General features: G+C 37.6%; 1 protein-coding gene across 2 annotated transcripts; it reads right to left on the bottom strand.

Moving 5' to 3' along the window:
- Window positions 1–134,136: 134,136 nt before the first annotated feature.
- Window positions 134,137–445,690, bottom strand: LOC150090664 (peroxisomal ATPase PEX1-like). Of its 2 annotated transcripts, none has more exons than XM_090379348.1 (22): window positions 445,625–445,690; window positions 358,255–358,353; window positions 346,874–347,038; window positions 329,863–329,949; window positions 320,965–321,079; window positions 307,755–308,719; window positions 285,650–285,773; window positions 279,797–280,088; window positions 270,610–270,836; window positions 252,930–253,100; window positions 240,929–241,083; window positions 233,743–233,914; window positions 228,966–229,168; window positions 223,100–223,234; window positions 208,145–208,209; window positions 189,486–189,545; window positions 181,141–181,223; window positions 174,619–174,722; window positions 170,762–170,939; window positions 159,445–159,566; window positions 148,930–149,099; window positions 134,137–134,239 (listed from the first exon to the last, which is right to left on the bottom strand). In XM_090379348.1, exons 1-22 carry the CDS (start codon window positions 445,661–445,663, stop codon window positions 134,158–134,160), a joined length of 3,813 nt encoding a protein of 1,270 aa, XP_090235474.1. In that variant the 5' UTR covers window positions 445,664–445,690; the 3' UTR covers window positions 134,137–134,157. The 2 variants fall into 2 exon arrangements, with proteins under 2 accessions (XP_090235474.1, XP_090235482.1); XM_090379356.1 differs by lacking the exon at window positions 445,625–445,690 and adding an exon at window positions 379,060–379,154.
- Between the last annotated feature and the right edge of the window lie 131,026 nt (window positions 445,691–576,716).

The following is a 576,716-nucleotide window of genomic DNA, read 5'->3' as shown; positions in this document are numbered from 1 at the left end:
TTTTTTTTTTTGCTAAATTATATATTTTCCGTCGTATTTTATGCTTTTCAATAAAAGCGATTTCTTTCGTGATTTAATTTTTATAATTTTAGGTCTTTTATTAAAGTAAAGAAAAAAAATCACAAAGCAGAAAATATCTTTATATTTTTGTTGATATTTTATTTATAATTAATTAATGTGACGATGTAATTAAGAGTAACGATGAATGTTCTGATTTGTACTGTTTATAGTAGTGCCTTGGCGTTTAGCTCCATAATTGGTTCTGTATCTTTCGATACATCACAATAAAGATTACATATTTATTTTATTAACGTATTACCCAGGGTGGAAGGAACTTTTAGTTCTTTTAGCTGGGCTTTTATCACTAGGGTCCAGGTTAGTTTTGGGAGAGGAATGCATGATTTGATTTTTATCCTTCCTAGACAGTCAGGTTTTTTTTGTCCCGCAAAAGGCAAATGGGCCACAGAATATACATGGTTTAAATTCCAATATATTAATATTTCACGGTCTTAGTTATCTCATCGTAAATTAAAAACAACCCTCTCCTTGTCCCCGTCCCCTCAAAATCCGGGTCTAAATAGGATCTGTGTGAAAAAAAAGGTAGGGTTTCGGTCCGGTATGTGTAACGTGTTTGAATTCACCCTACAGCTTGGCCAAACAATTTTTGGAATGAGTAGGGTAAAATTCTGGTCGGGGAAGAATGTGGAGACAACCGCATGCAATGGAGTTCACATGAGTTACTCGCAACACAAATAAACACAAGCTGCAAGAAGGTAGCATAATGGGATAGCAAATGTTCTCATGCTACGGACCATAAAAGGCTGCTGCATATTTAAGCTTCATTTTTGCCTTGAAGGAGATGATCTTTTCAAGGTGATAATAGGATTATCCATCTGTAGATCGTTCGTGAGTAGTTCGAGGGACAAGATGGTGAATTCAGTCACTTCTCCCCTAATTTTCAAATCATAACCCTATTAGAAATCTGTGGGATACATCAGAGTGTGGTATGAGGAGGGGGAGAATTTGGCTGTCCTTTATCACTGAAGGAACTTGAGAAATTATTGGTACAACAATGACTCACAATTACTCCGAATACCATTCGGCCACTAGTAGAATCGATGCCACGATGCAGTGCAATTTAGATAAGTGGACAACAGCGCCTTCGGATCAGTTGGAGCCCATCATGCGCACTGTGCGAGATCGAGACCCCTACTGCTACAAAAGTTTGTATACTGGGTGTGTATATTTGAACTTTTTGAGCTCTCTAAATTTAGGAACGTAGTGTCCAAGGTGCACCTATGGGTAAAACTGAACCTCTATATCTTCTAGAACCTCTACGCGACACCGCACGTGGAGTTCTACAAGATATTGAAGTCCCGTTTCAAACACTTGATAGTGTTTTGGACGAGCAGTGTAAATTTCTGTAATGATCTGACAAATGAAAAATTACTTCAATATTTTTTAGATTGCATTCAGCCCTTTTCTTCCCTTATTAGTTTTATTAAAGCTAACTGAAATGCATTTTCTGTACGTGCAAAAGGCTGATCGAGGCATGGATATTTTCAAGTCTTTCTTCTTCCCTCCCTCGTTATCCCAATTGTGTGTTCAGCGGATAATACATTGGAAGCGCGTAAGAGCAGTCAAAAGCCTATAAAACAATCTACTCTCTCTCTCTCTCTCTCTCTCTCTCTCTCTCTCTCTCAAGGACGCTTTGGTAAATCGAGTTGTGAGCAACTCACGATATTGCGTGTCGTTTGTATCTGGTGCTAGAAAAGACTGGGTATTGCTATACCAGAACTCATTGTGGGTTTTGTTCCTCTACAAACAATCTTACAGAGCTAAACAAGTGTGTACACAGGGAACAGGTGACCTTAAATAACAACAGGCCTTTGTATCAATGTCAAGGATGTAGGAAGTTTAGTACTGTTCACGAATATGTATTTGTGAGTTTTTCGACAAGGTGCAAACAAGAGCAGATTCACCCTTCATTGGGGATACAATCTTGGAGGTGGGGGATACGAAAATTGTTTTTGATAGAATGTTCTTGCATGTTACGCGGAAGCATAACATGCAAAAACGTGCCTTTTGAATAATTTTAGGGGAGATGATTATCCCAATTACTTCCTGATCCGTCCTTGGCTGCTACCACAATGAACAAAGCTGAAATTCAATTTATGCAAAACTTTTTTATTTAAGGGCAATAAAAGTTAAACTCTTTTTGTTGTTTTCTGTTAACAAAATTCAGACATTTTTAAAATTAATATTATGTATGGTTGGTTTTGAAGTTGTCTTTTGCAGGTTCGAATTTTGAAGTGTTTCACCATTACACGTACGTTTTATTTATTTTTTACATTACTGCACGGAATGATACATTTATCGCACAACCTATTGGCCAATTGTATACGTATATCGAGGATATGAAGTGATATTTTTGGACAGACAGCAGAAGGCAGCTTCATCGTGAAAAGTAGTGGTATTAAAAAAGCAATACACCACTTATTAACAGGACATTTGGTCCTCTTAATAAGTGGTGTACTGTTTTTTTTGGTCCTGTTAATAAGTGGTGTACCCATATTTGCAATGCCAAAGAGACATTCAGTAATAAATATCCAAACGGCGTGTGCTAAATAAGATAACCCACGTGTTACAATGTACAGCGCTTGGGCCAAACTAGTAATGCAAATTATAAACATAACCACAAGTCAATGGGTTCAAAATATAAACTGCAAGAAGTTGAAGAAGCTCTTTTGAGAACCTTTGGAAAATGTCTACCGAAGTTTCGACAACAATGTGAGTTGTACAGCAGTGCATATCGAGCCACGAAAAAGTTAAAAAGTTGCATGTACCGAGTTCTGGCTGTGCATGATCTCAAACAGCCAGATAAAACAACTAGGGTAGGATACTGTAGGTTTTGTGGTTTCGTTCGTTTAGGGGAAAGTACTCTGTACAGCCTGTTTTTCTTAGATGAAAGTTTTTAATAAAATTCTGTTGCACTGCAAACTACATAGGGGGTGTATGTTAAGCGATAAAGAAACTAAGGATATGAGGCGTAAGAATATGGTGTCTATAAATTGGCGCATGCTGTGGTCAATCTGCCTCTTTGCTGGACGAAAAACCATGCAAACCTTGCTTGAAACAAGACTAACTCAGCCACATTGTGAAAAGAGCTCATAACAGTTCACGTCATTGACGGAATTAGAACCCAAGCCTTCTTTTTTCTGATGTGAGGAGGAAAGTGATTATATCCACCGTGTTTTCTTTAAATTGCAATTAATTTTGTAAATAATTAAGCCCCATTTAATAAAAAATAAATAAATAAATTATCTGTTTATACTCCGGGACGACCAAACGGTCAGAGGAGTTCACAAGATAGACAGAATACAAGAAACAGCACCGTCTTCAGCAGTCACGGGTTGAACCCGGTCACTCGAGGCACGTGTACTTATGCACCCACGCACCTGACCACTAGGCTACGGCGGCCTTATTTTCAGTATGAATGGAAGCCGGAGCGAGTAAAATTCTGTGAATCTAGGCTATGTGGAATTTTTTTAATTTCTGGAGCAGTAGGTAAACATAATATGACATTAATTCATGAATTTCCCTTTTAGAAACAGGCCACTTTTATATGTAAGGTGGAAACCACGGATCACTTTTATATTTCAAGTAGAGGCCATGGGCCACAAAAATAATCAACTATACATACAAATTATTAATAACTATTTTTAAATACAGCGGCAGGTACTCATATTGTACTCACGAGTATTAACATGTGTAGTATACGTTTTGTTGTTATAGGCATGCCTGTATAGGCATCGCTGTTAATGGGATTGTTGTCTAAAACAAAAGATTGCTTTCTGTTAATTAAGTCCCATGGACCACTTTCATAAATTACACGGACTTAAAAAAAAAACTGAGGTCTGCAGAATACAGATTGGGAAACACTGCTGTATTCTCTTTTATTGTCTATCTAAGTATTTTTCTTTTGTTTTTTAAAAAATGTCTCTTTTTTTCGTTATTTGTTTTAAATATAAATAACTTTGCTTCAGTCTACAAATAAATTGTAATATACAAGTAAAATTCAGGGTTGGTTATTGTAAATAGGACGAGAGACTGCTGTCCCTAAATGGTTCTGTAAATACATTATTTTCTCCTTTGTTATCTTTTTTTTTTTTGTCTTAGAATTGACTTTTAAATCTTGTTCGTGGTTTTAACTTCAATATTATGACATTTTTTCAATCCCTTTCAGTTGTTCGCCTAATGTTCGATACATAGGTATAAAAATTGCTTTCGGTATGTAATTTTTCACCTGTAACTGATGTGATTTACTGGTGTTGTTCGGTTGTAACTAACCATCATATTACTGATTAAATGCAGTGCGTGGCAACTGTGTTAGAATTATAAGCTAATAACACGTTGACCGCTCTTGTCCCGAATAAATGCACCAGCATGAAGTGGCAGGGAGTCAACAAGAAGTTGAAAACTGACACGATAATATCGGACCATTCAGATAGCAAAGCTGTCCTCAATCTTTGGAGTGAGCAGAGGACTGTGCTGACGAAGAGCCTTTCTAGTTCATCCCCCAATGCTAAATGAGATTGAGAACGAAGGGTACACATTTGGAGAGATGCCTAAATCATCATCTTAAAAGTTCCCCTAAACGTGGGGGTAAGCATGCAAAATTACAGGGTATATTTTATCCGAAAAGATGTCCTGATATGCTCTAGTGTTCATGGTTCCTTATAGTGGGGTCAGGGGGAAAAAAAGTATATGCTACGAAAAAATGGCCTACATTTAAACCTTCTCGAGACTGTTAGTATAATATACGATAGTTTCTGTGCTTTGTATTATTTTCGCTGCATGTGCACTCTTTCATTGGTGCGAAAAGGGTAAAAATTAGAGTTCATTGTACTGTAAGAATTGTGTCCAGTCCTACTTTAATTTCTTTCTGCAGATTCCACACGATGCCAACGGTTCTCTAGAGGATTCAGGTCCGGCCGGGCTGTTTCCTGTACAGCTAACAGTTGTAATGGACCGTTCTTCCAACCATTTTTTCACCTGTAACAAATGTAAACACATTACTGTCGAATCTCTAACGCAGAAATGAAGCTAAAGTAACTACAGGAGTGCCAACTTACACTCTTTTGCCCGATGACAAGGAGCAGAGTCGTCCTGAAAGATGTAGTTACTTGGCAGGTTGAAATGGTCTCTAACGGTTGGCAGCAATTTGCCTTTCTATATTAGTCCTAGCTATATTAGCCAGGTATCTATTGGCATTTACGGAACCTTTTATAAACTGCAGGTAACTTACTCCGCGATACGAAATGCACCCCCATATCATTTGGCTGGTAGGGAATTTCACTGTAGACACCACACAGTCTGGATGGTATTCTTCAACACGTCTACGGCGAATCGTTTGTTTCCCATCAGAGCCATGCAGGTTGAATTTCTTCTCATCCGAGAAAATAACTAACTTCCACTGCTCGGGGGTCCATTTGACATGCTCCTTACACAAAATTAATTGGGCCTTTTTCATTTTTTGTGTGAGGCGGGGCTTCTTCTTAGGACGACGGGCTACAAACCCATTTTTGAAGAGGCGTCTTCTGATTGTTACTGCACTCGCTACCACTCCTGTATGTTCTTCCCATTCTCTTTTCAGCTCAGATGAAGAAGCTTTACGGTTTTTAAGCCATAAGCGCTTCAAAACGCGGTCCTGTAATGGCGTAGAGACTAGTTTGCGTCCGGTTCCTTTTTTCCTATCAGCAGAACCAGTATTCTTGAGTTTGGAAAGAAATCTACTCACTGTCGACTGATTACAAGACACTCTATAAGCAATATGACGGGAAGAACATCCTTCTTCGCGTAAAGCAACAATAACACTCTTTCTTCGTGGCGTCAACTGCACGTAACTCGCCATCCTGACACAAGCAAGGAAACACTGCAACTCTTGCACAGCGTGCTTATACGATTAGCTGAAAGTAACCGCTGATGCAATATTACGTCATCACCTACGCGTGTCAATCTTATCTGTTGCAATCTGTAAGAAATATTGCCATATGCTTACGTTATTCGGACGTAAGCATATGGCAATATTTCATCACCCCTTAAAATTGCAATTTTAAGGGGTGATGCACTTTCTTTGAACACCAGTGTATTTAAGTGATTTTGAATGTGGCATGGTACTGGCGTCTGTATGAATATCTGGGAAACTGCAACTCTGCTAGGCGCCTCCGTAGCCAGGTGGGAAGGAGCAGCAGTGCGTAGCACACGCTTCTTGATTAGACCGGGGTTCGAGCCTGTCACCACCAAATACGGAGGATGCGGAAAGGTCTGGGAATGACCACCGCATTTCCCCGAGCAACATGGCCTTAGCTGCTAATGCTCCTAAAAACCAAAATAACAAATAACAAGCAACTCTGCCGGATGTTTCCCTTACGCCTGTATCTTGGGATTGGTTTCGACATTGGTCGAACAAACATTTAACATACAGCCAGGAGCGTGTGCAAGGGTGAGCACAGGAAGCATATGCCCATTTCTGCATACAGCCAAAACCTCCATGATACTAATAAAATGACTAGGCAGTGTATATTGGATACTGTTTGTTAGTGTAATGTTTTTTCTAATATCGTTGAGTATTATAAAATTTGCGATGTCCTCTTAAATGCATGTAGATCTATTGCGTTCCCTGTATGTGCCGTTAGTTTTTTGTATACCATAGTAAAGGTGTGTGCGCGTGTCTAGTTCCTGTTAGTTATTGTAGCTTAGTGTGGTATTATATACTAAGATAAAATTTACCGCAGTGCGTATTTATGCGCTAATAAGATCATTGCACGGTCATATCTGTTGCTGTTGTTGGTGGTGGTTTAGGGATTTATTACGCACATCGACAACTATGGCCTTAGTGCGCCATTGGCATATCTGAAGGCAATTTAATAAAATCAAGTTTCGCCTAAATTTTCACATAACATTAATGTACATAGTTATGTTTTTATATGTAATTTTGAAATTTCAACGTTCGAAACCTTACCTTCTGATTTCCAATTTGTCTTTATCTTTGTGAGGTTACAATATTATACACACCCTCCTAGCCACACAGGCTGTACGGGAGTGAACCTGAAGATGAACTTTTCACTTTGCACCAAAGCATCTAAGGTGGTATCAGCAACTATGTGTAATGAATGATCGGTGTGCCTGTTTTAATTTAGAAAAAAAAACAAAAAAACTCTATTTTCCGATGGGGGGGCGTGCATCCCTTACAAGAGACCAATTATCTGGGGTGTGATGCGAAATGAGGGTAAATAAGTTGATTTTTAATAATAATAGTAAATTATTCATTCATACTGTATGACAAACTACAACTAAGTTAAAATATTGTTAAACGAAAGGCAGTAATGAAATGAAACTAATAATTAAAAACAAACTTAAGACACATAAGGATGAAATTATTTACATATAATAGCAATAATAACATTAATAAAAAAAAACAAAAATAATAAATAATGCATATGAGATATTGACCAAGAGACAACAGGAATTGGCAAGAAGACACGTTTCTGTAAATTGTAATACTTTTTTTCTTGTGATAAATTACTCAAGAAATCTTGAATCTCGAATGTTACTTAAATCTTGAAAATCTGAACTTGAAATAGACGAACTACAACTCCCAGTGAAAGGGACTTTAAAAAGTCCCTCTAATCGGAGAAGGGATTCGGACACCAAGGCTTTTCATGCGTAGTGGTTAGGCATTAAGCTATTGGAGCCGCAAGCAATAAGACAACACGAAACACAATACGACACGAAACTGTTTCAGCAATATCTTGTATCAACGTAGTAGCTCTTATGTCATAGGGGCTACATGCATCTTTGTAAGCAGTCTGGTTTTCTTCCATTCAGCCTTCCAAGTGAGCTAATAATTTTCTCACTATCTTTATCCTGTTAACTTTTTTCATCAATCATGTCTTTAAGAAAAGGTTTCAAATAATTTAGACACCTAAATTTACGTATTAGTATTAGCTCATTGTATGATTTTATTAAGTTGATATAAGTCTATCGCATGTTTTTATATGTATCTTGTTGTCTGATTTTTCGCGTACATTCTGAGTATATGTAAACTGCTGGCTTTATGTTTGTTTATACACATTAATATGCACTATAATACGGACCTTTTTATTTTACACTTAATATTCTCAGGTCACAGAATAAATTTCATTGTACTATTTATCAATAATTATGCTATATTAGGAAAATGAAGGTCTGCAATTGTCACTTTATGTAAAAGAAATTTAACTTTTCTGAAAAGGGTATAAAAGTTCAGCAACAAGATTAGTTGTTGGAAAAGAGGCATTTTTTCGGTGAAAAACTTTAGTTCGCTATTCGGTTCAGGAACGGATTAAGGTTATTTTAGGTTTTCAAGGAAATTAGTAAACTGGACAATAAAGTGGAGGGGCTTTTCCCTTTCTTAGATGACCACTAAAATAAATAAAAACAAGTATGGAGGAATACATGGCTGGATATGATTTTAAAGTTAAAGCATATACTTTTATCTTTTGCATCATTTTGCCTATACTAATCTAATATACTTGGGCCCTCAGTAGCATTCGGTAGATACCTAAACCCATGTGCGCTTTGCATGTGTCAATTTATTTTTCACCAATTAAAATATTTTTACATTGTAGCATATTTTATCAATGTTAGGTAACAAAATCCAAATACTGTATGAAGTGTTTTTATTCGGTTTTAAAGCGTAAGGCGTAATTGTTTCTGAAACTGCATATTTTCATCTTATATTGTTATACTGTAATTTATTTATAGCATGGAAAAGAAAAAATGTTCTTTTTTATACTCTGGCACAACAACAACAACCAGGTCAGTGAAGTTTACAAAAAAATCGTTAATCGTATTTAGCAGTCACGGACTTAACCCCGTACCACTCAAAGAGTGCATGTTACTGCACTCACGCTCATGACCACTCCGGCTTCGGTACTAATATTTATACAGTTATTACTGATGTACGGAATTCTGTTTCCTTGAAATTCGTACCATTGATCAGAAACTGCAGAAATTGTGGCCCTTGCAACTACCTGAAGTAATGTATTTTGTTTCAACTAATAACACACAACGGCCAAGTACTGAATTGTAATGAAAAATTCATGGATAATATACTACAATGAATGCAGTTGTTATTACAAATAAAAAAAGGCGATAATTATTTCAGATTTATTTTTAAAACAAATATTTTTACAGTTTTTAAAATGTTTTCGTGGCAGTAGTTTCGCGAACGATTTGGTTAATCCCCAGTTGATTTGGATAATCGACCACCAACAGTATGCATAATCAAGTGTTACTTAAGTTTTACCAGGATGAAAACGAGTTAAACACAGATTTATAAAATGTCCATAATGTTTACTTCATTAATAACGTTAATAATATTATGAACATTTCGTAGCTCAATTTCAAATCACCCAGTTTAACAAGTTCCTGGTTGTTGAACAGTTTCAACAGATTTTTAAGATCGTTCTATTTAATAGTAAATTGAACCAGACAAGATTATAGATGTCACCTTCTCGATTTCATCTTTGTATTCTAAAGTAGCCGAGACTCGACTGTTGCCCACAAAGATGCACCCATGTTTACTCAATCGCCACTTCTCCCTGTCTCGCCCTTTTCCATGGTGTTGCGGAGCTGTTTGAAGTTTCTAGCAAGTCAACAAACGGTCCCGTTTTTTTCCCTTCCCCTCGTGCTTCGTAGATAGCGTCCCCAAGGTAACCGAAATACGTAAGGTACTGTCGGATGATTGGCGGGGGATGAAAGGGCCGATGTCTTTCTGCAGCTGCCGCCCACTTGTGGAGGCTCTCACTGTCTTTTTGAGAAGTCCCAGCTGATAGGGCCATCGACAACAAGCCTCAATGAACTGGCGGTGTAAGTCCTCCTTAGAAAGCCAGATGGGACCGACTATGGTAAGATATGATAAATCACTAGGAGCTCTGTATTCTGTTGTTGGGGTGACAAAGACTGTTCAAGAACCCGCCGACCCATACAAAAGCTCGTACAATGCTAGCCTTGATCACATTAAAAAAGGGGAGAGGGGTGGGGGTTTGAGAACTCACGTGGAAGACGGGACCGGTGTGAGAATATGCCTTCTCCCTTTCGAAGCGCACGGCACTACATGCAGTATCGACTTAATATTTTTGCCAGTCTTGTCACTCAGAGCGAATACATCAGAATGACAATAGACGGCCCGCAGTTTGTTCCCTTTTTCAATCTACTGTGACTGCAAAAATAGTTCCATGTTTTATCGCCCAAGCAACATCCATCTATTCATAGAGAAGAGAAAGGTTTGATTTGGAGGTTTGTGAGGGGAAAGAAAAATAACTCAACAAGGACTGTTGCTTTAGTAGCTAAAAATGGTATTCTTACTTCAGTAAATTGCAGTTTAGTAAAGTTGCGGTGGTCATTTATCAATATTTGGTTCTTTAAATGAATAAAAAAACGTTGATAAACATTAACAAAGCTTTGCATTTTTGAATGAAATGATATTTTAAACGAGGGAAAATTGCTGTATTATGTTGTAAGCCGACCAGCGAAAGATCAGCATTTTGGTTTTTTTCATTATTATTATTATAAAAAAGCAAACAAACGGTATACAAATGGCGCCAAGTCTAAGAGGAAGGTTGGCTTTGAAGATAATACACAAAAATGCGGTTTCGAGACTAACAGTGACTTGCAAGCTGAAAGCAATCAATCGCTTTATATAAAGGCTTTAAATGTGATTGGATGATTATGGCATACGGAATATTAGCCAGTAAAAGGAATTTTGAAACAGCGGAATTTGTATCCTTCATCTTCCAACCTTCCCCGCTCGAATGTAAGACACCGAATGTAAGATAAGTCACCGAATGTCTTTTGCAGTTATAAAATATCTTAATGTAAACAGCGATGTTCAAACTGCGGCCAGAAAGCCGATCAGGCACATCACATTCAGCCTAATTATTTTGAGAAACAGACCCAGGGATCATATTAATACCTTTATTGCTTTTTTATAATGTTCATATATTTCAAATTTTCATTAACGTTTTATGCTTTGTTATTTATTCATTCATACCTTAAATTTCTATGCAGTAACCAAGAACACCAGAAAAAAATTTGTTTAGATTTTTAAAATATACTAATTTATTTTGTTGTGTAAAAATTAGATAAGAAACATATATTTTACAGAGTGATCGATAAGTCGCACAACCCAGAATGGTTTTTTGTTAAAACACATTGGGAACAACTTTTGCTTGAAAAACATGTTTGAAGTGACTACCTCCTTCTGCGTAGCACAATTTGATTAATTTCTTCATTATTTTCGAAATAAGATAAAGAATTACGAACTTCAATATTTTAGTGGTATACTAATGTAAAATGATCTGTTTAAAGTTTAGCCTACATATTCTGTTTTAAATAACCCTAAAGTTAAAATGACATGAAAATAGGTGCTAATGAACGTCGACATTCTATTCGAGATTTCCTGAACTACAAAAGGCGGGTCTTGTCATCGACACTCCTCTCAAGAAAACGATGAATGAGGCAGGTTGTCGACATACTCGGAACAGGAGAATGTGGAAATGCCCACCTGTATGCATTCTAATATTCTGCATATGAATGATGCTCTCCTCAAAACTTGATAGTATGAACCAGAGCTATAATGCTCAAAACTGTATAGCTCGTCTGTACAAATATAGAACTATTTTCTAGGTGTCACTGCGTTTAGTATTTACAGCAGTTAGCCAGCAAACAATATTTTGAACAAAACTTCCATATCAGGTGCAGACCTAATATTGCCCTAACTGGAAAATACTTAACAACCGGATGGCTAATAAAAACAGGATTAAATACAGTTTTTTTTTTATTTTGTTTGCCAAAACGTTTATCCAACACATGCTAATATTATTAGGAGAGAATAGTCAGAGATTCTCCACTTACTGCATTTCTTAAATGGCCATTATATTGAGATATTGCGGGAGTTCTTTCTTTTAGTTGATGAGAAGTGAGGAAGATAGGTATTGGAGAACGTTTTGAAAAATGCTTCGTTGAAACTTTATATCAACGAAGCTTTTTTTCCCCCCAACATGAATGGCGAATTGTTTCATTTTCCAACTTTAAAGTTACAGTGCATATTTTGTAAACCCAATTCAATTTTGCGAGTAATGTTTTAAACATGAAAAGGTTTGCATGTATAGAAAAGAAAAGTAGATTTTTTTATGACAGCAATGGTGGCTTATTCGGAGTTTAGAAACTGTATACAGAAATCACGTGGCCATATTTGCACCAGTTGAATGTAAAGATAGCCTTGTTAGTGACGAAAGATATCCTATAAATAATTTCTAACGCTGTTTTTTTTTTTTTTTTTTTTTTTGACTAAGCAAAGTTTTAATTCCTTTGTAATATACATCTATAGTTCATAAAATATATTACACAGATTAATTAATTTAATTTATTATATATTCTTTTTTGCTTAATTCAATGGACAAATTTAGTTTAATTAAAAAGAAAGGCGGATCTAGAGCAGTCCAGAGCTGACCACCTGGATATCCGAGGGTGTGAGTACAACATGTGCTCAGACACACAGAAGGTTACATTATTTATATTACATAAGTTCTACAGCAAGTTCACATAATAATTGATATATAAATATAAAAGCAAGAATCGGTCAAATGTCGCCAGATACTCTGCACTACTTTTAGGAAGGATGACTGAAAACGATACATTTGATAAACAAGGTTGTGTATTCAAGATCAGGTTTACAAGTGATTAACGGCCTTTTTACACCACTACATACATTCCACAAAAATGTGTGAAAGATGCTATTATGCAGCTGAAAGTGATAATAAAACCTTCTATTCCCTCACGCTCAGGGCCATACAGATTGGGGGAGAGGGATGCGCTGGTCCGATGCATCCAGGCCGCAACGCAGAAGAAACGTTTATTAAATGGTCATAAGATAGCTATAACAAAAGAAAGGGTGGGGTGGGGGGACCCAAAACCAATCAAACAGCCGAGGCCCCGATACGCTGCATGGTCCTTGGTAACATTGCAAAATACAGTACATCTGGACGAGCATTTTTAGGCCTCTTAAGGGATGATTTTTCAACTCGGCAATAGGTGGTTTGCGCTTAACAAAAGAAAAATTACTAGACAATTTGGAGGATTTTTTGGGCGAAGCTTGGGACAGAGCTGCTGTTGTAGGTACGCTACATTTGCTTTCTAAACCATAAGAATACTTCCATATAGATATCAAACATAAATGAAGACAGGCGTTACTGAAATAAACTCATTTGAACAAAATATTGATACGCCTTCCAATCAGTTCATTCCCGTTGAATTTTAAGAAGAAACAATAGCATGAACTAGGCATCGCAATTCATCACAGACTAACAAAACTTTTAGCGAAAATCGGAAGCTTAGCTGGAGGCAGACTTACCGTCTCTAGCTAAACTGACAACAAACAAGAAGAGGATGGGAGTAATAAGTTCTACAGTATATATTGGCATCAGCAACCTATATTGAGAAGAAGAAGACGAAGGTACACAATACTGAGGATAAGAAAATATAAAACATTTAACTGTAAAAGAAAACAGTGATTTGTCCTCGGGACTTTCGACCAAACAAAAGATACATCCGATCAATGACAGATTTAGGTGGTCTGGAGCACGTTTTTAGGGGCCATAATATGAGGTCGCTGCAGACCTTGGACCAACAATCCTGTTGGTCTGGGGTTCCCACTACCTTGGGGCACTGCTGCAGGTTCGCCACTACATCTTGATAAATTTGGCTTTGCATCTGATGATATTAAAATGTGCAGAAAATGAAACATAAACTACTTTGAAACAAATTTAAAATGTGACTGGATACAGTGTATTATTTTTTAAAGTGGCTCCGTGGAAATTGTACAACCTTTGCGGAATATTATACTGAGTGTGGAAAAGAGAATAGTAGCGAAAAAAAAATATTAAGAACCATATACACTGAGTGATCACTGAATTATGACCACCCCTATGAAAACTGAATGCGACACGTTGACCACGTGAAGTACGAGAGTGCGAAGTTAGTCGACCTAGGTAGCATAAATAAGGTGTTCAGTAGGTAGTAAAATTCCGAGCGTGATGGGTAAAAACAAAGATTTATCGGACTCTGATAAAGGATAGATTGTGGGTGATCGACGAGCTGGTGCCTCGATTTCCCAAACGGCTGAACTGGTGGGGTATTCGAGAGCCGCCGTAGTTAAAGTGTACCAGGACTGTCATCAAAATGGTCAAACAACGACCTGACGGCAAAACTGCAAAGGTCAGCGAAAGGTTGATTTTAGATGTGAGCGCCGGGTACGACGACTCGTACAGACGAACAGGCGCAGCACTGTTGAAGAGCTGACTACCCAATACAACATGGGCCAACCCAGAACAATATCTGGCATGAACACGCGTCGCACGCTCGCACGTATGGGCTATACCAGCAGACGATCCCTACGGCATCCTCTCCTAACCAAGGTTCATCAGCGTAAAAGACTCGCCTGGTGCAAAGAGCATGCAAGTTGGACTTTAGAAGACTGGAAGAAGGTGTGCTGGTCGGATGAGTCACTTATTTACTCCACATCGTGGATGGTCATGTACGGATTTGGCGTCACAACATGAGGCTCTTGATCCATCATGCATGGTATCAAAAGTGCAGGCCAGTGGAGGCCGTTGTATGGTGTGTTTCACTGGCAGGAACTTGGACCCCTGGTGCATGTGGAACAACGTATCAGTGGTCTCCGCTGTCCGCAACTGCTTGCTGACTGTGTACACTCCGCTAGGCTACACTTTTCCCGAATGGCGATGGTGTCTTGGAAGATGACAATGCGCAGAGCCATCAGGCACTTGTTGTGCAGGAATGGTTTGAGGAACACAGTTCTGACTTCCAGCACATCGATTGGCCTGCGAACTTCCCCCGATATCAATCCCATAGAGCATTTGTGGGACACTATGGAAGGCATCAGGCATCTGGATACACCAATCACCTTCATACCTATATTGCTGACCGCATTACACACAGCTGGGTTGGCCATACCTCCCGAACGCTTCCGACATCTTGCGGAATCAATGCTACATCGGATAGCTGGAGGACCTACGAAGTATTGGGTAGGTGGTCATAATTCAGTGATCACTCAGTGTATACTCTGTAATATTTTCTGATGACTTTTCAAATGTATTACCATAAACTATTTCAATAAATTTATTTAACATTTTCATTATCATTTTTAATTTAAATTGATGGAGCACTGTTACCCAATATGAAAAGGGTTGAACGACGTCTTTACCCAGTACATGTATATGGGAAAAGATGCCTTTTGAGTGATCTCACTTTAATCTATCATTTCAAGTTAATTTTTAAATGTGTATATTTAAAAAGTTCTATGATAGAGAAGGATCATATCACGAAATACATGGCTTAAAGTTGAATAAATTTATTGATTAAAAATTCAGCAGGACTCATTTTATAAAAAGTAGGACATCTTTGTCATTTTACTAGTTCTGACGCCACGATTAATTGCGATTAATATCAGTTTAAAAAAATATATATCTATTGCAAGTGCCAGTTTACAATTCACTTCGCATTAGTATAATAATTCATAATAAATAACCAAAACGAAGTATGAACCATGAAAGAAACTGCACCGGATACAAATTAACCAACTGAACCTTGTAAGTCCCAAGCGATGAGATTCCTCCCACTTACAGTTTGTGTTTGACCTGAGTTCGTCAACTATTAGCCCATTGTCATGGCAACGAATGAATCCAGTGATAAAACTGTGGAGCAATTTGTTTAAGAGATCTAATCGCAAACCTCTATAAAGTATTTATAGAGAAAGCCGCCCCCTCAGAAGGACTGTTATCACGCCCACAAACACTCACTTCCATCGGCTCTTATAATGTGGATATAAACAGATAAATACTCCTTCTTAGCTTCAGTGTGGCCGAAAACACAGTAATAGTTTGTCGGAAATTAAGGTGCGTTTGATGATAAATATAAAAACAAACACACCCGATTTTTATCTGAAATCTTCCACTTAAAGATGTGGGATGAGTGAGGAAGTCTCTGTCTCTTTTACGACGTCTACAGAGACAGAGCGCAAATACTGGGAGAGGGAAAAAAACAAATTATTATTTTAACGGCACCAGAGCTTGTCGCTTATATCCATATCGTATATACATTTCTCAACACTTTTTATCCCACTTCCCTGTAGTCACTTCATTTCTTGGGTTGTCTCCCGCCTTCCCTGGCAGGAGGGGCAAACCCCGACAGGTGTTCCTCTATTGGCCTGGTCCGACTCCTCGTGCCGTGGACGGATGTTAGAATACACTTCCTGTTGAGGGGGCCTTCCAGTAACTAAGTGGCCAGATGAACAACACACGATACTCACACCTTCATCTAGCCTCGGCAGATTTTGCTACTTCACAGTGACACTTTTACTCGGTTTTGTGGGGGACCACTGATACCGCTGGCAGATATACACACTATGTCCACTATTTGTCTGTACACGTGTGTGTATGTGTGTTCACAGGCCTATTTGCATGCTGAGCGTGCTGAGAAACCGGGAACAACCCCTACTCCCTCTGTCCGAGATCGCTAGCTACAGGCTCAATTGAAGACTAAAAATTCCTCCAATAATCAACAAGAGCCGCAGGCCTCTCTAAATGAGTGGCAGACGGCGATGTTTTGTGCCAATTGAGCTGCTACGGAGTATTCGGTGGGGTGGGGGAAAGTGGCTTATTTAGTCTTTTATATATATATATATATATATATATATATATACTTAAATCAGTTCGAGGTATACGCCTCACCCCAGAAATGGTTTACTATGCCATTTCTGGGGTGAGGGCCATTTTTTTTTATTTATATATATTTAAATCAGTTCGAGGTATACGCCTCACCCCAGAAATGGTTTACTATGCCAGGGGATTAGAGTAGACACACAAAGGATTAAAATTCAAAAATTTAAGGTGGAAACTTATTGAGATGGGCCAGTAATCTTTCAAAGTTCCGAGATGGGCATTTTTAGGCACAGGTCATGTGAAGTTAAGTTTCCACATCGGTGGCATGTTGGCAGTTTGCAAGATGTTATTGAATGCTTGGAAGAGTAGGTCGATTATGTAGACGCTACAGATCTCGAGAATAAAGCATTGTTTCGGAGAATTCATAGCTTGGATAAGATCCGGCTTGGTTAGGGTAATGGAGGAGAGTTTTCTCCGTTTCTTTCTGGGCCAAAGGTGATATTCACTTCATGGATGTTTTTTCCATAGTTGCGAGTGTTTACAGCCCATCCAGCAAGAGCAAAAGGTCAATACTGCTTCTGTTACGATTCTTCTGTTAGTAGAGAGCCTGTAAAAGATTCGCTTGTCGACTTGAATCTTGACTCTCGCAAAAGTCTCTCTTGCCTGGCGGGACTTCTTCCCTTCCTATGTTCATATAATGAACATTATTTGTGAAGAGGGCTATAACGTCAAATGAGAACTAGGGCCTGGTCCAATACTTAGACGTTAACTTCTCTAGCTGCTACTATTTCAGCAATCCTTTTAAAGTATGACTTAATGGAAGCGATGGCTTCGGCACCCAAAAAGCGTGCGATACTCTACCAGTCGTAGTCGTTAAGACGTTATCTTGCGTGGAACTTTCGTTTGATATGTTATCCCTATAATTTCAGGGTCCTAAAATATAGGAGTATTTCACTTATCCGCAAAGAAAAGCTCGGTACTACGTTCATCGTTTAATACAATTTATATGTTATACGCTCACTTACACGAACTGAATTTTATAAAGAATTAATATTAAAATACAGTGTAGCAAATGTATCACTACCGAGAGTATCACTTACATATTTTAAGGGCGCAAAGAAGTCTCAGTTGCTAATGCGCCAAAAACCGAAAAACTACTGTATTTTAACCAGTGAATGATTAAAATACATTTTTAGTAGCGTATATAATACGCTACATAAAATGCATTAAAAGATTTTATTAAAAGACTGATACAAATAAAAGCACTTTCCTAGATATGTTTACTACACTTTGCTTTAGAAAAATTGTTGATTAATTTGGTATATTTTCTAAATATATTCCAAACCTTATTCAGTAATTATTCACTTTTTTTCTGACAAAATAGTTTTTCATCCAGTTATTTTATTTTATTTTTGTACAGTATCAAAGTTTTTTTTTCCCTCACAATATACTTTACATAAAAAATGGATAAAGTGCCTATTTTTTTTTAATAGGCACTTTATATATAGGCAGTTATATATATTCTTACTTTTGTTTTCCTCGAATTTTCAGCTCTCGACTGGCAAAAGCGTTTCATGGTTTAACAGTTTTCTTTAACTGTTGAAACCAAAAAAAAAAAAAAAAGTGGGTACTGCCAATTATGCAAGTAGGCACTTACATAAGTACATACATGTACTTTATATATATATATATATATATATATATATATGGCAGTTTTCCAAGAAGAGAATATTCCACAGGCGTCCTACCTAAACATAACATCATTTGCCATAAGAATCACCAATGTTGCACAGGACATTCCAAACAATTAAAATACTGTATACCGTGTCTGTAAATTATTCACCTGATTATGAAACTCGATTAAATTTTTATTGTAATCGGTATCTTAAAATGGTTTGCTGTAATTATCAAAGCAACTCAGTGAGTTTTTTCTCACCAGGTTGGCAGCCGTAATCCCAGCAAGCATTGCGACAGTATAGCATTAAAATGGCGACAATGCAGGAGAAAGCAATGTGCGTGTTGTGGCTGTGGATACCAAATCTCCAGTGAGTGCAAAGAGACGTTGTCAACATGAATTCCAGAAAGATCCTCCTATGGAACAATCAGTGAGGCAATAGTTGAAACAGTTTCAAGAAACCGGCAGTGTGCTGCCGGTTTCTTGCACCTGCAAATAAAGTTCCGGAAATTCAAGAAGAGTTTACTCCAACTCCTACAAAATCTATCCACCAGGTAAGCCTGCAGTTGCAAATATCGCCAGCAACACTGCACATGGTGGTTCGCAAGAGATTGAAACTTTACACTTACAGGATGCAAATCGTCCAGGAAATTAAGTCTCATTACAAACCATAAAAAGGGGAATTCACATTCTCAACCGAATAGACGAAGATGAGCACTTTTCTGGAAAATGTCGTTTTAGTATTGAAGCAACATTCCGCTTGTCTGGTAAAGTTAACAGACACAATTGTCACATATGGGATCTGAAAATTCCCACTCATTTCGTGAACACCAGCGTGATAATACCAAGATAAACGCGTGGTGTGCACTATCTTTCAGCCAGGTGACTGTATATCTTCTCATCTCTTGTCAATCACCAAATGAAAGGTAACTTTAACTTTCAATAAACAAAAACAGAATCATGGTACTAGAGAAGGGTTATTGTTTAGCAGAACAGAAATCTATGGTCATTTAGTTATATTAAAAAATACAAACTATACCCTTAGCCAGGAGTATATTAAAAAATAAAAACACACAATCTGATTCCTCCTACCAATAATTAGCTTAACTTTGCTGTACATATTAGCTTATCTTCGAACTGTTGGGCTAAAGAAAATAAACATTTTATGAATAGTCTCTGTCACGACTGTTCGACTGTCCCTGTCACGACTATGGGGTTGCTGATAACGGATTTTTATTACGCCTATGTAGAACCTTAATTCGGTCCCGTTTATATTACATGTCCAATATATAACTACCAGGAAGAGCTCTTTGTTACAACCGAATACTATCCAATACAAATACTGTACATATACAGACATAACCGAACCGTAGTTTACAGCAGATGGGAACGCTACTACACATTTATGCGAAAATAAATATAAAAATATATAAATTCTATGTTTATACCCCTGGATGGTCACATCCGGTGGGAAGAGTTTGCAAGATAGAGAGCACAAAAACATTTAGCGGTTACGTGAACTCAAACCACAGTCAAATGAAACGCATTGTACTACTATACTTCCGCGTTAAACACTGGGCTACATAAGTTTTCCGTCTCACTCCAGGTGAACTCTCAAAACGGTATACTTTAGCATAGTAGACCTAATGAAAAAGGTTCTGATAGGCTTAGATTGGTAAAGCAGTTTGAATGCTGACTTTCAATAGAAAGTCAGCATTCAAATAGAAAGTCAGCATTTCAATAGAAAGTCAGCATTTCAACTGCGGCAGTATTTTAGAAAATACTGCCCCTCTGGACCCACCCTGGACTATCATTCTCTTTCTTGTGACGATTTTCAACAATGGGGAAAATGCTCTTTGCCAAACTAAAACATTCACCAATAAATATGCAACGCCTCGGAAAACTTGCAGAAACTGCATCGATGGCTCATAAACAAATACAGTTGTGGGTAGTGCGGCTGTTCCTCCATTTACTTCCATTTCCTACAATAACATCTTTTCCCATGAAATGCAATATCTATACTACAGAACTGTACGCAATAAAATGAACCCTGTATAAGATACGCAATAAAATGAACCCTGTATAAGATACGCAATAAAATGAACCCTGTATAAGATACGCAACAGTCATTTTATAATTAAGTGCCGTTACTGCTATTCAGATTAATTTCTCTCCCTCTCAACCGGATAAGTAACTTGACACTGTACCTAACCACCATCTTCATGTGCCTACGCAGATTATAAAATAAAAATAAAAAAATTAAAAAAAAACACTTATGAAAGCTGCTGCATTTAGAGATCACTGGTCTATAACTATAACTATAACTGGCTTTAGGACAGGATTCTCAACAAAGGGTCACCTTCATGTAATATCACAGCTAATGGAGAAAGCAAATGAATATAAAACACCATTATGCCTGGCATTTGTGGATTATGAAAAGGCATTTGACTCCATACAGCATAAGGCAATGTTTCGGGCACTGGAAAGACATGGCATTGATACCCCATATATTATGATTTTGAAGAAAATATACGAGAGTGCTACCTCCTTTATTAGACTAGACAAAGACAGTAGGAAATTTAAAATTGAGAAAGGAGTTCGACAAGGAGACACAATATCTCCGAAGCTGTTTACTGCTGCCCTTGAGGAAGCTTTCAGAAGATTAGACTGGTCGCAGAAAGGAGTCAATGTGAACGGAGAGTACCTAAACCATTTACGATTTGCAGATGACATTGTGGTCATAAGCCATGATCCTAAAGAATTAGAGGAAAATCTTAATCAGTTATGCACAGCTAGTAAGGATTTTGGACTAAAGATGAATATGGCTAAAACAAAAGTAATGATGAACAAGTATGCCACAGAAAGGGAAATAATGATTGAAGGAGCAGTAATTGAAAAGGTGGAGTCATATACTTAACTGGGACAAGTTATTAGCTGTAATAATGATAAATGGCTGGAAGTCAAGAGAAGAATAAATTTTGGATGGATAGCATTCAGGAAATATAGTCACATACTGAAGAGCAATATTCCAGTTTGTCTAAAACGTAAAATAATGAACCAATGTATACTCCCCACCATGGCTTATGGAAGTGAAACTTGGGCACTCACCAAAAGAATGGAAGAGAAGCTGAGAACTACACAGCGAAGAATGGAACGAATCATATTGGGAATCAGACTGTTAGATAAGAAGAGAAACACATGGATAAGGCAACAAACTCAAGTAAAGGACATTCTTATCAAAACTAAAGAACTAAAATGGTCTTGGGCAGGACACATAGCTCGAAGACATGATGACAGATTGACTAAGAAAATAACAGAATGGTATCCAAGAGGAGCTAGAAGAAAACCTGGAAGACAAAGGCGGAGATGGATAGATGAAATTCATGAGTTTGTGGGTAGTAAATGGATGTCCAGTGCTCAAAACAGAAGGAACTGGAAAGTTGCTGGAGAGGCCTTCATCCTGAAAATGGCTGATGATGATGATGATGATAACTACCAGGAAGAGCTTTTTATTACAACTGAATACTACCCAATACAATATACATATACAGACGTAAACGAAGTAATTGTCGTTGTATTAGGAGCATCAGTGACTAAGACCACATTGCTTCTTATATATTGTCTGTAAATTGCGTGTGTTCCGAGGTCGATTTTCTGTTTTGCCAACAAAAAACCAAAGTTTCCTGAAGAAAAATCCCATGCTACCCTCGCCTGAGACTGACTGACTAAGTCATGTTGTGAAAAGGCCGATACAAATTCCTCACGTCATCGACGGAATCGAACTCAGGTCTTTCCTACCCGGTATGGGGAGACGGCGATTCTACCAACTGTGCTATTCACGAGGACCTGTAAACGAAGTGCCCTCGTGGGTAGCACAGTTGGTAGGAACTGTGGGCAACTCACATTAACAATAAACCGATAAAACAGAAACTACAATCTAGATTCAGGCGAAATGGTGTGGAGGGAATAATCGCCCTGTTTCGTCTGAAATAGAGGGATTTTTCCCCCATAGTTCCTACCAACGCATCCCCATTGTAATCTAGGATGGAAAGCACCAAATGTTTGTAAAGTTAGATGATAACTCTGCAAGACGAATGTGTGAGTATACCTTTTGCTGACTGCTAAATACAGCTCTGTCCGAGACGAGGAACAGTTGACGTGATTGCGAAAGTTGATGTTCATGTTGTTGTTGTAGTATTTTAGGCGATCCAGGAACCTAGGCCATATTGCGTCGTATATAATGTCTCTAAACGGCGTGTGTCCTGTGGTCGATTTGTTGTTTTGCTGGACGAGAAACCGAGTTCATGCTACCCTCGCCTGAGACTGACTAACTCAGCCATATTGTGAAAAAGGATCATTAAAAATTCCTCGCGTTGTTGACAGGATTCTAAGTCAGATCGTTTCCAGCCGGTGGGTAATATAGTTGATTATTACCCACACCGGCGAGAAATTTGAGTTTAGAGGCAAAGAGAACACTAAGATTCTTGAAATATCATTCTTACACTTGGTCTTGCACGGATGTGAGTGGTATTATCTATAGAATAAAAGAGGAGGATGGGTTTGCAAATCTTAAATAGAAGAATTTCGGAGATTACCTAAATTCCCCGGGGGCTCAAGCGGCCGCTTATCCTGCTATTCTTAAATTGCCACCGATGGAGAGGAATAATCCTCCTAGCATAACTAGTGATTAGCACGTAAAAAATCTGCATACTAGCGGAACAGCTCTTTGCATCACTCCACCAAAAGGTTACTAAGTCATAATCCCGGGGGTTTGTAATTCTCTCTAAGGGAAATGAACACTGAATGCGCAGATCTGTTAGTGATCTCACTTTATAGTTTAAGAAAAGGATGCCACAACGTTTGAAAATTTGTATATAACTGTTCGGCAAAAACATTTACAAACTGTTCAATAAGAAAGAGATTTCCGACGCAGTGGAGTCGAGAACACTATAAATACACACCAGACTAAAAGCCAATCCTTGATAAGTTATGACCTTGTCCAATCTACGCACATGACGGGAGATTGGCGTACCTCCTGTAATACATTAGTGCCAGGTTGACAGGGCGCATAAACTTTCTGATAATACTTTTATCCCGAACTGGTCCATTAGTAACTTCAAACACATATAAGAAAAATGACAATTCCAAATCTGTTTTAATCAGCCTTATATAAGAGTATATGCTGGCAAGCAGGTAAAGCTGATTAGGTTTCATAATTGTAGTGCAATTCACTCTTTGTGAACTGCCGACAATTATGAAATGGGCGAAATAAAGAGAACTGGAGAACGTCAAATTGCGATTAATGAATATCGTGGCAGTGAAAAGGAAAGACTTTTAATTCATTAAATGAATTAAAGATAGTCAAGGGCGGTCAGAGGTCTTTTTGAGCTTCAGGCGAATTGCTGGATGAAGCCTCTGGAATTATTTTCTATTTATTTGTGAAAGCAGCGCATTTACCCGCAAGTTATTGCTTTCATTTTCAGGTGAAACTGAAGGCCTTTTTGGGCCTTAGTTTTCTTGTATGCTGAATGTAACTTAAGTTAGCTGAGTGAAGGAATCTTCTCCCACACTTGCTGTTATCCGTATTGTTGAACCATAAATTAGCTGGGTTTTTTTTGTGTAGGCGGAAACTGCTACCGATTATTTATCTCTCCAGTTATATTAAATAACTGGGATCTCTCCAGTTATATTAAAGGAGGCAGCAAATGAAATAAGCAAACCCTTAGCCATAATTATGGCTAAGGGTTTGCTTACTTCATTCTTCTTACTTCTTCCCCATCCTTGGACTCAGTGGAAGTCCTCATGGACTGGAGATGTGCAAATGTATCCCCAATTCACAAAGGGGGATCGAAGGGTGACACGAGTAATTCCATACCAATTGGTTTAACTTCTGTTCCTGGGTAAACACTGAAGGCCTGGTTAAAGATCCATTGCAGGATCATCTAGACAAGACTGCAGCAATAATTCAGACACAGCATGGGTTTGTTAAGGGAAAGTCTTGTCTTACAAATTTGATTGGATACTATGATGTGGTTACAAAGGAACTGGCTGCAGAAAATAATTTTGATGTCATATACTTAGATTTCGGGAAAGCCTTTGACACTGTTGCGCATGGAAGACTACGGTACAACTTGGAGCAGTATGGTATTAAAGGCAAGTTGCTACAATGGATAAAAGGATGGCTCAGTGGAAGAAGGCAGAGAGTGGTAATCAATGGACGCTGCTCTTCGCGGACAAATGTTATTAGTGTAGTTCCCCAGAGTTCGGTGTTGGGCCTATTGTTGTTTTGTGTATTTATCAATGATATTGATGAAGATATATCAGGCTTAATGTCCAAGTTTTCAGATGATACAAAAGTTTGCAGGGTTGTTAATGATAATAATGGCAGTGTGCTACTGCAACAGGATCTAGAAATTTTGGGCAGATGGGCTGAGAAGTGGCAACTGAAGTTTAACCTTGACAAATGCAAAGTACTGCATATGGGTAGAAGTAACCCCAGAGAAACATACCAACTGTGTGGTACTACACTTAGGGTGGTAGAAAATGAAAAAGACCTGGGAGTAATTGTGCAGTCAGATAGGAAGTTTTCTGAGCAATGCAGACAGGCTGCCAGAGCAGGTCATGGGGTCCTGTCAATGATATACAGTATAGGAATTTTGCTAATAGGGATAAGGAGGTGATTGTATCTTTGTATAAGGCAATGGTCAGCCTTGAGTACTGCGTACAGGTCTGGAAGACTCATTTTAGGAAGGATGTAGAGTTGCTAGAACGAGTACAGAGAAGGGCAACAAGATTGGTGAGGGGAACGAAGGGGGTCGTCTTAGCAAGAAAGGTTTAAGTTCTGCAAATTGCAGCGGCTGGAGACTAGGCACCTGCGGGTGATCTGATTGAGGTGTATAATGCCTTGAATGGTTTGAGCACGCTGTATGCTGATGGGATTCTTCCGCTTGCTCAGATTACGAACCTGAGGGGTTATAAATTCAAACTGAGGAAAGACAGTTATAGAATAAATGTGCAGAAGTTTGCCTTTAGCCAGCTGGTGGTTAATTTCTAGAGCAAACCTCCATCTGTCAATGTGGAATTTAATAGCTTAAATAAATTCAAGGAGGAACTGGACAAACTTTTAGAGTGAACGGTTGTGTGAAATTTGGTGTTTTGTTTTTTTTTGGCTGTATATATATATATATATATATATATATATACACACTGTATATAAAAAAAAAAGTACTCTGGAACTGACTTACCGCCGCACCACATCCAAGAGCGGAACTGCAGTAAAAAAAAATTAACAAAAATGCTATAAGAGCCTGTCTATTTTACAACAAAACCAAACGTATCAGCTACGTATCCAATGTTTGGATACATAGCTGATAAATAGCCATAATTATAATGGCATACACTTCGACTTCCACCCCAGTTATCCCCATGCGAGTTTCAGTATTTCCATAAATGTAGCAAGTACTATGTGATTCTAAAATTTGAAGTGAAGGCGGAGAGTCGTAGCTGGGTGGTCAAAACCGCAATGATGCAGTAGCACACGCGTTTGAGTTGACCGTTCTTCCAGCAAACGTGACTGCTATATACGGTAACATTCTTGTATTATCTCCATCTTGCATTATCTCCGATCCTACCTGGCCATTCAGGAGTATAAACAAAATTTTTATTTATTTATTGTCATTCATAGCTACTGTCTACTTGATTGTATCTATAACCAAGCACCGAGAATCCTTTAAATCCCTGCTAACTTCAGAAATTTAACGTCGGACCATTCTTCGTGGAGGAATGTTTCAAGATCCTTGAGTGATGAAGGTGGAGGAAATCTGCTTTCACTTTCCTCTCCAAGTATGCCCACAGTGTTTCAATAACGTTTAAGTTCGGTGATTGTGCAGGCCATCGGAGATGGTTAGCCTCAGTTTCATGCTCATCACACCAAATTGGACACACGTTGCTGTGTGTTGTTATTATTATTGGGTTTTTAGGAGCATCGGCGACTAAGGCTATGTTGCTCTGTGTACAGTGTCTGTAAATTGCGTGTGTTCTGAGGTCGATTTTCTGTTTTGCTGGACGAAAAACCCAAGTGTCCGGGAGAAAAAACCATGGTACCCTCGCCTGAAACCGACTAACTCAGCTACATTGTGAAAAAGACCCCTAAAAAATTCCTCCCCCGTCATCGACGGGATTTGAATTCTGGTATTTTCCACCCGATGTGGGGAGGACGGCAATCCTACCAACTGTGCTACACACGAGGGCATAGTTGTGTGTATTCGAGCAATATCATTTTGAAACATGGCATCGTTTGTTGGAAAACAATGTTTGCACTATGGGATGAACCTGGCTACTCAAAATATCACGGTAATCTGTGCCAGCAATTTGTTCGTTTAGGGTGATGATAGGACCTAAAGAATAGCAAGATATCGTTGTCCAAACCAAACTATTGCTCATTCTCCTCCTCCATATTTGACGGATGGCACAAGACAGTTAGGATTATCCGCTTCCTTTAGCATTCATCAAAGGTAAACTCTCCCTGGTGTTGGAAAAAAGTGTGATAATTCATCTGAAAATATGACGTTTCTAATCATCAAGTGTCCAGTTTTTGTGCGCCTTACACTACTGCATTCTGTTTCAATTTTTAGCATCAGAAATGAGTGGTTTGGCAATAGCGGTTCTCCAATAAATTTCAGCTTTATGAAGTTCTCGCTAAACTACTGCACGAGTTACACCACGAAAGCTGCCCGAGTAACCCCACGTTTTCTACGTGTTCTGTTAATTTTGTCGAGCAGTGTATGACATACAGCCATTAAAAAACTACTACTTTCATATCAAGTATTTTGTTCATCCCCTTGGATGCTTATGAATCTATCTTTACCTGTTTAATCACACTGTTCGCAAATTCGAACAAATTACGATGCTTTCGTCTTCAAATATAAGCCTACTTTCGTTATTAAATCCTCTCGTGCCTACTGCGTCATAAATTTATAGTATATTTTTGAAATGTTATCAGTGCTTCAGTTTTCTTTTTCCTCTACAGTACTGACATTTTATTAGTCTGAAGCAGTGATTCGCAAATCCGTTTTTTTTTTTTTTATTCCTTTTCTCTTTCTCTCCTTCGTTCAACTGTGCAGAACAATAGCGGACACACTGCCATCTGTTTATTCATGAGTCGCACATCCGGTACAGCGGAGCTGTAAAGTACTGTACAAAAGTATTCTTCAGTAACTAACTACAGGCATTTTAGTTACAACAGTTACTCCTCCCCCTTCCCTTGCTTCCTTTAGCACATTCTCTTCCCCCTTCCCCGAAGAATAAAAATAACCTCTGTAGTTGCTGTACTGATTTCAGAGGCTGCTAATTTCAGAATTTTATTATTATTATTATTATTATTATTAAATAGTATCTTAGTTCAGTAGTTGATTCCATCCTAAGATCAGAACTAATTTAGCTGGCAAATTACAAATTCTGGCAGGTCCTCTTTTATATCAGGAAGTCTTATAGAAACGTTTTAAACATTTGTGTTAATTTATTTATCTTTTAAAAGTTAAATTGAACAAATGACAATCGATAACACAAATTATTGTAAAACGTTTGCAATTTGATAATTGTTACCAGAAAGAGGTATTTTTTTAAAATTAAATATGAAAAATAATTTAAAACATTCAATATGCAAATACTGAAAACAATACTCATGTCGTCGATGTAGATTTTATACTGTAAGCAAAAGCTTTTTTACAGCTTGTTTCAATAAATTCAATCATTCTTTGCCTATAAAAAATTTACGTTGCATACAGTGTTGTTTAATATGTTATTGGAATTAAAAGTGTAAGATTTTGACCTCGGGTTGGCAATGTATGTAGGATACTCAAATTTTGATATCATTACTGGTTGACGCTGAAACATTCTTATAAGAATCCGTTCTGAGTGCAACCTGGCTGTTACGGGTAATTTACACCACCCCTCCACCGGGATGCACTGCCAGTTTGTTAACAAGGGACTTGCTTGAGAAAAAAATTTAGCTAAACTCATCCCCAGTTAAAATAGTCTTCTAAATTTTATCAAATTATTAATTTATTTTTTTAACAAGAGGTTCGAGTAATCCCTAAAAAATTAATAAGGGACTCGCGCGAGCCTCCCCTGCAGAATCCCCTCCAGCACGTCCGCCCTCCATTAAAGTCAATACCCTTCTATTGTGGCTATTCATTTCCAAACAAGAATGAGCCAATATAAATAATATGAATTACTCACGAAATCTTAGCCAAAAGTTATCAGGTTTTTGTTTTTTTTGTATTATTTAACCTTCAAAGTTATAAATAATTTTTTTATACACTCCGAGACTGCCACACACGGCCAGAGAAGTTCACGAGAGAGAGAGAGAGAGAGAGAGAGTATAAGAATATCACCACATTTAGTAATCATGTGATCTTGAACCACAGTCAACTCAAAAGCGTGTACTACTGCACCCACATGTTTGACTACAAAGGATCTCTTAAGACTTAATATTTCTTCCAACTCAATTATGTTACTACAACCTCTCAGACACTGCCTTATGTATTTGCAGCTCTAAAGAGGATTCCACTCACCTCTTGTTCAATTGTCTACTTTACGAAGATCTCCAGACAATCACTCAAAAATATGATTCCAAATTTTGCTCCTGAAACCGAAAGTCAACTACTTTCTTCTAAAGGGATCTTTATCAACTTCCAATACGTATTTTGCTAAACTCGCTTTTGCAAGACACTGCATTTTCTTTACTGCAAGATTATTTTATTATTTTCAATATTTTTTTAACAGTGAGATGAGCATTTTTTTTTTTTTTTTTCGTTCTTCTCAATGTTTGAGTGGAATTTCCTAATTCCTTATATTCTCCTCGGAACTTATGGGGAGTCAGTACGTACTAAATCCGACCTATCTCCCCGTGGCCAGCACACGCATAGTTATGGCCGGCCTCCTAGAGGCATGTACGGGTACTGCACAGGCTTTCTTGGTAGGAAAATGGCAAGAAACAACTAAACAACACAAAAACACACACACACTGCACAAGCATAGCTACACATATTTCTGGCCTCCTTACAGAGTTATACACTCAGAGATCACTCAATTATGATCACTCCTATGAAAACTGAATGCGACATGATGACCACGTGAAGTACGAGAGTGCGGAGTTAGTCGACCTATGCAGATAGATAAGGTGTCGGTGGTTCAGCAGGTAGTAAAATTCCGAGCGTGAATGGTAAAAGGAAGGATTTATCGGACTTTGATAAAGGTCAGATTGTGAGTGCTCGACGAGCTGGTGCCTCGATTTCCCAAACGGCTGAACTGGTGGGGTGTCCGAGAATCACAGTAGTTAAAGTGTACCAGGACTGTCGTCAAAATGGTCAAACAACGACCCGATGGCAAAACTGCAAAGGTCAGCGAAAGGTTGATGTTAGAGGTGAGCGCCAGGTCCGACGACTCGTACACGAGAACAGGCGCAGCTGTTGAAGAGCTGACTACCCAATACAACATGGGCCAACCCGGAACAATATCTGGCATGAACACGCGTTGCACGCTCGCGCGTATGGTCTACACCAGCAGACGACCCCTACGGCATCCTCTGCTAACCAAGGTTCATCGGCGTAAAAGACTCGCCTGGTGCAAAGAGCATGCAAGTTGGACTTTAGAAGACTGGAAGAAGGTGTGCTGGTCGGATGAGTCACTTATTTACTCCACATCGTGGATGGTCGTGTACGGATTTGGCTTCAGCAACATGAGGCTATTGATCCATCATGCATGGTATCAAAAGTGCAGGCCGGTGGAGGCGGTTGTATGATGTTGGGCATGTTTCACAGGCAGGAATTTGGATCCCTGGTTCATGTGGAACAACGTATCAGTGGTCTCCGCTATCGGCAACTGCTTGCTGACTATGTACACCCCGCTATGTTACACTGTTTCCTGAATGGCGATGGTGTCTTCCAAGATGACAATGTGCCGAGCCATCGGGCACTTGTTGTGGAGAAATGGTTTGAGGAACACAGTTCTGACTTCCAGCATATCGATTGGCCTGCGAACTTTCCCCGATATCAATCCCATAGAGTACTTGTGGGACACTATGGAAAGGCATATCAGGCGTCTGGATACACCAATCACCTCCATACCTGCATTGCTGACCACATTACACGCATATTGGTTGGCTATACCTCCCGAACGCTTCCGACGTCTTGTTGAATCAATGCCACGTCGGATAGCTGCTGTACTGTGGGCAAAAGGAGGACCTACGAAGTATTAAGTATGTGATCATAATTCAGCGATCACTCGGTGTATATCACTACAGTATACTATGGCAGAATTGAAATAATGTTTAGGAGCTGTCCTAAGGATACAATATATGTCCAACTCTGTAAGGATGAGGAGGGGGAAGAATTACTCTCTTTAACTTTGTGAAATAACTGTTGTTCCAGGGACCCCGCGACGTTATTCTTAGGGCACTCTAAAAATACGAGTGCCAGGGTCCCAGACTATCGAAATCCGGAATTGCATGTCTAAAATTATTATTATTCTTTAAAAATTTATTTATTTATTATTATTATTTTGTAATACCGTTGAGTATTAAATTCGATTTTTGCTGAATCTTGCAAGATATACATATTTTTTTCTTATGTACAGTACAAGCTTCTTGCTGACGTCGTGCGAACTCGGAATTCTAATGATTGATGACTCGGCATGACTTAATAAATTCTGCGAGGGCACTCCCAACACGTTCAGCTAACAATCCATCAACGAAATCCCAGAATAACTCTATAGCCAAACATCATCACACATTCCTCCCCAGCCCAATTATAAAGTTATCATTACCCATACGCCACAGGTTTCCATACTTTTATACCTTGTCTCCCTAAAAATATTTCATAACATTCACGACCCCCATCTTCCACAACAATTTCAAATAAACAGATTTTACATTACATTCAGTTATGAGTAGTATATATACTTTTATAAATTAATATGTAAATTGAAAGAGCAGAATTCATGGGATACCTGGTTCCTGGGCAACGCGACGCTGTTATCCTTCTCACTAGTGGACGAACCCACCGCTCGGCAGGTATATAGGTACCCTGCATCACTGTAATCACGCAGACGGTAATTCGATGTCAGTATGGATAAACGTCGTCAGTTAACCGACTTTGAAAGAGAGATGATAGCGGGTGCCCGACGCATGGGCGACTCTATCGCGGAGGTGGTACAGAAATTGCACTATCCCCGTTCGACAGAATCAAGAGAGTATCGGGAATACGTCATTTCCAGAATAACATCTCATCGTGGAAAGCGCTGTGGGCGGAGAAAAGTGGTGGATGAACTGGGCTGTCGACGTCTCTCTAGCATTGTTTCAGCCAACTGGAAAGTAACAGTGGCACAAATCACCCCCGATTTCAATGGGGCGGTGCCAGAAACGTCTCCATCAATACCATTAGGCGATCATTAGCCGCAACAGGTTATGGGAACCACCGACCCACCAGAGTCCCATTGCTAACATCATAACAGAGGACTCTATCCCTAAACTGGGCGAAAGAACATCGGTACTGAACCCTGGATGATTGGAGACGGGTCTCCTAGTCCGATGAGTCCCGTTTCCAGTTATTTCGAGCGGACGGGAAGGTACGTATCTGCCGGAAACCGCACGAAGCTATGCACCCGTCATGTCAACAAGAACTGTTCATTCAGGTGGACGGTCGGTAATGGTATAAGGCGTGTTGAACTAGCACACGTTGGGACTTCTGGTACGTCTAGACGCATCTCTGAACGGTCCAGGTTATGTGTCCATCCTTGCAGACCATCTGCATCCTTTCATGGTCATCGTGCACTGACAGGGCAATGGACTCTTCAAGCAGGACAATGCGCCTCCCCACAGAGCCGCGGTGACTATAACATGGTTCGAAGAGCATTTCGTAGATTTTATCACCATGGAATGGCCCCCTCGTTCACCGCACACGAACCCTGTGAGCATCTTTGAGATGCTGTGGAAAGGTCTGTTCGAGCTTTGGATCCTCTACCCAGGAATGCGACGGAATTATGGACGGCGGTGCAGCAAGCTTGGATGAAAATACCTGTGGAACGCTTTCGTGAACTGGTGGACTGAATGCCTCGCCGCGTGAGTGCCCTTATCCGGGCGAAAGGTGGGCCTACCCTTTACTAGGTAGGTATCCCATGATTTCCTTCCACTTAGTGTACTTCAATACATTTAATATCAAATTAGTTTAGAAATGGAAGATTTTGCTCTATGATGTATTGTAGAATACTTCAGTGCTGATACTCTCCATAGTTTAATAATTATACAAATAGATTACATGTATTCCGATCCCTCTTAGACAAGATCAGCGATCCAATGCACATGCACCCCGGAATGGGAAACCCGCGGCTTCCAAGCCCGACCCCAAAATACATCTAATCACCGCCCCAATCTCTGAGCGAGAGAATACAATACGTCCTATTTTAAAAACAATTTAAATGATTTCGGACCAAATAAATACACAGTGAATCCATACTCTTAATACTTTAAAACCTAATATTAAAACATAAAAAATTAAGAATCCTATAAAACATTAAGAAACTGAAGAATTTTGTACTTAATGTCAGTCGCTTAATGTTTTATAGGATTCTGAATATTTTTGTTTTAATATATACACTGGCGTGCAAAATTTAAGGACCAGTCAGGTTTTCGCCTGTAGCTTTTCATAGGATATGGGAAAAGCATACCAAAGGAACCTCGTGAGGTACTGAAATAATGAAGGAAACAACACCGACACAACAACGGACACAAAACGGTACAGAGGGACTTTATTCAAAAATGGCAACATAGCACTCGCTGCCATGATACAGATGCATCACTGCCAAAGAGGGAACAAAAGGAAGAGGTGGTCCTTAGTAAGAGACATGGCTACCCCTAATGTCAATGCAGGCTTTGCACCACCTGTACATACTTAGAACAATGTTGTTAATAAGTTCTTGCGGTAACATCGTTCATTCCTCTGTCAGCGCTATCTTCAGCTGGTGAACATTTTCTGGTGGGTGTGGACGTGCCACTAGGCGTCTCCCCAGAGCGTCCCATATGTGTTCGATGGGATTTAGATCAACGGAAACGGGCAGGCCAATCCATACGAACCTCGCTTTCCAAAAGCATATGAACAGCTGTAGTGCGATGGGGTGTGGCGTTACCATCCATAAACACGAACTCGGGGCCAATGGCACTTCGGAACAGACGCACATGAGGAAGGATTACCTCAGTACAGTAACGTGCGCCGGTTACAGTACCGCCTTACAGTATCTGGAGTTGTGTACGTCCATCCAAGATAACGCCTCCCCAGACAAGAACCCTTCGACAGCCATATCGATCCCTTTCAGTGATGTTTGCGAGGTGATACCGTGTGCCAACCTCTCGCCAGATTAGCTTACGTCCAGAATCGCTGCTGAGACTGAATCTACTCTCATCAGTAAAGAGCACCTTAAGTAAAATTTTGTGGTTGTAACCTTTAGAAATAGTGTTGGTCCTTAAGTGTTGCACACCAGTGTATGAGAAGCTACAGGTGAAAACCTGACTGATCCTTAAATTTTGCACACCAGTGTAGTCTCCAATTTAAAAAGTTGCAATCGTAACTGTTAAGTGTAAACCCGCATTAATTGACGTAGGCACTATTTATACAGTATACCATCCTTTCCATTCGGGCACCATTAACGATGCTGTATGCTGGATTATGAACAACATTTACACCTCGGCCATTCACATAATGTGGCGACTTCATTCTAACCCCAACTTTCAAAAAACTCTTGAGTCTAGGCTAACTACTAGACAAACTTGCTCCATCTTGCATCGAAATTGGCCCGACTCGTATGAACATCAGACTTCATCTCGTCCTCTGCTCTCGAATCTACAGCATTGACGTCCCATCCGAGACTGCATTTCAATCGGACCACGATCCAATAATAATCGCACTTCTCAGGCTACTCACATCCCAATTTGATGATCCAAATCAGATTGTGATGAAGTTAGTTATCTCACCGACTTTTCTCGACCCTTAGAAATGTTTCTGTGGATCTACCTAACTCTCTGGAATATTTTCGAAGCATGCGACTCCGAATTTGCTGTGAATATCCTTTTGTCAAATGGCTGAATGTAAAGTGTGAAATCTCTTCCTGTATACTTTGGACTATTGTTTATATTTATATATATTTTTGCAATTGTTAAATTATTATATTAATTATCAAACACATTTTTATGAAATTATTTAGCTATTAGAGTTTGAGTGAATATTTCTGCATCATGATTCTGATGTTTATATATAAAGTTAATAACTCAACTCAGTACTATTATGTTAGACATCAATGTTAACAGAGTTGCACACTGAAAATGAGTTTGGCCTATGAAGTGCAAAATAATAAAATAAAACAAAAAATGGGAATTGCCGTGGAGGAATTGTCTTCAAGTCCAGAATATCGTTGCTCACTTTTGAACTTGGTTTCCCTCCCCCTCTCCTTCTCCTTCTTCAACGCTAATCTCCATATGCTTCATCTCCAATGATAATTGCCATTTCTATGACACTGACAATTGAGAGCTGTAACGGATCAAGTTTTTTGAATTCCTTAAAATCAAATGTCTGCATCAGCCACCTAGACCACTGTTCTATTTCTCACAGGCGGCTGGAGAAAACAGTAAGCCCAGTCTCTCTTGAACTGATATACTCCAGATGGCATCTTCACACTGATGAGTATCTGATCCAAGCCTCAGAGGCATCGAAATTGGCCTCAGGATGATGTAAGGGTATTCTACCAACAGTATGCAGATTTAAAAAAGAAATACATTAAGGCTATTGCAACTCGGAAACGGGAAGCCTGTATGGCTTTTGTGCAATACTCTGGGAATGCTGATCCTTGGGGCTTGCTCTGTAAGCTTTTACGTGGGAAAATTTTTACTCCAAATATATATGGATCTGTTTTGGCAGACTCGACTGAGACATTAAATTGGGCAGACAGTGTTAATGCTATACTAGACAGTCTGTTTCCGGTGGATGACGTGGCCTTCGATTCTTTAGATCATTCACGGACTCATTTTGCTAACTCTAGTTACAGTATTGACATCCAGAGTGAACCTTTTAATCTGCTTGAATTGAACACAGCTACTCAAAAATTGAACATTGCCAAATGTCCAGGAATGGATCTTGCTGAAAATACCTTTATATTAAGACTCCTGAAATACTTCTGTTTTTGTTTAACGAATGCCTTCGGAAGGGTACTTTTCCAGAGGCTTGGAAAATCGCACTGGTCAAATTCATAAAACAGTCTGGCAAACCATCATTTCATCCGAAGTCTTACAGACCAATAGCGCTCTTGGAAAACTTGGGAAAATTACTGGAGCGTCTTATGGCTATCCATCTACACAACCTATTACAACTGCAGGATTTAATATCTCCAAACCAATGTGGTTTCTGTCCTGGCAGGTCCTGTGAGGATGCTTTGGTAGACCTGGTTGTTCATCTGGAAAATTCAAATTATAAATATGTTTTAGCTATACAGGGTTATTCAAAATGTAGTCCGGGGTTTCAAACAATTCCTGTACACACATGAGCAGACATAGGAAGAAAGAAATATTTCCAGAATGCAAGTATAGTAATGAAGTTTTTTTTATATAACTCATAAATGTTCAATATGAGAATCTTTAGTGAAATCGCACTGAAATCGCCCAAAATCGCACATTCTGCTTATTCACTTTCCCCGACAAATGGAAGGTCGATTCATCAGAAAAAATCACTCTGTCAGCAAAGTGGCGTTGCACAACGGTAACAGATTTACTTACATGAAACTCCAACACAGTAAAAGCTTTCTCATTACATTTCGAAACCATTCGCAACAGAGCAGAACTAGCGTCACAGGCAAACGAACGACTGCACGGCGGTATGCGTCTGACGCAATCTGGTGGTTAGCCGTGCAGCATACCGAACATCGCGAGCGTGGGAACGAAACTTGAGATATTATGCGTTCTTTCGAGATGGCTACGCATGATTATGACACATGTGCTTTCCCAAAAAAAATTTCTGAAACCCCGGACTTCATTTTAAATAACCCTGTATATATTGACTTCGAGAGTGCTTTCGATTCCCTTTGGCGGGAAAGTGCCCTCGAATGTCTTCGTATTGCCAAGTGTCTTCTACAACTATACTTCCTTTTCCGGAACTATTTTGACAACAGAGTAATAACCGTAAAATCTACATTTAATCAAGTTTTTAGGCAAGTCTCGCAAGTGTGTCCTCAGGGATCTATCTTGGGACCCCTTGTCTGGAACATGGTCCTGCAGCAGTGGATTTCTAGAACCTTTGAAAATGTTAAGATTATAGCCTACGCCGGTGATCTAACTATCCTCGTCAGCGGCAATACTCGGTCTTGGTTGGAATCTGTTGCTAATAGTACACTTCAGGACCTATATGAATGGACTCTTCTTAACAAGCTAAAGATTAGACCTCAGAAGTCAAAGATGATGGTATTCGAAGCAAATTTAAATATCTCTCGTCCTCTTCAAGTTAAAATCAATAATGTTCGTCTTCCTTTTGTCACAGAAACTTTTACCTTGTATTAACCTTTACTGTAAACCCCTGGCTTGTAGCCGTGAAGGGTATTGTGTACAGCATATGCATTTTGTATGCAATAAAGATTTCTTCTTCTTCTTCTTCTTCTAAAATCCTTTGAGTAACAATAGACAGAAAGCTAAATTTTATGACACATGTTACTAACTTGACAGTTAAAATCAAGAACTTTGCTAGAGCGTTAACAAGAATTTCAAGAGCTCAGTGGGGACTCTCGAGAAGGACTTTAAAAATTTATTTAGATGCAGTATTTATCCCAATGACCATCTACGCCGCCGGCGCCTGGTTTCACAGAGCATTCATTGTTAGAATTGGAAAAAAGTTATATTCTCTACAGAGAACAATTTTATTATCCATAGTTAGAGCATATCGTACAGTGCCGACCCCTGCCTTACAAGTATTAGCTGGAGTTTTGCCCTTAGACCCACATTTGATCTTTAAAGGATTGTCTTACAGGTTAAAGAAGCAAATCCCCACAGAATTTATGGGAATCACAATTGACTGTCAGCAGGATATCAAGCGTGAAAACAAAAGAAGAAAATCTGGAATGAATTGTTGAATGAGTGGCAGACCCGCTGAGACACAACCTCTTTGGGATTGCCGACAAGCTGCTTTATCCCGGAAGTGACTTTTCTTCACGATAAAAAAGTACAGTCATGGCTTTCCATCGATCTATAGACGTCTTACTTGACCACAGGACACGGATCATTAAATCAGCGACTCTTCAGGTCAAGTTGGCTACCACAGATTTATGTCTTTGGGTGAAACAGAGAGTTGGAATCATGTACTAACTACGAGGATCAGAGAAGAACTCTCACAAATTATTGTGTTCTACAGCCTGGCCACTAATCTTTGCTTATCCAGAATGCTGAGATTTTTCGGGAATTTCAAACTTTTGCCAGAGAAGGTTTTGAGAAAAGACAGCAGCTGTTATCTACAGTTTCATCTTCTGGATCATCTGGGATCGAGATCACTACCTCATAATTGTTCTCATGATCTTGAAATGGGACCTCAATTAGGACCTCATTTGATACTGATGGTAACCTCATCTGTCTTAATTTTGTATATAATGTATAATTGAACGAAAAAAAAAAAAATTGTTTCCCCTCTGGAGTGGGCCCCCAGAGGGATCTGGCCCACCTTTTGGCTACATCAGGTGGGTCAGCGTCTCGAATTCGGACAGTACGAGCACTACTGGAATTGGTCCACCTTCCCGTGGTGTGGACGAGTACCCAGAATCATCTGTCCAGGTGACTGATGCTTCTGGGTAGCCAAGAGGCCAGACCAGAACAACAGAACACACACAAACCTACGTCACACACATATTTGGCTTATTTGTAGTGATACTGTTCTTCATAGAGATACGAGGCAGAGTTCAACTGAAGTTCTAGGAGCCACGCTTTACATATACACGTCTACACATGTCCACATGTCCAAGCCAGCTAACCGATACGAACTCATTCTTTTACTATACGTATAACGCTTTACAGTATTTACATATTTTAATATTGTTATTTTTTTAAGGTTACCTACATTTTATGTTACTTTTATAGGCAAGGCGGCGTGTTGGACCGCCTTTCGCCGTGATAACCGCTTGTATCAGGAGTAACATCGACTCCATCAGACCGCAAAGGTGCCCGGCCTAGACCAGGTGGACAGAAGGACATCCAGGAGTTCGGCAGCGGGACTAGACAGTTGCGTGGACCGGCAAATAAATAATGCTGCATTACACCGCATCCCACAAATGTTCGATGGAATTTATGTTGGGGCAACACACGAAATGGTTGGACATGATCCTTTAATCATTTCTGCACAATACAGGCCTTGTGACACCGGGTGTTGTCTTGTTACAAGAGTCCGGTGCCATCTGGATACACGGTCACCATGTAGGGTACAACTTGGTCCGAAACAATTCCGAGGAAGGAGTAAGAATGACATTAGCAATTAGTTTACTGAATCCAGTAAAAACCTAAAACTTTCAATCAGATCTCCTTGCAGGCGATTTTATTCTCAAATTCTGCACTTTTGCAAAACTGAGGCGTTTCTTGGTTAGAATACGTTTTTGTGCCTCGAACTAATCTCTTGTTCGTTCTTATTCGTTAGTTGCTCTTATCTGCACCCTTTCCAAGAGATTCACATCTTCCCTAAATTGGGGCTACCAGAGCCACAATAGTCAAGTTCAGAAAGGAATCTACATTGGTAGGTTGTTGTAGAATTTTAGGCGCAAAAGCAGCTTAGACCATATTGCGCAATATGGTCTAAGCTGCTTTTGCAAAAAGTTGTCTTTTGCGCCTATAGTTGTCTGTAAATTGTGTGTTTTCGGGTCGATTTTCTGCTTTCTGGACGAAAGACTCGAGTTTCAGGGAGAAAACCCACGCTACCCTCACTTGAGACCGACTAACTCAGCCACGATGTGAAAAGCCCTGTAAAAATTTCTCGAGTCATCGATGTGATTCGAGCTCAGCTCGTTTTCACCAGGTGTGGGAGGAAGACAGTGATTATACCAACTTTGCTACCCGCGAGGGCTGTAGAACAGTATTCAGTTGTTAAATTCTAGATAAGTCAACCAAGACAGTATATAGAGTTATACTGTCTCGGTTGACTTATCTAGTCCCTTCGATCTGAACAAGGATACAAATCCGCAGGAGCTGATGGAGGAGATCTACCAAAAGAATCTCAGAGAAACCCCTACCAAATCAAGAACCGCCAAACCTCATTAAGCCTAGATAAGTAACAAAGTCTAGGAAAGCAAACGCCTCCAACTGGGTGGTGGAATTCGCCCCGGCTGCCTGGAAAGTGCTGAAGACTCAATCGAGAATCTACTTTGAGTGAACTTGCCATAGATTCAGGGAATACGTGGTCGTGCCTAAGTGTTTTAGGTGTTGTAGGTTTGGCCACACCACCTATACCTGCGCACAACAGGCAGCAACCTGCGGCCACTGCTCTGAGAGAAGGCACAGTACAAAGACTGCCTAAATAAAAATAAAGAACTCGTCTGTGCAAACTGTAAGTCAGCAAGAATGGAAAGCAATCACTCAATCAGAGACTGAAAATGCCCCTCATACCTAAGGGCAAAAGGAATATACCAAGAAAGAACAGATTATGGCGACACGAACTAAAAAGTACAACACCACTGAGATTAAAATCTTTCAACATAATGCACAGCGGGCCAGAGCGGTGGCCGACCAACTCCGGGTAAAGGCTGATGAGGAGGGAGCCGACATCCTCCTCCTACAAGAACCATATGCACATGCGAAAATTTTCAGGAGATACCAGCTGGCCTACAAGCTCATACAAGCGGATGAAGATACCCCTCGGGCAGCAATACTGCTCGAAATATTTATCTAACGGCTACTAAAGTGACTCAACTCTGTACTCCCTGGGCGGCGTGTGCCCACATAATATCTCTTATTGGCACCTTCTTTGTGGTTTCCCTGTACTGCCGGCCAGGCCAGGAAATAACATATGCAATTAACTACCTTCAGCACGTGCTGGATGCACTGCCAAACCAAAAAATCCTAGTTGGACGGACATGACTGTCGTTCACCCATGTGGCATAGCACAACGCAGGACAGGAGGGGGACCCATAATGGACAATTCCTAGAAGACTTCTTAGCCGGATCGAGATTCACCGTGTTAAACAAGCCACACCACTTCCCGACGTTCTGCAACACACACTGGGAGGCAACTATCGACATTTCCCTTGCCACAACGAACATGGCTGCGCACTGCCCTGGCTGGAAGGTGGAAAACGCGTGGACGACCTCTGACCACCGGATAATCACCTACAGGATTACAAGAACGCTAACAACAGTACCGATCATCAGACAATTGCAACATAGATTCGCGATTGCTAAAGCAAACTGGGACCTCTTTGCGCAACAATTGGAAGCCGCTACATCTGGTGCCCCACAGGAACAGGAGATTGAATTAGACCCAGATCACCACCAAAGAACAGTTATAGAACTCATTACCAGTATAGCTCAGATGGCAATTAGGAAGAAAAATCCCATCCCTGGCGCGGTGTCCTGGTGGAATCAGGAGATCCAGACACTCCGAAAGGAAGTTACAAAACGAAGAAAGGATTTCCAGCAGGCACGCACGACCTGGCCTGAGAATGAGGTTGAAGTCTTGAGACAAAGGTATAGGGAAGCCAGGAACCAATACACAGATAAAATTCGCAAGAGCAAAAAGAGTGCCTGGTGACAACAATGGGAAATTGGAACCCCTGGGGGGGCGGTATACAAGGTAACCACCAACAAACTCCCTAGGAGGGTGTTCTCACAACCACCAGAACCCAACAAGGACTACTTACAACTACGTGGGAGCAGTCCATTAACAATATTTTGGACAACATCTTCAAGGAGGCGGTTACTCCAATCACAAAAAAAGCAGCAAACCCTATGCAAGCAAAATGAAAACTACGAGACTGAAGCTGTGGAGCAACTATTCACATTAGAGGAACTACAAAAAGCAACAGCACAAATCCGGTCCAAAGATCTACTAGAGCCGGAGATTATTCAGCGAATTGTCCAATTGGCTCCAAACTTACTACTAAAGCTGTACAATCAATGCTTGTGAGAGGGACACTTTCCCAAAAAATGGAAAATGGCGACTGTAAAACTGATTCTCAAGAAACCCAGCAAGGACCCACAACTACCGAACTCGTACCGGCCTATCGCCCTCCTCACAGTCACGAGAAAACTACTGGAGCGACTACTACACAAGCGGACTGAACACTACTACTCTGCTGCCAACCTGGAATCACCCAATCAGTTTGGCTTTAGGCCTGTACTATCAACTGTGGATGCCATAAGGAACCTTCTGGTTGCTGTTGAGGAATGTCAGAAAAAATACTTCCTAACCATAGCAGTGGACTTGTCGGGGCGTTCGACTCCCTTTGGTGGCCGAGCGTCCTGGGCAGACTCCGACAAGCGAAAATCCCAGCCAACTTATACAACAGCATTAAAACTTACCTCTCCTAACGAGCTATAGAAGTAGTGACACCATACCTTCTTGGGGAAGTGCATTCACGGGCCTTCACTGATGATTTAATCCTTGGAGTGACTGCAGACTCAAGAGCTCAGCTGGAGGACCAAGCAAACAATGCCCTAAAAATCCTACAGAAGTGGGCAGAGGACAACGTTCTCCAAATATCAACAGAGAAAACCAAATCAATCCTACTGAAAGGAACCCTCGATGTCAGAAGGCCACCCCAAATAAAAATAAAGGGCACCACAATCAACTTTGACACTGAAATGGAATACCTTGGTGTGGTTTTTGACACAAAGCTATCATTCCAGCCCCACCTCAAACAAGTCAGGAACAAAATAAGGAAATACTCTGCCATGGTTGCAAGGATCACGAGCCGCGACTGGGGCCTCAAAAAACGCATCATGACGTTGTATTACAAGACCACTTTTATTCCAATGATCACCTACGCTGCCGCTATTTGGTATCACAAGACCACTATAGTCGTCAATAGAAGAACACTAGAATCAACCCATCGGTCAATCTTACTCACAGTTACTCAAGCCTGCAACACAGTCAGCGCGGAGGCCCTCCAGGTGCTGGTCGGTGTCCTCCCATTGGACCTGGAGGCAGTCCAACGCGTCCTAATCTACTACTACTCCAAAGGGATCCCTATCACGTTCCAAGGATATACAATCGAACCGACAAACGGAAAAAGCATGGAAAAACTGCGACTACAAAAACACCTCCAACAAGAATGGTAGAACAGGTGGACGGCCTCTACCAAGGGGGAGGTCACAAGGAAATTTTTACCATACGTTGACAAGGTCTACCCAAAATCACCGACTTGGCTTCAGCCGGGGCGGGCACTCACCTTTCTACTAACGGGCCATGGGCCCTTCAATGACAAGCTCACCACACACTAGGGTCCTTGATGACCCATGCTACGCCTGTGGAGATGTTGAGAGCTCGTCACATCTTATGTATCAGTGTCCAAGGTACGAAGATCTGCAGGGATAATTCTATACGAGATTGACATACATCCCACAGGACCAGGAGCATCACCTTTTGAACTCACACGATGAATACAAAATCCTTACAAAATACGCCCAGTACCCCTTTGCGAGAAGAGGAACTCGATACTGACAAACTAGCAAGTGACTGGAACCAGTTGCATTCTCCATGCCACTGTTCCTCTAACAGAAAATGACTAACCAGAATGGTACATTCTTCAAAGAATGATTGCAGCTCTAGACAATGCCTACAACCCAGATTGATCCCAAAACCGTCAAAGAAGACCAAACTTTACCCAATCAACAACCTGGATGGGATACTCTCCGAAAAAGAAAGACGGAATCCCTAACAAGCCTACAACTCGGAATGGACTCTGAACTCCTAAAAAAGAAAACTTTACTGAACTTGACCCAACTACTGGATTCCTACAGCAGACTCTGACTCAGATATCAGCAATGCTGCACATGCATCACTGGAGATCCATCATAGCGACCACCTGGGACTGATCTGTGGAAAGCGATCAGACTGACCTTCTGGACATGACATTGTCCCGCCTTTGGCCAGGCCATTATACTAATGTCACCGGACTTAAAGGAAACGCATCGGATTCGACCAACTGCAGCCTTGCTGCCTATGCACTATTTGGCGATCAGTACCCTGCTCCCTTGCTGGGTATCTTTATTCCACTTTACTGGCAGGGGGGAGGAGCCAGACTCCTGTCCCCTCCCTTTTGCCGCCCTCTTTTCTTTCTGGTGGAGCATGGGCCTGCCCCACTGTCACTAACGAGCATCTTCTCTACCGCACCCATTCTTCTGACTTTCCTCCCCCCGCCTTCAGTCTCCCCCCCACTCTGCCTATACACTAGCGTATGCCTCACACGTCAAAATTTAACCGTGCAAATTGAACCTCGTCCACTCACTTTCGGCCTCCAACCTAGCGGACTTTTTTTTTTTTAAGGTCCTAGCCACTGAAATCTCAGGAAATTAGGTGGCAGGACCTGCCAGAGTATATATTAGCTACTGGGTTCCTGGTCTGCCTCCACGGGGCGTAAGTGGGGAAACGTTGGGCCCCAACAGGGGTCCAGCGGCTAAACGACCAGAAGAACAACGGTACATGACACTAAACGATCCAAGACCCACACACTTTTAAATTTCAGGCATTTACAGCGTACTGTAACACACTACAACGTAAACAACGCGGAGATGGGGGAACCCCCTGGTGCTGCTTGACCCTAAATACACTTACACTTACACAGTCCCATTTCCCCACTTTGTTGGCGTCAGCATGAACGTTATACGTACATTAAAATATCTCGCGACCTCACCGAGGATCTTTTTGGTTTAACGATAAACCAAACAGGCCCACTGCCATTTGGACTACCTGATATGACTTCCTCTTGCAGCTATGCTGCCAAGGCGCCCACTGGCGATCCAATTACATGCTCCCTTGCATGTTACTTTCTTTCCACCACCTGGGGGGAGGGAACCGACTCAGACTCCTCCCCTCATTCCCCTACTTTCGTACTCATAGTGGGGCATGGGACTGCTCCACTGATCTTCCCAGGAGGCACCTTCCCTATCGACCTCCTACTCTGACTTTTACCCCGTCTTCAGTCTCCCCCTACTTTGTCTAAATCAACAGCGAATGCTCCACACAACCAAAATTTAAAGCAGCCAATGCGAAAACTCTCTCGCCTCTCAACCCTAACAGCGTCTTATCCCTTTACTGGCGCCTCCGTAGCCAGGTGGGAAGGAGCAGCTGTGGGTAGCACACGCTTCTTGATTAGACAGGGGTTCGAGCCCGTCACCACCAAATACGGAGGATGCGGAAAGGTCAAGGAATGACAACCGCATTTCCCGGAGCAATATGGCCTTAGTTGCTAATGCTCCTAAAAACCAAATAACAAACAAAACAACAATCCCTTTACTTTTTTTTTAAATAGGTCCTAGCCACTGAAATCTCAGAAAACTAGGTGGCAGGACCTGCCAGAGTACTTATCTAAAAATAACTGGTGTACCTGGTCTGCCCCCGAGGGGCTTAGTGTAGGCAACGTTGGGCCTCAGCAGGGGTCCAGCGGCTAAATGGCCAGATGAACAACGGTACACGACACTACAGCCCACAATATTCATACACTTAAATCTCTGGCCTTTACAGCATACTGTAATACACGACAATGTATACTACGCGGAGATGGGGGAAACCACTGGTGCCGTTAGACCCTAAACACACTTTACACTTCCTTTTTGGTTTATCGTTCATATGAAAATTAAATGGTTCAGATGAAAATTAAATCAAAATGAAAATTAAATTCCTTTGAATTTAATTTACATCTCAGGAAACAAGAAGCCGCGGGGCCTACGGCGAGAGACCACCGACATTCGATATTTGGCCAGAAACTTTTGAGCAAATAGGTTTGTGTGAGCAGCATTCAAATCTTGAATTGTGAACGCTTGTACTTTCAATAAAGCATCTTCTCAAAAGGCTGTTCGTAATATGTCATGTTTCTGAAACTGTTCTAGCAATCTCAAACAAATATCGATGTTAACTGTTCTTTTGAAACCCATTTCAAAAGAAGGGTAGACAACATTGCAGAAATCCTCAATAAGCAGCTTCACACGAGACTAATGCCACGTCATACGATGTGGAAACTACCTGGAAAGTTTACTTCATCACCTTCCAGCTAAAAACAGTAATCGTTTACAATTATTGTAACAACGGTAGCGCCGCTAAGCACCCACGTCACGGAGAGAACAGTGATTAAGATGGCAGTCCTTCCATACCACGTGAAAAGGGCCTAGATTGGAATCTTCTCATGAAATCGCTTCAGGCCAAATTTAAACAATCTAAAGTATTTACTAGTATATCCCTAGTTTTTTCCATCTCCTTAATTTTTAAACTAAATATGAAAAATAAGGATATTTTTCTTGCTGAAGAAATTCTTTCAGGATTTATGAAATCTGTGTTTTACATAGTCTTGATCCTTGCGAGGTACAGTAATAGATAAAATACATCAAAATCTAAATTCAAACCTAATTCATCTTAACACAGTTTTTTCGTTCATAACTGCACATATGTAATATTAATTACTAGGCAACTTTGGGACTTGTTCCCTTAGGTTTTATTCAAAGTCCACAACATCACAGGATGCCTGGCAGTGGCACATTTACGCAGAGACACACAAGGGCGACCTCAATATTTGGGGCTCCAAAAAGTTTAAATATACATCCAAATACACAAAACTTTGTGGCTGTAGGGCCCCCAAAATCTCACAGTGCCTCAGGGCTATAACTGATGTAAGCGTGCCGCTTGTGTGTGGAAAAGGAATGCCTAAAGGCATTCCTTTAAAAATTTTTAAACATTACTGTTTATTTCTAAAGTTGAAAAAAAAATAATAATTTAAAACAATTTGATTTCCTTTCCACTCTGAGGAAAAACAAACAACTGACGACTTCTATTTTCCCCTCATTTTTTTCTTTACGTCTCGTTTATAGTGTCTACTGACCATTGTAATAAAACTAACTTCTTCCCAAAGCTCACTCTCTCACGACTCTCAACAAAGAGAGAGATCGTATCTACCATGAATTCAATCATCCGGCGCACAAATTCGCGTTGGGTCACTCCATTTGCGACAAACGACGCTCCAAACAAACCACCCCAGAACGCCAACGATATAATTTGTGGCCCCTCCAACTACAGCCACAGACACACACACGTGTAATCCCACAAGGCCAGGAAGACAGGCAGTAACACACTGGTGGTAGCCGCTACTGCCAAATAACCCTAACAATAAGCAATCTATACAGCAACGATCTCTCTGCCACCCCTCCAATCCTATCAGCCGTCGATATAAAGACACGGCCCTGATCGTAGGGACCTGTAGCCTTTAACAACTGGCGACTTCGACACGGATGGCAGCGATAATTCTATTCAACCGGCAGAAAAGGCACGTGAGCCTGACAGCCGGTAACAAAGACAGTGCTGGGAGAGAGGCTAACTTGGTTACACGATTTTTCCCTCAACGATTCACATTTAATGAACGCAAGTCACGGACTTATTGGTTGTTGATCGACAAAAATGATTGTTTATCCATATATGCGATAGTCCGCACAATAGAGTAAATATCAACCGCCCAATTATAGTCATTTAACGTTCAAGGAACGAATAAACGGTACGATTTAATAAAATATTTCAAAGAAGCAAACGATTTCAGTTATACGATGCAAATTCCTTGCAGTCTTGCTTTAATATTTTTATGCATGCCTCATGAATGCAAACGACATTCATGAGGTCATGTATGTGTATATAAAATTTCTCTTATTTACTGATCAGTAGTAAATTATTTTTTCCTTTCGACTCGAATTTAGAATCCTGAATTTATAAATTTATGTTATTCATTGATTCATTCTGAACAAATATTTTTAATCTCAACGCAGTGAATGTTTATGCGCCCACAAAGTGTACCTGCGTGAAGTCATGTGGTAAGTAGCGATATTTACAGAAGATACATTGGATTTTATAAGATTTAAATAAAATTCATACAATATATAAATTTCCATAAGTATTGCTTATCAAGAGATTGTGTATTTATGTGCAATGTCCAATCCACGAAAATATTTAATATATTTTTTTCGCTAATTACACAGGCTATGCTGTGTGTACACTAGTGCAGATGAGCGCTTTGAGTTTTAATTAAGATAAAAACAATGCACGTTTTCCTCGTAATTACGCAGTGCTCACATATCAGGCGCGTTAGAGCTTTATAAATATATATATTTTTTTGTCTTTACTCCGGTATTACAACCTCAAGTTCAGAGGGGCTCACAAGATAAAGCGATAAAGGAACGCTGCCGTATTCAGTCGTCATGCCAGCTTGAACCACAGTTCATTCAAAGAGCGTGTACTTTTGTACCCTTGTGCTTGATCACTGTGTTTATTTCTTAACTTAACTAAACTTTTTTTCTTTTTGTGCGATTAACAGAAGCGAAAATTAAATTATTTTTTGTTACAAATTAATTACTAATTGGTTAACTAAAAATATATAAAAGTAATTGTTTTCTCCTCACTGTACATATCTCCCAATGTATTATTCGCTTTATAATACTTTATAATGAACAGCGCACAAAATGCAAACATATTTCAGGCTCCGTGATTTATTAAATTAAACAATCGTGGTATATTGTCAACGCTTTCGTAATGCATTTACTTATTTATTCCTGGTCAAATACTTGAAAATAACAATTGAGATATAACACGTATTTGACGTTTCTGCCGCGATTAATATAATATGCACCACATAGTAATAATTCATGATTTATGTAATTAGTAAATGCACAAAAAAAAAAAAAAAAAAGGGCAAAAAGCAAAGACTTTTATGCACAAATGGAGAACATTTCATTTCTGCGCACCCGCTATATTGCTCGATGATTCCTCTAATCGGCGCATGGCAACAAAAATAATATAAAAATGTTCTTGTTTATAGTCCCGCACGATCACTCTGGTCGTGCGGGACTACATCGCTACAAATGTTAATCGCATTTAGCATAGGGCTGAACCACGGTCCGTTCAAAGAGCGCATGCTACTGCACTCACGCCGCTGGCCACTCGGCTACGTCATCCACTGCTTCAGTTACAATATACAGTAAGTACACGTGCCTTGAGTGACCGGGGTTCGAGCCCGTGACTGCTGAATACGGTGCTGTTTCTTGTATTCTGTCTATCTTGTTAACTCCTCTGACTGTTTGGTCGTCCCGGAGTATAAACAGAAAATTTATTTATTTATTTATACAGATAATGAAGAAGACGAACTCTATTATGTACAGAAGGCACATTGCTGTATACAACTCCCTTCACGGCTACAAGCCAGGGGTTTACATAAAAGAAATTACACAACATAATAAACAAAGATGAAAAGGGGAAAAAAAAAAAACAGCATTATGACTCCAGAAAGGTTTGAACACTGGAGTGATGGATCCATGGCAGCGATGGATAGGTCCTCGGGAGCAGGTTCTAATGTCCTGTGACCTGGCTGCAAATTTGTAGAGGCCGCCGTCCAAGGAGTGTATGTCTTGCAGCATTTAAGTTTTAAGTTTTCTGTTTATACTCCGGGACGACCAAACGGTCAGAGGAGTTCACAAGATAGAATACAAGAAACAGCACCGTATTCAGCAGTCACGGGCTTGAACCCCGGTCATTCAAGGCACGTGTACTGATACACCCGCGCGCCTGACCACTAGGCTTGCACGGATAGGAACTGATCAGATAACTATAACCGGTTTGGAATGGCTTGAAGAACTGAATTAGCCCTAAGGCTTGGAACCGGGATCCTCCATCCGCAGTTAGCCCAGAAATCTGGTACTGAAATAATGCCGACCATCATTTTGATGGCAAAGACGAGTCTTCTCTCGTGAATGATGGCTGGAAGACGTCTAGATGGCAGAAAATCTCCTGGCATTTTCTGCCGTGAAGGGAATTTGTCACTTACCAATGTACACCTATATTTTAAATTTGGTAGGACAAATAAAGATTTATTTAGTCTAATGTTGAGAGTTGCCGCCATCTGGGTGGTCCTTGGTGCAGGAGGATGCCGAAATTTCCTTATGGCTCACTTCAGTAGCCAGAATTACCCCGCGAAAAATCGTCTAAGATGGGTCGTAGCAGTTCAAGGCCAGACTTCGGCGCCATAGAGTATAACCGGATAAACACATGTCTTAATATATCTGCACCCAACAGCCTGGTTATGGACGTGCATTAGTTGTTGTTTAATCATCCACTGGAGTCGACAGAACTTTGTTTGCAAGTGGTCTATGTGCGGTAGAAAGGAGAGCTTTTGATCAAAAATAACGCCCAGATCTGCATGTTGTTGACCGGCAGAAATCGCAGATTCTCTTAAAATCGGTTGCACTATTGTTGGGTTCCGTTTGAGAGAGAAAGTCAACTGTTTTGACTTGCAGGATTGATATGAAGTCTGAAACCGGAGAGGAAGGCCTCAAGGTTCCGAATTTTCTGAAAGATTAAGGCATTGATGTATTCAGCAGTGTCTCCAGGGCTGATGGGAGTAAACAGTTTTGTCATCAGCAAAGGTGATGATATCCCGTCACGAACGGCACGAGAACAGCTGAGAACAAGATTCCGGACAGGACCCCGCCTTGTGGGATTCCAGCTGTAATAGTTCTGGTGTAGCGCAGATTGCCATCGCGAACAATAATGGTCCTGTTCTCAAGCATTGTCTGAATAAACCAGAGCACCAATATAACCATAATCTATGGTTATATGCATAAAAAAAAAAATAATAATAATAATAATTGCCAGATTTCTATTCAATTTTAATGGAAATTTGGAATGGCTGAACAAGTTTTCCTAAAAGAGCCAAATATTAAATTTTAAGAAAATTCATCCTCTGGGAGACGACTTATATTACATGAGGACAAAACGAAAAGAACAGGCGCTTTACGCAAACAGTACAGTATACGCCAACGCGCCTAAAAATAGAGAGGTTCCTTATGTTTCGCGGACACCATCACACAACGAAAATGGCAAATTATTTATTTTTTATTTTATTATGAAATGATTCCCCCCCCCCCCACATTAACTATTGCAAAATTCTGCTCCCTGCTAAAACAGAAGGCGCGAGAGCAGCAAAAATACACACAAATACAGGTTGGATTGAGAATGTTACAGCCGATACGAGATAATAAAAATTTTAAATTTATATTTAAATTTTCTTTAAATACTGAAGACTCCAATCAAAAATAAAAGTTTTTCGTCTATACCGATGATGAGATTTGTGCCGCTGTATAAGCGGTTTTTTTTTTTTTTTTTTTTTTTTCGCAATTACTTAAGTAAATGAATCTTAATCTTTACAACACGCAGAGAACGATTTACGGCCAACGCAACACAAGCTATTGCTCAGGCCAATGTTTACCGAGTACAGTACTTAAAAGAAAATTTCAAGAAATTACATAACTCATTTACAATTTAAAATTAAAAATAATTAAAACATTATGTATTATTTTCCTCGTTTTTTTTTTTTTTTTTTTTTAAGGAAACCCGAAAATTATATTGTGCATTGGTGCTTGTGATAATCTTTATTTGGCATGGACAAATTGGAGCACGTATTTCACTGAAGCCATAAAAATGTTTTTTTAACGTCTCTGTCGGGCTTCGAACCCACCTTTGCGAGTGGTGTTTTATCAGTTGTCACCGTACCAAACATTTCTCTACAAAATTCCCCAAAATAAATATTTTATATTTATTTAGGCAAATGAAATGATATTTTACCATTACCTTTTGCAGTAAATACGATTACAGTATATGATAATGTGCAATTTCGTCTGTTTTTTTTTTTTTTTTTTTGTTTATTGCTTTCTGATTTTGCCAACTTTTAGACATTCAAATGAAGAAAAGAAAATATCTCGGGGACACTCTTTGCGCTGTATTCTTGTCAAGCTGGACACTTTAAGCATGCGTATAATGGCAAAGCTGAAGTATAGAGAACGGCAATGACAGAGAAATCGATGTTACCTGCTTTTTAATCAACGCGTTTATATAAAACCCCCCAAATATATAAAATTCCCCAAAATAAATATTTTATATTTATTTAGGCAAATGAAATGATATTTTACCATTACCTTTTGCAGTAAATACGATTACAGTATATGATAATGTGCAATTTCGTCTGCTTTTTTTTTTTTTTTTTTGTTTATTGCTTTCTGATTTTGCCAACTTTTAGACATTCAAATGAAGAAAAGAAAATATCTCGGGGACACTCTTTGCGCTGTATTCTTGTCAAGCTGGACACTTTAAGCATGCGTATAATGGCAAAGCTGAAGTATAGAGAACGGCAATGACAGAGAAATCGATGTTACCTGCTTTTTAATCAACGTGTTTATATAAAACCCGAAGGGAAGAAAGCGTACCTAATTTCAGATTTTTCATGCAACAACATTTTAGAAAAGGACTCGCAAAACGCGTCGCTGTAAACCAAAGCTAGCGATAGAAAATAAAGTAGTTCTGGATAGGCAACAAATGAGATTGTTGACATTCGATGTAGTGGTATTCAAGCAAAACAGACGCACACAAGTTCGACTATTGACGACAACTTGGCACCAAATCTGACATTCTGCCGGGAGTGTAAAAAAAAAAAAAAAAAAAAATGAAAAAAAAAAAAACGAGGGGTGGGGTAGGGAGAAACAAACCTAGTGTGCTACTGACAAAGGATCAAATATGACGTCGGTAGGGTTTTGTGCCAGCGTCAGACCCGATTACGAATGCTAATTGTGAGTGAAGTGTGCGCTAATTCGGCCGTTCACGGGTCGATCGTTCTCCAATACCTCGGGCACAGCGCGTTCGCCTAGGAAAGCAGCGTTCCCGTAGAAAAGAAGCTCACAGCGCGCGCGCGCACACGCACACACACACACACACGGCTTGGTGGGGTTTAGTCTGTCCACGGTGCAATGCTTATTTACCTTCAATTCAACGCTGAATAGGGCAATTCAATGGCAGACTGTAGTGCTTTTCAACAGCCCTCGGTGCTAGGCGGGCTCGGTGAATGGTTTTCAATTTTACATCAGACAATGGCCAAATCAGGGTGAATAGGGCCCGCGTTGATCTCGTTACACGCGGTAATAATAAACGTCGATTCGCGCTGAATGGCCGGTATTTGTCCCATGTCTTTCATTATGTCACGGACAAAAGGGCTCCTTTCATCCACCAGTCTTCCCTATTCATGGCCTCTTCTTTCCCCGCACTTTTGTTAGCGCTGCTGCCTGGCACGGTTTCCATATGTGTTCAAACTACACGCATTCCGCCTCACCTCAGCCTTTCAATACGGGCCTCGCGCCACAATAGCTCCCTCAGAGTGCCGGTGTGAGGCCCCCATTCATCGCTTTTCTTTCCACCAACTTTTCCACGTTCAATTGTAAATGGAAACGTGGCTGGTAGAAAGGCACCTCGCGCGTATTGTTGCTCTGGACACTTAAGCATCCGGACGTGCGTGTAGTGGTGAACTCTTTACGCGTATGGCTCCCGAAAACGTGCCGGTGTCTGTGAAGTCGGGAGGCGCCTGAAAGGAATGCTGACTGTGTAGTACCGCAGTTAGGACTACCGAGAAACAAAAGTATCTGCCGACTCAATTTAACGGGATCATTATTATCGTTACGAAGATCCCCGACTGCCCCTCTCCCCATCCAAACGTCTCATTAAACTACCGTGACCGCGACGACACTCCTTTTAGTAAAGAACACCATTAGTGAGGTAGTAGTGAAGCTTCTTTACGCTAGGCCTGTTCGTCTCCTGAAAGTATCTCTGACACTTTCCATGTTAATCACACCTCCTGAATACTGGAGTGCCCGTCCAATTATCCCGCACCGCATTTCTTGATAAAAACATTATAATAGAGCTTCATAACTCTTCTCCCTCCCAAACAAACCCCCTCCCCAATAACTGTTCGTTAGAGTATCATACATAGAGAAGACGTACACAGCACGGAAAATAGTAAAAATTATCTTTTAACAAAATTAGACCAATTTTGCATTTTGTTCGTATGTTAACCTTTGACCTCTGACCTTTTCTAAAGAATTCCAGCTGCACTCGTCTTTCATTCCATATGAAAACAATGAATCGAAATACACATCACTGAGTTATCATCTGAGAAATCTTTTTTCTTCTTTAGTCCAGCGAAAATGTGCTTACGTGACTGTAACCTTTGATCTCTAACCTCCTACAAAGAAGTTATCCCCAACTACACTTATCATTTATTATACGCAAACACAATAACCAAAAAAATTCGAAATCTAACTGAATGTATCGTCTAAAATGGAATCGTATTATTTTCTAGTTGTTCAGTGCAGCGACATTGAGTAAACTGTTATGCTTATGCACACAGAGACCCTTAGACGGGGGTCGCTGTGTGCTGGAATCTATATTGGGATTGTGCTTAGTTGGGATTATTTAGAATAAGCGTCTAGACAACTAAGGGCACGAAACCAGTTTTCGTGTCTGTAAATGGTCTGTCGCCTTTTTACGAGATGAAAAACACGAATCTCTTGCAGAAAGACTAATACAACTCTGATCCTTTCATATAGCCATTTAAAAAAATCCATTATTCTAGTCATTCAAAGTGCTGGAGTGGTTTCGTTCAGAGAAATTCGATTTCGAAAATCTTATCCTTATTCCAGATGAGGGTCATCAATGGTTGCACTGATCTGAAAGCGCCACAACAGGATTATTCCAACTGCAACAAAGGAATACACAGCTGAAAATTCCTTTTCAAATATGTATGTATTACATTGCTGAAAAGGAAGTTCAACGAACAGTGTGTACAAGTTTGCTATGATAGTTATTTAAGGAAGTATAATAAAGATTCATTATTAAAGAATCTTACAATGGTGCAAAAGAAGCTTGTATAAACAAGTTTAACCTCCTCGTTTCTTATAGTCTATCATGTAAACTCTGACTCTATTGCCTGTACCGGAGTATAAACAGAAATTTACATTTATTTTATTGAAATAAATCGTAATTATCGCACGAAATTATGCAGAAATAAAGTTTGCAAAGGAAAAATGTGCATGTAGTCTGTTATGCATTTTATGCATCCCAAAGAAAAAAGAAAAAAAAAAAAACTCATACAGGGAAGACAGAAGCTCTATTCGAAGGCGAAAAACAGAAGTCACTTCTGGCAGCCAACAGTTTAAAGGCTGAAACCACTACAAACAGACGAGAGTTTAAAAGTAGATGCCGTTACATGCGCAGTATATACTCACCGGCCATTTTATTAGGTACACCTACCCTTTTATTTTAAGAATGATAAATAAAAGAATAATAACATGGAATTAATTAAGCTGAATAAATTAAAAATATAAATAATTTAAATTAAAACTACTAAATAGATTACAAATAAACTAGAATAATTAGAACGTTTTGGAAAAAATTAACCAAAAATTATAAAACATCATAAAACATAATGCAAATATAGCTCCTTTAGATGTTTATCAAAAATTTTATTAGCTCTGAATGGATCTATTTCACAGCGGTCTAATAAATAAAGGTGAGAATTAAGTGGACTGAATTTTCCAGTATCAGTTCTGAATTTCAGTTGTTGGTGCAGTGACGTTTTAGGAGCATCAGCGACTATGGCCATATTGCTCCATGTATGCTCTCTGTAAATTGCGTTTTGTGGTCGAGTTTCTGTTTGCTGGACGAAAAACCCGAGTTTCCGGGAGAATGCTGCCCTCGCCTGAGACCGACGAACTCAGCCACGTAGTTAAAAAGACCCATAAAAATTCCTCACGTCATCGACGGGACTCGAACTCAGTCTTTCCCATTCGGTGTGGGGAGGACGGTGATTTTACCAACTGTGCTACCCACGAAGGCTGGATTTCAGTAAAAAAATGTCTCGCAATTACATTTCTCTTGGGCCGACCGGGCTAGCCGAGTGGGTAAAGTACCTGCCCGGCAACCCAAAGGTCGCGGGTTCGATTCCCGCCTCGGGCTTGGATCAAAGTACTGCAAAAACCTTGGGAGGTGCAATATGGCCACAGAAGCCGATGCGCCAACAACTACCAAATCAAAAGAAAAAAAAAAATTTCTCTTGGGAACGGTGAAGTTGATTTCCGAAAGAAGGTAACAAAAGAATTTAGGCATTTGCTATCTATGATTTTGTAGATGAATGTGCCATCTTATAAATAAGGTTTCATTTTATATTTAGCGTGGTAGGAATGATATTTATGGGTGCGATAAGCTGAAATTCCATCTTGCCTTAGGAGATATATAAAAATACGAATTAGAAATGGAACGCTCCTTCAATAACAATATCACGTGTTCGTACCATGTGAGCACATAATGCGTAAACTTTACATTATATAAAGTAGGTGAGCAGATAGGTAAGGATGCCGTACGTGTGAAACTCAGTGAGGGAATGGCCAAGACGAAGAATTTAAGTAACTTTGAACATGGCACAGTAGTCGACGCCAGACGCACCGTTATGAGCATCTCAGAAACTGCAACCCTGCTGAGATTTTCTCGTACAACTGTATCTCCGGTGTATGGAAATTCCTGGGCTCTCTCATTCCTTGCTTTGCTGGAAAAGGGAGGCATCGTTAGATGCCCCTCTTACTGTCCTGGCCCGTCTCCTCGTGCCGTGGATGGATGCTGGAGTGTGCCTTCCTTGGTGATCGCGTTTACCAGTAACTAAGTGGCCAGATGAACAACACAAACAACAACCCATACATAACTTACAGTGCCCAACACAACTCATACTCATCTGGCATTGCAGAGTCTTGCATCATCATCACAGCGTTTCCAAGACGGTTTTGTGGGAACCCACTAGAACCGCCCGACAAATACACTATGTCCACTATGGTCCAATAACCAAATAACATCCAGCCAACGGCAATCATGTGATCGGTAACAGCTCGTTGATGCAAGAATCCAACAGAGGCTGAGAAGACTTGTGTAGGGTAATAAAAAGGCTACCATCAGTCAAATAAAAACCCAATACATCAGTGATAACCACAGAGGCATTTCAGAACACAAAACTCGTCATACCTTGTCATGGATGGTGTATCACAGTCGACGACCTAACCGGATACCAATTCCGTCAGCGAAAAATCAAGAAGGTATGATTACTCAGAAAAACGAACACTGCACATCTGAGGATGAAAAAATGCTGCCTGGTCAGACGAATCCCAGTTCCTATTTTGCCATTCTGGTACTTCTAGAATATGGCGAAAACAGCATACGCATTGACACTTATCCTGATAGATGTCAGTAATGCAAGCGGTGGTAAATTGTTTCCGATCAGGCGCATCCTTTCATGGCTGCAGTATATCCATCAGTGAATGGTTCTTCCAGCAGGTTACAAGGCCAGAATTAATAGAACTGGTTCCAAGAACATGAGAGTGAATTCAGCCTACTGTGATGGCCTCCTCAACAAGATCTCAATTCAATTGAGCACCTGTGGGATGTGATGGAACATACTCTTCAGAACATTTCTGTGGAGCATATGATTTGATTGCGCATCATGCATACTAGTGTGCTACCCGCAGGGCATAGCCACCTTGATATTGTTTGAATTATAAATCGGATCGGATTTTGTGTGCATGTAATAATTTTTTATAGGCGCATTATGACCATGTTGCCCTTGCGCCATAAAGCCCACAACAAACAATATTTTTTTAGCGCAAACTTTCATATCAAACATCGCAATACAGTTGGAAACTGTTAATAGAGCTATTCACAAATAACGTGATTTTTATTTTTTATTTTTTTTTTATTTCGATCATCCCCAGATCTGTTCCTATACGTAACCAGATCTTTGACCACGTCCCTATTTATTACGTAAAGAATATTTCAATTTAAGTCACATTACTAATTCCTTATGAAAAAAATCCACTAACTTGAGGGTGGCCATCTATACCTCCCGCAGCAATCTCTTGCTTCTTTGCATATAATTTGTAAATCGTCCCTTATTACACGGAGGCGGGTTCCAGGAGATACCGCACATATTACTGTCACGGACAGCTGAAATTTGAATCTGCATGCTGTTTTCATTTTACAATAGTAACAGCATCATTACTAGCAAAAAAAGCTCTTTTAGCTTTGGTAATAGTTATAGTGCGGAGAAAAACATAGGTGTTTCAAAGTCCCATACTTATACTATGGAGTAAGTGAGTGAAGAGAGGGAAGCCTAGTGAATGACTTTGGGTCGCCAATTGCTTTTCTCCGTACTACAGTTGGTTGTTCAGAAATAATGCATTGTTTTTTTATAGCATCGGTATGCCTGTTTAACACTTATAAATATTCGACTCCTCTTCACAGGATTCGAACCTAGGTCATTTCTACATGGCATGGAAGAACAACAATCGTAACCACTGCCAGGAAGGCAGTTTGTAATTGTGCACGCCTAAGCTGAAATTTGATTTCGAGACTGCACTAAAACACGATTCCTCCGTGAATTCTTAGCGGGGTTTAGCTGATTTATCTAAATAACAATTCCAAAGCCTTCAGTAAAAAATTATACTGAGTTCGTAGTTTGGAAGGATCTGTGTTAGAATATCGTCGGAGACTATTTTAAGGCAGTCTTCATTCAATATGCTATTAGCCGATTTCGGGTAAAGCAAGTAGATTTTCTCCATGAGTTATTTCAGAGTTTTCATTGCGCAGAACATGCAAATTATCCCGTGAACGTACAGCTTGTACAGACATAAATAAACATATACATAATCTAGTGGGCCATATGAACTGGCATTATCGAATGTTTTTTTTCGAAGTCAAAAAATCCCCAATCAATCCCAGTTTTGGCGAGGCTCTTTAAACAGCTTCTGGCATATCAGGATTGGTCCTAGTTAAACGTAACTGATAATTAACACGCATTTCACGCGATCCAATACGTACATGCATACATGTACAGATAGTTCGTGGTTTTTACTTATGAAATTGTAAAAACTCCTAAGCACTACAGCAGTATTGGAGCAAAAGGGGACAGGCGTGGTTGCGGTATCCCCTTTGGAGTTAGAAGCTTCTGCCACAAAGAACAAATTTACAAGCACAGGTTACTATGAGGCCGCCGTAGCCAAGTGTTCAGCCGCGAAAGTCTATTAGTATAGCATTAGTATAACATGTACAATGATTAGTATCACTGTACATGTTATACAAAATACCATAAATGCTGTCACATCGGGTCGCCTCATTTCTCTGCAAATCAATTCATATGGGAAGGCAACAATATTTTGCATCGCTAGTGTAGTTGATTATTGATAGCCGATTTCAAGGGGAGGGGATAATGTTTTATTTCCACTCCAATACAATTTTTCGCACCCCACTAACGTGGGGGAATATATTTTTGATAGCCCAGACGTTAGCTGTACACCAGCGTACTCTGCGATGTGATCTTGCAGTCCGACGTTGCCTGTCGCCAACCACGACGAACAAAAGCCACCCGATGTCCTTCCTGCCGTTCGACGGACAGGGACCGCATGGTCTGTGACCGATCGACGCGCCAATTTGCAAGTGAAAGCACACGGATTTATGAGCAGGAGGGGAACAATAGGCTTCTCCGCCAACCGTGATCTGTCTACAAAAGCGAATGGGAAGGCGGGTGTTTGTAAACCCCGGAGTCGGCCAAGTGGAAGTGGAGGGTCAGAAACAACGCTTTGTCCTCCTTAGAGATCCTTCGTTTTTCCATTCTCTTTCCTTCCTTCCTGGAAGTCTTACAGTGGTGGACTCTTAATGTCTATACTTAGAAGATGCGCGCGCACATAAACGTTTCTTCACCCAACGCGATCATCAACTAAAAAATCTTCAACTTGAAAATTTTATTTGTAATATTCGAATCTTCACTTCCATGGATTTCGGCGGTGGGGGAGAAAAAGCTGGGGTTCCCCGGTGGCTGCAGAAGACCAGTCGATCCATAAATCATTATTGGTTTAGTACAGGGTCGGCAACCTTTTTTGAGTGAAGAGCCATTTTTGATCTTATTTAAAATAAGAGAGAATCCGAAGAGCCGCACCTCAACTCAGGCTGGGAGGAGGGGGGGGCTTAAGAAATGGAATAGAGTGGGAAGATGTTTTATTAAAAAAAATATCTTTTTTGAAATATTATTTATTAATACTGAAAAAACGTAACAAACATACAATTAGGTACGAATTAATGTGACTTTTGCTGCTGAACTTCTTGAGCGAGTCTCTCAACATCAGGCGTGTAAGCCGTAATTTTCACTTTTAAACATGCTGAGAGACTAGCATTGTTCGCACGGTTTCTTTATTTATTTTTAATATATTCATGTTCGAAAGTATTTGCCCGCAGAAATTCGTCGAACCAAAAACTGAGAAGTCAAAACGCAAATACATGTATTTTCAAATTTATGTACGTGTCTGGAAAGCTACTCCACGCATCGAAGACAATTTGGTCTTGCTTTTTAAATTCAACTATCGCCGATAAATGCCAATAAGTTTTAAAAATTTTAGTCCTCATGAAAGGAAAATGTTTCTAAAGACAAATTTAGAATACATATTTAAGAATACCAAGAAATATAATGAAATAATTGTTGATCATTGATTCTAATCCCCAAATAAATGGGAGAAGATGATAGACTAAAAATCAATTATTTAGATTTCTGAGAATTAATTGATAGACCACACAGCGGAATAACATTAGCTCATCCACACTCTTCTGTAAAAGTGTCTGCAGTGAACCATCCTGCAATCCATGAGTCTTAGATACCTCAACTATTAAAACTAAAATCATCAGCATATGAAATGAAGTCGGGGTTCATCCATAAAAAGGGCAAAAAAAATAAGAGATTAAAAGTGCGGAAAAACACCGCCTCGAGGAATTCCAACAACCAACAATCAATAACCATTCGTAGAGATAGGGAAAAAAAAATTCAGTCATCACACGTATCCTTAATTACTGAAAAAGCAAGACGAATGCCAAAGCAGGACATTAAACAGCAAGTAGAGGGAGAATTTGAAGCAAGTCAAATCTGGAAATAACATCAGAAAATACTGGAAAACACCTTTGGCATTCCAAACTAATTGAATCCCACCCAGTGGCGGATTCAGGGTAGGGGTACCGGAGCACGTGCCACCCTGTTGTTTTTCGAAGAATATACACCAATCGTTCAAATTCCCTTCAGCTACAAAAAAACCAAAAAAAACCCCAATTGTTTTCATTGTTAACTACAGTATTATTAGATAATGGATTTTATTTTTTTTTTATTAGATAATATTAATAGATAATAGATTTTATCTATTTTTGCATTGTGGCTCAGCTTTTTTCAACTGACTACAGTTAGCAACACCGATGCTGATGTGATCGCCATTCTAGTTCGAGGTGTCACCCAGTTTGTTCGTGCGTAATGTTTACTTTAAAGTAATTCAAAATTTAGCTGTATGCCTATGTCCGCCAGTTACAGGCACACAGACTGTTGTTTTTGCATTATTTTGTGCCTGATGCCCCCCCCCCCCCCCCACTAAATGGTGCTCTTTCTGTCATTTTTTTCTGGATCCGCCACTGATCCCACCAATGAATTGTTGGAGACGCATCAGCCTTGATCTCGAGTACCATAACGTGCAATACTTTACCTATTAACAAAAATTTGATTCACTAAAGGCAGTGTAAATCTTTCCAAAACCATCAAAAAGGCTGAGCATACAGAAATTGGCCTCTATTCTGAAACACTTCTTGCATTCGATACCTTCGCAACCGGAATAACTTCGTATGATTTCCATACCGTTGGAGCAACCCCTGATCTTAAAATCTTGTTATAAAAGTCGAATACAAAATGTGAACTAAAAATGATACGAATTTAAAGCAGAAGTTAGAGACATAGTCAACACCAAAAGAAACCAGAAGTTTATTATCAATCTTAAGTCCTCTTTAGAACAAACAACCACTGACAACAATTCTATTCGTCAATCTTGCAAATATGGTTTTAATAAAAATTCTAAATTAGAACGAGAGACGTTCTATGAAAGAAGATTGCGTTTAATCCAAACCTCAGAATCCGAATTAACATTAGAATCACCAACCTCACCTGATAAAATCCCCTGCCAAAATATTTTCGCATAGTCCCAAATTTCTCTATTGCCAATTTCTTCGCTTCAACGAATGCTGTAAGGGCTTCTGAAAACAACTTAGTCAATACTGACGGAAACTTCTTATGGGTTATGAACAACTTTTGCTACCTTTTAAATAACTGCGACAGATCCTGTGACTACTAACCAACAAGATTTTGAGCGCTTCGTGATTCTTCAAAGTTTAGACATAGCATGCGTTAACCAATCTGCAGCAAGATAGTCCCATGGTTACAATTTCATTAAAAAAGTCGTAAGGTCAAAATTAATATATTTTGTAGCAAACACCACATTTAACTATAGTTTACTCTCTTGCATAACCTTAGAAACGGGAGCCTAAATGGCCCTTTCAATTAAAACTTAGGTAAGTAGTCGGAATCAAACATAAATTTTTTATATAGTTTTTAATATATATATAAATATAATTCACAAAGTTTTTAATAACTTTCAAATCAGAAATTCTCCAGTTTTAAAAAAACCTGATCTAATCAAGCATTTAACCTGGTGGTTAGGTGCTCGATTAGATCGGTTTTTTTAAAACTGGGAAATCAAACTGATGATCGCGTTTCGTGCCAATCTAAAAAACCTTGCAAAGCGTCAACGACCACAACTACTTAAAAGAAAAAGTTGCATAATAATAGCTAACCCTTTAAACCCATCCAATATAACTCCTCTGACCGTTTGGTCGTCCCGGAGTATAAACAGAAAATTTATTTATTTATTTATTACCGTTTTAATACTAAGAGAATGAACGTTTGATAAAAAAAGACACAAGCTACCACACATCTACCATTGCATGTAGTAGCAACAAAACCATAACCAAAAATTGTGCCGACAGTTGATAAATCATATTTGTCAGTAATTTCAAATTTAACGATGAAAAATGAAACTACCGATGATTCCGTTCAGGACAGGGCTCTTGGCAACACTACGATTCCCTTCCAGCATAACAGAGTGTAACTACAATCTGTGAAATTCAGTTTGAATCTCGTTACTGACATTAATGGCAGATTAAATCCATGGGTCTTTCTCCATTAATGCAGCTCTAGTTCTTTACGAATAAAACTCTCCTTGCTTGGCCAAGAACTGGAAATGTGTTTTTTTAAAGGAAATTTCTGGATCCTGACCTTCATTAAAAGCTCCAGAAATGTTTTAACGAAGTTTAATGTATCTGATCCGTTGGCAAGTTGATGGATCTATGGAAATATCAGTTGGCTTTTAAATAAAGTGACCAGATCCTTAGCATTCCAATGCGGGACATCGGGGGGGGGTAGGATTTTTCACCCCATCACGAAACATATTTTTAAATTTTTTTTATACAGTACTGTATATAAAAAATATTCACATACAAAATACAAATTGAATACATTGACTTCTTTGAACTAAACTTATAAAATAAAATATCAAACTTCTTAAAAAAAAAAAAAAAATATATATATATATATATATATATATATATATATATATATATTTTTTTTTTTTTTTTTTTTTTCTCACAGAAAGGCTGAAATTCAGTATACAGTACCCCTCGTGTTACGCTACGTAACGAACAGAAGGCTGCGTGAAGGATGTGAACTGAGAAAATTAATTATAATTAGAAGGGAAAAAACACTTATTAGAGAGAGAGAGAGATCATGTTTTTAATCGATTTTCATTTTTGTTTAGTGAAAAAAGATTAGGTTTTTTCTGTGGAATAATAATAATACATACTTCTTTTAACAATAAAAACAAGAGAAATTAAATAATATAATTACCAAATATATTTTTTCGCTGAGTGATTTTTTCTTAATAATTCTTTATTACACAGTACTGTCATAAATATTGTCACAAAAGTATGACTCCCGTAAAACACAAAATCATATCACAAAGCTGTGAATTTTGCATCATATGTAGTACTAATATATGGTTTTCTTTAACAGGTATCATCAACTAGTAAAGGAAGCCAGTGAAAATGGAATGGGGAGATTAAGAAAACAGGACTACTGTCATAGGTCTTCATAAAGCAGGACAGGACAGGATGCACCTACAATTTTCAAACTTCTGAAACCACTTGGAATAAGCCGAAGATTTGTCTACACGGCAATTGATAGGTACAATGAATAACAGAGAATTTAGTACAGACCCCGGTCCGGTCGAACAAGAACTGTGAGGACCCCTGCAGCTATCAAGGCGGTGGAGAACAGAATTCGTAGGAATCCCCTACGAAAACAGAAAATCATGTCCAGAGAAATGGGAATATCACCAAGATTGATGTCACGCATAATCAAAAGTAATCTAGGGATGAGTGCCTACCGTAGGAGAACAGGACAGTTCCTAACTCCAGCTCTGATGGAACGGAGGCAAAAACAATCAGAGGCACTGCAGCGTCGTTATGAGAATGGTAAGCATCGAAAGATACTCCTCACAGATGAAAAGATTTTTACTACTGGGGAAGGTTAAAACCATCAAAATGACAAGGTGTATGCCCATAGCTCTGCAGAGGCATGTCAGGCCGTTAAAAGGGTTGAAAAGGGGTAATCATCCAGCATCAGTGATGGTTTGGTGGGGGAGTCCCCTACGAAGGTATAACAAAGATGTAATTTTGTGTTTAGGGGGTGAAAACCAATGCAAGGGTGTACCTGAATGATATTCTGAAGCCGCATGTGAGTCACCTCAATCAGACTCTCTTCAGTGATCAGCACTGGATCTTCCAAAAGGCTCAGTGCCTGCCCGCAAGGCAAAGATCACCCAAACATGGTTGACAAAGAATGTGCCTGAGTTTATCAAGCATGATAAATGGCCTCCTGCCAGCCCAGATCTTAATTCACTTGATTACCGTTTGTGGGTTATTTGGGAAGGGATGGTCTGTGGTAAAAGGCATGGCACATTGGAAAGCCTGAAGAGATCACTGGGCATGCTGTGGCGACCAATTTCCCGCTGAATGTTGTGCGTACTTCTATTGATGAATGGCCGGAGCGCTTGAGGTCTTGTGTAAAAAACAAGGGGAGCATTTTGAACGAGTGTTGTGTTGATTCATTTGTTGGGTATTCAAGAATAAACACAGAGAGTTTCGAGTTCCTGTGTCTTTTTATTTTGTGGCAACATGCAGTAACACATGTGACAATAATTATGGCAGTACTGTGCATTTGCTATTTCTTCGTAAAATTCTTCACAAGAATTAGCAAAATTGCACTTAACTTGTAGTATTGCTTTCAGCGTTTCTACGGTCAGCTGTGCTTTTGTTGACATCCACAGCTTATTTGCTATCGAAAAAAGTCTTTCCGTTGTACCATTAGTTCCCGGAAAACATAATGCAAATCATTTGCATTATGTTTGCCATTAAGTATTGAGGCTACATGTCCAATCCGGGACAGTTTGCAATGCGGAACAAACGACTGAAATCCGGGACGTCTGGTCAATTTACTTTTAGATCAACTCTCAAGAAGAATTTGGTCTAGTGCAGAGATTCCCAAAGAGTGGGTCGCGTCCACTGGGGGCGCAATTGTTTTTTTTTTTTTTTTCTTTTGGTGGGGCATTCTTTTTATGAAGCACTTGCTTAATGAAATACGGACGAATCATCCCACTAATCCAGGTATAAAGCGAATTTTATTTCAATTTTTGAAAACAATTATTTAAAATAAATAAAAATAAATTTTCTTTTTATAGTCCGAAACAACCACATGAGTTCAGAAGAGTTTACAAGATAGAGAAAATACAAAAACATCACTGATTAATCGTAAAGTCCTGTAATAATTAATTGCATTATCTACATACTGAGTCCAAGAAAGATTTAAATCTGTTGGAAAAGGTATAGCAAAGAGCAACAAGGTCAATTATAGATAAATTCCTAAAGACAGCAACTTCGGTTTTGTGAGTTGCAATTTTTTTTTATGTGAACTTAAATGAAAGAAGAGTAACTACAGACTGGATATAAGAAAATTCTCTTTTACCCAAACGGTGTTTAACTTTTGGGATAAATTACCATCTAACCTAGTAGAACTAGAAAGTTCAAAACCTTTTCACAAGGCTGAGGCTGAATTAGCTTGCATTCCTTCAATCGATTTTTCTTTATTAATACTAATATCAACAGTTCTTTCCGTCATGAGAGTAAGCAGTTTTCACTTATGTCTGTGACAAGAATCGAATTTGTCTCTTTTATAGCCTGTATGAGTTGGGCTGTTTTTAATTTCTGATAGGCTGACACTTCTTGGCTTTGGCTGGCTTCGCGCTTTTGTAAACGCCCAATTCTGATATATTGCGCACACTGACAGCATTATATGAGCAATACAAAATCAACTATCCGCACGTCCAGTCTGCAGTACTGGAAAGAAAAAAAAAAAAAAAAAACTATCCTACAATCCATTTCATTAGGCGCGTTAGCAATATATGCATAAACTCCTGTTGTCTTCACTATGTCCGTTCGTCCGTCCGCATGTAACAAAAGGACGTCAAGTGAACGGATTTTCATGAAATTTTATATTTTGTTCATACAGCAAGATTTGTAGAGCCATCCCAAATTTCGTTAAAATCAGTCAAACAGATATTTGGAAATTATTATTTCTTTTTTCCATACAATTTGTATGGAAAAAAGAAATTCCTAGATTAAATGCAGTTTTTAATGGAGTGTTGTTAGTTTTAGACAATCTGCGCATATTGTTATGCATGACTCGTGAAGAGATACACATACACAGAGGGAAAAAGAGACTTACAAAAGTGTATGGGAGAAGAGTAATAAAAATTATAATTTGTAATTAAACTTAAAGGTTAAGTTTAGAGAACGTAAAACTACAGAGTTTTATTAACTGTTCTATAAAGTTATTATCTTAGTAATTAATTGACAAGGAGATAACTAAATTTAGTTTTCATTTCAGTTAATCACAGAAAAAGAAAAACATTCAATTAATTTTAAGGAAGAATAGAATGCGCCTGAAATGTAGAGCGGACTGCGTACCTTACCTAACTTGTAATGGAAGTATGTTTCGAATGTTTAGATATTACTTAATAAGAAAAAGTTCAATCGATATCACATTTTCATGTATGTTTTGTTGGTCCCTGGAAAGCTTTTAAGATCAATCATAAGTCTCCCTTACCCCCCCCCCCCCTCCTCTAATCACAGAAACATATTCATATAAATGAAAGTATATTTCGTGTTCAGTATTACTCTAGAATAAATATTGGATCGAAGCCAAATTTTCAACCTTTGTTCTGTTGGTTCTTGGAAATATTTCAAGTCCAGTTACGATTTCACAGCCCTCCCCTACAAAAACTGGCATAAATGAAGGTATGTTTTCGCATTAGACAAGAAAAATGTGGATTACGATTGCTACCAAAATTTCAACACATTCTGTTGGCCCCCAGGATGGTTCTAAGTTCATTTCCGATTTCATGGCATTCCCTCTCCAGTTTTCCCTATATAAAAAAAAAACACTATAAATTTGGAACAGGAGCACCGGTCCATTTCAAAATTTCAATGTTTACTTAGAATATTTTAGCAATTTTCGTAACGAACTTTCATGTCGATGAGCTGAGTTATTTTGTTATAAGTCATAAATTATCGCTATCTGCTAATGCGCCTGAAATGTGGCGTACTGAGTACATTAATTTGTTTTAATTTATTTCAGATGTAAGCAAGTGGGAGTTGCTCTAGCTCCTGAAAATTCCACCCGATTCGTTGGCATAACCGTGAAGTATGCGAACGCCTTAGATGAGTAAAATGAAGACTATGCCAAAGTACAAGACATTATTATTACTAACTTATATCTACTGTAATCAATCTTTCTTAGCATAGTCCAGTGATTTCCAAACTGGGAGGCGCGGACTAGTGCAAAAGGAGGCGCGAAAAGTTTAACAGAAATGTAATTTTCATAACATAACATATATAAATAAAAAAATATATACATATAAATAAACTTTCATAACATAACATTAAATTTTATAACATATTTTTAAAGCATTTACCGCCACCTATCTCACTCTAACTTCGATATAAACATGAGATAAACATTTATTTGGGAAAAAATATATTATATTTTGCTGAAATGGATTGATGAATTATGATTGATATAATGTAATGTAATATATATAATTTAGTGCGTACTATGTATGACATATATATAATTTAGTGCGTACTATGTATGACATATATAGGTGGATTGCATTGTATAGCATTAGCTGGCTGCATGGTTGAAAATATGGTTTCAGCGGTGTGCGATTGTGTTTTTTATTGTTTTTGGCGTGATTACTTACTGATAATAATCGTTAGTAATTTAGAAATTGTAGTTCTAAATTACTAACGTAATTTAGAACTACAATTTCATGTAGTATTAATAATTCCGTTCTAAATTACGTTCTAAACGTAGTTCTAAATTACTAACGTAATTTAGAACTACAGATGCTTAATGTTACTAACAGATGTTACTAACTTCTCACGACTTCTTACTACAGATGTTACTAACTTCTCACGACATGGAAGGCTTGTGAAGGGTTGTACGGTTTAAGGCGTATCAGCAACCTAAGCTATATTGCGCCGTATATGATATGCCTGTAAGTTACGTGTGTTATATGGTCGATTTCCTGTTCGTTGGACGAAAAACCAGGGTTTCCAAGAGAAAAACCATGCTACCCTCGCCTGACACCAACTAACTCAGCCAAGTTGTGAAAGCAAAGGAAGGGCTTGAATAAATGAATATTTACTTGTTATCGATATCATTAATAGCTATACATTCCTTTATTTTTACAATATTTCATGACTAGATAAAAGCAACTTGCGCCATATGCAAAACCCAGAGCTTACCTTCAAAATTTCGTATGAAACGCATGAAAAAAAAACGGTGAGTTTTTTTCGCATACAGTACGCAAAAATCAGAATAAAGGAATGCTTTTATGTTCTATTTATGAAAAAAGAACTATACTATTATACCAAGTTAGGGGGGAAAAAATATATATTACCATAGACCCAGTTCGATTCACCGATACTCCGCTTTATAAAAGTACTTCACATTCAGCGACCGGATTTGACCAAACAAATAGAAAAGTACAAACTTATTACGCTATATATGACTATTTTATGTTTAAATAAATAGGACTGTATACACCACATGTCCTGTTACAGGAACCGCCCTTTACATATATAATGCACACACACCACATGTCCACATTTTCGGTACGTTAAGGGAAATACTGAAAAAAAAAAAAAAACGGATTAAGAAAGAAAAATGGGAGGTACAGAAAATAAAAAATGGAAATTCAATTGCAGTTAGTATGAGTCAAGAGGAGAAGATAACGTTTCTAAAGAGAAAAAAGAGGAAGAGTTAAGAAAAAAAAAGAGTTGATATTTCAAAAGGGTAGGTTAAAAGGGGGGAAAATTAATAAAATTGGAAATGAAATCTAAAGTTTAAGAAAAAAAACAGGGACAAAATGTAAAAAATTGAGACGATAAGAGAAAGGAAAAATAATAAAAACGCTTAAACGGAGAAAAGCTTAAAAAGGAAAGGTTATAAAAAATGGAAATTCGAAAAAAAAACCGGATAAAAATGAAAAAGGGAGAAGTTAAGAAAACAAGAGAAGAATTAAACGCAGAGGATAAGTTTAAAAAATCAAGAAAAGTGGAACATAGGAAACTGAAAAGGAAGAGTTGTGGAAAATTAAAAATATTAAGAAAAAAAAAAAAAAAACAGAAGAAAGGAAACTTTAAAAGGGAGCACTTTATGAATTAAAAAAAAGAGAGAAAAGTAAATTAAAAAAAGGGTTAGATAAAGAAAGAATTATTAACAGTTAAACAAAGATAAGGCCGAAGAGACTACTCTATTTTCCTATTTTTTACGATTCTTTTTTGGAGCGGTATGACCGCTAGTACAATTCTCCTTTGGTGCAAATTTATTTTTCTACTCACATCCCGCAGTTCCTTCGATAATGAAATGTTTTCTCTTAATCGCTCATTATTATCTCTTCTCTTTTCTGCTTGCCCCCCCCACATCTTTTCCAGGTAAAACTACGGTCATTCACGTCACATATCGATTAGCGATTCTCCTCCAACCGTTTGACGAAGTCCGCGCACATCAGCTTTCCCACAGACGTACATCGCAAGAGAGGGACGACAAGTTTGTGCTAGTACACAGTGGCTATTGTGACAGATAGAGCTATTTGCCTACACCCCATTACACGGAACCGATTTGGTTCTCTTTGTGCAAGGGAGACAATGTGGAGAATGGCAGGTATTGTTGAAGGCCCAGGTAACAAAAGGCCAGTCACATAATACCAGGACGAGCAATGAAAGAGTTGGCTACCATAAATTGTCCGTCGTTGTCTGGACACTAGCAGACGCCGTATAGCTAGCCAGCTATTGATTATGAATACGTCATAAAGAGGCCTTTGGAGATTAAAGCGGGACAAAGCTTCCCCCACCACCTATTTACACTGGATTCTGATTGGGAACAATAGGCCAGGTGGGGCGCACACACCGCGTTCCATTTCAACAGCACGCCTCACCTTTCAGTGAGATCTATTATTCTTTGTGGATACTAATGATACAGGCTGTAGTGGTTGGCGTTACGTGCACTAGCAATTCACCCTTTGTAATTGAATCCTTGTTCGTATTTGTGAAGTCTGTGGTGTTATGGATTTAATGCATATCTTTGAAACTCTTCATTTGTCCTATCCATTGTAGTTGCATTCGATTGTACGATCTTCTGTCTAACGCAGAGTGGCTCATATAAAAAGGAATTGTTATTAGAATAATGCCTCGCGAGAATATAATGCTCTTTTGTATGCAGAGAAACTTCTCATTGAGAACGCAGGGGGATAAAAAAAAAGAAAAGGGTTTCTTTGAGAGAAATTTGAGAACATCTTCAATTGTTAGTAATCCTACTGCTGACATGTGACACAAATTCAACCATTTGTTTTGTATGTCAGTATTCAGACTGGTATGCTTAGATCCAATAACTTATTCTATATTTTATAACACCATTAATGGACGTATCTCTAATAAATTCCCTAAGGATTTGTTGACACAAGAGATCACTTGACACCTATTAAACTTGGGATATGCATAAAATATCAGTTTAGTTTCTTCCGTCTACTCAATTACCGCATCATCATCTAAGACTACAAACCCAACCTTTCTTACAAAGAAAGCAGAACTGGCGTTTTCCAGTCTCATTTATATTCTGAACGCTTCCTCTTTACATGCAAAATTCATATTTTGAATCGCACAAGTTCCTTCACAATTTATCCAAGCTGAAAAGATCGGCACTATATGACTTCACAGTCTCCCAACATTTGTGTATATTTTTGTGTTTTCTATTTTCTACGAGCACAGTATATTCTGTATGCGATAAAATAAGGTGTTTATACATTTTTCAAAAACTGCCCACAGAAAAGGATAAAAGCATTTGAAAAAATAAACCCGCGGACGAGATTTTCTACTACAAAGCTATCAATGGAAACTTGCATAAATGAAGAACAAAATTGTAAAAATTTTATTTCTACTGCGGATTTTTATTTTTATATATTGACACAAATACGTTAAAGTCTATCACTCCTGTTCTGAGTCATTTACATCCGACAGAAAATACACAAATTTCGCCTAAAGTGGCAACAAAGATAGAGAAGATAATACTGTAGGGTGTAGGCCAATAGTCACGAGGTCACGGAGTTACCGTTTCAACATGTCAGCCTACAAATTCTGGATACAAAAGATAAGGAACTCTCAAGGAGCATCAGATAAAGATGTAGCTAGCTTTAGTAATTTGCTGATTTCATTTTATAATTTAAATTTGTAATTTTAATGAATTTATTTTAAACCAAATTGTAAAATATACTGATTCAATTGTTATAATGAATACATTGTAATAATGTGTAACTTTCTATGTACTGTACATAATGTATAAAAAAATGTACAAACCCAATATTTAAAGAGAAGGCAACACTATGTACATTCCCGCCTAAACGTTTAGAATCACAGCGTATGACAACAGTTTTCGTTTTGTTTTTTTTTTTTTGAAATTAGCTGTAACAATATAAGGTTTAATATAAAAAAAAAAACACACTACAAAATACTTCAAGATTTTTTTTATTAAACACTGAAAAATTTACAGCAAAAACATTGAAATGATTAATTGTACCGATTTTTCATCAAAATATCCTCCACAAGATTTCATCACTGCCTTACACAGAAGTGGCATTCTGGCGATTAATTTATATAATAATGTCTATAATAGTCTAATATCTTGACTAACATTATTCCAAGCGAACTGCAAGTTGCCAATAAATTTTATGAAGATGGGTAAACATCTCTCACTTCACGGTTTAGATAATCCCATTAAAGCTCTATTGGATTGCGATGGTCACATCATAATTTGCAATATCCCCTCCTGTTGTTTAGTTGCTAATAAAGTCCCTGCACAGCTTAAGAATGTGCTTCGGACAACTGTATTGTAGAAATATAAAATTTCTTCCACAAAGTCGAAGTCCTGAGGATGTTGCATTATATTTAAAAATATTTTTTATGGCCTTCAAAAATTTTTCTTAAAATTCCGTCAATGTCACCTACTCCTGAAAAACAGAAGCAACTCCAGATCACGATGGAACCGCCACCGTGCTTGACTATACATATAGGCATTAAACAATGTGACACTATTTTGTCTTCAATTGATCGCCTCACATAAACTCTACGCTTGGATCCAAAAATTTCAAATTTGGATGCATCCGTCCACAGTACATTTTTCCACTCTTCAATTATCCAATGTTGATGGCTCTTTGCCTAAGCCAATTTTCGATTTTCCGTTTTTAATAAGGGTTTTCAGACCGCTACACGACCATGAAGTCCTGCTTGTTTAAGATGAAGTTATAGTGAATGAAGACACGGGGGGGGGGGGTTTCTTCCTCTGTTCATATTGAACTCAACTCTGATATCAGGTGTAGTAAGTTGTCGACTGCGTTTAGAAATCAGTGTTATGGTCTTATCTTGTGCTTCCATCATTATGCGCGGTCGTCCTGATCGTGGTTTCCCCTTTAAGTGGCTGGTCTCCTTGAAGTAGTTTGTACTTCAAGGAGACCAGTACAAATGGTAGTTTGTACTCCTTTAAATGAAACACCTAATTTTTTGAACTTCTCGTGGAGTAATTTTCTTTATACAGTTATAATAATAGCACTTCTTTTTTCAACACGCAGTTCCTTATTTCTTGCCATGTTTATCACGAAAAATAGAATTTACACAAGACTTTCTGAATGACGGATGTTTGATTTTATAAGTTACAGCTCTTTCTTCTCAATTTATATTATTGCAATCTAGAATCTAGAACAATCTAGAATCATATACAATCTTCTATAATATTGAAACAAAACGTCCACTTTCTAGAACATACTAGAATCATCTACAACGTTCAGGAATCTTCTACAATGTTCTCCCACTTTCAGGAGTCTTCCACACCTTTCTGGAAAAATCTCGCATATTCTAGAATTTCTTAAATATTATTTCAGTTTTTTTGATTTTCATGCATAATAGAAAATATTTGAATAAATATTGATAAACAAGTTGGTCCTATTTTAATAAAAACTTTGAAAGTTAAGAAAAATGAAACGTGATTCTAAACTTTTAGGCGGAGTGTAAATTTAGCTAACTAAAATTGGTAAAATAATGCTAATTGTCAAATGTCCAACTATGAGCAAAGTCCACGAAGCCGAAGGGCATTACAAGAACGAAGCAAATCAGCCAGGTGGAGTAATTAATATTTATTATTAATAACAATAACAATTATACAGTTTACTGCTGTAAAAAATTATCAGAGAATACAGCATTCCGCTATCCCCTAACACGTGGTAGGTACTACAAGCATCTATAAGGAAAGATGCAGTGCCACGGTCGAATCACTAAAGATGTACCATGGGATAAGCAAGTGACATCAGTAATCTCTCAACGTCACTCAAGATAGACCTGCGTGCTATTAGCTTTGCTTTTCTAATATTTGGTTGGTAGTGCGTGTTCAGGCAATATATGGTGCTTTTGAAATGTTATAGCCCGTTTCTCTTTTTTCAAATTCTCAAATTAGTAAGATAATAAGTAAATTTGAATAATTTACATATCTGACATTACTGTACATACATGTAAATTTCGAAATGAATTCACTAAGGTAAAGCAACTGTTCTTGAAGTCAGTCGTCCTGAATTTATCTATATCAGTATTCCTATTTTCAATCCACGTGTCATTTTTACCGTTACCATGAATAACCGGTACTCAAACGCTGAAATGACAGATTCATTTCATTTATGGACCAGCGAACGGGAAAAGCAGTGACGCTCAGCCCAGCCTCTAGCGCAAACCTTTTTCGCAAAGATGATGTCCAGAAAAGAATTGTGCTCCCGTTTATCCTGGAAGGTTCTTTCAGAAAGAAGCCTTATTATTTTGATAAAGTTCATCTTTGCTACCAACCATCGGCGTCTCTTTGCGAGACAGGATCCTCTCAGCCTGTTACTGCTGACTGGGAAGAACCGGAACTGTTCGAACACTTGCTTTACAGGAACAGGTGGAAGACACGATCGAGGAGGAGGATCCTAGAATCAGTACGAGAAATGTTGCAGTATTTCTATACAGTTGAATGTTGGTCTACTCATATCACGTGCAGCGAGTGCAGCCCCCTCACAAGATGATTTTCATAACTAGTCGTATTTTGTCAAAGGCTTTTGCAGCAGTGTACTGAATTCCCCCCTACTTTTTACAATGTATCACAATTCGCAAGAGATGCCATTATGAATTTTCACAACAGTCATCCCATTGAAGTGTATCACAACAGTGGAATATCTTTATTTTATCAATCGGGAATTATCTTTATTTTATCATATATCACGGGAATATCTTTATTTTATCAATCTCGACATTAGCAGCAGTTTCATTGGAATGTTTGGGTTGGTTTCATTGGAATGTTTGGGTTGGTTTCATTAGAATGTTTGAGTTGGTTTCATTGGAATGTTTGGGTTGGTTTCATTAGAATGTTTGAGTTGGTATCATTGGTGACTACTTAACTGGTCAAGTTTTCCTGTTATTTATGTTCAATGGCCCAAATTACAGGCATTTTTTGAGGAGGAACTACCTCTATTCAGGGCTATAGTGAAGGGTATACGCCGTATACCCTCTGGATTTTTTTAGGTGAATATCGTATACCTTCTGGATATATATATACTGCATAAGTAACAATCACAGAGTATACCTTCTGCTAATTTTAAGACTACAGCACACACTGCGTATCGCTGGAAAAAGTTTCACTGGAAATACGCCGTCAAATGTAATTCGTGCATGATGGGGCTACAGCACATTTTAGCTTTACTGCTCAAGAATTTTTCGATAAGTATCCTGGATGTTGCATTGATACAGGTGGACCAACTTCGTGATTAGAGCCCTCTTCCGATTTAAATTCACTGGATTTCTTCTTATGGAATCACTTTAAGGCTGTTGTTTATACTACTCTACTCCGGTTTGTAATGCACAGGTTCTCCAAGAAAGGATCATGGATGATTGTCAATCGGAACACTGGGAATTTTCGTATCTGTTCGTCAACTATGAGAAGCGCTGTGGAGTGTATTGCTGATGAATAAGACTATTTCGAAGACTTTTTGTGATGTAGATATGAATGAAAGTTCTCATCGGTCACTCACAGTGTGCATTAATTATTTTAATAAAAATATTAATGTATATTAAAGTAATGTAATGTAAAAAATTACAATATTTTCTGAATTATAAGACGCTCTCTTCTTCTTGGAAAACGTTGCCTAAAATTTCCCTGCAATAGGTACAATGTACGTTCAGCGAGAATTTCTTTTTTTTTTTTAGCTCAGACCGTATAATTTTCTTGCTTAGCATATGCGAGTGAGGAAATTTAAATTAGCAATGTGCTTGAAGGTACCGACGATGAGATGTTCTTTGAAGAAAGCAAAAGTTCAGATCACAGCATCAATAATGAAGAGTGTGATGGTAGTAATTTTTGGGTTATAAAATTTGCTTACCCGTAGTAAATTCATTCTACATTGATATCATTTTTAGTAAGTACTTGCAAATTTTGTGTTTCTGATATAGTCAACAATTTTTTTACTAAACGCCTTCTAAAACCTGATGAGTCTTATACTCCGAAAAATACGGTTATATATATATATATATATTTTTTTTTTTTCTCTCAAAAATAAAATTAAAATTAAATGAATAAAAAGAAAATAATAAAGGAAGAAAGTAAAGAAAGGATAGTAATATAGCAAGACAAGCATCGGTGGCTGCAAAGCATTTCCAGTGGTATGTTGCCAAATTACAACATAGATTGAAAGATGTAAATTAAGAATACAAGCCTGGTAAGAAACGAATATAAATAAGAAAACGAGTACAAATATCAACGAGGGGGGGACACGAAATTGAGAATAAGGGTGTTGTAGAAGGAATACGTTCCTAAAATAATTTAAAACAATAGCCAATTAAGAATAAATTTATAAGCTCTTCCTCGATGCCACCAAAGCCAAATTACATGAAATATAATTATACGAATAGACATCCTTAATGGATTACTACAGGGGTTCGTGAAGGGAAGGTCTTGCCTGACCAATCTAGTTAATTATTATGACGAAGCCATAAAATAGTTGGATGCAAGAAACAATTTTGGCGTTATTTACCTTGACTTCAACAAAGCTTTTCATACACATCAAAGGCTGTTATATAAACTGAAGAACACTGGGATTACCGGTAAGATCGATCCTTCGTACGATCAAAGGCTGGCTGAAAGATAGAGGGCAGAGAGTACTTGGTTGGTTGATATGTTGTTTAGTGGCACAAGGGCTGCTAAGGCCATATTGTGCCTGATTCTATTCGGTAGTGCAATTACCAGTTAAAATCTGTAAAATAATCCCGTCTGCTTTAAGAAATAAAAGAACTCAGGTAGATTTGCATTGTCTCCAATCAGATGGGGTAATGTAAAAGGTTCTTGCAAATGTGAAAGCGATTTGAAAATTTTGTTTCGATAATTAGTATAATGATTGCAATTTATTATAATATGCCTCACCGTAAGTGTAGTCTGACAAATAGGCGGATCTTCCCCCTTGAGTAGATAAATATGGGTTAGATACGTATGCCCAATACGCGTCCTAGCCAGGATCACCTCCTCTTGCCTATTTGATTGCATGCTTGATAGCCACAACTTAGGTTCCTGTTTAAATTGAAACAGTTTATTGCCGCACTGAGCCTGCCAAATTTGCAACCCTTGCTCTTCACACACGTTTTTTATGACTGATTTGTAGTCTGTATATGGCACTTGGTAGTTAGGAGATCTTACATTGATTGGATGTTTAGCGGCTTGATCTGCATATTCATTTCTTTTGATGCCTACATGACCTGGTATCCAACAGAAAGTGACTGATTAGTTTACAGCTTGTAACGCAATAATCTGTGATTTAATTTGCTTTAAGACGGGGGTGGATTGGTTTGGATGGATTTTTCAATGATTTTATTGCATTCAGAGAATCAGAGTAGATCATAATTAGCTTCCTGGACAGATTAATCACGTGATCCAGAGCTATTTTAATCGCCCACAGTTCAGCAGAACAGACGCTGCATTCCTTTGGAAGGGATGAGAAATCACAGACCGGTGTATAATCAGACCACGGAGGATCGTGAGTGCTCATTTCCTGAAAGACATTACACATGTCTAGATTCCAACATTGTGTTAACTTTAGCAACCTTATCACAACAGGCTTGTTTTCGTTAGGTTTGTTTTGATAAAATGTGGTTCATTGGAGCTCAAATAAGTATGGCGAGATAGGATGAAAGGGAACACTCCGTATTTTTGCTACATAGTTGAGGATCAACATTTTCCTCCGAAGATGGAGTGGAGGTTCGTGTGTGTCTGTATATAGACTCTGTACAGGGGATGTTCTGAATGCTCCTATACAGGGGATGTTCTGAATGCTCCTATACAGGGGATGTTCTGAATGCTCCTATACAGGGGATGTTCTGAATGCTCCTAAAGAAGTTCTTAGGGCACTGTGATGGATAGTGTCTAGCCGAGTTAGTGCACTTTTCCTGACAGAGTCATTGATTGGAGCTCCGTAATCCAAGCGAGATAGGATTAACACCCGATAGAGCCGAAGCAGAGTGTATCGGTCAGCACCCCACGTCAATAAAGATAGTACTCTGAGGATATTTAATTTTTTTCAAGCAAATGGTTCTCAGATATGTGATGTGTTGTAAGAAGTTTAATTTATTGTCCAGGATTAGGCCAAGAAATCTGATAGTATTGGAAAGAGGTATGGTGAAAATTTTAAGATGTAGTTCAGACTCAGGGTGGATCTTACGTTTTTTACAGAAATGAATACAGTTAGATTTTTGTGCTGACAAACGGTAGCCATTGCGAGACATCCACAGCTCCATTTTGTTAATTGAGATCTGAAGCTGTCTCTCAATAGAATTCATAGTATTTCCTTGGCACGAAATCATGAGATCATCTGCATAGTGATATAATTCTACTGTGCTTGGAATATCATGGATGATATTGTTTATTCTTATTAAAAATAGCATAGGGCTCAAGATAGATCCTTGAGGGACCCCCTCCTCCTGTATATGAATTCTAGAAAGAGCATTTAGATGACTAACCTTAAAGGTTCTGTCCTGGAGAAAGCTCTGAATAAACAAAGGAAGCCTGCCTCGTAGACCAAAGGTGTAAAGATCCCGTAGAATACCGAAACGCCATGTTGTATCAAAGGCCTTTTCTAAATCGAAACTTGCCATAACGAGGTGGTCATTTCTGACAAAAGCGTTTCTGATGTTTGATTCTGCTTTGGTCATCATATCTAATACAGATCTATTTTGCCGAAAGCCATACTGATTTTTATGTAAGATGTGACTCAAGAAACCAGGTGAGGCGCTTGAGAACCATTTTCTCCAGTGTTTTCCCCAAATAACTAGTTAAGGAAATTGGACGATAATTTCCTGGATTAGACAGGTCTTTTCCTGGTTTAGGGATGGCTAATACAAGTGAATGTCTCCAAGAGCGAGGATAAACATGTTCCTCAAAAATTCTGTTAAAAAATATTAAAATAATTTGTAAAGCAGTATCATTCAAGTGCTTTAACATAATATAAAATATACCATCAGGGCCAGATGCACTATTGGGTGCTCTGTTAAGAGCATCCGTTAACTCGGATATGGTAAAAGGCTGATTATATGAAAGAGACAGACGGTATTGAAATTTAACTTATACCTTTCTACTACCACTTTAATTTGTTGGAATGAAGCATCATATGAATTTGCTGCTGAAATTTTTGCAAAGGCTTTAGCAAAAGCGTTTGCTATGTCTTTGGGGGAAGACAGTTCCTGTCCATTACAGATCAATATTGGAGAGGATGACAATGGATATTTGCCATTCAGATGTTGGATTTTCCTCCAGATTAATCTAGTATCGGTGTTTTTTGTGATAGTGGAAGCGAACTGTATCCAGGAATCTTTTTTGGCTTTCCTTCTTATCTGTCGTGCTTTAGCATTTAGTTTCTTGTAATTTATAAGGTTAATAATAGTGGGATGCTTGCGGAAAATATTCCAAGCTTTGTTCTTTTCTTTTTTTGCTCTATTACATTCATCATTCCACCAGTAGTTTTTGCACCTGAGTGGATGAGTCGACGACTGAGGAATAGCTTTGTCAGCTGCTGCTAGTATCCGTTTAGTAATATGGTCATTAGCTTCATCTATTGACTGGTTCAGAATGAAGTTTTTATCTAAAACTGTACTTAAGGAAAATTTTTTACAATTTGCCTTTGTAAATTTCCATCTTCTGCGAGTTTCCGGATAGGTGGGGGTAGTTAGTATTAATATTAGTATTAGTAATGGCCGCATGGTGCAAGAAAGCCTATCAAGTTAAGAAAACTTAACTTGATAGGGAAGTTATATAAAGGGATTTCGTAGATAACACTCGATACTGAAACATAAATATAGCGTTATAACTGTGTTGGGATATAGGTTTAGGGTTTTAATTTTGTACTGAAATTGAAATTTTATTGAAATTAAATAGAAATCATGACTCTGACCGGAGCAGCAAAGCAAAAGGCTCAAGCTAATGGGAGTGCTGTGGCTCAGGGGAGAACTGAGGGGGGCAGTTACCCTCTGAATCACAGCCTATTAAAATGCACTACTTGCTTGATGTTTGTGAAGCAGTCGGGTATGGGACATGATACTGCCATGGGGGATGTCTTTGTGTGTGCGCGATGCAAGGAGTGTAAGGAAATCAGGCGACAACTCAGCACTGTTATGGGCCTATGTGAGAGCTTGAAGGACAGGGTGGATGCCCTCGAATGATTAAAAGTGAGGGGCCCATCAAGCTCTCAGCTGCCCACACCAATGCCAGAGCTTGCACTTAATCATCACGCAACACAGCGGCAGCCCCCAAGGCAGAATGCGCTGGTTCCAAAGGAACTAGTAGTTGTTGGTGACTCTATTGTCAGGGAAACGGGGAACATCCTTTGTAAAAAGGATAGGTGGAACAGGACCAGGGTATGTCTGCCAGGGGCAAAGGTTGATGACGTAGTAGAGCGGATATCATCTTTTAAGGGCACAAAAGGTGATATAGTTGTACACGTTGGCACTAATGATATTAAGAGTAGGAGTCCGGCGGAATTACTTAACAAGTACAGGTCACTGTTGAAAAAAAGCAGTGAATTAGGGTTGAATTTGAAAGTGTCTGCAATTCTGCACAGACACGATAGGAGGGAGTATATGATGAGATCCCGGTCGATCAATTCGGCCCTGCAAAGATTGTGCAAGGCTCAAGGGGTAGAATTTTTGTCAGACTGATCTGTACTTGTTAACAGGAGAGACTGCTTCTACAGGGATGGGATACACTTAAATAGAAAGGGTGCAAGACTGTTTGCTGATGCTATCGAGGCAGTGTTAGGTGGGTCGGAAAACTGCTAGATTGGGGGGGGGGATACAAGGACTAATAGATTAACAGTAGCCACTGGCAGAGGAGAAAGTGATTCTTGCACTGCTTCTATTGGATTGAGCCGCAGCCCGAAAATAAGATGCAGGATATTTCAGAGACTGCTGGGAATCATTGGGGTACAAGTAAACACATGGGTTGTGTTAGGGTAGCTAAGAAAAAAGAACAGGTGCATGTATACTTGCGTGTACACCAATGCTAGGAGTTTAGTAAATAAATTTGATGAATTTGAGGTATTGCTCAAAACATCAAAGGCAGATATTGTGGGGATTTCAGAGACGTGGTGTCACACAGACATAAGGAATGCAGAACTGGAATTTGGGGAGTACAATCTCTACAGAAGGGATAGGAAGGGAGGAGGGGTTATGCTATTAGTTAAGAAATACATAAAATCCAAGGAAATGAAGCCAGTCGACATTGCTGGACAGTGCAGTGTCGAGTCAGTTGTGTGACATAAGCATTGGGAGATCAAAATTGAGAGTAGGAGTGTGCTATAGGCCTAATGACTCTGATGAGTATAATAAGAAATCGTACAGGGAAATAGAGTGGGCCAGTAAATCAGAGAGTCTTATAATGGGGGGGATTTTAATTTCCCAGATATTAACTGGAATTTGTGGGTTGGTCACTCGCACACTAGCAAGGCCTTTGTGGATTTATTGGATGATTTTTTTCTACATCAGCATGTTCGGGAGGCAACTAGAGGGATTAATACTCTTGATTTGATTATCAGTAGTGATTCTTCATGCATTAAGAATCTGCAGGTAAATGAACCACTAGGTGGCAGTGATCACAGTGTGCTGAAGTGGGATTTACACAAAGAGGTAACCACCATTAGGGGTAACGGGAAGGGTTATTGCTTTCGTAAAGGCGACTACGATGGACTGAGAGAGTACTTAAATTCTATACAGTGGGACCAACTGATGATGTTACCAACAGCAAATTCAAAATGGGAAGCATTCAAAGAACTTATCTTGGAAGCTACTAGGCTTTACATACCAACTAAGAAATAGTTTATCAGAATTAGGCCTAAGTGGATGTCAGATGAACTAATGAGACATATGGCAGAGAAGAAAAATGCATGGGATACATACAAATTAACACGTGACACAGAAGCCTATGATAGATACAAGTTGATCTGTAACCAAGTTACAAAGGAGGTTAGGCAGGCGAAGGTAGATTACGAGAAATCTTTGGCAAGGGATGCAAAGAAAAACAGCAAAGAGTTCTTTACTTATGTAAACTCTAGAAGGAAGGGGATGAATCAGATTGGTCCACTTGATATCGATGGGTCAACTGTTGATGATCCTGCTCAGGTAGCTAACAAACTAAATGAATATTTTGCATCGACATTCACACATGAGGAGTTATTCAGCGAGGGGAATGCCAGAGGTGTATTCAAATCTGGCAGTAAGCTAGATAATCTTGTAATAACTGAGAGTAAAGTGGAGGAGAAATTGTTGAAGATAAATACAAAAAGGCACCTGGGGTGGATGGGATCTATCCAGTTATATTAAAGGAGGCAGCAAAAGAAGTAAGCAAACTCTTAGCCATAATTATGAGAGCTTCCTTGGACTCAGGGGAAGTACCTATGGACTGGAGATGTGCAAATGTGACCACAATTCGCAAAGGAGGATCAAAAGGCGACACAAGTAATTATAGACCTGTTAGATTAACTTCTGTTCCAGGAAAATTAATGGAGGCACTGGTTAAAGAAGCACTGCAGGATCATCTAGACAAGACTTCAGTTATAGCTCAGACACAGCATGGTTTTGTTAAGGGGAAGTCTTGCCTAACCAAACTGATTGGATACTATGATGCAATCACAAAAGAACTGGATGCAGGGAATAACTTTGATATTATATACTTGGATCTTAGAAAGGCTTTTGATACTGTTGCACATGGAAGACTGCTGCACAAATTGGAGCAGTGTGGCATTGGAGGCAAATTTCTGCTATGGATAAAGGGGTGGTTGAGGGGGAGAAGACAGAGAGTGGTAATCAATGGACACTGCTCATCGTGGACTAATGTTATTAGTGGAGTCCCTCAGGGTTCAGTATTGGGTCCATTATTGTTTTCTGTATTTATAAATGATATTGATGATGGTATAGCAAGCTTAATGTCCAAGTTTGCAGACGATACGAAGGTTGGCAGGGTTGTCAAGGACACTACTGACACTATGCTACTGCAACAGGATCTGGAAAGGTTGAGCAGATGGGCTTCGAGGTGGCAAATGAAGTTTAACATTGACAGATGTAAAGTACTACATATGGGAAACAGCAACCCCAGAGCAACGTATCAACTCTGTGGTACTACAATGACAGTCGTAGAGAATGAAAGGGACCTGGGGGTGGTTGTGCAGGCAGATATGAAGTTTTCTGAGCAGTGCAGACGGGCTGCAAGAGTAGCTCATGGTGTATTGTCGATGATATATAGGAATTTTTCTAGCAGGGATAAGGAGGTGATTATTCCCTTGTATAAGGCAATGGTCAGGCCACACCTAGAGTACTGTATACAGGTCTGGAGGCCTCATTTCAATAAGGATGTAGGGATGCTGGAACGAGTACAGAGAAGGGGAACAAGATTGTTGAATGGAACAAAGGGGTGCTCTTACGAAGAAAGGCTTAAATTTTGCAAATTACAGTGTCTGGAGACTAGGCACCAGCGAGGTGATCTGATTGAGGTGTATAAAGCCTTGAATGGTTTGAGCATGCTCAATGCTGATGGGATTCTTCCTCTTGCTCAGAAAAATCACCTGAGAGGGCATAAATTCAAATTGAGGAAAGACAGATGTAGGATAGACGTGAGGAAATTTGCCTTTAACCAGCGGGTGGTTGGTTGGTGGAACAGACTTCCATCCCTTGTCGTGGAAGTTGATAGCCTAAATAAGTTTAAGGCTCAGCTGGACAGGTATTTTGAACGAACAGGGGCGTGAAGTGGAAGTGGTTAATTTTTATTTATTTATTTATTTTTATTTTATTTTATTTATTTTTTGGCTGATGCTGCATAAGCTTGCTTTCTTGCATCAAATGCATCTACTAATGCTAATGCTAATGCTAAAAAGCCTATGGCTTATGCTGCACCAGCCAAAAAAAAAAAAAAAAAACCCGAATAAAACAATAATCTAAAAAAAAATAAAAAAATAAAATAAATAAATAATAATAATTAATAAAAGAAAAGGAAATTAAACCTATCATCCTATGCGCTTCCCTCACCCGAAGGTACTATCCAGATGACCTTTTAATTTCCCCAAAGTGTCAGCCTCTACCACTCATGTAGGCAACCTATTCCAGTAATATGTAACTCGCTGGCTAAAATCGCTGGCTAAAATAAAACTTCCTGCAGTCCAATCTAAACATTTCCCCCCGTAACCTGAATTTATGTCCCCTAGTTCTAGCATCATTTATAATCTTGAAAATTTCGTCCTCATTCATTTTACTGATGCCTCTCAGAGCCTTAAACACCTCAATCAAATCTCCTCTAAGGTGCCTAGTCTCCAAACTCTGCAACCCACATATTCGAAGTCTTTCTTCATAAGGACGCTCTTTTGCCGATCTCACCAGGCGAGTTACCCGTCTTTCCACCCTTTCAAGAAGATCGATGTCTTTCTTTAGGTGCGATCTCCATACTTGAACACAGTATTCCAAGTGTGGTCTAACATAAGCCTTATATTAATGGGATTATCATCCCTATCTCTACTTGCAAAAGTTCGATAGATCATCGATAGGACACCATGGGCCTTCCTTGCAACCTGTTTACAATGCTCAGAGAATTTCATGTCTGACCGTATCGTAACACCCAAGTCCCTTTCCTCCAGTACTGGGTTTAGTTGAACTCCACCAAGTGAATAAGTTATTTTGGGACTACGGTTTCCCAGGTGTAATACTGTTGGATTAAAGAATAGCTGCCATTTTTCTGACCATTCCTGAAGTCTGTCTTGGTCTCTCTGAAGAAGCTCAGCTTGACAGTGATCATTAACTACTCGAGCAATTTTAACATCATCTGCAAATTTAGACATCACGCCCTCTATCCCTTCATCGATGTCGTTTATGAAAATTAAAAACAACAGTGGTCCTAATACTGATCCTTGGGGAACCCCATTTCTTACATCAATCCAATCTGAGGAATAGCCATTTATCACAACCCTCTGCCTCCCTCCTGCCCTGAAGCCATCCTGCTATCCATCTAAGGATTTTCCCAGTGATTCCAACCTGTTCCAGCTTATAAAGCAACCGCTCATGTGGGACTGAGTCAAAAGCTTTGCTGAAATCTAAATAAACAATGTCGAAATTATTCCCTAAATCCAGCTCGAGGGTGACTCTTTCAAAATAGCGAAACAGATTTGTTAAAAATTATTTTCCCTTTACAAAACCATGCTGAGTATCCTTGAGAATTTCAATTCTATCCAAATGATCCTGAATTCCACCCTTGATCATTGCCTCAATGATTTTCCCTACCACTGAAGTCAGACTGACAGGTCGATAATTTCCCACTTCACTCTTAGAGCCACCCTTATGTATGGGAGATACATTGGCACTTTTTCAATCCAACGGAATCTTCCCAGAGTCTAGCGATGCTCGCATAATTAGCCTCAATGGTTCAATGCACTCACTTGCCGCCTCCCTTAAGATTATAGGGTATATTCCATCAACTCCAGGAACCTTACTGGCCTGTAGGCTAGAAAGTTTTTACATTAAATAATCTTGCGAAATTTCGATAGTTTGGAATTTACAAGTAATTGGAAGATGATCACTATTGTGGGGATTATCCAATACCGCCCAATGTATACTTGGGTACAGAGCGGGGGAGCAGATAGATAGATGGCTGAAGTATTTCCTGAGGGAAATGAACATGAGTATGTGCACCGGTGTTCAGTAGAGTTAGATTTTGTTTGACTAGTAATGTTTCTATTAGCTGCCCTCTTTTATCAATATGGAGACTTCCCCATAATGGGTGTTGTCCATTAAAGTCACCCATCAAACAAAAAGGAGGTGGTATCTGGGCAAGGAGCTCATCAAAGTCTCTGAGTATATACGTTTGGTTCTGTGGAAGATAAATAGAAACAAAAGATAAAGATATTCCAATTTCTATTCTTACAGCAACAACTTCTAAATTAGTTTTTAAGGGGATTTGTCTAGACGGATTAGTAACGGATACCAAAACCGCTACACCTCCATGGGCTGCAGTTGCTGCATTCCTGTCACGCCTGTACAAAATATATTTCTTTATTGAGTGGGTCACTTGTGGAGTTAAAAATGTTTCCTGTAAACAAATGCCTGCTGGATTGAAATCTCGGATTAGGTCATAAAGTTCATCTGTATTAGTACGTAGTCCTCGACAATTCCATTGTAAAATGCACTTCATTATTTAGTTTTAGTTGTAGGATGATCCGGTTGCCTTTTAGAGGCAGTAGGCTTATTGCGATCTATTTTAATTTTATCTTTTTTAGGAAAGGTAGGCTGTCCAGTGTCCATATCTTCTTCGGCATGAATTTCTAATATAGGTTCTTGTTGAGTTTTGTCATCTGTATCCATTTCTGCAGTATTAGTTTGGGTTTTAGTAGAAGATTCAGCTTTTGCCATCCTGGTCTCACTTTGCGACTTGATGCAACTAGTAGTGGGGATGGAAATTGGAGTATTACAAGTCTGGTCTCTCTTGTTTTGCTTCAAGGATGGCTGAGGAACTGAAAGCTGAGCTCTAGCCCATTCAGCAAGTGATATGTTCGGTGGAACTGAGTCATTGATTTGTGTAGCAATTGAACGATATTTATTTGTAACATCTGCATATGTATGTGCAGGAGTATCTTTCAGTATCTGTCGTCTCGCTTCCTGATAAGTCACTTTATTTTCAACTTTAAATTTTTGTATTTTTTTCCCAAGTTTCCATAACTCGCAATTTCTAGAATATGCAGGATGATCTTCCTTGCAGTTAAGGCAAACTGGAGATGTAGCAGTACAGTCTGTTTGAGTGTGATCCTGGGATCCACATTTTGGGCATATTATGTTTCCTCGACATGTTGCCTGAGAGTGACCGAACTTCTGCCAATTATAACACCGTATTGGATTTGGTATATACAGGCAGATATGGCAATTTAGATAACCAGCTTTTACAGTATTTGGTAAGTTTGGAGTACTGAATGTGAGAATTACACTACGGGTTGAAATGACATTGCCATCTACGAGTCAAAATTCTCTTAGCTTGTATGACCTTTTGATCTTTAAGTTCTTGTACAAGCTCCTCTTCTGTTACATTCAATAGATCCCACTCAGAGATAACACCTTTGGAACTATTTAGGGTTGAGTGGGGAGATATTTTAACAGGGATAACACCAAATGTTGTCATCTTTAACAACAATTCTGAATGTTTCGACTGTGTAGTTTCCACAAGCAAATCCCCTGACTTTTTGTCAGGGGATTTGCAGGTTACAAAATCCTTTTGTAACCTTCAGATCCAGAAGCATTTTCTAGAAATCTCTGTATAATGAATGGAGAGAGTTTGCTCACTGGTTGACTAGTTAAGGAATGGATAATCAGGCAAGTTGGATACTCGGGTTGATGATTATCTATTTTTAAGCGCTTATGTTGCGCACTACCTTCATCAGAATTATACCAAACTATGGTATTTGAGCTTGAAGGCTCTAAGGCTGGATAATTTTCTTTATCCATGTCGGCTCCTTTTCGCCCTGGGGGATTAGCTTTTCCACCCAGGTTACCGGCCCCGCCACGGGGAGGCAGGAGCAGTGCCGCTTGTGGCCAAGCGTAGGAGTTAGTACGGTTAGTATATACTATAAAGAAAAAGGTACTTTCCTTTTTCTGGCTCTCTTTCCATACTTTTAAAAAGTAGAGCTAATCAACAGAAAGACTTATGAACGAAAAAAAAAAGGAAAAACTCAGTCGCTTTAGAAAATCGCTTTAGGAATCGCAGTACTATTAGCACAGAAGATCGCTTGGCCTCAAGAATTGCTTGGTACCCGGGGCCGCAGAGAGTAGTCGTCATGAACATTCCTCTGGGTGGACCAGTGTACAGTACGTAGCAAGCGGAGTTCCCAAGGATCAGTATTGGGGCCACATCTGTTTCATCTTCCTTAATGACACTGATGAGAGAGCTTGATGACAAGCATGTAAGTTGTCAAAGTTTGCTGGTAGAGTGGTTAACAACCAGAACCAAGCCATTTTGTTAAGGGATGACTTAGATCGGATGAACAAAGGAACAGAAATCCAAGAATTACTTATAACATAGGAGGAGTGGAGTGAAGAGTTGTCCAGAACATAAAAGACTTAGGGGTTACGATTCAGTCAGATATCAAAAATTTCCATGCATTGTAAACAAGTGGCACATGTTATCCTGTCTAAGATATATAGGACCTTCATATGTAGGGTAAATAAGGTCATTTTCCCTTTATAAAAGACAATGGTGAGACCACGTTTAGAATACTGTGTTCAGGTCCCACACTTGAAGAAGATGGAGTATCTAAAAAGGGTTTAAAGAAGGGCAACTAGATTAGTGAGGGGGAGGATACCAATCGATGTCCATATGAAAATGAAGGTGCGAACTGCAGAGCTTGGCAATTAGGCATCCTGGGAGGGGTACCTGATTGTGGTACCTAAGGTCCTGAAGGGAATCAGTAAAATGAACGAAGGACCTATATTTTCACTGGTAGAATAAAGAAGAGCTAGGAGCACAAATACAAAATAAATTTAGGGTGTAACAGCAGGCTGCATCTCATGAAGTTTACTTTCGGATAGCGCGTTGTAGGTCGTCGGAATAAATTGCCTGCCATAGCAATGGAGGAACCGAACCTGCTAAAGTTAAAAGCGAAATTAAATACCCACTTTTTGGCGACGACGAAAGTGTACATGATAGAGAATTTTTTCTCTTCTTTTTTTGCAGATACAGAAAAAGTCCGCTTTCTTGCATCTCATTTAGCCATCATAATATCAATACTAAAGAGGAAACTGAAACCCTACCAGAACAACATTACCATTAAATCATGATCCTTAATATGAGTACACTGAATGTGAAGAATTAGTTATAAGGTTTCAGGATGAAGAGGGTTAGCCAATTAATATCTGACCTAATGCAACGAGCTAAGACCACGAGGAATAAGTGTCGTGCTTGTATTCTATGATCGGTTTGCCTCTTTTAATGAAGGAAAAAAGTCGCGAAAAAACCCTTGCCAGAGATCGGCCAACTAAACCGCGTTGAAAAATAAAATAAAATAAATAAATAAAAAAGCAAAAAGTTGATCCTATCTACATGGGACATTATGGCTGTAGTGGAGGATATATGTGGGTATACGCCGTATACCCTCTGGATTTTTTTTAGGTGAATAGCGTATACCTTCTGGTTTTTGAAAGACTTGTGCATATATATATATATATATATATATATATACACCCTCTGGAATTCGATTAATAAGCACAGTATACTCTCTACATACGTAACATTCAGAGAGCATACCTTCTGCTAATTTTACAACTACAGCAGTGCATGGCTCCCACGCTTTTTTTCGTAGTGTGCAAAGACATCGATTACGCCCCACTGTGATAACCGCCAGGGCAAGAGATGGCTTAGCATATAAACCCAATTAGTACATAAATTGAGCAGAGAGAGAGAGAGAGAGAGAGCAGCTTTGAGAACTAAGTCTATGACTAGTAATTAATAATTAGTTTTACAGTTTTCATCAGAAAGTGGCGATGATCCATAATAACACATTCACTGGAATTTTTTCAACAGGAGAGTACGCAGAGGAGAGCGATAAAGAGTGTAAAACTAATTTTGAAAAGGGGTAAAAAAAAAAAAAAAAAAAACGTAGAAAAATTCTGTAGCAGGTACATAATGTGTCCTGCCGCTAGCATATTTAATTAACGTGTTTTCCATTTAAGAGTCATCGGCTTCAGATATTAATAAAATTCATGGATAATAATATAACAATGTTTTTATTTATTTTATTAATAATAATTACATATCGGTTACTGAAAGTATTGGTCTGTGATGACTAAAGTACGATATATAATTTTTACATTGGAGAGTTCACGACTAAATACACCATCAATGGTTGTTGTTCCATTACGTGTAGTATTTATCAAGAGATCTGATGTGACATGTCCAAGTTGAAGAATGTTTTCATAAATGCACAACTCTTTTCCGGCCTCCGAGTTTAATTGTAAAAAAAAAAAATACATTCAATCTGAAACACCATGTGACTTGAAACCAGATGCGTTTTCGAATTAACGCATTTCCCAGTTTCCGAAAGGTTTTTTGTATCCTAAAACCTTAATATTTGTGTTTCTAAATTCTTAGCTTTCCAACGACATGCTATACGTCCACATTATCCCGTTTATTACGTGAGAAAATTTCCTCGATCACATGTTCATTTTCCACTATCCTGGAAAAATACTGCAATTTTCAGATGTTTGAAAGTTTTTCCTCTAGTCTAGAGCTAAGATAAAGCTCCGTGCAAAATTTCATTAAATTTGGTCCAGAAAAAGATAAATTAAACTGGAATAAATTTTCGTAACCCTTTTTGTATGACGGTTTTTCGTTACAAAATTTTTTGAATAACGCCAGTAAAAACGTTTTTAACGTTAAAAGATAAAAAATAATAAGTTCTAAAACTTATCTGCAGTTCTAAAAGGAAATTTCACAGGTTTGGAAATTTTGACAGAACCATCGCCAATGCTGATATAGCTTTATTCCTATAGAATTTTTTCAATAGGGGGAGTACATATTTATAGAATCTTTTATTATACTTTTTATGCTATTATTTTTTTCTTATACTTTTTTCTTTAGTTCATTCTTCCCCCTTTACCTTTGCATTAGTATCACTGTCTCTGTACACACCTTAGTTTTTGCTCACAGACAATTGCCTATCTTCCTGACAACAGCTCCCCCTCAACATATTAAAGCAATACAAATTGACTAACTGTTAATTCTCAGAATGATCTGAAGGACCAAGGGTTCAGGGGTATTTTATTAATATACGTAATATACAAATACGTATATTGGACATAATACGTATATTGCGGTCGAAACACAAAACAGATTTGTTGTTGTAGGGTTTAAGCGCGTCAGCAACTTAGGCCATATTGAGAGCCGTATATATTATGTCTAAAATTGCGGTGTTCTGTGGTGGATTCGCAAACAGCAAATCGACCACAGAACACCACAATTTGTTTGTTCTAAAAACCCGAGTTCCCGGAAGAAAAACCCTGATACCCTCGTCTCAGATCGACAAACTCAGCCACGTTGCGAAAAAGGCCCATAAATATTTCTCGTGTCATTCACGGGATTCGAACTTAGGTCTTTTCCACCCAGTGAGGGAGGGACGGCGATTCTACCAACTGTGCTACCCACGAGGCCCACAAAATACAAGCTAAAAACATTTATTACACAACAAGGCTATTTACACATATAAACGAAAAGGGTGTATATACTGTTTTTATTTATACAAGTATAAATCATATGCATTTATATATTTATGAGTTTGTATTTATTTTGTTTTTAAATTTTTAATATGTCCTTAGAAGAAGAAAAAGTGTTAAGATGGGAGAGTTGCTGAGACCAAGAGTGATGGCGCACTCTTAAGTTCCTAAGCGACATGAAGGTCTAAAATAAGAAAGAAAATGTAAATAAATATATACAGTGTAAAATAATGTATATTGTTGTGTATATATTTTAATTGTGGTTTTAAAGTGTAAATAAGATAATACTAACTCAATATTAACCCTTACTTTTATTAACAACTTCAATTCAAGGGCGGACGAAATGGGGTACCATATCTTAAAATTGCATCTTTCACTTTAAAATTTCATTTCTGTCTTTACACTTAACAGATCTCCCATTTTCATGATATGCGCACTTTAAAACTACATTTCCACTCTTTGAAATCAAACTTCCAACTCCGTTCCACATAACTCACTGGACTCCACACTAATTTCTGCTGGATAATTTACATACATTCCTCTTTCAAATTTAAACTCCTTCTTACCCGTTACAAATGGTCCAATGAAAACTGTTATTCCAAATTTATTGCCTTTTCCTATTTGTCTAAATCTTCAATTTTATATAAGTATTTAAATTTCTTTGTTTAGTGCGTATTTTTGTTTACCGAAAGTGTTCTCATGTTTTTTTTTTTTACTTCCTTTAGACTGATGTCTCCACTGTGTACCAAGCTGAAGTACATCTCGCTAAGCCGCCCCCACTTATATACGTACTGTATACATTTTCTTAAAGTGGCTGTACCAGCTGTCCTAATAACTTTTTAAAGTGGTTCTAGACTTACTATTTCCGCTTAATCCTACATGTTTCCATTTTAACGTTTATACTCGTCGCTTACCGATATTTGTTTGGCTGTTTACTTTAATTTAATCTAACTTTTCCAATTTTAACCATTTCTCATTATTATATAAAATTATTTGTAAAATTATAAGTTTTACAGTATCTATCTATCTATCCATCCGCCACACACAAATAAAATTCATCATCCCTTTCACCAACTCTTCTAATCAAATTCTGCACATAGCCTTGCTATGAAATTCACTGTATTAACTTTTATCCTGAGGTGAGTACATTATCTTATAATGGTAGGAAAAACCAGAGGGAACAAAAAAAATACAGCAAACTCTAAAGTAATTCACTCTACTGTACAATCTCCATTACATCTTGTAGTTAATGCCAGATAATTGTCACCTTGGGCAGCATTGGACAGGAATTAGTGTGTTCCCTTCGTTTTCACCTTATTGCTCTCTACCTCAAAGACTCATCCAAATTGTTTGTGACATTTTCACAATGATGGGTACCTTGAAATCGATGGCGCAAGCAATCAACAAAGAAATTCAGAGATTCAGAAAACAAGCTTTCTTACGGAATGCTGGGTGATGCAAAATTCATTCACCGTAGTGAATTTCATTGTATTTTAATTAATTTAGGTGTGAGTAAAGGGCTAAAGAAACTAAGGCAATGAGGCAACAATATATCGTGTCTGTAATTGTGTATTTTTAGGTCGATTTGCTGACAAAAAACAAGAGGTACCGAGAAAAAAAACAAAAAAAAAAAAAAAAAACGTGCGACTCTCGCCTGAGACCGACTAACTCAGCTGCGTTGTGGAAAAGCCCATAAAAATTCCTTGCGTCATTCGCCGGAGTCGAACACAGGCCATTTCTACCCTGTGTGGGGAGGCCTATATCCACAGGGCTACCTGCGAGGAATGTGTTTTAGTAATAGTAGTATAGTGATAAATTCCTTTCCAAGTAGATACAGGGGAACCTAGTTATCCGAGGATAATTGGTTCCAGAATATTCCACTTAAAACGGGGACAAATTTTCGTGACGTTTATTATTTAAATAAAACTAAATGCAACTAGGCATAATATTTTATGAGTTTAAGATTCTATATCTATATAATATCGGTGTAGATACACCAGAGACAACTCTTAAAGAAAACTACGATCGTAGTGTGAAAGCATCATTTCATCTGTGTCTCATATTGTGCTCATCCTTCACAACGAATTGCCCACGTATTGCACTACCTCGAATAAGTAACGTTCATTAATAGAGAAGACTATTGTCACTTATTCTAGGTGGGCGCCACCACTCAGACGGCACCGTTTCGAAGCTAGTTGGCTTTTCATCGGTGGGCGGGGAGGTACCCTGGTATTGCAAGTGAAGCGTTACTTATTCGAGGTGGTGCAATACATGGGCAACTCGTTGTGAATGATTAGTAGATAAGGTGTCTCTACACCGATATTATACAGTAATGTTTATTATGTACATAGTAAAAAAAATGGATGAAAGAAATGAAAAATGAGAAAATTATTTTATTAAATAACAACGTAATTAAGTAACAACGTAAATAATATCAACGTAAGGTTAAATAAAGTTTATTGAAGTTACCTTATTTTCAGTTGTACGAATAAAGAATGAATCCAGAATCCAGAGTTGTTCGTGTTTTTTTTTTTTTTTTTTTTTTTTTCAGATAAAATTGTGTCGTAACATTTAGTTAGGTCTTTAACTTCGCGTTTAACATTTGTTGCACGATCATGAAGAAGATCGCAAGAAAAAAGGCTTTAATTCTTTAATTTTCAAATCCTCGTAACTGCGGGGACTCGGATAATGAATACTCAGATACCTGGAACCCCCTGTATGTACTTTTAAATCAACAAAAGATGAGGGTCGAAATGGTTTTAATGTGCTGAAGACCAGGAACTTCAATCAATTAATTGCTAATGAATTTAATGAAAAATGCCTAAAGAGATTTCCAATTGATTACGAAACAGATGGAAGAATAATTAATTGGCTGAAAGACACGGAAAGCATTGATGTTTGTCTGCGTAGTGACATGGCAAAAAACTTCGGCTGTCAATTTAATAACGATGGTATTGAATTGGAAGCCCATCCAAGGAATTAAATAATAATAATAATAATTTTGAAGTCATAAATAATAAAATAAATAAATCACAGAGGAGTTTTAAAGAGAAAATTAAACTTCTCAGATATTAGCAGTCACGTGAGTTGGACCAATAGTTACTTAAACGCGTGTACTACCGAACCCTCGCGTTTAACCACAGCTACATCACGCCTCGAGTTGAAATGGTTCGAAACCAGCGTGGTAATAATAAGTATCTTCGAATGAAGATTTGTCAATGGTTCTTTCAGCAACGCAGCCTCATTCTTTGGATAAAGTTCAGTGACGAAATCTATATTAGGTGGGGGATGTTGTTGTTATCTTGATTTTGCATCAAGGAGGTGTCGTGTCAGTGTACTGTGTCTGTAAACTGGGTATTCCATGGTCGGCTTCCGAGTTGTTTTTAGTTGAAAAACCCGAATTTTTGAAAAAAAAAAAAAATAAATAATATATATATATATATATATATATATATATATCTGACAATTAAAATAAATATGATATTTAAAATAAAAATATCAGCCAGTAGTACGGCAATAATGCAGAGCGAAACAAAACGCAAAATAATAAAATAAACAAACAGGGAAGGGAAAATAGAGATAATAGGACAAAAAGGTAGTCGATAAATAGTTAGGCATCATGTGGAGGATGTGCATTTGCTGCCTCTAATGATAGCTACATAGTCATATTTATTTATTTTCATTACTTTTGCCTAATTTTTATCGCACATAATATATATATATATATATATATATATATATATATATATATATATATATATATAAGTGAAATTGCTTTCCGATACCCGCTCGGCCATGATATGAGAAAAGACCATAAAAATTCCATCCGCCTTGGTGGTATTCCAATACTGACCTTTAAGAGAGAGAGAGCAGCAACAACTGGATTTTCTGTAAGAGGAGTGTACGCAGAGGTGGGTGATAAAGGGTATAAATCCCACCACTCCGAAATAAAAATAAAAAAAAAGCTTTAAAAAGTATTTACAATTCTAAAAGAAAATTTTATCAGTTAGAACGATAGCTGATACTAGCAGATCCATATTCCTGTATATATATATTTTAATTTTTTTTTCGACCAGTACATGTCTACGAGTATTTCTACAACTATTCATCAGTTTGCGCACAAAGATAACAGTGATTATCCTACACCCCCCCCCCCCACACACACACTTAATTCAATCAAAATTGTACATACGCCTTTGTTATGCAATCCATACAATGTATTGTTTATTTATTTTTATTATTATTTTATTTATTTTTTTTTGAGGCTAGTATATCATTAGCTAGAGGAATAACCTACAGAGATTATCCTACCCACCCCCCCACACACTTAATTCAATCAAAATTGTACATACGCCTTTGTTATGCAATCCATACAATGTATTATTTATTTATTTTTATTATTATTTTATTTTATTTTTTTTTTTTTGAGGCTAGTATATCATTAGCTAGAGGAATAAGCTACAGAAAAAAAAAAAAATCATAGATACAGAGCAAAGCCAGCAAATTCTAACTGGAAGCACGAACGCCATTATTTATTTATTTTTTTATTATCATCTCATTTACTTCATTTATCATATTTGCTTCTTGCTATATATTATGAAGTTGAGAGAAAGCAAGTAAGCATAAGTTTATTTATTATTATTTTTTAAGCAACTCAATCCAATTGATATTCAAAATGAAACAAAAAATATAACTAAATAAATCACACAACGTAAGCTGTAATTCAATGACGTTAAGTATAGTGGCAGACGATATTATAAGTCACAATTTAAATCAAAATTTTATCGGTACTTACGAATATCGTAGCTTGTTTGAGAAGAGAATTTGCCATCGACAATATCAGTTCGCTTTTCTCCCGAATAAGAAATCATACTAACTTTCAATCGATTGGGATCACCATTATTATCATGTTATTTGTTTCAAAAACTAAAAAATATATTACATAACGAACACCAAAACATCCAAACACAAGGCCATAATTACATGCGCATATCGCTTCCGCGTTTGCAGTTCAGCGCCCTCTCTTCATATACCGTGTAATAGAAATAAATAAATATTTATTTAATGTGTACTGCGATTAATAATATAGTACAGTATATATTTATTTAAAATATCAGGAAAGAAAGTGCAGTAACTTGTCATCACAGTACTAATACTGAAAATAGCCAGTACTTTTGGTATTTATTTACTTATTTATATATAAATTTACTATTTATTTAAATATATATTCCCACATTAGAAGCAAGTGGCTCATGTCGCTATAATCAATTAATATAAAATATAACAATTTTATATTAATTGAATTTTATTAATTCAATTAATATAAAATTATCGTATCATTGTATATAATTAATATTATAAAATTATCATATAGTTTTTTTGGCTTTTTCGAGCCAAACCAGGTTAGACTATGAAGTGTCAGTATTCTGCGAATTATATGCGATCAGTTTGCTTGGTTTTCTGGATGAAAACCTCGAATTTCCGGAAAAGGGAGGAGACTAATAACCCTAATTCGAAAACGATTAGCTTAGCTATGCTACAGCTTTTCATTCCTTTGGGGCTGGACTGTGTAATTTCAAAAAAAAAAAAAAAAAAAAATCCTCCCATTTTGATAATATTCAGTTCCAGGCCTTTTCCAGCCGGTGTGTAAGCACGGCGATCCTAACCATGTACCACGAGTATCCAAATAACTTATATGAAATATGGTATTATTATATGAAAATTCATATATACTATAGATATGCATGGCTTAATATACTCGGAATCGAGACAGAGAATGCTCAGCTATCAAATTTTAATGCTTGCAACTTCCCAGAGCAATTAATATGCTAAATTGCTGTTATGCATCATCAAGTTCAACCACACACAAACCTATTCCGTTCTATTCTGTTCCTCTTCACCAGCCAAATAGAGAATCACCCCCTCCTCTCCTCTACTTACAGGAGTTGCTCTTCACGATTAATTTACTAAATACCAGTTTCACTCTTTCGTGAACGCAACATTTGTCACTTCCACTAAGTTTATGGACTTCCCCAGTTACTTTCCAGGTTTGCGGATTCATGTCTGGAAGAATCACTGTTGCATATATTTAATGTTATTATCAAGTAAAACTACTTTCCACGAGAATGAAAAACCTATTCATCACGGTAGGGGTGTATTCAGGGGTGGGTAGAGGGGGGAATAGGCCCACCCTTAAAAAAAATTGAAAATTAAAGAAAGAGAATGCAGCAGGCGTTCTCTAAAAAAACTTAAAATCCTGGTTGCCATGCCCCCTTATGATGTTCCCTTGACCTGGTTCCCATGTCCACCCTTAAGATGATACTTGGATACGCTAATGCATCACGGACAACAACACAGACAACAAAAATATATCCAATGCTTCAGCTACTCTACAGTGTATAGATAGCCTATATGATGTGCACGAAAAAAAAATTATAATAATTGCCTGATTTTTCTGAAAGAGCTAAATATAACATTTCACGAAAATCTATCCACTGGAAGACTTGATACATATGGACGGACATGGTGAAGACAATCAGTGTTTTACGCACATATGCGATCATCCTTCTAAAAACAGGTTCTGGCGATTCTGGCTTAGGATGCTAAACTTTCTGAGCATCCTGCTTTTCTAAAGAACCTTCTTGCTTGTAAAAGATCATTTGAGCTATGAGCAATCAGAAGCTCTTCACTGAATTTTCCCAGTATGACACTGACCCAGTAATCACTGCAAAAATCCATCATTCATAATTTGAAGATTATCTCGCCGAGCATGGGCTACGTATAAACCTGATAAGACCACCATTTTGGTCCATTCACTTAAGGGAAAGGGAAAGAGGGTGGGGAAAAAAGAAAGATCGAGAAAAAGAGGACTGGGAGGGAAAAAGCAAAGGCAAGGAAATTATAAGGGGGGAGGAAGAACGGTAACAGAAAATGATAGGGGGAATACTGAAAAAGAAAAAGATGGAGCAAAAGAGATAGTGTGAAGAAGGGAATCAAATAGAAAGCAAAAAACAAAAAAAAAAGAGAAGGAAAGCATATGAGAAAAGAAAGTAAGCAAATGAGAAAGAAAAAAAAAAGCAAATGAGAAAGAACTGATATTAACTGGAGAGAGAGGAGAGAGAGAACAAAAGGAGAAAGGAAGAGAGCAGAAAAAACCAAAGCAATGTTAAAAATGAAAAGAGAGTAAAATAGAGAAAAAAGAAAAGAGAGAAATAAAGAGAAAAAAAGAAAAGAGAGAAATAAAGAGAAAAAGAAAATAAAGAAAAGAAATAAACATAGAAAAGAGAAAAGAAAGAAAGAGAGAGAAAATAGAAACAAAATGAGGAAACGAAAAGGGAGAAAAAGAAAGTAAGAGACAAAAAAGAAAGGAGAAATAAAACGAGAAAAAATAAAAGAAAGAAAAATAAAATGAGAAAAAAGAAAAGAGCGACAAGAAATATGAAATAAAAATAGAAAAAAAGAATGTACGAGATTAAAAAAGGAGAGAAAAGAGAAATACGAAAAGAAAAAATAATAAAACAAGGATGTAGATTGACAGACAGAGAAAGACTGAGAGGAGGGATTTAAGAGAAAGATAGGGAAAGTTTCAGGAAAAGAAGGGAAATTAATATTAAAATAAAGAGAGATAAACAGAGTCAGATACCTAGAGAATACTTAGAAGAAAGGGAGGAAAGAGAGTGAGAGAGTCGTCTTCTTAGCGTAAGGACAATGCACTGGTGTGAAGGGAAAAATAAATTCTCGCTTAAAGTCTTGAGAATCGGAGCAAAGCCGCGACCCATTAAATGGCAAATTGAGTTTCGGCGAGTTTTACTGGAAGCTAAATGGGTTAACAGACGGCAGTGAAAAGCACTCGTCAGGTAATGGAGGAGAAACAAGTGGGGTGCACCGGCTTAACAATATTTGCTCTGAGCGGGGACTCCGACATTACCACGCGACCAGACTAATTGGCCGTGAAGCAATTTATAAGGCTATGATTACGGCGTGACTGCCGCTATCAGCGAGGACCGCGAAGCGACGGCATTATTACATCGCTTCTGATTTGATACTGACAAGCACCTCAACTAGCCGCCCGGAAAACTGGCTGCACCAAGAACGCCCGGGGCGAGCATCTTTGTGCATACGTCAGAGGCGTAACTCTTTATGTCGACCGCACACCAAGCTACTGGCAAATGATCAAATCAGCCCTCCGCCGAAGAATTCTCGCCGCTTTCGAGGGCTTTTTCGAGCGCTACTACACGCCGAATAAAGATTTAGAAGCGAAATCAAGTGCGGCGAAGAAGTGCGCTTCACCTACAAATGAGATCTGCTCTGCATTCACGCACTCAACTGCATAATCCGCTGCGATTCCTGCTGGTGTTCAATAACGGACTCCGCCGCACCTTTATTTACGGCTCCGTTTTATTTTATGAACAGTCTGCCCGTAAATCCCATTGCTGTTGCCGAAATTCTGTTCGCAACTGGAAACTTTTAATTCCCAGCGTTAAAGGCGAGTGGACTCAGGGGCGATACCAGGTAGGGCGCAAGGATAGAGAGCCCCCCCCCCCCCTGATCAAAATAATGTGGTCTTTTTAAATTTCTCCATGCTGGTTAAAGGTTAATGATTTCCCGCAACCGTTTTACACCTTCCCCTTTAATCGGACAACATCACCCAAATCCGTTATCTATGGATGATGTTATCCAATTAAAAGTGATATTAGTTACTTTAGATTGACTGCGAGCAAAAATGTAGTTGTTCCTAAAGAGCTTAAGTCCCAGCGCTGTCTCTATCGCTGTAAGCACAACAGCACGGCTATTTAAAATTTTGCATTTAACCTGCGTTGAGATAGCGCTCCCTTTCTTAGTACTGTATATTGTAAAAGGATTTCAGGTGGGGGTTAAAGTTCAGACTTCGCTGCCGTTGGAACCTACGTGAAAATTTCTATAAACAAAAATGTTTAAAATATTTTAATCAAACACAATATACTACATACATTCCATTTTCTTAGAAATGCTTGCCACTCAGAATTTTTCTTATAATGCATTTTGATTAACTTCTTAAGAAGTCAACAGTAATCTGACATCATGCAGTAATCCAACGACTTGGGTACCGCTTTTCTATCGTGGATATATCCTTAGGAAAGTTTTTCTTTTTCATCGCATAGATCTCCCAAATTTTGAAGAAAAATACTGAAATGGGAATGCAGAAAATGAATTTTCAAAGACATTAGGCAGCCCATATTTTTATAACGCTGCAGTAAGGTTGACAACAGAGATTCATAATTATCTTTTCTTCTTCCAAGAAATCCGTGCACAACTGGTTTAAATGATCGCCAAGCTGCTAGTTCAATATCCTACAGCTTTGTTTCAAATGCCTCTTTGAGGAGTTTCTTTATTTGAGGACCAGTGAAAATCCTTCTTTCAGTTTTGTGAATTCCTTAGGTAGCAGAATCCACTACTTCTTTATCCAGATCCTAAATGTGAATTCTTCATTAATCCAAGCTTTATATCCAAAGGTGGAAGAAGAACTTTTTTTTTTGTTGCACGACTGTTCCACAAACATAGAAAAAATAAATAAATAAAAATAATAAAACAGTATTTTGTGAAACATCCGCGTAGACCAATGAGTAATCCAATTACCTTAAGATCACCACAGACATTCCAAGCACAGTCGTGGTATTGCACTCAGGAACTTGGAAATACTTTCATATGTTTCTTTCAAGCCAACAGCAAGAAGTAAAGGAAGTGAAGGAAATACATTTCCATTGTTCAACAAAACTGCTTTTAAACTTTATGGCATCATCAATAAATATACGCCATTTATTAGGATTGAGTTCATTGCCCAGTTTGTTCAGAAAACCACTAATATCTTTACAGAAACACATAACAAAATATTTTGAAAATACTTTGACGTTTCGATAAACTCTAATTTTACTTCCTGCTTCAAGTAACTTCCTTGCTGTAACCTAGAACCAAGAAGTTCTGCTTGCTCTTTAGATAAGTTTAAATCAAGAACTAAGCCATTTATTTCTCTTCTAAGTGCAGAGCATTATCAATTTCTGGTTGGTAGTCGAAATCTGTTGAAGTGGACAGTCCAGCAAAGTCTACAACACAAGAATCCTCGCCATATTCATCAGTGCTTCCTTTATCCCACTATTTTAAGGATCTGGTATTGGCAGGTGTTCATTATGTGGACCAGTTCCTGCAAGTAGCAGAAATTACCAGGTTTATTCAGACGCTTCCTTTGCTTCTGATTAACATTTTAAAAATACAATGCGAAGCAAAACACAGAAGATACAAACAACTTCCAATAGATACACAGATAGACTACACTTATTCACACTACAACTGTTTTCCATTACTGACAGAGAGGGGATGGAGACAGACAAGATTGAACATGTTAACTCTCCCCAACGATACTGTCATCTATGAACACATGCAAACTATTATTTGCGGTAACACAACAGATCAGTGTCATATCTGCTTATGTACTTATATATGCATTATGGGTAAACACCAAAATATATTTATATTTAGTAATTGTGACGTGACGTGATGTGAAATTTTAGGAATTATTTTCGAAATCTAAACTAAAAAATTGACTGAAAACAGTTGATATATTAGTGGAAGTAAAAACCATGTTGGCCAGTGTTATTTATTACTACTTAGAATAACATTTAGTAGAAAGTTATAAAGAAAATCCTTCAAGAAAAAAAAAAAGGAAAGAGAATGAGTATAAAGTATTTGACTCATTATCTTTTGCGCAAAGTATTATCTTTGTACATGGATCTCGCTGGTAATTCTATTTGTCTGATAATGTCCCATGAAAAAGGACAGGGAGAGAGATGCATCTTTATCATTAAACTGTCCCTTCTCACTCCACCCATGTTATCAGAAATTACAAATAGTACTTCGTACAGGAAATGGATTAACGGGTGGTTATAAATCTGCCACCGAGAACAGTGCTTGCTAACACTGTTGACATATATTGCCTTAGTCTAAATCAACAAGCAGTCCACAGTGGAGGGTACACGCATGCAAAGGTTACTTCTCTTGAGGGTAACTGCTTTAATTCGAAGACTGTACGATAAACACGCGCACACAAAACATCACATTTTCTCCCTGGTTTAAATGGGAGCGTGTTGGACACGCGTTTTTGACAAAGTATCCTTTTTTCAGAATTTTAACTTCTTCCAAGAGCAGTTTGTTGTGTGCCTTGGCATGGAAAACATCGCAATAAGAATAACATACGAGACTATTTCTATAACAGACTCCGCGTATTGGATGGAACCAATTAACGCTGAAAGACTGTTCAATATCACGCACTCTGTCGGGAAATGCAATAAACTTTCAGATAGCTTTTGACGGAAAAATTGACACGCATAACAATGAGCAGGATTTTGAGCAAAGAAGCGTTGATTACATCCATAGGCATGAGGATTGTCGAAGTTTTCATGGTGCATGCAGTTCGCTCTAGTGCTATACAATATATGTGTTATACTGTGAACCACACATTTTAAATGCAGAACCGGTTGAATACAACCACTGCAATGGGCTGCAATCAACGTCAGAGGTGGGTAGGGAAGGAAACAGCATTAGATTTCAGTGATTTCGACAAAATACTGCCTGTTTATTTCCTGTCCAATGATTGTAAGCATTCTTTCAACTCAATTGGTATTTTCCTTGGCAGTTCTGAAGAGTTTTTGATCTCGTTAAAGTATTAATCTGTTTGTCTAAAGAAATAGAAGCCACAACATTTCTCTACAAGTTCCACCTTGTTTAATTGAAATTAAATATAAGCTCTCTTAGATGGTATTTGAAAGTGATAGTCTATTGGTATGCGTGCTGGACAGGCTTTTTCTTCTTTCATTGCCATTGCAATGCGCTGCCACAGTAACTTAGCGTACGTCATGTGGACATGTGTTTTTGTAAGGGGCGGCTCCTAGAACTTGAGTTCATCTCCGCCTCGTATCTCTGTGAAGGACAGTACCACTGTAAGAGGGCCAGAAATGTGAGTAGTATAGGTTTGTGTGTATTATGTGTGTGCTCTGTTGTTATGTTTTGGCCATTTGGCTACCCAGAAGCATCAATCACCTGGACAGATGATTCTGGGTACTCGTCCACACCACGGGAAGGTGGGCCAGATTTCTCTGGGAACCCACTCCAGAGAGGGGAAAAAAATAAAATAAAAATAAATAATAATTAAAAAAAATCCTATTTACAAAAGTGTCGCCATACACACTTTGATTAATAATCTCTTTATAACAAGCTTATTTTTCCGACTTCTTCATAACAGACAAGTCCAGATTTGAACGCCCTCAAGCATCCACAGATGGGAATGCATCAGTATTTTAGCTAAATGTGTGAAGTCTGTAAAAATCTGCTCGCTCAAGAGATAAAAGTTCTTTACCAGTCTACAAACAGAGTGCTGAAAAGACATAAATTTCGCCTTTACAAATTAAGACAATGAGAAAAAGACTTGAATTTTCAACTGGTCTATTGCTGATAACCCAAGAGACCCAATTGAGCAGTTGCAGCTCTTGTCCCATTAAACTTCCATAACAATAATAATATAATTTGGCTCAAGCTGCTGCATTGATAAGAATAATCACTTTTTGCATACTTTATTTTGGCACGTACTGTACATCCAAATTACAAATAACATTGAACATAAAATTATCGTTTACATAAGATCAGAGACAGTTAAAAACAACCAGATAATGGACGAAATATTTTTTTTTTTTATTACCAAAGAGGGAAAACGAAATTTAAATCAATTTACATTTTTAAAATTCATTTGGTAAAGAGAGTTCATAGATGGCGCCACACATCCACTAACTGCTTACAATAGACATAAAGACCTATACAGCTTCGCAGCAGTTGTACTAGGTTGCGCTTTGAATGCCCCGTTACACACAAAACGCAGTCAGCGGACGCAAGCAGCATCAGTATTTTACTCGTGACCAGGCAGTTGCTAGCTATATTATCATAAAAATGAATGGACAAAAGATAAGTATTGTTGAATGGGTCCCTTCTTGCCAGCCTGCGGAGACTTAAAAAGATAAGTGAAGCATTAAGCCAACAATCGGTAAGAATTACAAGGCTACAGTGCTCTCTTAAACTCTCTTTTTGTGGGTTCCTATCTTTGGCTCCTACCGTTTGACACAACCTTTTCTACTTACTATTGTTAAGGGCTGATGAAAGCGTTGAGGATCTGCACGCCATGCATTGAACATGGCTCACCATTCAGGTTGAACAAAAGCCTCTTTCAGCTCACATCGTGGCACAGCTGCTGAGATAAAATGGTGTGGACACTAACTCGTCACTCGATTTGTGTTAGCCCGAGAATAGCTTAGTTGGAGCACAATGCAACATCATAGCTGACCATCGGTGGACTAAGCAATTTATGTTCGCTTCTATTGTGCTCTTTTGTGACTGAGTCTTGTACACTTATTGGGGGGTGCATTGTTAACAACGCGGACAAACTTTACCTTCCTCCCCTCACCCCCCCCCCTAATGGCTTTGTAGCAGTGTCCAAAGAAACGCTTCAAACAGGTATTTCTAGGGACTGTCTAACCTACCATTAAAGATGGTTTTCGTCTAAAGCATCGTTCTTGGATTACGTCAAGATAAACTAAAACGGAAGAAAGATTTTGATCCCTGAATCAAGACTGGGGATTTTCGGTAGGGTGAGAAAGCTTTTTCTTTCTTTCTTCTTTTTTACCCCACTTTGCTGCACCTGGTTTGATGATCGTCAATGCGCAATATCTGTTGGGAAAAAAAAAGAAAAAAAAGAAAAGAAAAAGAGGAAAATATCTGAAAAAAGAAAAAAATATATGAAACTGAGCATTACTACTAGTGTTCTACTAGAAACATTTAAAAGAGTATAAGAAGCATTATGATTAGAAAAAATCCATTTTTTAATATCAAATTAGCAAAGGTTCTGACCGCATTGATTTCAGTAATAAAGCTTTAAATCCATGAGATATTCAAAATGAAAAATCGGCAACTTGACTAATATACTGTATACATTTTTAAATTTAGTTAGTGGCGTTTATGGCGCCCTCTTCCATTTATGACATTGAAATTTCGTTTTAAGTTAACTTAAAGGTATGAGAAAATTCCACAGGACGCGAAGAAATCATAGGAACTATCGAGCTCAATAATTCTGATCAGCGACCATAAAAGCAAATCACGTAGAGAAATCTAAAAAAGCCTTTACCCTTTCATAATAAAAAAGTAACTCGAAGGCATGAATAGTTTTTAATCAGATACCTTAGAGAAGGTAGGAAGGAAGTTCCAAAAAAAAAAAAAAGTCTTCACAAAAAGCAATTAGAAATGGGAATAACCATTTGACCACCCATTTCAGTTCAGAATTTTCAAATTTTAGCATCCAATTTTATGTTTCCAATCGTTGTAGCAGAAAATGGCTTTATTTTTCTCCATCTCCCGAAGTAGAAACTTGAAAGAAACAAAACTTGAACTCTCTAGCCACTGGAACTATTACCATTCATGAAAACTGCATAATAGCAGAGGCTGGAATCAAGTGTAAAACTTAAAATTTCTTTCCTGTTCTAGTTTCCATAGCAACCAAGAGATTTTTGTGAAACGCGCTGTAATGTTGTGAACTGTGGAACGAAAGAACTTTGCTTTCAGGTGCAAGTTGTGTGTGTGTGCAGCAGATTATATCTAATATGCTTTTCACGAATAAAGCAAAATTGGGTTTTCTTGGAATTTTTTTAAATTTATTACTGTACTACAGATAGAAAATTTGGCTATTACATTATAGCGTGTTGAATTTATTTCTCTTTTAATACTTTCGACTTAACATTTTTTATTATTTTTATTTTTTGTTATTTTTTATATTAACGTGAAGCATTTTGTCATTGATGGCGTCGTTGGGAGAAAGTTCTGACATTTAAAATTAGGATGTTGACAACAAGTTAAAATTGAGAATTTCTGTAGTCTGACAGGTTTAAAGATTTTTATTTTAAATTCGAGAGGAAACTTGGAAGTGTTTACAAATATGTCGCTCTTCTTAAAGCAAAGAGAAATATTAGGACCACCCAAGAACCAACTCATCTGTTCATGTGTAATATATCCATAAATTGCGTGTTCTGTGGTCGGTATGTATGTTTTGCTGGACGAAAAACTCGAATTTCCGAGTGGGGGAATATTGCTATCCACACCTAAGAACGATTAACTCAACCACGAAGTGAAAAAAGTCAATAAAAGTCTTCGCGTCATTGACGGAATTCGAACCTGGACCTTTTTCATTGGGTGTGGGGTTGTTGTTGTAGTAGGATTTTTAGGAGTATCAATGACTAAAGCCATATTGCTCCGTAAACCATGCTACCTTCTCCTGAGACCGACTAACTCAGCCACATTGTAAAAAAGGCCCATAAATTCCCCAAGTCGACGGGACTCGAACTCAGGTCTTTTCCGCCCGGTGTGGGGGAGGACGGGCTTGGTGTAGGGACGATGGTGATTATAACCACTGTGCTACACGAGTGGAACCAAAGGAACAGACAATAGAAACAAGGTTGAGGTACTGTGCTGCCAGTGGATGAATAAATAATCTTGTAAGGCTCTGGATTATCTGCGAACCGTTGCGACGCAACCCTACCAAGCTGAAACGCAGACGACAAATCGTTTAGATATCGTACATACAGATGAGAGCCTAAAGAAAACATGTGACTTAAATGGAATTGAAACAGATTATTATGATTAAATAATAATTACTAAGCAGCTATGCTACAAGCAGATTCAGTAATGAGAAACATATACAATACAGTATTATGGGTAGAAAGTTTAAATAGGAGAAAATCAAGGAATCTATTATTTTTTTAATCAAAACTGGTATTTACAAAGCGCACATGCATGGCGAGATTGGAGAGTGTGTGCATTTTTAGGAAGAAAGCCATATTGGTAACTAACGATAAAAGGTTGAAGATAAGTATCGAAATTCTTAAACAAATTTTCTGTTTATACTCCGGGACGACCAAACGGTCAGAAGAGTTCACAAGATAGACAGAATACAAGAAACAGCACCGTATTTAGAAGTTACGGGCTTGAACCCCGTTCAATCAAGGCACGTCTACTTATTCACCCGTGCGCTTGACCACTCGGCTACGGCGGCCAATTAGCGTTTCAAATATTTTGGGATAATATTGAATGGGGTAGAAACTTTCATGGGATCAGGTCTATTTCTACTTAGTGTAATTGGAATTATGAGAGAATGCTTAAAAGAGGAAGAATGGCACACTACAAAGATAGTTCCTAAAAATGTCTCTTGTAAAGTTAACGAGTAAAGTTAAGCTGACATGATTCTCCTGCACCAATGCATAAACAAATTTTAATTAAAATTTTAAATAAATTTTTAAATTATTCCGAGACGACCAGAGGAGTTCACAAGGTACAGAGAATACGAAAAAAAAAAAAAAAATAAATAAATAAATAAAATAAAATAAAAAAAAAAAAAACAGCACCGTATCACGAGCTTGAATCCCGGTCACTCAAAGCACGAGTACTTATGCACTTTCGTGCCTGACCACTCGGCTACATCCTTTGAAGAACAGAAATGTTCTAACAGAAAAATGTCTGTCGTGTATGCATTTCCCAATAACCTTCTTATCTGTTGCAATGGACCCACATAGGTGTTGCAATTTATCCACGTGGAAGAACTGCAATATAATGCTAAGAGAAACGTTACGCTCTTTCAAAGGTATGCGGTAATAATAAAAGAATACCCCTTCCTATACCGTAATTTTCGCCTAAAACGCACAGTGATAGAAAGAAAGAAAGAAGAGAAAAATAGATGAGAAAGAGGAAAAATGAGAGAAAAACAGATGGGAAAGAAAAAGATAAAAGAGAGAATGAGGAGAAAAGAAAAAAGTGAGAGGGCAGGGGAAAAAGAAGATAGCGATAAGGAGGAGGAGGAGGAGGAGAAAAGTAAGAAAGAAAGAAAAAGATAAGAGACACAAATGGCAAAAGGAGACAGAATAGGAGGAAGGGAGAGAAAGGAGTAAGAGAAAAGAGAGAGAAATGTAGATAAGAGAGAGAGAGAGAGAGAGAGAGAGAGAGAGAGAGAACAAAGAATTATATCGGCTGCCACTTCCGAGCAAACGGAACACGTGCATGCATGTGCTCTATCGTCCCCGAGGACTTATTCACTCCACGGAGCGATAAAAATTATTTACGAGCCGCCAGTCAACAATACCCCTGAGTACCCGTTTGACAAGAGCACGTGACGGGTCAATCCCCCGTTGAAATACGCATCCCAGTGAAGTGGGAGTTCGCAGAGAGAGATTGCGGTTACCTCGCGTTCTGCTTCGTTGATGACACTGTTTCAATGTGCGAAAAGATGCGCAAAACCGAGAATATGCAGCTGCTTTGTGACGTGTTAAAGCGACACCGCGCACTTTCCCGTTGTTTATATAAATAGTAGCTAACTGCTTTATTTGTTATTATAACTTTCCACAGAGCAGAGCATAGTAGACTTAGACGAAATTAAACTTAAAAGGTTCGCTTGAAACTTGAAGCAAATTCAGTTTCGATAATGAAAACTTTACGGGCTGTGGACAGGATAGTCAAAAGAAGTTATTTGTGAGAAACCATGTAAGGCGCAATAGGACGCGATTTCTAGAAACTATTCGTGGTGTAAGTAGAGTACGGTTCCTATAAGTGGTGCCACACGGCGGAGTATTTCTGGTGCTAGCGGTACGCGGCAGCCTCCGCAGTTTTCCCGATCACGTGACCCCACAGAAGGAGCTCCTCCTTTTCGACATCGCGTGACTTACCAATACTTACATGTACCGCCTACATCATAAGATGCGAGCGCCTGGGAGCAAACATCTCTCAGAGGGAGGTCCTTCGGTAAAACTGCCTCTTCGAATGGATAAATAGAAACATCGCAAAATCAAACATGGGGGGGGGAAGCCGCCTTTCGGATGATGGAAAAAGATAAAGAAATAAGCATCAAATGCTTCTATAATCTTTACATATCTTAATAATAATAACGTCATTCGTTATTAGCAATTATTATGGCAATCTAGACAAGAAAGATTATTGAAACTTGCAATAGCGTGCATGGATACTTACTGTTTGGTAAATATTCCAAATTGCTTATATACCATTATGAAAATGTAGCACGAGGAGGATGCCGAGATGGATGAATACAGAGCTGGCAGTCTAATAGAACTGAAAAAGTTAGTGGAGGAAAATTATAGCGCAATGAAAAGTACTGAAGGCTACGACAGCTACATCACTGCCCTCTCTGTCTCTCCACACTGGGTGGAAATGGTCCGGGTTCGAATCGCGTCAACAGCGCGAGGAATTTAATATGAGACATCACTATCTAGGAGCGCAAAGAACGTGAATGTGGATCTTTTTATTTATGTGAATAGAAAAGAAAAAATGAATCACAGCATACCCTTGTGTACTGGGTGTGATAAACCAGATGATGCTGCTGATGAGTTGAGCAGGTCCTTTGCATCGATATTTAGTCAAACACAAAAGACTCTTCATAGTGAGAAGGGGCAATGCGAGTGAGGCGGAGCAGTAGGAAATTAGCAATTTTGAAATTATAGATGATTGTTTATTAGAAAAAAATTCGAGCCTAAAGGCAAGTAAGGCTCCTTAAACTCATAGCGTATACCCAGTAATTTTGAGGGAGGCGGCGAGAGAGTGCATTGAACCATTAAGGTTTATTATGAAGCCATCCTTGGACCCTCGAGAGATTCCTTTATATCAGATAAATGCCACTATATCTCCAATACAGTATGCGCGGTAGCACTATGGTATCGTCACCGTCCTCCACATACGGGGGTGGAAAAGGCCCAGGTTCGAATCCCTTCAATGACGCGAGGAACTTTAACGGGCTTTTTTCACTCCGTGGCTGAGTTAGTCGGTCTCGGGAGTAGATAGTAAGGTTTTTCCCCCCAGAGACTGGGAGTTTTCGTCCAGAAAAACAGACAAATCGACCATAGAACACACGCAATTAACAGACAAAAGACACAGAGCTTGGCAGATGAATTTCATTATTCGGGTGGTCTAAAAATAATAGTTTGTTGTTATATCTCCAATACATCATGGCGTTCTAAGATCGAAACGTGTAATTACAGACCGGTTAGTTTGACTTCATTGGTAGGGAATATCACGGAGGCAATGGTTAAGAATGAAATGCGATACAACAAATTTAGATAGTAATGGAATTTTGAAGGATACGCAACACGGTTTCGTTAAGAAAAAATCGTGTATAACTAACTTGGCAAGCTATTTTGACATGGTTACCTACGAGTTGGACTTTAGCAAGACATTTAACTCAGTACCTCATAAAAGATTGCTGTATAAGTTGGAACATGTTAGGATCACCGGTAAAATTCTAAGATGGATTGAAGATTAACCACAACCCTCTGTCTCCTGCTCTTCAGGGCGAAGCAGAGCGTTATGATTAATGGTCAGTCTTTCACATTTTTCTAACGTTAGTAGTGTTCATCGCGGATCAGTTCTGGGACCACTGTTGTTCCTGAAAGCTTTTCACTTCCTGGCCAACTAGTGAAGTGGAAGCCCTTCGTAAAGACTACAAGAGCAGCTCTCGAGGCCACTGGAAATCAAGCACTACAGATCTTACAGGACTGGACGACTCTACACAAACTCGGGATTTATTTCCCCACAGAAGACACAATCCATACTTCTCAAAGGCACCCTGCAAATATCAAGACACACAGATCAAGGTACAAGGAAAAACCATCAAGCTGGTAACCTCCCTAAAACACCCGGGTATTATTGTGGATTCGAAGCTCTCCTTCTGCCTGCACCTCTCATATCTTCAAGTCAAAATCAGAAATTATGCAGCCGTAATCTCCGAGTAAACAGGTGTGACTGAACCGGAGACCACTCAAACCCTTGTACAAAGCTATATCCTCCCTGTTATTACATACGGATCCGGGATTTGGTACAATAGAGCAATAATTGTTTGCAATAAACGCAAACTAGAAACAATTCAGCAGAGTATCTTGTTCGCCATTACCAAAGCCTGCTGCTCAGTAAGCTCTCCGGCCCTCCAGGTTCTTGCGGGTGTCATCCCTCTTAACTTGGAGGTTATCCGTCGAGGATTGCACTACTGCTTGTCGCGGGGAATCCCAGCTACTATCTTTGGACATATCATCGACACCCACAATGACTGTAAGAAAGAAAAGAAGAAACTAGCTGCCATGCTGGCAGACAAGATGGGAAGAGATGGACAAAGGCCTAATAACTAAGAAATTCATTCCAGACGTAGAACTTGTATATCGAAATTCGCTGCCTTGGTTCTCTCGAGGCCTCTACTGTACATATATTATACTGGACACGGCTCTATAAATCACAAGTTGACTACCTTGGGCCTCATCAATAACCCCTACTGTATATGTGGAGAAATTGAAGATTGGGACCATCTTCTTTATACTGCCCAATTTATGACGATCTTCGAGGAATACTATACCTTGGACTCCAACACATACCTCACCCGTTCATTTCTGATGAACAATACTACAAGTTACTAACGGAGTATGCACAGGACCTCTTTGCTAGGCACAGGACTCTACAACCAACTCAAGATAGGGATATAAATCCGTGAGGGACTTTCCCAAATTAGAAATAAAATGTCTACTTGACTGTTTTACCAACATCGACTTGCTAACCCTGGAACATCCAGGGTAGGATTACTTGCTAATTCAACCACATGGTTGGGTAGGTTCCAGTGGTCTATAACACTCCACCGTCAAATGTTGGTCACACTCAGCACTCTCGCTGCGTGGCTTTTCTACCCTTCCTGGGGTTATTCCCCCCCCCCCCTTTTAGCCTGGCGGGAAAACGCTCCACTGTGAACTTAGGGGATGCCTTCATCTACATTCCCTTACTCTTACTTTCACCCCTCCTTCTTCCGTACACCCTGCACTACCGCACTCTACCTTATTTTTTAAATTGGTCTCCGTTCAGGAAGCTCAGGTGACCCTGACGGAGACCTGCCAGAGAATAATGGGCAGCCTGACTACCTCCTAGTGGTGTGTTGCGCCTGACTACCTCCTAGTGGTGTGTTGACTACCTCCTCTGTTGCGTATCCCAGGATGCGCAACAGAACCCAACATAATACTACACATTCAACACAACATTTTTCTGTATTTCTTCATAGTGTACATATGGCGCAGATGTGAGAAACCACAGTTGGCGCCTGACCCTAACACTATGCACACTATGTTGTTTCTGATTTTCATAAATGGCATCTGCAAAGGGATAGAGGACGTGATGCTAAAATTTACAGATGCCAAGATCGGTAGAGTGGTTAATGATCAGCGACAAGTAGCGTTCCTTCGAGATGACTTAGATTGCCCTCCCGATTGGTCAGACAGGTGGCAGTTATCTTTTAATGCAGCAAAATGCATTTGGGTTTTAATTTAAAATAATAAAATTTATTAATAATAATAATAAAAATAATTTATACATTCAGTGGGGTTCAATTAAAAATAATAGAAGGAAGGGATTTGGGGATTATGATACAGACTGACATGAAGTTTTCTGAGCGGCGCAGACAGGCAGCAAGGAAGGTCCATGGTATCCTATCGATGATGCATCGAATATTAAGATAGGAAGGTCATAATCCTATTGTGCAAGGCAATTGTAAGACCACATCTAGAATACTGTGCCAAGTATGGAGAACGCACCTAAAGAAAGACATCAAACTCTTCAAAGGTTCAAAGACGGGCAACTTGCATGGTGAGATCTGCAAAAGAGCTATATGAAGAAAGGCTTCGAATATGTTCTCTCTGGGTGCCTTGGCAACCAGGCAGCTTATTATTTATTCAGGGTCGGCGCTATGGGTGCGTAAGTGAGGCACATGCCACAGGAGCGTCTTAAAATAGGCGCTGCTACATGCGCTACTGCATATCGTATCTACACACATATATATGGCGCGCTACAAGGTTTTGCCTCAGGTGCCATAAACGCTAGCGCCAGCCCTGTATTTATTTTTGGTTGGTGCAGCAAAGACTTGTAGCTTACTTGCATTAATACTAATTCTTTTATTTTCCTTCTCCGTTGTCAGTCTTCTTTGCTCTGTCATTTTCATTTTCTCTTTCTCACCATTCCTCTTACCCATCTCTTGTTTTCTGTGCTTCTCTTCTCTCTTTCCACTTCAATTATCTTTCCCTGTTTTTCCACCTCATCTCTCTCTCTCTCTCTCTCTCTCTCCTTCCCTCTTTCTCTATTCACCCCTTCACTACTTTATCCCATTTTCTGTTCGTCATTTCCTTCCCTCTCCATCTCACTGTTTTTTTTTTCTGTGTTTTTGACTTTTTCTGTTTCCACTTCCCCGTAGTTCTGTTTTTTTTTTTTCATCACCATCTTTGCCTTTTTCTCCTCTACCCAACATTTTTTCTTTCTTCTTTTTATAAATTTTCTCCTCTATCCCTCCTTTAACCTTTTCCTCGCCTCTTCCATTCAAGGGGGATTGAAGTGTAATATTGATTCGATTCCCCCTCTCTCCTTTTCGTGTTTTTTTTTTTTTTTGCGATCTTTTTCTTTCATTTCCTTTGTGTCTTTATATGTACAGTAGGCAAAAAGTAGTCCAGCCTTCTACAGGAGGTAGACAAAATAATGGAAATATCTGTGATAAGAGTTATATATATTCACTAATATGGTGTTGAGCCACGCTTTGCTTTTAAAACAGCTTGTATTTTTTATGGAATAGATTCAAATAAATCTTGAACTGTCTTAAGAGGACTATTGAACCATTCTTTGTGTATGAATGTTTCAGGTTCTTGAGTGATGAAGGTTGAGGAAAACTCCTTTTCACTCTCCTCTCCAAATATGCCCACAGTGGCTCGATAACGTTTAAATTTGTTGAATGTGCAGGCCATGGGAGATGCATAGCTTTAGTTTCATGCTCCTAAAACCAAGATTGGACATATCTGTGTATTGGAGTAATATCACCTTGAAATATGGCATCGTTTGTCAGAAACAATGTTTGCACCTTGGGAAGAACTTGGTCACTCAGAATACCAAGATATTACTGCCCAAACCATTGTCGATCCTTCTCCATGTTTGATGGCTGGCACAAGCCAAGAAGAATGATGCGCTTCCTTCAGCATTTTCCAAACAAACTCTCCATGATGTTGGAAAAAGTGTTACAGCTTTATGAAGTGCTAAGGCTTACATTAAGTTCTGCCGTTATTTTTGAGGTAGTAGTTTTGTTTTCAGGATACAATCCTTTTCAGAGTTCGGCGGGTCTTTCAGCTTCGATTTTCTGTAGGAATTCATCCTATCAGGTTTTGTTTATCCGTACTTGGTGAATGTAGACATTACTTTCGATACAGTTGCTCTGGGATTCCACTTGTTGGAATCCCACTTAGTGTAATTTAGATAGTTCCTGTGGAGCGCCTCCACGTGGCTAGGGACGGGAGTCGGGACGCAGGTAGCTGGCTCCCTGCCGCTAAGACTCCAGGACCGGCAAACAACAACCATCACAACACACATATTTACTTACATACACACACTTGCCGGCTATAAATAACCTACAGATGCTACAGCGGTATATAGGGGTAACCCTGGAGGCTGCAATCAATACAAGAATACCTTGTCCTTCTCCCTTGATACAGTTGCTCTGGATCAACAGTTTTAGTCACCGATGGATGCCCCTGCTAAACGTGAGTCAACAATTTGGCTCTACTGGAATTGAGACAGGTCGGTCATTTTCTTCACGTACTTTATATTATCTCTAAATAGACATCAGCTTTTGTCTTCTTGCCTTCACAGTACTACTGCAAGTAACAAAAAAAAAAAAAAACCCTGCATATTCATAAATATTTAGAAAAAAAAAAAAACATATATACAGGGTGTTTCAGTTAAACGTTTCAGAACTTCTAAGAGAGGTAGGGTACATCCTGACAACTCGAAATCATATAGCAATGTGGGGTCGGAAATGCTTTCCTGAAGCGGTGTTGTACACAGAAGCACCATAAAGAAAAGAGACCGTAAGTGAGAAATCGTTTTAATAATACATGAAAAGAAGCAAACGGTACATGGATTACCGTAGGTACATGGATTATCAAGTAGTTAGGTCTAACCGGACCTATCTACTTGATCTTTCTGCAGCAAGTATTGCCACAACTTTTGAGAGATGAACAGATTTCTGCATCGACGCAACAGACAATGTGGTTCCAACACGATGGAGCCCCTGCCCATTATAGCGGAGATGTTCGTAACTACCTGGATGTCACATTTGGTCAACAGTGGATCGGACGTGGTGGTCCCGTGCGTTGGCCTGCTCGGTCACCCGACCTATCATGTCTTGATTTTTATTTCTGGGGTCATATGAAATCGCTAGTTTATGACACCCCTGTTGACAATGCTGAGGAGCTGGTTGCAAGAATCGCAGTAGCTGCCGAAGAAATTCGAAATTCGCCTGGAGTATTCCAGAATGTTCGGATGTCCATGCGTCGGAGATGTGAGGCGTGCATTGTAGCCCGTGGAAGAAACTTCGAACACTTACTTTAATCCATGTACCTTTTGCTTCTTTTCATGTATTATTAAAACGATTTCTCACTTACGGTCTCTTTTCTTTATGGTGCTTCTGTGTACAACACCGCTTCAGGAAAGCATTTCCGACCCCACATTGCTATATGATTTCGAGTTGTCAGGATGTACCCTACCCCTCTTAGAAGTTCTGAAACACCCTGTATATATATATATATATATATATATGTCATACAGCTATTATCGAAACTCTACTTTCATATTAGTTGTTTCCATTATTTTTTCCACATCACGTACTTGTAGCTTGTAGGCTGCATTCGCTACTTAGGTGTGATCTCCCCCATCGGATATGGCCCCTTATCCAGAAGAAAGTACTTAACCATACTTCTGGATAACAACAGGCGTTCAGTCCTTTCCTTACGTATTAACCATCAGTTAGCTTATCAATGGATTGTTCCAACAGAATATTCTGAGAGGAAATTGTACACAGGTTAGCAGGCAAAGAAGAAAATATCCTTCTGTTCTTAATGCAGACGTAGTGTCCACTGCATTTATGAATTATCAATGCTTTTACGGATATCTAAGACGTTTTGTTTACATTTTATTGTACTAACGCAAAATTGGCAAAGACGCAAGAAAATAATCCCATGTTATTTTTATTTTCAAAGAAGTAATTGAAGTAACGGTGAAAAGACGTTTCTGTTATCTGAATTTGTCAATTCCATTATTTGGCAACTTCTTCAGCAACACCGCAGACTTACAAGGAAATTTAGAAGCAACCGAACAGTTGAAGATCCGATTTAACTGAGTATAATGATTTCGAATCTGAGGGCAAGTAAGATGAAGAATTTTGTTTTCTTTTATAAATAAGAGATCGATAATGACTTCGTTCGTTTTTAAATAAAATCGTTTCATACAAATACCATTACGCATATCCACCGTGTACAAGTATGATTAAACTCGATTAACGTATATTTGATGAAAGTTTATTGGAACAGTTTGCTAAGTACATCAAAAGTACTTTGAAAATTTGATGGAGTAATTAACGCTGGACAGGCAAGACAACTAAGGGAACTTTTCCAACTTATCGCCATCATCTGAGATGGAGTTCTTGCAATTATCCACTGTCACGGCTCATTGACTGCAGTTGACAAAGCCAAAGTGAGTTTATTATCGCCAACCTGCACATGAAGACCTTCCAAAATGAAGTTGTCAATATGGAGGGAGACGATGCGAGGGAATTTGCTAGAAAATAACATCACCCCGCGTCACTGGCCCACTCGGAATCAAAAGTAGATGATGCAGTTGCTTAACCACGTCACAGCACCAAGTCATTCGTCCAAGCCCTGTATAGTTCGTACCGACACAATTCCCGGTCTACTCCCCCCCCTTACCCCAAAGGTATACCTGAGGAAGAGGGCGCGCTACCATTCGAACCCTCCAGCGGCAATCACAAACGCGATGGCATTTCCCATCAGCATTCAGTGAGCTGGAAAGATTCAGGTATGAGGGAATTATGTACCATCATAATGGTGTACAGCTGTATGAAAGTGAATGGGGCTTTCTGCCTCAGCTGTGCCGACTTCATCGGTGTCATCCTTCTGTGGGAGGTGGGGGTTGTTCCCCTCCGGTATCGTTTGTTCGCCGAAAGAGCATAGCAAGCTGGGAATTCAACTACCGTGATTTATATTGTACTTGTTACGAAAATAAGATGTTTCAGTACGAAAGAGAGTTCAAGGAACGCGTAAACATTGGTCACTGACTTGAAGATGATGCGGCTGTCAAATTAGGTAACTTTTGTATTGGTTAAGTTACGGGAAGTCACCTAAAAAAAAAAAAAAAAAAAAACAACGTAGATTTCCTTTGATATAACAAATGTACAGAAACAGAAGGTTCGCAGAATAAAACGATTAGTCTTCTTCAAAAATTATCTCCTTTTCTGACGTCATTTTTATTTAGATCATGGAGTATAAAAATATATATTTTTTTTTCAATATTTAATTCTGCTTTTAAATTTAATTCATGTCGCAAACTTTTTTTTTTTTTTTAGCATACCTCATATTTGGTATTTGAAAAATTATTTTAAAGGAATAAAATATTCTAGTTGTTGAAATTATGAACGATGGATCGGTTTGTATTGCATGGAATATGCTGTTGTTTGTTTCGGGATTTATTAGGCGCATCGGCAACTATGGCCATAGTGCGCCAATGGAATATGCATCAAGATGTATATTTTCCTTCACATTAATTGAATAGATTTAAATAAACTCCAACAACAGTGTCACCAATTGGTCACCGTTTGGTACAAAGCTTTTACTCATTTTAAAGTGAAGAATATAAACCGATGGTATCCAACATATGGGAACCATTGGTTTTCGTTCCGATCTCCCTCTACCCGAGATCTGTCAGTAGTTATAATTACTGTCCTACTACACCATGGAAAAGACCAGAGTTCCAATCTTGTCAATGATGCGAGAAATTTTTTTTTTACAATATGGCTGAGTTAGTCTTTCTCAAGCGAGGGTTGCATTGAGATTTTTTGGTCATCAAACCGACCGAAAAATACATACAATTAGTACACAATATATCGATGCCTCATAGCCTTCTTAGTTGCTTAACGCACACCTAACACCCTAACTTAAGATCGGCTAATTACAGTCCCATTGAAGAGGGTTTTAAGAATTCCTATGGTCACCAACGGGATTCGAATCCAGACCCTTCCAAAAGTGACAAAACCACTGTACTGTCACACAGGATTAAGATATACTAAATTTACAGTCGCCAAAATTTGTGGGGATAAAAATAGAACACACAAAAGATGTTAAAGGCAGGGCCAGTTAGAGACCCTGGGCCCGTAATAAATGGATCCACAGATAAATACATGAACTGTATATAAAATGTAATGGTACCATAATTCGATCATAGATTCAACGTTTGTAGATGTGTTGTTTTTAAAGTAATTCATTAAGTTGGATTCAGCAGGTTACGTTAGGCAGTTTTCATTTCTCATTTTTGAGCAGAGATTTTTTTGGGTCTAAAATATTTTCGTAGGCTTTGGGAGCTTTAGGCTCTGGGTACTGTGCATAATGGATAATCCAGCTTTGGTTAAAGGCCACTTTTGGCGCAGTCGCTGATGCATTAAAACCCGACAACAAGGCCACTTTACTGAAACTTGGGTTGAACTGAGTAGTTTTAGAACTTTCGCTAACGCAACTAAAGCTACGATGCATCAGTATATCGTGTTTTTAAACTGAGTGTTTTCTATGGCCTTTGCAGTCTGTACTGTGATACTATACTGTGAAGTTGAAGCTGGGAGGCCAGAGGAAATAATCGATACCGATATCAGAAGAGAAAAGTAGGAATTAACACATTTCGCATGTATTTGCTAAAGATTACAATCTATAATTTAAATCAAATGAGGGCCTAATGTCAAGACAATTGTCATCTTGGTTCTCAGCCTTCATCCAAATTAAAAGTATTTGATTATTTAGCCCTAATGTAGCCGCGTGGTCATGTGCACTACGTAGCCGAGTGATCATGAGCGAGAGTGCATAGCACGAGTTCCTGGAGTGGACAGGGGTTCAAGCCCGTGACTACTAAATTGTATTGACGATTTATTGTAAACTCTACTGACTTGGTTGCCGTGCCGGGGTATAAAAAAAAAAAGGGCCTGACGTAACCGAGTGGTCAAGAGCACGAGTGCAGTAGCACACGCTCTTTGAGTGGACCGGGGTTCAAGCCAGTGACTAAATACGATTAACATTTGTATTGATTGATTTATTGTAAACTCCACTGACCTGGTGGTCGTGCCGGAGTATAAACAAGAACACTAGCACACGCTCTTTGAGTGGACCGTGGTTCAGAACCGCGTGAATGCTAAGTTGACTGTATTCATGATTTACTGGAAACTCCAGACCCGTGGTCGTGCTGGAGTATAAACCACAACATTATACAGTAGAGATATACAGTAGATAAAAACAATAGGCAGCTCAATGTCATTGCCTACCCACCTAGACACTCTTGAGTGATATGGGCAACTAGTAAGTGCCCAAGAACTGTCCTACTGTTTTTCTCGTTACTATAATAATTTTTGCATTTGCAATAAACCCACACATATTTTGTGGTATCGGGTTATGTTTTCATAATCGGGAGCCCTCTTGGACAGCAAAGTATGTATAATCACTGTTCTCCCCACACCGGGTGGAAAATACCAGAGTTCGAAACCCCTCAACGACGGGAGAAATTTTTATGGATCTTTTTTCATAAGGTGGCTGAGTTAGTCTGCCTTAATCAAAGGTAGCATAGTTTTTCGTCTAGCAAAATTGACCACAGAACACGTAATTTAGATATATGTTATATACTGCGCAATACGGCCTAAGTTGCTGATGCGCCTAAAATCATAGAACTACAGTACATACATACTACATAAACAGGAGAATACTTCCCTTTTCGTATTAATCTGTAAATAAAGTGCTACATTAAATCATTTTACTACTAAAAGATGGCGCTACTAATGCAATTTTATAAATTCTGGTTATACAGTACTTCGGGATGACTAAATAAGGTCAGAGGAGTTCACAAAATAGAGAAAATAATATACAAGAAAAATTACCACATTTAGAAGCCACGCGAGCCTGAACCACGGTCGCTCATGTATAAATAATCTGCATACTCGCGTTGACCAACCCCCTACAGCAGCCTTCGAGGCTCCTTGTAAAAGTAAATTGCGCTTTAAACAATCAAACAATCTAAAACTAGCATTAAAAGTTTCTTCATTCGCCAAATTCTTACCTCACACGGGATTTAATATTCTTCATGCTTCCGTCGATGACTATTCTCTACAAATGCAACAAATTAGTCATTTTTTCACCTTTGTAAGGTAACTAATTATCGACCTTAAAATGTGATTATAATTATATACTTTTAATTATAATTAATAACACAGCCTATCACATTAGTTTACATTCATTAATTTTTATGCAATTTCTGTTCCTGTGCCCGATTATTGCAAGTTCATTAAGTCACGAAAGTTTGGCCCTTACACAACTTGAAAGGGAAAACCAGAGGCAGAATACAATTCTAAGAATTCGATACTAGTGACATCTAGTGGACAACATTAGTATTAATATGGGAGACAAATTATGCCCTAGTTATATTTTTTAGCATGTTTTAAACTAAATTAAATGTAACTCTTTTTCCCCTCACGTTCATAACGTCATAAAATTTTCTCAAATTTCTGAAATACGACTGAATTTAATCAAAATAATAAAAAATAATGCATTTCATTTTTTTTAACCTAGAAGGAAGTTATTAAACTTCAGAAATTTAATAAACAGAAATGTTTGAAAATAAATATATCAGAAAAAAAATCTGTTCTTACTTTAAATGATGTTTAGACCCAGAATTAAGATATCCCATTTTCTTTTTTAAGTAAGGAAACTTGTATTGAACCATTAATACGTGGAATGGCAGCACAACCGTGGGTTTTTTTTTTTTTTTTTTTTTGGCTGATGCTGAATAAGCTTGCTTTCTTGCATCATATGCCTCTATTAATGCTAATGCTAAAGAAACCACTAAGTTATGGCAAGAGTGTATATGTTGAACAATATGCTTACACAATTGCATGCTCACCAGTTCAACTGTATAACACATTTCAAGCTCTGACAAGTCTGGTAGTTGCAAAGTAGCCTTAGGTTATGTAATGTTATGTTTGTATACAGGTAGGGTGGCTCCTAGAAAATGTTAGTTCAACTCAGTCCTGTTATCTCTGTGAAGATACAGGACACTGTAAAAAAGGCTAGATATGTGAATTGTGGTGTTTGAGTGAATAAGTGTGTGGTATGTTGTCTGTGGTCATTTGGCTACCCAGAAGCAGCAATCACCTCGACGACTACTTCCAGGTACTCATTCACCACCAAGGAGAAGGCAGGCCAATCCAATAGTAGAATTAGGGAGGGATGCATTCCTGGTCAGATTATGAAAAACAAAAAAAAAAAAAAAGCCACACACACACTGGAAGGCCCAGTCCAGAGGGTGAGAGAAAAAAAAAAAAAAAAAAAAAAAAAAATAGTAATATTAAAATATTTTGGTATATGAATGTTTTTGAACTAATATTAATTAGCTAATATTAATTAGTTCAAAACGCCTTGGGCAAACTTCTGAAACTAAAAAAAAAAAAAAAAAAAAACCCATTTGCTGTCCTGGCAAAACTGACACTAATAGCTTCCTTCGTGGATTAGGCGATCCACCTGTTCCAATCTCAAAGAGGTCTGCCCATCTTTTCTTTGATTTTCCTCTGTCTCTTTTTTTTTTTTTTTTTTTGCTCTATAAGCTAATTTAGGGAATCTATTATCTTCCATTCTTTCTACATGTTCTTTCCATCTGTCTATATTTTATAATTTTCCCATTAATTGAGTAAATCTTTACTTCCTTTCTAATATTTACATTTGGTATTTTATCTAATTTTGTACATCCTTTAACATATCTTAAAAATTTCATTTCTGCAGCTTGTATTCTATTAATGTTTCTTTGTTTTGGTATCCATGTTTCAGAACCATAAAGAAGTGTTAGTATTGCCATTACTTTGTAAAATTTCAATTGTGTTTTCCTTGTTTTCTTAGCCAGAGTTCTTTTTGTCGTTATTTGGTATTTAGGAGCATTAGCAACTAAGGCCATATTGCTCCAGGGATATGCGGTGGTCATTCCCTGACCTTTCCGTATCCTCCATATTTGGCGGTCACGGGCTCAAACCCCAGTCTAATCAAAAAGCATGTGCTACGCACTGCTGCTCCTGCCCACCTGGCTACGGAGGCACCAGAGTTCTTTTTATTGTTCCACATATATTTTGAAATTTTGTCAATTTCTGGTTCATATCTTCTTCAACAACAGATGTTATATCACATCCAAGATATTTATGTTTTACTTGTTCTAATATTTTATTGTCTATAACTATTTTTGTTCTTACCGTATTTTTCCCTTTAAAAGCCATTGTTCTAGTTTTCATCGTTAATATTTTAACTTTATATTCTCATTTGGTTTAATTTAAATACTGCTCTTTGTAAATTATTTTCACTATCTTGAATAATTACTTGGTCATCTGCAAATAACAGTGTATTAATCCCATTCTTTGTATTTAAATATATACCTGTATTAATTTCTTCTTTCATTTACATATATCTCACTTCTTAGGAAATGAAGCAAATACTGAAGAACTTACATCTAAAACATATTGGCTTGTACAGAAGCATATAATTTAACCTCTCTTACAATATGCTTTTTGTGAATTAACGATGAACAGACACAACTGGCCTTAGTAGCCCTTGTGTTGTTAAACCGAATAATAATAACAACAACAAAACATATCATATCCTAACCTCGATATATATGTTAAACAGCGTTGGTGACAAGCTATATCCCTGTCTAACTCCTTGATTTATTATACTTTCTTCTGTTAATTTATTACCTGTATCTATTACTATTTTTGTTCCTTGATATAAACTCTATTTTTGTAAGATGCTTTGGGTATCCTTTATTACTCAATATGTCCCATAGTTTTCGTCTGTTTACTCGATCAAATGCTTTTTCATAATCTATAAATACTAAATGCATTTCTAAATTACTCTTTTCGTTTTTCTATTACAGTGGATTCCAGTTATTTGGGCCACCTATTAATCGGGGCAGCTATTTATTTGGGACAAATCTTAAAAAACAGAACCCAATTGAGAAAATAGTCAGGGTTTACTTCGCTTAATTGGGACAAAATGCCATTTAATCAGGGCAGGAGACCGCAGCACGGGAGATTACCCTACAATTGTCTCCGACCATACCATGTAGTTCAGTCGGATTTCTGGAGGTCACAACCATAAAACAATAAAAACAATTAGCAGTCACCTGTTTATTGGGCTTTTCTGTTAGTGCAATCTATCATAAACAGATAGTAAACTCGATCTTATTGAATTTGCGATAATACTGACAGCTGGAATTCTGTGGGTTATTATGGTAAAATGTGTTTACCCTTCCATGGAATCTTCAATCACATAAAAAAAATAATTTTCAGAATCTTCTCCTCATTCCTATTTTTAAAGCTTTGTAACTCGTTACTCTGTTCCTACTTGCACATATTGTGTTACTTGAAATTTGTGTGTGCCGTGTTTTTTGTTATTGATTGCTTATCTTTTTACTGTTTTAAATTTTAACCCTCCACCCAAAAATGTCAGTGAACAGAAATGTCAACTAGTTTAGTTAGTATGTACCTATTACAGTACGTATTAATTATTCCGATTATCACATATATTCTTCCGAATTTCACGTATCATTTAATTTGTTAATTGGTAAGCTAATAAAGGGTAAATTTGTGCTTAATATGTCTCTACTTTTATAGCCTGTGGATAATAGTCCTATTTTCGCTAATTAGAATCGCTGTTTAATAAGAATTAAAATTCAATTCACAAGCGTGATCACAATGACCGGCGCTTACCACACATTGTATAGTGAACAGTACTTTACTATGGTGAGTTCGTCGTAACGTGATTTGATTGTACAGTGAACTAATTGTAAAGAGGGGGGGCATTGTATTTTTAACTATTTACGCTAAACTTCGGTTAATTGGGGCAGCTGCTTAATTGGGCCAAAATGCACTAGTCCCGATGTGTCCCAAATAACCGGAATCGACTGTATTTGTTTTAATATAAATATATTAGAGATATATAAACATACTGTACATGATCTTCCTTTTCTGAATCCTGCCTGTTCTTCTATTCAGAAAAGGAAGATCATGTACAGATAATATACTGACCCTAATATCTCTTCAATTATCACCCTAACACCGTCATAAATACTACAATCATACAATATGTAGTCCCAAGTTTCTCTTGCTCCACAAAAACACAAATCCGTGTCAAGTAATCCTAACTCAAACAATTGGGCATTAAATAACCCATGTCCAGTTATAAAAAACAGTGACTGCTAACTAGGTGTAACCCACCTCCTCTCACTTTGTTATTTACTAAAAATTTGACCTCTGGAATAAACTGCTCTGTAACTCTGCTTGCAGTCACCATGTCCCATATAGTCTGCCATAAGTTTACTAATTCGTTCATACATCTCTTCTTTTCACACTTACCATCTGAATCTATATTAAATTCAATACTCATAATATTAGTCGGTAACCATCTCTTAATCTGTAACTTATAGGTTATGTACAGTGAACTATTCTGTGAGGTGTTTCCGAATCAATGACTGCCACATCTCATCACCAGTTGCTATGCAACTTAAGAAATTTCTCATCATCTCTCAAAATGTTAGCATTTCTCTAAACACTTCTATGCAGTTTTGTTTCTGATCAAGTTACTTTATTTAAAAAAAAAAAAAAAAAAAGTGTCCATATTATGGAGAGCCTATTATGGAAAACAAAATGTATAACTACCACAAAACCAATGCAAATAATTAATACAAGTAGAGTTATACTTGGAAAAGTGGGATTCTCCTATTCAGGAAGCAAGATACACTAATATTCAAAATAAAATAAAATCACAATAATAATTAAAAGACAAAGCAGCACTCACCCACAGAAATATAATCTTTTTTTTTGGAATTCACAGATGCTGATGTCCTCTTGAAGAGGTATAGTGCTTCTGAGTTACTTCTCTTTATTCTTTATTTTTATTTTGAAAGTGGCCCATGTATTTTGATGAATGTTAGGTGCAGCTTCTTGGACAGGGAATCATACACTAGAGCTACTGGGGATGAGTGTTTCTTTGTCTTTTTCTTATTTTATGATATTATTTTATTTTTAATATTTGAGTACCTCAGTGTTAGGGTAGCACAATTGCATCTTACCAAGTATAACCTTAAATGCAGCATTTGCTCTATAACAGTTCAGGTGCAAAATCCAGTGGGCACAGATTTATGACATTTTAAAGTGATCTAAAACCATCATGTGTTTAGTGCCATATGAAATTTACATTCTCCTACTCAGTTAATGGAGTGTGATTATCATGTCTTCATACAGAACCTCCTGGGTTTGCAATTTGCCTTGGAGTGCTGGACGTCTGCTCTCTAGTCCACAAGTCATTGGCTACAGATTCTTGAACATCTTTAATACATCTTTGCCACTTGAAAATTTCAGTTTCTTTTGAATACTTTTCTCCAAAAATCTGAAATTTCTCTTGCAGAACTGTATTCATACTGTGCTAAACACAGTAGCACACTATTGTGTTATAATGCTAACGTAAACACAACAGCATTACAAATAAAACGAAACACACAACTCTAAGCAGGTCACAATATGGTTCACACTTATGGTTAACAGCATGTAAACCATAAGCATGAACTGCTTTACAACTGCCATTATGTTGGAGCACGTTGTGTGGGATTATTCGTGGACACACTCCTGATCTTGATTTATGTTGCTGCCATTCCATGAAATCAATACAAAGGGTATACAAACATCACAACAGTTTAAATGTTAAAGGCAATTCACAAGAATATGAAAACTGGCCAGAGTAATTATTTATAAACAGCTTCTTAAGAATATTCTGGGGATGTTAATCAAATTTTAAAAATATCAAATATGAGAATAGTTGTGATCTGACCAACTGATATCACTTCAATCTGCTAAGGGTTGGATAGATAAGTTGCTTCTCATTGAAAATACCCCATTACCAGTGTTATTGCCAGTTTCCCAAATATTCAAACCATATTAATGCTATTTCTAATGATTCCAGTTACTTTTGCAAGTTCAGTAAAGGCTAGTAGTCAGAATAAGACAGACTTGAGGAATGATATGGATTATATCAGTGAAGTGGAGCAGAAACACTGGCCAGAAACAGTAATTGAAGTTTGTTATATTTGGGTATGGTTCAATACATATGTTTTTTTTAAATAGGCTGAAGAGGAATATGTGTAACTTCTGTTATTGAAATCTATCGAATTCTTCTATTGCATATGTATAAATTATGTACACAATTTATTTTAATAAAGTTGTTTGTTGTGCCTCTGTAAGATAAAATTATATATGGATCCATTATTTCATTGTTAGTTTTCTCTATGAATCTAATCTATACTAATAGTGAGGCATGGAAAAAAAAATGTCTGGGTGGGGCAGAGAAAATAACAGCATGATTTATACAAAAAGTAGGGGAATAACAATATGTACAATAGTGGTCAATGGAATGGTTCACCTGTAATTAATTAATTAATTAATACATGTATGTATGTATGTATGTATGCATGCATGCAAGCATTACATATATGGAGAAAAGCTGAGGTGCAAAGCACAAATGCTGCTACTGTCTTAACTTGGATAAACTGAATGAAGCTGTTCAAGAACATGACTGCTGTTAAAATGTGTGATCTTGGCATCATAATGCCTCACTACATGTAGAAATGGGGATGACAATGTGCCAGTTTCATCGTAAACATTGCTACCTAAAAAAGTATCTGTTTATCAGAAATAAACAAAGGGAAGCTGTTGAAATAGTACTGTTAGGAAAAACACAAATGCATATTCAAAACAAGAGGGGAGCACTAATAAAACTAAACTATTAACTAGCATTTCTGGTAAAACTTTTTCTGATGAAATCTGAAATGAAGAACAGTAATGCCTTTCATGCACCTGGGAAAGAACAACTAGGTTCTATTTATAAGCAGTAAGGTTATGGAGGTACGAGGACTTCATTTTCCCAACTATTCGAAGAAAAATTTACAATTCCCTGTGTAATAAAATTATCACGAGTAGTGAGTTAGTCAGTTATTTGATTGTGCCATTGTAGTGTTAGTGGTCACTACATTTTAGCACTGTTCTGAAAGCATACATACATACAAAAAAATTGCTTTTTTGTAAATTTTGTACTGATCAAAAATTACAAGTGATAACTTAACCTAGTATTTATTTTTTAAAATATGTATCGATATTTATTTTAAAATTTATATTTTTGCTATATTGACAAAAAACAAACAAACAACCGAACAGAGTATAGTACAGCATGATCTTGCTGTTGACGGGTTATATTCTTAGCTTGCAAACCAAGATATGTTTTACAAAATAAATTATACATTACAGTATTAAAAATATACTTTAATACTGTATAATGTTTTATGCATACTGGATTGTCATTGATTCTGTCAGGTACACACTGGTATACTAGAGGCTATCTTGGGAGTTTGCACACCTGAAAATTTCTTCAGTAACTAAGTCAGACAACACATTCACTCAGCAGAAGGAATTCAGAAAGAGTTCCAAATTCTGACCAATGTACCAACTACCCTACATACAGGATAAGAATTCAATTTATAAAGAAATCTAAAAGCTTTTCACCTTGAAGACAGAGTATTTCCCTCCGTTCATTGTCATAATTTTCAAGCTATGAATCTGCATTTTCTACTGGGAAGAATGATCATATGGCCACCACCTGCAGATGTTGATTTTATATATATAATGCACAGATAACAGATATTCAGTAATTTATGTGTTCAATATTTATGTATACTTCACATTGAGAAATTCAACAGTAAAATTTATTAGCAGAACTAATACAAAACTAATATGGACATTGTAATAGCACATATGCAATAACTGAATGAATGATAGGTAGGCTTAGTAGGTAATAAAATTCCTTGAGACTGGCTGGCAAACACTTCCTGTGGGTGCATATAACTGACAACTACTAAGCAAGGCAAGATTCAATGAATGAATGGGCACCTAACCTACAAGGTGAAGTACAATCAAACTGTGACCCACAAACCTTCCCATGATTTTAAAGACAGTGTCAGAAACTAACTGCAAATAAGCAATTCTAACAGCAAAGCTGCAAACTGCATGGTTGTTCTGCATCAGAATAGCCAATGATTCAAGAAAGCCAGGCTTTTTAAAAAAGAAACTCTTCTTCACTGTTATTGAGCAAGAGCTATTTTTTTTGTGTGGGTGGGATGCACCAGAATATCATACTGGAACCATGTTAAACAGATGTCAAGGATGCTAGTATAACAAAATATTATATACAAATGAATGTTTAAATAATAATAATAATTAAAAAGATATATTGTTTTACTGAACTCTGTAATTAATGGTAATATTCATTAAGATGTTAATAAGTATCACTAAGATTTTTAATTTTAATTTAAATTTTTAATAATCACTAAGGTTTTTAAACAAAACCTCAAACCTCTAACAAATCAGAGTTAAAATAAGTAAGAAAACTAGGCATCAAATATAAATCGAAAGAGACTGGAGGTGCATTCTGGAACCTATTTTTTTTTTTTTAATAGTAAAAGTACTAGATGGAATCATACTGAATCACTGAAAAAAAAAAAAAAAAAAAAATGGCATGCCCATCCTACATTGGTCAATGCATGCCCAAAACCACCAAAAATAATGTAATTTTGTCATGTCAAGTACTTCAAGTCTGTGCACAAAATGAATATAAAGATGAAGGTGTAATTTTTTATAGTCCCCCTGTGCATTACAATATAACATATATGTCTATGGTTAAAGTTTTCTGAACAACTGCAATAACTACTCCCTAACATCTTCAAGATTTTCATTATGTATATAAAGTGCTTAGCATCATAATACACAGCCATTTCTGTATAAACAGAAAATTTTTAAGGTGGCATCGTTTTAGGTTATATCTCATATTGTGAATACCTTCACAACGAGTTGCCATGATATTGCACTACTTCGAATAAGTAACGCTTCACCTAAGGAGAAGACTAGTGTTACTTATTCTCAGATAGGTACCACCGCCCAGACAGCACTGTTTCAGGGCTATTTGGCCCTTCGTCAGTGAGTGGGTAGGTACCCAAGTGATGCAATGATGGCAAAAACAGTTATGAAGTATAACTCCACAATATGAGAGATGCCTGATGGTGTATGATGTATTTGGACTAAGGCGCATTTAGGGCTAGAGCCTCAAGCTGCGAACAAATTTAGACTATGTATATAAAGTGCTTAGCATCATAATACACAGCCATTTCTGTATAAACAGAAAATTTTTAAGGTGGCATCGTTTTAGGTTATATCTCATATTGTGAATACCTTCACAACGAGTTGCCATGATATTGCACTACTTCGAATAAGTAACGCTTCACCTAAGGAGAAGACTAGTGTTACTTATTCTCAGATAGGTACCACCACCCAGACAGCACTGTTTCAGGGCTATTTGGCCCTTCGTCAGTGAGTGGGTAGGTACCCAAGTGATGCAATGATGGCAAAAACAGTTATGAAGTATAACTCCACAATATGAGAGATGCCTGATGGTGTATGATGTATTTGGACTAAGGCGCATTTAGGGCTAGAGCCTCAAGCTGCGAACAAATACATCATACACCATCAGGCATCTCTCATATTGTGGAGTTATACTTCATAACTGTTTTTGCCATCATTGCATCACTTGGGTACCTACCCACTCACTGACGAAGGGCCAAATAGCCCTGAAACAGTGCTGTCTGGGTGGTGGTACCTATCTGAGAATAAGTAACACTAGTCTTCTCCTTAGGTGAAGCGTTACTTATTCGAAGTAGTGCAATATCATGGCAACTCGTTGTGAAGGTATTCACAATATGAGATATAACCTAAAACGATGCCACCTTAAAAATTTTCTGTTTATACAGAAATGGCTGTGTATTATGATGCTAAGCACTTTATATACATAGTCTAAATTTGTTCGCAGCTTGAGGCTCTAGCCCTAAATGCGCCTTAGTCCAAATACATCATACACCATCAGGCATCTCTCATATTGTGGAGTTATACTTCATAACTGTTTTTGCCATCATTGCATCACTTGGGTACCTACCCACTCACTGACGAAGGGCCAAATAGCCCTGAAACAGTGCTGTCTGGGTGGTGGTACCTATCTGAGAATAAGTAACACTAGTCTTCTCCTTAGGTGAAGCATTACTTATTCGAAGTAGTGCAATATCATGGCAACTCGTTGTGAAGGTATTCACAATATGAGATATAACCTAAAACGATGCCACCTTAAAAATTTTCTGTTTATACAGAAATGGCTGTGTATTATGATGCTAAGCACTTTATATACATAGTCTAAATTTGTTCGCAGCTTGAGGCTCTAGCCCTAAATGCGCCTTAGATTTTCATTATTTAAGAATGCTTTCTAATATGTTTCTTATCACCATATTCAGTCCAATGGAAACTGCAATGAGCATCAAAAATGTAGACTTATTTGGAATAGGAAAATTTGCTTTGGTGTTTGCATATGATCAAGATCTAAAATAATATTCAATTAAGAACCAGTACAAGTATTGTGTCTGGGAAAAGTATAACTTGCACTTTCTGTAAACAAAATTAGCAAGTAACTGAAGACTTACAGCTGTCAGACATCTGAAGATTACAAGTGGAACCACTGTTGTAATCAGAATCAAATTCCATCAAATTGTTAATGATAAATTAATACAGTCAGTCCTCGTATAGCACGATAGTTGCGTTCCTAGAAACCCTCGTGCAATGCAAAATCGTGCAATATAAACAACAGGCCCTATGGGAAAAATGTTGTTAGGTGCCGACCACCCAAGATTGAAACCACATTTGTAACCAAAACATTACCAAACACAATAAATAATCGTAATAAAATACTTACGTATTTTATTACGACTATTACGTAATAAAATATTGCTAATGCTTTTACTTCTATCGCAAGCAAACTTGTTTTTTGTTTGATTTTCTATCCAAACGGATGACAGCCGTTCCATCTCTTCCAATTCTTTGTGTCTTAATCTAATGGATTGTAATTACACTTTGAGTTGTTCCTGCTATCAAAGTTGTTTTTATTTTTTCTGCATTCTTTCTAATTCTCAGCGTTGCCTCATTTAGGTCTGTAGCATGTGCAATATCACATGGTCTTTCATTTCGCTCAAAGCATTTCACAATTTCATATTTTTTCTCTATCGACATAGGCGGACTGGCCATAAGCCTTACCGGGGAAACCCCGGTGGGCCGGAGGCCAGTGTGATTTTGGCCATAAACCATAGTATGAGGCCACTATAAATTTTCCCGGGTAAGAATTTTTGTTTATCGATATTGCTTTTCTTTTTCTCTCTGAATCTGCAGTCTCTTCACCAGGACGCTTCCTTTTCACACCTTTTAAGTATTTTACTCATTTTTAGGGAACAAAGCGCAATTACAAAACGAGGAGGCATGCTTGATACACAAACAAAGTTGCACACGTGTAGCAACTGAATAAACAACACCGTAAAGGCAGAGATACACTATTAACACCTCACATTTTACTAAAGCACATTTCTAGGGGTTACTACCATAAAACAATAAAAACAATTTCCAGTTGCGTTTCTGATAGTGGAATCTGTTATAAACTGGTAGTAAACTCGATCTAATGGCATTTGCGATTATACCGATAGCTGGAATTGTGTTGGTTTTTACGTTATTATGGTGAACTGTGTTTCCCCTTCACTGATATAAAAAACAAATACATTTTCAGAATCTTCTCTTCATTCCTACGTGTTGCGTTCGACTGCCATTTCTTGTAAACACAAAGGCGAATCGTGCATAAGCGAATTCGGTTCGTGTTATATAAGATATCGTACCCCTATTTATAAATCGTGTATGATCGAATTCGTGTAGTGTAAACACGTGTTATATGAGGACTGACTGTACTCATAATTCAGATTGCATGAATTCTGAATCATCTTGTATGTTATAACTATAGATTCACATTCTGTTCAATTGCATAGTACTGACTATTGAAGGTTTTTTCATTCTGGGACTTCTTTTTCATTAAAAATAAAAACAAGCTATGCAAAAATATGCAGCATTAGTACAATTGAAAAGATCAAAATGATTAATTAATGCTACAAAAATAAACATTGAAATTAAAAGTTATCCAACATAAATATGAATTATGTACTTATATTATTCTACCAAAAATGAATATAAAGTATGTATAAAATCAAATAGATGTTTCTAGTTTCAACAACAAAAAAGTAGTTTTCTTAACATTTTATGTTGCCAACAAGTTTTACACATTTTGAATGGCTATTATAATTGTCCTAATATTTTTAATTTATTAGTGTGTAGAATTAGCCTTTATCTAGCAAGAGCATATGTACAGTAGTATAATGCACACATATCTGACATGGAAGTAGCTCAAAAATTCCTATAGTAACATTTTTCTGGGTCACTATGGCTGACACATGAAGATCAATGTCTCTTTTAAATTTTAATACCACTGAAAAAAAAAAAAAAATCATGATGCTTACTCCACGTTACAGGAAGCCTACAGAAAATCTATGCTTCCTTATAGCACAACTAGACAATGGCTTAAACAATTTAAAGCTGGATAAGATTAGATTAGATTATGATTTTATTGGCACATTGGCATCTGAGGCTATTATGCGCCAGTTGGATAAGAGCCAAGGCTGATATCATAAGTATATTTGTAGGTATTATTCATACCATATCTCATTACCACTTATATGAGTTGCACTGTGGATTGAAATCTGTTTGAAGATGAAGAAAATGATCACAAAGGTAGAGATAACATAACCAAATACCAAAGAATGCAATGGTGGTGCCATTTGCTAGTAAAGTTGTGGTCATACATTTTTTCTGATATTACTGTAATGATATTAATATTGTGCCACCAGATACAACCTGTGATACTGTATGTGGTCATATTCCAAAATATACTGATGAATTGAAATCTCTTATAGGTGAACTGATAATCTATCATTTAAGTTTCTAATAATTTAGTGTAGAAAGCATGTCACATGTTGCCCCTTTCATTGTGCAGAAGAATGTAAAAAAAATATTTTCCATTTAGTATTCATCAGTAAACATTTCACAGATCTATTCAGTCATTATATATTCTACTGTCAATTCTGTGTTTCTGCATTAAACTGAAATGGTAGGCATAATCTATTACTAATTTAATGGTTTCTTATGGTGATTATATTCTTATTCTACTTATTTTTGGTTTCCATAATTACTCAACTATGAGTATGCACCCCTAAATACATTAAAACTGTACAGCTTAATTATGACAAGAATAATTTGATTTGTATACTATCTTGGGAGCATAAATAAATGCTTGTTTTTACAGGATGGCCTGTACAGATTTTTGAATATTCAACACTAAAATAAATAATTTCATTCAATATCAAATTCTTGAAAGGTCTGCTTTGAACTGAATTTTTATAGGCTTTGTTATTTGAATTGTATTTGGAGGAAATACTCCTTGCCAGAGCAATTCTCTTTGTAAATTCTCACACATCAGTTACTTATCAAAAATAGTTCAAATTTGAAAGCAGTTCATTTAGTCACTGAAAACAAAGAATAAATTAAAATATGGATTTGTAGTTCTCATCAGAAAAAATTGTGCAGTTATAGAGATAAATAATATTTTGTACGTTTTCATACATGAGTGAATGAGTGTAAAAGAAATGAAATAAAGATTTCTCATACAGATGTTACTGAACAAATGGAATTTTATATTTAACACAGAAATATATAAAGTCCAAAACTCTCCAAAAATATTTATATATATATATATATACACACATATGTACAAATGTAAAACAAAACATTTCCTGAAAAGAAGGGCTGAAATAATGAAAAATTTCAGTTCTTTGCACCACAACAAAATTTACTTTTATAGAGATCATGAACAATAATTATCTTAGATTTTTCATTGAAAAGAATTAATCTTATTTTACTTTATTTTTTTTTTCAAGCTAGTGTTACACGTTTTTTCCCTGATATCTCTGGATTTAAGAAATCACCACCACGACTACTCACGAAAGACTTGTAGCTGGAGGGAATAAAAAAAAAAAAAAAGAAAAAAAAAAAATATATATATATACATAAATATAAACAATTCAGTGAACAATTTAATCCAACAAAGACAATTCTACATTGTATCATACTGAATATAAAGTCAAGATTTTTTCAGGGTTGTCCAAGATATTCAAGATGTTATTATGATAATTCTTTCCTTTAGAATAGATTGACAATTTAAAAGAAAACTTTACTGATTGTGGTATACAGGTAGTTCTCGACTTTACGAGTTAATTAGTTCCACACCCCTAAAATACAGCACATAGGGCTCAAGGATCTGTCCTCAGTACCTCTGTACAGATACAGTATTTATGGTATCCATACATGAGTTATGGTCTCCATAACTCATGTATGGTGCGCTTGTAAAGCGGAAATTAAATCCCATAGACAATGTTAAAAATAGGGGTTACGTTCTCAACAATGATTGATTTATCCAAAGAAATTAAAATGTAGCCTGTAAAATCAAGCAAATTATAATAATAAAGAAATTATTTATGACTTACAAATTTTAAAGAATGTTTATTCTTCATCATTGACTAAATGCACAGTTGTTGATCACTTATTATTGGCTCGGTACTCGGTTTGTTGCACAAGGAGTCATCTTCTTCAGAAATGCTTCAAGAGGCGTTTGTTTCCAAGATAATCTTCTATTTTCTTTATAAATTTCAATAGATGCATAAGCATTTTTTAACGGAACGCACAAATTGCAACTAACATGATTTGCGTGGAGTAACAAGTTTACAAAGCTTAAAAAAAAAAAAAAGGAATGAAGAGAAGATTCTGAAAATTTATTTGTTTTTTATACAATTGAAGATTTCAGTAAAGGGAAATCACATTAATGCAAAAAACCACACAATTCCAGCTATCGGTATTTTCACAAATGCAATAACACTGAGTTTACTACCCATTTATAATTTCTTGCAGTAACAGAAAAGCCCAATAAACCGGAAAGTGCAAATTAGACAGAGAGTGTTTTATGGTCGTGACCTCCAGAAATGTGCTTTAGAAAAATGTCACAAAGGCATTCAAAATTGGTTCTTATAACAGAACATATGATAATGAAAGTGTAGTGCATTTTAGTGATTGGAATTGGTAACTAATACAATTTGCACTTTAAAAATGACCCTTTAGAGAGTTATATAGCAAAAATTTCAACTTCCGAGGTCTTGAAATGAATTACCAAAAAAAAAAAAAAAAAAGTGTCATTGGGTTCAACATTACGATACGATGGTGTCTCTGGAATGGATTAATGTCATAAAGCTGGGTAAACTGTATTGTATGGCTACACACGTGGTTTGAAATGTGGCATTTATGAATGTTTAACATTCATTTTTTGCAATTAATGTTCATATTTTCGATTTTGTTGATACTTGATACTTTGAAAAAAAAAAAAAAAAAAAAACCCATAAACCTGTAAAGCGAGAACTGCCTGTATTATAATATACAATTGCAGATAAATTATGTGATTTGTAAAAGTTATGAAGCAAACTAAAGATCAGAGAATTTAATCCAACAGAAAATACCAAGAGCTGTGACCAATGGCAAATCATAATAGTAATTAGAAAAAATGCCACTCACATGATATTTCAGAATAAAATGTTTGAGAAACAGTTAAGTTATATCCATATCACAAAGAACGAAAAAAAGCCAAAACAAAATGATTTTGTCAAAATTATATCAGGAAATCTGGAACGAATCTTATTTTACTTTGATAATGTAAAGTATATATCACATTCAAAGTAAATACACTGCTCGACAAAATTAACAGAACAAAACGTTTTTCATGAATATTTTATTGTAAACAGTGTCGCCAAAGGTGAATATTTGATATAATAGGCATCTTGGCATGAAAATTTTGGGTATCCAATAGAAATTGATCTACCACCTTAGAGAGGTGCACATTATGCAAATTATGCATGCCTATTAACAGCAAGAAAGAACCTACAATATTCAACAACTGTCTCTTGAGGTTGCTGTGGCTACAGGTTAAAACATTTCCAACCAGACTGTATTAAGAAGGCTCAATTCAAGTAGATTCTACACAAGGAAGCCAGTGATTTGTATTCCATTAACCACAAACCACCACAGAGTTTGTTGAAACATGTGTGATGAATATGTAAGTTGGAGGCCTGACAAATGAGGCACAGTTCTGTTCTCCCATGAGTCCTGTTATAGCCTACAAACATATTCTAGACGTTACTCCATCTGGAAACAAAGAGGAATGCTGTACCATCACTCCAATGTCAGAGAAAGAGAGACTTACAGTGGAGGCTGTGCTCTTGTGTGGGGAGATATAATGATCAAAGGCTGCACCCCTCTTCACGTTTTTGATATGGATACCATAAATACTGTATCTGTACAGAGGTACTGAGGACAGATCCTTGAACCCTATGTGCTGTATTTTAGGGGTGTGGTTGGCCTAGGTTTTCTTTTCATGCATGGCAATGCCACTGCACATAGAGCTCAAGTGGTGGAGGAATATCTTGAAACTAAAGATATCCAATGACTGCTGTGGCCAGCATGATCACCAAACTTAAATCCAATTGGCAAACATGTGTGGGTGGTGCATTGCACGGTGATGATTATTATTTGGTTTTTTTTAGGAGCAATAGCAACTAAGGCCATATTGCTCCAGGAATATGCAGTGGTCATTCCGACCTTTCCGCATCCTCCGTATTTGGTGGTGACGGGCTCGAACCCCGGTCTAATTGCACGGTAAAAGCCAACTCCTCGGTCACTTGGTGAGCTAAGGACTGCGCTGGTGGAAGAATAGGATTTGTTGCCACAGAATCTTATAGACATCCTTATATTGAGCATGGTTTACCACTGTCAGGCCTGTTTAGTCGTTGGAGGGAATCATATGGCTGTGCTGACGTGATATGCACATATTTTCAACCATTTTGTATCAAGTTCTGTAATGTGACCTTTTTGGTAATTCAACCACTATAAATGTCCCTTATACCCGTCAGAAGAGTCTCGCTGTCTCCTAATTTCATCGGTGTTCTTTTCTACCACTACCACACCAAATTTTGTCCTGCTCCATCGTAAGCTGCACACGTTGCACCACATTTTCTATGTGTTCTGTTAATTTTGTGGAGCAGTGTACTTGCACATACAAGTTTAAATTTTAACTTATTAAACACGGAACCTGCACATTTTTAATAGTTTAGGCTAAATCCAGAGTATTATATATTGCTTCACAGAAGTTTAAATGAAATATTCATATACTCATAATTCTCAAATATTTGTCTTTTTTTTTTTTTATCTACTTAAAGAGAAATTATATGAGAACAATTATGATTATTTTGATGGATCTGTTGCAATAAAATTCATTATCAAATTGAAACCTTCCAATATTCTGATCTTTTTTTTTTTTTTTTGCCAGTTCATCTTTATACAGACAGATACAGAGTCAGAGATATTGTATCTCATGAGTATGACGTGTCTATCATTTGAAAAGGTTTTTTCAAAACTGATTCAAATCCAATCGATGACTGTGCAAAACTTTTATAGGTAGCGATGTTCTTATTGAGTTACATACTCTTAAGTGAAGCCAGCAGCAATTTCTCAATATAAATATCTATTTCATATTTATGAGGGTAGACTGAAACGTAACAATCGCTTAGTTTATAAGGTCAATGTTAAGTGGCACAGCAAGTTCCTAAAACAAATAGGTTTTCCATGTAGATAATAGTTTCAGCCAGTATGTGCACAGCAGTGTTTTTGTGTGATTGTTCACTGACAAGTTAACACTGTTTTAAATGGAAGCATTGTTGAACACATGGCTCAAACAATGTGCAGTTATTGAGTTTGTGACTTGATGAATTTATTAGAACTGTGAAAATTTTTCACTGATTAGCAGGTGTGTATAAGGATGAAACTCAGTCAGTGGTTTAATAGTTTTAGGTTAAATTTTGACAAGTCAAAAGTCGTGAAATTGGTAAAGCTATAGTTAGTGATCAGAATCGAAGCAGACAATTGATAACACTGATTGATGAAGAGAATAAACAAAATGTAGGTAAACTTGTTTGTGATGATTGTTAGAGCAAACAATCAGATATCACTGCAGTAACACATTCTGCCTGAGCTAGGGTACAGAAAAATGTATGCCAGATGAGTCACCATGAGGCTTGCAGAAGAAATGAAAAAAAGTCCAAGGAATTTCATCATAAAATTTCTCCATGTCCAAAAATAATCAAATTCCAAGCATCAGTCAACAAAACGATAATGCTTTTTTTTTTTTTTTTTTTTTTAATAGTATGGTGTTATCCATGACAAATTTTTGGAAAAAGGAACTGCAATGCACCCTAGTGGCATTGGGCAAGTTCAAAAAAAAAAAAAAAAAACCCACAATGAAATGAGTAAGAAGGCAAAATAGCAATGATGCTTCGACATGTGCAATCTCATTTCAGCAAAGCAATTGGTAAGGATTTTGTTGTTTGGAGTTGAAGCAGTTGTTCTGCATCTTCTACATAAGCTAGATTGGGCCCCAAGTGATGTTTTTTTTTCACTGTTTCCAAAGTTTAAAGAACACCTCCACAGTAACAGATATGGTTCAGATAAAGTTAGAACAGCCATGAAGAGGGTTGGTCTCATCAAAAGAACAACAGTATACAAAAATTTGTTATGCACAGAAAAATGTAGTGAGGCAGGTGGAGCATATGCCGAAAAATGATAGATCACATTGAAGATATTTTTTTGTAATCTACGAGTGAACTTTTTTTCTTTAATGCTATTCCTTCAAATGTTATGCAAAAAGAGGCATTCCTTTTCAGCCTACATTGTAAATGTAATCAATAAAGAATCACAGCTTAACAATATTATCAACGACTGGAGCAGCCGCGCTTTCAAAATTCACATGATCATGGCATTCCCAATGACATTTACAAGTAACTCTGATGACTAGAAAATGCTCAGAAATTTTCTCTCAGGCAGACATGGAAATCAAAAAAACTCTATTGTTAGAGGGAACTGAATGTGCCTCTGCCAACACGTGCAAGCAACATACATGCATGTGAGCATGCAAAAGAGAGGTTTAAATATGAATGAGAATTTTTTATGAAGTTTTTTTTTACTGCTAAGTATTAATATTGTAACTAATAATGTTTTGTTAGTTTTCAAGACAGTCTCTTATTTATTTAAAGTCTAGAAGTGAGCTCTGATAAACTGGCACCATCTCCAAGAAATGAGTAAGTTGTAGAGTTTCTGTAAATTTAGCAGTGATCTGAAACATGACATTCTAGCTGAATGGTAATGTGCACAATCAATCAGAATATGCTTAATGGTAAGCAGGGAACTGCAGTGTAAACAAAGAGAGGAATTCTCTGCTATCAGTAAAAAGAGGTGTGTTAGGTGTATATGGTCAATTTGCACTCTTGCAAAGCATGACCTCTCCAGCCTATTTAATCAGAAACTAGATCTCCAGCTGTGGATTCTGCTTTATTTCAAGAAGCTCGTTACCTACAATCTTAGACAGTTTGCATGCAGCTCTTGCCTTGGCCAATGCTAGACTTTTCAGATATATATAGACAGCTGAAAAACTGACATATCTGTGGAAGCAGCAGTAATCCTTCCAACAATGTCTCTGTCCACTTAGTGTTATTTAGATAGTTCCTGGAGCGCCTCCACGTGGCTAGGGATGGGAGTCGGGACTCAGGTAGCTTGCTCCCTGCCTCCCGGCTGCTAAGACTCCAGGGCCGGCAAACAACAACCATCACAACACACATATACACACTTGCCAGCTATAAATAACCTACAGATGCTACAGCGGTATATAGGGATAACTCTAGAGGCCGCAATCAATACAAGAATACCTTGTCCCTTGTCCAGTTATCAGAAGAGGGTGCTGTGTCGTCCAGTAGTGTGGCTCATGTGTAGTGAACGTGCTCCTGCCTTTTGAGATATTTAATGTGTTCACCGACAACCCCCTTATGTGTAAATATGTGTTCCTAGAAGTTAAAGTTGTGGTGAGTTCATAGGTGATTTTTTGGTTGTTGGGACCGTGGGGTTGTGGAATTATTTGCATGAGATTATATTACAAACTGAGTAATTGATTTCATAGTGCTTATACATATATCACTGAAATCTCCCATAGAGATACCATTATCCCATAGACTTTGTATGTGTGATAATGGCGACTTGAAATATTCCATTTTGTGAAGTTAGTCATGGAGACGGAAAACATTTACTAGTGCCATCGCAGTATTTTGACTTAATACCATAAGTTCATTAGTTTACTTAAGCTTTCTGTTGGATAACATTGTGGGCTTGTTTGGGCTATCATTTTTCAATCTTAAAGTTGATATTTCTCCTCATCTATTGGTCCTAGGGATCCCGTTATTGGTAGGTGAGGATCTTAAGAAAATACTTAATTTCAAGAATTTTTCTGGTGCCCTCAGGCTATTAGGGACCAAGATCTAGACAATGCTTTTTGAAGACTTCAGAACTTCCCTTTCATTTTCCACCCAGCTGGAAAAGTGTAAATACATACTAAACATAGACATATTGACATAACTCTGTCTTTAGGGTACTAGTGAGTATCCTATTAGGATTTAGAAGACAAGTTTAGAACAAGAGGATAACAATAGTTGAGTGTTTTTTTGTTTTTTTTTTTGTTGTTTTTTTTACCTACACTTATCTGACATGGGCCATGACCAAGTTAGGATACTGACACAAGATACTGACATTGAGAATTCTTCTGGATCAGAGTCTACGGATTCATCTAAGAAAATAAAGGGGTGCAGGGGGGAAGAAAACTCCCAAAACTCCTAGAATTACTCAAGCTCGAGGAAATAAAAAACCTTGTGGTGGAGGAGAGTCCCTCTGTTTCAGTGGCTTCTGAGTCTTTGATGGTAACTTGGTTTCAACAGAATCATCTGAAGATCTTTCTCTAACAGAAGGATTGGACCTGGGTGGGTCTTTGAATGCTTCAATTGTATATGTGACAGTTGCCAAAATCAGGAAAGCTCTGGGAGAGTTTTTATCAAAGGATTCTAGCAAGATAACTAAGTCTACCCCCTAACAACATTCATAGTCTATGGGTGGATCTAGAGGCAGTTACCACCGCAATCTTAATTGATAATGAACGACTTAAGATCAAAAGCATCTGAATTGGAAACCAGAGCAAGTCTTTTGGACAAGATGATACAGATCCAACACGATCTACATCCTCATAAGACTTTTGCGGAAGCTGTTCATGGTAGTTCAAAGCGAAATAGACAGACTCCTGAAATAACAGAGATTCCACTGCTGACTTCTTCAGTGGAGGTGGCAGCTTCTTTGGACAGATCAATTGCTGGTGAAGATAGGATGGATTCTGGAAGTGGGGTCTCTGATTCCGAAAACATACTGATACTTAGGCCCTCAGCAGAATCGTCCCTGGCGTCTAGTCAGGATGTTAGGAAGGCAGTTACTGAAGTGATTAAAAAAGATCACAAGGACATGAAAATCAAGGGTGTACGTCTTTCGAGAAACAAGGGTGTGTTGTTAGAGACAACAAATCCTGATGATGCCAAGAAGATCTCAAGTGCTTCTGCATTAAAAGAAGCAGGATTGTCAATGGAAAAACCCAGATTGTCCGATCCTACAGTTTTCATCTACGGTGTCCTGAAGGACTACTCAAAGGAGGATATTTTGGAGGATTTAATTAATAAAAATTTAAAAGACTGGTTTTAGCCAGGAGGAAGTTAAGAATGAGATTACATCCAGATTTAACTCTGGCACCGGAACAAGAGTGACCAATTGGGTTATTGGTTTCAGCCCACGCCTTATGGGATACGTGATTCAGAGTATCCTGAAAGAGGCCTCTGAGGTCGGGAAAACTCATATCTAGGAAATTAACTCATACACTGACCATTGAACAAAATTTTACTGTAACTAAAATTTTTACAAATAGTATAAAAATATAAAACAAATTATTTACAATAAACTAATGACTGTACATTACGGAATACTAAAAACTGTAATAAAAGATCGTTTACAATAAAATAAGCTAAAATATAAAATTAAAAGCGCTAAAAACCTGGAGCTTTCGAGAGCGTCAGCTCTCTTCTTCAACAGTAATATAACTTTCTGCAACATCTCCTTAAATAGCAGGTTCACGGTACTTCCACACGTGGTTCAATCGGCACATGGTCAGAACCAGAAGCGGAAATGTCTCGGGTACGTGGCAAAGAAAATCATTCATCCGAATTTAATACAATTGTTTCAAAATTAGGATGAATACGCATGCCTCTATCTCTATTCATGGTATTCTTACTGGATGAACCAATCCGTAAACCCTCGAGCCATTTACGCTCCCAGTATCCGTGTGCATGATCCAAAATAATAGCGTCCTCCGGGGAGATTTGATGCTGCTTCTCCCAAAAATGTTCGGCCACGGCAGACTTACTGTAGTCAGCGGTTCTTATGGCATTTAAATGTTCCCCCAGGTGATCCCTAAGCCGTCGTTTTGTTTCCCCCACATAACACTCCCCACAATCCGGGCATTCTATTCTATAAATAACTCCACTACTGAGATCTTTTGGTATACGGTCTTTGACCTGAGACACAGCTGTGCACAGCCTCCGCGCCCAGGAAGCTGTACACAGCATGTCTTATAACCCCGTAAAATTCTTGCCAGATGCTCAGTAAGGCCCGGATAGTAGGGGATGTATGCGGTGGCTACCGGGACGAACGACTCCCTACGCTCGGACACCCCTCTACTATATCTATCCAGGATCCTCTGGGGGTATCCGCACTTTCTAAGTTCTGCCGTGACACAATTAATTTCTTTCTCTTTATCCTCAGAAGTGGTACAGTGTGATCTTACTCTGTCAAATAAAGCTTTCGCTACACTATTCTTGTATTGTCCAGCTTGTGCTGAATTATAGTGGGTGTATTGACCTCTACACATGGGTTTTTAAAAACTGACGTCTTAAGCCTAGAACCCACCCTAGAGACCAATACATCCAAAAACGACAGAGTACTGCCCTTTTCCACCTCTGAGGTGAATTGTATAAATTGGGAGAAGCTATTAAGCCAGCAAACGGCATCATCCTCCCTCCCCTTCTGGACCAAGGCAAAAGTATCGTCAACGTATCTTCTCCAGTTCCTGATAGGAAACGAACACCCACTAAAAACCCTACTTTCCAACTCCTCCATGGCCAAGTTGGCCACAGTGGCACTAATGGGTAAACCCATGGCCGTACCGCGAACCTGCTTATACATAGTTCCTTGAAATAACATGGTAGTGCTAGCTAGACATAATTCTACCACCGTACAAATATCTTCCACACCGAGCAGTGAGCTATTACCAAGTGAGGCATCCCTGGTCAATGCCATTTTTACACAATATACTGCATGATTAATAGGAATACATGTAAATAAAGATACAACATCAAAATGATGATGAGAGCATGATCTCATTTGATGTTGTATCTTTATTTACATGTATTCCTATTAATCATGCAGTATATTGTGTAAAAATGGCATTGACCAGGGATGCCTCACTTGGTAATAGATCACTGCTCGGTGTGGAAGATATTTGTACGGGGGTAGAATTATGTCTAGCTAGCACTACCATGTTATTTCAAGGAACTATGTATAAGCAGGTTCGCGGTACGGCCATGGGTTTACCCATTAGTGCCACTGTGGCCAACTTGGCCATGGAGGAGTTGGAAAGTAGGGTTTTTAGTGGGTGTTCGTTTCCTATCAGGAACTGGAGAAGATACGTTGACGATACTTTTGCCCTGGTCCAGAAGGGGAGGGAGGATGATGCCGTTTGCTGGCTTAATAGCTTCTCCCAATTTATACAATTCACCTCAGAGGTGGACACGGGCAGTACTCTGTCGTTTTTGGATGTATTGGTCTCTAGGGTGGGTTCTAGGCTTAAGACGTCAGTTTTTAAAAACCCATGTGTAGAGGTCAATACACCCACTATAATTCAGCACAAGCTGGACAATACAAGAATAGTGTAGCGAAAGCTTTATTTGACAGAGTAAGATCACACTGTACCACTTCTGAGGATAAAGAGAAAGAAATTAATCGTGTCACGGCAGAACTTAGAAAGTGCGGATACCCCCAGAGGATCCTGGATAGATATAGTAGAGGGGTGTCCGAGCGTAGGGAGTCGTTCGTCCCGGTAGCCACCGCATACATCCCCTACTATCCGGGCCTTACTGAGCATCTGGCAAGAATTTTATGGGGTTATAAGACACGCTGTACACAGCTGTGTCTCAGGTCAAAGACCGTATACCAAAAGATCTCAGTAGTGGAGTTATTAATAGAATAGAATGCCCGGATTGTGGGGAGTGTTATGTGGGGGAAACAAAACGAAGGCATAGGGATCGCCTGGGGGAACATTTAAATGCCATAAGAACTGCTGACTACAGTAAGTCTGCCGTGGCCGAACATTTTTGGGAGAAGCAGCATCAAATCTCCCTGGAGGACGCTATTATTTTGGATCATGCACACGGATACTGGGAGCGTAAATGGCTCGAGGGTTTACGGATTGGTTCATCCAGTAAGAATTCCATGAATAGAGATAGAGGCATGCGTATTCATCCTATGTTTGAAACAATTGTATTAAATTCGGATGAACGATTTTCTTTGCCACGTACCCGAGGCATTTCCGCTTCCGGTTCTGACCATGTGCTGATTGAACCACGTGGAGAAATACCACATGTGGAAGTACCGTGAACCTGCTATTTAAGGAGATGTTGTAGAAAGTTATATTACTGTTGAAGAAGAGAGCTGACGCTCTCGAAAGCTCCAGGTTTTTAGGGCTTTTAATTTTATATTTTAGCTTATTTTATTGTAAATGATCTTTTATTACAGTTTTTAGTATTCCGTAATGTACAGTCATTAGTTTATTGTAAATAATTTGTTTTATATTTTTATACTATTTGTAAAAATTTTAGTTACAGTAAAATTTTGTTCAATGGTCGGTGTATGAGTTAATTTCCTAGATACGTGATTCAGAGTGACAAAATTTATCTAGGTTTTACGTCACATAGATTTCGTAAGTTTACATTTGTAATTAAATGCTTCAGATGTCTGGGATATGGTCACAGTGCGCAGTTCTGTTCCCATAAAGCTGTATCTTGTGGCCACTGAGGGGGTGGAGGCCATATTTTTGTGACTGTATCCCCAAGGAGGAACCATCTCAGTGCGTTAATTGTAAATGTAGAGGTAGGGATTGTAATCACTCGGTTAGGGATAATAAATGCCCTGAGTATCTTAAAGCTGTTGAATTCACAGACCGAAGAACCAGACATGAATAATACAACGGTAATTGATTCAACAAGTGTTAACCTGCAATATGGCGAAATAAAAATTCTTCAAATTAATGGGCAGAGATCTCATGCCACGGCGGACGAGATTAGGAAAGCTGCTGATGATCTGGGGTTTGATATTGTATGCTTGCAAGAACCGTATTACTCTTCTCAGGTAGGGGGTTCAGCATATAAAGTTATAGTATATCCAATTTCGGCAAAGATTATTGCCTCAAGTGACGATCGACCCAAGGACGCCATAATTATCTTTAACAGTGAACTAGTAATAACAACTATCTCAAGTGAATGTTCGGCTACCACAGTTTGTATCCTGGTTTCCTCCACGGACCTGTCGTTTTATCTGGTTTCCCAGTATTTTCCTCCCTCAGAAGATATTCAGCCAACAACTTACTAATTACAGCTGATTTCAACGCTAAGTCTACACTTTGGAACAGCGGCTTTTCTGATGCTCGAGGCAAGCAGTTGGTTGATCTGATCTTGGATCATAATCTCTGTGATCATAGGATGTTTCTGGTTTACAGTGCAAGTTGATCTTCCGCTCCTGAATACCCAAATGCAGGCTTGCATTTGTGGATGGACTCTAAGTGGAGATAATGTTAATCTAAGTGTTAATGTTAAGTTAATGTTATTCAAAGTGTATGTATGTATGTATGTATTTACATGTAAATAATTGTATAATGTTGCTTTTGTTTCAACAAATATACATTGTTCCTAGTGGGAATTTTTTTTATTATTATTATTATTATTTTATTTATTTATTTTTTTCTGCTGGCCTCCAAGTTTGGGCAGCCTTGGGGGCGGGATTGTTGGCACCTACCAGTATAGCACTACTTCCGGTAGGTGTGGGATTTGTGCATTACAGCACACACAGAGAATGGTTGATCCAGGTGTTGGTTAGTCCCTGGTGGCAAAATGGCCTGACGTAACACCCTCTTTTTCAGGCCTGTTTTGCAGAGGTTCTGAGCTTTTACAGGAGTAATAGGTGGAGATGGGCTTATGTCTAGGAGCCACCCTTCATATCACACACACACACACACACACACACACACACACACACACACACACACACACACACACACACACACACACACACACACACACACACGCGTCCAGTTACCACTTGAATGCAGTGTTTTGTAGCTGAACTCTGTGCAATCGAAATAGCTTTGAATCTCCTTAATGATCTTTTAAATAAACAGGTAATAATATATACAGACTCTTTAGGTGCAGTGATGGCCCTACAGAACACAAATTACAAGATTCCCATCCACTTCTGATACAAATCAGACCTTGGTTACGTCACCTCAATGAAAATAAACTGACTGTCGAGTTTTGCTGGATATTGGACCATATCGGAATACCAGGAAACAAGCATGCAGACCATGCAGCAAAGCACCCCACTGACTTTGATTCCATCCCAGTTCCTTAATCTGATTAAAAACCAATCATACAATGGATATCTACCTATATGTGATTTGAAATGTGGCAGAGGCGATAGCCATTGTGGGATGCACATGACTATTTTGTTCATCAAGAGCTGCAGTTGTCATTCAATTGTGAGTGGCAGTATATTTTAAGGTCATCTGCATATAGATAGATGTCAAGATTAGCCAGAATATTCTCTGTTGCAGTGTTTAGCCTGACTGAAAAGAGCATTGCACTAAGAACTGGTCCTCTGGTCCTTGTGGGACCCCTTCTTCTTGGACAACAATTCGTGATAGTGAATTGCAGTAACATGATTGAAAAATTCTGTTTTAGAGAAAGTTCTGTATTATTAGTAGCAGTGGACCCTGGAATCCTGTGGCATACAGATTTTGAAGAATGCCATAGTGCCAAGTGGTATCAAAGGCTTTTTTAATCTCTAGGCAGACCATGACAAGGTGACTTTTTGGATAAAAGCATTCCATATGTTGGATTCTGCCTTGATCATAAGATCTAGAGTTAACCGATTTTTTTTGAAAGCCATACTGGTTTTTATTCATTGAATGAGATTCTAGATTCCACACTAATCGAGTGTGAATCATTTTTTCTAGTGTCTCACCAAGGCAACTGCTAAGAGTTATTGGCCGATAATTTCATCGATCTGAATGATCCTTTCCAGGTTTAGGAAAGGCTAGGACTATTGAGTGGTGACAGGAATGAGGGTAGTAGCCTTCTGAGAATATCCAGTTGAAATATATAATGAATTCAGAGTTTTGTTGTTCGGGTACTTAAGCATGAGATAGTATATCTCTTGGATTGTGATGCATCATGTTCGGTTTTATTCAGGTCATAAGATGAGTGTCTAGAGTCAAGTCTGGGTAGTTGTTACAATCCATGGTTGCTCCTTTTAGCCCTGGAAGATAACTTTCCCCCCCGGGTTACTGGTCCCACTCTTGAGAGGCAGGAGTAGTGCCACCAGTGACCAAGCGAAAAGAGGTTAGTGTGTTATGAAGGTTAGTTCTATATACAAGAAGGTACTTTTCCTTTCTTTTTGGAAAGTTTATTTCTTTATTTAGAAGAGTTGTTGTTGTTTGGTTTTTAGGAGCATTAGCAACTAAGGCCATATTGCTCCAGGATATGCGGTGGTCATTCCCTGACCTTTCTGCATCCTCCGTATTTGGTGGTGATAGGCTCGAACCCCGGTCTAATCAAGAAGCGTATGCTATGAACTGCTGCTCCTTCCCACCTGGCTAGGGAGGTGCCTATTTAGAAGAGTAGAAATTAAATAACTTTGTGAGTAGACTTGAAAATTCTCTGTAATCTGCTGATTCTAGAGAAGACACTTTGAAATTCGCTTTGTAACACGCTCAGCACTAGAGGTCACAACAGACCTTGGCACTTCTGTTTCAAACACGATGATGGCTACTGAATATAGTAATCTTGCCATGCTTTCTGCAGTAAATGGTCACTTTTCCCCAATGTCATCATAGGTGCCTCACATCTCTACATTTCTTAATAACTTCACATCTCTTATGTTTTTATTAAGATTAATTCTATATTTCATAGGTGAACATAGAGAAGTTAAGGTTTTTTCAGTGAAACATCAATCTCTTTAGGAAAACTCAATGTATATTTGCCTATGACGAATTTTCTATTCATAACTTAGGAGTCAATAATCATTGTTAATATGTCATCAAGGTTAAAGAGCAGGTATCAATTGGAAGATCAGCTTAAATTTTGACATTTGTATTTGGGTTTATTAATGGACATGGCTGATTTTTATATATTTTTAAACAAGAATACCAGTTTAAGGAAAGTACTGCTTTAGGAACATATATGAAAAGATACATTGTAACTATTCTACTCTGGATAAGAATGCAACTATTTACTTTGGATAAGAATGTGATAATTTTTTCTGGTGAAGTTAAACAATCTGAATCAGTTGAAACAAATTTTAATCATTACTTACATTAGTTCATATTTAAGCCGTTCTTCAGAACTGACAGAAGGTTTCATTTCAGAAGCAACTTTAACAAGGTGCTTTTGACAGATACATAAGGAAATGAAGCTGTGTGATCGTCTGTGTCCAAGTTTTCCATTCAGATTTTGGCTAAACAGGTTATCTTTAATTATATTAATCTGAAAGGAATTAAAAAGTTGAAATCAGTCTAATATTTAAAATTTTAGATGGGGTTGGTTTGGATTTTATTGGTACATTAGCAACTAAGGCTATAATGCACCAAAACCAGGTTATATATAAAAATTAAGCATTCAGTGACCTAATTAGTTAGGCCACCATGTCAACATATATAATAACATAGGTATAAAACATATATCAACAGAGAAATAATAATAAAATGTAAATTTTAAATACGAGTAAAAACGTTTACTAATTTTAAATAGCTAAAAACAGCAGACACATGGTCGTTGTCGGATAAAATCTGACCGAGTGTATAAGGCTCAGCCAGATGACAAAGGCGGTAAAATATAAATCACGTTCGTGTCTAAAACGTGGACACTCGGTTAAAATGTGACGAATACTTAAAATGGTGCCACAGTTCTCACACATAGAACAGTCATCTGCCCTTAACAGAAATGCATGTGCAAGATGACTGTGTCCTATGCAGAGGCGAGCTAGAACTACTTCCTCTCTGCGGTTCCTGCGCAGACTAGACTGCCAGTGCTGGATTATAGGCTTTATCTGATAGAGCTTGTTTGTGACTTGCTCATGCCAAGATTGTTGCCATTGGGAGAGTAATTTAGCATGTATTAGATGCCTGTAGTCTGTATAGGGGACTAACAGGCAATAAGTGTTGTGAGGTTCTGGTAATCTGGCCACAGCATCTGCCAGTTCATTTCCCCCGATCCCAATGTGGCTTGGAATCCAGCAGAAACGAATGTTGAAAGAACACTCAGACAGAAAGTGTAGCGTCTGCTGAATCTGGGTCACAAATGGATGAGGATTATTCCTCAACCCCGATAAAGCCTGCAGTGTACTTAGAGAGTCAGTGTACACCATACACCTTTGATACCTACGGGTTTTAATGTGGTCCAAGGCTAACTCTATAGCATACAACTCAGCTGTATACATGCTGCATTCTTGGGGAATCTTTCCAGATATAGAACGACTTGGAAAGATAGCAGCATTTCCAAAAGACAACCCCGACTTTGAGCCACCAGTGAAGACAGGCAAGAAGTCGGAATATTCCGCTAGGTGGGCAGCATAGAGTTGTTTGTAGACAGAAGATGGAGTTATAGACTTACCCCAATTTTTAATGGAGAAGTCGCATGATGGCAGGATGGAAGTGGTTGCCTTGGTGACTGGGCAGCATTGTCTACCATGATGTCGAGCTCTCTGAGCAGCTCTTGGACACGGATACCAAAAGGCCGGTTGGCAGTCTGACCAGTGTTATACAGGTTTTTCCGTCGTGGCTTGAAAACGGATGGCCACGTAAGGTTGTCCAGCAGGGATTTTATTTTAAAGACAATTGCTTTCATCGGAACGACAGTGGTGATTCAGTTGCTTCAACATATAAACTCTGGACAGGGGATGTTCTAAATGCTCAGTAGCAATACGAATGGCTTGGTGATGAACTGGGTCCAGCCACCTAAGTACGCTGTTTCTTGCCGATGCATACACTCGGGACCCATAGTCTAGTTTAGATTGGACAAGCACACGACAGAGGCTGAGTAAAGTGGAGCGGTCTGCTCCCCATTTATTGAAGGAGATAGCATGTAGGAGGTTCAACCCTCTCGTGCACTATATATATGGTAAAAATGTCAACTTCTTGTCGAAAATGATCCCCAAGAATTTTGTCTCAGTTGCTACTGGAAGGATGTCTTGTACGAGTTTAAGTTCTGGTTTAGGGTGAAGTTCCATTTGCGACAAAGTTGTGCGCAGACAGTCTTTTGTGGTGAGAACCTAAAACCATTAGTCACTGCCCAAGAGTTGACGGAGTCAATGGCATGCTGCAATTGTCTTTCAACGACCCTCATATTGCATGACTGCAAAAAGATGCTCAAGTTGTCTACAAAGAGGGCACTGTTTACAGTTGGAGGAAGTTATTCAGTTATAGAGTTAACTTTGATAGCAAAAAGTGTAACGCTTAAAACTGATCCTTGTGGAACTCCCTCTTCTTGACAAAAAGGCCGGGAGAGGGTGGATCCTACATGAACTTGGAAAGACCGGTCTGCAAGGAAGTTTTTAATAAAGAGGGCAATATGTCCCCTAAGACCAAAGTTATATATGTCTTTTAAAATTCCATATCTCCAAGCCGTGTCATACGCTTTTTTCATATCAAAGAAAACTGACAGCTGGTGCTCACATTTCAGGAAGCATCATGTATAGATGCTTCCTGAGCGGATTAAATGGTCAAGTTGACCTGTTCCTTTGGAAGTGTTTCTAAATACCACAAAAGGTAAGCACTGACCATTATTTCCAGGATCTTGCACAAGTTTTTAGATAGGAAAGGTACGAATATGGTATTATATTAGTCAAGGAAGTTAGGTAATTAAAAGCATTAGCACAACACATTTTTTTAATATACAGCAAATTCCTGTCAGATTTTTGAAGGGACTGTCACCAAAGAGCACTAAAGAAAGGAAGCATTATAAGTGGGATCCACTTTCTGGAGGCTATTTTTCATTTATAGTAAGCATTTTTTTAGATAAAGATTTTTTTTCCCCCCCTAGCTTTTTTTTTTGCAGTGTTTATGAAGAAATGATTTATGATTAAGTTGGAAACCTTTACACTTAATATACTATGCTTCATTTTTTTTTTGGATTTGCTTTAAAAAAAGTAGTATATTTTTAAAAATATTTCACTAAATTGAACTAAATGTATCTTGAGAATTCTATTGTTGTATAATAGTAGTACAGTAAACCCTCGCTATTCACGGGGGTTACGTTCCTGAGAAATGTCGCGAATACCGAAAACGCGAATACTGAGTTATGGCTCCCATAGTAATAAAGGGGTTCCGTTCCAAAGTATGAAATATATAAGAAAAACTAGTCTAAAATTTTGTCTATGTATGTATTATATGTACCTTCATAATATGACTATGTACATAGACAGTACATAGTGAAATGCAAGCATATGGCATCGAAATGAAAATAAGAAACAATTTAATATTAAATGTAATATGCCTTTGCTAGCAAAAAAAACTTATCCCACCAGTGCTATCACCAGTTTCGCTAAAGTGTTGATAAAGGAGTTTTGCCTTTTCACGAATGATGAGTGAACTTAACGGAATTTTATTTTGAGTTCGGTCTTCTATCCACAGGTTTAAAGCCTTTTCCATTTTTTATAATTTAACATCACGAGTTACAGAGCAAATTTTTGAAGCAATTAGCGCATTTTCACGGACACTACGGCGGATTTTTCCTTCCGATTTTTTGATTGATCGTACCGTTGACTCATTAATTTTATAATGTTTTGCCACTGAGGAGACACTTTCACCATTAGAAATTTTATCTAATAACTCAATTTTATTCACTAATGTCATCACCTTCTTTGATATTTTCACATTTCTCTTGTTATTTGTAGCCATATTTTTGTAGGAGTTAGAAAGAACTTGTCCACAATAAAGTCACTTTCTTCCGTTAACACACTCGATAAAGTCCGTTTTACACTGCAAAACGGTAGATTTATCATTTTTGTAAGCATATCAATTTATAAATTGATAAATTTATTCAATTTATAAGCATATAAATTAAAAGCAAACGACGAAACCTACCATGACAAGTGCATAACACATATTGAACAAGGATTAGCGAGAAAGATCCATGCTCGCGATTTTGTCACTCCTCTCCCCCCACCCACTGAGCGCTGTTTTGACCGGGAAAGATAATTTTAGCCACGCCCATGTTTTTTATGGCGGAAAATATTCACGGCGCTTTAAAATTCACATTTTTTTAGGTTTCATTTTATATTAAATCGGCGATCGCGAATACGCGAAACCGCGAATAGCGGGGGTTTACTGTATTAACATAATAATAATGTGATAAATGTAGTATTAACATAATAATAATGCTATCATTAATGAAATTTATTGATACTATATTGAACACATGCACACATACAAGACACTAATTACTGTACCAGCAAGGGAAGCGGATAAATAATGTTGAAATTTAAAAAGATTGAGGAAAGCTTCTCATTGCAACAATAAATATCTAAACACTGAGTTATAAAGAGCAGCCTATCTACCTTCAAGAGCTTAAGTTAAATATGAAATAAATGTCATATAAGTTTGAAAGTGTTGAGAGAGAGATAAAGAAACCAATGCAACCCTAAGAAAATATATACGCAAATAAAATTTCTCTATAACAATCACAAGTCCAGGAGTTTAACTCTGTTGCTACGTAGATCTAAGCAAGCCTATTTATATTTATTTTATACAAACATTTCCTACTATCCTCCTTCTGTAACTATTTGCATTACTCCTTTTTCCCCTTCCCTATCCTCAACTTAATACCTCAACCCTATACCATATGCTCGTTCCAAATTTTTTAATTCTAATTTCCATAAAATTACTACTTTTATTAAAAACCTTTTCACATTCTAAAAGCACTTAACTATATTTTATTCTAACTTAATCCTTATTTTTACTTTAATAATTGATACTGTGTTGGGACTACCTTGTCCATACTGATGGACAAGTATAGAAACACAGTTCCTGATACATGGTAAGGTGTAGTCCCCTGATGAAATACCCGACCATGTATCAATATTTACTTTAGTTGACATCAGATTCTGCATATTTGCCTTACCTGTATTCAACTTTTTTCTAAATATGTCCCCCCCCCCCATATCTGATGACAGCTCTACTACTTTTTATTTTATTTCATTTGTATTATATTTTACCTGATTATTAATAATTTTACTTTACAGTTCACTCACCTCCTATTGGCTTTGTAATTCAGCGCATAATTTTCTTAATTCATCATAACTTTTAGGATATTAACATTCTTTCACTTTTTACATATCTACTATACTTCTTTTTCTACTATCCTTACCCTTCTAGTCACTGACACTTTGTGTAATTTTCACCTCCATCTATGCATACGTTATTTAATATGTTATATCTATGCATACATACTTATATATACTTTTGCATCCTTTAATGCTGCTTTGTACTTTTAGGTGCATCTGTTATACCTGACTTATTTATCTGTCATCAACTGAAACTTTTTTAAAATTACATTTAATATGTATATATATGTTACTGTGGGTATATGTGTGTGAACACTACATTTTCTGGAAAGAAAATTCAAAGTTTTATGTTTAAATATAACTTTCTATAATAATATATAATAACTTTCTTTATCACCAATTTGCTATATATCGAACGAATAATTTGACCAGTTCCAGAGGGTCGCATCAAATTTAGGTTTAAATTTGAAAGTGTCTGCAATTCTGCCCAGAGTGGTCTACGGACTCCTAGGGGTTTGCCGACCCCAGTTTGGGAACCGCTGGTGTAAGGTTTAATATAAAATTAGATAGTGAAATATGTAACACTGTATTAGAAATCTGTTAGCTTAGTTTAGTATTATCAATTAATCAATTAAAAATTTATTAATCTTATTAAATTTCATTGTTAATTAAATTGTACTTAAACAGAATCATGACCCAGACTAGAGCAGCAAAGCAACAAGCACAAAGTAGCTGTAGTACTGTGGTTTGGGGAAGAACCTAAGGGGGCGATTCTCCAAATGCATCAAAAAGTCTAAAAAAATGTGTGAAATGTTTGCAGACCTGTCTAGAACAGGACATGATCTAGCCAAGGAAATTAGGCGCCAACTCAGCATTCTGATGGGTGTCTATGAGATTTTGAGGTGTAGGGTAGATGCCCTTGAAGGTATTAAAGTGGAGGACCCATCAAGCTCCAAGGCAGAATGCGCTGGTCCCACAGAAACTAGTTATTGTCAGGGAGACGGGAAACATATTATGCAAAAAGGACAGATGGAACAGGACCTGGATATGTCTGCCAGGGTCAAAAGTTAATGACATAGTAGAGCAGATATCATCTTTTAAGGGCACAAAAGGTGATGTTGTTGTACACGTTGAAACTGATGACATTAAGAGTAAGAGATCTGCAGATTTACTCAACAAGTACAGGTAATTGTTGAAAAAAAGTTGAGTTAGGTTTAAATTTGAAAGTATCTGCAATTCTGCCCTGACATGACAGGAGGGAGTATATGATGAGAGCCTTGTCAGTTTGGCCCTGGAGAGATTGTGCAAGGCTCATGGGGTAGAATTTTTTTTAACGTGGTCTGTGCTTGCTAACAGGAGAGACTGCTTCTACAGGGGTGGGATACACTTAAATAGAAAGGGTGCAAGAATATTTGCTGATACTATTGAGGCATGTTAGGTGGGTCAGAATACTGCCAGCTTGGGAGGGAATCACAGACTAAAAGATTAACAGTAGCCGTAGGCAGAGGTGAAAGTGATTCTTGCACTGCTTCTATTGCAATGAGCAGCAGCCTGGAGAGCATGTTGCTGGGTAGAGCTGCTGGGAGTCATCACGGAACAAGTAAATGCATGAGTTGTGTTAGGGTAAAAACAAGTGCATGTATACGTGCATGTACAATATGCTAGAAATTACTAAATTAGATGAATATGAAGTGCTGATCAAGACATCAAAGGCAGATATTGTTGGGATATCAGAGACATGGTGTCACACAGATATAAGCAATGCAGAATTGGAATTTGAGGAATTACAATGTGTACAGAAAGAATAGACAGGGTAGGAAGGGAGGAGGGATTATGCTGTTAGTTAAGAAACACACAAAATCTAAGGAAGCGCATTCAGTTGATATGGGTGGGCAGTGCAATGCTGAGTCAGTTTGGTGTGACATAAGCACTGGGAAAGGGAAACCGTGAGTAGGAGTGTGTTATAGGCCTAATGACTCTGATGAGTACAATGAACAATTGTGCAAAGAAATAGAGTAGCCCAGTAAATCAGAATGTCTTGTAATGGGGGATTTTAACTTTCCAGATATTGACTGGAACTTGTGGGTTGTTCACTCACATGCTAGCAAGACTTTTGTGGATTTACGGGAGGATTGTTTTCTACAGCAACAGGTTTGAGGGGGAACCAGAGGGAGTAATACTCTTGATCAGATTATCAGCAGTGATTATTCATGCATTAAGAATTTGCAGATAAAGGAACCACTAGGTGACAGTGATCACAGTGTACTGATATGGGATTTACTTAAAGATGCAACTACCATCAAGGGTAAAGAGAAAAGTTTTTGTTTTTAATGATGTTTAAAACAGTGAATTCTAAATGGAAAGCCTTCAAGGAATTAATCTTAGAGGCTAGTAGGCTTTTCATACCAACTAAGAAATATTGTTCAAGATTAAGGCCTAAATGGATGTCAGATGAACTGATGAGGATCGTGCTACAGAAGAAAATTGTGTGGGATGCATACCCAGGGTCCTGAACTGGATATTATCATTCTTCTCTTTCTCGGTGATTCCTCTATCTCTCTCAGGGTAATAGGGAAATTTTTTTTTTTTTTTGGCCGGTGCAGCATAAGCTTCAGGCTTCCTTGCACCATATGGCTAATAATAATAATTATCAGGTGACACAGAAGCCTATGGCAGATATAAGCTAGTCTGTAATCAAGTCACAAAGGAGGTTAGGCAAGCGAAGGCTGATTACAAGAAATCCTTGGCAAAGGATGCAAAGAAAAACAATGATTTCTTTACTTATGTAAATTCTTGAAGGAAGGAGATGAATCAGATTGGTCCACTCGATGTTGGTGGTTTAACTGTTGATGATCCTGCTCAGATAGCTAACAAACCGAATGAGTATTTTGCATCTACATTCACACATGAGGAATTCTGTAAGGAAGAGGACAGAAGTTTACAAAACTGTAACAGGGAGCAAAGTGGAGGAGAAATTGTTGAAGCCAAAAATAAAAAAGGCACCTGGGGTGGATGGAATCTATCAAGTTATTATTATTATTATTATCTAGCCATATGGTGTAAGGAAGCCTCAGGCTTATGCTGCACCAGCCAAGACTTGCTTGCAAAGAAAAAAAAAACTATCTCAAGATGATGAGCTGCTGAAAGGAGCAGTCTTGATTAGTACTACAGTATAACCATTTTGGAGAGTTTTCTACTTTATTGAGAAAATAATTATGCAGGCAATAGAAGACTTGCACTTATCTGATAACACAGTTATGAGGAGGAAACTTGAAAGTGATTTCAAGTAACAGGCAGACTCACTTGAAAAAATTTCTTGATATTTTTTTGGTAATATGTGCATTTTTTTCCTAGACTCCCTGTCAGATGCCACACATGCATGTTCTCAACGGTAGGGGGCCACCACTGCCCATTTAATTGGTTGGTGCCCGCCAGTGTTTTGTAAACTAGTCTCTAACCTTTTCCAACACTGGGCTGCAACACTGGTCTCCAAACCCAAGTTTCCGGGAGTAAACCAAGCTACCCTCACCTGGTACCGACTAACCCACCCACATTGTGAAAACGGTCCATAAAATTTCCTCACACCTTATATTGAAGGAGGCAGCGAGGGAAGTTAGCAAAACCTTAGCCATAATTATGAGAGCATCCTTAGATTCAGGGGAGGTCTCCATGGACTGGAGATGTGCAAATGTATCCCCAATTCACAAAGGCGGGGAAAGGGGCAACACAAATAATTATAATTATAGACCTGTTAGTTTAACTTCTTAATGTTCTGGGAAAATAATGGAGTCACTGGTTAAAGAAGTGATGCAGGATCACATAGACAAGATTGCAGTAATAGTTCAGACACAGCATGGGTTTGTTAAGGGGAAGTCGTGTCTGACCAATTTGATTGGATACTACGATGTGGTCACAAAGGAATTGGATGGAAAAAATAATTTTGATATCATATACTTGGATTTCAGGAAAGCTTTTGATACTGTTGCACATGGAAGACTGCTTTACAAATTGTTTTGCATATTTATCAATGATATTGATGAAGGTATATAAAGGCTTAATGTCCAAGTTTGCAGATGATAAAGGTTGGCAGGATTGTTAATGACACTAAAGACAGTAAAAGGTAAAGTGCAGCCATTATCAACCCACTGCAGGATGGAAGCCTCCTCAACAATTCATGCTGAGGGAAATGGACCATAATCTGCCACGCTGGTCCAGTGCGGGTTGGCAGATCGACCGTATTCAGCAGTCAGGGGCTTGAACCCTGGTCTACTCAAAGAGGGTGTGCTACTGCACTCCCGCTCCTGACCACTCGGCTACGGAGGCCAGTATGCTACTGCAACAGGATCTGGAAAAGTTAGGCAGAGAAGTGGCAACTAAAGTTTAACACTGACAAATGCAAAGTGCTGCATATGGGTAGAAGTAACCCAAGAGAAACGTACCAACTGTGTGGTACTACACTCAGGGAGGTCGAGAATGAAATAGACCTGGGGGTAATATGCACTCAGATATGAAGTTCTCTGAGCAGTGCAGATGGGCTGCCAGAGCAAGTCATGGAACTTTGACAATGATATATAGGAATTTTGCTAGCAGAGACAAGGAGGTGATTATCCCCTTGTAAAAGGCAATGGTTAGTGCACATCTTTAGTTGCTAGAATGAGTATAGAGAAGGGCAACAAGATTGGTGAGAGGAACAAAGGGGTGCTCTTACCAAGACAGGCTTAAGCTCTGCAAGCTGCAGCATCACGGAGACTAGGCACCTGCGAGGTGATCTGATTGAGGTGTATATAAAAAAAAAAAAGGTAAAGTGCAGCCATTATCAACCCACTGCAGGATGGAAGCCTCCTCAACAATTCATGCTGAGGGAAATGGACCATAATCTATCACGCTGGTCCAGTGCGGGGTGGCAGATCGACTGTATTCAGCAGTCAGGGGCTCGAACCCCTTTCTACTCAAAGAGCGTGTGCTACTGCACTCCTTCTCCTGACCACTCGGCTACGGAGGATTGAGGTGTATAAGGCGCTGAATGGTTTAAGCAGGCTCAATGTTGGTAGGATACTTCCGCTTGCTATGATTAAGAGCATGAGGGGGCGCAGATTGCTGGAACAGACTTCCATCTGTTGTTGTGGAAGTTGATAGCTTATATAAATTTAAGGCTGAACTAGACAAACATTTGGAGTGAACGGATGGGTGAAATGGGAATTTTTTTTTTTTTTTTTTTTTTGGCTGATGCTATTCAAGCTTTTTTTCTTGCATCATATGCCTCAACTAATGCTAAAAAAATGCTAATTTATAGGCTTTTTAGTAATACAAAGATTTTCTTCATAGATTCTTAAATATTCATAGCAAGCAGTTTTTCTTAATTCGCATTAGAATTTCATGTGACTTTTCTTTTCTGTCCTTCCCAGTTAGCATATAGCATTCCCACAAATGGTTAATGAGTTAATACAATTGAAAAACAGGCAGGTAGAGTAAAAATATGTAAAAAACTTAAAGGATATAAACACTAATATTTCTTAAGTGGCAAAGAAACTTTAATTTATTTCACTTTACTTCTTGTACAATTCTTTGACTTTGTTCAGGTTTCAAAATAGCTGCACCTTCTTTTAATGATGGAAAGTAGGCAATATCCTCAGTAATTGTGTTATTTTCTTCAGCTAACTTCTCTTGCTTTTCTGCATATACACACACAAACAAAAAAAAAAAAAAAAAAGAGAGAGATGCAGAAACAACCTTTTATGTACTCTTACAAATACACAAACAAAAGTCACATTTTACTAAAATATTTCTTGCACAGAATGATCAGTTATTATTTAATGGTTGTGATACTATTTTCTGAAACTTAATATAAATTTCAGTATACTTAACTGTAATAAACATAACATCTAAAATAAACAGTAGTACTAACTGCAAGCTAACAAAATCCATAAAATTAAATTAAATCAGTATTACAAGAATGATTCAAAAAATAAAATGGCAATTGGATTACAAAAGTAATACATTAGTAGACAGAAAAATTCCTTTTTGTTTTTAAAATTTTCAATGGGGATTATCCCCTTTTTCTTCAATGCAAAAGGTTCAGAAGCAATTTTATTCCTTACAAGAATTAAGTAATTAAAAAGCCAAAAATCTGAAGTCATCTGTAATGGGATGCATGCAAACCAGCATTTATATGCTGAAATCAAAATCCTTTATTCAGTGTACTGCATCTTTTTGTTTTGATAAACATTTGTATTCATTAATTTTTCTTTTAGCAATATGTCCCTAATCACTCTACTTCTCTATTCCCTACAGATTTCTGCAGCATTTAAAAAATGAATTATTGAGAGCTGCTCAGTCTTGGTGCAATCTTGTAAGGGAGATAACTATATAAATAAAAAAATACAGTGCACATGGCTTATTGTGATCATGGATAATGTTATCATTCATATAAAGTTATTTTTATGAAGTTCCAATCAGACATATACTTATCTGAGTGTTTTACAATTGAGAATTAACCTTCTCTGATTATTATTATTGGAAATCAATAATCAAATTATTGATTGCCAGAAACATTGACAGTTTCATTTTTATTGACTCCATGTACATCTTTATATGTACACATTTCTACTCTGTATCAATAAACATGAATGCACAAGAATGCACTCAATGGAACATGAATGCACTGAACAGTTGAATTCATGTTCCATTGGTTACTGTTACCAGTTTGGCTGAGTTCAAAAGTAATAAGAATAAGCAGCATCCACTGTATTTATAAATAAATATAATTAGTATTAAAAATTTTTCTACTTGCAATACACTGTATTTTAAAATTTTCAATTTATTCTTATTTTCCTGAATCCAAAGGAACTTCAAACAAATTATTTCCTATACTAGCCTGAAACACTGAAAACTAAGTTGATTTATGCAGTAACCCTTAACCAATTTTGTTGCTGGGATTGTCTTTTAAGTGTTCTGAGAACAATCCTTGGAAATGCAACTAGGTTGAGAGAAATTAAAGCAGATGACAGTAGTTCCTAAACTGAGGAAAAACAATTGCAGTTTGATTTTTTTTTCTCATTCCAGAACTGTTTCTATCTGCCTGTTGTTTTTTGTTGCAGTAGGTAATTCATCATTTGCTACTGTATACCCTCCAACTGCAATGTCATTCTCTCACTGATTTGGGAATAAAGTTGTTTAGAGATATTCTTCATATGCTTCAATGCATCTCCAACAAAGTTATTATTTACCGAAGTATCACTTTCATGATGAGATCCTCTTAAAGACTACACATCAAAAGCAAAGCTCTATCTCTTTTTGGTCTTATTTAATGCTATATCCAATTCTAAAATACCATTTTCAAAATCTGTCAGTTGTACCAAGCTCAAATATATGAAAGTTCTTCTGAAAAACTTTTATCTATTCTATTTGTAGGTCACCTTTCTTCATTATCAGTAGTTGCAAACTGTTGTGCGGTCTCATCTTTGCATTGAAAGTAAATGATAGAGGAAGAGCTACACTAAACTTTTGCCTCCTTGTGAACTCTTTTGTGATTATAAATTTTAGTAGAATCAGATCATCTGTATAAACAATAAACAAATGTGACACTGTATTCATCTGACTAGCTGAGCAGCAGATTATAGTTCCTCCAGATATAAAAATGAGTTATGTATTTGGGGTCATATCAGAAAACTTATGGATCACAGTTATAGGGTAAAACAACAGACAAAAAAAAAAAAAAAAAGAAGGAAAAAAAAGGAGGAAAAAAAAAAGAAGGAAAAAAAGGAGGAAAAAAAAGAAGGAAAAAAAAGGAGGAAAAAAAAGGAGGAAAAAAGAGAAAAGAAAGAAGAAAAAAAAAAAAGAAAGAAAGAAAGAAAAAAAAAAAAAAAGACTTTATATTTCATTAACTGGGACCAACCAAAAAAAAAATATATATATATATATATATGATATAACGAGTTAAAACCTGGAGTAGAGTAGCAGTGGAAAGATAAAAATAAAAATAAAATAAATTAGATATGACAAATGCACTAGAGCATGCAAAGCACGAAGTATGCAGAAGTTTATATGTGTATGTTTTAATAAATAAGACAGTTAGGTGTGAGAATGAAAGTCTAAGTTAAACATAATGCCAAAAGCTAAAAGGAAGAGGATAGCAGAAATATGAGAAAATGTACAGAATGATCAATCAGTAATTTTAAATTTTAGTAGATATTCAATGGTGATAGTGTGAAAAGGGAAATAGAATGTGAATATCCAATAAGTTACAATGAATTAGGTAAAATTATAGGCTGAATTGTAAAGCCAATTAGAGAAGAGCGACCTCTAAAGTAAAAATGATAAATTAATAAAAGTAATGGTAGCTGGCATCAGATAAGGGTGGGTAAATTTGGCTATAATTCAGAAGGGGTAGTGCAAATATGAAATTAAATCTGATGTAAGCAAAAGTAAATATTGATGCATGATCACGTATTTTTTCAGGGGTCTACACATGATCATGCATCAAGGACTACGTTTCTATACTTAAATTTCTTCTCTTCCATAACTGTGGAAGAGAAGAAATTTAATAATATATTAAGTGAGATCGAAAGGGGAAAGCAGCATAATTCACAGAGTATAGTATGGACAAGGTAGTCCCAATGCAGTTTATGTTGTATAAAATAATTAAGGTAAATTAAAATTAGGTGTATACAGTTAAAAAAAAAAATTTAACTGAGTACAAATTCAGGTAGAAAATGCAAATAGTAGTTTGGGGAATATAATTTGTAGAATTCAGTAGAATTTGCAAAAAGAATAATATAAATAGAATTTAGAGCAGGCAAATGATATAAGGCTAGGGAAGGGATAAAAATGTATCTGAATAAAATAGAGATGAAGATAGCAAGAAATTAAGGGTAGTAGTAACATTTGTATCACCCTCGTATTGCACTAATAGCTTTACGAAAGGAAAAAGTAGAAGTATAATGATAAAAAGTTAAGGTTAGCTGGGATCGTAAAGCCCATCCTTTTAATATAAGTATTAGTTATATTAAGACCTTGATTATATAAGTATTAGTATGAAGAAGAGACTAATACCAAATGCTTGTGTACTGTGAAGTCAAAAAAGGGCAAGATATAAAAACGGAAACATAAATAGTTGCTGAAAAACAAAATCAATACCTGGAATATTCAAGTAATGCATAGTAGAGAGAAGAAGAGGCGGGAAATGACAGTGTCAACATATATAGTTGAGATGATAGCTGTAACTAAAGCAGTAACATATAGGGACAGTTCTACAAACTCATTAATTTACAGTGATGAAACTGCTTGAAAGAGAGTTGCGAAAATTTGATAATTAGTGACCTCTATAGTTGTTTTTAATAAGCAAGTGTACAGAGATACATAAATGAAGCGTTGGCTAAGAGAAAGCATATCTACATTGGAAAACCATAATGCAAATATGCGGAATAATTAAATTTTTTGGCAGACGGACAGGTAAAAGATAAAACAGGTAAAAGTCCGTTAAAAGTAACGGACTTTTACCTGTCCGTTACTTTTAACGGACAGGTAAAAGTAAAATGAAGGTTTACACCTTCATTTTACCTGTAAAAGGACAGGTAAAATGAAGGTGTAAACACCTATTTCAAAAAGATATTGAAAAAGTATTGAGAAGTTCAGCATTTCAAGAAGTAATAAAATGGCTGCTAAGTGTTTAAGCATGTAAAAGGAGTATATAGAATGAATGTAGTCTAAATTAATAGATTTAAGACCAAATGACATGGTCATCATGTATCAAAAAAATTATAGTCTGTATAAGTAATGCTTTATAACAGTACACATATATCAAAGTAAGTTTGTAACATACAATGAGTAACATGAAATCTTTGGCTGGAAAAGAGTCACATGAAATACTAAGCTGGAAAGGATAGAGATGATCCAAAGGTAGAACATAGGTCAAGAAAAATGTTTGTAGTCCAACTAGTAAAGTTACATTGTATAAGAAAGGCCTTATTACAGTATTTAAAAATTATGTTGAAGATTCTAAATAGAAATATTCAACCAATTGGATGTGAATAATTATATCAGAAAATTCCAGTAATAAAAGGTATATTCAATGGTGATAGAGTGGTAAATATATCCAAGGAGGCTCGATAAAAAAAATCCAGTGTATCAGTTGAAGAATTGTACACATATATCAAGGTGAAAGGTTTTAAGGTTGTATAAGTAGAGCCTTATTAAAGCACTCAAAAAAATTGAAAATCCAATTAGAATTGTCCAGAGTAATATGAAATCATCAGCTTGAAAAGGATAAAGAGAAAGTATAAGTGAAGACTTACCATAGTAAGTAAAAATTATACTAATTATTTGGGATGAAGCCATTCATCCAATTGGAAGCGGACATTTTCAGAAGATAATTCCAAAAAAGACGAATAAATCCAATGGTGACAGAGCAGTATAAATGCTGGATAATATAAGGTCATGAACACCATAAATTGTTAGAGGGCATTGCTGTCAAGAGCAAGAACAGATAGGTATTCAATAGCTGGGCTAGAGATTTAAGATGATGGAATAAAAAATAAAAGTACTTGAAAGATCCAAGAAACATAAGTTGTAAATAAACTATTTGCATCAGTACTTAACAACAAAATATGAATTATTAATAAAAGTTTTCACAAAGGGCAATATTTTATATGCTTTTCAGCAATTATTTGTTTTTGTTTTTAGATCTCAGCCTTTTTCAACTTCACACTATGCAAGCATTTGGTATTAATCTCTTTTTCATACTAATACTTACATAGTCAGGGTACTTACTAAAGGGATATGATTTACAATCCCAGCTAATCCAGTACTTCTTATATCTGTTCTTAACTTTTTATCTTCATACTTTTACTTTTTCCCCTTTCGTAAAGCTATTAGTGCAATATGAGGGTGATACAAATGTTCACTCTACCCTTAATCTCTTGCTATCTTCACCTGTATTTTATCAAATACACTTTTATCCCTTCCCTATTCTCAACTCGCACCCTAGCCTTATACCATTTGCCTGCTCTAAATTCTACAAATTATATTCACCAACCTACTATTTGCATTTTCTACCTGAATTAGTACTCGGTTAATTTTTTTTTTTTTTTTTTTTTACTGCATACAACTAGTTTTAATTTTAATTTACCTTAATTATTTTATATAACATACACTACATTGGGACTACCTTGTCCATACGTCGTGAGAGTTATACTGCTTTCCCCTTTTGATCCTACTTAATTTATTATTAAATTTCTTCTTTTCCACAGTTATGTGGACAAGTATAGAAACGCAGTCTTTGATGCATGATCATGTGTACTCCCCTGAAGAAATACCTGATCATGCATCAATATTTATTTTTGCTTACATCAGATTTAATTTCGTATTTGCTCTACCCCTTCTGAATTATAGCCAAATTTACCCACCCTTAACTGATGGCAGCTTCCATTACTTTCAAGGTGTTAAAAGCACAAAAGCTTTTGACACTGTTGCGCAAGACTACTGTACAACTTGGAGCAGAATGGTATTAAGGGTAAGTTGCTATAATGGATAAAAGGTCATGAATGGGAGAAGACAGAGGATGCTAATCAATGGGCACTGCTCTTCATGAACTAATGTTATTAGTGGAGTCCCACAGGGTTTGGTGTTGGGTCCACTGTGGTTTTGTATATTTATCAATGATATTGATGAAGATATATCAGGCTTAGTGTCAAAGTTTGCAGATGATACAAAGGTTGGCAGGGTTGTTAATGACAGTAATGGCAGTGTGCTACTGCAACAGGATCTAGAAAATTGGGGAAGATGGGCTGAGAAGTGGCAACTGAAGTTTAACATTGACAAATGCAAAGTACTGCATATGGGTAGAAATAACCCCAGAGGAACATGCCAATGGTGTGGTACTACAAATGAAAAAGACCTGGGAGCAATTGTGCAGTCAGATATGAAGTTTTCTGAGCAATGCAGACAGGCTGCCAGGGCAGGTCAATGGGTTTTGTCAATGATATACAGGAATTTTGCTAGCAGGGAAAAGGAGGTGATTGTCCCTCTGTAAAAGGCAATGGTCAGGCCACACCTTGAGTACTACATACAGGTCTGAGGCCTCATTTTAGGAAGGATGTGGTAGATTTGCTTGAGCGTGTACAGAGAAGGGCAGCAAAATTGGTGAGGGGAATGAAGGGATCCTCTTACCAAGAGAGGCTTAAGTTCTGTGAATTGCAGCAGCTGGAGACTAGGCACCTGCGAGGTGATCTGATTGAGGTGTATAAGGCCTTGAATGGGTTGAGCACGCTGAATTCTGATGGGATTCTTCCACTTGTTCAGATTATGAACCTAAGGGGGCATAAATTCGAAGGTAGAATAGATTGTGCGGAAATTTGCCTTTAGCCAGTGGGTGGTTAATTGATGGAATGAAATTCCATCTATTGTGGAAGTTGATAGGTTAAATAAATTTAAGGAGGAACTGGACAAACATTTAGAGAGAATGGTTGCATAAAAATTATTATTTTTTTTGGCTGATGCTGCATAAGCTCATGCGCTTGCTTTCTTGCATCACGTGCCACTATTACTACTTTTATTAATTTATCATTTTGACTTAATCATTTTTCATTTTTACTTTACAGGTCAGTCCACTCTAAATTCCTGCTCTAAATTCTATTTACATATTCCTTTTACAAATTTCTACAAATTATATTCGCCCAACTACTATTTGTATTTTCTACCTGAATTTGTACTCAGTTAATTTTTTTTACTGTATACACGTAGCTACCATTACTTTTATTAATTTATTATTTTGACTTAATCATTTTTCATTTTTACTTTACAGGTCACTCCTCTCTAATTGACTTTACAATTCAGCCTATAATTTTACCTAATTCATCATAATTTATAGGATATTCATTCTTTTTCCCTTTTCACACCTACATTTTCTCATATTTCTGCTATCCTCTTCCTTTTAGCATTGTGTAACTTACACTTACATTCTCACACCTGACGGTCTTATTTATATATATCTTTTTTTAATAATATAAAATTACAAATTGTATCATATAATGAAAAATGGATTTCACAAAAAGCAAAATACTGATATATCAAAGCAAGCAGGCAAGTAGGCATTACCATGTATAGGAACTCCTTGACTTACGCAATACCCGACTTTATGCAAGTTTTTGCCAGCCGGTGCAAACTGAAAAAAAAAATATGTGGAAACATATTTTGCATCTGTAGGGATAAATATTGTAATGTGAACCCAATAACTTTTTTTTTTTTTTTTTTTGTAATTTGTTCCAACTCGAAAATTTCACTACACTTTCATTGTTACCCTATTTTTCCGTTATAAGAATCAATTTTGAATGCCTCTGTGATATTTTTCTAAACCACATTTCTGGAGGTCAGGACCAAAAAAACAATAAAAACAATTTGCACTTTCTGGTTTATTGGGATTTTCTGTTAGTGAAATCTATTATAAACAGGTAGTAAACTCAATCTTTTTTGCATTTGCGATAATCCCAATAACTGGAATTCTGGGGATTTTTACCTTATGGTATTATGATGAAATGTGTTGTTCCCCCCTCACTGAAATTTTCAATCATATAAAAAACAAATTTTCAGAAACTTCTCTTCATTCCTATTTACGTATTACAATGATGAAGGGAAAGGAACCAATGAAAAGTGCCAGTGCTGGCAGTGCCAGGAAACAAAACAAAATTGATTTAGAAATGAAGAGGAAAATGATTAAGAAGTACGAAGCAGGATAAAGTTTGTCATCTATTTTAAGTACGAAGCAGGACAAAATTTGTCATCTATTGCAAAGGAATTAGGTCTCGCTGCTTCAACAGTGAATACTATTTTAAAGAACAGTGCACGTATAAAAGAACATGTCAAAGGATCAATGCACTTAAGATCAACAGTGATCACAAAACAGTGTTCAGGTGCTATATCGAAGATGGGACAGCTATTAATAATACGGAGGGGAAAATCAGATTCAGAAGAAAGTGCCCCTGAATCCAATGGCCATTCAAGCAAAAGCAAGAAGTATTTATGAAGATATTAAGGATAAGTACAGCGAACCCCAAGCCAAGTTCATAGCAAGCAACAGGTGAAAACAGGTTCAAGCATCGCACTGGTTTCCAAAACATTAAAGTATGCGGTGAAGTTGCCAGTGCTGATTCTGCAGCTGCAGAGAAATTTTGTGATGTGTTGGAAAAAATTATTGATGAAGGTGGCTATTCAACACAGCAAATTTTTAACGTTCACAAGACTGCTCTGTATTGGAAAAAAATGCCGGACTGAACATACATTGCCAGGTTTCAAGGCTTCAAAAGATACGGCCATGCTCTTGCTTTGGGGCTAATGCAGTGGGAGATTACAGATTTATACCACTGCTTGTGTACCATTCTGGAAATCCTCGTGCATTTAAGGGCATCATCAGTAAAGCCACCCTACTCGTGCATATCTGATCGAACCAGAGAGCATGGATAACAATATCTATCTCTCTTTGAGGATTAGTTTTAATGCTGTTTCATTCCCGAGGTCGAAATCTATTGTAAAGACAATGACGTTCCTTTCAAGATTTTGCTTCTATTAGATAATGTTCCTGGACATCCTACGCATCTAGATGATTTCAATTCGAATGCGAGTCTTATTTCTACTACCAAACACGACTTCACTCATCCAACCTATGGATCAGGGTGTTATTTGAAATTTAGAAGCATACTATTCACGCACAACACTTGCTCAGGCATTGTCTGCAGTAGATGGTGAGAAAAATTTTACATTAAGAGACTTTTGGAAATCTTACAATATTTACAATATATTAACAGGAAGTGAGGCATATGGACAAGAAACCGTTATCTGTTTCTGACATTGTGGAAAGCCTTGCGGGCGGCATGGCTTCAGATCCCTAAGGATGTCTTCAGACATCTGGTGGAGTCGATGCTAAGGTATATAGCAATTATTATCCATGCAAATGGTGGCCAAACACAATGGTGGTTGCCACACCATCTTTACGATTCTTAAAAGTTAACAGAGGGGTAAATGATATGCTTGCTTGCTACAAAGAAATCTATGATGAAAAGAAAAAAGCCACCATCCAGTCATCCATTAAAATGTTCATTCGTAAGGTTGAGCGGCCGACCCCTTCTAAATCTCCACAGCGGCGTACTTATCAGCTGAACATGTTGATTCTGGCAAAAATGCTCGAGAGATAAAACTTACTGATGTTATGCCTGCCTCTTCTCTTTTCAATTTTAGTTTTTAAAAATTTTTTAAATTGCATGCTTTTGTAATTTTTCCTGCGCATGAGATAAAAAATTGAATAAATACAATAAAAATTCTATTCAAATGTTCGTAGAACATTTCTTTTTTTGATTCAATCAATTCAGCGAGCACAGTTGCGAGTGCTGCACAAGCATGGGGGAAATTCCAACTTATGTAGAGTTCTGTGGAATGCAACCCTTATGTTAATTGGGGAGTGGCTGTACACTTAGAAATTGCTGAAATACGACCACCATTGTGTTTGGCCACCATTTGCATGGCTAATAATTGCTATATACCTTAGTATCGACTCCACCAGATGTCTGAAGACATCCTTAGGGATCTGAAGCCATGCCGCCTGCAAGGCTTTCCACAATGTCAGAAACAGATGACAGTTTCTTGTCCATATGCCTCACTTCCTGTTACAAAACATTCCACAAGTGTTCAATTGGATTGAAGTCCAGGTGAATTTCGAGGCCAATCAAGATGGGTGATAACTTCATTGTGTTCCTCAAACCACTTGTGCACAGCGTGGACCTGATGACACAGAGCTTTATCATCTTGGAGGATCCTATTTCTGTACTGGAAAAAATGCAATTTGAATAATAGCTGCTGGTAGACCTCGCCAAAGAATCGTTGTGCAATACACACCAGAGATCCTAGTTCTCGCCAGCAAAACGTGCTCCATATTAAGCAATATGAGCATGTTTTGCTGCAGCACTTTGCTGGCTGTGGAGTATGTTTTGCCCCACCACCTGCCTGGACAGTGGTGCCATACACAATGGGTCATGCACCAGTTATTTGGACTCATCTGGCCAGCACACTCATTTTCAGTCCTCCAGTGTCTAACCAGCATGATTTTGACACTACAGCATTCACCGTTGACAATGATCAGTGGTGAGGAGAGGGGGGGGGGTCTCGGGTCGTCTGCTATGGAACCCCATACATCTGAGTGTGCGGAACATCAATTGGGATATTTTTCTTGTGTTCTCCAAATTGTATTGTGATGTCAACTGTTGTACAGTGACCTGCCATTGAGATTGTACAATGCACTGCACTCTTCGCTCACCAAGAACATCTGCCTCTTGCATAATCTTTTAGAGGGAGGTGGTTTGACCTGTTCAACACCATTCTTTGTACACCTTAACCACAGTGGGCCGTGCGCAATCAACAAGACATGCTTTTTCTGATATGGAAGTGCCTGACACATGGGCTTACACAAACATGCCCTTTTGAAACTCTGATATCTTTACTAACTGCCACTTTATCACTTTGATTTGCACAACTAGATGCAAATTACCATCGCTCTAGCATATGAAATTTTATACTGTGAGCTGTGTGGCATAGTCCATTATGGAGGATGGGGTGGTTATAATTCAGTGATCACTGTGTGTGTGTGTGTGTGTGTGTGTGTGTGTGTGTGTGTGTGTGTGTGTGTGTGTGTGTGTGTGTGTGTGTGTGTGTGTGTGTGTCGATTATATTATATTATGGTAAGCTCTGAAAAAGATTGTATTCATAGTATCATATAAATATAAAATCTGCTTAACACTGAAAAAAAAAAAAAAAAAAAAAAAAGAAAAAAAAAAAAAATGTGCAGAATCATTTTAATCAATTTATAATTTAAAAAAATGACACCAACTTTTTTCAAAATAACATCCCCTAGTTTCATGTAAAACTTCTAACTGGGCATTATACAGAAGTGCCTGGAGATCAGCACCAGAAAAATGTTCAGTTATGGATGCTATAGTCAACAAATTCACATCTATGGCCAAATTTAAGTAATGGCTCAAAGCTAAGAGAATTGCATGCCTTTCTGTCTGAAAGAGAAGGAGAAAAGAAATTTCCTATAATTAACATTACAATACAATATACAACTTGGAAATACTTAAAAACACTCTCAAATTTCTGTTAGTTGTGTGCCTGTTACAGTCTAGATAAAATACTATATATCATCTATTGTATTTTTTTTTGAAGTGCTGAATACTTAGCATATAACATATATGCACAGATAACCAAAGATTTTATGAAAAAAAAAAAAATAATAATAATTGTTAAATTTCTATTGATATAATTTTAATGAAATTTGGGATGGCTTGACAAATATTTCTGAAAGATCCAAGTATAAAATTTTGTATAAAATCTATTTCTGAGTAAATTGATGACAGTCACTTTCCATGAAATTTTCACCTTCAGCTTTCATTTGTTAGATAAAAAGTAAAGTGCAGCCATTATCAACCCACTGCAGGGTGGAAGCCTCCTCAACAATTCATGCTGAGGGAAATGGACCATAATCTGCCACGCTGGTCCAGTGCGGGTTGGCAGATCGACCGTATTCAGCAGGCAGGGGCTTGAACCCCGGTCTACTCAAAGAGCGTGTGCTACTGCACTCCCGCTCCTGCCCACTCGGCTACGGAGGCCGTATTTGTTAGATATCTGGCCACAATTTCATATCATCTGTAGTTTGGTACCAGTTCATAATAAGCATAAAACCACTGATTAAGATGTTTCTGATTCCTATTCTGGAAATCAGAAACATCTTTCACTATTTGAAAGTAGCTATTCACAGTGTTTCCATTTTCATTTTCACATCTCACTGTGACAAATTTTGGTTTAATTTACTAATTTTCCATGACTGGTCAACAATGGTGATCAATCATTCCATACCCAACAGAAGATACTACATCTTCTGATCATCTACACTTTTAATGTCACATCTTTAATCCTGAAGGGTCAGTGCATAATCTGTGAGGTATAACTGAAAACTGCTGGATGAAGATAAAAATCTGTGATTTCCTGTATCTTCCTAAACACAGACAAATTTTAAAAACGTGGTATAGCTTTTTTTTTTTTATCGTTTTTGTAGAGTTATAGCATGAGTGCACTCCAGTAGGTGAAGCCCCACCACATTTGTTCTACTTTTAACTAGAAGGCTGGAACTTGACTGCTACTAACCTACAAAACTTGGAATTGTGTTTGTTTCTAGTTCAAACTATTTATAAAACTCCCATTTGATCTAACAATTATTAATGATTCTAATGATCATAAATTGTTTTTGAAAGATATTCTTGAAAGATTTGTTATTATTTTTGAATAACGAACATGAAAATATAGAAGGCTATTCACCTGAGGCAGAGTTAGCAATACATATATAATATATTGAAATCTGAAATAAATTTAAAAATGGAAGAGAGTAATTGTATTTACATCAAATTTTTTAAAAACTATTCATATGTATAATAAGCAAAAATATATATGCATGTGCACATTGTAAATTTTGTGTTTAATGTTTTTTTTTTTTAAATTGTAAAATGAAAGTGGCTAATAGCTTCATCTTTATATTATATGCCTAAAATATTTTGAAATTTTTTGCAGAATTAATAATTTGTTTGGTTTTGAAAACAAAAGGTGTAAAAACCACAGCAAAATTTTTAAAAATTTATTTATTTTTATTAAAAACTAAAAAAAATTACAAGTATTGCAATCCATTAGGATTAAGCATTCAATAACTCCTTTGTCCATAGGCTGTATTAAGTAAATTATATTTGGAGGTAGATAACGTATGAATATTTATCTGTCTTTAATGGTCAGCACTGCCTCCATCAGACGAGAAAGTGCATTATTTATTGGAGAACCGCTTTTTCAAGAAGTCTTTTTGATTTGGAATGTGTGTGTGTGTGTGTGTGTGTGTGTGTGTGTGTGTGTGTGTGTGTGTGTGTGTGTGTGTGTGTGTGTGTGTGTGTGTATTGATGGTATAAATTTATTAAAGAAAAAAAAACTCTTAAAAATATTTTGGTTTGTCCAAGATTTGTTTTATTTTAAAAATTATAAATCCATTCCTTTGAAAGTTCTGGGCTTTTTTTTTCTTAACAATAATGGTCAGATATGAAGTTCACTGAGCAATGTAGATAGGTGGCAAGGAAGACCCTGGTGTCCTATTGATGAGTTACTGAACTTTTGCTTGTAGAAACAGGGAGGTCATAATCCAATTGCACAAAGCAAATGTAAGACCACACTTGGAGACCTGTTCAAGTAAAGACACCACTCAAAAAAGGGCATTGAACCTTCTTGAAAGGATCCAGAAACAGGCAAATTGCCTTGTGAGCTCTGCAAGAGGGTACCCACACAAGGAAAGACTAAATATGTATGCTACAGAGCCTGGCAAGCAGGCCCTAGGCACCTTAGAGGGGACCTGATGGAGGTGTATCCAGCTCTGAAAGTAAAACGAATGAGGGTAAAGTTTTCACTGTTACAAATGATCCAGAAATAGGAGGCATAAATTCAAATTATGAGTAGAAAGGTTTAGACTGAACTGCAGGAGGTTTTCTTTTAGCTAGTGAGTTAGTATTCACTGGAATAAGTTAACTACATGGGTTGCTGAGGCAGAAATGGGGAAATTCAAAGGTCAGCTGGATATACACCTATGTGAGGAGGGAGTCACACCACAAACCAGCACAGCTTCTGTATGTTTCTGCTGGAACCACTCATAAACTGAAGAATCCAGCTGGTAGAGAGTTGACTGTGTCAAGGTTTTCCTTTCAGAAGTTGTGTAATAAGTAGCCAACAAAGAAACAAATTTTGACAACTCACTGTTTTTCTTATACATGCACCGAACTGTTTTGGTTGCCAATTCCACATTCGGCAGCTAATTTAGAAGCACTCTCCCCTTTCTGAATTCATCTAGGCATTTTATTGTTTAACTTTAAAATGACATACTTTTGTTTGGCTGACATTTTATAACAAAACAATCTGTACAGAGCAGAAATACAGATCGACACTTTACTGCTGTTTCAACAACTGCTTGTTTGTTTGTTTGTTATTTGGTTTTTAGGAGCATTAGCAACTAAGACCATATTGCTCCGGGATATGCGGTGGTCATTCCCTGACCTTTCCGCATCCTCCGTATTTGGTGGTGACGGGCTCGAACCCCGTCTAATCAAGAAGCGTGTGCTATGCACTGCTGCTCCTTCCCACCTGGCTACGGAGGCGCCTCAACAATTGCATGAAGTGTAAGAAGGAGAAGTTCATTCATTATGGACCCACAGCATATTTATTTTATAAATACAAATAAACACTGTAAGCTCTATTATTTTATCCTTTACAGCAAGCTTACATTCAACATCCACCAGCTTCTAAAAAAGTAATGACTTCTACTGAGGTAAAAAAGTTAAACATTAAAAAAACAGGGATGCAAACAAATAATCAAATGCATTATTAATCAAGGAATGGATATTTTTGTAATGATGCATATAAGACCATAGCAACAAATTTGGCTTTTGTATCATATGTTAATATGTCAAATAAATATAAATGAATTGTATTTTTTTGGCTGCTTTAAGTAATCCTGATTTTTGGCTCCCCATTGTTATGTAAATACCCATTTTACCCTAAAAATTTACTAATCCACAGTCTATCCTAACTAGATGCAGTGAAATGGATAAAGAAATAGAAATGAGCATTTTTATTTTTATTCCAAATATACATTTTAAATTAACCTACTTTATCTGGCAGAGGACAATGCAAGCATCTGTCAAGGCGCCCAGGTCGTAACAAAGCAGGATCAATTAAATCTGGGCGGCTACTTGCAGCCAGCACATAAACACCTGAAAAATAACTGATAATCTTTATGCAAATATTGTAAAGAACCAAGTTGTTTTATATTTACTATTCTATTTTATATAAACTTAGGTAATAAATTTAGCATTTGAGCAATTTATATTGATGCTTTTTCCTTATTATACATTTATCATTATTTATACTACATAAAATATATGGGATGAGTCAAAAGGCTCCAATGAACTTGTACTACAAACAATAATGCAGTCTTGTTCATAGTATAAATGTTAAAATTAAATGATGAAAAGTATGTGTCATTCCATGTTAATGAAAATGGTTTTTCACTTGATTGTTTTACACAGAAAGAGAAGCTGACAGAAAAGTTTCTTAATACTCATATACCACATGTAATACACTGTATTACAATGTGGTATATGAGTACAGGCAACCTTCTTATAACATGGTACTTCTACAACACGGTTTGAGAATTGTGGGAAATCTCGCATACCATGGTATTTTTGAACTTCTGTGTCGGGGGAAAACTCTGCTATTATGTTAGATGTAATTTTCAACGTTTCTATTCCTTTTTGTGAATCCCTGCTGCTGGCTCGGTAGTTATCACTTTTGTAATATTTTTCTAAAGTGCATTTCTGGAGGTCACTACCATAAAACAATAAAAACAATTTGCAGTTTAAGGTTCATTGGGCTTTTCTGTTAGTTTGTTATCAATTATAAACGGGTAGTAAACTGGATCTTTTTGCATTTGCTATAGTACCCGCAGCTGGAATTCTGTGGATTTACACGTTATTATGGTGAAATGTGTTTCCCCTTCCATAAAATATTCAATCATAACAAACAAATAAATTTTCAGAAGCTCATTACTCCGTATGTCACCTGTGCATATCGTGTTTGTTGCAACTTGTGCATGCCATGTTCTCTGTTATTAATTGCTTATCATTTTTACTTTTTTTTTTTTTTTTTGTTTTAAATTTAAAAAAGTCAGTGAACAGAAATATCAATTAGTTAGTATGTACATAATATAGTACATATTAAGCTAGGTACGTAAGATTAAATTAATTTTTATTTTGCTAACTGGAAAATATTCTTCCAATTTTCACATATCATTTAACTTGGTTAATTGGTAAGGTAATAAAGTTAAATTTGTGCTTTATATCTTTAAAGCAGGGGTCCACTATATTTTGCTGGAAGATCCTAAGGTTAGGTTCTGTGCTATTGAGCTTGTGCTTGTTTGAGACCATAAAAAATTGTGATTTCGAAGCATGCAGATTGTGACTTTGATTGTGATAGAGAGCAGAATGTACACGAAATCTAGATGCTGCGGAAGAGATTGTGCTTAGCAGCAATGAAGAGGAATAAAATTAAATGAAAGTAAATCATCTGACATAAGTATCACAGTTTGTAAGGTAAGACGTTTGTTCAGTTATCACTATTTAAGTTACTACTATTATAAAAATTAAGTTTCCGATAGTTATTAAAAAAAAAAAAAGGAAGGTGTATTTTTGTTAGCTTTTGGAATGTAACCCCCCCCCCCCCCTTTTTGTACTGGTTCTTAGTCCCATATAATGCAGTTTTGCATTACAAAGATTTTGTAGGAACCAAACAACTGTGTTATACGAGGGTTACCTGTATTAAATGATATGTTTTGCGAGTCTAAATCAGACAGATGTGCTGAGATTCAGTGAGCTTTAGTACTAAGAGATAAGAAAGGATGGGGCATAATGGATTGCCAAATGCTAATAATTCCATGTGAAAACTGTCAGAGGAGATAGGCAGCATATGTATAGAGTACTAAAGTTGGACTATACCGTATTCCTACAGATTACACCTGTGTAAGAAATGAAAGAAAGAGAATGTCATGTGTAGGCAATATTGCCAATACTTGAGAAACTTCATCACTGATGCTGGAGATATCATATTTTAAGACAATAAATCATAATTTCATTTACTTGGTGTAACAGACCGCATTTGGTCAATGAGTAATCTGCATGAAATTAAGAAGATACCAATATATCAATTAAATAGATAATATGTGGTATACAATCATAAGATTGGATAACTAATCTTATATTCTTTGAGAACATTACCAAATTTGAATGTTATTATGAATTGAGTATTTTAACCCTTCACTTAAACATTATTTTAACCCTTCATTTAAACAAGGATAAAACAGCACGTTGCTATTTCCAACATGGCACCACTCTTCAGTGGCAGAATAATTCAAGTTAATAATAACTTACTTAATAAGTATGAGAAATGTACTTGTACAGGTTTAGGTGCATGGAAATTTTGACTTGCCTGTTATTACTAGCATAACCAGAATGATTTATGTTTTAACTTATATCTTTCAAACCATGTGATAAAAAGTGTGAAGTTGTCTCTCAGCTGTTACCAATTAAAATACTATATGAATAATTTTATAAAAATAATTAACCTATGAAATAGCAATACAGAATTGTTCTATTGTTAATATTTAACCCAGTTCATCAGAATGGAAGTTGGAAATGAAACAAAGAGTGGTATAATATTTTAAAATTTTAATCTGGAAAAATAATATTATATCCATGCAAAAATTCGCATAACCACTAATCAAAATTCTCTATTATTTTATTCACAATAATAGAAAAACTAACAATATATCAGATGTATAGATGATTGGTTAATGATTTTTTTTTTGAAACGTCAAATACTTTGGGCATACTGAAACAGTTTATATGATTTATATGTATTACGATATCGATTTTTGTGCTTTGAAGCCGAAAAATCTGAATTAATTTGCATGTATGCGTGTGTAGGGTTATGTGAATCCAAACCTCACCAAATGACAAACCAACCATGATGTAAGGGAGACTGATATTAATAGACAATTCTTAAAAAATAAATGCAAAAAAAAGTAATCCTCATGTACATGCAATAAAATTTTAAAATGCAGGTATCACACCAAATCAGAACCCTGTTACGAAATAGAGTATATCTGTGTTAATTCAATATTGAATTATTCAAAATACAATGTATTTTAAAGTAATTACCCCTTCCCGACTAACAATATAGTTTTATTTCATTTTAGTACAGATAATTTGAACTATGAATATGAAATTTGAAGTGGGATCTGCAATTTGTGAATTTGAATATGTAAAACTGAATGGCACTAATGCTTCTTTAACCAGTGACTCCATTATTTTCCCCAGAACACAAGCTAAACTAACAAGTCTGTAGTTACTTATGCCACTTATGTTTAATTTCAACAATTTCTCCTCCACTTTGCTCTCAGTTATTACAAAATCACTTAGCTCCCTGTTAGCGTTTGATAAACTTCCGGCACTCCCCTCATTGAATAACTCCTCATGTGTGTGAATGTAGATGCAAATACTCATTCAGTTTATCAGCTACCTGAGTATGATCATCAATAGTCAACCCATCTATGTTAAGTGGTCCAATCTGATTCATTCCTTTCATTCTAGAGTTTACATAAGTAAAGAACTCTTTGCTGTTTTTTTTTGCATCCTTTGCCAAAGATTTCTCGTAATCTGCCTTTGCCTGCCTAACCTCCTTTGTGACTTGATTACAGACTAGTCTGTACCTGTGTCACCTGATACTTTATATGCATCCCATACATTCTTCTTCTCTGCCACAAGCCTCATTAATTCATCTGACATCCATTTAGGCCTAAATGGATGTCAGTATTTCTTAGCTGGAATGAAAAGCCTAGTAGCTTCCAATATTAAGTCCCTGAAGGCTTCACATTTTGAATTCAATATTGGTAACATCATCAGTTGATCCCACTGTACAGAATTTAAAAACTGTCTGAGACCTTTGTAGTCACCTGTGTGAAAGAAAAAGCACTTCCCTTTAGCCTTGATGGTAGTAACATCTTTAAGCAAATCCCACATCAGTACATTGTGATCACCGTCACCCAGTGGTTCCTTCATCTGTAAATTCTTAATGCATGAATAATCACTGCTGATTATCAGAACAAGAGTATTACTCCCTCTGGTTGGAACCTGTTGCTGTAGAAAACAGTTATTCAATCCACAAAAGCCTTGCTAGTGTGCGAGTGACCAACCCACCAGTTCCAGTCAACATCTGGAAAGTTAAAATCCCCCATTTTAAGACATTCTGATTTACTGGCCTACTATTTCTTTGCACAACTGCTCATTATATTCATCAGATTCATTAGACCTATAACACACCTACTCTCATTTTTCCTTTCCCAGTGCTTATTTCACACCAGATGCAACACTGCATTGTCCACCAACATCAATTGAATGCACTTCCTTAGATTTTGTGTGTTTCTTAACTAACAGCATAACCCCTCCTCCCTTCCTGTCCTGTCTATCCCTCTGTACACATTGTACTCCCAAAATTCCAATTCTGCACTGCTTATATTTGTGTAACACCATGTTCAGATATCCCAACAATATCTGCCTTTGATGCCTTGCCTAGCACTTCAAGCTCACCAAATTTATTAACTATACTCCCAGCATTGGTGTAAATGCAAGTATACATGCACCTGTTCCTACTCTTAGTTACCCTAACACAGCCCATGTATTTACTTGTTCCACTGACTCCCAGCAGTCCTGTAAATCTCTATTACCTTGCTTTCCAGGCTGCTGCTCATTCAAATAGAAGCAGTCCAAGAATCACTTTTGCCTCTGCCTGCGGCCACTGTTAACCTTTTAGTCTGTGTATCCGCCCAAGGCTAGCAGTTTTCTGACCTACCTAACACTGCCTCGATAGCATCAGCAAATATTCTTGCAACCTTTCTATTTAAATGTACCCCATCCCTGTAGAAGCAGTCTCTCCTGTCAACAAGCACAGACCAGGCTGAAAAAAATTCTACAACTTGAGCCTTGCACAATCTCTCCAGGGCCGAATTGATCGACAAGACTCATCATATACTCCCTCGTATCGTGTCTGGGCATAATTGCAGACACTTTCACATTCAACCCTAACTCGCAACTTTTTTTTCAACACTGACCTGTACTTGTTGAGTAAATCTGCAGATCTTTTACTCTTAATGTCATTAGTTTCAATGTGTACAACAACATCACCTTTTGTGCCCTTAAAAGATGATATCTGCTCTACAACATCAACTTTTGCCCCTGGCAGACATACCCTGGTCCTGTTCCACCTATCCTTCTTGCACAGTATATTCCCCACCTTCCTGACAATAGAGTCACCAACAATAACTAGTTCCTTTGGGACCAGTGCATTCTGCCTTGGAGATTACCTCTGTTTTGCCTGATGCACAGGAGTGAGCTCTGTCATTGAGCCGGGCAGCTGAGAGCTTGATGGACCCCCTCATATTAATTTCTTCGAGGGCATTTACCCTACACCTCAAGCTCTCATAGATGCCCATCAGAATGTTGAGTTGGCACCTAATTTCTTGACACACACACAAAGGCATCCTCCTTGGCTAGATCATGTCCTGTTTTAGAAAGTTCAGCAAACATTTCACATTTCGCACATTTTTTGAGATTGTGGTGCACTGGAGAATTGTCCCCTTTGTTTCTCCTGAGTCACAGCACTCTCACTAGTCTGTGATCTTTGCTTCACAGCTCTTCTGGGTCATGATTTCAGTTTTAAATACAATTTAATTAACAATGAATTTTAATAAGATTAATATTATTTTTGATTAATTGATAATACTATAATAAGCTAAAAGATTCCTAATACAGTGCTTCGTATCACGCTATCTAGTTTTACTTTATACCTTACGCTATCAGTTCAAGATATGCATATGTTAAGCTATTTCTTATCGACTACAATATGACAGTTAGCTCAACAATATTGGTGCCAACACTGGGAGTCGTAACTTCCAAAAATTGCTGGTTAAATTCAAAATAAGAAGCTAACGAATGCTACTAAACTTATTTAATATCTCTGTAAAACACAATGTACTATGTTAATTAACAAAGAATGTGGTAAAAATTAAAAATACTTATCCCTTTACAGCACCAAAAATCTACTAACTGTTCTCTTCCGCAACCCGAGGTTACAGATATATGCAGGAAAATTAATGATATGATATAAAAAATTATTTATTAATTATTACCATCAAAAAGGAAGTCTATCAGTTGCTAGTTTCATCTCAAAGTGGAATCAAATGTTCCTTTGTTTAAATGGTAACTAAGAATATTCTTCATGAAGACAATATAAAATATCAACATAGTTAATTTTAAGTAGTGTTCATGAAATGGCAACTGCTGACAGAATTTGTGGAATTTACAAATTTCGTAAATTGTGAAAAATTTCTGTTCTTTACTAAGATATGCAATTTTAAAGTTACCTTTAATTGTTAAAATCATTAACTTTTTTGTCTTGGTTCCTCTCAATTTGCTTAACATTTTTTGTTGAAGAATTCTTTTGCATTATTTTTAAAGACTGGATGTGCAAATTTATCTTCACAAACAGATTTTAAATCTAGTTTGAGAGTCATAAGCTTACCTTGTAATGTTTCAACTCCATCCATCTGGGTAAGCAGTTGGTTCACAACACGATCTGTTACCCCTGTACTATCATGACCTCGCCTGAAAAATAAGCCATTGTGATTTAATAAAACAATACATATGAAGGAAATTCTTTAACAATAATCAGCATAATCATCTAATATTGAAATGCAATCAAAATCCTAAATTCCCGAATAACCAGCAAGTGAGAGGGGAACTAAAATTCTGATATTTGGGGAGGACAACAAGGAAAAATGATAATGACACTAAAGCTACTGCTGCTGGCAGAAATAGGTTAAATAATTCTACTAAAGATTCTGTAAAATATACGATGGGCATTCAAAAATTAAGTTACACCTGCCACAATCTCTTGGTATAATTGCAAAACAAATGTGGCGCCTGTACGGAATGGAGTTCATATCATGCGCCACCCCCGGTAGGTGAGTTTCGTTGACATAGTGGTAAGAGTTCTGTAGGAGCAAGAGTGTTCATAATAGTACATCAGCTAGAATGTTACTCCAAGTTCAAGGTACACGGAACAGTACGATTTTTGTAGGTGAAACATCTGAATTGTTCTGAGATTCAATGTGAAATAACAGCAGTGTATGGGGAAAATGCAATGTCACGTCCAGCTATAGTGAAGTGGTTGTTCTCGCTCAGGACAATGCCACGCCACACAATGCATGCACAACACGACACTTGCTCCAAAGTTTTGGATGGGAGGTATGGCAACATCCGCTGTACAGTCTCGATCTTTCGCCTTGTGACTATCACATCTTCGAGAAGCTGAAAGAACATCTAGGGGGGACAATGATTTGCAAACAATGAGCAGGTGCAAACAGCAGTTCAGCGGTGGCTGAATGACCGAGGAGTGGATTTCTATCATCAGGAATCGAACGTTTTGTCACACAATCTGAGAAGTGTTTACACCAACTTGGTGACTACGTGGAAAAGTAGTGCAAGGTATATAATGTATATAATATATATATAATATATATAATGTTACATACCTCATTAAATGTCTCATGGGCTACAATGGTCAAGTGTAACTTATTTTTTGAATTACTCTTGTAATAAAAAATAATTGCTCAAATGATATAACAGTACACACATCAAAGGTCACAACTGTCAGTAAGTCAATTTTGCCTCTACTATGGCAATAGTCAAAGGACACAGATTTTGTATAATAGCATTGAATGAAAAATCAATACACTAGTTGAAATCTATTTTGTTTTTTCTCCCAGACTTAGGAAACTTCAAAAAGTACAAAATAAAATAACCACCTATAGAGAGAAAGTGGAGAATGTATATTTTTGAAAGATTATATGTGCCAAATACAAATAAAATATCTGTGACCTACTGGAAATTTGTAATCTGCACCGACACTCGGAATGCTAAGAAATATAAATTTAGTATTGCTAACTCTTTTAGAATGAGTGAATAATTATTATTGAAATTAATGTAAAAAATGGTGCAATTCTGCAAAACGGATTTTCTGTATTACTGTTGAGGGACATGGCAGAAGAGCAAGCTTTCTAAAGTGTTCACAGCAATTTTTAAATAAAATTATTTTTTGGGTACATAAAAGTTAAAAAACCTGTTGTTAAAATTACTTTTTTCAATACTGTAGATGTGAATTAAAATTATTATATTAGGGTCACCTGTAATTTCTTACATATACCCATATGTGTGTTATATCTGTAATTATTGTCCATGTCATGAATACACCTTAATTTCCTCTCTGGTGTGACTTCTCAGTATGTATTAATACCTCTCAGTACACTTGCCGAATGGTAATCCCTTTAGCTCTTAATTCGTGTTTCCAAGAGCACAAATTTTCAAATTGCCTAAAGGCGAGAGGTGCAAATATGCAGTGGTAGTAAATAGCAAGTCTATTGCACACACTTAATTCTGTTCGTAATTCGGTGCTTTCATGTGAACTTGGAAGTGTTTTTCATTCTTCTGCTGCTTTCTACTTTTTATATTGCTCGTTTCATGTTATTATTGTTGTTTTTAAGAAGAAAAAAAATATATATATATATTTTACCATGGGCAATCAGGTAATCAGAACAAAACGGCCAAGGAGAGACAATAATGTTGCTACAGATACTTCAGAAGTTAATGAGGTAAGAAATATATCATGTGAAAATTTGGACACTAACGTTATTTCAAGTGTAGTGCAACCACCAATATCTAGTGAAGAGCCATATTCCAAATGAAAAGGAATGAAAAAGACTAGAAAATATCAAGAGGAATTTATGAAGTACAGCTTCGTTTACAGTACTGTTGATGATGAGCAATGTCCTGTGTGTGTAATATGTTACGAAAAACTGATAACGAAAGCATGAAATCTATTAAATTAAAGACACTTATTATTATTATTAGCCATGTGGTACAAGGCAGCCTGAGGCTCATGCTGCACCAGCCAGAAAAAAAAAAAAAAAAAATTCCTGAGAGAGAGAGAGAGAGAGAGAGAGAACTTAAAAGGAATCACTAAGAAAGAGAAGAATGGAATGATGATATCCAGCTCAGGACCCAAGGTTTACATATGAAACATCCAGAGCTAATAAAAAAAACTGAATCCTTTTTCAAAAGACACGCTGACACCATACAAGGTCAGAAATCTTTCATGAAGAAACATACGGCAGTTCCTTGTAAAGCTTTAAGAACATCGTTGAAAGTGTCTTATTTAATAGGAAAAAAATTTGTAACAGCACACTATTGCTGAATCTCTTGTTCTCCCTGCAAAGTTTTGAAAGATGCAGTAAGTGTAAGATGCAGCTTTATTAAAAGTAGAAGCTTAAATAGCAGACTTTTCACTATACTTCGCAACGAAATGAGATCCGCTTATGAAATGCTTCTTTTATATATGTGAGGTAGTTGTCCAGTGGTAAAGTGTTGAGACTTCTTTATGACCTCAAACATGAAATTTTATTATTTTTTATCAGAAAAAAATCGGAATCTTGCTCAATTGTTTATAAATTAAAAATGGCTTGGAAAACTTAGTTACCCTGTTGACATATCTGAAAAAATTAAATGATTTAAATTTAAGTCTTCAACGATAGGGAACAAATATATTAATACTCAGTGATAAAATAGCAGCTTTCAAAAAGAAGCTTAATTTTTGGAAAACTGAATTTCAGCATAATTCAGTTCCAACTGAAATGTTCCCATGTTTTTCTGATTTTGTTGATATTACTGGCACATTACAATTTAAAGATATCATTGCCACCTACGTAACAATTTTTCCAAATGATTTAATGTATCTCCAGAAAAAAAAAAAAAAAAAAAGTTGTATTGGATTTGTGATCCCTTTGCTTTTGAAATTTCTTCATGCCCCAAAATTACCATTGAGCAAAAGATCTCATTGATTTATGAATGAGATCTAATGAAGCATTACTTGCTTGTTTCAAGACTACAACTTGTGAAAAATTTTGGCTTTCTATTCGAGATGAGTATCCACAATTATCGAAAATGGCGATACAAACATTTCTATGTTTCGGGTCTACATATTTATGAGACGTTTGTTTCTCAAAATTAACAGCTATAAAAACAAAACAGCATTCCAGATTTTTAATCCAGAAGATGACACGAAATTAGCAATTTCAAATATGGATCAAATATTATTGGTTATCCAAGCTTATCCTTATCATTATTTTGAAATCATTCATTTTTTTAAAATTGTTTTGTAATCTTAATTGAAGAATAAGAATTTGATTTGTTGTTTTTGCTGTATTCAATTAAAATATTAAACAATTATTTTAACGTGAAAATTAAAAATTACTTTAATGTGTAAATTAAAGGCAACAATTTTTTTATTCCTTTCTCAGTAGTCAAATAAAATTTTCTACTACAAAATTTATAAAATGCTATTTTTCCTCACTAAAATTGTGGTCACCCTACCTCGGGTTTTACATTGAGGGGTCACGTCAATTTTTTATTTAATAAAGGCGGTTGCAAGCAGTGGAAAAAAGATTCAAAAAAGATTGGTATTCACCCAGTAGTTGTGACAGAAGGTTGAAACAAACACCATGTATTACGGTTTTTCGACAAAGTCACCGGACAAAATGACATTTTTGCCATCTCTCAATACACTTCCAGAGGCCAGTTTTTTGGAGCTCCTCCGACTGTCCTTCAAACCACAACTTGGCAGCAGAAATTACCTCATCATCAGAAGCAAAAGTGTTTTCCACAAAGAAAGAACTTCTGGGCAGGAAAGAGGGGAGAGAGAATAAGCAGGATGTAAGAATATGGTGTTTTGTCAATGATATATAGGAATTTTGCTAGCAGGGAGAAGGAGGTGATTGTCCCTCAGTATAAAGCAATGGTCAGGCCGTGCCTTGGGTACTGCGTACAGGTCTGGAGGCCTCATTTTAGGAAGGATGTAGATTTGCTTGAGCGTGTACAGAGAAGGGCAATAAGATTGGTGAGGGGAATGAAGGGATCCTCTTACCAAGAGAGGCTTAAGTTCTGCAAATTGCAGTGGCTGGAGACTAGGCACCTGTGCGGTGATCTGATTGAGGTGTATAAGGCCTTGAATGGGTTGAGCACGCTGAATTCTGATGGGATCCTTCCACTTGTTCAGATTACGAACCTAAGGGGGCATAAATTCAAATTAAGAAAAGACAGATGTAGAACAGATGTGCGGAAATTTGCCTTTAGCCAGCGGGTAGTTAATTGCTGGAACAAACTTCCACCTGTTGTGGAAGTTGATAGGTTAAATAAATTTAAGGAGGAACTGGACAGGCATTTGTAGGGAATGGTGTGATTTTTTTTTTTTTTTTTTTTGGTATTCTGTTGTTGTTATTTAGGAGCATTAGCAACTAAGGCCTCATTGCTCCGGGGATATGCGGTGGTCATTCCTAACCGTGCTGCATCCTCCATATTTGGTGGTCACGGGCTCAAACCCCGGTCTGATCAAGAAGCGTGTGCTTCTTGACACACTTCTTGATCAGACTTGCTGCTCCTGCCCACCTGTCTACGGAGGCGCCTTTTTTTTTTTTTTTGGCTGATGCTGCATAAGCTCATACACTTGCTTTCTTGCATCACATGCCACTACTACTACTATTTCAGTTTTTCTGAGCACATCAACAATTCATGTGCACATTGTGCTCTTTTCTTCTTTCGGTAAGGGGGTCAGAAGTCGGGGAGCTCATCTAGCAGACACTTTACTCATATGCAAGTGCTGATGTTCTCCACAGTTTCTACACTAGTTTGGAGCTCTGCAGCTGGTCCTTGGATATCAATATGGTGATTTACATGGCAATTATCAAATTTCAAAGGTTATAAATTTAACTCTAGGCTCCTTTTGAGAAGTTGCTATAGATTTATTTATTATTAATTCTCTACCTATTACACAATACAACATTTTCATATGCTGCTGTTCATTAAGTGCTTGTGAGATACAACCATGTTTTTGATATGGTCAGAAAGCATGGAAGGCTAATGACAATGGGGTTTCATACCTGTTTACAGGTGAACTGGCAAACATAATTGTAATATAACTACATTCTCTGCTAATTACTTGCATATTCCTATACTCCTTTCACAAACCACAATTAGCATCATAACAGTTAACAAAAACAATTTAAGAATAAACAAAACCACTGTTCTTGAAAGATAACATTTGCATATTACAGTTGAGGACAATGTAGAAAATCTCCATATAGCACAACACTGACCATATTAAAACTTCAACACAATGCTTACTAATTAACAGGGTATGTATCTATCATAATAATTATTTTATTATAGGACTGATACTTTTCATATTCTTATTATGAACTCAAATAATGAAAAATACTTGAACTAAATTCTGATATCAAAAAACATGCTGGAATTCATGTAAAATAAAAATGTATTTTTTATATTATCTTCACCGATGCCACAGAAGCCTAAGTAAACTGTAGCAATTGTGTATGTTCCCTCTTCCCAACTGTAAGCTCTAAGCTTTGAAAATACTTTAATTTTTTAACAGATATAATACATCATATAAACAATATAACTTATTAACTTAACAGTAATCAGTTATTGAATAATTAATATTATAATTAACTAAAGTTATGTTTCATACTATACTGCATTCCAAGTCAGTCAAACTTGGTTATAGTGTCATTGAGGGGACGGCAATATTTTTGACATTATAATAGAAATTGGAATTTTAAAATTAGAAAAAAATGTATAATAAAATTTAAAAATTTAATTATCAGATATAAAATACATACATATCACACAAAGCTATGACTCCAGTTATTAAATAATGTTTCAATTTCACATGTATTGTGCACACTTTGTATACATACATATATATTAAATCAATCTACACAAAGTTTTAAATTCCAAATAATCTGGCTGTTCATCATTGATCAGACTACTTATGGTCTACTTAAAGCATTTTAAGAGCCTTGTCAACATCAGAGCGTTCAGGTTTATATCAGTTCTTTTCATACAACTTGATAATTTAAGTTTGAATTCTGAACAGTGCACACTGTTTAGTTCAATAAGTTAAATTAAATAGCAAAAACACATTTCTTCTTCCCATTTTTAATTTCTCTAATAACCTTCATTTTATCCTCAATACATAAATATTTTCATTTACTGTCCATTGTAAAACCCCTGTGCTGTAAGGTGTAAAAAGCATATCTTAATGTTTGCAACAGAATGAATAAAACTGGAATCCAAAACAAACAATGTTATCAAACAGAACAAAAGAAAAATCTCAAAGCTGAAGTTTCTGGGAACTAAAACTATACAGCACTCATCTCAGTTCAAATAACTTAGTCATACTGTGAAAAAAGCTCAAAAGTTTCTCTTGTTCAGAAGGTATCAAATCAAATTCAGGCCTTTTCTTTCACATAGCTTGATAGAACACTGATCATAATATCTGAATTAATCTTGAGGACAAAATTAAGAGAAGTTTCTAGGAATATTTTAAATATGAGTTACAGCTTGTATTCTACATAGAATAGAATCATCAATACATAAATATTTTCATTTTCTGTCCATTGTAAAACCCCTGTACTGTAAGGTGTAAAAAGTATATCTTAATCTCTTAAGAGTTCTATGATAAAGTCGGACCATTCTTCATGTAGGAATGTTTCAAGATACTTGAACGATGAAGACAGAGGAAATTTGCTTCTCACTCTCCTTGCCAAATATGCCCATAGTGGCTCAATAATGTTTAAGTGTGATGATGGTGCAGGCCATGGCAAAAGCTGGCCTCAGTTTCATGCTTCTCAAACCAAGTTTGGACACATCTGGTTGTGTGTAGTGGAGCACTGTCATCTTGAAACATGGCATTGTTATGGGAAATGTTTACACTATGGATGAATATGGTCACTCAGAATATCAAGTAATCAGTGGAAGTAATTCACTCATTCAGGGTAATGAGAGGTCCTAAAGAATACCAAGGTATTGCTACCCAAACCATTGTTGATCCTCCTCCTTGTTTGAATGCTGGAACAAGACAGTCAGGATGGTACACTACCTTTAGCATTTGCCAAATGTAAACTCTCCCTGATGTTTGAAAAAGTGCGAATGATGATTTTTCTGAAAATCATGACAATTTTCAATCATCAAACATCCAGTTTTTATGCTCCTTACACTACTGCATCCTCTTTCCAGCATTACCATCAGTAACAAGTGGCATGGTAATAGTAGCTTTATGAAGTTTCCAATGAACTGTATTGATAGAAACTGGATTGCTGAGACTCACATTAAGTTCTGTAGTTATTTTTGAGAGAGTCATGTTTTTGGGCTACAATCCTTTTCAGTGTCCAGTGGCCTCTTTTAGTCAGGTTCAATTTTCTGCCAAAATTCGTCCTAGGTTTTGTTTTTCTATATTTAGTGAATTGAGGCATTTTTGATACAGTTGTTCTGGATACATTACACAAATCAACAGTTTTAGTCACCAATGGATGCCCCTGATAAATGTGCACAATTTGACCCTTCTGGAATTCAGACAGGTCAGTCATTTTTGTCATGTACCTTTTTATACCACCTCTAAATAAATATCAGCTTTTATTGCCCTTCTTTCATAGTATTACCAGCAAGAAACATAAAAAAAACCCATCGCTGAACGTTCATAAATATGTCATACATCCATTACAAGAACTACTACTTTCATATCAGATGTTTCCATTATTTTGTTCATCCTTTTATATAAACGGGGTTACATATCTGTAGATACACAACAGAGAATAAATAAATTCTTCATTAGGGTTAACAAAGTAACATATAATAAAGAAAAAGAAACATCAAGCATGAAAGTTGGGCTAAAAAAACTAAAACTACACAAATATAAATATGTATGTACATGTTTATATTTTGTGCAAACATACTAACCTTGGGGCAATGGCATCAAATTCATCAAAAAACAAAATACATGGTTTTGCACTATGTGCCCTATAAGAAACAAAATAATAATAATGCTAAATTAAAATTTCTGATGTTTTACAAAACTTTTATAAACAATTTTATATTTTTTTCTAAAAATTTTAATCAAGTTTATCATTTTATAAAATATTTTGGTAAAAAAATTAAATACAGTAGAGCATCAATTATCCAGAATAACTGAGGTCAGACCTCTTCCGGATAGCCAAATTTTCTGGATAACTAAAGTAAGGTAAGATTAAATAAAAAAAAATTATAAACCAATCTCGGAAAACAGAAACACCCATCCAGGCATTTTTATGATTTTTATACAAAACAGGAAAATTAGAAATATTTTTAAATGTTCTCGGTTTTTAAACTTACTGATAACAAGCAAGGACAATCTGGGCGTCCCAGTAGCATTTGAACACATAGCAACTGTAACTCGCACTTTCCTCATCTTAAAACCTGGTGCAGGCATTTATCTTTTAGTGGCTAGGGGTTTTTCTGGGTAATACTTTCCATAATAAGCTTGTCTGATTAACATTATAATCATTTTCTTTCTTGTAATTTGCTATAACTGAAGTGAGCTTACTTCTAAAGGACACCGCTGCCAATTCATTTGCAGAAAGTTTCTCTCCTTGAATATCCAGTTCACGTATACTGTGTCTCAGTTTAAAGTTTTTCAGCCAACCTTGTGCTTGCCTTAAGATCTTCATTACCTCTTAATTTTCGATTAAAATCCATTGGACCAAACACTGATTCACCTAAACTTCGCTTCTGGAGAAACCACAAATAAAGTGCACTCTCTAAAGTGACATTTTCAGGTTTCGACATAGTCTTTTTCTTCACTATCCATTTAACACCAAGGGCTTACATCCAGTGAGAATGAGCTTGGCACACCCAGGGCCCTGAGCTGGATATCATCACTCTTCTCTTTCTTGGTGATTCCCTTCTACCTCTCTCTCTCTCTCTCTCTCTCACACACACACTCACAGGGTAACTTGGGAATTTTTTTGGCTGGTGCAGCACAAGCCTCAGGCTTCCTTGCACCATATGGATAATAATATTCGGCACAAATTCTGTTATAGCACTGGAAATTTTCTTGATGTTGTAAATTGTTGAAGTCCCCACATTAAACTTTTTGGAGAGATTTGCTAAATTTTCACCTTTTCTAATTATATTAATAATTTCCACTTTTTGTTGCAATATTAAAACTACGCGTTTTCTTCTTGCACACATTTTACCATAAAAAATTGAGAAAATTAATAAATTGCACAGTTTCGGGCCGATATTATTCTTATCGAATCTGGAACTAAACTAATCTGAAATCACTCATTGTTTCTGAGAAAACCCAGTAGTGTCTGTGATATTTTTTGAAAGCACATTTCTGAAGGTCACACAGAATTCTAGAGGTCACAACCATAAAACTATAAAAACAACTTGCAGTTTTCAGTTTATTGGGCTTTTTGTTTGCACAATCTGTTATAAACGGGTAGTAACCTCGATCTTTTGCTTATTAGAATCAAAATTCAATTTGCAAAAGTGATCACTATACTACAGTTAATAAAAAAAAAGAAAGATCAGCCTTTCAAATTATTCCAGATAACTGATGTTCTACTGTACTTTAAGGGAAATTCAACACAGATTTTCATTAAAAAAAAAAAAAAAAGTAAGAAAAAATGTAAAAAAATAAAAAAAACTCACGAATTTTTAATTTATTTCTCATAAAATACAACATAAGATACAGAAATGAAAATGCTATTCATTTTTCAACATAATCTCTTACAAGAAATACATTTTTTTCATCTTTTCTTCCAAGCTGTGATGGCGCCTCTGTAGCCAGGTGGGCAGGAGTAGCAGTGCATAGCACACGCTTCTTGATCAGACCGGGGTTCGAGCCCGTGACCACCAAATACGGAGGATGCGGAAGGGTCAGGAAATGACCACCGCATATCCCCGGAGCAATATGGCCTTAGTTGCTAATGCTCCTAAAAACCAAATAACAACGTTGTTGTTGTTGTTTGGTTTTTAGGAGCATTAGCAACTAAGGCCATATTGCTCCGGGATATGCGGTGGTCATTCCTTAACCTTTCCGCATCCTCCGTATTTGGTGGTGACGGGCTCGAACCCCGGTCTAATCAAGAAGCGTGTGCTACGCACTGCTGCTCCTTCCCACCTGGCTACGGAGGCGCCCAAATAACAACAACAACCAAGCTGTGAAGGTCACTGTGATGGTTTGTCCAGAGGTGTGTTTAGCCCACTGGTGAATGGCTGAAGCAGCTGCTTGTCATCTAGAAAGATTTCTGCTAAAATGAACACCTTTCATCATTGGAAACAACCAAAACACACTAGGTGCAAGGTCAGGCTAATATTGAAGATGTGGGATAACCTTAATTTTGTTTTCTTTAAAAAAATTTTGCACTTTAGCAGCACAATGATGCAAAGCATTGTCCTGACAGAATCAAAGGAATGGGATCAGTCAACATGGATGTTTCTTATGAAATTCCAAGAGAAACCTTTTCTTCAGAATCTCTTCATGTGAGTTTCCCGTCACTGTAGTTCTCTTGGGAATACAATATGTAACGATTAGTCCATCAATATCCCAGAAAATAGTAATCATCATTTTCTCTGCACTTGCAACAACAACAGAACTTTTTTGGGTGGTGATGACTCGGCAGCTCCACTAGGCCGACTGATTCTTGGTTTCAGGACTGAACACTGGAATCCATGTCTCATCCATTGTTACAATTGAGGCGAAGAAACAATTCAATGAAACAGCTTGAGTCAGCATTGTTTCACACAACTTGATGTATGTCTTTTTGTTCCTGAGAACGCTACTCTGGAACCCACCTGGCTCAACCTGAGATCTTTGTGAAGAAGGGTATGTATTTTACCAACAGAAATGCCTGTAGATATTGCAATTTCATCCACTCTTGATCTCCTATTATTCAAAACAATTTCCTCCACCCAGCAGATGTTGGCCTCAGAACAAATGGTTCAATGTCTGGGTTGATGAGTTCTGTTTTTTACAAGACTCCCATCCTATATGAAGATTTTGCACCCAGCTGTGCACATTTTTCACTTCCATAACATTGTCAAGACAAACTTCCAACATTTTCTGATGAATTTCAATAGGAGCTTTCTCCATTAAATACAAATACCGGATAATTACATGTTCTCTTGATGACTGAAGACCACCATCTTAAGTATTACAAAGCTATGTTGTTTGGAGCACTGCAATCGATGCCATCCTTTGACAACACTCTAAACTTTCTACCATTTTTTAAGCAGTCACATAATATAGTTTATATGTATATTTTTTAAATTCAATTTGGAGACATAACTTGAAAGTACCTTGTACTTAACTGAAGGACAAGATGCTTTTCTGTCTGGTAATAACTATGTAACAGAATATCACATTACAGCAGTTAGTGCAGGAAAAAGACAAATCCTTTAAAGGTGAATTACCCCTGGCTTTCTGGTCATCAAGGGCTTGCACAACAATAGTGTTCATTTTTCTCATTGTATAATGAAGTGTATTTGTATACTCTGAATAAATAAATAAATTTCTATTTATATGAATGAAACAGGGACCGGAGGGACTGCAACTTCATCATAACTGTCTTGTTGCAGTAAATGTTGGTGAATGTTCTGCAGAAAGTACTTCATGTTCATTTAAAACTGCTACAAAATTGGGACCTCGAATAATAGCAAAATGTAGCAGGACATGCATCTATTAGCTTAATGATCTGGTTAATGTAAACAAAAGTTTTAAAAGGAAAAGACTCTATAACAGCATCAATCTTTCAACACTGTGAAGCTACAGGGCCTGTTCTTGAGTTGGGCAAAGTAACTATGCAGTACTTGCAATTAGTATTCAAAGGATCTGTTTTATTAAAACACAAGGAATAATAAAATAAATACATAAAAATTACAGCATATCTGATATCATAACAGGAGCAAAACGTTAGGTACAATTATAAACTTAAACATTAGCTTTTCAAAACGTGAAATAAAATACAGTAAAATATTGCATCCAACATTTATACAGCCCCAACAAAATAAAAATAAAATAAATCATTAGTATGTACTGAAATTTTGTTCTAATGATTATTTAGATTATTGTTAAAGAATCACTATATGTTCAAACAAGTGCCGCTGCATTTTTCTAACAAAAAGAAGTAATAATCTTCACTTTATTTTACTTAAATATTAGCATGAATTTTAGTATTCTTCCGGTATGATATTCACTTTTGATCTACATTCATTAATATTTTTTAATTGGAAAAGTTTAGCTGTAAAAAAAAAATAAATATATATATATATATATCTTTATAGTGCCATGTATGTCAAAAGACACCACTGCTGTGGTAACTTTTCATAGAGTTCCAGTTTCTTTCTTTTTGTGTTCCTTGCCACTTGACTGTAAATAGTGAATAACAAGACTGTTGTTTCTAATGGCGTTACCCCACTTGCCCTAATTCATATGCCTTAATAGCTTAAGCCCTATTTCCCACTTGCCCTAATCACATTTCTATTGTGTGTATGTAACTGTATCCTATTTTTTTGGAGTGATAAAAATATAAAAATGGACTTCAAAACATAATGAAAAAAAAAAAAAAACCCAAATATAACATCAAAATAATCAATTTATTTTCTTTATACAAATAATGTTTAAAATACAAAAACAAATGTCTTGATATCAAATAAAGAAATAAACACAGGTTTAAAATACAAATACACATTATTAAAGTGCATAGTATACTAATCATTTAGTGGAAGAAAGTAACCAACCGCTTGCACAAAAGTGTGTACATCGATATCCCTGTTTTGTCTATCTGCTATTAATTTTTTATTAATGCCCTCGTATTTACAGTTTTAATGAGGTGGAAGGTTCCAACATTACTAATCCTAGTATTCTCTTAAAAGTTGTTGTTTAGCTTCTCTTAGCTTGTTGTTTTTTTAAATGGGTAATCCGTCTTCCATATATTAACATGATGGTGCTCCACAAATCTATTTAAGGCATAATCCCCTTCCACATGATTTATTGTCCAAGGACCAAAATTAGCATGATGATTCCACAATGATGGCGGAAAGTGAGCAGTGGATCCAATCCAATTTGTTTTGAAGTATTTTATAAGCTCTCCACACTTTTCATATGAAGGATGTTCTGGCGGTGGACGTTCTCGAATGATTCCTTCCATTGACTTCACTAACTTTCTGACAATTTGTTCCTCGATGTATGCCAATCGTAATCCTAAAATGTTGTACTTTCTGCCAAATTGCTTGACTGAAATAAAATAAACAGCCCTTAACATCAGCATCAGAAAATGTTTCTTCTATGGATCTGACCAGTTGTTGTTTGGTTTTTTTTTTTTTTTTTAGGAGCATTAGCAACTAAGGCCATATTGTTCCAGGATATGCGGTGGTCATTCCCTGACCTTTCCACATCCTCCGTATTTGGTGGTGATGGGTTCGAACCCCGGTCTAATCAAGAAGCGTGTGCTACGCATTGCTGCTCCTTCCCCCCTGGCTACGGAGGCGCCTGGATCTGACCACAGCACTTTTGCAATCAACTTGGAATTCTCTTGGTTGAGTCCCGATTTGCAATGCCGGATAATTAATCAGAACATGCGACTGTAAGTTGATTTTGACTTATCTGGAAGAATATAAAGAAATGGAAACATATGGCCTCTATGCATACTACACAAGAATCCCAGATCCAGGATAAAAACTTGGCAGCAGCAGCATGGTCTGATGATAAGTATCAGTAAGATCCTGAACTAGCTGGCACACCAACTATAAATTATAATATTAATATTATTTATAATATAATAATAACCTTAATAAGTATTATCCCCCGCTGTAAAGAGCAAATGTCATGCTGATGTTTGGCTACTATTTGAACGAATTCTTAGGTTGAAAAAAGCAGATGGAAACACCTAGGGCATTCCCCTCACTTGCTCATCAACCTCCTGTAAAGGGTCATTAGAGTGAAAGGGATTGAAGGTATGCAATTATATACTTGCTTAGGGCAACTGAGAGTAGCACCCCCTTTACCAGTGGGACATGATTAGGGCAGGTCACTATTATGGTAAGCGTTCATAAGAGCATGTGATTATGGAAAGCATTCATTAGGACAAGTGACCATTAGTGCTTCTGAGATTAGGGCAAGCAAGACTAAACCATTTCTAATATTTTCCGATCTTATGCAACATTATGTCAATTACATTAGAATTAGGAATAAATTTTTAAAAGGTGCAATATAGCTGAAGCAGCTTTAGCATCACAAAACTACAAACAAACAACAAATTTTTAAAGTTTCCCACTGTAATTTATTCCCCCCCAAACTGATTGTTGGAGTAAAGGCACTGCATTGCCTGCTGTTATGTTTTTTTTTGCACAGCCAACAGATAGTTAATACTGCTCTTGAGTTAATGGACATAAGTCACAGGATTTATTATAAGCTCTCTTCTGCCAAATTAAACTCCCTCAACAATGTTTTGATGTTTTTAAGTTGTTTCGCAATGGAATTAATTTCATGAGACACCTGCACTTTTCATTTACTTCAAAGATAAGAATCAGATGGCAAGAGGCATAAAGAGTATGAAGAAAATCGAAAATATAAGTTTGATAAATTATTGCTCAGAATAACATATTATCTGAACAGATCAAACTGTTGCAATAATGCTGAGGGTGGGAGGAGGGCAACAGAAGCATCTAAGCTCTTGGAATATTTTCATATTCTTCATTTAATTGTGTTGCTGATTAACCATGATTAACTGTTAATAAAATGTCCCTCTTAGTCAACAAAGTAAGGTTACTTATGACACGGGGACTGCAACTCACATATAGCCTGAATTTCAATGTCTGATCATTAAAATATAAGAACTATTCCAATTTTTTTTTTTTTTTTTTTTTTTTTGACAAATCCTGATAGCAAAATAAGATTTTTGTCATCAAAATAAATGTTGAGCATCTAGAGGTATACATATTAGGTAATCACATCTTTACTGCACATTAACATATATGTGCAGTAAAGATCATGTTAAATCATCTGTCTACAAAATTTAACATGGTAAAGAAAAAATGCACCTATTTTATGTACAATGCTCTGCATTGATATGAGCTACAATTTCATTTATTAATTTGGTATTTTGTTTTGGTGTGACAAAACTTTATAAGAATTATAACATTACTACTGCAATATAATATCTTGTGAGATCTCAAAACTGTTTTTAAAAGTGATCTGTTAGGAGGGCATTCTATAACAAAGTGAAATGTGGCCATTACCTTTAACATGTTGAATCTTTCACCAAGACAAGTCAAAAGTAAAAATTAAAATAATACTCTAAAATAAAAGCATTTTCACAAGTTATAAACATCATTGCAGCAACATAACATGAAACATGCATGTAAAACATCAATGGAATATAACACATTTTATAATGAACAATGCCCTTAGGATTCCTATTATATTACAGTATACTTTATTTAGCATCATAGTGTATTTCATTTATTTTATTAATTAACATCAGATAGCTTATGGCAGAAAAATTACATGTAAGAAACTTAATACTGTGTTACCATCATCTGTGACTATACTGTAGAGTTAGAATTATACAGATAAAATATAGTACTACTGAAAAGCCAGAGTTTAGATAACCATGTACTAACTGTATATCTAATTATTCAGAGCTTCTGCCTAACTAACCTGGACTGAAGATCATAATAGTTATATTTTCAGACAAGTCAAAAGTGTAAAGTTTTTTCTTTAATAATCTTAATTTACTAAATACAGTCGATCTTGGTTATAACGAGCGTCAAGGGACCAACAAAATTTCCTTGTTATAACCATTGCTATATCAGTGATAACAGAGATGGGGAACCCTTGGGGCAGATAAACAATGAACACTATATCAGTGACGAGTTAAATCTACCTCCTATTTTTTTTTTTTTTTTAATTCTCAATAACTTGATAAAAAGATATTCAAAAAAACAAAAGAAATATTAGAGAGAAAAAAACAACATAAGTATATACCTACATATTATTTGTATAAACTTATATGCTTGTATAAAAAACAATACACTTAATATTAAACAATTTATTTGTCTGTAATTTTAAAACTGTACACTTAATACTAAACACAATTTATTTCTAGGTGGTAGATGACTCATCAACCAGTGCATACCACCACTCTGCTTATTGGAGGCTTGAAGTGGTGGAACCCATGTTTAGTCTACAGAGCTAAGTTCCAGTCAACCCATCCCTATCTCTTCCATCATGCAGTATGATTGATGACTTTTGAGGTTATGATGAACATCGTGGTGAGATCCAATATTCCTTACATTTCTACGGTACAGTTCTAAAACGGTGTTCGCAGGCTGGCTGCTAGTTAGTAAACCGGACCGAACCTATTGGTAACTCTCTACGAGGATTCTAGATCCTCCATTCTGCCAAATAGTGACTGGAGGGAGTGCGAGTAGTGTGTATGTGGGGGGCATTGTCGAGGCCACGTTATGTCAAGGATCTGGGTATATTCTTACCATGTGTATGCAATATCCAAAAATTTCATTACTTCATACAGCATGTACCCCCCCCCAACACTTTTCCTTACTATTGAGTACACCATGAATTGTCAAACTAATAGAGTAAGCTTATCTGCGAAAAGACCTAAACCTCCCAAACACTTCCTAGTTGATTTCACAAATATATGTGGTCTCAATTCTAATCTCAAAGTTGTCCATTTCCACTTGCAGTCTGCCAAACCCCATGTACTTTTCCTGACAGAATCTCAGTTACCTGTTGATTCAAATACTGCTCATCTCAGTTGCCCAAATTATTCGCTGTATGATTCCTTTCGCCTCAAAGGTAGTACTTGTGCATATGTCTGTTCTGATATTCCCTGTAAGAGACTTGGTAATTTGGAATCTCCTCTATTCGACCTTCACAAGCTTAAAATCTTTCTATCTCATTGTGTCAAATTCATCTGTTGTCTCTACCGTTCTCCCAACTCCACTAATCACTTGGAGCTCTTTGACTTTCTCCAGTCCAACTTTTCTAACAGTGAAGTAATTTTCCTTGGTGATTTTAATGTTCACAACTCCAGCTGGCTTCCGTTTTCTAGTCACACCGACCCAGCTGGTCGAGATGCTGAGGCTTTTGCAATTTCTAATGACCTCGCACAGATTGTTCATTTACCTACAAGAATACTGGACAATCCTAACCATACAGCCAACACACCTGATCTTTTTCTCACAAACAACCCTTCTAAGTACACGGTTGAAGTGAGTGGTCCTTTAGGCACCTCAGATCACAACTTGGTGATTGTCTTTTCTCCAATAGAGCCTTTATCTCATGGCCATTCCCAACCTTGTATTGTTTGGCATTACAAGAATGCAAAATGGGATGACCTGCGAGATTTCTTTTGTTCTTTTCCTTGGTTGGATTACTGTTTCAAAACTTCTGATGTCAACGTTTGCTCAGATCGTGTCAGTGAAATTATTCTTGTAGGAATGGAATCCTTTATTCCACTTTAAAATCTCGTCCTCTATCTAAACCTTGGTTTTCCAATAAATGTGCTAAGGCTGTTCAAGAGAAGAACATTGCATATTGTAATTGGATTGTTTCCAATTCTTCAGTTTCATTTTCTTTCTACACCAAAGCTCGCAACAATCGTAAAGTGGTCATCAATCAGCCCAAACTAGACTTTGAACAGGCTAAGGGTAGAAAACTCGCTTCTTGCGCAAGTTTTCTACTCTTAGGATAAAGTGGACCCTGCTAGCATCCCAGTTTTCTTCTAACTCATGTATTAATGATCTTGGTAAAACACCTCGCACCATTCCCAACAAGCTCCATTCAATGCCTCCTGTGGTCTTCCGTTAAAAGGATGTCAGAAGGATTTTGACGAATCTTGATGCCAAGAAAGCGCCAGGTCCTGATGGTATTTCTCCACTTGTTCTCAAAACTTGTGCTCCTGAACTTACTCCTATTCTTTGCCACCTTTTTTTCACTTTCTTATTCCAAAAGTGTTTTTCATTCTGCTTGGAAATTTCCTCATATCCAGTCAGTTCCTAAAAAGAGTGACAAGTCTCTCTCATCCAATTATCATCCCATTGCAATTACTTCTACTCTTTCTAAAGTAATGGAGTAATCAATTAACTGCCAACTCTTAAACTACCTAGAAACCTTCCGTCTGATCAACGATCACCAGTATGGATTCTGTCAGTATCGATCCACTGGTGATATTCTGGCTTATGTTACTTCAATGGAAAGATCTGGTGAAACACAAGCAGTTGCTCTTGACATCTCAAAGGCTTTTGATCGTGTTTGGCATAAAAGTCTTCTAAACAAGCTTCCATCTTATGGTTTGCCAATTGTTTTTTGTAATTGGTTATCCAGTTTTCTCTCTGATTCCCAACACTCTTTTCCTCTTGTATATTAATGACCTTCTTCTATTGACTGGAAACCCTATCCATAGTTTTGCTGATGATAGCACATTGCATTCCACTTTCCATTTTGAGAAACCTTGCCCTGCTCAATCAGCTTCAACTTCTTGAAAATCTGCTACCAATTCCTTAAATGGCAATCTGCAGGTAATTCTCCAGTGGGGCAAAGACAACTTGGTTGATTTCAATCTTTCTAAAACTCAGTCTTGTCTTATATCTCGCAAAAAGGATTCTTCTGCTCCCATGCTTATCTTTGGTGACACTCCGATTTCTAGGCAAAATGATACATCCCTTTTGGGGATTACCCTGACTTCTAATCTCTCCTGGCACAAGCACATTACAAATATTGCTTCCTCTCCATCTAAAAAACATGGTTTTCTCTTTCGCTCTCGGTGTTACTTTTCTTCCAAACAGCTGTTCACTCTATACAAATCGCAAATCCGCCCTTACCATGGAGTATTGTTCAGACATCTGGGGCGGTGCCCCCAAAACCTCTCTCTCAGGCTTCTAGAAGAGGGCAGTTAGGTTAATTAATGATTCATCTCTATCAGAGTCTCTCCACTCTCTGTCTCATAGACGTACTGTTTCTGCTGCATGCCTTTTTCAACAAATACTTCCATGGGCACTGTTTTTCTGATGGCTTGTATAATTCCCACTCTCTCTTTCAAAACAGTTCAAACACATGCTGCCACCAGGCAACATCCATTTACTGTCCAACATCAAACTCACAGAACCAACTTTTCATCATTTATTCATTCAACTGCCGTTTTCTAGAACAACCTTCCTTCACACGTATTCCCTGAAAATTACAGTCTACAGAAGTTAAAGTCTAATGTCAACAAATATCTTCTTTCATCTTCTCAACCTCCAACCCAAGCACAGTACTAAGTACTATAGGTTCTAATACCTCTTGTGTTTGGGGTTTTCATAAAAAAAAAATCTTTAATAATAAACACAATTTCAATTAGCATTAGTAGAGGCATATGATGCAAGAAAGCAAGCTTATTCAGCATCAGCCAAAAAAAAAAAAAAAAAACAACAACCACTACTCCCATTTCACCCCTCAATTCGTTCGAAATACCTGTCCAGCTGAGCCTTAAATTTGTTTAGGCTATCAACTTCAACAACAAGCGATGGAAGTCTATTCCACAAACCAACTGCCCGCTGGCTAAAGGCGAATTTCCGCACATCTATCCGACATCCGTCCTTCCTCAATTTGAATTTATGCCCTCTCAGGTGATTATTCTGAGCAAGAGGAAGAATTCCATCGGCATTGAGCATGCTCAAGCCATTCAAAGCCTTGTACACCTCTATCAGATCACCTCGGCGATGCCTAGTCTCCAGGCTCTGTAATTTGCAAAACTTAAGCCTTTCTTCGTAAGAGCAACCCTTTGTTCCATTCACTAATCTTGTTGCCCTTCTCTGTACTCGTTCCAGCAGCTCTACATCCTTCTTGAAATGAGGCCTCCAGACCTGTATACAGTACTCAAGGTGTGGCCTGACCAATGCCTTATACAAGGGAATAATCACATCCCTGTCCCTGCTAGAAAAATTCCTGTATATCATTGACAAGACACCATGAGCTACTCTTGCAGCTCGTCTGCACTGCTCAGAGAACTTCATATCTGCCTGCACAATTACCCCCAGGTCCTTTTCATTCTCTACCACTGTCAGCGTAGTACCACAGAGTTGATACGTTGATCTGGGGTTACTGTTTCCCATATGTAGTACTTTACATTTGTCAATGTTAAACTTCATTTGCCACCTCTCAGCCCATCTGCTCAACCTTTCCAGATCCTGTTGCAGCAGCATAGTATCAGTAGTGTCCTTAACAACCCTGCCAACCTTTGTATCGTCTGCAAACTTGGACATTAAGCCTGATACACCATCATCAATATCATTTATAAATACAGAAAACAACAATGGACCCAACACTGAACCCTGAGGAACTCCACTAATAACATTAGTCCACGTTGAGCAGTGTCCATTGATTACCACTCTCTGTCTTCTGCCACTCAACCATCCCTTTATCCATAGCAGCAATTTGCCTCGAATGCCACACTTCTCCAATTTGTGCAGCAGTCTTCCATGCGCAACAGTATCAAAAGCCTTTCTAAGATCCAAATATATAATATCAAAGTTATTCCCTGCATCCAGTTCTTTTGTGACTACATCATAGTATCCAATCAAATTGGTCAGACAAGACCTGCCCTTAACAAACCCATGCTGTGTCTGAGCTATAACTGAATTCTTGTCCAGATGATCCTGCAGTGCTTCTTTAACCAGTGCCTCCATTAATTTTCCTGGAACCGAAGTTAAACTAACAGGTCTATAATTACTTGTGTCAGCCTTTGATCCTCCTTTGTGAATTGGGGTTACATTTGCACATCTCCAGTCCATGGGTACCTCCCCTGAGTCCAAAGAAGCTCTCATAATTATGGCTAGGGGTTTGCTTACTTCCTTTGCTGCCTCCTTTAATATAACTGGATAGATCCCATCCACCCCGGGTGCCTTTTTTATGTTTATCCTCAACAATTTCTCCTCCACTTTCCTCTCAGTTATTAGAAAATCATCTAGCTCACTGCCAATGTTTACTTCACCTACGACATTCCCCTTCCTGAATAACTCCTCATGTGTGAATGTAGATGCAAAATACTCGTTTAGATTGTTAGCCACCTGAGCTGGATCCTCAACTGTTGAACCATCAACATCCAGTGGACCAATCTGATTCATCCCTTTCCTTCTTGAGTTTAAATAGGTAAAGAACTCTTTTCTGTTTTTCTTTGCATCCTTTGCAAGGATTTCTCATAATCTGCCTTTGCCTGCCTAATCTCCTTTGTGACTTGGTTACAGACCAACTTATATCTATCATAGGCTTCCACGTCACCCATTAATTTGTATGTATCCCATGCATTTTTCTTCTCTGCCATATGTCTCATTAGTTCATCTGACAACCATTTAGGCCTGAACCTTGAACAATATTTCTTGGTTGGTATGTAAAGCCTGGTAGCTTCCAAGATTAGTTCCTTGAATGCTTCCCATTTTGAATTTGCTGTTGGTAACATCATCAGTTGGTCCCACTGTATAGAATTTAAATACTGTCTCAGACCAGCATAGTCGCCTTTACGAAAGCAAAAACCCTTCCCTTTACCTCTGATGGTAGTTACCTCCTTGAGTAAATCCCACTTCAGCACAGTGTGCTGAAGTGGGTCTTTATTTATTAGTCTTTATTTATTAATCTTAAAATTGATGTTTGTTTTAAAGATTTCACTTTGATATTTCTTAAGTTTCTCCTTAAAACACTCAACATGTTGAAAGTCTCATTACTTTATATAATTTATAATTTGATAATTTATATGCATGGGATGCATATAAATTATCAAGCGACTCAGAAGCCTATGGCAGATATAAGTTAATCTGTAATCAGGTCACAAAGGAGGTTCGGCAGGTGAAGGCAGATTACGAGAAATCCTTGGCAAAAGATGCTAAGAAAAATAGCAAGGTTTCTTTACTTATATAAACTCTAAAAGGAAGGGTATGAATTTGATTGGTCCACTTGACATCGATGGTTCGACTGTTGATGATCCTGCTCAGATAGCAAACAAACTGAATGAGTATTTTGCATCTACATTCACACGTGAGGAATTAAGGTTTGAAAATGGCAAAAGGTTATCAAATTGTAGCAAGATACTTAATGATTTTGTAATAACTAAGAGCAAAGTGGAAGAGAAATTGTTGAAGTTAAACGTAAGAAAAACACCTGGGGTGGATGGGATCTATCAAGTTATATTAAAGGAGGCGGCAAAGCAATTAAGCAAACCCTTAGCAATAATTATGAGAGCATCCTTGGACTCAGGGGAGGTTCCAACGGACTGGAGATGTGCAAATGTATCCCCAATTCACAAAGGGGGATCGAAGGGTGACACGAGTAATTACAGACCAGTTAGTAACTTCTGTTCCGGGTAAAATAATGGAGTCACTGGTTAAAGATGCATTGCAGGATCATCTAGACAAGACTGCAGCAATAATTCAGACACAGCATGGGTTTGTTAAGGGAAAGTCTTGTCTGACAAATTTGATAGGATATTATGATGTGGTTACAAAGGAACTGAATGCAAAAAATAATTTTGATATCATATATTTGTATTTCAGGAAAGCTTTTGACACTGTTGCACATGGAAGACTATTGTACAAATTGGAGCAGAATGGTATTAAGGGTAAGTTGCTACAATGGATAAAAGGATGGTTAAGTGCTAGAAGACAGAGGGTAGTAATCAATGGGTGCTGCTCTTCTTGGACTAATGTTATTAGTGGAGTCCCACAGGGTTCGGTGTTAGGTCCACTGTTGTTTGGTATATTTATCAATGATATTGATGAAGGTATATCAGGCTTAATGTCGAAGTTTGCAGATGATATAAAGGTTGGCAGGGTTGTTAATGACAGTAATGGCAGTGTGCTGCTGCAACAGGATCTAGATAATTTGGGCACATGGGCTAAGAAGTGGCAACTGAAGTTTAACCTTGACAAATGCAAAGTACTACATATGGGTAGAAGTAACCCCAGAGAAACGTACCAACTGTGTGGTACTACACTTAAGGTGGTAGAAAATGAAAAAAGACCTGGGAGTAATTGTGCAGGCAGATATGAAGTTTTCTGAGCAATGCAGACAGGCTGCCAGGGCAGGTCATGGGGTTTTGTCAATGATATATAGGAATTTTGCTAGCAGGGAAAAGGAGGTGATTATCCCTCTGTATAAGGCAATGGTCAGGCCACGCCTTGAGTACTGCGTACAGGTCTGGAGGCCTCATTTTAGGAAGGATGTAGATTTACTTGAGCATGTACAGAGAAGGGCAACAAGATTGGTGAGGGGAACGAAGGGATCCTCTTATCAAGAAATACTCAAGTTCTACAAATTGCACCTGGAGAGTAGGCATCTGCGAAGTGATCTGATTGAGGTGTATAAAGCCTTGAATGGGTTGAGCACGCTGAATTCTGATGGGATCCTTCCACTTGTTCAGATTATGAACCTAAGGGGGCATAAATTCAAATTAAGAAAAGACAGATATAGAATAGATGTGCGGAAATTTGCCTTTAGCCAACGGGTGGTTAATTACTGGAACAAACTTCCATCTGACGTTGTGGAAGTTGATAGGTTGAATAAATTTAAGGAGGAACTGGACAGGCATTTGGAGGGAATGGTGTGATTTTTTTTTTTTTTTTTTGGCTGATGCTGCATAAGCTCATACATTTGCTTTCTTGCGTCACATGCCACCACTACTACTACTAGTAGCCTCAGTCCCTTTCAAAGAAATTGACTAATGTGTCCATTGCACCTTGAGCTTGTGAGATTGTCGGCACTGATTTTGATTCACTTTCAATTGTCATTATATCATCATCACAATCATCGTCTTTGTTGAGCATGGCAACTACAATGTCATTTTCTGTAGGAGGACTACTAGTTAATAAATTGTTATCGACTTGTACAAATTCATCTATTTTATCTGTATTAAAACCTACAATGTTGTTACATAGTAACCATTGGGATAATGGTAAGTTGTTTACTTCGTTTCCTTCTTCTTCATCTACAATTGAAATTTCATTTGAATTTAATTTCGAATTCTTGAAGCAATTTGATATGATTGTCTAAGTAATATTGTTATATGCATCATTCAATAAATTTATAGCATCCAATATCGATATAGACGCGGTAAGTTTCTGTTCTCTTTGGCTGATCAGATTTAAAACTAGAAATCTTTTATAAAATCTTTTCAAACTCTTGATTACACCTATGTCCATTGGTTGTAAAATTGACGTTGCACTGGGAGGCAGATACACTAGCTTAACGTTGGATAAATTTTGAATCTGGGGATGTGCAGGACAGTTATCAACAAACAAAATATATTTCTTCTTTTTGAATAGCTCCTAATTCCAATCATTTACATAATCCTGAAAATTATCTGAAGTTATCCAAGCGTTCTTGTTTGCAGTGTAATCCACAGGAAGTTTCCTTACGTTTTTGAAACACTGAGGTTTTAATGATTTTCTGACAGCAAACAGTTTTTTTTTTTTTAATCAGTTCCTGTCATATTTGCGCATACAAGCGCCGTCAGCGAGCCTTTGATTTTTTCTACCAACACATTTTCCCCCTTTGAATTTAAATGTATTGTCAGGTGTCAAATTATAAAAAAGCCCTGATTCGTCGGCATTGTAGCCGGCATGTGATGCAAGAAAGCAAGCATATGAGATTATGTAGCATCAGTCAAAAAAAAAAAAAAAAAAAAAACCCCAATTTCACACAACCACTCCCTCTAAAAGTTTGTCCAGTTCCTCATTGAATTAATTCATTTATGCTATCAACTTACATGACAGGTGGAAGTTTGTTACAGCAATTAACCGCCCACTGGCTAAAGGCAAATTTCCACACATCTATTCTACAACTTTCTTTCCTCAATTTGAATTTATGCCCCTCAGGTTCATAATCTGAGCAAGCGGAAGAATCCCATCAGAATTCAGCGTGCTCAACCCATTTAATGCCTTATACCTTGCAGGTGCCTATTCTCCAGCTGCTGCAATTTGCAGAACTTTCTTGGTAAGAGAATCCCTTCGCTTCCCTCACCAATCTTGTTGCCCTTCTCTGTATACACTCAAGCAACTCTACATCCTTCCTAAAATGAGCCCTTCAGACCTGTATGCAGTACTCAAGGCCACGCCTTGAGTACTGCATACAGGTCTTATACAAAGGGATAATCACCTCCTTTTCCCTGCTAGCAAAATTCCTGTATATCACTGACAATGCCTCATAACCTGCACGGGCAGCATTGCTCAGAAAACTTCATATCTGACTGCACAATCACACCCAGGTCTTTTTCATTTTCTACTGCCCTAAGTGCAGTACCACACAATTGGTACATTCCTCTGCGGTTACTGACAAATGTCAGTAACCGCAGAGGAATGTACCAATTGTAGGAATGTGTGTAGGAATGTACCGATTTGTCAATACATGGGGTTACTGACAAATGTCAGTAACCCCATGTATTGACAAATGCGGTACTCTGAATTTGTCAATGTTAAACTTCAGTTGCCCATCTGACCAAATTTTCTATATCCTGTTGCAGTAGCACAACTGTTGCAGATGTCTTCGTCACTGAAATCTTTCCTAATTTCTGCTCAAACACAGTCAATCCATTTATTTGCCATTATTGTATTTGCAGATTGAGATTCTCCACTAATTTTTGCATAAACAATGTTATGTTAGTTTTTAAATCGATCCAGCCAACCATTGTTAACATACAAAACCGCCGCATCCCAATTTTCCGCTTGAGCTTTCAAGATCGGACCATCTATTGAAAATCCAGCACTTCTTTGTGTGGCAAACCATTGAAGTAATGCTTTATCAACATTTGTAACCTCGCACTTTCTAAATTTTTTTTTCAGCTATGTTCTTTTCCCGTGCCAATATGTAAACATTTTTATTCTTCTACAATGTTGATACACTGGAAGAGGACAAAGAAAACTTTTTACACACTTCAACATTTTTTGCACCACATTCTAACTCACGAATAATTTTGACTTTTTTGCAAATTGAGAGACACTTTCTTTTGTTAATAGACATGTTTCCAAAAGAAGGGTTCGTTTCTAACTGATTTTATTTTAAAATGATAAAGTTATCTGCATGCAAAGTTCTCAGAAGCCCGAAATGCATACAAAGTTCTTAGAAGTCCCGAAATAAATTTATGGTTCAGCGAATACAAGACAATCTGTAAATAAGGGTAATGCGACAAGCGGAACGCCAATGCATTATTGTATAGACCCAGTACCCCGAAGGACAAGGTCATCAACCGGCTGCTAATCCGATGCAGGTGGTCATAAAACTAAGTCGTCTCTTTATTTTCGTCTCTTCCAAGAATTGGAAAAGACGGTTTTTCAATTACCCAAGCAATTAAGAATACTTGGAGAGTTATCAAAATTTGTTCGGTATATCTGTGCAGTACGCTCGTTATAACAGTGAGTGATTGTATCAGAATATGCGTAAATTAAAATCATTATGGCTTTTTGCTCATTACAACCATGATCTCATTATAACCAAGTTCGACTGTATACCATATTCATTTATGAAAAAATTATTGAATTAAAATAAATGAAAGCAAAAAAAAAAAAAAAAAAAAAAATGAAATACAAACTTCATAAACACATCTCTTATAGCTTGTTCACTTGCTCCAATGTATTTTGATAACAATTCTGGACCCTAATGCAAAAGACAAAAGTAGTTGCAGTACATGGAAAATTGCATTATTTTTTATAAACATCTCTCTATTTACATTTATATTTATGTATGTAATCATGTACACAATGCACACTTATCAGGAACATCACAAATTGACATGCAAATAGACTGATGTGTAATGTGACTTTGACACGTAACTCAAGCTATACATCCCTTGTAACTTGGAGTATCCATAGCAATCATGGAGAAGACATTGTAGTTGGCACAGTGGCCAAACAATGTTACTTCTACATCTTTGATTGTATAGTAGTAGTGGCATGTGATGCAAGAAAGCAAGTGTATGAGCTTATGCAGCATCAGCCAAAAAAAAAAAAATCACACAACCATTCCCTCTAAATGTTTGTCTGGTTCCTCCTTAAATTTATTTAACCTATCAACTTCCACAACGACAGATGGAAGTTTGTTCCGGCAGTTAGTATTAGTAATGGCCGCATGGTGCAAGAAAGCCCATGGCTTATGTTGCACTAGCCAAAAAAAAAAAAACAAACAAAAAAAAAACCTAATAATAAAAAAAAAAAGGAAATTAAACCTATCATCCTATGCATTTCCCTCACCCGAAGGTACTATTCAGATGACCTTTGAATTTCCCCAAACTGTCAGCCTCTACCACCCATGTAGGCAACTTATTCCAGTAATTTATAACTCGCTGGCTAAAATAAAACTTCCTGCAGTCCAATCTAAACATCTCCCCCTGTAACTTGAATTTATGTCCCCTAGTTCCAGCATCATTTATATAATCTTGAAAATTTTGTCCTCATTCATTTTACTGATGCCTCTCAGAGCCTTAAACACGTCAATAAAATCTCCCCTAAGGCATCTAGTTTAAAAACTCCCTTTTGCCGATCAAACCAGGCGAGTTACCTGTATTTGCACCCTTTCAAGAAGCCCAGTGTCTTTCTTTAGGTGCGGTCTCCATACTTGAACACAGTATTCCAAGTGTGGTCTAACAAACGCCTTATATGGGATTATCAAGTCCCTATCTCTACTTGCAAAAGTTCGATAGATCATCGACAGGACACCATGAGCCTTCCTTGCAACCTGTTTACAATGCTCAGAGAACTTAAAGTCTGACTGTATCTTAACACACAAGTTCCTTTCCTCCACTACCGGCTTTAGTTCAACTCTACCAAGTGTATAAGTTATTTTGGTGTTACCTCCCCAGGTGCAATACCTTACACTTTGCTGGATTAAAGCATAGCTGCCATTTTTCTGACCATCCCTTAAGTCTGTCTAGGTCTCTCTGAAGAAGCTCAGCTTGACAGTTATCATTAACTACTCTACCAATTTTAACATCATCTGCAAATTTAGACATCACGGCCTCTATCTATGTCGTTTATGAAAATTAAAAACAATAGTGGTCCTAATACTGATCCTTGGGGAACCCCACTTCTTACATCAACCCAATCTGAGTAATAGCCATTTATCACAACCCTCTGCCTCCTGCCCTGAAGCCATCCTGCTATCCATTTAAGGATTTTCCCAGTGATTCCAACCTGTTCTAACTTATAAAGCAACCGCTGATGTGGGACAGTCAAAATATTTGCTGAAATCTAAATAAACAATTTCGAAATTATTTCCTAAATCCAGCTCATGAGTGATCCTTTCAAAATAGCGAATCAGATTTGTTAAACATGATTTTCCCTTTTGTAAATTTGAATTGAGAATTTCAATTCTATCCAAATGATCCTGAATTCCACCCTTGATCATTGCTCCCACGATTTTCCCTACCACTGAAGTCAGACTGACAGGTCGATAATTTCCCACTTCACTCTTAGAACCACCCTTATGTATGGGAGATACATTGGCACTCTTCCAATCCAACGGAATGTCCCTAGAGGCTAGTGTTGCTCACATAATTAGCCTCAATGGTTCAATGCACTCACCTGCCGCCTCCCTTAAGATTATAGGGTATATTCCATCAACTGCAGGAGCCTTACTAGCTTGTAGGCTCGAAAGTTTTTTCATTACATAATCTTGCAAAATTTCAATATCTTTAATTACATATTTTTCAACTTTGCTCTCACAAAATTTCCCACTGCCACAAAAGGTTTTTCACCTGTAAATATCGATGCAAAATAACTGTTGAGTTCATCTGCAATGGCAGCTGCTGGTGTATTTAATACTATCCCCTTTCCCTTACGTAACGGTCCGATCTGGTTTGTCCTGCTTTTCTTAGCATTTATATATGTGAAGAATTCCTTATCCCCCCCCCCACTTTGCTAGCAATTTCTCATAAACTGCCTTTGCCTGTCGAACTTTTCTGTGGCTCTATTACAGATCATCTTGTAGCTGTTATAGGCTTCAGTACTTTTTATTGCTCTGTAACCTTTCCGTGCCACCTTTTTCTGCTCAAGTAATGAGGCAACTTCACTATTCATCCAACTTGGAACCCTCCTCGTGGAGTATTTTTTAATGGTAAATATGCATTCAAGGCATCTGTGATTAATGTTTTAAAAGCATACCACAGTTCATTGTATTCGTTCTCTATGCGATATCTACCCAGTTAATAGAGGCCATGTAGCACCCTAAGGCATCGTAATTGCCTTTTCTGAAATTATATCCCATTCCTTTGCCTTTTACTACTACTACTACCTCTCTCTTCATCATCCACCGTAGAAGTCCGTGATCACTTCCTGCTAGTGGTTCCTCTACTGTCAGCCCTGTTATGTCATCTGATTCATAGGTAATGATGAGGTCTAGGATATTCTTTTCTCTAGTACTTTCCCTGACATGTTGATACAAATAACAGACGTCTAGTTGATTTAAAAATTTTGTTCCCCATGTCGAGTTTCCTTCCCATTTACTCCAATCAGTTAGAGGCAAATTGAAGTCACCCATAATAAGACATTGACGCTTACTTGCCCATTCCATTTGCATGTTGAGGCTTTCGTCATAATCTTCACAATCATCTGGTCTGTAGATTACTCCTACTCGCATTATACCGTTGTTTCCAATTATCTCACACCATACAGATTCTATACTAGCACGTGAAACACCTGAATCCAGGAAAGCTATTGTCGCACTCAGGCTGCTTCTGATAAGAAGCATTAACCCACCACCCCTTCTATCTACCCTATCCTTCCTAAATACATTATACAAGCCATACTGAAACTCATCATCCCCTATTTCCGGGTGGCACCATGTTTCTGTAAGCCCTATTATGTCCATGTTACTTGTTTTAACCAGCAGTTCGAATTCGCTCATTTTATTGACGACACTTCTAACATTACTATATAAACAATTAAGACTTAACTGTTCTTGTATATTTAACAACCCTAACACAACCCTGAAGTTTTTTAGGCTCTCTCCCCCCTGGCATTAGCTACCCGCTCACCAGAAACGTTTCTCCCCCCAGAACATCTAGATAATATATGTCCAGTTGGGGTAACAGATAAGAACTTTTGAGGTATGTGCAAGAGTTACTTTGACCAATATTATCAGATACTCACATCCCCCCTAACTAGCAGTTTCCCTGAACCTTTAAGGTATCCTCAATAATACTGGCAAAAACTTTTGCACCACCATTGTTTAAGTGTATCCTGTCTCTACAAAACAAATTCCTTCTACTTACAAGTGTTGGCCAAGCTGATAGAAATTTCCCCACAAAAGCCTTGCTTGCGCCTCCGTAGCCAGATGGGAAGGAGCAGCAGGAGTGCGTAGCATATGCTTCTTGATTAGACCGGGGTTCGAGCCTGTCACCACCAAATACGGAGGATGCGGAAAGACCACCGCATATTCCCGGAACAATATGGCCTTAGTTGCTAATGCTCCTAAAAACCAAATAACAAACACAAACAACAGCCTTGCAGAGTCCTTCAAGTTTTGAGTTAATCCACAAGGCTTTTAACATATAATCCCTCCTATCGTGTCTGGGCAGAATTGCAGACACAGACATTGTGGCCTAGCTCGTGGCATTTGTAAACAGGTTGCAAGGAAGGCCCATGGTGTCCTATCGATGATCTATCGAACTTTTGCAAGTAGAGATAGGGATGTGATAATCCCTTTATATAAGGCTTTTGTTAGACCACACTTGGAATACTGTGTTCAAGTATGGAGACCGCACCTAAAGAAAGACATTGAGCTTCTTGAAAGGGTGCAAAGACGGGTAACTCGCCTGGTGCGATCGGTAAAAGGGCGTTCTTATGAAGAAAGACTCTGAATATGTGGGTTGCAGAGTTTGAAAACTAGACACCTTAGAGGAGATTTGATAGAGGTGTTTAAGGTTCTGAGAGGCATCAGTAAAATGAATGAGGATGAAAGTTTCAAGATTATAAATGATACTAGAACTAGGGGACATAAATTCAAATTAAATGTTTAGATTGGACTGCAGGAAGTTTTATTTTAGCCAGTGAGTTATAAATTACTGAATAGGTTTGCCTACATGGGTGATAGAGGCTGACAGTTTGGGGAAATTCAAAGGTCATCTGGATAGTACCTTCAGGTCAGGGAAGTGCACAAGATGATAGGTTTAATTTCCATTTCTTTTATTAATTATTATTATTTATTATTTTTTTTTTATCATTGTTTTATATGTTTTTTTTTTTTTTTTTTTGGCTGGTGCAGCACAAGCCATAGGCTTTCTTGCACCATGCGGCCATTACTAATACTAATACTAATTTCCTCAGCATGATCCTGTATTTTTCCAACAAATCGTCAGATTGTGTACGTTTAAAGTCATTAGTCCCCCACACGAATAATAATATTCTCTTTATCCGCCTTAAAATCTGATAATCTGTTGGTGACATCATTAATAGTTGCTCCCGGCAGACATACCCTGGTTCTACTCCACCTATCCTTATTACAAAAGATATTCCCATTTTCCCTGACATTAGAGTCTCCTAATAAAACAAAGTCCTTTTGAACCAGAGTAGTTTGCACTGGTTTTTCTGTTTTGAGGCCTGAATCAGGAGTGCATCACTTGGTAGATTGCTGGAGTCTTGAGTCCCGGATGAGCTCCCATGTGCATTATTCTCGAGGCAAGCACTCGTTTTTTTCAGTGACTCAAATTGTTCCATCAGTGCACCACATTGTAATTTAAGATTCGTGCACTCCTTACATCGATCATAAAGAAAAGAATCCCCAGGTGAGCTATGATTAGTCACCAGGTCGACCTTGGAAAACATTCCACAGTTTCCGCAACGGATTAAATCATGACACATCCATAAATCGCCATTGGCTATTTCCATGTGGGTCACGATACCCTGTGACGTGTTTAAGACAGATCTCGTAATTACCATAATAAAATTAGCTAAATATCAATGAAAATTAACTTTAAAAATTGAATGGTCAATCAACCATCCACTGGCTAAAGGCAAATTTCCACACATCTATTCTACATCTGTCTTTCCTTAATTTGAATTTATGCCCCCTTAGGTTCGTAATCTAAACAAGTGGAAGAATCCCATCAGAATTCAGCGTGCTCAATGCATTCAAGGCCTTATACACCTCAATCAGCTCACTGCGCAGGTACCTAGTCCCCAGCCACGGCAATTTGCAAAACTTAAGCCTTTCTTGGTAAGAGGATCCCTTCATTCCCCTCACCAATCTTGTTGCCCTTCTCTGTATACGCTCAAGGAAATCTATGTCCTTCCTAAAATGAGGCCTCCAGACCTGTACGCAGTACTCAAGGCATGGCCTGACCATTGCCTTTTACAGAGGGACAGTCACCTCCTTTTCCCTGCTAGCAAAATTCCTATATATCATTGACAAAACCCCATGACCTGCCCTGGCAGCCTGACTGCATTGCTCAGAAAACTTTACATCTGACTGCACAATTACTCCCAGATCTTTTTCATTTTCTACCACCTTAAGTGTAGTACCACACAGCTGATACGTTTCTCTGGGGTTACTTCTACCCATATGCAGTACTTTGCATTTGTCAAGGTTAAACTTCAGTTGCCACTTCTCAGCCCATCTGCCCAAATTTTCTAGATCCTGTTGCAGTAGCACACTGCCATTACTATCATTAACAACTCTGCCAACCTTTGTATCATCTGCAAATTTCGACACTAAGTCTGATATACCTTCATCAATATCATTGATAAATATAAAAACAACAGTGGACCCAGCACCGATCCCTGTGGGACTCCACTAATAACATTAGTCCATGAAGAGCAGCACCCATTGATTACCACCCTCTGTCTTCTCCCACTCAACCATCCTTTTATCCATTGTAGCAATTTACCCTTAATACGATTATGTTCCAATTTGTACAGTAGTCTTCCATGTGCAACAGTGTCAAAAGCTTTCCTGAAATCCAAGTAAATGATATCAAAATTATTTTTTGCATCCAGTTCCTTTGTAACCACATCATAATAACCAATCAAATTTGTCAGACAAGACTTTCCCTTAACAAACCCATGCTGTGTCTGAATTATTGCTGCAGTCTTGTCTAGATGATCCTGCAATGCATCTTTAACCAGTGAATCCATTATTAGTTAAACATACTGGTCAGAAGTTAAACTAACTGGTCTGTAATTACTTGTGTCACCCTTCGATCCCCCTTTGTGAATTGGGGATACATTTGCACATCTCCGGTCCGTGGGGACCTCCCCTGAATCCAAGGATGCTCTCATAATTATGGCTAAGGGTTTGCTTACTTCCTTTGTGGCCTCCTTTAATATAACTGGATACATCCCGTATAAGTAGGAACGAGTTTTCCCACAATGGGTGAAATGATTGGTGCAAAGACAACAGTAGTGAGAAGATAAAAGGAATGATAGACAAGCCAAAAAAACAACAGCAGGGTGCAAACTGACTGAAAACCAGTAATGGGATTTTGAGGATTGTATTGGACAACAGACATGCCACCACTGTGAAAGAAATAACAGCCCATTTCAATCAGGAGCACAACTGCAGGTATCCATGCATGTGATACATCAAAATATTGCACTCCCTAATCTACAACAGCAGATGACCTCACCAAATACCATTACTGTCTGCTTCAACACAAAGAAATGACTAAAGCTGCCTACTGAGAATCAGAGATACGCTAGTAGAGTGAAAAATGGTCTGTTGAATCTCATCATGCTCATGACATGGTAACCAACAATATGAAGCCATGAACCTGTTGTGCATATCTACAATGCTACAGACTGATAGGGAAGTGTGATGGCCTGGAGCATGTTTTCTTGGGAATACATGGTTACCTTGGAAGGGATTTTACTTTTGTAAAGGTGACTACAATGGCCTTAGACACTTAAATTCAGTGGAACTAACTGCTGATATTGCTAACTGCAAATTCTATATGGAAAGTATTCAGGGAAATAATCTAAATGGATATCACATGAACTGATAAGACTAGTGGCAGAGAAGAAAAATGCACGGACTGATTACAAATGATCAGGAGACATAAAACCACAGTATATACTGTAGGTTTTATGTAGTCTGCAATAAAGTCACTAAGGAGGTGTTTGGGAAGCTGAGGCAGGTTATGAAATCCCTGGCTAAGAATGCAAAGAAACGTACCAAAAAAGTTTTCTGCTTATGTTAATACTAGAAGGAATGGAACTGAAGCTAAAAGTAAGTAAGGCATCAGGGTGTTGGGATCTATCCACTTATATTAGAAGCAGCAGCAGCAAGGGAGGTAAGCAAACATTTGTCCACCATAAGAGCATCCTTGAATTTAAAAGAGGTCCCTATAGATTGAAGATGTGCAAATGTCTCTCCTATATATAATGTCTTTGTGGAAATGTCACAAAGGGAGGATCAAAGTCAGTAATTAAAGACCTCTAAGCTTGTTTCTGTTCCAGAGAAAATAATGGAATCAGCAGTTAAAGAAGTATTGCAGGATCATCTTAACAAGAATGCAGTTATATAAAAACCACAGCACAGATTTTAAGGGGAGATCATGTGTGACCAATCTGATTAGCTATTACATTGTAGTAACAAAGGATTGTTACTATAACATAGTATAAAAAATTATTTTTATATCACACTGTTCCACATGAAAGATTGCTGTACAAATTTGAGCAGTGTGATATTAGAGACAAATTACTGCTATGCAGTAAAGGGACCACCACTGATCCCAGAGGGATGCCACCAATGTTATTAGTGGCATCACTCGGAGATTAGTGCTGGGCACTTTACTGCTTCCAATATTTATTAACAATATTGATAAAGACATACCAAGTTTATTGTCTAAGTTTGCAGATGACACAAAGGTTGGTAGGATGGTTAATTTTATTTTTTTATTACTAATTAATAATCGACTCTTTTCATTGTATCTTATTGTAACTTTAAACTTTAATATTTTGACTCTGACCTATAGCCATTTGATGGCTATAGGGTCAAACAGACTTGTATCGGGACTTATCTTGTTTGCCATAGATATGTATTTGACTTTTGTATGAACAAATGAATATTATTATTACGACATTTTTTCTCCTTATGGGATTTTTTCCGCTCCCGTGATGGGTACTGGTACTAAGTACATGGGCCAGTTGATTGTGTCCAGTTACTATAATTATTATTACTGTTGGTTGAGGAACTAGCTGACTATCCTACAAGTGTTTAAGGATTGTTCTGGGAGGTCTATTGCTATTAAATTCTTATGGAGGCTCTTTGGCATCATGCTGCTGGCTGACACAGTGATCAGAATGGTCATCACTTGTTCCATATGCTACAATTCTTTGACTTCCAGTCTTAAGTCTGTGTACTTCCTGATCTTTTGCTCATACATTTTCTGGAGGTTGCTGGTGTTGAGCACTGCTTGATCAATTAGGGTTATTTCTGCTCTGTTGCATGGGATCGTCTTGTCTGTTATTATGGAATGGTCCAAGTATAGTGAGTAGGTGTCTCTAGTATGGCCTAGAGTTTGTACTTATAATATGGTACACTTCCTTTGATCAACTGGCATTTTTGTGCTAGCTTCTGATGTATCATCCTGGTGACCTAGTTGGGTCTATAGGTGTACTCCATCTGGATGATCATCCTGCATCCCCTGGTGACATGTTGGACTGGCATCATCAACATATGTTATCTGTCACTCTGGGGTCCTTGAAGTATTTCCTGTAGTACCTGGTGTTCATTACCTGGCCTTGGATGGCAAGCATGAATCCTTCAGTCTCAGGGAAGAGGCTTCCGCTCAAGAGTCATGTACTGGAAGCCATCTTAACTATGTAGTCTTGATCAAGGGCATTATAACATCTGCCACGGAGTGCCTTCTTTGTCTTTGTTTCTTCTATCTGTGTGAGTGAAGTCTCCTCTCTCCTTTCTGGGCGATAGTCAGTCTCTTTGATGGCTGACTTCAGGTGGTGTTGGCAGCTCTTGGTCATCATTATCCTGGTCAAGCTAATAATTTTTTACAGCTTTTTTTTTTTTTTTTTTCCTTTCCCCACAGTTTACTGCAAGCTATTGTCCAAATAATGAACAGTTGCGATGTTAATTTGGTGCTTGCTGTTGTTTGTGCATATTATGTTAATGAATAATGGAATTTAAATAATTGAATTTTAACTGATTTAATGTTGTTGAATGAATGGTAAAATTTAAAAGAAAAGAAATGTTACTAGGAACATATAGTAATTTTGTAGAGCAAAGATGGTGTAAACTTCTCTTCGTGCGCACGCACACACAGAGATGGATACAAACAATACTCTAACAGATGCATTTAAATCTGGTGCAATTTTCTTTCTCTGGTTATGCTATAGAAAGGAGTTAATCATATGAATGAAATTTAAATTATGTAATGATGCACTTATGTAATTATAAGGGAAAAATACAAACAACTGTGAAAAAGTGTAGGCCAGTATAATGTAATCAGTGTTTGATATTAAGCATTTTATATAGCTGATTCACATAATATCAGATGTTATGTAGTTTAAAGGTAATGTTCTCTACACTGATAATAGAAATATGTATTTTTCAAGCTAACTTTGTTCATAGATTAAAGTTTTTGCTTACTTTTGTTTCTTTTTTGTGAGTGATAATTTCTAGAAGGAAAAGTAGAATTTTTCCTGTTGAGGATTCCTGCTAAGTTAAAGTGGAATGGCATCATCAAAATTATCAAATTTTGAGTTTGTTCATGAGTTAGGAACAAAGAATAAATTATTCAAAGGTTCTATTCTTAGTGATTGAATAGAAAGCACTGAGATTATCTATGTTTATCTTATAGAAGCTGATTTAAAGGTTAAATGAGAAAAGAGGGCATTTTTGTTTTAAGAAAGAAAGAGAGAGAGAGAGAGAGAGAGAGAGAGAGAAATGTAACCCTTGGTGTAAAACTTGATTTTGTGCACCCTTATGTATGGGAGTGTTTTAGAACGCTGGGAGCATTTAGGGTTCCCCTCAGCTGAGGAGCTTCTGGTACACTAAACTGATTTACTACATATGCACTACATCGTTAATTTTATCAGAGCAACATTCACTTAATCAGATATTAAAAGGAGGCATACATAGGACTAGCTTGAGGTATTTTGGTGTGTGAACATTGGGACATATTCTAGTTCCCTTAAATAATATATATGTATAAATACATAATCAAGCAGGCACCCTTTGACTTTGGTGCTCTAATTTGGGCCTGTGGGATTGCAAGGTGGTAGGGAATTTTAGTACTGCAGCCTGTAGATTAATGGATAAGGTACATTGTAGTCCCCATTAATGCTCAGAAGCTGGGCAGCCCTGCTGTAGGGTGTATGTGTGAGATGATACTGAAAGGGTGATCTAACATCAGAACAACCACTGTTATCCACTCTAGAGGAACTGCAACATGCCATCAGATGTGCATGAGTCAGTATACTGCCAAAACATTATTGGAAGTCAGGGTTTGTGATGAGATAAATTACTGCTGTGTTTCAGGCAAAGAGGGATCTTATACAATATTGTACAGTGCCACTCAGTGCCATTAATATCAAGCACATCTAATGATATGACCTACTCCATTTTGAGAAAAAAAAAAAAAAAGAGACTGAGTTGGGTTTGGGTTTTATTAGTGCATCAGCAACTGAGGCTATAATGGACCAAAACCAAGTCATAAAAAATAAAAAATTAAAAAGGAGAGAAAAACAATTTTTCAATGACCTATGGTAGTATATATATTTCAAATACAGTGCAACCTTGGTATAGCGCATGTGCCAGGCAACAACTTTAATACCAGTGTCATAAGCAAAGTGCATTATAGCTGGAAAAACTTTTACCATTTGTTTCCCAGGTTTTTAACATAAACATAATTGCACTTAGTAAATAAATACTTTATTTACTAATGTTTTTTGAGTATACAGACCCAAAACACAAAGTATTAAAGACTATATCATTCTCTTTTACATTCTACCAATACACAATGCTGTTATGGACTTACATTTTATGCATCCGTTCTGAATTAGTTATGTAATTTAGTTTGGTGGAACTGATGACAGTGTTTTTTCAGGACATAATTCTTAATAGAGGTTACATGCAATAAATGAAGATATTCACTATCACTCTAATGTTTTAACCATGCCATTACCTCTAATATTTTCAAGCACTTTAATTTCCGGTGCTTTTCCCGGAAATTAAAGTGCTTGCTCCAAGACTATCACCAAGTATATTAAGCAGCCTTTGCTTCTTGTTCTGAAAATGCTGTTAGTTCAAGGTTATTATTAGTGATTTTGTCTTTTCCAATACATTTGTTCAAGCAGTTTTCAATTGTTGTTGAGTTTATTTTCTCCCATGCTAATCCAATATTGTATTGCAACATCTTTCAGCGCTAATGCTTTCAGAAATTCTAGAACTTGAATTTCGAAGTTCACAACACCAGCAAGTAGCACACCACAATAGTAGGTTTTGAAGGCTTGAATAATGCCTTGATCTGCTGGCTGAATTAGTGCAGTTATGTTCCTTAGCAGAGATGTCTTTGATCCTGTCATCTTTTGATTTCAGGACATCAGCTGAAGGATGAGCTGGGCAGTGTTCCAACAGTAACAAAGCCTTTTCAAGTGTTTTAGAAAGCAAATGGCATTCACTGATGGTACAAACTCACTTTCAAACCACAAAGCAAAAATATCACCCATCATCCATGTGCTGGAGCTATTTTTATAAATCACATGTAGAAATTTCATGTTGCCGTGCTTAAAACACCAGTGACTTTGGCTTTTATTGATACACATTGGCTTTAGCTTGTGGTTTCCAGTCTTCTTTACACACCATAACAGTAATTCTCTCTTTGTTAGGTGGCTTTTTAATATCCAGTGACTTGTCAGGGAGAAGTTTATAGTACTGCACTGTTTTGTCAGTTATACAACTGTTCTTCTGTTGAATTCATCATCTTGAATCACATTATGCATAAATTTAGGAAACACTTTAGCTGCTGTAATATCATCAGATGCAGGGATATCCCATGACAAGCCTTTCATCTCCCATCAGAAGTTTTAAATGTGTCATCACCTTCACCTAGTGGAGATGATGACACATTTAAAACTACCCCATTTATTGGTACTCCTTCACTATGCTTTTGTAGAAACCACATCACTGTTTTTACAAAGTCTAGTTTTCTTTCTTTGGAGGTTTACATCTTCTACAGAGTCCATGGATCAATGTAATTTTTTTCTTCCTCTTTTATCTAACCATGGATTATTCCTTCTGAAATTCCACACTCACAAAATGTACTGCATTTTGTTTCACCACTCTTAATAATTTCGGTAATCTTTAACTTTTCTTCAACTGTATAAATTTTTCCTTTTGGTGGCCATTACTTCAGTCCAACTGATTTGTTAATCTAGGTTTTCCACATATTCAAAGAACTAAAAAAGAATAAAAAAGTCACAGGAGCAAAGAGATATCTATTATACATACATTTCACTGTGTTTTGAGAACACTAAATAAAAATTGAACTGTCCAGCTTATCATAGTGCTGTTGTTAAAAAAATTTACTTTGTAACAATGTAACACACTTGATGAACAACATTCCCCTCCAGGAGTAGCTGTTTGTAATTAGCATTCTACTGATATACTCTTTTATTGATCTCTAGCTGAAGGGAGAAACTACATCCATAATACAAGTGTACAGTCATCAACAAACTGCAGGAAATGTTATAAAAAAAAAAAAAAAAAAAACCACCCAGAAAATAAGGGCAGGAACACACTATTATCACATCACGTGAATCTCGTCATGTCCCTGTCACAGAGTAGTACTCTGTGGTCCCTGTTTAGTGTAAACTGCGAAGTCGGTCAGAGAAGAAAGTGTAATGTAGGTTGGCCAGATTAAAAATTTTATCTCGAGGTACTCATGCTTATGTTTGGAGTATTCATTCCTCGTTTAGGGATACAGTACTCGCATTATATCTTAAGAAAACCGAACAATTTTAACAACAACCATTTTATTTCTATATTTTGTTGATTTTTACAAGTTCGTGGAATGTAAAATTAGTCAAATTTAAATAAAATTAACCGAATTATAACCATGCTTTAATTTGTTTAATTCGGAAAATTTTATTGCAAGAGTAATAAACACTAAAAGAAACTTTTATAAATATTAACATCAAATGTTTTACCTAATTGTTTACAATACATATTCAATAAACTTGATTTATTTTATACAAAAGAAAATATTTACCTAGCAATACTTTTCATTTGATCGAATTTTCTTTAACAGTTTTTAATTTTTTAGTGCACATGCATAAAATTCTTTGCATGACATTTTGGCATTGGTTTTCTGCAACAGTTCTCCGTCAACATTCTTATTTCTATCCTTTTTATAGGAATATAAAAAAACTTTATATTCCCAAAAGAAAAAAGTCATATCAAGGTATTTCATATTACATCAGCTTAAGAATTTGGAACCTCCCCATCTCTCTACTCAAATTCAAATACTTTTACATAAAGTTAATTTAAATGAAGATTGATGCAATAAAGCATCATATGTTTAAGAGTGTTTTCTATATAATATTCTATATAATATTGGTGTAAATACACCATAGAAAACTCTTAAATGGAAAAAACTGTTTGTAGTTTGAAGGGGCATCATTTTATCTGTATCTCATATTGTGCTCCTCCTTCACAACGGGTTGCCATGTATTGCACTACCTCAAATAAGTAACGCTTCACCAAAAGCGAAGACTATTGTTACTTTTTCTCTGTGGGCACCACCACCCAGACGGCACCATTTCAAGGCTTGTTGGCCCTTCATCGGTGGGTGGGCAGGCACCCTGGTATTGCACACATGACAATCCAGTTGTGAAGATAATCACACAATATGAGAGATGCAATAAAGCATCATATGTTTAAGAGTGTAAATATTCTATATAATATTGGTTAAATACACCATAGAAAACTCAAACAAAAAAACTACATTTGTAGTTTGAAGGTGCATCATTTTATCTGTATCTCATATTGTGCTCCTCCTTCACAACGAGTTGCCATGTATTGCACTACCTTGTGCACTATGGTGTATTTACGCCAATATTATGTAGAATATTTACACTCTTAAACATATGATGCTTTATTGCATTAATCTTCATTTTAACATTATCACATACACCTTCTGGCATCTCTCATATTGTGTGATTATCTTCACAACTGGACTGTCATGTGTGCAATACCAGGGTGCCTGTTCACCCACCGATGAAGGGCCAACAAGCCTTGAAATGGTGCCGTCTGGGTGGTGGTGGTGGTGCCCACTGAGAATAAGTAACAATAGTCTTCTCTTTTAGTGAAGTGTTACTTATTTGAGGTAGTGCAATACATGGCAACTTGTGGAGGAGGAGCACAACATGAGATACAGATAAAATGATGCCCCTTCAAACTACAAACATTTTTTTCGTTTAAGAGTTTTCTATGGTGTATTTACACCAATATTATACAGAATAAAGTTAATAACATCATCACAGCAAAGACTTACCAGTATGTAGTTTCATATACTACATTATACTTGAATACCATTTACCTTAATACTGATAAAATTAAGACAACATTCTCTGGCAACCACACCTGCCAAGAGAGTCTTTCCAGTTCCAGGGGCTCCATAAAGAAGTATACCAGACTGTGTCCTTAGAGGACAATTAGCAAACAACGATGGAAACTGGAAAAGAAAGTAACACATGTAATGAAATCATCTAAAACAAACAAAAAAATAAATTTTTATTCAAGTATAAAGTGCTTAGTTAAGAAGAATTTATCAGAGATTATTTAAATGAGTAATAATTTAATCTCAGAAATGACAAGAGCCAGCACTGTAGTTGATGGTATAAACTAGTTAGTACTTAGGAACCAGGAATTCCCAATTTTCAGGAAAAATGTGAGATGTTTTGCATTCCTGATTCCTGGGAATATGCTGAAAATTCTACGAATGATAATTTTTAACTTTTCTGAAACACATATAAAAAAATAAACTTGTTTTTTTGAAATGTTTTTGCAGTTGTTTGTTCTTACATTATTTGGTAAGGTTTTACTATAATGTCATTTCATTCATCAATCATATTTGTAAAAAATGTTTAAGTTAATTAGCTGTAAAGGATCATCAATAGGTGGCTTGCATAGACACTTGTACCACTGAAAAGCAATATAAAAATCTTTAAAAATTCCCAAAAAATTTTAACAAAAAATTAAATTATGAATAAAGATCTTTTAATATGCAGGCAATGTGACTGACAGAGATTATTTCTGACCTTTGCTTTGGATGTCATATCCATCCTTCAACAGCAACAAGGATTTTTTTTTTTTTTAAGAAAATCTATATTCATCAGAGTGACATCACTGCATGAAAGTGTGGTGATGTCACAGATTTGTCATTATCAGAATATTAAGGAACACAAATCGCAGAAATAATTTTTAAAAAAAATTCAAGAAAATTAAATATTTAGTCTTAACTCTTTAAACATAAGAAAAGTATAACAAAATCTCAATGAATTTGGTATAAATTTTGCAAATGATATTTTTGCAGCAACCCTAGAACAGAGCTACTGCCATTGCAAAGACTGGATGATTACCTAGGGCAATCATTATATTAAAACCATGATATACATTTAGAAGCAGTCAAAGTGTTACATAATGCAGAAAATAATTGTAACAGGTACAGTGAATATGATGAAGCTGACAACATTTTGAATTTTGGGCATGGCAAAGAACTTGAGTATGTTCTGAAAACAACATTCAGTTTGGATTTCAAATGTGAATTGAGTACAACTCACAAGTTAATCAAATTATTTACAAAGTATGATCAGTAAAATAATTCCATTTTACAAAATTATTACATCATTAAAAAAAGGATAGGCTTATTCTCAACTATAAAGATTTTTAAATATAAAATACTGCATCAAAAGTAGTTTATCATTGAATCCCTGCCGACCGGGCTAGCCAGGTAGGTAAAGTGCCTGCCTGGCAACCCAAAGGTCGTGGGTTCGATTCCCGCCTCGGGCTGGATATCACGATGGTGCCGAACCAACCGGTTGGTTGGATATCGCGGCCACGATACACGAAGGAAGCAAGAAAAAACTGGTTCCTTCGTGTATTGATCACATCATACGAAATAAATAGATAAATTGAATCCCTTACATTATTGCATTGACAGTCACATATCTGAGTTGATCATGGATTTGATCCATGTGTTCACAAAATATAGCTATTGATAATATTCTTGTCAAATGTCTAGTTGTATACTTTTCTGATCTATGTGGTTGTTTCATTTTGAACATTTGACATTTTTCAGCTAATGAGCATTACAGTTGAAGCAAAAAGTAGTGAAGAGATTCAAATTTGCTAACTAGTTTAAGAGTTCTTCAGTTTTTATTTAAACTGTTAATACAATTAACTCTCAGGAATAAATCATATAAAAAACTGAACTTTTATTTGGGAGAAAGAAGACACAAAAGTTGTCGTTAATAAAATATTTAAGTTGCATCAAATTCAGTTTGATGACTCTTTCAAGATGGGTCCTTAAAATGAAATAAAGTGTGTGAAAGATGTTCTAAAAAAATGCTTGTGAATTATTAAACTTATAAGGAAAACAGTGATAAAAATGAAGAGATTGAATTTTATGTTCTTCATTAGAGGATTAAATATTATATCTTGATAATTAATTCAATGCACTACGAGCATTAAAATTGGCATTGAATACCAATGAACAAGAACATTGTTAAGCAACAAACTCACTGATGCATTATACTATTTAAAAAAGTTATTTTGAAATGTTAATTATATTTTAGTAAAATTTAAAAAAAAAAAAAATTTTTTTTTTTTTTTTAATGAAAACCCAAGCATGAAAGTTATTAGAACCTATAGTACTTAGTACTGTGGGCAGGTTGAAGGTTGAGAAGATGAAAGAAGATACTATTTGACATTAGACTTGAATTTCTGTAATTTTAATTTTTAGGAAATACATATAAAGGGAGGTTATTCCAGAAAACGAAAAAAGTTGAAGGAATAAACGAGGAAGAAAAGTTGGTTCTGAAAATTAGAAGTTGGACAATAAAAGGATGCTGACCAGTTGCAGTATGTGTTCAGACTGGTTTGGAAGAGAGAGAGAGAGAGAGAGAGAGAGAGAGAGAGAGAGAGAGAGAGAGAGAGAGAGAGAGAGAGAGAGAGGTAATTATAGAATTGCCAATTCAAAAGAACAGTGCCCATTGAAGTTTCTATACAAAAGGCACGCAGAAGAAATAGAATGTCTATGAGACAGAGAATGGAGCAATTTTGTTAGAGATGGGTCATTAATTAACCTAACTGCCCACTTTTGAATGGAATCTAGAAGTCTGAAAAGTCTGAAAGAGGTTTTGGGGGCACCACCCATGATGTGGGAACAATATTCCAGATAGGACAGATTTGAGATTCGTACAGAGTGAGTAGCTATTTGGAAAACAATAATTATGATGTGCTTATGCCAAGAGAGATTAGAAGTCTGAGTAATCTCTAATAGAGATATGTGATCTTGTCTAGAAATCTGAATGTCACCAAAGATAAGAGGAGCAAAAGAATCCTTGTTGCAAGATGCAAAACAGGACTGAGCTTTAGAATGCCTGAAATCTTCGCCCCACTGGAGTATTACCTGAGGATCAGCATTTAAGGAACAAATATTGGATATTCAAGAAGTTAAAGCTGTTTGTGTAGGACAAGGTTTTCAACTTGGACGGTAGAATGCAATGTGTTATCAACGGAAAAACTATGGTCAGGATTTCCAGTCAACAGAAGGTCATTAATATACAAGAGGAAAAGAGTGGGAGAAAGAACTGAACCTTGGCAAACACCATCATTAGTGAAGTTAGAAGACAGACAGCTATCTACCATCAACCATGGTGAGCGGTCAGAGAGAAAAGTATATACCGAATTACAAAAAAAAAACAGTTGGCAAACCATAAGATGGAACTCAAACAAACATCAAACTTTTCCTTTGAATTTGTCCACACAAGTGAGTATATATCACCAGTGAATTATATTGACACTAGTGAATATTATATTGACACTAGTGAATTATATCACCAGTGAATTATATTGACAGAATTCATATTGGCAATAATTGATCAGATGGAAGGTTTCTAGATAGTTTGAGTTGACAATTAATGGATTTCTCCAATACTTTAGAAAGAATAGAAGTAAGTGCAATGGGATGATAACTGGGTGGGAAGGATTTGTCACTCTTTTTAATGATTCTATCCATAGTTTTGCTGATGATGGCAAATTTCATTCCACTTTCCAGTTTGAGAAACCTTGAATTTGAGCAAATTTCCAAGCAGAATGGAAAACACCAATGGAATAAGAAAGTGTAAAAAGGTAACACAGAGCAGGAGTAAGATCAGGATCACAGGTTTTAGGAACAAGTGCGGAAATACCAACAGGACCTGGCATTTTCTTGACATTGAGACTGTTCAAAATTCTCATGACACTCCTTTGAGTAGGTAATATAGATGGGCAAACATTGGAGCCAATAGTTTTGGCAAGAGACCAGAATGCTCTACTACCATTTGGACAAGAAGAAAGTTTTCTACTCTTAGCTTGCTTTAAATCTAGCTTAGATTGATCAATAACTGCTTTACAATTGTTGTGAGCTTTGGTGTAGGCAGAAAATAAACCTGGAGATACGGATACAAGCCAATTACAATATGCAATGTTCTTATCTTGAACTGCCTTAGCACATTTATTGGAAAACCAAGATTTAGAAAAAGGATGAGATTTTAAGATGGAGTATGGCATAAATGATTTCATACCTACAAGAGTAATTTCACTCACACGATCTGAGCAAACATTGACAATAATCCAAACAAGGAAAAGAAGAAAATAAATCTTGTAGGTCATCCCATTTTGCATTCTTATAATGCCAAACAACATTAGGTTGAGAATGGCCATGAAAGGCTCCATTGGAGAAGAGATCATCACCAAGTTGATATGAGGTGTCCACAGGACTACTTGTACCGTGTACTTAGAAGGGTTTTTTGTGAGAAAGAGATCAAGCATGTTGGCTGCGTGGTTAGGATTGTCTGGTATTCAGTAGATAAATGAACAATCTGTGTGAAGTCATTAGTAATTGCAAAATGCCTCAGCATCTCGAACAGCTGGTTCCGTGCGACTAGAATTCTTATAATGCCAAACAACAAAGCGAGATATTGTGATGTCAGAATACCCCTTTTTATTAAATTGTTTTTCATATATTAAACAACAACTAAGAAGAAAAATGGACTATAAAATCAAGAATTCCTAATAACTAACAGTGGTATATTCTAAATACCCCTCTTTTTTATTTTTTTTATTTTCAAGCAAATAGTGTGTGCCCTTGCCTTCTTCTTAATTACCTTTGGTTTGGCTGTTTTACTTTTATGTGCTATACCTTCTTCTTCTTGTTTTGGTATGCTATTGCTTTTATCTTTTTTTATTATTATTATTTTTTTTATTACAGTACTACCCAATAACCGAATTCTAAGCTGCCCATATTGTGAACAAATCTAAAATGTTATAAAAAAAAAAAAGCTTATATTTTACACCCAGATGTAACAGTTGATAGTGAGTCACTAAGTTTGGTATATATTCATTAGTGATGTATGTTTCTTCTCAAATGTCAATCCAAAATGAAACGGCATATTGTGCTCATATGAAAAATGCATATTACTGGTTCCAGACTAACCTATTTGGGTGTATTATTTCAACAAACCTTGTGATGAATTTGGCACAACTGAATCCGTCTTGATGATTTGCCACTGAATGTGTGTTGCAAATCAAGGTGTGGTTCCCAGTAAATGGTGCCATTTCTCATTTTTCTCTCATAGTCCATCAGAACTTGAATAATTGATCTGATGTTCACTGGACATAGTTGCATATTTTCAAAATTAATATATTTAAGCCAAGAATATAGAGAAGTTCTTATTTAAGAAGTTTATAATCCAGCATTTAGCATTACCTTTCAATGATTATATCAGAGTTTGCCCAATTTGTTTTATTATCACATACTGAGTGTGCTGCATTTTTCATTACAAACAACTGTCAACTGGCAAAAATATCATATATCATCAAAAAAAAAAAAAAAAAAAAAACAGTTTATTATTAACATGATTCTGATTATATTTTCTGAGATAATTATTCTGCAACTCTAGTGTTTATCACCATGACCAGAAAATTAAAAGCAGAAAAGAAATGGGAATAATTTATTTTTAAATTAGCTTTTTTTTTTTAATTATAAAAACTACACAAAATTTATTTTATATTCAAGTAAACATAGCAAGCTATTCCATAAATAAATAGTTTTCAGGTTAAATAATTTAATGAATTATTAATAAAAATCAATAAATTATTTAAAATCATATTACATAGCAGAATAAAATCTGATGGCTTACCTTAGCCGGCCAAAGGAGAATCTCTTGTAAGGCAATTTTTATCTGCTCCAATCCACCTATATCTTTCCATGTTTTTTCTCCACTCCAATTTAACTGAAGACCCCGCAGTGAATCAGGAATAAACGATGTAAGGGCAGCTTCAAAATCATCATCAGTAACAATGACATCTGATTTATCATCATATGATGCTGCTTCCTTGGAATCTGAAAATAAGTAACATATAAAATTAATAATATGTACATACAATAATTAAGGTTGAAGTATAAGAGAATATTAAATATCTTTTATATCTAATAATTGTTATAATTACAAGAAGCTAAAACATTATTCCAGAGATATCAATCACTGCAAAACAGTATCATTAATATTAGGAATAATAATGCAGGCTGAGGAAGATTTCTGTAATTATGAAGATATCAGAATGACTTTTAAATGCAATACATCTGAAAATAACTTTAGCGGCAATTTTTTTTTTTTTTTTAAATCATAATGCTTGCCCTTCCCCTTCCTTATATTTCACAAAAAAAATCTCAATTACAGACTTGCACACTAGGTTGATCGCTTCCATAATTTTTCACATGACATTTCATTTTCAAAATGCTTATAGTTTTGGTGATGCAACAAATCTTTCAACAAAAAATATCTACTTCTGATTGCATTTCAGTAAGGCGCCAATGTAAGGCTCACTGACTTGGCACTTAGGTTTGTATTTTTTTTTTTTTTTTTTTTTTTAAATAACTGCTGATAATATGAAAATGACCTGTAATTTTTAGAATCCATATAGCATTATTCCCTAATAGGAAAAATTAGTTGGAAATATATAAATATATTAGCATTAGTAGTGTTAAATGTTGCAGAAAGCAAGCCTATATAGCATCGCCAAAAAAAAAAAAAAAAAAACACATGATACCCCATTTCACCTATTAATTTCCTCCAATAGTTTGTCTAGTTCTTCCTTGAATTTATTTAAGCTATCAAATTCCACAACAACAGAAGGAAGTGTGTTCCAGCAATCAACCACCTGATGGCTAAAGGCAAATTTCTGCAAGTCTATTCTGCAACCATCCTTCAATTTGAATTTGTGCTCCCTCATGTGTGTAGTCTAAGCAAGAGGAAGAATCCCATCAACACTGAGCTTGCTCAATCTATTCAAAGCCTTAAACACCTCATTCAGATCACCTTGCAGGTGCCTAGTCTCTAGATGCTGCAACTGAAACCTTTCTTGGTAAAAGCACCCTTTTTATTTTCCTCTACAATCTTATTGTCCTCCTCTGTACTTGTTTCAGCACCTCTACATCCTTCCTAAAAATGAGGCCTCCAGACCTGTATGCAGTACTCGAGATGTGGCCTGACCATTGCCTTATGCAATGGAATAATGACAACCTTTTCCCTGCTAGCAAAATTCCTGTATATAATTGACAAAACCCCATGAACTGTCTTGGCAGCCTGTCAGCATTGCTCAGAGAACTTCATATCTGACTGCACAATTATCCCAGGTCTTTTTCGTTTTTCACTACATTATTTAAATGTTTGCTGTTAGGGCTTAGTCATAACTTTAGTGATTAGATGGAGTAGGGGATATTGAAGTTAGCAATCACTGCATAAAAGTTTGCTTGCAAGTACTGTAAATGCTGCACTCTAAGAAAACTTCTGAAGGTCCTTTTCTCATGGGTATACTTTAATTTTGCTGTTTATGGGCATCTTGGAGAATGTTACCCTAATAAAGACCACAATGCAGCTTACATTAATAATACAATGTATACTTTTTTTCAAAGCAATGCCAAGTTAATAAAATATTTGTTAAGTTAGTGTTTTTGATTGAACCTGAAAGCAGGAATTGTATAACTGTAACCATAATTAAATGAGTAGAGAAAAGAACTCTGTTTTATTATTTACACTGAAAGAAAAGAAAATGAATCACTAACTGCATAGCCCTCTAATATATACGTAACATGCTGTTTGGCCACCGTCTGCTTTTAAAACAGCTTGCATTCTACGTGGAATAGATTCAAGGTTTAAATAACCGTGAACTGCCTTAAGAAGAATATTGGTCCATTCTTTGTGGAGAGATGTTTCAAGCTCTTTGAGTGATGAAAGCAGAGGAAATCTGCTTCTCGTGTTCCTCTCCAAATATGCCCACAGTGGCTCAATGACGTTTAAGTCTGGTGATTGTGCAGGCCATGGGAGATGCTTAGCTTCAGCTTTATGCTCCTCAAACCAAGACTAGACACACATCTGGCTGTGTGTGTATTGGAGCTTTATTATCTTGAAACATGGCATCACTTGTGGGAAACAATGTTTGCATGAGTGAATCTGGTCAGTGAAAATACCAAGGTAATCAGTGGCAGTAATTCACCTGTTCAGGGTGATGACAGGACTTAAAGAATACTAAAATATTGCTGCCCAAACCACTGGCGATTAATCTCTGTTTGACTGTTGGCACAAGACAGGATAATGCACTTCCTTTGGCATTTTGCCAAACGCAAACAGCAAAATGTCTGAATGATGATTTGTCTGAAAATATCGCATATTTCTAATCATCAAATGTCTAGTGTTTGTACTCCTTACATTATTGCATCCCCTTTCCAGCATTACCATCATCAACAAGTGGCAACAGTGGCTCTGCCATAAATTTCAGCTTTATGAAGTTTGTGCTGAACTGTACTGATAGCAACTGGATTGCTGAGACTCAACAATTAAGTTTTTCAGATGTTTTTGAGGCAGTACTTTTATGTTTTCAGGTAACATTCTTTTTTCAGTGTCTGGCAGCCTCTTTCATCCAGGTTCCATTTCCTGTCACAATTTATCCTATCAGATTTTGTTTCTCTATACTTGATGAATGCAGATATCACATTCAATACAGTTACTCTTAAAACATTAAATCGATGGATGCCCCTGCTAAACGTGAACCAACAATTTGACCACTTTGGAATTCAGACAGGTCAGTCAATTTCTTCATGTACCATTTTATATCTCTTTAAATAAACATTAGCTTTTATTCTTTCTTTTACAGTTCTAACTGTAAGGAAAAAGAAAAAAAAAAAAAATTCTGTACCAGGTATATAATGTGTCCTGCTGCTAGCATATTTCACATGCTTTACATTTAAGAGTCATCGGCAGGCATTAAAAACGTTTTAATTTTCGGATATTAATAAAATTCATGGATAATAATATAACAATGTTTTTATTTTATTAATAATAATTACATATCGGTTACTGAAAGTATTGGTCTGTGATGACTAAAGTAGGATATATAATTTTTACATTGAAAAGATTTTAGTTCACAACTAAATGGTTTACGGAAAAGTGGCCCCCCGCATTTCACATCCAGCACATTTCGCCTCGCACATTTTGCCCCCAGTAGATAATGAGTAGACCCCTAAATTTAACTCTAAAGTCCAACTACAGGACCAAAAGAAATAATCAGTCCATATTTATTAAACAGTTTAGACCTTCAAAAATCTAATTTTATGCCAATCCACGTGTAATGGTTTCCTTGCTGCCAGAGGTATGGTGTTTGAAGACAGAAGTCTTGAGCACTCATTGTTGAGACCGCACGGTCTGAACACTACGGTTCTGACAGTGGGGAAGATGTCCCAACTGGTTTGCAAAATTGATATCGCCATCTCAAGAATTATTAGTGAGTTGGACTAGGAGAGTTTGAAAAGAAGCTTCTTATATCTAAAATAAAGGTAATCCCTGTTGATTTATAATATAACAGAATATAGGAATTATCGAGCACTTAATAGCTCTCAATTATCAAATCTATTAAACAGTTTTTAATGTACGATTCTCAGGACGAACTGCTCCCGGGTCGCATGCATGCTTATTTTTTCCACTAGTAACAATCTCCAGTTATTGGCACGTAGCCAGGAGTGGTTTTCTGATGGAACAAGAAGTATGCTGCAATTTCTGCTAGAATCAAAAGAATAGTCCAAGATTTTCAAAATCTTAATGTGATTGATTACCTTAGAGGCATTGCATACAATTTCGAGTTTTAAACAATAATAATGTGCATTTATTCTATGATTGATTACCTTTACCTTTGATTGATTGATTGATTGATTCTATTAAAACAAAATAAATTAGAATTAATAAAAAATTTGGTGTATTATTTACATTTCTGTAACCTATTCATTATCTACTGGGGGTGAAATGTGCTGGGGGCAAAATGCGGGAGACAAAATATGCTGGGGGCAAAATGCGGAGGGCAACTTTTCCGTATCCTGACTAAATACACCATCTATAGTTGTTCCATTACATGTAGTATTTATCAAAAGATCTGACATGTTCAAGTTGAAAATGTTTTCATAAATGTGCAGAACTCTTTTCCAGCCTCAGAGTCTAATTGTAAAGAAAAGAATTACATCCAATCTGAAAACACAAGGTGACTTGAAACCAGATGTGTTTTCAAATTAATGCATTTCCCAGTTTCCAAAAGTTTTTTTTTGTATCTTAAAACCTTAATATTTCTGTTTCTAAATTCCTTAGCTTTCCAGTGATATGCTATATGTCCACATATAGCACATGTGGACATATAGTGAAAGCGGAAGATGACATCGCTTCCGTAATGCTTTTTGCTTGACGGTTTTTTGTTACAAAATTTTTGGAATAATGCTAGTAAAAATGTTTTCAACGTCAAAAAACCCATCACAGAATGTGTTCATTACAAAAACTACTACTTTCATATCAGGTATTTCCATTATTTTATCTGCCCCTGAAGGTTTATACAGTAGAACAAAAGATAAAGTAAGGGAAAATAAAAGAATGCATTTACCAGTTCTTTGCCAAGCAGCATGGGTGGCTCTGTCTATTAGTAGATCCAAATCTTCAGCTACATATCCTTCTGTTTGCGATGATAATTTAGACCAAGAAACAGAATTAAGAGTTTTGTCTGACAGATGAGTTTTAGATAACACTAAGGCTTTCAAAATTTCTTCTCTTTTTTTCTAAAAACGAATTAAATTCTCAAAATGATTATAACAGCTACTGACATAGAAATTAAAAAAATAATGCAATTAGTGCTTCAATAATAAATTTCAAATTTTTCTAACACACAACATATTTATACAAGAATGTATTGTTATGAATATATATTTAAAACATATTAGATAGTATGAATCAGAGCTGTAATACTCAATGTTCTAATAAGAGGAGTTTACCTCAATATAGTACGTAGAACACTTCCGTATGATACCCGCCAGAAATTAAAACGGAAAAAACGAAAAAAATCGAAAACTTACCGGTACATTAGAGTAAAATATAAATAATTAAATAATCAATTGAATACAATTCAAATCAATTTAAAACAATTAAAAATCAAATTAACGCAATTAAAAGAATCCAAAGAAAATATTCAAAATCATTTTGAATATTTTCGTTAGATTCTTTTAATTGCGTTAATTTGATTTTTAATTGTTTTAAATTGATTTGAATTGTATTCAATTGATTATTTAATTATTTATATTTTACTCTAATGTACCGGTAAGTTTTCGATTTTTTTCGTTTTTTCCGTTTTAATTTCTGGAGGGTATCATACGGAAGTGTTCTACGTACTATATTGAGGTCAACTCCTCTTATTATTTTACTAATATTTAAAACATATATATATAAAATTGGCATTCATATCCATATCTGAATAAGTAAACAAGTTGGCAATTTATAGTTAAATAAATCAAAAACTAAAATATATACACAGAGTTTAAAATAATCACACAGGTGTCACAGAAACTATAACTCTTATAATTAAATAGTTTGAAGAATTCAAAATTTCTCTTTTTTTCTGAAAATGAAACTCTCAAAATGAGTATAACAGCTAATCATATGGAATGCAAAAATAAATAAAATAATAAAATAAAATAAAAAATAAAAAATAAATGTAATTATTGCTTTAAATGGCCAAATAATAAATTAAGTTTTTCTAACACAAAACATATTTATACAAGAATGTATTTTTATGAATATATATTTAAAAAATATATAAAAAAAGTTGGCATTCATATCCAGATCTGAATGAAAAAATAAGCTGCCAGTTTATAGTTAAAGAAATCAAAAACTAAATTTTTTTTTTTCCAAACCTAAAATATATAGACAGAGTTTAAAATAATCACAAAAGTGCCACAGAAACTATACCTCTTATAATTAAATAGTTTGATGTTAATTTTTATGCCCAATACTGATTTTCATGTCACAGGAGTTTAAAAAATACATAGAACACAAGAACATCACCATATTTAGCAGTTGTGTGCTAGAAATATGGTCAATTCCAAACAATGTATACTGTACTCTTCCATTCGATCACATGGCTACGGCAGCCCAGATTTCCATGTATAATATTGATTAAAATTGTGTTGCTGTATTCACACTGGAAAAAATAAATGTCACATCAAATCCATAGTTGAGTGTCACATTTGCAATGAGATTATAAGTTTGTAATCAGAGTTCCAAGTTTGGTGCATGTGAGCCAATGTTTTCTTGGATAGTTTGATGGTGCTCTTCTATGACATTTAGAAATGCGTGTGTGTGGGCTTTTATCGTCACAAAGAATTATTTTCTTTTGTTTACTTCATTTTGATTATGCACTCTTGCCTCTCAAAATCAAAAGTCCAGTTCTCTGCAAGCTATCATGAAAATTTCTAGTCTAAAAGGCAGATTGAAGTTTTTAAAGAGAACAGAAAATTCATTCCTGTTTTCTGCTTCTGAGAGCAGATATACACTAATCAGACACCTCACATATACACTAACAGAACTCCCCTTTTGTGTAAAAAGTTCCAGTTTCTACAAATGTGCTTTATGGACATTATTTTCATTTCTCAAGGAGTTGAGCAATGTTAAATGAAGTTGGACATTGGTAATAATTTTTTAAAAATTATTTTAATTTCTCAGATGTATCAAAATATTTTTGTAGCAAGTTGATAATTGATTTTCCTCATGATTTTTCCTTATTTTTGCAAAAATATAGTGGTACTTAACTGATATCTAGAAAATGACTCCTTCCGTATACAATTGTATATAATTGTATAATTCACAATTAAAAAGGTATTGGAACGATTGGAGATCATGTCTGAAGTAAACTCTTCTTAAAAGTGCTTAAACACAACTAGACAAAGCTTTAATAAAGAGTAACACTTGCTTTATGTTAAATTTGGCTATCTCTTTATTCTACATAAACTGTACAAAAAAACAGAAGAGAAAAAAAAAAAAAAAAACACATTTCAAACCACACATACTAGCCCTTCATCAATGCAATTGCAGTAAAATTAGATTCACAATTAGTAAAAGAAACCATACTTGCTCCACTTATGAAAGAAATATTCCCAGAAGTCCTTTGCTTATATATTTATAGTTGGGAGGTATTTACAGACATATTTATCCCATAATTGATTTCTCAGTATCTCTCAGTACTTTGTTCACAATGTTAAATTAATACACCAACCGTTTAAATTAACATAGTTTAATATTTACAAAAACAATGGATATTATAAAATAATCTATTTACAATGACTGACTTACTATACATTATAATAAAATAAAATGCAATAAAATAAAATAAGTAAAAAGTTAAAATACAATAAAATATAAATACTTAAAAGCATTAAAATTGTGCAGTTGTAGCTTTCGGGGCGCCTGCCTCCTTTCTCAACAACACAGCACATTAAGCTACACATCCTTAAGTATCAGGTTCATGGCACACGTGGTTGACCAAGCACATGAGCAGTATATTCTTCGTGTGTACCAGAACCGGAAGCAACTCGGGGACGTGGAAGGCAGAAACGCTCATCTTTTGCGAGGATTACAGCCTCAAAGAGGGGGTGAAGCCAAACACCCCTATCTCTATTCATAGTATTATTTTCAGATGAACCAATCCACAAGCTCTCGAGCCACTTGCGGTCCCAGAATTTATGCGCCCGATCAAGGATGTGTTGCTTAATGTATTGTGTTGTTGAGAAAGGAGGCAGGCACCCCCAAAAGCTACAATTGCACAGTTTTAACGCTTTTAAGTATTTATATTTTATTGTATTTTAACTTTTTACTTTTATTTTATTTTATTATAATGTATAGTAAGTCATTCATTGTAAATAGATTATTTTATAATATCCATTATTTTTGTAAATATTAAACTATGTTAATTTAAACGGTTGGTGTATCAATTTAACATTGTGAACATGAACTTTCCCAACCTTAGAGGCCTTTCTGAAGAATTAATTACTTTGTCTACAATTAAGGAAATGGATAGATTATATCAGCATTTTCCAAACTTTTTAGTCACAGAACAATTTTCATCTCACAATATACTTGCAGAACACATATATATTAATGGAATACAAGTTTAGAGGGAGCCAAAGAACTGCTTGTTAATATTTTATTACATACAACACTGTGAATTATGAGCATCTTTATTTCCAACACATGTAAAGCTGAAATCCAATAACTGTCATCATACTTGCATTTTGGTCATTTATTAGTTGGTTCCTGTTTTTTCACTTTCGATTTTTGGGGAATAAAAGGCTGTGATTGTTCACCCTCACTTTGAAGTGTGAGGATATTGTGTTCGTTTTCATCGACCACAGTTGCAATATTAGAACTGCTTGCTTCTCGTTTTAAAGTTCCTTTTTTAAAATCACAAATCTATGGTCATTTATTTTAGTAATAATATTTCGAAATACTGATAATTATCAAAAAAAAATTATACAAGGAAGTGAGTTTTGTTATGATATCGATTCACTTCTTCTCTCCTTCAACCTGTATACTCCAGGCTAAATCGCATACGAATAGCATATTGGATCACTACATTGCTAATTTTTCGTAGATGTCATTACCTCTATGTATACTTCTCTGTGCCCTCCAAAATAAAGTGTTCCGCAGTCTATTTGATTATTAGTCAATGCTAGTATATTAATAACATGAAAAAAAAAAAAAAAAAAGTTAAAAACTATAATGATACAAAGTGATGTACGCTACAAATACGCAAAATTCATATATTTTATTTTATTTTTTTAATTATTAATTACAATTTTTCACAGAAAACTTGTTCACACCTCATGGAACACTAGTGTTCTGCTGAACACAGTTTGGGAAATGCAGGATTATATAAAGTCCCATAAAAGATGCATCTTGGCAAGTACAGATCAACAAGAACAGTTTCAACAGTCATAATATAATAGTCAAAATGCTGATTTAGGACATCCTCTGCTATCCAAGATTCCAAAACTTTCTCAAAAACTTGGAAAAAATTGGGAGAAGTGATGTTCATCACAGTTCTTCTAGAGGAGACTACTGTAGAAGGTATCATGAGTTGATTATTCCAGACACTGTCTGATGCCAGGACAACTTACACAATTGTAGAACAATTCAGAGACTACTGATTATTCCTGAACCCAATGTATTGGCATTGTCATTTGAGATGTGAATTTACATTGAGAGACAGTTGAACTAAGACTAAACCCCCCAAGATGTAGATTCAAGACTTGTTTATTGTTATGCCTCTGCTTTATTTGAAATTGCTTAATTAGTCTAGACACAAAAAACTTCAGTGAATCGTTTATGTTATGTACTCATCCTTACCACGAATTTTAATGTTAAGTTAATGGCCCTGTCCTAGGTACTTTGCTCAAGCTCCAGAGAAGTGTCTATATAGTAATAGGATGTATGTGTAAGATATCCTATAAGCAGTACTCTAACTTTACTTCTGGTTTTGATTTTAAACTGTCCACAGCGATCTGTACTCCGGAAGGCATATGCTTCAATGTGATTTTTATTTAATTCAGGCAGTTTCTTCTTAAATGTATATAAACCAATATTTATCTTATAAACCAATGTTTTGGTGTCTCTGCTAATAAGCTATTGGCAGAAGTACTAAAACTTTGGTTTACAGGATTAATGTGATTGTGGGTAGCAACTATTTATTTTATTTCTGAATAACTTCTCCAAATGAATATCTATTTTATAAACATAGAGCAAATTTGGTTTCTCTCTCCTGATACTGAAGTTCCCAACCCATGTGATGTTCTATAAATTGCATATTTCGACGAAATTAGAAAAAAGGAATGCGACATTAGTGTGAGACTAAACAGACTTCCTAGTTTACAATGCCTGGGAACAAATAATTTTAGTAGTGAAGATAACTGAGATGACATCATTGTCATTACCATCTACAATACACAACATCCTGTTTTTTGTTTGTTTTGTTATTTGGTTTTTAGGAGCATTAGCAACTAAGGCCATATTGCTCCAGGAATATGCGGTGGCCATTCCCTTGACCTTTCCGCATTCGGTGGTGACGAGCTCGAACCCCGGTCTAATCAAGAAGACAACATCCTGAGGTCAGGGTGAATCATTCAGACTTAAGTGATTCCTCTCACTGACATTCTCCAGTAGCTATTATGGTCTGCAAAATCAATGCACCAACCAATGATTAATCCTTATGGAATTTGACTACCTTTCTTCTTCCCTCCCTATCTTGCAACTGCATGTACCTAGTCTCCATTTATTATTCAGTATCTGACATGTAGCTGCACCATATAAATATCCATTACTTTGTTTTGCATCCTGATGTGATGGGATGGCTGTTATGACTACTGATTTTAATGTTTTGTATGTGCATAATTCAGCTGATTAAGCTACTGTACCAGGAACAGGAAGGAACTGTGAGAATGAACATGGGAAACACAGACTTTTTCACAACAGGTAAGGGTGTCAGGCAGGGCTGTATTTTGTCACCTCACCTTTTTAATCTTTATGCCGAAGATATCATGCATGAAACTTTGGATGATTTAGAGACTGGCATCAAAATTGGAGGACTGAAGATAAACAACCTTCATTATGCAGATGATACTGTACTAATTTGTAATTCTAAGGATCATCTTAAAGAAACTTTGAGAAGAGTATGTGAAGTAAGCCCACTCCGTAGCCGAGTGGGCAGGAGCGGGAGTGCAGTAGCACACGCTCTTTGAGTAGACCGGGGTTCAAGCCTCTGACTGCTGAATACGGTCGATCTGCCAACCCGCACTGGACCAGCGTGGCAGATTATGGTCTATTTCCCTCAGCATAAATTGTTGAGGAGGCTTCCATCCTGCAGTGGGTTGATAATGGCTGCACTTTACTTTTTTTTTTTTTTATGTGAAGTAAGAAAAAAGGATTGTTTCGGAACGTGTGTAAAACTAAAATTATTGTGATTGGTGATAATCTAGGTTCCAGTAAAGCGAAGGTTAATGAGCAAGATATCGAAGAAGTTGATGAATTTGATTGTTTAGGGTCAAGAATAAATAAAAATAGTGACTGCCCAAACGATGTAAAGAGACGACAGGCAATTGCTAAAACGTTGGTCGCTGATCTGATAAAATTATAGAGAGATCTGCCACTAAAGATGAAACTGAGAATCATTGATTCATTAATTTTTCCAGTTGCCATGTATGGATGTGAAGGATGGAATCTGAAAATAGTTGATAGGAAGAAAATTGAGGCATTTGAAATGTGGTGTTACAGGAGAATACTGGGCATTTCTTACTTGGATCGAAGAACAAATGAGTGAGTATTGAATAAAATTGGCAGGCCTAAAATTCTTCTTCATAGCATCAACAAAAGATAACTCAAGTTTTTTGGTCATATGGTAAGAAGGGAAAACTTTCTGTTGAAGGATATAATGGAAGGAAAAACCGAGGGGAAGAGGTGCAGAGGAAGACCTGCAACTAGGTGGAAGGATGGGATCAGTGAATTTCTGGACATGACATTTTGCGATGCTGCTCGCATAGCACATGATCGATGCAGTTGGAAGAATTTGTTGGTGGCCACAACAGCTCCTCAGGGAGCTGTGACTGGAAGATGTGCATATCATTTTAATTGACATGCACATAATTGATATTTCCATATTATAGAAAAATTAATAATCTAGAGAACATTGCTGTCATTTAACTAATTAGTTATAAGTTCCTTAGTAGCAGAAAAAAATATACAGTAGAACTTACACTATCAGGTGGAAGAATTTCAATTATATTCTGAAAGGCATGCCTTCCTCTGGTAGATGTAAGAGAGGAATGGAGCATCTGATAGGATTTAGCTGTTGTCAAAATGGCAACCCTAGCATTGGCATTACTGATAGTATTCAAAATATCAAGGAAAGCTGGAAGCATAAGTAATGAAGAACAGTATTTTCATTCATTTAAATTGTTAATAATACGTGTATTAATCATTCAAAAATAATCAAGAAACAAAATTTATAAGTTTAATAACATTTTGTTATATATACTTTTATTGCATTTTAAATAAAATGAATACATTCAAGCATTGCACTTTCACTACACTACCAAAATTATTTAGAATACACAAGAAGTTATTAAAAAAGGATTTTTAATTCAAAATCCTAATACATAGTAGGTCCCCTTTTTGTCTCTATGCCAGCTTCAACCTTTATAAGCATATTTTCTATAAACCTGATGGGTATCAGTCATAACTGGTTTCCATCCTCTAGAAAAGCAGTTGCTAGAGTTGGTAAATCTGCATTCCAATTTTTCCTATGGGTGTTTTAATAGGGTTGAGGTCAAACTATCTGATGTTATTTTGTCAACAAGCCAGTCCTGTACGACCCTTGCTTTATGAAATGGAGTGTTGTGCTAATGCTGACAGTGCCCATTTCTGTGTTACTGCAACAGTGTAGGACAATTGTGTGGGAAGCACAGAAGTATACAAAACATCAAATTACATTACACATTTCAATATTTGTATAAGAATAAGAGAAATTTACACCTCGATATGATATGTAGAACACTTCCATAGTACTCTCCAGAAAGGGAAAATATGGATACCAAGTTATTAAATTTTCTAAATTTCATGCGTACTCGGGACTCAAATAAAATCTAATTTAACATCTATCGTAAACCAACAAACACCGGTATGCTTTTGCATTATAACAGCTATCACCCATTCACCTACAAAAGGTCTATTATCTTTAATAAATTTCACAATGCCTATAAATATTCAATGAGAGAATCTGCTCTAGCCTCAAGAAATACATATATTTACAATCAGATTCTTAAACAGGGGTCCCCCCCCCCCTTGCTACTATAAACTGAATCAGGGTACAAAAGGATAGGATACAAAAAACTATACCAACCAACCAACCAACAATGGCAGCATCAAAAGATACTTTATTTCTGTCCCATACGTTGAACAGTGGCACAAACAACTTAACACATTCTTTAAAGATACCGAATTTAAGATTGCGACCAGACCAATACGGAAATTATACACTATACTGAGCAATCGCCCAGTCCTTTCTTCTTTTGTAACACAAATAAATGCCCTGGTATAAAACACTTATTGCGGTGATTGTGACTTGTCTTACGAAGGATCTACATGATTTCCTCTGATTTTTCGGGTTAAACAGCACACGTCCTCATGTCATGCTTCTCGTTCAGCAGCACCAGAATTAGCCTTTCATGCTGTTAATGAAAAACATATATTTTTATTCAACGATGCCAAAATACTTAGTGTCCAACATAATTATACAAGACTAATTGCAGAAACCGTCGAAATTAAAATACATGAGAATTCTATTAATGTTCACCGGCCATATCTAATCTCTGATTTGTGGTCTTTTACGTGCATGCACAAAGATTAATAATCTCTAAGATTCATACTCACACACTCGGTAATTTTCATTCCTGTGATCACAATATACGGTTGAAAAGCGTGTCAGCTTCAGGAAGGAAAATAGTTTTTAAAATATACGTTAAATGTTTTTTTTTATTATTTTTAAAATTGTGTTCAATTGATTTTATAATTGTTTTCAATTTATTTTTTTATGTAATCATTTTGTGTTAATGTTTTGTTCATTTTAATTTCTGGAGATTATCATATGGAAGTGTTCTATATATCACATTGAGCTAAATTTCTCTTATTCGTATACAAATATTGAAATCAATGTAGAATGTATTGAGCATCATAGCTCTGGTTTATACTATCATATTCACATTTTAAACTCTTATTCACTATTTCATTCACTTCCTTCCTCTCCAAGCATAACCTATCAATGCACACAATTATGGGGGATTTTTTGAACAGATTAGTGCAAAATTGCATTAGATTAACACTAAAATACTCGGCCTAAAGTTACCACATTTATTTCCTAAAATACTGCCTTCAAAACAACATTGTTCCAAAGTTTGCCAGGGTAAATTTAAATCATAAAATTTCAGGCATAAAGCAACTAGCACTTGCCACCACGCAATATAGTTAAACTTTCTTTAAAATCTCGGTATTCTAACAAACAAAAATACCTTTCCCAGGTTAGGAAACTTTGCGACAAATTAAAAAATTATCTACACCAAAATGATTGGTCTGTATTGAAGGCCTCCATAGATTTGAGACGTGAAGCACAGGCCACAGAAATAAAAAACAGACACGTTAACAAATTGAATACATTATCAGGCGTATCAGGACAGGTTGATATGAGTTCAAACACACTGTCACGAGCTTTGCACTAAGTGCATACGAGTTCATTGATGATCCCCCCCACATGCGTATAATGTGTTAATGCACAATCAGAATGTTTCAGCTAGTTCTTGAACATCCCTTTGCCCAACGTACAATGTTCCTACATATCAACAGGTTACAAATCTTTCCTCATATACGCTATTGCAGTACCAGATTTCACTTTTTATCCAAGGGATTAGATTATAATTTACCACCTCACAAGCTACCTAAAAAAACAGTTCATAATAGATATTTAATTTGGACTTTGTAATGTTCCACAAAAAGATTTATTTATTCAACAAGTTAACCAAGTGGTGAATAACATAAAAGAAACGTGACTTCCTAAGTTGAATAGACATGAAAGTTTAGCTTTAGCATTAGTAGAGGTACATGATACAAAAAGCAAGCTTATATGGCATCAGCCAAAAAAAAAAAAAACTCTTTCCCATTTCACTGATCCATTCATTCCAAATGTTTGTCTAGTTCTGCCTCGAATTTGTTTAAGCTATCAAATTCCAGAACAACAGATGGAAGTTTGTTCCAGCAATCAACTATCTGCTGGCTAAAGGCAAACTTCCACACACATCTATTCTACAACTGTCTTTTCTCAGTTTGAATCTATGCCCCCCCCCCCCTCCCAGGTTTGTAATCTGAGCAAGAGGAAGATTCCCATCAGCATTAAGCCTGCTCAATCCATTTGCGGCCTTATACACCTTAATCAGATTGCCTCGCAGGTGCCTTGTCTCCAGAAGCTGCAATTTGCAGAACTTAAGCCTTTCTTCATAAGCGCACCTAGGGCTTACAATACCGGTCAAAATCTTAATACTGGCATTTCGGTATTTTTAATTTATGAAACCGGGATACCGGTATTCCAAAAACAAACGTTTTTCTCAATCAATTTTGATGACAATTAAAGTACTGTAATTACTTGAATTCATGTTTTAAATAAACTTTTATTGCAATAATAAATATTCTGAAAAAAATCGTTAAAATACAGTTATTGTTTAGTGATGTTTAAGCATCCACACTACCTGTCCGAATAAAGTGAGCTCTTAAGAAACATAAGCAATCAATGGTATGTTCATTTAAAATGGATCTAATTTTGGTACATACAGCATTTGACTAGTGGCAGAAAACGCCCATTCGGATTCTATTCTGGTACTATTGTACTGAGATAATTGTAGATGATCGCAGTCCATATTTTCTAGGCTTTGAACTTTTTTAGCAAAAATAGTTAAGTATTTCATTAATTTCCGACTCAAGTTCATCTTTTAAAATCTCACTGGAGTCAGGCAACTTCTTATTTTCGGAAAGAATTTGTGGAACACTGATGTTCTGTTCCATGTTGGTCTTCCATGGTTGAATTATGTTCATCATTTTCTGAAGGAGAAAGATGTTTTGTTAAGCGAAGTATAATTTTCACTATAGTATCTTTACAGAGTCTCGGAGAGAGCAAAGAGTAGGGATAAGGAATAAAGAAGAGAGCAAAGAGTGGAATTAAGGAATTCTTCACATATATAAATGCAAAGAACAAAAGGACAAATCAAATTGGACCCTTATGTAATGGATGTCGATTAGTATTAGATAATGAAAGTTGCAGATGAACTCAACAGTTACTTTTAATCGATATTTACATAAAAAAAACCTTTGTGTCAATGAGATATTATGGAAGTGAAGTTGAAAAAAATGTAATTACTGATGTTGAAATTTCAAATGATTATTTAATGAGAACTTTTGTACCTACAGGCAAGTAAGGCTCCTTGTGGTTGATGGCATATACCCTATAATCTTAAAGGAGGTGGCAAGTGAGTGCATTGAACCATTAAGGCTAGTTATGAGAGCATCACTGGAGAGGAGAGATTCTGTTGGATTGGTGTAAATTGGAACATAAAGGCGGTTATAGGAGTGTAATAGGAAATTACTGACCGGCCAGTCTAACTTCAGTAGTAGGGAAAATCATGGAGGCAATGATCAAGGGTGGGATTCAGGATCATTTAGATGGAAATGGAATTCTGTAGGATACACAGCATGGTTTTGTAAAGGGAAAATCATGTTTAACAAATCTGGTTAGCCATTTTGACAGGTCACTCGTGAGCTGGATTTAGGGAATAATTTCGACATTGTTTATTTGGATTTCAGCAAAGCATTTGACCCAGTCCCACATGAGTGGTTACTGTATACGTTGGAGCAGGCTGGAATCATAGGGAAAATCCTTAGATGGATAGCACGATGGCTTGAGGGCACCAGGCAGAGGGTTGTGATAAATGGTTATTCCTCAGATTGGGTTAATGTAAGTAGTGGGGTTCCCCAAGGATCAAGTATTGGGACCACTGTTGTTTTTGATTATCTTAAATGACATCCATGAAGGGATGGAGGGCGTGAGGTATAAACTTGCACATGATGTAAAGATCAGTAGAGTAGTTAATGATCGCCGCCAAGCAGAGCTTCTTCAGAGTGACCTAGATAGACTTCCGGGGTGGTCAGAAAAGTGGCAGCTATGCTTTAATTCAGCAAAATGCAGCAAGGCCTTACACCTGGGGAACAGCAACCCCAAAATAACTTATACACTTGGTGGAGTTGAACTAAAGTCAGAAGTGGAGGAACAGGACTTAGGAGTTACGATACAGTCAGACAAGAAGTTGTCCGAGAATTGTGGACAGGTTGCAATGTTGATGGTATCCTATCGATGATTTATCGAACATTTGCAAGTAGAGATAAAGTCATAATCACATAAAGGTGATTTTATAACCTTTATGTGATTAAATTATAAACAATTATTTTTTTAAAATTAGTACCGAAAAACCGGTATTTTTTTGTATCAATACCGCTATTTCAATACTGGAAAAAAATGACGGGGATCCTGGTATTGTAAGCCCTAAGCGCCCCCCCCCCCCCCCTGTTCCCTTCACCAGTCTTGTTGCCCTTCTCTCTACTCGTACTGGCAACTCTACATCCTTCCTAAAATGAGGCTTCCAGACCACATGAACTTCGGGAAAATAAAGACATTATTATTCAGAGAGCAGATAAAGGAGATACAGTTATATACAAAAATAATTGTATAAATAAGTTAGATTCAATTATATTGGATACCTCCACTTATTTTGAAGTAGACCTGGCACTTTTTACCAATTTGGTCAATCGGTACAATAAAATGTATCAAAAAAAAAAAGACTACATTACTACATCTCAGTTAAAGGAACTGAAGGCCAGAACATACAATATTCCAGCACTTTTCAGTCAGGTAAAATTGCACAAGACCGGTTTTCCTATCCAGCTCATTGTTTCTTACAGAAATGCCCAATCAAAGTGGACGCGGACAAGCCTGCATACATAAGGGCTCTTCCACGTGCTGGATGTTATTTCATTATATACGAATGTAAATGTTGAATACACATTAGATATACTTTGGGATATGTTAAATAATAACTCTATACTGATTAATTATATGAAGCTTCCCATTAAAGAAACCTTTCACTCAATTTAACATTTTTATATGAAGGAAACTATACCAACTTTCGAGACAAAGTATACAAAAAATTTTTGGTTTGCCAATGGGATGAAGTCTAAGTAGATTAATATTGCTGGTCTATCCCTCATTGATTGAGCACATACATTTGACACCTTTTCTACCCTGTATCACATAACATAGTGATCGAAGTTTGCAGATGATACAAAGGTTGGCAGGGTTGTTAATGACAGTAATGGCAGTGTGCTACTGCAACAGGAACTAGAAAATTTGGGCAGATGGGCTCAGATGTGGCAACTGAAGTTGAACTTTCACAAATGCAAAGTACTGCATATGGGTAGAAGTAACCCCAGAGAAACGTACCAACTGTGTAGTACTACACTTAAATGTAGTAGAAAATGAAAAAGACCTGGGAGTAATTGTGCAGTCAGATAAAAGTTTTCTGAGCAATGCAGACAGGCTGCCAGGGCAGGTTATGGGGTTTTGTCAATGATATATAGGAATTTTGCTAGCAGGAAAAGGAGGTGATTGTCCCTCTGTATTAGACAATGGTCAGGCCACGCCTTGAGTACTGCATAAGGCCTGGAGGCCTCATTTTAGGAAGAATGAGGATTTGCTTGAGGATTTACAGAGAAGGGCAACAAGATTGGTGAGGGGAATGAAGGGATTCTCTTACCAAGAGAGGCTTAAGTTCTGCAAATTGCAGCGGCTGGAGACTAGGCACCTGCAAGGTGATCTGATTGAGGTGTATAAGGCCTTAAATGGGTTGAGCACACTGACTTCTGATGGGATTCTTCCACTTGTTCAGATTACAAACCTAAGGGGGCATAAATTCTAATTGAGGAAAGACAGATGTAGAATAGATGTGCGGAAATTTGTCTTTAGCCAGCGGGTGGTTAAATGCTGGAACAAACTTCCATCTGTCATTGTGGAAGTTGACAGGTTAAATAAATTTAAGGAGGAACTGGACAAACACTTAGACAGATTTGTTTTGTAAATTTTTTTTTTTTTTTGGCTGATGCTGCATAAGCTCATACACTTGCTTTCTTGCATCACATGCTACTACTACTACATGGGATGTATTTAGATGATGATCTTGTTATTACTGATAGCACTATCCAAGACATTTTACATTTGTTTAATAATATTCATTCCATACTCAATTTTACATTGGAAAAGGAAAATACGGATACTAAGTCATTAAATTTTCTAATTTCATGCTTACTCAGGACTTCAATAAAATCCAATTTAACATCTATTGTAAACCAACAAACACTGGTATGCTTCTGCATTATAGCAGTTATCACCTATACATTGTGTCATCAACCTCAAATAGCTCACGAATGTGTGGGACGATTAATTCCTGAAGCAAGTTGAGGTAAACAGCACACCAGTAACAGTTTCATGAAAAAAGAATGGTCCAATCAAACCCAGGTTGATAATCCACACCACACTGTAATGCCCGGTAAATTCACATGTTGTTTCTCAGTAAAGTTTAGATTCTCAGTTGCCCAGTAACAATTGTGGTGATTAATTGTACCATTGAACTAGAATGCTGCCTCATCACTCCAAACAATCTTATTGGCAAACAGAGCATCCTCTGCAGATTTTCTTAAAAACCACACTGAAAATTCAACACTACGATCAGGATCATCTTCTTTCAGGGCCTGCACTAATCTTGGAATGTACCTTTTCCATTTTGCATGCTTTAAAATGTTATACACACTGGATTTGGGGATTGCCGTTTCACGACCAGGTTATAGGACAGATTTTGAGAGGGCCAGATAAGCTGCATTTATATATACAGAAAGGTTAGTGCTGTGACATCCAACTCCCATCGAGTTTCAATTCTTAACCATACTAGCTTGTAATGTACTACTGCATAGGCATGCACATGAGATCCATAGTGGTATGGTTGGGCTGAACGTCTGGGAGACTTCTATCACAGTATACAATACAATATTCATGGAGGAGCATTTCAACCCTTTTGGTCATAGTGTACATAGTACAGACAAATCAAAATTTATATTGTCTTTAGTATTTCAGAAAATACCTAAAACAAACTTAATCAACAAAAGAAGACAGGAAAATTCCTATAACCTTCAAAAATTCATTAAAAAAAAAAAGGAAACAATAAAAACATGTAAATGGCTCACATATGTATAAGAAATATACTAATGTAACAAGCTCACATATGTAACAGAAGAGTCTGGTTGAAGTATATGGTTGCAATATAGGAAGAGGAATACTAAGTTATGATACTTATAACAGTTTGTAACAAATACATGGAATAACAAAGCTTAGTGAAACTGAGTCTAAAGAACAACTAACTGTTTAGATCAGTAATCAGCAACTGTTTTTTGATTGCAGATCAATATATGATGAGTTAATTCAAAATTCTAAATGAAAATGAAAATCAAATTGCAATGGCGGTTCCATGAGAGAGCAGCTTATACATCTTTGTGTATCATCATCATTTTAAGCCACTGTTGATCCACTGAAGGATGAAGGCCTCTCCTCAATGCGTTTCCAGCAACTGCAGTCTTGTGATTTCTGTTGCCATTGTACACTAGCAAATTTCATCGATCCACCTCATCTTTGATCTTTTTCTTGGGCATTTAGAGTCAAATGGTATCCATTCCATTTGGTGCTCTATACTTCTTTGTGTGACCCACAGTCTTTGTGAAGCTTTAGTATTCAATGTCCATGTCAGGACAGGAAGGGTACATTGAGCAAAAACGTTTTGGTTGAGACAGAGTGGCATGTTTGTCTTGAATACATATTAAGCTTTCCAAATGCTCGCCATCCCAATTTTAAGTGGAGCTCAATTTCCATCATGATGTTTTCATCTGTTGAAATTTCTTGTCCAAAGTAAGCATACCTTTCTAAGTCTAGTTCTTGTCCATCAGCCATGATTTTCTTTGGTCTGGTAAATTTGTTGAACATAACCTGTGTTTTCTTGATGTTATCCCCAAACTGAACTTCTTGCTTTCATGCTGCAGTTGAATATTTTGCTGCAGTTCTTCCAGATTACTAGCAAAGATAATGTTATCATCTGCAAAACCGTAAGTGATTCAGGTAATCTCCATTTATTTTGAATCCTCTATTATCCCAATTTAGTTTTCAAAAAATTTCTTCTAAACAGGTGTAAAATAGTTTTTGGGGATTCTCTCTCCTTATCGGACACCTTTTCCTATGCTGATCTAGTCACCTTTTCTTACATCGAATGGAAAATATTGATGTAAGCTGTCTACAGCTTGGTTGATTAGGGTGCTGATTATTGCCTGTTTTGTGACTGAGTCAAATGCTTTTTCATAGTCAAGGAAAGTACATAATGGAAGGTTATATTCATTGTGCTACTCTATAACTTGCTGCACTGTTTAGATGTGATCCATTGTACTAAAGCCACTTCTGAAACCTGCTTGTCCTTTGGGTTGTGTCATATAAAGTAATGTGTCTATTCTTGAAAATATCTTTGTGAAAACCTTGAAGATAACTGGCAATAGGCTTACTGTTTGGTAGTTTTTTAATCTGCCTTGTCACCTTTTTTGTGCAGTAGGATGGCTTCTGCATTTTTCCATGCTACAGGTACTTTGTTAAGTAGAAGGCATTTTGAAAATTGTTTGGCTAGAGCTTTACATACCGGCTGGCCTCCAGCTCTCAACATGTCAACAGTGACTTTATCGGGTCCTGCTGCTTTACCATTTTTCATTGATTTAATAGCATCTTCTACTTCTTCACCAAAATTACTGGTACAGTTTCTGCATCTGATGTTAGATCCAGTTGTTTTCCTTCATCCTTATAAAGATTTGGATAAAATTTTTCCACTCATTTTAGTATTTGTTGTCAAGTTTTTGTTGTGTCATCCTCAAGCTTAAAAGCAAACATTTGGCTCTTGTAACTATTTTTAGTTTTGCTTTCTATAACCCTTAATTTTCTTCTAGTGTTCTTCTGACGAGATCGACATTGAACTTGTGCATTTCTTCTTTTATGCATTTTCTTATGGTCTTGCATATTTCTACATATTCTATCTTGTTTCTTATGTTGCCACTTTGCTTCATTTTTCATCTCTTTTTCATCATGACAATTGTTTCTTTTGGTACTCTGGTTGGTTTTTCTAGTTTTACAGTAGGTGCTAGAGCAGAGGCAGTGTCTACAATAGTCTCAATGACTGTCATTATTGGTTGAAATATCTGTGTCAGGAAGGTCTTACAGCACATGAAAACAATTGGGCAGTTCTAGTTCAAAGTTATGATTTTTCAATAGTTGGCTCAGTCTTGAACCATCAATTACTGATGGTTCAAGACCGAGCAGTCAGTGAATATTGTTTTATTGTTTGTATCAATTTCGCTGGTATTTCCAAGAGGGCTCTTCCATGTCCATTGGGCCTTTTTCTTGAAGAATGAGTTGATGAACAAATTTTGTTTCTCGACAAATTCAATAAGTAGACTGCCTCTATTGTCTATTTTTCCAGTTGCATATGGGCCGACAGATCTTTCCCCATTTCGGATATTACCAATCCTTGCAATGAAATCTCTCATTACAATTTTATAGTGGTATTTGTCCTGCTTGTAATGACACAATACATCTTCATAAAATTCTTCAACTTCATCATCACTATGGCTACTTGGAGCATAAGCTTGAATAATTTGAAGAGAATAGTGACTATTTAGCTTAACAGAATAGCAAGCAATTCTTTTGGTAATATTTTATACTTTTATGGTTGAATCTGTTAGTCTTTTGTTGTTCTGGAACCCAATTCCACCACACCTTCCATTATTTGTTCCTTTGTAGTACAGCCAATGTCCATCTTCTAGCTTAACCAGATCTTCACCTTTTTTTTTTTCAATTTTATATAAACCAATGATGTCCCAGTTGATGTTTTTCAGCTCCAGTAATAGTTCTCCTAGGACTAAGTTTGTACTCACAGATCGAATGTTAAGCATTCCAGTGTCTTAAGTACAAAGGCAGCTGATTGAGCCTGGTCTCAATCAGGCTGCCTCTGGACTTTATCACCCTCTGCTCAATTGGCAGAGGGTGATTCTTAGAGCTGGTCTTTCTGTTGGTGTAGGTAGTAGCTCACAGACCTCCGGGGAATGAGAGCTCTTTATTTTGTTGTGTCAGGACCATAATCTGCCATGCTGGTCCAGTGTGAGTTGGCAAATTTTGTATCAACTTAGTCTGGTGTCATAGCTTTGTTCTCCCCATTATGGGTGACCCTGACATAGGTATACAATCCAAATGGCATAGTTCTCAGCTTAATTGACATATGCAAATGGTTCTGCTGTGATAAGGCATCAATCAATGGGTGTGACCTTATGTGCATACATTTGCATATACTAAGACATATAATCATGGGTTAATACATCTTTGATTCATAAACATGGACCGTAACTTAAGTTTCAAATCACTGATTTCTTTACACAAAGTTCGTTGTGGATGGTTTAAAAATTAAAATTAGCTTCCAGTGTACTATTCTTTTTTACTATTTTTATTATTTTAAGATACCTAATTTTTTTCTTTTAAATTTATTTGAAGTTATTTTTATTTTACTTATTTTGTTCTGCACTTAATTAGTTGGTCAGCTGATTTCTGCGAACAAGCCACCCACTGGCACCTTAGGTTGCTGATCATTAACTCTTTTCATCAACAGCAAACAATTTGTAATTATAATTTTTTGTAGCATGCCAAGGTTGTTTTTAGACTATTACAACTACTAGGGAAACTCAGGCATACGCAATGTTTTCCTGGGTGGATCTAGGTGGGAAAAAAAATGGACAGTAATGCATTCTCATCATTCTCTTCAAATTCAGCAGTTCATTTTCAAACTTAGTGTCTTCCTTCATTTCAACCTTTTGGCATATAATTCACTTATCTTGTAGACAATTCTATAACACATATGCTCAAATGAATTTTGCCCAAAATTTAAAGTTTTGTCCATTTACTGCTGTCATGGCTATATATGTTTAAATATAAAGTAAATAACATAAAAAAAAAAAAGAAAAAGAAAAAAAAAAAAAGAGACTCACTTTGTGCAACTTTTGCAAAATATTGTCCATCAGGACCTGCCTCTTGTTCAGGACTAGCTGGGGCACTAGCAACTGCATCTAAATCATCCAACATTAACACTGATGGTTGTCTATGTATTAGTTCATGGCATAGTACTTCCCACTTCTTTGCTATATTTTCAACCCGTTTACCTAGAATTAAACACATTATGAAAAATTATCTAAATTGCACTGCAGAAAATAAATATCGAAAAAATCTCCAGAAACAGATAGCTAACAGATCATATAACAGAGCTATATATGAATGACTGCTTTCCAATTAATATGTTTATGTAAAAGAATTTGGCAATTATCTCATTAAAGCAACATTGTGCTTGTAACAGTATCCTCAACAGAGAAAATGTGACAGATTGTTAGATATGTTTACTTTTAGTTTTAAACTAGTGATGTGACATTTCCTTTATGTCCAAAAAACTTTTCAATTTTGCAACAAACTAAAGCATATTTCATGTTATTAACTGAAGTGAACAAGCTGCAATAAAACTTTATTGTGGTGTGTTTGAAATATAGGAAGTAGGTGGAATTTTTGAAATACTGTGTATGAATAATCACAAGTATGTTAGTTATAAAAATAAAACAAAAATATAGTATATTTCTAAAGAAAAATACAAGTTCCAGGCATCATTAAATGGCACCTCCGTAGCCAGGTGGGAAGGAGCAGCAGCAGTGCGTAGCACATGCTTCTTGATTAAACCGGGGTTCGAGCCCGTCACCACCAAATACGGAGAATGCGGAAAGGTCAGGGAATGACCACCGCATATCCCGGAGCAATATGGCCTTAGTTGCTAATGCTCCTAAAAACCAAATAACAAACAACAACAACAAACAGCATCATTAAATAATTTCATGATTAAAAAAAAAAAAAAACCAAAGCACACATTGTTCCAGAGTAGTTTGTTAAATCAGCATTAATTTTCTGGATGGAAAAAAATTTCAAATCTTTTAAATGAGATAATTTTCATGGAATATCTAACTGCAAAGCTTAAAAGGAATTGGGGGGGAAGAAAAGAAACAGTCCTCTAGCAAGTTCCTGGAAAAAAAAAAACATGCTAATGTCATATATGATTTTGAACTGGTTTAAACCAAAAGCTCCTTATGTTAATCTGTTAAAGCAAAACAGAGTAGTTTTGCTTTTGTCTAAATGTATGCAATCTTTAATGTTTCTGTACATGCATACTTTGTTTTATTTAAAGTATTTATTCTTTAAAAAAAATAAAGGGTATGCATTCAGTTACTGTACTACGTCCAGAATCAGACATTCTTGATGTAAATTTAAACATTGAACTACTGACAAGGGCAAAGGGAAGGGCTTTTGCTTTTGTAAAGGCAATTATAATGCTGGTTGCATCCTGTACAGTAGATATCTACCCAGATCAAATTTCAACTAATAAATTCTATAATTTTTATAATATCCACAGAGCTGAAACTGTATAGCTGGAACCAGAACTTTTTTTCTTGAATTTTCCTGCTTAAAATTTCAGAAGTTTCTATTCATTTTCATGCAAAAGACAAAAACATTCATGAAATAGATACTCTATTTGTTTTCTTTTTTTAGCATGTGCCTCTGTTTGCAATTACATTTACGTTGGCATGAGAATGCTCCGGCATTGCGTCACAGCTCTTCTAAAGCTTTATCGAAAAGGCAAAAAAAAAAAAAAAAATGCACACAACTGTTTGTTGCCATAAGAAACAATGAAAGAATCTGCAACAATCATTTTTGAAAAAAGAAAAAAGACCATATTCCTTTCTTCAATGTGTATTGTATCTACTAACACAAAATCAAGGAAATTCATTGTTGGAAGCCACACTGGAAACAGGAAAAAACTGATCAAATGTGTATTCGATAAAAAAAAAGAAAAGAAAAAAAGTTTTTTTCATTTGAATTGTTTTTAGGGAACAATATCTGAACAACACATTTCCTGGATGTATATCTAATCTTATAACGAAATTTCAAGAAAATATTTCTATTGATAGCTGCATTATAAACTTTGAAAACTGGTGCACAAAAGAAGAAAAAAAAATCATCCGCTATGAATAACTGATTGTATTTTGAAATGTGTATTGTTCACAAAACTGCAATATTTTCTAACTTTTAGTACACAAGCCAAATAAAATTCACCATCAATGGTCATAGGCTGTTTGAAGTCTGTATTTCCTGTTCTGAGCTGCAATAAAAAGATATACCCCACTGAAAAATAGATTTACTCCCTAACTCTTCTTTTGTTTTACTGGGGGAATGTTATTTCGCACAATCAAGCCTGTGGCTGCTAAATGTGGTGCTGTTTCTTGTATTCTCTCTATCTTGAGAGCTCCTCTGATTGTGTGGTCGTCCCGGAGTATAAACAAGAAATTTGACTGAAGAGCTCTGTGAGGTCGGGAGTTGGATACATAGTAATTTCTTGCTTGCACTGACCAAGTGAAAAAAACTTTATTACTAAGCGAGAGAATATACACAGTAAAACAGAAAATGATAACTGACACACGGCACAGATGTTCAAGATATAACATATATTAAATTTAGCACAAATAAAGAACATAACATACAACAGTAGTTCCCAAACTACTGAGATCTACAGACCCCTACAAAAATCAAAAAAGGTTGCAGACCCTAGATGCATCTAGATGTACCAGAGGTCCCAACATGTGGCAGTTGAACACACCCCATACCATTACTGACCGTCCACTACTAGAACAGTTCCTTGTTGGCACGATGGATGCATAGCTTCATGCAGTTTATATATGTGTGTGTGTGTGTGTGTGTGTGTGTGTGTGTGTGTGTGTGTGTGTGTGTGTGTGTGTGTGTGTGTGTGAATACTTGGTTTTCTGAAAAGAAAATTCAAAGTTTTAAGTTTAAAACAACAACTTTATTTGTATTTTTACATAAATATATAATAATAACTTTCATCAATTTGCTACACACAGAACAAATCATTTGACCAGTTCCAGAGAGTCCATTTCCCAGACTCCCTGGAACTGGTCTATGGACTCCTAGGGGTCTGTGGATCCCAGTTTGGGAAACGCTGACATAGAAGACATTTTATTGTTATATAATAAATGTTATCAGTTTTTTTTAGTTGAAGCAATAATATTTCTTGAATGATTATGCAACCCAAAACCCAAGGCCTTTTCTCTAATAACATAGAGGCTTTCGGTTACTGTATGTAGCCTTTGTCAACTAATTGAGCACTGGAAATAGGCGGTTTTTATGTGTGTGGCTGACCTTTAAGTACATAAGGTCACGGAGGAGGGGGGGGTTTACAAGTACGTGCGAAGAGTGACGAGGGAGGGAAAGAGAGGAGGAAGGTAGAAGGCTGAGGTAGGTGACTGCAGTCATAGGTGGTGCTGCTGTTGTTGTTGTGGGGGTTTTCTGGCGCATAAGCTGCTTTGCCTATAATGCGCCTATTCCTTTATTGTAATAATATATGAGAATTTCTTATGTTAGAAGAGGCAAAAATCAGAAATGACTAAAAACTCCAATTTTCTTCAGAAAGTTAAAAAATTCAGGGATATTTGCATTGTCACCAATGACATTCTCTAGAGTTATTGGTTTGCGAAGATAGCAGGGTTGTATTTCTGTCTTGATTATAGTGTGGGCATTCAATGAGAATGTGTTTCACAGTCAGATTTAGAAAACAATGTGGACACTGTGGTGGATCATCTCCTGTGAGTAAATGAAGGTGAGTCAAATGTGTATGGCCTATTCTTGATCTTGAAAGGAGTACCTCTTCTCGTCTTAATGAACGGACACTGGAACGCCAAATTCTAGGATCCTGTTTAAATTGAAAAAGTTTGTTATGTGTTTGAGAGTGCCAGAGTGCTGTCCATTCTGTTAGGCATGCATCACGAATGATTTGTGGGTAGTCTGATGCTGGAACAGGGATAGTGGTTAAATCTAAGGTAGATGGATTTTTTGCCGCTTTATCGGCCAGTTCATTACCAGAAATTCCAGAATGTGCTGGAATCCAGCAGAAGGTGATCATTTGGTGGTGCTCTTCAATCTGCAGTAATAATCTTCTAATTTCATTTAGAAAAGGGTGAACTTTATCTGTGGAGTTAGATAATGCCATAATTGAGCTGAGGGAATCAGTGTAAATAAGAAATTTTAATGAGCAGTCAGAACAGAGATTTTCTAAGGCTAGTTTAATTGCATATACTTCTGCTGAGAATATACTGAATTCAGGTGGAAGGGCTGCTGAAATAGTGGTATTTAGGAACACTGCTGCTGCTTCAACATTTGAGTTAGATTTAGAGCCATCTGTATAAATTGGAGAAAAGTCAAAATATTTGTGAGTGTGAATTGCATGAAGTTGTTTCACATTTGATGCTTGAAGAACATTTTTCCCCCACTGGCAAAGGTAAGTGTCACAGGTGGATAGAGGAGTAAGAGTCCATGGTGGTTGAGTGCATGTTACTACTTCTTGTACAGAATGAATGGAAACTTTCCAAACTTGCATCAGTTCAAGAAGGCGAAGACCAGCTGGTTTTACTATACTAGGCTTACTTCTGTAGAAGTTTTCTAATGGTGGATTAAATAAGTATGACTGAATTGGATGTGAGGCACAACTTTGTATTTTGACAGCATACTTCAGTAGCAGTGTTTTCCTACGTAGTGTTAACGGGGGCTCATGAGCGTCAATGTAGAGGCTATGTGCTGGTGATGTTCTGAAAGCTCCAAGTGCAATCCTCAAAGCACTGTGTTGAACTGGATCAAGCCAGAGCAAAACACTTGCTCTGGCAGAATCATAGACAGGAGCACCATAATCAAGACGGGATCGGATTAATGCCCTGTATGGCCAAAGTAAGGAGGTGCGATCTGCACCCCATGTTAGGGCGGATAAAGTTCTGAGTATATTTAACTTTTTTAAACAGGAAGTACGTACATTTTTAATATGGTCTAAGAAATTTAATTTGTTGTCAAGGATTAATCCTAGAAATCTGATGTTACTATTGACTGGGATGGAGAAGTTGGAAATTTGAAGTTCAGGATCCAGATGGAGTTTGCGTTGTCGACAAAAATGGATAGCAACTGTTTTCTGTTGTGAGAGTCGATAGCCATTAAGGTTGGCCCATTGTTGTATTTTATTCAGTGATATCTGAAGCTGCCTTTCAATTGATCTCATGCTTTGGGAATGACAGGAAATGGAAAGGTCATCTGCATAAAGATATGACTCAACTGTGTTTGGAAGCTGTTTAGTGATGGATTCGATTCTAGGAGCAAAAAGAGTGGCACTCAGCACAGATCCCCGAGGAACACCTTCTTCCTGAATGAAAGTTGTAGAGAGGTCATTTTGGTATTTTACTTGAAACGATCTAGTGTATAGGAAGTTCTGTACAAATATGGGAAGGTTTCCCCGTAGACCGAGAGAATAAAGATCACTAAGTATGCCATGTCGCCAGGTGGTGTCAAAGGCTTTCTGTATATCTATAGTAACCATTACCAGATGCTCGTGTTTAACGAACACATTGCGAATGGCAAATTCAGCCTTGATCGTGAGATCTAAGCATGATCTGTTTTGTCGAAAGCCATGCTGACTATTGCTCATGAGATGTTGTGACTCTATGATCCAGACGAGTCTATTGTGGACAATTTTTTCAAGGATTTTGCTGAGGCAGCTTGACAGAGATATAGGTCTATAGTTATGGGGATTGGTTGGATCTTTTCCAGGCTTCAGGAACGCCAAAACAATAGAGTGGTGCCAAGAAGCTGGATAAGTTTTTTCTAAAAAAATACGGTTGTAAAAGACCAGAAGGAGGCGCAAAGCTTTGTCATCAAGATGTTGCAGCATGATATAATAGATCCCATCTGGTCCGGCGGCACCATCACGAGCTGTTTTAATGGCATGCAATAATTCAGAATATTGTAGAGGTTTGTTATATGGCAGAATGAGGGCAGTTTGGAAGTTAATAGAATACCATTCTCGACTGTTTTTAATTCGTTGGAAAGTATAAACTGTAGTATACTGTAGTATAGTTGGAAAGTATAAGTTGTAGTATAAACTGATGTTGCTGAGATCTCAGCAAAAGTATTTCCCAAAGCGTTAGCTATATCCGAGGGACTAGTTAAATCTCGCCCATTCCAGGAGAGGACTGGAGAGGGTATGGTTGGAAATTTACCAGAAAGCTGTCTAATTTTTTTCCAGATTAATTTGCTGTCAGTATTTCTGTTAATTGTTGATGCAAAACGGGTCCAGGATTCTTTTTTGGCTTGCCTCTGTATGAAGTGTGCTTTTGCCTTTACTTTCTTATAATTTATCAGATTGGCTGTGATTGGATATTGCCGAAACAAATTCCACGCTTTATCTTTTGCTTTGGTGCATTCCTCATTCCACCAATAATTATAGTGCTTTCGACCCAGTGGATTTGATAATGGTATTGTATCTTTAGCCACGTTTAAGAGATGCGACGTGATGTAATCTGTCACATCATCATCAATACAGTGGAGACGGATTTTTTTCTCATCGAAAGATTGATGACTGAAATTTTGCCCAGTTTGCTCTTGTAAATTTCCATTTCCTGCAGGGTTTAGTTAAAGGAGTCTGTGCTATCAATACCTTGCATACGATTGGGAAGTGATCACTGCCCATAGGATCGTTTATAACATACCACTCTATGGTCGGGACCAGTACTGGAGAACAAATGGAAAGATCTATTGCTGAAGTATGTCCAGTTGGGAGCTGAATGTGAGTGTGCGTGCCAGTATTCAGTATGGTGAGGTTTAGTGCATCTAAAAGTCTTTCAATGAGTCGACCACGTGTATCCAATTTAGAAGCACCCCATAGGGGGTTGTGCCCATTAAAGTCCCCTAATATACAGAGAGGTGGAGGTATCTGTATGAGGAGGTCTTCAAGTTCTTTTAAACAATAAGTATGGTTTGGCTGTAAATAGATTGAGACTAGTGTTATTGCAATATGGAGAGTTATACGAACCGCAACAGCTTCTATTTCAGTTCAAAGTGGGATATGCTTAGTTGGGATCTTTGAATTTATCAGGATTGCTACACCACCGTGGGCAGTATTTGCTGTATTGCGATCTTTTTGATAAAGGCAGTAGTTCTTTATCGATGGAGAAATTTGCGAGGTAAAGTAAGTTTCTTGGAGACAGAGAGCAACTGGAGAATACTGGTTAATTAGATTATGGATATCATCTGTGTTGCAACGAAAGCCTCTGCAGTTCCATTGTACAATGAAGGCCATTATTTGTGTTTAATTGTTTGAGATGTATCTGACTGCGTTTTGAAGGTGACTGGTTTATGACGTTCCAATTTTTGTTTATCTTTTTTTAGGAAAACTGGCCGACCAGTGTCCATTTCTTCTTCTTCGGCATGAATTTCTAATATTGGATCTTCCGGTAGAGTAGGAGATGTCGCTGGTATTGTAAGAGGAGTGTTACTTGCCTGATCTGAATGCTTGGGGTTACTGGACTGTTGCTGAGAGAGGACAGCTCGAGCCCAGTCAGAGATTGATATGTTTGGGGGGACAGTAACTTCAGTTTGGGTGGATACTGTTTGTTGTTTTTGTGCAACATTTGCATAGGTATGTTTGGGCATGGTAGGAGCAATTATTTTCCTTGCTTCTTGAAAGCTTACCTTGTTCTCAACCTTATATTTAACAATTTGTTTCTCAGTTTTCCATCTCTCACAAGTTCTAGAATATGCAGGATGGTTACCTTTACAGTTGGGACATGTCTTTTCTGTCGCCAAACATTCAGACTGAGTATGATCGGAAGATCCACAGTTTGGACAAACTGGGTTTCCTCTACATGTTGTCTGAGAGTGACCATACTTTTGGCACTTGTAGCATCTCAAGGGATTGGGTATATACGGGCGAACATGGCAAAGTAGATAGCCAGCTTTTACTGTTGATGGTAGGTTTGGGGAATTAAATGTAAGAATGATATTCCTGGTAGGCATAAGGTTATTGTCTTTTTTAATCATGATTCTTCTTGATGCAATAACGTTTTGATCCTGAAGTTCTTGGGTTAATTCATCCTCTGTCACGTTCAACAAATCCCAACTAGAAATCACACCTTTGGATGTATTTAAGGTAGCATGGGGAGATACTTTAATTGGTATCCCAGCAAAATTTGAAAGTTGTAAGAGTTTCTCTGAATGTCTACTTTTTGTTGTTTCTAAAAGAAGGTCTCCAGATTGCAGCCTTCTCACAGTCTTCGGAGATCCTGCAATACTCTCCAGGTGTTTCTGGATGAGGAAAGGAGATAATTTGCTAAGAGGTTGTTCTGAAAGTGAATGTAAAATTAAAAAGGAAGGAAACTCTTTGGTTGTTGAATTTGTTTTCAACCTCTTGGGTTGTGAAATGTCATAATCAATTTCAGTATGTGGCCGAGAGCTTGTCGGCTCTAAAGATGGATAATCATTTTGCTCCATCTTTGCTCCTTTTCGCCCTTGGCAGATGAGCTTTTCTGCCAAGGTTTCCGGCCCCGCCACGGGGAGGCAGGAGCAGTGCCTGGTGTGACCAAGCGAGAAGTATTAGGGGGTTAGTAATAAGACTATGAAAAAAGAAAGGTGGCTTGCCTTTCTTGCTCTGTACAGGTACTTTTGTAGCAAGAGCAGTTATAAAATAAATAGATTACTTAACGAGAGGAATGCAAAAGAACTATATATCACTTTTTGGAAATCGCACTATAAGGCACAGATAAATCGCTCAGTCACAATCGCTTGGCACCCGGGGCCGTAGGTGGTGCCCGAGCTTGCAGACTATGAGAGACTCAAATACGAGCCTCTGTACAAACATCTGTACAAGGCAAAAAAACATGCGGTCACTCGAAAGTAACTGTAGTCATTTGCATTCGAGGACAAGCTATACAGCAATGTTTGAAATTTGTAATACAGCTAACTTGCCACTATTTCCAGAGGGATCATTGACAAGTACATGTTAGGAGCAGAAAATGTTCTCCACTACACACACAATAATGAATTATCTTATAACTTATAACAGTTATCAACAGAAATATTTTCTAGAAATCATCTTAATTTTTTCTTAATTGTTGCCTACAACAATTACATAAACAATAAGCAAAATTTGTTGCCTACAATTACATAAACAATAAGCAAAATTTGTTCCCTAAAACAAATACAGTAAAACAAAGTGTTTTTTTTTATCAAATGAGCATTGTGTGTTATCAGTTTTACACCAGTTTATTTTCTGTTTCCACTGTGGCTTCCAATAGATGAATTTCCTTGCTTTTGTGTTAGTAGATACATGAAGAAAAGAAATATGATAGTTTTGTTTTTTAAAAACAATTCATTGCAATTCTTTTGGTTAAGTTTCTTATACCAAGAAACAGTTGCGTACATTTCTTTTTTCTCCCTGTCAGCTATGTCAGTCACCTTGGTAACTGTGATGGATGTAGCTTCAAAGTCAATAATGGCTTTGTGTAAGTTGATTCGTTCTAGCCAGTGCCGGTGCAATTACACGAGAAGTTAAAACATATGAAGTGACACGTTATATAATCAAGGGGTATGCCTGCTAATGTTTTGCGGATAAAAATTACAAAAATGCATACTTGATTGTACATTTTTGGTGTTTTCAAGTCAGTTAATAGTTTTTTCTGAAATTTAAAGGTAGGGAATCAAAAAAAAAAAATTGTTCATGCATATTGAGAGTTTCAATTTTGTAGATTGAGTAGAAATTATAGAAATAATTAGTTTATTTCATGAGGGCAATTTTCAAATTAGGCTTAAAAATGGTCAAACCGTTTAAGGGATAATGGTCTTGGGTAGTGTTTCAATTGTATGCAGTGGGGCTAACTGATAATGTTACCAAATGCAAAAATTTTAAATGAACAGAATTCAGAGATGTAATCATAAAAACTACTAAGCTTTTCATATCAACTAAGAGATACTATTCAATGCTTAAACCTAACTTATGCCAGCATAAGGGATGGCATCAAGGGGTGTGTCAGGATAGTTAACTATACAAGAACACTAAAAATATAAGTCTTAATTGTTTATAGAGTAATATCAGAAGTGTCGTCAATAAAAGAAATGAATTTGAACTGCTGGTCAGGATAAGTAATGCTGACATAATAAAGGGCTTACGGAAATGTGGTGCCATCTGGAGATAGGGGACGATGAGTTTCAGTATGGTATGTACAATGTATTTAGGAAGGGTAGGGCAGACAAAGGGGGTCATGCTTCTTATCAAAAGCAGCCTGAGCACTACAAAAGCTTTTCCAGATTCAGATGTTTCATCTGCTAGTATAAAATCTGTATGGTGTGAGACAGTTGGAAGCAAAGGTATAATGAGAATGAGAGTAATCTACAAGCCAGGTGATTGCGAAGATTATGATGAGGGCCTCTACATGCAAATAGAATGTCTTATTACTGGTGATTTTAATTTGTTTCTAAATGGTTGGAGAAAATGGGAAGGAAACTCAACAGGGGAGACAAAATTTTTAAATCAACTAGATGATTGTTATTTGTATCAACACGTCAGGGAAAAGAATATTCTAGAACTGTTCATAACCCATGAACCAGATGACATAATAGGGCTGACAGTACAGGAATCGGTAGCAGGAAGTGATCATAGAGTTCTACGGTGGATGATGATGAAGAGAGAGAGAGAGAGAGAGAGAGAGAGAGAGAGAGAGAGAGAGAGAGATAGATAGCAGTAGTTAAAGGCAAAGGAATAGGTTATAATTTCAGGAAAGGAAATTACGACAGCTTTATGTGCTAAATGGTCTCTATTAACTGGGTAGATACCTCACAGAGAGCGAATATAATTGAATTGTGGTATACCTTTAAAATATTAATCACAGAAGCAAAAAAATACTCCACAAGGAGGATTCCAAGTTGTATGAATAATGAAGTTGCCAGATTACTTGAGATGAAAAAGATAGCATGGAAAAGTTAGAGCAATAAAAAGTACTGAAGCCTATAACAGCTACAAACTGATCTCTAATAAATAGTCACAGAAAAGGTTAGGCTAGAAAAGGCAGATTATGAGAAATTGCTGACAAAGAGAACAGACTGGGGATAAGAACGTCTTCACATATATAAATGCATAAAGAGAGGGACAAACCAGATTGAAACCTTATGTAATGGACATGGGATAGCATTAGATACCCCAGCTGATGTTGCAGATGAACTCAACAGTTACTTTGCATTGATATTTACAGAAGAAAATACCCTTTATGTCAATGGAAAACTGGGAGTGAAGTTGAAAAACATGTAATTAAGGATACTGACATTTCACGATAATTTAATGAAAAAACTTTCAAGACTTTCAAGCAAGTAAGACTCCTGGAGTTGATGGCATATATCCTATAATTGTAAGGGAGGTGGCAAGTGAGTACACTGAACCACTGAAGTTAATTATAAGAGCATCATTGGACTCAGGAGAGATTCCATTGGATTGGAAAAGTGCCAAAATATCTCCAATACATTAAAGGGGGGGGGATTCTAAGAGCGTAGTGGGAAATTACCAACCAGTCAAACTTCAGTAGTAGGAAAAATCATGGAGGCAATGATCAAGGGTGGAATTCAGGGTAATTTAGACAGAAATGGAATTCTGAAGGATACGCAGCATGATTTTGTAAAGGGAAAATCTAGTTTAACAAATCGTCAGCTATTTTGACAGGGTCGCCCACGAGCTGGATTTATGGAATCATTTCGACATCGCTTATTTAGATTTCAGCAGAGCATGGTTATTCCTCAGATTGAGTTAATGTAAGAAGTGGAGTTTCCCCAAGAATCAGTACTGAGACCACTGTTGTTTTTTGATTTTCTTAAATGACATCGATGAAGGGATAGAGGACGTGATGTCTAAATTTGCAGATAATGTAAAGACCCTTACAGTAGTTTGTGATCACTGCCAAGCAGAGCTTCTTCAGAGTGACCTAGATAGATTTCAGGTCTATATTTCAGGTCCAAAATAACTTATATGCTTTGTGGAGTTGAACTAAAGTCAGTAATGGAAGAAAGGAACTTAGGAGTTACAATTCAGTCATGAAGTTCTCAAAGCATCATAGACAGGTGGAAAGGAAGGCCCACGGTGTCCTATCAATGATTTATCGAACATTTGCTAGTAGAGATAAGGACGTCATAATCACATTATTTCAGGATATTGTTAGACCCACATGTTCAACTGTGGAGACTACACCTAAAAAAAAAAGACATCGAGCTTCTTGAAAGGATCCAAAGGCAGTTTACTCACCTGGTGAGAATGGCAAAAGGGCATCCATATGAGGAAAGACTTCAAATACATAGGTTGCACACTCAGAGACAAAAGTAAAATTAATGAGGACGAACTTTTCAGTTATAAATGATTCTAGAACTAAGGGCCATAAATTCAAGTTACTGGGGGGGGGGGGAATGCTTAGACTGATTGCAGTAAGATTTATTTTTGCCAGTGAGTTATACATTACTGGAATAAATTACTTACATGGGCGAGTAAGTTACCTACATTTCCCCAAACTTCAGCCTACTAATACTGATGTCTTTTGCAGATGCTACTGCAACAAGATCTAGAAAGATTAGGCAGATGGACTGAAGTGCAATTAACATTAACATATGCAAAGTTCTGCATATGAGTAGAAGTAATGCCAAAATAATAATACCAAATGTATGGTGCCCCATACGGTGTGGTGGAGGATGAAAAAGACTGGCCAGTGCCGGTGCAATTACAGGTTTGCACCGGCACTGGCCGGTGCAAACCTGTAATTGCACTACAGCAGCAAACTAGGTTTGCTGCTGTAGAGTTTTAGGTGCACCAGAAACTTAGGCCATATTGCAGCATATACAGTGGAGTCCAGTTATTTGGGCCACCAGTTAATCGGGGCAGCCGTTTATTTGGGGCAAATCTTAAAAAACAGAATCCAATTGAGAAAATAGCCAGGGTTTACTTCGCTTAATTGGTACAGTATGCCGTTTAATTGGGGCAGGTGACTGCAGCACTGGAGATTACCCCACGATTGTCTCTGACAGTACCACGTGGTTCGGTCGAAATTCTGGAGGTGACAACCATAAAACAATAAACAATTAGCAGTCACCTGTTTATTGGGCTTTTCTGTTAGTGAAATCTATCATAAATGGACAGTAAACTCGATCTTACTGAATTTGTGATAATACTGACAGCTGGAATTCTGTGGGTTATTATGATGAAATGTGTTTACACTTCCATGAAATCTTCAATCATATAAAAAAATTAATTTTCAGATCTTCTCTTCATTCCTATTTTTAAAGCTTTGTAACTCGTTACTCCGTTCTCACTTGCGCGTATTGTGTTACTTGCAATTTGTGTGTGCCGTGTTCTTTGTTATTGATTGCTTATCTTTTTACTGTTTTAAATCTTAACTCCCCCCCCCTCAATGTTAGTGAAGAGAAATGTCAACTTTCGTATGTACATATTACAGTACGTATTAATTATTTCCGATTATCATGATATTCTTCCGATTTTCACGTATCATTTAATTTTTTAATTGGTAAGGTAATAAAGGGTAAATTTGTGCTTAATATATCTTTGCTTTTATAACCTGTGGATAATATTCCTCCTATTTTCGCTAATTAGAATCGCTGTTTAATAGAATTAAAATTCAATTCACAAACGTGATCACAATGACCAGCACTTACTGCACATCGTTTAGTGAACGGTACTTTACTATGTTGAGTTCATCATAACGTGATCTGATTGTACAGTGAACCAATTGTAAAGGGGGAGGGGTACATTGTACAGGCATACCTCGATTAACGAATAGGATGCGTTCCACGAAATTACTTCGTTAAGCGAAACTTCGTTTTCAGAGGTAAAAATACTATGGCCAGAATAGGGATACGTTCCTACGTAAAGAAAATGAAAAGCTTTTTTTCGAACAAAGAAAAGTTTTATTAAATAAACAGTCAACTTACATACAAAGTGAAATCACATTTTAAAATATGAGGTTAAAGTTGATTGTTTATGCTTTTTTCCCCTTTCATTTAACAATTGCCTATACGGAGTTATTGCATTTAACACTGATCGCTTAACTATAACACTTCTTCCTAAGTCAGGATCATTTTCACTAAAAAAATTTAAAACGTTTTCAATATCATTTAAGCACCTTTTTAAATCTTTGGTTGTTAACACTTTTTCGGCAGGTACTTCTTTAACTTCGCCTTCACTATCTTTGTCTTCGTTGCTAACAAGGCTTTCTAAATCTTCCACTGAAAAACCATCATCTTCTGCATTCAATAAATTTCTAACATCCTCTTCATCGACATTTTCGAAACCTATTTGATTGAGCCATCTGGATAACTTCATTTCTAATTCTTGGATGTTATTTTCTTCTTCTAGTACAACTTCTGGCCATATTTTGCGCCAAACTCCATTTAAGCATTTCTTAGTGACTTCTTTCCAAGAACTATCAATGCTTTCTATTGCGTTTTTAATGGTGTAGTTTTTCCAAAAAGTTTTAACTGTCATTTCCTCTTTATCCTCTAGTTCAGTTAAATTGCTTAAAGTTCGACGCAGATAATAAGCTTTAAATGATGCTATTACTCCCTGATCCAATGGTTGAATCAGGGAAGTTGTGTTTGCTGGAAGAAACACAACTTTGACAGGAATGCATGTGTCCAACGTGTTAAGATCAGTAGGATGTCCCGGAGCATTGTCTAACAACAAAAGAGCTTTTTCTTCAAATTTGTTTTTATGACAATACTGTTTTACTCCAGGACAAAAGTGGTTAACAAACCAATCAGTAAATAACTCCTTGGTAACCCACGCTTTTCTATTTGCTTTCCATATTACAGGTAAATTCATTTTTATGTTACCTTTTAACGCCATCGGATTTTCTGAATGGTAAACTAATAACAATTTTAATTTATAATCGCCAGAGGCATTTGATCCAAAGAGTAACGTTAAACGGTCTTTGGCTGTTTTGAACCAAGCAGCTGATTTTTCTTCAATAGAAATGAAGCTTTTTGTTGGTAGCCGTTTCCAGAACAAACTGCTTTCGTCAACATTGAACACCAAATTTGGTGGAAAATTTTCACGTTTAATTATTTCCTTTAGTTTTTCTGGAAACTTATTTGCAGCTTCAACATCTGCACTTGCAGCTTCTCCTGTTAATTTTACACTATGAATCCTGGCCCGTTTTTTAAATTTCTCGAACCAACCACGAGAAGCCCCAAAGGTTTCCGTAATTTCTTCAGTTTGTTTAGATTTCAGGTGATTAAACAAAAATGGAATATTTTTTTATGTTAAATGGGGCTTGAAATTGCGGACTTCGTTATATCGAGGCTTCGTTATCAGAGGTAACGTTAACCGAGGTATGCCTGTACTTTTAACTATTTACATGAAACTTCGGATAATTGGGGCAGCCGCTTAATCGGGCCAAAATGCACTAGTCCCGATGTGTCCCAAATAACCAGAATGGACTGTGTATTACATCTTCAAACTGTTTGTATGTGTTCTGTGGCCAATTTGTGTTTGTTGTTTTCTCCCAAGTTTCTGGGAGAAAAAAACATGCTACCCTCACTTGAAACTAACTCATCAAAGTTGTGTAAAAGACCCATAAAAATTCCTCACATCATTGATGGGATTTGAACTTAGGTCTTTTCCACCTGTTATGGATAGGACAATGGATTATACCATGTGGGCATAAAAAAGACCTAGGGTAATTGTGCAGTCAGTCAGAAGTTCTTTGAATACTGCAGATGGGCTGCTAGGATAGCTCATGGGATTGTGTCAATGTTGTACAGGAATTTTTCCAGCAGGGACAAGATGATTATTCCACTGTACAAGGCAATGGTTAAGCCATGTCTTTTATACTGCATACAGGTCTGGAGGCCTCATTTTAGGAAGGATGCCAATCTTTTGGAAGGGGTGTAGAGAAAAGCTAAAAGATTGATGAAGGGAACTAAAGGGTGCTCTTTCCTGCTTCAATTTTTCTTTGCAGAACTGAAGCAGGAAAGGCTTCAGTTCTGCAATTTGAACATCTGGAGAGCAGGCACTTGTCAGATCTGATTGAGGTGTTTAAAGCTTTGAATGAATTAAGTGACCTAAATGGGGATGGAAAATTTAAATCTGGTGTTGGAGAGGTGGATAGTTTGAATAAATTCAAGAAAGAACTAGATAAACCGTTATAGGGGATGTACAGGTGATATCGTAAGGTTTTTTTTTTTTTTTTTTTTTTGGCTGATGATGCTTGCTTTTTTAAATCAATTTCCGCTACTAATACTAGTTTTTCAGATAACTGGAATATGGCAGTAAGGTAAAGGTAAAATACAATTTAAATTTCAGGAATTAATTTTAAATCCCCAGATAAATTGTTGCATATTTAACAAGACAGTATAATGTGTGCTGCTTGATCATGGTGTATCTTCTTCAAGAAGCGAGGTCTTTTCCATTAATTTGAACAAGTCTTGGACTCTTCCACATGTCCTCTCTGGCCAAGAGAAGATTAACACAAAAGGGTTACCATCTTGTCAAGTTGAATCTCTTTGGAACTACCTTGGAGTACAATTTTCACTGGAAAAGTGAATGAAAGTGAGATGCAACCCCCATTATGATGCTCTATTTAAACTTAGGAGGGCTCCCTTGAGGCCACAGCAGCAGCATCTATTTCTACTGAAGACCTTTCTGCTCCCTAGTATTTACCTTCAGCTTGTGTTCGGGAGAGTTGCCGTGGCTAGTTTAAACAAGTTACACTTGCAGGTCAAAGCTTCTGTTCATCAGTGGTGTCAGCTTCTGAAGGGCACAAAAAAAAAAAAAAAAAAAATACTGCTTACTTCCATGTTGAGGTTGTGGAAGGTGGACTTGGAATTCCCTTGCCGAGATGGTTCATCCCGATTATCAAGTAAGAGTGATTGGTTAGAATGTTATAATCTTTCTCATCCCTGGTACGTCATATCATGGATATGTCTACTATAAAACGAATTAACATCGTTGAATAAATTACTGTGTGAAGAAGGAGGGGTTTTGAACTCCGTAAGTAAAGTTAGGAACAGGTGGAGAGAGGAAAGACCTTGAATACTTGGGCTGCACATCTTGGAAACTAAGGCACCTGAGAGGAGACTTGATTGAGGACGAACTTTTCACAGTTATGATTCTAGAACTAGGGGCCATAAATTCAAGTTAAGGGGGTGGGAAGATGTTTAGACTGGATTGTAGGAAGTTTTATTTTTGCCAGCGAATTATAAATTACTGAAATAAGTTACCTACATGGGTGGTTGAGGCTGACAGTTTGGGGAAATTGAAAGGTCAGCTGGATAGTTACCTATGGGAAGAAGGAAATGCATAGGTTGTCTGTTTCCTTTTCTTTTATTATTTATTTATTTTTTAAAATTATTATTATCATTATTTTATTCTTTTTATTTTATTTTTTCGCTGGTGCATCATAAGCCTAAGGCTTCATTGCACTATATGGCCATTACTAATAGCCTGTACATATCCCATAACTCTTTGTTCGCACTATTAAATCTTTCAGCTCTCTTGTCATATTTTGGCATTTTGTTTTTGTGTACTTCTCAAATGGAACAAATCCCTTTGTAACCTCCAGGATACATCTCTTACCTTCCGTAATGCATTAGCATCAAATAGCTAATAGTCTGAGTTAAATAAGCTTGAGAAACATCTCACCCAACATAGTAACCCCCCCCCTCTCCCTAACTAAAATTAGAGAAATTATTAGATGAAAAAAGTATTACCTCGTAGGCTTTTACAATCTGATACATGAACATAAACAAAAAAAGGTGGTTCTGTGAGTTCCCGGCATAATGCTTTTGCAACTGTAGTCTTTCCTACGCCTTTGGGTCCACAAAGAAGTACAGCCTTTCCTGCAATTCCACTTTCTTTAAGATGTTGTGAAAGAGGTCCCAGACCAAGTTGCAACTCTAGAAGGGTGAGTGCCTTGTTTTCAATTTCTTCAATACCACTACAATTAAACAAGGAAACAATATAAATATTTACACTAAACTTCTGTTTATTTCATTTATAATTTATGAAAACCTGTGAGGATAATCTGAAAAATCATATACTGCTACTCAGGTAACTATTTATTTTACAAAGTGAAATTGCAGTCCCTCTGTATAATTTTCCTTCTTTACAATTACTAGCTTCCAATGTGTAGGCCTTTTATTCCAGCTGGCTAGCCAGCCATTTTTATTGAAATATCAAATGCTTCAGTCACTTAAGTGACAAGTCCCTCAGTGCTCTGAAAATAACTTCCATGAAGGGAGGACTAGAGTGTTGCTTTTATTACTTATATAACACATTACCATCAAAGGCCACACTGTACTGTGTTTATTTTATTTGAAAAAGTGTGTGTGAAAATAACTCAAGGGGGAACCCTATTCCATCTGCTTAAGAGCAGCTAACTACAGCCCCAAGTGAATCCTTCCAGTCTCCAACAGAATTCAAACCAAGATCTTTTCAAATAAGAAACAGCTGGCAAAACCATTACATTGTCATGAAGGGCCATGGATTATGGTTTGAGTACTTGTTTCAAATCCGAAATCCACGTTTCACCAGAAGCAAAATTCCACTGCAAAAAATCAAGCTCTTCAATTTCATAATGGCATCGCATTTGTTGCATTAACTCAATCACCACTTTTTCTTCTACCATTTCAAAATTTTTATAGCTACATTTAAGTGCTATATAGCATGAATTACTTTTGGGATAACACTAGAATAACATGGAACAAAGAATTATTTAAAAACATTAAAAACAATACCTTATGTAAAATATACAGAACAGCATAATGCAGGGTTCACAATATTAGTGCAATAATTAAATTTCAAGATTAAATCTACAAATATCTATCATATTTCAAATAAGTAATCTTATTTGGAGTTTCAATAATCATTTGTATGTTTAATAGAATAAAAATGCCCTAGCATATATAGTAGCAGTAGTCGTTTTGAGTTAGCAAGAAGGTTGCTAAAGGCCACGAGGCATCAGTGTATCACATCTCTAAATTAGAAGTATTTTATGGAATATCATATATTACTGTAGTTGCTAAGTCATCACATCGGGAATTTTAAGCAGAGAAAGACTGTCTTCTTCATTCCCAAGCTTATAACAGCAGATCAAATGAAAACAAGGGCTGAACTCTCAAAAGACCTGGTTGATATTTACGATCATGATCCAGCATTTCTAAAAACAAAAGACAGGAGATGAAATGTGATCTCAACAACCTGCAGACAAATCAATCCTTTGAATGGAAATCTTCCACTATAAAGGACTACTTCTTTTTTTAGTAAAAAAAAAAAAAAAAAAAATTGACTATAAAGGAAGAAAAAAATTCAGACTGATAGGTCTAAAAGTAAAGTTATCCTAAAATTATTTTTTGACTATAGAGGCACAATCATAGATTAGACTACGTACTAAGAAATCATTAAGCATTGAGAAATGCAATCAGAAGGAAGAGACTGATCCCTGTAAACTGGAAATTGCTCCGTGACAATGCACCTATTCATTGTGCGATAATCTGTGAATACCTTTCCACTCTGTACAACATTCTCCTTAATCATCTGATCTTGCACCATGTAATTTTTTTCTCCCAAACTGAAGAACTCATCACAGGGACAATGAATTTTGTGTGAAGCAAAATTTATGACCGCAACAACAAATGCAATTAAGGAACTTTTAAGAATAAGACTGAAGAAGCACATTTGCAATTACATAATTAATAGAAAAAATGTGCAAATAGCTCATTAATTGTCTGTTTGTTTGTTTGGGGATTTATTAGGTGCATTGGCAACTATGGACATAGTGCACCATTCATTGTCTGTAAATACTATATTGTTTAAATAAAATTTTAATCCCAAAACATTTTGATCCTACTTTGTAGCATTTATCATATTTAGTATGTAGTAAGGGCCTTTTCAATTAAATCAATATACCATCTTATGGCGTAGTGAGCTTCCTTATCATCTGCACTACCTGGCTCCTTGGGGGCCAAGTTTCTCTGTCATATAAGTCAATCATAAAATTTTTGATGATTTTTTAGTGCTTCAAAAGTATGCTAGAATATAAAATAATACAATTTTTTAAACAATAAACTTTATTGTTTAAAAAATTGTAATACCTTATTCTGGGCTATTTTGTAAATGCATTATGAATTAATAACTATAAATTCAATCAGATAAAAAATCCCTTACCAATCAATATCTTTTTTGAAGAAATCAGAAATATTTTTTGAGAGTATCAAGGCAACTTTTATCTTTATGTAATTTAATATTTTTTTCCTATGTATATATAATGTGCGATAGCATCATTAATACACAGCCATTTCTGAATAAACAGAATATTTATAAGGCAGCATCGTTTTAAGTTATATCTCATATTGTGAATACCTTCACAACAAGTTGCCATGATATTGCACTACTTCGAATAAGTAACGCTTCACCTAAGGAGAAGACTAATGTTACTTATTCTCAGATAGGTACCACCACCCAGACGGCACCATTTCAGGGCTATCTGGTCTTTCTTCGGTGGGCAGGTATCCGAGTGATGCAATGATGGTGTATGATGTATTTAGACTAAGATGCATTTAGGGCTAAAGCCTCAAGCTGCGAGCAAATTTAGACTATGTGTATATTAAGTGCAATAGCATCATTAATACACAGCCATTTCTGAATAAACAAAATATTTATAAGGCGGCATCGTTTTAAGTTATATCTCATATTGTGAATATGAGATATAACTTGAAGCTTGAGGCTTTAGCCCTAAATGCATCTCAGTCTAAATACATCATCAGACATCTCTCATATTGTGGAGTTACACTTCATAACTGTTTTGCCATCAATGCATCACTCGGGTACCTACCCACCTACCCACCGAAGAAGGGCCAAATAGCCTGAAACGGCACCAGGGGGAGCCTGATGATGTCCGGAGTTTCCAAGAATAGGTAACAACAGCCTTCTCCATTGGGGAAGCGTTGCCTATTCGAGAAGTTTGAGTTTTTGAGTGGTGTGAGTTGAAGGAGTTACTGTCCTTTTTATTCTTCTACACTTTCTTTTCCTCTTCCACTCCTACTATTACTTTCCCTCTATCTTTTTGCTTTTCTAAGTCTAATAGCGACAACTGGATAGTCGAGTTATTATTCCACACAAATACAAAATAGCCCTGAAAAACGGTGCCATCTGCGTAGTGGTACCTATCTGAGAATAAGTAACATTAGTCTTCTCCTTAGGTGAAGCGTTACTTATTCGAAGTAGTGCAATATCATGGCAACTCGTTGTGAAGGTATTCACAATATGAGATATAACGTAAAACAATGCCGCCTTATAAATATTCTGTTTATTCAGAAATGGCTATGTATTAATGATGCTATTGCACTTTTTTTTTTTTTTATGTAAACCCCAAACATGAGAGGTATTAGAACCTATAGTACTTAGTACCGTGCTTGGGTTGGAGGTTGAGAAGACGAAAGAAGATATTTGTTGACATTGGACTTGAACTTTTGTAGACTGTAATTTTCAGGAAATACATATGAAGAAAGGTTGTTCCAGAAAACGGTAGATGAATGAATAAACAAGGAAGATGAAAAGTTGGTTCTGTGAGTTTGAAGTTGGACAGTAAATAGATGTTGGCTGGTGGTGGCACGTGTTCAGACTGTTTTGAAAGAGACAGCGGGAATTATAGAAGCCAATTCAGAAGAACAGTGCCAATGGAAGTATCTGTAGAAGAGGCATGCAGCAGAAACAGTACATCTATGGGAGAGCGAGTGGAGAGACTCTGTTAGAGATGAATCATTAATTAACCTAACTGCCCTCTTCTGAATGGAATCAAGAAGCCTGAGAGAGGTTTTGGGGGCACCATCCAGATGTGGGAACAATATTCCATTGCAGGGCAGATTTGCGATTTACAGAGTGAGCAGCTGTTTGGAAGAAAAGTAATGCCGAGAGTGAAAAAGAAAACCAAGTTTTTTAGATGCAAAGGAAGCAATATTTGTAATGTGCTTGTGCAAAGAGAGATTAGAAGTCAGGGTAATCCCCAAAAGAGATATATCATTTTGCCTACAAATCGGAGTGTCACTAAAAATAAACATAGGAGCAGAAGAATCCTTATTGCAAGATATAAGACAAGACTGAGTTTTAGAAGGGTTGAAACCAACTAAGTTGTCTTTGCCCCACTGGAGAATTACCTGAAGATCGGCGTTCAAGGAATTGATAGCAGATTTTCGAGAAATTGAAGCTGATTCAGCAGCCCAAGGTTTCTCAAAATGGAAAGTGGAATGCAATGTGCTATCATCGGCAAAACTATGGATAGGATTTCCAGTCAATGGAAGAAGGTCATTAATATACAAGAGGAAAAGAGTGGGGGAAAGAACTGAACCTTGGGGGACACCGGCATTAGTGGAGAAGTTGAAGACAGAGGGCCATCTAAAATCACCCTCAGTGAGCGATCAGAGAGCAAACTGGATAACCAATTACTAAAAACAGTTGGCAAACCATAAGATGGAAGCTTGTTTAGAAGACCTTTATGCCAAACACGATCGAAAGCCTTTGAGATGTCAAGAGCAACTACATGTGTTTCACCGAACCTTTCCATTGAATTAGTCCATAAATGGGTAACATAAGCCAGAATATCACCAGTGGATCGACACTGACGGAATCCATACTGGCGATCTTTGATCAGACGGAAGATTTCTAGGTAGTTTGAGATTTGGCAGTTAATTGATTTCTCCATTACTTTAGAACGAGTAGAAGTAATTGCAATGGGACGATAATTGGATGGGAGGGATTTGTCACCCTTTTTAGTAACTGGCTGGATATGAGCAAATTTCCAAGCAGAAGGAAAAACACCTTTGGAATAAGAAAGTGAAAAAAGGCGGCAAAGAATAGGAGTAAGTTCAGGAGCACAAGTTTTGAGAACAAGTGGAGAAATACCATCGGGATCTGGAGCTTTCTTAGCATCAAGATTCATCAAAATCCTTCTGACATCCTTTTGACGAAAGACGACAGGAGGCATTGAATGAAGCGTGTTGGGAATGGTGGGAAGTGTTTTACCAAGATCATCAATACATGAGTTGGAATAAAAATGGGATGCTAGCAGGTCAGCTTTATCCTTGGCTGAAGTGACAACAGAACCATCTGGTTTGGACAGAGGTTGGAGCAGAGATGGGCAAAAGTTGCGGCCAATAGCTTTGCTAAGAGACCAGAATGCTCGGCGCCCATTAGGGCAAGAAGCAAGTTTTCTACTCTTAGCCTGTTCAAACTCTAGTTTGGACTGATTAATAACTGCTTTACAATTGTTGCGAGCTTTGGTGTTTAAAGTGGAGTGTGGGATAAAGGATTCTATTCCTGCAAGAATAATTTCACTGACACGATCTGAGCAAACATTGACATCAGAACTTTTGAAACAGTAATCCGACCAAGGAAATGAAGAAAAGAAGTCTCGCAGGTCATCCCATTTTGCATTCTTGTAATGCCAAACAACACGAGGTTGGGAATAGCCATGAGATAAAGGTTCCATTGGAGAAGAGACAACCACCAAGTTGTGATCTGAAGTGCCTAAAGGGCCTCTAACTTCAAACGTGTACTTAGAAAGGTTGTTTGTGAGAAAAGGATCAAGCGTATTGGCTGTATGATTAGGACTATCCAGTATTCTTGTAGGTAAATGAACAATCTGTGCAAGGTCATTAGTAATTGCAAAAGCCTTAGCATCTCGACCAGCTGGGTTGGTGTGACTAGAAAACGGAAGCCAGCTGGAGTTGTGAACATTAAAATCACCAAGGAAAATTACCTCATTGTTAGGAAAGTTGGACTGAAGAAAGTAAAGTTGCAAAGAGAGGAAGTCAAAGAGCTCCAAGTGATTAGTGGAATTGGGAGAACGGTAGAGACAATACATGAATTTGACACAATAAGGTAGAGAGATTTTAAGCCAGAGAAGATCAAAGAGAGGAAATTCCGAATTGCCAAGTCTCTGACAGGGAATATCAGAATGGACATATGCACAAGTACCACCTTTGAGGCGAAAGGAATCATAGAGCGAATAATTTGGGCATCTGAGATGAGCAGTAGTTGAATCAACCGACAACTGAGATTCTGTCAAAAAAAGTAGATGGGGTTTGGCAGACTGCAAGTGGAAATGGACATCATTGAGATTAGAATTGAGACCATGTATATTTGTGAAATGAATTAGGAAGTGCTTGGGAGGTTTAGATCTTTTCGCAGATAAGCTTGCTCTATTAGTTTGACAATTCATGGTGTAATCAACAGTAAGAAAATGTGGGTGGGACATGCGGTATGAAGTAATGAAATTTTTGGATATGGCGTACATATGGTAAGAATATAACCAGATCCTAGACATAATGTGGCCTTGACAATGCTCACTGCATACACACATTTCGGACTCCCTCCAGTCACTATCTGGCAGAGTGGAGGTACCAAGATTATACACTAGCTGATCCGGAAGCCTCCTAGAGAGTTACCAATAGGTTCAGTCCGGTGTACTAACTAGTGGCCGGCCTGCGAACACCGTTAATATATATACATAGTTAATATACTTAATATATACATAGTCTAAATTTGCTCGCAGCTAGAGGCTTTAGCCCTAAATGCATCTTAGTCTAAATACATCATGCACCATCAGGCATCTCTCATATTGTGGAGGTATACTTCATAACTGTTTTGCCATCATTGCATCACTCGGGTACCTACCCTCCCACCCACCCACCGAAGAAGGACCAAATAGCCCTGAAATGGTGCCGTCTGGGTGGTGGTACCTATCTGAGAATAAGTAACATTAGTCTTCTCCTTAGGTGAAGCATTACTTATTCGAATGCATCACTCGGGTACCTACCCTCCCACCCACCCACCGAAGAAGGACCAAATAGCCCTGAAATGGTGCCGTCTGGGTGGTGGTACCTATCTGAGAATAAGTAACATTAGTCTTCTCCTTAGGTGAAGCGTTACTTATTCGAAGTAGTGCAATATCATGGCAACTCGTTGTGAAGATATTCACAATATGAGATATAACTTAAAACGATGCCGCCTTATAAATATTCTGTTTATTCAGAAATGGCTGTGTATTAATGATGCTATTGCACTTAATATATACATAGTCTAAATTTGCTCGCAGCTTGAGGCTTTAGCCTTAATGCATCTTAGTCTAAATACATTTTTTCCCTTTATTCTTCGTTTTCTTCGCCCTTGAAATGCTGTTGTTATCCCACCTTCTTGTCATCCTCTTACACCACCAAAATTAATCCCGTCACCATCAAATACGGAGGATGCGGAAAGGTCAAGGAATGACCACCGCATATCCCGGAGCAATATGGCCTTAGTTGCTAATGCTCCTAAAAACCAACCAAACAAACAAACAAACAACCAAAATTAATATCCTTTTCACAACTATTATGTGACACATTTCTACATTCTTTATCCTTGATTACATCTAAATAACTAAGAACATCATCATTTAAGAGCTTTTTCCACCATGTGCAACTCATGGTAGTGGAGAATGAAAAAGACTTGGGGGTAATTGTGCAGTCAGATATGAAGTTTTCTGAACAGTGCAGGCTCGCTGCCAGAGCAGTTCATTGGCTCTTGTCAATGATAAACATGAATAAGAAGGCAATTATTCCTTTGTATATAAGGCATTGGTCAGGCCACACCTTGAGTCCTGCATACAGGTCTGAAGGCCCTCATTTTAGGAAGGATGTAGAGCTGCTGAAACGAGTACAGAGAAGGGCAACAAGATTGGTGAGGGGAACAAAGGGTTGCTTTACCGAGAAAGTCTTAAGTAATGCAAATTGCAGCATCTGGAGACTAGGCACCTGCGAGATGATCTGATTGAAGCGTATAAGGTCTTGAATGGTTTGAGCAAGCTCAATGCTGATGGGATTCTTCCTGTTGCTCAGATTACATACCTGAGGGGGCATAAATTCAAACTGAAGAAAGACAGTTGTAGAATAGATGTGCGGAAATTTGCCTTTAGTCCGTGGGTGGTTGATTGCTGGAACAAACTTCCATCTGTCATTATGGAATTTGATAGCTCAAATACATTCAAATAAGAACTGCACAAACTTTTGGAGTGAATGGATGGGTGAAATGGGAAGTTTCTTGCATCAACATGCCTCTACTAATGTTAATGTGCTTACTGTTGTACCCTACATTCTGACTTGAAGCCCAGTCGTAAACAGTAAATTTTATTTTATAATTTTTAAAGTTAGCCACTATCTTTCCTTCTCTTGTCACAATTCTCAAAAAAATCCTCTTCAATTGTTTCCTTTGATATAAACACTTACACGTGAATATAATTCTCTAATCCACAGGTTGCACACTGGTAGGTAAGTAAAGGCATTTGATTCCGACATCACTGCTTGGCAAAATTTCACTGGAAAGGAGTACAGAGGCATTGTCTAACAATAAAACTGTCCTACTGTTTTCATCGGAATTTAATTTTTCCCTTTATATGATTTTACTACTTTTAGAAAGTAATTCTGCAATCATTCTGAAAGTTCAGAATTGTGTCATTGTTGTTTAGGAAAAATCTCCATTAGGCAATCCAAATTAGTCAAGTTTTACTCTATTGTAATATGCATAGTGTTATTATTGGGAATTTTTAAAGAGTGGCTACATATTACATGTACAAGATGCAGGTTTCTAGGTAATTCTGAGAGGTTTAACAATTACAAGTAGTGGTGGATGTAATTAAATGAATGAAAATGCAAATTTAAAGTTCTGAACGCACCTTTAGTTTTCACATTTTTAGTATATTTTTTGTGAGACTATTTCAAATATAAATCTAAAATAAGTCATTCAGCTTAGATCAAGAAATTTATCACCTTCTCCATACCTCACTTTTGCAGAAAGGTGCAAAATTTAGAATTGTTTTACATATCAACACATGGTAATTATATATTTGTTAGAAATATTAAGTACCCTAATGCTTTAGTTCTTAGACCAGGTGTTACAAGGTTTAAGCCATGCAACTTCCAACGTGGTAAATGTGACTGGGAAGTAGGACTTCTTATTGTTGTCTGGTCACCAAGATGTATACCAATACTTCTTACTAGTTTAGAATCAATGTATCCATACTGATCTATAGTAGCTGGATCTTTTAATGAAGAGGTTCTAGAAGGAGAAGAATTTTCTGGTAAATTATTTGTTGGTGAAGATAAAGGAACTGGTGAGGACAGAGGTGCTTTAAATTTCAAGATGAAATCAGTTCCACCTAAAAAATTTAAATATATGTATAAAGTTACCTAGCTTATGAAGTTAGAATTTGCATATAATATATGAGAAAAAAATTCACATATTAGTAATTAAATAAATTTTCTGTTTATACTCCGGCACGACAACCAAGTCAGTAGAGTTTACAATAAATCGTCAATACAAATATTTATCGTATTTAGTAGTCACGGGCTTGAACCCCGGTGCACTCAAGGAACGCGTGCTATGCACTCTCGCTCCTGACCACTGGGCTACGTCAGGCCTTCATTACATCATATTATCAAACTGATATGAGGTACCACTTGAAAATACATCACAAAATTAAAAGTTGTGTAATTCATAAAGAAAGTAAGATTTTTTCTAGCTTAGCATTAAATATTTATAAATTGCAACATATGTGACAATCATATAGGGTGTAACATAATCTGGAGCAGCCAGTATTCTGCATCAGTTGTGTTTGTGATGAAGAACAAAGATGACTTTTCACAAGTGCAATGCATGTTTACTGTTGAGGATTACTTTCATGGTTTTATCGATACTGTCAAAATGGATTAAGGACAGCATTTCCAATTATTGTGTTCTCAATAAATCAACAACTTTCAGTGTTTTAGCCAACTTCTGCATTAATAATGGAACACATGATAATGTTCAAACTTTGGTATGATCTCTTAAGGAAATTACTGAGCTTTCCTAGCAATGTGGGCTGTCACATGGAAGTGTGCAAAAGGTTAATAACTTTTGAAATGTCACACTTACTGCATTCAAATCATCCAAATGCGAAGCTCAGACAAATAGAAAATAATCTGATAGTGGTTCTGAAAATTTCTTTCAAAGTGGAAAAGACAGCATTAAATTATGTTGGTTATGAGATTAGTCTTTTATAACAAGAGAGGAAGAATACACTTAAATTACTTTCCATCCCAGAAAGTACTACAATAACATACAAATTTGGTATTAAAAAATTTAGCACTTTCAAAATTATATATATATATATATATATATATATATATAATAATATAATATATAAAAGATTGTATTAAAGAGTAAAAACAGAAAACATCAGAAAGTTAAATAAACTGGATATATATATTAATATACATATATATATATATATATATATATATATATATATATATATATATAAACTATTGTAAATTGCATATGACCACTGTAAACCTTTCTGTATCTTCACAAAGTAGTATTTCTTCTCATGCAAAACCTCTCTAAAGTGGACACCACTGGCTGAGAAGAAAGTGTCTGCCATACAGAGGTGTTCCATTCGAAGAGATCAGAGTAGCCAATTTCAATAATTCGAAAAAATGAATTTTACCATAACTGGTTGCTTATACAGAGATTTTTAATGATTGTTCATATTTGTGTTTCAATTAATTAAATTTTAGTAAAAAATTAATATAAATTGATTTTGTTCAGAGCATTTTGTTTTGACAGTTTCATTAGGGACAAATAGATTACTCACTGGTTTTAGTTCATATTTGTTGTTTGTGCTCATGTTGAGTTCTTTTAATGTCCCAACCTTCCCCTACCCCTTAAATTTCTGCATATAACCTATCTGCAAACAACCTTTAGGACTAACCAAAATGTGTGTTGATTATTTTTGATTGCGTTTTTTTTAAAGTGACAACAGATAAAGAAATGATACTATTACCAAAAATATTGTTATGATTTAAATTTAGCAAGTTTCTCAGCAAATCAGAAATATTATTTCTTTCTTTTCAAATGCTCCAAACAACCTTGGGGACTGACTCAAGCCCCATGAACATAATAGAAGGTTAATATAAGATAGACTAAACAGAATTTATATTGCTGATGGTTGAATCTAAAGTTTAATTGATAAAACCAAATAAAACCTTTTTTATATGGTTTTATTAATTAAAGGGATTATCACCATAAAGATTTTTTTTTTCTTTTTAAGAAAAAATTAGGAGCTGCAAAAGAATACCTAGAAAAATCTCATAATACAGAGGAGCATATCCTCTTGGGGAACAAACTTTGTATCTCTCAAATTTTTTATGACCTTTCAGCTGTCATCACATTGTTATGCTGCACTTGTTTTGTTTTGTTTCAGAAATAATACAGTAGATTCTCCATTCTCTAGGTTGTGGTTTTCAGAGCCCATATAAGTCTATGCCAGATAACAAAAATAAATATGTCAAAACCATTACAGGTTTTATTTGTTTACATTTTGTAATGTTTCTGTATGCAAGACCTTCAATTCCCTACCTTTGCTTTCGGATTACCAGCTTACTCCAGTTATATGTCAGTATAACTGTTCAGTTTCTTGAACTATTTTATGATTAATTTTAACATTCTTCTACAAGCTTCTTTAAGTGAGTCCATATGCGTCTTTAAAAAAGTAGACTTTTTAAAAAAAAAAAAAAAAAAGTAGAGACATTTTAAAATTATGTAGAGATGTAAGTCTATTTAATTAAATGGAACAACAAAGCTTTCACTGAAAAGATGTTTTGAAATTTATGCATTACCATTCTTAGAAAGGCAAATACATATAAAGAACGTCTGACAAAGTACTATGTCAGACCTTCTTCCGCTGTACTATACTTTTATAAATATGAATAATAAATTTACATTTTTGTCACATTACAAAGTTTTCTTTAATTTTTGTGGATTATCCAGGCAAATTTATTTTTCAACCACCCAAGATAATCTACTGTAATATACAAGGGCAAGTTAAAAATTAAGGTAATAAATTTAATAATAATAATTATCCCTAAAATAATTTGCTTATGTTCCTCTGTCCAGAATGCCCTTTGACTTGAATAACTCAGACTAAGCAAGCTTTAGACCTGATTCCTTTTGCAATAGGTTTTATTTAGCAGTAAAACTCAGGGAAAAAAAAATAAATAATAATAATAATAAAATACAATAAAAATAACAATTGGCAGTAAAATTTTCCAAAAAAATTTTCTGACTAATTTTCAAAATTTCTGTTATTTTTTTCAAGTTCTATAATGGAACTGCTGCTCAATGGTTCCATTATGAAACTGTTGAACAAAAGTTTCATTACAGTTTTGGCAAAATATTCACCATGGGTACACCTAGAATAATTGTAATTTTTTTTTAAAAGGATGATATAGTCATACACGTAAAAAATAATCAAACTGCATTTTTAGTCATTTTTTAAATATATTTTATTATCTGAGTCTATAGCAATGACAACTTAGCTAGCAGTGAAGGGAGCCAAGAGAGGATTTTGTAATTACTTCGATTTTAATCTTTACTTCTTCTCTGAAACAGTTTTGGCAAAATATTCGCCATGGGTATTCTAGTATTAATAATAAAAATATTCGATTTTAAAGCTGAAGTGACTGTTCTAATGAAAAAGTGGTTCACTAGGTATCTAATGTATTTTCTCTACGTGCATCACAGAAAAGCAGGCATTCATTTTTTGTAGTATAAGTGATAAAGGTAGTGAAACTGACAGAAGAATGTTAAACAATATAAATTTAATTGTGCATAATTAAAAACTGTCTAAATGGATTAAATGATTTCAAAACAGTTACACAGACATCATCAATAAACATTGTGAAGGTCATCTCTCAATTCCTTTGATGATAACATTATGTGTATACATTACAGAATAGTTTAGGGCTAAAGTCTCAGGTTATATAGGGAGTTTACTAATGTAAAAGTTAGTGCAATTGCATCATTTCTGTATGTAGCCAACTACTTAAGTAGTTATAAATTGGCATCATTAAGTATATCTCATATTGTGAATACCTACCTTAACAACGAGTTCCACGATACTGCACTACCTCGAATAAGTAACACTTCACCATAGGAGAAGACCATTGCTACTTATTCTCAGCGGATACCATCACCCATCATATAGCACTGTTTCGGAGCTTATTGGCTCCTCATCAGTGGGTGGGCAGGTACCCAGGTGTTGAAATTATGACAACCCAGTTGTGAAGTATAACTCCACAATGAGAGATGCCTGATGGTGTGGAGTAATTTAGATTACAGTATAGTTTACTCCCTATGTAAACTGAGGCTTTAGCCCTAAACTATTCTGTAATCTAAATTACTCCACACCATCAGGCATCCTTCATATTGTGGAGTTATACTTCATCATTGCAACCCCAGGGTACCTGCCCACCCACTGATGAGGAGCCAATAAGCTCCGAAACAGTGCCATATGGGCGATGGTATCTGCTGAGAATAAGTAACAATAGTCTTCTCCTATGGTGAAGACTATTGTTACTTATTTGAGGTAGTGCAATATCATGGAACTCGTTATGAAGGTATTCACAATATGAGATATACTTAATGATGCCAATTTATAACTACTTAAGTAGTTGGCTATACAGAAATGATGCAATTGCACTAACTTGTACGTTAGTTATGTATATACATTAATTTGAGAAACGCGTGTAAAAATTATCAAAAAGGCCTTGATTTCACTGTTTCATCAGTCAATTGTGACAATATTTATTCTTACTAAGATGCATAAAAATTGATAAAATTGTTAAAATAATAGTCATGGAAGTACAGTTGCAATTATCCATGATTGGCTAAATTCGAATAAATTATGTCATGTTTGAAGTGGACTCCTTGTTAACTACTTATAAAAGAATTTTGGAGCAATATGATGCCCGAAAGACGATTCATACAGAGACTAGTAACTGATGAGAACAGCTGTGTTCATTATTTTGAATCAGAAAGCAAGAGCAAATTCATTATGGAAACATCTCAAATCCTCAACACTCAAAAAATCCATCTCCCATTGGAAAAAAAACTTGACAGTTTTTTGAAACTCTGCAGGACCATTAGTGTTCACTTTTTTTTGGAAAGAGATATTGTTGTTATTTGGTTTTTAGGAGCATTAGCAACTAAGGCCATATTGCTCTGGGATATGCGGTGGTCATTCTCTGAACCTTTCCGCATCCTCAGTATTTGGTGGTGACAGGCTCGAACCCCGGTCTAATCAAGAAGCGTGTGCTATGCACTGCTGCTCCTTCCCACCTGGCTATGGAGGCGCCATTGGAAAGAGATGAAGCTGTCAATAAATAAAGATATCGAAATTTATTGAAACATTATTCAAAGTCTGCCACTTTAAAAAAAAATATATGAGAAAATCTTTCAAAAGGAGTTTGATTACTTCAAGAAAAAGAAAAATCTCAAGAAATCAACAGAACTTTGAAAATGATAGAGATATTAGTCTGAATTATTTGAACACCCACCTTACAATCCTGATTTTGTGTCCTAGGATTTCCACAATTCTGAACCACTCACATAACTAAGTCATGATGCAAGGAGAACTTGCATGGACTTTCAAATTGATGATGAGGTAAAAAATGAAATGTGTGAACAGCTACATAACCAATTGAAAAACTTAATACAATGTAAAAAAAAAATATAGAAAAGAAAGATGGTTATATTGAAAAATAGCACTGCTTTTATATTTTTATCTTGGGTATAGTTTTAGTTATTAAATTTGTAACTTTATTTTTTAACTTGTTTTCATATTTAAAAAAAAAAAAAAAGATGGACTCAGTAAATTAGATCTAAATACGGTTTAGTTACCTTTGTCTAGTGGAAGATGAATTAAAGTTTTCTCGCATACCACTACATGCGGTGAATATTTACACCCATTATCTATCCATGTTATGAATGCATCTGCAGCCATTTTTTCTGTCACCACAGATGACTGTAGAGAAAATAAAGAAACAAATTAATGTGCATAAAATCACTCTTTGAAGTTACTGGCAAAGTAAAAAGAATGTTATGATGGGGGAAATAACTGCAAAATCATTTTAATGCCAGAAGAAGGGAATCATTTTAATATCAGAAGAAGAGCAAGAATAAATAAATAAATAAATAAAATAAATTAAAAATCATTTTGATGATATTTTTATAGGCATCTATAATTTCACTTCTTTATTCCAATCCATTAGAACGTGTGTACAGCAAACACATTCACACAAAAGCTCCAACTTACCAAACTAAGATTTCTTTTTCATTGTTCATATTCCATCTCCATTCTTTAAAAAAATTAGTCTTCATTATGTTTCTGGAAATTATATCTGATACATATTCAAAATCCAATGTCAACAAATTACTTTTTTTCCCCAAACAACTCAACCACTATGCGAACACTACAGTACTATAGCATTTCAAGCATTTTATGTTTGGCTTTACCATTAACCAGTCAGTGTCAATGTGAAGTGAAATTTCCACTCTAAAGGAGGGAGAGAGAAAAGAAAATTCCCATTTTTTTCCTTTTGATCCTGCTGATACCTTTCTTTTTCTTATTTTTTTTCTTTTGATACCTTTCAAGGAAGTTCTAGGATAAGTCCACTTAAGTCCCACAAACGTGAATTCAGTCATATTCAAAATGCCCTCTATGTGAGTTTATAACCATTATCTTTGCCAATCGAACTTTTATGTGAGTAAGTTTAGATATGCTCACCACAGTGTGGTCGACTGTTTGCAGCAGTAATGCTCACTGGTTCCTGCAGCAAAAGGGAACTATTCACAAGGGCAAAGAAAGCATAAAACCACTGAGATTTCAAATTTATTGCAGTAGTGAAACACTAATGTTTGCTATTAACAAAGTTTTCTTTTCAATTTTTTTTGTTAAAGAAGATTCTGTGTGTGTGTGTGCACTGCTCATTTTATTTTGAAGTACTGTTTTACAAAAGTGAATTAAAGGAGTTGCATAATGATTTTGTTCCCAAAAACAGTTTTTCTAAACTTTTCAAAAACTTAAGTACTAAAACTAATTTATTTATTAATTGATAACTTAATTTCTTTATTAAGTAATTTATTTTTAATGTAGTAATAATATCAGTAACCATAAAAAAAAAAATAAATAAATCACAAATATCCAGACACAGGGCATTATAACTACTGAAGGGTGATATTTGAAATATATCACAAATAAATATATAAATCACAAATATCCAGACACAGCATTATAACTACTGAAGGGTGGTATTTGAAAAGCATTTTTGACCACTTAGATTGGAAACTATTGTTACTCATACTTGGTAAGCCTCCGTGGTCAGAAGGAATTTACAACTTTGTTTACTTAGTTAGTTAGTTATTTGGTTTTTAGGAGCATTAGCAACTAAGGCCATATTGCTCCGGGATATGCGGTGGTCATTCCTTGACCTTTCCACATCCTCCATATTTGGTGGTGATGGGCTCAAACCCCGGTCTAATCAAGAAGCGTGTGCTACGCACTGCTGCTCCTTTGTTTACTGCAACTGATGTACCAACTACAATATACAGGGAGGTTATTAGCAGGATAAGTGAAGAGGTGCTATGCACTAGTAGCACAGCACATCATGCACTGGCATCTTTTCCTATGCAATGCTAACACAAACTGTGATCAATGACATTTGTTAGTGCACTGTCCTTTCAATGGAAAATTAGAAATAAGAACTTGATAAACTTGTAACCATCTCCTAAACTAACATAACTGTTTCATTAAGATAAGTTAGGTGAGGGAAAGTAAGAAATGAGGGTAAATAGGCAATTGATCAGCAACACCATACTGCCAACTTTTTACTGCTATCAGTAAATTCAGGATCCCAGACCTTTATTTTCATATAGAGTTCAGTGTTTTTCTTATTATTTTTGTCAATATTAAAAAAAAAAAAAAAAAAAAATATATATAAAATATTTTAAGTATAAAATATTGTGGGTAGAACATGTTAAGGAGCTTTATCTATAGAATTAAACTAATGAATATACCGTATACCCTGGGAGCGATATATGTTATGAAAGAAAAGGGGGGGATGAACCGGAAAATAAAATAACGATAAGAATTGCAAAAATTGAAAAAATAGAAAAAATACCAAAAATTTTTGAAAAAATGACCAAGGTGAAAATAACATTGCAGTGTCTTTCATAATTTTTGTGTCATCATCAGAGGTCATCCACCGAAATCATGAAAAAGACAGCAATGCTCTTACTTCTGTTTCCGACATGTTCTGTATGCATGGGTTCATGTGTGAAATAGCCACGTGGTATTTTACAAATTTAGATATTTAGATTTTAAATTTAATTTACAAATATGGTTTGTGCAAAAATTAAGTTAATGTGCTAATAAAAGTGGTTATGATATATGTGATGCATACAAATCATGGATGACCTTACAGAAGTAAGTGAAAAGAATTGAAAATGAAAAACGTAAAGCCAAAAGTAAGGAATATCTGTATAGACCGTAAGCCAGGGACTTACCGTTGCTAGTAGAACTGACCAAAAGACTGAGTTAGTGGGTTACCAGTATATTTATGTGTGGGTAAGCTAGTGGCTCCTAGCGTTAAAAAAAAAAAAAAAAAAATATCATGCATGTTTGGATTGAAATGAAATGGGCGGTTATGATGCACTAGGTTAAATGCATGAAGTTCAAATTGCCCAGGATAGTTAAGAAATATAATAGCTGACAAAGTAGCGGTAGAAGGCAGCTAAACTTTGTTAAGGCGAAAAATAGATTGGGTAAAGTTAGAAAATAGAGTCCTGCTGTTGCATTTGGTATACTAATGGCTCACAGGACATAGGAAGTAGAGGCTAGTAAAGTAGAAAGATGATTATAGTAGAGATAAGTAGTTGGGCTCGGGTGGTTCGGGGTTGCAAACCCGTTCCTATAGTTAGGACCCTGAACGAATGTCTGGAAGTAAGTGCATCATGTATTTAATGTCAGTTATGTAAATGAGTGGTATAATGAAATAAAGTTAAGCTTAAATATAATTACAAGATTAATACACTGTGTTAGGCCAATTGGTGGGTACAAGTTTTCTAGACTGTAAGACACCACAGAAATCTAGTGTATTGTATTTACACTATATACATACTTGATGTGTACGGGAATAATTATTTACCGATAATGCTATTTATATTAATATCCTTTAGTTTTTTGTGCCTTAAGATGTTAAGGGCTTTACCGATGTGATGGCGAAGATATGCTTTAGGAAAATGGTTGTTTATAAGTTTTTTGTATAATATCCTGATGCTATCAGTAACTGTTTCATTATTGCTGCAAATGGTTGCTATTCTGATGCTTTGCACTAGAATAACGTTGGCATGTACTTCTTTGGAAATATTGGAATTCCATTGTATGAGGTTAACTATATTAAAGTTGAATGCATCATGTTTGTTGTACAGGTTGATGGTAGCTATGTTGTTCTTTAACACAATATCCAGATCCAGGAAATGGGCTGTAGTATCATTGTTATTTGTTTTTTTTCTGTTAGTTTCTATTCTGTTAATGTGCTAATTTTATTAGCACATTAACTTAATTTTCGCACAAACCATATTTGTAAATTAAATTTAAAATCTAAATTTAAAAACTAAATTTTAAATTGAAATATCTAAATTTGTAAAATACCACGTGGCTATTTCACACGTGAACCTATGCATACAGAACATGTTGGAAACAGAAGAGCATTGCTGTCTTTTTCATGATTTAAGTGGATGACCTCTGATGATGACACAAAAATTATGAAAGAGACTGCAATGTTATTTTCACCTTGGCCGTTTTTTCAAAAATCTTTTCTATTTTTTTATATTTTTTCAATTTTTGCAATTCTTATCATTATTTTATTTTCCGGTTCATCCCCCCCCTTCTTTCATAATATATATCGCTCCCAGGGTATACAGTAAATTCATTAGTTTAATTCTATACATAAAGCTCCTTAACATGTTCTACCTACAATATTTTATACTTAAAATATTTTATATATACATATATACACATTATGGCTGTTGGGTACGTTTTGCTATAGCAGTGTCCCTGATCCATAAGTTATGTTATTGTAATTCAGACTTATCTAATTTCAAACTTAATTCCCCCCCTATATCATATAGCTTCTCTATATCATTATTCTTGATTATATATATATATATATATATATATATATACAGGGTGATTCACTACCAGTGTGACAAACTTGCAGGAGGTGTAGGGAACACAAAGACGAATCAGAATCACATAGCATTGCAGGGTCCGAAATGCCTTCGTCATGCAGTAGAGGACGTTGAACGGGAGGTCGCGTGAACAGCGATCCCGCTAGAAGTCAGCATTTGCGAACCGTTTCTGTTGAAGAAACCACGTAGCAAAAGTCCTCCAGAGTGGATAATCCGCAGGCTCCAATGACGGGACGCAATGCAGATGGTATGAACTCATTTGGTTTGTTGACAGTATCCTCCATACAGTGGATTGGGAAATACCCAATCATTGGCCTATCGCTCGAGTACTCTTACTCGGATTGCCTTCTGCAAGACGTAGGACATTCTCCTCATTGTCTGGCATCCTCGTCGTTCGCTCTCGATTCATGGTACCTTTCGTGAAACAACCAGTCTCACGTAACCTTCTGTGCACACGTGCGAAAATCGTATGATGAGGAGCATGACTATGCGGGAAACGTTCCTGGTACAAGCGCAGAGCGGCGCCCCATTACAGCCGCAGCTCCATACGTGAGGTGCATGTCGGCCAGTTCAACGTTTGAATACTCGTCCATCCTACTGCCTCGGGAACCGGTTTGCAAATGCTGACTTCCAGCGGGATCGCTGTTCACACGACCTCCTGTTCAATGTCCTCTACCGCATGACGAAGGCATTTCGGACCCTGTAATGCTATGTGATTCCGATTCGTCTTTGTGCCCCCTACACCTGCAAGTTTGTCGCACTGGTAGTGAATCACCCTGTATATATACAGCAAGCGCGGTTATAGTGATCGCTGGTTATTAGACTCAGCCGCTTTATAGAAACAAATTTCGAAGAACCAATTCAAATCAATAAAATGCACTACACTTTCATTGTTTATTAGATTCACATTTTCAGTTATAAGGATCAATTTTGAATGCCTCTGTGATATTTTTCTAAAGCACATTTCTGGAGGCCACATTTATAGAGGTGACTATAAAACAATAAAAACAATTTGCAGTTTCCAGTTTACTGGGCTTTTCTGTTAACGTAATTCTGTTAGCTGAGGCATAAGATGCAAGAAAGCAAGCTTACAGCATCAGCCAAAAAAAAAAGAAAAAAGCACCTTCCCATTTCACCCATCCAGTCACTCCAAATGTTTAGTTCAGCCTTAAATTTATTTAGGCTATCAACTTCCACAACAACAGATGGATTTCTGTTCCAGCAATCAACTACCCGCTGGCTAAAGGCAAACTTCCGCACATCTATTCTACAAATGTCTTTCCTCAATTTAGCATTAGTAGAGGCACATGATGCAAGAAAGCAAGCTTGTAACAGCATCAGCCAAAAAAACACCCCCGTTTCACTGATCCATTCATTCCAAATGTTTGTCTAGTTGTGCCTTGAATTTATTTAAGCTATCAACTTCCACAACAAGAGATGGAAGTCTGTTCCAGCAATCAACTACCTGCTGGCTAAAGGCAAACTTCTGTAATCTAAGCAAGAGGAAGAATCCCATCAGTGTTGAGCCTGCACAATCCATTCAAGTACTTAGAATTTGAATCTATGCCCCCTCAGGTTCTTAATCTGAGCAAGCAGAAGTATCCCATCAGCATTCAAGGCCTACTCAAACCATTCAAGGCCTTATATACACCTTAATCAGATCACCTTGCAGGTGCCAGTCTCCTGATGCTGCAACTTGCAGAACTTAAGTCTTTCTTCGTAAGTGCACCCCTTTGTTCCTCTCACCAATCTTGTTGCCCTTTTCTGTACTTGTTCTAGCAACTCTACATCCTAAAATGAGGCCTCCAGACCTCTACGTAGTAAGGTGTGGCCTGACCATTTCCTTATTTAAAGGGAAAATTGCCTCCTTGTCTCTGCTAGCAAAATTCCTATATATCATTGAAAAAACTCCGTGACCTACTATGGCAGCCCGTCTGCACTGCTCAGAGAACTTCATATCTGACTGCACAATTACTCCAAGATCTTTTCATTCTCTACCTCCCTGAGTGTAGTACCACACAGTTGGTACGTTTCTCTTGGGTTACTGCTACCCATTAGTGCAATAAATGGGGAGTAAACTCGATCTTATTCCTTTTGCGATAATACCAATAGCTGGAATTGTGTTTTCACGTTATTATGGTGAAATGTTCCCCCTTCACTGAAATCCACTCTTTATTTCTAAACTTTGTCTCACTTGCGTATGTCATGTTAGTTCCAATTTGTGTGTGCTGTGTGCTTTGTTATTGATTGACGCTTATTTTTTTTACTGTGTTTTAAATTTTACTACCAAAAAAAAAAAAAAAAGTCAGTGTACAGAAAGAGCGAATTTGAGTGTAAAAGATAAGTTATAAATTATAGAAATGCACGATATATTAAAATTAGGGCAATATGTCTCAAAGGGAAGCAGCGGTAAAATTAGGAGTGCCTCAGTCATCTTTATCAAAATTATTAAAATCGCATCACACATTAAACACTAATGTGATTAGTGAAACAAGAAAAAGGAAGTGTGAAGTGAAATGCCAAACAGTAGATGAAGCTCTGTTCATTTGGTTCAAACATGGCAGCTCATTTAATGCACCAATCAATCATAGCATTCTTCTTCAAAAAACTACATGAAGAGTTTTAAGGTGCGGACAGATGGCTGACAATGGAAGGAGAGGCATGATATTGTTTACAAAAATCTTCACAGAGAAAAAAGGATTCCGATGGTTCTGCACCTGACACCTGGTTGAAAACTCTTGGCAAACTGTGTTAAGCACTTATAATCTGGAAGACATTTTTCATACAGATGAAACAGGGTTGTACTACAGGGCTACTCCAGACCACTGCATGATTTTTAAAAATTGCTCTGCATCTGCAGGAAAGAAGATAAAGGATAGGATTACAGTTCTTTTAACATGCAACATGATAGGAACAATCAAGATGAAGCCATTAGTTATTGGCAAGAGTATATCACCTAGATGTTTTAAAGGATCAACAGCTGCCTGTTGTATATGCAAATAATGCCAACGCTTGGATAACAGCTTCTTTATTTGAAGACTATCTTTGTAAATGGGATTTACAACTGGATAAGAAAAACAAAAAAATTGAACTGGTTTTGGAAAACTGCCCAGCTTATCCAAAGTTATAGGTGGTTTGGCAACATCATCCGATATCGCAAAGCAAATAACTGTTCTAGATCCACCTCATATGACAATGAGTGCCTGGAATGAAGTTTCCAAAACCCACATTAGCATCTGTTTCAAAAAATGTGGATTAATTATTCATGATAGTCAACTAAGTAACGATACCGATCGTGTTGAAAAGCCTGAAGACATGGGTGAACAGGAGTTTAATGATTGGGTGGACATAGATGGTGATCCAAAATTTATTACAGCTTTAACAGATGAAGAAATTGCCCAGTCTGTTACTGATAAAAATTGAAAAATATTACCCAGAGACTATAAAAATAAAGATATAAAGGAAAAATTTACACTTTATTACCAAAAGATTATCATCAATTAAATGATACATGAAAATCAGGAGGAGGAGGAAAATGAAGATGAACCCGAACGAATTCCACTTAAAAACGGCAAACTTCAAGCTATAGCCATCCTGAGGAGAGCGTTGGAAGAAACTAGTGCAAGTGACTGTGAATATAGACTGTTATACAATATTGAAAAATCTATAAATAGACTTTGTAGTGATAATTTAAAGCAATCTAAAATAAGTGACTATTTTAAATTATAATAATATTACAAAGCGTTATGTTTAATTAATATGTATATTAATTAAGCTATGCAAGAAAGTATAAATTTATTTTTATACTTACGATTTTCACATATCATTTCTTCCGATTTTCATGTATCATTTAATTGATAATAATCCTTTGGTAATAAAGTGTAAATTTGTCCTTTATATCTTTATTTTTATAGTCTCTGGGTAATATTTGTCGATTTTTGCTTATAAAGAATCGCCGTTTATTGGAATCAAAATTCAATTTGCAAACATGATCACTATAACTGGATGCTTACTGTGTACGCACCACACAGTGGATTCCAGTTATTTGGGCGACTGGTTAATCGGGGCAGTCATTTATTTGGGACAAATCTTAAAGAACAGAACCCAATCGAGAAAAGAGCCAGGGTTTACTTCGCTTAATTGGGACAACATGCCGTTTAATCAGGGCAGGAGACTGCAGCACTCGAGATTACCCTACGAGTGTCTCCGACCATACCACATGGTACGGTCAGATTTCTGGAGGTCACAACCATAAAACAATTAGCAGTCCCTTGTTTATTGGGCTTTTCTGTTAGTGCAATCTATTATAAACAGATTGTAAACTCGATCTTATTGAATTTGCAATAATACCGACAGCTGGAATTCTGTGGGTTATTATGGTGAAATGTGTTTACACTTCCATGAAATCTTCAATCATATAAAAAAATAAATTTTCAGAATCTTCTCTTCATTCATATTTTTTAAGCTTTGTAACTTGTTACTCCTCATCACACTTGCACATATTGTGTGTTGTAATTTGTGCATGCCCATTATTTGTTATTAATTGCTTATCTTTTTTACTATTTTAAATTTTAACCCCACCCCCAAATGTCAGTGAACAGATATATCAACTAGTTAGTATGTACTTATTATAGTACATATTAATTAAGCTATGCATGCAAGTGTAAATTTATTTTTATTTTGTTAATCTGTGAAAAATATTCTTCTGATTTTCACTTATTTTTTTAATTGGTAAGGTAATAAAGTGTAAATTTGTGCTTAATATATCTTTACTTTTATAGCCTGTGGATAATATTCCTCCTATAGAATTAAAATTCAATTCACAAACGTGATCATGATGACCGGCGCTTACTACATATCGCATAGTGAACGGTACTTTACTATGGTGAGTCCATTGTAACGTGATTTGATCATACAGAAAATCAATCGTAAAGCTGTATTTTTAACTATTTACATGAAACTTTGCATAACTGGGGCAGCCGCTTAATCGGGCCAAAATGCACTAGTCCCGATGTGTCCCAAATAACCGGAATCCACTCTACATCTGTTTATACTCTCCAATACAGCCCAAATGTGGCTGACCAGAAAGAATTATAGTCTCATAGATGCTTTTGCTTTTGGCAGCGAAAATACTGGTGTTGCAGTTATCAATGGACTGAGCACTGTGTTTTGTGAAAGCATATGGGCTCAATCTCATAATATGTGTATTTATATCTGCATAAGTTATGTTTCAGGATCGCAGCCAGCCCTTCATTAAAGTGTATTATCTTGGTAAGTTTCACAAATCTGCTCAGTAAACTCACTCCCCCATTTAAAATTCATGGCAAGAGTACTGATTTTGAGCAATTATATCGTGTTCTTTTTTGAACATTCAATTCAATGATGAACAATGACGTTCTGCATGTTCCTTTGAACATACTGCTAGAGGAGAAGTTACTTAGCTATCAAACATTATTACTGAAAGCCAAGAAATCTTTCTGCATATGGGCTCAATCTTGCAACACGCATAACATAATGATGTCCACATGTGTTCTCCCAAACTACAGCCAGGCCAAATAATATTTTAACTTTACAGAGAATTGCACTATCAAGAACAAAAAATAAAAATTAAAAAAATTAAGAAATGAGAAATATTCAGAACTAGTAACAAACCTAACATTTCATGCGCCGCTCAAAAATTAGAATTTCATTGGTGCAAATTTAGTCCACTTGCTGTGCCATCCTGCAGAGTACCTTTCTGGACTAAAAGGCAGAATCACACATTCAATGGCCTCCAGACCAGTACACATTACTCAAGGTGTGGCCTTATACAAGGGGATAATCAGCTCCTTATTCCTGTTTGCAAAATTCCCGTATATCATTGAAAAGACCCCATGACCTACTCTGGCAGCCTGTCTGCATTGCTCGGAAAAATTCATATCTGACTGCACAATTACCCCCAGGTCTCTTTCATTCTCCACTACACTGAGTGTAACACCACCCAGTTGGTACATTACTCTGGTGTTACTGCTACCCATATGCAGTACTTTGCACTTGTCAATGATAAACTTCAGTTGCCACTTCTCAGCCCATCTGCCCAACTTTTCCAGATCTTGTTGCAGCAGAATACTATCATTACTGTTATTAACAACCCTGCCAACCTTTGTATCGTCTGCAAACTTTGACATTAAGCTTGATATACCGTCATCAATATCACTAATAAATATACAAAACAACAATGGACTCAACACTGAACCCTGAGGGACATCACTAATAACATTAGTACACGTAGAGCAGTATCCGTTGATTACCACTCTCTTGTCTTCTCCCACTCAACCATCCTTTCATCCATTGTAGCAACTTGCCCTTAACGCTATACTGCTTCAATCTGTACAGTAGTCTTTCATGTGCAACAGTATCAAAAGCTTTCCTGAATTCCAAGTATATGATATCAAAATTATTTTTTGCATCCAGTTCCTTTGTGACCACATCATAGTATCCAATCAAATTGGTCAGACAAGACTTCCACTTGCCAAACCCATTCTGTGTCTGAATTATTACTTGGTGTCTTGTCTAGATGATCCTGCAATGCTTCTTTAACCAGCGATTCCATTATTTTCCCCGGAACACAAGTTAAACTAACAGGTCTGTAGTTGTATCGCCTTTTGAACCTTCTTTGTGAATTGGTGATACATTTGCACATCTCTAGTTCGTGGGGACATCCCCAAGTCCAAGGATGCTCTCGTAATTATAGCTAAGGGTTTGCTTACTTCCTTTGCAATATCCTTTAAAATAACTGAATAGATCAAAATTACCCCAGGCGTCTTTCTTATGTTTAACTTCAATAATTTCTCCTCCGCTTTGCTCTCAGTTACTACAAAATCATTTAACTCTCTGTTAGAGTTTGATAAACATCTGGCCCTCTCCTCCTTGAATAACTCCTCATGTGTGAATGTAGATGTAAAATACTCATTTAGTTCGGCAGCTATGTGCGGTTGATCATCTACAGTCAAACCACTGATATCAAGTGGACCAATCTGATTCATCCCCTTCCTTTTAGATTTTATATAAGCAAAGAAGTCTTTGCTGTTTTTCTTTGCATCCTTTACCAAAGATTTTTCATAATCTGCCTTTGCTTGCCTAACCTCCTTTGTGACTTCATTACAGACTAGCTTATATCTACCATAGGCTTCTGTGTCGCCTGAAAATTTATGTGCATCCCATGCATTTTTCTTCTCTGCCACAAGTGTCATTAGTTCATCTGACATCCATTTGAGGCCGCTTACTTCCTAGGCATATTCATAGCTGGACAGTATTTCTTAGTTGGAACAAAAAGCCTAGTAGCTTCCAAAATTACTTCCTCGAATGCTTCCCATTTAGAATTTGCTGTTGGTAACATCAGTTGGTCCCACTGTATAGAACCTAAAAAATCTCTGAAACCACTATAGTTGCCTTTACGAAAGCAAAAACTCTTCCCTTTACCCCTGATGGTAGTTACATCTTTATGTAATCCGACATCAGTACACTGTGATCACTGCCACCTAGTGGTTCCTTTACCTGTATATTCTTAATGCATGAATAATCACTGCTGATAATCAGATCAAGATTGTTACTCCCTCTTGTTCCTCTCTAACATGCTGCTGTAGAAAACAATCATCCAATAAATCCACAAAAGGCTTGCTAGTGTGCGAGTGACCAACCCACAAGTTCCAGTCTATATCTGGGAAGTTAAAATCCCTCATTATAAGACACTGATTTACTGGCCTTCTCTATTTCTCTGCATAATTGTTCATTGTACTCATCAGAGTCATTAGGCCTATAGCAAACTCCTACCCTCGTTTTTGCTTTCCCAGTGCTTATGTCACACCAAACTAGCTCAACATTGCACTGTCCATCTATGTCAACTGGATGTACTTTCTTAGATTTTATGTTTCTTAACTAACAGCATATTCTCTTCTCCCTTCCTATCCTGTCTATTCTTTCTGTACACATTGTACTCCAAATTCCAATTCTGCCTCCCTTATATCTGAGTGGCACCATGTCTCTGATATCCCAACAATATCCACCTTGGATGTCTTAACTAGCACTTCAAATTCATCAAATTTATTTACTATGCTCCTAGCATTGATGTACATGCAAGTATACATGCACCAGTTCTTACTCTTAGTTACTCAGCCCAAATACAGCCCAGCCCAAATATTTACTTGTTTCATGACCCCCCAGCAGTTCCTGAAATCCCCAGCAACTGGCTTTCCAGACTGCTGCTCATTCCAGTAGAAGCAGAGCAAGAATTATTTCCACCTCTGTCTGCAGCTACTGTTAAATCTATTACCCTGTGAATCCCCCCAAGCTAGCAGTTTTCTGACCCACCCAACATTGCCTCGATAGCATCAGCAAATATTCTTGCACCCCTTATATTTAAATGTATCCCATCCCTGTAGAAGCAATCTCTCCTGTTAACAAGCACAGACCACGCTGAGAAAAATTCTACCTCATGAGCCCTGCACAATCTCTCCAGGGCCTAATTGATTGACAAGGCTCTCATCACATACTCCCTCCTATCACGTCTGGGCAGGATTGCAGACACCAAATTTTACCCTAACTCGCAACTTTTTTTCAGCATTGACCTGTACTTGCTTAGTAAATCTGCATATCTCCTATACTTAATGTCACTGGTGCCAATGTGTACAATGATATCACCTTTTGTGCCCTTAAAAGATGATATCTATTCTACATCATCAACTTTTGCCCCTTGAAGACATACCTCTGGTCCTATTCCACCTATCCTTTTTGCACAATATATTTCCAGTTTCACTGACAACTGAGTCATCAACAATAACTGGCTTCTGTGGGACCAGCGATTCTGCTCTGAAGGTTGCCGGTGTTGCCGTGATGCTTTTTAAATTTGTCCAGCCAACCAGAACTGGCTTGGAATGTTTTGTGCCCCAGAAAAGATGCATACTCCATAGTCTTTTCTTTTATCAAGAGCCCTGATATCGGCATGTTTTAGCCTCGAATCAACTTCATCCACTTAAAAACTGATTCATTTACATCTTTCCAAAGGCATAATTTTGCACACTTCCGAATGGGTTTCATTTCCTCAAAGAGTTTGAGAAATGAAAGTTTTTCAGAATGGTTGACACTACTGGCAAGGATATCAAATTTTAAAGCGATTTCTTTTTTTAATGCCACGATTTCCTGGATTTCAAGGATTTTCAAACACTCAAGGATTTCCTCTTAGACACTGTAAGGTTACTTCCACAGTAGTAAAAACAAAGCTGAAATTAGGGACCACTTGTAGCTACCATGTAAACAGAGACAGGTGAAATTTAGTGAAAGTGTGGATGACCCATTTCTTCGAAACAACAGATGAATTTCAGAGATAAAGGAAAATCACTCTCTCCTAATTATATAATAGGATGCTTATGGTAGAAAATAAGTTGACCAAAGCCAATGCCTGCGGGACTTCTTGGCATAGTAGTGTATAAGTTGTACAGGTATTACTTCTTTTTAGCCACTGCTGACCCATTGCTGGGCAAAGGCCTCTCCCAAACTTCCATCTTTTTCTATCCCATGCCATGGTTAGGCAGTTTCCTCCTGCAGGGTTTTACAGGCACTATTAAATTGTAAAATGTTTTAGCTCTTAATTCGTGGAATTAAAGCATTTAGCTATTAAAAGCTAAAGGGATTAATTCTTAATCCTTTTAGCTCTCAATCCATGCTTTCTACAGCATCAGCTTTATTGCCTAAAGGCCAGAGGTGCGAACAATGCGTACCCAAGTCTCTTGAAATCAGTTTGTTATATGGAAATTTTCTTCATTACAGGGAAACTATTTTCAATGTAATGACCAAGGGGAAATCAAAAAAGCTCACTACACAGAAAATTTCACTATATGGAAGTTCGTTAAAGAGAGGTCTGACTGTATATGATTTCAAAATTATTTTTGTATCCAGTTCCTTTGTGACCACGTCATAGTATCCAATCAAACTGGTCAGACAAGACTTCCCCTTAACAAACCCCATGCTGTGTCTGAATTATTACTGCAGCCTTGTCCAGATGATGCTACAATGCTTCTTTAACTAGTGACTCCATTATTTTCCCAAAACAGAAGTCAAACTAACAGGTCTGTAATTATTTGTGTCACCCTTTGATCCCCTTTGTGAACTGGAGATACATTTGCACATCTCCAGTCTTTCCCCTAAGTCCAAGGATGCTCTCGTAATTATGGCTAAGGGTTTGCTTACTTCCTTTGCCACCTCCTTTAATATAACTGGATAGATCCCATCCACCCCAGGTGCCTTTCTCATGTTTGACTTCAACAATTTCTCCTCCACTTTGCTCTCAGTCAAAATCATTTAACTCCCTGTTAAAATTTGATAAACATCTGGCCCTCTCCTTGAATAGCTCCTCGTGTGAATGTAGATGCAAAATACTCATTTAGTTTGGCAGCAATATGAGAATGATCGTCCACAGTCAAACCATTAATATCAAGTGGACCAATCTGATTTATCCCCCTTCCTTTTAGAGTTTATATAAGTAAAGAAGTCTTTCCTGTTTTTCTTTGCATTCTTTGCCAAAGATTTTTCATAATCTGCCTTCGCTTGCCTAACATACTTTGTGACTTAATTGCAGACTAGCTTGTATCTACCATAGGCTTCTGTGTCGGCCGAACAATTTATGTGCATCTAATGCATTTTTCTTCTCTGCCACGAGTCTCATTAGTTCATCTGACATCCATTTGAGCCTAAACCTAGAACAGCATTTCTTAGTTGGAACAAAAAGCCTAGTAGCTTCCAAAATTACTTCCTTGAATGCTTCCCATTTAGAATAATGCTATTGGTGACATCATTAGTTGGTCCCACTGTACAGAATTTAAAAACTGTTTGAGACCACTGTAGTCACCTTTACGAAAGCACCCTTCCTCTAATGGTAGTTACAATCTTTAAGTAAAACCTACATCAGTACACAAATATATCTTGTGTGTTTCTTAACTAACAGCATCACCCTGCCTCTCTTTTTATCCTTTCTGTACACATTGTACTCCCCAAATTCCAATTCTGCATTCCTTATCTTTGTGTGACACCATGTCTCTGATATCCCAACAATATCAGCCTTTGATATCTTCACCAGCACCTCAAATTCATCAAATTTATTTACTTCACTTCTAGCATTGGGGTACATGCAAGTATACATGCACCCGTTCTTACTCTTAGTTACCCTGACACAACCCACGTATTTACACTGGTGTGCAAAATTTAAGAACCAGTCGCGTTTTCATCTTTAGCTTCTCATAGGAGTGGCCTGGATATGGAAAAAGCATACCAAAGGAACCTCATGAGGTACAGAAATGATGAAGGAAACAACACCGACACAAAAACAAAACGGTACAGAGGGACTTTATTCAAAAATGGAACATAGTACTGGCTGCCATGATATAGATGCATTACTTCCAAAGATGGAACAAAGGGAAGAAGTGGTCCTCAGTAGGAGATATGGCTACCCCTAATGTCGATGCAGGCGTTGCACTGCCTGTACATACTTAGAACAATGTTATTGATAAGTTCCTGCGGTAACATCGCCCATTCCTCTGTCAGCGCCATCTTCAGCTGGTAAACATTTCCTGGTGGGTGTGCCACTAGGCGTCTCCCCAGAGTGTCCCATATGTGTTTGATGGGATTTAGATTGGTGGAACGGGCAGGCTAATCCATATGAACAACGTCCTCGCTTTCCAAAAGCATATCAACAGCTGCAGCGCGATGGGGTGTGACGTTATCATCCATAAACATGAACTCGGGGCCAATGGCACCTCAGCACAGACGCACATGGGGAAGGATTACTTCAGTACAGTAATGTGCACTGGTTACAGTACCGCCTTCCAGTATCTGGAGTTGTGTACATCCACCCAAGATAACGCCTCCCCAGACGAGAACACATCGACCACCATATCGATGTGTTCTCGTCTGGGGACACATCGACCGCCATATCGATCCCTTTCAGTGATGTTTGCAGGGTGCCAACCTCTTACCTGATTAGCTGACATCCAGAATCGCTGCTGAGACTGAATCTACTCTCATCAGTAAAGAGTATCTTAAGTAAAGATTTTGTGGTTGTAACCTTTAGAAATAGTGTTGGTCCTTGAGTTTTGCATACCAGTGTATTTGTTCCATGATGACTTCCAGCAGCCCTTGAAATCCCCAATACCTTTCCAGACTGGTGCTCATTCCAACAGAAGCAGTGTAAGAAACGCTTTTACCTCTGCCAGTGGCTATCGTTAATCTATTAGTCTGTGAATCCCCCCAAGCTAGTAGTTTTCCGACCCACCCAGCACTGCCATGATAGCATCAGCAAATATTCTTGCACCCTTTCCATTTAAGTGAACCCCATCCCTGTAGAAATAATCTCAATCTCTCCTGTCAACAAGCACAGACCACACTGTAAAAATTTCTACCCCACTAGCCTTGCACAATCTCTCCAGGGCTGAACTGATTGACAAGGCTCTCATCATATACTCCCTCCTATCATGTCTGGGCAGAATTGCGGACACTTTCAAATTTAAACCTAACATGCAACTTTTTTTTCAACATTTATCTGTACTTGTTAAGTAAGTCCGCAGATCTCCTACTCTTAATGTCATTAGCGCCAATGTCTACAACCATATCACCCTCTGTGCCCTTCAAAGATGATATTTTCTCTTTTACGTCATCAACTTTTGACCCTGGCAGACGTACCCAGGTCCTGTTCCACCTATCCTTTTTGCATAATATATTCCCTGTCTCCCTGACAATAGAGTCACCGATAATAGCTAGCTCCTGTGGGACCAGCACATTCTGCCCTGAAGGTTGCTGCTGTGTTGCCTGATGCACAAGAGTTAGATCTGGCATTGAGTTGGACAGTTTAGAGTTTGATGGGGGGTCTCCCATTACAATTCCTTTGAGGCATCTACCCTGCTCTTCAACTCTCATAAACAACCACCAGAACACTGATTTGGCGCCTAATTTCTTGACACTGTACACGCACAAACACACACAAACAAACAAAGACATCCTCCTTGGCTAGATCATGTCTGTTTCAGAAAGGTTCGTAAACATTTCACAAGTTTCACATTTTTTAGGCTGTGATGCATTGGCTGTGAAGCCACAGCACTCCCGGTATTGCATGCATGTTGCTTTGCTGCTCTAGTCTGGGGCATGATTTCCCCTTAAATACGATGAAATTAATTAACAATGAAAATTAATAAAGTTATTAAATTTAACTGATTAATACTATACTATACGTGACTATACAATATTATACTAAACTAATGCAGTAATATGTATTCTGCTAATACAGTTTGCCTTATATCTCAGCAATCAAGTTCTAGATATATGCTATACCATAACGATCACAATGTACAATCTTGTTACAGTAAATGCTCATTTTTTCTTCAAAGTTTGCATTTCAAGAACAAACCTCAAAAACTGCAAAATTATGTGGCTCTTTGTATGCCATTCCGGTACATAACAGAAATTTTGAAAGAATATTTTCAAAAATAAATGTTCAGTAGTAAGATAAATGATATTACATGGATGTAAAACCACTTTTTTTTTTTTTGTAGTTGTTGGCGCATTGGCTTCTGTGGCCATAATGCACCTCCCAAGGTTTTTGTAGTACTTTGATCCAAGCCCGAGGCGGGATTTGAGATTCGAAAGTGCCTGCCTGGCAACCCGCGACCTTTGGGTTGCCAGGCAGGCACTTTACATCTGGCTAGCCTGGTCGGCTGTAAAACCACTAACTTCATATGTTATGTAATTTCACTTGTAATTATTTTTATTGATATATGATTAGATAAAAATTTAACATAAAGTTTACTATATAAAAATACAACTGAGTAAAGTTTTGGCTCCTGATTTATTTTGTTGCAATACTGCTTAATTATTTTTCAAATATTGTAATGTAATTATTTTTGCAAAATATTAAACCATACTTTCTCTTTTATAGACATTTTTTTTAGAGTACATACTACTTAAACATGGTGAAGTTCTCACTCTCCCATATTTTAGGCATTAAAATTAATCTTTGTCTTAGTTGTGCTATCTGCATCTCGTTACTTTACCAAAACCTTCTGCTAAATGTTGGAGAAAAAGGAATGTTAATACTCAATACAATAATAATAAAATGCAGTTCTCTGTCTGTTTTTCTCAAAGCTATCCACAGAAAGCAAAGCTTGTTGATTCCAAGAAAACATTATACCACGTTTTTTTTTTTTTTAGGAAGGTTTCGTAAAATTTCTCTTGATTACCTAAAAAAAGAATTTTTGTAGACTAGGTTAATGTGTGCAGGACAGCTGCTCTTCTGTACCATAAAAGTCAATGCTAAGAAAATATGGAAGACCTATGCTTAATAACCAATATTCATTTTTAACGTAGTGCTTTGGCATCAATGGTCTTTGGTTTTTACATACACTGGTGTTCAAAGGAAGTGCATTGCCCCTTAAAATTATAATTGTCGTCCGAATAACGTAAATATATGGCATTATTTCTTACAGATTGCATCAGATAAGATTGACATGCGTAGGTGATGACATAATATTTCATTAGCTGTTACTTTCAGCTATATAAGCATGCTATGGAAGAGCTGCAGTCATTCCTTGCTTGTCAGGATGGCGAGTTATGTGCAGTTGACGCCACGAAGGAAGAGTGCTATTGTTACTTTACATCAGGATGTTCTTCCCATCATATTGCTTATAGTGTGTCTTGTAATCAGTCAAAAGTGAGTCGATTTCTTTCCAAACTCAAGAATACTGGTCCTACTGATAGGAAAAAAGGAACCGGATGCAAACGAGGCTCTGCGCCAAAAAAAGGACCGCATTTTGAAGTGCTTATGCCTTAAAAATCGTAAAGCTTCTTCATCTGTGCTGAAAAGAGAATGGAAAGAACATACAGCAGTGGTAGCAAGTACAGTAATAGAAGACACCTCTTCAAAAATGGGCTTGTAGCCCATCATCCTAAGAAGAAGGCCCCTCCTCACACAAAAAATGAAAAAGGCCCGATTAATTTAGTGTAAGGAGCATGTGTAAATGGACCCCCGAGCAATGGAAGTTAGTTTTTTCTCAAATGAGAAGAAATTCAACCTGCATGGCTCTGATGGGAGACAAACAATTCACTAGACGTGCTGAAGAATACCATACAGACTGTATGGTGTCTACAGTGAAATTCCCTACTGGCCAAATGATATGGGGGTGCATTTCATATGGCGGAGTAGGTTACCTGCAGTTTATAAAAGGTTTCGTAAATGCCAATGGATACCTGGCTATATTGGAAGGCAAATTGCTGCCGATTAGAGACCATTTCAATCTGCCAAGTAACTGCATCTTTCAGGACGACTCCGCTTCTGCTCCTTGTCATCGGGCGGAAAAAAAAAAAAAAAAAAGTGTAAGTAGGTACTTCTGTAGTTACTTTAGCTTCATTTATGCATTAGAGGATCGATAGTAATGAGTTTACATTTTTTAAAGGTGAAAAAAATGGTTGGAAGGAAGGTGATCACAACTCTTAGCGGGCCAGGAAACAGCCCAGACCTGAATCCTATAGAGAACTGGTGGCATCGTGTGGAATCTGCAGTTGCCAGAAAGAAACCAAAGACCCTTCGTGAACTTCGGGAGGCCATCATTTGTGTTTGGAACCACGAATTATCAGTTGATTATCTTCAGAAATTGATCTTATCAATGCCTCGACGGTGTGCTGCTGTCATCAGGGCCAGATGCGGTTCAATTAAATATTAGTGTTCGTGTTCACCTGGTGAACTTTCCATTTTGTTTTACATTTAAAATGATAAACTGAAGCAAATCGAGGGCTTTTGATAACATTTCAGCTATAATTGTCGTGTTTACCAAAACTGTTGCTCACATCTGGCGAATATGGGCTTGGCACACCCAGGGTTCTGAGTTGGATATCATCATTCTCGATTCCTTTTTACTTCTGACACTCACTCTCTCTCTCTCTCTCTCTCAGGGTAACTCGAGAATTTTTTTTTTTGGCTGGTGCAGCATAAACCTCAGGCTTCCTGCAACCATATGGCTAATAATAATAATAATAATAATAATAATAAAAATAAAAAAGGTTACAAATGCTCATTTTGGAATATTTTTAGAGCACCTGTCAAATATTACTTAGCTTTGCCTTAACTATTAATAAATATCTTTTGTTTATATTTCTATTTGTGATGCTAGTCATTAATTTAACATACCATTGCAAAAAAGGGTTAGAAAGGTGAAATTCCTAGGTGATGCACTTTCTTTGAACACCGGTGTATAATGCTGGGACAGGAAGTTGCATTTTTCAGCTAACCTAACTTAGCCTCCATAAGGATTATAGAAAGTTAGTTTAATAACAATGGTGTAGAGCTGCTGCTGTGCCACCAGGGGATAATTTTAAAATATTTTTTGAAAGGAGAAAGAGAGAGAGATAAGGAAAAATACAGTAAACCCCTGCTATTCGCGGTCGCTGATTTAACATAAAATGAAACCTAAAAAAATGTGAATTTTAAAGCACCTTGAACATTTTCCGCCATAAAAAAACATGGGCGTAGCAAAAATTATCTTTCCCGGTCAAAATAGCGCTCAATGGGTGGGGGGAGAGGGGTGACAAAATCGCAAGCTTGGATGTTTCTTGCTAATCCTTGTTCAGTATGTGTTATGCGCTTGCCATGGAAGGTTTCGTCATTTGCTTTTAATTTATATGTTTATAAATTGAATAAATTTATTATCAATTTATAAATTGATATGCTTACAAAAGTGATAAATCTACTGTTTTGCAGTGTAAAACAGACTTTTTCAAGTGTGTTAATGGAAGAAAGTGACTTTATTACGGACAAGTTCTTTCTAACCCGTACAAAAATATGGCTACAAATAACAGGGGAAATGTGAAAAGATCAAAGAAGGTGATGACATTAGCGAATAAAATTGAGTTATTGGACAAAATTTCTAATGGTGAAAGTGTCTTTTCAGTGGCAAAACATTATAAAATCAATGAGTCAACGGTACGATCAATCAAAAAATCTGTAGTAGTGTCCGTGAAAATGCGCTAATTGTTTCAAAAATTTGTTCTGCAACTCGTGATGTTAAATTAGAAAAAATGGAAAAGGCTTTAAATCTGTAGATAGAAGACCGAACTCAAAATAAAATTCCGTTAAGTTCACTCATCATTCGTGAAAAGGCAAAACTCCTTTATCAACACTTTAGCGAAACTGGTGATAGCACTGGCGGGATAAGTTTTTTAGCTATAGCAAAGGCGCTGGTTTGAAAGATTTGTTTGAAATTTCTAATAAATATTACATTTAATATTAAATTGTTTCTTATTTTCATTTCTATGCCATATGCTTGCATTTCACTATGTACATAGTCATATTATGAAGGTACATATAATACATAAATAGACAAAATTTTAGACTAGTTTTTCTTATATATTTCATACTTTGGAATGGAACCCCTTTATTTCTATGGGAGCCATAACTCAGTATTCACGTTTTCGGTATTCGTGGCATTTCTCAGGAACGTAACCCCCGCGAATAGCGGGGGTTTACTGTAATCATTAAAACTTTTCAGGATAATCAGAGAAACATTGTCATAGAATTATCCACAGATTTTGAAAAAGATGACTAATTAAGAAATTCCATGAAGTGTATGATAAATGTATATACAGGTTCTTAACTACTAATACTGCAATACAGTACTAAACATTTTCTATGCAAAATCAATATTTCCTAACTTATATATGTAGAGCATAAATTTTAAACACTTACCAAATGCGACACAGGACACAGATTTATAGAACCTATAAGAAATGGTTCATGGTGAACACTTTCCATAATAACATAAGTACTAACTTCCAGTTTCAGAAGTCTCCTAAGTATGTCAGGGACTACAATACTATTATTATGAAAAGAAACATTTCTTCTTAAAGTGGAATCTATATCACAGTTCCAAGGGGTTACCACTATGACTCGTACAACACATGACTCAACAAGAAGTTTTTCCATTTTTGGACTGTTTTTCCTGTCTTTATCTTTTTTATCATTTTTTTTTGATGCGGAATTTCCAGTTTGTGTCTCTGGTGATAAACTTTTTAACAGCTTTTCTTGGTTTTCCCAGGGAGTTGATATTCTAGTTAATTTGGCTAGAAAGCTATTTGGAATTTCAGAACAGTCATCCTGCAATAATGCTTTTTTACTCACAAAAACAGTTGTGGCTTGAAGTGCATCATGATATAAAGAAGATGTTACTTCAGTATAAGGTAATGGGATTACTCTCAATTTTAAACTAATATGAGCAGATAAAATTTCTGCAGGTGGGACCAGTGTTGGCATCCTTGTTACAGACGTTAGAATACTTAAATTATCTAAAGGGGAGTATGAAAAAACATTCTGAAAATATCTTGATACTCTATTTAAAAAATTCAGACTGTGATCATCTGTTAATCCAAAGTCAACTTCTTGTAGTGGACTCTTTACTTCAGAAGACCGGAGGTTATTAGATTGCACTGCACTGGAACTATGGGCAGAATAAAGTGGTAGTGATAAATTGTACCTTTGTGCTCTGCTATGTGTTGCCATTTTAGAAGAAATATTTTGAAGAGGGTCTGCAGGTACAGCTTGTTTTGGAGATGTTGGGCTGTGCACATCTTTCGAAATTCTGCGAGACTTTGGTGAAACTACAATTTCTGTAAGGTTAACCAACAGTGTGGGTACTGTGGAAGGCATAGTTTGAGCTGTGGGGGAAAAAAAGGGGGGGGGGAATTAAAATAAAAAATGATGAATTGATATACATTTAATTCCTCATATTTGAAATTAACACTAAGAAATGAATAAGAAAATAATTTCATACATTCCACAACTTTCCTCATTATAGGATCTATGAGCTTGTTTTTGTGCTGAATACAACAGAATATGAAACACTTTTTGTGGGGATTCATATTATTTTTAATAAAATGCAGTTTAATAAAAGAATGAAAAAAATTTTAATTACAAAAGTAGTAACAGGCCAAATTATAAATAGAACAATTACTATGAATAAGAAGGCCAATACTATACATAGAGGTAACAAGGTAACTAGCTGCTACAAAGAAGGATAACCACGTTAATCAAAACATATTTAATAATATATAAATTTTGTTGAATATGAATATAAATTTGTATGCTTATATAGGATGGTTCTTAAGTAAGGAAACTTATTTTGAATAACTGCTGATGTAAATATGTATAAGTTATTTGAAAATTAGTTCATATTTTTTTTATCGTTTCAGAATAATTTGAATAGAAAAAGTATCATGAGCCTAACAATGAAGGAGATGACTGTAAGGAGAAACTGTAAAGTGACATGAAAATACAGCAGAAGTTGCATGCCAATTCAAGAAGTGTTATGTACATAAACCACCCACAGTAAAGAACATAAAGCAAACTGTGAAGAAGTCTGATGAAGTGGGGACAATGCACAACCAACCAAAACTTGGGAGACCATGTATCTCAAATACAACTTCCAATTTGGAACTTGAAGATATTGAAAGAAAGAAAGCCAAAAAAATCTCACAGAAACTGAAGTTTAGAACTTAAAATATCTAAATCAAGCTTAAATAGAATCACAAAGAAATTTAAAATACAAGAATTCTCATTTCATGTTGCTACATAGTCTGAATGAGGATAATCCAGACAGAAGATTGGAATTTGCCAAATGGTTCTAGCCACGAGTGTTACAAACCCAGATATCACTAACAATGTTTTATGAATTGATGAAGTTATTTTTTTTTTATTTATTTTTTTTTTTTAGGAGCATTAGCAACTAAGGCCATACTGCTCTGGGAATATGCGGTGGTCATTCCCTGACCTTTCCGCATCCTCCATATTTGGTGGTGATGGGCTCGAACCCTGGTCTAATCAAGAAGCGTGTGCTACGCACTGCTGCTCCTTCCCACCTGGCTACGGAGGCACCCAATTGATGAAGTGACATTTAAGCTAAATGGAATTGTTAATCAGCATAACTGTGTTTATTACTCTCTTAACAATCCCATTTATTCTTTGACAAGTATTTTATTGCTCCAGCTTGACAGCATGAGCTGGAATTTGAAAAGGTGTTCTCAAACCTATTTCTTTGAGAGAACTACGACAGGAGAAAGCAACCTGAGACTGCTAAAAGGCAAAATAATTCCAATTAATGCAGTCTAAAATCAATTTTCAGCATTGCTTTTTTATGCAGAATTAAGCACCAGCTCACTGCACAAAAATTGCCTACAAATTCTTAGACAAAATGTTCTTGGATTGATGAATCAGACAGCAGAGTTCCAACAAGTGGCCACTGTGCACCCCAGATTTAACATTCTGCAATTACTTATGGTAAGGATATAGTATTCAGTAATAAGTATAGGTCTGTGCTGGAGCTTCAGCAGTCAATAGTTCAAGAATTAGAGAACATTTCTGAGGAATTGTGCTTTGCTGTGTATTGCCCTGTGCCTAACGGACAGCAATTTTGCAAAGACCAAAATGGCAGCCATATTGAACATATGGCTGCCATTTTGGTCTTTACAAAATTGTAATTTATTTTTAAAATAAATTAAAAAAAAAAAAAAAACTATGGTGTAGTTTTTTTTAAAGTTTATGTAAGCCTTTCCATTGTGCTAGCATTAATTAAAATATATATTTAAAATAGTATTGTTATTTACAGTCAAACATGTTTCCTTACTTATGATGTACCACCCTGTACATGAAACAAAAATTATAAGGATTAAGGGAAAAAGTAGTAGTAACCAGATAACAATTGAAAATAAAAATGATATAGTTATCGATTTACATACCTGCCAACTTTTCTAGTTTTAGTCGGAAATTTTTCCAACAAGGGTACTTTCCCAGTTTCCCCAATAAGTTTTAGTTTTCTTCTGGTTTTTGTGTTTTTTTAAATTAAAAATCCTGTCAAATTTAATGTATACTTAAAAGCTGACATTAGATAGCTCTGCTCATGTTTAAACTAAGTATAGCAACTGTGTGCTGGTACAATATTAAGTGAAAAAATATATCTAGACTTTGTATATCATATTTTGAAATGTTTCCAGTATGTTCATATTGATTTTTTGTAATAAAGATTTTAATATCTTAATTTTGGACACTTGTTTTTTTGTAAATACACCAATACCTCACACAGTGCGGTTAATGCGTTGGAAAAAACTACAACACTGACTGAATCAGCACTAAAAGGGGAATAGTTTCAATGGGAAAAATAATGACACGTGAGTATCACACAAGGATTTTTTTATAGTAGAAATAATTATGCATGATTAGTTAGAAAAATAATAAATACAAATAGTAATGAGGTAGACTAAGAACGAAATTAATTGATAAACTTTATTTTGAAAAAGGAAACAATGACAATTTTATTTTGATAAAATGAAAGCTAGAAAATTTTACTGATTAAAGAAAAATCTATCTAATCTAAGTTGCACCATTTTGTTTTTCTTCCTTCTTTTCTTTATGGAGTTCTCAGTAACATTGAATGGTTTTCTAACGCTCATCATGCTACACTCTATGTCTGGATCACGATTCATAAATTAAGTCTGAAGCAGTTTCCACTGCCCTAAACATTTTTTCAAGTTCTTATAGGGGAAATTCTTTTTCTCACACTTTACTAGCACCTTCATTACACTCTCGACTTTCTTCTGCTTCCTCATATGCCCATCCTTGGTCTAAGTTAAGGAGAGTATCATTATTGAGAATTTGAGAATATGCATCAATGCACTCTCGAACATTAGCCATTTCCAAAGACTCGAATCCAAGATTGTGTCCAATTTTGACAATGTCTTCGGAAACATCCTGAATTTCGGACTCAAAGCCGCAGGAATCACTTGTGCAATGAGGCAAAACTTGCTTCCACACTACTCTCATGTTACTCTAACTAACTTTGGGCCATGCTTTGTTTTCGATAGCATTTCTGTTGTAATTTTTCTAGAATTCAGCCAACAAGGGTGCAATAAAAGCTACAACCGAAGCTTTTATTATCTCAAGTAATAAAAGCTTCGGTTGTAGCTTTTATTACTTGAGAAAAGGTTTGTCTCAAATAATATGCTTTAAATGTTGCAATGACACCTTGATCCATTGGTTGCAGTAGAGATGTGTTGGGTTGAAGAAAATGAATTTTGACATTTTCATTAAAGTCACAAAGTTCGGTTGGGTGCCCTGGTACATTATCTAATAACAACAAAGCTTTAAAATCCATGTTGTCTTCTTTGCAGTAACGTTCGACTACAGGACAAAAGTAAGTTTTAAACTAGCCTTCAAACAAAGTTTTCGTTACCCAAGCCTTTTTATTTGAATGCCAAACAACTGGGAGAGCGTTCTTCATAATTGCTAAGTGCTCAGGGTTTTCCACACAATACATAAGCATGGGTTTTAATTTTAAATCTCCAGATGCATTTCTGCCCAGCAAAAGTGTCAGATGATCTTTTGATGCTTTGTAATCTGGTTGAATTTTTTCATTTTCTGATAGAAAAGTTCTAGAAGGAATTTTTTTACGAAACAAACCCTTTTCATCAACATTAAAAATTTGGTTATCTATGTACCCACCTTTTTCAATAATTCTATAAATTCTTTAGGAAATTTTTCGGCAGCATCTTTGTCTGCACTTGCACTTTCACCTACAATACAGACATTATGAACATCCGAGCGTTTTTTGAAATGAAAGAACCAACCATGACTCATTAGTTGCCAGGTCTCCGTAATTTTCTTTAAGTGCATTGAAAAGGTTCATAGCTTTCATTTGAATTTCCATTTGACTTAACGGGATTCGCTTCTGATTACAATCTTCTATCCATATCGATAGCAGATGTTCCATATTTACCATTAGAGAGCTCCTTTTATTTACGATTGTTTTTGAGTCAAAATAGTTGGTAGTTATTCCATACTCTTTGTACTGATTCTTTCCTTTTACAATTCTTCTTATAGATGATTCATTTATTCCTTTGTTTCGTGTGAGTTTGGCAAATGAAGCACCTTCTTCGTGGCATTTGATGATTTCAAGTTTCTCTTCTAATTACAACCATTTATGTTGATTTGGCTTGGTATCATCCCACTTTCTTTTTTCACTCATAATAAAGGGGTCACCGAGAAAAAAAAAATGACAAAAAGGATACACCTGTGCTTAAGAAGAAGCTGAACTTAAGACTACCTTTGGAAGTAAGTGATGCCAATACTTATATATAGTACATATGCACATTGCATAAGTTTGCAGAAAAATTTAGAATAAGGGAGTGATGCAAATTTGTGGAGATCATTGCAGAAAAATGTCAACCATATATGACCGGATTAACAATTGCAGTCACTGATTATAAACCAAATCATTAGTCGCAGATTATAAATTGCACTATAGTGAATCCCGTACTGACTGAAGCTGCACTGTGCAAAGTATTGCTATAGCATTAACGACCCGGATGGAGTTTAATGCAGTCTGTTTTCTTATCAGGTAGTTTTCTTATCACTACAATATACAACGCTTATTCTGCGTTGTATATTGTAGTTATTGTTTAAAAGCAGTTTTAATATGCAAGTTTCATTTTTTTTTTAAGAAAAATTTGTTTGTCAAAGAAGATTAGGTTATACTGAATTTGTTGGGAGACATTACAGTGTAGTGGAAATTGATTTATATACATTCATATGAAGTTCACAATTTGATGTAATCAACATCAACCAGGCCATGGAGGGTAAAGATTTTTTTACTGTCATGGCCAGGTTTTTTAGGATCATGGAAATTTTGGAGATTTGAATAATATGCAACAATCTATGCAAAAATATGTAGATCAAAGAGGTCATGCACAGGAAACGTACAAGGAGGTCATTACATGTACAGGATCTCACACACTTTCAAAGAGTGTATGACTATCAGTGTGTGAATTCTTTCTGTTGTAGGTACTACAACAGAAAGAATGCAATTCCCATTGAGTGTTTAAACATAGCATCTTTCTAGTAGTAGTAATAGAGGCATGTGATGCAAGAAAGCAAGCGTATGAGTTTATGTAGCATCAGCAAAAAAAAAAAAAAAAAAAACCCACAATTTCACACAACCATTCCCTCTTAAAGTTTGTCCAGTTCCTCCTTGAATTTATTTAAGCTATCATCTTCCACAACAGACGTTCCAGCAATTAACCGCCCACTGGCTACAGACAAATTTCTGCACATCTATTCTACAACTACCTAACCTCAATTTCAATTTATGCCACCTCAGGTTCATAATCTGAGCAAGCTTGCACCTTCACAATGGTGGGACTGTTAGTAATCCTGATAATAACCTCAATGCACAAGTACATGGTGGGTGACCACCCAGGTGTGAACCAACGTAAGCAGGGGTCGAGGTGTGGCGCCCACACCACATGGAGGAAAGTCGCCCCTCTATGTTACCAGGCAGTACTAGGTGGTAGATGACTCTCATCAACCGGTGAAATACCACCACTTTGCTTATTGGAGGCTTGAAGTGGTGCAACCCATGTTTAGTCTATAGAGCCAAGTTCCGGTGAACCCTTCCCTACCTCTTCCATCATGCAGTATGATTGATGACTTTTGAGGTTATGATGAACATCATGGCGAGATCCAATATTCCTTACATTTCGAGGGTACAGCTCTAAAACGGTGTTCGCAGGCCGGCCACTAGTTAGTACACCGGACTGAACCTATTGGTAACTCTCTAGGAGGCTTCCGGATCAGCTAGTGTATAATCTTGGTACCTCTACTCTGCCAGATAGTGACTGGAGGGAGTCCGAGTAGCGTGTATGCAGGGAGCATTGTCGAGGCCACGTTATGTCAAGGATCTGGGTATATATTCTTACCACGTGTACGCCATATCCAAAAATTTCATTACTTCATACAGTATGTCCCACCCACTTTTTCTTACTATTGAATACACCATGAATTGTCAAACTAATAGAGCAAGCTTATCTGCGAAAAGATCTAAACCTCCCAAGCACTTCCTAATTCATTTCACAAATATACGTGGTCTCAATTCTAATCTCAACGTTGTCCATTTACACTTGCAGTCTGCCAAACCCCATGTACTTTTTCTGACAGAATCTCAATAATCGGTTGATTCAACTATTGCTCATCTCAGGTGCCCAAATTATTCGCTGTATGATTCCTTTCACCTCAAAGTTGGTACTTGTGCATATGTCAGTTCTGATATTCCCTGTCAGAGACTTGACAATTTGGAATCTCCTCTCTTTGATCTTCTCTGGCTTAAAATCTCTCTACCTCACCTCATTGTGTCAAATTCATCTGTTGTCTCTACCATTCTCCCAACTCCACTAATCACTAATACTCCTATTCTTGGCGATCTTTGACTTCCTCTCTTTGCAACTTGACTTTCTCCAGTCCAACTTTCCTAACAGTGAGGTAATTTTCCTTGGTGATTTTAATGTTCACAACTCCAGCTGGCTTCTGTTTTCTAGTCACAGCAAGCCGAGATGCTGAAGTTTTGCAATTACTAATGACCTAGCACAGATTGTTCATTTACCTATAAGAATACCGGACAATCCTAATCATACAGCCAATACGCTTGATCTTTTTCTCACAAACAACCCTTCTAAGTACCCGGTCGAAGTGAGAGGTCCTTTAGGCACTTCAGATCACAAGTTGGTGATTGTCTCTTCTCCAATGGAAACTTTATCTCATGGCTATTCCCAACCTCGTGTTGTTTGGCATTATAAGAATGCAAAATGGGATGACCTGTGAGACTTCTTTTCTTTGGTCGGATTACTGTTTCAAAAGTTCTGATGTCAACGTTTGCTCAGATCGTGTCAGTGAAATTATTCTTGCAGGAATGGAATCCTTTATCCCACACTCCACTTTAAAATCTCGTCCTTTATTTAAACCTTGGTTTTCCAATAAATGTGCTAAGGCTGTTCAAGAGAAGAATGTTGCATATCGTAATTGGCTTGTTTCTAATTCTTCAGTTTCATTTTCTGCCTACACCAAAGCTCGCAACAATTGCAAAGCAGTTATTAATCAGTCCAAACTAGAGTTTGAACAGGCTAAGAGTAGAAAACTTGCTTCTTGCCCTAATGGTAGCCAAGCATTCTGGTCTCTTGCCAAAGCTATTGGCCGCAACTTTTGCCCATCTCTGCTCCCACCTCTGTCCAAACCAGATGGTTCTGTTGTCACTTCAGCCAAGGATAAAGCTGACCTGCTAGCATCCCATTTTTCTTCCAACTCATGTATTAATGATCTTGGTAAAACACCTCCCACCATTCCCAATACGCCCCATTCAATGCCTCATGTGGTCTTCCGTCAAAAGGATATCAGAAGGATTTTGATGAATCTTGATGCTAAGAAAGCTCCAGGTCCCGATGGTATTTCTCCACTTGTTCTCAAAACCTGTGCTCCTGAACTTACTCCTATTCTTTGCTGCCTTTTTTCACTTTCTTATTCCAAAGGTGTTTTTCCTTCTGCTTGGAAATTTGCTCATATCCAGCCAGTTTCTAAAAAGGGTGACAAATCCCTCCCATCCAATTATCGTCCCATTGCAATTACTTCTACTCTTTCTAAAGTAATGGAGAAATCAATTAACTGCCAAATCTCAAACTACCTAGAAATCTTCCGTCTTATCAATGATCGCCAGTATGGATTCCGTCAGTGTCGATCCACTGGTGATATTCTGGCTTATGTTACCCATTTATGGACTAATTTAATGGAAAGGTTCGGTGAAACACAAGTAGGTGTTCTTGACATCTCAAAGGCTTTTGATCGTGTTTGGCATAAAGGTCTTCTAAACAAGCTTCCACCTTATGGTTTGCCAACTGTTTTTAGTAATTGGTTATCCAGTTTTCTCTCTAATCACTCACTGAGTTGTTGTTGTTTTTGGTTTTTAGGAGCATTAGCAACTAAGGCCATATTACTCTGGGATATGCGGTGATCATTCCCTGACCTTTCCGTATTTGGTGGTCACGGGTTCGGACCCCAGTCTAATCAAGAAGTTGCTCCTGCCCACCTGGCTACAGAGGTGCCTCCCTCACTGAGAGTGATGGTAGATGGCTCTCTGTCTTCTAATTCCTCCACTAATGCTGGTGTGCCCCAAGGTTCAGTTTTTTCCCCCACTCTTTTCCTCTTGTATATTAATGACCTTCTTCCATTGACTGGAAATCCTATCCATAGTTTTGCCAATGATAGCACATTGCATTCCACTTTCCATTTTGAGAAACCTTGTCCTGCTCAATCAGCTTCAACTTCTCGAAAATCTGCTACCAATTCCTTAAATGCCAATCTTCAGGTAATTCTCCAGTGGGGCAAAGACAACTCAGTTGATTTCAACCCTTCTAAAACTCAGTTTTGTCTTATATCTCGCAAAAAGGATTCTTCTGCTCCTATGCTTATCTTTAGTGACACTTCGATTTCTAGGCAAAATGATATATCTCTTTTGGGGATTACCTTGACTTCTAATCTCTCTTGGCACAAGCACATTACAAATATTGCTTCCTCTGCATCTAAAAAACTTGGTTTTCTCTTTTGCTCTCGGCGTTACTTTTCTTCCAAAGAGCTGCTCACTCTGTATAAATCGCAAATCCGCCCTGCCACCAAATATTGTTGCTACATCTGGGGTGGTGCCCCCAAAACCTCTCTCAGGCTTCTTGATTCCATTCAGAAGAGGGCAGTTAGGTTAATTAATGATTCATCTCTAACAGAGTCTCTCCACTCGCTTACTCATAGATGTACTGTTTCTGCTGCATGCCTCTTCTACAGATACTTCCATGGGCACTGTTCTTCTGAATTGGCTTCTATAATTTTCACTCTCTCTTTTAAAACAGTCCAAACATGTGCCACCACCAGCCAACATCCATTTGCTGTCCAACGTCAAACCCACAGAACCAACTTTTCATCTTCCTTATTTATTCATTCAATTGCCATTTTCTGGAACAACCTTCCTTCATACGTATTTCCTGAAAATTACAATCTACAGAAGTTCAAGTCCAATGTTAACAAATATCTTCTTTCGTCTTCTCAACCTCCAACCCAAGCACGGTACTAAGTACTATAGGTTCTAATACCTCTCGTGTTTGGGGTTCACATAAAAAAAAACAAAAAACAAAAAACAAAAAAAAAAAAAAATGGAAGAATCCCATCAGAATTCAGTGTACACAACTCATTCAAGGCCTTATACATCTCAATCACGTCACTTCACAGGTGACTACTCCCCAGCTGCTGCAATTTGAAGAACTTAACTTTCTTGGTAAGAGGACCCCTCATCAATTTTGTTGCCCTTCTCTGTACATGCTTAAGTAACTCTACATGCTTCCTAAAATGAGGCTTCCAGACCTGTATGCAGTACTCAAGGCATGACCTGACCATTGTCTTATAGAAAGGGATAATCACTTCCTTTTCCCTACTAGCAAAACTCCTATATATCATTGACAATACTCGATGACCTGCTCTGGCAGCCTGTCTGCACTGCTCAGAAAACTTCATATCTGACTGCACAATCACCCCCCAGGTCTTTTTCATTTTCTACCACCCTAAATGTAGTACCACACAGTTGGTACATTCCTCTGGGGTTACTTCTACCCATATGCGGTACTTTGAATTTGTCAATGTTAAACTTCAGTTGCCACTTCTCAGCCCATCTGCCCAAATTTTCTAGATCCTTTTGCAGTAGTCTTTAATGAATGGAAAATACCTGTAAAATACACAATAAACACGCACAACTGTAGCTGAAAACATAAGATGACAGAGCAAGGTATTTGACATCTAAAGTGGGTTATCAAATCGTAATCATAGTGAAATGAAAAAAATTCTCTGCACTTAATGCAGAGACAAAATAAAAAATAATGTAATACACAGAACACAGTATTTATAATAAACAGAATCCACATTTATATTGATTGGTATGATTATTTCACACCAATTTCCATTGAATAATCTGTGCATTGACATACATCTGTAATAACTACTATCAATCTCATGTTTCAATGTCAACCATGAATGATGAGGTACCTGACTCACAATGATAAGATATAAATAAAATCTTAATTTTACAAACTGCTACTCTATAAATATTTAAATTTAAAAAATTAAGATAACTGTTCTGTTCGTGTATTTGGATGTATTTCAGCCTATAAAAAAACAAAAGAACCTTTGGGAAATGCACCAAATTATTTCCAAAATATATATTATTAAATGGATTAAAATACTAATATAGACAAAATTGGTCAATATTTTGGCAACCATGAAAAATAACCACAGATAGTGACAGTGCCTACAACAAAGTTCACAGGTGCAACAACGCACTCTGATAAATAATGTTCTCCAGGCATCTGCCAGACCCACATACAGCCAACAGATCAGAAAGCCTTGTACTAAGATTTGTCGCTCCATAACACAGCTTTCCAATGTTCTAGGGACCAATTAGCATCAGATGTGAATCTGGCAATTCAACTCTGTGTATTTTCATGCTGTGAACGTTTGGTCTGTGTGTGTGCCATAAAATCTGATGTTATGCAGCTCCCTACACATCATCCTTGTACAAATATCAGCTCCTGTGGCTTCAACCGAACTCCTGGTAGAGTATTTGATTAGGACTAACAGGATCTATATGCTATCCTTCTGGGTGCCTTATTATCTCTTTCTACCAATTTCTGCAATTTACTCTAATGCTTCTAGGCTGTAGTAGCACCATGTTTCCAAATGATGATTATGTCAGCCAGTGCTCAGTGAAAATGATCTAAACTTTTTAATGTCTCTATGTCTTAAAATAACACGATAAGGAAGAAAGTAGATCATCCTGTCATAAGCCATCACAATGGCTACTATAATCTCTTCATCAGACAAGTAAACACGCAGATTATAAACATACTGCCCACAGAAAACTTCCATGATTAACAAGGATACAAAATTTATAATACACCATAAGCTTAATGAGAGAATTCTACAAATGTATGGTGTACTATTGCAACTGGAACAATCCTCCTTGACCACACAATGAATGTGATCTTCACTTCAAAAGAATACAACTGCAATATGGTAGTCACATATTATTGTAAAATGCATAAGAATTCATTTTGAAGATTGTCTGTGGCAAATTGGATTACCGTTGTAGGTATTTCTGTGGTAGCATCTTTCTGAAAAATGATATTCTAGTCATCTCATATGTACTGGCTGACATCATCTCCAAATCTGAATCCACATGATTACACTTTATGGGAATTCTTTAAGCTTACAGGAGTAACCCACACTGGGAAAAAATGAAGTGTAGAGATATAAGAGCATGAATTATTATGGAAAAATTTTTCATTTATTTGTAAATAACAGATACTGAGGGATAATGGAATCTCCAGAATTCAAACATTCAATAATATAAAATAAATGTAAACGATGTAATTCAATAAGTACAACCAATTAAACTTTCCATAACTAATTTAAAATATAACACCTTTTCTGAACATCTTGAGATTTTCAGCTTATTTAAATTATTTTTGCCCAAGTTAATTATTTTAACTTTAACATAAAGATATGCAGTGAGCTGAAAATAATTAAGTTAACTACTTTTATAAATAAATTTCCATTTATACTCTATATAAACATGATCTCACAACATAAATACCAGTGTTCCCACAGGTTATTCCAGAATCAAACCCAGCCTTTAAAATGGCACACAGTAATTAGAATCAGTTGGAAAGATTGTTCCACTCAAATTTAATTTCTGAATAACTTTAATTTTAATAGCAGATAAACAATTCCAATAAATGATAAAAAAAATTGATTAATCAATAGAAGTCAACAGAAAATGTAGATATAACTGATTGTACAGGAAATGGACACACCTAATTTATATTATTTAATGATTAATGAAATAGTGAAAATATATTTTAATCTCATACATTTATTAATGATTAATTTTCTAAGCTTTACATCATTAGAGCATATATAAAGATTTTTTTCTAGGTAAAACTTTACACAATTTCCATAAAAACTCACTCTTAGTTCAGCAAGAGTATTTCCTTACCAACTTTAACAAGAATATAAACATTCTTTTGCACCCAAATAGGAAACACCTGGTCTTTCCATATTATGCGTATTTGATTTAACAGTTCTCGTTCAATAGTGGAGGCATTCAGTTCCTAAAATGAGAACAGTATAAGCCATTTTGTGTAAATACACAACAGTTCTAAAGTATTGTAGTAAAGAATAATAATACAAATGGTGTCAAAGATAGATAATTCCAAAATGGAAAATTTTCAAAATGCCATAAAAAAGGAATATAAAATGTTTAAAAAAATTTATAAAGATTTTTTTTTTCCCTCCCTGATGGTATTCTCCACCTTGTGGCGGTGGTGGTAGTGGTGGTGGTGGGGGGCTTGCATGTCCCGATGACCCGGAGAGCTAAGTCGGTGGCAGCTCAGCTACTGGTAGGGCCTCCCAAACCAGACAGGTCAAAGGGTAGGGGCAAGACTAAAGAGAGAGAGAGATACCCTAGTCCTCCAGGTTGGGGGGGTTGCTGCAACGGGCTAGCTCCTCGTTCAGTGTAAAAAATACACAAATGCTAAATGACCTACAAGTGAAAATGAAAACGGACTGCACTTTTGGGAACGATTTGGCAAATGGAAAAGGACAATGATTTTGGGATGCTGGAATATTCAAGGTCTTGCAACTAAAAGAAACTTTCTTCCAGATGAACTGCAAAAATTCAATTTAGACACTGTTGTGTTATCAGAGACAAAGAAAAAGGGGTGTGGAGAGGAAATAATGGGAGAATACTACCATTTTCGGAGTGGAGTCAATAAGAGCAGGAGTTTCTATTGCTGTTAAAAAGAAATTGAGACACAACATCAAAAACTGGCAATTTATTAATGAAAGAATGATCTCATTGGAATTGACAATGTATGGGAGGAAATATGTATTTTGGGAATATATGCCCTGACTAATGACACTGATACCTTGAAGAATGAATTTTGGGAGGATCTGAGAGAACTAATAGAAAAAATCCCTAAGAACAAAGAGATATTTCTAATGGGAGATTTCAATGCAAGAGTAGGAACTGAACAAAATAGCAAAGTTATTGGACGATTTGGAGAGAAAGAGAGGAATGACAACGGAGATAAGACTATTCAATCTTTGTGACCAGTGACTTGAGAATAAACAACACATTTTTCCAACATAAGGATATCCATAAATATACTTGGTCACAGGAGACAAGACAAAATTGATCAGTTATAGATTACATTATTTCAAAACATTCAGGGACATATGTATTGAAAGATGTCAGAGTTTATAGAGGAGCCGAATGTGGATCTGACCATTTTCTTGTTAAAACAACACTGAGGTGGAACTGGATTAAGAAAATAAGCATGGACAACCAACAATGCAAGGAAGGAGAAATGCCACAAGTGGATCAATTTAACGTTGAACTACTTCAGGACAACAGCATTGGAAACAGCTTCACCCAGAGATTGGATGCTGCAATTAACATAGAGATAAAAGGTAATACTGAAGAAATCTCGAATATTTAAAAAATATTGTATAAAAAAAAAATAGCTCATGAATTCCTAGGCAAAAAGAAGAGCCGAGGACCAAAAAAGACCTGGATTACAGAGAAAGTAAGAGCTTCTGTAGAGGAAAAGAAACTTGCATATCAGAAATGGCTGGGTGATAGGAATGATGCATATAGGAACATTTATTGTAACGAATGGGCTTGGTGTACTGGTGTCCATGGTTATGAAAAATATATACAATGATAACCCAGTTTAATATTATACAATAAAATATACAATAGCAGTAGCTTTCAAGACTAACGAGTCTCTTTTTCAATTGATAATTTAATTTAAATACAACGGATAAGTGCAATGAGCTGAGAGTGAGGCACGTTATTCATTTCCTATTGTTGTTGCATGGACGTGCGCTGTTTTACTCCAGCGTTTATCCAGTGTTAAAATGGTTGTCTCTAAGATGGGGTGCAGACGTGTGCCTTTGCAGCGGTTCATGGTCTTTGGATTGTTTAATATATTAAGTGACTCTAGCCATAGGCAGTGGCGAAAGTGTCGTGAGTGGTCTACTATTTCGAAGTCACGTTTGGGATTAAAATCGTGGTTGGTGACCCAAAAATGTTCCGCGACTGCGGACTAGTCAGTTTCGGCAAGCTGGATTGCTCTGCCATGCTCTGTAAGACGATCTTGAAGACGTCTTGATGTCTCTCCTATGTAGCAGCTGTCACAGTCTCTACAGGTGACTGTGACAGGAACATTTATGTTCCTGTCACATAAATGTTCATAAATATTTCAGGAACATTTATGTTGAAAAGAAGAAAATAGCCAATTGGTTGGTAATAGAAGCGAAAAATGAAGAATGGGAAAGGAAATATGCAAATATTAATAGCAAATTGGGCTTCAAGCGATCAGCAGAATTGTGGAAGGTCCTTAAAGACTTAAAAACAGAATAAACACAATTTCAATTAATACCTTTGAAAGACTGGATGAAGTACTATGAAGGACTTTTAAAAGACGACTGGGAAGAGTTCAGGATGGTGGAGGATTTTGGTGTAGACAACTCTGGCTTAAAAGTTTCTGTTAGGGAAGTGGAACTCTTGCTAAAGGAAGGAAGGAATGGCAAATCACCTGGACTGGAGAAGTTTATATTGAACTTCGGAAATACGGAGGAAGAGGAGTGGCTGTTCTGATACAAAAACTGTTAAATGGTATACTAAGAGGAGAAGAAATAACGAAAGAAATGACAACAGGATAAATTACATCAATTTATAAGAAGGGCGATAGGAAAAGCTGTTCAAATTACAGAGGAATATGCATCATGAACCTGCTGTTAAAGATTCTTGGAAAATGGATCAGGAACCATTTAGAATCCCGAATTGAGGTGTCAGAAGACTGAAGTGGTTTTTCAGCCAAGAGGTCATGTACAGACTATATCTCAACAGTACGACAGATCCTTGAAAAATGCCAATCGAAAGGAAAAGAAATCTTTTCCTGTGGCAGCGTTCCAAGAAAACTCTTATGGGAAGCACTGAAAGAGGCAAATATTGATGGACAATTGATTAGCATTAGCATTAGTAGAGGCATATGATGCAAGAAAGCAAGCTTATTCAGCATCAGCCAAAAAAAAAAAAAAAAAACCCACTCCTATTTCACCCCTCCGTTCGTTCGAAATACCTGTCCAGTTCAGTCTTAAATTTGTTTAGGCTATCAACTTCAACAACAAGTGATGGAAATCTGTTCCACCAACCAACTACCCGCTGGCTAAAGACAAATTTCCGCACATCTATCCTACATCTGTCTTTCCTCAATTTGAATTTATGCCCTCTCAGGTGATTCTGAGCAAGAGAAAGAATCCCATCGGCATTGAGCATGCTCAAACCATTCAAGGCCTTATACACCTCTATCAGATCACCTCGCCAGTGCCTAGTCGCCAGACTCTGTAATTTGCAAAACTTAAGCCTTTCTTCCATTCACTAATCTTGTTGCCCTTCTCTGTACTCGTTCCAGCAGATCTACATCCTTCTTGAAATGAGGCCTCCAGAACTGTATACAGTACTCAAGGTGTGGCCTGACTATTGCTTTATACAAGGAAATAATCACTTCCCTATCCCTGCTAGAGAAATTCCTGTATATGATTGACAAGACACCATGAGCTACTCTTGCAGCTCGTCTGCACTACTCAGAGAACTACATATCTGCCTGCACAATTACCCCCAGGTCCTTTTCATTCTCTACCACTGTCAGTGTAGTACCACAGAGTTGATACATTGCTCTGGGGTTACTGTTTCCCATATGTAGTACTTTACATTTGTCAATGTTAAACTTCATTTGCCACCTGTCAGCCCATCTGCTCAACCTTTCCAGATCCTGTTGCAGCAGCATAGCATCAGTAGTGTCCTTAACAACCCTGCCACCCTTTGTATCGTCTGCAAACTTGGACATTAAGCTTGATATACCATCATCAATATCATTTATAAATACAGAAAACAACAATGGACCCAACACTGAACCCTGAGGAACACCATTAATAACATTAGTCCATGTTGAGCAGTGTCCATTGATTACCACTCTGTCTTCTGCCACTCAACCATCCCTTTATCCATAGCAGCAATTTGCCTCCAATGCCACACTGCTCCAATTTGTGCAGTCTTCCATGTGCAACAGTATCAAAAGCCTTTCTAAGATCCAAATATATAATATCAAAGTTATTCCCTGCATCCAATTCTTTTGTGACTACATCATAGTATACAATCAAATTGGTCAGGCAAGACCGTCCCTTAACAAAACCATGCTGTGTCTGAGCTATAACTGAATTCTTGTCAAGATGATGCTGCAGTGCTTCTTTAACCAGTGCTTTCATTAATTTTCCTGGAACAGAAGTTAAACTCACAGGTCTATAATTACTTGTGTCAGCCTTTGATCCTCCTTTGTGAATTGGCGTTACATTTGCACATCTCCAGTCTGTGGGTACCTCCCCTGAGTCCAAGGAAGCTCTCATAATTATGGCTAACGGATTGCTTACTTCCTTTGCTGCCTCCTTTAATATAACTGGACAGATCTCATCCACCCCAGGTGCCTTTCTTGTATTTATCTTCAACAATTTCTCCTCCACTTTACTCTCAATTATTACAAGATCATCTTGTTTACTTTATCTATGGCATTCCCCTTCCTGAATAACTCCTCATGTGTGAATGCAGATGCAAAATATTTATTTAGTTTGTTAGCTACCTGAGCAGGATCATTAACAGTTGAACCATCGATATCAAGTGGACCAATCTGATTCATCCCCTTCCTTCTAGAGTTTACATAAGTAAAGAACTCCCTGCTGTTTTTCTTTGCATCCCTTGTCAAAGATTTCTCGTAATCTGCCTTCGCCTGCCTAACCTCCTTTGTAACTTGGTTACAGATCAACTTATATCTATCATAGGCTTCTGTGTCACATGTTAATTTATATGTATCCCATGCATTTTTCTTCTCTGCCATATGTCTCATTAGTTCATCTGACATCCATTTAGGCCTGAACCTTGAACAATATTTCTTAGTTGGTATGCAAAGCCTAGTAGCTTCCAAGATAAGTTCTTTGAATGCTTCCCATTTTGAGTTTGCTGTTGGTAACATCATCAGTTGGTCCCACTGTATAGAATTTAAATACTGTCTCAGACCATCGTAATCGCCTTTACAAAAGCAGTAACCCTTCCCTTTACCCCTGATGGTAGTTACCTCCTTGAGTAAATCCCACTTCAGCACACTGTGATCACTGCCACCTAATGGTTCCTGTATCTGCATATTTTTAATGCATGAAGAATCACTACTGATAATCAAATCAAGAGTATTGCTCCCTCTAGTTGCACCCCGAACATGCTGATTTAGAAAACAATCATCCAATAAATCCACAAAAGCCTTGCTAGTGTGTGAGTGAGCAACCCACAAATTCCAGACAATATCTGGGAAATTAAAATCCCCCATTATAAGACTCTCTGATTTACTGGCCCACTCTATTTCCCTGTATAATAAGATAGTGTACTCATCAGAGTCATTAGGCCTATAGCACACTCCTACTCTCAATTTTGATCTCCCAATGCTTATGTCACACCAAACTGACTCGACACTGCATTGTCCAGGGATGTCGAGTGGCTTCACTTCCTTGGATTTTATGTGTTTCTTAACTAATAGCATAACATTATTAACATTATTAAGATAATTTACAGGAATAATAGATGAAGGATTAAAGTGGGATCAGCTTTGTCACCTGAATTACACACTTCAAAAGGGTTATTACAAGGCTGATGCATGTCACCAACATGTTTCAAAATTTATATTGACATTGACATCTGCCTAAGATCCTGGTCAAAAAAATGCAATAAAATGGGATTGTCCATTAATAAGAACACCTATATTCACAATTTACTTTTTTCAGATGATCAGGTGGTGATAGTATAAGACTTAGAATATGCGACTATGCACGTTGTCAATTGTTTGAGGAATATAAACAATGGGGTCTAAAAATCAATTTTAGCAAGACTGTCTTCAGGATCAGGACACATTCTAAATATTGAAGGTTTTAAAATCAAACAAGTCAATAAATTCAAATATTTGGGATCAATCTTACAAAGTGATGGATCATCCCAAGCAGAGGTCAATAAGAGAATTGCAGATGGCAGAAAGGCTAGTGGCATGTTAAATTCTGTTCTATGGAGCAGAAATATCCTAAATAAAACAAAGAAACATATTTCAAACAACTGTACAGTCTTCTATTGTATGGAGTGGAAACCTGGACGTTGAATAGGCGAGTGGAAAACAAATTGCTCTCCACAAAAATGAATTTTTGGAGACACTCAGCAAGAACTTCTAAAAAAGACAGAAAATGGAATGAAGACATAAGAGAGAAAATGGAAGTGAAAAAGAATATTATTGATACTATCAAAGAAAAGCATTTAACATGGTACGGATATGTAAAATGGATGCAAGAAACTAGATATCCAAAGGCTATCCTGGAATGGATACCTCTTGTAAGAAGGAGAAGAGGAAGACCTAGGAGGACATGGATGGATGGGGTATGGGAGTGCATGACAGCCTGAGGCTTAACTGACCAAGACACCTTGAACCGTACTGTGCGGCGGGAAAAAATTCCTACCAAAAAATAACTCGTAGGCTGAGGAAACCCATTGTAAATGGAAACACTCCTCTTTAATAAGAAGATTTTTTTTTTCCCATTTCACAGCACAATATGTTATGAAAACAGAATATAGAATGGTCAAGAAAATGATACTTAAACTGTGTTTGTAATGCAAATAAATAGTAACGACTTAAGAAGGTCCAGTTGTGACAGGAGTATTTTTGAGTGAACACTGCCACAAACTGAGGTATCACCATCATAGGAGAACTAATTCATGACAAAGTCAAGGTACAAAACTGATAAAATACTCGGTTGTTCCAAATAACATTACAGAAAAGAAACTACATACCCAATACTGAGTTATTGGGTATGTAGTTTCATATATGGATTGCTTTATTTACTTGAACATCACAATCCAAATCTTTTATAACTAGTGTGTGTATGTATGTACAGGTCATTATGATAGCACAAATTGGCCCTTATGGACTATCAAACCTTCCAGTCACTATTTTTCTCCATGCTATTCTATTTCCTATTAGACTTTAGCTCTTGCTAAAGTAAACCCTCTTTCCTCTAAATGTTTGCCTGTCTGATACCATTGATACACCTCCTGCCCCATGTTAGTTATTCAAGATTTTTTTTTTCTTATTTTCTCATCTGTAGTATTGTCCTGTCATTGCTCCCATCTCCTAGTTCCATTTATTTTTCTTCAAAACATTCATTATGGAAGATTTTAATTTTTGATAAATTCCTTTATTTCTTACCCAACACTGATAGAAAGTAGCCCAGTAAGATATGCATGGAATGACAAGTGGCAATGGATGACTATGTATTGGGACATATATGTGAGTCAAGGGTTGCCATTCTCTAAAACTGCTATTAACTGCAATTTAGCAGCAGTAATTTTAGTTCATGATAACGCTAAGTATATGAACATATACTTAGCGTTATCATGGGATACAGAATATAAATCAAAATTAGATAATGCACAAATTATAGATAAGCCAAATAAGTTGAAAGAAAGCCTTATTATATCTAAAGCAGTTGTTAATTCAGTTAACCCAGCAATGAGCTCATTGTTATACTCAATTGTTGTTAATTGGTTTTTAGGAGCATTAGCAACTAAGGCCATATTGCTCCGGGATATGCGGTGGTCATTTCCTGACCTTTCCGCATCCTCCGTATTTGGTGGTAATGGGCTCGATATACTCAATTCTTCCCTCTCCTAAATTTTACATTAAAGTATCTCTTATATAGAGTTATGTCAACGTGAATTTTACATATTCTCATTATTTTCTTTAATTTTGATCCGCATTAATGATTATTTTAATTGGAAAAAAATATAGCTGTAAAAAATTCAAGTTGTTGTACAAAATGTGCTGTGATGCACTTGTGTATAATTTTCTCACAGAGGTTTTTTTTTTTTTTGGATTCACTTGCTTTGCAAGACTGCTGGAAGCAAGATAATTGGGAAATGGGCAAGATAATTTTTGGATAACAAGACTAACTAAAGCTATTATTTATTCTCTCTACCTTAATACAGTGTCGGTATAAAGAATAAAAATATGAAGTGTGCAATTTTCAAACCAATTCTTGCTTTTTATCTCAAAAATATTAAGTGCTGCATGTAATGCAGCAGAACATCTGCAACAGTAGATGCCTAAGGATTATACAATTAATGCAAAATATCTAAGCCATACAGGGAGAGAGGGAGGGAGGGAGAGACAGTGATCTGAACTAAGAAACCTCAGTAAAATAAAAAATAAGATGAAGTTAAAAATCTTAAGTGAATAATTAACCTTTTCTACTTTTTTTTATTCAAATGCACTGTGTCCAATCAGCCGAATATATGCCTACTGAAACTTTTATGGTTTAAGTTTAGCAAATTTTTCTGTAAATAGTACATTTTCCACTCATTGAAATTAAAATATTCATATTTATACTCAAGCAAACTCCAGGTCGTATGAGTTAATTATTTTTGACTTTTACAATTAATTATTTTTGACAATGAATACAATCATTATCTATATGTACCCGTCATGTGATCTTGAACCATAATCCACTCAAATGCATATGCATTACTGCACCCTTGCACTTGACCACATCAAACTTAACATGTTTTAGTTTATATTTCAATTTTATTAAGCTCTTAATTCTTAGCAGTTTAAATGCAAGTACATATGTGGTATATCATAACTAACTACTAATCCTATATTTTAGATTATCAATACTGTTACATTATTATGCCATCAAAATTTTACATGCACATTTATAATAATAGATAAAAATTAAACTTAATACTTACCAGTATTTCCCAATCATCTACTTTTTCAGGTTCTAAATGTGCTGTAATACAATTTATGGGTTTATGGTGCATATGCTGAACAGTAACCTAGAAAATGAAATGAACATATAATCAGTAAACTAGTGCACAAAACATGCACTAACTGGAAAGTCAAATAAGAGCTAATAAACAAAACCATATTATTATGTAGCAGGAATGATACTGAAGTGTTTGATAATTTTGCAGCAAGAATAATACTGAATGGTTTGTTGATTTAATTCAAAATTTCTGTTGGACTGTGCTAAGGCAATGTAAGTCTCTGGGACTGGTATGGAGATAGAGATTGGCTCCAACGAGCCAACTGTTGGCATTCTTGGCGAGCAGACGTGCCTATTAGAGCTCTTCACAGCTACAGTAAAGAAATATAGATAAGAGGGGATTACAGAAGGATTTCAAAGGTTATTTAGTATATTGTAAAGTTTATTTTAATGTTTTTTTTTTCCTGTAATAGTTTTATTTTTTTTAATATTATAAATAATTTTTTGAAAGTTTTTTTTTATTAATAATTAGTAAATTTTATAATGGTTATTAAAAGATCTGCTTGAACACTTTGTCAGGGGTACCATGACTCATAAGGAAATAGATGATGGCGATTCCTAGGTGAGTCATGATTTTATCTCTTGCAGAACCTGTTGCATGTATTCCAAGGTCAACCTAGCTCACTTGGAGATTCTTTTCTTTGAGATTTTTTGGGGAACCTTGGGGTTCCCCAACTACCAGTAATAGGACCACTGTTGTTTTTTTTATGAAAATCAAAAAAAAACAACCACTGTTGTTTTTTTTTGATTTTCATAAATGACATCAATGAAGGGATAGAGGGCAGATGTCTAAATTTGCAGATGATGTAAAGGTTGGAAGAGCAGTTAATGATCGTCGCCAGGCAGAGCTTCTTCAGAATGACCTAGATAGACTTCAGGGATGGTCAGAAAAATGGCAGCCATGTGTTTAATCCAGCAAAGTGTAAGGTATTGCACCTGGGGAACAGTAACCCCAAAATAACTTATACACTTGGATTTGAACTAAAGCTGGTAGTGGAGGAAAGGGACTTGGGTGTTATGACACGGTCAGACTAAGTTCTCTGGGCATTGTAGACAGGTTGCAAGGAAGGCCCATGGTGTCCTCTCAATGATTTATCAAATGATTGCTAGTAGAGATAAGGATATCATAATACAATTATATAAGGTTATTGTTAGACGAACACACTTGGAAGTATGTTCAGGTATGGAGATGGCGCCTAAAGAAAGACATTATGCTTCTTGAGACGGTACAGACAAGGGTAACTCGCCTGGTGAGATTGGAAAAGTGTGTCCATATGAGGAAAGACATTGAATATGTGGGTTGCAGAGCTTGGAAACTAGGCACCTTAGAGGAGACTTGATTGAGAAGTTTAAGGCTCTGAGAGGCATAAGCAAAATGAATGAGGGCGAAATTTTCATTGTTAAAAATGATTCTAGAACGAGGGGCCATAATTTCAAGTTACGGGAGGAGATGTTTAGACAGGATTGCAGGAAGTTTTATTTTAGCCAGCAAGTTATAAATTACTGGAATAAGTTACCTACATGGGCAGTAGAGACTGTTCCTTTTCTCGTATTTATTAATTATTATTATTAATTATCAGTATTTTTTTATTTTCTTCTTATTATTTTTTATTTTATTATTTTATTTTTTTGGCTCGTGCAGCATAAGCCATAGGCTTCTTTGCACCATGTGGCCATTGCTAATACTAATAAACAAAACTGTATTATTAGCATTCGTAAAGGCATATGATGCAAGTAAGTAAGCTTATACAGCATCAGCCAAAAAAAATAATAATAAAAAAATAACCTATTCATTTCATCCATCCATTTGCTCCACAAGTTTGTCCACCTTTTCCTTAAATTTATTTAAGCTATCAACTTCCACGATGACAAATGGAAGTTTGTTACAGCAATCAACTACCCGCAGGCTAAAGGACATTTCTGCACATCTATTTGACAACTGTCTTTCCTCAATTTAAGTTTACACCCCTTCAGGTTTCTAATCTGAGAAAGAGGAAGAATCCCATCAGCACTGGGTTATACATATGCAGTACTTTGCATTTGTCAATGTTAAACTTCAGCTGCCACTTCTCAGCCCATCTGCCCAACTGTTCCAGATCCTGTTGCAGCAGCATACTGTCATTACTGCTATTAACAGCCCTCCCAACCTTTGTATCATCTGCAAACTTGGACATTAAACCTGATGTACCTTTTTCAATATCATTGATAACATACAAAACAATGGGTACAACACCAAACCCTGGGGAACTCCATTAGTAACATTTGTCCACGAAGAGCAGTGTCCATTGATTACCACTCTCTGTCGTCTCTCACTCAAACATCCCTTTATCCATCTTACCCTTAATGCCATACCTCTCCAATTTGTATAGCAATCTTCCATGTGTAACAGTATCAAAAGCTTTCCTGAAATCCAAGTATATAATATCAAAATTATTTTTGGCATTCAGTTCCTTTGTGACCACATCACAGTATCCAATCAAATTGGTCAGACAAGACCTCCCTTTAACAAACCCATGCTGTGTCTTAACTATTACTGCAGTCTTGTCTAGATGATACTGCAATGCTTCTTTAACCAGTGATTCCATTATTTTCCCCGAAACACAAGTTAAAATAACAGGTCTATAGTTACCTGTGTCACCTTTTGAACCCCGTTTGTGAATTGGTGATACATTTGCACACCTCCAGTCCATGGGGACTTCCCCCTTCATCCAAGGAAGCTATTATAAATATGGCTAAGGGATTGCTTACTTCCTTTGATGCTTCCTTTAATATAACTGGACAGATCTGGTCCCCCCCAGGTGCTTTTTTTATGTTTAACTTCAACGATTTCTCCTCCACTTTGTTCTCAGTTATTAAAAAATCACTTGGCTCCCTGTTAGAGTTTGATAAACTTCTGGCACTCCTCTCATTGAATAATTCCTCATGTGTGAATGTAGATGCAAAATACTCATTCAGTTTATCAGCTACCTGAGCATGATCATCAACAGTCAATCCATCTATGTTGAGTGGTCCAATCTGATTCATCCCTTTCCTTCATAAGTAAAGAACTCTCTGCTGTTTTTCTTACTACTACTTACTATTGAATACACCATGAATTGTCAAACTAATACAGTAAGCTTATCTGCAAAAAAGATCTAAACCTCCCAAACACTTCCTAGTTCATTTCACAAATATATGTGGTCTCAATTCTAATCTCAACGATGTCCATTTCCACTTGCACACTGCCAAACCCCATGTACTTTTTCTGACAGAATCCCAATTATTGGTTAATTCAACTACTGTTCATCTCAGCTGCCCAAATTATTCACTGTATGATTCCTTTTGTCTCAAAGGTGGTACTTGTGCATATGTCCGTTTTGATATTCCCTGTCAGACAATTGGTATTTTCCAATCTCCTCTCTTCGATCCTCTCTGGCTTAAAATCTCTATCTCATTGTGTCAAATTCATCTGTTGTCTCTACTGTTCTCACAACTCCACTAATCACTTGGAGTTCTTTGACATCCTCTCTTTGCAACTTGACTTTCTCCAGTCCAACTTTCCTAACAGTGAGGTAATTTTCCTTGGTGATTTTAATGTTCACAACTCCAGCTGGCTTCCATTTTCTAGTCACACCAACCCAGCTGGTCAAAATGTCGAGGCTTTTGCAATTTCTAATAACCTTGCACAAATTGTTCATTTACCTACAAGAATACTGGACAATCCTAACCATACAGCCAACACACTTGATCTTTTTCTCACAAACAACCGTTCTAAGTACACGGTTGAAGTGAATGGTCCTTTAGGTACCTCAGATCACAACTTGGTGATTGTCTCTTCTCCAATGGAGCCTTTATCGCATGGCTATTTCCAACCTCATATTGTTTGACACTACAAGAATGCAAAATGGGATGACTTACGAGATTTCTTTTCTTCTTTTCCTTGGTCTGATTATTGTTTCAAAACTTCTGATGTTAACGCTTGCTCAGATTGTGTCAGTGAAATTATTCTTGTAGGAATGGAATCCTTCATTCCACACTCCACTTTAAAATCTCGGCCTTTATCTAAACCTTGGTTTTCCAATAAATGTGCTAAGGCTGTTCAGGAGAAGAATATTGCATATCGTAATTGGCTTGTTTCCAATTCTCCAGTTTCATTTTCTGCCTACACCAAAGCTCGCAACAATTGTAAAACAGTCATTAATCAGTCCAAACAAGATTTTGAACTGGCTAAGAGTAGAAAACTGGCTTCTTGCTCTAATGCTAGCTGAGCATTCTGGTCTGTGTATTAATGACTGTGTATTAATGATGCTATTGCACTTTTTTTTTTTTTTATGTAAACCTCAAACACAAGAGGTATTAGAACCTATAGTACTTAGTACTGTGCTTGGGTTGGAGGTTTAGAAGACAAACGAAGATATTTGCTGACATTACACTTGAACCTCTGTAGACTGTAATTTTCAGGAAATACATATGAAGGAAGGTTGTTCCAGAAAACGGCAGTTGAATGAATGAACAAGGAAGATGAAAAGTTGGTTCTGTGAGTTTGAAGTTGGACAGTAAATGGATGTTGACTGGTGGCGGCACATGTTCGGACTGTTTTGAAAGAGAGAGTGGGAATTATAGAAGTCAATTCAGAAGAACAGTGCCCATGGAAGTATGTGTAGAAAAGGCATGCAGCAGAAACAGTACATCTATCAGACAGAGAGTGGAGAGACTCTGTTAGAGATGGGTCATTAATTAATCTAACTGCCCTCTTCTGAATGGAATCTAGAAGCCTGACAGAGGTTTTGAGGGCACCGCCCCAGATGGGGAAACAATATTCCACGGTAGGGTGGATTTGCGATTTATACAGAGTGAACATCTGTTTGGAAGAAAAGTAACGGTGAGAGTGCCAAGTTTTTTAGATGCAGGGGAAGCAATATTTGTAATGTGCTTGTGCCAAGAGAGATTAGAAGTCAGAGTAACCCTCAAAAGAGATGTATCATTTTGCCTAGAAATCGGAGTGTCACCAAAGATAAGCATAGGAGCAGAAGAATCCTTTTTTGCGAGATATAAGACAAGACTGAGTTTTAGAAAGATTGAAATCAACTAAGTTGTCTTTGCCCCGCTGGAGAATTACCTGCAGATTGCCATTTAAGGAATTGGTAGCAGATTTTCAAGAAGTTGAAGCTGATTGAGCAGCGCACGGTTTCTCAAAACGGAAAGTACAATGAAATGTGCTATCATCGGCAAAACTATGGACAGGATTTCCAGTCAATGGAAGGAGGTCATTAATATACAAGAGGAAAAGGGTGGGGGAAAGAAATGAATCTTGGGGGACACCGGCATTAGTGGAGAAGTTAGAAGACAGAGGGCCATCTACCATCACCCTCGATGAGCGATCAGAGAGAAAACTGGATAACTAATTACTAAAAACAGTTGGCAAATCATAAGATAGAAGCTTGTTTAGAAGACCTTTATGCCAAACACGATCGAAAGCCTTTGAGACATCAAGGGCAACTACTTGTGTTTCACCGAACCTTTCATTGAATTAGTCCATAAATGGGTAACATAAGCCAGAATATCACCAGTGGATTGACACTGACGAAATCCATACTGGCGATTGTTGATCTGACGGTAGGTTTCTAGGCAGTTTAAGAGTTGGCGGTTAATTGATATCTCCATTACTTTAGAAAGAATAGACGTAATTGCAATGGGATAATTGGATGGGACAGATTTGTCACCCTTTTTAGGAACTGGCTGGATATGAGCAAATTTTCAAGCAGAAGGAAAAACACCTTTGGAATAAGAAAGTGAAAAAAGGTGGCAAAGAATAGGAGTAAGTTCAGGAGCACAGGTTTTGAGAACAAGTGGAGAAATACCATCAGGACCTGGAGCTTTCTTAGCATCAAGATTAGTCAAAATCCTTTTAACGGAACACCACTGGAGGCATTGAATGGAGCATGTTGGGAATGGTGGGAGATGTTTTACCAAGATCATTAATACATGAGTTGGAAGAAAAATGGGATGCTAGCAGGTCAGCTTTATCCTTGGCTGAAGTGACAACAGAACCATCTGGTTTGGACAGAGGTGGGAGCAGAGATGGGTAAAAGTTGTGGCCAATAGCTTTGGCAAGAGACCAGAATGCTCGGCTACCATTAGGGCAAGAAGCAAGTTTTCTACTCTTAGTCTGTTCAAACTCTAGTTTGGACTGATTAATAACTGCTTTACAATTGTTGCGAGCTTTGGTGTAGGCAGAAAATGAAACTGAAGAATTAGAAACAAGCCAATTACGATATGCAATATTCTTCTCTTGAACAGCCTTAGCACATTTATTGGAAAACCAAGGTTTAGATAAAGGACGAGATTTTAAAGTGGAGTGCGTGATAAAGGATTCCATTCCTGCAAGAATAATTTCACTGAAACGATCTGAGCAAACGTTGACATCAGAAGTTTTGAAACAGTAATCCGACCAAGGAAAAGAAGAATAGAAATCTCGCAGGTCATCCCATTTTCCATTCTTGTAATGCCAAATAACATGAGGTTGGGAATAGCCATGAGATAACGGCTCCACTGGAGAAGAGACAATCACCAACTTATGATCTGAAGTGCCTAAAGGACCTCTCACTTCGGCCATGTTCTTAGAAGGGTTCTTTGTGAGAAAAAGATCAAGCGTGTTGGCTGTATGATTAGGACTGTCCAGTATTCTTGTAGGTAAATGAACAATCTGTGCAAGGTCATTAGTAATTGCAAAAGCCTCAGCATCGACTAGCTGCGTCGGTGTGACTAGAAAATGGAAGCCAGCTGGAGTTGTGAACATTAAAATTAACAAGGAAAATTACCTCATTGTTAGGAAAGTTGGACTGGAGAAAGTCAACTTGCAAAGAGAGGAAGTCAAAGAGCTCAAAGTGATTAGTGGAGTTGGGAGAACGTTAGAGACAACAGATGAATTTGACACAATGAGGTAGAGAGATATTAAGCTAGAGAAGATCAAAGAGGGGAGATTCCAAATTGCCAAGTCTCTGGCAAGGAATATCAGAACGGACATATGCACAAGTGCCACCTTTAAGGCGAAAGGAATCATACAGTGAATAATTTAGGCATCTGAGATGAGCAGTAGTTGAATCAACTGATAACTGAGATTCTGTCCGAAAAAGTATATTGGTTTGGGAGACTGCAAGTGGAAATGAACATCTTTGAGATTAGAACTGAGACCACGTATATTTGTGAAATGAACATCTTTGAGATTAGAATTGAGACCACGTATATTTGTGAAATGAATTAGGAAGTGCTTGGGAGGTTTAGATCTTTTCGCAGATAAGCTTACTCTATTATCAATAGTAAGAAAAAGTGGGTGGGACATGTTGTATGAAGTAATGAAATTTTTGGATATGGCATACGTGGTAAGAATATAACCAGATCCTGGACATAACATGGCCTCGACAATGCTCCCCGCATACACACTACTCGGACTCCCTCCAGTCTCTACCTGGAAGAGTAGAGGTAGCAAGATTATACACTAGCTGATCCGGAAGTCTCCTAGAGAGTTACCAATAGGTTTGGTCTGGTGTACTAACTAGCGGCCGGCATGCGAACACCGTTTTAGAGCTGTACCCTTGAAATGTAAGGAATATTGAATCTCGCCATGATGTTTGTCATAACCTCAAAAGTCATCAATCATACTGCATGATGGAAGAGATAGGGAAGGGTTGACTGGAACTTAGCTCTAGAGACTAAACATGGGTTCCACCACTTCAAGCCTCCAATAAGCAAAGTGATGGTATTGCACCGGTTGATGAGAGTCATCTACCACCTAGTACTGTCTGGTAACATAAAGGGGTGGCATTCCTCCATGTGGTGCGGGCGCCACACCTCGACCGCTGCTTACGTTGGTTCACACCTGGGTGGTCACCCACCATGTACTTGTGCATGGAGGTTATACCCAGGATTACTAACAGTCCCACCATCGTAAAGGTGCAAGCAGAGGATTTGGCTGTCACAGACCGTCTGGACTTTGCCGAAATTGGGTCCACTTGACTTGAGTGTCACCCAATCAGTTCCATCAGCGTTTTAGACTCCGGTTAGCAAATACAGCTTGTCTGGCATATCTGAGAGAATGTCTGTGACAACCTCAAGAACTTAAGCTGGTATTTCGGTATTTTTAATTTATGAAACCGGGATACCAGTATTAATACCGATATTTCAAAAAAAAAACATTTTTTTGCAATAAATTTTGATGACGATTATGTGCAATAAAATAATGAAAAAACGAGTAATTACTTGAAATTCACATTTTAAATCAAACTTATATTACAATAATAAATATTGGCACCTCTGTAACCAGGTGGACAGGAGCAGCAGGGCATAGCACACGCTTCCTGATTAGACCGGGGTTCGAGCCTGTGACCACCAAAATACGGAAGGTCAGGAAATGACGACTGCATATTCCCCAGCCCGGATAAAGGGTGAGGTTTGGTGTCAGCAAGGGCATTCGGCCATAAAAATTTCATGCCAAAACAGTAAAAATGCTGACCTCATATAATAATGGAAAAAAAGAGAGGAAAAAAAAAATTATAATAATAATTATTCTAGCAAAAATTATTAAACATACAGTTATTCTAAAAAATAAGCTATTGTTATTTATTTGTTATTTTTTGGTTTTTAGGAGCATTAGCAACTAAGGCCATATTGCTCCGGGGATATGCAGTGGTCATTCCCTGACCTTTCCGCATTCTCCGTATTTGGTGGTCACGGGTTCGAACCCCGGTCTAATCAAGAAGCGTGTGCTACGCACTGCTGCTCCTGCCCACCTGGCTATGGAGGCGCCTCTAAAAAATAAGCATCCACACTATCTGTCAGAATAAAGTGAGCACTTAATAAACTCAGTGTTATCGTTTAAACTGGATCTAATTTTGGTACATATTTAATTTGTATTTACTTTGTACTGAGATAATCATAGATGAGTTGCAGTTTACCCTCTCTTCTTATTCCCTCATCTTCAAAAAATCTTATTTCCTTTTTATCAAAAATAAAAAAAAATTTCTTTTTGACTTTTTATGGCACTAAATTCGTATTAACGAAAGAAAGGGACTGAAGATTAAGCTTGGTGAGAAAACCAAATCTAAGTTGTGGGGGGGGGGGCTGTTTATTTATTAATTTTTATTTCCCTGTACCTTATTATTGCCTTCAGTGGCCATTGTTATGATTTTCGCACAGCAGCTCCCCTCAAGAACTAAGCCCCACAAACTACGTGACTTCGTTAAAATATGAGAATTTCCAGGAGCTGAGGGATATCTCCCCACCCCCCCAACACACGAGTATATATATGTGAGCTGTCAGTTTCTCAAGAGCAATGGCACAAATATAAAACAAAAGTCATTTATCATACAAAAATACAAGTATACAGGGTGTCTCAAAAATACACGGCATAACTTCAGGAATGAGTTCCTCATATGTAGACAAAAATATTTTATATCAACATAGTTCCAGAAATGCTTGGTTTCCGAGTTTTGAGGGTCTGTCTATGACACTTAACTGTTCACATCATCTTATATTAATTGTTCAAAATGTCCACCTTCTGCCTGAATCAGGCCTCACATCGACGTCTCATGGACTCGTGAAGACGATGCCAAAATCCTGGCATGTTTTTTATTGTCTCACAACCTGCCACAATTCGATCGTGGAGTTTCCACATCAGCCACCAGAGTGGGATACATCAAAGACTTTAAATGGGCCCACAAGAAGAAATCTAGTGGGTTTAAATCAGATGAGTGCGGAAGCCAGGCAGCTGGTCCAACCCTCTACTTCAGGAGTCGTAGATCTTGGTCGTCCTCTGTCGGCAGCACGAGGTGTCAAGGTCCCATGTTCACAAAGGTGGCGATGTATACCTTCAAACATTTTCCTGTCTGGACATCTTCATTCTGGGAACCTTTCGTGTTACAAACGACGAGCATCCAGAGCATTGCCATTCGCCAAACCACCAGATTCTATCAGAACCTTGTGACGAAGGAAATCACCTGCTGGAGATAAGACATTCCGGTTAATAACTCGGGAACCAAGCATTTCCGGAACTATGTTGATATAAAATATTTTTATTGTTTACGTATGAGGAACTCATTCCTGAAGTTATGCCGTGTATTTTTCAGACACCCTGTATACATAACTGGTATTCATTTACATGTAATCTATTCATTTTTCTCACTTAATCTGTTAATACATGCTATCATTTTCATAAAATTTCTCAATTAACAATCTCAACTTTCTCTCTCTACAGCTGCAAACACTAAACTAATTCAATCTTAATCACTTCCTCTTATTTCTCTTAATCAACAATATCAATTCTTTCTTCACAACAGCAATCCATAAATTGCTAACTTAATACTAACAATTCCATGTAATCTCTCTTAATTTAGCAATAGCAATTTTCTTTACAATTTCAACCAATAAACCAACTCAATACTAAACATTTCCTTATTTCTTGTGTTTCTTAAACTTCAACCTTATTCTAAAATAATCTCCCACTTAATCTAAGTACCATTTCCAAAACAATACAGTTCAGAGGACATACCTTCCTACTCTTTCACGGTGGGATTCTTTCCACGGAGTGCAGTGATGTCTCTCTCTCTCTCTCTCTCTCTCTCTCCTTAGTTGAACTCTGCATCTCTGCTGTATAGCTCTACCAGTACTGTCTTATTTCGGGATTTCGAGAACAGTTCTCTGTTAATACTGAAGGAAATTACCACAGCAGTAGTAGAAGCCAAGGCACTATCTGACTGGCTTGTTATTCAACTTCCGAATTAACTTCTAGCACAGCAACGGTGTCCTGGCGGAACCCTTCACTACATAACTGGACCCGAACTGAACCCAGAACTACAATTGGAAGTCTGTAACCCCCTCCGAACAACAACTACAAACCCCACTTTTGATGGGAGCACCTTATTTATTTCCTTCTCATTTATTTATTTATTGAATTGATTGCAAGTTACAACTGCCTCTTGTACTACTTTTTTATACCCAAGCTTATGTGAAAACCCTGGAGGGTTTGCATGCATTTACGTATCTCCCCCTATCTAATTTAAACCCAACCCAATCATGGTGTTATTCTTTAAACTCACTCTTCTTCCTTTGGTGGGAAAAACAAAATATTTTCCCACACAACGAAACACTTTCATCTTTTACCTCGAGATCACCCGTTCACAATACCTTTGAACTGCTCCATACCGACACCCTTTCCCAAAATGCACTAAGTGTCACATCCTCAAGTAGTGGTGTAATAGAGGGATTAAACTATTGTTCAGAAGCTTTTAATTTTAATCCTTCCGCACCTGCCATACCACTGTTCACCGTATTCCTTAATTGCCCTACCAGGCCTACTCCCACTAATGGAAATATTTCCGTAATGATGGTTTTGGTTATTCCTTATGTGCTTCACTTCCACACACACTATTTACTAAGAGAAATATATTTGCAAGATTTTATATCTTAGTTTTATGACTTTTTCAGGTTTCTGTTGCATTTGTACTGTGTATAACAATCTCTCATTTGCAAATTCAGCAGTATTAATGTTTTATTGTTGTCAATTTTATAACCTTTATGTGAATAAATCATGGATAATTATTTTTTAAATTAGTACCGAAAAATTTGTATTTTTGTATTAATACCGGGATTTGAATACTGGGAAAAAAATGACCGGGATCCCGGTATCTGGGATTCAGAATCTCGGTATTGTAAGCCCTAGGACCTATCCTGAATCTAAAGATACTCTCGTAATTATGGCTAAGGGTTTGCTAACTTCCCTCGCTGCATCCTTCAGTATAACTGGATGGATTCCATCTACCCCAAGTGCCTTTTTTATGCTTAACTTCAACAATTTCTCCTCCACTTCGCTCTCGGTTATTACAAAATCACTTAACTCCCTGTTAGAGGTTGATAAACTTCTGGCATTCCACTACTTGAATAACTCCTCATATGTGAATGTGGATGCAAAATACTCATTCAGTTTATCAGCTAATTGAGCAGGATCATCAATAGTCAAACCATCTATGTTAAGCGGACCAATCTGATTCTTCCCCTTCCTTCTGGAGTTTACATAAGTGAAGAACTCTTTGCTGTTTTTCTTTGCATCTTTCCCATAGATTTCTCGTAATCTGCCTTTGCTTGCCTAACCTCCTTTGTGACTTGATTACAGACTAGCTTATATCTGGCACAGGCTTCTGTGTTGCCTGATAATTTATATGCATCCCATGCATTTTTCTTCTCTGCCACGAGCCTCATTAGTTCATCTGACATCCATTTAGGCCTTAACCTTGAACAGTATTTCTTAGTTGATATGAAGAGCCTAATAGCCTCCAAGATTAAGTCCCTGAACTCTTCCCATTTAGAATTCAATGTTGGTAACATCGTCAGTTGATCCCACTGTATAGAATTTAAAAACTGTCTGAGACCCCTGTAGCCACCTTTACGAAAGCAAAAGCCTTTCCCTTTACCCCTGATAGTAGTAACATCTTTAAGCAAATCCAACATCAGTACATTGTGATCACTGTCACCCAGTGGTTCCTTCATCTGTAAATTCTTAATGAATGAATAATCACTGCTGATTATCAGATCAAGAGCATTACTCCCTCTGGTTACCTCTGGTTGGAACCTGTTGCTGTAGAAAACAGTCATTCAATCCACAAAAGCCTTGCTAATGTGCGAGTGACTAACCCACAAGTTCCAGTCAATATCTGGAAAGTTAAAATCCCCCATTATAAGACATTCTGATTTACTGGTCTACTATTTCTCTGCACACTTGCTCATTATACTCATCAGATTCATTAGGCCTATAATGCACACCAGCTCTCATTTTCCCTTCCCTAGTGATTATGTCACACCAAACTGACTGAACATTGCATTGTCCACCCATGTCAACCGGATGCACTTCCTTAGATTTTATGTTTCTTAACTAACAGCATAACCCCTCCTCCCTTCCTGTCCTGTCTATCCTTTCTGTACACATTGTACTTCCCAAATTCCAATACCAATCCACACAATATCAGAGATATGGTCACACACCGTATCTCTGATATCGCAACAATATCTGCCTTTGAGGCCTTGATGAGCACATCAAATTCATCAAATTTATTTACTATACTAGCACTGGTGTACATGCAAGTATACATGCACTTGTTCTTACTCTTAGTTATCCTAAGAGCCGATGTATTTACTTGTTCCATGATAACTCCCAGCAGCTCTTGAAATACCCAGTAACTTGCTCTCTAGGCTGCTGCTCATTACAATAGAAGCAGTGCAAGAATTACTTTCGCCTCTGCCTGTGGCTACTGTTAATCTTTTACTCTGTGAATCCCCCAAGCTAGCAGTTTTCCAACCTATCTAAAACTGCCTTGATAGCATCAGCAAGCATTCTTGCACCCTTTCTATTTAAGTGTATCCCATTCCTGTACAAGCATATCTATCACTTCTGAGAAACATTATTTCTACTAAAAACATAATTCCTCAATAAATTTGTTTATTTAAATACACTTTTTGAAACAACAGTTTCCACTAGTTTCTGGCAAAATGAAGTGATTTTTAGCAGAATTACTATCTCTCCAAAAATTATACATATGATAAAGTGAAAATTGGAAATAGAATGTACTTTTTTTTTTTTTAAACAGGAAAAACTTTTCCTTAAATTTTAATATATCATTAAATATTATACTTAAAAAAACAGAGACTAGTTTCTAAGTTGTAATCAGTTCATCCAGGGATTATATTAATCTTTCACTGTGTATTAGAAAGCCTGGATAAGCTAACATGATTACAATTTGGATGTAGCAGAATTAGAAAATAAGTTCTTTAGTAGAGTTTTGGGATGAAGGAAAGCAAGCTTATACAGCATCAGCCAAAAAAAACAAAAAAACTTCCCATTTCACTGATCCATTCTTTCCCAATGTTTGTCTAGTCTGCCTGGAATTTATTTAAGCTATCAACTTCCACAACAACAGATGGAAGTTTGTTCCAGCAATCAACTACCGCTGACTAAAGCAAAATTTCCGCACATCTATTCAACAACTATCTTTCCTCAATTTCAGTTTATGCTCTTTCAGATTTGTAATCTGAGCAAGAGGAAGAATCCATCAGCATTAAGCCTGCACAATCCATTCAAAGCCTTATACACCTCAATCAGATCGCCTCGCAGGTGCCTGGTCTTCAGACACTGAAATTTGTAGAACTTAAGTCTTTCTTCATAAGAGCACCCCTTTGTTCCTCTTGACAGTCTTGTTGACTTTCTCTGTACTTGTTCTAGCAACTCTCCATTCTTCCTAAAATGAGGCTTCCAGACCTGTATGCAGTACTCAAGGTGTGGCCTGACCATTGCTGTATACAAGGGGATAATCACCTCCTTACTCCTGTATATCATTGACAAGACCCCATGACCTGCTCTGGAAGCCCGTCTGCACTGCTCAGAGAACTTCATATCTGATTGCACAATTACCCCCAGGTCTTATTCATTCTCCACCTCCCCAAGTACCACACAGTTGGTATGTTTCTCTTGGGTTACTGCTACCTATATGCAATACTTTGCATTTGTCAATATTAAACATTAGTTGCCACTTCTCAGCCCATCTACCTAACTTTTCTAGATCCTGTTGTAGTAGCATACTGTCTTTACTATCATTAACAACCCTTCCAACCTTTGTATCATCCTCCACTTTGCTCTTAGTTATTACAAAATCATTTAACTCCCTGTTAGATTTTGATAAACATCTGGCCCTCTCCTCCTTGAATAATTCCTCAGGTGTGAATGGGATGCAAGAAAGCAAGATACTGATTTAGTTTGGCAGCTATCTGAGAATGATTATCTACAGTCAAACCACTGATATCAAAGTGGACCAATCTGATTCATCCCCTTCTTTTTAAAGTTTATATAAGTAAAGAAGTCTTTGCTGTTTTTCTTTGCATCCATTGCCAAAGACAGATTTCTCATAATCTACCTTGGCTTGTCTAACCTCCTTTGTGATTTGAATGCAGACTAGCTTATAAATACCATAGGCTTCTGTGTCTCCTGATAATTTATATGCATCCCATACATTTTTCTTCTCTGCCACGAGTCTCATTAGTTTATCTGATATCCATTTGAGCCTAAACCTAGAACAGTATTTCTTAGTTGAAACAAAAAGCCTAGTAGCTTCCAAGATTACTTCCTCGAACACTTCCCATTTAGAATTTTCTGTTGGTAGCATCATCAGTTGGTCCCACTGTATACAATTTAAAAAAATCTCTGAGACCACTGTAGTCACCTTTACAAAAGCAAAAACCCTTCCCTTTACTCTTGATGATAGTTACATCTTTAAGTAAATCCCACATCAGTACACTGTGATCACTGCCACCTAGTGGTTCCTTTATCTGTAAATTCTTAATTTTTTTTGGAGACTAAATGCACAAGGCATAATATGTTATGGGTTGAAATTAACTATATAATATCAGTGTAAATACAGCACAGTTTACCCATAAATTTAACTACATAAGTAGTGTAGCAGCATCATTTGATTATATCTCATATTGTGGCTACCTTCACAACGAGATACCAGTTATTGCACTACTTCGAATAAATAAATCTTCTCTAATAGAGGAGGCCACTGTTATTTATTCTCAGTGGGCACCACCACCCAGATGTGTTTCGGAGCTTGTTGGCTCACTCATCGGTGGGTGGGCCTTGTGCATTTAGTCTCCAAAAATATTATCATTATATCTTTACCATTTGGCATCTCTCATATTGTGGAATTAACTTTGCAACCTTGACGGCATGTCTGCATTATGAGGCTACCTGCCTACCCACCGATGAGTGAGCTAACAAGCTCCGAAACACGTCTGATTGGTGATGCCCACTGAGAATAAATAACAGTAGCCTCCTCTACTAGAGAAGCGTTATTTATTCGAAGTAGCGCAATACCTGGTATCTCGTTGTGAAGGTAGCCACAATATGAGATTTAATCAAATGATGCCGCTACACTACTTACGTAGTTAAATTTATGGGTAAACTATGGTGTATTTACACTGATATTATATAGTAAATTCTTAATGCATGAATAATCACTGCTGATAATGAGATCAAGAGTGTTACTCCCTCTGGTTGCTCTCTAACATGCTGCTATAGAAAATAATCATCCATAAAAGACTTGCTATTGTGCATGTGACCAACCCACAAGCTCCAGTCAATATCTGGGTCAAAATCCCCCATTATAAGATACTCTGATTTACTGGCCCACTATTTCTCTGTAAAATTGTTCTTTGTACTCATCAGAATCATTAGGCCTATAACAAACTCCTACCCTCATTTTTCCTTTCCCAGTGCTTATGTCACACCAAACTGACTCAACATTGTACTGTCCATCTATGTCAACTGGATGCACTTCCTTAGGTTTTATGAGTTTCTTAACTAATAGCATAACCCCTCCTCCCTTCCTATCTTGTCTGTACATACTGTAATCCCCAAATTCCAATTCCGTATTCCTTATATCTGTATGACAAGTCTCTGATATCCCAACAATATCCACCTGTGATGTCTTGATCACCACTTCAAATTTGTGACTATGTAATGATCAGGTTAAAACTGTTATGCATATATGGGGACAGCAGATACATAGAGTTCTGGTTAACAATTGGTTAACTGGCTCTATTATATTAATTTGTGAAATTAAGCTGAATGCTAGCAGTGATTCAATTTGTTTTTGTTATATAATAAAGTAATTAAAACCATTCATGATGAAGTATTCAGAAATTAATAATACTCTCATTTCTTCTTCAGATACCATCAAAATATTTGAATTACAATAAATTAATTAATATAAAAAATCAGTTTAAAAATTTAAATTTAAAAAAATTCAAGGATATAAAGCAACATAAATAAATGCACCAAACATTGTCAACATCCCAAGTGCCACAAATAGTTTAAAAAATATTCAGAATATACATTAAATGTTATTGTTACAAACCTCTTCTCTATCTTTTAATCCCAGTTTGGAACCATATGCTTCACTTAACTGAAGCACATCATTGCTGTTAAAAAGATCACCATAAGAGGTCAAAAATGTTTCTCCTGCCCACTGAAGAAATGCTTTTTGATTCTTTCCATATGTTATCTCTAGAATAACTAGTTCCTATGCAAACAAATTAACATTTATATAATGCTATCATGAATTTAAAAATGACCAGTAAAACATGAATAAATAATACATATCCTTTTTAACAGTTACAAAGAAAATAATACGTACTAATAAAATTTCACATTAATAACTGGATATGAAATTGGTTTTCACACAGCACAAAACGAGTCACTCATAAGTTAAGAAAAGTTGTCATACAGAACAGCACGAGTCATAAGTTAAGGAAAGTCTAGGCACAGAAACATATGAAGGGAGATCATTGTTGCACCATGGAATTTCACTTAATTAGAGATTTGAAATCTTTTTTAGAGTTCTTGAGACAAATTTTATCTAAAAGTAGTATATCATGGTTGAGGTAAAGTTTATAATTAATCTTATTGTTCCAAAAGGAATCAACCCATCTAGAGATATTATTCTGCTACATATTGGCATTTAGCTCTTGTATTTTTAGATGGAATATGCTGGGGGAGGGGGGGGGTGTTCTCAACCATTTTTTTTTGTAGTGTACCACTTTAAAAAAAATTGGAAAGTTACTGTACTACCACAGTAATAAATCATAAAACTTTTGGTAAAACAAAACATTTTATGTTTTACCTGAAAAACTTTATAAATGAAATAATTATATTATAAAATAACATATAAAACAAGGATACATACTCAAACAATTACAAAAATCTGAATGCATATACAACAAAACAGCACCACCACCATGCACAATATTCTTGTCGACAGCAACCAGACAGAAAATGTGACTTTTATTTTATTATTGTTTTAAGTAGTAAAATAAAATTTGCCTACAGTATATAGAAAAAGAATAATAGGGAAAAAAAGGAAAATGCTAAAAACCAGTGTGATGACATGTTTTCTTTTTGAGTTTTAGAATTTCTAAAAATAAAAAACTAGAATGAATGGAAGAAAATTTTTAGAAGTGAAAACTTAAACACCAGTGATATGATATGTCTCCTTGACTGGCTAAGGCTATCACAAACTGAAATGAAATTTTAAAGTGAGAAAAAATGAATAAAATGAAAGTCATCTAATGAAGAATAAATGAAAATACCTGGGAAAGAATAGAATAAGGAATTTGGTTGACAATGCCCAATCCTTTCAAGGCACTTCACAGTGGGAAAAGGACACACACAGCGTTTTGATAACCTAACCCCTCAACCCAAAAGTCTTAAGTTGAGCAGCTGTTATAGGTATAGTTATAATAACATCAGGGTCAGAGCACAAACAAAATGGTAACCAGTAAGTAAATGCAATCCTGACCAGTGAAGCACTCAAAGAAATGAAAACATGAAACAGCATTCATAAAGGATACATATATATATCCCAAGACAGCATCTATAGTAAGGATAAAATATGATATTTCAAACTTAAAACAGTAAAGACTATCTATTGATTATAATATGAATAGATTAAAATGAAATCAATAACTAGTTATTGGTCATTAGAAACATAATTATTGGTCCTTATTTTCGTATCAATGAATAGGCCAACATAAAAAAAAAAAAAAAGAAAAAGGAAAAAATTTAAGAAATATAGAACTATTTTTAATTAATGCTATATTGGGAGTGATGTTTGATAATTTTAAATGTAAGCTAGACTAGGCACAAGGTGAAATCTGTTTTTGGTATTTATTTTTAACAGATTCTCAAACATAGCTGAGAATTCACCTTCACATAAAATATGTGCTAAATGGCATGAAAAATTTTAAAGCCTTGTCCAAAAGAAGTCTTTATTCAGCTCTTCTCTTAACCAAAAATTACACAAATTTCCTATTTGAAACTCATTGCACTATTCATCACAAGAAAATTCTATCAATTCTAAAAATTCTATCACTGACACTAAGAAATTATCAGAGAATCTTTTAGTGCCTGAAATGTATATGTTATCCAACTTTTGCTATCATGATTTTCAAGAAAGTATGAATGTGAACAAAAAAAAAAGTTCATGCTTAATTCCGAGCACTTTAGTTTGATATCCATTTTTACCTCTTTGCTTCAATTTCCATCTAGTTTAGTTTAAAAAGCTATATAGTATTGGAAAAGCATCAACCTTATGTTTTGCTAAATCTTTAATCATAAATTTAAGTTTCTCTACAGTGGAATTTAATTTATCTGTTACAATAAATTAAGTTACACGTGAACCATGCAAAACTGAATTTAGAGTGTTGAGTCATGTAAATATATAAGCCAAGTAAGCAAGACTTTGTCAACCACAATTCATCAAGGAAACAGAAAGACAGGAATTTGTGTCAAGAATAAATAAATACACTTATTAGTACCACTCAAAAGATTGAGTTATAACTTGCCCTCTGGAAAATAACCACTAAGTTATGATATTTGTAATTAATTTTAAAATTTGTTCTTCTTTATAGGTTTACACACCATTTGGTACAATTAGATGCATCACCAGTGTTATGTTACCAAAGGTTAAGAACCAATGTACTAAGAAATTTTTCCCAAATTAATGAAGAGTAGATGGGTAGGGTTATAGTTTTATGATGTTCTAAAACAATTTCATTCCTATTTCACTTTTCATTAACTAGATCAGCTAATCAAAGACAGTGATTGTTTGCTCGTTTAAGGAATTTAAATTCTGCTGACTAGATATTTGTAACCCATTAACTTTTTAATGGGTTAAAAATTATCATACAGGTTGTTATTGTTATTTGGTTTTTAGGAGCATTAGCAACTAAGGCCATATTGCTCTGGGGATATGCGGTGGTCATTCCCTGACCTTTCTGCATCCTCTGTATTTAATGGTCATGGGCTAGAACCCCGGTCTAATCAAGAAGTGTGTGCTACGCAATGCTGCTCCTGCCCACCTGGCTACGGAGGCGCCTATCATATAGGTGTGCGTGCATGTGTGCGTAAGATCATTACATTCCCCGTTTCGCTGACAACAGAGTCATCTACAACGACTAGTTCCTTTGGGACCGGTGCATTCTGCCTTGGCATTGCCGCGGTGTTGCATGATATTGAAGTGCAAGCTCTGGCATTGATATGGGCAGCTGAGAGCTTGATGGGCCCCTCAATTTAAATCCTTCGAGGGTATCCACCCTGTCCTTCAAGCTCTCATATAAGCCCATAACAATGCCGAGTTAGCGCCTGATTTCCTCGCACTCCTTACATTGCGCACACACAAAGACATTCCCCTTGGCAATATCACGTCCCATTCCTGACTCCTCCACAAACATCAAACAAGCAGTGCATTTCAATAGACTGTGATTCAGAGGACAACCCCCCCCCCCCCCAGTTCTCCCGAGCGCCACAGCACTTCCACTAGTTTGAACCTTTTGCTTTGCTGCTCTGGTCTGAGTCATGATTTCTATTCAAGTTCAATAAAATTCCAATACAAAATATAACCCTAAACCTATATCCCAATGCAGTTATAACACTGTATATATGTATTTCGGTATCGAATATTATCTCCGAGTTACGTTATATGACTTTCTTATCCCCTGTCAACTTATATGTATTAATTTATGATGTTACGTTTGTAATAACTAGGTCGCTATATTTATTTAGTTAAAAAAAGTACAATTCAATTGACAATGAAATTTAATAAGATTAATAATATTTTACTGATTAATTGATACTACTATTCCATCATCAATATCGTTTATTAATGATATTGATGACGGTATATCAAGCTTAATGTCAAAGTTTGCAGACGATACAAAGGTTGGCAGGGTTGTTAATAACAGTAATGATAGTATTCTGCTGCAACAAGATCTGGAAAAGTTGGGCAGATGGGCTGGGAAATGGCAATTGAAGTTTATCATTTCTCTAGTGTTACTGCTACCCATATGCAGTACTTTTCAGTAGCAGTAACACTAGAGAAATGTACCAACTAGGTGGTGTTACACTCAGGGTAGTTTAGAATGAAAGAGACCTGGGGGTAATTGTGCAGTCAGATATGAAGTTTTCTGGGCAATGCAGACAGGCTACCAGAGTAGGTCATGGGGTCTGGTAAATGATATACAGGAATTTTGCGATCAAGGATAAGGTGGTGATTATCTTCTTGTATAAGGCAATGGTCAGGCCACACCTTGAGTACTGTGTACAGGTCTGGAAGCCTCATTTTAAGAAGGATGTAGAGTTGCTAGAATGAGTACAGAAAAGGGGAAACAAGATTAGAAGGGAACAAAGGGATGCTCTTATGAAGAAAGGCTTAAGTTCTGCAAATTGCAGCTTCTGGAGACTAGGGACTTGCGAGGCGATCTGATAGAGGTGTATAAGGCCTTGAATGGATTGAGCAGGCTCAATGCTAATGAGATTCTTACTCTCGCTTAGATTACAAACCTGAGGGGACATATATTCAAACTGATGAAGAAAGACAGTTGTAGAATAGATGTATAGAAGTTTGTCTTTAACCAGTGGGTAGTTGATTGCTGGAACAAACTTCCATCTCTTGTTGTGGAAGTTGATAGCTTAAATAAATTCAAGGCACAACTAGACAAACATTTGGAATGAATGGATCATGGGAAGTTTTTTTTTTTTGGCTGATGCTGTATAAGCTTGCTTTCTTGCATCATGTGTCTCTACTAATGCTAATTACACAGATTACAGAGAAGCAGACGACAATTTCTTGAATGCAACTGAGTTGATGGACCAGGAAATTATCAAAAATGTACAGGCATCTTCGTGTAATGCCTACATGAGGCTTGAGAGTGAAAACGATGATGAAAATGCTGTTGAACTACCTGATAAAGAAATTTTACTCTTAGAAGCTTGAAACAGCCTGAAAAAAGTTTGCGTGTATTTGTCCTTTACTACTGATGTCCTAGAAAATAAATTTCAGCAATGAAATGGTATCGAAAATTTCATTTTACCAAAAATATGAGACAACCGAAAATAACAGACTTCTTGATCAAAAAATAAAATTTGTAATGGTTATTGGCATTTGTATGACTAAATTAAAATAAAATGAATTTATAATTTGTTTTTTTTTTCCTTTATTCAGCATAGCAAAATTTCAGTATATAGAAGTAATTTGTATAGTCTCAAGAGTTTAGTTATAACAAAATTTAACGTGTATAATTCATAATTTGTTTATTGGAGATGAAGATTACATTTCATTTAAGAATCCAGTCCTGTCATCATCAAGTGTAATTTGAATAATAATTTTGTATTAAACAGAACTGGAACATCTTTATGTTCAGATACTATTTCAATCAGAATATCATCAGTTCTGGGACTAAATCGAAAAGGGATTTCATTTTAATAATTGTAAGATGAGCATATTCTATGGATTTATCAGGAGACCAAAATTCCTAATTAAATTGCTGGTACACACGGGATCACATTGATTTGGTTATTATTATCCGCACATAACTAATTTTTGGAAATAGGCTCCAATTTTAAATCAACTGTATAAGAAATTAATTGGAATTTATTTTTGTAACAATGGGGGAGATTAGGGTGAAGGGGGGGGAGAGAGAGAGAGAGAAAAAGCAGAGTGAAGAGGGTTCCTCTATGAGGAATTCCTATAAATGTTGTTGTTTGACCTGTGGAAGTACTTCCACAATGCAGACATGTTGCCAGAGTAGGTCATGGGGTCTTTTCAATGATATACGGGAATTTTGCGAGCAGGGATAATTTGACTGGAAGATGAAATGTAGAATGTCTCCTGATATGCAGTAAAATTTGGTTAGAAGAGAGTTAGGATGCAAAGCTTTATATGTACACTTAGGAGACTGTGGGCACTGATTTTGTTTCATTTTCACTTGTCATCACAATCATCGTCTTTCTTGAGCACAGCATCTACAATGTCACTCAGTAGGAAGATCACTAGTTAACAAGTTGTCAATGACTCGTACAAATTCATCAATGTTATTATTAAAACCTACAACGTTGTCATGTAGCAACCATTCAGATAATAGTAAGTTGTTTTCTTTGTTTCCATTATCTGCATTTATGATTGAAATTTAATTTGAATTTTATTTCGATTTCTTGAAGCAATTCGATATGGTTGTTGAAGCAATGTTGTTCCACGCATCATATTCAATAAATTTATAGCATCCAATATCGATATAGATTTGTTAAGTTTCTATTCTCTTTGACTGATTAAATGTAGAACTATAATCTTTTATAAAATCCTTTCAAACTCTTGATTACACCCATGTCCATTGATTGTAAAACTGATGTTGCATTGGGAGGCAAAAACACTAGCTTAATGTTGGACAAATTTTGAATCTGCGGATGTTATCAACTAACAATAAAATATTTTTCTTCTTTTTGAATAGCTGCTTATTCCAATCATTTACGTATTGCCGAAAAATATCCGAAGTCATCCAAGCTTTCTTGTTTGTAGCACAATCGACAGGAAGTTTCCTTATGTTTTTGAAACAAAGGTTTTAACGATTTTCCAATAACAAACAATTTTTTTTTTTTTTTTATCAGTTCCTGTCATGTTTGTTCATATGAGCACCGTCAAGCGAGTGATTTTTTTCTACCAACCCCTTTTTCCCCTTTGAATTTATATGTATTGTCGGGTGTCAAATTATAAAAAAAGTCCTGCTTCGTCAGTGTTGTAGATGTCTTCATCATTGAAAAGTTTCCCAATTTCTGCCCAAACATGGTCAATCCATTAATTTGCCATTATTAGATCTGCAGATCGAGATTCTCCACTAATTTTTGCATAAACAATGTTGTCGGTTTTTAAATTGATCCAGCAAACCGTTGAATACATACAAAATAGTCATGTCCAAATTATTTAGCAAATTTTTCCACGTGAGCCTTCAAGATCGGGCTGTCTATTGAAAATCCAGCACTTCTTTGTGTAGTGAACCATTGAAGCAATGCTTCATCGATGTTTGTGACCTCGCACTTTCTAAATTTTTTTTTTTTTATGTTCTTTACCAGTGCCGATGTATAAACATGTTTATTCTTCCACAATATCGATAGTATTGAAAGGACAAAGCAAACGTTTTACAAACTTCAACATTTTTTGTACCACGTTCTAACTCATGAATAATTTTGACTTTTTCACGAATCGAGAAACACTTTCTTTTGTTAGTAGACATTTCTGAAGGGTTTGTTTCTGATTTTACTTTAAAATGACAGTAAAGTGATCTGCATACAAACAATTATCATTTCCAAAATTCTTAGGGGTCCCAAAATAAATTTATGGTTCAGTGAATACAAGAAAATCTGTAAATAGGGTAATGCAACTATAGAAATTACAAGCTGAAGGCCAATGCACTATTTTATAGCCCCCATTCCCGAAAGGACAAAGTTCGTTCATACACCAGCCCCTAATCAGATGCAAGTGGTCATAAAAGTTAAGTTGCAACTTTCATTTTTGTCTATTCAAAGAATTTGGTTTTTTTTGACTACCTGAGCAATTAAAAATTGTTTGCATAGTTATCAAAATTTGTATGGTATATCTGTGTAGTATGCTCGTTATAACAGTGAGTGATTGTGTGGGTTTGTTTGTTTGTTATTTGGTTTTCAGGAGCATTAACAACTAAGGCCATATTGCTCTGGGATATGCGGTGGTCATTCCCTGAACTTTCCGCATCCTCCATATTTGGTGGTGACGGGCTCGAACCCCGGTCTAATCAAGAAGCGTGTGCTATGCACTGCTGCTCCTTCCCACTTGGCTACGGGGCGCCGCTTGTTATAATCAAGTTCAACTGTATGTCTATACAGTGGTGTTTATTCATGGACTGATTTGCTTGTTTCTTGGGGTGAAAATCCCAAATAACTTGCACAGGGAATCCCTACTATCTGAGCCCAAAACAGAGGGTTCCTTTTAAAACTCCTATAGTCACCAATAGAATATGAATCCGAGATAGAGGAAAAAAAAAAAAAATTTCAATTGATACTACATACATATAAACAGATTAAAAATATATGCTGCACAAATATATTATAGATGCACATTGTCATTAAATAGCAGATGTTAATTCCATCTTTTCTATGATATTTTCAGAAAGAACCATATTTTCTTTGTTCAAATTAAAATTATACTATTTAAAAAAATATTTCAAATTATTCACTTAAATGAAATATATAATTTATTCATTAAGTAAAAATATTTCTTATCTAAAAATCCATCCCCTAGTAACTTTGATGTATTTTCTAAATAATACTGATGTGGAAAACATACACTTTAAAAAAATACATCACACTATGTCATGAATAGTAATTTATAAGAATTAGTAGAGGCATATGATGCAAGAAAGCAAGCTTACGCAGCATTAGCAAAAAAAAAAAAAAACCCACTCCCATTTCACCCCTCCGTTCATTCGAAATATCTGTCCAGCTGAGCCTTAAATTTATTTAGGCTATCAACTTCCACAACAAGGGATGGAAGTCTGTTCCACCAACCAACTACCCGCTGGCTAAAGGCAAATTTCCGCACATCTATCCTACGTCTGTCTTTTAATCAATTTGAATTTATGCCCTCTCAGGTGATTATTCTGAGCAAGAAGAAGAATCCCATCGGCATTGAGCATGCTCAAACCATTCAATGCTTTATACACTTCTATCAGATCACCTCGCCGGTACCTAGTCGCCAGACACTGTAATTTGCAAAATTTAAGCTTTTCTTCATAAGAGCAACCCTTTGTTCCATTCACTAATCTTGTTGCCCTTCTCTGTACTTGTTCCAGTAGCTCTACATCCTTCTTGAAATGAGGCCTCCACACTTGTATACAGTACTCAAGGTGTGGCCTGACAATTGCCTTATACAAGGGAATAATCACCTCCTTATCCCTGCTACAAAAATTCTTGTATATGATTGACAAGAAACCATGAGTTACTCTTGCAGCTCGTCTGCACTGCTCAGTGAACTTCATATCTGCCTGCACAATTACCCCTCAGGTCCTTTTCATTCTCTACCACTGTCAGTTAGTACCACAGAGTTGATATGTTGCTCTGGGGTTACTATTTCCCATATGTAGTACTTTACATTTGTCAATGTTAAACCTCATTTGCCACCTCTCAGCCCATCTGCTCAACCTTTCCAGATCCTGTTGCAGCAGCATAGCATCAGTAGTGTCCTTAACAACTCTGCCAACCTTTGTATCATCTGCAAACTTGGAAATTAAGCTTGATATACCATCATCAATATCATTTATAAATACAGAAAACAAAAATGGACCCAACACTGAACTCTGAGGGACTCCACTAATAACATTAGTCCACGATGAGCAGTGTCCATTGATTACCACTCTCTGTCTTCTATCACTCAACCATCCCTTTATCCATAGCAGCAATTTGCCTCCAATGCCACACTGCTCCAATTTGTGCAGCAGTCTTCCATGTGCAACAGTATCAAAAGCCTTTCTAAGATCCAAATATATAATATCAAAGCTATTCCCTGCACGCAGTTCTTTTGTGACTGCATCATAGTATCCAATCAAATTGGTCAGGCAAGACTTTCCCTTAACAAAACCATGCTGTGTCCAATCTATAACTGGAGTCTTGTCTAGATGATCCTGCAGTGCTTCTTTAACCAGTGCATCCATTAATTTTCCTGGAACAGAAGTTAATCTCACAGGTCTATATTTACTTGTGTCAGCCTTTGATCCTCCTTTGTGAATTGGGAGTACATTTGCACTTCTCCAGTCTATGGGTACCTCTCCTGAGTCCAAAGAAGCTCTCATAATTATGGCTAAGGGTTCACTTACTTCCTTTGCTGCCTCCTTTAATATAACTGGATAGATCCCATCCACCCCGGGTGCCTTTTTTATATTTATCCTCAATGATTTCTCACTCCACTTTCCTCTCAGTTATTACAAAATCATCTAGCTCACTACCACAATTTACTTCACCTCTGGCATTCCCCTTCCCGAATAACTCCTCATGTGTGAATGTAGATGCAAAATACTTGTTCAGTTTGTTAGCCACCTGAGCAGGATCTTCAACTGTTGTTGTTGTTATTTGGTTTTTAGGAGCATTAGCAACAAAGGCCATATTGCTCAGGGGATATGCGGTGGTCATTCCCTGACCTTTCCGCATCCTCCGTATTTGGTGGCTCACGGGCTCGAACCCCGGTCTAATCAAGAAGCATGTGCTACTCACTGCTGCTCCTGCCCACCTGGCTACGGAGGTGCCTCTTCAACTGTTGAAACATCAATATCCAGTGGACAAATCTGATTCATCCCTTTCCTTCTAGAGTTTACATAGGTAAAGAATTCTTTTCTGTTTTTCTTTGCATCCTTTGCCAAGGATTCCTCATAATCTGCCTTTGCCTGCCTAATCTTCTTTGTGAATTGATTACAGACCAGCTTATATCTATCATAGGCTTCCATGTCACCCATTAATTTATATGTATCCCATGCATTTTTCTTCTCTGCCATGTCTCATTAGTTCATCTGACATCCATTTAGGCCTAAACCTTGAACAATATTTCAAGTATGTAAAGCCTAGTAGCTTCCAAGATAAGTTCTTTGAATGCCTCCCATTTTGAATTTGCTGTTGGTAACATCATCAGTTGGTCCCACTGTATAGAATTTAAATACTGTCTCAGACCATCGTAGTCGCCTTTACGAAAGCAAAAAACCCTTCCCTTTACCCCTGATGGTAGTATCTCTTTGAGTAAATCCCACTTCAGCACACTGTGATCACTGCCACCTAGTGGTTCTTTTATCTGCAGATTCTTAATGCATGAAGAATCACTACTGATAATCAGATCAAGAGTATTACTTCCTCTAGTTTCTTCCCAAACATGCTGATGTAGAAAACAATCATCCAATAAATCCGCAAAAGCCTTGCTAGTGTATGAGTAACCAACCCACAAATTCCAGTCAGTATCTGGGAAATTAAAATCCCCCATTATAAGATTCTCTGATTTACTGGCCCACTATTTCCCTGTACAGTTTCTTATTATACCAGAGTCATTAGGCCTATAGCACACTCCTACTCTCAATTTTGATCTATTGTTACAGTAATGTGAATTATATCTTTAACAATGCTTTGAAAAGCAACTGCACATCTAATCCCAAAATGAAAGGGCTTGTTGTTTCTAATATTAATGAACTACACAGTACACGTGTGTAGTTCTTTAATAGTAGAATAAATTAACACTTCTGATATGACGCTTTGTGGTATTTATAGACCAATATCTAGTAATACCCTCATTTGTTCACTCAAACTGAGTGTCAAACTGACACTCATCAATTTTGCATCTAATCATTATAAAGCAAAATTAAACTAAAGAAGAAAAATTAAAACTATAAAAACTGCATTCACCTCTTGATTATTAATCATTTCAGCCCATGTTTGAGATAGTCGTACAAAGCAGGATTTTATGGAAATAAATTTAATTACAGCTACTCTGGTAGACATACCCTAAAAAATATTTACAAAAGATATAGCTGAAAGAAAGAAAATAAAATCAAAAGGTAAAAAATTTATAGCATAAATTATCTGAAAATACAATATTCAATCCACAAAGGACTGCCATAGGCTGTGAACCTTTTGTGGGTTGTAAAAGCTTTTCATACTGGAAGGTGAATAGTGAAGACTCATTTTTAGAAACTTAAAGTTGGAACATGGCTTTATGGTCTGTTCAATGTATTTCTACTATTAGCTGATTAAAATACTAACTCATATTTGACATAATTTAATTCAGCAACCAGTATGAAGATTTGATTCTCCCAAGAAGCATATTATTCTTGAGAGAATAATATGCTTAATATTTAAGCATATCTGGAAAATATTGTTGTTGTTATTTGGTTTTTAGGAGCATTAGCAACTAAGGCCATATTGCTCCAGGGATATGCGGTGGTCATTCCCTGACCTTTCCACATCCTCTGTATTTGGTGGTCACGGGCTCGAACCCCGGTCTAATCAAGAAGTGTGTGCTACGCACTGCTGCTCCTGCCCACCTGGCTATGGAGGCACCACCTGGAAAATGGTAGGCTTCTTAACCTATTACAAAATGTAGTAATACGTGCTAGCATTCAATGCAGTAATACAAGCAAGTCATTCAATGCAAGTTTTCACCATTATAATGACTAAACATTTCATCAGATATTAAGAATTTAAGTAAAGGAACTATTAGCAGGCAATGATTAGTGCATACAGGCGTCTCATAACATGTGGGACCCAACCAGGGATCGATTTAGGACCTAAAACCAATAAAAAAAAAAGTTCATGTAAACATAGGTCTGATTTCACATTGTTTCCAAGTTACAGCCATTTTTGTGCTCTACCAATTGTCTCCACAAACTGAGCTAGTATAGCTGGCTCCATTCAATTCTTTACAAACTGCTCCATATCTCATAGATGGCCTTGCTGTAGTTTAAAGGAAGTTTTCCTTAAATGAGAACCTCTAATGGTCTTTGAGTCATTTCAGTTAGTTCTCCTGACAAGAGCACTACATTTGGAGCTTGTTATTAACATTTTGATACTGTGAATTTGTTGTGATAATGGAGGCTTATTCAAATCAAGAGATGGCAGACATGGATTTCATGTATGGACTTGCTAAATGCAATGCAGTGGAGGCAAGATGTCTGTGCGCAGAAAAACTCCTCTAATTGTCACAAGCCAAATAAGACCTTTCAGAGAACATATGAACATTTTGTGGAAAGTGGTTAATTTAGAAAACAAGTTTCAGATGGCAGTAGACACATCAGCACTAGAACTGTTGATCTGGAAGAATAGCTACTCAATCACATTGAAGAAAATGGTAATAGCATCTGAAGGACAGCAACAGCAGAGAACGGGGGGACATATGACTACGTGGAGAATTTTACAGGGCCAACAGCTTTATTCATATCATCTTAAGAGAGCACAAGGAGTTACTGCAGCTGACTTCCCGCCACGAGAAGCTTTTTATACTTGGTTTCTGCAGATGTGTGCTCATAACCAGCATTTCCTATCCTCTGTACTGTTTACTGATGAAGCTGGATTTACTAGGGATGGTGTGGTCAATTTTCACAACACTTATTGATGGGTTAAAGAAAATATCTATGCAATTGTTCAATCAATAAACCAGCAACAATTCAACATGTATATATGAGCAGGAATAATTGGTGAATTTAATTAGGCCTATTGTTCTACATGGGAGATTAACAGGAGCATCCTACCGCACTATGTTAAGAGAATATTTAAATTAATTGTTGGAAGAAGTTACACTTGATGTCATTCATTCCATGTGGTTTGTGCACGATGGTGCTCCACCTCATTTTAGCCATGTTGCTAGAAACTTTTTGAAACATTTTATAAATGGATATGTCGTGCAGCCCCATTGCCTGGTCTGCACACTCCCCAGACTTGAATCCACTTAATTTTTACTTGTGGGACCACCTGAAAGCCACTGTTTATTCCAACACCAATAGATAACATTTAAATGATCTGCCAACGTGTGGAACACAGGTGCCAGCAAATCCGACAGACACCTGGAACTTTTGAGCACGTGAAGAGGTCTATGACAAGCTGTTGTCAAAGACCTCTTGTATTTAGGCACACAGCGGTCATTTTGAGCATTTATTGTAAACATAAGTAGATAGTTGATGAAACACAAAAATGGCTGTAATAAAAAAAATAATAAAAAAATGCAAAATCTGACCTATGTTTAAATGAACTTTTTTAAAAATTGGTTTTAAGTTCTAAATCCATCCCTGAAGTGGGCCCCATAAGTCATGAGACATCCTGTATATGTGGGATTTATTAAAAAATAAATAAATAAATAACTAATGTCCATGGAAAACAGATTTTGTTTCACACAGAGAGAGAGAGAGAGTGAGAATATTAAAATGGTTTTAAATATCTTTTGAATTCTTTTTAGTGGGATCAAATTGTAATTTTAACAAATAGAAATGCTGAATAAGAAACAAATAACAAATAAGAATAAGAAACAAAATATAAAAAATAAGAAAAATAAGAAACAAAATATAAAAAATAAGAAAAATAAGAAACTGAATAAGAAACAAAAAACAAATTGCTTAACAAATAAAAATGCTGAATAAGAAATGCTTTAAGGAAGTCGTTGAAGCAGCTGCTAAGCTTTTCATACCAAAGAAAAGGTATTATTAAAGGTACATATCAAAATGAATGCCAAAGAAAATGATGACCTCAGCGGTGAAAAGAAAAATGTTGAGTAGCACAGAATTCTTTGCTTGTGTGGATACCAGAAGGAAAGGTATATTGGTTAATTTGATTTCAACAGCAACAATATTGACAGTATTCTGATAAGCTGAATAAGTATGTCAAATTTACAAGTAAAGAAACTTAAAACTTAAGGATTCCAGTGGCACAGCTAATACCGGAAGTAAAAAGATTTTACGAAAACTGAAAAGGGAATGGACGAGAAGTTATTAAAGTTTTGGCAATAATAATGAAACTTACCTAGATTAAGGAAAAGTCTCCATAGACCGAAGATGTACAAACATCTTTCCTATTCACAAAAGTGGTTCAAAGGGTGAAACAAATAACTAGACCTGCAAGTTGGATGGTTTTTGTTTTGGGGAAAATTATACTCAGTAATTAAGGATGTAATGCGGGCAAGGCATGCATTGTGAATGGCTCTGCTTATATTATACAAGGTATGGTAACAAGTAACACAGTTCCTCGACCGGTGCTGTTGTGGTTATGTTTGATGAGTTTGAAAATAAACAAAAATGGTACTTGTAGTTCAAACTTCCTCCAACAGATGGGGGTACAGAGATTGTCCAGTAAGCCAACAGGTTGCAAGTAACAACCAGTTTTGTTAGTAGTGTTAATGTTCACATCAGGAGGATTTTGCAATGGAGCAATGAATGAATATCAAATTTTGCTTTCAACTATGAAAACCTGACTAAAAAAATTGAATGGCAAATGCCTAAAAAACGGTACTCACCTTGTATAAATCTGCAATAAATTTTTGGTAAATGGTGGCTGAATTTAGTTTGGAAGAAGCATTAAAAAGAACTAAGGCAGAGAATGGGGTAAAAATATTTTTAAACAAATTTTAAAAAATGAGCCCCTTATCGGGATGTTGGTCGAGTCTAAACTCGACCAACATCCCGATAAGTGGCGACTTATACACCAGTCTAACAGGATAATAAATTCTAAACTCACATCTCTCCCTAACATAAAAAAACAACAACTCTCAGATTTACAAAGACTAAGCAAAACCCCAGATATCATCATCCAAAAAGCTGACAAAGGAGACACAATCGTTATCCTGGACAAGGACACTTACACAGAAAAAATGGAATTAATTTTAGCAGACCAAGATACATATACAAATGACAGCAACCACAACATTACAAAACTTAAAAATAAACTTGACACAATTCTCAGAAAACTCAGACAGAACAAAGAAATCAACCTCTTTACTTTACAACAGATAGGTATTCGCAACAACATTCTGCCCCACATGTTTGGAATAACCAAGCTACACAAACCTGGCCACCCACTAAGACCTATTGTTTCTTTTAGTAGATCAGCTTTTGCTAATTTATCTACCTTCCTTGTTAAAATTATATCCCCACTCACTCGATTCTCTACATTCAAAATTAATAACACAAACCAAGCGTTCCAAAAAATCAGCAACACCACCATATCCGACGAAGACATATTAGCTTCTTTTGACGTCATATCCTTATACACTAACGTGCATATTCCTTTCACCCTACAAGCATTACGCGTACTTCTAACAGCCGATGACACTTTAACGAAACATACCTCTCTTTCAGTTGACCACATCCTTGAACTTACTACTCTTTTACTAGACGCTAGATATTTTAGATTTAATAATAAAATTTATCGACAAACATTCGGTTTACCAATGGGTTTAGGCATTTCTGCTCCCCTTTCTGAAATTTATCTCGCCACTATTGAAAACCAAATTTTACAACCTTTCCCTTCTGAAATTAAATTATACATCCGCTACGCCGATGATGTCTTAATAATAGGCAACAGAACAACCATAGACAATCTTTTTTTTTAAAATTCAATACAATACATGACAGGCTAAAGCTTACCCTCGAAATCGGAACGGACAACCAAATTAATTTTCTTAATCTCACTATTTATACAACAGACACAAATTTAAATACCAAGATTTTCAGAAAAAATATGCATTAGCATTAGTAGAGGCATTTGATGCAAGAAAGCAAGCTTATGCAGCATCAGCCAAAAAAAAAAAAAAAAAAAAAGAGTAACATAAATAAATAAAAAATAACCACTTCCACTTCACCCCTCTGTTTGTTCGAAATACCTGTCCAGCTGAGCCTTAAACTTGTTTAGGCTATCAACTTCCACGACAAGGGATGGAAGTCTGTTCCACCTACCAACCACCGCTGGCTAAAGGCAAATTTCCGCACATCTATCCTACATCTGTCTTTCCTCAATTTGAATTTATGCCCTCTCAGGTGATTATTCTGAGCAAGAGGAAGAATCCCATCAGCATTGAGCATGCTCAAACCATTCAAGGCTTTGTACACCTCTATCAGATCACCTCGCTGGTGCCTAGTTTCCAGACACTGTAATTCGCAAAACTTAAGCCTTTCTTCGTAAAAGCACCCCTTTGTCCCATTCACCAATCTTGTTGCCCTTCTCTGTACTCGTTCCAGCAGCTCTACATCCTTCTTGAAATGAGGCCTCCAGGCCTGTATACAGTACTCTAGGTGTGGCCTGACCATTGCCTTATACAAGGGAATAATCACCTCCTTATCCCTGCTAGAAAAATTCCTATATATCATTGACAATACACCATGAGCTACACTTGCAGCCCGTCTGCACTGCTCAGAGAACTTCATATCTGCCTGCACAACCACTCCCCAGGTCCCTTTCATTCTCTACCACTGTCAGTGTAGTACCACAGAGTTTATACGTTGCTCTGGGGTTGCTGTTTCCCATATGTAGTACTTTACATTTGTCAATGTTAAACTTCATTTGCCACCTCGAAGCCCATCTGCTCAACCTTTCCAAATCCTGTTGCAGCAGCATAGTGTCAGTAGTGTCCTTGACAACCCTGCCAACTTTCGTATCGTCTGCAAACTTGGACATTAAGCCTGATATACCATCATCAATATCATTTATAAATACAGAAAACAATAAAGGACCCAATACTGAACCCTGAGGGACTCCACTAATAACATTAGTCCACGATGAGCAGTGTCCATTGATTACCACTCTCTGTCTTCTCCCCCTCAACCACCCCTTTATCCATAGCAGCAATTTGCCTCCAATGCCACACTGCTCCAATTTGTGCAGCAGTCTTCCATGTGCAACAGTATCAAAAGCTTTTCTAAGATCCAAGTATATAATATCAAAGTTATTCCCTGCATCCAGTTCTTTTGTGACTGCATCATAGTATCCAATCAAATTGGTCAGGCAAGACTTCCCCTTAACAAAACCATGCTGTGTCCTAGATATAACTGAAGTCTTGTCTAGATGATCCTGCAGTGCTTCTTTAACCAGTGTCTCCATTAATTTTCCGGGAACAGAAGTTAAACTCACAGGTCTATAATTACTTGTGTCAGCCTTTGATCCTCCTTTGTGAATTGGGGTCACATTTGCACATCTCCAGTCCATGGGTACCTCCCCTGAGTCCAAGGAAGCTCTCATAATTATGGCTAAGGGTTTGCTTATTTCCTTTGCTGCCTCCTTTAATATAACTGGATAGATCCCATCCACACTGGTAAATATCTACATTTCACTTCACATCATCCCCTTAGTACCAAAAAGCCGTCCTATACAACCAAATCTACAATGCTATCAAATTCAGCTCTTCACAAAACGATCTACACAATGAACTTCAATACCTTACTGATAAATTCATAGCCAGGAGCTATCCCCCTCAACTCATCCAACACACAATATCCACCGTTAAAAACAACATTAATAACCCCATCAGACACAGTAACAAGACAAATACTCGCATAGTTCTCCCTTACCATAGTGAACTCGCAGCACAATTCCGACGTACATTCAAAGATACCGACATCTCCCTCACTTTCTCTACTTATAATAAACTAGGTTCCCTATTTAATTCTTATAAAGAAACATACAAGTATCCCATCAATGATCTCAATAATATAATATATCTCAAAAAATGCCAACCAAACTGCAACACCTGTTACATCGGCAGCACTACCACCAAATTCGGTTCCTCCACAACTTCCAACACCCGCGCATACTACCACTTCAACAGTTTCAGGACAAGTCAATCCTGCACTGAGTTAACAACCCATGCTCAAAACCACAACCACACCCCCCTTGTTGACTCTGCCATCACTATTATTAAACTTAGATCGAGCTACAGAATTCTTCAATATGAAGCCCTCACCATCGAATGGTACCGACACCGTTCCGATCTCAATATTATTAACGCAAAACTTCCCTTCAACCTCTCACCGGCTTGGAACCTCTCGCAGCTCAAGTTCCCACGTGTCAAAAAGAGCATCACGAGAGTATAGACCAACTTCAAATACAACACGCGCTCACTTCTCTTCCATTTGCCAACTGATGACGGTTCATTTAACGAAAGTCTCTCGCAACGACTATTGGCACCAACGGTCTTCTCTTTTATTTCATTCTTTCATTCGCGTCCTTCAACCTTTTTATGACAACCAAGGATTGGAGATCTGCACTTCTACTTCCTTGCGCTCATTTTTAAAATTTGTTTAAAAATATTTTTACCCCATTCTCTGCCTTAGTTCTTTTTAATGCTTCTTCCAAACTAAATTCAGCCACCATTTACCAATAAATTTATTGCAGATTTATACAAGGTGAGAACCGTTTTTTAGGCAATTGCCATTCAATTTTTTTAGTCAGTTTTGTCACGGTATTATAAGACTACTATAATTTCACTACGAAAACCTACAACAGAAATATATGAAATGCTAAAAACATTATGGTGATGTTAAGTTGTACCAGTGTGTCTGAATGGTATGAGCAGTTCAAAGAGGGAGATGAGGATGTTTGTGATGACTGAATAAATGGGTGGCTGTCAAACTCTCGAAATGGGGACAGAGTTGCAAAGGTTCAGGGAATTGTAACAAGATATTGTCAGGTGATGCTCTGCATGATGGCTGACAAGTTGGATATGAATAAGGAGACAATTCATGAAATTCTGCAATAAGATTTAGAGAAAAGGAAGGTCTGTACAAAATTTATGCGACAGCCTCATGGATGAGTAGAAGCAATGACGAGTGTCATCATGTGAAAACTTTGACTTGTCAAGAAAACCTCGATTTCCGAAACTGCATTGTCACTGGAGATGGGTGTTGGGTGTTTTAGTATGACCCAGAGACAGCTTCAGAGCATGCAGTGGACTCTAAAACCATCACCAAGGTAAAAAAAAAAAAGTCATTAACAGAAGTCCAGGATCAAGACAATGCTGATCATGTTTTTCCATAAACAGGAGGTGATTCTCAAGGAAGAAGTATGTGAAGGGGGAGAGACCCAATGTGGCATTCTATGTACATGTGCTTCAAAGACTATTGAAGCATATTCCTTGGTGAGGCTGCAATTTCAAGAGAAAGATAGCTAATTCTTGTTGCACACCAATGGCCTCACTTATTTCCACACTTGTTGTGAAGTCTTTTCTGATGAAACATGGCATTTTACAGATCAACCATCCACCCTACTCTCCCAATCTAGCACCAGTGGATTTCTTCCTCTTTCCCAAAGTGCAAACTGCCCACAAAGGAAAGATATTTCAGGATGTTGAGGACATAAAGAAAAATGTAACCACCAAACTGATCATCATCCTCTCTTTGGAAGTCTTTGCTGACTCTTTTCAGAAACTTAGAAATGGTATAATAAGTGCATTTGATCAGGTGGTGATTACTTTGAATAAAAATAAAACAATTTTTGAGCTCTTTCACTTTGCTGTAACATTCCAGGAACTTTATTGCCACGCCTTGTATATCTTTTTAACTATATTCATTTTGATTAATCACTTCAAAGAAAGGTCTCACTGATACCATATTCATTTTCTCACACCCCCACCCATACAGACAATATAATAGCTACCATCTACATCAGGGGTAGCCAACGAGTCCATCGCGGTTTTAATTTTGGTTGATCACGACGAATTTTAAACATACAGTCATCCTTCGATTTATGCGGTCAGGAATACTACCAAAATTTTATATTGTGCAGAGGGTTTCGCTACCTGCACGTTATTTTTTTTTTATTTTTGTTTTTTTAACGAAGCTTCAAAAATAGGAATGAAGAGCAGATTTTGAAAATTTTATTTTATTTATTTTTTTTTTTTGCATGATTTAAGACTTCATTAAAAGAGAAACATATTTCACCATTATAACATAAAATTCCACAGAATTCCAGCTGTAGATATTATTGCAAATGCAATAAGATTGAGTTTACAACCCGTTTATCATTAGATTTCACTAACAGAAAATTGCAAATTGTTTTTATTGTTTTACGGTCGTGACCTCCAGAAATAGCTTTAGAGAAATATCACAAAGACATTCAAAACTGATTCTTATAAAGATATAACCAAACAGAGCAATAAATGGTGGTGTGTTTATTTGGTTATTTTGGAAACAACTTCCTCTTCATCAATTATCCTATGTTAGTTGTTCAGACAGAATATTTTTCTGGTTCGCGCAACTTAGTGTTTTAATCGGTAAGAATTGCTTTTGCTGATTTAATAACTGGCCAGTACTTTATGTTAATTTAATACCTTTTGATTTAAAATGAATACTACAAAAAAGAGTAAAACGTATAATTTTCATCAAGAGTGGGACCTAGAATACTTTTTTGTAATCGTGAAAGAAAAATGTTGCTGTTTGATTTGCAATGCTTCTGTGGCTATACCCAAAAAAGGAAATTTAGAAAGGCACTTCAACGCGCTCCATGGTAAATACCAATTGGATTTTCCGCCGAATAGTGACCTTAGAAAAAATAAATTTGAAGAACTTAAATCTAGATTATTCACGCAACAAAATTTCTTCAATTTACAATCTAAAGCAGTAACTGTAGCATCATTTAAAGTGAGTCATCTTCTTGCAAAAAAAATGCAAATCATTTTCTGATGGTTAATTCATCAGACGCATTTTTAGAAATAACAGATTCTCTTTTTGAAAATTTTAAGAACAAAAATGAAATTAAAAGTGCCCTTCAAGACCTGCAATTATCTAGAAATACTCTGATGTGATGCATTGAAAAAATGAGTAAAAATGTGAACGATTGCTAATTGTGTCCTCTTTACAACTGGATGAATCTACAGACATCAGTGATAAGCTCAATTGCTCGTTTTTTTGGTATGTTTTTCGATAATTCTGCCACTAGAGAAGAACTGCTGGGTATGGTTTCGTCAAAAGAAGTATTGATATCTTTAACTCATTCAAACATTTTATTGAAAAAATTAAATTAAATTACCACTATTTAAGCTTGTATCAGTAACAACAGATGGAGCTATAGCAATGACAGGGCATCTTAATGGATTCATCGCATTGTGCCAAAAGGATGATGAATTCCCAGATTTTTTTGAGTTACCACTGTATCATCCACCAACAAGTGCCAGCAAAAGATTAAATACTAAAAGTGTTATGGGCATAGCTTTCGAAATCTTGAATTCCATCAGAGGACAATCTCTTCAAAGGAGACTTTTCAAAATGCAACTCGATGAAAAAGAACCAGATCTGATATTACACACAGATGTGAGATGGTTGAGTCGAAGTTTCTACAGAGATTTCGGAATTTGCTGAATGAAATTAAAAAAATTTGTTGATCAAAGGGGAGATGATTATCAGCAGCTACAAGATATGGAGTGGTTGTGTGATCTGGCTTTTTCAGCAGATTTTAGCAGTAAATTAAGTGATCTGAATTTAGAATTACAAGTAAAAAATAAAAATGTGGGCGACATGATTAGTAGTATTTCTGCACATAAATATAAATTTTTGGCAATGGCTAAGGATCTCAAAGAAATAAAAAATTCGATCATTTGCAAAAATATCCTGTTTTTGAATTTAATAGTGAGAAATATGTTTCTGAAACTGAGAATGTTGTGGACGATTTTGAAACCAGAATCAGTGATTTTAAAAAAAAATTGAAGACATTGTTCAATATATTTCTTATCCATTTAATGTCCACTTAGATACGAAACAAACTGCAGAAAAAATTGCTGCGATTTTTCACCTGGAGAAAATATTACTTGAAAATGAAATTATTACATTCCGAAACGATATCTTCCTAAAAGCCAGATCATTATTTTAATCGAAAAGAAGACTTTTCGAAATATGTTTGCCGAGGAAAGTACCCAAATGTAAAAAAAAGCAGTGAACTTTTAAATTCCTATTTTGATTCCACATATCTGTGTGAATCGGCCTTTTCGTATTTGAAACAAACAAAGAATCACTGTGCTCTTATGGACTTGCATACAGATGATTCTTTACGTTTGGATTTATCACAAGTATATCCCCGATTTTGAAAGCTTGGCAGATGACATGAAGACACAAACTTTACATAAATTAAAATTTTAAATACATATGAATTTAAAATAATAATTCTGAATTGTATTGAATTTTAAAATTTATACACAACATTTTTCAATATGTGTTGATTAACTTTTTTAACCTTGTGAAATGAAATTTTTGAGATGGTAGATTGCGGCACATTTTGAAGGAAAAAAGTAGATCGCACCACAAATTAAGTTGGCCACCCGTGATCTACATGAAGCTTCCAAGCTTAAATCTTAATACAGTTCCGAATACAGGATGATCTGGACAGCAATAGAATTATCAGGGAATCATAGCATGGTTTTAAGCAGCAGATCATGCCTGATCAATCTGAAAACCTATTGTTCATTTCAGTTAATCTTTGATGCTCCATCCACAGAAAGCAGTTCTGTATTACAAGATCCTTATTAGATGGCTGAGATGAGCCCTGCCCTTCTTTCTCAGAGAGTAAAAGTTATGCTCTAATCATCCTACACAGGGTATTCAGACATTTTTAACCATATTAAAATGTCATTTTTAATTAAATTATTGACATCTTAAATACAGAAAATGCTAATACAAAATTTTTAGTATATTAAACTATATGCATTTTTAAATACGTAAGAAGGTACCACAAAATTTGGATGGATACAATTCCATGCTTACATCGTGATACAATTGACAAATAGCAACTTCTGGAAAGACTGAAGTTAAATTAGATGGACTTGGTTTTTGAATCTAAGTAATACCAAAATGTGGTAATTTTCTCAGTGTTTTATAAACTCCTCTGATTCTGTATCGCTGTCCCAGTGTATAAACAGAAAATTCATTTAATTTACTATGAGTACACAAAATAAGTAGATTAAAAAAAAACAATACTGACATAAGTTTCAGAGCTTTACATAAGCTCCATATGACCAAAATGTGTATAAACTGGAGCAATGCAGCATAGTGACAAGTTACCATGAATAAAGGAATGATCATGCCAGTTAAATGACACTCATCATGGACCAATGAAGGGCTGTTCAAATAAGTGGGGATTATGTGATCAACATACAGGTGGCAAGCCTCAACAGCAGAAAAATTTACTTTAGTAATAATAAATTTTTGGCAATAAAAGGGCATTAGCATTAGTAGAGGCATTTGATGCAAGAAAGCAAGCTTATGCAGCATCAGCCAAAAAAAAAAAAAAACCACTTCCACTTCACCCCTCTGTTCGTTCAAAATACCTGTCCAGCTGAGCCTTAAACTTATATAAGCTATCAACTTCCACGACAAGGGATGGAAGTCTGTTCCACCAACCAACCACTCGCTGGCTAAAGGCAAATTCCACACGTCTATCCTACATCTGTCTTTCCTCAATTTGAATTTATGCCCTCTCGGGTGATTATTCTGAGCGAGAGGAAGAATCCCATCAGCATTGAGCATGCTCAAACCATTCAGTGCTTTATACACCTCTATCAGATCACCTCGCTGGTGCCTAGTCTTCAGACACTGTAATTTGCAAAACTTAAGTCTTTCTTCGTAAGAGCACCCCTTTGTTCCATTCACTAATCTTGTTGCTCTTCTCTGTACTCGTTCCAGCAGCTCTACATCCTTCTTGAAATGAGGCCTCCAGACCTGTATACAGTACTCTAGGTGTGGCCTGACCATTGCCTCATACAAGGGAATAATCACCTCCTTATCCCTGCTAGAAAAATTCCTATATATCATTGACAATACACCATGAGCTACTCTTGTAGCCCATCTGTCAGTGCAGTACCACAGAGTTGATACGTTGCTCTGGGGTTGCTGTTTCCCATGTGTAGTACTTTACATTTGTCAATGTTAAACTTCATTTGCCACCTCTCAGCCCATCTGCTCAACCTTTCCAGATCCTGTTGCAGCAGCATAGTGTCAGTAGTGTCCTTGACAACCCTGCCTACCTTTGTATCGTCTGCAAACTTCGACATTAAGCTTGATATACCATCATCAATATCATTTATGAATACAGAAAACAATAATGGACCCAACACGGAGCCCTGAGGGACTCCACTAATAACATTAGTCCACGATGAGCAGTGTCCATTGATTACCACTCTCTGTCTTCTCCCCCTCAGCCACCCCTTTATCCATAGCAGCAATTTGCCTGCAATGTCACACTGCTCCAATTTGTGCAGCAGTCTTCCATGTGCAACAGTATCAAAAGCCTTTCTAAGATCCAAGTATATAATATCAAAATTATTCCCTGCATCCAGTTCGTTTGTGACTGCATCATAGTATCCAATCAAATTGGTCAGGCAAGACTTCCCCTTAACAAAACCATGATGTGTCCGAGCTATAACTGAAGTCTTGTCTAAATGATCCTGCAGTGCTTCTTTAACTAGTGCCTCCATTAATTTTCCTGGAACAGAAGTTAAACTCACAGGTCTATAATTGCTTGTGTCAGCCTTTGATCCTCCTTTATGAATTGGGGTCACATTTGCACCTCTCCAGTCTGCGGGTACCTCCCCTGAGTCCAAGGAAGCTCTCATAATTATGGCTAAGGGTTTGCTTACTTCCTCTGCTGCCTCCTTTAATATAACTGGATAGATCCCATCCACCCCGGGTGCCTTTCTTGTGTTTATCTTCAACAGTTTCTCCTCCACTTTACTCGCAGTTATTACAAGATTCTCTAGCTTACCGCTAGAGTTGAATACACCTCTGGCTTTCCCCTCGCTAAATAACTCCTCATGTGTGAATGTCGATGCAAAATATTCATTTAGTTTGTTAGCTACCTGAGCAGGATCATCAACAGTTGACCCATTGATATCAAGTGGACCAATCTGATTCATCCTCTTCCTTCTAGAGTTTACATAAGTAAAGAACTCTTTGCTGTTTTTCTTTGCATCCCTTGCCAAAGATTTCTCGTACTCTGCCTTCGCCTGCCTAACCTCCTTTGTAACTTGGTTACAGATCAACTTGTATCTATCATAGGCTTCTGTGTCATGTGTTAATTTGTATGTATCCCATGCATGTTTCTTCTCTGCCATATGCCTCATCAGTTCATCTGACATCCATTTAAGCCTAAACCTTGAACAATATTTCTTAGTTGGTATGCAAAGCCTAGTAGCTTCCAAGATAAGTTCTTTGAATGCTTCCCATTTTGAGTTGGCTGTTGGTAACATCATCAGTTGGTCCCACTGTATAGAATTTAAATACTGTCTCAGATATCGTAGTCGCCTTTACGAAAGCAATATCCCTTCCCTTTACCCCTAATGGTAGTTACCTCTTTGAGTAAATCCCACTTCAGCACACTGTGATCACTACCACCTAGTGGTTCATTTATCTGCAGATTCTTAATGCATGAAGAGTCACTGCTGGTAATCAAATCAAGATTATTCCTCCCTCTAGTTGCCTCCCGAACATGCTGATGTAGAAAACAATCATCCAATAAATCCACAAAAGCCTTGCTAGTGTGTGAGTGACCAGCCCCCAAACTCCAGTCAATATCTGGGAAATTAAAATCTCCCATTATAAGACTCTCTGATTTACTGGCCCACTCTATTTCCCTGTACAGTTTCTTATTATACTCATCAGAGTCATTAGGCCTATAGCACACTCCTACTCTCAATTTTGATCTCCCAATGCTTATGTCACACCAAACTGACTCGACACTGCACTGTCCAGCGATGTCCGCTGGCTTCACTTCCTTGGATTTTATGTATTTCTTAACTAATACCATAACCCCTCCTCCCTTCCTATCCAGTCTATCCTTTCTGTAGACGTTGTACTCCCCAAATTCCAGTTCTGCATTCCTTATATCTGTGTGACACCAAGTCTCTGATATCCCAACAATATCTGCCTTTGATGTTTTGAGCAATACCTCAAATTCATCAAATTTATTTACTAAACTCCTAGCATCGGTGTACACACAAGTATACATGCAACTATTTCTATTCTTAGCTACCCTAACACAACCCATGTGTTTACTTGTACCGCAATGACTCCCAGCAGTCTCTGAAATATCCTGAATCTTGTTTTTCAGGCTTCTGCCCATTCCAATAGAAGCAGTGCAAGAATCTCTTTCACCTCTGACAGTGGCTACTGTTAATCTATTAGTCCTCGTATCCCCCCAAGCTAGCAGTTTTCCGACCCACCTAACACTGCCTCGATAGCATCAGCAAATATTCTTGCACCCTTTCTATTTAAGCGTATCCCATCCCTGTAGAAGCAATCTCTCCTGTTAACAAGTACAGTCCAGGCTGAAAAAAATTCTACCCCTTGAGCCTTGCACAATCTTTCCAGGGCCGAATTGATCGACAAGGCTCTCATCATATACTCCCTCCTATCATGTCTGGGCAGAATTGCAGACACTTCAAATTCAACCCTATTTCACGGCTTTTTTTCAACAGTGACCTGTACTTGTTAAGCAATTCTGCCGGTCTCCTACTCTTGATATCATTAGTGCCAACGTGTACAACTATATCACCTTTTGTGCCCTTAAAAGATGATATCTGCTCTACAACGTCATCAACCTTTGCCCCTGGCAGACATACCCTGGTCCTGTTCCACCTATCCTTTTTACAAAGCATGTTCCCCATTTCCCTGACAATAGAGTCACCAACAACTACTAGTTCCTTTGGGACCATCGCATTCTGCCTTGGGGATTGCCGCTGTGTTGCGTGACGACCGAGTGCAAGCTCTGGCGTTGATGTGGGCAGCTGAGAGTTTGATGGGCCCCTCAATTTAGTTCCTTCGAGGGCATCCACCCTGTCCTTCAAGCTCTCATGTAGGCCCATAAGAACGCTGAGTTGTTGCCTGATTTCGATACACTCCTTGCATCACACACACACAAAGACATCCCCCATGGCAATATCATGTCCCGTACCTGAATGCTCCACAAACATCATGCAAGCTGTGCATTTTAGAAGGCTGTGATTCAGAAGGCAACTGCCCCCCTCAGTTCTCCTCTGAGCCACAGCACTTCCATTAGCTTGAGCTTTTTGTTTTGCTGCTCTGGTCTGAGTCATGATTACTTTTAATTTAAATAAAATTTCAATTTCAGTTTATAACCCTAACTTATCTCCCAACACAGCTATAATGGTATATATATATTTTTAGTGTCAAGTATTAACTATCTCCAAGTTCCCTTTATATAACTTCCGTATCAGTTATGTATTAATTAATTATGTTACGTTTGTAATCTAAGTCGGTATATATATTTAGTTAAAGTGCAATTTAAGTGCAATTTAAATGCCAATGAAGTTCAACAAGTTTAATAGATTTTACCGATCGCTGAAAATATTATAACCTATACTATACTAATGCTATCTAGGTTCGATATATAACGATCGTATGACAAAGACGGGCATTTACGAATGGTAATCTATGGACACTTAAGTATTAATTAACTTTCAAATCTCGCTGTCTCGATTCAGAATAAACTAATGATCCTTACTAGGTCTATAAGCTACTTACAAAAAATAATTTGATGTAAAAAATATTCAATAAGCGGCTAAATATGGCTAAAAAACTTCTCGTTCAGCGGAGTTGTAACTTGTAACACATGGATTTGATACCCTTACCGATACTTTTATGCAATTACAAGGCCGAGTAAAGAATAAATACACCAGATTAATCAGAAATATCACAAATAATGCTATGCTACTAAATTTAAATCAAAAGTTTTAGAAAAACAATAATTTCAAATTGATAAATAAGAAAAATCCACTTAGTGGCTTTGAACACGTCTGGACCAATGTCATGGAGGAGGGTCACACAAGGTTTAATGCTGGATCTGTTTTTGATATTTATTAATGACACTTGTTTAGAAATCGGTGTCATTAATAAATTAATAGGTATTCTGGGTTCGATGTCCAACTTTGCAGATGATACAAAGCTAGGCAGGATAGCTAACAACAATAATTAGAGTATGCAACTTCAAGATCCAGATGAGGATTCGACCCTTGGATAGAAACAAACTCAAAGTTTTGTATGAAGTTCTATGAGCAGCGCATACAGACTTGCCAGGATAGAAGTACTGCTGAGATGTGGTTTTTATCAATGATATAGAAGAACTCTGCCAGAGAGACAAAGCAGCGATAAAGCAATGGCTAGCCCCACCCTGAATGTTGAATATACATAGCTATATAATGAGATTTAGTAATATGGACCTGTTGAAAAGGACAGAAAGAACAGTAGTAGTGGCAGCATGTGATGCAAGAAAGCAAGTGTATGAGCTTATGCAGCATCAGCCAAAAAAAAAAAAAAAAAAAAACGCACCATTCCCTCCAAATGCCTGTTCAGTTCCTCCTTAAATTTATTCAACCTATCAACTTCCACAATGACAGATGGAAGTTTGTTCCAGCAATTAACCACCCGCTGGCTAAAGGCAAATTTCCGCACATCTATTCTACATCGGTCTTTTCTTAATTTGAATTTATGCCCCCTTAGGTTCATAATCTGAACAAGTGGAAGGATCCCATCAGAATTCAGCGTGCTCAACCCACGTGCACACCTCAATCAGATCACTGCGCAGGTGCCTAGTGTCCAGCCACTGCAATTTGCAGAACTTTAGCCTCTCTTGATAAGAGGATCCCTTCATTCCCCTCACCAATCTTGTTGCCCTTCTCTGTACACGCTCAAGCAAATCGACATCCTTCCTAAAATGAGGCCTCTAGACCTGTACGGAGTACTCAAGGAGTGGCCTGACCATTGCCTTATACAGAGGGACAATCATCTCCTTTTCCCTGCTAGCAAAATTCCTATATATCATTGACAAAACCCCATGACCTGCGCTGGCAACCCGTCTACATTGCTCAGAAAACTTCATATCTGACTGCACAGTTACTCCCAGGTCTTTTTCATTTTCTACCACCTTAAGTGTAGTACCACACAGTTGGTACTTTTCTCTCAGGAGATAATAGTAAGAAAATCTAGCAGGAGATGTTCTTACTATTAGACGTAAGTTCTATAAATTACAATGTCTGGAAATCTGGCATTTGAATGGTGACTGACTGAGGCTTGATTTGATTTGATTTTTATGGAGTAAGGGCGACTAAGGCCCCGACTGAGGCATTTAAGGTTTAAGATGAGTGAAATAAATGCTAAGAATGCCTATGCTTCAAATTTGTCAGGTAACACATCTATTCTGTAATTATCTATGTTCAATTTAAATTTAAAATATATAATTACAGAACAGATGTGCTTGTTGTTGTTTCTTAGTTCCTGCACCAAAGCATTTCAGGCCATAGGGAATCAGTGTATTATGTCTCTAAATTATTATTAATTCTATGCTCAATTTGCCTGTTTGTTGAATGTAAAACCAGAGCATTTGGCAAAAAAAAAACAAAAAAACCATGCAATCTTGCCTGAGACCAATTCACTCAGCCATGCTGATATTGAATAATGTGTAAAATTTTGGCTTTAGTTTGGAATAAACAGTAACTGACTTTTGGAATTTAAGTATAAAGAAGCGATGCACAAATATGTAGGGAAAAAAAAAAGTAAACGAAGTGAGCGTAGGTGACAAAAATTACGGTTATTTAGAATTAAATAACCATAATTACACTTTTAGTATGCCACTGTTTACAGTTATTTATTTATTTTGCTGAAGCTAAATAAGGCTTGCTTCTTTGAATAATTTCCAATGTTAATAAAACAAGCAGATTATGAGAAGTCTGGCAAAGAATGCAAATAAAAGCAGCAAAGACTTCTTTACTTATATCAACCGTAAAAGGAACAGGTTAAATCACATTGGTCCACTTAATGTCGATGATTTAACTACTGATGATCCTACTCATGTTGCTAACAAATTGAATAGGTATTTTGCATCTACATTCACATGAGGAATTATTTAAGGAAAAGGATAACAAAAGTTTATCAAACTAACAGGAAGCTAAATGATTCTGTGATAAATGAGAGGAAAGCAAAAGATAAATTTTTAAGCTAAATAAAAAAACTGGATTAATGTTATTAGTTGATTCTATATTTATTAATGATACTGATTAATTATGGTCAGTAATCAGGCTTAATGTCTAAGTTTGTTAAGGTTGAAAGAGTGGTTAATGACAGTAATCAAGGTAAAGCTACTGCAATTAGATTTAGAAAAAATTAGCAGATGGGCTGAAAAATTGCAATTGAAGTTTAGCATTGACAAATGCAAAGTACTGCATATGGGCAGCAGTAATCCCAGATTAACTTATTAACTGTGTGGTACTAAACTCAGTAAGAGAGAATGAAAATGATCTGCAGATAATTATGAAATCAGATATGAAGTTCTCTGAGCAGTGCACACAGGCTGCCAGCAAAGCTCATGCAGTTTTTGTCAATCATATACAGCAATTTTGCTAGCAGGGATAAGGGAGCAATTATTCCAGTGTACAAGGAGGCCTCATTTTAGGATGTAGATCTGTTGGGAACAGGTGCAGAGAAGTACAAGATTGGTGAGGGGAACAAAAGGGTGGTCTTTCCAAGAAAGGCTTCAGTTCTGCAAAGTGCAGCATCTGGAGACTAAGCACTTGAAAGATGATCTGATTGAGATGTTTAAGGATAGATGTGCAGAAGTTTGCCTTCAGCTAGTGGGTGGTTGATCTTTGGAGCAAACTTCTAGGCAAACTATTGGGGCAGATGGACAGGTGATGTGAGAAGGGGTGTCCCCCCCCTGATTTAAGCTTTATAAGCTTGCTTCCTTGAATCAATCACCACTACTAATACTATCACATATATTTTGTGAGGGCGGAAGGGAAGTAGCATCTGGCCAGCAACAGCTGCTGCAATAATTATAAAATTAACTGCTTGTTGTAAATAGGAAGAATTAATTATGGTTAGTAAAACTTATAATCAAATACACTTAATATAATATATATTAAATTGATATATAATATAATGAAATGTTAGTTTTTTCTTTTGAAGTATGGAATAGCACTTGAATTTGGCAGAAACCATCTCTTCCTTGCAACCTTAAGGAAATGAAGGAATGCTTAATATAATATATTATTAAATTGATATATAATATAATGAAATGTTAGTTTTTTTCTTTTGAAGTACAGAATAGCACTTGAATTTGGCAGAAACCATCTCTTCCTTGCAACCTTAAGGAAATGAAGGAATGCACTGTGGCTCCCATTTCAACCATTGGCAGTGAGTCTGTGATTGATTAGACTACGGGACTGATATATGCTGTGTGACACAAGGGGATGCATATTGGGCATTTGTAAGATTATAGAAATAACTGCGATAGTTCCTTTTTAAATTGGTTTTTACTACATGTTCATATATAACCTAGTTATCGAGCAATAAATTTTTGAAAGTGTTCAATTCATTTATACTATATATATATATATAGCAATTAACCACCCGCTGACTAAAGGCAAATTTGAGCATATTTATTCTACAGCTGTCTTTCCTCAATTTGAATTTATGCCCGTCTTAGGTTCGTAATCTGAACAAGTGGAAGAATCCCACTGAAGAAGTAAAATACCTTCCGGTGTACGTTTCACGGACAGTAAAATCCAACTTGCGATAAAACGGATAAATAAAAAAAAAAGTGGTCAACAGGATAACGAACTTTTGCCATAAATTAGCTGCAACTGGCAAAATTTTAGCGATTGAATACACGTCGTTGAACGCCACGTCCATGAGACATCAGTAATATAGAACTGCAATATCAGAAAAAAAAAAAAGAGATGCTTACTACTGACACTATTCTAAGTTATATAATTCTGTATACTCAGAGAAAGTTAGCTGCATCGATTTTTACGCATAATAAAAGATTTTTTAACTCTTAAGATAAATCATAGAAACACATGTTGATTTAAGCAGTAATATCACTAACAAATCACAAATGGAAGAAGCCATGTTTACACAAAAGCTACTATCCACCTAGTGGTGAAATCTTCAAAAAGTTATGTTGCTACTGTTACAATGTAATGCAAAACATTTGAAACCATGTTAGAAAGAGCAGAAATTATGCCTATATGTGGAGGGAAAATCTAGAGACAATTATTATTATTATTATTAGCCATATGATGCAAGGAAGTCTGAGGCTTAAGCTGCATCAGCCAAAAAAATTTCCCGAGTAGCCCTGAGAGAGAGAGAGAGAGAGAGAGAGAGAGAGAGAGAGAGATCACCAGGAAAGAGAAGAATGATGATATCCAGCTCAGAACCCATCCTTAACAGATGTGAGCCCCTAGGGTTAATTTGGAAGTCATTCTCTAGCAATCCCCCTCCTCTTTCTCCCTCCGTATGTCTTTCACCAAATGATATGCAGTTTTCTGTTCAAATGATACTTGCAGCTTGCTGAAAGAAAAATCCAAGTTTCTGGGATGAAAAAAGGCCCCAGCCTCGACTGAGACAGACCAATTCAGTCAGGTTGTGGAAAAAACATTAAACATTGCTCAAGTTATTAAAGGGGTTCGAATTCAATCCTTTTTTTACCAGGTGTGAGAGGACGGTAATTATAATTACTATATTACCACTAGAGTCCTTTCATTCATATAATGCATTGTATCGACTGTTGAAAGTACGCATAGTGGTTCTTAAACGACCAATTACTTACCGGTAATTGAAAAATATTTCTTGACTGAATGTCTAAGGGTACGAAAGAAGTTGTTTATGCATGTGTACAGCACTTTCATCATTTCTACTAGCCAGGTAGTATGAATGTATAATTATGCATCGTCTATTCATATCTCATATTGCGATCACCTTCCCATATTGTGGTGTTATACTTCATAACTGGGTTGTCACTATTAACAACAGGGTACCTGCACACCCACCGATGAGTAAGCCAACAAGCTTCGAAACGATGCCGTCTGGGTGCTGGTATCCGCCGAGAATAAGTAACATTAGTCGTCTCTAATGCTCATCTGGTGAAACAGTACTTATTCAAAGTAGCGCAATACCTCGGCGACTCGTTGTGAAGGTGATCACAATATGAAATATGAATAAAGGATGCATTCATACTGCCTGGGTAGTAGAAATTATGGAAGTGCGGTACCCATGCATAAACAACCTCCTTCAACATTTTGTTGATGGGAAGGAGGCGTAGCGTTATAGGGTCAATACGAAGCGAACAGATGGTGAATGATCCTGACCCACCTCTCTTAACTTTTGACAATTGAATCACACCACAAGTGTTCTGTTGTATTAATTACATTCTTTTGAAATTAGTCATGAAAACAGCTTACTTTAGAAATCAGTATAGCCATGCTATTTTTAATAAAAAAAATCCTCATATTACAAACTGTATGAAGAATATGAGAAGAAAAGACTCAAATTAATGTTTTGAGGATCATTACAATAGAAGCAACTACAAAAGTGCCTCTGTAGTAATATAATAAAAAAAAAAATAAAGTGCAGCCATTATCAACCCACTGCAGGATAGAAGCCTCCTCAACAATTCATGCTGAGGGAAATGGACCATAATCTGCCACGCTGGTCCAGTGCGGGTTGGCAGATCGACCGTATTCAGCAGTCAGGGGCTTGAACCCCGGTCTACTCAAAGAGCGTATGCTACTGCACTCCCGCTCCTGACCACTTGGGTACGGAGGCCGTTGTAATATAATATACACTGTATTATTAGTGGCTAATAAATGAAACCACCTTCTAAGGAAACCACAGACCCCTTTCTAAAGGTGCACTTCGGAGGAACTGGGTTTCAACATAGTGTATTTCAATACATTTCTCCAAATTCATATTATTTAATACATTTACCGAGAACTGAGGTGAGTGTTCTCTCAATATTGAAACACTATTTATATTGTAGTTTTAAATTTTTTTCACCAACCTTATGTAGAAATAAAACACAACGAAAACTGGAATCTTGATAACTACGTATTTATAATAAATTATATTTGCCTGCATTTACAATAAATTATATTTAACTTTACAACTAAAATCAAAATATACTAGGTTAAGAACAATAAAACACATTAAAATATACTAAATTAAAAGCGATAAAACCATAGCTTTCGAAGGCTCCTGCCTTCTTCTTCCGCTGAAGAAGAAGGCAGGAGCCTTTACTAATCCTAATATAGAAAAATGGGCCTAACACTTAACCCTGTTGGACTCTAACAATAACATTAGTGTGCGAAAAGCGGTGTCCATTGATTACCACCCTCTGTCTTCTCCCACTCAATCATCCCTTTATCTGTAGCAACGACCTGCCCTTAATGGCACACGGCTCCAATTTGAGAAGTATTCTTCCAGGTGCAACAGTACAAAAGCTTTCCTGAAATCCAAGTATATGATATCGAAATTATTTTTTTGCATCCAGGTCCTTTGCGACCGCCTTGTAATATCCAATCAAATTGGTCAGACAAGACTTCCTCTTAACAAATCCATGCTGTGTCTCAACTAAATCAACTGTTTCAAATCTGGCTTATTCTCTCATTTCCTACAAACTAATTTGGGCAAAGGAAATCAAATTGATTCACTTTTCCTGGATATTTCACATGAATTTGACTCTGTCCACATCGATCTTCTGCTCTTCAACCTTTCGTCTTATGGTCTTCGATCACCTTTACTGGAATTTTTTGATTCACTGCTTTGAAATCGTAAACTATTTGTAATAATTGATGGTACTTCATCAACTCGGTTTACTGTTTCGCAAGGTGTCCCTCAAGTCTCACCCTTATGTGCGTTCTTCTTTATTGTTTAAATTAATGATCTGTCTACTTTATTTCAGTCCGTTAATGTTAAGGCAGCTCGATGTAGATAATACTGAATTTTACAAAGTTATTTGTTCTTCAATTGAGTGCGATGAACTCCAGTTCTGTCTTAATTCTCTCTCACTCTGGCTCAATAAAAATAACTAAACCCGTTAAAATGTAAATTATGTGGCTTTCTCTTCAATCGTTCAGTTAGACCCTCCGTCTTCATTGATTATTATATTAGAAACTCTCTAACTGCAAGTGCTGCTACGCTCAAGGGTTTAAATGTCCTATTTGGATCTGACCTTCATTCCTCTCCCTATGCTGATCACGTAATATCGCAGACTTCCAAACTTCTTGGATTAATCAAGTGTTCTTCCTCTATTTTAAAGTGAGACAAAGTTACAATTCTTCTCTACAAGCAGCTTATACTTCCCATTTTTGATTACAGTATTGTGATATTATTTGGTCCCCATAATAGGAATATCTTTCTCGCAGACTTGAGAGAATTCAAATTAAATTCATTAAATTCTTATTCTATCGAAATCGCCTTGCCTTTCACTCTCGAAATTATGGAGCTCTTTGCGGTCGCTTCAGATTCGTTCCTCTTCACTACAAGCAACAACTCTGAGGATCTCTTTTAGTCTACACTATTATAAACCCTGTTATCGATTCTCTTCTTAAACAAATACATTTCACTGTACCCCGCTGGAATTCTCGTTATAAAACTAATTTCTCACTGCCTGTTCCTCGTACTCAACACTTACTTGGTAGTACTCTGCTTCGTTTCCTTCAGATATTGAATATTTTAATATTGATTTTACATGTAATGTAGATTTGTACAAGAATGTAGATCTACAAGTTTGCTACAATGTAGCAAATCTACAAGAATGTAGATTTGCTTGAGCATGTACAGAGAAGGGCAACAAGATTGGTGAGGGGAATGAAGGGATCCTCTTACCAAGAGAGGTTTAAGTATTGCAAATTGAAGTGGCTAAGGCCTAGGCACCTGCGAGGTGATCTGATTGAGGTGTATAAGGCCTTGAATGGGTTGAGCACGCTGAATTCTGATGGGATTCTTCCACTTTCTGAGATTACGAACCTATGGGGGCATAAATTCAAATTGAGGAAGCAGAGTTGTGGAATATATGTGCGGCAATTGCCTTTAGACAGCGGGTGGTTAATTGCCGGAACAAACTTCAGTCTGTCATTGTGGAAATTGATAGCTTAAATAAATTCAAGAAAGAACTGGACAAACATTTTGAGGGAATGGTTGTGTGAATTTTTTTTTTTTTTTTGCTGATGTTACATAACTCGTAGCTTGCTTTCTTGCATCACATGCCTCTATTACTATCTAAAAACAATAAGAATAAAATCTTTCCGCAAAATAAGAAACACTGGGGTCAAAATAGAAACCCTGACCAAGGAAGATGCCCAGAAGATAATAACAAACCCGAAAATTCAGATCTAGGCCTGGAAGCAATGTCTCCTAGAAGAAAAGGGCCTAGTATCACCATATATATAATACGGACAAAGAACTAACACCAGCAACACTCCGGGAAGAACTCTACAAAAGAAACCTGCAACAAGATCATCCGAAAGCCGACCCGACGACACTAATAACACCACGGTACCAGACAAAATCCAGAGTACGAACTGCCAAAACTTGGGTGCTGGAGTTCTGCCGGCAGCATGGAAGACCATTAACCGACACAACAGGGTTTTTATACTCTGGGCAGTCATCGCTACAATGAACACGTGACCGTGGCTGATTCGGGCACACTACGCATACTTATGCCCAAACCATTCCCACATGTGACCACTGCCATAAAAAAGCAGAACCGCCAACATGCGAAAACTGTAAGTCGCAACAAATGCAGGCGGACCATTCAATCAGGGATAACAAGTGCCCTGTTCGTATAAAAGCAAAGGAAATGTATTAACTAAGATTGGAATATGGCAGCACGCCTTAAACACTATAACAACAACTGGATTCATTTCGTCCAACTAAATGTCCAAAGATCCGAGGCAGTCGCGGCACATCTAACCAAAAAAGGTGATGAAGAGAACATAGACATCCTGTTAATACAGGAGCCTTACACCCACAGTAAAGGGGTCAGGGGAGACCCCCTGAATTACAAAATTTTCCAAATAGATGGGGAAACCCCTTGGGCAGCGGTTCTAATAAGAAACCCTAACGACACGGTAACCAAACTAACAAATTACTGTCGTCCTTGGGCGGCGTGCGCTCACATCGTCACAGCCCTGGGGGAATTCTATGCGGTTTCACTCTACTGCAGGCCAGGAGAGGATATCTTACCTACCATAACATATCTGCACCAACCACAAATGAGATATGCAGTCGCAAATGCAGACTGGACACTGTATAGAGAGTTGCTCACCACGGCAATTAGACACAATCTGGAAAACATAAACCCCCGGAGCGACCTGGATGACCTTCAGAGGGAAACTACAAAATTATTACTAAACACCAGTGATCGAGTGAAAAAAAAAAAAACCCAAAACCTGGCACAGTACCCTGGTGGACACCAGAAATTGCAGTACTACGACGACAAATGCAAAAAACAAGAAAAGACTTCCAGAGAGCTCGCAGAACCTGGCCCGAAGATGAGATGGAGGTCCTAAGACAACATTACAGAGAAGCTAGGAACCGTTACACAGACACCATAAAAAAAAGTAAGAAGGGTTCTTGGGAGCGCCTAGTGTCTACTTCTGGAAACACCGACCCCTGGGGCATAGTCTACAAGGTGATAACCAATAAGCTTCCCAGGGGCGAGGTCATTAGTACTACCAGGACACCGGAGGGAAACCTAACGACCACTTGGGAGCAGTCAATGGGCAACATGCTGGACAAAATCTTCAAGGAACCAGCAATATTAACCATGCAAGAACAACACGAAATTTGCAAGGACAACGCAATCTATAACACCTCGACAATTGAACCGCCCTTCACCCTGGAAGAGCTCAGTGAGGCTGCCACCAAGATCAGAAATCGCAAATGCCCAGGACTGGACATGATCGAACCAGAGATCTTGAAAAAACTGCAGAATTTGCACCCCACTTACTACTTACTCTCTACAACAGGTGCCTGGAAACAGGCAAATTCCCCACAGCATGGAAAACAGCAAACACCAAGTTGTTACTTAAAAATCCTAACAAAAAACCGGACTGCCCAGAGTCATATAGACCTATTGCACTGCTCTCAGTGGTCAGCAAACTATATGAGAGACTGCTGCACAAGCGAATCAAAAACCACTATGAGAGGACAAACCTGGCGGCTAGGAATCAGTTCGGATTTAAGCCGGGTTCCTCCACAGTGGATGCACTTGGAAACCTGCTTCGGAAGGCACAGGAATGCAGAAAAAAATACCTACTAGTCATTTCAATTGATTTTGCTGGGGCGTTCGACTCACTATGGTGGCCGAGCGTCCTAGCCAGACTAAGGGTGGCTGCAGTCCCTATCAATCTATACAAGGTAATGGAGGACTACCTATCTTGCAGGAAAGTAGAAATAAATGCCAACTACCAAAAAGTCACAAGATCTGTATACAGGGGCTGCCCGCAGGGGTCTGTCTTGAGGCTACTCCTTTGGAATATGGTTCTCGACGAGCTCCTGAACCTGGACCTGGGGCTGATCGGAGCCCAAGCCTTTGCAGACGACCTTATTCTTACCATTGAGGCTGACTCAAGAGCCCAACTGGAAACTACCGCAAACCAAGCTCTGCAGAAAATACAAAATTGGGCTACAAGAAACCAGTTAAAAATTTCACCGACGAAAACCACATCTATTCTACTAAAAGGAACCCTGCAATTACGGCGTCCACCCCAAATTAAAATAGAAGGTGTGACCATTAAACTTGCCAACCAAATGAAATATCTAGGAGTTATCCTAGACAAAAACTTATCCTTTCAACCTCACCTACAATATATAAGGACGAAGATAAGACGTTACTCGGCACTGGTGGCGAGGGTTACGAGAAAAGACTGGGGATTAAAAAAAACAGCACTAATGTTGTATTATAAGGCAACCTTCATCCCTGCGATAACTTATGCTGCTGCAGTGTGGTACAGCAAAACGACGCTTGCAGTCAATAGGAGAACTCTGGATACGATACAAAGGGCCATTTTACTAACAACCACACGAGCATGCAGAACAGTAAGCACACCAGCGTTGCAGGTGCTTGCTGGAGCGCTCCCCCTCGATTTGGAGACTGTAAAAGCTGGCTTGGTCTTCCTGCATGCCAGGGGGGTTGCTGCCACCTTCCAGGATTTCATAATTGACCCAGCGAGTAGTACAAAAACAGAAAAAGTCCGATTACAGGCTTACCTACTTCGGGAGTGGCAACAAAGATGGACCGATACAACAAAAGGAGAAATCACAAGAAAATTCCTTCCCAACCTCAGCAAAATATATCCCAAGCAACCAGCCTGGTACTTTCCGGGGAAGCATTTGACTTCGCTCCTTACTGGTCATGGTCCCTTTAAGGAGAAGCTGCTTGGGTTCTGCCTTGTTGAGGACCCCAACTGCACATGTGGGGAGATCGAGAACTGGAACCACTTGGTCTACGACTGCCCAGAATACGAAGATCTCAGAGGCATCCTGATCACAAAGATACACTACCTTCCGAAAGGACTGGAATCCCACTTCATTGACACAGAAGAGTAATACAGAGCACTTTCTCAATATGCGCAGGACCTCTTCGAGAGGAGAAAACTGCTAATTACCATAAATCGTGTCTGAAGAAAGATCACCGCAAGTTAAACTGTACAAGACCATAAAATACTATCCAACAGAGTTACTACAGAGAAAAACCTTGAGACAAGTGAGTGAAAAACACAAGGACGGAGCTTACCCCATGAGCGACTGGACTGAAATCGACTCAATATTGAAGAAAAGAGACTTAACGCAGCACAGCTGCCAAACGCCATTTGGCGACTTGAAGAGGGCACCCTAGCCTCCTTCATCTTTAATACCCATATCCCCGGTGGGGGGGAGAGACGGTCTTACTGTCTCATCCCCTTCTCGCCATTCCCACTTTCCCTTCTGGTGGGGCATGGGCATGCCCCACTGTTACTTGGAGTTGCCTCCTCTCTCGACTCCATACTTCTGTCTTTTCCCCCCAGACTTCAGTCTCCCCACCCACTCTACCTGCACATACGCAAGCGAATGCCCTACACATCGGAATTGATTTAATCATCTCCAAATTACGTTTTTCGCCCATACTCGGCGTTTCAAAAATTTAGCGTTATTCCCCATAGAATTTACCAAAAAAAATAAAATAAAATATATATATATATATCTTAGTTTATTTTTTAACTTTCTTTTCCTCTTTTTTTTTTTTTTTTTTTTTAGGTCCTAGCCGCCGAAATCTCAGGAAATTAAGTGGCAGGACCTGCCAGAGTAAATCTTAGTCTACTGGTGTTTCCTGGTCTGCCTCCACGGGGCGAAAGTGGGGCAACGTTGGGCCTCAGTAGGGGTCCAGCGGCTAAACGACCAGATGAACAACGGTACATGACATTACACATATACAATATCCATACACTTTTAAATCTCTGGTATTTCCCAGCGAACTGGTTCACTCACAATGAAAGCAACGCGGAGATGGGGGAAACCCCTTGTGCCGTTTGACCCTAAACACACTTTACACTTTACACTTTACTTTAACATATCTGCAGAGCATATGTACAGAATTCCTGAACGCAAGAATAATTATTGGTGCAGACGTAAACTGTCGCTCACCTGCATGGCACAGCGAAACCCAGGAACGACGTGGTGCTATAAACGGACAGTGTCTTGAGGAGTTCCTCGCAAACAGTTACTTCACCATCTTAAACCGAACAAATAATCTGCGGACCTTCTCCAGAACCATGGGGGAGGCCACAATAGATATTACACTAGCCACCAGATCTATTGCTGACCACATCACCTTGTGGACTGTTACCGAAGATTGGACAACGTCTGATCATAGATCAATCACGTTGAACTTGAACCGATCCATAACGAGAACAACAAAACCAAGGCAAAAGCAATTTACAATATGCTGTCCACAAAGCTGACTGGCCTATGGTCCAGGAGACGCTGCGTATGACTGCCAATGCACTTGAAACGGATAGACTAAATCTGGATCAACATCTTACTATGATAACAAAACTAATCACTGACGCTGCTGACAGAGCTATCAAAAAGAAAAGACTGGGTCTGTCTCCTGGTAGTCCTCAGAGCTCCAAGAACTCAAGCAGGAGATTAACACCTCCAGGAAAAGCTTCCAACACGTTAGGCTAGCTGGCCTACTTTTGAAGTGGAGGCACTGCGGGAGCAATACCGAGCAATCAGAAATCGATATACAGTTAAGATCCGGGAACGGAAGCAGAGTACATGGGAGAACCTGGTCTCTGAGAGAGGAAACAAGGATTCTTGGGGAGTAGTTTTTCGTGTTACCACGAAAGGATTGAAAATTCGTGAAGTTATCCCAGCAACCAGGAAGCCACAGGGAGAATATACCAAGACGTGGAAAGACTCCATTAATATCATCTTGGACGCCATGTTTCTGGAACGCCAGAATCCAACCATCCCGGAACAACCACCAAAACAATACCTACACCATGGCAGAAGTAGAGGAGCCTTTCACCAGGATTGATGCAGCTGCCAAACTACGGAACAAGAAAACACCAGGCGTGGATCTCCTAGAGCCCGAAATCGTAAAAAAGGCTCCCTCCTCTCTACCTGCAACTTAGCATACACCATCCCCCGTCAAAATTTAGTCCGAACCAAAACGTTTTCGCCAAATATCAACTCTGCGGTACTACACTGACAGTGGTGGAGAATGAAAAGGACCTGGAGGTAATTGTGCAGGCAGATATGAAGTTCTCTGAGCAGTGCAGACGAGCTGCAAGAGTAGCTCATGGTGTCTTGTCAATGATATACAGGAATTTTTCTAGCAGGGATAAGGAGGTGATTATTCCCTTGTATAAGGTAATGGTTAGGCCACATCTTGAGTACTATATACAGGTCTGGAGGCCTCATTTCAAGAAGGATGTAGAACTGCTGGAACGGGTACAGAGAAGGGCACAAGATTAGTGAATGGAACAAAGGGTTGCTCTTACGAAGAAAGGCTTAAGTTTTGCAAATTACAGAGTCGGGAGACTAGGCACCGGCGAGGTGATCTGATAGAGGTGTATAAGGCTTTGAATGGTTTGAGCATGCTCAATGCCAATGGGATTCTTCATCTTGCTCAGAATAATCACCTCAGAGGGCATAAATTCAAATTGAGGAAGGACGGATGTCGGATAGATGTGCGGAAATTTGCCTTTGGCCAGCGGGTGGTTGGTTGGTGGAACCGACTTCCATCACTTGTTGTAGAAGTTGATAGCCTAAACAAATTTAAAGCTCAACTGGACAGGTATTTCGAACGAACAGAGGGGTGAAATGGGAGCGGGGTTTTTTTTTTTTTTTTTTTTGGCTGATGCTGAATAAGCTTGCTTTCTTGCATCATATGCCTCTACTAATGCTAATGCTAATGCTAATATTCGACATCTTTTCATGCTCAGCGCCATCCCCTTGCAATCGAATTTAAACTGCGTACATGCGGTTTTTTTTTTTTTTTTTTTTTTGCGGTGGCAGGATCTGACAGAGTCAACTTAGAATACTGGGTACCTAGTCTGCCTCCATGGGGCGAAAGTGGGGCAACGTCGGGCCTCAACAGAGGTCTGGCGGCTAAATGGCCAGAGGAACAACAGTACACAACACCACATTTAAACATTATCCACACATCTGTGTGGATTATCCACATCTGTGAAAGCCAGAGATTTATTTTAAATCTCTGGCCTGCACAGCGTACTGTATTATCTGACAATGTAAACTACACGGAGATGGGAGAAACCCCTGGTGCCGTTTGACCCCAAACACACTTTACACCTAAACATCATTGCTAACCAGATACACCCTTTTACGGCAACGGTCTTCCCCTCTGGCGGTGCCGTCTTTCAGCAGGATAATGCACCATGCTACACCGCCGGGTTGTTCGAGACTGGTTCGCGGAACATGAGGAAAACTTCCAGAAATTGCCCTGGCCTCCAAATTCCCAAGACATCAGTCCCATCGAGCATCTGTGGTTTGTGTTGAAACAGCAACTCCGATCTGCAGCATCTCAACCACGGCCCTTACAGGAGTTAAAGGATCTGCTGGTTACGTGTTGGCACCAGATACCACAAGACACATTTAGAAATCTTGTAGCGTCCATGCCTTGACAGGTACGAGCTGCTTTGGCTTCACGTGGAGGATCAACATCATATCAGATAGGCTGTCATACTGTTTTGGCTCATCGGTATATATATATATATCCTCACTGTATGTTCATAAATACATCATACACAGGAATTCCAAAAAAACTGCTGCTTTCATATCACGTGCTAGTCGCTGTATCTATTTCCAACTGAATATAGAAAACAACGCGAAGACATGCCTATTTTGGTTTCTACAAATTGTTTACAGTAATGTAATGCGTTATCCATTGCCATCGTTAATAACGAAACTATATAAAATATCTAATTATTATTATCATGCTATTATTTATTAATTATCCTTAAGGGATTTTTTTTCCCACCCCGTGACGGTTACTGGTACCAAGTGCATGGGGTGGTTTATTATTATGATTAGCTGTTGCGCTATATTAACTTCATTCATGAGATGTTGTGTACAGTACTTTGTCGTAGTTGCATGTAGCAAGCGCTGTGCTTGTGCATTGATTTTCCATATAACAGGCGCCATCTAATGGTGAAAACTTCATTTCTTTTATTTTTGACATTGTATAAAAAACATTATGGGAATCCTGTTCTCCCGAAACTTTACTAGACATGTTGGACAGACAACTTGTGTGATCGAGATCCGCTAATATTATTATTATTATTATTATTATTAGCTATATGGTGCAAGGAAGCCTGAGGCTTATGCTGCACCAGCTAAAAAAAAATTCCCGAGTTACCCTAAGAGAGAGAGAGAGAGAGAGAGAAAGAGAGAGAGAGACAAAAGTAGAAGGGAATCACCATGAAAGAGAAGAATGATGACATCCAGCTCAGGACCCTGGGTGTGCCAAGCCCATACTCACTAGATGTGATCCCCTGGGGTTATTCGTGAAATCCGACAAATGCTGACTTGTTGTGATTTTCTCTTGTAGAGAATATGTGTCCTCATTTTGAATTTAAACCAAATAAAAATAGAATAATAAATATAATATATAGGATATTAGGAAATATTAAAATTTTGAAATATTATATTTCAAGTCAAGAAATCTTTTACCTGAGATTTTTTTCGGGAATAACTGCATCCACGCAAGATGTAATCAGAATAGATGGAAATTATTCCATCTGCTTAAAGAATGCATGCATGGCAAATAATTGGAAGTATAATGGGAAATAATTACCCGAAGCTTGATGGGGGCTTTTCGTTCATAATCTTCAAAGGGGAAACGAACAAGTGTTGAAGGCCGTATATATAACTCCGGCACGTTCCATTGCCGTGGGGGTGGGGATGTTTAAGTAGGCGAAAGGAAGAGAAGAAGGACAGTAGGAATTTTCCTACCCCTTTGTATTTCATCATAGTTTGGGAATTTGAAAATCTAGGGATTTAGATTCTATTATTTTTTTTTAACTGTTTAGAGCTAATTTTATTTTTCAGATAAATAATTTTTTTAGGAGAAACAGAAAAATACAACTATTGTTTAGATTTATTAATTACATTAAAAACAAATAAAACTAATGTATTTTAACTAGAAAAATAAATCATTCCTTATTTATTAACATCAACCAGTCACATAATTTTATCTTTTTAGTCAAATAAAAATTTCTGCAGGCGATAAAAATTTAGAGCTTTGTTTCAATTTATTTATTAAAATAAAGAAAAACGTGTTTAATATAAATATTTTTAAGATATACAGTTTTTTTATTACGGCAGGAAATGAAAACAGGAAAAAAAAAAAAAAAAAACGTTGTACTGATGGGGAGGCCGATAACTCAGTTATTTAAAAGTCAGTAAAATTTAAACACAAAGAACAACAAAAATTGGAGACTCATGATAAAATATTTACAGAGGCGGACAAAAAAACTGCATCACCTTAAAAAAAAGTAGCATTTGTAGTGAAACGTATAAGATATTGTTTGATTACAGTTATTTTGTTTGTCGCAAAGCAAAGGTATTGCGTCAGATTAAGCTTTTATTGCATCAGACAGTAATTGCAAGGTTTGCATCAGCCGTTTCTATAAATACGGCGTTGGAAGTGTATACACGCTCATTAGTATCCTGTTTTTCAGAGGTGTAAGCATGGCTCCATCCGAGCAATATGGCCTTAGTTGCTAATGCTCCTAAAAACCAAATAACAAACAACAAACAACATGGCTCCATATGTTCAGTTGACACCAAGAAAAAAAACGTGTAGCTGTTGCTCTGTCCCAGGAAGGGCTTTCAACGCGTTCTATCGCTAATAAAATAGGCTTTCCCCAGTCAACAGTATCCCGGATGCTGAAATTAAAGCGTGAAACCGGTGATGTGAAGAGAAGACCTGGATCAGGCCGTAAAACATCCCCAGGGACTCACATATGTGAGTGTGGGCTTGGCACACCCAGGGTCCTGAGCTGGATATCATCATTCTTCTTTTTTTTCGCTGGTGCAGCATAAGCTTCAGGCTTCCTTGCACCATGTAGCTAATAATAATAATAATAATAATAATAATAATAATAAGAGAGTGACTACGCCTTCCCAAGATCGATATTTGAAACGGCTATGCCTTCGTAATCGCCATACTAGTGCTCCTGTTCTAAAGCTGGACTTTGAGATGGCCTCTGGTGTTGAAACAAGTGCACGAACTATACAAAGACGGTTTTCGGAATGTGGTGTGCACGCCTATGGGCCCAAGAAGAAGCCTTTGTTGGCCAAACAAATGAGGAAGAAGCGACTTGCTTTGGATAAAACGCATGGTTCATGAACAAAAGAACAAAGGACACCGTGATCTTTTCTGATGAATCGAAATTCAACCTGTATGGCTCGGATGGGAAGCGATATATCAGAAGACGAAAATCAGAGGTATACCATCCTGACTGCATAATACCAACTGTAAAGTTTCACACAATCAGATGGCCTGGGGATGCATAACAAGCAAAAGGGTGGGGCGAATTAAGTTTATTAACGGAACGGTGAATGCAGAAGCCTAAACTGCTACTTTGGAGGAGTGCCTGAAACTCGTTGTTAGGGGTTACCACACAGACGTCCAAAACTGCATTTTCAACAGGACTCAGCACCTTGCTACACACCAAAATTGTTAAGTTTTATACTATTTAGATTTAATGATGAGTTTGTCTTCTTGTCTTGCAAGGCTTAAAACAGTGGTTCTCAACCTTTTTTTAATAACGGCACCCCTACTCAATCTACTCAAATTTCTGCCTGTCAGACCCGTTTCTCTGTGTCTCTCTCTCTCTCTCTGTATATATATATATATAATTACATTCCATAATACAAATTATATATATATATAATAATTTTATTCTTTATATAGAGGTACTAAGTAAACATCAATTATAAATCACCACAAAATTAAAAAGATACTGTACACCGTTTTATAATGAAATAAACATAAATAAAAAATAATAATAATAAGTTTAAGTAACTTATTTGTAACAAATTACGTGGCACCCCTGGAATATTGTTGCGACACCCCGGTTGAAAACCACAGGCTTAAAACATACTCAATGTTTTACCTCGTTTTTCTCCCTTAAAGTGCAATCATACCTCAGAAATGCTGGCATTACAGTGTTAGACTGACCCGGCAACAGTTCATAACCCTATTGAAAATTTCTGGTACATAATGTCGTCTAAAATTGCTCAGAAGAAGCCAACATGTAAGATTCTGCTGCAGGAGAGCATTGTAAGGGTGTAGTACCACGAAATTGGGCAACCGTACATTCAGAAATTGATGAACGTTGCAAGGCTGTAATTGCAGCTCGAGAAGGAACAACAAAATACTGAGGATTTATTTTGCTGATTTACAGTACAAAACACTATTACGTTAACTTGCCATTTCAATTTGTACACGTAACTGCAATAAATTATATGTTATGTGTTTGGTTGTCATGATTGCAATTTGAATGATATCTCGTATTTCCCTTAATTGCGCATTTTACCCTTTGTGAAGATATTTATTAAATTAGGTATATCAGGTGGAGTCTTTTTATTGGATTTCATTTATTTGCAAAATTTGCAAGTGATGCAGTTTTTTTGTCCGCCACTTATTAACTTTTCGATTACTAGTGAAATACCAGACTTCCAACAGTTAGTGAGAAATAGTTATTTATTTATTTTTAGTGCAGTATACTAATATAAAAGTTAGGTAATAACTTAAACTGTTGATGAACCTGCTCAGTTTGCTAACAGGTTGAATAGGTATTTTGCACCTACACATTCACACATGAGGAATTCGTTAGGGAGGCAGATGCCAGAAGTTTATCAAATCGAAGAGGGAGCGAATGATTTTTTAATAACGGAGAGGGAAGCGGAGGAGAAACTGATGAAGTTAATATTAAAAAAGCACCTGGGGCGAATGGGATCTATCCAATTATATTTATTTTTATTTTATTTTATCTTTCTTATTTTTTATATTTATTATTTTTTTTATCATTATTATTACTCTTTTTTTTTTTTTTTTTTTTTTTCGCTGGCTTTCAGGTCTCGGCAGCCTGGGAGCAGGATCGCTGGCCACTACTTTCGGCGGGTGCGGGATTTTGGTGCATGAGGCACTGTTAGAATACTAGACCCAGGCCCGGTACTACGTGCCCAAGGGCGGCCATCAGGGAGCAGCTGTCCAGGTGTCGACTGCTCCCTGGTGGCGAAGAGGCCTGCCATACAGGCCTCTTTTGCAGAGGTTCTGCACAAATTCAGTTTATCAGGTGGAGACAGGCGGAAGTCTAGGTGTCACCATAGAAATAATAATAATAACGTGACGGGTATTGCTACCAAGTGCACCCTGTGTACTTGGTAGCAATACCCGTCACGAGGTGGAACCCCCAATCAGGGAGAAATAATAATAATAAGGAAAGCAGCAAAGCAGGTTATCAAATCCGTAGCCATAATTAAGAGAGTGTCCTCGGATTCAGGGGACTGGAGAGGTGCGAATTTGTCTCCAATTCACAAAGGGTGACACGAGTAATTACAGACCTGTTACTTTAACTTCTGTTCCCGGGAAAATAATGGAGTCACTGATTAAAGAAGCATTTCAGGCTAATTACAGTTATAGTTCAGACAAGCATAAATTTGTTAAAGGGCAGTCTTGTCTGACCAATTTGATTGGATACTATAATATGGTCACAAAGGAACTGGATACAAAAAATAATTTTGATATCATATACAGTACTTGGATTTCAGGAAAGCTTTTGATACTGTTGCACATGGAAGACTGCTGTACAGATTGGAGCAGTATGACATTAAGGACAAGTTGCTACAATTGATTAAAGGTTGGTTGAGTGGGAGACGACAGAGAGTGGTAATCAATGGACACTGCTCTTCATGGACTAATGTTATTACTGCAGGTTTCCCAGTGTACGGTGTTGGGCCTATTGTTGTTTTCTATATTTATAAATGATATTGATGAAGGTATATCAGGCTTAATGTCCAAATTTGCACACGATACGAAGGTTCGCAGGGTTGTTAATGATAGTACGCTACTGCAACGGGATCTAGAAAAGTTGGACAGATGGGCTGAGAGGTAGCAACTGAAGTTTAACTTTGACAAATGCAAAGTGCTGCATATGGGTAGTAGTAACCCTAGAGTGACGTAACAATTGTGCGGTACGACACTCAGGGTAGTGGAGAATGAAAAAGACCTGTGATTTTCGGTTTTTTTTTTTTTTTTTTGGAGCATTAGCAACTAAGGCCATATTGCTCCGGGATATGCGGTGGTCATTCCCTGACCTTTCCACATCCTCCGTATTTGGTGATGACGGGCTCGAACCCCGGTTTAATCAAGAAGCGTGTGCTACGCACTGCTGCTCCTTCCCACCTGGCTACGGAGGCGCCTAACCTGGGAGTAATTGTGCAGTCAGATATGAAGTTTTCAGAGCAGTGCAGACAGGCTGCCAGAGCAGCTCATGGGGTCTTGCCAACGATATACAGGAACTTTGTTAGCAGGGATAAGGAGGTAATTATCCCTTTGTATAAGGCATTGGTCAGGCCACACCTTGAGTACTGCATACAGGTCTGGAAGCGTCATTTTAGGAAGGATGTAGAGGTGATGGAACGAGTACAGAGAAGGGCAACAAGATTGGTGAGGGGGAACAAAGGGGGTGCTCTTACCAAGAAAGGCTTAAATTCTTCAAATTGCAGTGTCTGGAGACTAGGCAACTGCGAGGCGGTCTGATTGAGGTGTATAAGGCCTTGAATGGTTTGAGCAAGCTCAATGCTGATGGAATTCTTTCTCTTGCTCAGATTGCGCACCTGAGGGGGGCATAAATTCAAATTGAAGACAGACAGTTGTAGAATAGATGTGCGGAAATTTGCCTTTAGTCAGCAGGTGGTTGAATGCCGGAAGAAACTTTCATCTGTCGTAGTGGAAGTTGATTGCTTAAATAAATTCAAGAAAGAAATGGACAAATGTTCGGAACTAATGGATGAGTGAAATGGGAAGTGTATTTTTTTTTTTCCTTTTTGGCTGATGAGGTATAAGCTTGCTTTCTTGCATCATATGCCTCTACTAATGCTAATGCTAATGCTGCCCTAATTGAGCAGGAACCGCCTGATAAAAAAAAAAAAAAAAAAAGAAAAGAAAAAGGAAACGCTCCGATTAGAGCAGCACACTGGCTTGTAATCTGTGCGGGTTTCGCAGGCTGTGCATCAGAACAGACTAATATTTATTAGCAGAGTAGACGCAAGATGTGGGTACTGTTCTGATTACTGATGGGAGTCTGCTCTGCTTTGCCTTCCTCAACACCAAATGTCTGCTATTAACCTAGTTGTACCTCCTTTGTTGAGTTGTGTAGTGGCAAGGGTTTTCAGCTTGGATTTTATATTCTGATTAATGATCATATATAGTTGATGGCTGCTGGAAATGGGTGGACATTATTTAGTTTATCTGGACTTGCTGCTAACAATGTTTACAGTCTGCTAAGGTGTACCTCATGTAGAGAGAGAGAGAGAGAGAGAGAGAGAGAGAGAGCATCTTTGGTGAACCTAAACCCATCACTTCTTTTGGGGTTCATTAATTTAAGCCAGCTAATATGGATTCTTCTTTCTGGTGGCATCTTCCTTCAGTCTGAACTTCATCAATGTGCACTTTTTATAATTGTGGGCTGATGGCGTTTTAGTGAGCTTCCTGTCTGGAGGTTGTAGAGTCTGGGCGTCTTTTACTGGACTGGACTAATGGGATCTGTGTTTTAAATATATGTATTTATGTGTATTGTATAAGTGGATTCGCGTATCTGTGCTCTAAGTACGGTATTGTATGATACGGCTGTGATGCCAGTTTTTGGCAGGGAACGTCTATTATAACAAATAAAAAAATATATTAATTCTTATTTATATATATATTTTTTTTCATCTTTTCTTTTCTATGCTATTCGTTATAATTTATTTAACCTTATACTATTACATAAATACTACATTAAATTTTACTTAATACAAAAACTATTTATTAATTAAAAAGTTGTTTACGCACTAAAAGTGTATTTTTATATTATTGTAATATCCCGCTCGGCTCTAGCTGCTTAGCACTCGTCGGAGTGCGGGTTCCTTAGGTTCTACGTATTTCCCATATTTTCAAAAATGTCTCATGTGCTAGCCGTCAATTTTATTTTTCCAATTTCGTAAAAAAGTACTCCTCGGCCTTTGTCCACCTCATCCCACGGTTCTTTATACTGATGCAGGTGCACTTGTGTCTCACTGTACTGAAACCGCAACTTTTCATCATCCTGAACCCATAAATTCTAAAAACTCTTATACACTATTACAGCTAAAACAGTAATTTATATATAAATTACAATATATATATATATTTATTTATTTTTTTAATGAAACAGTGCAGATGCTATCAATTTCGTTTTTACTAGTAGGCACAATTACAAACAAAAACTCATGATGCAATTTTTTTATTTTGGCATACAGCCAACAGCTCAGACCTGTTACAGATGCATACAAGCTGAAGGATAAGTGAATACAAAAAAAAAAAAAAAAAAAAATATATATATATATGTTGCTAAATGAGCTGGTAGAATTTTGTCCTGTTGTTAGTGTTTATTCTCGATGAATAATATTATTTATTGAAATGACAAAAAAAAAAAAAAGACCTTTCGTCGCTGTCATACAATGATAAAGTTCAAATTAAACGATGAAGGTGCCTCTACATTTATGTAGCCAATTACTTAAAATAGTGTTGCAATACTATTAAACAGTGTTATGCAACATTAAATTAATTCTCATTCATATGCACTGCCCTGTCAGTTTATTAGAATCTAGCGTTCCTATGGCGGCATGCCTCCCATCATTGTCAAATGAAATGGTTCCACATCACATCACACAAGTTGTCTGTCAAACATGTCTATGAAACGGTCCGTGACGTACCAGGTCAAATGGTACGACAGAGCTATTAGAAGAACTGTAGTGCTTTAGTGGCATCTTTAGAGGTGAACCATGGGAAAGATAGGCGACATCATGATCTCATGAGGACTGCATGATCGCATATGGCGTGAATCTTCGTTAAGGGCATTATTGGAGCTCACCCGTGTATGATGTAGACACTGTCCAAGGCAGTGGCGTTTAACTGTAAAATGCCATCATTATTATTATTATTACTATTATTATTGCTCTTATATTATTTCACCTTGATTGGGGGTTCCACTTCGTGACGGGTATTGCTATCAAGTACACAGGGTGATTGTTGTTGTGTCTGGTGTTACTGGTGGTAGAAGAATTCTCTGACTTTCTTACAGGTGTTCAAGATTACGACTTTTCGAAGTTGCTTGTAGGTGTTCGCTGGGAGACCTATTGCTGCTAGGCTGTTACGTAGGCTGTTAGTGGTTGACACGATGATGGGATGGTTGTAACTTGTTGCATAAGCCACATCTCTTTGATCTCCTGTCTTAGGTTCGTGTACTTCCGAATTTTTTCCCCACGGGTTTTCTGCAGGTTGCCAGTGTTGGGTACCGGTATGTCAATCAGATAGGTAGCATTTTTCTTCTTGTCCACAAGGTTTATGTCCAGTCTGTTGTACGGAATTGTCTTATCCATTATTATGGCGCGGCCCAAGTACAGCTTGTAGGTTGGGGGCTCCAGTACTGCCTCGGGTTTGTACTCGTAGTACGGTACACTTTCTTGGATCAACTGGTATTTCCTTGCTAGCTTCTGATGTATTATCCTAGCTACCTGGTCGTGTCTATGAGTGTACTCAGTCTGGGTGATCACATTGCATCCCTCGTTGATGTGTTGGATCGTCTCTGAGGCCAGTAGGCATCGTCGACATGTGTCATCGGACACTCTGGGCTCCTTGGCGATGTATTTTCTGTAGTTTCTGGTGTTGATTACCGGGTCTTGGATGGCGAGCATGAATCCCTCAGTCTCGAGGAGAAAGTGGCCCGCTCGTGAGCCATGAATTGGAAGCAATTTTATCTATCTGATATTGATGGAGATCATTGTAATGTTTGCCATAGAGTGTCTTCTTTGCCCATCTTTCTAGGTTCGTTTGTATCTCCTGGTTGGGAGGGGACTCCTCGCTTAGGTTGAGTGGGGTATAATGCTTGTATATCTTCCTTATGGCCTGGTGGAGTGCTGCTGCTGTGCGTTTCTGGAAGTAATCATTCAGGTTAGCAATCGCTGTTTTCTGTTGCTCGATGAGATCTATCATACCCCTTCCTCCTTCTTTCCGAGAAATTGTCAGTCTCTCCATGGCTGACTTCGGGTGATGTTGGCGGCTCTTGGTCATCATTGTCCTTGTGTTTCTCATGATATCCTCCAGCTCAGTGTTAGTCCAATCTATTACACAGAAGGAGTAAGTTAGCACTGAGACTGCATAGTGTTTATGGCTTTAACTGTGTTCCCTGCGTTCAGCTTTGCTTTCAGCAGGCTTCTGAGTGTCTAATGGTATTTTTCGTTCAGGCAGGCCTTAATTTCCTTGTGCTGTAACTGCTGAGCCTGCATCATCTCCAAGTATTTGTAGGCCTCTCCTTCTGCCATGGCTTCGATCTCTTTAGCAGTCTGCAGCTGGTAGTTTCGGTTGACTAATTTTCCCTGGTGCAATTCGTGGGTCTTGCATTTGACTAGACCAAATTTCATCCTAATATCATTGTTGAATTCTTCGGTGATCCGGAACAGTTGCTGCAGTACATCAGGTGGGTCAGGGTGTACAGGTTCTTCCTTACCTCTTTGAGGTTATATCCGTACTTGCTCTTGTTGATTACGGTGGATAGCGGATTAAGTGCTAGACAGAACCACAATGGGCTCAGGGCATCTCCCCGAAAGATTCCTCTCGTGATGGGGATTGGCCTGGTTGCGATGTTCTTGACCTTAATGGTGATACTCCATTTCGCCATCGTTTCTCCTAGGAAGTTTGTCACTATCGGATTGACTTTTTTGTAGATGTTCAGCGTCTCTATTATTATTATTATGTATTATTATTATTAGCCATATGGTGCAAGCAAGCCTGAGGCTTATGCTGCACCAGCCAAAAAATTTTTGGCTGGTGCAGCATAAGAGAGAGAGAGAGAGAGAGAGTGCGTGTGTGTCAAAAGTAGAAGGGAATCACCAAGAAAGAGAAGTACATAACGTTGGTTGGTTGGATTCTGTGGGATTTAGGCGCATCAGCAACTTAGGCTATACAGTATTGCACCGTATATATGTCTGTAAGTTGCGTGTATTATCTGATCTTGCTGTTTGAGAACAAAAAACCCGACTTTTTGTGGAAAAAAGGCCCATAAAATTGTGAAAATGGCCCAGTGTCTTGGTATGTGACACTGCTGATGTAAAAGGAACAGTATTTCAGTCATGCGAGTACCCTTTGTTATTTATTTAATTTTTTTACTTTGTATTAATTGATCAAATAAAGTGTGAAAATAATCCAGTAAACTTCTGAGAATAATCTGTAACGCTTTAAGGAATTAAAGAGAAAAATAAATCTGTCATATTAGGACCACCCATGAGCTATCTTATCTGGACATAAATTGTCTGTGGTCGATTTGTCTGCACATAAACTGATCTCTGGTCGATTTGTCTGTTTTTCTGGACGAAAAACCTGACACTCATTCAGCTACGGAGCTAAAGACGCCCATAAAAGTTTCTCATGTCATCGATGGGATTCGAAGCCGGATTTTACCCAATGTAGGGAGGATGGTAATTACAACAACCAATGTGCTACTGCGCACACAGATTACATTCTTCTCAGCGTGGAAGTGATTATTTTCTCTCTAATTTCCAAAAAAAAAAAAAATAAATAAATAAAAAAAAATAGACTGTTAAGGAAAAAATTATCGGGTTACACGCAGAACTTATTTTATTTCGTAAATGAAGAATTTGTATTTAAAAATGTATACGCGTTTCTTCTTAGCTATTAAATACCACTCTAGTTTAATATATTAAATTTATTAATTAGGAATATTACTCAATGAATTAGTAAACGAATGATTTATATTGTGAGTTTAGCCACATGCTCTATTTAAATGATCAATTTTGCTTTATAGGCAAGTGTTTACTCGACTAGAGCAGCCTTCCCCCACCTTTGTCCTCCGGACAGAATAGTGGTTTCGCCACTTGACACTTGTCTGGAGAGGTCTAGGTTCGATTTCCGTTTATAACTGGAGGAATTTCTAAAAATCCTCTATCGAGGCTGTAATTAGCCGATCCCAGGCGGAGGGAATAGGGTTTTTCCCTATGAGTTATTTCGAGTTTTATCAGCTTGCGCAACATACAAATCGGCTCGTGAACACACACTTAAGCAGACAACATACAACGGTGCAAATAGTCGTTGTCGCTGATGCACGTGAAACTTTACAACGACAGCAACTCTTGTTCACTCATAACGAAGGTTGCAAATAACTTGAGCAAACAGAGGCTGCCCTAAGAGGGAACGAGGTGCTCATCATGCCTGGGCATGTCCCACACTCATAAAGATTTATTTACGAAAGCACAGCGTCTACATTTAAGTATTTAGGATTACCATACGTGGTGTACTAGTAATAGTAGTGGCAAATAAAACAAGAAAGCAAGCTTATACAGCATCATCAAAAAAAAAAAAAAAAAGCACTTCCCTTCCCCTCTAATAGTTTGTCTACTTATTCCTCGAATTTATTCAAACTACCCACATCCACAACAACAAGTGGAAATTTTTTCCAACAATCAACTATACGCTTACTGAAGCGTATAGGTAGCAAGAGAAAGGAACGATTCCATCAGCATTGATCTTACTCCATCCACTCAAGGCCTTAAAAAACTCAATCAGATCTCTTTGCAGGTGCCTAGCCTCCAGATACTGCAATTTGCAAAACCGAAGCCTCTGCTGGTAAGCGCACCCTTTTGTCCTCACCAATATTGTTACTCTTCTCTGTAATCGTTCTTATGAAATAAATGCCTACAAAAAAAAAAAAAAAAAACCTGGCGGTGGAAAGTATAAAACCGAATGAAGTCACACTTCATTTCTTTTACCAATAACGTACATGCACACTGCTCACAATAAATAAAGAAATAAAACAGTATACAGTACTGTATAATACGCTCGCTCTACGCATAGGTGCAGGTTTCGATTTTTAGTGGGCATGAGATAGAGTTACAAAATAATATTTAGAACTAGCGGGAAGATGATGTTAAAATACTTTCGTCTCAGCAGTCTAAGGGGCCACTACCCATATCCCTTTGAGTTGGCCACCGACTACGGCTGTATAATATGCCGCACCTGAAACCAAAACGACGTTATATAGATCAGTCACGTTGTATGTACAGATTGTTGGTAAACTAACTTTCTAATTTGTTTCACTTATAAATGAGAATGAGAAAGAAATTCTGAATATTACTCTGTATTTTATGCCATTTCCTGTGACGGCTGACTCGGAGAAAAGAAATCGGTTGAAAAACTACTCAATTTATTTTTCTAATACGTCCGCTTCATCTGTAACTCATCCTGTCCTCACGAGCGCTTCGTGTGGCAAAGAAAATAACGCCATTACAACCAATGTTGCAATGCTATTACTTTAACCAAACCTTATATATATATATATATATATATATAAGGTTTGGTTAAAGTCAATATATATATATTGACTTTTATTATCTCTTATTGCCCTTTTGTTTGCTTCGTTGGTGCATGTGTCAAATAGAAGAAATTATCTCAACAGTGTTTGTTCCAAGTTTAGAAAACTCTCTCAAGAATACGAATTAATGTAATTTTAAATAATATATTTATTTACTTAAACGAGTTTAATAGTCAGTTTTACACTGAATAATATAAACACCACATGGATGGGCAGGCCTGCGAGGAGTGCTGTAAGTAAGCGGGTGCTGCAGTGTTTCACTGGGACTGGAAAGACCAGTCCTTGATCGTGTCGAATTTTCTGAATTTTGAGGGTGCACTGTACGTAACAGTGGCGAAACTACTATACCGTGAGGTCGGCCACTGCGAGAGGCTCTCGAAGAGTCAGAGGGTTGGTCACAATGCAGTTAATGGTTTTAATGGTTGTTTTGGCCGAAGTTTTTATTTATTTATATATTTAATTTTTGTGATTGTTAAAGAGCATAGAGGCCCGTTCGGAAATTTTGTTGCAGGAGGGTGCAGAATTTTTAGCTTCGTTATTGTTAAGAAGAGTTTAGTTTTAAAGTTGCATTGGTTGGGTCCAATTCAAAAATCTTAAAGTTGAAGTGATAATTACAGTATTATAAATTGATTAAGCCATCAACTATTATGTATATTTAATTTAATCTATAACCAGAAATTTTCCAGTGGTTGTAGTCTACTTTCATTGTCCAGAACACTTTTGATGCTTTAGACAGAAAATTAATTATCAAAGCATTAATTACATCATAGTACGGTATTTTTATTTTAAATGTGAATGACTAAACAATCTTTTGATGTCTGAAATGAATAAAATTAATTACGGATGTTAGAAATGTTATTTATAACATGGCTATTGAAATCGTTTGAACATTCGTACTGATAGGTATCTTGACGAAAATGAAACACTTTCCTTCTTTTGTTTCAGCTCTTTATGTGGACCGGGAAACGAGCCTTGGAATGAATGCACTGTTTTTTAGGGAAACGAGCCTTGGAATCAATACACTATTTTTTAGGAAAACTCTAATACAAAAGGTTGTTGAAACCTATGTTGCTTGGATTCAGAGTTCGAGAGTTTCAAAGAATTGCACCCCCTTTTTTATTGGAAGGTCGAGATATAGCGAATCATCGTTCAGGGATAAGGAAATAGATTTTTATTTATTTTTATTATTATTTTTTAATTTCAACAAACGACTAGGTTATAGGACACAACTCACTGGGAGCGGTCCTTTTAAAACATTTTTTTCAGAAAACAATAAAGAGCTTCAGTATTAGACAAAGTACTAATGAACATTTTTCATTTCACGTTATCAATTACTATTAATATAGCATAGGACAACGGAAAACAGTACAGAAAATATTTTTTTTTTCCATATTTCAAGGAGATTTATCCTCCTTGTTCCCTTCCATCCTTCCCTTCTCTGCATAAGCTCTTACTTGGGTACCTTTAAGGCCAAGGATGGCTTGAGATCACTTGCGGATTACTTTTCTTGAAATATATATTTTTTAATTTTTACACTTTTTTATTTTTTAAATTTAAATTCTGCAGTAGGTTTTGTCAATTAAAAAAAAAAAAACACAAAACAACAGAATGATTTGTTTCCGTTTTGTCATCCCAGCATTTATGTTGCTTTATCATTTAATCAAACAGATAAAGATAAGATTCAGCCGATTTTTCACTTTACAGTATCAAGTAACTTTTAACAATCTGTAACAATTTCTCTGATTGCATCTGACCATTCTCCGCAACCAAAGAAACGGAGATAAAGTGGCATGGAAAGAAAGATAACGCGGTTGCATAAACAGATAATAAGCAGCTCCCGTTGTTCAATACTCTGATCACGCTCGCGCATGCGCAATATACAAGTTTGAGAAGTTGTAGGGAATTCCCCTTCGAGTATGCGCGTGATGAAGACGCAAAGTTTATGACGACATGCGTAGTGAAAAGAGGAACGCCCATTGCTCATTGTTATGACTAGCCCAGCCAGATTTGCACGTTTTATTATTATGGTTTAAGGGACACATTTTTTTTTTTTTTCCAAACATAATCATTTATTAAAATAAAATAAATAAATGTTCCGTTTATTTTACGGGATGGACAAATAGGGTCAGAGGAGTTTAACTGTCACCGCAATTCTGGAGACCAAATACGTATTTCAATTTATCACATCTCGTCTCAAATGTTCATTTTTATTTTTGCATGTTAAATTAAATATGATATTTATTACAACGTAATTTAGGGCTAGAGCCTCGGGTTACGAAAGAAGTTAAGTTATCTACATATGATATTTATGAAATTATATTATATTTATGATATTATGATATTTATGATATTAAAATGTGCGCGTGCGCTTATTAACTTCTGCTGGAAGGAGGCAACCTGGATAACTGTTGCCCGAAGTCAGTTGTTTTGACTCCCTGAAAAAAATGTGCTTTATCTTCTTTGAAATTTTATTTATTTCCTCCATAGAAATTATACTTTTTACTCTTCAACAAAACCAAGCGATGCCCCTAATTGTATACATGAAGACATTTTATTTTAATGTCATACAGAGAAATCTTCGACCTGTTATGCTGATTTTATTTAATTTAATTTTTTTTTTAATTATTATTTTCTCTTTTCTGTTATTCCCAAGTTGGCTTTTAACATTTCTATCCGGAGTAAAATTTCTTTTACTCTGGAATGCAGCTTCAGTTCTTTTAATAATTTTCCGATACTCGTGTCGTGTCTCAGAGAAGGAGCTTGTTTATTTTTGAAATAGGAAAATAATAAATGGGCTGAAAATTTTTCAAGATTTTAAATGTACGCCTAAAAAACCCTGTCAGAGGAAAAAAAAAACATAATAAAAAAAAACAACAACATTATATTACAAAAAGTAGCGAGTTTCAAGGAAAAATACTCATGTTTTGGTATTTTTTGAAGAGATGAAGCCATTTATGTTACAGAAGATGAAAACAGAAGATGTTACAGAAGATGAAAACAGAAGATGTTACAGAAGATGAAAACATTTATTTCATGTAATTTGGCAAAATATCGAAACACTGGCGGCGCTGATGTAAATGCTTGTTCTTGTAGTTTGAAAGCAAGACGCTTCGTTTTACTTTCAGTTATTAGTATGGTCGTAGTTGATTTTCTATGATTGAATGTTTGCTGTTTTTCACTCTGCAGGTGTCCCCTCACACCACTTCTCATGGATTCTGATAAGTACTTTTCGATAGTCTAACGACTGCATTTCATTAAGCCTAGTTGACATGCCAGTTGCATGGCTATCTAGGTAGGTTTACGCAAAGGCTTAGGTTTATCTGCTCTTTTATTTGCAATTGGTTTTTTAAGATTATATCAGTAGCAGCCTCAATCTTGGTTGAGAATGACCGAATACAGAGTCTGAGTTCGTTTTGTAGTATTTGCGATAATCTATCTGGGTTTGATGTCTTAAAAGTTCCCAAAATGTCCAGTTTCATCAGTTCTCAATGCATCTTCAATCAAATGCAGTAAAAAGTGCAGTGCACAAATATGATTGAATATGATTGGATTAGTCGGCCAAGTCGATATGCGAGACGGAGATGGGATACTTTCGAACAGTGTCGAACGTTTAATGTTTAGTTATAAATAAAGTATATAAAGGAGAACAATATTGATATCTTGCCTAACAGATAACATATAAGTAAAGTGACTAGATCCTTAGTATTCCAATGCGGGACATGGGGGATTTTTTAACCCCCTAGAAACAATATACACATATATATTTTTAAAAATTTTATTTATAAAAAATATTCACATACAAAGTATAAATCAAATACATATACTTCTTTAAACTAAACTTATAAAATGAAATATCACACTTCTTAAAAAAAATATATATATAATATAAATATATTTTTTTTTCCTCGAAGAAAGGCTGAAATTCAATATACGGTACCCCTCGTGTTACGCTACGTAACGAACAGAAGGTTGCGTAAAGGATATGAAATGAGAAAAATAGCTGTAATTAGGAGTAAAAAAAAAAACACTTATTGGAGGGAGGGATCATGTTTTTAATCGATTTTCATTTTTGTTTAGTAAAAAAAGGTTAGGTTTTTTTTCTGTGAAATAATAATAATAATACACGCATACATGCATACATACATACATACTTCTTTTAACAATAAAAACAAGATTAATTAAATATATTTTTCCGCTGGGTGAATTTTTCTTAAGTATGCGCGCAAGAACCAAATTAGTACAGAAAATGCCTGCAGAATATGAAGAAAAAATTATTTCATTTCATCGTTTCGTGATCACCTGTAGGAATGAAAAGACTATTGAATTAAGCCAAATAGGAAATGTGGATGAAGCTCCTATCACATTTGATGTTCCTTCTAATAGGACAGCGTCAAAAGAAGGTGAAAAAACGATAACAGTTAAGACAAGTGGTCACATTACACTGCAGTCTTTGCACGTTGTACGGATGGAACACAATTACTTTCAGTGTTAATTTTCAAAAGAAAATTAATGCCTAAAGACAAGGTATTACATGGAGTCATTGTGCATGCTCACCAAAAAGGTTGGATGGATGAGACTGGAATGAAAATATGGATAGAAAGAGTGTGGAAAAACGAAACGAATTAATCAAAAAACGCGCTGCTTGTTTTTGACCAATTTAGAACCCATCTCATGGAGCCCATAAGACGAAAAATAAGAAATGGCATTACTGAATTGGTTGTAATACCTGGAGGAATGACATCTCAACTTCAATCATTAGATGTGTCTATCAGTAAGTCAATTCAAGGTTTTGCTGAGAGAAGAATGGAATAAGTGTATGATGGATGATAACAATAAAGAGCAAATTAAACAGAGCATCTATCACACAAGTGTGCGAATGGGTCAAAACAGCGTGGGAAAATATCAATCCAGATATTATAGTAAAGTATTTTAAGAAATGTGGAATTAGTAATGCTTTGGATGGTAGTGAAGACAACTTGATATCTGAAGATGATTCAGAGGAAGATTTCTTGAGATTCACTGGTCATGCCAGTAATTAATATATCTATATTATAAAACTTATAAGAATTAAGAATTTTATTTTATTTTTGTTCTGTGATATGGAAAAATAATTAAGTTTAATAAAAGTTAACTCATATTCAAGGTCTTATTCCGTGGCGCGCCTTATACATGGGAAATACGGTAATTTTATTAAGTTATAATATATTAATTGATATTAAATATTACTCCACTTTGGAAAAAAGCTACTTTCATAAATGGTGAATCGTATTTTATAAAACATAGTAACAATAATAAAGTGGCTTATCAAAATAAATCAATGAGTCAAATTTAAATGTTATATTCAAAAGTCTTGGTGAATATTTTTGATTCGCATGTTTCTTGATTTTTATGCCATACAACACGAAATGAGAAAATTTATGCATTTAGTATTTATATACTACATTCCCAAAAGTTCTAGGAACGGGAGGATGAATTTCAGGTGTTTTTAAAGTAGTTAAATTTTTTTAAGAACGTTATCTTACGAAGTTATGTACGGTATTAAACCTTGTTATAGCAATTCAGAGTTAGTAAATCTTAATCTCCTTTCTCACAATACTTCCTCTGACGTATAGCTTTGCAGAGGATTTCCTTGTTCCTTCCGTAGGATACATGAATCTATGAATTTATTTCACGTTTTGATAAGGATAAACAATAGAACAAATAAAAAAAAATAAATAAAGACAGGGAATGCAGTTGTTCTTTGACGCGTTAAATGTAACCCCCCCCCTCCTTTCGTAGGGAACATTCCAAACACGAAGTGGGTTTAAAAATGGATACAGTAGTTATTTGGTGATGTTCCTGGGAGTGACAGATGAAAAAAACCAGATGATTTGTATAACTGTTTACTGAGACACTCAGCACACGACAAGTAAACATTCTTTATTGCTTAAGCAAGCAAAAGATAGAGGTACACTCGAGTCAAGTATTAGAGAACCAGATGACCCAGGAACTAGTGGTAAAGTAGTATAAGAGAGGAGATGATTTTTAAAACAACCTTGAATATATTTTCGCTGAACTTTTGATTCTCTGAAAAGTACGATAGTGGAAAAATAATCGCAACGTTTAGCAAAATTTTTACAATGTGTAAATAATGAAAAATATAGAAGTATACTTGTGACATCATCTGTATGATGATGTCATAGTCATATTCCAGCTTTAGTTGATGGCTTCATTCCATGCTATCCCATTTATAATTTTTTTTTATTGGCGGTGCGAAAAATTTCTGTTCATTTTTAATGTTACCTGTTAGTTTTTTCCCCTCTAAGTCCAGATGTACATTATCAACTCAAATATAATTCAGGTGAAACATGGTGGCATTAACGCTTCTCCAGTATCTTACGATGCGGTTTTATTTTGACACCCAAAATAATAAATTAATTAATCATTAATTAATTTTAATGATTACTTGTAGTTCAAAATTACTTGCAGTCGACATTGAAGGATTCGTTAGGTGTACACCGAATTTGGAAAATAATTTATTAATTTATAGTTTTTATTTATTGATATTAATTCATTCGAAAACTGTGCGCATTTTTGCATACAGCTTTTCCAAGGACTCATTGATTCCCTCCGCTGACAGAGATACCGACTTTCGCATTTCAAGGCTTATGCTGACATTAGAGACGAAACAGTTATCCACGAATTCACCTAAATTGCTAATATTGTTTTAATGAAATAGCAAAAATATGAATCTATTATTTATTTAAACCTCAAGGCACCGTTCATGACAATTGTTTGGAGTTTTACTGGTCTCTTATTCAGAAGACAGGTAGCCTCTATCAGAAACGTAATGCCAACTGGCGAATAATATACCGAAGCCAAGTGGTATATGAAAGAAAAAACTTCAAGTTAAGCATATAACAAAAGTTGTATGTACCTTCAACCCCTAAAAGTGGTCCACTTTTATTATATACAGTGAAAAAGTAATAAAAGCTGCCAGTTGTTCAACTGGATTCAGATCTGGGCTCAGAGCTGAAACGTCAGATTCAATGCATTATTCTCCTCAAATCACTGTTATGCTGATCGTGCTTTGTCACATGGAGTGTCGTCATTCTGATATAAAAACAGCCAACCCTCTCCAAAACATTGTTACAATGCAGGTAAGCCAGATTTGTCCAGAATGTCACTATAGGCAGCAACTTTCATGGTTTCATCGATGACAACCGTGGACTAAGTAAAAGCCATGTTAAACAGGCCCATCCATCACGCGACCACCGAACTTCATTGTAGGCGCAATACATCTGGGTGAAATCGTTCTTTGTGCAAATAACACATACGAGTGTGTCCACCGTGTAGCGTCGATCACGACTTCTCATCACGTTCAGCTTCGGCTGCAATATTCGGTGCTTCCATTTTCTATACCACGATAGTTCGCGATCTATTTCCATTGCTGGGGAATAGCTTCGGATTATGAGCAGCTGCGCAAACATGGTAACCCATTTTATAAGAAGTTTTTCTGATGACTGCTGGTCCCATGCACAACCCAATTCTGTTAACGTTCTTTACGGTTAGCTCATGAACGTCGCCTCTATGATTTCCTCTCACCAACCGTTTCAGCTGTCGTCTGTCAATATAGTCCTGGAGGTCATTAATATTGGTTTACCTGGTTTTGGATGAATAGCGGCGTTACCTTCTGTCTTCCATTAGGCACAATGTTTCCAACAGTTGATTTTTTGGTGTCCCTCTCTTTTTGCTGTCTGGCGAATGGACATGCCACTGCATGACTAGCTATTATCCCACTTTTCGTGAAGGATTGTAGGTCCTTTTCTCGTCACATTCTGTTATATTTACCTTTTGTCGATTACACATCTTTTATATTTTATTTGTAATCCTATTTATTTATTCGCTTACTCGATTTGGAGTGTACAACTTCATCTCTGTATGGCAGTATACACTCAGTGATCACTGAATTATGATCCCCCCATCCGTAATAGACTCTACCACAGAGCTGGCAGTATAAAAAGCCGAAAAGTTTGCTATTCTAGAGCAGTGGAACATTTATTTGTTCCCCTCAATTTATCACTTTGACTTGCATCTGATCATGCAAGTCAAAGTGATAAAGTAGCAGTTATGGGGCGTAGTAAAGATATCACGGAGTTTTAAAAGGCATAATTGTGGGAGCACGTGCGTCGGGTGCTTCCATATTGGAAATGGCATGGCTTCTCAGTTGTTCACGGCTCACTGTGATTCAAGTGTAAAAAGAATGGTGTCAAACGGATAACAAACCACCTATAGCTGACAGAACTCTGAAGGATTATGCAAGGTGGGTGTTCGTGGTGAGCGAAGGGTGCAGAGCCTTGTATGGACTTAACGGCAGGTCACTGTACGATAGTTGACGTCACAATACAATATGGGAAATGAAAGAACAATATCCGAAATTACGATGTGCCGCACACTTAGAAGTATGGGGTTCCACAGCAGATGACCCATAAGCTCCTCATCACTGATCATCGTCGACGGCGAATGCTGTGGTGTCAACGACGCGATGGTTGGACATTGGAAGACTGAAAACAGATGTGCTGGTTGGATGGGTCCAATTATCTAGTGCAACATGACGACGGACGCCTTCGTGTGGCGGAAGCAACATGAATCCGTGGAACCATCGCGCATAGTGCTTACTATCCAGGCAGGTGGCGTTGGTTGCTTAATATGAGGCATGCTTTGCTGGAAATAAACTGATCCCTGGTGCGGATGGACTAACGGCTCATGGTGAGGTTTACCAGCAGCTCTTAGCAGACCATGTGCACCCTGCCATTGCATTTATTCTTGGACAGAAACAAGGTCTTCCAAGATAATAATGCGCCGTGTCATCGGACCAGCACTGTGTACAAGTGGTTTGAGGAACATAGTGAAGGTTTTACCCATCTTTTAGTATTACCATTCGAAGTGGAAAATTATGCAAGAAATCAAGCTTATACAGAACGAGCCAAAAAAATAAAAAAATAAATAAACAATTCCCATTTCCAGAAATTGCTGGAAATGGAAATTTCTGCACATCTATTTGAATTTATGGCCCCTTACGTGCGTTGTCTCGATTTGAATTTATGGCACCTTATGTGGGTAGTCTGAGCAAGAGGAAGAATCTCATCAGCAGTGAGCTTGCTCAATCTATTCAAAGCCTTAAACAACTCAATCTGATCATCTCGCAGGTGGCCAGTCTCCAGACGCTGCAATTTTCAGAACTGAATCCTTTCTTGGTATGAGCACCTATTTGTTCCCCTCAGCAGTCTCGTTACACGTCGCTGTACTCGTTTCAGCAGCTCTACATCTTTCCTAAAATCACACCTGTATGCAGCTCTACATATTTCCTAAAATCACACCTGTATGCAGTACTCAAGATGTGGCCTGACAATGCCATATACAATGGGATAATCCCTGCTAGCAAAATTCCTGTATATCAATGACAAAATCCTATGAGCTGTCCTGGCAGCCTGTCTGCACTGTTCAGAGAACTTCATATCTGACTGCACAGTTACCCCCAGGTCTTTTTCATTTTCCACTACCCTGCGTGTAGGACCACACAGCTGATACGTTACTCTGGGGTTACTGCTACCCATATTTAGTACTTTGTCAGCCCATCTGCCTAACTTTTCTAGATCCTGTTGTAGTAGCATGCCGTCATTAATGGCATTACTAACCCTGCCAACCTTCGTATCGTCTGCAAACTTGGACATTAATCCTGATATGCCTTCATCAATATCATTGATAAATATAGAAAACAAAAATGGGCCCAATACCGAAACCTGGGGAAATCCACTAATAACATTAGTCTACGAAGAGCAGCGTCCATTTATTACAACTTTGTCTTGTCCCTCTAAAACACCCCTTTATCCATAGCAGTAACTTTCCCTTAATACTAGACTGCGTGCAGCAGACTCACTCCTGGAAGTTATTTGCCAAATCTATGTATATATCGGAAGATTCTCGAACATTGCAATAATCCTTCTCGAGAGTACTTGTGGAATACTTTGTAGTTCTATATATCATACATGGAAAGACCTAATGAATCAGACACAATATTCAGCAGTTACACGCCACAGAGAAAGACGGGTAAATAGCTATAATGGAGGTACGAGAGTAGTAAAAAAAAAAAAAAAAATACATAGCTTAACCTGTCTTAGTAAATAAAATGAATGAACTTGAGCTACTGGTCAGATTAAGTAATCTGATATTGTAGTAATAACTGAAACATAGTGCGATCCCTAAATAGCAGATGACAAATTCCGTTATGTAGTTGAAAGTGTGTTCATAAGAGGTACAGAGGAGCGAAGGAGGAGTTGAGGGAATATTACAGGCAAGCGATTGATTCCGAAGTGTACCACAGTATAAAAATCTCTTTAGACAACTTGAGTGGAGTAAGCAAGATAGAGGATATCATTACGAGCGACTTTAATTTCTCTCTGGAAATATCGGACATTCAGTACACATAACGGGAGCAGTTTATTGAATCAACTAGATCAGTGCTATTTATTTCAGCTCACTACAGAAATCACAAAGAGTCAAAAATCATTGATCTGGTTCACATTTCTATCAGAAATGTGACAGTTCAGGCATCGATAGCGGGGAGTAACCATAATCTCATAAAATGGATAATATCAAAAGAAATTTCGGTGGTCAAAGGGACACGTTAGGAGGTTTCATTACAGGAAGGAAAACTACGGTGGACGCGGGTATTCCTTGAGCTCTATTAACTAGAATAGTTAATAGAGTTCAAGAAATATCCGAAATTACTAAATACTACTTGATACAATACGGGAAGTATTTAAGGGATTTAACCAAGAGGCTACAAACATATTTATTCAAGTTGAGAAATATCCCAAAAGGAAGATGGAAAAACAGACGACAAGAAAGCAGAAAGATTTAATTGGAAAAAAGAAAAAAAAAACATGTAACAGTTCACAAGATATTGCTTCATACAATACAACTATAAACAAATATGTAATAAAAATATCTAATAAAACCACTTACGGAGCAGGAAAGACTTGGAAAAGATGAGTATGAAAAGTCACCGGCGGAGACGGCGGTCGAGTTAAACGTATTTTGCAACTATCTTCACTATTGAGACCGTATTAGTGCAAAGGGAGAAACAGTAAAGCCAAGTTGAATTGCTGTAAAATAAGTGACATCGTGATATTTGAGAAGCTCCTATCTGAAAATGTGAGGCAGAGATAGCGTAAAGCCACAGAGGTGGATTAATGAGATCATCAGATTCAACCATCAGTTTTGTTTAATACAGTTCCTCATGAGAGGTTATTTTATAAATGGGAACAGGTCAGGATAACATGGAATTCATCAGTGGCAAGGCTGAAGGACAGAAGACAGAGTGGTAATAAATGGATATTCCTCAGAGTGAATCGCATCGACAACCTGATGGATAATCTGAAACCGCGTCCAAGGTTGGTTGTTTTGGGTATTTTTCTGGCGCATCGGCTTCTATGGCCATAATGCGCTGCCGCGTCCAAGAGAGTAGTAGTAGTAGTAGTAGTAGTGGCATGTGATGCAAGAAAGCAAATATATGAGCTTATGCAGCATCAGCCAAAAAAAAAAAAAAAAATCACACCATTCCCTCCAAATGCCTGTCCAGTTCCTCCTTAAATTTATTCAACCCATCAACTTCCACAACGACAGATGGAAGTTTGTTCCAGCAATTAACCACCCGCTGGCTAAAGGCAAATTTCCGCACATCTATTCTACATCTGTCTTTTCTTAATTTGAATTTATGCCCCCTTAGGTTCGTAATCTGAACAAGTGGAAGGATCCCATCAGAATTCAGCGTGCTCAACCCATTCAAGGCCTTATATACCTCAATCAGATCACCGCGCAGGTGCCTAGTCTCCAGCCACTGCAATTTGCAGAACTTAAGCCTCTCTTGGTAAGAGGATCCCTTCATTCCCCTCACCAATCTTGTTGCCCTTCTCTGTACACGCTCAAGCAAATCTACATCCTTCCTAAAATGAGGCCTCCAGACCTGTACGCAGTACTCAAGGCGTGGCCTGACCATTAGAGGCCCAACAACTAGCGAATCTGACAGAGCTATAGGTCATGTAGGATTGCCATTATCTTCGCCGCTGTTAGATACGTTATCTAATATTTTCATAGGGCAGTATATTAGAATTATGCTGTAAGGACTTTTAAATAAACAATTTTAAAATTTATTAGGCATTGAAATTTTTTTTTTTTTTTATCATGTATTATTGCTCAACTTGATAACTTTAATAAAAGTCCAACTTTGGTATTAAATTGTTACAGAGACTTATACATATAGATACGTCAGTGGTTCTTAAACTTTTTAATGTTTTTTTTTTTTTTTTGGTAGGTGTTGGCGCATTGGCTTCTGTGGCCATAATGCACCTCCCAAGGTTTTTGCAGTACTTTGATCCAAGCCCAAGGCGGGATTCGAACCCGCGACCTTTAGGTTGCCAGGCAGGCACTTTACCCACCCGGCTAGCCCGGTCGGCACTTTTTAATGAGAAGGCACCCTAAATCCATTATGAAAAATGCCCGGTACCCCCAGCACCGGGTGCAATGGGCGCTGGCAGAATATTTTGTAAGATTGTGCTGTTTCAAATACAGTGTACGCGACGGACGGCTCGGCTCGGCTGTTCCATATATGTAGGTGTATGTACATAAACACTGCGATGCGGTCAGCAATTATTTCGTGACGACTTCTAATTTACACAGTTTCATGAAATTCAACGACCTTTTGTGCCGACGGCCACGGTGTAAGCCGATGCTAAATTTGACGTCGCGGCACCCCTATAAAGAGTAAGTGGCATCTTAGGGTGCCGTGGCACCCACTTTGAGAACCACTGAAATACGTAGACGTATACAGATAGTATTAAAATATGAATATACACTAAAAAAGCTAGAACCATTTTGCAGTTGGCATAAACAGATAATTAAACGTATGATATGTAAATGTAAGTTGTCACAGATAAATACAGTACGCTTTCCTCGAGCTTCTTAGCCGATTCGGTCATAAGGGAAGAGGGGTGATGGTTCTGATTTTCAGGAAGGCGTTATTGTTGGAGCATGTTTAGCAGGAGCCACAATTGAGAAAACAAAGGAAATCACTGGCGTATCGAAAACAACCTTCTCAAAAGTGTACAATGAGTGGAAGACGAAAGAATTCAACTCTAAAAGGAAGAAATGTGGCAGAGAGTCGGCATTCTACGAACGCGACTCTACAGGAATTAAAACAAATTGTGCATCAGAAGAGAAGGTCCAATATAGTGAAAAATTGAATTTAGGCGAATAAAGATCCATTTTCAACCGAACTATGCAGGGGAAGTTGAAGAAGCTTGGATTTTATAGTCAACTGCATATACGAAGGTCACCTATTTCTGTAAAAAAATCGAAAAAATCCACTGAAGTGGTGCCGCCAATCACAAGACTAGATTGTGGAACGGTAGAAAAATGTCAAACTCGTCAAACCACATGGTAGTTTGAAGAGTCTCGATTTACACTTTTGTGCACCACTGGGAGGGTGAAAGTGTGGCATGAAATTGATGAAGCCATGCATCCAGACTGTCGCATGTCCACCACTAAAGCAGCCGGAGGTGATATCATGGTATGGGGGTATGCCCGTTGATACGGACAGGTTTCGCTCATACAATTAGACGGTCATCACCTCAAATGATTACATCGGGATCAACTTCACCCCACAACGCTCCATTTAAACCCGGATTGCGATGGATTCTTTCAAGACGGCAATGCCACTATCCACCATGGAAAAGTTGCACGTGAATAGTTCGAGGAACATTCCCAAGATTTCCAACATTTCCCCTCACCGCCTAATTTTCCAGATCAAAATCCAATCCGATTGTTGGAAAGTGCAATTTTGGCTTCGCAGTTTTCTATCGACCACAATACAGCAGCTGATGGCGTCTCCGTAGCCAGGTGGGAAGGAGCAGCAGTGCGTAGCACACTCTTCTTGATTAGACCGGGGTTCGAGCCCGTCACCACCAAACACGGAGGATGCGGAAAGGTCAGGGAATGACCACCGCATATCCTGGAGCAATATGGCCTTAGTTGCTAATGCTCCAAATAAAAACAAACAAACATCAGCTGACAAATATCCTGGTGGAAGAATGGTCAAATATGGAGCTAGACTCCGTCAGGCAGTGGAATCCATGCCATGACATACACGAGCTGTAATTCGGGCAAACAGTGGCCTACTAGATATTGAATAAAGGTTTACAATTTTTTGGCCAGCGAGTATATACAGTATTTTAATGTTTCGTACTCATGATATTTGCAGTACAATTACTGGTAATACTTGAAATAAAAAGGAAAAGGCCACTTTATGTCATTTTCCTTTTCTTTTTTTTAATATTGTATTGCTTTTAAGTATTCTAATTTGCTCCGTAATATTCCAGCACTTTAATGTGGTTTTCTTCTGACTTTAATCATTTATATTACTACTCACTTGGTTAAAAATCGAGTTTGAAATAAATCAGATAAATATAAAATGAAAATTTTGCACTATTAGTTTTGTATAAATGGGAACAAAATTACGTTCACTAAATCACTGATGTGTTTATTAATAAATTTTCCAGCGATTATGTTAATAAGAAAATTTTCTATCTTAAAATTTTTGCGAATTCAGGAAAACAATTCATTTGAAGCACTTATGATGCAACTGACTTCCATATCATTCAGTTAGGCGCATTTTTAAGACTTTGATATTCCTTTCGAAGTGAGATAAGAGATATGTCAAAGTTGAAAGCCCTACAAAACTTATCTTAATCGCCACGCTTGGCGCCGTAGAAGGGGTATTAATTGTCTGAAGAGTGAGATGTTTATTTAACCAAGTTGTGACTTTAGTTTTTGTGTTTACTTTAACCTTTGCGTTCTTTTAATCGAAAGCAGCAAACGGCTAGCCACGTGCTCAGATTGTCCATGATATTTTTAAGATATATCTTCGAAGAAATGTTTGAATATTGAATACGCAGAATATACTTTTGCTATTAACCCGATTCGCGTTAACGAATGCGACATATTTAAAACGCGTTTTCGGGAGTCAAATTTGCCAAAAATCAAAAATATATACGACCATCGGAAATAGTACCATGGTAAATAAAATTAGTAGACCGTTAGCAAAGTACAGCCACTAACATTAAGTAGGACCGACATAATCATGAACGAAATAACTGTATAGTTAAACCAACTGGATTTTTCATACATAGAATCGGATTTTGATTCCTGAATAGCCCATAAGACGCGAGATCATCATTATAGAAGTTGAGCTAAAATGAAAGTGACTAGACGTCCCGGATTATGTGGGACAGTCCCGGATTTCAGTCGTTTGCCCCGCATTGCAAACTGTCCCGGAAAATGTCCCGGAATGGACATGTAGCATCCATACTTAACGGCAAACATAATGCAAATCATTTGTATTATATTTGTCGGGAACCAATGGTACAACGGAAAGAGTTTTTTCAATAGTAAATAAGCAGTGAACGTCAACAAAAACAGCTGACCGTAGAAACGCGGAAAGCAATACTACAAGTTAAGTGCAATTTTGTTAATTCTTGTGAAGAATTTTACGAAGAAATAGCAACTAATGAAGAATTATTTAGAAAAATTCACTCAGCGTAAAAATATATTTAATTATATTATTTATATTCTCTTGTTTTTATTGTTAAAAGAAGTATGTATGTATGTATGTATTATTATTGCTCTTTTATATTATTTCTTCCTGATTGGCGGTTCAACTCGTGACAGGTATTGCTACCAAGTACACAGGGTGGATATTGTTATGTCTGGTGTTACAGTTGGTCGAGGAACTCTCTGACTATCCTACAGGTGTTCAGAATTGCGACTTTCTGGAGTTCCATGTAGGTGTTCTCTGGGAGACCTATTACTGCTAGGCTGTTATGTAGAGTCTTTGGCACCATACCAGTTGTCGACACGGTGATTGGGATGGTCGTTACTTGTTGCATATCCCACATCTCTTTGATCTCCTGTCTTAGGTTCGTGTACTTCCTGATTTTTCCCCCATGGGTTTTCTGCAGGTTGGCAGTGTTGGGTACCTTTTCCTTCTTGTCCACAGGCGTTATGTCCGGTCTGTTGTGCGGGATTGTCTTATCCGTTATTATAGCGCGGCCCAAGTACAGCATGTGGGTTGGGATCCCTAGTACTGCTAGGGTTCGTACTTGTAGTACTGTACACTTTCTTCGACCAACTGGTATTTCCTTGCTAGCATCTGATGTATTATCCTGGCTACCTGGTCGTGTCTATGAGTGTACTCAGTCTGGGTGATCACCTTGCACCCGGCGGTGATGTGTTGGATAGTTTCTGAGGCCAGGTGGCATCGTCGACATGTGTAATTGGACACTCCGGGTTCCTTGGCGATGTATATTCTATAGTTCCTGGTGTTGATTACCTGGTCTTGGATGGCGAGCATGAATCCTTCAGTCTCGGGGAAGAGCGTCCCGCTCGTGAGCCATGTATCGGAAGCAATTTTATCTATATGATCTTGATGGAGATCATTGTAGTGTCTGCCATGGAGTGTCTTCTCTGCCCATCTTGCCCATCTTTTTAGCTTCGTTTGTACCTCCTTGTTTGGGGGGCTCCTCGCTTAGGCTGAGTGGGGTAACCGCTTGTCTATCTTCCTTATGGCCTGCTGGAGTGCTCCTGTTACTTGTGCTTATTATTATTATTATTATTTCCCAGAAAAAGGCCTAACGTTTTTTCACTAAACAAAAATGAAAATCGATTAAAAACATGACCCCTCTAATAAGTGCTTTTTTTCCCTTCTAATTACAATTATTTTTCTCAGTTCACATCCTTCACGCAACCTTCTGCTCATTACGTAGCGTAACACGAGGCGTACCGTATACTGAATTTCAGCCTTTCTGTGAAAACAAAACAAAACATATAATATACACACACGCTATATTTGTTTTTTTTTAAGAAGTTAGATATTTTATTTTATAAGTTTAGTTCAATGAAGTCAATGTATTTAATTTGTATTTTGTATGTGAATATTTCTTATATATAAAAAAAATATTCACAAAAAATATATATATGTTTATATTTTTTTAAAAATATGTGCATATTATTTCTGGTGGGGTTGAAACCCCCTCCCTCGATGTCCCACATTAGAATGCTAAGGATCTAATCACTTTAGCTAAAATAGATTGTCGCAAATTAGGACTAAAATTGATTGCTGCAAAGTAGGGTTGAAATGGATTGCTACATAGTAGGCTTAATAAATTCTAGATCTGTGGTTCCCAAACTATTGAGATCTATCGCCCCTTCAAAAATCAAAAAAGTTTACGACCGCTTCAGAAATCAAAAAAAAAAAAAAAAAAAAAAAGTTTGCTGACCCCTATATATATATATATATATATATAATGCAATATAAAAGTTAGGCAAAGGTAATAAAAATAAAATAAAATAAAAAGCTATCATTAGAGGCAGCAAATGCAAATCCTCCACATGAAGCCTAATTATATCTGATGATTAAAATAAATCTGATATTTAAAATAAAATAAAAACATCAGCCAGTAGTAAGGCAAAAAAGTAGAGCGAAACACAACGTAAAATAATATAAAATAAACAAACAGGGAAGGGAAAGAAAGGGTAATAAGACAAAAAAGTAGTCGTTAATCCCCTGTATAATTTAGTCATTAAACCCAATTAATAAAAACGATGTAATTTTAAATAATGCCAATTATAGTTAATTTAGCGGTTCCTCCCCAGAAGGTACCAGTTCCAAAAGACGTGAAATATCACCAAAAGGAGGGGTTAAAGAAACTACAAAAAATTAAAATATCAAAATGATAGACTGACCATCATGCCCCATATCGACAGAGGACCACGAGGCCAATAATGGTCATGGAATCGCTGGAATTTTTTACCGTATCCATCACATAGGGGGCACCACATATTATTTTGACGACTATTACATTATGTCCTAGATACGGTCAAATGTAGTATGTATTATATATTTAATCTTGTTTTAATCCTTAAATTACGTTCTCTGTCGGGTCAACGATGATTAATATATGCTTACATTTATATTTTACTTATATTTCTTACCTTTGATTCTAATATTTCAAAAAAAAAAAAAAAAAAAAATTTTCTTAATTAATTATCTTCATTCGATTTATTTATATTCGATTTATGTTCGGCCTATACTGGTTTATATTTGGTTTAGATTTAAATTACTTAGCATATATTGATCATCACAGAAACAGAGAACTTCTTGTCGTTTTTTGCCTTCATTCTGGGTGGTTGGCCCCAGTTGAAGTCATCTAGATTGTCGGTAAAAAGCGATAATAATATTTTTTTTTTTTTTTTTTTTTTTGCGTTTTCTTAAGTCCTTGATGGTATTCTTATTATTGGATTGATTTACTTTTTCTAATGATATTCTATAGACATTGTGGGTGTATTGCATGATTGCTTGCAACTGCATTAACCCATAAATATTAGTTATTGTCTTTTAACTTTCTTGCTTTGCTTTATTTCTTGCTTTCCTTTTATCACTAATATAACTATTAATATATATATATATATATATATATATATATATATATATATATATATATATATATATATACATATATATATATGCATATATTTCTGTGTGTGTATATATATATATATATATATATATATATATATATATATATATATATATATATATATGTATGAACACTAGGTTTTTTGAAAAGAAAATTCAAAGTTTTATGTTTAAAACAACTGAACTTTATTCTTATTTTTACATAAATATATAATAATAACTTTATTTATTATCAATTTGCTATACACAGAACGAATAATTTGACCAATTCCAGATGGTCGTTTCGCGGACCCCCTGGAACTGGTCTACGGATCCCAGTTTGGGAAACAGTGTTCTTGAGGAATAAACAAAGGCATAAAAATTAAGGATTACAAATCGATAGTCAAGTGATTATCGATTTGTAAGAGCGTTTCACTCCCTTGGCCCACAAATTTCGCATTACTGCACACGTCCCAACAAGAGTGCGATTCAGAATCAGATTCGACATCTTAGTGACTAATAGGGTCTATTTCAGTCTTATGTGATGCTGAATCGAAATAAAGTAATCCTATCCCCCTCATAATACTCTATGTAATGTAAAGTGAGTTAAGCGCCAAATCAACTAAGGCTATGAGACGTTAGTATATCGTGTCCGTAAATTGCGTATATTCTGTGGTTGATAAGCCCGTTTGCTGAACGAAAAACCCGTGTTTCCGAGAGTAAAAACCTTGCAGCCCTCGCCTGAGACCTACTGACCGACTCAGCTATGTTGTGAACAAACAAACAAAAAAAAAAAGCTCATTAAAATTCATTGATGGGATTAGAACTCAGATATTTTGTGGGGAGGATGGTGTTATATTAACTATGCGCCCCACAAAGGTCAGAATACTTTAAGAGCCCCCTCATATATACGACCTATTAAAAGTATAGAGTTATGTTTGAAAAAGCACGAGTTTTAACGAGAAAATTGATAACAAAAAATGATGAATTGCCCAACTTTGGCCATAATGACCGTATCGATCCATCGTCGAACATTTTAGACCTTTTAGCGGCAATGGGAAGTTGTGTACTCGCCAGAAGAGAGAGAAGAAGAGTTGTGTACTTGCTGTAGAAGAGGGACGTCGTTTTAGCCACACCCCGATCTTACATTCTAGTTCACCTGAAGGCCCTAGATCAGATTCAGGTCAGTGCTATGGGCTGGCCAGGCTAGTTGCTGGATTTCGTTTTCCTGAAATCAAATTTTTTAATAACGAGCTGTCTGGGATGAAACGATATCATACTGGAACGTGATGGGGTCCATTTCTGTAGAATTTTCAGAGTGTGGATTTCCACATCGTCTAAGATGTAAGTGTACAGCATTAGTGGTTTTTAGCACTACAACGAACCCTCCGAACAAGTTGAAACCACGAGAAGTAGTCCCATCACCACGACATTCCTCGCGTGGTGTTGGGACTTCGTGTGACTATCGCTTGCACACTGTTACTTGACTGCATGATCTGAATATTACACATAAGTAAGTGACTTATTTATGTGTAAGATCCGAGCTGACCGATGTCGGATGTTCCATTGATAGATTGTTCGTTGTTATAGGGTTTTGGGCGCATCAGTAACTTAGGCTATATTGCGCCGCTTATAATATATCTGTAAAATGCGTATGTTCTGTGATCAGTTTGCTGTTTGCTGGACGAAAAACCTGAGTTTTCGAGAGATAAAAATCATGCTACCCTCGCCTGATACCAACTAACCTTGCTACATTGTGAAAAAGACCCATAAAAATTCGCGAGGAATTTTTATGGAAAGACCTGAGTTCGAATCCCGTCAATGACATGAGAGATTTTTATTCTCATTCACACAAACAGAACTCCCATCGGTGTGGCATCTCTTTGGTGCAGACATGTTCGTTATAATAGGATGATTCCGTGCTATACCGACAGTGCTCAGTGCTATTTGAGAATAGTGCTCATAGACACAAATATAAAAAAGTAGTTGGAATGGACGGCGAAGAGTGCCGATTTGAACCCAATGAAACATGAGAAGTACTGGAATATCATGTGAGGGTCAGACCAACACGCCCTTCATCGGTTGCTCAACTGGTTATCGTTATGCTAGAGAAGTAGACTATACAGGTTGCAGTCCATTATAACGGCCAAAGGGGACTGACAAGCTATTGAAATGAGTGTAAATGACGTCACCGTGGAAAATGACGTGTTTTCTATACTTTTTTGGAGAGGTGTACTTTGGTAGAGAAGAGTAGACCGTAAATTTTGTTTGTATCGAACTGCAAATGCCATAGCTGTAAAGGGGATGGCGACTGAAATTTGGCATTGCGTTGATACCAGCCACTGAAATTAAAATGTTCTCTTCACAAATACATCGGATTCTCCTCTGTACTTCTGGGGAGGGGGGGGGGATTAGATCACAAAGATCTTATAAGCGGAAAATTAGCTAATTTTCCATATAATATTAGAATAAGTGCCAAAACATAATCGATGAAACAGCAAACAGCAAAATTATACAATATATAGAAATTGTTTTTTCTTTATTTCTCTGTCTCCTGGGTATAGTCGCTCTGAATCTTATTGACTTTCTCTTCAGTATTCTTATCATTAACTACCACTTGACATAGTTGTGGATCAAGGTTCTTTCTCCTCTTCCGCGCTTCCACAATTTATCTACCTTACTCAATACTCGACAAACAAAAAAAAAAAAAAAAAAATTCAATAATCGCCTCTTGACATACATCTTGGACGTCATGACTGGCAGTTACTACAATCGCTGTTCATACACATGTAAAACCAATCCGGATTCAATTTCTCTCGGGGCTGGAGAATCTTTTACGGATTTTTTTTGCATCTGTTCAAGCCAGTAAATCCAGGAGGAAGGTTGCATGTTTTTTCGCTCTAAGAAAGTTGGATTTTTTAATTCTAAAAATATGGGAAACCAACAAAAAATGCATCTAATTTACACATTCTTTGGTGAACTCTCTTATACATTTTTTTCAAGATAGTAACACTATTTGAAAAAAAAGTTTATACAGTATTTAACTGTGCGTATTTGTAAATCCAACGGTGCCATTTGTTTTCCTCTGTTGTCAATATTAGAGCGACAGTTGAAGTTTTATATTTTTATAACATTTAAATAAATGTACTGTATTACTAGTGAGTGCCAATACTTGATATATATTATAAGAGCGTCTAGAGTCGGTATAATAATTTTATATAGATCTGAAGCAGGTGAAGCATAACATCTTTGGAAATAAGCATTGCATGGTATTAAGCCTATTTTGAAATTTGTGGGCACCTCATTTCTGCTGTGGTAGTTAGATGTCAACATTAGAGGGGCGATTTCGTGGCACTGGTCAGTCTAAGCTTTTTGTCATACCTTGAATATGGAGTGAGCCCACAAACCATCTCTGTTGCCACCTAATGAATACCCGCTAATCTCGAAAATCCTTTCAGAGAGGGGTCATCAGAATTGGATGATGAATCTGGTGAACAGGATACTTGGAATAACACGCCAAAAACCTGTTCAAGGAAAGTGCCACTTTTCCCAATCCTGAAAGATTTGGATGACTTAGTGAGAAACTTGGGTCTAACTAAATCCAGGCAGAACTCCTAAGGTATCGTTTAAAATAATGGAATCTACTGGATCCCAGCTGAAAGACTCCCATATTCAGAAAAAAATCTTTTTTTTTTTTTTTTTTTAGCCAGGGCAGCAACAGCCTGTGGCTTCTTTGCACTTACTAACTGGCAGTTTCCCTGAACTCTTAAGGTGGCAACAAATGCGGGCCACGCCGATAAAAATCCCCCCCCCCATAGAGCATTGCAGATTTCCTCAAGTCAATCCATAAGGCTTTCAGCATATAATCCCTTCTATCGTGTCTGAGCAGTATTGCAGACACTTTCACATTCTGACCTAACTCGCGGCATTTTTTCAGCAAAGTCTTGTATTTTTCCAACAGATGGTTCAGGTCGTGCACGCTTAATATCGTTAGTCTCCACATGAATAATAATTCTCTCTTTATCTCCTTTAAAACCTGACAGTCTGTTGGCAAAATTAACAATTGTTGCCCTTGACAAACACACCCTGGTTCTAGACCACCTATCTTTATTACAAAAAAATGTTACCCGTTTTCCTGACAATAGAGTCGCTCAATAAAACTAGATCACCTTCCACCAGAGCAGACTGGGCTTGACTATTCTTTTCTGAGTCCCAAATCGGGGGTGAATCACTTGACAGGTCTGGAGACGAGTCCTTTTCGAACTCCCAATAACATTTGTTCCTAGGGCAAGCAGTCGTTTCTTCAGTGACGCAAATTCTCGTAAATCACCAAGTTCTAATTGGAGATCGCTATACCCCTTACATCGGTTGCAAAGAAGAGAATCGCCAGATGAACTAGGTCTGTCTACTAGAGGACCTAGAGCAGCCTTAGAATACATGCCACAGGCTGTACAAACGATGAAGTCGCGATTCGCTCCGGATGCCCGCAGGCATTTCTGTTTGAGTGCTTTTATTTTCTATAGTAATGTATTAAACTGCATTATAATGCCTTGTTAGGCATCAGAGGTGACAGTTTGTTCAAAAAATATGGGCCCAACTGTGCTTCGAGATATGCCAAACCAAACACCGATTTTTTAGACATATAAATGGGTTTCGCAAAAAAATGTGCAGATTTTCAGCGCTCCGTATTCTCTAGTTTTGACTGTTGACGTAGCCACTAAGGTGAAACCATGCTTCGTCAGTGACATCTTATACAAAATTTCAATATCTTAACGGTGCTTTTAAATCTGTGGCCTTTACAGTGAACTGTCACACCCATAATGAAAGCAACGCGGATATGGAGGAAACCCCCTGGTGCCGTTAGACACGAATACACTATACACTATCTTAACGGCGAAGTAAACTTTTAAACCAGCGACAGTACCGTACCGTAATCTTTTAACATTACTCTGAAATTGAAGATCATGCATACTGTAGATTCGGTACAGACAAAGTTTTAGATATTTCCTTACGACGAACGAGCTGAATCAAATGATATTTCCTTTTGACTGGCCCTCGTGGGTAACACAGTTGGTATAATCTCCCAGGAAAACAGCTCCGCACCAAAACACTCCTGACACGTTCCTGTTTTGGTTGGACCAGGATGTCAGGGTGATTATCCTTTGCAGTTTGTCATACCCTCCATCTAACGTCCAAAAAGCACAGCTAGAAATCACTGTCTTCCCCAAACCGGTGGAAAAAACTTGACTTCGAATACTATCAATGAAGCGAGGAATTTTTATGGATCTTTTTCACTATGTGGCTGAGTTAGTTGATCTCAGGAGAAGTTTAATATCCAAGTTTTCAGACGATACAAAGGTTGGCAGGGTTGTTAAGGACACTACTGACGCTATGCTGCTGCAACAGGATCTGGAAAGGTTGAGCAGGTGGGCTGAGCGGTGGCAAATGAAGTTTAACATTGACAAATGTAAAGTACTTCATATGGGAAACAGCAACCCCAGAGCAACGTATCAACTCTGTGGTACTACACTGACAGTGGTAGAGAATGAAAAGGACCTGGGGATAATTGTGCAGGCAGATATGAAGTTCTCTGAGCAGTGCAGACGGGCTGCAAGAGTAGCTCATGGTGTCTTGTCAATGATATACAGGAATTTTTCTAGCAGGGATAAGGAGGTGATTATTCCCTTGTATAAGGCAATGGTCAGGCCACACCTAGAGTACTGTATACAGGTCTGGAGGCCTCATTTCAAGAAGGATGTAGAGCTGCTGGAACGAGTACAGAGAAGGGCAACAAGATTAGTGAATGAAAAAAAGGGTTGCTCTTATGAAGAAAGACTTAAGTTTTGCAAATTACAGTGTCTGGCGACTAGGCACCGGCGAGGTGATCTGATAGAGGTGTATAAAGCCTTGAATGGTTTGAGCATGCTCAATGCCGATGAGATTCTTCCTCTTGCTCAGAATAATCACCTGAGAGGGCATAAATTCAAATTGATGAAAGACAGATGTAGGATAGATGTGCGGAAATTTGCCTTTAGCCAGCGGGTAGTTGGATGGTGGAACAGACTTCCATCCCTTGTTGTGGAAGTTGATAGCCTAAATAAATTTAAGGCTCAGCTGGACAGGTATTTCGAACAAACGGAGGGGTGAAATTGGAGTGGGGTTTTTTTTTTTTTTGGCTGATGCTGCATAAGCTTGCTTTCTTGCATAATATGCCTCTACTAATGCTAATGAAGGTAGCGTTGGTTTTTTCTCCAGAAAACTCGGGTTTTTTGTGTAGCAAACATAAAATCTACCAGAGAACATAGTACCATCACGACCTCTGTCGGCATCCCACAAGGGGGAGTTCTTTCCTCATGGTTCTTTGTCACTACTTTGGAGCCCTTCCTTGCGAAGCACCCAAACCTCCTCTCATATGCTGACGATCTCAAGATGCTCGTCACATTAGATGATCCAGCAAAAGCAGATGCAGTCGCCTTTAAAACGCAGAACGTCCTGGTTGAACTTCAGGATTATCTACGATGTCTCGGACTAAAGTTGAACCCTCAGAAAGCAGCTCTGACGACCTTCACAAAAAGGAAGACAAAGAATGAAATTACACTTAAAATCAACGGGACCGTCATTGAAAAGATAAACTCTCACACCGATTTAGGGTTGAAGTGGGATGACAGACTAACCTTCAAAGACCACCTCGAAATGGCCAGGCAGAAAACGCTTGGTGCTCTCTGGGCAATCCGACAGGAGCTGGTCAGTCTTAGGCCTCGACATTTCATCTTGGATTACGTCCAAAGAAATTTGATCCCCGTACTACTCTATGCATCTGTGCTTTGGTTAGGGGCCTCTCCTGCTCAACTCAAGAGATTTCTTGGGACAGAGTATTGGCTCCTGAGATGGTTAAACTGGGTGATGGGCCACCCTTTTACCATCTCTGAGCGTGCTCTATGCAAACCTCGGCCTGAAACCATGGGAACCATCATCAAGGAGAGGAACCTGCACACATTGACTCAACTCCTTTGTGGCCGAATGGACTCACCCGACATTTGGGAAGTGACGACAAACTCTCGGACTATCCAACGAACCCAGTGCAATGCAACACCTTGTCCACGATCTTCACTACAAAACCTGCAATACCTAGGATCAGTGTTTCCGGCAAATACGGTCGGACCAATAACTCCCTCGGAATCGATGCCTCAGCTTTCTGCAGTTCGAAGCGCTACAGACAGGACACCCTGAAAGAACTGTACAAAGTAGAACTATTGGCTGTATGTACCACCTTCACAGTTTTGAAACTTCAATGTTCTATCACAGTGGTTTTCAACATTTTTTTAATAACGGCACCCCTAAGTAATTTATTTTATTTTGCGGCCGCCCCTACTCAAATTTCTGCCCGTTAGATCCGATTCTCTCTCCCTGTATATATATATATATATATATATATATATATATATATATATATATATATATATATATATATATTAAATATATGTTATATGATATTTATTACAATAATATAATTATAAAAATTACATTTCATAATACAAATTATATATATACTGTATATAATTTTATTCTTTATACAGAGGTACTAAGTAGACATCAATTATAGATCATCACAAAATTAAAAAGATACTGTACACCTTTTTATAATGAAATAAACATATAAATTAAAAAAATAATAATAAGTTTAAGTAACTTAAACCCAAATTACGTGGCATCCCTGGAATGTTTTTCCGGCACCCTAAAGTGCCGCGGCACCCCGGTTGAAAACCACTGTTCGATCATGTCAGCTTACTTGTAAATACAATGTGTGTTCATATAATTTAATGTGTTTATATATTTATTATATAATTTGAATATTTATTATATACACCCCTCTAGCCGAACCAGGCCGTTCTTGGGGTGCCCACTGAAGTGGAAATAAAAAGATGTTAATAATAATAATAATAATAATAATAATTTACAGAATATTATATACGACGCAATATGGCCTAACTTGCTGATGTGCCCAAAACCCTACAACAGGGGTGCACAAACCATATCTCGCGGGCCACTTGTGGCCCACTGGACCCTTAATTATGGCCAGCGAATACAACGAAGTTTCAAAAAAATATTTTTAAAAAATATATATAATAGGCAAAATGGAGTGTAGCAACTCCTGTGCCACCTATCGATTAAGCAGGAAAGCTCAGCTTCTCAACGAGCACCCACAAATGGCACTGCTACATTTTTGTACATTATAGTTCTAGTGTTTACCAGAAAAGTATTTTCGAGTCTCAGGACCTTTCTAGAAACTGTCAAGGTGTATATATATATATATATATCTTTCGCTGCCATGGATTTTAGTCATTCAGTCAGTTAGAATTCGATGTCGTGACGCGCTCTTTCCGAACTTTCGATTATTAACGACTAATATTAATAATTATTTAGTTTTTATTACGTTGTTTGAGTGTTGTAAAAATAAAGCTAAGTGAATTTAATAATTTAGTGAAGTTTTAATTACCACTGTTATGTAAAAATATAACAACGGTAATAAGAGGTCCTAGTAAATTCAAAATGGCGAATACCAGCAAAAAACGTGTTTACAGTGAAGTTGTTCGCAATTTCAGCGAAAAATGGACTGATTTATATTTCTTTGTGGAAACTGATGGAAAGCCTGTTTGTTTAATATGTCAGGAATCAACATCCACTGTCAAGGAATACAATTTGAAAAGACATTATGACATGAAACGTGCAACCTAGTTCGTTAGTCTCCAGGGTCAGATACGCACAGACAAACTGAACCTTCTGAAAAAATCACTAAAATTGCAACAATCAGTTTTTAAGAAAGTATCAGAGGATGCTGAGAGTTATGTCAAAGCTAGTTATATCATTGCTCAAAAAATTGCCAAAAGGTCAAAACTATTTTCTGAAGAATTTGTGAATTTGTGAATTTCAGAGAATTTGTGAAGGAGTGCCTTGTAGCAGCAGCTGAAGTTGTGTGTCAAAACAAAGCTGATGCCTTCAAAAAGATAAGCTTGTCTCGAATGTCTGTTCCTAGGAGAGTAGAACTGGCATTGAATGTTGAGGAGACATTGAAAACAAAGTTGCTAGCATGCAAATTTTACTCATTGGCATTGGATGAAAGCACGGATTTAACCGATACAGCTCAGTTGGCTATTTTTATTCGTGGGATCGACGACGAATTTAAAGTCTTTGAAGAACTGTTGGCTTTATGTCCCTTGAAAGGAACCACGAAGGGAACAGATATTCTGGAAGCTACGAAAACGACTCTTGCTAGATATCATTTCAGTTTGAAAAACCTCACAGGGTTGGCGACGGATGGAGCCCCAGCTATGGTCGGAACAAAAGGGGAATTGGTAGCACTTTTAAAAAAAGAACAAGAAATAGATACTAGCAGATTTACCTGCTACCATTGTATCATTCACCAGGAAAATTAGTTTGCCAAATCTCTCGGTTTTGAAAATGTCATAAAAGTCATCACAGACATTGTGATTTCATCCGAGTGAAGGGTTTGAATCATCGACAGTTTCAAAATTTTCTACAGACGGAATGGGATGCTGATCATGGCGATGTTGTCTACTTCTCCGACGTGCGATGGTCAATCCATTCAAAAGTGCTCACGAGGACTTCTGAGTTGAAAGATGCCATCCAAGAGTTCACGACAGCAAAAGACAAGCCAGTACCAGAAGAGTTCGACGATCCGAAGTGGTTGGCCGACTTTGCCTTCCTTACGGACATTTCTTCTCATTTGAATGAGTTAAATTTGAACCTCCAGTCAAAAGATCAACTGGTGCATGTCCTGTTTAATGACATCAAAGCTTTTCAGATGAAATTAGAACTCTTTAAGTGCTAACTTCAAGACCAGAATTTAACTCATTTCCAAGGAATGTTGAAATTGCAATCTGCAAAATATGCTCCTCAATAAGTGGCTGTAATATCTCAGCTCCAGACCGAGTTCCAAGAGCGGTTCCAAGATATCCGCACTCAATAAAGTTACCGCGCTCAACGTGGTAACTAACACCTTCTCTGTGAATGCGATGGAGAATCCAGGGAACCTCCAAATGGAAATCATTGACCTTCCATATGACTCAACCTGAAAATCAAATTTGATGAAGTGTCTCTCCTAGAATTTTACCAAAAATATGTAGAAAAGGGAAAATTTGTCAATTTAAGAAAGAATGTATGCGGCAAGAATCTTTTCCCTCATCGGAAGCACGTATTTATGAAACAGATGTTTTCTAGAATGAAGCACTCCAAGTCAAAATTGAGGACAAAAATTACTGATTGTCATCTGGAGCACTGCCTCCGATTAGCTACCACAGAAATAGTTCCTGATATTGAATTATTTAGTAAAAAATAAACAGAGTCAGTTTCTCATTAACTGAATCTTTCATCCCTTTCATTGCTATTCTATTACAATAAAATTTGTATATAAATGCAGTTGGTTTCGTTCTTTTAAAGTTTCAACGATCCCTAGGTTTATAAAACAAAGTTATTACATGGGGTTGAATTCAGAAGCAACTCTCAAGTGCAATATTTTCAAGTAAAAAAATTAAAAGAATCACATTATAATAAAGTGCATGGTTTTAAGTGGTTTTTCCCTTAGGTGTTGCTTCTGAATTTGAGCCTAAAATCGGTATATAAGATTTGTCTATTGTATGGCCCGCGACGTGTACCAAATTTTCAAATTGGCCCGCGACTTCCAAAAGGTTGAGCACTTTTGCCCTTCAACAACCAACCTTTTGAATGCTGAGCTTCCATAGAAATTTTTTTGGAGATTGCAAGCCCGTTTGCCCTCGCTGGTAGCACAGTTGGTTGAATCGCCGTCCTCACACAACGGGTGGAAATGAGCTGAGTTCGAATCGTGAGGAATTTTAGGGCCTTTTTTACAACGTGGCTGAATTAGTTGGTCTCAGACGAGGTTAGCATGTTGTTTTTTCGTCCAGCAAACAGGCAAACCGACCACGAGACCACACGCATTTACAGAAAATATATACAACGCAATATGGCCTAACTCGCTGATACGTCTAAAACAAAGTCAAAAACAAAAACAAAGTTGTTTTTCTAATTTCAGTTGTTTTCTAATTTAGTCTATAAATAAAGTGTAGTGTAAGAACATAGCTTCTTTCATGTTTCTCCTTCTAACTGATCTACACTCACGTAACTTTTTATTATCTTGAAAGTTGTCAACAAATTTTTGTTGGCACTCACTGTAAGATTTTCACTAAAAAGTAGGTTGCTCAATGATATACGGCATGATTTTATTCTCCTCTAATGACGAGTGCGACTTCAAACACAAATTGTAACAGACTGAACACTTTTGAAATACAAAACTGTCACTTCCTCCACTTACGTTAGTATTCTCCATTAGCGTCCTCACATACATACATCAACTGATCGCTACTTGGTAGCGTTGTACTTTACACCAATAATGTGGGTTTACTTTTAAAACGAACACCCTGCATATATTCAGTTTTCACAATTAGAATAGTAACCACGATCGCTATTTTTCCATACCGTATGGATTCCACATCGACAACGAGTTTTTAAAATTGCTTCATGCATTTTAATTTAATACATTTCAACCATGCTAACTAGCTGGAGTATCATTCAGCGGGCCAAATGAGTTTATACAAGCCTTTTTGTGTATTACTTCCTTGATCCGTTTCTCTCAAGCCGCAGAATACAACTGATCCACTTCACTCAAGCCACGGAATGTATTTGTTCCGCTTCACCTGCTAATGCTGTGAACTGGATCTATGACAATACTTTTAAACTGGTTATTATACTATACATGACTTTTAAACTATTTAATTCTTTGAAATTTGTGGATATTTTTAATTATTTTTTTCACACCACATGACCCTGGCCTAGATGATGTCTTCAACACTTTTTGCAACTTACGTCAGTGAGTATTTGTGAAACACCAGCAACGGTTCAAGACCAGCCAGCCTTTCTAGACTCAATTGAATGTAAAGGATATTTCCGAAAGTCTCTTAACTCTGTAATCTCATACATCTGTACAAGGTTCACTGTCAAAACGTTTCCATATTTCAAGAATATATTAATTAGCTCTCGCAGTCAGATATGAATCAACCAGAACAGAATCATTATAAGCTCACTAATATACGGGGTAGTGGGAGGGCACTACCATTTAACCCCTAGCATTTTTGCTCTTATGGGCATTGCATCAGGCATACTGTAAAATTTACTTATTTTCGCTGATTGCAATAAAGACACTCCAAAAGTAATTCCACACGGTTTTTTTACAAAGTTATATTAATTCTACAGCATTGTATATGTATATCTTTACTGTTTCTTATTACGCGCCCTCGTGTGTAGCAAAGTAGTATATTCACCGTGCTCCCCACACTGAGTGGAAAAGACCTGAATTCGAATCTCATTAATGACGCAAGGAATTTTTATGGGCCTTTTTCACAACGGCTGAGTTGGTCGGTCTCAGGCGAGGGTAGCTTGATTTTTTTTTCTCCCAGAAACTCGGGTTTTTCGTTCAGCAAACAGCAAATCGACTACAGAACACACGCAATTTACAGACATATTATATACGACACAACGGGACATAAGTTGCCAATGCGCTTACGGTCAACTAACCTCCTTATTTATGCAAATGACATAGGCTTCTCACAGATGGTGTTGCTATAGCAGTTCTTAAACATGGTTGCTTCTGTGAATGCCCATAAGAAGCAACATGCTTTTATTGAATGCTTGGTCTGTGAAAAGCAACTAGAAACACCATGAGTTACTCATGAAGGTTTATTGAAGAGGATGCTGTCAACCGTAGCACAGCTGGTCTGGAGAAAAATCTGGAGACGACAGTTAGGGTGATCCTTGCTACTTTAGTCTATTTACTTTTAGTTCTCCCTGATGTAAACAAGTGGGACTTGCTCTCGCTTTGGAAGCAGGTACCTCATACGCAGAACATGACTTGAAAAGAAACGGTCGTCGTAGCCGGTTAGCTCAATTAAGGCGACCACTAAGAACTTGCATCATTTCGTTGTTTCTATTTTATAAACGGAGATTATTTTGTTTCATGAATGGCGAACGTTTGGATTTATTTTTGTATATATTTAAAAATGCATTCGCATTTTTGTGTGTTTGTTTCTTTCCTTTTGAGCACTCGTATATGTTACAAAGTAGGTTTATTGTTTAGAATTATTACCTTTTAGAAACAAGTATGGTTTATTGCAGAACCCATTTATATTCTCTATACCCTCTTATTGTGAGGGTATAGAGAATATAAAGTTTATAAAAATTTCCCTTATAATGCACTACACATAAAAATAAAAAGAATAAATTTCCTGCGTATGCTCCAAGATGGCAACATAGGGTCAGAGGAGTTTACAAAACAGAGAGAATACAAGAGCAGTGCAGTATTTAGTAGTCACGTAAGAAAGAGACACGGTAAATCCCAATGTCAAACCCTCGCGTTTTTTCATTCGGCTACTGCGGCCGTTTTAAACAACGATTTCTTTAACGAGAAGTGCAACACTAGAGGAAATTCGTTGAGAGAATAATGCCATTGTGAAAAGGCTATTTATTTTTTCGATTACGGTAACTTGTGGGTAGCATAGTGGTTATAAACACCGTCTCCATCCACTACCACATGGCAAATACCCCGGTTCGAATACCGTCAATGACAAGAGAAAATTTCATGGGCTTTTTTGCTCCGTGGCTGAGTTAGTTGATCTCAGGAGAGGACGGCAAGGTTTTCCTCCTGAAATTCGAGTTTTTGTGTTTTTTTTATCTAGTAAAACAGGAAACCTGGCCAGATAATACAAAACGCAATTTATGGACTAATACACATGGGTTGATGAGGTTGTTCTCCCGTAACTCTAATACGACAGTTTTTTTTTTCTTTACCGTTGCAAACTACGATTTCATTAATGCCTGTTATATCGTTACAGCATATGGAAGATAGTCCCGCCGTTTGCACACTGAAAATTAAATTAAAAAAGAAAAGAGGGCTTTATAACCGAACTTTATGCCCTGCTTCATATTCAGAAGAGAAAAGAAAATAAGCAAATTTCAGTATAGTAGCTGAACTTTAACATAAAAGAATAACGTCATCCGAAAAATCTCTTGTTACTTATGTTACTTTCGGAATGAGTTTGGCATCGTGAGGAGACAGAGTGGAATGTCAGCCTGTACTTTGTCCGAAATATGATCGAGTGCTCCTGCAAAACAGATTAAGAGATCATAGCTGCTAGGCTACACTCAAGTTTCTCCTCGGCTAAATATTTACTTTTATTCAGATTACAATAGCATTTCGTTCTCTTACACGATTCAGAAGTGCTGTGGGTGTTTATGCTCATTATAAGTTCTGAAGACACATAAGGATCAGGAATAATAGAGGCAGGCAGAACATGACACTGGACTTCATGTCTGTTGATTGTAATTTTCAGGAAATAACTATGCAGGAAGCACAGTCTGGAGAATGGAAGTAGGTCTGACCACTAATTATAAATGCTGTGTAGACGTGGGAATACAGAGGTGCAAAGTTCATGAATTCTCTGGTCAGTTTTCTGTTTTGCTGGACGAAAAAACCCCGGATTCCGGGAAATTTCTTTTTTTTTAATTTTCAATAAAGGTTTAATTAGGCTGAATGCATGAAATCGACGTACTTGATGTTCAGGTAATTTAATTATTATGTTAACGACTCCCACGCGTCGTCTGAGACCGACTAACCCAGCCATGTTGTGAAAAAGAGCCATAAAAATTCCTCGAGTCATTGACGAGAATTCAGTTCAGGTCTTTTCCACTCGGTGTGGGGGAGGACAGTGATTATACCAACTGTGCTACCCACCAGATTGCCTAGAGACATATACAGTGTTGAACAAAATTAACAGAACACATAGAAAACGTGGTGTAACTCGTGTAGTTTGCGATGAAGCGTGAAAAATTTCGTATGGTTGTGTACCATAGAATAACGATGAAATGAGGAGAAAGCGAGAAACTGCGGACAGGTATCAGGAACATTTATAGGGGTTGTATAAGAATTGCCAAAAAAAGGTCACATTACAGAAGGCGATACAAGATGCTTGAAAAAATGGTCACACGACTTCAGTACGGCGTATGATCTCCTTAAACGGCTAAACAGGCCTGACAGTGGTGAACCATGCTCGATATAAGGTCTATATCAGTGGTTCTCAAACTACTGAGATCTACGGACCCTTTCAAAAATCAAAAAGAGTTTACGGACTCCTTCAAAAATCAAAAAAAGTTGCCGACCCTATATATAACATTTACATATGTTATATGCATACACATATGCATATATATATATATGGTCGACCACCGTTTCGCGGACCCAGTTTAGGTAACACTAGTCTATATGATTTGTTGCAAAGAATCTCATTCTTCCATCAGCGCAGACCTTAGCTCACCAAGTGACCGTGGAGTTGGATGTCGGTATGCAATGCGACTCCCAAGGGAGAAATATCGTCAGTTTCAAGATATTCCTCCACCAAGCGAGCTCTATGTACAGTGGCGTTGTCGTGCATGAAAAGAAAATCTGGGCCACCCCTAAAAATTCGCACATAGTGTGCGTTGCTCTTATTAAAAGCATGAAGACGGGTGCTGCGGCTGATCATTATTCCGCCCCATACGAGAATACCACCTCCACTGTAAGTCTCCCATTCTCTGATGTTGGAGGGATGGTACAGCATTCCTTTTTGTCCCTAGATGAAATAACGCCTAGAATCTGTTTGTAGACTAAACGGAACTCATCAGAGAACAGAACTGTGCCGTATTTGTCAAGGCACCAAGTCACATGTTCACTTTCGACGAGTTCTGCGGTTGTTCGGGGTTAATAGTATTAATTAATTAATTATTATATTAGCATTACCCGTAATTTAATACATAAACCTGTATTTTGTAGGTAAATTGCGCGTTCTCTGGTGGATTTGCCTGTTTTGATGGACGAAAAAATTATGCTCTCTACGCTGAGACCGACTAACTCAGCCACCGAGTGAAACACCCCCACTAAAGTTCTTCGCGTCATCGACGGGATTCGAACACGGGTCTTTTCCACCCGTTGAGGAGGACGGTGACAATACCACTGTGCTACTCGCGGAGACAGGGGTTAATGGTATGCAAACCACTGGCTTCCTTGCATACTGTCCACTTGAATTGAGCCTTCCTAACACAGTCTGATTGGAAATGTTTTCACCTATGGCTGCAGCAACCTCAAGAGACAGTTGACAATAGGACATCGTAGGTTTCCGTCTTGCTGTTAGAGCTAGATAGCGGTCTCTTCAGGTTGACTTAGCCCTCGGGCGACCTTGGCCAGCTTTTAATGGTTCCTGGCTCCTGAAACTGCTTCCTTAGTGCCGTGCCGAGACGACGCTGCATGACACATTAAGCCAACATGCCACCTCCGCCTGTGACTGCCCGGCCGCGATGAATTGCCATCCTGAGTACTGGAGATGTAGCTGTCCCACTAAGCAAGCCAAAAAACATCGGAATGAAGTGATGTGGTCGCAACCCGTGTTTTTATAGGCATGAATAATTTGCGGCTCTGTAAGGTGATAGATCGATTTCTATTGGATACTCGGAATTTGCATGTCAGGATGCGTATTATATCAAATATTCGCCTTCGGCCACACTGTTCACAATAAAATATTCATGCAAAACATTTTGTTCTGTTAATTTTGTCGAGCAGTGTAGTGTCTTCTGTCTATATGTCTATCTGATTAGCAATTCTCGCAGATAGCACAGTGATTATAATCCTGTTCACACTATACGGAATAGGTCGGGTTCTCTGCAAATACAATGTTACAAACTTTATGTTGTTGGTCTGAAATTTATGCACAGTAACAGATGCCGATAAGAGAAATATATTTCTCTAAAAAAAACAAAACTATTTATTAGGGTTACCTAGAAAGTCACTTCAACTACCCATGTGTATTATGTCTGTAAATTGCGTGTGTTCTTTGGTCGATTTTCCTGCTTTGCTGGACGAAAACCCAGGGTTCCGTGGGGGGGGGACCCTGCTGTCTACGTCCGAGACCGACGAACTTAGCCGCCACGGAGTAAAAAATGCCCATAAAAATTCCTCGCGTCATCGACGGTATTCGAACGCGGGCCTTCTTCCACCAGGTGTGAGGACAGTGACGGTACCACTGTACCACCCCGCAGACAAGTATATTTATATATTTCTCTACGTGAACACGTGTATATGTATAGGGAGGCACCTAGAACGTCTGTTCAACTCCTCCTCGTGTCTCTGTGAAGAGCAGAATCAACTGTAATTGGGTCAGAAATGTGTTGTTGTAGGTTTGTGTGCATGCTGTGTGTGTTCTGTTGTTATTTTGGCCGCTTGGCTACCCAGAAGCATCAGTCACCTCGACAGATGATTCTGGGTACTCGTCCACACTACGAGAAGGTGGGCCAGTTCCAGCAGAGCACGTAATGTCTCAAAAGAGACTCTGACCTACCTAGTGATACGAAAAGGTGGACCAGGATCCTGTGGGGTTCATTCCAGAGGAAAAGAAAGGAGTGAGAGAGGGCAAAAAAAAAAAAACCCAACCCGAAAAAAAGACACACATTGGTGATAGTTGGGATAAAAAATAATAATAATAAATAAATAAATATTAATAATAAAAATAATAATAATAAAATTAAAAAATAATAATAATAGACAAATAGTAAAAAAAGAGAGAGAGAGAGACTCTATATAATAAAATAAAATAAAATAAAAATTCTCGCTCAGTGGGGATTAAGAAAATTGAGTAGAAAGGCCAAATGAGTTTAGTGTGAACGCAATTAAATTTAGTCATTAAATTTTTCAAGTTATGTGGGGGTATACGCTAGCGTATTAGGTAGAGTGGGGGGGAGACAGTAGGCTGGCGGGAAAAGACAGAAATATCGGGACGATAGAGAAGGCGACTCCAGATAATCAGTGGGGCAGGCCCATGCCCCACCAGGCAAAGAGAGGAGTGGCAAGGAGGTGAGGGGACGGAAAATACCGTCCCCTCCCCCTGCCGGGGGAGAGGAGAAAAGATAGGACCATGCAAGTGAGCATGGTTTGAGAGCCGAGATGGCCAGCAGAAAGCTGCAGTCTAGTCGATTATGACCAATTCGCTTGACCAAATTCCACATTTAGGAGAACTGTGTTGTCTCACGATTAGCACAAAGTAGTTACGATCGCCGTCCTTCCACACTCAAAGTGCTTAACTTTGAGTCCTGTCGAGATGGGAGGAACGTTTTACATGCCCTTTCTGAGTTAGTCGGTCTCAAACGAGAATTACATGATTTTTGTTCCTGGAAACCAGTGTTTCAAGCAGCAAATAAAGCAAATTGAGTATAGAATATATGCAATTTACAGACACGCATAGTGACAACCTTAGTTATCTTGGCGGAAAAGTGAACACAACAACAACTTAACCTTAGTCCAATGGCTAGCTGAAATAAGGCTGCGTTTAGGTCAGCCTTTCCTCATCTGGTACCGGTGAATTTAAATAGAGACACACTTTGCACAATGCGCAATGAACTTGGTGCTGTCGACACCTTTTCAACTGTAATCAAGACTTGTTGGAGCTGGGGCACTGTTGTTTGCGATTACTAGGCTGAGCATATTGATTTAGAGAAACAAGTTGGAGCTTTGTATTCTGACGTTAAGTTAATAGAACTTTGTATTCGTTCTTGAAAAGTCTACTCTACTTAAATGGTTTCAAAATTCTTGATTGCGAGACACTCAGTGTTGAAAGCTTGCATAATTTTTTTCATCGTTTTCTAAAACATAGTGCAACCCTTATCTAATTTATGATAAACTGAATACACTGAATATATTAATAAAGAAGCCAGAATGGTAAAATAATATTTTCTGCAATCATATTTTAGAATTATTTGTTATCGCCTCATGGGCTAATTTACTTTGTAAATTTTTAAGTCCTTTCAACTGTTCTAAACCAACTTGTACTTAATACTTCTTGTCTAACTAAATGCCCCTCCTTTACCTTTTTTGACAAAAAAGTGATCTTAAAAGTACTTACTGTTAACAAGATTTAAGATGTATGCGTTCCGACCGGATTTCAAATTTTTGTATAAAAATAGCTAGATTTATTCCAAACACATTTGTCATTCTTTTTTGATAAAGTTATCTTATATTTCTCAAGGTTAGTTATTTTCGAATGGTGCTGAACACAAAAATAAATATACCAAAGGAATACAAAGATGTCGGATCAGTTGCGTTTGCTTTTCCCTCAAACTGATAAAATCACTTCTTCGATTTTTAACATTTCAGTTTATTTTCAAATAAGTCTATCTCTGTTCATTATCTTTTGTTTACTGGATTCTTAAGTTTTTCTAAAAAGTCAGTGCCTGGAATTGTAAGTTAAATTTACACATTGTTATTATTTTTTTTTCCGGTTTAATCTCTGCATTATATTCAGTCCAAATAGCTCGTCTGGTTTATTTATTGGGAAATCACTTTTAACCTCTAAATACAATTTTTAGCAGTTTATGAAGTGCAATTATCACCAAACGACAGAACAATTAACATCTGCATTTATGTGGACACATCACACTGCATCAACACCTGCACCATGCGAAGAATCCTATGAAGAATGCACTGCGGAACTAGGAGAGGTTCATGGAAAACTATCTTGGACACCAATGGGAAAATACGAAAGGCCGAATGCAGGAGGATATGATTAGATGATTCGATATCCTGATTTTCCCTTTTCAGCACCGACGGAAGAGTGCCCATATGGAGGAAACCACACGAAGCAGCCATCCTGTTGTGTGCCTACATTACAGGTTACTAGAGAAGGTATAATAGTGTGCTGTATGTTTTTGTGGCATCCTCCTGGTCTCCTCTACCCTTAGGGTACCGTGAACACCGAAGCCCATCTAAACATCGTCACGGATCAGGTAAACCGATGGCTTTACGTTATCCACTCCTGTAGACAGTGGTACTTTCAAGATGAAAATTCAACCATCTACCGCCCATATGTGAAAGGTGGATTGAGGAATACAAAGGTAGATCTCAAGCAACTGTTCTGGCAAGCTCAGTATTCGAATCTTAATTCCAATAAGAAGTGGAAAGGCGTATTCGTCAGCACAATTCTCTGCCTAAGCAATTTCAAGTAGTGAGGACAGTTTTGTTACATGAATGGCTCACTACTGCTTGTGCCACTTTTCAGCACCTCGTTGACCGGATAGCAGTGAACCAACACGCTGTTAGCTCATTGTCCAAGTTGTAGGGTTTTAGGCGCCTCAGCAACTAAATCAGGCCATATTGCTCCGTATATAAAATGTCTGTAAATTGCGTGTGTTCTGTGTTCGATTTGCTGTTTGCTGGAAGAAAAACCCGAGTTTCCGTAATAAAACTCTGCAAGACCGACTAACTCAGCCACATTGTGTCTCTTCCACCCTGTGTGGGGAGGACGGTGATTATACTAACTATGCTACCCACGAGGGCTCACATGTTCCGATTAAAGTAGCCAAGCAATACACGTCCCATTTTACACACCTTTCTATAGATGTAGCGTAATTATTAATAGGGATTACAGCAATCTCGACAGCAGTACTTACTGTTGTACAAATTGTATAACTGGTAGTAAAAAAAAAAAACTGAATATTAAGGTATTAGTGTTAGTAAGGCCAAATGTTTCAAGGAGACGGCCTTTATCTACATCAACTAAAAAATGAAAATAAATAAATAAATAAAAAGAAATAATAAGATGAAACAGAATGTTCATACTATTCCCATTCCCACTAGGCAACCATCTAATTCCGCTTTGAATTTAGTCAGACTCACTGCATCTGCCACACTGGGAGGCAACTTATTTCAGTTGCCACCCAACTACGGTCAGTGGGTTGTTCGACAACCCGCTGGCCGTAGGTGGACTTCGTGGATCCATAGGTCGTTATTAATCAGTTTCTAGATGACATAGACTGCTAGTAGATATTATAAGCGTATAAGCATAGCACAATGTGGTGGTAAAGTTTTGGATGATTCGTGCTTTGTAATAAAGATGCCGATAGGTATGTTTTTTTTTTTTTTTTTTAGTTGTTGGCGCATCGGCTTCTGTTGCCATAATGCACCTCACAAGGTTTTTGCAGTACTGTGATCCAAGCCCGAGGCGGGATTCGAACCCGCGACCTTTGGGTTGCCAGGTAGGCACTTTACCCACCCGGCTAGCCCGGTCGGCGATAAGTATGTGCACTCTCCTTGTCCTAGGATGTTCAGGGGTTGAAACTGCCTAATTAAAATGGTTAAATAAATAAATCCGAAAAAAAGTTGGTTTTATTTTAAAGCCCCAGGCTACGGAAAACTAACTCACATACGATTATTTCTTTGCATCATTTTGAACGTAGATAAATTAGTGATTTGCATCATTTTGAACGAAGTTTGCATAAAGCCACATCATTATGCAACATCTCATATTGTTGAGATTGAAAACCTTTCACCACGAGTTTAATCTTCCACTTCGAATATGTGCCACCTCCCCAATAAGTCTATTGATATTCATTCTCAACAGAGAATAAGTAACAATAGACCCGCATGGCTCGGTTTCAGTGGTGATTGTTTCCTTATCGGTGGGTAAGTAGACACCCAAAGTGTAAGGGAAGAAAACCCAGTTGTGAATTATTTCCGCAATATGAGAGATGCTAAAGGATGTATGGTTTTAAATACGTAAAAATTTAGGGATATTAAAATTTCAGGCCATGAAAAACTTACTAACGTGCAGTTAGTGCTGTGCATAATTTTGTATATGGCTTAATTTTATATTAATAATTATATATACAAAATGATGCAAAGCACTAACCGCACGTCAGATAAATAAATAAAAAAAAAAAATAGAACGTACAATGTGGACTGTAAAAAGAATGGAGATTGTCCACTCGACACAATATACAAAAACCACGCAGTATTCCCTAAATTTTCTGATTATCTGAAGTTAACGTTTTTAGTCCTAGCATTGCGTCCAAATGTATACAGTACACTAAATTACACCAGATACTAAAGACAAAATTTATTAAATACGTCGAAAACTGAACCGGCCCTGACACTGTGCTTAAGAGTGGCAGCGACGACTTTATTTTCTCTTCGTGGTGCTAACCACGAGGGCAAAATAAAAGTTGAATTTATTCTCTATTTCTTTAAAAAGAGTTGAAGTGGCAATGATAATTGGATGGATTATTATTTGTCCTTTTTATGGGGGATTTTTTGCAACAGAAAAATGACAATTGCATAAAATAAAGACTACGTGCAAAATATAGTGCATCAGATTTTCGCTATAACAAAGGGCTTCCGATTATCAAGATTAATTTGATTTCTGTGTGACAAAAAATCTAAAGTGACACCGGATGAGATGTGCATGGTATGGAGAGAAATTTTCTGAGAATTTCATCGAAAGAAAGCTTCTATGCTCTATCGATTTCAGTATTCTATAAAATCACCTGGGTGGGAGCAGAAGAGGTGCAAGTAAGGATAAACATAAGTTGCCGATATTAGTCTTAGCAATGGACCAGATAGCACAATTGCTATTTTGGCACAGAGGTAGTTTGTTAAATTTTAAACTTTCAGGATTGTTTTATTTTTAAGTTATTAATAACTCCTTTTCATCATTGAAAGCTTCGGTTTGGGCAGATAAAGACGTAAAAGCTTTTGATATAAAACACCCGATTGTTTTATTTAGATCTCGATTGGCTTTAGAACATACGAGGGGTATCAAAAAGTTCGAACCCTGACCTAGATAAAACATCAGCAGGAAGAGCCTTTTTTAATATAAGTTGTCTACATATTCACTAATTAACATGTGAAATTTCATTCCCGTAGGTGATCGGGCACTAGAGGTGGAGCCCGGAATCTGAGGAAGGACGCTATAGTTGACCAAGTGGAGTATCGAGTAGTGATTAAGTTCCTGCATTTGCAAGGCAAGAAAGCTCAGGAAATTGACGAAGAAATGAAAGATGTGTAGGGGCAGAATTGTCCATCCTATGATACTGTAAAAAGGTGGAAAAGAGAGTTCCAGTTCGGTCGTGCAAGTATCTTTGACGAGCCAAGAGAAGGAAGGCCATCAACATCCACAGACAGTGAGACGGTTGCAAAGGTTGAGCAGCTGGTGCTAAGTGACAGACGTGTTACAATTCATTTAATCGTAAATGCAGTGGGAATTAGTTATGGGTCTGTCCATAGAATTTTACACGACCATCTGCACATGTCTAAGGTCTCCGCACGATGGGTTCCAAGATTGCTGACGCCTTTCAGAAGCAATGTCGAATGAAATGTTCTCTCCAACTTTGTTGCCCGTTGCGGCTTCGAACTACTGCAGCACCCACCCTATTCTCCAGACCTACCACCGTCAGACTTCTTGTTTCGAGAAATGAAGAAACCATTGCGTGGACGCCGCTTTGATTCGTCTCAGGAAGTCATCAATGAAGTGGAATCGTGGTTTCAGGCAAAAAAGTGTAGACTTCTATGATCAAGGCATTAAACAACTGATCCATAGATGAGAGAAATGGAGAGTACATCCAAAGATGCACTATAAACATATAGTGCATATATGTTTATAGAGCATATATAATATATGCTTTATAACATAAAAAGCATATAGTGCATCCAAAGATGCACTATCAACTTGAAAGTTTTATAGTGCATCTTTGGACAAGCAGCAGTAGTTCTTTGCAAGCATAGGGTAGTAATTTTCATTTACGGATAGTACATCTTATTTGATGTGTGGATTACCTGACATGACACAATAAAATAGATATGCAAACATAGTCACATCTTGCTATAGTCTACTTACATTCCTCGAACACCCATGCAGATTCAGATCTTCCTCCATTAATTTCACCTTAATTTTCGTCCAATCTATCAGATTCTTGCATTGTACAATAAAACGCACCAGCAGAGGTATCGGAGAGATTCCAAGTGTTTTCCTATTAGAGCACATCTTAAGTGAGAGATAGGACCGACAGTCGAAACCTAAAATTAAAACAGAAAACTATAACAAAATATTTCAGGTATAAATTAACGAAAATGTAAAGTAAAAAAGCTGTTCCAATAACTTAAGTGAGAATAGAAGGAAGGAAATATGTTTTCAGTGGTGCCTTTTAAACGATGACAAATTTTTAAAATTACGAAGATGGAAAATTCAGGTAAAAACTTCACTTTTTTATTTTTCCGAGCTTCCTGCTTCATGAATATGTTTGAATCCAATTTTTCACTTGCAGGCTTTCTGCGGGTGTAGTTTTTCATTCATTTCGTTCCCTTTGAGACGGTGTGGCGAGGGGTGTTAATTTCTTATTGGCACATTTCTTGTTCGAAATAACATTAAAACGAAATTCAGAGCAATTCTATATTTTCTGTTTTATTCATTGATTTATTACCGTTATAGTAAATCAATATAACAGAATATTTATTAGTGCCATCTCCGAGCGTCATGCAGTACATGTTCTTTTTTTAAATAATTCATAAGAACGTTGATATGAAAGGACTTGCACTGTTCCTCGGTACAAACCGTGTATTTAAAATTTAGGCTCTCTGATGATTATGACGAAACTGTCGTTCTTCAAAACCCCACAATGCACACGGCGAGAAAACAGCCTAAAGGAGAATGACGGAGACTCAAAGGAAGGGACTGAAAATATACAATTTAAAAATCTTACAGAGGCCTCTTTTAGATTTTTTGCTGACGTGGGATGAAAACTCTAATTTATGCTACTAAGACATTGAAACAAGACTCATCCATCGTCATCCTACCGGCAGATAAAGGACGTCGTACAGTCGTAATGAATCTAGTAGTCTTGGCCAACATTATTTAGTCACATGTGATAAAGTAAGGTACTTATTGAAATGTGATAATACAATTCTTCACCTAAATATTCAATACAATTTAGCTACGTTTTTTTCAAGGCTCGATTGAATGTTATTATCGGGCTTTGTAAGTCTTGGGTTTTTCTTCCTGCAAATAGGCAAACCAATCCAAGAATACATGTAATTACACAATAGCTTGACGCCTCATAGCTTTAGTTTAATTTTTTATAAGTAAGTAATTTCTTTAATTAAATTTGACTCACAGGAGATGAGTACACTTTCAGCTTGTTAGTCCTTATCTAATTAATTATATTATTCTTTTTCAAATGACCGCATATTCTGTACGGATAGAATAGTATATATCAAACTAGTGGTTTCATATTTGCATAATGAGATTTGTTGAAGTGAAAGCATATTTTGAGTTTCCAAAAGTGCATACTACATGCACTTTTGGAAGTGCATGTAGAAGAAAAACCAAAATGAGAGAGTAATACCTCACTACATAAACTTAATACAATTTGGCTACCTTTTTGCTGTCCGGTTGGATAGCAAAGATCCAAATCAGTTCTACTCCACAAACCTGTTTTGCGACTGCAAAAAATTATTTCTGTAGTATTTTTTTTTTAAAGTATGTCTTTCTGATGATGTCGAGATAGTTGGATCTGCACTGCTGATAGTTCGTCAGGTGGATACTTGATATTTCACCAGGTAGATACAGTATTAAATTAATAGGCAAATGTTCTGAAAAGTGAGTTTCATGTAACTGCTCACGGCAGTGGTTAAGGATTGGATTCGGTTATTTATGGTAAGTGCTAAGGCAACTAAAGACATGCAGTCTTATGGTTAATAACTGTAATGGTTTAGGAAAATAGTGGGAATTACCAAGTATACCCTAGGCATGTTCGTCAGCCAAGCAGGGACTTTTGACTCTGTTAATATTATTCGCTACAAGTAAATTGATTTGGGTTGTTTTCAGGTAATGGTAAAGTCTATGAGGCATCTCTATTCGAGGTGGGATCAAAAAGTTTCGGAACTGACTTTCTATCTTGAAATTTTGGCGTCATAGTGAGATGCGACTTGTAGCAACATGTTCGGTAACATATCTAGATCATAGTCTCCGAAGTGGGTGCGCGAGGCGATTCATTGGGGTGCGTGAGGCGATCCGCCTTTGATTGATATTTATTTATTTTTTAATTATAGAAAGATTTTAGATTGTAAAAAAATAAATAAAATATAAATAAATCAATCTTTTCTAATATTTCATATACGCGATCACACTTGTTTTAAAAGTATGTAAGAAAGTACACAAAAATCTTGTGTTCGCGGTTAATTCAAATCAAATTCTCACTTAACTTACTTTCACTAGACTAGATTAAGTTAAAGTCTAGACTAGACTAGACTAGACTAGACTTTAAAGACTAGAATGTGAATCGCATAGGAACTCATAACCGGAAACGTCACCGTAAGTCGGTAGACGGCGCTGTTCATCAGTTCGCGAGAGGGAAAATTTCTGGTTTACTCATTCAAGCAGTAATTGCCGCACGAAGAGCATGCATCGATATACGAACTGTGAGCTGGCAGACATGCACCTAGTGTATGGATTAGCAGAGAGCAATGGACGAACCGCTCAACGAATTTATGGAGAACGCTTCCCAGACAGACAGACATGTACCGAACCACTGTTTGTTTGCCCGTGTGCATCAAAATTTGTGCGATTATGGGTCGACCCCGTTCAGACCACGTTCGACGCGAACTCCCGCCATGAAAGAAAGTGTGTTGAATGCCGTCCAGAATAATCCAGCACGTGTGCTGGATTATTCTGGACGGCATTCAACACACGTGCCAGCTACCAGCACACGTGTCGTTGCCTCTGCCTTAGGAGTGTCTCGTTGCAGTGTACAACGTGTCTGGCACGACGATTCCTTACACCCCTTTCATCTCCAAACTTACTGCTCCCCCGAGATCATCCTGCACGTGTGGCTTTTGCGCAGTGGTTTCTCCAAGAAAGTGTTCAAGACTTGAATTTTCCAGCCTATGTTTTGGTCACGGATGAAGCTTATTTCACTCGGGAAGGCTTATTCAATCAGAACAATGCTCATGTGTGGGCTCACGACAACCCACAGGTGTGTGCCCCCATGCGGCACAACATCGCTTCGCAATAAATGTGTGGGCAGGTATTTTCTTGAACAAGTTCTACCAGGATTACTTGACGATGTTCCAGCAAATGTGAGACGCAACATTTGGTTTCAACATGACGGGGCGCCTGCCCATTATGGAAGGTGTGTTCGTGACCATTTGAACAGGCGTTTTGGGCGTCGATGGATTGGCCGTGGTGGACCCGTTGCCTGGCCCCCACGCTCACCTGATTTATCGAGCCTTGATTTCTTTCTGTGGGGGACCCTCAAATTTATCGTGTATGAATCGCCTGTGGAGACGGAAATGGATCTCGTGGCGAGACTCGTCTGCGCTGCTGCTACTGTCAAAGAAACTCCAGGCGTGTTCGACCGTGTCCGCCAATCCATGCTGCGTCGGTATCACGCATGCATCGCGTCTCGTGGTGGAACCTTCGAGCATCTGTTGTAACATCATGAAATGCATCCATCTCGTACTCCATTGTTAATATTATGTCAAATAAATGTTTGCCACTAAGTACTCTCTTGTGTCATTTCTGCTTCTTGTGCCTCTGCTACTACTTTCCCGTGACGTTTCCGGTTATGGGTTCCTATGCGATTCACATTCCTTTAGATGTTACCTACCTCCCCTAAACGTTGTACCATTATTTTTGAGACACCCTGTATATAACATATAAATATGTATACATCACATAATTAATAAACAAATAAATATTACATATATCACGGGTGCGTGATATTTATTTTTACTAACATAGGGGTGCACGATCATATCAAAAAAAGTTTGGAGACCACTGATCTAGATATAGTAACGCATCAACCGTTTGTCTGCAGTCAGTATGAATTAGCGCGCATTGAATATAAGTGTTTTATGTTTCGTTGCATTTTAAAATGAGTGATTTTGCTGAGCAGTAAATTTGCATGCATAAAATTTTGTTTTAAATTGGGCAAAAAGGCAACAAAAATCAACAAAATGTTAATGGCTTTCGAAGAAGATGCTATTGTTGTTCGAAGACTTTTCCGTTAGTTTTTTGCAAAGTTTAAAGAGGACCACTTGTCCATCGAAGATGATTCTTGCATTGCCACCGCCCCTTCAGTTTCGCAAACCAATGATTCAATCGCTCGTGTTCGCGATCTGATTAGGAGTTATCAAAGTTTAACTATCCGCGAAGTTGCTACTGAAGCTGAAATTCTTATGGAACAAGGCAATCAATTTTAATAGACGACCTGGGAATGTGACTTCAGCCAAGTCCGTGACTCGCATCTTCACTGATGATCACAGAGATAACATGTGGAAAGTTCTCGCATGTTAGGATCTTCGTCAACATGCTGCTATTGACCCACTCTTTATTTCCTCCATCATCACTAGTGACGAATCCTGAGTGTTTGGTTAAGACCAGGAAACAAAGGTCTATTTTCTAAGGAAAATAGACTAAGCTGGAAGACTCCGTCTTCTCCAATGCCCAAAAAAAAAAAAAAAAAAAAAAAAAAAGCAAGACAACCTCAATCATATTTATCGTACTTTTTGACTAGCAGGAATGTGTGCATTATGAATTTATATCCCGCATGCTTAAATGGTAAACCGAGAATACTACAAAACAGTTCTACAGCGATTAAGCAATGCTGTTCGGAGAAAATGGCCAGAAAAGTGGGGTTCAGGGAATAGGCGCTTTCATCGTGACAAAGGCTTTGCACGTTCAGCGCTGTCCATTCCAGAATTTCTTGTAAGGCATTCCAACATTGTGGCTACCCATCCGCTATATTCATCGGATTTCACTTCCTGTTTTTTATTTTATTTTTTTGTTTCGTAATCTTAAAGCTTCCTTGAAATTCCAAAAGAAGTCTATTAGAAATTTTTCTAGAAGTTGCAGAAGCATACAGTGTCAGGGAAACTACTTCGAAGGTGATCCATACAAAAGCCAGTAAGCTTCATTATTTCCCAAATATAATTCATTCCTCGAACTTTGTGATCATACCTTGTATTGAGTCTATAAACAAAGTGTATTTAGGCCAATGTACATGTACGCTTAAGGAAAAATTCAACAGAAACCCTACAACTTAGATCAAGACAGAAGCATATTATTCATTTCTCTACAACGGAGGCAACATACACTGAGTGATCACTGAATTATGACCATCTACCTAATACTTCGTAGGTCCTCCTTTTGTCCTCAGTACAGCAGCTATCCGACGTGGCATTGATTCAACAAGATGTCGGAAGCGTTTGGGAAGTATGGCCAACCAAGCTGTGTAATGCGGTCAGTAATACAGGTATGGAATGGAGGTGATTGGTCTTTCCAGACGCCTGATATGCCTTTCCATAGTGTCCCACAAGTGCTCCATGGGATTGATATCGGTGGAATTCGGAGGCCATTCGATATCCTGGAAGTCAGAACTGTGTTCCTCAAACCATTCCTGCACAACAAGTGCCCGATGGCTCGGCGCATTGTCATCGTGGAAGACACCATCGCCATTCGGGAAAAAGTGCAACATAGTGGGGTGTACACAGTCAGCAAGCAGTTGATGATAGCCGAGAGCACTGATACGTTGTTCCACATGCACCAGGGGTCCAAGTTCCTGCCAGTGAAACATGCCCCACACCATACAACCGCCTCCACTAGCCTACACTTTTGATACCATGCATGATGGATCAAGAGCCTCATGTTGTTGACGCCAAATCGTAACACGACCATCCATGGTGTGGATTAAATAACGTGACTTATCCGACCAGCACACCTTCTTACAGTCTTCTAACGTCCAACTTGCATGCTGTTTGCACCAGGCGAGTCTTTTGCGCCGATGAACCTTGGTTAGGAGAGGATGCCGTAGGAGTCGTCTGCTGTTATAGCCCATATGTGCGAGCTTGCGACGCATGGTCATGCCAGATATTGTTCCGGGTTGGCTCATGTTGTATTTGGTAGTCAACTCGTCAACAGTGCTGCGCTTGTTCGCTTGTACAAGTCGTCGGACCCGGTGCTCTCCTCTAACATCATCCTTTTGCTGACCCTTGTAGTTTTGCCGTTGGGTCGTTGTTTGACCATTTTGACGCCAGTCCTGGTACACTTTAACTACGGCGGCTGCTCTCGAACACCCCACCAGTTCAGCCGTTTAGGAAATCAAGGCACCAGTTCGTCAAGCACCCGCAATATATCCTTTATAGAAGTCCGATAAATCCTTCCTTTTACCCATCACGCTCGGAATTTTACTACCTACTGAACCACTGACACCTTATCTATACTAAGTACGTCAACTAACTCCGCACTCTCGTACCTCACGTGGTCAACGGGTCGCATTCAGTTTTCATAGGGGTGGTCATAATTCAGTGATCACTCAGTGTAAGTAAGATATGTTGAATCCATACAGAATGTTATTGTGCAGCATGTGATATTTATTTTCCGAATCAAATGTACGATCGCTAACGCCTTTTCGCCTCAGTTTCCTCGACGATAATTGTTACCCATTCCTTTTTAAAGTAATAATTCGAAATATGTAATAAGCATATACTTACTAATAAACAGAAAATTTGCTTCTTCATCCGGGATATAACAGCTCCTAAAATCGATCGTACCAATCATCTGATTTGATAAACGCTATGGCACTCCCTGGTGTTTGTAATTCGATAATCACTTTCAACAGAAACCCCATCTTGTTGGCCAAGCGAAATTTCCAGTTACGATAAACTGATTGATCATCTGGACAGTGTAACAGATCCCCAAGCTCATGTATGTCACCAACTGATGGGAACCACGTCTTGCGCGAGATCATTAGGTTATCAGCTAGCGGACAAGGAGCCCTTACGAAAACAGAGGAGCCGACTGCGCCAGCCTTCATGGGTGAATATAAATGGCTGCCCTCTGACACCTAATTTATCAGGATGCTTAACACGGTCAACATGAATGGCTGACCCTATGACATTTAATTTATGAGAGCGTATAACATCGATCTTCTTACAGTGATCCCTTTCTTTGTTTCATGCTCGAGTCGTCCTTGTGCGGTCACAAGACCAGAAATGTTCGGCGCGAAAAGCGCGGAAGTCTTCGAAGATAAACAAATTTACAGAATCGGTGTCATTAGCAAGGAAATGAGCTTCTTGCAGTTTTAGCTTTTTGAAATACGATTACGAAGGACCTTATCTAAAGAAATTAGGATGTATTTTCGTAGTAACCTTATCTGATATGTCTATTAGATTTAAAATGTAAGGAAAAGACAAAGCCTATACACCTAGATATAAACGATCAAGAACTTATCTAATTTTATGATCATATAAATAAAATTCGCTTCAAATATTGATAAATCTTCGACGATTACTACAGTTAACAGTCACAACTACTGTCCTATTGATTAGTAGGATATTTAAAGTGAGGATACGTTTTTTCAACTCTTCCAGTTATTTTAAAAAGATATATTAGGGAGAGCTGAATCGAGACTCATTATTTCAATCCGCATATCTTTAATCGAGCAATCAATTTTATCTCCTTTAAGATCTCTTGTCTTGAGAAACCTTCCTCCGCATGTATCAGGGTTATTCAATTAGAACAGGTTAAGGATTTTTAAAAATTTATTTTTGAAAAAAATTAAAACAAGTAATCGCTAGACACGCGCATTTAGACACGCGTCCCATTGCTTCACTAATCTATATATTCCTTCAAAAAAAAAAAAAAAAAAGGCTGTTGATGGAACCATTCTTCGACGGCTGTTTTGACTTCAGCATCAGACCTAAATCAATGTCCCGTTTACAAATTCGGGACTTGTGCAGGCTTTTCGTCTGCCTTCCAATGCATCTTTTTGAAGCAAAACGTAAAATCTGGTCGTAGGCAATGATGAGCTGGAACCGGTTTGCAGTAAATTAATCATTTGCCTTTAATGCTGAGGATAGGCTATTCAAAGTTCAGAACATACCGTTCTGAGTTAATGTTGCCATCAGGTTCTTTAAAGTCTCAGACGCAACCAATTACACACGCAGCTGCACAAAGTGCAAACAAAATAAGCGAAGCATGTGGAGCTGGGCGCCTCCGTAGCCAGGTGGGAAGGAGCAGCAGTGCGTAGCACACGCTTCTTGATTAGACCGAGGTTCGAGCCCGTCACCACCAAATACGGAGGATGCGGAAAGGTCAGAGAATGACCACCGCATATCCCGGAGCAATATGGCCTTAGTTGCTAATGCTCCTAAAAAAAAAACCAAATAACAAATAACAATAGCATGTGGAGATGTAGATGTGTATTATTGTAAAGGGCAACTCTTAGAACGTCAGTATTAGGAGTCGTCCTTTACAATAACATATGTCTCTGTGAAGAACAATACCACTGTAAAAGTGCCAGATGTGTGATTAGTCTAGGTTTATGTGAATAATGTGTAGTGTTGTATTGTTCTGGCCACTTGGCTACCTAGAAGTATCGGTCACCTGGAGAGGTGATTCTGGGTACTCGTCCACATCACGGGAAGGTGAGCCAGTCCAGTAGAGCACGTACGGTCTCAAGTCGAGACTCTGTCTCACCTGATGTTGCCAAAAGGTGAGACAGATTCCTCTGGGGGCCCACTCCAGAGTGAAAAAAAAAAAGAAAAAATCCCGTGGTGTTGGGTAAAAAGCAACAACCTGGGAATTTTCTCCATAAGTAAATAAATAGAGACTATGGACGGGATGTTCCTTCAGTTAAACGTTTATTAAAGTTTCTAAACAAAATATCTTGTCTCATCTTAAAAAAGCTTAAAATAAGAATATTCTTTAGTAGATCCATACCAGGACAATTGGTAATGTTTATTTTCTTAGTAACTGATCTATCATGAATAGCTCATCCAAGTAAATAAATATGAGTCTTTGTTAGTGGCATAATTAATAGTAGCTTCCTGAATGTAGGAATGGATATCTGTGTCCAAATTAACATCGTAATGGCAAATGAGTTAACCGTTTCGACCCAATCCTTGGTTTCATTTGATCCTGTTCTGATCCGTCCCGTAAATTTCTGTGTGTTTATCCGATCTCTGGATATTAAGTATATAATATAAATCCCCATGTGTTAGCATTATCAGAAGACTGGAAAAAAAGCATCCAAAAACAAAATTCTTTTTGTTAATGCAAATTGTGTGTAGCCTCGTCAGGTGGCCAGTGGGGATGACGTTGATAGCTTCGTCGAGCTGCATGAACCTGCCATCTTAAATTCAATAACTCAGAGGACCAACACGAATAGGATTTACCCACTATTCTTTTTTATTAGTCGCTAATTCGGTGGCTGTCGTATTTTCATAGTACTCCGGTGTATTGAGAAAATGTAGACTGACTGATTCTTCAAAAGTTATCCAATTAATATTCATAATTGAAATCTAATCAGTTCCGGTATAGCAGGCGCACTGTTGTCATAATTATGTGTAGTGCTAATAAGATAAACTATTGCTCGGTAATCACTAATTGTCCAATGTGTAACAAATGAATAAAGGTAGCAAGGGTAGGTCAATATTGAATTCCACCGTGGAATTACTATAAGTCGAAACCTGACTTGTTCTGTTGATTATCATTAAATTATAAATTTTTCAAGGAGCTGCCCTTGAAGGTCTGTGTTGTTATTAAACCAAACACTGGATTTAGCGTTTACGTCAGAAGCTATAAGAATATATTTATTTTATAAGATAGCAGAAGCATATTCCAAATAATTTAGCGAGTCGTGGAAATTTTCAGGAAGGCGATATAAAAAAATCAGATAAAAGGAAAAAGAAAGAAAAGTAAGAAAAGTAGCAAAAGTAGTATACATATACATTCCATTTATGACAATTATATCTATATTGTGATCAAAATTGGCAATACATGCTTTTGGGTTTATTACCACCGGTTGAATCACTCTCGTTTTGATTGAATATCCCATAACTTTGGAGGAATGGCCAAGCTGGAAAAATACGGTATTGTATAGCAGCAATATGGACAAATGCTCTTCAACCCTGATTTCGTCCACCACAGTACATCATCTATGCCCGTTTAACTGTAGTATCTAAGTTGAAGATTTACATTAGACTGGACGTTAACCCTCTCTCTTTCAACTTCCATTGTCTCATTCAACAAAAACCAAAACCAAACCATTATATTAGGGCCATCCGATAAGTTATTACATATACTCATGTGTATTGCGTCTGTAAATTACGTATGTTCTCTGGTCGACTTGCCTGTTTTGCTGAACTTAAAGCCCTTTCTGGGGGAAAACCTCGCTATCTACTCCTGAGACCGACTAACTCAGCTGTGGAGTGAAAAAAAGCCCATAAAAGTTCATGGACGGTATTCGAACACGGGCCTTTTCCACCCGGTGTGTGTGTGTGTGTGTGTGTGTGTGTGTGTGTGTGTGTGTGTGTGTGTGTGTGTGTGTGTGTGTGTGTGTGTGTGTGTGTGTGTCACTCATCAGCGGTCCTTAATCATACTATCTCTAGAGCTCTTTTATATTCATAACAATTAGGATTCCGGATGGAATGTCGAAAGTCTCGTTTACGCCTCTTGCAATTTATGCAGCAGGCAGTTCCTCCTTATGAGAGCATTCTGCATATACACTACCGCTACAGGCGCAATCCCCACAGCATGGAGAATTATGGGTACAGTTTCGTGTTGTGTGCCCATATCCCAAACACAAAGAGACAATTAGTAACTATTGTAAATGGTCTACAAGCGAGAAATATTCTATCCATTGAAGAAATATACCTGTAAATTTGTGAGGAAGAACTGAGTACAATTGTTAAAAGTCTTAACTTAACTGTAAACCTGAACGTTGTTTCTTTCTTAATCTCCTCCATTGTAAAACTGTAGTCAACCAGATTTTTATCATATAATTCTTCTAGGATGTCCTCCTTACTTAGATCCTTCGGTAGGTCATAGATAAATACAAACTTGTATAGAAAGGTTCTCTTTTTTGGGAACTCCAGTAAAGATTCCTGCAGAAGATAAGGAATCAGATGTAGAGATACTAATTAAATCCGGTTTAGAGGCTGTTTCAAAACTACATTTAGTTGTGACTAAATGTAGTCACACTTTAAAATTAAACGACTTAATTTTAACTGTTTTAAATTCTGTCTTCAAAGTATTAGTACCAAGGTTTTTACATCCGTACTGGTTTTAAGATTGCAGTTCTCCAAAGCTCCAAGTATCATTATATATCCTCACTAGGATTAATCGTTTTTTCCCTTCAGTGTAGGCCACAATGGGCAACTCAGCATAAGCTCTAACAGAAGGGCCACCCAGTAACAGAAGGCCCTCAGGTTGGACTTCGCCAACAGCAAGACCTGAACATCTGGCTCTTGAACATGATCTGTTTTATTTGGAGTCATTGTAGAAAAGGTTTGTATTGTTTTGTCTAGAAGATTAGCTCGTGTATTTATTTCACGATTATTAGCTTTAAATTTCTCATTTTCTATCAGGAAGGCTGTTATAACTATCTCAAAACTGGACCATTTGTCCATAATAATATCGCCTGCCTTTTCAGTTACTTTATTACTCTCCAATAAGAAAGCTCATTATGTCTTTACGCATTTTTGAAATAATCTCGTAAAGAAAAGATGCATCCCGAGTAGTACCTTCAGAACTGGAGGTTATCCCGACTTTTTGATTACAAGGTAACCCTTCTGCAATTTCTTTCTCAAGAGACGATTGTGCTAAAACTACACCAGACAGCTTTCTTTGTTCTCTACTGAGACTTCGAGTATACATAAATTCAACCAATTTTCTTATTTTCGACAGGGATTGTGGAGTTTTTGGAGGCAATAAGGGAGAGCTGTCATTTCCTCCCTCAGACACATCCGTAGGTTTTCTCACAACGTCATTCTTTCCATCCATACTGATACACTCAAATCCATATTATTCTTCTCAAAGTCAACAGTACATTTAAAAAATAAGCGAAGCAGATTTGTTATGAGCTAGCATGCTGACGTGTTGGTTTAATCGTACGCGTGCCCTTTTCTTCCATCCTGCTAAGAACTGTCGTTCGCTGTTGTACGTCTTTTAATTCAACAAATAATACTCTTAGTAATAAATGATAAAAGGTAACTGGATTACAGAAAGACAATCAGTATCAGAGTATTAAACGATAATGACGATTTAAAGTATTCGTATACGTCGTACAGATTTATGAACACGTCAAAATCCTTGTCTGAACAAAGGCTGAAATTAATCAAACCCAACTAATGAGAATCATCTAGAAGGAAAACTTACTTTTTCTTCTTAACCGTCTGACAGGATAAATGTAGCCGTTCAGAATATTTTTATCACTGCTGTACATGTCCATGCCCAATACAGCAGTTACTTGATGCTTTAGGCTTGCAAAAAAATGCTAATTGAATGACGCTCTAGATTCAAACGGAAAACCTAACTGAATGATGCGCCAGGCTTTCAAGGAAATAAAAAAAATCTATTACTATTAACTGTGGAGTTATTAAAGTGCTGAGGAAGATTTAACAATGGAGCCATCAGTCAAGGCTTTTCTCCCAGGGTAAAAAATTATCAAAGAATTGTCGTGAATGATTCTGATTAAAGACTAAGTGCTCCACCGAAAACTTAATAGCGGTCGACATTAGCGCAGGTGTTACGTAATATCCTTTGATGTTTAGTTAAAAAAAAAAAAAAGCAAAACGCAACATTGCAGATAGACCGCGCAACGAACCGAACAGGAGCGAATGATACATCGTCCACGATTGAGCATTCATTGTATGTCATAAAAACATTACACCAGAATGCTAAAATGTGAATTTACAGCTTTATATCTGACACGCATGAAAAGAAGCAACGATATGATAACGAACTTTCAACGTTGTGTGATTGTTGGTGCAAACTAGGACGTGTTGCATAATCAACCTTTTACTTTCAGTAACTCGCTAGGCTAATTGAATATCTTTTTGTGGAAAGATTTAGGCATGCTTTTTGTATAATATTTTGGATTAAGACAACCAAGTCCATCAGCAATGTAATAATCTTGCTCTATATATCTATAATTGGCAGGTGCACACTTAGTATACCAATTCTGACAGAGAACCATTTCCTTTAGTATTCTAAAACTACTCTTTTTCCACCTAGAGAATTGCTACGCATAATTGTCACCAACAAAATGGGAAAGTTTTGATGTCTGATTTTACCAACTTTCCCTTGGCCAATACTGATTATGTTTCTTACTTTATTGCTGATGGACTGGCTGTCTTAATCCAAAATATTATAAAAAAAAGCATGCCTAATCTTTCCGCAAAAAGATATTAACTTCAAAGTGCACCCCATGGTGGACGCATGAGTTCACTACTTAAGACGCAAAGTTCATCAAGCCAGACGAGCCTTTCACAGAACAAGCAGAAATCAATATTACTTCTCCTGCTTTCGTTCAACATCTCCATCAGGAATATAAAAATATCAAAAGCTTCTATGTTAAAAGTATTTATAAAAGCAAACTAAACTCTTGGGAAAACGTTGTTCAAAATGCTAAAAATACAGATCCATGTGGTCTAATTTATAAGATTAGTCGAAACAAACTTCACCCTAGTGATATCCTGAACACAGTTACTTTTGATAACTCAGATTCTCTTAATTGGAACAGCGCAGTCAATAAAACATTAGACAGACTATTTTCAGAAGATAACATTAATCTGGATTTTCAAATTCATTCTGATATTAATATTAGTAAAATAATAAGAGGAGTTTACCTCAATATAGTGCGTAGAACACTTCCGTATGATACCCTCCAGAAATTAAAACGGAAAAAAACGAAAAAATCTACAACTTACCGGTACATTAGAGTAAAATATAAATAATTAAATAATAAATTTAACACAATTCAAACCAATTTAAAACAATTAAAAATCAAATTAACGCAATTAAAAGAATCTAACGAAAATATTCAAAACGATTTTCCTTCCTTTATTAGACTATATTTTCGTTAGATTCTTTTAATTGCGTTAATTTGATTTTTAATTGTTTTAAATTGGTTTGAATTGTGTTAAATTGATTATTTAATTATTTATATTTTACTCTAATGTACCGGTAAGTTGTCGATTTTTTCGTTTTTTTCCGTTTTAATTTCTGGAGGGTATCATACGGAAGTGTCCTACGCACTATATTGAGGTAAACTCCTCTTATTATTTTACTAATATTATTATCAACGTAGAACATATTGAGTAGTACAGCTCTGATTCATACTATTCTGATATTAAAGAGCAAAATGGAACCTATTCTTCTTCTGCTTCTACTCCACCTTTCCTTTTATGTCACAATGGTTAAAAACTGCTGTCTTATCAATGCGGAAGGACAAATGTCCTGGTAACGATTTTCTAGAATGTATATATATATATATATATATATATATATATATGCGGTATATATACATATATACAGGGTGTCTCAAAAATACACGGCATAACTTCAGGAATGAGTTCCTCATATGTAGACAATAAAAATATTTCATAATCCGGAAATGCTTGGTTTCCGGGTTATTAACCAGAATGTCTTACTCCCGCAGGTGATTTCCTTCATCACAAGGTACTGACAGAATCTGGTTTTCCAGATTCTGTCAGACGGAATGGTTTTCCATTCTGGCCATCTACTCAAATCAGGAGCAAACGGATATGCACTTTATGGACGGTTTGGCGGACGATAATGCTCTGGAGGCTCGTCGTTTGTACCACAAAAGGTTTCCAGAACGAAGATGTCCAGACAGGAAAACGTTTGAAGGTATCCATCGCCGCCTTTGTGAATATGGGACATTTACACCTCGTGCTGCCGGAAGAGGACGACCAAGATCTACGACTCCTGAAGAAGAGGGGTGGACCAACTGCCTGGCCTCCACGCTCACTGATTTAAGCCCATTAGATTTCTTCTTGTGAGGCCATTTAAAGTCATTGGTGTATTCGACTCCGGTAGCTGATGTGGAAACTCTCCGGAATCGAATCGTAGCAGGTTGTGAGACAATACGAAACATGCCAGGAATTTGGCATCGTCTTCGCGAGTCCATGAGACGTCGATGTGAGGCCTGTATTCAGGCAGAAGGTGGACATTTTGAACAATTACTGTAAGGTGATGTGAACAGTTAAGTGTCATAGACGGACCTTCAAAACTCGGAAACCAAGCATTTCCGGAACTATGTTGATATAAAATATTTTTATTGTCTACATATGAGGAACTCATTCCTGAAGTTATGCCGTGTATTTTTGAGACACCCTGTATAACGGGGTGTCTCAAAAATCTGCCCAAATCACTTACTAAAATTATATACGTAATACTCGCATTGAATCATATATTTTCCACCTATCTGGAAATCTGCTCTCCTAAGAGTCATCCCGAAGTCTGACAAACCCATTAATGACCCTAAATCATACAGGTCTATTTGTGCTAATATCTCACCTTAGAAAAATGCTTAAGCGACTAAGGGCTTATAGAATTAATTTACTCCTTACAGAAGATAATCTTGCATCCTCTCTACAATTCCCGATTTAAACCAGGACGTGGTTCTGAAGATGCATTATATTAATTGAAAAAAAAAAAAAATTAAAAGATCCACCTTTAATACACCCTTAAATACACCCTTTTGTCTTATTCGTAGATTTCAGCATTCTATATTGGAGGAGTTTTAGGTTAAGCTGGTAAACTGCCCTTATTTACTCTTACTCCTCTTCAAAAGTTACTTTTCAAACAGTTCTATACAAGTCGAGGCTGTCTCGAGGGTATATTCTTGGTCCCCTAGCGTGGAACTCGTTTTAGATGACTGGCTTATTAATAATGCTGATCTTAATAATTATGCAAAAGTTGGCTTATGCCGATGACTTGTCAATCATTGTTCATGGAAATTCAAGGAACTCTTTAGAGACACAAGCTAATACTAAGTTGGCTAGGTTTTCTGACTGGCAGTTGTCTTAACTTTCAGTCAGAAAGAACGATGAAAGAAAGAAAGAAAGAATAATTATGATGACATTTAACGGAAAGCTAAACTATGCGCGACCTCTTGTCGTCAAGTATCAAGGAAGTTCTCTTTCTCTTGTCAAGATACACAGACATCTTGGTGTCCTACTTGACGATCGCCTTTCCTTCTCTCACTATGAAAGTTAAAAGAAAAATTGCTGCTATGATCTTCAGAGTGTACAGACATGACTGGGGATTAAAGAATAATAAATTACAACGACTTTATATAAAATAATGCTTTCATACCTAATGTAATATACGGCTCCTGTATCTGGTTTAGAAGCGCTGCCCTTCTCACTGTCCAGGCATGATTGGCAACAACTCACCGGTCGCTTCTTTTGGCAATGTCAAGAACGTGCACAACACTATCTACTTTTGCATTACAAGTTTTAGCAGGAACTCCATCGATTGACCTTCGCTTAATGTTTAAAGGATTTAGTAATCATATCAGAAAAAAAGTATACCACTAAATTTTGCAGATATTTCTTTATTTGTTAAATCAATCCTAAAAATAAAAGATTAAATTCTGGAATATTATACACACGCTGGTCAAAAAAAAAAGAAAAGAAAAGAAAAAAAAAAAACCCGAACCTATTAAGGCAGTCACACACAGAAGGAGTGCAATTAAATGCCAATAGATTCAAAGAAAACTGAGGTGGAGTAATGACGTGTTGCCTCGTTGAGTATAAAGACTGCACAGGCTGTTCGACTGCAGTGTTCTGAAGCCAGAATGGAGAAAACGCATGATCTATCAGACTTTGAAAAGGTCATATCGTGGGTGCAAGTTTAGCAGGAGCCATGATTCAAGAAACGAAAGACATAACTGATTTCTCAAAAGCATCCATCTCAAAGGGTTTTAATGACTGGAAAGCAAGAGGTTCTTCGACGTCTCAAAGCCGTAAATGTAGCAGAAAAACAATAGTTCAAGAAAGAAGCCGTCGTACCCTAAGGAGGACTGTACGGAAAAATAGGATTTAAGCGTTCAGCAAATAATATCTGAATTCAACCAAGCTCAGAACTACCCTGTTTCAACCCTCACTATGATCAGGGAACTGAAGAAATATGGGTATTGGCAGTCGCATGCCTATTCGGAAGCCACTTGTTTCAGAGAAACACAGAAAAATCCGCTTGCAGTGGTGCCGAGAACGTCGGGATTGGACAGTGGAATAATGAAAGAAAGTCATGTGGGCGAGTGAATCACGATACACATTGTTTTGCACTGATGGTAGGAGGAGAGTGTGGCGAGAACCTCAAGAAGCGAAGCGATGGACTTTGTTTGCCTTATTAAGAAAACCCAAGCAACTGGAGATGGTATCATGGTATGGGGAATATTTTGTTTGCCTGGACTAGGTCTGCTGATACCGGTCGAAGGTCAAATGTCATCTAGGGAGTACATGAAATTTGTATCAGTTCTACTGCACTCTACAAGGTTACACTTTTATCCTGAAGGTGATGGCCACTTTAGGAACGACAATGCAACAACGCATCGTGCCAGAATCGTGCAGGAATGGTTCGGAGAATACACGGATTTCCACCATTTTTCCTGGCTCCCACATTCACCTGATCTCAATCTGTATCTGGTTTAGAAGAAATTCGTTGAGAATGTGTGGAATATGCTGAAGAGAGAGCTATTCGGCAACGAGGTCCTCTTCCTTCAACTTTGTCGCAGCTACACGGCATTTTTCTGGAAGAATGGCTACAATTCTTCCAGAAAGAACAAACCCATCCGTGTACATAATAATAGCAGAAGATTTTAATTTGCCTCTTCCGAAACACAGAAGCCAAGAAAGAGCTGGATGCTATACTAGGCGCATTGCATTTAATGTAGCTTCCGACACCAGTGACAAGGGGAATACAACTTGACCTGTTGTACCATAGTTCATTAGACATCAGGCTAATGCAAAATTTCGTAAAATTTAATTCGGACCACAACCCCAATGAAGTAGAAGTATCACTGAAGATCAATAAATGCATGCAGGGTAAGCACTCAAACTGGCCGAAACAAAGTATCTTTTCTCGGTGAAGTATATTAATGCAGAAGTCATTCTCAGTCATCTAACTAGTTGCAACTGGAATGGTCTGCAAGAAAAGACAGTAGATGAAGCTTTAAAAATGATCACTCAAGAGCTATACCAAACAGCATTAGATGGAGCAGCAAAAGAAATTAAAATATTTGAGAGGACAAAGGAATTATTCAACCCACAACTAAAAGCCAGTTTCCTCAGGAAGCAAATACTGTACAGAAAATGGCAAAGAACGGACATCCTGATGACCACATGCGTTACAAGAAGGAAAGAGCACGTTTCATCAAATCAAAAACACACGCACACTACAATATTGTTCATAACAAATTAAAACAAGCAAAAATAATTACTAGCAATAGAAGTAGCGCAGAGCACATGACTGAATGCATTTTCAAGGAATGGGCTAATAGTACTTTTAGTCATTCCCCTGGATAAAAAAATTGACATTACTGAAAATAGGAACAAAATATTGGATCGTCTGAAAAATATAAGCAGGGGAAAGGATTCGACCCCAGAGGATCCAACCTCTTTTGAGTAAAATTCATATCACTACAGAGAGTGTAATGAAGGCAATCAACAACCTGCCCACCGTTGGACCAGATAAATTTCCAAAGTTCATATTTAAAATAAGTAGCCAATTTATAATAGATATATTACTACATATCTATCAGGGAATCATCAAATCAGGGATGTTTCCACAAGCTTGGAAAAATGACATTGTAACTCCAATTCCAAAGATTAAAAACCCAAAATCAGCTAAGGATTACAGACCAATTTCTGTTACTTACACCATACAGACGGTATTTGAAAAAGCATTGCTTCCTACCATTAATCAACGCTGCTTCTATCATAGACCACCACATTTACACTCAGTCATTTCAAGGAAATCGACGATAATAAACTTACTCGAAACCTTTTCGCGTACAGAAAGCACTAAATGAGAAAAAGCAAATGGATATTATTTTTTTGGATATTTCTGCAGCCTACGACATTTCAATCGAGCGCTTATTGGGATTTTAAGAAATTATTTTAATATAAGAGGAAAGTTGCTAACTATAACAAGCAGTCTTCTCGAACAAAGAAAACTGCCATTAAGCATCAAAAACTACAATCTTGCTTTACCATCTCTCGAGGAGTACCACAGGGAGGAGTTCTTTCGGCTACCCTTTTTGCGGCCGCACTGGAACCATTTCTTGCCCAGAACTGCGACTTTATAACGTATGTGTAAGATGTAAAATTCTTCATCACGTCCAAAGACTACGAATCAGCAGAAGGTATTTGTCAGATGGCGAATAGCAAAATCCAAGAATTTGAGAGTTTTTTTGGACTGTATTGGGCTCCGTATTAATAATAGTAGCAATTTGTGTAAATACTGTATATAATATAGCGGAGATGGGGGAAACCCCTGGTGCCGTTAGACCCTAAACACACTATACACTATATAATTTATAATTTATATATTGAATTACTGACTTGTAAATGTATAATTGAATAATGTATATGCAGAAATCTTTATGTTTAAATATATATTAAATATAAAACGTATATATAATATTTCGGGACAAGACTACGTGTTCAGTATATGTAACCCATTGCCTGTAGTATCTCTTACCCTGCTATGTAATTAGCACCCTCCTGGTAATTTGCCGTCCCGAGGAGATTTCCTTCTGTGAAATACACGAATAATAATAATAATAATAATAATAATAATAATAAGAAGAAGAAGAAGAAGAAGAAGAAGAAGAAGGATAACACCATCCAGCCCCACCAACTGGAAAAGCTTCCTCAGCAACTGCGCTAGTGACCACCCAAGAAGGAAGAAAAAGCCAATGCATGAAGTGGAGCATCGAAATGAATACGCAAGCATACTACGAAATAACAAAGCTGCAGACCGATATGACAACCAACGTACAGGGAAATACTACATACCAAGTGAAGGCCGCCGTAGCCTAGTGGTCAGGGGCGCGGGTGCATAAGTATACGTGCCTTGAGTGACCAGGGTTCAAGCCCGTGATTACTGAATACGGTGCTGTTTCTTGTATTCTGTCTATCTTGTGAACTCCTCTGACCGTTTGGTCGTCCCGGAGTATAAACAGAAAATTTATTTTTTTATTTTAAGTGGCTGGAACGATTCCCGGATATTCAGGTCACCGAACAGCGAATAGCGGACCAGAGAAGGACCATTGTCACGAAGAACCTGATAGCTCCTGTAATCTTGGAAAAATTCAAGCAGGAGCGATAACTACAAAGGATAAAGAATATGGTCAATACACAGCCAGAGGAGGAAGAGCAAGAAGAAATACAACCCACAGCAGCTGAAATCGAAAGAGACGAGGTCATGATGTCCAGAAGAGAGGATGAGTGGAAGAAGGCCCTAACCGAAATCGAAGGAACGGACCCCGCAAAGACCCATGTGATACCGAAGCAGAGGCCCAATAGAACCTTGTGGAGAGTCACAGACCACCTCAATCAGCTAATAATACCGCATTACCTCGACAACAATGGTGCAACACTGGAAACCATCCACACAGTTGTATATTGTGCTGCCATAGCAGCCACTAGTATTCATGGAAGAGAAACGAGAGACCAGCAGCAGAAGAACCGAAAACAGAAGGAACCGCCAGCTTGGGAAAGAAGACTTCAGCAGAAGACAAAAGAATTAAGAGTGAATTGGGCCAATTGACCCAGTATCAACGGGGTAATAGGAGGAAGAAATTAATTTGAAAACTGAAGAGCATTCTCAAGAGAGACAGCATCCACAGCAAACATGAGACAATAAATCAGAGAATTGGAAGTACTTGGACACACTGAAGTAGAACCTCCGCGCTCTCAGCAAGAGACTAGGCCGATACAAGGAGAGAACCCAGAGGAAAAGAAACAACCGAATCTTCGATGAGTACCAAAGAGGCTTCTACAGGAGACTCGAAGAAGACAGGAAAGAAGGGAACGGACCACCCGAGCAGAAGATTGAGTAGTTCTGGGGCAACATATAGAGAAGGAAACTAAGATATAACAACCGAGCCCACTGGATAGAACTAGAACGCAAGAAAACCAAGGACGTACAAGAGATGAGAGAGTGGGAGATTCGGGAAGAAGAAGTAAAACAGTCCATCAAGAACTTTCACAACTAGAGAACTCCAGGAACCGATAACTTCCAGAACTACTGGTACAAGAAGCTCACTTGCACACACAAGCACCTGGCAGAACAGTTCTCCCGAATGATAAGGCACCCAGAGACAGTCCCAAAGTTTCTCAATCAAGGACTCATATATCTGAACCCAAAGGACGAAGATACAAGAAACCCGGTGAAATACAGACCAATTACCTGCCTCCCAACAATGTACAAGATCCTGCCCAGCTGCATAACCAGGAAGATATTAGACCACTTGGAGAGCCAGAACGTAATAGAAAGATGAACAACAGAAAGGATGCAAGCGGCTGAGCAAAGGATGCAAGGAGCAATTAACCATAGATGCCGCGGTTATAGAGCGCCGCAACATGTACACAGCCTATATCGATTACTGCAAGGCCTTCGACTCCATACCTCATAGCTGGCTAATAGAGGTGCTGAACATCTACAAAGTCAATCTGATAGTGACAAACTTCCTAGAGAAACGATGGCGAAGGGAGTACCAGGTCGAAAACATCGAAACCAGGCCAATTCCCATCAGGAGAGGAATCTTTCAGGGAGATGCCCTGAGCCCATTATGGTTCTGTTTAGCACTTAACCCGCAATCTACCATGCTCAACGGCAGCAAGTATGGATATAACCACAAAGAAGGAAGGAAGAACCTATTCACCCTCACCCACCTGATGTACATGGATGACATCAAGCTCTACGCGGGAACAGAGAAGCACCTTCAGCAACTACTCCAGATCACCGAAGAATTCAGCAAGGACATCAGGGTGCAATTTGGTCTAGACAAATGCAAGACCCACGCACTGCCCGACGGAAAATTAGTCGGCCGAAACTACCTGCTGCAGACTGGTAAAGAGATCGAAGCTATGACAGAAGGAGAGACCTACAAATACCTATGAATGAAAAAGGCTGAGCAGTTAGAGCACAAGGAAATCTAGAAGTTCCTGACAGCAAAATATCATCAGAGACTCAGAAGCCTGCTGAAATTAAATTTAACGGAGGGAACACAATTAAAGCCATAAACACCTATGCAGCTCCAGTACTAACATGCACTTTCGGGGTCATAGATTCGACTAACACCGAGCTGGAGGATATCATGTGAAATACAAGGACAATGATGACCAAGAGCCACCAACACCACCCGAAGTCAGCAGAGAGACTAACAATAGCTCGGAAAGAGGGAGGAAGGGGCCTGATAGACGTGACAGAGCAACAGAAAACAGCGATAGTTAGCCGAAGCATAATCTCGAAGGATTACTTCGAGAACAAAACAACACCACTCCACCAGGCTATAAGGAAGATAGATAAGGGGTATCCCCCACTCAACATAAGCAAGGAGCCCCCTCCCGCCCAGACGGCACAAGAAACAAAGCTAGAAAGATGGGCAAAGAAGACACTCCATGGCTGATACTACATTGACCTCCATCAAGATCATATCGATAACATTGCTTCTAATGCATGGCTCACAAGCGGGACGCTCTTCCTCGAGACTGAAGGATTCATGCTGGCTATCCAAGTCCAGGTAATCAACACCAGACTCTATAGAAAAAACATCGCAAAGGAGCCCGGGATGTCAGATGACACATGTCGATGATGCCATTTGGCCTCAGAAACGATCCAACACATCACAGGAGGATGCAAGGTGATCACCCAGACTGAGTACACTGATAGACACGACCACGTACCCAGGATAATACAATAGAAGCTAGGGAGGAAATACCAGTTGACCAAAGAAAGTGTACCATACTACAAGTACAATCTCCAGGCAGTACTAGAGACCCCAACCCACAAGCTGTACTTCGGCCGCACCATACTAACGGATAAGACAATCCCGTACAACAGACCGAATATAACCCTTGTGGATAAGAAGGAAAGGCAATCTATCTGATTGACATAGCGGTACCCAATACTGGTAACCTGTAGAAAAACCCATGGGGGAAAAATCAGGAAGTTCAAGCACCTAAGACAGGAGGTCAAAGTGATGTGGTATATGTAACACGTAATGACTATCCCGATCATCGTGTCAACCACCGGTATGGTGCCAAAGTCGCTATATTACAGCCTAACCACAATACGTCTCCCAGTGAACACCTACAAGGAATTCCAGAAAGTCGCAATCCTGAATACCTGTAGGACCGTCAGAGAGTTCCTCGACCAACAGTAACACCAGACTTAACAACAACCACCCTGTGTACTTGGTAGCAATACCTGTCACGAGGTGGAACCCCCAATCAGGGAGAAAATAATATTAAGAGAAATAATAATAATAATAATTAGACCAAAACGCACTAGAACATCTTACAGAACCATTGTCGCGCAGTACACTTGCTGTTATTCTAAAAAAAATGTGGCTCAATGTGGCTCAAAAATGTGGGGAGAACATGATTTCTCTCCTGGAAATGAACGTGCCTTATTTCAAATCAACAACGTTTCACTGCCTTCCAAAACTTTGTCAAGAAATTGAATGAAAGATGCCATGAATTTCATCGTTGGTCCAATTCGCCTGGAACTGCGAATTATGGAGCTACAGCTATTTAAATATACCAACAGTTCTAAGCAACACATTCTACATAACCTACTGTGCCTGTATTCCTTCAATAAATTGAACCCCTCTTATGAACTGAAGAATCACCGCTTTTCTACTCTTTAAGGAGCATATTTTCAGAAGTTTTTGGTAGAACGCCTTTGGCCTACATTTCCACCTACTAGCACCTCACCGGTGTACGACTGCTCACCAAATATTTGTTTGGAGCAGGATCATTTTATGTTTTATTGTCCCTCTTTACACTTTTATTTCTTCTTTTTTCAATTTCTTCTCCTTGCATGTGTTAGGGAATGTGCATGAATGTAATGCCACATTTAGATGACGTGGGACTTTGGCAACTCTGAATTGATCCCTAATTTGCAACTTCTAGTACATGTAATGTTGGTCTGCTGGCACTCATAGGATTTGCACGCAACTTCTAGTAATGTGGGTCTGCTGACACTCGTAGGATTTGCACTACTGCCTCAGGGTGTGAGGTTTTTTGTCCATTTTGTAAAGTACAGTACATGTATACTTGTGGCTCACCTTCTCGTAGTATGGATGAATACCGGAGAGTATTCTTCCTAATGATCGCTGCTCCCTGGTAGCAAAGTGGCCAGAAACAACTACACACAACAATATGCATAAACTGCACACACATAGCACTGCACTCATTTCTGGTCATTTTACAGACTTCTGTATTATCACAGAGCATCACGACGGAGTGGAACTAGTGTTCCAGGGCCGCACTACATAAGATACCCAATTTGTCCACATGTACCAGGTGGTTATAAAATAAGTTTTCCTATTCAGGAGACCCTAGTGTCAAAACGGTTAGAGTTAGCGCTGTGAAAATCGGTGGATGTGTCATTTAGGGTATGGGGAAGCGACTTGTAGAAGAAAAAAAAATAATAATTTGTTCAATTTTTTGTCACCAGGAGAAAAACGGCGCTGCACCATATGTAAAAGTTATCATTTACTTCAAGACACGCTGCTTACGCAAATGACATCCTGTTAGATAAAAGCAGAAAGACCAACGCCACCATCAATAACCATTATGGCTCTTACAAAAAAGGAACGTCATCTTTTAGAAAAACTGTTCCACCAGAATGTAGTAACGCCAATGCAGCATTACGTGAATATCGCAAACTTAAAGGTTTGCGTAAATGACCTTTCACCTTGTCAGTAGGGCTTCGAGAACTAATAAAGAAATTGGAAACGACCGGGGAGTTAGGCGTAATTCCACGCAGGGGACGACCGTGTATCGGAACGGAGGTAGTGGTTGAAGTGGTAGTTGCAATGGTCAGAATGCAAAACACTATCAGTCAGTAGTGCCTGCCAGAGGTGTGTCAAGAGACTTGAACCTTCCTTGGTCTACTGTACGTAAAGTGCTTCGAATAATAAAGCACGCTGGTTGTCGTACAAGATTCACGTAGTGCAAGAACTAAAGTCTTGTGATCAGCAACAACGAATAGACTTTGCTCTACGATTTCTGGCTCGTATGGAACTTGACGATACATGGGCTCGAATGATCTTGTGGTCTGATGAGGCACATTTCACTCTTCATGGGGCTGTAAATGCACAAAACTGCCGAATATTCTCGTCCATCTGCTGTGCATGAAAGACCACTACAAAGTCCATACGTTACAGTATGGTGTGGATTCACAGCAGAGTTTATAATCGGACCATTTTTCTTTGAAGAGTCTACACCTCATGGCCCCGTAAGGTGCACGGTACTAGTGCACGGTACCGCGCTCTTCTAAGAGATCACATTATTTCCGCTCTGCAAGAAAGGCAATGCGTGGAGACCGTAGTGTTCATGCAAGATGGTGCCCTTCCCCACGTTGGTCGACAAATGAAGGAACTGCTGCGTTCAACATTCGGAAATGATCGCATCATTTCTAGAGACTTTCCGCAGTTCTGGCCAGCCCGATCAGCAGATCTCAATCCCTGTGATTTCTGGCTATGGGGATACCTGAAAGACAGAGAGTTTACCGTGGCGGCATGCAGATGCTTGTCGATTTGAAAGCAAGCATTAAACAGCATGTAGCCAACTTCCCCAATGAGATGTTACGCGAAACCGTGTCGCACGCAGTCCTCCGTTTTCAGAATGTCATCTGAAGTGAAGGAAAGCACATGGAATTTGTAGATTTCTAAGTTCTGATATTAAAATATAATCCTAAGTTAAGTATTCCATCTCATGTTTACAGTGCCAATTTCTCTCCTTGTGGCCGAAATTCGAACTAATTTATTTTTTCTACAAATCGCTTCCCCATATCCTAAATACATACCCACCGATTTTCACAGCGCTATCTCTAACCATTTTGATACTAGGGTCTCCTGAATAGGGAAATTTATTTTATAATCACCCGGTACAATTGTTATCTAAAGTCATCATATCACCTTACAACTTGGTTTCACTTTTTATCAATTTTGTTCCATATTTCTTTGCCGTTATGCCTTCATTATGGTAGTGAAATTATCACTCGCCGTTTTACAAGTTTTAAGCTTATTTTAAATTTCGTTCACCCGAATAGTATTTGGAACCTGCAAGTTGCTCACTCCATCACGAATCCAAAACCAAAAGTATACAGTTGAAGGGTATAATCAGCTAAAGATGCTTAATAGCATTTCGGAGCTGCACATTAAAATAATTTCTCTTATCAAAAATTTTGGTCACAAAAGAGGTCACCTCATTCATCAAGTATAATTCTGCACTTAAAGATCAATTAAGCATAAATTTTGTTTTTATGAGACAGTGTATGAGGCCTCCTTAATCAAAAGCAAAATACATCATCAATGTTTGATACGACATTTCCTGGAGTTGAACTTAAATAATAGCTTGGCATGTAGATTAGCCGATTTCAATCGCAGGATGTCCCGAAACCTTCCGGATATTTTTGGAACTTAATACTTTGGCGAGTTAGTACAAATGGTGTGAAGGCAGAATCAAGCAATTTTACATTAGCAAATGACTACACCAAACGACATTACTTCCTTATTATGGCACGAGATATTGGCAGAGAAAGACAGTTCGTGAGAACGCATATGCCAAATCAAAATAATGATACAATTTACCATTTGGAATTTTAATTCTATTTATCTTTAGCAGCTATAATACCTTTCTGAATGGGTATAATGGATAGACTTTATTAAGAAAACTATAATTTTATCCTATTAACAACAACTTTCAGTATTAAGCGTGTTGGTATTACACGACCTGATTATCATATCCACTTCATATTTAAAAATCAACAAATAAATGCTTCAATTGAACTTAATGGATACTTAGTAACGGTTAAGATTAAACATCCTTAAAATTACGTGACTGTCTAGTAAAGCTAGTTTAGAATTACACTCTGTGTTTTAAAGGTTAACTCTACATCTGTATGATTTGTAAAAGTTATTTTTATAGATACAACAACAATAACCTCTTTACGTATCTGTGCTCTCGTGGTAGCATAGTTGGTAGAATCACTGTCCTCCCTACATCGGGTGGAAAAGACCTGAGTTCGAGTCCCAATGATGACGTAAAGAATTCTAATGGGGCTTTTTCACAACGTGACTGAGTTAGTCGGTCTCACGCGAGGGTAGCATGGTTTTTCTCCCGGAAACTCGGGTTTTTCGTACAGCAAAACAGAAACTCGACCTCAGAACACACAATATACATGGAGCAATATGGCCTTAGTCGCCGATGCTCCTAAAATTCTAATACTAAGTATCTGTGCTTCTAATGAAGTGGTTTTGCAGTTTATAGGTAGTCCCTAATACTGCATCGAAAAGTTTTAATTCTAGCCACCTTATATACATTTAACACGCACGGGCTCATACACCGAGTACGGGGCTGTTTTCAAGTACATTTCTTCAAAATTGTTTCCGCCTCCTATAAAGGCTCAATACCAAGCATACAGGAACCATATATGATACTAACAGCCTAATTGCAGCGGAGTGGAGGATTACTGCTCGCAGTAATGTCTTACGCTTTCTTAAAGCGATACCTCCGTGTGGCGTATTCATTTTGTGGAACAACTTGAAGTCACAAAAGGCTCTTCTCCGGACAGTAGGAGGAGGGAGGGAGGATATCGTGTGCTCCTTCTCTGTGATCCTGCAGGAGTACTCAGTTTATTTTAAAGATATATATGGTAAGTTATAGTATATACAGCTACAGCAATCAAGATCTACAGTTTTGTTATGAAGCAAGTTACAAACAAATGTAAATTTTATGAATTATGGTCTTTTTAAAAACCATGAAAAGGAGAATCTGTGAAGACAAGTTTTATAGTATTTCCCTGTTACTAATACTGCAGTAAAGAAGATGATACAGTACTTTCTTAAAAATGCATAGTTTCATCTGAATGAAGAAGAGCTCAATTGTATAATCCAGAACTCAAACACCAATCCAGTGGATAGCACCACCTGACTCCTGGCTAACTGAGGTTCTGATGCAGTGACGATCCTCATAGAGGCTAAGGGGAGCTATGTCTCCCCCCCCCCTCCTACGATCAAAATAATGTGGATTTTTTTATTGCTACATGATGGGGACTAAAATTAGAGCGCTACACTACCCGGGGCTGCCATTCTTCAAGGGACCCGGCCGTGACTTAAATATATTATTTTTCTAAGTAATTAAATTAATTTTTAATAAACGGCAAAAATTCTCAAAACTTAAAATAATAAAAATGTTTTTATTTATTAATCGTATTGGTTTATTATATGTTAGGATTGATTCATTGCTTTTTAACGTTCACATCTACATGTGGATACACGCACGCATAAACGCATAGGTAAACACAAGGGGAAGCTGTCATGCACTTTGCACCGGACCCAGCATTAATTCTCCACTCCGCCAAAAAAAAAAAAAAAAAAAGCTCAGCCGTTGTTAATTGTGGTGCTAATATATTGACTCCCAAAAAAGTAATCTACAGTTATGGCAGCTCTGCCTGCCACCTTGGGGCTGGATTGGAATATAAAAAGCATTTTTAACTCGTCCAAAAAAATAAATAATAAATAAAAGAATTCAAACACGAAACGGGGTATGTGAAAGTGATGCTAATTATTAAGTACAATTTATTAATCATTATTGAGTACATTTTAGATGTATCATTATTTATCCTGCAACGACATTTAGGACCGCTAAATGTGGTGGCAACTCCTGTTTTTATAGGCTTGAATAATTTGCATAATGTGCGACTCTGTAACGTGATAGATCGATTTCTACTAAAAACTCGGAATTTGCATGCCACGATGTCTATTATATGAAATATTCGCCTTCGGCGACACTGTTCACAATAAAATATTCATGAAAAACATTTTGTTCTGTTAGTTTTGTCGAGCCGTGTACTACTACTATAAGAGCATGCCCGACGTTTTTTCCCTGTGCAAACAGGTCTACATTCTCCCTAGAGTTAAAGTGAGAATTAAAAAGAAAAAAAAAAAATATGGAGTGATCCATTCTCTGTAACTTTAAGTTTTAACTATATTTTTAAATTCCTGTCTGTTATGTCTTTTAATTGCAATGTATATTGTCTTTTATATGCAATGTATATTGTCTTTTAATAATGTAAACCAGCATCTTGCTGTGAAGGCACGTTGTACTTTTCTTTATACAATAAGGATTTAATTATTATTTAATAACAATCTATTGTAGAATAGGTTGTCGTCCGCGACACTGAAGGAGTTATTTATTCTTCTATTTCATGTTGTGGAGTCTCCCAGGGTTCACCTTTGGACCCTCTTTTTTTCGTTACCTACTTATAATGATATATCTAAGATATCTCAGTGGGTGAATGTTAATTAACAGTTCTTTGTAGAGGTCATAAAGATTAATTAATAAATTAATCATAATTTATTTGTTTATTTCACTTTTTTTTTTGGCCGATGCAGTATAAGCCTAGGGCTTCCCTGTACCACGTGGCTAATACTAATACTATTTATAGTCGTCCATTCTAGTTCCGATGTTCAGGTCATGCAGAACTGTTTCGACAGTATATCTTGGCGGATTTGGTAGCATTATATTGCTTGTTCTGTACAATTCTGTCCTGTATATTTTACTTATTTAGTATAAAGTCTATGATATATTTGTTGTAGGGATGAAATGGGGTAGCTTTATGAGTTGTTACAGAAAATAGAACTAAGGAAAGCGGAAATTTTTTTAGCATCCTAATCGAAGGCACTGGAATGAGTACACATGTCAGTGCGGCAGTTGATTCTTTCTGACTTCCGTCCAACTGTAAGAAACTGATACATTGTTTCCTGTATGAGTCTGATAGAAACTCAACTCAAAGATTTATGCAACTGAGAAGCGGAAGTCTGAATACGCGTAGAGATTTCCTCCAACAGGATACACGCTGATTCAGATGTTGATGGTTTCATTTTCGTCCCAATGAAATTAAAGCTATGCGACATCAGTGTATTGTGTCTATAAACCGAGAGCTATACTGGATGAAAAGCCCGAATTTCGGAAGGAGTTGGGAGAGTCGTGCAACCACCCTAGGCGCCTCCGTAGCCAGGTGGGAAGGAGCAGCAGTGCGTAACACATGTTTCTTGATTAGACCGGGGTTCGAGCCCGTCACCACCAAATACGGAGGATGCGGAAAGGTCAGGAAATGACCACCGCATATCCCGGAGCAATATGGCCTTAGTTGCTAATGCTCCTAAAAATCAAATAACAACAACAACAACAGCAACCACCCTCGACAAATGCCGAATAACGCAGCCAAGGTGTGAAAAAAAAAAAAAAAAAAAAAAAAATTCCTGTGGAATTTTGAACGGCGATCGTAAGTGTTGTGCTATTTGCGAGGCTGATTTAGTTTCAAATATCGGCATTATTTGTGGGAACCAAGCTGAAAATTACCGAATATTAAGGGATTTAGTTTGGAATATACGAATGTGACGAATTTCTGAACAAAAATTGTAATTACAACAAAAGATTGACTTAAATAGGAAAATATCTAGAGCTTCTAGGGTATTCAGTCATCGCTAGAACTTTTCTCTTCTGGCACGCGGAGTTTTCTAGTGTCTATGCACTACTAAATTTACTAGGATTTATTTGCTCCTTTAGAAAATTAGGTGCACCTTCCGTGCTTTCCGTGACTCCAACCTTTGGCTTTTCACAAAGAACTACAACTCATCTTATATAAAAAAATTATAAGTTGAGATATCGTCTGGAAATATACAGTACTTCTTAACCTTAACCTTTTCTAAATAATTCGTTTTTATTATAATCAATAACAATAAGAAAAGATCTAATTTGAATTCATTTTTTCCGCAATTCCATTTTTCGATCTAATGCAAGCAGTTTGAAGGTTAAGAAATTAAGCAAGTTGGTTAAGTGTATTCGTCAGTAAACCCAACCTAAACAGGGTCGAATCAAAACTTTTCAGCTACTGCAAAAAAGCAAGAAAATGACACCCACTCCCCTAAAACTTGAGCAGTTCTAGTGTTCATTTTGTTGACTTACACCTACAAAAATGAAAACGTCTGTGTAATTTTTCATCTTCTGAGCGTTGATGAAACACTCAGAAGACAATTTGGTTGAATATCGGAATATTGGATATTTCATGCGTTAGGATCTGAATATTTGGTTGGTAAGGTGTTTCTATCCAAAAAAATAACTGTATGAGACTCAAAGGGCAACTTCTCACTCATTGATTACCATCATAAGACAAAAATAAATATTTTTGCCTTATGATTAGAAGGCATTGTTTTTTGATCAGTTGGTATCGTCCAAGGATTGTATGGCCCCACCTCCCGCCGGAAATGCCCTCATGGGTAGCACAGTTGGTAGAATAACCGTCCTACCCCACATCTGATGGAAAAGACCTGACTTAAAATCCCATCAGTGACACAAGGAATTTTTATGGGTCTTTTTCATAACGTGGCTGAGTTAGTCGGTCTCATGCAAGCGCAGCATGGTTTTCCTCCCGGAAACTCAGGTTTTCCGCAGAGAAAGTCGGTCTCAAGCAAGGGTAGCATGGTTTTTTTCCTCCCAGAAACTCGGGTTTTTCGTCCGGCAAAGCAGCAAATCGACCAGAGAACACAAGCAATTTACAGACAGTACACACAGAGCAACATGGCCTTAGTCGCTGATGTTCCTAAAACAGCATCTCTTTTGGGGGCAGTTTTTCCCCAGAAGTTAGATTTGTTCCTTCGTAAGAAAGGGGAGGTAATATATTAGTTGAAATGAATAACCAAATTAACTAAGAGATGTGGATAGAAAAGATATCGCACACGAGAAAGAACCGTTTTTAAATTGATTATATTGTCGGCTGGAGTTCATTCAATGCGTTATTAACATAGCCAATCAAGCCACGAAGTGAGTCGGCTATAAAAGAAAGTTATTTCAGTTGGCTCATCACAGATTCCTATTCTTTTGAAAACCTTAGTCCTTCAAAAACTCAAAGATCTGAAACCAACAGATCAGAAACACAAAGTCTGTGTTATCCAGAAATCGCAAAAACGTTTCATCAGACATTTAAGCAATGGTGGCCCAACGTTTTATCACAGGGAATATTACTCTTAACTCTGCCAATATTTCAAACTTAAAACCCCGAGAAATTACATGAAATATTCTTGACAAAGTTTCTTCACAAAATCATTTCCTGGAAACTCAAAGTGCTTCTTCTTGAAAAAAAAAAAAAAAAAAATCACAAATTTTCACATGTCTTCAGTTCCAAGAGGACAGTAATAAACCTTCTTCAACAAGAGAACAAATCTATATATCACCAGGAAACAGGTGATATATAGATAGGTAGAACCACTTGCATATATAGAAACACTTACATTGCCATCCGCGTGGGGATCGACTTCTGTATGCCTCTGTTGTTGTTGTTGTTTTGGTTTTTTTAGGAGCATTAGCAACTAAGGCCATATTGCTCCGGGATAGGAGGTGGTCATTCCCTGACCTTTCCGCATCTTCCGTATTTGGTGGTGACGGGCTCGAACCCCGGTCTAATCAAGAAGCATGTGATACGCACTACTGCTCCTTCCCACCTGGCTACGGAGGCGCCCTGTATGCCTCTGTGACCTCTTCGTAATACAGTGTCGACTGGCGCCAGAATGGAAACTCTGGTCATGAGAAAAGAGAACAGAACCGACCCAATACATAAAAATTCCACATAATTAATTTCTAGACATGAATCTCGAGTTAGCAATCGACTGAAAGATTGTGATATCAATAATGCATTATTCAACGGAAATAATAAGTGAGTGTATGCACATGCATGAAGCCAGATGTTGACTCCAGAAACTGGCACGGTTTGGAAGTTACTTTTGGTTTGGAATTCACAGGGGGAAGTTTGTGTTCCTATGAAGCAATTATTTAGAAAGAGAGCACATCTGGGTGAAGGCTGGGGACAAAAGTAATTAGTAATTTCATAAATGGGGAGGGAAAGTAGAATAAGAGAGTCATTATTCCTTTCGAAGGACGCAGTGACAGAGGGAAAGATAGAGAACATTTAAAAAGAATGGAAGAAAACTGTGCAACTCATCTGCAAACTTATCTCGCAAAACTACACAGGAAAATTTCTTAGGCGAATAATATACTTGCGTGATTAGTACTGAATATTAGCATTACAGTTACTATTAATAGTCGAAATTAAGAAAAATTAATTAAGAAAGCAAGTTACATTTAACTATTCGCAATTAATCCGAAAGAAGCCAAAAAATTTATAAAACTGCGTACGTAACGAAAAAAGCACCTTTTATTAAAAGCAACCTTTTAACAGTGGGTGCATCGAAAATAATGTCTTTCGTTGTGTGATACGGTGCGAATGACCGCAAGTCTATCATTCCTTCTAAAAGACATTTTTTGGCTAAAGCCTCAGAGTATGAAGGAGTTTACTTATGCATGGGTTAATGCACACATATCATTTATACCACCAAGGTAATTTTAATGCATCGTTTTAATTATATCTCATTAAAACTACCATGGTAGTATAAATGATGTGTGTGCATCAACCCATGCATAAGTAAACTCCTTCATATCGTTCCTTGTTTTTTTGTAATTATAAAAATTGCATACTTTTTCCGCTATCAATGAAAATAATGCTTCCCAGCAATTGAGAATAAATATGTCGAACTTCAGCAGATATTCATGAGAACTGTTCAACTAAAACATTCGACACTTGACAGTTCCAGCAGAGTGGAGGAAACGGAAATAAGCACGCTAAAACCAGCCCGTCGACATTGTATTGTCAAAAAATGCTAAAAATCTAAATCCTTCGATTTACATTTTTAGCGCAGAAAGCCTTATAGGAAAGAGTTATAGAATTGTATTACCTTATTGGTGTCCAAATTGGTAATGAGGAAAGGACATCTGTAGGATGAACCTGAAAGGTGTGTTCGTCTTCACAATCCTCTGCTCGCCACTCCAGGAATTGAGGACAGGTTTGAATGGTCCAGTACTCAACGCGTCATTTTCAATACCTTGTTAACCCCATGCTATGTAGTGTCGAAACAGTAATTTAAAATCTAAGTTTTACCACAATCAATTCAGCAAGCCATTAGCTTATGGTCCTAATAAAATGGCCAGACAGTGTATTAACACTTTACTACAGTTTTTTTAACTTGCGACAGTGAAACACGTAGGTTTCTAGGTTTCTTCACGTAGGAGACTAGGCACCGGCGAGGTGATCTGATAGAGGTGTACAAAGCCTTGAATGGTTTGAGCATGCTCAATGCTGATGGGATTCTGCCTCTTGCTGAGAATAATCACCTGAGAGGGCATAAATTCAAATTGAGGAAAGACAGATGTAGGATAGATGTGCGGAAATTTGCCTTTAGCCAGCGGGTAGTTGGTTGGTGGAACAGACTTTCATCCCTTGTTGTGGAAGTTGATAGCCTAAATAAGTTTAAGGCTCAGCTGGACAGGTATTTCGAACGAACGTAGGGGTGAAGTGGAAGTTATTTTTTTTTTTCTGGCTGATGCTGCATAAGCTTGCTTTCTTGCATCATATGCCTGTACTAATGCTAATGCTAATGTTTCGACAGCAGTTAGTATCAGGCGTGTTCGTCACCCATCATTTTTCCTTTTGGAGATCCCTATCAATGAAGCTGCAATAGCAAAACATTTTCCAAATTTAAAATTCGTAAAACTATTAATATCACGGAATTTAAATGGGAAAGAAAAGCAACTACATTCAGCAGCTCTTTATACAAAAGAAGAAGAAGAAGAAGAAAAGGCTAAGAAAAATGAATGTCTCCCGATAGATGATTTTGCTTAAATGAAGGTAAAAAGAATTTTATGAACTCTAATAAAGATTCATATAAAATTAAATATTTTATAAATATAAAAGAAGTAACTAGAATTTTTTTCAAGAATGGCCACGGTGAAGCGCTGTGGTCGCGACCAACTACAAAGTGGTCATGAATGTTGTTTTTTGTTTTTTCATTTGTACATTTACTGTATACGTAGGGGTAATTGTGCAGTCAGATATGAAGTTCTCTGATCAATGCAGACAGTCTACAAGGACAACTCATTGGATCTTGTCAATGATATACAAGAATTTTGCTAGCAGGGATAAGGAGGTAATTATCCCCTTGTATAACGCAATTGTTAGTCCGCATCTTGAGTATTGCATTCAGGTCTGGAGGGCTAATTTTAGGAAGGATGTAGGGCTGTTGAAACCAGTGCACAGAAGGACAACAAGTTTAGTGAGAGGAACAAAAGATTGCTCTTACCAAGAAAGAGTTTCAGTTTTGCAAACTTCAGTACCTGGAGACTAGGCACCAGCAAGGATATCTGAATGAGATGTTTAAGGGCCTTGAATGGATTGAGTAATCTGAATGCTGATGGTATTCTTCTTCTTGTTCAGACAACACACATGAGGGGAAAAAATTCAAATTGAAGAAGGGTGGTTGCAGGATAGATGTGCGGAGGTTAGCTTTCAGCCAGAGGGTGGGTGATTACTGAAACAAACTTCCATCTGTTGTTGTGGAAGTGGGTAGTTTGAATAAATTCAAGGACAAATTACTGAAGGGGATGTGGGAAGGGGTTTTTTTTTTTTTTTTTGGCTTATGCTTTATATGCTTTCTTTCTTGCATCATATGCTACTACTAATACTACGTTTTGTACATTTATTGTTTTTTCTCCTACAATATTAAATTAAATTGATTTTGGTTCAAAAACGTAAAAATATCTGAACACTTTTTGGAGCAACGTGTAAACATGAAATTTCTTGTTAAACTGAGAAGTCCCCCAAAAAGTTACGAAATTATAAGTCACGGGTTAGCAATATCGAAGGAACGAATTTTCGAATGGCATATACGATTTCCTGCAAGGAAGAGAACTTCCATGAAGGTTCTCTTCCTTTTTTATTTCCATCTATCAAAATGTCACTAAAAGGGTACAGATTTTGAGTCCTTAAAACAATTCAGTTAATCAGGACACTAAAATCGATATCAGCCAATGAGTTCTAGGAATGGTTATGTTAGATGTGTGTTATGCTCCAAAACAACTAAGGTTATGAGGTCTCCGTATATTGTCTCTGGAAAGTGGCCACTCATTGTACAATTATGATAAAAAATAATAGGACTGCTTTTACAAAAATGCGCACTATTGTATATGCTAAATACAGTTTTATGAAAAATATTGGAACACCAACAGACATTGCTACGACTAAAAACGCAATGTGGTTTACATTCATCTTCCGCCTTATTAAAAATGGTAGACAGTTTCTTCCCCGCACCAGGTGGAAAAGACCTGAGTTCGAGTCTCGTCGATGACTGGAGGAATTTTTATGGGTATTTTTCACAACGTGGCTGAGTTAGTCGGTCTCAGGTGAGAGTAACTTTGTTTTTACTTCCAGAAACTCGGGTTTTTCGTCCAGCAAACAATAATCGACCTCAGAACGCATTCAATTTACAGACAATATACACGGAACAATATGGCCTTAGTCGCTGATGCTCCTAAAACTCTATTACAACAACAACAACGTTTCAACAAAAGTTTACTGCATAGAAGGCAGCCAACTAGGAAAGATTTTCATAAATTTTGCAAAAGTCTGGTTGTAAATACCGGGCGGTTATAAAATAAGTTTCCCTATTCAGGAGACCCTAGTGTCAAAACGGTTAGAGTTAGCGCAGTGAAAATCGGTGGGTATGTCAGTTAGGGTATGGGGAAGCGATTTGTAGAAGGAAAAAAAAAAAAAGTTCAAATTTCTTTCACCAGAAGAAAAACGGCGCTGCACCATATGTAAAAGTTGTCATTTACTTCAAGACACGCTGTTTACGCAAATGACATCCTGTTAGATAAAACCAGAAAGGCCAACGCCACCATCAATAACCATTATGGCTCTTACAAAAAAGGAACGTGATCTTTTAGAAAAACTGTTCCACCAGAATAATAGTAACGCTAATGCAGCATTACGTGAATATCGCAAACTTAAAGGTTTGCGTAAAGGACCTTTGACCTTGTCAGTAGGGCTTCGAGAACTAATAAAGAAATTGGAAGCGACCGGAGAGTTAGGTGTAATTCCAAGCAGGGGACGACTACGTATCGGAACGGAGGTAGTGGATGAAGTGGCGGTTGTAATGGTCAGAATGCAAAACACTATCAGTCAGTAGTGCCTGCCAGAGGTGTGTCAAGAGACTTGAACCTTCCTTGGTCTACTGTACATAAAGTGTTTCGAATAATAAAGCACGCTGGTTCTCGTACAAGATTCACGTAGTGCAAGAACTAAAGTCTTGTGATCAGCAACAACGAATAGACTTTGCTCTACGATTTCTGGCTCGTATGGAACTTGACGACACATGGGCTCGAATGATCTTGTGGTCTGATGAGGCACATTTCACTCTTCATGGGGCTGTAAATGCACAAAACTGCCGAATATTCTCGTCCATCTGCTGTGCATGAAAGACCACTACAAAGTCCATACGTTACAATATGGTGTGGATCCACAGCAGAGTTTATAATCGGACCATTTTTCTTTGAAGAGTCTACACCTCATGGCCCTAAGGTGCACGGTACTAGTGCACGGTACCGCGCTCTTCTAAGAGATCACATTATTTCCGCTCTGCAAGAAAGGCAATGCTTGGAGACCGTAGTGTTCATGGAAGATGGTGCCCTTCCCCACGTTGGTCGACAAATGAAGGAACTGCTGCGTTCAACATTCGGAAATGATCGCATCATTTCTAGAGACTTTCCGCAGTTCTGGCCAGCCCGATCAGCAGATCTCAATCCCTGTGATTTCTGGCTATGGGGATACCTGAAAGACAGAGAGAGTTTACCGTGGCGGCATGCAGATGCTTGTCGATTTGAAAGCAAGCATTAAACAGCATGTAGCCAACGTCCCCAATGAGATGCTACGCGAAACCGTGTCGCACGCAGTCCTCCGTTTTCAGAATGTCATCTGAAGTGAAGGAAAGCACATGGAATTTGTAGATTTCTAAGTTCTGATATTAATATATAATCCTAAGTTAAGTATTCCATCTCATGTTTACAGTGCCAATTTCTCTCCTTGTGGCGGAAATTCGAACTAATTTATTTTTTCTACAAATCGCTTCCCCATATCCTAAATGACATACCCACCGATTTTCACAGCGCTATCTCTAACCGTTTTGACAAGCATAGTTTTGTGTTATTAGAGCTCTCTTTCGAGTTTCTTCTCACCGCTATTGTTCTTTGATCACTCCGCTTAGGCGCCATAGCCGAAGCTTTAGGGAGGTGGCCACTCCTTTGCCTGACCACCACAGCCTCTATTCTCGCTAATTTGACTAGGGCTATTTTCCCCCTTCCGTGACCTTGGACGGGCGTCGCATCGGAGCTACCAGTTTCACCGTTTTGTGCCTCCGGTGTTTACTTCCTTCTCACACTTACCAGTGCTTGTTTCAATACTTGATGTTTCAATGCTTGTTGCACGCATGCTGCGCAAATTTTCACCATCTGCATAAAGACCTGTGCAGCAGATCTGTCATCACTTACTTTGGATAGTGATTGTGTCCCAACTAACTCCTATCAACTTAGTGAAATTCCAACTGGAAATGATTTTTGTTTCCTTCCCCCTCTCCTCTACCATAAACTGACCATGGAGAGTAGCTACTTCTGTTCCGATGATCTCTTCAACAAAATAACACTACCACCGTCTTCGCCGATATAAACTACCCAATAAGAAATTAACCCCGTTCTTCTAGGGGCATTTCCACATCTGGCTGTTTCCCCCCCACCCCAAGTGACAGAGGGCGATTAGCCCAAAATCTTCGCTGAAGGACTATTCAGCTCCAAATTCAAACAGAGACTTGACGAAGGTGGCCTCTTGCTCACCTCCACGAGGTCTTTCACGCGGGACCTCATGAACTCCGATTATCCGTAAAAGTTCGATAATCCGAACTTCGCAAAGATGGATGGGAAATTGAAAAACCCACAGATGCCACGCATCAGAGCCAAAATGACGACCCCGTCGTCATAGACCAACAACAGGAGACGTCAGAACCCCATTCGGGGGCCCAGCTAACAGGAAAACGCAAGTATAGAAAGCCAACACCTAATCCAGAGTGGGAGATGCGCTCCCAAGCTGAATCAAAAGACATAACAGAAAACCAAAAGGACACCAGCGAGGAGAAGCCACCGGAGGCACCCCTGGATCCCTCCTTGCCAGGGGGTACAGTTAACGAGAAGTCTCTGTTCCTCAAGGCTGCCTTGGAAACATTATTTAAGGAGCAATCTAACAGGGCACAAATCGTGAACCTGTGGAACAAGCTGGACACTCTCTTGACGGAAACTTACCTCGAGAGTGAGAGAGCCAATGCCAAGCTCCAGGCATACATAGAATGTGGGGCAAACCAAATGCAACAGCGCGCGCCCACATATGCCCAAGCGCTGAGGCCAACAATGACAACGGAGCGACCACGAACCCTCGCTGCTCCCAGCAAAAAGAAAGTACCACTACTACCAAGACCCAACCTGGTCATACTGAAGCCAACAAACACCGAGACTCTTCACACAAGTGAAGAAGTAAAGAAGACTGTAATTACTAACCTTAGCGATGAATTCAAACCCACCAGAATAAAATCGATAAGGAAGACCCGCAACGTCGGCGTCATCATCGAGACAGAAACATAGGAGGAGGCGAACAAAATTATATTAAATCCGAAAGTGCCGTCCCTGGGCCTACAAGCAGAAACTCCCAAGAAAAAAGGACCAAGCATTGTAATCTTTAGCACAGGAAATGACCTATCCCCAACACAATTGCAAGGTGAGATATATCACAAAAACCTGCAGCAAGCATTCCCCGATACGGACCCATCGAATCTGATAACACCCAGATATCAGACAAAACCCAGAAATAATAACTCAGCTAACTGGGTGGTAGAACTAGCTCCCAGAGCGTGGAAAGTACTAACAGCAGGCAAGAATCTACATCGATTGGGGCAGTCATCGCTTCAGAGAGCACGTGGCTGTTCCAAAGTGTTTTAGATGCTGCCGATTTGGCCACACCACACACACGTGTACCCAACCGCAAACTTCTCCAACCTGTGGGCACTGTGCAGAGGTAGGCCACAATTACAATTCCTGCCCAAACAAAACCTCTCCACCAGTGTGCGCAAACTGCAAAGCCCTAAAGTTACCAGCAGACCACTCTGTCAGAGACAGTAACTGTCCCTTGTACTTAAAAGGCAAAAGCACTCAACAACAAAGAACAGATTATGGGAACTCTATGTAAATATAAAGATTCTAACACAGTGAAATTTGCACAGAATAATGCATAACGGGCAATTGCAGTCACTGCGCAACTAAAGAAAAAGGTAGACGAGGACAACCTTGACATCCTCTTCCTCCAGGAACCCTACACACACACAAGAAAGAGGTGAGAGGATACCCACTCACGTACAAAATTGTACAACATAACGGCAACACCCCCTGGGCTGCCCTGGTCATCTGCAATCCTGACCTCACGGTTACTAAAATAACCCACTTTTGCAACGAATGGGCTGCCTGTGCCCACATCATCTCTCCACTGGGAGAATTTTATGCCATATCGCTATACTGCCGACCCGGCGAAGATATTCTCCCTGCAACCCAATACCTGCAAAATGTCCTCGACGAGCTCCCTAATACTAAAATAATCGTCTGTGCAGATGCAAACTGCAGGTCACCAGCCTGGCACAGTACAACTCCCGATCGACGAGGAACTGCCAATGGACAGCGCCTGGAAGAATTCCTGACCAACAGCAGCTTCATAGTATTGAATCAGCCAAATAATCTACCGAACTTCTCAAGTACTCTTTGGGAGTCGACAATAGACATAAGCCTAGCCACTCGCTCCACAGCAGGATACATATCCTCATGGAAGGTCAGAGAGGGCTGGACAACCTCTGACCATAGAGTAATAACTTTCCAGATACACCGTGCCCTCAATAGACCACCCACACCCAGAACAATCCTCAACAGATTTGCTATAGCCAAGGCAAACTGGGAACAATTTCGGGAAGCACTGACATACTCTGTTGAGGCATTCGACAGCACAAACCTCACCCCAGACCATTACCAGCGTGCTATAGTAAGTTTAATCACAAAGGCTTCAAACATAGCTATAAAAAGAAAGAAACCATCCGCAGGTTCAGTCCCATGGTGGTGCAATGAGCTTCAGAGACTGCGGAATGAAGTAAATACACGCCGTAAAAGCTTCCAGCGAGCGAGAAGATCCTGGCCGGCGGCAGAGGTAGAAGTCCTCAGACAACAATACCGTGAGGTCAGAAACAAATACACAGTCCTGATAAGAACCGGAAAAAAAATGTTCATGGGAGACACTAGTCTCAACAACAGGAAATAAGGACCCCTGGGGGGTTGTATACAAAGTGGCAACTAATAAATTACCAAAAGGAGAAGTAATATCTTCGACAAAGACACCCGATGGCCACTATACCACATCCTGGCACCAATCTATAGACAATATCCTGAATACCACCTTCCAGGAAACTCAACTCAGACCACACTCCTGAGCAACTTCTGCTCTGTAAGGAAAATACTAATTACTGCCCAGCACATCGGGAGGACCCGTTCAAACTTGAGGACCTCCATCTGGCGACAGCAAAAATAAGAAATAAGCGAACACCCGGAGAAGACTACCTGGAGCCAGAAATTGTAAAAAAGGCCGTGGAATATATCCCAACAACTATATTAAACTTATATAATCACTGCCTATCTGCAGGATATTTTCCCCCATGATTGGAGAGCAGCACGAATTAGACTAATACTGAAGAACCCGAAGAAACCATAGGAACTCCCGAAGTCATACAGACCCATAGCCCTACTTCCAGTACTAAGTAAATTGTATGAACACCTACTACACAGCAGGATACAAGCTCACTACCAAGAAGCAGGCCTCCCCTCTCCCAAGCAATTTGGCTTTCGACGAAGTTGTTCCACCGTGGATGCCCTGGAACGTATAATAAATGCAGCTACACACAGCAATAGTAAATACTTCCTTATTATCTCCATCGACTTTGCCGGGGCATTTGACTCACTTCGGTGGCCAAGTGTCCTCGGCAGACTCAGGGAGGCAAACATTCCCAGCAACTTATACCAATGCATCAAAACCTATCTTTCGGACAGAAGGATCTCAGTATCTACACCCTATACCCAACTCACCCGGCCGGTGTTCCAGGAATGCCCACAGGGATCAGTCCTGGGGCCTCTCTTCTGGAACTTGGTGTTGGACGGCTTCCTCAACCAGGATCTAAACGGAGCAGATGCTCAAGCCTTCGCAGATGACCTAGTCCTGATGCTGGAGGCGGACAATCGTGCACAACTTGAGGCTATTGCAAACAGGGCCATAGATACTCTCCAAGAATGGTCAAAAAATCATCACTTAAGAATATCACCTTATAAGACATCCTCAATACTTTTAAAAGGCTCCCTTGATATCAGGAGGCCACCTCAGATAAAAATAGAAGGAAAAACCATAAAACTGACCACGGAATTAAAATACCTAGGAATCATCCTTGACAAAAATCTTTCATTCACCCCACACCTCGTATATCTACAAAAAAAGATCAAAAACTACTCAGCCCTCATAGCAAGAGTCTCGCGAAAGGATTGGGGCTTAAGGAAAAGAACCTTGATCCTCTTTTACAAGGCTTTCTTCATTCTAGCCATCAGCTATGCAGCAGGGATCTGGTTTAAAAAAACAATCACCGCAGTCAATAAAAGAAAGCTAGAAACGACACAGCGCAGCATCTTACTCACCGTCTCCAGAGCATGCTGCACGGTCAGCTCACATGCACTGCAGGCCCTTGTGGGGCTCCTACCCTTGGACCTGGAGATTGTCCGCTGTGGCATGCTATATCAACTATCAAGAGGGAACAGTGTAATTTGCATTGGCTTCACCACAGACCCGACCAACAACAGCAACGCAGAAAAGAAACGACTAACCAAATATCTTCAACAAACCTGGCAGTCCCGATGGGCGGACTCAACTAAAGGTGAGATAACCCGGAAGTTCATCCCGGACATTACCCAAGTGTATCCCGAATAGCCAAACTGGTTCTCACCGGGGCTCTACACCACCTTTCTTCTAATAGGGCACGGCTCTTTTAATGCCAAGCTGTCAACTTTCGGCATCAGAGATTCCCCATTATGCCACTGCAGAGAAAACCAAACATGGTTACACCTAATGCACGATTGTCCCCTCTTTGAGGACATCAGATGTCATTTCATCACAAAGATACGCTTTAATCCGAAGGAACGGGAGCACCTTATATTACATGAGGAGGAGCACTACAAGGCCCTCTCGTGCTTTGCACATGAGCTGTTTACCCGGCTAAGGGCAATGACCCAACCTCCCCAGGCCTGATGCAGGACCTGACTACAACTACAACTCATCGGACGGGACTCTGCTCCCATGAGTGCCATTACTTTGTCAACTGTACCAGAAAGATCAAAGTACCACGATATCGGACGGGATTTTGCTCCTACGAACACCACAATCAAACACGGACACCCTGTCAACTGGACCGACAGCGCATGTAATTTACCCAACGAACTACCCTAGAATGTGACAATCACCATATGCAGGAGTGACAACACTGCATCGACTCCCAGATAACAAACAAACAGTGAAAGTGACCACATACCAACAATGACCACCCAAAATGGAAATAGAAGGACCATGACCAAACTGGATGAGACCTTGATCCCATGACTAACGCCGGCATTCAACCGATCTGTGAACAAGTCGGTAGAGACCTTGTCCCTGGATGTACTTCCTGGTGGGGTCAGTGATGTGATGCTGTCCTGAACCTGCTGGCCCAGCCACCACTCTGCAGCCATGCTGCACACACGCCATATTGGCGACCTGTGCCGGCTCCCTTGTCCGGCCCTTTCTACCCCACCCCGGCAGGGGGGAGGAGACGGTCATACTGTTTCCTCCCCTCCACGCCACCCCCATTCTTCCTTCTGGCAGGGCATGGGCATGCCCTGCTGACACCAAATTGAGGCCTCCTACTCTATTGGCCTTATCCTTCCTCCTTTAACCCCCCAGTCTTCATTCTTCCCCCCTCTCTATCTTTAGACAAGCGAATTCCCCCCCCCCACAAATTCGATAAATCCAAATTAACTTACGCCCATATTTCGGTCTATCCTTATTCAAGCGACATCACCCTACGCAATCGAGAGATATCACACATATATCTATACATATATGTGTAAAAAAAATTTTTTTTTTTTTTTTTTTTAAGGTCCTAGCCACTGAAATCTCAGGAAATTAGGTGGCAGGACCTTCCAGAGTGAACTAAAGACTATTGGGTACCTGGTCTGCCTCCACGGGGCGTACGTGGGGCAACGTTGGGCCTCAGAAGAGGTCCAGCGGCTAAATGGCCAGAGGAACAACAGAACAAAACACCACACTTCCATAATCCATACACTTTTAAATCTCTGGCCTTCCCAGTGAACTGGTACACCCACAATAAAAGCAACGCGGCGATGGGGGAAACCCCTGGTGCCGTTAGACACTGAAAACACTTACACTTAACCGTTTTGACACTAGGGTCTCCTGAATAGGGAAACATTTTATAACCACCGAGTATTATGCCATTCCCTCACACAGGAAATCTGACGTGGCTTGTAAATTCGGCGCCTCCATAGCCAAGTAGGAAGGAGCAGCAGTGCGTAGCACATGCTTCTTGATTAGACCGGGGTTCGAGCCCGTCACCACCAAATTCGGAGGATGCGGAAAGGTCAGGGAATGACCACCGCATATCTGGGAGCAATATGGCCTTAGTTGCTAATGCTCCTAAAAATCGAATAACAAACAAGCTTGTGAATTCGGCCTCCATGGTCAATTTCGCATTAGACAGACGGTTTTTTTAAAGACTTACAAATATTTCACCTATTTGTCCGGAGAAACTCTTTGAGGTACCCTGCAGGTGCCCTTTTCTTGAACCTGGACGGTATACCCATGAGCTCTAAAGCCCTCTACATCGCCAGCTTGGTTGATATTTTACATATCGTACGATTATCGTACAAGGTGTCCCAATGCTTTTTATAGCATTCTGTAACTGAACCTGCTTGAAAAATATCAAAAACTAAAATGAAAATGTCCTTTTAAATGTAATGCCTCTGAGACACATCACCCGCTAGTGGAAGTGAAATGAATAATTGCAGGAATGTATCAAAATGCACATATATAATCACTGGCCAAAAAAATTGGAAAACTTATGCAATTGGTGGGAAAAGATAATTAAACGTACAGTATGCAAATATTAAGTCGTCACGTGGCATGAGCACAAATTCCAGTCAGACAAATGACTAAGGTTTCTGCTTTTGTGGAGCTTCTTAGTCGATCCGGTTATGGGAAAGTCAGTGATCTTCCTGATTTTATGAAAGGTATTATTCTTGGAGTTCGTTTGGCAGGAACCACAACTGAGAAAACCACAGAAATTACTGGTGGATCGAAAGCAACTAACTCAAAAGTACAATGAGTAAAGACGAAAGGAGAAAACAGCTCTAAAAGCAAGAAATGAGACAGAAAGACGGCACTCCAAGAACGACAGACCACAGGAATTTAAAGCGAACCGTGAGCTAAAATAGAAGTATAGTGTGCAGCAAATTAATGAAAAAATCAATTTACACAAAGAAAAATCCATTTCCAACCGAACTACAAGGCGGAAGTTGAAGAATTATTGTGTAGTCGTGTGCCTATATGAAAGGCACTTCTTTTAGAAAAAAAGCTAAAGATTTGACTAGAGTGGTGCAGCCCACCCAAAGACTGGACTGTAAAAGAGTGAGAAAAGATGATGTGGTGCGACAAGTTTCGATTTGCACTAATGGAAGGGGGGAAGCGTGGCGTAAATCTCATGATATGGGGAATGTTCCTTTGGTACACACCGGGTCCGCTCAAACCCTCAGACGGTCGTCACACTCTAATTTCACCCTCCATTTAAACCCGGGTTGCAATGGATTCTTTCAAGGCGACAATGCAATTATTCACCATGAAAAAAATTCTATTTAAACGTCTCTAGAGGAACATTTCCAGGATTTCCAACATCTAGCCTGACCGTCTAATTCTCCAGAACTAAATCCAATTGAGAATTCCTACGATATGTTTGACAGTTCTCTACCGACCACAACGCAGCAGCTGAAAAATATCCTGATGGTTTAATAGTCAAATCTTGAGCTAGACTCCTTCAAACACCTGGTGGAGTTCACGCCACGACGTGTACGGGCTGTAATTCGCGAAATGTGCCCTTACTAGATATAGAATAAAGGTTCCTAATTTTTTTACCAGTGAGTATACAAGTAGTTGCTGTTGTTGTTGTTGTTATTTGGTTTTTAGGAGCATTAGCAACTAAGGCCATATTGCTCCGGGATATGCGGTGGTCATTCCCTGACCTTTCCGCATCCTCCGTATTTGGTGGTGACGGGCTCGAACCCCGGTCTAATCAAGAAGCGTGTGCCACGCACTGCTGCTCCTTCCCACCTGGCTACGGAGGCGCCTACAAGTAGTTGCAGGAACTGGGATGGGCTCACGAAGGATAGAACATCTGACATTGGCATGATTAAATACCAAATATGAAATCAAACAATTTTTCATAAAACGGATTAAGTGGTTAAAACATATGCACAAAATGATAACACGAAAAACAATAAATGTAAAAATAATAATGAAATAAAATAAGAAATAAAATAAAAACTGAAAACTAGAATATGAAAACTTTGCAGGGATGTTATTATGTTCTAGTAAGACAGAATCCTGGCTGCAGAGAAAGTAAGAAGAGCAGTGTCAGATAGCGGTTATCCTTGGACAATGTGTCGCCTCCGTAGCCAGGTGGGAAGGAGCAGCAGTGCGAAGCACACGCTTCTTGATTAGACCGGGGTTCGAGCCCGTGAGCCACCAAATACGGAGGATGTGGAAAGGTCAGGAAATGACCACTGCATATCCCGGAGCAATATGGCCTTAGTTGCTAATGCTCCTAAAAACCAAATAATTAACTAACTTGGAAAATGTAACACATAGCCCTCTTTTAACTTTCCTTCGAAATACCCCGACTGCTTTCTGCTGTTCGAGCCCAAGACCTTCAAATTACCATTCTTGACAATATTAAGGCTTTGATCACCACAGCTTGTGACTGTCTTTTTTCTCAGTAAGTCATCCATTTCTTCTAATAATCCAAATTTCTAAAATGTTAAGAAAGAGAAAACCTAATCAGATGGGGTGTACAATACACCGTGCCAGATTAGAAATGAGTGATGCTGTAGCACGCACTTTATGGCTCGCCTGTTTGCGTGTTCACGACTTTAAAATCTTATTTTGAAGTCTTATTTAAATTAGTTATTTTAAATTATATCAAGACATCAGCTTTCACATAAATATTTGTACTATACCTTTAAAAAACGTAGTTGCGCAAATGGACAACTGTATTTATTTATTTAAGCAGTGTATACATACCATTCAAAACTTTACTAATTCTTGACCAGTAAAGAAATACGAAACAAGCATAGCAAATGACATCCACTCACCGTAATAATCTACCCCCTCCCCCCCAAAAACAAAACGATTGTCACGCTCACAACAAAACTATTTATGTTGAAAGGAATTTTTGATTATTGTTCCCAGATAACGGTGGAAGTTTCTAAGGTGCTGCTGCAATGCCTCTTTATAGGGAATCTCAGACAATCTATAGCGATGATGGGCAACCTTGCTGTCGGAAGAGCCTTTTTTATGATCGGGAAGTACGTACGTAAAGTATAAAAAGTTAGACAAAGATAGGGAATTCTGCTTACGTTTTTGATACAACGGAAGAAGGTACGTAATACATGATACGTATCTTTTCCATTGTACACTGAAATTGAGAGTCTTCTAGATGAGCAGAAAACCCACTACACTATTATTATGGGGGACTTCAATGCTAAGGTTGGAAAAAGGCAAAACAGCGCAGAAAGAGGAACTATAGGAAATTTTGGAATTGGTGAAAGAAATAAAAGAGGTGAAAGACTTGTGGAATTTGCAGAATCTCAAGGAATGTCAGTAATGAACACTTTTTTCAAGAAAAGGGTGAACAGAAAGTGGACATGGAAGAGTCCAAATGGATTAACTACTAATGAAATCGACTTCATCCTCACTAACAGAAGATATATTGTGAATGATGTTACCGTCCTGAATAAGGTAAATGTTGGAAGTGATCACAGAATGGTAAGATGTACACTTGATATAGATGTAGGAAAGGAAAGGAAAAAACTGACTCGAGTAAATAATACAAAGGTCTTTGAAATAACAGAGGAGGAGAAAAAGCAGTATGTACTGGAACTTAAGAACAAGTTTGAGCTTCTGCAGACTGCTCAGGACCAAGATATCGACGAGGAATATTACAACTTTCTGAAAGTGATAAAGCCCAAGAAACCTATAGGGAAACAGAAATCCAAAGAAGAAAAAATTAGTCAAGAAACACTTGTCATGATGAACCAAAGACGACAAATGAAGAGCAAGAAAAACACTGACAGGGAGAAAATTGAGTATACTGAGTTATGCAAAGCAATTAGAAAGAGACTCAGAGAGGACATAAGAAGATTTAACACAAGAAAAGTAGAACAAGCATTAAGGGAAAACAAAGGATTTAAATCAGCAGCCATGAGCAGTAATACAGAAAGACAAATGATACTGAAACTGAAGAATAGCGATGGTGTACTTATAAACAGCAGAGAAGGCATAATTCAAATAGCAGAAGACTACTATAGAGAATTATACAAGGAGCAGGGGAATGATGCCAGCAGTGGGGAAGATGGATTGCAAAGTAGCAACACATACGACATACCCGATATTCTTCCTGATGAGGTAGAACATGCATTGAAGAAAATGAAGAATCGGAAAGCCCCGGGGGAAGATGAAGTTACTGTAGAGTTGTTAAAATTGGGAGGAAGAGACATAACACAAAAACTGGCAAGGCTCTTCACAAAGTGCATTAGAAAAGGTGTGATGCCTAAGCAGTGGAATAATGCAATCATAGTTTTGCTGCATAAGAAAGGAGATAAATCAGAAATTGGAAATTATAGACCAATTAGCTTGTTATCCCATATCTACAAGTTGTTCACAAGGGTCATTACTAACAGATTAGAAAGAATACTTGATGAGAATCAACCGAAAGAGCAAGCTGGCTTTAGGACAGGATTCTCAACTATGGATCACCTTCACGTAATATCACAGCTAATGGAGAAAGCAAATGAATATAAAACACCATTATGCCTGGCATTTGTGGATTATGAAAAGGCATTTGACTCCATACAGCATAAGGCAATGTTTCGGGCACTGGAAAGACAAGGCATAGATACTCCATATATTATGATTTTGAAGAAAATATATGAGAGTGCTACATCCTTTATTAGACTAGACAAAGACAGTAGCAAATTTAAAATCGAGAAAGGAGTTCGACAAGGAGGCACAATATCTCCGAAGCTGTTTACTGCTGCCCTTGAGGAAGCTTTCAGAAGATTAGACTGGTCGCAGAAAGGAGTCAATGTGAACGGAGAGTACCTAAACCATTTACGATTTGCAGATGACATTGTGGTCATAAGCCACGATCCCAAAGAATTAGAGGAAAATCTTAATCAGTTATGCACAGTTAGTAAGGATTTTGGACTAAAGATGAATATGGCTAAAACAAAAGTAATGATGGACAAGTATGCCACGGAAAGGGAAATAATGATTGAAGGAGCAGTAATTGAAAAGGTGGAGTCATATACTTATCTGGGACAAGTTATTAGCTGGAATAATGATAAATGGCTGGAAGTCAAGAAAAGAATAAATTTTGGATGGATAGCATTCAGGAAATATAGTCACATACTGAAGAGCAATATCCCAGTTTGTCTGAAACGTAAAATAATGAATCAATGTATACTCCCCACCATGACTTATGGAAGTGAAACTTGGGCACTCACCAAAAGAATGGAAGAGAAGCTAAGAACTACACAGCGAAGAATGGAACGAATTATATTGGGAATCAGACTGTTAGATAAGAAGAGAAACACATGGATTAGGCAGCAAACTCAAGTAAAGGACATTCTTATCAAAACTAAAGAACTAAAATGGTCTTGGGCAGGACACATAGCTCGAAGACATGATGACAGATGGACTAAGAAAATAACAGAATGGTACCCAAGAGGAGCTAGAAGAAAACCTGGAAGACAAAGGCGGAGATGGATAGATGAAATTCATGAGTTTTTGAGTAGTAAATGGATGGCCAGTGCTCAAAACAGAAAGAACTGGAAAGTTGCTGGAGAGGCCTTCATCCTGCAGTGGATTGAAAATGGCTGATGATGATGATGATGATGATCTTTTCCATTGAACCTAACACGGTACGATGCTTAAAACATTGCCACAGCTGTGTGAATTCGCATTTCATGCATAACTGATAAAGGGCAATGAATTATTAACTGACAATAAATTATTTAGACCCTCCAACTAAAAGAAGAAAATAAGAAATCAGTAGAGGACTGCAAAGAGTCATGGTAGATTTTGCAATATCACGAGGCAAAAACCTTTGGTCGTGCGCTGCTAAGGGAGGTTTGAAAGCAAAACTCCAAAACTTGAAATAAGAGGAAATCAAATGATATAAGATTAAGGGCTTTGAAGCCTTAACTAATGAAAATCGTACAAGTAGTTCATTGCATAATTTATGTAAAGGGTGGTTATAAAGTTTCGCTTTAAAAAAATTAATAACTCGAAAACTACAGTTCGTATCGAAACCGGTTTTGTTTGCGCATTGTAATCAGTATGTGGGTTTCTAACAATAAAAAACTAGTCCGAAATTTTACCGTTAGGAGTGCGCGAGGTGATTAAGAAAAATTAACACAAAAGTAAATTTTCATCAATCTTTATTGACAATCGAATCTCCAAGTGTCCGCCATTATTTTCTAATAAGCAATCAAGACGGGGCATTGTTTCTCCACAACTGCTTTCAAAATTTTCGATGGAATGTTCACAACCTCAAGACTGATTGCGTACTTTAAAACCGAAAGAGTTGTTGTTGCAATTCAAGAACTCTTTGAATCATTTCTTGCTATGCTCACTGATGACCACTTCTTTTTTTTTTTTTTTTTTTTTTTTTTTGGTAGTTGTTGGCGCATCGGCTTCTGTGGCCATAATGCACCTCCCAAGGCTTTTGCAGTACTTTGATCCAAGCCCGAGGCGGGATTCGAACCCGCGGCCTTTGGGTTGCCAGGGAGGCACTTTACCCACCCGGCATGACCACTTCAAGGTGTAGGAATTAGGTAACCTTCTTTGAACCGTATTACAATATTTAATACGGTTCTTTGTGAACAAGGAGGATTGGAGTCATTTTTCTGTCTTTGATACGCTAGAAAGGCTGCAGTGACACTATCGCCATTCTTGTAATAAATTTAATTAAAGTGGTTATCTTTAGGCAACGTTTCAAAAGGAACCTAACTTTAGTTAGGGCTACAGCTTCAACGTTTTTATTTTGATGACGAAGAATAAGACCACGACGAGCAAACACTCGAATCTCCAATCCCAGTCATTCCTTTTTACAACGAACGCAAAAACTAATTTGTTTATTGTAGTGAATAAATCGCTTAGCCCCTAGAGTTAAAATTTCAAACAAAATTCTTGTATTGTTTTAAAAAAAATCCCACATACTATAGGCTAGTGATATAGCATCATTTTTATACGTAGCCAACTACTAAGTAGTTACAATATTGGTGTCATTTAAGTGTACTGTATTTCATATTGTGAATGCCTTCACAACGAGTTGCCATGATATTGCACTACCTCGAATAAGTAATGCTTCATTAATAGAGAAGAATATTGTTACTTATTCTCGGCTGATACCGCCATCCAGACAGCACCGGTTTGGGGCTATTTTGTATATGTGTGAGATAATAACTCTACTATCCACTTGTCCCTATTAGACTTAAGAAAAGCAAAATGAAAAGAGAAAGCAATAGTAGGAGGGAAAGAAGAAGAAAAGAAACGGTGTAGAACAGGGGTGGCCAACTTAATTTCTGAAGCGATCTACTTTTTTACTTCAAAATGTACCGCGATCTATCATCTCAAGAATTTCATTGCACATGGTTAAAAGAGTTAATCAACACACATTGAAAAATGTTGTTTATAAATTTTAAAATTAAATACAATTCATAATTCTTATTTTAAATTCATAAGTATTTAAATTTTTAATTTATGTGAAGTTTGTACCTTCGTGTCGTCTGTCAAAATCGGTGATACACTGTGATAAGGCCAACCGTAAAGAATCTTCAATATGCAAGTCCTTAAGAGTAGAGCGATTCTTCGCCTTTCTTTGTTTCAAATACGAAAAAGCCGATTCACATAGATATGTGGAATGAAAACAGGAATTTAAAAGTTCATTGCACTTTTTTATATTTGGGTACTTTCCTCGGCAAACATATTTCCAAAAGTCTTTTTCTGATGATTTGGCTTTTAGGAAGATATCGTTTCGAAATGTAATAGTTTCAGTTTCAAGTAATATTGTCTCCATGTGAAAAATCTCAGCGATTTTTTTCTGAAATTTACTTTAAATGGACAAGAAATATAAATCACTGAATCTGGTTTCAAAATCATCCACAACTTTCTCAATTTCAAAAGCATATTTCTCACTATTAAATTCAAAAACAGGATATTTTTTCAAATGATTAAAATTAAAAAAAATTCTGTTTATACTCCGGCACGACAACCCAGTCAGTAGAGTTTACAATAAATCGTCAATACAAATATTTATCCTATTTACTTGTTGTTATTTGGTTTTTAGGAGCATTAGCAACTAAGGCCATATTGCTCCGAGGATATGCGGTGGTCATTCCCTGACCTTTCCGCATCCCCCGTATTTGGTGATCACGGGCTCGAACCCCGGTCTAATCAAGAAGCGTGTGCTAGCACTACCGCTCCTGCCCACGGTGGTCATTCCCTGACCTTTCTGCATCCTCCGCATTTGGTGGTCACGGGCTCGAACCCCGGTCTAATCAAGAAGCGTATGCTACGCACTGCCGCTCCTGCCCACTTGGCTACGGAGGCGCCGTTGTATTTAGTAGTCACGGGCTTAAACCCCGGTCCACTCAAGGAACGTGTACTATACACTCTCGCTCGTGACCACTGGGATACGTCATCTTGCATATTTGCAAAATGATCGATTGTTTTTTCTTTTAGATCCTTAGCCATTGCCAAAAATTGATATTTATATGCAGAAATACTACTAATCATGTCACCCACATTTTTATTTTTTTCTTGTAATTCAAAATTCAGATCACTTAATTTAGTGGTAAAATCTGCCAAAAATGCCAGATCACACAACTGATAATCATCTTCCCTTCGATCAACAACTTTTTTAATTTCATTCAGCAAATTTCGAAATCTCTGCAGAAACTTACTCCGACTCAGCCACCTCACATCTGTGTGTAATATCAGATCTGGTTCATTTTCATTGGGTTGCATTTTGAAAAGTCTCCTTTGAAGAGATTGTCCTCTGATGGAATCCGCGATTTTGAAAGCTATGCCCGTAATACTTTTAGTATTTAATCTTTTGCTGGCTAACACTTGTTGGTGGATGATACAATGGTAACTCAAAAAATCTGGAAATTCATCATCCTTTTGGCACGATGCGATCAATCGGTTAAGATGCCCCGTCACTGCTTTAGCTCCATCTGTTGTTATTGATACGAGCTTAAATAGTGATAATTTAATTTTTTCAATAAAATTTTTGAAAGCATTAAATACCCCGGTGTTCAAAGAAAGTGCATCACCCCTTTAAATTGTAATTGTCGTCCGAATAACGCAAGTATATGGCAATATTTCTTACAAATTACATCAGATAAGATTGACCCGCGTAGCTGATGACGTAATATTGCATCAGCTGTTACTTTCAGCTTTATAAGCACGTTCTGCAAGAGTTGCAGTCATTCCTTGCTTATGTCAGGATGGAGAGTTACGTGCAGTTGACGCCACGAAGAAAGAGTGCTATTGTTGCTTTACGTGAGGAAGGATTTTCTTCCAGTCATATTGCTTATAGAGTGTCTTGTAATCAGTCGACAGCGAGTAGATTTCTTTCCAAACTCAAGAATACTGGTTCTGCTGATAAAAAGGAATCGGACGCAAACGAGTCTCTACGCCAAAACCAGACCGCATTTTGAAGCGCTTATGCTTTAAAAACCGTAAAGCTTCTTCGTCTGAGCTGAAAAGAGAATTGGAAGAACATACAGGAGTGGTAGCAAACGCCGTAACAGCCTCTTCAAAAATGGACTTGTAACCCGTCGTATTAAGAAGAAGCACCTCCTCACACAAAAAATGAAAAAGGCCCGATTAATTTGGTGTACAGTGCATGTCAAATGGACCCCCGAGCAGTGGAAGTCAGTTATTTTCTCGGATGAGAAGAAATTCAACCCGCATGGCTATGACGTGAGACAAACGATTCGCCGTAGACGTGGTGAATACCATCCAGACTGTATGGTGTCTACATTGAAATTCCCTACCAACCAAATGATATGGGGATGCATTTCGTATCACCCGCAGTTTATAAAAGGTTCCATAAATGCTAATGGATACCTGGCTATATTGAAAGGCAAATTGCTGCCAATCATTAGAGACCATTTCAACCTGCCAAGTAACCACATCTTTCAAGACGACTCTGCTCCTTGTCATTGGGCAAAAAGTGTAAGTAGGCACTCCTGTAGTTACTTTATCTTCATTTCTGCATTAGAGGTGCGACAGTAATGTTTACATTTGTTAGAGGAGAAAAAATGGTTGGAAGAATGGTCTATTACAACTCTTAGCTGGCCAGAAAACAGCCCGGACCTGAATCCTGTTGGCATCATGTAGAATCTGCAGTTGCGAGAAAGAAACCAAAGACCCTTCATGAATTTCAGGAAGCCATAATTCGCGTTTGGAACCACGAACTATCAGCTGATTACCTTCAGAAATTGATCTTGTCAATGCCTCGACAGTGTGCTAATGTCATCAGGGCCGAAGGCGGTTCAACTAAATATTAGTTTCCACATGGTGAACTTTTCATTTTGTTTTCCATTTAAAATGATAAACTGAAGCAAATTGAGGGCTTCTGATAACATTTCAGCCATAATTGTCGTGTTTACCAAAACTGTTGTATAAAGATTGCAAATGCTGATTTTAGAATATTTTGAGAGCACCTGTCAAATATTACTTAGCTTTGCCTTAGCTATTAATAAATATGTTTTGCTTATATTTCTATTTGTGATGCTAGTCATTAATGAAACATACCATCGCGAAAAAGGGTTAGAAATGTGAAATTCCTAGGTAATGCATTTTCTTTGAACACCAGAGTATATCAAAACCTCTCGTTCCTTCTTTTAACGAAACCATACCGAACAGTTCGTCTCTAGTGGCAGAATCATCGAAAACCATACGAATAAAAACGATTGATAAATACAATTGAGCTGTATCACTGACGTCTGTAGATTCATTCAGTTGTAAAGAAAAGGACGCCGACCGGGCTAGCCAGGTGGGTTATTTGCCTACCTGGTAACCGATAGGTCGCGGGTTCGAATCCCGCCTCGGGTTTGGATCAGAGTAATAATGCAAAAACTTTTGGAGGTGCATTATGACCACAGAAGCCGATGCGCTAACAAAAAAAGAAGAAAAGAACACACGCAATTGTTCGCTCACATTTTTACTCATATTTTCGATGCGTTGCATAACAGTATTTCGAGATAATTGCAGATCTTGAAGAGCACTTTTAATTTCATTTTTGTTCTTAAACTTTTCAAAGAGAATCTGTTATTTCTAAAAATACGGCTTTGATGAATTAACCATCAGAAAATGGTTTGCATTTTTATTCAAGAAGATGACTCACTTTAAATAATGCTACAGTTAGTGCTTTAGATTGTAAATTAGGTGTCATGAAGAAATTTTGTTGCGCGAATAATCTGGATTTAAGTTCTTTTAATTTATTTTTTTTAAGGTCTCTATTAGACGAAAAATCCGATTGGTATTTACCATGGAGTGCGTTGAAGTGCCTTTCTAAATTTCCTTTTTTGGGTATAGCCACAGAAGCATTGCAAATCAAACAACAGCATTTTTCTTTTATCATTACAGAAAAAAGTATTCTAGTTCCCACTCTTGATTAAAATGATGCGTTTTACTCTTTTTCGTAGTATTCATTTTAAATCAGAGGGTATTAAATTATCGTATAAGAACTGTCCAATTATTAATGTTAAGTAAGCTAAATAAGAATTCGACACATACACTATGCTCTGCAGAACGTAACTGCGTGAATTTTCACTAGACACGCTTTGCGGCTGCGTACCGACAAGAGCAGTCAGGTTCAACGGATTTGTAATAATCGTATGCAGTGGGGCGCATAATACAGTAATAATAACATTTAGATTTTGACTAATCCATTTTTTATATATACTGTATTTAAAATTCGTCGTGATCGACCGAAATTAAAGCTGCGATCGATTTGTTGGCCACCCCTGGTGTAGAAGAATGAAAGGAATAGTAACTCCTTTAACTCGCACCACTCAAAAACTCATAAACTCCTAGAATAAGCAACGCTTCCCCAGTAGGGAAAATTGTTGTTACCTATTCTCGGAAACCCAGGGCAGCATCGCGAATGGAGTGCTGCATAGGCCCAGATCGAGAGTACTTTGAAGCGGATAAACATTGAAATCGTTATATTTATTAAAATAATAAATGATTTAAAAAATATTTATCGTTTCTTTTTAGCCACACCCTGTACATACATAATTAAAACAAGATTTTAACAAACCAGTTCAAGATATGAAGTAAAAGTATGTAAATGTAGAAATATTCTGCAAAGTAAATTTACCAGAACTGATTAATGCCATCCAACCAACGACTAAACATTACATTAGATATAAGAAAATATGGAGAACTATATACATAAAAATATGTATAGCTCTGAGCTTTTTTCTTAAGGGTTTGCCTTTGGTTATAGCTTAGGGCCCTCGTAACTTTTCCTTGCAGCAATATCAACCAACCTATTTCTTATGCATATCTGCTATTGACATTTTTGTCTTCCACTCTTCTCTTCAAGGCGCATAGCATTATACTTTTTTTTTTTTTTTTATGTGGTTCTCCATATTTTCTTATGTATATAAGAAACATGGAGAACTACATTAAATAATATAAGAAATTTCGATGTTGTAACATTAAGCTGAAGCATTCATGCAGGATACCAACCTAGAACAAAGGAAAGTAGAAGCATAAGAATGGAAGAAAACTGAAAGAGTATGGGTATGAAAAATGGTAATGGTTTAAGCAATTGGTAAAGTTGTTGTGGGATTTTAGGCTCATCAGCAACTTAGGCTATATTGCTCCGTATATTATATCTGTAAATTGCGCTTGCTTTGTAGTAAATTTGCTATTTTCTGGACGAAAAACCATGCTACGTCGCTTAGACCGACTAAATCAGCCACATTGTCAAAATAGCCAATAAAAATTCTTCACGTTATTAAAGAGATTAGAATGTAGGTCGTTTCCAACTGGAAGGAGGAGGGCGGTGATTAAACGAATTGTGCTACCCACAAGAACTTTAAGCAATGTAATAATAATCACAATCAATATAATAATGACCATACACATACACTGGTGTGCAAAACTTAAGGAACAGTCAGGTTTTCACCTGTAGCTTGTCATAGGAGTGGCCTGGAAATGGGAAAATCATACCTTTCCGCATCCCCCGTATTTGGTGATCACGGGCTCGAACCCCGGTCTAATCAAGAAGCGTGTGCTAGCACTACCGCTCCTGCCCACGGTGGTCATTCCCTGACCTTTCTGCATCCTCCGCATTTGGTGGTCACGGGCTCGAACCCCGGTCTAATCAAGAAGCGTATGCTACGCACTGCCGCTCCTGCCCACTTGGCTACGGAGGCGCCGTTGTATTTAGTAGTCACGGGCTTAAACCCCGGTCCACTCAAGGAACGTGTACTATACACTCTCGCTCGTGACCACTGGGATACGTCATCTTGCATATTTGCAAAATGATCGATTGTTTTTTCTTTTAGATCCTTAGCCATTGCCAAAAATTGATATTTATATGCAGAAATACTACTAATCATGTCACCCACATTTTTATTTTTTTCTTGTAATTCAAAATTCAGATCACTTAATTTAGTGGTAAAATCTGCCAAAAATGCCAGATCACACAACTGATAATCATCTTCCCTTCGATCAACAACTTTTTTAATTTCATTCAGCAAATTTCGAAATCTCTGCAGAAACTTACTCCGACTCAGCCACCTCACATCTGTGTGTAATATCAGATCTGGTTCATTTTCATTGGGTTGCATTTTGAAAAGTCTCCTTTGAAGAGATTGTCCTCTGATGGAATCCGCGATTTTGAAAGCTATGCCCGTAATACTTTTAGTATTTAATCTTTTGCTGGCTAACACTTGTTGGTGGATGATACAATGGTAACTCAAAAAATCTGGAAATTCATCATCCTTTTGGCACGATGCGATCAATCGGTTAAGATGCCCCGTCACTGCTTTAGCTCCATCTGTTGTTATTGATACGAGCTTAAATAGTGATAATTTAATTTTTTCAATAAAATTTTTGAAAGCATTAAATACCCCGGTGTTCAAAGAAAGTGCATCACCCCTTTAAATTGTAATTGTCGTCCGAATAACGCAAGTATATGGCAATATTTCTTACAAATTACATCAGATAAGATTGACCCGCGTAGCTGATGACGTAATATTGCATCAGCTGTTACTTTCAGCTTTATAAGCACGTTCTGCAAGAGTTGCAGTCATTCCTTGCTTATGTCAGGATGGAGAGTTACGTGCAGTTGACGCCACGAAGAAAGAGTGCTATTGTTGCTTTACGTGAGGAAGGATTTTCTTCCAGTCATATTGCTTATAGAGTGTCTTGTAATCAGTCGACAGCGAGTAGATTTCTTTCCAAACTCAAGAATACTGGTTCTGCTGATAAAAAGGAATCGGACGCAAACGAGTCTCTACGCCAAAACCAGACCGCATTTTGAAGCGCTTATGCTTTAAAAACCGTAAAGCTTCTTCGTCTGAGCTGAAAAGAGAATTGGAAGAACATACAGGAGTGGTAGCAAACGCCGTAACAGCCTCTTCAAAAATGGACTTGTAACCCGTCGTATTAAGAAGAAGCACCTCCTCACACAAAAAATGAAAAAGGCCCGATTAATTTGGTGTACAGTGCATGTCAAATGGACCCCCGAGCAGTGGAAGTCAGTTATTTTCTCGGATGAGAAGAAATTCAACCCGCATGGCTATGACGTGAGACAAACGATTCGCCGTAGACGTGGTGAATACCATCCAGACTGTATGGTGTCTACATTGAAATTCCCTACCAACCAAATGATATGGGGATGCATTTCGTATCACCCGCAGTTTATAAAAGGTTCCATAAATGCTAATGGATACCTGGCTATATTGAAAGGCAAATTGCTGCCAATCATTAGAGACCATTTCAACCTGCCAAGTAACCACATCTTTCAAGACGACTCTGCTCCTTGTCATTGGGCAAAAAGTGTAAGTAGGCACTCCTGTAGTTACTTTATCTTCATTTCTGCATTAGAGGTGCGACAGTAATGTTTACATTTGTTAGAGGAGAAAAAATGGTTGGAAGAATGGTCTATTACAACTCTTAGCTGGCCAGAAAACAGCCCGGACCTGAATCCTGTTGGCATCATGTAGAATCTGCAGTTGCGAGAAAGAAACCAAAGACCCTTCATGAATTTCAGGAAGCCATAATTCGCGTTTGGAACCACGAACTATCAGCTGATTACCTTCAGAAATTGATCTTGTCAATGCCTCGACAGTGTGCTAATGTCATCAGGGCCGAAGGCGGTTCAACTAAATATTAGTTTCCACATGGTGAACTTTTCATTTTGTTTTCCATTTAAAATGATAAACTGAAGCAAATTGAGGGCTTCTGATAACATTTCAGCCATAATTGTCGTGTTTACCAAAACTGTTGTATAAAGATTGCAAATGCTGATTTTAGAATATTTTGAGAGCACCTGTCAAATATTACTTAGCTTTGCCTTAGCTATTAATAAATATGTTTTGCTTATATTTCTATTTGTGATGCTAGTCATTAATGAAACATACCATCGCGAAAAAGGGTTAGAAATGTGAAATTCCTAGGTAATGCATTTTCTTTGAACACCAGAGTATATCAAAACCTCTCGTTCCTTCTTTTAACGAAACCATACCGAACAGTTCGTCTCTAGTGGCAGAATCATCGAAAACCATACGAATAAAAACGATTGATAAATACAATTGAGCTGTATCACTGACGTCTGTAGATTCATTCAGTTGTAAAGAAAAGGACGCCGACCGGGCTAGCCAGGTGGGTTATTTGCCTACCTGGTAACCGATAGGTCGCGGGTTCGAATCCCGCCTCGGGTTTGGATCAGAGTAATAATGCAAAAACTTTTGGAGGTGCATTATGACCACAGAAGCCGATGCGCTAACAAAAAAAGAAGAAAAGAACACACGCAATTGTTCGCTCACATTTTTACTCATATTTTCGATGCGTTGCATAACAGTATTTCGAGATAATTGCAGATCTTGAAGAGCACTTTTAATTTCATTTTTGTTCTTAAACTTTTCAAAGAGAATCTGTTATTTCTAAAAATACGGCTTTGATGAATTAACCATCAGAAAATGGTTTGCATTTTTATTCAAGAAGATGACTCACTTTAAATAATGCTACAGTTAGTGCTTTAGATTGTAAATTAGGTGTCATGAAGAAATTTTGTTGCGCGAATAATCTGGATTTAAGTTCTTTTAATTTATTTTTTTTAAGGTCTCTATTAGACGAAAAATCCGATTGGTATTTACCATGGAGTGCGTTGAAGTGCCTTTCTAAATTTCCTTTTTTGGGTATAGCCACAGAAGCATTGCAAATCAAACAACAGCATTTTTCTTTTATCATTACAGAAAAAAGTATTCTAGTTCCCACTCTTGATTAAAATGATGCGTTTTACTCTTTTTCGTAGTATTCATTTTAAATCAGAGGGTATTAAATTATCGTATAAGAACTGTCCAATTATTAATGTTAAGTAAGCTAAATAAGAATTCGACACATACACTATGCTCTGCAGAACGTAACTGCGTGAATTTTCACTAGACACGCTTTGCGGCTGCGTACCGACAAGAGCAGTCAGGTTCAACGGATTTGTAATAATCGTATGCAGTGGGGCGCATAATACAGTAATAATAACATTTAGATTTTGACTAATCCATTTTTTATATATACTGTATTTAAAATTCGTCGTGATCGACCGAAATTAAAGCTGCGATCGATTTGTTGGCCACCCCTGGTGTAGAAGAATGAAAGGAATAGTAACTCCTTTAACTCGCACCACTCAAAAACTCATAAACTCCTAGAATAAGCAACGCTTCCCCAGTAGGGAAAATTGTTGTTACCTATTCTCGGAAACCCAGGGCAGCATCGCGAATGGAGTGCTGCATAGGCCCAGATCGAGAGTACTTTGAAGCGGATAAACATTGAAATCGTTATATTTATTAAAATAATAAATGATTTAAAAAATATTTATCGTTTCTTTTTAGCCACACCCTGTACATACATAATTAAAACAAGATTTTAACAAACCAGTTCAAGATATGAAGTAAAAGTATGTAAATGTAGAAATATTCTGCAAAGTAAATTTACCAGAACTGATTAATGCCATCCAACCAACGACTAAACATTACATTAGATATAAGAAAATATGGAGAACTATATACATAAAAATATGTATAGCTCTGAGCTTTTTTCTTAAGGGTTTGCCTTTGGTTATAGCTTAGGGCCCTCGTAACTTTTCCTTGCAGCAATATCAACCAACCTATTTCTTATGCATATCTGCTATTGACATTTTTGTCTTCCACTCTTCTCTTCAAGGCGCATAGCATTATACTTTTTTTTTTTTTTTTATGTGGTTCTCCATATTTTCTTATGTATATAAGAAACATGGAGAACTACATTAAATAATATAAGAAATTTCGATGTTGTAACATTAAGCTGAAGCATTCATGCAGGATACCAACCTAGAACAAAGGAAAGTAGAAGCATAAGAATGGAAGAAAACTGAAAGAGTATGGGTATGAAAAATGGTAATGGTTTAAGCAATTGGTAAAGTTGTTGTGGGATTTTAGGCTCATCAGCAACTTAGGCTATATTGCTCCGTATATTATATCTGTAAATTGCGCTTGCTTTGTAGTAAATTTGCTATTTTCTGGACGAAAAACCATGCTACGTCGCTTAGACCGACTAAATCAGCCACATTGTCAAAATAGCCAATAAAAATTCTTCACGTTATTAAAGAGATTAGAATGTAGGTCGTTTCCAACTGGAAGGAGGAGGGCGGTGATTAAACGAATTGTGCTACCCACAAGAACTTTAAGCAATGTAATAATAATCACAATCAATATAATAATGACCATACACATACACTGGTGTGCAAAACTTAAGGAACAGTCAGGTTTTCACCTGTAGCTTGTCATAGGAGTGGCCTGGAAATGGGAAAATCATACCAAAGGAACCTCGGGAGGTACAGAAATCATAAAGAAAACAACACCGACACAACAACGGAAAATAAACGGTACAGAGGGACTTGATTCAAAAATGGCAACATAGCACTGGCTGCCATGATACAGATGCATCACTGCCAAAGATGGAACAAAGGGAAGAGGTGGTCCTCAGTAGGAGATATGGCCACCCATAATGTCGATGCATGTTTTGCATCGCCTGCCATACTTAGAACAATGATGTTGATAAGTTCTTGCAGTGACATCGTCCATTCCTCCATCAGCGCCACCTTCAGCTGGTGAACATTTTCTGGTGGGTGTGAACGTGCCGCTGGGCGTCTGCCCAGAGCGTCCCATATGTGTTCGATGGGATTTAGATCGGCTGAAACGGGCAGGTCAATTCATACGAACAATGTTCTCACTTTCCAAAAGCATATCAACAGCTTCAGTGCGATGAGGTGTGGCGTTATCATCCATAAACACGAACTCGGGGCCAATGGTACCTCGGAACAGACGCACATCGGGAAGGATTACCTTAGTACAGTAACGTGAACCGGTTACAGTACCGCCTTCCAGTATCTGGAGTTGTGTACGTCCAATCAAGATAACGCCTCCCCAGACGAGAACACCTCGACCGCCATATCGATCCCTTTCAGTGATGTTTGTGGCGCGATACCGTGTGCCAACCTCTCGCCAGATTAGCTGACGTCCAGAATCGCTGCTGAGACTGAATCTACTCTCACCAGTAAAGAGTACCTTAAGTAAAGATTATGTGGTTGTAACCTTTAGAAATAGTGTTGGTCCTTAAGTTTTGCACACCAGTGTAGTTGTCCCAGAGTGTAAACAGAAAATTATTATGTTATTTATTTAAATCGTAAAACTTTAACCTTCTCCAAAACAATTCTTGGAGGAGGAACGTTGTCAATTTTTTATAATGCCATTAAATAATTAATGGCATTATAAAATAATGCAAAAAAAAAAAACATTTTAAAAATGTTTATATGAAATTTTTGACGATGCCCATGTGATTTACTAATACTACTAACTGTGCTTAGTTATTTAACTAATTTGCATATAAAATTAAAATGGCTCGTATAATTTATTTACGGTCGGCGAATTCGTGTGCCTCCGTCTCCGAACCCTCGTGGGTAGCACAGCTGGTAGAATCGCCGTCCTTCAGCCATCGGGTGGAAAAGACCTGATCTAGAGTCCCGTCGATGTTGTGAGGAATTTTGATGGGCCATTTTCACAACGTGGCTGAGTTAGTCGGTTTCAGGCGACGATAGCATGTTTTTTTTCTCCCGGAAACTCGGATTTTTCGTCCAGCAAACGGATCATCGACCACAGAACACACGCAATTTGCAGATAGTATATATGGAACAATATGGCCTTAGTTGCCGATGCTCTAAAAGCCTATTACAACATTACAACAACAATCCGTCTCCGCGCTGTGCATTAGCTGATGGCCCAGCCTCGCGGAGGGCGCTGTAGAAAACAAACAACGTGAAGAGCGGAGATTTCAACTGTGTTCCATAAAAAGTGCACCGTTCGCTTTTGTACCTCATTGTGATGCAATGATTCCCGTGTAGTATTTTCTTTATGTTGTCTTGCTGCATCGTAGTGAGCATTCTATAATGATATAGACTGGTTCACTCATTCTTTTCTTCATGTCGCTACAGATGATTTACAAGATCTACTCGTGATGCAATTGTTCAAGCTGGACTGTTCTTTCCTCCTTCTGTATGATACCAACTGGTGATATCAAAGCATTCCCTTGCTTGCTATGCAATGACTTAAATGCAACTAACGGACTCATCAGGAAACTAACGGACTTATTTAGCGAAGTGCCTAATATATTCATGTTAGGCACTTCGCTAAAATGCGGCTCCAGGACGGAAGTCCATATGCGCTAATAACAGTCAAGGATATCGCGATGGTAACTGTTTCGCGGAGTTTGCCAATTTGATAATAGATTTTTCAAAGAAACCCACTGGAATTAACTTTTTTCATCTCATTCCAAAAATAGGGTGGAAAAGGTTTAGAACAATTCCATATACAGTGTACATTTTATTGAAAAATGCACGAGATAGCAGTTCGTCGTTCAGGTCCTGATGGTATTTCTCCACGTTTTCTCAAAGCAATGGAGAAATACATCAACCACTAACTCCTAAAGTATCTAGAAATCTTCCATCTGATCAACGATCGCCAGTATGGATTCCATCAGCTTCAGCCCAAGGGTGATATACTGGATTATGCTACCCATCTAAGGACAACTTGTCCGCTTCAACATCAACTTGTCGAATATCCACTACCAATCCTTAAATGCTGATCTCCAGGTAATTCTCCAGAGGAGTAAAGATAACTGAGTTAATTTCACTTTTTCTAAAAATCAGTTCTGTCTTATATTATCTTGCAAAAAGGATTCTTTTGCTCCTATACTTTTCTTCGTTGACACTCAGATTTATTGTCAAGGTCACATATTTCTATTAGCGATTATCCTGACTTCTAATTTCTCTTGGCATAAGCACATCACAAAAAACTGGGTTTTCTCTTTCGCTCTCGGCGTTACTTTTCTTCCAACCTACCATGGAGTATTGTTCCCACATCTGAAGCGGTGCCCCAAAACCTCTGTCAGGCTTCTAGATTTCATTCAGAAGAGGGTAGTTAGGTTAATTAATGACTCATCTCTAATAGAGTCTCTCCACTTTCTGTCTCATAGATGTTTTGTTTGTGCTGCATGCCTTTTCTACAGATACTTCCATGGGCACTATAATTCCTCTTCTCTCTCTCTCTCTCTCTCTCTCTCTTTTCCAAACCAGTCAGAACACGTGCCTCAACCAGTTACATCCATTTACTGTGCAACTTGAAACTCCAAGAACCAACTTTCTTTCTTCGCTTTTTTTTCAGGGAGTTTGTTTTTGGAACAACCTCCCTTCACATGCATTTCCTGAAAATACAATCAACATAAATTCAAGTCTAATGTCAACAAGTATCTTTTTCCATCTTCTCAACCTGCAACCCACGCACGGTCTTAAGTACTATAGGTTCTAATACCTCTCGTGTTTGGGGTTTTCATAAAAAAAATACTAATTTTCATTTTAATTTTTTTTTTCTAAATTTTTTCAAATTTTCTATTTTGGAAAACGAAAAACCACATTTCGGTAGTAACTAGGAGATTGCAAATTAAAAATAGGCTGTGGTTATGCCTTGTTACTCGAATGGGGTAAAAAAGTAAAATATAGTATTTAGTCAACACTGTAATACCTCGCACAATCAACATACAAATTCCAAGATATAAGTTGAGTTTTGTTTCCGAATTTTTATAGTGGCCGATATCCCCGAAAATGGAATGCCGTGATGGAAAGAGATGTGCTCCCTAATTATAAACCGAAAGTTTAGTGGCATTTATCTTATCGTTTCATCTGCGCGAAGGACATTCAACACGTCTGTGAAATCCCACATATACCAGCTAGGGAGGGGGGCGCAAGTTATTTCCTACAAACACATTTGTTATAATTAATGTCGAATGAATAATGAACTCTCAATGCTATTTAAGGAAAGTAATAACGAGAATTATTACCTCATTAAAATATGGAAAACAAACTGTTAATGTCACTAGCTTATCGAAATGAGGTACAATCCGGCTTTGCACATTTATTCCAACGACTGAGAAGTTTTTTTGACTCATCACGGAAGGAAGAAAATATCAGTATCTAGTACCAGAAGGCGGTTATACACGTCCTTCCTGTGGCCTAGATTGTCACTTGATATTCGAGCAACACGCGACTTCCGTTTTATGACTTAACTCATACTTTGCCCATTCCGGTGGAAGAACGGAATTACTGATATCAGTAATTCCGTTAGTAATTCCGATATAGGCTCAGTAATTCCTATATCTTTAGAGATGTCCCCAGACCACTCTAAAACTTACTGACTTTCTTCCAAATTAAGCGAAGAAAGTAAAAATAAATAAAAAAAAAAGCAAAAGGTGATGATCCTCGTTTCAAAATCTAATTCCATTCCCTATTACACAGACCCCCAGTCTCCGTTGTATTCCTTTTCCTCAGATATGTTGACGCGAACTATTCCCTTAATTTACAGCTGTAGTTCCTCTTCTTTCTTCCAAATCAGTTCAAACGTGCTCCACCTACTCAGTGGTTTTAATTTAAAGCAGCTTTGACACAAAAACATTGCAAAACACATCTTTGAATCATAGTTCAGCTCCAGACTCGCAGGAATTACTACTTCTTTTCTTCCCATATTTATTCTTAATTTTTTTTCATTCTGGAACAACCTTCTTCCTTGGGTATTTCCTGGAAATTACAATTCACAGAAACTGAAATGCAGTGTCGATAAGAAAACTCAGAAGGCTTCCAACTTTCACACATTACGGGTAATCGAGTACTACAGACTGTTTTCCTCGCGGTAGCATAGTTGGTATAATCATCGTCCTTCCCAAACTGGGTGGAAAATATTGGAATCCCGTCAATGACGCGAGGCATTTTTGTGGGCTTTTTTCACATGGATGATTTTATAATTATTAGCCACATGGTGCAAGGAAGCCTGAGGCTTATGCTACACTAGCTAAAACAAATTACAAGTTACCCTGAGAGAGAGAGAGAGAGAGAGAGAGAGAGAGAGAGAGAGAGAGAGAGAGAGAGAGAGAGAGAGAGAGAGAGAGAGAGAGAGAGAGAAGTAGAAAGGAATCAGCAAGAAAGAGAAGAATGATGATTTTAGTTGGTTTCAGGCGAGGGTAGCATGCGTTTTTCTCCTGGAAACTCAGGTTTTTCGTCCACCAAACAGCAAATCGACCACAGAACTCGCGCAACTTACATACATATTATATATGTATGTAAGTTGCGCGTCAAAAGAGTTCACTACCCCTGATTAAGGCATCCACTTATCCAGGAGGTAACATAGAAGCTGTTCTTGGAATCTACAGTATTGCTGGTTTGTCGATCTCTGTGTGTGCCGTTTATTTCCCTCCAGCAGTTTCTGAGGATTCTGTCCTTAATCTGACAGCATGGCTGTCATCCACGATCAATTGTCATTGAACGTGTCGGAAATAGGCATTGGTCTTATTCATGTTCCTCCCTCACACGGGATGCCACCCTGCAGCGCATCTTCTCAAACTGTTCAGTAAGGGAAACCCTGATAACTGAGAACTTCCTCCCGTCCGATCATGTTCCGATTGCTGCTATGATATCTCTGCAGGCACCTAAGGATGAACGTACACAAGTACAAACTACAAACACTGTCAGGAGAGTATAAAATCCAAAATACATCAACATTGGAAAAGTTACTACCCTTTTCCAACTTTACCCATGGAACATACTGGCTGAGCTTAACATAAATGAGACTGCCTACTGGCTTTCGAGATGAATGGAATTCATTGCAAGGTCTGCAATGTCCAAAACTTGCATCCTTAGTCCCCACTCAAAGCCATGGTGGAATACTCTCCTGACCAAGGCCTTTAGGGAAAAACAGGCAGCCCATGCCTTGGAACGAAGCGTTCAACGTTTGTTCACCTTCTAGTAATACAGAAATTTCCGAAGAACAACTAATAAAAATAATAAATTCACTACCTGACAAGTCCACCATAGGAATTAACGCAATGCCTCTTTTTAGTCTAAAAATTGCTTCTTATTTCATCAGCAAAGAGCTCACTCAACTCTACAACAAAGTACTCAAATTTGCACAGGTGCCTTCAAGCTGGTTATCATACAGAGTCGTGGCAGTTCCGAAAAAGCCTCGTGCGAAAAGACCGGCTGACTTCAGGCCAATACCAATTGCCTCTCCCTTCCTGAAATGCCTCGAGAAGTGCATCTATAATGATGGAGCACTCGCAATCTTTGCGCATAGGCCAGAACATACCCATTATGCCATGCCTAATAGATCTACTGTAACCTGCCTACAGTCATTATCACAGAAAATACTTCACGCCTGGAATGACAACGAAGATCTTCACACCATTTTTCTGGATATGAAATTTGCTTTCGACTCAGTCCAAATAACACCCCTTCTTTCCTTACTTGAGAGATTCTACGGGATATCCGGAAATATGCTCGAGATCCTCAATAATTTGCTATCTAGGAAAATGGTTCACTTCAAAAGCGTCGAAGTAGGGATCCCACAAGGTGGTTCTCTCTCAGCCTTGTTATTTGCAGTAATATTCGTTCCACTAATGGATCAAATTCCAGCTTTCCTACCTATCGTATGCTGATGATATTGTTTGCTACTTGCCATGCAAACGCCATGTTGATGATTCACAAGAAAGACAAACCGCCTCTGAATCTGTAAACAGCTACCTAAATATATTCTGTAAGTATGCTAAATTTTTTGGTCTGTCAGTCAATCCAGAGAAGTCAAACTATCTCATCTTTACGCCAAGTCGGATGACTTCTGCTGATACTGCATCTTCTTTACTTCCGGAATTGGCAGGAAATGTTCTGACTCCCACAGACAGTGTCAAATTCCTAGGAGTAATCCTTGATGCCAACCTCACCTATAAAAAACAAATCCAAGCTCAGTATTCCTAAGCCCTGAGAGAATTCTGGGGAATGAAAATTGATCTGTGCAAAACGCACAATAAGCAAATAATCAAAAAAAATGCCTCGCAACTTACTTCTGTAGTGTACTCTCCTATGCCGTGGAAGTTTGGTCGACGGCACCACCCACCAGCCTCAGGCAACTATGGGGCCTCGAATTCTGGGTTCTGAAGTGGGCCAACTTGTGGTCGCACCAGATCTACACAACATCTAAATCTACTCTCTGCTGCAACCTGCAATATACGCCCATAGTCCACAGAGCCCATGTGCTAAAAATAAAGTTATTCCTTCATCTGTGCTCAGCTAAGCAGGATCACATCAACATCTGGAACACGGTTGGTTGGCGTTTGCCAGGCAGACATCTCCGTAGTACCCCCTCCTTGTGCTCAAGGCTCCAGCGGTTACAGAATTTCAAGAGACACTTCCCAAATGTGACTCTGGACACTCTCAACTCGTTCAACATCGACATCGACCTGTGGACTATAGACAAGGCATATCGCGATGGCATCTTGTCCTATCTTGCTGTTTGTAAAGGACATTTATGTAAGTGCCGATCTTAGTTAGCACAGGAATCACTATTGTATAAAATTTATGTTAATAAAGAATCTTATTATTATATGGCTCAATATGGCCTAAGTCACTGATACGTTTCAACAACAAACAAGTAGGCTGCCATTTTAAAAAAGGCGCTGCCACTGGAAATGTTGACAACATTATAGCGCAGAAGTTAGAGAATATGCTAAGACATCGCGTGTTTTCGTACTTTATGCAGTTGAAAACGTAGCATGCCCTATAAGTACAGAAAAAACTATAATCATGAAGCTGAAACTGCTGTCCCATTTTCATTGGGCGTCTGAAGAGAGACCAACATAAATTCGGGTCAGTGCGTATTACTCTAAAACAATTAATTCGCTTGATTCAAACTCGCGCTTGTAGTTGAGGCTACATTACAGCTGTCCAACGTAACGTCACAATCTGCAATTCTCCCGGAAGATTTTGAATAAATCATAAATACTTATTATTCAGCCTGTGAAATATCAACTACAACTGAAATTATTGTAAAACAAGTTAGTTAATGCACGCAGTGCGTTAAATTTAAAGCGGGTTGAATTGTTGTTTCTTAAATTGAATAAATTTTTACTTTTACTGTGATTAATAGGCGTGAAAAATAAACACAGTTATCTCCTTGTCAATTAATTACTTACTTGTCAATCAATTAATTACTAAGATTATAACTTTATAAAACACTTAATAAACCTCTATAATTTTACGTTCTCTAAACTTGCCGTTCAATTTCATTAGAACTGTATACTATTTGTTACTCTCCTCCCTTATACTCTTTTCTAGATGTATAGGCTACACTCGGTTATCACTGAATTATGACACTGACCTAATACCATATCGGGCAGTGCCGGATTAATACAGTGGGGGCCCAACATCCGATGATAATCTGTTCTACAAAAAACCCATTGTATGTTGAAAATACTGTAAGCTGAAACCAATAATACATTGATTTCCTGTAATTTGTTCTAAACTATTGGCAGGCGACCCCAACAACACATAAAATAGGTATTTCTTACATGTTATACTTTATTTTTACATTAAAAATGAGTGTTTTATAAAGATTATTTAATAAATAGTTATAAAACATCTTAAAATAAAAACCAAATAATAAATCAGCATTTACCATAGACTTGAAGTGCAAGGTTGATGAAATGAATAGTGACGTAGTGGTGATGGGATTAGATCAGATGTCAGGTGTCTCTCTACTGGCAAATAAACTGTCAAAAGTGGACTGTTTTTGACGACTTTTTTGTAGCTTTCTAAAGTAAGAAATAACTTCGTCTTCCATTTTGCACATCATGAGTTCAGTGTTTTCAATGTTGGGGTTTTTTTTTTACCACTTCTCTTAAACGCTCCCAACAAGAAATGACAGTCTTCAACTCTTCATCTTATACGTTTTGGGTGTCCTCTTCCTCTCTAGTGTCACTCTTCATAAATTTCTCTAACTCTTGTAGCTCCTCAGTCGTTAGCTCACGCCCATGAGCGTCAATAAGGTCCTCCACATCCTCTTCATCAACCTCCAAACCCATTGATTTACCAAGAGTGACAATATCATTTGTCAAAGCACCATCATCTTCAAATCAATCAAAGTTATGGATGATTAAAGACGGCCAGATGTTTTTCCAGGCTGAATTTAACAATCTGGTGGAAGCATCATTCCAAGAACTTACGATTAAACTCACACAGTCCAGGACGTTTAACTTCGACCTCCAAAAACTTTGAAGGTGAGAGCAATTTCAACAGAGGTCGCTGAAAGCAACTTGCGAGCATTTTCTTGAAGTTTGCAATCACTTGCTAGTTCATTAGTTGAAGAAGAGGAGTGGTGTCAGGATTTAACTTGCACAAAGTGAAATTGTGCCTGAAGAGATTGAACAAGGTCAGAAACGTGGCATGGTGCATTACCCAGCAGGAGCAGTGCCTTCGCAAGAAGCTTATGTTTCTCAAGATAACTCTTCACTGAAGGATAGAAAACTTCAAGCGCCCATTCACTGAAGATATATCTTGTAACTCAGGCCTTCTTATTGCTGCGCCAAAACATTCCCAACATGCCTTTGTTGACGTTTTGTTGTTTAAATACTCTAGGGATATTAGAGTGATACACCAGCAAAGGCTTCAGCTTTAAATCGCCAGAGGCATTGGCACCCCACGGGAGAGTGAGCCTATCTTCCATAGATTTATGTCCAGGTAAACTAGCCTCATCCTTAGTGACGAACGTTCTCCTGGGCATTCGCTTCCAGAAGAGGCCGGTTTCGTATAATTAACAAAAAGACTCTTCTTACACACTAGATAAGCGCATCAAACAGAAGATAAAGAAATTGTTCGAAATACTGTAACATGCAGGAATGTTATGTTGAACAATAACGAAGACGCTAATTGGTTGAGAATAATCGTACGAATGATGTTCCGCGCTTCTGAAAATTTACACTAATGCATCGTTCCAGCTATATCGGAAAGCCATCGGTTCCTGCAAATATAATCAGTTCTTAAAATAAAAGATTGTATGGAAGGTAAATCGGTTCCTGAGAATATCGGATGTCGATGTCATCGGAAGTCGGGGCCCCACTATATATATATATATGTACACCGATGAGCCAAAACATTATGATCACCTACCTAACATGATGTTGTCCTCCACGTGCAGCCAAAACAGCTTGTACCCGGCGAGGCATGAACGCTACAAGATTTCTATATGTGCCTTGTGCTATCTGGTACCAACAGGTAACTAGCAGATCCTTTAACTCCTGTAAGTTGCTGTTCCAACACAAACCACAGATGCTCGATGGGATTCATGTCTGTGGAATTTGGAGACCAGGGCAATACCTGGAAGTTTTCCTTATGTTCCGCGAACCAGTCTCGAACAATCCGGGTGGTGTGGCATGGCGCATTATCCTGCTGAAAGATGGCACCGACAGAGGGGAAGATCGTTGCTATGAAAAGGTGTACATCGTCAGCAATGATGTTTAGGTAGGTAGAATTGTTTGGGTTGCCTGAGCGGACCCCGGAGTTTCCCCCATTAGCCGCTTCATGTCTTCTTGCTATGAGACTTCTTACTTCCGGCCGTTGTGTTGTGTTGTGTGTTGTCTGAGAGTAGTGTTACGTTCTGTTGTGTGTAATGGCCGGACGGGCAATATAGCGAGTGGGGGGGGGGGGCACAACTCCACGTGGAGGCGTGCCGGGTTCTACTATCATCTTGCCGAGCACATCCAAAAAACTTTGGAAGCGCTCGAGGTAGAGCGCTTCCAAATAGAAGAGATGAGTATTTAATTCCCCCTTTCTCACTTAGGGCGGTGGGAGAGTAAGGGAGAAGAGGAAATTTAAGTTGTTCTTGTTGTTTTGGTTTTTAGGGCATTAGCAACTAAGGCCATATTGCTCCGGGGATATGGGGTGGTTATTCCCTGACCTTTCCGCATCCTCCGTATTTGGTGGTCATGGACTCGACTCCGGTGTAATCAAGAAGCGTGTGCTACGCACTATTGCTCCTGCCCACCTGGCTACGGAGGCGCCAAAGGAAATTTAAGTAGTGTCTTTATCAGTCTAGTTTTTGGCAGTGTGAGGTGGGCGGTTGTCAAGGTCTGGCTCGGTTTCCTTCTCTTCTGATGTCCTCGCTTCTTTTGAAGGCCCTTGTGGCGAAAGAATTGAAGGCCTTAAAGTTGGTTTTAGTGGCTATTAGCTTTTCCTTGGTTATTGGCGGTATAGCATCCACCAAGGAGGACAGTTCTTGTTTGAGGTCTTGATAAGTATAGCACTCGTTGAGGATATCCTCAGCCGATTCTATCTCGCCGCAATGGCAGTTTGATGTCTCAGCCAGTCCCAATTGGTTCAGTTTGGCATTTAGGCTGTCTTGTCCTGTGATTAAGAAAGTTGCATAAAGTCCGGGTGCCAGCCATAACTTCTCCTTCGTAGTCATTTCTTGCACTTCCGGAAAGTAGTGCTTGGTTGTTTCACCAACATGAGCTGCGATCCATGTTTCTTGCCATCTTTCCTTCAATTTATTTCTTATTCTTGCTAGCTCTACTTTTTTGTCTGCCTATAGATGATATCATCTAGCGTTGTTGGTATGTTCTTGTGTAACCTGTATTTAAGGTAGCGGTACTGGATTTCAAGATAGGCTGGCATTTTTCCTAGAAGTGCTTGAAGGGCCATTGTAGAAGTCGTGCGGCATGCTCTGGACATGGTTAGTAATGCTAGTCTTTGTGCTTGGTTTAGTTGTTTATCAGCGCTACCTTGTTAGCTCTGAAGCCCCATGCCCCTACTCCGTAGGAGAGGGTGGATAGAAAGACTCAGTTATAGTACAGACTGAGGGGTGTGGGCTTTTAGGCCCCACTCTCGCCTGGTTATTTGTTTTATTGCCATTAAGAAAGTCTTACACGTTTCTTTTATATGTTTGGTGTGAGGGAGAAAGGTGAGTGACTCATCTACTACGATTCCTAGGTATCTTGCTGTTTTAGTATACTTTATTCTCTGGCCCATATATTGAATTGCGGGAGGACGACTATATGTCTAGTTTTCCTTTAATGAGCATTTGTACTGTTTTATTTATGAATACTTTTAGCTTGTTATTTTCTGTACATTTTGCTAGTTCCTACAGAATTAAAAATAAATTTCCTGTTTATACTCCGGCACGACAACCAAGTCAGTAAAGTTTACAATAAATCGTCAATACAAATATTTATTGTATTTAGTAGTCACGGGCTTGAACCCCGGTCCACTTAAAGGAACGCGTGCTATGCACTCTCGCTCCTGACCACTCGGCTACATCAGGCCTAGGTTTTTTCTGGTCTCCAATTCCCTTCTGGAGTTGCCAGCCGTCACAATGGTCAAGTCATCCGCATAAACTATGGTTGCAGAAAACGGAAAGGATTTTATTATCCAGGAGTCGAATACCAGTTTCCAAAACAGTGCCAATATTGAGCCCTGCGGGCAGCCTCTGGTGACTTTCCTCCTGATCTCTTGGACATCACTTCTCACCATCACTTCACGAGGGCACTTTGCCACCATAATGTGTCAAAGACCCGCCGCGGAGGTCTTTGACACATTATGGTGGCATGGAGAAGGAGAGTAAGCAGGTATTTGGTATCAGTGTTGTCTCTAGTCGCTATCAGATCTGTAATTGCATCCTCTGTGCCACGTCCCAGGGTAAAGCCGTATAGCTTAAGTGAATATAGGCCTTTTGATTTATAAGTTTTCATTAATCTAGCCGCGAGCACTTTCTCCAAAACCTTGCCCAAGACCGGAAGGTGGGTAATCGGCCGATAAGATGTGGGATCCTGTTCTGATTTGTCCGGTCCTTTCAAGATTATTTTAAGGTTGGCTAATTTCCAGGTCCTGGGAAAGGTGCCGGTGAGGAGGCAGGAGTTGAGAGCACCATGGATGGCCTGAGGGACCACGTTCCGTACCCTTTTCAGGACCTCTACTTCAATGGTATCATGGCCCGGGCACTTCCCGATCCTCATCGTGGTGATAGCCTGGCCTATTTCCTCATTTGTGAAGGGCGGCTCCGACGAGGACCCTCCGTTGGACATATTTCCCTGTCTAACTTCCGCTTGGTAGGGGGGTTTCGTTCTGCTCTGTGTCTTGATACGTGATTGCGTCCAGTATAGCGTTAATTGTTTCTGCCCAGTTGCTGTTGGGGGTGTTTCCCTGCACTTCTATTGTGGCATAGATTTCTGGAGAGGGAATCTTCCTGTTTATCATTTTTTAAACCAGACCCCAAGGATCTGAATTTCCTTTAGTTCGGATCAATTTTTCCCAGGTTGTTTTTTCTGCTGTTTTATGTTTTGGTGGTATCATTCTTGTAGGTTTTGTATTGCTTCCTGAGGTCTGGTTGGGTCCCGCCGGGCTCTTTGGTAATCCCTTCTGGTGACTCTGTTTTGGTACTTTAGTTCGGTAAGGGTTGCTGTCCACCAAGGGACGTGGTATTTTTTTCTTCTTCGAAGTCATAGATGCCTTGCATGCTTTTATTATTTTTTCCTGTAGCTTCTCTATATGCTCCTCTGTTGTTAGAGTTTGTATGGCCTCTATGTTTTCATCTGTCAGTTCCTCCTTTATGGTGGTTTCGAACAATTCCCAGTTAGTTGACTTCGTTTGAAATCTGATTTGGTCTGTTTGGTCACTTCTAGAACGTCCTACTCTTTGTGTGACAGTGAATGTGATCGTGTTATGGTCACTGGAGTGATATCTCGGTGTATTTTCCAGTTTTGGATTTTTTGGCCTATGGTAGGAGTTGCCAGGGTGACATAAATATTTGTTGTTGTTGTTATTTGGTTTTTAGGAGCATTAGCAACTAAGGCCATATTGCTCCGGGGATATGCGGTGGTCATTCCCTAACCTTTCCGCACCTCCGTATTTGGTGGCTCACGGACTCGAACCCCGGACTAATCAAGAAGCATGTGCTACGCACTGCTGCTCCTGCCCACCTGGCTACGGAGGCGCTGTGACATAAATATATGACATGCCATGTGGCGTGACGCGTGTTGGGGAGATGCCCTGGTGTATTTAGCACTTGGAGTCTGTGCGCTGTTATTAGCTCCTCCATGATCTGTCCCTTGTCATTAGTATGTGGACTGTTCCAGAGAGTTGAGTAAGCGTTAATTTCAGTAAGGATCAGGACACTTTTGTTCCGTAGTGTGTCTAAAGTCACTTCCAGGTAGTTGGCAAATGGTTCGATGGGTTGAGAGCATTGACAGTACAGAGACACTGCATACAGCTGTCCAAAATTCCCTTCTAGGAAAGCACAGGCTGCATGCGTTGTGCATAGAGATGTGATCCTGTTCATTGTTATGGTCGGATCCACTATTATGATGGCTGCCCATATTGCCTTCTTGCATTGCCTCCTTGCCCCACTGTGATGGAGTTTGATTGTATGATGCGATATTTCAGAGGCACACCTTTAACTTTTCCCTTGTATGAGTATGGCTCTTGCAGTGCCGCCACATGTATAGATTGGCCTATTAGAGTTTTTGTCAGGTCGTTGTTTACTGCAATTCAACGTCTTTTATGTATTCTGGGCATTTAGGATCTTTGTATGAGTGATTTTGAGTTCTTTTTCTTCTTGTGCAGCTGGGGCAGTTTGGTGGTTTCATTTAAGTTAACTGTGCCAGATGGCACAATTTCTTGTGTGTCTTTAGCCTCTTTTCTGCTTTCCCTTTGTTGCAGGTTTTCTTCTGTTTGCTGTTTTTTCTGAAATTGTTGAATTTCAACTTCCGTTGTTCGCTTGTCGCATCTACTCAGTATGATTCTTGGGCTCTTATTTTTTATGTTCATCAATGTTATGGTTCTTGAGTCAGTGACTTTTCTTTCTTGGTGGTTTTTCTGCGGTTATTTCTTTTTTTGTACTTGTGGCTCCTGTGTTTATTTCCGGGAAGTCATTTGTTTCTTCGCCTGGAGGAAGGGTGATGTTCGTGAGATCAATCAGTTCCTGCGTTGTGCGGTCTTTCTTACTTGCTGGTGTTGACTGTTTGTGTTTTTATTCTTCTTTTTACGTTTCTTTCTCGTACTCCTTTGGATAGCTTTGATGAGCTCTTTCGTTTTCAATAGACTCGTGTCTAGTGTTTCTTTTTCCATAGTGGTCTCTATAAGGATTTTTCTAGCCGTTCCCACATATCGAGGATATTGGCCACCATGCTTTCAGTAAGTGTGTGTGTGTCCGATGTGTAGTGTTTCTCTAAGTTTTTTCTTAGACTGTATTACATCTATCACCGTCAGTTCCACTCCTTGGGTTCCATTCCCTCTTTATCTTCTCTGTTCAGGGCAGGATTTTGGTTCAGTTGTTCTTCTAATATTTCTTCTAGATTGTTATGGATTTTTGAGGCCCTCTATGATCTCCTCTATAGCCTCCTGTGCTGTGGTTACCTCCAGTAGTATTGGGTCAGGTGGCACTCCATTGTTTTCTTCTGATGGGCTGTCAATTTCCTGTCTTTTTTCTGCCTTCTGGTTTCCAGATCTTGCTTTCTTGGTCACTTTCTGCAATTTTTCCGGAGTTCTTTGCATCATCATTTTTATGCTGTTTCGCGCAGGGTTCAGGGCTAGTTCACTTGATTCCTTGTTGGTGACAATATGGAAGTTGTTGGTGTGTGTCACAATCAGGGGAGTCGCTAAGTGGGATTTGTCCCAATATTTTACACAGTATCTGTCGATAGTCAGTTTGTTACCTTTGTTCGAGGGTTTTACAATAAATTTACCAAAAGTTTCTCCAAGTTCTGATTAAGGGTCTTAATTTATAAATTTCTATAGTTTTTTCTAGTAATCAATGGGAATTTTTGTAAGCAATTTATGAAGCGTGTGGAGTCCGCGTGCAAGGGGGAGGGATCCCGCAACCACCATGGTGGAAACCAGAAATTTTTTTTTTTTTTTGTTTTTGTGTGTGTGGTCTGAGAGCAAAAGGCCAGGGCCACAGTTCCCCCTCCCCCACACCACGAACTACAAAGGTAGCTTAAGCTGCCATGTCGTCATAATCAACAAGGATAAAATTTTTCATGATTTTAGCGTACAGTGTTATAAAATTCATTGTTCGACATTTAGTAATGAGAGCATAGTATCTCTATCTGAGTATCTGATTGAGAAAAGTTTTACCATATGCTTTCAGCCAGTTATTTCTAGCTGAGACGTTGCCTAGGTGTCTCATGTACCAAGTCACGTGGCCCAACTAGCGCCGTGTTTAGAGAGATATGTCTCGTCCTGTATTTATTATGAAAATGTTATTATTGTTGTTGTTGTTATTTGGTTTTTAGGAGCATTAGCAATATTGCTCGGGGGATATGCATTCCCTGACCTTTCCGCATCTTCCGTATTTGGTGGCTCACGGGCTCGAACCCCGGTCTAATCAAGGAACGTGTGCTATGCACTGCTGCTCCTGCCCACCTTGCTACGATGAAAATTTTATTGGGGAATCCCTTAATAGGGAGACCTTCCTCTTTAAACAAGGTATCAGTGCCTACAATCTGACCAAGATAACCCTCCCAAAAAAGCTTGCCGATTTTTGGTCAATTTCGCGTCGTCACGGTAACGGTTACGCCGTGGTGATAGTTGCGATCACGTGACCTGGGAGTGTTAAACAGCAGAGTTAAAGTAGAATTACAATGATACCATTGTAATTCTACTTTAACTCTGTTGTAAAATTATACCAACTATTACAAGGATTCACTGATATCTCTTAGAGTACATTGCAAAACTATTTCCACAATAATAATAATAATAACTATGTATATAAAGTGCTTAGCATCATAATACACAGCCATTTCTGAATAAACAGAAAATTTTTATGGTGGCATCGTTTTAGGTTATATCTCATATTGTGAATGCCTTCACAACGAGTTGCCATGATATTGCACTACTTCGAATAAGTAACGCTTCACCTAAAGAGAAGACTAGTGTTACTTATTCTCAGATAGGTACCACCACCCAGACAGCACTGTTTCAGGGCTATTTATGTATGTAATGTGAATATCTACTCGAATATCCACTTGTCCCTATTAGACTTAGAAAAGCAAAAAAGGTAGAGGGAAAGTTAAAGTAGGAGTGGAAGAGGAAAAGAAACAGTGTAGAAGAATGAAAGGGACAGTAACTCCTTCAACTCACACCACTCAAAAACTCAACTCCTCGAATAGGCAACGCCTCCCCAGTGGAGAAGGCTGTTGTTACCTATTCTTGGAAACTCCGGACATCATCAAGCTTCCCCCAACAGCACTGTTTCAGGGCTATTTGGCCCTTCGTCAGTGAGTGGGTAGGTACCCAAGTGATACAATGATGGCAAAAACAGTTATGAAGTATAACTCCACAATATGAGAGATGCCTGATGGTGTATGATGTATTTAGACTAAGGCGCATTTAGGGCTAGAGCCTCAAGCTGCGAACAAATTTAGACTATGTATATAAAGTGCTTAGCATCATAATACACAGCCATTTCTGAATAAACAGAAAATTTTTATGGTGGCATCGTTTTAGGTTATATCTCATATTGTGAATATGAGATAGTCTAAATACATCATACACCATCAGGCATCTCTCATATTGTGGAGTTATACTTCATAACTGTTTTTGCCATCATTGCATCACTTGGGTACCTACCCACTCACTGACGAAGGGCCAAATAGCCCTGAAACAGTGCTGCTAGGGGGAGCTTGATGATGTCCGGAGTTTCCGAGAATAGGTAACAACAGCCTTCTCCACTGGGGAAGCGTTGCCTATTCGAGGAGTTTATGAGTTTTTGAGTGGTGTGAGTTGCAGGAGTTACTGTCCCTTTCATTCTTCTACACTGTTTCTTTTCCTCTTCCACTCCTACTTTAACTTTCCCTCTACCTTTTTTGCTTTTCTAAGTCTAATAGGGACAAGTGGATATTCGAGTAGCTATTCACATACATACATCAAATAGCCCTGAAACAGTGCTGTCTGGGTGGTGGTACCTATCTGAGAATAAGTAACACTAGTCTTCTCCTTAGGTGAAGCGTTACTTATTCGAAGTAGTGCAATATCATGGCAACTCGTTGTGAAGGCATTCACAATATGAGATATAACCTAAAACGATGCCACCATAAAAATTTTCTATTTATTCAGAAATGGCTGTGTATTATGATGCTAAGCACTTTATATACATAGTCTAAATTTGTTCGCAGCTTGAGGCTCTAGCCCTAAATGCGCCTTAGTCTAAATACATCATACACCATCAGGCATCTCTCATATTGTGGAGTTATACTTCATAACTGTTTTTGCCATCATTGCATCACTTGGGTACCTACCCACTCACTGACGAAGGGCCAAATAGCCCTGAAACAGTGCTGCTAGGGGGAGCTTGATGATGTCCGGAGTTTCCGAGAATAGGTAACAACGGCCTTCTCACTGGGGAAGCGTTGCCTATTCGAGGAGTTTTTGAGTGGTGTGAGTTGAAGGAGTTACTGTCCCTTTCATTCTTCTACACTGTTTCTTTTCCTCTTCTACTATCACTTTCCCTCTACCTTTTTTGCTTTTCTAAGTCTACTAGGGACAAGTGGATATTCGAGTAGATATTCACATACATACATCAAATAGCCCTGAAACAGTACTGCTAGGGGGAGCTTGATGATGTCCGGAGTTTCCGAGAATAGGTAACAACAGCCTTCTCCACCGGGGAAGCGTTGCCTATTCGAGGAGTTTATGAGTTTTTGAGTGGTGTGAGTTGAAGGAGTTACTGTCCCTTTCATTCTTCTACACTGTTTCTTTTCCTCTTCCACTCCTACTATAACTTTCCCTCTACCTTTTTTGCTTTTCTAAGTCTAATAGGGACAAGTGGATATTCGAGTAGATATTCACATACATACATACATCAAATAGCCCTGAAACAGTGCTGTCTGGGTGGTGGTACCTATCTGAGAATAAGTAACACTAGTCTTCTCCTTAGGTGAAGCGTTACTTATTCGAAGTAGTGCAATATCATGGCAACTCGTTGTGAAGGCATTCACAATATGAGATATAACCTAAAACGATGCCACCATAAAAATTTTCTGTTTATTCAGAAATGGCTGTGTATTATGATGCTAAGCACTTTATATACATAGTCTAAATTTGTTCGCAGCTTGAGGCTCTAGCCCTAAATGCGCCTTAGTCTAAATACATCATACACCATCAGGCATCTCTCATATTGTGGAGTTATACTTCATAACTGTTTTTGCCATCATTGTATCACTTGGGTACCTACCCACTCACTGACGAAGGGCCAAATAGCCCTGAAACAGTGCTGCTAGGGGGAGCTTGATGATGTCCGGAGTTTCCGAGAATAGGTAACAACAGCCTTCTCCACTGGGGAAGCGTTGCCTATTCGAGGAGTTTATGAGTGGTGTGAGTTGAAGGAGTTACTGTCCCTTTCATTCTTCTACACTGTTTCTTTTCCTCTTCCACTCCTACTATAACTTTCCCTCTACCTTTTTTGCTTTTCTAAGTCTAATAGGGACAAGTGGATATTCGAGTAGATATTCACATACATACATAAATAGCCCTGAAACAGTGCTGTTGGGGGGAGCTTGATGATGTCCGGAGTTTCCAAGAATAGGTAACAACAGCCTTCTCCACTGGGGAAGCGTTGCCTATTCGAGGAGTTTATGAGTTTTTGAGTGGTGTGAGTTGAAGGAGTTACTGTCCCTTTCATTCTTCTACACTGTTTCTTTTCCTCTTCCACTCCTACTATAACTTTCCCTCTACCTTTTTTGCTTTTCTAAGTCTAATAGGGACAAGTGGATATTCGAGTAGATATTCACATACATACATCAAATAGCCCTGAAACAGTGCTGTCTGGGTGGTGGTACCTATCTGAGAATAAGTAACACTAGTCTTCTCCTTAGGTGAAGCGTTACTTATTCGAAGTAGTGCAATATCATGGCAACTCGTTGTGAAGGCATTCACAATATGAGATATAACCTAAAACGATGCCACCATAAAAATTTTCTGTTTATTCAGAAATGGCTGTGTATTATGATGCTAAGCACTTTATATACATAGTCTAAATTTGTTCGCAGCTTGAGGCTCTAGCCCTAAATGCGCCTTAATAATAATAACATCATCAAATTTTGGGCCAATACTCGTTCGCGATCCAATATGGCGGCGCTATTGTTACCGTTAGCGTCGGTTCGAGAGAGCGTGCAGGTGAAAATAAAAATACATTTTAAAATACATTATTATTATTATTATTAGCCATATGGTGCAAGGAAGCTTGAGTCTTAAGCTGTACCAATCAAAAAAATTTTCTGAGTTACCCTGAAAGAGAGAGATAGAGAGCATTAAGTTTAGCATTAGCATTTTAACGTTAGTAGAGGCATATGATGCAAGAGAGAAAGCTTATGCAGCTTCAGCCAAAAAATTCCATTTCACCCCTCCGTTTGATCCAAATATCTGTCCAGCTGAGCCTTAAATTTATTTAGGCTATCAACGGAGCTCAGTATCAGGTGTTTTTTATATCGTGTCCCGACCTGCGCACACGCCGTAGTTCACCTGCAGTTGCTTCGATTTGCATAACGACTCGCTGGTCATAATGTTTTGGCTCATCGGCTTTATTTTATTTATTTATATATATAAAAATAACTAACTAACTAAATATATATATATATATATATATATATATATATATAGGGTGTCTCAAAAATATTGGTACAAACGTTTAGGCGTTTAGGGGAGTTAGGTAACATCTAAAGGAGTGTGAATCGCACAGGAACCCATAACTGTAAACGTCACCGTAAGTCGGTAGACGGCGCTGTTCATCAGTTCGCGAGAGGGAAAATTTCTGGTTTACTCATTGAAGCAGTGGTCGCCGCACGAAGAGCATGCATCGATATACGAACTGTGAGCTGGCAGACATGCACCTAGCGTATGGATTAGCAGAAAGCCCACACGGTGTGCGCCCACATACGGCACAACATCGCTTTGCAATAAATGTGTGGGCAGGTATGGTCGGTGACTGCTTAGTCGGCCCATACCTGTTACCATCCCGCATGAACTCCGCTAAATATCGGATCTTTCTTGAACAAGTTCTACCAGGGTTACTTGACGATGTTCCAGCAAATGTGAGACACAACATTTGGTTTCAACATGACGGGGCGCCGGCCCATTATGGAAGGTGTGTTCGTGACCATTTGAACAGACGTTTTGGGCGTCGATGGATTGGCCGTGATGGACCCGTTGTCTGGCCCCCACGCTCATCTGATTTATCGAGCCTTGATTTCTTTCTGTGGGGAAGGGCCCTCAAATCTATCGTGTATGAATCGCCTATGGAGACGGAACTGGATCTCGTCGCGAGACTCGTCTGCGCTGCTGCTACTGTCAAAGAAACTCCATGTGTTCGACCGTGTCCGCCAATCCATGCTGTGTCGGTGTCACGCATGCATCGCGTCTGTCTCATGGTGGAACTTTCGAGCATCTGTTGTAACATCATGAAATGCATCCATCTCGTACTCCATTGTTAATATTATGTCAAATAAATGTTTGTCACTAATTACTGTCTTGTGTCATTTCTGCTTCTTGTGCCTCTGCTACTACTTTCCCGTGACGTTTCCGCTTATGGGTTCCTATGCGATTCACATTCCTTTAGATGTTACCTACCTCCCCTAAACGTTTGTACCAATATTTTTGAGACACCCTGTATATAATTTGTATTAATATTAAATTAAATTGAGTAAGTATAAATGGATGTGGAATTTACACATGGTGCCAGTAACTATAAGGGCGAAGAAAGTAGAAAAAGAAGAGTAGTAGATTAGTGAAAGATAAAAGAATGTTAATATCCTAGAGATTATGATGTATTAAGTAAATTAAGGGCTGAATTGCCAAGCCAATATAAAGGGGAACTGTAAAGTAAAATTAGTGTACACAAAATATTAATAAAATGCAAAAAAAAAAAAAAAAAGAAAGAAAATAAAAATAAAAATAAAACGAAAATGGTAATAAAAATAAAATTAATTGAAAATGGTATTGCTGTCATCAGATATGTGGGAAAAGAATTTTAGTAAAAGGTCTAATATAGGTAATGCAAATATGCTTGATCTGATGTCAGCAGAAATAAATATTGATACATGATCAGGTATTTCATCAGGGGACTACACCTGACCATGTATCAGGAACTGCGTTTCTATACTTGTCCATAGCAGTAGAAGAAAAGTGAAAGGCCAAAAAGGAATGAAATTACATGAAATTAGCACTTTCTAATACAGTATGGACAAGATAGTCCCAACACGGTGTATTATATTTAGGTAAATATTAATTTAGGTAAAAATAAGTATTGAGTTGGGATAAAAATGGTTAATATCAACATGTTTAATATAAATATGTGGAATTTCGTATAGAAGAAATCAATGTATTTTAAAAATAAATCTGGAACAAGCAAATGGTAAAAGGGTGAGGTATTAAATTGAGGATGGGGAAGGGAAAATGAGTTTTAAACAAATAAAGATGAAAAATAGCAATAGAAGTAGGATAGTAGGAACGTTCGTTTCATATATATATATCCTTAGTAAAGGGGCGCTGAAAAATCTTGCTGCCTGGGGCGCGGAAATACCTTGGTCCGGGCCATCGTTCTCACGGATAACAGCCACTCTCTTCACCTAGGCATTGTCTAATCTAGGTGTATGAAGACGCCCGTAGGGGTTTGCAGCCATGCTGCCTTCAAGGCTTTCCACAGAGTCGTAACAGATGACGGTTGGTGTCCATACGCCTCACCACCCGTTCCAAAACATCCAACAGGTGTTCAATTGGATGGAATTCAAGTGAATTTGAAGGGCAATCAAGATGTGTGATATCTTGACTGTGTTCCTCGAACCACTCGTGCACAATACGGGCCCGATGACACCCGCATTATCGTCTTGAAGATCTCGTTTTTGTCCGGTAAAAAATAGTAACAGTATTCGCCATATAGTGCAAGGAAGCCACAGGCTTTTGGTGCAATGCGGAAAAAAAAAAAAAAAAAAAAAAAAACACCACCAAGTAGATCCAGTTGATCTTTGAATTTCTTCAAACTGTCAGCCTCAACTACCTGCGGGGGCAACTTATTCCAACAATCAATGACTCCGGCTAAAAGAAAACTTCCTACAATCTAATCAAACCTCAACCTCTGTAATATGGATTTATGGCCCCTAGTTCTGGAATTATTTATAATAGAGTGTTAGTTGTCAGACGGCCCCAGGGGTTTCCTCCATCTATTTATAATATCGTATTTGTATTTGTGTTTTTGTATGGGCAGCTCCTAGAACCTTCATTTCCGCCTCGTTGCTCTGTTCAGTGTATACAGACTCTGTCAAGGTAAGGCCAGTGTGTGTCGTGTAATAATATATAAAAAAAAAATTCCATCCTGCATAGGGGAAAAGGAAGCAGAGAGAAAAAAAAAGAAGTTTTTCATCCCGCACGGGAGAAAGTGATAGGATAGAAAAATTTTGTCAAAAAGGCAAGGCCTCCCCTACTATCTGCTCGCCCTCCTCCTTGGAACGAGTTTCCCAAGGAGGAAAATAAAACTAGAAAAGGTGAAGAGGGAGAAGGACGAAAGACGAGGAGGAATTCCCTGGCCTAGGGGAGTCCCAGTCCAGGATAAATTGTTAGGAAAAGAAAAAAAAAAGGAGTGGGTGAGAGGTTGCTATCCTGACCTGGGGAGTGCCAGGCCACGGCAGAACGCGAGAACGAAAAAAAAAAAAAAAAAAAAAAAATCCTTTAAATCCCGCATCCCGATTGCGGAAAGGAACGGAGCATTGATTGGGTACCAGCAACAGGTAGATAGGGAGAAAAAAAAAATATATATATATATAAAAAAAGTTTTTCATCCCGCACAAGGATTTTAATCCGGCGCGGGACAAAGAAGGAAAGAGTAGCAGGAGAGTGCTATTGCTACTCCAGATCCAGGAACTAGTCCAAGACCCAGAGCAGAACGCTTAAAAAAAAAAGAAAAATATATGATAGGAAATTTATCATTTTGCAGTCAGTTCAAGTCCTAGCTTGAACTGACTGCAAAATGTCAAGTCCTAGCTTGAACTGACTGCAGAAATGACTATAATAAAACTCCATTCTAGTACTGCATGTACCATCATGGCAATATCATGAGGGATGCGTATTATGTGATAACCTCTTAACCTTCAAGGTTAAGGTTCAGGTTGAGAGGGGGGGAGAGAGAGAGAGAGTTTTATACAGAATTGTCGATTATTTTTATTCCACTCTGTGAAATAACAAAAAGTAAACTGTTCTTTTTAATTCATAGGTCAAGTTATTTTCATTATTCGTGCATCAAATTGGGAGGAATTCTTATGGCTTTTTTTTTTTTTTTTTGCCGTGGCTGAATTAGTCGGTCTTGGGGAAGATTGTCTCCAATTTTTCTACCAGACAATTCATCAAATAACGCAATTTACAAGCCTCTAGCCTCCGTTAGTTTGGAACAAAGCAAAAAAAGTTCATAGTTTTAAATTTTATTTGTCATTTTTTTTGTTTGAATTCAACGGCAAGGGAGTCGACTCAGGTGACAACATACACTGTCCAGGAAAAAATATTATGACCACCTACCTAATAGTGTATAGCGTACAGTGTTTCATGTTAAGCGGCACCGAGATCACCCCTCCCACCTCCGCGTAGTGTATTGTTCGTTGTTTGGTTTTCAGGAGCATTAGCAACTAAGGCCATATTGCTCCGGGGATACGCGGTGATCATTCCCTGACCTTTCCGCACCCTCCGTATTTGGTGGTCACGGTTTCGAACCCCGGTCTAATCAAGAAGCGTGTGCTACGCACTGCTGCTCCTGCCTACCTGGCTACGGAGGCGCCACGTGGTGTATTCTGTGTCGCAGTACAAACTCTGTAAAAGCCAGAGATATTTAAGTTTATATGTAGTCTGCGTACTGTAGCGCCGGGTTATGTTGATCTGTTGTTCCTCCGGACGTTTAGCCGCAGGGCCCCTAGGGGGACCCCTGTTGTCCGTCCACACCTCGGGAAGGTGTGGGCGGACAACAGGGCTTGAGCTTGCCTTTACAAAAAAAAAAAAAAAAAACTGGAAATTTTTATTGGAAAAGGAGCGCAGGGGTGATAGTTCAAGTTCAAGTATTGGAAAAAAGGCGTGAAGGTAAGAGGTGGACAATAGGAATGCTCTCCATCTGGAAGGGGCAACTTAAAGGTATAGAGAGGGGCCCTTGTGGAAGCAGCCCATCTTCCACAGGGGGAGAATGTCAAAAGCAGTAAAATGATAGTGGTGGTAGGGACCACTAGGCGAAGGGATTAGAATTGGTTGTGGGGAAGGGGAAGGGTAAGCATAAGCAGGGATTGTAGGGATAAAAATTCATACAGCTAGGGTGTCCTAAGTGGGATTGCACCGGCCAGACCAGCTGCAGCCGATATCAGCTAATCCAACGTCATGCCTCAAAAGCGGGGGGCACGACGTCAGCAAGGAGGGGTTGCCTCTTCTGCGATATATCTTTTTTGGGGCGGGGGGCTGCCAGAAATTCTAATTTCCGCAAATTTTGCTTAATTTTTCAATACAGTTGATTCATTTCCTTTGACAAGATTATTGACAAAATTCAGCAATTAGAGAGTCTGATTTCATTATACAGTATAATATAATGGACAGTGGTACAAAAAGCGATTCCAGGTTTCTTCTGAACCGCGCACACAAACGGAACTGTCCTCTAAACCAAGTTGAAAAAATTTAGCTTTTAGCAAGTCATTTTTAGACAAAATATAAGATGTCGTTATAGGATGCAACCGACCCATATCATGCAGCGTCATACCTTGTGTACCTTGTGCTCCTAATCTTAAGTAATTTAGATGAGTTATATTAATTGCCTGAACTTTCAAGGGATCAAGTAACAATCAGTGACTGCCTATCTACTTGTACATGAAGTTTCAGCAGCGTAGCTCCAGCAAAAGATAAGTATTTCACTAATTTCTTTTTGGCTTTGCGACAATGCACTTCTCCAAGATGGACGCTATATTGTACGGTAGTTATTTCTTATACAGCATAACGGCAGTTAGTGGACACTAGCTAAGTGCTTCGCTGACCAGTAACGTTTCCCTCCCTCTTGCTCCGTTTCGTGTCACCTCCCTGCCTGCGGCAATCTCTCTACAGCAGGAGGTCCCGTAAGCATTTGGAGAAAGCTTTTGTTTGCAGCAGTGAATAACAGGGTTAAATTTTGTGTGAGCGCCGAATATGTAGTTTTTCATTTATTTGCTCAATTATGGAAGAAGAGCCACGTACTAAAAATGCAGATATCTGCAAATTATGCAAAAAGAAAATCAGTAAATTAAACAAAAGTGTAAATATTAAATGCTCGAAATGCAAATTTCAAATCTGCCAGAGCTGCACAGGCCTTTCCCAATTAAGCCTGAAAAAGCTATCAAGCGCAGCCCGCGCGAAATTTGTCGCATACTGCTGCCGGGAAAAGCCAGCGAATGAACAAGGGAGCCCTTCCCACTCAGTCTTGGCCTCTTCCCCTAAAGTTCTGTTCGACTCCCACTTAACGCCACCTTGCCCACTGCAGCGGAATAGAAGGCGGCACGTCAGTGACAGCGAGGTGTATTCCACCCAGTCTTATGAACAGGTATATCTCGGCCAGCCTGGTAAAGAAAGCCATGTTGACATGCAGGCAATCCGGAACCTCGTTCTTCCGAACTTTATGAAAATGCCTTCACAATACTCAAACCACTCAGAAGTAAGCATGAAAAACGCCTCTGGAACTGTTCAGACTGTAGGCATAACAGGCGATGTGGAAAGCCAAAAGCCCGCTCCAGTCCCAAAAAAGCCCAACAAGAAGGTAGAAATCCCAAAACCTGAGAGAGAAACTAGATCTCAATCTGAATCCAAGGAACAAACTGAACAAAAGAGCCAGCAGTGCGACTGCGTGGAGGAGGAACATGCTCTGGACCCCGCACTGCGAGTGGGCCCCGTCCTGCAACAGGTGCTCACCCTTAGGACGGCATTAGAGAGCTTGTTCAAAGAACAAGCGAACAGAGTTACAACAAATCTCCGCGCCGAAATCGTCTCCTTATGGAGCAAATTGGAGACTATCCTCCTCTCTACACAATCGGAATATGACAAAGCAACTGCCAAGTTGGAGGCCTACTTGGAGGGAAGGGCAAATCAAATGCCACAGCGTGCCCCTTCCTACGCACATGCGCTGAGGACCACACCTTACCAGACGCCGAGTGCAGACTCTAGTGCACAACCTGCCAAACGGAAAACACTCCTAAAGCAACCAAATCTGGTCGTTCTACGCCCTGCGACACTGGACGAAACGCAATCCAGCGAAGAGCTCAAGACACAAGTAATCACCAATCTAAGAAATGACCTCAAGACAACGAGGATAAAAGCAGTTAGGAAGACCAGAAACACCGGCATACTAATAGAGACGGAAACAAAAGAAGAAGCAGAAAAGATCATCAATAACCCAAAAATCCCAGAACTAGGCCTTACCGCGACCTTGCCCAAGCGAAAAGGACCGTCCATAACAATATATGACTTAGAAAATGACCTGACACCAAACCAGTTGGCAGACGAGATCTACCAGAGAAATTTCTCCAACTCCCTACCTAACTCTGACGCCCAAAACCTGCTCACCCCAAAGTACTCCTACAAATCTAAAGACGCTAGATCCACCAACTGGATTGTGGAACTTACCCCTGTCGCCTGGCAGGCCCTGAAAGGACAGACAAGGATCTTTGTAAACTGGAGCAGCCACCGCTTCCGCGAGCAGGTGGGTGTGCTCAAATGCTTCCGTTGTTGCAAATATGGCCACACTACACATACTTGCAAACAAACGGCACCAACCTGTGGTTACTGCTCTGAAAAAGGCCATTATTATAACAACTGCCCAAATAAAAGCACACAACCAGTTTGTACAAATTGTAAAAGCCTAAAAATTAACTCTGCGCACTCCATAAGAGACAGCAAATGCCCAGTGTACCTTAAGGCTAAGAGTTTATACCAGGAAAGACTCGATTATGGGGACACGCCTTAAGGAGTACAACACCACTGAGGTTAAGTTCATACAAATAAACGCACAAAGGGCCAGGGCAGTGGCCGATCAGTTACGACTCAAAGCTGAAGAGGAGAACATTGATGTCTTAATTTTGCAAGAACCATATGCCCACATGAAAATGGTCCAGAGGTATCCCCTAAAATACAAGATCATCCAGGCGGAAGATGAGACTCCCTGGGCAGCCATTGTCATCCGGAATCCAGACATCACAGCTACCAGAATTACCCACCTCTGCACTGCTTGGGCCGCATGTGCTCACATTGTTACCGCCATGGGAGCCCTTTATGTTGTGGCCCTGTACTGCCGCCCAGGTGAGGACATCACCTTCGCTATAAATTACCTTTACACGGTAATCAACACCTTTCCAAACTCGAGAATAATCATTGGCGCAGATGCCAACTGCAGATCCCCGGTGTGGCACAGTCACACACCTGATCGACCGGGCACAAGAAACGGTCAAAAACTAGAGGAGTTCCTGGCAAACGCACCAGTAACGGTATTAAACCTCCCACACAACCTGCCGACCTTCTGCAATACGTTGTGGGAGTCAACTATAGATGTCACCATGGCCTCCAGAAACATAGCCAGCAATATTACTGGGTGGTCGGTCCAAGATGCCTGGACCACCTCTGACCACCGTGCCATAACCTTCCAGCTTAACCGCTCACTAACTAAGAACCCAGTACCAAGACAAATACAGCACAGGTACGCTGTTCAGAAAGCAAATTGGGACACCTTCCAGACTGAAATCACAGTTGCCTTACAGGAACATAATGCCGAACTCCAGACCACTAGCAACCCGGAACTCCTTCAGCGAAAGACAACAGCCCTCATCACTCAGGCCTGTGAAGCTGCAATACCTAGGAAACACCCAGCCCCGGGTGCAGTGCCATGGTGGAACCGGGACTTGCAGCACCTTAGAAAGGAAACTCATATCCGACGCAAGGCTTTTCAAAGGGCCCGAAGATCTTGGCCAGCTGCAGAAGTGGAGGCCTTACGGCAGCGTTACAGAGAAGCGAGAAATGCTTACACCGCGCAGATACGTCACAGCAAACAGGAGACATGGCAGCGATTGGTCACAACTACTGGCAATAACGATCCCTGGGGGGTGGTCTACAAGATCACCACAAACAAGTTCCCTCGGGGGGAGGTTGTCGCTACTACTAGAACTCCACAAGGTACCATGACTACAAACTGGGAAAGCACCATAAACAATATTCTTGACGTGGTCTTTCAACCACCGGCTGAATCACAGACTGACGAACAGAGGAAAATGTGCCAAGATAATGCGACCTACAATAACCAAGCAATGGAAATGCCTTTCACCAGGGAGGAGCTAACTGCAGCAGCATCAACTATCAGAGGAAATAAATGCCCAGGGCCAGACCTGCTAGAACCAGAAATTGTTAAAAAGACAGTAGAACATGCCCCTGACCTGATGCTAAATCTTTACAACAAATGCCTCCAGACAGGAGCCTTTCCAACATCTTGGAAGGTTGCCAATGTTAAACTTATCCTAAAAAATCCTTCCAAGTCGCCTATCCTCCCAGAGTCTTACAGGCCTATAGCCTTGCTCTCCGTGGTCAGCAAGCTCTTCGAGCGCCTATTACATGCTCGTCTCCAGCATCACTACAATACTGCAGGACTAGCAACGCCCAACCAGTTCGGCTTTCGACAGGGTCATTCTGCCATAGATGCCCACCAGCACCTCCTGGGGAAAGTGGAAAACTGCAACAGAAAATACTTCTTGGTGATCTCTGTGGACTTCGCTGGGGCATTCAACACACTTTGGTGGCCGAGCGTCCTGGCCAGACTCAGAGCTGCAAATCTTCCCAGTAACCTCTATCAGACCTTACAGAACTACCTATCCAACAGATTCATAGTAGTGAATGCGCCCTATCAGACCCTCTCTAGAAGCATCCACCGGGGCTGCCCGCAGGGTTCGGTCCTGGGACCATTCCTATGGAACATCGTCTTGGACAGCTTCCTCGTCTCGGACCTCGGAGAAGTGGATGCTCAAGCATTTGCCGATGATCTCATTCTCTCCGTCTCGGCGAACTCAAGGGCAAAACTGGAAGAATCTGCAAACCTGGCCTTGGAGCTACTGCAGAACTGGGCAAAACAGAATCACCTGAGAATATCACCAGAAAAAACCAACTCAGCCTTGCTGAAAGGGAACTTGGACCTACGACGGCCTCCTCAAATTAAGATAAACCAGACGACAATAAAATTCTCCAAACAACTCAAGTATCTAGGGGTCATCCTTGACCACAACCTATCCTTCAAAGACCACCTACAAAACATCCGAACCAAGATTAGGAAATATGCTGCCCTCGTTGCTAGGGTGGCTCGAAGGGACTGGGGCCTTGGCCGGCGCACGCTACATATCTTCTACAAAGCCATATTCATACCTATCATCACATATGCCTCTGGCGTATGGTATCACAAGGCTACTACCGCAGTCAATCGACGTATCATCAACTCAACCCAAAGGTCGATTCTATTATTTACTTCTCGTGCCTGCAGCACGGTGAGCACCCACGCTTTACAGGTCTTGACCGGAGTCCTCTCCCTTGATCTGGAGATTGTGGGCAAAGGTTTACTTTACCATCTGGCAAAGGGCACCTCAAGGACCTGTCTCCGACATACAACTGACCCAGCAAATAACCGCAACGCTGAAAAGAAGAGGCTCTACGCTCACCTGCTGCAGGTGTGGCAAGAGAGATGGACAAACTCCCATACAGGGGAGATAACCAGAAAGTTTATACCTGACGTCGGCAGGGTCTACCCTAAGTTCCCAATGTGGTTCTCACCTGGACTCCATGCAGCATACCTTCTCACCGGACATGGCGCCATCAATGCCAAACTTTGCCTTTTGGGAATTGAAGAGGACCCTACCTGTGTTTGTGGTGGTCTGGAGAGTTGGCAACACCTAATGTATGATTGCCAGCTTTATGACGACCTCCGCAACATCTTAATAACAAAGATCCTATATTGTCCTAGAGGACGGGAACACAACATACTGGAAACAAAACAAGAGTACCTGGCTTTCTCCTGCTATGCCCAAGAGCTCTTTGCAAGAAGACGAGTGCTCGCTGCTGTGGAGCAGAACTGAACCCTATACATGACAACCAGGAATAACAACTGAACCTACTTAATAAAGGACAAGAACTGACTTGACTAAACTGGACGGGACCTTGTCCCATGAGTGATATCCCAAATGGGAACACCAATGCCACTGAAGACCAACTGCAGCTTGCTGCTCGCCATCTTGGCTCTCAAACCATGCTCCCTTGCATGGTCCTATCTTTTCCTCTCTCCCCCGGCAGGGGGAGGGGACGGTATCTTCCGTCCCCTCACCTCCTTGCCACTCCCCTCTTCGCCTGGTGGGGCATGGGCCTGCCCCACCGATTATCTGGGGTCGCCTTCTCTATCGTCCCCATATTTCTGTCTTTTCCCCCCAGCCTTCTGTCTCCCCCCCCACCTCTACCTAATACGCAAGTGTATACCCCACATAACTTAAAATTTAATAATGACTAAATTTAATTGCGTTCACACTAAACTCATTTGGCCTTTCTACACAATTTTCTTAACCCCCACTGAGCGAAAATTTCATTTTTTATTTGTGTGTGTATATATATATATATATATATATTTTTTTTTTTTTTTTTTTTTAAGGTCCTAGCCACTCAAATCTCAGGAAATTAGGTGGCAGGACCTGCCAGAGTAAATATTTCAATACTAGTGTACCTGGTCTGCCTCCACGAGGCATAGTGTGGACAACGTTGGGCCCCAGTAGGGGTCTAGCGGCTAAATGGCCAGAGGAACAACGATACACAACACTACACCCATACAATATCCATACACTTTTAAATCTCTGGCCTTTACAGTGAACTGTTACACCCACAATGAAAGCAACGCGGAGATGGGGGAAACCCCTGGTGCCGTTAGACACGAACACACTATACACTATAGGATGCAACCAGGTCTTAACATTGGTATTTAAAGCAAAGGTCACATCCGAAATGAAACGTCTAGTAACCTGTCCAGTAGGGCTGTTGTCCCACCTCATCTGTCACACATTAATGAGCTCGTTCCATGTTCTGTTCTCATGCTTGATGTCAGAAAAAGGGTTGCTTTCAAATCCCAATATAGATGTTGATATTCCTTTTTTTTTATCTATTTATAACTGTTACGTTGATAAACAATATAAAGATCTAATGGAAATACTCCAGCGAGAACTTGAAGAGAAGCTGTAGATCAGTGCAGCACACCTTTAGCTCAGAGGACAGCATGACTTGTTGTAAGGAGAGCAATTTGTTCTGTATGTTAACATTTATCGCCTTGTAATACCAAACTCTAGAAGTGTACGATATTATAGTTAGGAAAATGGTTTTATGATATAGGCTGAGAGTCATTTAATTAAATCCCCATTCTGAATGAGTAAGTCTGATTACAGCAGCTGTAAAATTTTTGATCTTGAATGCCGTGTTGTTTATAATTACTCCCAAATATTTAATCTGTTGTACCTGTTATTGATTTAATACTCGGAGACCAGCCATAATTTAATTATCTCTTAAAAATCATAATTTTTGTCTTGGATGGTGAAATATATTTAGCTTGTTGTCAGAAGCCCATGAAATTAAATCTGAGATAATTAGGCTATTTTTGTCTTACAGTATCTTCCTGGATCTGCCGAAAATACAAATGACGAGAGTGTCAGCTAATCGATGTTAGGACTGTGATAAAAGCTACGAGTGAGTCACTGATCTAAACCGATGTTTCAAAAGATTAGAAAAGATTCGCATGAAGTTAAATCCCAGATAGTTAGGCTAGCTTGGTCTTCCAGAACCTTCCTGGAACCGGACGGAAATACAAATGACGAATCGTCAGCTAATCAATATTAGGACTGTGATAAAAGCTATCAGTGGGCCACTGATCTAAACTAGGGGTTCTTAACATTTTGCGAGCAGGATTTTGCAGCTTATAATACGTGCGAGCACTATATAGTAAAATATAACTTTTTGTTTTGCTTAAAGATTAAAAATGCGTTTTTTAAGCATTTTTTTATTTTTTTGTCTGTGTACCTAAGCCGGCTCAGATACGCATAAAGAATTATATTTCTCAATTAAAATTTTTGGTGCTAATATTTATTTCCTTATCGGTGTGAACCTTGACTTTGAAGGGATGATGCCAAACCTTTGAAATGAATTTCTCCATTATGAAGAGATAATCGAAAATTTTCTTTCAAATGTGATGTCAACTATCTTGTCCTTTTTTGTTTTTGATATTGTTCATTAACGAAACAGCACTTTCACACGTGTATGTTGATCCAAACATAGAAAATACCTTGAACGCTTCTCTTTGTAATAAAGTAAAATTTCCCAGAATTTTAAAATAGTTTTGTGTTGGAAAAGATATTTCAGAGCAAAAGACGACTGCATATCAACAAGTTCTAACTCGGCAGCTGCTACTTCATTTTGATTGAAAATTTGTTCCAAGTTAATGATTTCAAAATTTCTGTAATTTATGGTTAATTCAAATTTTGGGAGGTGGCTTTCAAGTATTCAAATCTTTCTTGGAATTGGTCCCTAAGGTCTTTAATTACATTCATTACTAACGATGGGCACTCCCCAGCAGTTTCCTCCAGACAGTTTTTGAGAGTAGGAAAATGAAGCAAATTTCCTTTTAAAACTTGATTCTGAAATATTTGAAGTTTTTCTCAAATGCAATAATCTCCTCGTATAAAACGTAATCTTGAAATATTCAGTAAAAATTTCATTTAAAAGGATTCTATTAGAAAAGCTTTTACTTCTTCAAACACGTCCCAAATTCTGAAGAGCGCCTTTCCACGACTGAGCCAACGAACCTCTGTATGGGTAATAAGATCAGAATGCGGTGCTTGAAGATCTTCTAAAAATATTTTTACAAGTCGCTTATGCAGGGATTTAGCAATAAAATAAATTGTTAATGACTTTAACAATGACTTCAAGACATCCTATAATTTGTTTTTTGATCTTTCATTCGTGAACATAAATCTCAATATGAATCAAACAGTGATAATGCACAAAATTAGGTATCCTTTCATCTCTATTAAGATAAGCAATAAGGCCTTTGTTTTTAATCGGTAACAATTGATACAAGTTTCCTCAGATCAATTTTTTGCACTGTGAGGAGTTTCATAAGTGCATCATATACATCTTTCCCAGTTGTATGACCAGTAAGCGGCAAAATAATCCAAAATATCTTCTTCACAGCTGCCATCATGTTGAATCAAACGAACAAAGCACATGAGTTGTGATACGCCAGAAACATCAGTCGACTCATCAAGTGCCAGTGAAAAAAAAATACACAACTTTCGATTCTAAGTAAAAATTCATTGAATATTGTATTATATCTGCCATTTTATGAATTCGATTTGAAACTGTATCATTACTCAAAGGAATATTTTTGGCGGAGCTAATGAAGATAGCTCTCTGTTTTTCTGATAAAGACGCTAGCAAGCACTTCTAATGATGACACTACACAATTTTTGTTATTTCACCACTACAGTAAGGCAATGAATTCTTTGCAGTTATATTTGATAACATAAATGAAACTTCATTCGCTAACATTTTACTACTATTAGCTTGACCTAAATTTAAAATGTTATTATTATTGCTCTTATATTATTTCTCCCTAATTGGGGGTTTCACCTAGTGACGGGTATTGCTACCAAGTTCACAGGGTGGTTGTTGTTATTTCTGGTGTTTCCGTTGGTCGAGGAACTCTCTGATAATCCTACAGGTGTTCAGGATTGCGACTTTCTGGAGTTCCTTGTAGGTGTTCGCTGGGAGACCTATTGCTGTAGGCTGTTATGTAGGATCTTTGGCACCATAACTGTGGTTGACACGATGATCGGGATGGTCGTTACGTGTTACATATATCACATCACTTTGACCTCCTGTCTTAGATTCGTGTACTTCCTGATTTTTCCCCATGGGTTTTCTGCAGGTTGCCAGTGTTGGGTACCGCTATGTCAATCAGATAGGTAGCCTTTTCGTTCTTGTCCACAAGGGTTATGTCCGGTCTGTTGTGCGGGATTGTCCTATCCGTTATTATAGCGCGGTCCCAGTACAGCTTTTGGGTTGGGGTCTCTAGTACTGCCTGGGGTTCGTACTTGTAGTACGGTACACTTTCTTGTACCAACTGGTATTTCCTTGCTAGCTTCTGATGTATTATCCATCCTGGCTACCTGGTCGTCTCTTGAGTGTACTCAGTCTGGGTGATCACCTCGCATCCCGCGGTGATGTGTTTGATCGTTTCCGAGGCCAGGTGGCGTCGTCAACATGTTTCATCGAACACTCCGGACTCCTTGGCGATGTATTTTCTATAGTTCCTGGTGTTTATTACCTAGAACACTCCCAGGTTCCAGGTAATAAACACCAGGGGAAGAGCGTCCCGCTCGTGTCATGCAAACGTGTCAAGAGCAAACGCAAGGCCTGGGAGACTTTTGTTATCACAACAGGGAACACCGAACCCTGGGGAGTGGTATACAAGATAGTGACGAATAAACTTCCCAGGGAGGAAGTCATTTCAACCACCCAGACACCACAAGGTGATTATACCACCACGTGGCAACAATCTATAAGCAATATATTGGATGCCATCTTCCCGGAACCAATAGAGCCAACACTGCCAGAGCAGCTTATCATCTGTCAAGATAATGAAGCTTACTCAACAGACACTCAGGAGCCACCCTTCACACGGGATGAACTACAACAAATGGCAACCGAGATAAGAAACAGTAAATGTCCAGGCCTGGACTATTTAGAACCCGAATTATTAAGAAGACCGTGGAGATCGTTCCAGACCTCCTCTTACACCTATATAACAGCTGCTTGGCTAAGGGTATCCCAGGCCTTTGCTGATGATTTGGTCCTCACCATTGCTGCAGATAGCAGGGCCCAGCTAGAGGAAAAGGCCAATCAGGCAATGTTGATATTGCAAAACTGGACCAGAACCCACTGCCTGACGATATCAACAACAAAGACGTCTTCCATCCTGCTAAAAGGCAAGCTTGATATACGTAGACCGCCACAAATAAAGGTGGGACCTACCACAATAAAATTAGTGACCCAGTTAAAATATTTAGGGGTTATACTGGATGGTAATCTTACCTTTAAACACCATCTAACTTATATCAGAGCCAAAATTAAAAGATACTCTGGATTGGTGGCTAGGATCGCCAGGCGGGACTGGGGGTTAAACCAACGCACCCTGTCATTGTTTTATAAAACAACCTTCCTACCGATCATCACTTACGCCTCAGCAATATGGTTTCCCAAAACAGCAACTGTAGTAAACCGACGCATCCTTGATGCAACGCAAAGAACCATCCTACTGACAGTTACACGTGCTTGTAGGACAACCAGTACCCACGCACTGCAGGTCTTGGCCGGAGCTCTCCCCCTTGACTTAGAGATCACGCGCAGGGGAATGAACTACCACATAGAGAAAGGAATACCTTGTACATACCATGGCTATACTGTGGACGTTAATGCACCACAAAAAAATGAAAATACACGACTGCAAAAACACCTGATGCAAGTTTGGCAGGAAGGTGGTAGATGACTTTCATCAACCAGTGAAATACCACCACTTTGCTTATTGGAGGCTTGAAGTGGTGAAACCCATGTTTAGTCTCTAGAGCAAAGTTTCCGGCATCCCCTTGCCCCATACGTCTCCTTCAACCCATGCACGGTACTAAGTACTATAGGTTTTGATACCTTTCGTATTTGGGGTTTTCATAAAAAAAAAAAAAAAAAAAACTCAAATAAGGGAAATATCACCAGGAAATTCATTCCGAACATCGACAGGATGTACCCCAGTCCCCCAACTTGGTTTCAACCTGGCTTATGCACCACCTATTTATTGACTGGTCACGGGGCCTTTAAAGCCAAGCTGGCAGCGCTGGGGATTGAGGTGGATCCGAGTTGTGCCTGTGGGGAGCATGAGTGCTGGGAGCACATTATGTACGATTGCACCCATTATGAGGACCTCAGGTGCAGACTGATCACTGCAATACACTACCTCCCCAAGAACTTGGAATCACATCTATTGGACTCACTAGAGGAATACAGGGAGCTAAAGGAATATGCCCAAAAACTATTTGGTAGGCGTAAAACACTGATAGCCATCTACAGAAGAAGATAAAAATAAAAAATAATAAAATAAAATAAATAAATAAATAAAAAGAGACACAGAACACGCGTGGAGAGGACTCAAGGAGAACCTCCCTCAGGAACCTGCTCACTACTAATCATCTAAAACCAGCGATCGCAAGAATAACCCTATGGAGATGCGGATCCCATGATGAAGAGAACCACAGCCATTGCTAACAGACTAACAACGGACCTGACCAGTGTTCATAGCTGAGGACAAATCTGGATACCAAACGCTACCAATGACAGAGAAGACCGACGAAGATAGAGAAACTCCAAGTTGCTGCCTCAACGGAGCCATATTGGCTCAAGGCTCTGCACTCTCTTGTGCAGTGCAATTCTTTTACTCCCACACCCGGCAGGGGAGGGAGGTGACGGCTTGCTGTCTCCTCTCTTCCCTGCCACACCATTCCTTCCCCCTGGTGGGGCATGGGCATGCCTCACTGAATAATTGGGGGTCACCTACCCTATCGACCCTCTTCTTCCTATTTCACCCCCCAGCCTTCACTCTCCCCTCCCAGCACTTTCTCTTGCACAGTGTATAGCCCTACACGTCCAAATTTAAAATACACCAAAAAAATTTCGCCCAACCTTTTAGGCACTTCAGAAACAAGCCTTCAGCGTAAAACCCCATATTAGCGCTTTAATGTACGTGAACTAAAATCAACCGCGGTCGTTCCAATTTTATTTTAGGTCCTAGCCACTAAAATCCCAGGAAAGTAAGTGGCAGGACCTGCCAGAGTACAATTGACTCAATGGTAACACCCGGCTAGCATCCACGTGGCGAGGTATGGGCAACGTCGGGTCCCATTAGGGGCCTGGCGGCCAATAAGCCGGATAAACAATGGGCACAACATATAACACTACTCATGACCCACACACTTCTAAATCTCTGGCTTTGACAGGGTACTGTCACCGATACATAGAACATTCGCGGAGATGGGAGAAATCCCAGGAGCCGCTAGACCCTCAATATACCTCATACCTCATACCTCGTGTCATGCATTGGAAGCAATTTTATCTATGTGATCGTGATGGAGATCATTGTAGTGTCTGCCATGGAATGTCTTCTCTGCCCATCTTTCTAGCTTCGTTTGTACCTCCTGGTTGTGGGGGGGGGACTCGTCGCTTAGGTTATTATTATTATTATTACTATTATTGTTACATTTTCAGCAGATTCTATAAACAGCTTTCTAATAGAATTAGATAACATAATTCTGCAATGGGATGACATACAAGCAGATAAGACCATACTAGTAGGAGACTTGAATATCAATTTACTAACCGATGAAACAGAAAATGTAACACTCAGATACTCTGCAATCTTAAACAATTATGGATTTGAACATACCTTATTTAGAATAACTAGGCAACAAAGGATGGTGGGTGATACAACAATAAGCTCATGCTGAGATCACATTATAACAAATATAAAGTTGAAGTATGCAAATTCCTACATACTATTAAATCAACTTTCAGATCACAGAACGTGCATACTAATAATAGATATGCACGCAAAACAACATCCATGTGAAGATATAAAATTAACAAATGTTGCGAAGAAAAATTATTTATCAACAGGTAAACTGAAACATAACATGGAAAACTTGTTAATACAACAGCAAATATCCTACACAACAAATGTAAATGACTTTTCAAATAAGACAGTAAAAATGATAAACAATTCAAAGTTAAATACGGAGAGAAAAGTAAATCACTCAGATTGCAACATAAATCCTAGGAGTAACAGGATTAAGCATAAGAAACCTTGGATGACAAAAGAAATAGAAGAATTAATGGTACAAAGAGATAAATACTTCAGGCAGTATAGAAATTGTCCATCAAAGATAGAACATTATCATAATTATAAAACACTAAGAAATAAATTGACAGGTATGATTAGAAAACAAAAAAACACTTATTACAATCACCTTTTTATGGATAAGCAGATAACTCAAAAGTAAAAATGGAACATTATAAATAATCTACTAAGAACAAGGAAAAAAAAAACAAAGGGAAATCAAATTAAAACATTATTAGAACAGATCTCTGGTACAAAACACAATATGAGGCTGCAAATAGATTTGCCAAAGATGTATTAGATCTCAGTAGATATAACATACACTATTGCCACGACTTCTTTGCTCAAAAAGATAGTCCTCCTCAGATAGTGAACTCTTGTGTAGTCTTAGCCCCACAGTACACGGAAATTCTTAGGATCATAGAACAGTTAAAGAACAAGAAAACTTACGGACTGGACTGTATTACAGTAACCGAAGTAAAGAGAAATAAAGAACAGTTCACTGTTCTCTTGGTGGAGCTTATAACACGAATGTTAGAATCGGGAAAATATCCTACAAATCTACTTTACTTTAAAATACTCCCTATATATAAAAAGGGACAACCTGATGACTTTTGTAATTATAGACCAATTACAATTCAGTCCGTTATAAATAAAATAAAAGAAAATTATATATTTTCCCATATAAGCAAATATTTACATCAGTATGGACTGTCAAACAACTTTCTATTCTCATATCAGAAGGGCAAGAGCACACAGACATTATTAGAAAGTTTAATAGACTCTTTTAACTTACATTTAAACAACAATAAATAACTTCATAATGATTTTATTTATTGATTTGACCAAAGCATATAACTTAATTGATATCCCAATCTTGAAACAGAAATTACTGAAATATGGTATAAGGGAAAGAATCAATCAACTCTTAGCATCGTATTTAACCAAAAGAAAAATAACAGTAGAAGTAGAGAATACAAAGGAAAATCATATAATGTAAAGAGAGGAGTACCTCAGGGCACTCATGCAGGGCCAGTCATGTTTAACATCTATATAAATGACATATTCGAAGAAATAAAGAACTCCTTTTTAAAAATTTATGCAGATGATATAATCTTATATACAATTGGAAAGAACTTGACAAAAATGGCAAAAGATTTACAGCAGGATGTAATAAATTTACAAAATTGGTTGCATGACAATAAATTAGCACTCAGCTTTGAAAAAACAAACTTTTTGGTAATTAGACCTCCTCATCAAACCTTGGACATTCATCCCTCTATTAAATTACATGAACATAAATGCCTACATGTTCAGGATTTCCAGAATTGCAAATGTCTAACAGTGGAAGAAGTTTCAAGTCACTGTTACCTTTGGTTATGGATTGACTATAGTCTAAGTTGGGCAATGCATATAACAAACTTGTACAAAAAATGAGATTTTACGTTTACTTTTTTTATTACATTAAAAATAAGTTAAATCTAAGAACAAAAGTCACCTTATATTATCCATTAGTGGACTCCCAACTCAATTATTTAGTAAATGTATGGGCACGAGCAAATATAACTGAAATAAGGGTAATAAACAACTTAATTAACAGGGTTTTGAGACTTTTAATGGGGATAAGCTTTTGGAATGACCCCAATAAGAGAAGGCAATTTTTGTTGAAATACAAAATACTTTATCCAATTCAAAAACTGAAATTAAATTTATTCTTGAAGAATCTTAACACTATTTATGAAGAGCCGAATCTTCAAAGGAATGTACCACATAACTTTAGGAATCCAAAAGCAATTGTTTTGCCTCACCCTAGGGTACTAAATATATTTGGAGATAGGCACACAATGAACATAATAAATCACTTGTTGGCTAGTGTTGATTTCAGGCTCAGGAGAAGGTATTCTATCTCCAAATTAAAATTCCTAATAACAAGATTTTTGATACTCAATGATACAGTAGATTAGACCTGATATGCAGATCAATTACTTTCTCTGTTTGCAGTGTGAAATGTACTATGTGTAATGACTTCATTGTATTTTCTGTTAGTTAACAAATCTGTATGCAAAAACTGTTGTAAATGATGAATTACAACTTGTCAAGAATTTCACTTTTCTTAACAAGTTCTTTTATTGTAAACAAATTCTCTTGATAAAATTGTATTGTATTATTATTATTATTATTATTATTATTATTATTATTGCTGCTCTTATATTATTTCTCCCTGATTGGGGGGTTCCACCTCGTGACGGAACCCCCCAATCAGGGAGATTGGGGGGGTTCCGTCACGAGGAATAACAACCACCGTGTGCTACCAAGTACACACGGTGGTTGTTATTATTATTATTATTAGCCATATGGTGCAAGGAAGCCTGAGGCTTATGCTGCACCAGCCAAAAAAATCCGAGTTACCCTGAGAGAGAGAGAGAGAGAGAGAGAGAGAGAGAGAGAGAGAGTGAAGTTGAAAGAATAAATATGAAACAAATATTTCACACATGGTTGAAAGAACAAATTTCTTTCAACCATGGACCCCAGTACACCAGGCCCATTCGTTAGTAAAGAGAGAAGTAAAAAGGAATCACCAAGGAAGAGAAGAATGATGATATTCAGCTCAGGACCCTGCGTGTGCCAAGTCCATACTCATCAGATGTGAGCCCCTGAGGTGATATTTTTCTGTCTTTCAAGTTTCTTTTTTGATTCTTGAAGTTTAGCTTTTCTAATATCACTAAATTTGGCAAAAGCTTCATGAAAATTCCTATGTCACGTTTGGTAATGTCTTTCACAATTCGACTTCCGATGGCCAGCCAAGCACATCTGACATAATAAGCAAATTACACCAGTTTCACTACTATTATCTATTACCAAATAATCATACTCCCAAGAGGATTGAAATGCATTTTTAATTTTTTTGTTTCTTTGCAGTTGAAACTTGTAGGTCTAAATCATACCACTGCGAAGGTAGTGTTAATGCATAATTTTTTTCCTCATCGTGTTCGTTTCGGTTTCTTTTTAAAAACTTATCCATTTTGAAAGGGTTTAGTAACTTCAGTAAGATCTGTTAAAAGAAACTACATTTAAGCAGTTGCACACACAAAAGATTTCTTACTATAACACTTTCATCACCTTTAAAGTCAGCACTATACATATACGGTAGCTATGGCTGTAGCGCAACTGAGCGAAACCCTGCAGAAACATGTTAAAACCAGTAACTGAGAAACGCATGAGGCATATTCGCGGTCTATAGCGACACTACGGCAACAATGATCGTACTATGAACAAAGTATTTTTTAAAAAATTTTCTTACTGAATAAATGTCAAATTAACAATAATTAATAAGAAAAGATTTTAAGAATACCGTGAAAATGTCAAACACTTTGACCGTTTTTGAGATTAAAAAGTCGCGAAATACATAATTTTCCTCCAATCGCTTTTAAATACAGAGATTTATATATAAATATTTTAGTTTAAGGGAAGGTACTCGCGAGCACCCATTTTAGGATCGGTCGAGAGCAAAATTTATTTTTTAAAGAGCACAATGGTGCTTGCGAGCACCAGGTTAAGAACCCCTGATCTAAACCGACGTTCCAAAAGAGAGGCCTAAAGAGGGGTACAAGGACAGACCCCCTGAGGATACCCTCTTGTGACAGATTTACTAAAAGAGTTTTGTTTTGAAATGACCTTGTTCACGCGGTTATGGAAGTAATTTCTAATAATTTGATATAGCTAATTACATCACTTAGCAGGAGTAAACGACTTGAGAGCGCTCTCCCACAAGAGGGAATCGAAAGCGCCTGCAAAGTCAATAAAGACTACATGCTCATAAATAGAATTAGAACTGCGGATATGTTTCACGAGGGCAGGCAGCTATAGCATCTTCAGAAGAACTGCTTCAGAAGAATTTTATTCAACCGTATTGAATAAAATTCTGTAGCTGGAAGAGACCTAAGATACGACGAGCTGGCAGCCTTTCAAGTAACTTTACAAGGTTCGCTAAGACGATACTGGCCTGTGGGCACGGTGATCCGAATAAGTATTTTCAGTAAAAAAACTTTACAAAAATCAGAGAATAAATCAGCTAGTAAGCATTTGTTGTACATGTTTAGAAGCATTTTGGGGAAGGATTCAAAAAAATTTTGCAATAGCAACATCTCAACAAGATCTAATCTAGGACATTTGTGGGGGATTCACTTTGGAAGTAGCGGTGTTTTAATTAAATGAGATTAAATAAATCAGCAGTGTCGACGGACGAATTATAAATAATGTTATTTTTTCTAATGTCCACTTTAATAGGAGAGTCAAGATCAGGAAAAAGATGTAAAACAGTGGAAACTATAGAATGCCAGACAATGGTTTATCATCATTGGAGATAACAGAATTGTACATATCTAGTTCAGTAAACTGTTTCTACATATTTTGAAGACCAGACCCCATGGGGTTTTACAAAAATCCAAAATTTGTTTCTATATATATTTTAAAGATTCATACCCCATGGGTACGAATTTCCGGTTTGAGTAATTAAATTTTGCTAAAGAGTAATTTTTGTTGAGCTATGGATTGGTTGGTTGTTGAACGGTTTTAGGTACATTAGTGACTTAGGCCATATTGCGCCGTATATAATATGCCTGTAAACTGCGTGTGTTTTGTGGTCGATTTTCTGTTTTGCTGAACGTATTTCGTTCAGCAAAACAGAAATTTGTACTCCCGGATTTTCCTGGAGTAAACATCACGCTACCCTCTCCTGAGACCGACTAACTAAGCCACTTTGTGAAAAAGGCCCATACAAATTCCTCACGTCATCGATGGGACTCGAACTCAGATCATTTCCACCAGGTGTAGGGAGGACGGCGATCCTACCAATTGCGCTGTCCATGAGGGCGAGGCACTTTCTCGCCTTTAATTTTTATCATATGGTGACATTTGGACAAAAGGGATATTAAATTGTCTCCATGAAGCTCTGATTCAAAACGCAAGCGACTTTTAGCTGTAGGGTTTTTAATTAAACACCATCTTTACATAATCTAACTTTCGAATTTATTAAAATTCAATCACGCAATTAAAAGACAGATTTTCAGTATTGATCCAGAGCACTTTAATAATTGTGTGAATATTTTTCGACTAGCCTTATTTATTTAAAATAAAGTCGGCCAAATCTAACACATGTTCTATATGTCTACCTTTATGGTAGTAATTATCTCTTGGAAATCAGAACTCCTATTTGGCCATGCTGAGCGACTGGTTTGGTATGGTTCTAACAGGATTACCTAGTGTCTAGGAGTCCCGATCTTTTCGTGCAATATGAGACATGTTCTTTTAGCAAATCCCACGAGGTGGGAATTTTCTAAAAATGAAGAATTAGTGAAGAATTTTATTTTGATCCATCTGTTGGTCTGGGGATAGAATTCAGAAAGAATCCTGAAATGTCACCTGCCAACAATTTAGTGTAGATATCGTTCTTGTATTTGATATAAGTATATAAGTATATAAGTATATCAATAAAAACGAAATTGTTTTCCCATTCCACGCGCGTGGTAAAATATCTTTATTTATGTATTCTGTATTTACTTATAGATAGAATATTTCCTTTGTCCTTAGTTTCATTACTTTTAAATATGGTAACATAGCTAGTATGAATCAGAGCTGTAATACTCAATATGTTCTACGTTGATAATAATATTAGTAAAATAATAAGAGGAGTTTACCTCAATATAGTGCGTAGAACACTTCCGTATGATACCCTCCAGAAATTAAAACGGAAAAAACGAATTGTCGATTTTTTCGTTTTTTCCGTTTTAATTTCTGGAGGGTATCGTACGAAAGTGTTCTACGCACTATATTGAGGTAACATAGCTGTAATTCACTCGGGTAACAAACAGGGATGCATTGCTGAAAAAAATAGTACCGGAACGCTCGTTCTCCAGACGACTATATCATAACGTCACATCAACTGTACAGTAACTAAATCAGACTTCAGACTCACGGTTCATAGAACAACCAGTTCTAGCGTTCAGCTAATGGCGAATCAAAATGCAGCGTTCGCACGCATCACAGTGTATCTCATTCATTGGATCTCTTTATCTAACATATTGTACTTTAGTAAGAAACGTTCAAGTTTCATTACGAAATTTATATTTTTGTTTTTAAATAATTTTTTTAAGAAATCTATTAATTTTAAAGATTACTATTACTATATATTTTTAGTAGCAATGGGGAAAATAGATATTTCTCCCTCCCTTTTATTATGCCGTTGTTTCATAATATTTGGTGTATAAATTTAATGATTTTCATTATGACATTTAGAAAAAGAGTGGTGTATTCTTGTCACCACTGGTAACAAGAATACACCACTTGTTACCAGTGGTTTATTCGGCGTTCCGGCCCGAATACACCACTGGTAACAAGACCTGGCATACTCTACAGAAACCAATTTCGAAATGCCAGAAACTAAAATTAAGTTAATAACATGATATAATTAGTCAATTTACTTCAAAGCTTGCGGACCGCTGTACTCGTAATAAACTGACTAGACAGGAGACACTTCCTAGTTCCTCGTTCCATACCTAATCTTGTTGCAACAGATAAACAATAGCCTCCGTCATGAGAAAAATCTATACTTTTATAGATTTTTCTCATGACACTAAAAATTTCAGAATCCTGCTGACCATTACAAGATTTTAAAATTCTTGGAATTGATTTTGGCTCAAAATGTTGGAAAAATTACACTGGTACGAGGCATCAACTTGATGCGTCATACCAATCAGGAAAAGAAATTGACTACCTGTTTTTCTCTTGATTAGTCAGTTTCCTGTATCTGTTGCTAGGCAACGAACGTCAACAATTAAATTGAGTTTTAATAATATAATAATAAAGGAAAATGCTACTTAGCTAAAGGTTCCCAAAGTGTCGGGGGACACTTTGGTTTTCGGGATGGGGAACGCGTATTGTTTTTATGAAGCATTTTTTAACGAAATATGGACAAACTATCTCTCTAATATAGATACAAAGTATATTTCATTTCATTTCAATTTTTGATCTTTCAGATTAAATGTACTGAAGTTAATTTATAAAAGTACGTATATTCATAGCTAAATTTTATGTCAAATCAGTTTATTTACACTTGTTTTAGGAGATGAGGGGAATGTGAATTTAGGAAATATTTTAAGAGAGCGCAAGGTATGAAAATTTGCGCACCTTTGGTTTAAGACCCTGAAATATACGCTTAAAATGATTTGTTCAAAGACTGTTCGGTTCTTCTTTCTTGTCAAGAAATAAGTCAGAGGTTGTTCCTCTGACTGATTTCTTGATAGTTAATAAACAGAAAACAACGTACAGTACGTTACATTCCATCTGCCTGTTATATGCAGCAGTTCGCACTAGGGTACTAAGTGCGCCGAATTCACAGGCAAAAATATCCATTTTATTAGAAAAGAAACCAGTATTGATCTATTTGGCAATTAACACCCCCAATTATGTCTCTGCTAAAGGAAAAATTCACTCTTAAGGGGTAAGTCTTGGATAAGAGTGGACACCACGTCTACATACAAGATTTGGAGATTGGCAGTAGATGCGCGAACTTTTGAGATGCCAGAAACAAGTTATCAGCGATGTCAAATTCTCAAAATTTATTTACCGTTTTGAGCTGTGACCTTAAAAAAATAACACTGATTTAGTGAAACGGAACACGAAAAATAATGGTGCATCCTCATTAAAGAACCGAAATAAATTTATTAGTGGATTTAATTGCTGTACGGTTACAATACAGAAATTTATAACTTTTGGAAGGGAGGGAAAACAAATAATTATATTATTTAAAAAGGAGCCCCAGGCTTTGTGCGCTCAGTTAATTATGACATTTATTAGAGGCTTTTAACTGGCAGAGACCCACATTTCAGAGACTGTGTGGTCATCGCTATGTCGTTTCGATTATGATCTTAAAGATCCTCTTATGTGTTGATTAGATTTTAAAATAGTATTACGTGGACATTACATGATTACTATTCGTTCAAGGGAGATGGGGTTATTTTGGGTAATTATTCCCCTAAGATTATTTCAAAAGCATGTTTCTGCATGTTATGCTCCTGCATTATCTCAAAAGACTGGATTCACAATGGCATTTCTACTAAATCGAAAATATCCTTCCTCTTACTACCACCCCTCCCATGAGAAACTTTTCAAATTCAGAACAGAAACAGTTCTCTTGAGAGGACGTGTCAACGAAGCAATTAGTTGACTATTTAGGTTTCGATAAGATGTTCCAGTTCTTTTTCCCCACTTCAGTAAAAGAAGCCTTCACCTCTCAACAAGTTTTCAGATTGCACTCGAAGTGTACCTAAAGGCGCTGCAAAATTGTGAGAATTCAGGAATGATTTCCGTACAATTGTTTTGCCCGTGCCAATGTTCTGTCCATGTTTTGCCCATGCTAATATTCAAATACAACTGTTTTCCCATGGAAATGTTCAAATACAACTGTGTTGCCCATGGAAATGTTCAAATACAACTGTTTTGCCCATGTTCAATAACTTATGAAGAAGTTCAAGAAGTCGATGCTTTGACATTTGGCCTGATCTTCATTTGTCGATTATTTTTGAAATATCAATGAAATATTTTCGCCTTGAAGGTGTGCTCATTGCTGATTTCTTATAGAAATGCGACCAGCTTTCGTATTTGTAATTGATTAAAAATGAGGGGGACGGGGTAGGCTGTTTAGAAAGCGAAACGGTCCATAGGTACTGGAGTATGTTGCCTACTATAATTCGGCTCTGATTAGTATTAAATTACTTAAGATTAACGGAATTTTCGAAATTCCAAGTCTCAATTACGGACATTAAAATATAAAATGCAAAACATCTCTGCATTTCATTTGAAAACTCACTATAGAATACAAACATGTTTGGATTAGAAGAAATAGTTGAACAGCTTTTGCAATTAGAAGGGAGTGTACATGATTTGCTTAAAAATGCGTCTCCAAATTTAAGGGCCGCATAAATTTTTAAGTGTTCGTCGTAGTAAATTTTATCCAATAACCTGCGCTATCCAAGGACAGCATGTGCACTATTCAATCGTAATACTTGCTTTATTTTGTTGTATTCTCTCATGAGCTCTGATGTGAAGTGTAGAATGAGGAGCTCTGCAAAAGAACAAAAGGAGGACCAAAGCAAAGGAACAAAAGGAGAACCAAAGCAAAATAGTAGTCTCAATATAGAGATAGGGTCTATGGTCAAAAGAGTACCGTTGAATGAAAATATTTGCGTCCTTTGAGAAACACGATGGGCAGTGGTAACGTACTTTTAGTATTTACTGCAAAATAGCAATCAGATGTAACACGGCCGCCAATCAAACAATCCCAAATGAAATGAAAGCTCACGAGTTAAGGTCATTATAACGATCGAAGCAAACGTGTAAGATTTCTTAAATTTTATTATGTTCTGTATCATCTGACGTGATTTTCTGTTTGAATTTCTAACAGTAAAGTGGATACTACAAAAACAGGACATAAAATAACTTTAATACCTTTGATAATTTAAAAAGCGTAAAAGTTTGTTTGTAAAATAATTTCTAAAATTAAATAAATAAGCCTATATTAATGAAAAATTATATACATTTAGTAAAAAACCGGTAACAGGGCCAAAATCACAGTATACAAAATACAGTGGATTCCGGTTATTTGGGCCACAATCGGGGCAAATCTTAAAAACAGAAACCAATCGAGAAAATAGCCAGAGTTTACTTCGCTTAATTGGGACAGCATGCCGTTTAATCGGGGCAAGGAGACCGCAGCACAGGATATTACTCTACAATTGTCTCCGACGGTACCACGTGGTTCGGTCGAAATTCTGGAAGTCACAACCATAAAACAATAAAAACAATTAGCAGCCACTTGTTTATTGGGCTTTTCTGTTAGTGAAATCTATCATAAACGGACAGTAAACTCGATCTTACTGAATTTGCGATAATACCGACAGCTGGAATTCTGTGGGTTATTATGGTGAAATGTGTTTACACTTCCATGAAATCTTCAATCATATAAAAAAATTAATTTTCAGATCTTCTCTTCATTCCTATTTTTAAAGCTTTGTAACTTATTCCCCCCTTCTCACTTGCGCATATTGTGTTACTTTCAATTTGTGTGTGCCGTGTTCTTTGTTATTGATTGCTTATCTTTTTACTGTTTTAAATTTTAACCCCCACCCACAAATGTCAATGAACAGAAATGTCAACTAGTTAGTATACGCATTGATTATTCCGATTATCACGCATATTCTTCCGATTTTCATGTATCATTTAATTTTTTAATTGGTAAGGTAATAAAGGGTAAATTTGTGCTTAATATATCTTTGCTTTTATAGCCTGTGGATAATATTCCTCCTATTTTCGCTAATTAGAATCGCTGTTTAATAGAATTAAAATTCAATTCACAATGACCGGAGCTTACTGCACATCGTACAGTGAACGGTACTTTACTATGTTCAGTTCGTCGTAACGTGATTTGATTGTACAGTGAGTCTTCTAATTAGTCTATTAGTCTTCTTCTTAGGTGAAGCGTTACTTATTCGAAGTAGTACAATATCATGGCAACTCGTTGTGAAGGTATTCACAATATGAGATATAACTTAAAACGATGCCGTTTTACTAATATTCTGATTTATTCAGATATAGCTATATATTTCTGATGCGCTTGCACTATATTTATACATAGTCTAGACTCTTTCATAGCTTGACGCTTATGCCCTAAACGCTTTAGAGTTGTACAGTGAACCAATTTTAAAGGGGGGTACATTGTATTTTTAACTATTTACGTGAAACTTCGGATAATTGGGGCAGCCGCTTAATCGGGCGAAAATGCACTAGTCCCGATGTGTCCCAAATAACCGGAATGGACTGTATTTCTGTGATATAAAAGGGTATTTGTTAGGAAATTGCTGTTATGTCACAATTTTCGACAGGTAAAATGAATCGTGTTTACAAGTAAAAGGGAAAATGCTTACTTCCAATGTCATAAACAGAGAAATTAGACATCCGTTAATTTTTATACGATAAGCTTGGTTTCCTTTGTTAAATATGGACACTATTGGAAGCCTACAGCTAAAGCATGAATACTAACTATGAAATTGTTGCTTTAAAGTTTTACGTATTCGAATCAGAAGAGAGGTAAACGATGGCATGGAATGGTTCATGGCATTATTATCGCATAAGAAAGGCTGAACTATTCCACTGATGATGAGGAAATATAGATCATTTAGTATTCTAACTGTCAAGGTAAGAAATAATTACAAATTATAGGAATATTTTTCATATTGAAATATATCTTCAGTGGAAATACAGTTTTGTATATTCTGGATTTCTTTGCATAGATATTAACTGAAAATGTTAATAAGATCTACTTATGGAAGGTAACACTTTCCTCTTTAGTTTCGAACCGTAATCTCCGTTCTAATGCCCATAAACACCGTCATTATTTAATTTTCCATCGCTCCAATAGTAGAAAGCAGTGCATAGAAATAGAGATTTAAATAACTCCTCTCTCCTACAGGGGTCTGCTTCTCACATTCCCTGTAATTCAATATGTATCCGTAATTGCGTAGGAAGTGACCTTAGTTATACAGAGGTGGGTAAGAAAGGATGCACCCAATATCTTATCTTCGAAACCAAAACATTGTCCAAAGGATTCTGGGATAGAGGATTAGTCCTTTAAAAACGTCACATGGTTTCTCTCATTCCACCATTCCTCGTGTCGCGACAGCAAAGCCTCCTATTGGCCGTAATATCCCGATGGTGTAGAGGTAAGTATTAGTTTGCCATTTCGTATTACTTCATGGCCACCGACGGCAGCCATCTTTATGGAGTTCAACTCGATCGCGTAACGAGTTCGAAAAAAATGGTTGAGCATTGGTTAATCTACCGAATATTAGAAGGACCAAGATGCTCCGGCAAGTTTGAGCCCAAACCTTGAAGAAACAACTGAATTCTATTATTTTTATGCGGAGATCGCGGGTTTATTGAGCTATCTAGGTAGTAAGCAGCACGAGGCCGCTCATAGTAAGTTTTTCTGCGTTTTATATATAGTTTATCATACTGCTGCTTCCTTCGATGTGGTAAGCATGCTAGTTATTGCCACTTTATTAGCATATTGAATGTAGCAATTTCGCCTGCTATTTATTAACTTCCTGCATGAAGCTGGAGTGTAGTTATGCTAAGCTTGAAAATGTTCAAACAAAATGGTTCGGTTAAATTAACGCGTAGAGATAATGCGGTTAGCCTCAGCCTATAGTACGCCAGCGTGCGGCCAAAGGTGTCTTAAGGGAAGACTGGCGTATGCACATTTATGTACACAAAGTAGTTTATTTTAACAAATTATTATTCTTTTTCAATTAATTTATACTTATTAAAGAGAATTACAGTATTTAGGTTAATTAATAATAAATGACTTTCAATATTTCTTCGTAATTAATTCAGGATACAGATGATTTCAGGCACTGGTTTGGCGATTTATATCGCATATTAGCGGCATGAATCAGTGAGGAAAAACAACCTTTTCCGTACATTTTTAAAAGAAAACCTCCCTATGAGTCCTTATTCTTATTTTCCATTCCAAAAGCGGGATTCGTGAACCTTCAGGTCTTTCATTGGAAAGGCCTCAAGGTTCGAATTCATTCGAGGAATTGTAAGCATTTGTAAAAAAAATAAAAGAAAGCGATTCCAGTCTTCAAATCAATGAATGCTACACAGATAAAAGCAAACTTTAAACTTTTCGATAAATCCACCAATGTTCTAACAATTAAAATTAAAAAAAAATGACAAGAGAATCTAGAATATTTTTAAGAATTGAAATTTCAAACGGAGTAATTAAAATTTGTTAATTCTATGGCTTTCTGTCATGATGGTCACCGTGACCCTTTTATTTTTAACTTTAAACTTTTATGTTCTATTAAATAAATTTTGAAAATGAGAAACAGAATAAATAATTTACCAGGAAAAAAAAACATGAAATCCATTTTTTCATTCAACCTGAGTATCAGAATAATTCCCGTTTAAACTGTAAGGGCAGAAGAAACTTTTTATTGCATTAATAATAATAACATTACATGTTTTACAGCTCTTAATATAGATAAACTGATAATATTATTTAAATAAATTTTGAATTAAACATGAGAACTTGACAAAACAAAATAAATATTCCAAATTTTCTATTCCAACCTCTTTATATTTAGCGGAATTTTAAATTTATATTCTCTTCGTTATCAAATAAATAAATAAAATAAAAAAAAATTCAGTAATGTTTTTTATTTTATTTATTTATTCGATCAATACCAGCATCAATTTTGTCATTCAGTAAGCCAAAATAATTTTTAAGTTTAGATGAGATTTCGTAAATCTAATAAGTTTCAGCAAAAATTGATGCTGGTATTGATCGAATTTTATGAACATTGTGGCAGTTATTCGACTTGGATTTTTTTAACAAAATTACATGCCAGTTTCTTAAACAGATTTATTCTTAGCATACGAAATCAGTGAACAAGAATTATAAACCGATTATTTATTCTTTAATTATTTAAGAAATTTTTATATAAGTAAAGTTGGATTGAATGTCCAAATTGTTCGGGGAAAGAAATTGCCTACAAAATATTCAGACGTTACACTACAAAGGCATTCCATTTTGGAAATATAATGACTTAACAGAACACCGCATACTCTAAATACTAATTATGATAGTAATAATTTAATAAAAATATTAATAAAGATGGACTTACCCTCCGCTTGAGCATTTCAGAATTACCGTATTAACCGCCTGTAAATGTTGCATTCCTGTAATACACAGCTGACCGCCGGGTGGGTTCTTGTATATAATATCAAATCGCTAAATATCCGTGCTCTTTCGTTCAAATAGTACCATAATTTTCCAATTTATACGTAATATTCTTTATCTCATATTAATTTTGGATTTAGCACGTAGAAACAAATGTTTGTTAAGTCTGTCTAGATGAGTTAATTCTTCTTCTTCGTCCAATTTCCATCAGATTATAATTCACTGATAAACAAGCCGCAGTCATTACGAGCTGAGGAGGTCCAAAATTCCGAAGATCCGTTATGATACAACTGTAGACCTCACAAAGAAGAATTCATATGCATTTGAAGTCTATTCTGAAGTAAAAAAAAAACAATAATTAACCCCAGATTTAAGATAATTAAACGTGATATCTGTATATAAAAACAAACACAAAACTATATCCTGCAATATTCTGAACGATGATTATTTTAAAGCATGTGCAAAATGCACTCACTACCTTTGTACTCTTTTTAATCCTAACTAGTACTTGTACCAGTTACGGTACAGTACTCTTTTAACCCTAACTAAACACAATTTTAGCTAATAAAATGTTAGTATTTTTAAATTTTAAATTAAAATACATTCCAAGTAATTATAAATTCATTCAAATCTTGCACTCTGGAGAAATTTCACCCTCCAACTAGAGACGGGTCTTGATTTGAATGTAATTATGTCTGCAAACACAACTCCCATTATTTTATATTTATAATAAGGAGAGCGGGTAGGAGACCAGCAGCTCCTCAATTCAGCGACCACGACCAACTCCCCTCACCCTGCTTTAAGGCCATCTTAATACAAGAAGAGAAAGACATTGGTACAGTACTTATATATATACTATATATTTGTTCAGTAGTACGTACTAGGAATGAGTTTAGGATCAAGGTGAATTTGGTTTATTTTCCAGAACTGGCAATATGTTTTTATCTCACAGAAATAAAATCTAAGAAAAGACGACATTCGGCTACATCCGTATGTGAATCCGGTTTAACTTTACACAAGATATATACTGAAGTATAGGAGATAAACAATTGTTTTATGTAGCGTTTGAGTAGAAACACGAATTGAGTAGACTTAGTCATAAAGCACACGGCGAACATGAGTCACATTTTCCAATAGTTCTGGTTTCGAGTGTCCTCATAATTACAACCAACTGTCTTGGATATCCTCTCTACACCCATCCCGATATCACAAGGTATAAAAGTTGAAAAGATTCCTGCACATAAGTAAAGGAGGAACTGATATAGGCATCAATGGTTAGCTGGCAAAGCACTGTTAGGCAAATGTAAGTGATCAGTTTTGTAACGTGTTACTTATTTATGTTATTAACATTGACGTAACTTTCAGCAATGCAAGGTGGGGGGGGGGGGTATTCAAACACGTGCAAATTATACAATTTTAAAATTATGTATTTTAATATTGTTTGTTTTATATTAAAATTATTTCCGGACCTTTATTTAGAGTTTTATCGGGAAAACCCAAAATATCGTAGTGGCACCACTGTTCAAGTATATATATACTCTCCCCCCACCACAAATTTTCCAACTAACTTATCTCATTTCCATTTTCTTCCGTTTGTAGTCAAGAATGTCAAACGAATTGCATTTATCCTAATAATGAATTTATCAATTATTTCCCCCTTCATCCCTGAGTCAAATTTATGTGCATACTCCTGCCACTGATATATATATACATATAAATGAAAATCCTTTATTTTTTATAAAAGTTTTAAAATTTTCAAAATTTAGAAAACTTAAGTAATGCTTCACTTGCATACTTTAATGACTTTAGCCACCTTCCGGGTTCATATTTCATATCATGACAACATTCAAGAGTTTTCGCGGACGATAAATACATAATTATTTAAAGACGTTCTCACACTAGTTCAATTCTATAATTACACGATTTGTTATATTCATCTCCAAATACGGGGAAGTCCCACGTTTAATAACGGGCTCTACGAATCAAACAGATTGCAAGCTTATAATTTGCATTAGAGTAAATTGTTGACAGGGTTCGTGACACAGTCGTAATTCAAATTTAAGCGTCGTTAATCGGTAACTTGTATAGTTAAGCAGACGGGTAGAAATTAAAAGGTAATTTTAAAAAGAACAGTCATTTAACCTTGTTATCTGTATATGACGGTTTGCTAGCTTGTAATCAAATTAACTTCAATTACGGGATATGAAATACTAATGAGGCGATGCGCAAACGAAATGTAATATCTACTGTAGAGAGCATTCAGCGGCACCTGGTGATTAACCATTAAAATGGCATAAAAATGGATAAAGTACATTAAAAAATAAACTGAAATAATATCGTAATAGCCAAAATGTTCTCATGCCTAAATGCACTGGGAATGAATAAGAAATTGTACCAAATTGGTAAGGGAAAGGGATTCCTTCATTCATTTTTTTCTGATTATTGATGTTAGTACCTTATCCGTTTGCTTACGATAATGATCCAAAAGTATTGTTAATCTGGGCAAACACTTGAGTTGAATGAATACATCTGCGCTATCTTTGGAGTGATTGTTATTTATCGAAATGTAACTTTTCTTAATTTAACAAAAATTAAGCGCTTTCGATACATTAGGGATCCAATTTTATTTAGGAATTATTAATATATGCCCATAAATGATGCTAGAACTAGGGGACATAAATTCAAGTTACGCGGGGAAATGTTTAGATTGGACTGCAGGAAGTTTTATTTTAGCCAGCGAGTTATAAATTACTGGAATAAGTTGTCTTCATGGGTGGTAGAGGCCGACAGTTTGGGGAAATTCAAAGGTCATCTGGATAGTACTTTCGGGTAAGGGAAGCGCATAGGATGATAGGATTAATTTCCTTTTTATTTAATTTTTAATTTCATTTTATTATTTTTATTTATTTATTAATTATTATTATTTATTTATTTATTTAATTTTTGTTTTTATCATTGTTTTGTTCGGATTTTTTTTTTTTTTTTTTTGGCTGGTGCAGCATAAGCCATAGGCTTTCTTGCACCATACGGCCGTTACTAATACTAATACTAATACTAATACTAATAATTGAGCACACTTGCTTTTATGTAATTTTACATATGTATCGTTATTTCACAGATGCCGAAATCAGGCTCCATACTTGTCCAGTTCCTCCTTTCGGCTCTCAAAGATAGAACCTACCCTAAATTGCTAAGAATGGAAGACTGGGGCAATCTGAGTTTTACCCTTCGATGCCACCACAAAGCAAGAGCCACTTGGAATGAAAGACATTGTGACGTGTACACAGTAAGTCACCTCTTTCTTTGCATACTGCATAACTTCAACTCAATTTTAATTATTATCGTTTAATTTACGATCTACTCTTTGTGAATGCTTTCTGTATGTATATTTTAGACATTATTTCTATTTTATTATATTATTTTATAAAATATTTATGTATTTTTTGACCTATACAAGTTGAAATTTTGACGTACACTTTGAAAAATAGAGTACAGAGTATAGTTATTCTATGAACGTTAAAGAATAGGGTAATTAGGTATAGTTATTATTCCAGTTAATTTTTAACCACCACGTACAACGTATTTCTATTACTTCTATATTTGTACTATTTGTAAGAAATTATAATGCAGAATATACCTATATAGCAAACTGATTATAAAGTACTTACTACTTACTGTTTGCTTGTGATGTTAGTGTAATCTTTGGTTTTTGCTCTAGGGATGGGACAAAATAAGGAACCACTATAAACCGGAGGAACCACTCTATTTCATGAATGCAAGGCAGAGATTTTTAAATGCATTGAACAGATGTCGTTATTTGAAGAAGCTGCCATCTCCGGACAACAAGGTCAAGAAGTATAGATTCGTGCGAATTCCGGGTAAGAATTTCCGAGAACTTTGATTTGATTTTTACCACAGAGTCTTACAGACACTCTTATATCGAGGATGGTTCACCGCTGTCAGGCATCTTTAGCCGTTGGAGGGGATCATACGTCGTACTGATGTCATGTGACCATACATTCGCGCATCTTGTATCGACTTCTGCAATGTGACTCTTTTTTTTTTTTTTTTTTTTTTGGTATTTTTTATACGATCTCTATAAATGCCCATTATACGAAGTTTCTCGCTGTCTCCTCATTTTATCGTTATTCTAGGGTACAACACCATCCAAAATTTGTCCCCTTCATCGCAAGCTGCACAAGTTACACTGCGTGTTCTGTTAATTTTGTCCAGCAGTGTACAGTAATTGGAAAACTGATTTCATAATGTCTGGTTTTCATAGGAATTAAAAGATTTTTTTAAAATTTACAAGAAACATGTAAATTAATATTACTCAAGGTGGGACTTATAATGATTTTTCTAGTTTATCTGTGTACACGGGGAGGTCTCACGTTTAATACTGGGCTCTACGAATCAAACAGATTCCAAGCTTGTAATTTACATTAGAGTAAATTGTTGACAAGGGTTCGTGACACAGTCGGAATTCAATTTTTCAATTCGATTTTTTAAAAATTTACAGGAAACATTTTTCGTGTGATGTGAGCGAAGAATACACGAAGGAAATAGTTTTTTCCCTGCTTCCCTTGTGTATCGTGGCCGTGAGATCCAACCAGATAGTGCGGCACCATCGTGATATCCAAACCCGAGGCGGGATTCGATCCCTCGACCTTTGGGTTGTGAGGCAGGCACTTTACCTACCCGGCTAGCCCGGTCGGCAGGAAACATCTAAATGAAAATTAATCAAGGTGGGACTTATAATGATTTTTCTAGTAGATAATCATATCGTTTTCTTCTTAAAGTAATTTGAGTGACTTTTTTTTTTATTTTCTATAGCAAGATCGCAGTGTAATATTTATTTTCTGTCGCTTTATTTATTGCATAATAAATATAAATATTCTAAATGTTACTGTCCTGAAAGACGACTAGTTTTAATGAGATGGAAATACGTGCGTCAGTGAACAAATATCTGTTCAATAATAACGGTTTTTTGTTTGCACGAAGAGTTGATCGACACTGACGGAATCCATACTGGCGATCGTTGATCAGACGGACGGTTTCTAGGTAGTTTAAGAGTTGGCGATTAATTGATTTCTCCATTAATTTAGAAAGAGTAGAAGTAATTGCAATGGGACGATAATTGGAAGGGAAGGATTTGTCACCCTTTTTAGGAACTGGCTGGATATGAGCAAATTTCCAAGCAGAAGGAAAAACACCTTTGGAATAAGAAAGTGAAAAAAGGCGTCAAAGAACAGAAGTATGTTCAGGAGCACAGGTTTTGAGAACAAGAGGGGAAATACCATCAGGACGTACAGCTTGCTGAGCATCAGGTTTCGTCAAAATCCTTCTGACATCCTTTTGACGAAAGACCACAGGAGGCATTGAATGGGGCGTGTTGGAAATGGTGGGAGGTGTTTTACCAAGATCATTAATACATGAGCTGGAAGAAAAATGGGATGCTAGCAGGTCAGCTTTGTCCATGGCTGAAGTGACAACAGAACCATCTCGTTTTGAAAGAGGTGGGAGCAGAGATGGGCAAAAGTTGTGGCCAATAGCTTTGGCAAGAGACCAGAATGCTAGGCTACCATTAGGGCAAGAAGCAAGTTTTCTACACTTAGCCTGTTCAAAATCTAGTTTGGACTGATTAATAACTGGTTTACAATTGTTGCGAGCTAATTACGATATGCAACAATCTTCTCTTGAACAGCCTTAGCACATTTATTGGAAAACCAAAGTTTAGATAAAGAACGAGATTTTAAAATGGAGTGTGGAATAAAGGATTCCATGGATTCCATTCTTACAAGAATAATTTCACTGACACGATCTGAGCAAACGTTGACATCAGAAGTTTTGAAACAGTAATCCGACCAGAGAAAGGAAGAAAAGAAATCTCGCAGGTCATCCCATTTTGCATCCTTGTAATGCCAAACAACACGAGGTTGGGAATATCCATGAGATAAAGACTCCACTGGAGAAGAGACAATCACCAAGTTGTGATCTGAGGTGCCTAAAAAAAAGACCACTCACTTCGACCGTGTACTTAGAAGTGTTGTTTGTCAAAAAAAGATCAAGCGTGTTGGCTGTATGGCTAGGACTGTCCGATGTTCTTGTAGGTAAATGAACAATCTGTGCGAGGTCATTAGTAATTGCAAAAGCCCCAGCATCTCGACTGGCTGTGTCGGTGTGACTAGAAAACGGAAGCCAGCTGGAGTTGTGAACAAAATCACAAGGAAAATTACCTCACTGTTATGAAAGTTGGACTGGAGAAAGTTAAGTTGCAAAGAGAGGAAGTCAAAGAGCTCCAAGTGATTAGTGGCGTTGGGAGAACGGTAGAGACAACAGATGAATTTGACAGAATGAGGTAGAGAGATTTTAAGCCCGAGAAGATCGAAAAGAGGAGATTCCAAATTACCAAGTTTCTGACAGGGAATATCAGAAGGACACATGCACAAGTACCACCTTTGAGGCGAAAAGGATCATACAGCGAATAATTTGGGCAACTGAGATGAGCAGTAGTTGAATCAACAGATAACTGAGATTCTGTCAGAAAAAAGTATATGGGGTTTGGCAGACTGCAAGTGGAAATGGACATTGGACGTTGGACAATGGACGTTGAGATTAGAACTGAGACCACGTATATTTGTGAAATGAACTAGGAAGTGTTTGGGAGATTTAGATCTTTTCGCAGATAAGCCTACGCTATTAGTTTGACAATTCAGAGTGTATTCGATAGTAAGAAAAAGTGGGGGACACATGCTGTATGAAGTAATGAAATTTTTTGGATATGCCGTACACATGGTACAGCATATCCAAAAATTTCCGTACACGTGGTACGGCATATCCAATAAAAATATAAGAATACACCCAGATCCTTGACATAACGTGTGCATCGACAATGCCCCCCGAATACACACTACTCGGACTCCCTCCAATCACTATCTGGCAGAGTAGAGATAGCAAGTACAACTTGTCTGGCATATCTGAGAGAATTTCTGCGACAATCTCAACGACCAAATTGAATATATTATTTTAGGATTATTATTTTGAATTATTAGGATAACTAAAACAAATTCGAATGACAATAAACATTGAGTGAGCAGAAGTTATCAGTGCTCTCTAATACTGCTCAATCTTTGGCATTCTCTTTTACATTATTGCTCCATTTCAGGCAATTATTTACTCAATTATTACAGATTAGTTAACTGTAATTTTTGCAATAATTCTTAAATATTATGAGGATGTGCAGTCAACTTGAACATTCTTCTTCTTTAGTTATGATTTTTTAAAGTTAAGTGGGCCATCTTAGGTAACTTTCCCTGCGTGTTTTTATATTTAGCTAGAAGTACTGTATATCGAAAAATAAAATCTGAAATTCTATTTTATTATCATTTCATTACTTTTTTTTGTTTTAAAAATGCATGCTTTTATAACAGATATTTGTTCAAAGATAATTCGAAAATAAGGGAAATTTATTTATTAATGTAACTATAATTTAAGGTAATTAAAAGCTTTCATTTAATTTCAATAAATAAAGAGCACGAATTGGCAAAAGTTCTGTATACGTATTTAAAAGGGAACTGAGTTTACTAAAAAATTCATGAATCGCATATTGTGAATGGAGTCACAAGTTGCATGGTTCTGCACTTAAATAAACGGCACTGCTCCTTAAAAGCTGCTGTATGCTGCTATTCATTTGTATAGTGCTGTTATCCGTGTGTAATGTGCCTATTTGAACTGCTCGCATTCAACAGAACGTATACACATAGATCACCCTACAGATTACGTTCACTAGTAAAGGGCGCGAAACTTGAGCTGCACGAAGTGGGTTAGGCGATTCCTGTCACGGGTTAGTGAAGGTAACCAATGAATGTGCTCCATTACCCACTAAATTTAATTTTCACTGAGCAGTAAATATTAACTCCATTACCTTGTTATTTATTATTATTATTAATATTGAGAAAAAACCTTAAACGTATGTGTTCGGTTATTACCTTAAAACGGATTTTTAAAATTCATTTTAATTCACATTTGCCTATATTTTATTTTATTAATTTCTAAACGTGATTTAATTAATCATTACATGCGTATAATTAAAATAGGGAAAAATTTTGCACATCAATTGTCCACTTCGGCTAATTTCGGCCCTTATGAGTATAGTAATATTTACGCCCGTTTTATCAATTATGTTCACTTATACGAAGGTCATGAGATCAGTGCAGTAATTCCTAGATTAGAGATTAGAGATGAATTAAAGATTTCCAGTAGAGTTGAGCTAAAAGCGAATTTTACTTAAAATTGTAACTTATGTTAGCATAGAAGATTATGGTTATTTGGCTAAATTTTCGCACTGATAATATCGTTGGTATTAGCCTGTTCGTACTTATAGATCAGTTTTAATTGTTTTTGTTCAATTTTTATCGAAATAAAAATTGAACTTTTAATTTGAATTTTTATTTTAATAATTTTCGCCTGCTCTAAATCCAATATATTCCTTTTCATAGAATGACAGCGACGTTCCAGCATTTTATTTAATTTTCAGTATTCACAATTATTAGTTGTAAAATAAAGAGCTAAATGAGAAATTGTCTTTATCAAATCTAGTGGAAAGATATTAGAACAGTAAACGTTCTTAAGCAGCGTATAAAAAACATAACATTAAACACTAATTGTTAAAATTATAAACAAAATCTGCAAAATTGAAACAAAAGTCAATCCATGCCGAATTTCTTAAATTTAATTTGCTGAAGACGTTTTATTAAGCGTAAGTCCTGTGTTATAAACTTCTACGGTTGAAAGACTGCCATTATAGGTTTTTGTTGTATACCTAATTTTATACCAATGGATTAAACTAATACGTTATAATTCGATATATGTTATTTTACTGGACCGAAACGTTTACATAATACGAACTCGTATAGGATTTAACCTATATCAGTACGTTACAACATATATCAAAATGATAAAACCTGTATCAACAAGTTGCAAAATTAAATAAAATATTTAACCAAGCCACTCTAGAAAAAAATCAACATATCATGCAATCCCCAAAAAAAGAGGAGGGAGGCTTAACACTGGATTTCGCAATACAGAATAATAAAGAATTTGAAATATTAATAAAAGGAATACAAATATATCGGTATTTATTACTCTAATGAATTGCAGAGTGTATTTAACTCATCACAATATATCTATTTAACATTGACAACATTTCTGGATTCCGTTTTGAATCCTGCGATCTGACCTAATTAAAGTTGATTTTATAAAAAATACAAAGGTGAAGGTTACGCAAGGTTTAAATTTACCGCAGTTACAAATTAAATCCATGCACCTCCAAAGCAGATCCTGTTTTAATACCACCTTTAATAGAAGTCCTTTGTAACACTGTTTCCAAGGTTCAATTTTTAAATATTTGATTTGTCCTATATTCAGAAAAATATTAAACTTTGTTTACAAGGTAAACTTTGTTTATGAAATCAAACAAAATAAATATATAATCATGTGAATGTAAGTAATTAGATTTAAGGTACAAATTCTGAATGTGATGTGGTATACGATTAAACCAAAACCGTTCTTGAATATATAGTGAGATGGGCAGAAGGATGACCGTACGAGGAAAGACTCCGATTATGTCGGCTGCAGAGTTTGGCAACCAGACACTTCAGGGTTGACCTGATTGAGGTTTACAAGGCTCTGAGATTAGTAAAATGGACGAAGGTGGAATTCTTCTCACTGTTATAAACAATTCCAGAACTAGGGGTCATAAATTCAAACTACAGGGCTTCAGCTTTAGATTAGATTGTAGAAAGTTTTTTTTTTTTTTAGCCAGCGAGTCATTGATTGCTGGAACAAGTTGCCCTCTCAGGTAGTTGAGCCTGACAACATTAGCATTAGTAAAGGCATACGATGCAAGAAAGCAAGCTTAAGCAGCATCAGCCAAAAAAAAAAAAAAAAAAAAAAAACGCTCCCATTTCACCCCTCCTTTCGTTCCAAATTTAGGCTATTAGCTTCCAAATATTAGCTTCCACAACAAAAGATGGAAGCCTGTTCCACCAATCAACTACCCGCTGGCTAAAGGCAAATTTCCGCACATCTATTATACAACTATCTTTCCTCAATTTGAAACTGTGCCCCCTCAGGTTCTTAGTCTGAGCAAGAGGAAGAATCCCATCAGCACTCAGCTTGATCAACCCATTCAAGGCCTTATACACCTCAATCAGATCACCTCGCAGGTGCCTACTCTCCAGGAGCGGCAATTTGCAGAACTTAAGTTTGGATATATGGATTTTTTGAAAGTATGGAGTTTTCATCCAACCAACAGACAACGGGACCACATAATCCGCGCAAATTACAGACACTATATACTGACAGCATCATTTAGCGCTTCACACACACACACACACACACACACACACACACACACACACACACACACACACACACACACACACACACACACACACACACACACACACACACACACACACACACACACACACACACACACACACGTTGTTTGTTCACGATATTGGCCTTGACTTTGAATCTACAAAGATAAATTATATATTATTCGAAAACTCGCAAACAATACTCCAATTTATGATATTAATCAAAATTCAAATAAATTAATTTTATATTACGAACGTAATAAATTGATTAGTTTGGGCAAATGGCTAGTTGACATTATAAATTGGGATATTACAATCACAATGACATCGGCTGAATGGATAGTCTAAGGGATAAAACAGTTTCTATTATTATTATTATTATTATTATTATTAGCTATATGGCGCAAGGAAGCCTGAGGCATATGCTGCACCAGCTAAAAAAAAAAAAAAATTCTGAATTACCCTGAGAGAGAGAGAGAACAAGAGTCAGAAGTAGAAAGGCATCACCAAGAGAGGGAAGAATGATGATATCCAGCTCGGGACCCTGGGTGTGCCAAGCCCATACTCACCAGATGTGAGCCTATGTTTTTATTAATCCGGATATGAGAAATATAAATATCACCGAGAAGGAAATTTACTGATTAAAAACTAACCACTTAATATTAAACCAGAGCTTATTTTTTATTTTTATAATTACCCCACACGGCATTCTGCATCAAAACTACCACAAGTCTAGAACAGACAACACGATTTTACGACAAGGCGAGCGAGACAATTGTCTTGCACCGGCGCTCCAGCTGATAAAAACATTTAGATATGCAAGTTGCCAAACGGAAATTCAATCGCAAAATTCACACAAAATAGTCCGAAAAAGTTGAAGAGAAACAGAGATAATTATATTTCGTTGGGATATAGCTTAAAGTGATACTTTTACATAGAAAATTGCGTGGTTCATGAACTGTCTTGGCTATTTTGCGGATTAAAAATGACGTTGCCAGAGAATCTGACAATAGTGAAATCAAAGCCACTTTTATGGGCTTTTTTCACTATGTGGTTAAGTTAGACGGTTTCAGGCGTAGACAGCAAGGTTTCTTTCCATGGAAACTCCAGTTTTTTGTTCAGTAAAAGTTATACCGATCACAGAATACACGCAGTTTACTGCAATAATACTAATAGATACCATACATTTACGGATATAACACACGTGGGCTTTTAAGTTCGGTCTTGAGTGGCCCTAATTTGACACTATTTTTTTTATCAACATGTTTTATAAGGTAATGCATTTTTATGGAAATATGTTTGCCAATAACGTAAATAAATTAAAATTCAAGCATAATACACAAAAATATAATGCTAATTGTCATTTTTAAATAACTTCTTTTCTTTTATTAACAAAAATTACTCATATCTTTAATTTCGTAATAAAATAATTTTGAAAACTTAATTTTATTGAAAGATATTTGAAAATGTATGCTAGAAAATGTTAGTAGTAAGGACTAGTTATAAGTTTAACATTCTTTTTTAAAATTTTGATACATTTTACATTAACCGCTCACTATAACATATAAAATAAAATTGCACAAGTTTAAATTTGCTATTTTTGCGTTACATCAAACACAGGTAAATACAAACACTTTTATAATTAAAAAAATGATATAATATGTATTAACAGCAAGTAAACAGAAATATTCATTTTATAAATTTTATATTATAAAAATGAAATAAAAATATAATTACGCGATGTTTTTCATCAAAACATTAAAGTTAATAAAATGGTTTACTACTGAATATTGCATGAGAAGTACAAATTATATTGTCCGTATTACTAAAACACTTCGATTGAGAATATAATTTTGGGAATAGACCTAATATTTCACTTTATATAAGGACTAAATCTTCAAGGTTTCATATTATTGGCACTAAGTAATCTCTTTTATAATAAGAACATAAAAATATTTACACCTAATAGATTTTATAATAGGTTATTTTACACTGGGTCGTTCTGTCAAAGTAGACTGGTCTGCGCGGTAGCACAGTGATATCGCCACCGTTCTCCCCACACTGGGTGGAAAAGGCACGGGTTCGAATCCTGTCGATGACACAAGGAACTTTAATGGGCTTTTTGTCACTCCATGACTGAGTTAGGTCCCCCCCCCCAGAAAGTGGGGTTTTTCGTCCAGCAAAACAGACAAGTCGACCACACGAAATTAGTAGACACGGCACGGCATATGAATTTAAATATTCGGGTGGCCTAATATAATAGTTTGGGCTTTTTTTTTTTTTTTTTGTTAAAGTAGACTCCTGATGGCGATATTCACAGTCGCATTAACTTAACAACAATACTCCTACACTGAAACAGCAAATCCTTTGTCTTGAATCCTTTTTGTAACATAAATTTTTAATATTGCATACGCTGTCATTAAGCAGAGACTGTAGCCAACTAAGGAGGTAGTGCCGTAGCAAATGCTATTTTTATATTTAAATTGGCGTCTCAGATCAGCAATCTGAAATGTGGCTACTCAGTATGACCCTAGTGTACTACTGGGATGCATGCATTTTAAATCGCATTTTACCTTTTTTATGAAAACACAAAACACGAACGGTATTAGAACTTATAGTACTTAGTACCATGCACGGGCTGAAGGTTGAGAAGATGAAAGACGATACATGTTGATATTAGACTTAAATTTCTGGAGAGTGTAATTTTCAAGAAATAAGTGTGGAGGGAGGGTTGTTCTGGAAAACGAAAGTTAAAGGTAAAAATGAGGAAGAAGAAAAGTTGGTTCTGTGAGTTTGAAGTTAGCCTGTAAAAGGATGTTGACTGCTTGCGGAACGTGGTTGGGAAGAGAACTGCTTGCGGATTGGTTTGGAAAAGAGAGAGAGAGGGGGTGGAAGAGATTTATAGAAGTCAATTTAGAAGAACAGTGCCCATGGAAGTATCTGCAGAAAAGGCATGCAGTAAAAACAGTGTCTATGAGACAGGGAGCTGAGAGACTCCGTAAGTGATGGGTCATTAAATAACCTAACTGCCATCTTTTGAATGGAATCTAGAAGCCTGAGAAAGGTTTTGGGGACACCGCCCCATATGTGGGAACAATATTCCACGGTTAGGCAGATTTGAGATTTGAACAGAGTAAGTAGCTGTTTACAAGAAAAGTAACACCAAGTACAGAAGAGAAAACCCAGTTTTTTAGATAGAAAGGAAGCAATATGCTTATGTAATGTGCTTATGTCAAGAGAGATTAGAAGTCAGGGTAATCCCTAAAAGAGATATGTGGTCTTGTCTAGAAATCTGGGTGTCATCTAAGTTAAGCATAGGAGCAGAAGAATCCTTTTTCCGAGATATAAGACAGGACTGAGTTTTCGAAGGATTGGAATCAACTAAGTTTTCTTTGTCTTACTGGAGATCAGCATTTAAAGAATTAGTAGTGGATATTTGAGAAGTTGAAGCTGTTTGTGAGGGCAACGTTTCTCAAACTGGAAGGTGGAATGTACTGTGCTATCATCAGAAAAACTATGGATAGGATTTGCAATCAGTTGAAGGAGGTCATTAATATAGAAGAGGAAAAGAACTGGGCCTCGGGAAACACTAACATTGGTGTTGAAGTTAGAAGACAGAAATCCCTCCACCCCCACCAGCAATGGACAGTCAGAGGGAAAGTGGATATCTAATTACAAAAATCAGTTAGAAAACCATAAGATGAAAGCTTATTTAGGAGACCTTTATGCCAAACACGATAAAAAGTCTTTGAAATGTCAAGAGCAAATGCTTAAGAGTCACCAAACTTTTCCATTGAATTTCTCCATAGATGGATAATCTAAGTTTGTATATCACCATTGGATCGACATAAACGGAACCTATATTGGCGATCATTGATCAGATGGAGGTTTCAAGACTTTGTATTTGGCGTTTAATGGGTTTCTCCATTACTTTTACATTGCTTTAGAAACAGCAGAAGTAAGTGCAATGGGACGGATAATTGGATAAGGGGGATTTGTTACCCTTTTTAGGAATTGGCTGGATATGAGCATATTTCCAAGTAGAAGGAGAAACACCAGTGAAATAAGAAAGTTTAAAAAGGCGACATAGAACAGGAGTAAGCCTAGGAGTGCACGTTTTGAGAACAAGTGTAGAAATATCACTACCACGGAAGCTTTCTTGGAATCAAGACTGTTAAAAATTCTTCTGAAATCTTTTTGATGGAAATCACAGGAGTTACTGGGAGTGGAAGGAGCTGGTTTACCAAAGTCATCAATACAAGAATTAGAATCAAAACAAGATGCTAGCGGGTTGAGAGGTAGCAACAGAACCAACAGGTTTTTAATAGAGGTGGGAATGGAGCTAGGTAAAAGTTGTGGTCAAAGGACAAGAAACATGTTTTCTACTCTTACCCTGTTCAAGATCTATCTTGTATTGATTAATAAATGCTTTACAATTTTAGCAGCTTTGATGCTGGCAGAAAATGAACCTGGAGATTTCAATTCAAGCCAATTTGCGATATGCAACATCTTGAATAGTCATCATTGAGATTGGAACTGAGACCACGTATATCTATGAAATTAATGAGCAAGTTAGTGTAAAATTAAAACATGTAATACCTTTATTTCCCCTTTATACTCCCCCTGACTTCAGAGCAGTTTACAACTTCATTTCCATGACAATTAAACTGAAACGTTCTCAGTTAACAATGGCCCGGAATTTTTTGTGGCAGTATGCTGATTCAATCGTGGGACTTTCTATCAGTGACCACATACGTTATTCCAGGGCCACAGTCACCCCTTTTTAATCAAGTATATTACTCAAATCCAGTGATCCCACAAGATATGGCAAAATTCCTGTAATGTCTTATAAACTCTTTTGCCCTTATTTGGCCTTTTGGAATCGTCTTCATCTTTATAGAAATTAGCGGACTAGAATCCCTTTTCAGAGCTAAAAGCAGTTATTAATTTGCATTACGTTTTGCTGCGATGAGTGCTTATAGCCATTTTAGGCGCGTTAGCATATATGCGTAAAACGCCTATTGTTTACACCGTATCCGTCCACATGTAATAATTCGATAATTATGTAATAATTATCGATATGTAATAATTATTACTCATATGTAATAAATCATAGTCGATGAATTTTCATGCATTCTTATATTTGTCTCTTTTAGAAAGACATGTCGAGCCTCAGCAAATTTCTATAAAAATCGAACCAACAGAGATCGACAATTATTATTTCTTTCTTTTTGTTGCATTGCGCTGATTAGAGAAATGAATATGCAATATGGCGGATGCCCAGAAATGAAATACCTTCGGGCGTAAAAGTGGTGTTTTTGTTTTAAATCATGAATTATTACTATTTGTTAAGACCCTGCAATATAAAGTACTATGTACATTAACTAATTTATTTATTTTATAGATGACTGCAAGCATCTCGTGGCTGCTGGACGAAATGTTTTTCCCGATTGGAGCCTTAAATACAGTAGCTGTCGCTTTCAGGAGAACGAAATAGATCATAGTAATCAAGGTGATTCTCCAAATATTGTGAAAACTGAGTCCCTTCCAGACTGTTGTTTTGAAGAGCAGAAGATGGAAGACTCCTTTGTGTTCGGTAATCCGCAGTACCCTGTTTTTAGTGACCATCGATATGCCTTCTCAACCACGGAGAATTA

Source organism: Mastigoproctus giganteus, chromosome 1 (assembly GCF_048544385.1).
Source record: "Mastigoproctus giganteus isolate SK-2022 chromosome 1, ASM4854438v1, whole genome shotgun sequence".
Classification (NCBI taxonomy): Eukaryota; Metazoa; Arthropoda; class Arachnida; order Uropygi; family Thelyphonidae; genus Mastigoproctus; species Mastigoproctus giganteus.
The sequence above is the reverse complement of the archived record's forward strand: the minus strand, read 5'-3'. Positions and strand labels throughout refer to the sequence as shown.

Bases quoted from the DNA above. Each gene is read 5' to 3' on its own strand.
- LOC150090664 (XM_090379348.1), bottom strand. From the start codon at position 445,663: ATGGAGGAAGATCTGAATCTGCATGGGTGTTCGAGGAAT. The intron at 329,950-346,873 runs GTTTGTAACAAT...TTCATTTTCTAG, and splicing joins GATTAAAAGATAGAGAAGAG to GTTACTGTTCAGCATATGCA. The intron at 253,101-270,609 runs GTAATACTTTTT...GTTTAATTCTAG, and splicing joins AGATTGTAAAAGCCTACGAG to GTAAACGGGTTGAAAATATA.